General features: G+C 49.1%; 8 protein-coding genes, 3 long non-coding RNA genes and 2 other non-coding genes across 44 annotated transcripts; 6 read left to right on the forward strand and 7 right to left on the reverse strand.

Annotated features, from left to right (window-relative positions):
- Positions 1-1,542: 1,542 nt before the first annotated feature.
- Positions 1,543-1,616, forward strand: TRNAT-UGU (transfer RNA threonine (anticodon UGU)). Its single transcript has one exon. It is a non-coding gene; the product is annotated as a tRNA-Thr (tRNA).
- Positions 1,617-27,592: 25,976 nt separating this feature from the next.
- Positions 27,593-46,470, reverse strand: LOC127046577 (zinc finger protein 154-like). Of its 4 annotated transcripts, XM_050943766.1 has the most exons (6): positions 46,277-46,470; positions 40,305-40,393; positions 39,209-39,620; positions 32,238-32,351; positions 31,109-31,883; positions 27,593-30,940 (listed from the first exon to the last, which is right to left on the reverse strand). In XM_050943766.1, exons 2-6 carry the CDS (start codon positions 40,383-40,385, stop codon positions 30,682-30,684), a joined length of 1,641 nt encoding a protein of 546 aa, XP_050799723.1. In that variant the 5' UTR covers positions 40,386-40,393; positions 46,277-46,470; the 3' UTR covers positions 27,593-30,681. The 4 variants fall into 4 exon arrangements, with proteins under 4 accessions (XP_050799723.1, XP_050799732.1, XP_050799713.1 ...); XM_050943775.1 differs by having other exon boundaries at positions 27,593-31,883; positions 39,494-39,620; XM_050943756.1 differs by having other exon boundaries at positions 27,593-31,880.
- A 162-nt stretch (positions 46,471-46,632) lies between these two features.
- LOC127046812 (zinc finger protein 3-like) lies at positions 46,633-61,204 on the forward strand. 2 transcript variants are annotated; one of them, XM_050944362.1, is made up of 3 exons: positions 46,633-46,809; positions 49,129-49,244; positions 58,097-61,204. In XM_050944362.1, the coding sequence occupies exons 2-3, from the start codon at positions 49,211-49,213 to the stop codon at positions 59,074-59,076; spliced, it is 1,014 nt and encodes a 337-aa protein (XP_050800319.1). In that variant the 5' UTR covers positions 46,633-46,809; positions 49,129-49,210; the 3' UTR covers positions 59,077-61,204. The 2 variants fall into 2 exon arrangements, with proteins under 2 accessions (XP_050800319.1, XP_050800329.1); XM_050944372.1 differs by having other exon boundaries at positions 58,100-61,204.
- A 32,115-nt stretch (positions 61,205-93,319) lies between these two features.
- Positions 93,320-365,313, reverse strand: LOC127046628 (zinc finger protein 501-like). 11 transcript variants are annotated; one of them, XM_050943884.1, is made up of 7 exons: positions 365,071-365,313; positions 348,896-348,978; positions 346,246-346,266; positions 163,508-163,613; positions 157,831-157,947; positions 157,039-157,461; positions 93,320-97,067 (listed from the first exon to the last, which is right to left on the reverse strand). In XM_050943884.1, the coding sequence occupies exons 1-7, from the start codon at positions 365,183-365,185 to the stop codon at positions 96,382-96,384; spliced, it is 1,551 nt and encodes a 516-aa protein (XP_050799841.1). In that variant the 5' UTR covers positions 365,186-365,313; the 3' UTR covers positions 93,320-96,381. The 11 variants fall into 11 exon arrangements, 8 of the variants coding, with proteins under 8 accessions (XP_050799841.1, XP_050799851.1, XP_050799862.1 ...); XR_007773135.1 differs by lacking the exons at positions 157,831-157,947; positions 163,508-163,613 and adding an exon at positions 340,428-340,544 and having other exon boundaries at positions 93,320-95,703; positions 155,915-157,461; positions 346,140-346,266; XM_050943894.1 differs by lacking the exons at positions 346,246-346,266; positions 348,896-348,978 and adding an exon at positions 166,257-166,339 and having other exon boundaries at positions 163,508-163,634.
- On the reverse strand, positions 97,227-123,528 carry LOC127047020 (zinc finger protein 707-like). 5 transcript variants are annotated; one of them, XM_050944822.1, is made up of 6 exons: positions 123,506-123,528; positions 122,035-122,135; positions 111,631-111,713; positions 108,926-109,052; positions 97,859-97,975; positions 97,227-97,490 (listed from the first exon to the last, which is right to left on the reverse strand). In XM_050944822.1, exons 2-6 carry the CDS (start codon positions 122,096-122,098, stop codon positions 97,315-97,317), a joined length of 567 nt encoding a protein of 188 aa, XP_050800779.1. In that variant the 5' UTR covers positions 122,099-122,135; positions 123,506-123,528; the 3' UTR covers positions 97,227-97,314. The 5 variants fall into 5 exon arrangements, with proteins under 5 accessions (XP_050800779.1, XP_050800801.1, XP_050800770.1 ...); XM_050944844.1 differs by lacking the exon at positions 123,506-123,528 and adding an exon at positions 123,336-123,499 and having other exon boundaries at positions 122,063-122,135; XM_050944813.1 differs by lacking the exon at positions 123,506-123,528 and adding an exon at positions 123,336-123,499.
- On the forward strand, positions 187,469-388,610 carry LOC127046425 (zinc finger protein 420-like). 12 transcript variants are annotated; one of them, XM_050943504.1, is made up of 5 exons: positions 187,469-187,489; positions 193,198-193,286; positions 372,153-372,279; positions 385,459-385,572; positions 385,936-388,610. In XM_050943504.1, the coding sequence occupies exons 2-5, from the start codon at positions 193,206-193,208 to the stop codon at positions 387,903-387,905; spliced, it is 2,292 nt and encodes a 763-aa protein (XP_050799461.1). In that variant the 5' UTR covers positions 187,469-187,489; positions 193,198-193,205; the 3' UTR covers positions 387,906-388,610. The 12 variants fall into 12 exon arrangements, with proteins under 12 accessions (XP_050799461.1, XP_050799438.1, XP_050799465.1 ...); XM_050943481.1 differs by lacking the exon at positions 193,198-193,286 and adding an exon at positions 371,371-371,459; XM_050943508.1 differs by lacking the exons at positions 187,469-187,489; positions 193,198-193,286 and adding exons at positions 187,516-187,657; positions 371,367-371,459.
- On the forward strand, positions 284,605-284,677 carry TRNAK-UUU (transfer RNA lysine (anticodon UUU)). Its single transcript has one exon. It is a non-coding gene; the product is annotated as a tRNA-Lys (tRNA).
- On the reverse strand, positions 311,195-313,325 carry LOC127047286 (uncharacterized). Its single transcript, XR_007773370.1, has 3 exons — positions 313,245-313,325; positions 312,583-312,605; positions 311,195-311,247 (listed from the first exon to the last, which is right to left on the reverse strand). It is a non-coding gene; the product is annotated as an uncharacterized LOC127047286 (long non-coding RNA).
- Positions 388,611-446,152: 57,542 nt separating the features above from the next.
- Positions 446,153-454,877, forward strand: LOC127047050 (zinc finger protein 620-like). 3 transcript variants are annotated; one of them, XM_050944921.1, is made up of 4 exons: positions 446,153-446,460; positions 450,096-450,220; positions 454,165-454,278; positions 454,642-454,877. In XM_050944921.1, exons 1-4 carry the CDS (start codon positions 446,282-446,284, stop codon positions 454,731-454,733), a joined length of 510 nt encoding a protein of 169 aa, XP_050800878.1. In that variant the 5' UTR covers positions 446,153-446,281; the 3' UTR covers positions 454,734-454,877. The 3 variants fall into 3 exon arrangements, 2 of the variants coding, with proteins under 2 accessions (XP_050800878.1, XP_050800869.1); XM_050944912.1 differs by having other exon boundaries at positions 446,155-446,460; positions 454,639-454,877; XR_007773284.1 differs by lacking the exons at positions 454,165-454,278; positions 454,642-454,877 and adding an exon at positions 448,971-449,050 and having other exon boundaries at positions 446,168-446,460; positions 450,096-450,986.
- A 43,791-nt stretch (positions 454,878-498,668) lies between these two features.
- On the reverse strand, positions 498,669-501,333 carry LOC127046827 (uncharacterized). Its single transcript, XM_050944402.1, has 6 exons — positions 500,969-501,333; positions 500,582-500,750; positions 499,849-500,485; positions 499,571-499,686; positions 499,430-499,477; positions 498,669-498,971 (listed from the first exon to the last, which is right to left on the reverse strand). The coding sequence occupies exons 2-6, from the start codon at positions 500,630-500,632 to the stop codon at positions 498,870-498,872; spliced, it is 954 nt and encodes a 317-aa protein (XP_050800359.1). The 5' UTR covers positions 500,633-500,750; positions 500,969-501,333; the 3' UTR covers positions 498,669-498,869.
- Positions 501,334-501,538: 205 nt separating this feature from the next.
- On the reverse strand, positions 501,539-502,323 carry LOC127047280 (uncharacterized). Its single transcript, XR_007773368.1, has 3 exons — positions 502,260-502,323; positions 502,011-502,082; positions 501,539-501,623 (listed from the first exon to the last, which is right to left on the reverse strand). It is a non-coding gene; the product is annotated as an uncharacterized LOC127047280 (long non-coding RNA).
- A 41-nt stretch (positions 502,324-502,364) lies between these two features.
- LOC127047267 (uncharacterized) lies at positions 502,365-505,891 on the reverse strand. Its single transcript, XR_007773365.1, has 5 exons — positions 505,835-505,891; positions 505,040-505,100; positions 504,294-504,373; positions 503,522-503,647; positions 502,365-502,447 (listed from the first exon to the last, which is right to left on the reverse strand). It is a non-coding gene; the product is annotated as an uncharacterized LOC127047267 (long non-coding RNA).
- Positions 505,892-526,528: 20,637 nt separating this feature from the next.
- On the forward strand, positions 526,529-527,274 carry LOC127043060 (gastrula zinc finger protein XlCGF49.1-like). The gene is made up of 2 exons (XM_050936755.1): positions 526,529-526,716; positions 526,822-527,274. The coding sequence occupies exons 1-2, from the start codon at positions 526,534-526,536 to the stop codon at positions 527,272-527,274; spliced, it is 636 nt and encodes a 211-aa protein (XP_050792712.1). The 5' UTR covers positions 526,529-526,533.
- Positions 527,275-572,225: the final 44,951 nt, after the last annotated feature.

Genomic DNA, 572,225 nt, shown 5'->3' on the forward strand with positions numbered 1-572,225 from the left:
AACCTACCACTACCCCTAATCCTACCCCTACCCTTAACCCTAACCGAAAACTCTAAACCGTTTCCCTAACCCAAACCCTAAACCCTAACCCTAACCCTAGCCCTTAACCCTTAACCCTAACCCTAAACTTATCCCTAACCCTAACCCCTAACCTCAAACCCATAACCCTAACCCTAACCCTAACGCTAACCCTAACCCCTAAACCCTAACCCTAACCCTGACCCTAACCCTAACCCCTAACACTAACCTTAACCCTAACAACCCTAACCTTAACCCTAACCCTAACCCTAACCCCTAACCCTTAACCCTAACCCTAACCCTGACTCTGACCCTGACACTGAACCTAACCCTAACCCTAACCCTAACCCTAACCTTAAACCTACCCCTACCCCTTCCACTACCCCTAACCCTAACAGTAACCCTAACCCTACACCTAACCCTAACCCTAACCCTAACCCTGACCCTCACAATGACACTGACCCTAACCCTAAAACTAACTCTAACCCTAACCCTACCCCTACCCTACCCCTACCCTTTCACCTACCCCTAACCCTAACCCTAAACCTACCACTACCCCTAACCCTACCCATACCCCTACCCCTAACCATAACCCCTAACCCCCAACCCTAACCCTAACCGTAACCTAACCCTAACCCTAACCCTAACCCTAACCCTAAACCCTAAACCCTAAACCCTAACCCTAACCCTAACCCCTAACCCCTAATCGCTAACCCTAACCCTAACTATAACCCTAACCCTAAACCCTAAACCCTAACCCCTAACCCTATTCTAACCCTAACTCTAAACCCTAACCCTGACCCTGACCCTAAACCTAACCATAACCTTAAACCCTAATCCTAACCCTGAAACTAACCCTAAACCTACCCCTACCACAACCCCTACCCCTAACTCTAACAATACCCCTAACCCTAACCGTAACCCTAACAATAAACCTCACCCTCACTCTCAATCTAACCCTAACCATTATATTGCTCAGGTGTGTGAAAAAAACACAACACTCCCTCGGTCGGCAGCTTGTGGCTGGTGTACACACTGCAATGCCACGTCTGGCGACAAAACTGCCCTGTTTTGGTGACAAAATAAAACCACCTCGACGAGAGGCCTAGAGTTTTTGCAGCAAACTTAAAGCGACAAATTGTCACTGTAAATGCTGCTGGTCATTATATCACCATAACTGGCCTCCACCAGCATCCCATAAAGTCTGCCGTGAACTCACCTGCCCTGCATTTCTGCTACAGAGGCTGGGCCCCTCCTCTTTCATAGCTCCAGAAAGTTCTAACAGCTGAGTCGCTATCTACACTGGGATTAGGTTGATATAACTGCATTGCCAGCCTAAGTAATGTAATTACACCAACCTAATTTTGTAGCGTAGACCTGGCCAAAGAATCACACACACACCTTGGGAGCAAAACTTCACCGGCTCCTCTGCTTTACAGAAGTCAAACACGAGCAACGCTTGTCAGGGCCCAGTGGAACTTGTCAGAGAGTCTGGGGTGAGCACATATGCATTAAATAACAGCAGGCACCATGGCTTAGTTGGTTAAAGTACCTGTTTTGTAAACAGGAGATCCTGGGTTCAACTCCCAGTGGTGCTTGGGGGAGTGGTTTTTGGGGCACCTGGTATTGGCTACTGTCAGAAGACAAGGTTCAGAGCTAGGTGGACCTACTCTTTAAATTACACTCAAAGGCATTGATAATAGAGTGACTGAAAGTTTGGGTGCTGAGAGCTGATAGGTCAGTGGTCCAGTTCCCTCAATGTGGTTTTACCATTTCTACTTCCTAAACTCCCTCCCAACCGCTGTAAAATTACAATGCAGACATATGGGCTTGAGCCCAACCTCTGAGGCCCCATGAGAGGCGAGGGTTTCTGAACACAGGCTTCACTGTGAACACAAATATCTGCACCACAATTTTTAGCCCCTCAGCTTTACACCAGGATCCCAAGTCATATGACCCAGGTCAGCGCTGCTGCCATCTTTATCCCAGGAGAGATGGACTCCAAGGGTTTGTCTCCATTACAATGGAAGCCCAGGTGTGGCACACTGTGCTCAGAGTGGCACCTGGAAGCTCCATATTCACCACTCTCATATAATGATGACATGGTTTGTACAAAGTCTGCCTGGTGAGGTATCATTTCAAAAGTCTTGATCTGTTGAACATTAATATTTTGTTGGACTGTGTGTGCTCACATTGGTTGGGAAGTTATGAAGTTTTGCTCTGTGTGCATTACTGAGATATGTTATGAGGTTGAGAAATGTCCCCCACCAGCCTTTCAGGTGCGACAAGGGAGGAGCCAGACTCGCTGCTGTCCCATTGAAGGTATCCACATTCCCAAGGACTATCCCAGGAACCGTGTACAATGCAGGCTTCTCCAAGATAGCACAGAGACAATGGACGCTGCTTGACTCACATGGTAGCAAAGGAGCTTCCTAGAAAGTTAGATGAAACTATGAAAGAGGGGAAGAGACATCATGACCTGGCCTCTCTTCCCCACAACTCAACAGCTGGAAACACACCTGGAGGACAAAGACTGAACTGATTCAGAAATCAGAAGAGAATAATAATAATACTTTCAAACCAAAGTCCCCAAACAGACTAGTATCGGTTTTTCAGCAAAATTTTTCAGTTTGGAGAATTTTGTTTTCTCAGTCAGAGCTTGCCAAGGGAAGAAGGGAGATAATGTTTGAGTTGCCTCCTTCAGAACAGCTTGGCCTAGACACTAGCTCTGGTTCACTGTTCTGGCTTTGCTCGAGTTGAGGGTATTTTAATAATTTGGGCGGCTCCCAGCATGTTTGGGGGAGATGATGAGGATGTTACCTTTCGAAACAAAAACAAAGAAATACAGGACTAGAGATTTTATTTATTTATTTATTTAGAAATCTGGGATTTAGACATTTTATTTAAATTGGGGGGGTCTGAGTTTCTAAGAAGGTTTTTGTTTGCAAGAAGCAACATTGTTTGGTTTGCCATTGTAGCAAAGGGGGAGATGGTTGTCTATAAAGGAGGGGTGAAGACTAAATGCATCCAAAAAGAAGGGGATTTGAACCTATGCATGCAGATCACAATAGATTAGCACTCTACCACTTTGCTATTTCCTCTGAGCAGTCAAGAAAGAGACAGTAGGAGAAATCTAAGGCCAGCAGAGATAGGGACAATATGGACTTTTTAAATATTAAGCGGAAGCAGGGGCTGATTGAGCTCCCTCCTCACATCTAGTTAGGAGCTGGGGGAAAGACTTCAGGAACAGACTGTGTTTGCATAGACACACCTACTCTGCCTAGCTATGCAGCATGATGGGGCCACTTTCCTAAAAGGACTGGTGTTGGCTGGTTACAAATCACTTTAGGATTGAGTGGAATGAAATGTTATTATCCTTCCTGCATGAGTGAAGAGCAGCAGAACATACCTAGCCGGTCCTGATGGAGGGGTAGGTGGGTGAGGAATAGCCTTTATTGGGCTGCATAGAAGTGATTGAGAACATCATCCTAGAACAGTGGTCCCCACATATTTCACACTGTGCCCTCTTATGCATGGCTGTGGACCCTCGGAAGCCACAGTCAAGAACTGAGGCTGGGAGTGGGGCTGTTGCTTGCTGGGGAGAGGGGTGCAGACAGGGGTAAGGGAGTCCAGGCCAAGCTGGGAGCCAGAGGCCCAGGGTGGGGTTGGGGAAGAGCTGGGACAGAGTTGGGCTGAGTGGTGCTGTCATAAACAGATAGCTAAGGGTTAATGTCTCTTACACCTGGAAAGAAGTACCTGAAACACCTGACCAGAGGACCAATCAGGAAACCAGACTTTTTCAAATCTGGGTGGAGGGAAGTTGTGTCTGAGTTCTTTGTCTTGAATCTGTCCCTCTCGGCTATGGGAAGGATTTTTCTGTTTCCTGCTTTCTAATCTTCTGTTTCCAAGTTGTAAGTACAAATATAGTAAGGCAGTAAGGTTTCTATTGTTTTCTTTTGTATTTACCTGGGTATAGTAGCTGGAGTGCTTTGAATTGTATTCTTTTTGAATAAGGCTGTTTATTCATATTTCTTTTAAGTAATTGACCCTGTATTTGTCACCTTAATATAGAGAGACCATTTTTATGTACTTTTTCTTTCTTTTTATATAAAGCTTTCTTTTTAAGACCTGTTGGAGTTTTTCTTTAGTGGAGAACTCCAGGGAATTGAGTCTGTGCTCACCAGGGAATTGGTGGGAGGAAGAAGTTAGGGGGAAATCTGTGTGTGTTAGATTTACTAGCCTGACTTTGCATTCCCTCTGGGTGAGGGGGGAAGAGAGATTAGCTCTCGGTAATTCTGTTTTCCAGGACTGGGAATGGAGAGGGTGGAGTCCCTCTGTTTAGATTCACGGAGCTTGCTTCTGTGCATCTCTCCAGGAACCCAGGGAGGAAACACCTGGAGGGGGGAAGGGAAATGGTTTATTTCCCTTTGTTGTGAGACTCAAGGGATTTGGGTCTTGGGGTCCCCAGGGAAGGTTTTTGGGGGGACCAGAGTGCCCCAAAACACTCTAATTTTTTGGGTGGTGGCAGCTTTACCAGGTCCAAGCTGGTAACTAAGCTTGGAGATTTTCATGGTAACCCCCATATTTTGGATGCTAAGGTCCAAATCTGGGACTAGGTTATGATATGAGTGGCAGCGTTTGTGGGATAGATAGAATCCAGAAGCCAGTAGGAATATTATATTTTTCTTTTCTCTGCTAGGGACTTTTAAGCAGAGAGAAACGGTTTGGTTTTAAAGGGAACCAGAGAGAATTTTTTTCTCTGCTCTCTCTTACAGTTTCTGGCTTGCATATTAAGCAAGGAACCATTAAGCTGTGACAAAAGGGTCCTTTGTGACACAATAGCACTCCCCTTAGGATTCAAATACCAGCACTATACACATGCAAATAAAGTGGTTTTTCTGGTTTACTTTACATTTAAAAGAGTAGCTAGAGGAAGAAAGGGAAAAAGGCACTGTTGCTAGGCAGACCACAGGAGGCAACAGAGAACCTGCAGTTCAGACAACAAACACCAGAGGGCACCCCAACACAAGAAAACAGGAACCATGACTTCCAAGGAAAAAAGGGAGGCAGAAGAACGATTCAAAGAAGCTGAACACAGGCGACAACTGGAAATAAAACAAAAAGAGATGGAACTAAGAGAAAGAGAAAGAGAGGCAGCCTACCAAAGAGAACAAGCAGCCAGAGAGGCAGCCTACAAAAGAGAGTAAGAAGCCAAAGATGCAGACCACCAAAAACAGCTGGAAATAAAAGAGAAAGAGTGGGAACTCCAGAGGGAAGCCCACCAACAGGCCATGGAATTAGAAAAGGCTAAGCAAAACACAGCCAACCCTAACAACCCTGCGCCAATGATTGTTCCACAACACAGGAAATTTCCCACCTACAAGGCAGGTGATGACACCGAGGCCTTCTTGGAAAATTTTGAAAGATCCTGTCTTGGGTACCGCATCTCTGAAGACCAGTACATTGTAGAATTGAGGCCACAGCTCAGTGGACCTTTAGCAGAGGTGGCAGCTGAAATGCCTAAGGAGAACATGAACGACTATAAACTTTTTCAAACCAAGGCCAGATACAGAATGGGGATAACCCCGGATCATGCCCGTCAGTGTTTCAGAACCCAAAAGTGAAAACCAGATGTGTCATTTCCCAAACACGCCTACTACGTTGGGAAAAATTATGAGGCCTGGATATCAGGACACAATGCTAAATCCTTGGAAGAACTGCACCTCCTCATACAAATGAAGCAGTTCTTGGATGGTGTTCCTGAGGACATAAAACGGTACATACAAGATGGAAAACCCAAAAATCTCGCTGAGGCGGGGGAGATTGGAGCCAGATGGATGGAAGTGGCAGAAAGCAAGAAAGCTACCGTCAAGGGGAACGAATACTCCAGAGGGCACACCGACCATAAACCCTACAACCGAGGGCAGCCAAAAACCCCACCTACAACCCAAGTAAAGCCACAGACACAGTATTCTTCCACCTCACCAGTCTCCAGTAACTCACCTCGACCCAGTGACCCATCAGATGGAAGATGCTTTAAGTGTAATGAACTGGGACATATCAAGGCCAACTGTCCAAAGAATGCCATCCGAGTGCAATTCATTACACCACCATCACCCAAAAGATCCCCAGGCCCAGATGCCTCTCAAATACCCTTGGAGTGAAGGGAAAATTTGAGAGTGGGTGGAAAGAAGCTTAGTGCGTGGAGAGACACGGGGGCACAAGTGTCATCTATCCACCAATCCTTCGTAGACCCCAAATTCATCAACCCAAAGGCCCAAGTGACAATTTACCCCTTCATGTCACAAGCTGTAGACTTGCCTACAGCTGAACTGCCTGTCCAGTACAAAGGCTGGTCAGGAATGTGGACTTTTGCAGTCTATGACAATTATCCTATCCCCATGCTACTGGGGGAAGACTTGGCCAACCAGGTGAAGCGGGCCAAGCGAGTGGGAATGGTTACACGTAGCCAAACCAGGCAAGTTTCCAGACCCATTCCTGTTCCTGAGCCATCCACAGACGCCCCGTCTGTGTTACCAGAGACCCAGACAGAGGTAGTGGACCCGGATTCCATGCCAACCACTGAAACAGCCACAGCACCTCCAGTCCCAGGCCCGGAACTGGAACAGCAACCCGCACCAGCAATTGCAACCACATCTTCAAACTCAATGCCAGAGGGCGCCAGCGAGCCAAAACTGGCAGAAGCAACAGACAGCCATACCCAAAAGGCTCAGCCAGAGCCTGAAATACTCTCAGGTGCACCAGCGGAGAGCGGTTCACCAGCAACGGAAACAACCCCATCACCTACATCGCTTCCAGAGGGACCAAGCCCAAGTTCACAGTCTGAGGAAGAACTGGTGACCCCAGCCTCAAGGGAACAGTTCCAGACTGAACAGGAAGCAGATGACAGCCTTCAGAAAGCTTGGGCGGCGGCAAGGAGCACCCCACCGCCTCTCAGCTCTTCTAATCGATCCCGGTTTGTTATAGACCAAGGACTTTTATACAAGGAAATTCTCTCTGGTGGACACCGGGAAGAATGGCAGCCGCAAAAACAGTTGGTGGTTCTAACTAAGTACCGGGGGAAGCTCTTAAGCTTAGCCCATGATCATCCCAGTGGCCATGCTGGGGTGAACAGAACCAAGGACCGGTTGGGGAAGTCCTTCCACTGGGAGGGGATGGGCAAGGACATTGCCAAGTATGTCCAGTCTTGTGAGGTATGCCAAAGAGTGGGAAAGCCCCAAGGCCAGGTCAAGGCCCCTCTCCAGCCACTCCCCATAATTGAGGTCCCATTTCAGCGAGCAGCTGTGGATATTCTGGGTCCTTTCCCAAAAAAGACGCCCAGAGGAAAGCAGTACGTACTGACTTTCATGGACTTTGCTACCCGATGGCCGGAAGCTGTAGCTCTAGGCAACACCAGGGCTAACTCTGTGTGCCTGGCCCTAACAGACATTTTTGCCAGGGTAGGTTGGCCCTCCGACATCCTTACAGATTCAGAATCTAATTTCCTGGCAGGGACCATGCAAAAACTGTGGGAAATTCATGGGGTGAACCACTTGGTTGCCACCCCGCACCACCATCAAACCAATGGCCTGGTGGAAAGGTTTAATGGAACTTTGGGGGCCATGATATGTAAATTTGTCAACGAACACTCCAATAATTGGGACCTAGTGTTGCAGCAGTTGCTGTTTGCCTACAGGGCTGTACCACATCCCAGTTTAGGGTTTTCACCGTTTGAACTTGTGTATGGTCACGAGGTTAAGGGGCCATTACAGTTGGTGAAGCAGCAATGGGAAGGGTTTACCCCTTCTCCAGGGACTAACATTCTAGACTTTGTAAGCAACCTACAAAGCACCCTCTGACACTCCTTAGCCCTTGCTAAAGAGAACCTAAAGGATGCTCAGGAAGATCAAAAGGCCTGGTATGACAGACATGCCAGAGAACGTTCCTTCAAGGTAGGAGACCAGGTTATGGTCTTGAAGGCGCAACAGGCCCATAAGATGGAAGCATCATGGGAAGGGCCATTCACGGTCCAAGAGCGCCTGGGAACTGTGAACTACCTCATAGCATTTCCCAATTCCTCACTAAAGCCCAGAGTGTACCATGTTAATTCTCTCAAGTCTTTCTATTCCAGAGACTTACAGGTTTGTCAGTTTACAGTCCAGGGAGATGATGCTGAGTGGCCTGACGGTGTCTACTATGACGGGAAAAAAGACGGTGGCGTGGAAGAGGTGAACCTCTCAACCACCCTGGAACGTCTGCAGCGGCGACAAATCAAGGAGCTGTGCACTAGCTTCGCCCCATTGTTCTCAGCCACCCCAGGACGGACTGAACGGGCATACCACTCCATTGACACAGGAAATGCTCACCCCATTAGAACCCCACCCTACCGGGTGTCTCTTCATGCCCAAGCTGCTATAGAACGGGAGATCCAGAACATGCTACAGATGGGTATAATCCGCTCATCTACCAGTGCATGGGCATCTCCAGTGGTTCTGGTACCCAAACCAGATGGGGAAATACGCTTTTGCGTGGACTACCGTAAGCTAAATGCGATAACTCGTCCGGACAACTATCCAATGCCACGCACCGATGAGCTATTGGAGAAGTTGGGACGTGCCCAGTTCATCTCTACAATAGACTTAACCAAGGGGTACTGGCAAGTACCGCTAGATGAACCTTTTATGGCTCTACTATTTTGTTTTTCAATTTTCAGTGGATGGCTGAGCTGGAGGTCAGGTCAGGCCTGAGGGGAATGTTGGGGCAACTGCAAGGAACTCAACTGACTCTTCCAATATGGCCGTATTTTCTGTTTAACCCACTGGATGCAGCACTGGGTATGGAATGGCCAATGGTGGCAGAAGGGGGAGGAGATTGGGAAGCCCCACTTCCCCAGTATTCTTCTACTCCCACCTTACATCCTACAGGATTTTCAGTGGGTGGGTAGGTGGAAGGTGCTTGCAGGATGGCTTCAGCTGCAACAGTGGCCACCCTCACAGCAGCGGCAGCCACAGCAGTGAGGCCCCCCCTTCGGCTCAGTCTGAACAGAGGTCAATGTACCACTGGGTGAGACAGGCCAATTTTAGGGAGCTTCCTCTGAAGGTGAGCAACTGTCCCCAGAACTTACCAACAGGAGCTTTCAAGTATTTGCAAATGTGCACGGCAGGCACGTGCAGAGCAAAGGCTGCCCAGGGGCACTGTGTCAGGCTCTGGTACCGCTTGAGACAATGGACCATCTTCAGCCACCAGGTAACCCAGGATCTAAGGCAGGAATGGGGTGAGGAAGCAGGTCAAGCTGAGCAAGGCAGGCAAAAATTCATCTGGCCTTTGTGGGCGCTTGCAACAATGCCCTTTTTGTGTGCCAGGGCTGAGAAAAACATCCTGGACAAATCTAGTGTCAGTCCCAGGCTTTAGCATGCTCTTTGGTCCCTTTGTGTGCTGTGGTGGGCTGTTTTCTGGAAGCACAGCAATGCCTTTACCCACCATGAGTCCCTCATTTGGGGCTCCCAAGCAAGAAAAGACAGCATGGACTTGTGCACCGAGTTGGCCCACCTGACCTTTCTTTTTTCTGTTGCTCTTTCTCAGCAAGGGGAAGAAAAAGAAGCTCTCCTTCAAGCCAGAGTCAGAAGGGAGACATAAGGATGACTTCCTGAGTGCCGGCTCCAGTCCTTTGCTCTACCAGCTGATCTATTGAGGGGCTGCCACCACTTTCTCCAGGTTGGCCCATCAGTGTGTTCAGAATGGAGAGGGGCAACTAGTGGTGTTCCCTAAGGGTCAGTTCTATGACCAATCCTATTCAACTTATTCATAAATGATCTGGAGAAAGAGGTGAAAAGTGAGATGGCAAAGTTTGCAGATGATACGAAACTGCTCAAGATAGTTTAGACCAAAGCAGACTGTGAAGAACTTCAAAGAGCTCTCACAAAACTAAGTGATTGGGCAACAAAATGGCAAATGAAATTTAATGTGGATAAATCTCAAGTAATGCACATTGGAAAAAATAACCCCAACTATACATACAATATAATGGGGGCTAATTTAGCTACAACTAATCAGGAAAGAGATCTTGGAGTCATCATGGATAGTTCTCTGAAGATGACCACGCAGTGTGCAAAAGCAGTCAAAAAAGCACACTGGATGTTAGGTATCATTTAAAAAAGCACAGAGAACAAAATGGAGAATATCTTATCACCTTTATATAAATCCATGGTACACCCACATCTTGAATACTGCGTACAGATGTGGTCTCCTCATTTCAAAAAAGATATACTGGCACTAGAAAAGGTTCAGAGAAGGGCAACTAAAATGATTAGGGGTTTGGAACGAGTCCCATATGAGGAGAGATTAAAGAGACTAGAACTTTTCAGCTTGGAAAAGAGGAGACAAAGGTGGGATATGATAGAGGTCTATAAAATCACGAGTGGTGTGGAGAAAGTGAATAAGGAAAAGTTATTTACTTGTTCCCATAATACAAGAACTAGGGCCCATCAAATGAAATTAATGGGCAGCAGGTTTAACACACATAAAAGGAGGTTCTTCTTCACACAGTGCACAGTCAACATGTCGAACTCGTTGCCTGAGGAGGTTGTGAAGGCTAGGACTGTCACAGGGTTTAAAAGAGAACTAGATAAATTAATAGGTTTCAGAGTGGTAGCCATGTTAGTCTGTATCAGCAAAACGAACGAGGAGTACTTGTGGCACCTTAGAGATTTACACATTTATTTGAGAAACAACTCTGACATCATAATCAAAAAGGTTGACAAAGGAGGTGCTGTCGTCATCAAGGATAGGTCGGCCTATGAATGAGAGGCTGCTAGGCAGTTCTCTAACACCACATTCTACAAGCCATTACCCTCTGATCCCACTGAGAGTTGCCAAAAGAAACTACACCATCTGCTCAAAAAACTCCCTGAAAAAGCACAGAACAAATCTGCATAGACACACCCCTAGAACGCTGACCGGGGTATTCTATCTGCTACCCAAAATTCATAAACCTTGAAATCCTGAATGGCCCATCATCTCAGGCATTGGCACCCTGACAGCAGGATAGTCTGGCTATGTAGACTCCTTCATCAGCCCCTATGCTATCAGCACTCCTAGCGATCTTTGAGACACCACTGACCTCCTGAGGAAACTACAATCCATTGGTGATCTTCCAGAAAACACAATCATGGCCACTATGGACATAAAAGCCCTCTATATCAACATTCCACATAAAGATGGACTACAAGCCGTCAGGAACAGTATCCCTGATAATTTCATGGCAAACATGGTGGCTGAACTTTGTGACTTTGTCCTCACCCACAACTACTTCACATTTGGGGACAATATATACCTTCAAGTCAGCAGCACTGCTATGGGTAGCTGCATGGCCCCACAGTATGCCAACATTTTTATGGCTGACTTAGAACAATATTTCCTTAGCTCTCGTCCCCTAACGCCCCTACTCTACTTGTACTACATTGATGACATCTTCATCATCTGGACCTCTGGAAAAGAAAAGCCTTGAGGAATTCCACCACTATTTCAACAATTTCCATCCCACTGTCGGGGAAAAAACCACCACCTTAATGATTTGATCAGACAGCCTGAGGCTCTTTTATTTCATACAAGCATATATGCAGGGAGAGACAGCATAGACCCCACGCAAGAGGCTGGCTGCTCTACATGTTACAAATTTTACCAAGCTTATAAAGGTTAAAACCACAAAACGTAGCACGCTGGTTACACATGCTATTTGCCTTATTTGGAATATAATGTTAATAACAAGCAAGCTGACCAATTAATTCTCCATCTATGGCAAAACCCCAATTTTCCATCTATGGCTTTTCCTGTTATTGTCTTTACCAATCAAGTCTGTGGTTTGCCCGTTCTAGCATCTTTTCTGTAGTCCCGACAGTAAGCTCAGCTGTTATAACTTAACAGATCTTCTGGTTCCCCTTTATTCAATTCTAGTTCCTCTTTTTGGGGCCCTGACCACATCTTTCTGCCTCAGCATGCCCTTTATACAAAAAAAACAAGTTTAGCAGAAGTTAAAACTCTTGCTCCTAGCTAAAGGCTTTTAGGCCTACTTTTACTCTATTCTCAGCAAAAAGCCTGAGGACTTGGGTAAGGTGTGTGGGGGGGTTCCCTATCACCACCGTAGACCTCAACCTGGACCAGTCCACACAAGAGCTCCACTTCCTGGACGCTACAGTGCTAACAAGCGATGATCACATAAACTCCGCCCTATACCGGAAACCTACTGACTGCTACACTTACCTACATGCCTCCAGCTTTCACCCAGACCACACCACACAATCCATTGTCTACAGCCACGCTCTAAGATACAACCACATATGCTCCAACCCCTCAGACAGAGACAAACACTTACAAGGTCTCTATCAAGCGTTTTTACAACTACAATACCCACCTGCTGAAGTGAAGAGAGAGATTGACAGAGCCAGAAGTCACCTACTAGAGGACAGACCCGACAAAGAAAGTAACAGAACCCCACTAGCAATCACCTTCAGCCCCCAACTAAAACCTCTCCAGCGCATCATCAAGGATCTGCAACCTATCTTAAAAGATGATTCCTCACTCTCACAGATCTTGGGAGACAGGCCAGTACTCATTTACAGACAGCCCCCCAACCTGAAGCAAATACTTCCAAGCAACCACACAATGAAAACACTAACCTAGGAACCTATCCTTGCAACAAAGCCCATTGCCAACTCTGTCCACATATCTATTCAGAGGACACCATCATAGGACCTAATCACATCAGCCACACTATCAGAGGCTTATTCACCTGCACATCTATCAATGTGATATATGCCATCATGTGCTAGCAATGCCCCTCTGCCATGTACATTGGCCACACCGGACAGTCTCTATATAAAAGAATAAATGGACACAAATCAGACATCAAGAATTATAACATTCAAAAACAGTCAGAGAACACTTCAGTCTCCCTGGTCACTTGATTACAGACCTAAAAGTTGCAATATTACAACAAAAAACCTTCAACAACAGACTCCAACGAGAAACTGCTGAATTGGAATTAATTTGCAAACTGGACACCATTAAATTAGGCTTGAATAAAGACTGGGAGTGGGTGGATCATTACACAAAGTAAAACTATTTTCCCATGTTTATTAGCCCTCCTCCTGTTACTCACACCTTCTTGTCAACTGTTGGAAATGGACCATCCTGATTATCACTACAAAAGGTTTTTTTCTCCTGCTGCTAATAGCTCACCTCAACTGATCACTCTCATTATAGTATGTATGACGATACACATTTTTTCATGTTCTCTTTGTGTGTGTGTGTATATATATATATCTATATTTATCTATCTATCTATATATATATATATCTTCCTACTGTATTTTCCACTGCATGCATCCGATGAAGTGGTTTTAGCCCACAAAAGCTTATGCTCAAATAAATCTGTTAGTCTCTAAGGTGCCACAAGTACTCCTTGTTCTTTTTGCAGATAAATTAATGGAGGTTAAGTCCATGAATGGCTATTAGCCAGACTGGGTAAGGAATGGTGTCCCTATCCTCGGTTTGTCAGAGGGTGGAGATGGGTGGCAGGAGAGAGATAGCTTGATCATTACCTGTTAGGTTTACTCGCTCTGGGGCACTTGGCATTGGCCACTGTTGGCAGATAGGATGCGTGGTTGGATGGACCTTAGCTCTGACCCAGTATGACCATTCTTCTGTTCTTATGAAGGGAGCGGCAGAGCTCTGTGACAGAGTTTCTGTAGTGTAGTGGTTATCACATTTGCCTAACACAGAAAAGATCCCTGGTTTGAAACCAAGCAGAAATATGATGGCTTAATTATCCCAGCTCCTACTGGTCTCTCCCTGCTGTTGTAGGACCAGCAGTGATTTCTATGCTCAAAAGGTCTGTTATATTTCCCCCCCTCCCACTTTTGTCTCCTCTCCCTCTCTGAATGCTTGTGAAGTGGCTTTCCTCCTCCCCCCCTCCCGCTCCCTCCTGGAATGCTTGTGGGATGAATGGGCTGGTTGAAGAGCAGAAGAGCTCCCAGGTAGACAAGGTGTCTGGGACTCTAGACAGCACTCACACACCCAGAGCATGGACACTGCCCAAGGTGGAGTGTGACCAACCAGCTGCAGCCAAGCCATCTCTAGTTGCAGGCCATGAGGAGCAGGTCCTTAAAAGGGGAAGGGGCCATGTGCTCAGGAGAGCACTCACAAGCTTGAACCTCCAGTGAATGCCCTTCACCTGGACCACCTGGCCAATGATTCTCTGCATTGTATTTCATTGTGCCTCAGGAAGACTGACCTTCATCACACCGTCCATCACGGTGCTGTGGGACACTTACCTTGCAGAATACTGACATCTTCAGTGCTGTGCCTGTCCTGGGAACGTTAGTATGAGAGTGTGAGTGTGACATCCCCCCCACCTTCTTCTTTTGAGCTTAGCTGTCAGTATAATAAACGTGCTGCTTTCTGCCAAACTCTGGCGGGTCATTAGTCTTCCCTACGCTTACTAGCTGGCCCAATTTCAGGTAGCACCTGTGACAACCTTAACCCGTGCAGGACAGAGGGTGGTGAAATGATCTGTGAAAAAGCCTTGGCAGCAGCAGGGGAAAGCTAGAGGATCTTGGCCAGTCACCTTTTGAAGCCTTGTGGCTTGGCCTCCTCTGCCTTTGGAGGTTGGCCTACGGAGGCCGGCTCTTCCTGCTGGCTTCCTTTGCATGACTTGCCAAAGGAGGAAGTGAAGCAGAAATGGGGCAAAAGAGGAAAGTTGAGCTGAGGAAGGCAGGGCAGAAGCTAAGTGCCTCAGTGCGGCTAAGTGGGGTTAGTAGAGCACCATTCGTTCTGCAAAGCCTGGGGAAGTGCAGTTAGCTGCTGGGAGGTAGAATCCTGTGCCTGCCTCTTGGCTTCCCAGGGATGGCTACTTGCAGCCCAGGAGAAGAAGGATGGTTCTGGGTGAAAGGAAGACAAGCAAAGCTCTGGGAGGAAATTTGGGTGCGAGGTGAGGGCTCTGGGCTGGGGGAGGGGGTTAGGGTGCAAGAGGGGTGGTGCTTACCACAGGCACTGCAGCTCCCAAAGTGACCAGTACACACAACCCTGTGGCAGCAGGTCCTAGGTGGGCCGTGCCAATGGTTCTCCGTGTGCTGCTGCCTGCAGGCGCTGACCCCAGAGCTCCCATTGGCTGCAGTTCCTGGCCAATGGGAGCTGCGGAGTTGGTACTCGGGATAGGGGCAGTGCATGGAGACACTCTCTGCACCCCAGGGGATGCTGGGACATGCTGGCCACTTCTGAGAGTGGCACAGAAGGATGGAGGTAGAATGGGCAGGGAGCCACCTTAGTGCTGCTGGCACATGCCTGCACATCCATTGGGAGAGAGGATCAGAAGGCCTCCATGTGCTGCCTGGGGTAGGGGCAGAGCATGGAACTGCCTCCCCTCCCAGGTCTATTACAGGAGTGAGGGGTGGGGTCTTTTGGCCTGCAAGGTGCAGTGGGTCCAACAGGATGATCCCACTGGTCCCTTCTGACCTTACAGGCTCTGAGTCTAAAAGGGAGAGGGAAGTAAAGGAATTTTTTTTAAAAAATAAACCAAACATTGTAATACAAGGATGACTTCAGCTGCTCATTGTATAGTCCTGCCCCTTTCTTCCTCCACTGAGAGTTTAATGACTTGCAGGACATTGATTCTCTCATTCTGTTGCTAAACTGATAGAATGTGACTGAAATTAAACCAATTCCCAGGAGAGAAAACATCACATAATTGCATTAGCTGGGACTTCAACCCAGGTCAACTGCTTAGAAGGCAGCTATGCGCACCACTATACCACCAAGGCAACTGGCAAAAGCACCACTTATGCTTGCTCAATGAGTCTAGACCAGAATTGAGATGTTTTCCTGCCTGTTAAAATGTACTGGATTCTCATCACTGAAAAAGAACACCTATCTTCACCTGGGTTTGAACCATCAGCCTTTCAATTAGGCCACCAAAGTTGTTAATTACAGACACAGGTAACTACCTACTTCCCAAGCTTGTCTATTAAGCACCTCCAGGGCTACAACTGGCTAGTGCTGGGGTTATGAGTTCAGACCTCACCCAGAGCATCAGTTTTCATTAGCCATGGAGCTTCCCCCACTTAGTTTGTCTAATTCACATACAAAGTGCCATACGAAGGTGATGAGAATAAATTCTAAACTCTGCAATGTGGCGGTTGGCCCAGAGATTGGGATAAGGGGTTTGAAGAGAAAAAGCTCTATGAGTATAAAACCAGACAGTCTCCGGGGCAAGTACAGTACAACTCCTTGCCAGGGAGCCATTTGGGGGAGGGGGTTTCACTCCCTCTGTTCAATGTCTTGGGAGGTATTTGAAGGTGAAGATAATGCCATGGCTAACAGGTGACTGGCATGTCCTGGGTTAAAGAAAGGAAGGGACCTGGATTAATAGTCTGAAGTATTTGTGTTACCATCAGTGTCTGACCCCACTTTAGTGCGGAGCAGGTTTGTACTTTGCTGGGTGGAATGTACAGACTCCTGGAGAGCAGGGGCAGCTGTTTCCATGGAAGAGAGCCTGGCACTTAGGAGAATTCCTTGACTTGCTGTTTTGAAGCAATTCAATAAAATAATGGTGGAGCTACAAAGTCCAGTCCAAAATTTCAGCCCCCTGCTGCAAAAATGCTATTTTAGGGTCTAAACAAGAGGCTTCCAGCACTAGGACACCTGATGAGAGAGCTCAGTGGGGGGTGTAAGAACTGCTGAGTCTGAGGGTCCTGGGCTAAATCCACTTGCAGGTGGAAGTGTTTTGATTTATTTGATGGACAATGAGCGCCAGCTACCAGGTGAGAAGCCCTGAGAGCCGCTGCCACTCCAGCTGCTGCCCCACACAGGGGGGAACCCCAAGGGGCCAGCTGCTTCTCCAGCCACCCCAGGACAGCTGCTGGGGGCCACCGAGCTGAGGTCAAGCTGTTCCCAGAGCGAGCTGCATTGGCCACTGCTTGGGCAGTCCTCAGAGCCAGTTGATTGGGTGGCCCTGGAGTCAGCCACTATGGCCACTGCAGAAGTCATGGAGAGAGCTGCCCAGAGGATTCAGGGGGCCTGGGGTAAAGCAATTTCGAGGGCCCCTTCCATAAGAAAAAATTGCAATACTATAGAATAATATATTCTCATGGCCTGCAGGGCCCGGGGCCTGGGCAGATTGCCCCACTTGCCCCCTCCCCCTGGGCGGCCCTGGTCACGGAGGTCACAGGAAGTCACAGAATCGGTCTCTTCCAGCACCTCTGTGACAGACAAGGATCCCTTACAATGAGACAAAGCTCCCCCTGCTGTGACTGCAATTCCTGGAAGAGAAGAACAGAAAGTGAAGAGAGACAGAAAAAGAGAGACTCTCTGTCACCTCTCTCCCTGCTGTCTCCCCCCCTGTATTCTGTAACCCCACTTCACTGGGTTCCCTGTGCTGGTGCCATAGGGGTGACACTAGAGTTCTGGGGATTTGGGGGGAGGGGAAGGGGGATCTTCACAACACAACAATTCACACAAATTTGTCCTTGGGCTGAAATTTCTCCTATGGGGCCTCTCAGTCAGAGCTGTATCCCACCCCTTTCTGTGGGTAGGTGTGTAAACTGCACAGTAGGCAGAGAAGTCGCCCATAAAGGGTCAATTTGTTCTGGTAGCTGGTTCTGACCTGGATCCCATATCCTCTGACACAGCCCCTCCCTATGTAGCAGGAACAAACACAAACCTTATCTTTAAAACAAGCTGTTCCCTTCCTTCTCAGGGAAGATTTTTCCAGACTCTGGGAGGATAAGGAACAAATTCAGGCTGCCAGTGACCTGCAGGAGGGAGATGATTTTTAGGCAGTGACGGATGCCTTGTCCTAAAGGCCTTTGTCTGTCCCCTTCTAGTGACTGTTTGGCACAGGAATGCAGCCCCCACTCCTGGGTCTCTCCTGGGGAAATAATGTTTCTGTGCAAAACACCAAAGCTCTTAACAGAAAGGAAGAAAAGGAAATGGCTACATGATGGGACCAGGACATAAGGAATGAAACATAAGTTACTTCTCCCATGTGCATTGACTTTTAACCTTGTTGTTTGTGGTGTTGTTGCATCCATGTAGGTCCCAGGACATGAGAGACAAGGAGGAGGGGGTCACATAATATCTTTTAAAGGACCAAGGAAGGGAGTATTATTTACTCCTTCTCACAACACAAGAACTAGGAGGAGTCACCAAATGAAATGAATAGGCTGCAGGTTTGAAATGAAAAAAGGAAATATTTCTTCACATAAGGTAGTTAACCTGTGGAACTTTTTGCTAGAGGGTGTTGTGAAGGCCAAGACTAGAACAAGGTTCAAGACAGAACTAGAGAAGTGCATGGAGCATAGGTCCATCAATGGCTATTAGCCAGGATGGGGCAGGATGGTGTCCCTAGCTTCTGTTTGCCAGAGGCTGGCAACAGGTGACAGGGGAGGGATCACTTCATGGTTACCTGTTCTGTTCATTCCCTCTGGGGTGCCTGGCATTGGCCACTTTCAGAAGATGGGATAGTGGGCTAGATGAACTGGTCTGGCTCAGTGTGGCTATTCTTATTTTCTAACTGCTGTTTGTGGATGAGACGACTTTTCAGGCTACATAGAACTGAAGAAGTGTGCGAGGTTAGCTCCAAAGCTTGTCTCTTTCACCAACAGAGGCTGGTCCTCTGCAAGCTCTTACTCTCACCCGCCTTGTCTCTCTGATTCTGAAAAGTGCTTTCTCTCCACTCCCTTAGGAGAGAAGTTAAGTTTTCCCTTTGGGAAACTATCAGGCTGAAGCAACTATATTGATTGTGACACTAGAATCCAAGATTTAATATTATAAATGAGTCTAAACCTGAGGTTCTGATTTTCACACTGGTTTTTCTCAGTTCCCAGTTCTCTTCTAGAAAGGCCTCCAGGCTGCCTGCCCACCCTTGCAAAAGTGGCAAGGAGATAGCTCACAATGCTGCTCTTAGTCCCAGGTGGATTGTTCAATGGCAGGGAGAGTTGATTTGTTTGGTGCTGAGAAAGCTGCCAGGAAAGATCTCTGGGCACCAGATCTCCCTGCTTCTTCCAGCACACCCAGGCTCCTTTCCTGCCCCAGTCATTTCCGTAGGAAGGTCCTACATGCACTTAGCCAAAAGCCTTTCAAAGTCTTCTTCGTGCAGTTGTCAGTGTGTTAGTTTCATAATCTGAAAGTCCTGACTTCAAGCCTCAGAGAAAGGAGATGGTTTGCTCTCTGCTTCAACTTTTTCTGAAGGAAATCCCAAAGAGACTGAGACAAACCGATTTCTGGACAACTTCCCACCCATCCAACACACACAGAGAGACTTTTCTAAGACATTAACTCTTTGTTCTCTTTTATGACTCTTTAATGCAACTGGGAATACCAGTTCCTAGAAGCCCCTTTCCACAGAGAACACAACCACAGAACAATGAGAAAGGAGGGGGCTGCCAGGTTGTTGTGGGCGAGTAGTTAAGGGAATGCACTGAAAGTCCAGCAGTCACCCCCCTCTTCTCCACCTCCAAGCAGCTTTGAACCTTGAAGACGGTGATGCTGAGATTTCACTGCCTCAGCATCCTCAACTCCCACTGGAGGCCAGTGTAGAGTTCTTAGATCCCTGTTCATATTTCAGACCCCAGCCGGTATAGCATACCTGCCCAGCAACTCACCATCTGCTCCAGGTGAACCAGCAGGTGAGCTGCATCCACAAGCAGACAGCTTATACTGCTCCCCTCAAAGCAGCAGCCGCAGCTGTTGGCAGCTAATCCCCACCTGAGGCTTGGGGGAAGGAGCTAGGAATAGCTTATTTCTTCCATACATTGAGTCTCACTGTTGGAACACATCTCTCTCTAAAACTGATTTGAATTTAGAGCCCCCCCCCATTTCTGCTTTGTAAGAGCCTCATTCTTGTACACAAAACATGAGAACAGCCGTACTGGGCCAGACCAATGGTCCATCTAGCCCAGTGTCCTGTCTTGCAACAATGGTCAATGCCAGGTGCTTCAGAGGGAATGAACAGAACAGGTAATCATCAAGTGATCCATCCCATCGCCCATTCCCAGCATCTGTACAGGTGTGAACACAAAAAAACATTTTGTGACCACTTGCAGCTACTTAGAATCATAGATTAGGGTCAGAAGAGACCTCAGGAGGTCATCTAGTCCAACCCCCTGCTCAAAGCAGGACCAACCCCAACTAAATCATCCCAGCCAGGGCTTTGTCAAGCCGGGTCTTAAAAACCACTAAGGATGGAGATTCCACCACCTCCCTAGCTAAGCCATTCCAGCGCTTCACCACCCTCCTAATGAAATAGTTTTTCCTAATATATAACCTAGACATCCCCCACTGCAACTTGAGACCATTGCTCCTTGTTCTGTCATCTGCCACCACTGAGAACAGCCTAGCTCCATCGTTTTTGGAACCCCCTTTCAGATAGTTGAAGGCTGCTATCAAATCCCCCCTCACTCAGTCAGTCCCCAATCTGTAGCAGTGCATGGGATTCTTCTGTCCTAAGTGCAGGACTCTGCACTTCTCCTTGTTGAACCTTCTCAGATTTCTTTTGGCCCAATCCTCCAATTTGTCTAGGTCACTCTGGACCCAACCCCTATCCTCCAGTGCTTGGATTCTTTACATGCTTTCACAAAGCAAAGAACACATGTTCCATGATTTCATAGGGCAGAGTTTTATGCTATAGGGAGCTTTCCCTGTGTGGATCTGACAGGTGAATCAGCATAGATGAACACTGTGACCCTTCTCAGGGTGTTGAGGACTGTGAATCTCCTTGTTGCCACCTCCCACTCAAAAGAAGGACTTTTGCATCTGGCAGCTGAATGTTAGTGACCAAACTCACCCAGCCTGTCCAGCACTCAAGCACCCACCTCTGAGCTACAGCAGCCACCCTAACCCCCGCGTTCCTTCAAAGTGTGCTCCTCTGGGGTCCAGCCCGGATCACCTGATACTCAGAGAACTCCAAGATCCTCTCTTCCCGAAGTATCCCAGGCTACTAGTTTTACTGTAGACCACTGGTACTGTATCTCACACAGCACTTGAGTACAGTTAATCGAACAAGCAGAAATTTATTTAACAGCTAGAGAATTAAACAAACAAATGTGAGTGATGGAAACCAACTGTTACCAACTAAACGACATCAGAAAATGCAACCTATACATTTTAATAGTTACCTTTCCTATAAAAGTAGATTCTCACCTCACACTTCAGTCAATTTCACTGATTGCTAGTCCCTAAGAGCCAGGGCCCTGCCTTTCATGAAACACCACTGGTCATTAGGAATCTCCTTGGTGAATGGACCCAGAGTGTTTTTCTCCACCCTGTTATGAACTGAATCAGTCTTTTGTCTTTATTTACAGAAAGGACAATTGCCTCATTCTCATATTGTCCTTGTCACTTCCACAGGGTTTTGATGTCTATAGTTTGTCTTTGATGGTTTTCCATTGGCTTTTCTGGGTTGGTGCAAAGGTTGACAATGGAGCAATACATAGACTCATAGACTCATAGGTCAGAAGGGACCAATATGATCATCTAGTCTGACCTCCTGCACAAGGCAGGCCACAGAACCCCACCCATCCAATTTTATAACAACCCCTAACCCAGGACCGAGTTATTGAAATCCTCAAAATTGGTTTGAAGACCTCAAGCTGCAGAGAATCCACCAGCAAGCGACCCGTGCCCCACGCTGCAGGGGAAGGCGAAAAACCTCCAGGGCCCCTGCCAATCCGCCCTGGAGGAAAATTCCTTCCCGACCCCAAATATGGCGATCAGCTAAACCCTGAGCATGTGAGCAAGACTCACCAGCCAGCACCCAAGAAGGAATTCTCTGCAGTAACTCAGTTCCCATCCCATCCAACATCTCCCCGCAGACCATTGAGCAGACCTATCTGGTGGTAATCCAAGATCAATTGCCCAAATTAACGATCCTATCATAACATCCCCTCCATATACTTATCAAGCTTTGTCTTAAAGCCAGAAAAGTCTTTTGCCCCCACTACTTCCCTCGGAAGGCTGTTCCAGAACTTCACTTCCCTAATGGTTAGAAACCTTCGTCTAATTTCAAGTCTAAACTTCCTAATATCCAGTTTATACCCATTCGTCCTCGTGCCTACATTAGTACTAAACTTAAATAATTCCTGTCCCTCCCTAACGTTAACCCCCCTGATATATTTATATAGAGCAAGCATATCCCCCCGCAGCCTTCTTTTGGCCAGGCTAAACAAGCCAAGCTCTTTGAGTCTCCTTTCATAAGGCAGGTTTTCCATTCCTCGGATCATCCTTGTAGCCCGTCTCTGAACCTGTTCCAGTTTGAATTCATCCTTCTTGAACATGGGACACCAGAACTGCACACACTATTCCTGATGGGGTCTCACCAACGCTTTATATAACGGTACTAACACCTCCTTATCCTTGCAGGAAATACCCCGCCTGATGCATCCCAAAATTGCATTTGCTTTTTTAACAGCCGTATCACATTGGCGACTCATAGTCATCCTGCTATCAACCAGTACCCCAAGGTCCTTCTCCTCCTCCGTCGCTTCCAACTGATGAGCCCCCAACGTATATCCAAAATTCTTATTATTAATTCCTAAGTGCATGACCTTGCACTTTTCACTATTGTATTTCATCCTATTTCTATTACTCCAGTTTACAAGGTGGTTCAGATCTTCCTGAATAGTATCCCTGTCCTTCTCCGTGTTAGCAATACCCCCCAGCTTTGTGTCATCCGCAAACTTTATTAGCACATTCCCGCTCTTTGTGCCAAGGTCAGTAATAAAAAGGTTAAATAAGATCGGTCCCAAAACCGATCCTTGAGGGACTCCACTGGTGACCTCCATCCAGCCTGACAGTTCACCTTTCAATATGACCCGCTGGAGTCTCCCCTTTAACCAGTTCCTTATCCACCTTACAACTTTCATATTCATCCCCATCTTTTCCAATTTAACTAACAGTTCCCCATGCGGAACCATGTCGAACGCCTTACTGAAATCTAGGTAAATTATATCTACCGCATTTCCTTCATTTAAGTAATCCGTCACCTTCTCAAAGAAGGAGATCAGATTGGTTTGACACGATCTACCTTTAGTAAATCCGTGTTGCAATTCATCCCAATTACCATTGACCTCTATGTCCTTAACTACTTTCTCCCTTAAAATTTTTTCCAAGACCTTACATACTACAGACGTCAAGCTAACAGGCCTATAATTACCCGGATCACTTTTATTCCCTTTCTTAAAAATAGGAACTACATTAGCAATCCTCCAGTCATACGGCACAACCCCCGAGTTTATCGATTGCTTAAAAATTCTCGCTAACGGGCTCGCAATTTCACGCGCCAGTTCCTTTAATATCCTCGGATGGAGATTGTCCGGGTCCTCCAACTTCGTCCCATTGAGCTGTTCAAGTACGGCCTCTACCTCAGTTGCGGTAATATCCACTTCCATATCCTCATTCCTGTTTATCATCCCTCCATCATCGCTAGATTCATCACTAGTCTTATTAAAAACTGAGGCAAAGTACTTGTTTAGATGTTGGGCCATGCCTAGGTTATCCTTAACCTCCATTCCATCCTCAATGTATAGCAGCCCCACTTCTTCTTTCTTTGTTTTCTTCTTATTTATGTGGCTGTAGAACCTTTTACTATTGGTTTTGATTCCCTTTGCAAGGTCCAGTTCAATGCGGCTTTTAGCCTTCCTCACTTTATCTCTACATGTTCTGACCTCACCAAGGTAGCTTTCCTTACTGATCCTGCCTTTCTTCCACTCCCTGTAAGCTTTCTGCTTTTTTCTAATCCCCTCTCTGAGTTGCTTGCTCATCCAGCTTGGCCTACAACTCCTGCCCATGGTTTTTTTCCCCTTTCTTGGGATGCAGGCTTCCGACAGTCTCCGCAGCTGCGACTTAAAGTAATTCCAGGCCTCCTCCGCATTTAAATCCACTAATTCCTCCGTCCAGTCCACTTCCCTAACTAATTTCCTTAACTCTTTAAAATTAGCCCTCCAGAAGTTGAAAACCCTAATCCCGGATCTACATTTGTTTATCCTTCCATCTAGTTTGAACTGAATCAGCTCATGATCACTCGAACCAAGGTTGTCCCCTACCACCATTTCTTCTACGAGGTCCTCACTGCTCACCAACACCAAATCTAAAATGGCATCCCTTCTTGTAGGTACTTCAACTACTTGATGAAGAAATCCATCCGCTATCACATCCAGAAAAATCTGACCCCTATTATTCTTGCAAGCACTCGTCCTCCAGTCTATATCCGGGAAGTTGAAGTCCCCCATAATCACACATTTCCCCTTTGTGTTTACTTCATTAAAGACATTAAAGAGGTCTCTATCCAATCCCAATCAGATCCCGGCGGTCTATAGCACACCCCAAGCACTATCTCAGGGGAAGCTCTAGTTGCTTTTTTACCCAGTGTGATTTTTGCCCAGACAGACTCTGTCTTATCCATTCCATCGCTTCTTATTTCGCTACAGTTAATTTCATCATTGATGTACAAGGTTACTCCACCACCTTTGCCTTTCTTCCTGTCTTTTCTAAACAGCACATAGCCTTCAATACCCGTGCTCCAGTCATGAGCACTATTCCACCAGGTTTCGGTTATCCCTATAATATCCGGTTTCACTTCCTGCACCAGTAACTCCAGTTCCTCCATCTTGTTACCTAGGCTCCTCGCATGAGTGTACAGACCTTTCAATTTTCGGCGTTTGGTGTCAGTGACATTCTTTCCCCCATCGTGCAGAGACCTTCTACCACCAGCATCACCCGTTACTCTGGTTTCTACTCCACTATTCCTCCTTGGATCAAATCTTGGGACCGCAAGGGTATCCTCTCTCACTTTGTTTACTTCCCTCTCCAGGTCATATTCCGGCGTGGAGATCTCCCGAACATCTCCCAACCATCTCCCCAAACTTCCTAGTTTAAAGCTCTCTTGATGAGGTCGGCGAGCCTCCATCCTAGAATTCTATTTCCCTCCTTGCTTAGATGAAGTCCATCCTGAGCGAACAGTCGTCTATTCGTAAACGTGTCCCAGTGACCGTACATCCGAAAGCCCTCCTTATAACACCACTCCCTGAGCCATCTGTTGATCGCCATAATCTTGTCACTCCTTCGTCGCCCCGCTCTAGGAACCGGCAGAATCCCACTGAAGATCACCTGAGCCTCGATTTCTTTGAGCGTCTTCCCCAGTCTGGCATAGTCCTCCTTGATACAGTCCAGCGAGTAACTAGCCGTATCATTCGTTCCCACATGAAGGATAATCAAAGGATTCTTTCCCGCTCCCGCTAAGGTCGTATTCAGCCTCAAGTCCACATCCTGTATCTTAGCCCCTGGCAGAAAGCACACCCTTCTGTTCTCCCGATCAGGTCTAGTTACAGGCCTGTCTACTCTTCTCAGTAAAGAGTCTCCAATAACGTAGACTTGCCTTTTCCTGGCGACAGTGCGATTCTGCGGTCTATCCCCCACAGCAGCTGGCTGCAATTCCTCTTGATTTGTATTCGCCCTTACAATCCTCCTAGGGCTCGTACTTGGTGTCGCCTCCATTGACTCCTCCCCTCCTTCTGCAGGACTAGCTGCTCGCCTCTTCTTCCTCGCCCTTTCTCCTTCAGCAGCCTGCTGTGCTCCATCTTCATTTCCCAACTCAGCAAACCTGTTCCTGAGTTCTATTTCTCCATCGCTGGCCTGTCTTTTCCTCTGCCTGGTTCTCCTAGTCACATGCTTCCACCGTCCCCTTTCCTCACTCGGCAGCCCCTCCTCAGAGTCCTTTGGTCCTGCTTCTATCTGCTCGTCTGAGCTTGTCCCCTGTGCCTCATCATGTCCGTGTTCCATCATCTGCTCAAATCCCCTTCTGAACTCAGCCAGAGTTTCCACCTGCATCTCCAGTCCCCTTACCTTTTCCTCCAGCAGCTCTATCAGGCGGCACTTCATGCAGATGAAACTCCTTTCAGGTGCCCCCTCTAGGACCATGTAAATGCCGCAGCTACCGCATCCGGTCATCCTCAGTGTGTCTGCACCTGCTACCTCCACCGCCATCGTATCGTTCCATCTCTGTGCCTGGCAATCCACGCCTCACAATTGGCTAGCACAGAACAGGTGCCAATTCCCTCTCACTTGAATGGGCCGTCCCCACCAAGACCTTTGATTGGGGTGACTCACTTTCACAACACACCATATGAGCATAATCTTCCATGTACTTACTCTCCGTACACACCTCTTGCAGTAATTAGGAGCACCAATAATTTACAATCTTTCAGTAGAGATCTCACTGCTATGCTTCCTGGATAAATACCATAAAAGCAGTGTATTAGGTGTGGAGAGTTTGTCAAGTTTGAGACAGGAGTCGCTTGTGAATAATAGTGACCCTTTTGCCAATTGGCACCAATGAGTTTTTGTCACACAGGCACTGAGCTATATAGTCAAACCCTGCTATAACGGAAAGGCCAGCACAAAAAACAGAGAGAGGAACATGAGATACTAAAATGACAATAGTTGGAACTCTCCATTTCTCTCAGTCTTTGGATTGACGGGCACTAAGAGCTGTAGCTACAGGCCCTGGCTACACTGGCACTTTACAGCGCTGCAACTTTCGCGCTCAGGGGTGTGAAAAAACACCCCCCTGAGCACTGCAAGATACAGTGCTGTAAAGCCTCAGTGTAATCAGTGCTGCAGCTCTGGGAGCGCGGCTCCCAGCGCTGCAAGCTACACCCGTAAGGGATGTGGTTTACCTCTCCCAGCGCTGGCGCTCTGACTACACTCACACTCCTGCAGCGCTGCCATGGCAGCACTCCTGCAGCGCTGCCACGGCAGCACTTTGAAATTTCAAGTGTAGCCATACTCACAGTTGAGGAACCGGGTGATGGGACAGCTGGCTCAGCCCTCCGTACTAGTAACTTTCTCACATACAGGGAGATGGGTCAAATTCGGAATTGATGTCATGACTCGCTTCCCAGAGGGGATCAATCTGTCTAAGGCTGTGTCTACACTTCAAACACTGGAAATATTCTTCTGACAACATAACACTGTCTACACTGGGGCTCAGGTCACATTAACTACTTCTCTCAGTGGAGGGGACTATTCACACCCCTGAGAGATATGGCTCTGCCAACACAGCTTTTCAACATAGACCAGCCTTTAGACAGCTTACTGACCTGAAAGGCAATGGACTACAGCCTTTTGCTTTATATTGATGGTGGATAAGCGCAACTTTCCTACATGCTGGACACATCATATGACAGATGTCAAGTCTTTCCTTCGCAAATTAGAGAAGTGGGGAAGACAGTGACCCTTAACAGTCCAAGTGGGTAAAAAGTTATAAAATTTATCTCCTTGAGTAGCTTTCGTTTTAATAGAGATTGACTTTGAAACTAAGCAAAATAAGTTCTATTTGAAAACACAAACAATTAAAATCTATACTGGGCCAATATTCTCTTTCTCACACACATTCTCCCACCCCAACCGTTGGAGTGAGGTTTTCGACCAGAACTCCTTACACTTCAGGGGGTAAATTAAATCAAATTAACTTTTCAAGATTAGCCATCATTTCCTGTATGACTAGCAAAACAAAAAACAAGACAACTTTCAGTTTTCCAAAATAATTCAGATTATCACACAGTCTCTTACTCTTTAACCAACAACTTTACCTATAATTCCATTTTCATTGGTAACAATAATGTATTCAAAAATCACAAATTTCTGTCATACATGTTAGTTTTCTTTTAATCCCCATTACCAACAACTGAACCTTGGCTCAAGTTGTGGTTTGTCCCAGTGTAGATCCCAACACTTACGAGAGTTCATATATCTCTGGTTCTTCTGCCATGTGTGTTGGCGGAAGGGGTCTCCCATGTGGGAATGTTTGCATCATGAGGAAAAATACCTCTCGTTCCACTTTTTAGTCATTCAAAGTAGTAGGAGGGAGAAAAGTGATGTAATTGCATAAAACAAGAGAAAACTAAGGTCTGGTCTACACTAAAGACATTTATCAATATAACTATATATCTCAGTGGTGTGAAAAATCCACACCACTGAGAAATGTAGTTACACAGCCCTAAACCCCTGTGTAGATAGTGCTATGTCAGCAGGAGAGCTTCCCCTGCCAACACAGCCACTGCTACTTGCGGGGGCTGGAATAATGAAGTCTGATGGGACAAATTTATCTCATTGGCTTAGAGCATCAATAATAGCAGTGCTACAGCAGCGCAGCTACATTATGCAGCTGCGTCAACATCAGTTTTATTGTGTAACCATAGAGGCAGACACAAAACCATAGAATCAGGACTCAACCTGCGTGTATCCAGAAGTCTGAAATTGGAGCCTGACACATTTGTTGCCTCATTGGTTACCATCATTTCTACAGCCTGAAAGCCCTTGTTACGCAATCAGGCAGCCAGTTTTGGATCCATGGGGAAGGACTGTCCTATCAAGCACTCTCTCTTTGAGAACAATCATCCTTCACTATTTGGATCCAATGTAACCTGGCATCCTTTGGAACTGTCATCAGTGACACTGAACTAGGAAATGGAGTTGTAAAAACAATTTTCCTTGGGTCATTGGTCACCATAGCTTCCTTTACTGCAGTGGAAACCAAGAACTGGGTGTGGACTCCTTTCATCCCAGTTCTTTCCAAATCCTTGGCCTCGGTTAGGGTAAATTTACACTTCTCTGAAGTAGAATCCTTTACAAAACCACTCAAAATCTCAGCAGTGTTAGTGAGGAATGGCTTCCCAAAACATGCCCAGCTTTTCTTTAATTTGGTGGCACAGTTCCAGGCAATGGACTGGAAACAGGGCTGGATCATAATCTCCATTAGTTACCAGAGCTGAGTTTCTATTAAAAAATAGCTATTTTTCTGCAGCTATTAGATTTCCAAAACTGATTTCATAGACATTTTTAGCACCTACAAAGGATAAATTCAACAAAAACCCCACTTCTATTTCCTCAACATCTGCTTCTCCCATACCATAGGATTAGTTAGGAGAGATCTTCTGTAGGACCTGGGTTACAAAGGCTTTGGAACCAAATACATAGGCATTTTGCCTAGCTCAAAATCACTTACCATGGAATTCTCTCCCCAGATCACCTGAGACAACATTGACTTAAACAATTGAACTACACTGTGATCATACACATTTCCTACACTTAGCTGGGGTTCTGCTGTTGTTCACCATTTCTGAGTAAAGATTTTAAATCACTGCTGTTTCTTTGTTAGCCTGTCCAGTAAATTGGAGACTTCTCTCCTGTTGACAGAACTGCACTTCATAGAATATGAGGGTTGGAAGGGACCTCAGGGGACCATCTAGTCCAACTCTCTGCTCAAAGCAGGACCAATCCCCAGAAAGATTTTTGCTCCAATCCCTAAATGGCCCCCTCTAGGACTGAACTCACAACCCTGGGTTTAGCAGACCAATGCTCAAACCACTGAGCTATCCCTCCTTTCAAACTTTCTCCATGTCATCATGCAGGGATGGGGAAAAAGCAAAGCTGAAGTGAGAAATGATGACTTTAGCAAATAGCCATTTGTCTTAAATTCTTCAATAAATCTGAGCTACATCCTATCAAACTGAACTAATATCAAATTGGGTGACCAAACAGCCTTCAGGAAAAATAGAAACCCACATCACAGAGAGACACAATACATGACAATGAAAGTGTGAAGTGAAATTCCAGAGCAGGTTATATCTGATTATTCAGAATCAGGACAAGAGATTCTCCCATCACACTCTCCTCTGATCCATTCAAACATACTTCACTCAGCATTCTCTCAATACTCAGTTATGTTATTTACAACATGTTTAGTATCCTAGTATACCCATAATGGAGGACAAAACCAGGCACCTTGCCAGAAGTGGCTTTACCAATAGATGGAACCTGGGATTTAAACTCCAAATGATCACACTGTGTTTCAGATCCATCTGAATTCCCTTTCCAGGTCTTTGACACTTTCATCTCCAGTCATAGTGACTCTGGTATAAGATTAAAGAAGTCAAAGCATTATCTCCAAACACAGACAACTGAGAACGCTTCCTCACATGACACTCTGAGAAGTGAAGAGATAGAATGTGATGAAGATAACCTCTGCATGGCTCAGAGAAAAGGTAACAGTTCTGCAGTGATGGGGAAGGAGGGAATCTCCGAGTCTCCGCATCGCCTTCCAGTGCCACAGAGGCTGAAATGACACTTTTTCCTGCCCCTGCTCCTCTTCATTTAAATATAATTTGAAAAATTCTCAATATATCTGCTCTTCAGCACAACCCAGAGCAACGTGAGAACAACTGCCAATGATACAATCTGTATCATTGGTGACTAACAATAAATTTGCAATAGGAGGAATAGTACAAATGTGATGCTCCCCAGTTCCAGAAATGAAGGGTACGCTTAAATTACTCATGGGATACTGGAGTTGATAGAAAGGACAAATGAGTCCACCTCAAAACAGGGCAAACTGCAAAAGGCAAAAATGGGCCACTCATCTGGTCAAGCTGAGGGATAACAGTGCAGCAAACAGTTAAAAAAAACTTTAAAAGTTACTATGTGGGAATCAGGAAAATTATTAAAGAAAAAAAAGTATGGATAGCCCTAGAGGTTTTTATGATGTTCATCTCCCTTGCAGATTTTCTGATGTCTAACATGGGCTAAACGTCAAGAGAAGGTTTTCCCACACTGCATTCATAGAGCCTCTCCCGTGTGGATTCTCTGATGTTTAGAAAGGCCTGAGCGGCTAGTGAAGCTTTTCTCACACTCACTGCATTCATAAGGCCTCTCCCCTGTGTGGATTCTCTCATGCCTAATAAGGTGTGAACTCCGATTGAAGGTTTTCCCACACTCACTGCATTCATAGGGCCTCTCTCCTGTGTGGATTTTCTGATGGAGAAAAAGGCCTGATCTGTAAGTGAAAATTTTCCCACACTCACTGCATTCATAGGGCCTCTCCCCTGTGTGGATTCCCTGATGCCTAATAAGGTGCGAACTGCGATTGAAGGTGTTCCCACACTCATTGCATTGATAGGGCCTCTCCCCTGTGTGGATTTTCTGATGTCTAATAAGGTGCGAACTGCGATTGAAGGTGTTCCCACACTCACGGCATTCATAGGGCCTCTTCCCTGTGTGGATTCTCTGATGTTCAGAAAGGCCTGAGCTGCTAGTGAAGCTTTTCCCACACTCACTGCATTCATAGGGCCTCTCTCCTGTGTGGATTCTCTGATGTTTAGAAAGGTCTGAGATGTTAGTGGAGCATTTTCCACACTCACTACATTCATAGGGCCTCACCCCTGTGTGGATTCTCTCATGCCTAATAAGGTGCGAACTGCAATTGAAGGTTTTCCCACACTCACTGCATTCATACGGCCTCTCTCCTGTGTGGATTCTCTGATGTTTAGAAAGGCCTGAGCTGCTCGTGAAGCTTTTCCCACACACACTGCATTCATAGGGTCTCTCCCCAGTGTGGATTCTCTGATGTTCAGAAAGGGCTGAGCTGCGTTTGAAGGTTTTCCCACACTCACAGCATTCATAGGGCCTCTCCCCTGTGTGGATTCTCTGATGCTTTATAAGGCTGGAGTAATCACATAAGTTTTTTCCACACTCAGTGCATGTATTTTTTCTCTTTCCCATGAGGATTTCCTGCTGTGTTGTGGTTTCCTTGAGGTCCTTCTGAGTTTCCTGACAGGAAATAAATCTTCCCACTTTCTCCCCTGGCTGCTTTCCCTGCTCTCTTTCTGGTCTTCCCGGAATCTCACAGGATTTTCTCTGCTCATGACTCCTGGACACATTCCTTTCCAATCTTTGCAATAATGCTCTGTGCTTATCCACTTGCTCAACATTTTCCTGCTGAGAATTCTGCTCCTCTTTCTCACATGCCATTGCATCACCTGCTGTGACAGAAACAGAAACCTCAAATAGGGATAGAAAGGGGAAGGTCAAACCAAAACAAGTTCTGGATAAAGGTCAAATAAAAATCAGAAACTGAACATCCCCAAACTGTTCCCCCAAATAGGAGAGAGGAGGGGATCAATTTGGCCTTCACATCCCATCGAAATTCACATGGGAAAGGGAGGAAGCTACTGTCTGCTAGGGTCTATAGGAAGCCATGAGCTATATTTACCCTGAGGAGACGATCTGTGCTAGAGACAATAATGAACTGAGAGACCTTCCAAGGGCTTTGTAGGGTGTCCCAGATGCTTCCTTCAGGCACTCACAGATTCTGAGTTGGTTTAATGTTTCCTCACCTGTGCAGAGAACTCTCAGGATCTCTCTTTCCTCTGAACACTGGAGGTCTGGGACCAACAGCTCTTCCCATTGTTTCAGTTGGGAGATCACATCAGATTTGGAAACTGGAAACCCTGCTCAGATGAAAGAAAACAAAGGAGTTCAGTTGATTTCATAAGACTGTCATAAAAAACACATTCTATTAATTTAACTTCAGTGCTTAGTGTTACCTGGTGTGCCAGGGGCAGTCCACACTGAAAATGCCAAGGTCAGGGCAGGCTGAAAAAGGGAGAGCAGATGCTCTCAAAACTGGTGGTTAACACTGAAGTTAAACTCACTGACCAGTCACAAACTGTGCTTCTGATCCCACACACTGGTTATTGAGAACCTGAAAAAACAAATCACGCGGCCCTCTTTATTGCATTCCAGTTCTCTGACTCCAAATCAGCACCTAGGTCCAGTACAGTGAGGGGTTACTTAAAAACTCTGCTTACATACAAAATGTTTTTCTGACCCCAAAGGGTCAGCCACATTACAAAATCACTGTAGGTTTGGATCTTACCCAAAATACCACACTGCCAGACAATCCTTTAACATGGAAAGACAAGACACGACACAAAAAAAGTTGTTTAATGAGAAAGCAGCGAGATGCATTCAGAAATCTATACATCAGGTTCTTAGCAGTATTGGTGAGTTGCTGGCTTGAAAGTCCATCTGGAACACACCCACAGCTTGGATGTGTCATTCAGTCCTTTGTTCAAGGTTTCAGTTTGTAGAGAAGTTGCTCCAGAGGTAGGAAGAGGGATTGAAGACAAAATGGAGATGATGCAGCTGCCCTTTATATTCCTTTTGCCATGTGGCTTGTACTTCCTGTGTCCCAAACACAAGCTTCACAGCACATGGCATGGAAAAGCCTCGGAGTTCCCAGTACACAGACATACCCCTGCATGTCTTGCTGACTCAATAGGTTTATCCCCTTATCAGGGGTGGGCAAACTACGGCCCACAGGCCACATTCTGCCCGCAGGACCATACTGCCTGGTCCGTGAGCTCCTAGCCTAGCTCCTCTCCCGCAGCCACGCCATCTGCCACTTACTGCCCCGATTGCCCTCCTCAGAATCCCTAAGCAATCCAACCCCCTGCTCCTTATCCCCTGACTGCCCTCTCCGAAGACTCCCCACCCTAACTGCCCTTCCACACCCTCACCCCCGACAGACCCTAGGACTCCCATGCCTATCCAACCCCCTCATGCCCCATCCCCGACCGCTCCCCCAACCACTCCCCGCTCCCTGCCCCTTATCCAATCCCCTGGCCCCCTTCCCATAGCCGCGCAGCTCGCTGGAGCTAGACACGAGGTCCCTCAGGAGCACGCAGACCGGCCCCCTTACCATACCGCTCAGAGGGGTAAGAGTTTGCAGCCCCACCACTGCAGCGCTGCCCAGGAGCAGCGGGCCAGAGTGCTGGTGGCACAGCGTGATGAGGCTGCAGGAGGACAGCAGGGACAAGGAGGGGGGAGCTCCCCAGCTGGGAGCTCAGGGGCAAGGCAGGATGGGCGCACAGACTGGATGTAGCCTTGTCATAAATAGAAAGTTAAGGGTTAATAGAACAGGAGTACTTCATGTCTCTTTTGCCTGTAAAGGGTTAACAAGTTCACTGAGCCTGGCTCTCACCTGACTAGAGGACCAATCAGGGGACACGATACTTTCAAATCTTGAGGGAGGGAAGTTTTTGTGTGTGCTGTTAGTGTTTGGTTGTTGTTCTCTCTGGGTTCTGAGAGCGACCAGACGTGCAATCAGGTTTCTCTCCAATGTCTCTGATACAGGCTCTTATGAGCTCAAAATAGTGAGTACTAGGTAGATAAGGCGAGTTAGGCTTATGTTTGTTTTCTTTATTTGCAAATGTGTATTTGGCTGGGAGGAGTTCAAATTTGTATTTTGCTGAAAGGATTTTAATTTGTACTTGTATACTTAGGCTGGGAGGGTATTCCCAGTATCTATAGCTGAAAGACCCTGTAACATATTCCATCTTAAATTTACAAAGATAATTTTTACTGTTTTTTCTTTCTTTAATTAAAAGCTTTTCTTGTTCAAGAACCCGATTTTTTTTTTATTCTGGTGTGAGATCCCAGGGGATGGGGTCTGGATTCACCAGGGAATTGGTGGGGAGAAAGGAGGGAAGGGGGAGAGAAAGGTTAATTTTCTCTCTGTGTTAGGATTACTTTCTCTCTCAGGGAGAGTCTGGGAGGGGGAGAGAGAAGGAGGCGGGAAGGTGAATTTTCCTCTCTGTTTCAAGATTCAAGGAGTCTGAATCACAGTAATCTTCCAGGGTAACCCAGGGAGCGGAAGCCTGGGAGAGGCAACGGTGAGGGAAAGGGTTTACTTTCCTTGTGTTAAGATCCAGAGGGACTGGGTCTTGGGGGTCCCCAGGCAAGGTCTTGGGGGGACCAGAGTGTACCAGGCACTGGAATTCCTGGTTGGTGGCAGCGCTACAAGTACTAAGCTGGTAATTGAGCTTAGAGGAATTCATGCTGGTACCCCATGTTTCGGATGCTAAAGTTCAGAGTGGGGAATTATACCATGACAAGCCAGCAGACTGCAGTTTGTCCATCCCTGACTTACATGTTAGTTTGTGTTTTATCTTGCATTTCTTTTGTAAACAATTCTGACTTTTATGCCTCAATATCTGTAGTCACTTAAAATCTTTTTTTTGGTAGTTAACAATCTTGTTTTATCCAACTAGTGTGTTTGTATTAAAGTGTGTTGGAAACTCCATTTGAGATGTAGCAGGGTGAACCCCCCGCTCCTGCCCTGCAGGGTTAAAAACAGCCCTGGGAGGGGGCTGTGGCTGGAGAAAGCAGCTTTTAGGCTGGGCTGATTGGGGGAACTGGCTGTAGTTGGGGCCACACCCCAAACAGACTCATCTGGTCCTATAATGGCAGAGAAACCAGGGGCAGATAGAGTCTCTCTCTATTTGTAGAGGGAGATGGGCCTGGCTGCAGGAAGCTAGAGACAGTACCTGAGTGGAGCAGGGCTGGGGAAAGGCAGAGGAGCTGAGGAGCTCCAGCCTGGAAAGCCCCAGGCTGTGGCTTAGCAGAAGGCAATAGGTACAGGGGGTTGCAGAGGGCAGCCCAGGGGTAGGCAAAGGCAGCAGGTCCAAACCCTCCTTGCCAGTGATGAGTAGGCTGATACTGCAGTCTGTCCTAGAGCATGGGGCTAGATGATGATTGGCAGTAGCTATATACTGAGGCGAGGTGGGAATAATGGGTGGGGGTTCCCCAGGGAGGGGAGACCCTAAGACTGAGGGGTTACTGCCAGGGGGCAGCATCCCAGGTAAAAGGGGCACCAGGTCCCGAGAGGGACACAGGGGCCAGAGGATAGGCGAATCATCAGCCTGCAGAGGGTGCTCCGGAGCTGGAATGAGCTAATTCCCAGAAGTCACCAGCAAGAGGCACCCCAGGGGTGAGTCCACTCATCTACATGGGATAAGAAGGTTGGTGCATGTCATTTTCCACTGATGAAATGACAGACTTCATATGAGATTGCATTGTTCAGTAGTGTGCTGGACAGGGAAAGATGCACATTTCTGGGGGAAGTCTGGGACCAGAGAATTTTCTGGGGTTTTCCTGCGCCGCACTGTAATTCGTGAGTTGCTGACTAGCAGCACTCAATACTGTGTAGCTGGGAGTGAGTTACATGCTGGAGACTGTGTGTTAACTGCCCAGGAGTGGCTGCTTTCACAATAAAACAATGTAAAGCTGTTTGGGAAGCTGAGGGGACACAGCTGTTCTGCAGTCCATATTGCACTGTGGTTAATGTCACACACACTCAATTTCAAAGAGGCTCCTAAAACAGAGAAAGTAAATCCATGTCCCAGAAATCCAGACAGAGGGCAAGTCTCCCTGGCACTGATTCTTGCTGACAGAGGGGTCCAGAGACAAAGAGAGTCCTGGGGAAGCTGGGAACAGTAAGCATGGGCTGGTGGGGTTCAGTGGAGAAAGGAAACAGGAAGGGCAGGGATATCACTGAATGCAGGATCTCAGCAGTACTAGATGTCAGACAGCACATATTGCAGCCCATTGGAAAACATAATCCCAACTATACATATAAAATCAGGGCCGGCTCTAGGTTTTTTGCTGCCCCAAGCAAAAAAAAAATTTAGCTGCCCCCTGTCTCAGTCCTGGGCTCCCCCTCGCATACCCCTGCCACCCCAGCCCTGGGCTCCCCACACCTCCACCCGCACCCTCCTTCCGCTGCAGCCCTTGGTCACTGGTAACTCGCTCTCAGGGTGGGTCATTCAGCAGGAATTTTGGATGTGCACAAAACAACAGACAGGATTGGTTCCCATATGGTTACAGAGCTGCAGTAAAGTGGAACAATTTTCAGCTTGTGTGATTGGAGGATATCTGGATGCATATTATAAGATTATCCTCCATAAATGAGGAAAAGCTGAGGTGCCTTTATTATTCTTTTGTTCCACTCTTTGTTTCTATGGGGAATTTGCCAATGCAATATCACTGTCTTCCTTTTAAACAAACAAACAAACAAAAAAAGGCAATGGCTGTTGAAAATAGCAATTCCAGTCCTAATAACCACTGGGAAGCATTTCCTGCTCAATTTTATCCTACTTTTCTACAGCAAGTTACAGTGGATCAGTGTATTTGATTTGGGAGAAATGAAATAACAGCTGCCCAAACTGAGCTTGAGTACTCCTGAATTTTGAGGTGTTCAAATCTGGAAGGCAGGTGCTGGGTGTGTGTGTGTTGGGGGGGGGCTGTGGGTTCCACGGGGGAGCACAGCAGCATGTATGCAGCACGCTGGTCTGAGTGGCACAGTAAGAGGGCTGAGGGGTTGGAGAAAGGGTGGGGGGTTCTGGGAGAGAGTCAAGGGACAGGGAGCAGGGCGGGGTTGGATGGGGCGGAAGTTTGGGGGGACAGTCAGGGGCAGGGAGAAGGGGGGTTGGATGGGTCAGGGGGTTGGGGCGCAGTCAAGGGAAGGCAGTAGTTGGATAGGTATGGGAGTCCCAGGGGTTTGTCAGGGGACAGGTAGGGGGTGGGGTCCTAAGGGGGAAGTTGGGGGGGTCTCAGGATGGGGCAGTTAGGGACAAGGGAGGCTTAGAAAGAGGGTGAGGTCCCAAGGGGCAGGGGTCCTGGGAGAGGGTGATCAGGGGACAGGAGGGGTTGGAGTATCTGTGGGGCGCAGTCAGAAGGAGTGGACGGTGGCAGAGGGGGGCTTCCCTCCCCCTGGAGTGTCCTGTTTTTTGAATGTTAAAATATGGTCTCCCTACCATTCACAGCACTCACAGCATGCTGCCGCATGAGGTCCCACTCCTTCCTTTCCAGTTGGTAGTGGCCAAGGGAATGCTGGGAAATGTAGTAGTTTCCCTGCTCCAGGGCTGGCTCTATAGGCAGAGAGCTAACCAAGGAACTACAGCTCCCAGAGCCTCCCGTTGGTCCTCAGCTCTCAGACTGGATCCCTGCTGCCCCTGTAAATGGGCTGCCCCAAGCATGTGCTTGCTTTGCTGGTGCCTAGAGCCGCCCCTGTATAAAATGATGGGGTCTAAATTAGCTGTTTCCACTCAAGAGAGATCTTGGAGTCGTCGTGGATATTTCTCTGAAAATATCCAATCAATGTGCAGCGGCAGCCAAAAAAGCAAACAGAATGTTGGGAATCATTAAGAAAGTGATAGATAACAAAACAGAAAATATCATATTGCCTCTATATAAGCCATAGTACGCCTACATCTTGAATATGGATGTAGGAGCTGGATTTTATAATGTACTGTGAGAATTAATGTATGATTTGATTTCATCCTGTTAGCCAGCCTTTTTGAATAGCAGAAAAGAATGACAGACCAGAACAATCTTTCTGACTTATTATAGTCACCTTTTGTTTTAGGATAAATTTATGTCTACTATTGTTTCCTATATGTATTACAAATTAGGCACTCTAGTTATATATACACATTTCTTTGTTTTAAGGTTTAGTAAGTAAGGGTTTGGCTACACTGGCACTTTACAGCGCTGCAACTTTCGCGCTCAGGGGTGTGAAAAAACACCCCCCTGAGCGCTGCAAGATACAGCGCTGTAAAGCCTCAGTGTAATCAGTGCCGCAGCGCTGGGAGCACGGCTCCCAGCGCTGCAAGCTACACCCGTAAGGGATGTGGTTTATGTGCAGCGCTGGGAGAGCTCTCTCCCAGCGCTGGTGCTCCGACCACACTCACACTTCGCAGCGCTGCCGCGGCAGCGCTTTGAAATTTCAAGTGTAGCCATACCCTCAGAGACAGGATTCTCTATTGTCTATGTTAAGTAGATTAGAGAAAGATTGAAGGCAAGGTTTAATCTGCAATGCCTTTTTGCTCGATATAAAATACTACTGTTTGTATTCTCAATCTGTTTATGTGAATGAGGATGTATGCATCAGGAAAAGATAAGGTGTAAAGGCCATTGTTAGAGCCAGAGTCAAGGAAGAGGAAGTAAAGAGACTTAAAGGACATCAAAGAATCATCAACGTGCATCCATAACGAAGGGCAGATTGATGACCCTGAGGTAAAGGCTGGCACCCCTAGAACAACTGATTAAATCGGAACAAAGGACAGGATGACCCTCTCGGAGGTGTATTGGAATTACAATCACCAATTAAGAAATAACTGATCACAAACTGACAGCAAAATCCATAGACTTCAACAAAGGGAAAAAACCTAGAAGAACCAGGCTGCTCAGCCATGGGACTTTGGGTTTGTCTTGCCATGCTCCAGGAGTGTTGGATCGTGACCAACAGGAGCCAAGCTCCACATTCATGCTTAATCTAACTGGCCATCAGATTGACTGGAGCTACAACAGACTGGTAACTATGAACATCACTGGCAGCAGGGAGGGAGGGAGAGAGGGAGGAGGAGAGAGAGAGAGAGAGAGAGAGTTTGTGTGCATGTGAGAGACAGAGAGACTAAAAAGCATATGCTAACTGTTTTATTCTCAATAAATGCTGTGTATTTACCTTCCTCTATAAAGATCCTGTGCGCTTTGTAGGAGTATAACACTGCATGCAGATGTAATCGCCCCACCTCAAAGTAGTTTACTTGAGCAAACAGGTGATTTGACACTGTGCGATACTGCTCCTGTGCTGTTCCCAAAGTGTTCTGCAGCAGGGGAGGGTCTGTGGCATTGTGTGTGTCACTGGCATATTGGGGTGATGCACAGACAGGGTAGAGCAGAGATTGCATTGTGGGGCTGGCGTGAACCCATTTCCCCTTCCAAGAACCGAGGGGACAGGAACCCTTACCCAGCGAGGTCACATTCTCATAGTTCTCCTGCATGACATCTCTGTAGAGGGCTCTCTGAGCAGAGTCCAGCAGAGCCCACTCTGCCCTGGTGAAATACAAAGCCACCTCCTCGAAGGTCACCAGCCCCTGAAAGAGCAAGAGTCCAACACTCAGTACCTGATGCCCCTCTCACACTATTTGTGGGAGAGAGGAGCCAATCAAATGGAAGCTCTGGGTGGATCGCAGTCAGAGTCCCACCTCTGCCCCACTCAAGAGCATCCTGGAAACACCAGGTTAAGGGGATGAAGCAAGAGCCCCTTGTCTCTCCCAGCAGATCCATCACACACCTACTAGCCACAGACTGATACAGGAGATGGAGCTCTTAGCAGGGACCAGGGATAGCTCCCTGGTAGGAAGCCCAACACCTTCTTCTTTGTGAGGAGCTGGAGATGAAGGGAGGGGAATCTACCTTAAACCTCACTGGTGGGTGCCCCCTTCATATCTCACAGCAGCTGTTGGTTAGTCAGGTCAGGCTCCAGCATTGGGAGTCTGGTCAGTTTTCCTAGCCTCATGTAGGTGGGTTATTTTCTGTTTCACAAATTAGGGTATTTCCACCTCCTAATCTCATGGGTCTGTTCCTAGAATCTGGGCCACTTATTAAACAACTCCCAGCAGGTTTGTCACAAGCTATCCTCCTCCTTTCCCCACCCTGTGCATTTCCTGCCCCGCTCCAACCTCCAAACCAGACTGCACAAACTTTCCCATCTCTGGTATATTTACTGTCCCTTGCCCTCCTGCAGGAACCCACCAGCAACCCCCAATAATCCCTACCAGAACAGGCTCCTCTGCTGCCATTTCTCTTCCTTCTCCCATGGGAGGATGGGATGATCTGGAGCGAAACATGGACGTCATTCTGCAGCCTGTCTGGGTGAGAAGGGCAATTGTGGGGGTTTCACATCACGACAGACATCCTAGATTCTGTAAAAGCAGCAAAGAGTCCTGTGGCACCTTATAGACTAACAGACGTTTTGGAGCATGAGCTTTCGTGGGTGAATACCCACTTCGTCAGATGCATGTGACGAAGTGGGTATTCACCCACGAAAGCTCATGCTCCAAAACATCTGTTAGTCTATAAGGTGCCACAGGACTCTTTCCCGCTTTTACAGATCCAGACTAACACGGCTACCCCTCTGATACTTGACATCCTAGATTCTGCCATCCTGGGAAAATGCTTGATCTCTAAGCCCACAGAGAGATTTTTAACCTCCCTTCTCCCTCCCCTCACCCCGTAACAAAGTCTCGGAACACAAGGCTTGAAAAGAGCAGAACCAAAGGAGTCACTGTGCAGGATTCCCTCAGAAACTGATCCCACAGCAGCCACACCCCAGCAGGGGGAATATGGAGTCAGGAACTGGCTTTTCCTCTGATTTTTTTTGTTCACTGGAAAGTGATTCTGTCCAGGGATGCTGCAATACACATGTCTGGGTGGATTAGAGAGCTGGAAATCTCTCTCCCCACTCATTTCTCCCACTGCCCCTTTCAGTCTCTCCTTCCTCCCTGCCTCTCTATCTAGGAAAGTTCCATTCCTGGGGGCTTTGCTCTCCCATGGCTGGATTTTCTCCTGGCAATTGCTAATGGGAGGAGAAATGAGGAGGGGCTGTTTGTGCAGAATCACTTTCATGCCAGTCCCCAGACTTTCCTTGAGGTCTTTCAGTTACCTGGAGTCTCTGGCTCAGAATTTAGTATTAACAGGGCCCAGGGCTGCCCTCGGGGGCTAGTACCAGCTGGAGAAAGTCATCCCCTGGGCCAGGTAGAGAAGCAGCTTTAATTAAGGTCACATCCCAGCACACAGCCCTTGCTGGGGAAGCAGCAGCAGCTAAGCCTGGTCTCCCAGATTGCAATGGAGGCTGTAGAGTCTGACCCAGGAAGCTGAACCCCAATATTCTGAGGAGAGAGGGACAGAGCCTTTGAGCAGCTTCCCTCCTTTAGCTCTCTGGGGAGAGCAGCTAATGAGAGCCTCTCTTCACAGGGAGAACTGCTGATCTCATTTGCCCCACTGTCCATCTGCAGTCACTCCTTGTCTCTCTATGCAATGACTCTAGATTAACAATGGTCTCAATGAAACCATATTTCAGAAAGAATGAGTCCAGAATGCTGTGCAAGAGACCATTGTGTGACAGTGCTAACTCCCCTCCGACCTCCCTCACCCCCTAGATGTAGGACAAAGACTGGGGGAACAAGTTTTCCCAAGGGAACCAGAAGTTCCTGCAGTTTTCAAGAGAGGAGAAAAGCAAAATCTGTGATTTCACCTCATAGTGTTTGATAAGTGGATAGGAAGTTATCATAGTGACCAGGCATGTGGCTGGGGAATGCCGGGCAGTGCCTGGAGCCAGGATTCTGGCACAAGCTGATAAGATGGAAGGAACATCGTCAGTAACAGTCCCCAGAGCCTTCATCCAGGGGCCCTCAGTCATGGTCCCATCAGACATTCCCTGTGCCTAGCCCCCAGAGTCTCTGGCCAGGGACCCCAGATACCTCTCAGAGTCCCACCGGCCAGGGAACCTCCACCAGACCATCACTGTCAGGTTGGGAATCCCAAAGGGTTCCCCCCACCAAAAGTCCGCAGCAGCAAGGGACCATCACAATGGGATCCCCCCGACTGGGAACTCAGTCCCTCCCTGCTTGCCTGGGATTCTCCCACTGTCTGCTTAGGACCCCCACCTGCCCTCCACCAGGATCTGCCCTGCTGTTTGCCTGAGACTCCCTTCTCCCCCTAGAGGGTCCCACTGATTCTTTACAGCAGCACCCCTCACACTGCTTGCCTCACATCCCCTGACCTAACATCAGGGATCACCGGCCCCCCCAAAGCTCTGTGCACTGGGCATGGCAGTGATCCCAGGAAGCAGCAGAGGAAGCCCAGACAGAGCCCCTGGCACAGCACCAGGATCCCTCTAACCCCCTGTCCCGCCTCCTCAAGAGACGCCCACCCCCGCTGTTCTGCAGTCACCAGGCCCTCAGCGATACCCACCTCCAGGACCCTTGGCCTCAAGGCTGGGCACATCAGAACCACCCCCGAACCCTCAAATCTCCAGAACCCACCAACCTGACTAGAGTACCCCTGCCCAGCCACCCAGAGGCCTCCCTCTATCAAAATGCCCCTTCAGCTCCAGCTGCAATCTCCCCACAGACACTCCCCCTGACAGTGTTTGTCATGGGGTTTGGGATACTTCTGGACCCACACTGCACTCAAAGTCACCTCCTCATTCCGTGCCAGCTAGAGAAAAGAAAAAGGTCCAGCCAACTTTCCTGTTACCAGCTGGGGGCCACTGATCCCCCAAACAGGGGGAGGCCTCTGGTTTTGATGGGTATTAAATATGTGGCTGGTCTCTTTCATCAGCAAAGATTCTCAAAGGAGAGGGGAAAGATGATCACTGGACAATTTAATCCCCTGCGACCTCCAGGATGGACAACGACTCAGGGCAACAGGTTCCCTTGAAGTAAGGAGAATTTGCTGGGGATTTAGAAACATGGGGAACAGCCCCAGCTCTGAGAGGATTTTTAATTGACATTTTATGACACAGAAAGAGGGAAAACCTGAGATATGAGATCAATGTTCAGAAATGAAAGAGAGAGGGTGGAAATCTGAGGGATTTTGGATCCATTTTTGCAAATTATAGAGAGGAAAATGGAAAATCAGAGGGATTTTACATCAGTTATTGATATAAGGTAAAATCTGCATGTGTTTCACATGAATATTAAATAAATGAATACAGAGGAAATGGGTAACATTTGCAAACATTTTCTATCCATTTTCAATAATTTAAGAAAAGGTGTAAATCTGCGATTTTCTTAGTACTTTATAATTAGACAGACAGGGAAAAATCTCAGGACATATTCAGTTAGAAATAGACAATTAGAGAAAGAATGGGGCAAATGTTTAGGATATTTTATATCAGTCTTTGAGATTTGCAGAGAATACATGTTACAAACTGCACAACTGATAACATGAGAGAAATACACCGAGATCAGAGGGGATTTTATTTTGCTATTAACTAACCAGTGGAAAAGGGGGACTGTTTGACTGGATTTTATATGACTGTCCAATACATGAACAGAAAGCGATGGGTCCCCTCTCTGCCACCATTCACATGGGCAGCAGGGAGCCCTTTAAGGAGCTGATTTAAGAGGGCAAGAGAGGGGGAGCTAGAGTTGGAAGGTCCCTGGATGAGGGAAGGGGACAGCAGTGGGGGATGGGCAGGCGACTGGTAACTGGGGGCAACGCAGTTTGGGGCAGCAACTGGGATTGGGAAACCAGGGTCTGGGCAATCTCCATGGAGAACACGTGCCCCTCCTTTCCCCGCCAAGGCAGAGAACGGGCATCTCATCCCATCCCCACTCCAGGGGCGGCCATGTTTTGGGGAATGACTCAGGACAACAATTTCCCACCTTAACAAGGGCAAATAGCTGCAGATAAAATGGGTGGGAAAATCCCCCACGTTGGAGAAATTTTAAATTGACATTTGAGAATTATGGAGAGAACAGGGAGACATCAGGAGAGATGAGAGAGGTGATCATCTGAGGGGAAAGAAGCAGTAGCGGATTTATCATGGCACCACTGACCCCATGCCCACAAACCAGGGGGGGCCCTGGCCAGGCCCACTCTTCCCCGCTCCCTGTTCTCTCCTGCAGAGGACAGAAGCTTGGTGCTGCTGGCACTGAGGCTCCTGCTGCAGTAGGGCAGCCAAGCTCCACGTCCCTTATCTCCTCTCACAGCTTGCTGCATTCCTGCCCTACCCCCTCCCTGCCACTGATCAGTTGTTTGCCAGCAGGAGGGAGGGGGAAGAGCAGAGCCACAGCATGCTCCCTGCATGGGAGAGGAGGCAGAGTAGAGGCAGGGGCGGGGTCTTGGGGAAGGGCACAGGCCAAGGGATGTGCTGGCTGTGACTTCTTGCAGCCCCCATCGGTCTAGAGCAGCAAACCGCGGCAAGTGGGAGCCACAATCAGCCAACCTGCGGACACGGCAAGTAAACAAACTGGCCCACCAGGAGGCTTACCCCTAGCGGGCCAAAGGTTACTGATCCCTGGGACAGAGGAAGCGGGGACCCAGCCTGTGGATCCCCTTGGGAGCAGCTGGGGCTCCCCTGTTAAACAAGGCCATCAAACCCTCACCCTGACAAGCCCCACCTCCCCTGCGCATCTGTACCACCCTGCTGAGTTCCCACCAGACACCCTCCCCATCAAGCCCCAACCACCTACACCTAGACCCCCACCCAAATGAACCCCCTGCACCCAGACTCCCCCCCCCACCAAGCTCCAACGACTTTCACTTGGTCCCCCTTGCAGACTCCCATTGCCCCTGTACCTGGCACCTCCCTGTGCATCCAGATCCCACACTGAGCTGCCTGCACCCAGACTGCCCCCTACAGAACCCTCTTACCCCTATCTGGAAACCCCCACACTAAGTCCCTCTGCACTTAGAATCATAGAATATCAGGGTTGGAAAGGACCTCAAGAGGTTATCTAGTCCAACCCCCTGCTCAAAGCAGGACCAATACCCAGATTTTTACCCCAGTTCCCCAAATGGCCCCCTCAAGGATTGAACTCACAATCCTGGGTTTAGCAGGCGCATGCTCAAACCACTGAGCAACCCCTCCCACCAAGGGAGCAGCTGCCTCCCTGTTCACATCTGGCAGGGCCCCAGGGTGTTTCTGTGGCAGGCCTGGTCCTCCTGCTGTGTCAGGGTCAGATTCAGCCTCACCGCCAAATCCCTGTCCCAGGGGGCTGGGGGAGGCTACAGGGTATTTGCCCACCTCCATGCAGCCAGTTGCTTGTACTCCCCACTGCCATGGTGGAGCTTCCACATTTATTTATTGTAAAACAAAACAATTTTAAATTATGATGCACAGAATTTGATGTAGAATTCTCTCAGGAATATTCACTGTACAGCTGTGATGGTGGGACTGTGAAGGGGTTGCTGGACAGTAGAGGATCTGTGGGTGGGGGAGCTGGGCAGGGAGAATGGTGTGCAGGGTGCTGTGCAGTTGTGGTGGGAGATCAGCGAGAAGGGTATCATAACAGAGGGTCTCTAGGCAGGAGGTGCTGGGCAGAGGGACCCAGGAAGTGTCTGGGTTAGGGGGTGCTGTTATAAGCAGGGCACTGGGGCAGTGTGGAAGGGGCACGCTGGCAGCACAGGGGTGGGGGGGGGCAGTGTGCATCTAGCAGTTTTGGGTTTATAAACAGTGTCCTTGTGCTGGGCTGAGTAGGGCCAGTCATTGCCCTGTGCCTCATTGCCCCCAACCGGCCCCTCGCTCTGCAGACCGCTCCCCATCACATGCCCTGTTTCCCCAGTGGGGGCCCACAAATATGTTTGGCGCTGGGGCCACAAAAAGTTAATCTAGTCGGGGTTGGGGGGAATCCCCCCAGATTTTATAGCCCCGTGTGAGATGCTGAGCCAGAAAAGGGGCAAAACTATAGAGAATTTGTATCGGGGGTGAGAGGCAAGTGGCACAAACAGGGACAGGATCCAATTAACTCCCCTCCCCCTTTCCCTCACCCGTCACTTTCCCTCAGGGAATTTCTTGGCTGCCCAGAGACAGTTCAAACCCCCTCTCTCCATTCCCAGCTTCTCCCATCCCTGCTCGACCCCGCCCAGGCTCCTCCCCCATATCCCAGCGGGGCCGGGGCGGATCCTGCTGCAGCTCCCCTGGGGCCGAGGCGGCTCCGAGGCTTCTCCCAGATCCCCGGGGCAGAGAGTCACTTTCCCGCCCGGCCCCAGCGCCCCCTCCCCGGGGTCTCTCACTCACCGGGGGCTCCGGGCCGGGGCTGGGTGGGGTGGGCAGAGCCCGGGGCTGACCAGGGGGCGGGGCCCAGCTGGAGAAAGCCCCCCCACCGGGCACGGAGGGGTTAATGCCAGACCCCCTGCACAGACTCAGGAGCAGCAGCTGCTCAGCCCTGCTCGGCTCACACCGGGGTAGCAGCAGCTTTGTTCTCCCGCCCGCACCGGGGCTCGCAAGGAGCATGCGCAGTTTCCCCTGCTGAAACCCTCCCTTACCGGGCTAGAGAGGGCGGAAGCGGCCCCGGGGCATGCTGGGAGATGTAGTTTGGGTTGCGTTTCCCGGCTCTGGGCATGCGCAGATCGGGGGAGGGGGCGGAGTGTGATCAGCTGCTGGGTGAATGCCTCGCTACTGCTGCCCCATTGTGACTTGGGATCGCGGGCGGAGTAGGAGGGTCTGTGTTGGGGAGACTCATTAACCCGCCCCCGTGCCGTGGTCCTGCTGGAGCCGACCTTAGGTCGCCCCGGAGTGTGCCCGCCCCGCTGCTGAGCTGCAGCTTCCAGGTACCGGAACGAGCCCGGGGGATGGGGCTGGGCGGTGACTCTGCCCCAGTGTGCGTGGGGGGGACCCGGCATCTCGCAGCACCAGGATCTCCTCCCTGGGGGGCAGGGCCCGCGGATGACTCGGAGCTGCTGTCATTGCAGGAGCCCAGCATCCCCCGGGCCCGGCCAGGCTGTGCCCTGCGGCCCCACGGGGGGTCCCGGGGGAGGGGACTGTCCGCACTGGAGTCCTTGCGTGGGGCCTGGCGAGGGCTGCCCTGGGTGGGGCCGGGCTGGGAGGGGGGGAGACAAGGTAAAGGGGCTGATGGAAAATGTCTGTACAGCCTGGACATTGCCTGGGGAAGAGAAGAGGAGTGGGGAGAGAAAAGAGGGACTGAGATCCCCTCGGATTTACCGCTGCCCCCTCCCGTGGGGACCCCTCATCATCTCTCGTCCTGCCCCCTTTCTCTCTAGAGACCAACGAGCAACATCCAGGGTGACCCCCCTTCCCTCAAATCCCTGAGACGTTCCCTCCCCCGGTTGTGCCCCATTTTCTCTCCATTTCACCAGTATCCAGCTCTCATTGTGGCTGGTTGGGGCTCTGAGGAGTATCGGGGGTCCTTGGCCAGGGACTCTGGGGATTGGGTGGTAGGGAATATCTGACAGGACCCTGGCTGGGTTTGTGGGGGTGTCTGGGGCCCCTGGCTGGGGTCTGCTACTAACCATGAGCCTTCTCCCTGATCAGTTTGTGCCAGAATCCTGGCTCTAAGCACGCCTGGCAGCCCCCAGCAATGCCCACTCACCATGATAATTTTCAATCCACTTATCAAACACTGTGAGGTGAAATCACAGATTTTTCTCTTCTCCCCTCTTGAAAACTGCAGGAACGTCCAGTTCCATAGGGAATATTCGTGCCCCCCAGTCCTTGTCCTAGATCTGGGCGGTAAGGGAGGTGGGAAGGGGGTTAGCCTTGCTACACAGTGGTCTTTTCCGCAGCATTCTGGACTCATTCTTTCTGAAATCTGGTTTCATTGAGACCATTGTTAATCCAGACTCACTGTATGGAAAGTCAAGGAGTGACTCCAGATGGACAGTGGGGCGAATGAGATTCTCTCTGTGAGGAGAGGCTCTCATTAGCTGCTCTCCCCACAGAACTAAAAGAGGGAAGCTGCTCAAATGCTCTGTCCCTCTCTGCTCAGGATATTGGGATTGAGGTTCCTCTGTCAAAGGCTGCAGCCTCCACTGTGATCTGGGAGACCAGGCTTAGCAGCTGCTGCTCCCCCAGCAGGGTTCTGTGCTGGGAAGTGACCTTTTAAATAAAGCTGCTTCTCTGCCCCACCCACTTGATGACTTTCTCCAGCCCTGGGGCAGACGTGAGCCCTGTTTATACTAAATTCTGAGCCACAGACTCTAGGTAACTGGAAGAAGCCAAGGGAAAATGCTGGGTCTTTAAAATGACTCTACACAAATAGCTGTGCCTTCTTCCCCTCTCCTAGTCATTTCTCCTACCATTAGCAAGTGCAGGAGCAAATCCAGTCATGGGGAGCAACCAAGCCAGGAATAGGGACTTTCCTACCAGACGGGCAGGGAGAGGGGACAGGGAAGAGGAGATACTGAAAGGGGCCATGGGAGAGAAGAGTTTTGAAAGAGATTTCAAGATCTCTAATCTGCCCGGACAGATGTTACTGCACCCTGGGTAGAGTCACTTTCCTGTGGACAAGATGAGGCTCAGACAGAGGAAAACCCAGTCCCTGACCCCGTAGCCCTCCTGCTGGGGTGTTGCTCCTGTAGGGTCAGTGGCAAAGGGAATTGTTGAAAGTGACTCCTTTAGTTCTTCTTTTTTCTAGACTTTATTACAGGATGTGGGGAGGGAGAAGGGAGATTAAAAATGTGTCTGTGGCCTTAGCCTTTTAGGAGGGGCAGGTCTACATTGTAATAAAGCGATCAAGCATTTTTCCAGTATGGCAGAATCTAGGAAGTCTGTCTGCAGGGAAAGGGCCTGGGGGAATCATGATGTGAAATTAACTGAAGCCTGTTCTGAAACCTCCACCCCTGCCCTCCTCACCCAGAGAGGCTTAGGGAAGCTCTCCTACCAAGGAGCTCTCCCTGGACCCTGCTAGGGGCTCCATCTCCTGTATCAGTCTGTGGCTAGTAGGTGTGTGATGGATCTGCTGGGAGAGACGAGGGCACTTTCTTCGTCCCCTCACCCTAGTGTTTTCAGGATGCTCTGAACAGGGTGGGGGTGGGACTCTGACTGCAAGCTACCCAGGGCTTCCCTTTGATGGGCTCCTCTCACAAATAGTGGGGAAGCAGGTACTGAGTGTGGGACTCTTGCTCTTTCAGAGACCGGTGACCTTTGAGGAAGTGGCTGTGTAGAAGAGTGGGCTATGCTGGACCCTGCTTAGGAGCCCTCTACAGACAAATCATGCAGAAGAACTATGAGAGTGTGACCTCGCTGGGTAAGGATTTCTGTGCCTTCAGATGTTAGAAGGGTGTAACAATGCTGGTTCTCGCAGGACCCCACTGAATGTGCCAGTTCAGGACAAATTGCTTCAAGCAGGGCAACTACAGCCCAAGTCTGGGATTTTTCCACCTCTAAGGCAAACCAAGCCAGCCAAACAGGGAAGACTTTGGTTTTACGCCACTGGCTAGCCACAAGTCATGCAAGTTCCCTTAGACACTCCAGTTTCCTAGTATCACCACCAGTGCCACTTGTTATGGGGACAAATGGTTATGAAAACCAATACCTCAGTAAAAGAAAAAAAGTTCTCTTGATCCCAAAGGACCAAGCCTCAGATCTAGATCAATATACAGATCAGATCTTTCCTACAAATCACGCTGTTGCCAATCCTTTAAAATCTAAAATTGAAAGGTTTATTCATATAAAAAGAAAAGATATAGATGAGAGCTAGAATTGGTTAAATGGAATCAATTACATATAGTAATGGCAAGGTTCTTGATTCAGGCTTGTAGCAATGATAGAATGAACTGCAGGTTCAAATCAAGTCTCTGGAGAACATCCACAGCTGAGATGAGTCATTCAGTCCTTTGTACAGAGCTTCAGTTTGTAAAGAGAGGTCCCTCCAGAGGTAAGAAGCAGGACTGAAGACAAAGGTGGAGGTGAGGCAGCTGCATTTTATAGTCTCTTCCAGGTGTAAGGACATCTCTTTGTCCGTACTGTGGAAAATTACAGCAAAATGGAGCCTGGAGTCACATGAGCAAGTCCCTGCATACTTTGCTGAGTCTCAAAGTGTTTCTGCCTTCTCTCAATAGGTCAATGATATAGCTGACGTTCCTTAATGGGCCATCAAGCAGGCTAGGCAGATCTAACGCCAACTTGTCTGGGATTTCATCCAGAAGCATAGCATACGTTTGAGATACAGACAGTATAGAGCCAATATTCATAACTTTAAATACAAAAATGATACATGCATACAGATAGCATAATCATAACCAGCAAACCATAACCTGGTCTTAAACACCTCAGTTGTCCCCCTTTATATAAGATTTGGTGCCACTACAGGATCTTAGTTGCAACCATGATCTATATGGTCCCAATTCTTGTCAATAACGTCAAAAAGGATTAGGGTTAGGACCTTCCCTTAAACCCTGAGCCTTCTTCACCCAAACCAGAATGTGCTTGGGGTGTAACAAGCAGGCTGCTGGAGTCAGAGCTGCTGGTCCAGGGTTACTTATCACACAGACACTCAGAGCGTCCTTGACTGCTGGCTGGGGGTATCCAGACAATGGAGCTCCAGCAGCAGAACACTGAATCTCACCCAGGATTACAGAAAATGCAACTCCTCACTGTTCTGGATTTCACACCAGCATGTGAAAATGGCTTAGGCTGATAATGAAACTAATTAGTGTCGGTTGCTCTTGAATTATAGCTTCTAATTTCCCAGTGTTCTCCACAGCCAGGGATTGTCATACTCCCTCCCATTACACTGGACTCGCTATATTCCCTATTACATAAATTGAGCCCCACTGGATCAGATCAAAGGTCCATCTAGCCCAGTATCCTGTCTTCTGATAGTGGCCAAAGCCAGGTGTCCCATAGGGAATGAACAGAACAGGCAATCCACAAGTGATCTATCACCTATCATCCATTCCCAGGTTCTGGCAATCAGTAGCTAGGGACATCATCCCTGTCCATCCTGGCTAATAGCTATTCATGGACCTGTTCTCCATGAATTTATCTCGTTCTTTTTTTGAACTCTGTTATAGTCTTGGTCCTTCAACTTCCTCTGGCAAAGAGTTCAACAGGTTGACTGTACGTTGTGTGAAGAAATACTTCCTTTGCATTGTTTTAAGTCTGCAGTCTATTACTTTCATTGGGTGACTCCCAGTTCTTGTGTTACTTTCTCCACAGCAGTCTTGATTTTACAGATCTTCGCTTCTTCGCTTTACAGATCTTCAGCTTTTCCAAGCTGAAAAGGCCCAGTCTTTTTAATCTCTCCACATAGGGAATCTGTTCCATACCCCTAATCATTTTGGTTGCCCTATTCTGAACCTTTTCCAATTCCAATATATCTCTTTTTGAGATGGGGTGACATCTGCACTCAGTATTCAAGATGTGGGTGTACTATGGATTTGTATAAAGGCAATATGATATTTTCTATGTTATTTAGAGAGGGATAGATAATGATTCCCAACATTCTGTTTGCTTTGACTGCCACTGCACATTGAATGGATGTTTTCAAAGAACTCTCCACAATGACTCCAAGATTTGTCTCTTGAGTGGAAACTAATTTAGACCCCATCATTTTATTTGTATAGTTGGGATTATGTTTTCCAATGGGCTGCAATATGTGCTATCCTGAGATCTAGTACTGCTGAGATCCTGCCTTCAGTGATATCTCTGCCCTTCCTGTTCCCTTTTTCCGCTGAACCCCACCAGCCCATGCTTACGGTTCCCAGCTTCCCCAGGACTCTCTTATTGTCTCTGGACCTCTGTCAGCAAGAAGCAGTTTCAGGGACACTTGCCCTCTGTCTAGAGTCTTCACTTTCTGGGACATGAATTTACCTTCTCTGTGTTGTAAGAGGCTCTGTTATAATGAGTGTCTGTGACATTACCCAGAGTACAATCTGGACTGTTGAACAACTGCGTCCAATCAGTTTTCCAACCTAGGGATGCCTTTTCCACTGTTTTACTGTGAGAACAGCCCCTGTTGGCTAGTAAACACAGTCTCCAGCATGTAACTCTCTTCCAGCTACACAGTACTGAGTGCTGCTAGTCAACCATTCGTGAATTACACACAGGAGAACACAAATTGTCATTTGCATCTTGCACTATCCAGCACGCTACTGACCACCACAAGCACTTATTACATTTTTGATTTCATCACTGGAAAATGACGTGCACCAGCCTTGTTATTCCAAATGGAATTTCCCCCCAGACTTTAATCCAACACACTGATGTGACATTCCCCTCCGGTGTTATCTGGACTGGTGATCTGCTCTGCCTCCCCAGTCCTTGGCTTTGGGAGCCAGCCTTACTCTGGTCTACTGTGAAAACCCCCACTCCTGGGGTGTTCACACACAACCTCTGGCATGTCAGCTTTTCCCAGCTACTGGCAAGCGAATGACACTAGCCAATATCTCTGGTCCTAGACACAAGCGGAGGAACTTCCATCTTGCAGTGTCCAGTAATGCTCACCAGATGATGCAAGATTATATAAATTTGTCAGTTTAACAAAAATTCATATGTCCCCGGCTTGTTATCCCAATGGGAACCTCTGACTCACTTCCAACCAAACACTCAGCTTCAGGTAGAATAAACAGAGATTTATTAGCTATAAAGAGAGATTAGGTGATTATAAATCAAAGCATAACAAGTCAGATTTGGCCAAATGAAATACAGGCAAAATGCATTCTAAACTCATCTTAACACTTTGTGTCTTTACAAACTTCGATACGTCTCACCACAGGCTGGCTGGTTACTTTTCAGTCAGGTTCTCTCCTTTGATCAGTGCTTCAGTCACTTGGTGGTTGGTGATGTCTGTAGCTGTAGGGGGAAGAGAGAGAAACAACTCATGTGTCTCTCCCTTTTATCCTGTCCTTTCTTCCCTTGTGGCTTTGCTCCCCACACCCTGCTTTGCTTTGCTTTGACCGCCCCTACCCTGCTCTGCTTCAGAGTCAGGTGGGCATTTCTGAGTCTCTCCAAGCATGTTGAGCAGTTCTCCTAGTGTGGCCTCATTTAGGTGAGTCTTTGCACTATAGCTCCCCTGCTGGACAATGGCTGTTGCTGCATTGACACCCCGCCTGGGCGTTGGTTACTTTCCTTGCTGTTGCCTCTGGGGAGTTAATATCAGGCTGATTGGTTGGCAGGGAGTGAATTATTAACTATTGGCTTATAAGGAGGGCTGCATTTTGTTTTTAATTGCTGTAATTATCTGGGCACTAAAAGTTCCCAAAAGCAGGTAAAGACCTTCCATTGGAGTCTCATTTTTTTGTGCATTAAAATTGTAGGGGTGAAGCAGCACCTCGTGCTCAGGTTCCGGGATGTCCTTTTCTGCAAAGAATTCAAACATTTATGTAAACAGTTTAATTTGTGAAACACGCACCCATTTCCGATCCACCATGGCAGAAGGGCCTGTCCATTTTGATTCTAATGAGTGACCCCTTTTCCCCATTTAAAGGTTTCCTTTTTAAATATTCTGTAATAGTGTGGCAGCCAAGGCCTTGTTGTTAGCTGCCAAACATTCATTTGTTTTTTTTAAAAAAGGCTGTGATTCATCAGGGAAACACAGGGCTGGGGCTGTGAGAGCCTTCGGTTTTAGCAGGGTTAAAGCGGAGTCCTGCTCTCTTCCCCATTTCCATTTTGTCGTATTTTTATCAGTTTCCACAATGGGTGAGTTATTTTAGCATATTTATAGATGTGGTCTAAGAAAATTGACTGCTTCTAGCAGTATTCTTAAAGAGTGGGTGTCGGTAGGGGCCGGCATTTCTTCGAGTGCCCTTATCGTCCTCTGATCTACCTGTATTCCCATCTTGTCTTTTGGTTTGACTTCTTTGTGCTACAATTTATAGGCAGTTTTTCTTCTTTTATCAGTTAGGTAATTTACATTAACACCCTTTTTGGCTTGCTTTTGGATTTAAAGCCATTAGCAGCTTAGAGGCTCTGTCTTAAAAGGGACACAATCAACTTCCACCAGAGTTTTGATTACTTTTCACTTAGAAGCAGGAGTTCAAAAACACACAGTGATCTGAAAAAGTAAACAATCTCTTGTGGCTCCCTCTGGAGCCCTAATAGGATTTTAATTAAGTAGTGTGGTGTGTTTTTGCATTTTTTAACCCCTTCTATAATAGACACTGCAGATATTCTGGGGAAAATGCACATTCCTTCCATAGTTTAACTTGTATAACAGTAGCCATATTAATTTTTACCTAAGCTGTGACTGTTTCTTTTGTGCTCAGAGTTTTTATGAACTCTTATCGAAGCAACAGTTTGATTACACAGAGCCACTGTAAGGCTCAGTGTGGGGCAGTGTTTTTTTAATTTTTTTTTTTTTTACTACAGCTCCTATTTGCTATTTTGTTACCAAAAAACAAATCCAGATTTTTTGCCATTCTCCTGATGTTGACTGCCCTGCTGCAGCCATAACTTTGGTCTTTTGAAGATATTGAACTTATAAAGCATCAAGGTACCTTAAGGGTTAAATGCTAAATGTCAACTCAAACAACACTAGTTACGTGTGTCTGGCAAAAAGTGTGTCTCAGTTTTGCAACTTTGAATAAAAGATTGAAATGGATTGTAGTGGTATTATTTAAAAATAAAACCAATTCATCTTAAACCTATAAAACAAGAGTTTTACAAACTGGGAGTGTTGCTTTAGGTCCTAAACACTCGACATATTTACACAATATATTTGTGTACACACTTTTTTTAACGTTCCTTACACTGCTTTAATTTTTGCACAACTGTACATAGATTACATTTGTATACATTTGGGGGCAGTTAAGTTCCAATAGAAACCCCTTATGTTCTTTTAGCAAATTTGACTGAATTGTTCATAGTCAAATGATTTAAATCAGATTGTCTCTTTGGCTGGCTTATTTACAGACATTCCTTTGGAAAAGGGCCCATTTTCCTTGCAGAATGGCTGCAAAGAAACCAAGAGTTCTCTTTCTACAACACTTTTCATTTTTAACGTTTTTACAACTTTCAATTGCTTAATTCCCTCCAGCCTCTGCAGAGTTAGCTTCTCACTCTCTTTTTTTTAAATCGCTTGCTTATCTCCCCAAATGACACCTTCATCAACTCAGATTTCACCATTCCAAGTATTGTTCCAGGGATCTGAATTCCCAATGGATTCATTTTAAAAAAATATTTTATTTTTATAACTTTTCCATACCCATGCTGGGAATTACAAAACACAAAAGTCTATACAGTCTAAAAGAACTGTGCCTGATAGAGCAGGAGGGGGAAACACTAAGCCCTCTACCCTTTGGGCTCTATCCTGCTGTGACCGAGAGTATATTCACCTATGCAATTTTCCCCCGAAAGCTGGGTAGGAGCGAGGACTCTAACCTTCCTTCTTATGGCTCAGCACTTGTACGACTGGGGGTCAGGGGTGGCAGGTTTATAGAAATTTTGGTGGTGCTCAGAACCAGCCCCCCCCAACTCTGCCCCACCCACCTGCCTAAGGCTCTGGGAGGGAGTTTGGGTGGGGGGAGGAGGTCTAGGGTGCAGGCCCTGGGCTGGGGCAGGGGAATTAGAGTGCAGGACAGGTGAGAGACTGGGCCCTGGAAGGAAGTTTGAGTGGGGGATGGGGTCTGGAGTGCAGGCTGGTGAGTCTTGCACACATGCTCAGGGTTTAGCTGATTGCCATATTTGGGGTCGGGAAGGAATTTTCCTCCAGGGCGGATTGGCAGGGGCCCTGGAGGTTTTTCGCCTTCCCCTGCAGCGTGGGGCATGGGTCGCTTGCTGGTGGATTCTCTGCAGCTTGAGGTCTTCAAACCAATTTTGAGGATTTCAATAACTCAGTCCTGGGTTAGGGGTTGTTATAAAATTGGATGAGTAGGGTTCTGTGGCCTGCCTTGTGCAGGAGGTCAGACTAGATGATCATATTGGTCCCTTCTGACCTATGAGTCTGAGTTTGGGTGCTGCCTTGGGGATGGAGGTGCAGGCTCTGGGAGGGAGTTTGGGTGCAGGAGAGAGTGTATGGGGAAGGGGATTGGTTTGCAGGCTCTGGGTTGGAGTTTAGATGCTGGGTGCAGGCTCCCGCTTAGAGCAGGGGGTGGGTGTGCAGGAGGGGGTGAGGGGTGCAGGCTCTTGGACAGAGTTTGGGGGCTAGCTCTGGGCTAGGGTGGAGTGTAGGCTCTGGAAGGGAGTTTGGAGACATGAGGGAGTGCAGAGGGAGGGGGTACAGGCTCTGGAATGGAGTTTGGGTGTAGGCTGTGGGCTTGGGCAAGGGGTGGGAGTGCAGGAGGGGTCGGGTGCAGACTCTTGGAGGGAGTTTGGGGGCAGGACGGGATGTGTGGGAAGGGGGTGGAGGTGCAGGCTCTGGGAGGGAGTTTGGGGATGGGAGGGGGTGGAGGGAGGGGATGTAGGCTCTGGGAAGGAGTTTGTGGGCAGGGGGGCGGTGCTGGCTCCTGGGAGGGTGCAGCGCTTACCTGGGGCTCCTTGGCAGGGCAGGCTGGGAGTCTCCATGTGCTGCTACCCCCAAGCACTGCCCCTGTAGCTTCCCATTGGTTGCAGGGGCACTTGGGTCAGGACACAGACCCACCCTGCCCAGGGGCTGCAGGGAGGGGCCGCAGCCATATGGAGTGAGCAGAGAGGAAGCCGCTCAGCTCCACTGCACTATGAGTGGGGGCCCCGGGCTGTTTTAAATGGTCCAAGGGATGCACAGGAAGGACCTTGAGGCAGAAGGCAGGGCTGAGGGAGAGACCGGGTCCCATACATTGCTGGAGCCAGGCTCCAGGCCAGGAATATTCCTGGTGCCCAGGCCATGGACCCATAGGGCTTGCCACCCATGCCGAGGATGGATATACCTAGACAGTTTGTATATATCTTATCTGTATAGTTTTTCCCCACAGACGGGTCGGAGCTAGGACTCTAATCATCCCCCTATTGCCTGGATCTCCTGTGAATGAGGTTGTGCACACCTGAGTGATTGATCACTTTATATGTATGGTATAACCTTTTAGCAATATTTAGCAATATGTTCAACAATCACAGTCCATGTCTTCACCCTTTCGCAATTCTCCACCAAAAATGTTATGCTTCTAAGAAGCACATGGGATCTTTTTCACGGGAAACAGCAATATGCCGCATTTATTGAAGATACAACAATTAGTATATGCATTTAGTCGCACCACACACAAACACACGGTCCCGCCAGTCAATGTTACAGTTACCAGTCCAGAGTCCGGATCAATCTAGCGGCCAGCAAGGTTAATCATGGATAGGGAGGAGCTGGGTTCTGTTGGTCATGACACGATGCTCTGGGGAGGTCTTGGCAGGATGAACCCAAAGTTTCATGACAAGGCACCCTGTTTATATGCTGATTTTCCTTCACTGAGACCAATGAGTTTTGCACTGTCTTCTTGTAATCAATTGTTTGACGAGTGCTTGTTTTCTTAAACTCTCCTTCTTATCCTTTATCTTGTTCTTTCATCAAGTCCCTCAGGGAGTTATCCCAGGCTGGTTTCAATCACAGCTGTCTTGTCCCCATTGATAGGTACCTGTCTCATCTTTAGAGTCGTCAGTCTGCCCTCCTCTGACACTTCAATAGGGGCGTGTTGCAGCCTTCTGGTATCCTTGGATCTGTCTCCAGTTCCTCCCTCATACATCTGGTTCAGCGATGACCTTCACACTTACCTCTTAAAACACAGATTCCTCATTCACACACAAAACAGAATTAATTTACACAGAACATTTTGAACAGGAACATCAAATTGCAATGCAAAAGAAAACAACCATGGCATTCTTTTACTTATTTTAAAATGCTAAACCTACAACAAATTGATGACTCTCAAAGGTCTGCTACTGCCTTGAAATTAGTCCAGACACAGATTCTGGCTGATGTATCTCTACCCATTAGGCCATTCCTTTCTGTTATTCAAAAAGGGTGGCTGGCAGGATGTGATCAGATCATACACCAATACACTTAATGCATGCTACATAATTATTCATTATCCTTCATTCCAAATTATATAAAATACCAACATAAAATCCTACTACTACATTTGGGGGAAGAGTTTGTGGGAGTTTAGTTCCTGATTTTTATTTGACCTCCCTCCAGCATTTGTTTTGATTTAGCCTTCCCCTTTCCATCCCTGTTTGAGGTTTCTGTCTCTATCACAGCAGGTGATGCAATGGTATGTGAGAAAGAGGAGCAGAATTCTCAGCAGGAAAATGTTGAACAAGTGGATAAAGACAGAGCATTTTCGCAAAGACCGAAAAGGAATGTGTCAAAGAGTCTTGAACAGGGAAACTCCTGTGAGATTCAGCACAGACCAGAAACAGAGCAAGAAAACCAGCCAGGGGAGAAAGTGGGAAAATTAATTTCATGTCAGGGAACTCAGAAGGACCTGAAGAAAACAACAACACAGAAAGAAATCCTCAAGGGAAAGAGAAACAATACATGCACTGAGTGTGGGAAAAACTTACATCATGAGTCAGCTGTTACAAAGCATCGAAGAATACACACAGGTGAGAAACCCTGTGAATGCAGTGAGTGTGGAAAAATCTTCCATAACAGTTCACACCTTATTAGGCATCAGAGAATCCACACAGGGGAGAGGCCTTATAAATGCAGCGAGTGTAGGAAAAGCTTCACTACGAGCTCAGCCCTTTCTGAACATCAGAGAATCCACACAGGGGAGAGGCCCTATGAATGCGGTGAGTGTGGGAAAAGCTTCATTACCAGCTCAGCCCTCTCTGAACATCAGAGAATCCACACAGGGGAGAGGCCCTATAAATGCAATGAGTGTGGGAAAAGCTTCACTACCAACTCAGCCCTTTTTCAGCATCAGAGAATCCACACAGGCGAGAGGCCCTATGAATGCAATGTGTGTGTAAAAAGCTTCACTACCAGCTCAGCCCTTTCTGAACATCAGAAAATCCACACTGGTGTGAGACCCTATGAATGCAGTGAGTGTGGGAAAACTTTCAATCGCAGCTCGACCCTTATTAGGCATCATAGAATCCACACAGGGGAGAGGCCCTATGAATGCAGTGAGTGTGGGAAAGCCTTCAAACACAGTTCACATCTTATTAGGCACCAGAGAATCCACGCAGGAGCAAGGCCCTATGAGTTCAAATCGATCCCAACCACTGTGTGATTATTTGGAGCTTAAATTCCAGGTTCCATCTATTGGTAAAGCCACTTCTGGCAAGGTAGCTGTTTTTGCCCACATTATTTGAATGCTAGGATAGTAAAAATGTTGTAAATAACATAACTGACTATTGAGACAGTGCTGAGTGAACTATGTTTAAATGGATCAGAGGAGAATGTGATGGGAGAATCCCTGTCCCGATTCTGAATAATCAAATGTAGCCTGCTCTGGAATTTCACTTCACACTTCATTGTCATGTACTTTATCTCTCTTATGTCGGTTTCTATCTTTCCTGAAGGCTGTTTGGTCACCCAGTTAGATATTAGTTCAGTTTGATAGGATGTAGCTTACATTTATTGGAGAATTTAAGACTAATGACCATTTGCTAAAGTCATAATTTCTCACTTCAGCTTTGCTTTTTCCCCACCCCTCCATGATGACATGGAGAAAGTGCAAACACAGTTCTGTCAACAGGGGAGAACTCTCCAATTTACTGGACATGCTAACAAAGAAACAGCAGTGATTTTAAGTCTCCACTCGGAAATGGTAAACAGCAGAACCCCAGCTAACTGAAGGAGGTGCATATGAGCACAGTGTAATTCAGTTATTTAAGGCAATATTGTCTTAAATGATCTGGGGAGAGAATTCCATGGTAAGTGATTTTGAAGTAGGCAGAATGCCTGTGTATTTGGTTCCCAAATCATCTGTAACCCAGACCCCACAGAAGATCTCTTCTAGCTAATCCTATATTATGGGAGATGCTGCCCTTCATGACACAAGATGTAGAGGAAATAGAATTGGGGGTTTTGTTGAATTTATTCTTTGTGGATGCTAAAAGAGTGTATAAAATTTATTCAGTTTTGGAAATCTAATAGCTGCAGAAAAATAAGTATTTTTGAATAGAATCTCCAGCTCTGGTAACTAACAGAGATTCTGAGCCAGGCCTCTATCCAGTCCCTTTCTTAGAGCTGTTCCACAAAATCAAAGAAAAGCTGGGCATGTTTTGAGAATCCATTCCTCACCAACAGTGCTGAGATTTTAAGTGGTTTTGTAAAGGATTCTACTTCACAGAACTGTAAATTTACCCTAACCAAGGCCATCTATTTGGAAAGAACTTGAAAGAGTCCACACCCAGTTTTTGATTTCCACCCCAGTAAAGGAAGCTGTGGTGATGAATGACTCAAGGGAAATTGTTTATAGAACTCTACTTCCTAGTGCATTGTCACTGATTACAGTTCCAGAGGATACCAGGGTTAGACTGAGAACAATTATCCTTCACTGTTGGGATTCAAAGAGAGAGTGCTTCATAGGACAGTCCTTCCCTGTGGATCCCAAACTGGCTGCCTGATTGGGTAACAAGGACTTTCAGGCTGTAGAAATTATGGTAACTGATGAGGCAATGAATGTGTCAGACTCCGATTCCAGACTTCCAGATACACGCATGTTGAGTCCTGATTCTATGGTTTTATGTCTGATGCTGTGGCTACACAATAAAGCTGATGTTGGCACAAATATACCAATGGAGCTGCATTGCTGTAGCACTGCTATTACAGATGTTCTAAGCCAATGGGAGAGATCTCTCCTGTCTGACTTTATTATTCCAGCCCCCACAAGCGGCGGTGGCTGTGTTGGCACTAGCAGCTCTCCAGCTTATGAAGCGCTGTCTACACAGGGGCTTAGGGCTGTAAAACTACATTGCTCATCTTTGTGGATTTTTCACACCTCGAGCAATAATTATACCGATAAATGTCTTTAGTGTAGATCAACAGTTTGATCTTGTATTTTACACATTTACATTACTTCTCCTCTCCCTCCTCCTACTTTGAAAGATTAAAAAGTGTGATGAGAGATATTTTCCCTCATGCTGCAAACATTCCCACATAGGAGACCATTTCCACCAACACACATGTCAGAAGAGCCTGAGATATATGGACTCTCAGAAGTGGTTGGGACAAACCACAACTTGAGCCAAGGTTCATTTGTTGGCAATGAGAATAAAAGAAAACTAACCTTTATGACATGAATTTGATCTTTGAATATATGATTGTTACTAATGAAAATGAAATTATAGGTGAAGTTATTGGTTAAAGAGTAAGAAACTGTGTGATGATTGAATTATTTTGGAAAACTGAAAGTTGTCTTGTTTTTTGTTTTGTTAATCATACTGGAAATGATGGCTAATCTTGAAAAGTTAATTTGATTTAATTTACCCCCTGTAATGTATGGAGTTCTGGTCGAAAACCTCCCTTCAAAGGTTGGGGTGGGAGAATGTGTGTGAGAAAGAGTGTATAAGAGAATATTGGCCCAGTATAGATTTTAATTTTTTTGTGTTTTCAAATAGAACTTATTTTGCTTAATTGTTAAGTCAATTTTTATTACATGGAAATCTACTTGAGGAGATAAATTGTCTAAGTCTTTATCCACTTAGACTGTAAGGGTCCTCCCCACTTCTCTAATTTGCAAAGGAAAGGCCTGACATCTGTCATAGAATGTGTCCAGCAGGTAGGAAAGCTGCACTCATCAACCATCAATATAAAGAAAAAGGCTGAAATCCATTGCCTTTCAGGTCAATAAGCCATCTAAAGGCTGGTCTATGCTGAAAAGCTATGTTGACAGAGCCACATCTCTCAGGGCTGTGAAAAGTCCTCTCCCTTGAGAGAAGTAGTTGATGTGACCTGAGCCCCAGTGTAGACAGTGTTAGGTTTGCACCAATCCAGAAAAACCGATGGAAAACCATCAAAGGCAAACTATAGACATTGAAACCCTGTGGAAGTGAAAAGGACAATATGACAATGAGGAGATCATCCTTTCTGTGAATAAAGACAAAAGACTGATTCAGTTTAAAACAGGTAAGAGGAAAACACTCTGGGTCCATTCACCAAGGAGATCCCTACTGACCAGTGGTGCCTCAGAAAAGGCAGGGCCCTGGTTGCTAGGGACTGGCAATCATTTCAGTAGACTGACGTGTGAGGTGATAACTGTACTCAAGTACCGTGTGTGATACAGGAGCAGTGGTCTACAGTAAAACTGGTAACCTGGGATATACCATTGCTTCAGGAAGGGAGGATCTGGGATTTGTCTGAGTATCTAGTGATCGGTCTAGACCCCAGATGGGGACACATTGAAGGAACCAGGAGTTAGGGTGCATCTGTTGTCAACTGGCAGGACTCCGAGGAGGGTGTTTGAGTGCCTGACAGGATGGGTAAGTTTGGTCACTAACATCCAGCTGCCAAATGCAAAACTCCCTCTTCCAAGTGGCAACAAGAAAACTCACAGCCCTCAGCTCCCTGAGAAGGGTCACAATGTGCATCTATGTTGATCCACCTGTCAAATTCACACTGGGAAGGCATCCTGTAGTATGGCTCCCTGAATCACAATAGCCCTAACACTCTCCCCTATAAAAGAGTGCAGAGTTCTGCACTTAGGACGGAAGAATCCAGTGCACTGCTACAGGTTGCAGGCCAACTGACTAAGCAGAAATTCTTCAGAAAAGGACCTGGGGACTACATTGGATGAGAAGCTGGATATGAGTCAACAACATGCACTTGTTGCCAAGAAAACTAATGATGTATTGGGCTGCATTAGTAGGAGCGTTGCCAGCAGATCAAGGGAAGTGATTATTCCCCTCTATTTGGCACTGGTGAGGTCACAGGTGGAGTACTGCATTGAGTTTTGGGCCCTCCACTACAGAAAGGATGTGGACAAATTAGAGAGAGTCCAGTGGAGGGCAATGAAAATGATTAGGGGACTGGTGCACATGGCTTAGGAGGAGAGACTGAGGGAACTGGGATTATTTAGTCTGCAGAAGAGAAGAATGAGGAGGGGATTTGATAGCAGCCTTCAACTTCCTGAAGGGGGTTCCAAAGAGAGTGGGGCTCAGGTGTTCTCAGTGGTGACAGATGACAGAACAAGGAGCAATGGTCTCAAGTTGCAGTGGGGGAGAACTGAATTAATTCCACTCACCTGGGTTAGAAACATTTGTTTCTTTTGAATAGATAGTGGGAAATGGTCAGACCCAAGAGGCAAGGAAGAGGCTTCATGACTGATCCCCAGGAAGGGAGAGAGGAAAAGCCCAGAGCTGTCTTTAGTCCCAAGCTGTGGTCTCCTGGAAGGTGGAAAAGGCCCTTGATCATTGAGGATACCATGGGATCTTGCTGCTCTAGATTCTCCAGGGTCTTGGGTGCAGGGAGGGCATCACTGCACAATTGAAATGCAAGGGAGGACGTTGGAAGGGAAGGGAGGAACAGAAAATGGAGAGGAATGAAACAGGGAGAAAATGCCTCTTCTCTGTCCCATCCCACTTCCAACAAGAAATGTAATCAGTGAGGAAACTCCCCACCATGAAGGGCAGAGATCACAGAGACATTCACCACGCACTGAGCAGTGATAGATTTGTTGCTTCCTATCCCAGTTAGAGCAAAGAGCCGCCAGAGCTGGAGCTGTGGGCTGCTGTGCTTTCCTTCCCAGATGCTGGAATAATTTCCAGCACAGATACCTGGCTCGGGGCTGATGAGGTGGAAGATCTGCTTGCCACAGTAGCAGGTGGTTGATGTATGTGTCCCCTTGGGAGAAGAGGCTGAGCGGGGGCAGAGCATAGGGGGTAGAGCACAGGCAGGGCCATGATGAGAGTGAGTGATTTCCCCACTCCTCAGGAGGTTCTGTCCAAAGGCGGTGGCCCAGCACCCATCCAAGGGAGGTGCGTCACATCCAGTATTTCTTGCCTTGTTTGGGGATTCTCAGCCCCTAATACCCACCGCCCACGGTCAGAGGAGACTGGGGACCTGGGGTGTGAAATACCTGCATGAAACTGGCTGCCTGAGCCCAGCCCCTCTGCACTCAGGGGAGCGGTGGCGGGGGTGGGGGGTCAGTGAGTAAATCCTCAGAAATCACACCCCTGGGTTTATAATGTCAGGCTCCAGCAAGCAAGTCCCTCTGTGTGTGAAGGGAGGGGCTGTGAGGGGGAGGGTCCATGAGGGAGTCAGCGTGAGGGGGAGGGGCTGTGAAGATATGGGCACCTCCAGCAGCAGGAGCCTTCTGACATAGGAGTTGAGCTGCCCCCTCCCCACAGGTGCCCTAGAGACCAGCATGGAGCTGCCGTCCCTGCAAGGTCCCTGGGAGTCACAAAGGGGTGATGTGAGGTTATTGCCCCATTTGTCCTGGGGTGGGGGACTGGAGCCCCCGGAACAGCCCTGTGAGGACTCAGCCCTGTGGGGAATTCAGTGTCTGTGGAAAATCAGGTCTAGGAATGGGGATTCTCAGCTGCATTAAAGCAGCAGGAAGGAGAAGAGAGAGTTATTGCTTTAGAACAGTCTGGGTGCACTGGGTGTGAAGGAGGGTGCCCAGCTCTCAGTCTGCAGAACAGCCAACCCCAAACATTCAAAAACCCAGAGTCAGACTCACCAAAAACCATGAGATTAGCTTTAAAATCATGAGATTATGTAAAATTAATAGAGTTGGGGATCTTTTTGTTTGCCTTCTATATGATGAGCCTTTAGGGTGCACTGGGGTGACATTTTGAAGCTTTCTCCACAGCCACAAGGGCTAGAAAGGTTCTGTTTCTTTAAGAGCAAAGGCTCAAATCTTCACATCTCCACTTGACTCCAGGAGCTGGAGCTTTAAGGAAAACAATAACTCTCATAAATCATGAGAGTTGGCAGCACTGAGTTGGATTGAGTCTTTATTCTCCGGGATTCCCTGGAGCAGGGGTTCCCAACCTTTTTCTTTCTGTGGTCCCCGCCCAACATGGTATAAAAACTCCACAGCCAACCTGTGCCACAACAACTGTTTTTCTGCACATCCAGTAGATTAAAAGCCAGGGCTGTTGTTAGGGGGTAGCCAGCAGAGCAAGTGTGCAGGGCCCCACAACACAGGGGCCGCCATGAAGTTAAGTTGCTTTGGCTTCAGTCCCAGGCAGTAGGGCTCAGATTTCAGATTTCTGCCCTGAGCCTCAGTGAGTCTAACACCGGCCCTGCTTTCTGGTTTATTTTGGTGGTGCTCCTCCTGAAACCTGCTAGCTGCCCCCCAGGAGGCTCCAGACCCCTGGTTCAGAACCACAGCCATGGAGCGCTGTTTAGAAGAAGGGAGAAAAGCTGCTGCCTTTCCCAATGGCTGAACTCAGGCCCTTAGAGTGGGATATTCCTGCCCTGCAGTGACACCAGGAAAGCTCCCTGAGCAGCTGCCTGGCCTCAGGGAGAGTCTAAGCCTGCAGGGCCCCAGGGGCAATGAAGCAGCTGGGTCAGGCTGGGCACCTTCATTCCCAGAGAACTGCCCTGGTTCCCTACTCAGCAGCAAAGAAGTCAATTCCCCCCACCCCTGATGAATCAGCCTGGAGCTACATGCAGAGCTGGGGGTTTCCCCTTTCACTCCTGCTGGGGAGTACTGGGATCCCAGGGGGCATTTCTAGCAGAGCTTTCGGAACTAAACTGAGGGAACCAGCCTCTTAATACAGAACGCTCACGTTCAGACCACATCTTTATTTTCAGTTTTTTTATAATACAATATAATCCTTCAATCGTAGTGTCACCACTGATAACAAGGCATGTTCAGCCTGGTGGGATACCAAGGGTAAAACTAACCAGCTCTTCAAATCCAAGAGAGTGGAGATAAATCACCTCTCAGAGTCAATGTGGGGTAGTCAATAGGCAGATAGTGGCCACATTGCTTTTGAATGAACCCAGCATCTTTTTATTTACTTATTATTATCATCATCATTATTGTTATTTTTTGTTATTATTTACACTGGAGTCTGTACCTTGACTAGACCCTGACAAACAATTTTGGACCTTGACAAAAAATAATGGCTTACCCCTAAGAACGGGATTGTGTTACTTTCCTTATGTCCTCGCTCCATCCTGTAGCCATTTCCTTTCCCTCCTTTCGGTGAAGGGCTTTGGGATTTTATTTCCTTGGGAGAGACCCCGGAGCGGGGGCTGCCTGCATGTACCAAGCACCTACTAGATTAGAAAGTGACACACAAACACCCTTAAGATGAGGCAGCTGTCCCTGTCAAAAAAATCATCTCCCTTCTTCACTTGAGTGACAGCCTGAATCATTCCTTCTCTGAGCAGAGCCCAAGGATTGGCATCATCAGCAACAAAACCATGTGTACGTAGCAGGAACTAACCCAAAATGTGCTTTTAAAGGAGCGGTCTCCTTCCTTCTGGGGTAAACTTTGCTATTATGCTAATTGATTTTCATTTCCCTTCTCTGAGGGCAGAGATGGGTTTGGAGCCATCTGAGGCTGGGATATCAAGCCCATGTCCCCATCTGTCAGTGACTCTGGGGACCTTATTTCAGTTCCCAGCTGACAGGCTGCCTCCAGCTTCTCCAGCCAGCTCTGTAGTTTTTTGTTTGTTTATTTGTTTGTTTGCGGGGGGCATTTGGCAAGCATATATGGCACATAGAAGAGATACTTTTACAGATGCATTCCAAACAGTTGACCTGGGTTCAGTTCCCAGCCAATACAGGGATGTGATGTTTTCTTTCCTGGGAATTGGTTTAATTTCAGTCACATTGTATCAGTTTATCAATGGAATGAGAGAATCAATGTCCCACATCCCAGCAAGTCATTAAACCACAGTGGAGGAAGAAAGGGGCAGGACTATATAGTGAGCTGCTGGAGTCATCCTTGTATTACAATGTTTGGTTTATTTTTAAAAAATATTTCCTTTACTTCCCTCTCCCTTTTAGACTCAGAGGGCTGGTCTACACTGGGGCTGGGGGGGGGGATCGATCTAGGATACGCAACTGCAGCTACGTGAATAGCATAGCTGAAGTCAAAGTATCTTATATCGATTTACCTTAGGTCCTCATGGCACGGGATCGACGTCCGCTGCTCCCCCGTCGACTCCACTACCGCTGTTCATACTGGTGGAGTTCTGGAGTCTACGGGGAGCGCATTCGGGTATCGATATATCGCGTCTAGATGAGACATGATATATCGATCCAGAGAAATCAATTGCTACCCGCCAATATGGCTGGTAGACTGGATGTACCCTTAGTCTTTAAGGTCACTCAGGCTCACAACTGCCCAGAGTTTGAAAATTGTCCCTGTTCACATTTGACAGATGGGGAGGAGCCTGAGGTACAGAGAAGGGAAGTGACCTACACAAGGACCTACACAGCAAGGCGATGGCACAGCCGGAAAGAGAAGCCACCAGTCCTGACTCCTGTTCTAATGGACAACTCCCCCATCCCCGCCTTAGAGACAGGGATAGAGCCCAGGAATCAAGATGGTGGGGAAATTTCATTGAAACTGTCTCTGTCCGAAAATCCAATTCAGACTAAACCAGTTTGTTTCTCGAAATCATAACAAGTGGGATGAAAGTTCTCTGCAAAAATATTTTGTTGCACAACAAAAAATCTCCTGTTTGTCACAGGATGTTAAATTGTCTCATTGCACACAAAGAGGAGACACTTAGATCTCAAACATTAAATAAGATGCTTCAGTCTTAGCTAAGTAGTTGCTGCTCTTAAAAATTTCAAAAAAAATACAAATAAAATTGACTATTTCAGCTATTCTATTATGTCATAATCTGCTCTGAGAAAACGTGATAGAACACCTCATATTATGCACTGCTCCAAGTGGCACTCTCCAGTGGATCCCCCATCCTCCACCTACCATGAGGTAGGTAGGAGCAGATCATTATTATCCCTACCTGAAAGAGGGAGAAGCTAAGGCTGAGAAAGGAGAATTGACTTGTCTTAGGTCACACACCCAGTCAGTGACAGAGTTGGGAATAGGACCCAAAATCCCTGATTTTCAAACTAACCATTGTATCTTGAATTTCAGACATTGAATGACCTGAATAAAGTGCTCTCAGATGAGCTCCAGAGCAACAACAGTGCACAGTAATTATTCAGCAAATATGTTAGGAAAACTGGAATGTTAGAGAGAATCATGAACTGCTCAGAGACCATTAATGCACAAACACAGCAAAATTCATCAAACATATAAGTGGTTATGACTTATTTACTTGGTCTTAAAAAAGAACAACAAGTTCCTGAGTCTCCTCCCTGTCAATAACCCCCTGCTCAGCCAACCAGGGTAGAGACTGAGGATGGGAGGCTGAGGGTTCTCACCAGAGAGCCCAAAAGATGGCCAGGTCACTCGTGAGAATCACTGCCCGAGCACTATTTCAGCCCCACATTTTTGGGTGGACCTCCCACAGTGGGAGCTGCAGAGCACACTCCCGCAACACACACACACACACACACACACACATATCTTCTTGCTGGGAGGGGAACAGGAGAAAGGACAAAAGAAGCAAGAGAAGAAGAGAGAGGAGGGAGGGAGGGATGGAGGAAAAGGTGAAACAAAAAGGACAAACCCTAATGTCCCCAGTGATTCTAAGGGACAAAATCCCAGCTGCAGAATAAAATTCTGCCTCCTTAAGCTCCTGTTTTCCGTGCCTAGAATTCAACTGTCACCAGATGGATCAGACTGAACAGGTTTCAAACCTCGAGGAGGCTCTTACCTTCTAAACAGGGACAGCTGTTTTCCAGTAAAATCACTAAAAGGGAAGGAGAAAACTCGAAAGAGGTTCCTCCTGGCGCTCATGTACATGAACCCGAATATGCTCTCAGTCGTCAAAGAGAGACCTGGAGAAGGAGACTTGCTGAAGCAAAGCCACAGGGGTCTCTGAGGTTTCCCTGGCCCCTCGCCCCTCTCCTGCCTGGCTGATGTCAGCATCTCTCTCTGAGGTCACCACCTCTCCACCACCTTTGACCAATAGTCTCAGGTCATGTCAAAGGCCTTTGTAATGTCACTGCCACACCCCTCCCTTGCTGTGCTAATGTCCTGCCCCTGGCCAGGCACTTTGGAGGTTTGAGCTACTCTCTGTGGATCACTCCACTCAAGGAGCGTTCGTTCTAGGAAGCAAGCCGGCTAGACAGGAGAACATCAGACGCTGCTCCCAATGCTACACTCAGTTTTTCAGGAATTAGTCAACTTTATGGCCAGAAGAGACCATTAGAACATCTAATCTGACCCCCTGCATATCACAGGCCTCCTATATGACACAATAGCTACTTTTGGGACAAACACATTCCAGAAAGGCATCTAGTCTTCATGAAATGACATCAAGAGATGGCGAATCCACCACTTTCCTTGGTAGCTTGTTCCTGTTGTGAATTATCCTGTCCCTTAGTTGTAATATGAATTTGTCTCTTTTCACCTTCCAGCCATTTGAACTTGTTATACCTTTCTCTGCTAGATTAAAGAGCCCTTTAATACCCAATCTTTTCTCTCCATTAAGGCATTTCAATATTTCAATGAAGTCACCTTTCAATCATCTTTTGACAAGCTAAACAGGTTGAGCTCTTTCAATAACTCACTAGAAGGCATTTTTCTCCAGCCCTCAGAACATTTGGTGGCTCTTCACTGCCCCAGCTCCAATTTCACAACATCTTTTTCAAATTAGGATACCAAAACTTGAGGCAGTATTCCAATATCAGTCTCATAGATGCCGTGTCACCTCCTGTGACATTATTGACATAATCTGTAACTGTATAGATCACCGTTGCGACCATTGTTCTATATTTGCAGCCAATATTGTAGAAAGGTTGTCATGTAAGGGGTCTATGGAGATGTTATGTTTGGCTGATTATAATTATGCTATCATTTTTTTAGTTGATGTTATGAATATTGGCTTTATGCTGCCCATATTTCAAACATGTGCTCTGCTTCCGGGGAACACCCCAGACAAGTTGGTGTCAGTTCTGTCTAGCCTGCTTGATGGCCAATTAAGGACCATCAGCTATACAATCGACCCATTGAGAGAAGGTAAATACTCCTTGTGACTCAGCAAGGTATGAAGGGACCTGCCTATGGACAGAACTCTAAGGTTTTTCTATGCCATGTGCTTAGGGAGATGTATTTTCCATGCCCTGGTTCCTTGCTGACCCAGAGAGAACAAAGGAACACGAAAACAAAAACCTTCCCCCACAGATTTGAAAGTATTTTCTTCCCTTATTGGTCCTTTTGGTCATGTGCCAACTAGGTTATCTGAGCTTTTTAACCCTTTACAGGGTATTTTATGCTACCTGTAGCTATATGTTTATGACACCCTGCAAATAGCAATCTGCAGAATCTGATTCTGAGTAAGGGCGGGGTGAAAGGAAGTGGCTTCAGCAGATTTACTGAGTATACTCACTTCATGTGAGCATGCTCAGTGCACCATAAGTAGCAAATTCCTGCAGATAGCAATTTCTCACACTCCAACTGAGGCAGCATGAGGCAGAGGCTCCATCGCTGTCCAGACTCCACCCAAGAGCAGATCCCCAGGGGCTGTGAGACCCTCAGCTTCTGGGACTTTTGTGTGGAGTCTCTCTTCTGTCCACCCAGGGCTGCCCCTGTGGTCCCTCTGGCCCCTGGTGCCTGCAGCCCCTGGCCAGGGGTAGCAGAGCCTGGGACTGGGTCCAGCTGGAGAAATTCCCCACCTCGGATGGGCACAGAAAGTGCTTCAGTGAAAGTCTATCCCTGGAGCAGTCCCTTTGGGGCCACAACAGCAACCCGGAGCTGAGCCTGGGCTCCCAACTCAACCTGGAGACAGCAGCACCAGCAGTGTCTCGTACCTTACAGAGCCCAGCCTCCAGGAGTTGCCCCATGGCTCTTTTCCTTGTTTTTCCTGTCTTCCTTCCTACCAGACCCCCATTGCTCTGGCCCCTTCCTGGCTCCTTTAAGCCCATCCCAGGTTTCAGCTGCCACACTCACAGGGCCAGGGACTTTATGAGGTGGGACCTAGCCTCATCTCTGCTCCGGCTCCTGCCTCTGTGTGTCCCAGAGCCACTGCAGGGAGTGACCCGCACCCAGGCTCTCGCTCCTATTAGCACTCGCAGGGGCCAATCCAGCTACGGGAGAGTGAGCGCCCCTGGGAGCAGGGAAGTGACCAAGTCTCCCTGCCAGAGGGTGAGGGAGGGGGAAGAAAGGCAAAGAGGAGAGATTGAAAGGAGATAAGGAGAAATAAGTGGGGAAAACAGGACCCAGCTCTTTTCTACTGCATCACCCCTGAGTAGATTGCTCCTGAGCTCTGGGTAAATATCCTCCAGTGTCCAGAATCTCCCAGATCCCCCTGCCTCCCCAGGCACTGCACATAGAGGTCTCCTTCCTGCCAGACGTGATTACAAGCAGCTGTAGGTGTCACCCTTATGCCATGATTGGAGAAAGACAGCAAACCTTGGGAACATGCATCTGTATTTAACAGTCCAGTGTGATAATCCCTGCTCCAGGAGGGGTTTGTTCTCCACTCCTGCTGGATGGGCACAGAATGGGGCAGCAACAGGTTTGTGTCAGTTTTTGTTGCTGCACATTCCTTAACTTAGAACAGTATGAAATGAAGAAAATGGAGATCGAATTAAATATACAGAGAAAAGTTCCAGTCGCTGTTGCTTATTGAAACAAATGACTCAGTATCCCAGTTACATGTTTTATTAACATGAACAACTAAATCCAAGGACACGTCACTAAGGCTAAATGACTATAGACACCACTCAGCTAAGGGTTAAACAATACAGTGATAAAGTTCAGGCCAAATCAGTAAATCAATGAGTTAACAAGGATATTGTGTTGGAATCAAGTCATCTATTTAGTCCAACCGTCAGATTAATGCAGCAGAAAATCAACCCCTAGAAATTTTAAAAGAGCAACCCAAGAAGGCAGGTGCATATTTAGTGATGCAGAAAACCCAATCAGAGTTTTTTACCCAGGCAGTGCAACACAGATTTACCCAGCTGAATATTTCAATGCTGAAACCAAATTACTGCTAAGATTCAGCCCACAACCTTAAAGCTAATTACAGTTTTCTCCTTAGATTTCACTCTTGTGTAGCTAATATTTCTTCTCGCCCCAAAACATGTACAGACCTTATAGAGACATTAGCAAAAGAAGTTCAAAATCTCTCTCTGAACAATATATCTCTTACAGTTCAATTCCTTGCAATGCTTGAACAGGTGAGGACCATGCATTCTGTCATTTCATGGGGCAGAGTTTTAAGGCTATTAAAATTTGGGTAACTATTCTTCCTAACATCTTCCCTTTGTAGATTTCAGAGGTGTTCACACCCTCACCGAGCCACACAGTTACACCCCAATCTAATAGAAAGGCTGGGACGTCTCCAAGTTCATAAAAAGAAACAGACAAAAATTAGAAAAAGAAAAAAAGGTTTCTAAGATTACAAGGGGTTGGATCTCTGCACCTCTCGGGCTTTGGATTCACGTGGGGTAGGAACTGTAGCTGCAGTTTAGGAACCAGGTAATGGCATAGATGGTCCAGCCCTTTGGGCTAGCAAGCTTTTCAAGTATAGGGAGACTAGTGAAGGCTGCACAGTCTGTCGCCATTGTGCTTCATTCCCCAGAGGGGATCAGGCCAGGGATTCTGGTTCACACTGGTTCATCAATATTCACACTTGTGGCACGTGCAGCGGTATTCAGAGCAGTGCACTCAGTATCCCACTGAGCATCTCTTCTTCTTATGCTGCTAAGAGTTGTGGGAAGGCAGAGGGGGTCACGGGGCCTCCTGGGTCCTGTCCCAATGCCCCATGATGCTTTACTTCATATCCCAGCAATCCCGGTGCTTCCTTTCACATTTGGCACCATCTTTCAGTGATTTGTGTACTGCGCATTCTGCCTCTTTGAGCAGCAGGAATGGCTCCTGCACTGTTGACCAATATGCTGCTCGCTCTTATTAACACATCACAAGTGGCAGTGGAGTTATTCCTTAAACTATAAAGGCAAGCAGAGTTTAACACTGATCTCGCCATGCGTAGTAACTATCACACGAGATTGCTTATGGTATTCATGGAGGTGCTGACCACAGTGAAACACCACATTTGGGGCTCGGGAAACAACCACTGAGTGGTGGGATCAATCGTCATGCATATCTGGGATGACAAGCAGTGGCTGCAGAGCTTTCGGATGAGGAAGGACACATTCATGGGACTCTATGATGAGCTCGTCCCAACCCTGCAGCGCAAGGACACAAGACTAAGAGTTGCCTTGTTATTGGAGAAGTGCGTGGCAATTGCACTGTGGAAGCTGGCTACCCCAAACTGCTACCAATCGGTCACTAATCTGTTTGAGGTGGGAAAGTCAACCGTTGAACATGTGTTGACAAAAGTGTGCAGCGACATTAATTGCATCCTGCTCCAAAAGACTGTGACTCTGGGCAACGTGTGCGACATTGGGGATGCCTTTGCACAAATTGACTTCCCTAACTGCTAAGGGGTGATAGATGGCACATACATTCCAATTCTAGCACCAGACCACCTAGCCATCGAGTACATTAATCAGAAGGGGTACTTCTCTATGGTTCTCCAGGCACTTGTGGATCATCGTGAGCATTTCATGGACATTAATGCAGGCTGGCCCAGTAAGGTGCATCTTTCAGAACACTGGCCTGTTCAAGAAGCTGGAAGCAGAGACTTTCTTCCTGGCCCAGAAGATCACCATGGGGAAGTCAAAATGCCCACTGTGATCTTTAGAAATCCTGCCTACCCCTTAATGCCATGGCTTATAAAGCCATACACGGGGCACCTGGACAGCAGCAAGGAGCAGTTCAACAACAGGCTGAGCAAGTGCAGAATGATTCTTGAGTGTGCTTTTGGCCACTGGAGGAGAGATAAACAAACCAACAAAGGGCTCTTTATATAGGAAATCAGGTCCAACATAGCCCTAACCTCTGGAAATCAGGCCCTAGCCCGTGAGTCGTTGAGAACCTCGTGGACTTTTCTGTGTTTATTAGCAGGCCCAGGTCACTGTAGGTGGAGTGCACCAGATCAAGGCTCCTTTGCACCTGCCCTGAAGACCTGCCCTTGATGAGTCAGTCGTCGAGATACAGGAAGATGTGGACTCCTCAACATGTCAGGTGAGCTGCCACTGGTGTCACACATTTTGGGAACACTCTGCGAGCCGAGGACAGGCCAAAGGGCAGTGCTGTGCACTGGAAGTGGTGCCCGGATACCATGAATCACAGGAAACACCTGTGTTCCCGGAATATGTAGACATTAAATTAAGCATCCTTTAAGTTGAGAGTGGCATACAAGTCTCCTAGATCCAGGGAAGGGATGATGAAGGCCAGAGAGGCAATGCAAAACTTTAACTTCTCGAGCAGCTTGTTGAGGTGATGCAGGTCCAGGATGGGTCTGAGGCCCCCTTTGGCCTTCAGGGTTAGGAAGTAGCAGGAGTAGAATACTCTTCCTTCTATTTCCCAAGGAACTTCCTCCGCAGCCGCCAAGTCTGGGAGCTTTTCAGTCTCCTGAATGAGGAGTTCCTCATGAGAAGGGTCCCTGAGAAGGGACAGGGAAGTGGGAGGGAGGGGTGGCCAAAAATTGCAGAGTATAACCCTGAGCTATTATGTCCAGGACCCAGCGGTCCAAAGTAACCTGCGACCAGGCTGAACGGTAGGGAGAGAGGTGGTTGAGGCAAAGGAGAGAAGGCTCCAGGTGGCTGACTGGGGCGTCGCTTTTGGGCACACACTCAAAATGAGCACTTTTGACCCCCTAGATGTTCAGTGGGTTTAGCTCGCACAGGTGAGGAGGAGGAAGAAGGACATTGACAACTAAAACTAGTATTCCTTTGTAGTGCAGAGCCGTGACAGGGTTGCTAGAGTCTTGGTGGCTGGGGCAGCCAGAAGTGCTTTCTAGTAGACTGTGGCATGTGCATGCCCAAAGAGCGAAGGGTAGCTCTAGTCTCCTTCAACCTTTGCAACCTGGTGTCCATCTGCTCGGAGAAAAGACCAGCCCTGTCAAAGAGGAGGTCTTGAATTGAAGCCTGCATCTCCTGGGAGAAGCTCACCATTTGGAGCCAGGAACAGCATAACAACTGCTGATGCAACCACCCGAGCAGCCAAATCTGCTGCATCTCATGCCATCTACAGGGAACATCTGGCCGCCGCGGTACCCTCTTCCACCAGGGTGCCAAACTCTTGGGCTAGATTTTGTGGGAGGGATTCCTGGAACTTTTTGAGACCGTCCCAGAGGTTAAAGTTATATCTGCCCAACAGGACCTGATGGTTTGCCACCTGAAATTGTAAGCTGGTGGTAGAATACTTTTCTCCTAAATAGTTCGTGCCTTTTGTCCTCTTTATTCTTGGGAGTTGAGGAGGTGTGACCTTGTTTGTCCTTCTTGTTGATTGCAGACACAACCCTTGCCCACCCTTTTGCCTCCATCCCCAGTGGCGGTCAACACCCCAGGACTTCCCACAGCCCAGAGAAAGTGGTAGTGGGACCTTCGAGGGCTAGCCCACAGGATGACTTTAGGAAGCATCAAGAGCTACTTTGGCACATGGCTGAGAACTTGGGGCTGGAGGTACAGGAGATGGCGGAGTAGGAGGGAAAACCCTTTTCAATGTCCTCTTGACCTCTATGACCACCCTGGTCACCCTGCCTTTTTCCCCAGTGGGTTCTCAAGATAGCCAAGATCCTGTGACATCTTCAACACAGCTTCCTCCTGAGAAGGAACACTTCTCATGATGTTGTTTCATTCAGGCAGTCAGGCCTTGCATTACTTTGTTGCACTGTTTTCATTTTGCACTCATGCCTGTCTTACCTATAGGTAGAGGAACTTCATTAAAATATTCCCAAACTGAATCTTTTGTATAGCCTGCTGACATTACAGGTTTTCCCTTCTAGTAAGAGAATTGTATGGTAGATCTCAAATCAATGAAAGCGATAGTCAGAAAGACCACAAGACTTCTGAAATATGAATTATAGAATATCATGGTTGGAAAGGACCTCAGGAAATAGGTAGTCCAACTGCCTGCTCAAGCAGCACTAATCCCCAGACACATTTTTGCCCTAGATCCCTAAACAGCTCCATTAAAAGCTGAACTCACAACCCTGGGTTTAGCAGGCCAATGCTCAAACCACCAAGCTGTCTCTCCCCCTAGCATGCTATTTGAACAGTTTCACTTTTGTTTCTATTACCTGTCCCTCCCTTCTCACATTTATCTCCAGACCTCTTCTCCTTGTCCAGATCTATTCTGCCCCCAACAATCTTCTGTTCATTGAACGTTTTTAAACTTTGCACTTCTAGAGAGAGGTAAGGGATTGACTCTGTGTACACATATTTGCAGAGGAACAATAAGGTTGAGGTCTGTTATTTTTCACCTTTATATATTATTTATTTTAAAACATTTTTGCTGCTAACAAGCATGTTATCTCTGGAGACTCAAATCCACAGTTTGAAAATTGCAAAACTAACCATCTCTGATGGTATCTTCTAGACTGAGCACTGAGCCCCATTGGGTAGATAGAAAGATTAACCTCAATAATTGATACAGAAGCCCCTGGAACCCCATAAGATTGGGTCCCTAATCCATGAACTATTGGAACTCATTTACAAAACTTTTCTTAAACATGACATGAATATATTGTCTCATACTATAGAATTAGAATTTATAATCCCTATTCCATGAGGAGATTTCTTTGAGCTATAAGGAATCTATCTTTAGATAGTTTTTTTCCTCAAAAAGCATTTTATCAAAAAATTCCAGTTGTTTGATTTTTTTTTAAAAAAAGATTGATTTGTGTCCACTCTGCACAGTACTACATTTCAGGGAAGAACAATCCAATGCATAGCTACAAGCAGGGGACTAACTGGCTAGGGAGCAGTACTACTCAAAAGCAGCAGTCCCCAGCCTTTTTGTTGCCAGTAGCACATTCATGTTTTCAGAAGAGTATGGTGGGCACCAACAGTTTTTCAAGGCTTATTTTGTATTTGTACAGTAAATAATACAAAAAACATCATATTTAATATACATAATATATGAATCCATAAGATAAAAAGGGTAATATTACATGTAAAAAGTGTTAATTAAATTATTCGGCAATTACTCTTTCACCTTGCCATGTGCATTTGCTTTTTTTTATCTACGTGTAAGAAAAATTAAGGAGTTTTTACAAAATAAATATCATGAACAGTTTTCATCTTATTTATTTTTTAAAAGTTAAATATTGTTGAACTGCTGGTCCAAATATATTTATTATTCTTACTTTAACATAGAATGAAGCCTGTAGCCACAGAGTTCTCTGTCCCCAGCAGGCGCAGGGCCGCGGCTTCTCTCCCCTGCTGGGCACTAAATGGGTGCACATAAATGCCCCAGGGGGCGCCATGGTGTCCGCGGGCACTGCATTGGGAACCACTGCAGGCTGGATTCCAGACCACTAATACACCTTCTGTTTTACAATGCTGGCTGAGACTCACTGGTGATTGTGGAAGTTTAGGTTGTGTGTAAGGCTTTCCCAGATGTCCTATTCAGATGAACTCACAATAGGAAGGTCTTGGGATGGAACAGGGGTGCTGAAAGGTCCAATGAGAGCTTGTGGGAGGAAAGACTTAGACCTGCCAACTTTGTGACCCTGTGAATGTGAAGTGACCAAGTGATGAGTTAACAATGATGCTGTTGCATAGGATTTGACTGGAACTAGAAAAAAAAAAAGCCCTTAAAGTGGAACTCTTGGGTGAATAGAATGATCTGATTTATATTCAACCTTGGAAGTAAATAGATTGTTACATCAGTCAGAACAGCCTGGTTTGGTTTGGTTGGTAGGTTCATGGGCTGGTTGCTTTCCCTGGTAAATTGCAGAGGGTTCAGAGAAGAGCCACAGGAATGATTAAAGGCTTGAGCAGTGAGAGAAGTTTAAAAAAATCCTGCAGCCCAGGATAACCTCCCACTGATGGGAATGGGAATTGAGCCTTTGTAACTAGTTGCTGGTACCTGAGATCTCAGCTACGGATTAAACTGGTGGCAAACACAGATTCAGCCAAAGAAGTGAAGGATGCAAGTGAAAGAGCAAAGCTGGCCATCTGGGAAGCTGCTGCAGTCCCATAACCACAGCTGGAAGGGAGAAGAGGAAACACTCCCTAAAGTGCTGGGAGCAGCCCCGAGAAAAGGAAGTTTGTCAGTGAGATCAGTAGCAATAAATATGAAATGAAGGAGTGCTTTGTCCTCTGTGCCAACATGTTTGAATTGTGTTACTGTATTGTGAGATAAAGCTTTAAAATATCCTGGATCTAATTTCAGGATGGGTCTGTGATCATAATCAGTCTCTGAGGCAAGTGGCCTCTAGATAGTGACCTTTGGGAAAAGCTGGCTGAAGAGCCTTCCTACTAACCAGGAGATCCTGGCTTGACCTGCCAGTTCTTCCTTGCTGAACCTGGCTTTTCTGTCAGGCTCCTTTTTTTGTATCTCTTTTCACGAAAAGAAAAGATCTCACTGCACAATCCTTGTTCAAGACACAGAGAGCCTGCCTTGCAGCTGTCTTGGAAAATGGCAAATCTGGAGCTGATGGAAAGGTTACCCTGACTCAGAGTTGAGCTGAAGTTGCTGTGACTGAAACACAGAGCACCAATCAGTATCTGATCACAGTAGCTTGAGGGAGAAGAGCATGTTAGAAGCCCTCTGTCAACTCAGCTGTGTCTTTCCATCCATAGAGCCAGACAGCAAAAAGTCTGCAAGTCTTGAGGGAAATGGGGAACGTCTGTACTTTGGAATTTGCAGGTGTTGTCTTGCACCATCAAGTGGAACAGTTACAAATAGGTCTTTGAGGAAGACACCATGGCTTAGCTGGCTAAAGCACCTGCCTAATAAACAAAAGATCCTGGCTTCAACTCCCAGTGTTTCCTTGTTGTACAGCTTCTGTCCTCTCTGCTTATGTTTGTCTGTGTTTTCCTAGGAAACAGAAGAGACCTCCTTTAACAATCCAAGTAATTGCTTGTGAAGCAAAAGACCTCTTTCCAGCAGAGCATTGGAGAGAATCAAATCCTCAGTCTGGAGCTGATGAAAAGGCCATTGGCAAGAAGGTTGCTCCGGCTGCAATTTGCTGTGACAGGAGAGCCTGTATTGTGCGCCCATGCAATTTGCTGGGGATATCTATGCACAGAGACCCTTCAAGAGGGTTGCTTGCAGGAAATGGAGAATTACTGTCCTTGCACCTTTCATGTTGTTGTTGTTGATGAAACATGGAGCATTTACGGGAGAAGTCCCAGAAAGTGGCACTGTGGCAGAGCTTGCCAAGAGACCTGCTGGATAAAGAGCAGTTTCAGGATCCAGCATCCAGTGCTGCCTTGCTGAATGTGCATCCTCGTGTCACATTTTGGTCAATCTTTTTTGTTAATGGAGAAGCCCAACTCTGGCTATCCATACACATGCTTGCAAAAGAAACAGGTCTTATTGCTGACAAGTGTCAAAAGGAGGCATCGGCTAAACATGGAAACAAGGTCAAGGTCATTGTAACTCATCTTGCATCTGCAGCTGTTGAAGCTACAAGGCACTAAGCACAATATTACCCCAGCTGGTCATAGGAGAGTTTGTGTCTGATGGTATCTGTGGTATACAATCCCAAACTGTGGGACTGCTCTGTCCTCTTATCTCTCCAACCTGGGCTGTGTCTTACAATGCTGCACTAGTGACAAGCAGCAAAACCCCTCCTGGTGCTGTGATTACTCAGCCAAAAACATGCAGCAATGCACCCATCTAAGTGGCATGAATGCTCTATAAGCCACTCCTCAATTATACATAGAGAGACACCAACATATCTCCCCAGCCCTCAGCCTTGCACCTCAGAAATGTACCATCTTACACTGCCCAAAACCTCTTGAAAAGTGCAAACTCATTAATTAATTCCCCACTTCCTCAAAAAGAAAGTGAACATGCACCATCCTTTTTAATCTGAGCAGCTTTCCCAAGCACTTTGGACAATTTCACAAGTCAGTGTAAAACATTAAAATAAGTTTATTAACTACAGAAAGATAGATGCTTAGTGATTATAAGTGTTAGGCACAGAGGTCAAAGTTGGTTACATAACAAATGAAAATAGAATCTCAGTGTGACATTCTATACCTTTGGGGGAGCGTGCTGTAACCCCCATAGTCCTCATTCTTATATAATCGTGATCTTATATATAAAGCATGACTTATAAGATATCAGGGGAAAGGATATGATCTGCTGAAAGGCATTTCTCTACCCATATACATATATCATTAATGCATATGAAGTTATGATAATTGTACAGTATGGTTGTCACTATGCTGTAAGGTTGGGGAATCAGCCAGATATTAGCTCCCCAGTAGCAACAGCAAGGAAAGTAACCAACACCCGGACAGGGTGTCAAACAGCCCATCAACAGCCATTGTCCAGCAAGGGAGCTACAATGCAATGACTCACCTGCATGAGGCCACACGAGGGGAATTGCTCAGCCTTGCTTGGAGAGACGCAGTGATGCTCACCTGACTCTGAATGGGTTGGCGGGGGGGTAAAGCCAAGAGGGAAGAAAGGACATGATAAAAGGAGAGTCATTTGCCAAGCTTTATCTCTCTCTGCCACCTACATCTACAGACACCACCACACCAAGCAACTGAAACGCTGATCAAAGGGGAGAGCCTGTCTGAAAAGCAACCAGCCAGCCTGTGGTGAGAAGCATCTAAGTTTGTAAGGGCATTGAAAGGGTTAAGATCAGCTTAGAATGAGTTTTGCTTTCATTTCACAAAAACAACCAGGAGACTGGTGGCACCTTAAGGACTAACAGATTTATTTGGGTATAAGTGTTCGTGGGTAAAAAGCCCACTTCTTCAGATGCATGGAGTGAAAATTGCAGATAGACATAAATATATATTGGAACATGAAGCGAAGGGAGTTACCTTACAAAGGGAGAACCACTGATGAAGGCTAATTCAGTCAGGGTGGATGTGGTCCACTCCCAATAATTGATGGGGAGATGTCAATACCAAGAGAGGGAAAATTGCTTTTGTAGTGAGCCAGCCACTCCCAGTCCCTATTCAAGCTCAAATTAATGGTGTTAAGTTTGCAAATCAATTGTAACTCTGCAATTTCTCTTTGAAGTGTGTTTCTGAAGTTTTTTTGAATGGTTACTTTTAAATGCTATTGAATGTGAATGTATAAATGTGTTAGTGAATGTGTAAATGTGTTATTGACTGTGCAAGTCCCATATGGTCTACTGGTCAGCATTCCTGGTTTTTGCCTGGGTTCAATTCCCAATGTGGGAACAGTCCTGAGCTTCTGCTTGGAAGGGAGGCAGGAAATGAAAGGAATGGGAAGGGATCCTGCCAACAGAGGAGTTAGACAGTGTTGGGAGGGGATCCCAGAAGTGGGGGAAGTTGACAGTCTGGAGAGCACAGGTGTGGCGTAGGGGGTGGGAAGAGTGAATGTGTCCTTCTAAACGCACCAACTGCAGGCTTGGAAGAATTATGTATTTGTTGGTAAATGTCAATTTCTAGGTAAACACATAACCGAATGGCAAAATATTTCCATCAATAATAATCAAAATTGACAGATGGACAAAGTTAGAAACATGCTGCTTGAGAACTTATCCTATTCTAATCCTATAGAGTTCCCTTCTGCCTTAGGCACCACCATGTGGGCGTTTCATATCCCTCCTCATTTTCACACAGAGACACAATTTCCTTTGCATAGATCGAGGAACAGCAAAACCTCCCTGTGTCTCTTGTCTGAGCCAGAGCATTCAGTTCCATTGTAACCTTCTCTCCTGCAATGGCAATTGTCAATCAGAGGGGATGCATCCACCTTCCTCCTCTGGCAGTGACATATTCCCTCTCCTCTTCATACTACTGTTGTTATTCCATGAGTCATCAAGGCTAGAATAAAAAGCTGAGTTTACTCCAGGGTGAGGAAAGAAAAAGGCCACCAACTCACTCAAAAATCGCAGTGCCCAGAGAAAACCTGCCCCTGATATTGGAATCACTGATGTGCTGGAGTTATGATGGGAAAAGGGACTGTCTGAATTGTCCAGGCAGGGAATGAACAATCTACAGCAACGTCATTAACCAGAAACACACTCTAACCCTGCTCCAGCCTATAAGGAAATGGTCAGGAATTCTTGCTGTTCAGCCATGGCCACATGTACAGAGCTGCACAGCAGTGAGTGTGCTGGGGAAACTGGTCTGAGTAAACAATTAGAAATGACCATTCAGTGAGAATAGAACCATAGTGTAGAAAGGACACTGTGTTAAGTGGTTATGGCTGAAGGCTTAGGGATCTGGGCTATAACACCATAGGGGTCTTTCTGTGGAGGTTTGATTCTTGCCAGCTAGGCAAGGCTGGTGTGTGGTGTCTCCATGGCTGTGCTTTCAGTGTCTCATCACCCACGGTGCCCCAGGGAGCCAAGGCTAGACATATTCTCAGGCTAAGAGCAAGTCAACATTTTGAACATTGAGTCTATAGTGCTGCAGCTCAGTAATGGAGATGCTCTATGCCAGGGTTTCTCAAACTTCCTTTCACTGCAACCCCCTTCTGCCAGAAACACTTACTATATGGCCCAGGAAAGAGGGACCAAGCCCCTCCACACCAGGCGGGCAGGGGGAAGCCAAAACCCGAGCTCCACCCCAGTGGGGAAGGGCAAAACCAAAGCGTGAGGGATTCAGCCATGGGTGGTGGGGCTCAGACTTTTGGCTTCAGCCCAACAAGTCTAACGCCAGCCCGGTGACCCCATTAGAACAGGGTCATGACCCACTTTGGGGTCCTGATCCACAGTTTGAGAACGACTGCTCTGTGCTGATGGGAGAGAGCTTTCCAGTAGGTATAGTTAATCCACTGCCCCAGGAGATGGCAGCTATGTCATGGGAGAAGCTATATCAGTAGGTCTGCACGCTGTGGTATTTACCACATTTAAGAAGGTTAATCAAACCCCATTTTTAAAAACGATCTGTGGTCTGGGAATGGCAAAGGAGCTCGATGAAGCAGGGTCTGTCCTTCAAAGTCCTGGAGATCACAATTCCATGCTCCTGTTGTCATGAGAGTATAGCTCAGTGACTGAGTCTTTGACAACAACTCAAATTGTTCTTGGTTCAAACCCCAGTGCCCTCTTATGACCTTGTTTTCCTTTTTTAAAAAAAGAAACATTTTCATTTCCATTCTCCATTATGTTCAGGAGCTCCACTATACAAGGATGCTTGAAATGAATGTAACACTCAACATTTCGCTGTCCAAATGCATAAAAACCTAGTGAACCTGTCCATCAGCTGAAATCAGTTCCAATTCTCTAAGTATCTAGTTTATGTTTTCATCAATTAAACAAAAGTATCATAGGAATTGTACATTTGCAGATCCCTGTTCTCCATGGGCTATACTGTGCAGAAAAACTAGAATCACATCCAATCGTGATTCAGGAGTCTGATGAGCAAAGGCAACTTGGTGCAGGCTAAAGTCACTAGCACTTTGGCTTCTTCCCATTCAATCAGCAGCTGGGCCCCCAGGACAAGGCATGAGAAGAAGACAGTGGCTATGAGCAGGAAAATAGGCACCAAGAAGCTGGCTAAAGCTGTCAAGATCCCCAGGGAGGTCACCTTGCCCATGTCTAGAATGTGGTTGAGGAGATGAATGGAAGGAGGAGGCACATGTCAGAGCCCTAGAGGGGGCTCACGTCAGGGCCCTAGTAGGGCTCTGGGTGATCGCTACTTCCCACCACAGATGTAATGAGGTTGAATAGTGTCCACAAATGAGACACTAAACAACTAATTATTCCTCCAGAAAGGTTTTTAATGACTTGTGACTATAAAGGCAACATAGACAGAATGAGAAAAATAGAATTAAAGACCAGCACTGAGTGAGAATTAATACAAATGGCAAGTTATACTGGAGACAAGCTCAAGTACAAGTAATATTATGCATTAACTGCCTATTCCTATAAGTGCACATATAAAAGGTAAATATTGAAAATAGTCACAAGCACATGCAACTCTACTATTGCTGATTGCCCAGCAACTTTACATGTACTGTAACCACCCCCAACAAATACAATTCTCTATGTAATACTAGTACATTGATTAACTATATTTTACTAACCTTAACCTACCTATAACCTTATATAACAACTTATAAACTTTGATTTCCCTTTATGATAAACTTGATGGTAACTTATACTGAAGACAATCACAGCAACTTGTAAAGTTATTATGGTTTATAAATGACTAGCTTCACCAGTGAAGGAAATAAATCCATACCATGCAGAGGTCAAGCGTAGGAGTTTACTACACACAGCACTGGCGGAGTGTCACCTTGCTTATTAGGCTCAGAGACACTGCCAATCAATTGATTACAATAGAATATCTAGATTTTCCATGGGCGGGGGAAAAGTGACGGGGTAGGCAGTTCTACACCAAGGGATAGATTTTGAAGCAAGACAAGATAACGTATTAGTCAATGGGTTAACAGGTTACATAATGTCTCCGCCCATGGTCTCAAGTTAACATTTTATCAAAGTATTAATTAAATGCTATTAGTATAAAATATATAGGTTGAATTCTGATTTGGGGTCCATAGGAATGGAGCAACTCCTTTGATTGTCCAATAGATACATTCGTAGGGGTTAAAGCAAAGAAACAGTGAAAGTATATGGTAATAAAGATTGTTTTTTGTTTGTCTAAAGGCAAGGCATTGGTCCCTGGGAAGGGAGGCGGAAGGATGCCATATCTTATACTGACATGTGCCAACTTCTCATAAACTCAAGGTTGGATCTGTGGGAAGAACGTCTCCCTACACAGGACTGGCGCTAGTAGTTTTAGTGCCCTAGGCGCACAGCCATTTCGCCGCCCCGTGTGCTGGTCCTGTGGCTCCGGTGGACCTGCCGCAGTCATGCCTGCGGAGGGTCCTCTGGTCCGTGGCTCCAGTGGAGCTGCTGCCGTAGTGCCTGCGGGAGGTCCACCGGAGCCACAGGAGCAGCGGACAGTCTGCAGGTACGACTGCGGCAGGTCAAGCAGAGCCACCTGCCACCCCCCCGCCCCCCAGCAAAATGCTGCCCCCCAATAATCCTGGTGCCCTAGGCAATTGCCTAGGCTGCCTAAATGGAAGCACTGGCCCTGTCCCTACAGAAGAAACACAATAAAAACAGGGATTATTTGTTCAATCTGCAACTCTGAATAAGACAATTATTTAGTTCTTAGCTCCAACACCTGGCAATTTGCTGAGCAGGCCTATTTTAGTAAGCAAGGCTTTCTGTTTACCTCAGATTTCTCTTAACTGATCACTATTTGCTAGGCCTATGGTCCCTTGACCATACTCTGGACTTTGGGTCTGGCACAATCCATATACCAGATTGTTATATAAAATGCATATGAATTTTAACCCTTCACATACAGTAATGGCAAAGTTCTTGGTTCAGGCTTGTAGCAGTGATGGAATAAGCTGCAGGTTCAAATCAAGTCTCTGGAGTCCATCCACAGCTGGGATGGGTCATTCAGTCCTTTGTATAGAGCTTCAGTTTATAGCAAAGTCCCTCCAGAGGTATGAAGCAGGATTGAAGACAAGATGGAGGCGAGGCATCAGCCTTTTATAGTCTCTTGCCATGTGGTCTTTGCTTTCTTTGTCCCTGTAGATGGGCAGACTCATCTCTGCCGCACCTCCTGCTGGTTGCTTCCAGGAATTAGCTCAAATTCCAGCTTGGAGCACCCTCTGCAGGCCTGTGATCCACCTTTTTTCTTGCTACAGGCCCCATGTCCCACCCTGGACCCCAGTGCCACTTTTACATGGGGTTCTGCCCCCTGGCAGCAACCCCTTTTCCTTAGGGGTTTCTCCTCCCTGGGAACCCCCCACCCTCTATCCCCACTTTGCCTCAGTGTAGGATACTGCCAGTCATTGTCTAGCCCCACACCCTGGGGCAGACTGCAGTATCAGCCACTCATCATCAGCAAAGGGGTTTGGACCTGCTGCCTTGGCCTACCCCTGGGTTGCACCCTACAACCCCAGTACCTCCTGGCCTAATCCTAGGCCACAGCCTGGGGCTTTCCAGGCAGGAGATCCCCAGCTCCTCTGCTTCTCCCCAGCACTGCTTTACTCTAGGTACCTTGTTAGTTCTATGCAGCTAGGCCCTTCTCCCTCTACAGGCAGAGGAAGACTGTCTGCCCTTGGCTTCTCTGGCCTTCTTATTAGGCCCTGTCGCCCAGTTTGGGGCGTGGCCCCAGCTACTGCCACTTCCCCAATCAGCCCAGCCTAAAAGGCTGCTTTCTCCAGCCCCCAGCCCTTATCCAGGGCTGTTTTAACCCCTTCCGGGCCGGAGCAGAGACTCACTCTGCTACAGTCCCAAAGACACTTTATCCAGCATGTGGCATAGAAAAACCTTAGAGTTCTGTCCATAGGCAGGTCCCTGCATACCTTGCTCAGTCACAAGGCATATTTGCCTTCTCTCAGTGGGTCGATTGTATAGCTGATGGTCCTTAATGGGCCATCAAGCAGGCTAGGCAGAACTGACACCAACTTCTCTGGGGTGTTCCCCGGAAGCATAGCAAAGTTTGAATTACAGACAGCATAGAGCCAATATTCATAACATCAACTACAAAAATGATACACATCTAGAGATAGCATAATTATAATCAGCCAATCAGAACCTCTCCATAGACCCCTTACACGACAACCTTTCTACAATATTGGCTGCAAATATAGAACAGTGGTCGCAAAGGTGATCTATTTAGTTACAGACTGTGTCAATAGCATCAGAGGAGGTGACACAGCATCAGTGAGACTGATATTGGAATACTGCCTCCAGTTTTGGTGTCCTCATTTGAAAAAGATGTCTAGTTGGCAGCCGGTATCAAGCGGAGTGCCCCAAGTGTCAGTCCTGAGACCGGTTTTGTTCAATATCTTCCTTAATGATCTGGGGGATGGTGAGGACAGCACTCTCAGCAAGTTTGCAGATGACACTAAACTGGGAGGAGTGGTAGATAAGCTGGAGGGTAGGGATAGGATAGAGAGGGACATAGACAAATTAGAGGACTGGGCCAAAAGAAACTTGATGAGGTTCAACAAAGACAAGTGCAGAATTTGCCAAGAAGGCTAATGGCATTTTGGGCTGTATAAGTAGGGGCACTGCCAGCAGATCGAGGTACGTGATCATTCCCCTCTATTCAACATTGGTGAGGCCTCATCTGGAGTACTGTGTCCAGTTTTGGGCCCCACACTACAAGAAAGATGTGGAAAAACTTGAAAGAGTCCAACGGAAGGGAAGAAAAATGATTAGGGGGCTGGAGCCCATGACTTATGAGGAGAGGCTGAGGGAACTGGGATTGTTTAGTCTGCAGAAGAGAAGAATGAAGGGTGATTTGATAGCTGCTTTCAACTACCCGAAGGGGGGTTCCAAAGAGGATAGATCTAGACTGTTCTCAGTGGTACCTGATGACAGAACAAGGAGTAATGGTCTCAAGTTGCAGTGAGGAGGTTTAGGTTGGATATTAGGAAAAACTTTTTCACTCGGAGAGTGGTGAAGCACTGGAATGAGTTACCTACGGAGGTGGTGGAATCTCCTTCCTTAGAAGTTTTTAAGGTCAGGCTTGACAAAGCCCTGGCTGGGATGATTTAGTTGGGAATTGGTCCTGCTTTGATCAGGGGGATTGGATTAGATGACCTCCTGAGGTCCGTTCCAACCCTGATATTCTATGATTCTATGAAAATGGAGCTGAGGCAGCAAAGAGCCACCAAATGTTCTGAGAGCTGGAGAAAAATGCCTTCTAGTGAGCTATTGAAAGAGCTCAACCTGTTCAGCTTATCAAAAGAAGATTGAAAGGGGACTTCACTGAAGTGTTGAAGTACCTTAATGGAGAGAAAAGATTGGGCATTAAAGGGCTCTTGAATCTAGCAGAGAAAGGCATAACAAGACCCAATGTTTGGAAGGTGAAAAGAAACAAATTCATATACAAATAAGGCACAAATAGTCAACAGCGAGGATGATTCACAACAGGAACTAGCTACCAAGGGAAGTGGAGGATTCACCATCTCTTGATGTCATTTAATGAAGACTAGATGCTTTTCTGCAATGTGTTTGCCCCTGAAGTAGCAATTGTGTCATACAGGAGTTCTGTGATATGCAGGAGGTCAGATTAGATGCTCTAATGGATTCTTCTGGCCATAAAGTCGACTAATTTCTGAAAAAACTAGTGTAGCATTGGTAGCAGCATCTGATGTTTTCCTGTCTAGCCGGCTTGCTTCCTAGAATGAACGCTCCTTGAGTGGGGTGATCCACAGGGAGTAGCTGAAACCTCCATAGTGCCTGGCCAGGGGCAGGACATTAGCACAGCAAGGGAGGGGTGTGGCAGTGACATCACAAAGGCCTTTTGCAGGACCTGAGACTATTGGTCAAAGGTGATGGGAAGGTGGTGACCTCAGAGAGAGATGCTGACATCAGCCAGGCAGGAGAGGGGCGAGGGGCCAGGGAAACCTCAGAGACCCCTGTGGCTTTGCTTCAGCAAGTCTCCTTCTCCAGGTCTCTCTTTGAGGACTGAGAGAGTATTTGGGTTCACGTACGTGAGCGCCAGGAGGAACCTTTTTCAAGTTCCTTCCCTTTTCCTGATTTTACTAGAAAATAGCCATCCCTGTTTAGAAGGTAAGAACCTCCTCGAAGTTTGAAACCTGTTCAGTCTGATCCACCTGGTGACAGTTGAATTCTAGGCATGGAAAACAGGAGCTTAAGGAGGCAGAATTTTATTCTGCAGCTGGGATTTTCTCCCTTAGAATCACTGGGGACATTAGGGTTTGTCCTTTTTATTTCACCTTTTCCTCCATCCCTCCTTTTTCTTCTTCTCTTGTTTCTTTTGTCCTTTCTCCTGTTCCTCTCCCAACACCAGGAGAGGGGTGTGTGTGTGTTGTGGGGGAGTGCTCTGCAGCTCCCAGTGTGGAAAGTCCACCCAAAGATGTGGGGCAGAAATAGTGCTCGGGCAGTGATCCCCACCAGTGATCTGGGCAGTTCTTTGGGCTCTCTAGTGAGAACCCTCAGCCTCAGTCTCTACCCTGATTGGCTGAGCAGGGGGTTATTGACTGGGAGGAGACTCAGGTCCTTGTTGTTCTCTTTTAAGACCAAGTAAATAAGTCAGAACCAGTTGTATGTTTGATGAATTTTGCAGCTTCTCTGCATTAATTGTCTCTGAGCAGTTCATGATTCTCTCTAACATTGCAGTTCTCCTCAAATACTTGCTGAATAATTACTGCGCACTGTTGTTGGTCCACGTAAGGTGCCTCTTAACACCCTGTGTGCCCCCCGACCCATTTCCACCCAGGCTGGGGGGGGGATAAAAACTCTGCAGATAAACTTTTGAACTCTGAGGTGGCACTGACCAGGGACAGAAACTTTTGGGTTGTTGGACTTTGGAGTGATTGGACTTAAGACCCTAAGGGGAAAAGTACATTGCCAAAACTTACTTGGTGGATCTTTTGCTCATGGGGTATGTTATGAATCCTGTTTGCGGTGTTTCCCCAATATGATGCCACATTATTTCCCTCCTTTATTAAAAGGATTTTGCTACACTCAGACTCTGTGCTTGCGAGAGGGGAAGTATTGCCTCCTAGAGGCGCCCAGGGGGGTAGTATGTAATTGTCCCAGGTCACTGGGTGGGGTCTCGAGCCGGTTTTGTATTTGCATTATTGAAATGGAACCCTTGGATACTGAACCCGGCCCTTGTTGCTGCCAACTCAGAGGGGCAGAAGGGTTACATTTAGTTAAAAGGACTGACATTGAATGGCCACATGATGCAGCCAGAACATCAGGAATGCAAAGCAGCAGGCTCCTGGTTTGCACATTTATGGGGATAAGGGATTGAGCTCTACTCCCCTCTGTTCACAGACACTTTTATTTCATTCTCTACTGCCAAACCTAAGTTTAAATGTATTTCTGGGGCTGATGAAAGGGAGCTTTGGGATTGATTTCACTTGTCCACCAATGCAGCATTTCTTGGTATAAATAGCAGCACAGGCTGGATAGAGAATGGAGCCAGGCCCTGACTTCCCTGGTAGCAAAGCCTGGTTTCCCAGCTGCAATCGGACATGCTGCACATCTGCAGGGATAGTGTAAATAGCCCAGCATGGCCTCTTTGGGGCTGTTGTTCCTGGCACAGGGCTGCTGGTAGAAGGGCTCATTCCATGAATGGCTGCACGATGCATGAGGCCCACACACCCTATGGCAATGGAGAGGTGTTTCCACCCCCAGTTGTGATGCAGGGAGAACAGGAATTAGTTTCACAAGCCTATTTGCAGGCTGTATTCTGGGGCACCCGGCTCTGTGGGGGGGATCCTGGCAGCTTAGTTTCAGGGCTGGATCAGGCCCCTGATTTAAAGGGCGGCCAAATGGTTTCCAACATTTGGACTTCTCAGACAATCTCTGTCTCCTAAAACCGCATGTCTGTGGCCCCAGGGAAGGCTCCTGCACTGTCTCAGCTCCAGCAGCCAGGGTAGGACTGACCCATGGGGCGCCAGGTGAGTGGCAGAGGCTTCAGGAGCTGAGAGTTTGCCTGAGGCCGCAGGGACACAACGTGAGGGAGTATCCCTGGCATCTACATGAAAGGAGCAGAAGGGGATTTACTTGGGATGGGGAGTGAGTTGACAATGTCTCAGGGGTGTCTATAGATCAGGAGAGGGCAAACTGTGGGCCAGACCCATCAGGGCTTTCAATGTGGCCCAAGGGATTGCCAGTCCCAGGGCATGTGGTGACAGGGGGAGACGGGGACAGAGGGCTCCATGCGCTGCCCTTGCCTGCAGGAGCCACCCCTCAGAGCTCTCATTGGCTGGGAATCGGGAACTGCAGCCAATGGAAGCTTCGGGGTTGGTAGCCACAGGCAAGGGCAGCACATGGCAGAGCCACCTACCCCACCCCCAGAAGCAACTGCCAGACATCCAGGTCGGTTCTGGGAATGACACGGGGCCAGGGCAGGCAGGAAGCCCGCCTTATCCCTGCTACACACTGCTGCCACCTCGGAGCCACTTGAGGTATGTGGTGCTGGGCCAGAGCCCATATCCCAAACTCCTCCTGCACCCTCCACCCCAACCCCCTGCCCTGAGTCCCCTCCCACACTCTGCATCCCTGAGCCCCCAATCCTCTTATTGAGGTTCTGGCTGTACTTTTCCCCACATTTGTTTATTTATGCACACCCAATCTGAGGCCTCATGAAGTCACAGGGTCACCTCGTTAACCTCCTCCTGGCCACGGTGGCATTGGTAACGCCAGGGAAAGGAGGTTGGTGGGGGGAGGGGCCTGCAACCAGGAAGCTGTTTTTCGTCCGTTTATCCATTCACCTACCCAGGCAGAGTTCCTCTGGACGACGTCCGCTGGCTCTCTGCATGCCTTCAAGGAGCAACGGGCGCTGTCCGGGGTTCTCTGCTTGGTGTCCCCTTCTGGTTCCCTAGTTATGGGCCTTTTACCCCCACACCTGTTCCCGTTACTGTCTTTATTGTCCCCCGAACTTGGTTGGGTTCTGGGTTTAGTAGCTCCTTCCTAGGCTGGGGGAGGGGCTATTAGCAGTGAGCAGTGCTAGTGCCTGCCCACATCCCGGCGCTCAACAAGACCATTGTCCCTCTGCTCCCTGGCCCTGCTGTATCCCAGCAACATAGAAATTGAATAGCACAGGGACACACATCTGCACAGTAACAAAGCTAAATGATGCAGTGATACGAGGAATTAAGGGAGTCCCAGCAGCAGATAAGACAAATCTGTGACTTGCTCTGAGACTTTGTGCATCAGATACACGGATACGGGATTCTTTGGTTCTGTAAAGTATTTAACTGGATTAAGTCTCCTACCGCACCTCAGTAGGTGACATCAGACAGAGAGGAGCTGCAGTGACTAGGCTTTGGGGTGCCTGTGCCTTTAAGAACCCAGCCCTGGGAAGCCCATGCTGAGAGGTGCTGTCTGTGGGAGGGGAAATAAAAAAGCCCTTCTGCCCCCAGACCCTATTTTTGCAAACACTGGGGTCTCAGTCCACCGAGATAACAGTTACCCCCTCTGCCCCTGCCTGTGCAAGGGTTTTGCTCTCTGTCACCATCTGGCAGTGCCTTCCCCCTGGGCTTAACCCCAGCTCCTTCCCCCCCACAGCCCTGATTTTACCTCTTGACCCCTCTCTCTTAACCCTGCCTCCAGCTGCTTGACCCCCCGACCAGTCAATTTCCACCCCCTCCTCCAATTTGCCCCCTTTGCCCCTTTTTAACCCCTGTAAACAGGAGTCCACAGAATGATTCCAAGTAAGAGCAGGGTAGGGGGAAGTGGCTTCAGCAGATGTTACTGAGCCTGCTCAGTGCACCCTGAGTAGGAAATTCACACAGATAGCAGTTTCTGACACCACACCTGAGGCAGCATGAGGACAGTGGCTCCATCGCTGTCCAGGTCCTGCCTAGGAATGTTCCTTGCCCAGAAGCAGATCCCCAGGGACTACGAGACCAGCTGCTCCTGGAGCCTTTGGGCAGAGTCTCTGTCCTGCCTGCCCAGTGCTGGCCCTGGGGTCTCTCAGGCCCCTGAAGCCTGCAGCTCCAAGCCAGGGGCAGCAGAGCCTGGGACTGGGTCCAGCTGGAGAAAGTCTTCACCTCGGATGGGCACAGAAAGTGCTTCTGTGAAAGTCTGTCCCTGGCCCAGCCCCTCTGGGGCCGCAGCAGCAGCCCAGAGCTCAGCCCGGGCTCTCAGCTCAATCTGGATGCAGCAGCACCAGCATCAGCAGTGTCTTGTACCTTACAGAGCCCGGCCACCATAAGCTGCCCCATGGCTATTTTCCTGCCTTCTTTCCTACCAATCCCTGCTGCTCTGGCCCCTTCAAGCCCAACTCGGGCTCCAGCTCCTGCACTCACCGGGCCAGGGACTTTCTGAGGTGGGAACTAGCCCCATCTCTGCTCCTCTTGCTGCCTGTGTATGTCCCAGAACCACTGCAGGGACTGACCCACACCCAGGCTCTCGCTCCTATTAGCACTTGCAGGAGCCAATCCAGCTATGGGAGAGTGAGTGCACCTGGGAGCAGGGAAGTGACCAAGTCTTCCTGCCAGAGGATGGGGGGAGGGGAAAGAAAGGCAAAGAGGAGAGACTGAAAGAGGATAAGGATAAATAGGTGGGGAAAGCAGTACCCAGCTCTTTTCTACTGCATCACCCCTGAGTAGATTGCTCCTGAGCTCTGGGTAAATAGCCCCCAGTGTCCAGGGTCTCCCAGGTTCCCCTGCCTCCCCAGGGAATGCACATAGGGATCTCCTTCCTGCCAGACGTGATTACAAGCAGCTGTAGGTGTCACCCTTATGCCATGATTGGAGAAAGACAGCAAACCTTGGGAACATGCATCTGTATTTAACAGTCCAGTGTGACAATCCCTGCTCCAGGAGGGGTTTGTTCTCTACTCCTGCTGGATGAGCACAGAATGGGGCAGCAACAGGTTTGTGTCAGTTTTTGTTGCTGCACATTCCTTAACTTAGAACAGTATGAAATGAAGAAAATGGAGATTGAATTAAATATACAGAGAAAAGTTCCAGCCGCTGTTGCTTATCGAAAGAAATAACTCAGTATCCCATTTAAATGTTTATTAACATGAACAACTAAATCCAAGAGCACGTCACTAAGGCTAAATGACTATAGACACCACTCAGCTAAGGGTTAAACAATACAGTGATAAAGTTCAGGTCATATCAGTAAATCAATGAGTTAACAAGGATATTGTGATGGAATCAAGTCATCTATTTAGTCCAACCATCAGATTAATGCAGCAGAAAATCAACCCCTAGAAATTTTAAAAGAGCAACCCAAGAAGGCAGGTGCACATTTAGTGATGCAGAAAACCTGATCAGAGTTTTTTACCCAGGCAGTGCAACACAGATTTACCTAGCTGAATATTTCATTGCCGAAATCAAATTATTGCTTACATTTAGCCCACAATCTCAAAGCTAATTACAGTTTTCTCCTTAGATTTCATTATTGTGTAGCTAATACTTCTCCTCGCCCTCTTGCCCCAGAACACATACAGACCTTAGAGAGACATTAGTAAAAGAAGTTCAAACTGGTCTCGCTGAACAATACATATCTGACCGCTCAATTCCTTGCAATGCTTCCATAGGTGAGGAGCATGTGTTGAGTCATTTCATGGGGCAGAGTTTTAAGGCAAATAAGATTTGGGGAACTATTCTTCCTAACATCTTCCTGTTGTAGATTTCAGAGGTGTTCACACCCTCACCAAGCCGCACTGTTACACCCCAATCTAATAGAAAGGCTGGGAGGTCTCCAAGTTCATAAAAAGAAACAGATAAAAAATAGAAAAAGGAATAAAGTGTTTCTAAGATAATAAGGGGTTGGATCTCTGCACCTCTCGGGCTTTGGATTCACCTGGAGCAGGAACTGTAGCTGCAGCTTACGAACCAGGTAATGGCATAGATTTCCTTTCTCTCAGGTGGAGGGAGTGACCTATGTCTCATTCTCTCTGTCTGCCATCAGGTGTTCGGATGGTAAGTGAAAATGAGAAGGGGAAACCCCAGCAGCAAGATGCTGAGCAAGTAGAGCACCTGTGCTCTATTTTCACACTTTCTAATCTTTCAAAGAAGCAGGAGGAGGAGAAGTGATACAAATGCATTAGACTCAAGAGCAAAACTAAGCACAGGTCTACACTAGGAGGGGGGATCAATCTAAGATAGGCAACTTCATCTACGGAATAGCACAGCTGAAGTCGATGTATTTAGGTCGACTTATCTTGGCATCTTCACAGTGCTGAGTCGACTGCTGCTGCTCCCTTGTTGACTCCGCTTGCGCCTCTCGCGGTGCTGGAGTACCAGAGTCAATGGGAGAGAGCTCAGGGACTGATTTATAACATCTAGACTAGATATGATAAATTGACCCCTGATAGATCGATCACTACCCGCTGATCTGGTGGGTAGTGTAGACCTGCCCTAAGAGATCAAACCACAGACTCTGGACTCAGCATTCATGTATCCTGAAGTCTAAACTTGGAATCTGATACATTCCCCCATTGGCTACCATCATTTGCCCAGCATGGAAGTGCGTCTTGTCCAACAAGGCAGCCAGACTGGGACCCATAGGCATGGAATGGCTCTGAAGGAATCAGCTGTTTCTCTCTAACTTCACCTAACTTTGGAGCCAGATGGTAAAAGACAGTTGTTCCCAATTTAATCATGGCATCCTTTAGGAGTGTGATCAATGCCACTTAACTAGGGAGCAGCATTCTAAAAATAGTTTACCTGGGCCATAGGTCACCGTAGCTTCCATCTCTGGGGTGAAAATCAACCTCCATTACCTGCAATTTCTACCTGAGGTCTTGTCAAATCTTTGACCTTACTTGGAGTAATTTTACACTCCTCTGGAGTAAAATTCTTCACCAACCACACAACAGATCAGTAGCGATAGTGAGGTACAACTCCCCCAAATATGCCCTTTTATGTCTTTAATCTGGTGGCACAGATTTAAAATAGGAACTAAATTCAGGTATGCTTAGAATCCCTGTAAGACACCAAAAGGCAGGTGTCTATTAAGAATAGGTATCTTTCTGCAGCTATATCACATTCAACATGGATTTCATTTTCTACACATTTGCAGCATCTCCCAGGGGTGAGCTGAACAGAAACGTCACTTTCATTTTCCCCATTTCTACCTAGAAAGGGACTGTATTTCTCAAATAACAGGCAACATGCAGCTGATTAGGAAGGAGCTATCTTCAGGAGCGACCTCTTGCAGGGTCTGGGCCAGAATTGCTTTGGGAGCCAAATGCATGGGTATTTTACTTAGTTCCAAGTCATTTACTAGGGAATCCTGTTCCCAGCCCTTTAGAAAAAAAGACTGACCTAACCAATTGAACAACAGGGGGATTGGGATGGTGATGGGGAATAAGGGAATCCCTCTGACTTACCCTATCTTCTTCTGTTATTACAGAGGGTGAAATGATCTTTTTTCCTATCCCTGCCCTGTTCCTGCTCTTTCTTATTGTTCAATATATTTTAAGTGAGGAAAATGGTAGCAAAAATATCTGCTCTTCAGTACAACCTCAAGAAACATCAGAGCAACTGGGAATGAAACAATTTGTTCCCGAAGGGGGAACCTGATGACTAACAATTACTTTGAAATGAGGGAACAATATAACCGTGATACTCAGGGTTGTTAAGACTAGAGAAAGGGATGGAGTTTAGGTTAGGTCAAGGGGAAAGCTAATGCCAACCACTACACCTGGGCTGCATCTGCACTACAATTGTAATTGTCTTTTTACTCCAAGATCTTGAGCAGCCAACGTCATGCACAGTCCTAGTGGATGTATGGAACAGGTAGTTTTTGCCTCAATGTAGCTTGCTGGGATTAAACCTCTCTCCCCCCACCTGGAGCGGATGAACATTCCTGGCTGGAGGGACACACACTCCAACGACTCAAAAGGAAAGGAGTTGAGAGAAAAAAATCAGAGGATTGACCCCAAAGAAGGGAGAGCTGCAAAAGGCAGAAGCAGGCAACTCATCTGGGGGAGCTGAGACACCACGGTGAAGATGGTGCAAAAATCACTATGTGGGAATTAGCAAATGTGATTAAAAAAAACCAAAAAACAAAAAAAAACTTTGGCCAGCTCTTGTCAAAGAATTTATAACAGTTCACTCATGTGGATTTTGTGATGTCTAATAAGGTTTGAGCTCTGATTGAAGCTTTTCCCGCACTCAGAGCATATATAGAGTTTCTCTCCTGTGTGGATTCTCCTATGTGTGCTCAGGGCAGAGCTCTGACTGAAGCTTTTTCCGCACTCAGAGCATGTGTAGGGCGTCTCTCCTGTGTGGATTCTCTGGTGTCTGATAAGGTGTGAGCTCCAACTGACTCTTTTCCCACACTCACAGCATGTGTAGGGCTTCTCCCCTGTGTGGATTTTCTGATGTGTGATCAGGGCAGAGCTGTGATTGAAGCTTCTCCCACACTCAGAGCATCCATACAGTTTCTGATCTGTGTGGATTCTTCTATGTGTACTCAGGGCAGAGCTCTGATTGAAGCTTTTCCCGCACTCAGAGCATCCATACGGTTTCTCACCTGTGTGGATTCTCCTATGTGTACTCAGGGCAGAGCTCTGATTGAAGCTTTTTCCACACTCAGAGCATGTGTAGGGAGTCTCCCCTGTGTGGATTCTCTGGTGTCTGATAAGATGTGTGCTCCAACTGAAACTTTTCTGACACTCGGAGCACGTGTAGGGCATCTCTCCAGTGTGTATTCTACGATGTGTGATAAGCTGTGAGCTCCGACTGAAGCTTTTCCCACACTCAGTGCATCCATATGGTTTCTCACCTGTGTGGATTCTTCTGTGTGCGCTCAGGGCAGAGCTCTGATTGAAGCTTTTCCCACACTCAGTGCATGAGAAGGGCAGTTCCCCTGTGTGGATTCTCTGATGTCTGATAAGGTGGGAGCGCCGACTGACACTTTTCCCACACTCATGGCAGGTGTAGTGTCTCTCTTCCAAGTTGATTCTGTCGCGCGGAATAAGGTCTGAGTGGCTACTGTAGTTTTCCTCTGGCCTCTGCTGAGCCTCACAGGATTATGTGTTTTCTTGGAGTGCACAACTCCTGGAAACATTCCCTTTGAATCTTCCTGATAACATCCAATGTGGTTCTACTTGCACAGCATCTTCCTGCTGGGGTTTCTCCTCCTCGTTCTCACTCACCATCCCATCATCAGATGGGAGACAGAGAGAATCCAGACATGGGTCATTCTCTGCACCAGAAAGAAAGGAAATCTCAGATAAAGGAATGGAAAAAGGGATGAACAAACCAAAATATATGTGGGAGAGATCAAACTTATCAGGAGCTGATTTTCCCCAAATCCTTCCACAGAGAAGAGAGGAAGGGATCAGTTCTGGGTCCTCATTGCACCATAACTCTCAGGGGAAAGCGACATCGGGGAGGAACCTGCTGACAGTTGTCAGTTAGAATAGGAGGGAAGCCATGAGTGACATCTGCCATAATGATTCCACATCTGTAGGGAACAATCCTGAACTTGAAGAGCTCACGGGTCTTTGTAGGGCATATCAAATGTTTCCTGCATTCCGAAACAGTTGTTGAGTTGTTTAACCAATTCCTCACCTGTGAAGGCAGCTCTTGGGAGCACTTCTTTCTCAGAGCCCTGGGGGTCCAGGACCCATGCCTCTTCCTCTCGTTCCAGCTGTGAGATCACATCAGGTTTGGAAACTGGAAACCCTACTGCAGGCAAAGAAAACAAGGGAGGTCACTGAAATTTGTGGGATACATGTCACAAAGAATATTCCATGGTTTTAACCCCATCTCATTTTGAAGCCATAACATCTGTAGCCCTCAGGATTAATCTTTTCGTATAAGTACTGTATTGTGCTAGGTTTATTAATTCATATTAAAAGTAAGTTCGGCTGTAATGCAAGAAACCTACAGGCCAAAAACCTGCATTTTAAGCTAAAGCAAAGTTAACATATCTATATCTTGTGCCCTTTTACCCAGAAAAGCAAAGATGACCTTTTTAACTTCTTTTTCCTATACCCCAAAAAAGCGCCTACACTTAGTTCTAAGACCCTTTACCTAGACCAATAGACAATGAAGAATGGCATAGGGGATTTTTCGAAGTTGTACCCACAGACTTAACAAGTACACCACAAGTGCGCAGATACCTGTCATCCATATGCACATACACATTAGCTGAAGGGTTAAAATCCACGTGCATTTTATATAACAACCTGGTATATGGATTGTGCCAGCTCTTTCTCAGACCCAAAGTCCAGAGTTTGGTCAAGAGACCAGAGGCCTAGCAAACAGTGATTAGTTAAGAGAAAGCTAGGGTAGACAAATAATCCTGTTTTGCTAAAATAAGCCTGGTCAGCAAATTGCCAGGTGTTAGAGCTAACAACTAAATAATTGTGTCTTATTCAGAGTTGCAAATTGAACAAAGAATCCTTGTTCCTATTGTGTCAGTCTCTTCTGTAGGGAACATTCTTCCCACAAATCCAACCCTGAGTTTATGGAAAGTTGGCACATGTCAGTATAAGATATGGCATCCTTCCACCTCCCTTCCCAGGGACCAGTGCCTGCCTTAAGACATAAAGGGGACAATCTTTATTGTCATATACTTTCACTGTTTCTTTGCTTTAACCCCTAGGAATGTACCTGGTGGACAATCAAAGGAGTTGCTCCATTCCTATGGACCCCAAATCAGAATTCAACATATATATTTTATACTAATAACATTTTATCAAAGTATTAATTAAATGTTAACTTCCTAACTTAAAACCATGGGTGGAAACATTATGTAACCTTTTAACCATTGGCTAATATGCTATCTTGTTTTGCTGCAAAACCTATCCCGGGGTGTAAAACTGCCTACCCCGTCACTTTACTCCGCCCATGAAAAATCTATATATTTTATTGTAATCAATTGATTGACAGTGTCTCTGAGCCTAATAAGCCAGGTGACACTCTGCCAGCGCTGTGTGTAATAAACTCCTATTCTTGGCCTCTACATGGTGTGGATTTATGTCCTTCAGTTTGTGGGCTCATCTGGGATACAAGTTTGTGAGATGATTGAGGATCTGAGACTGAAATCCAAAAAGAGGTGAGTATGTTTACTTTATCACCTCATTAGGCCAGGGATAGAAGTCTCTCATCCCCTTTCAGACACATCTTGTTTCCTTTTTTAATTTGTGTGAAGGATCTTAGACATGTGTAGTCCAAGCAAAGGGGTTGAATAAGGGTACCACTTGGGAGGGAAGACTTATGCAAGAGGGTCATGTACTGTTTAAACAACTAAGAGGTGTGTTACGGAGGACTTGGATAACCCATCAGCAAGCGACTGGCCATGAGTTAAGCCCAGGATTGGCTGGGTATGCAAGCAGTAGGCAGTACAAACTGGTGGTCCATTTCCTCATTGCACGTAACATTGCAAGTCCTAGGGGAGTGCCCCCCCACCCACCCAGGCATGTGACATACATGCTTTCGAATAGCACAAAGTCTCCAACCAATAAGTCCGGCACAGGTGTGTAACTGAAGACACACGAGGTATTAAAAAGGTGGGGAGACGTCCTCATAAAATTCAAGGCTGTGGAGAGTTGAGACCATAGCATAAAAAGGGGGAAAAGTAACTCCTCACAATAGGCTGACAAGCATTTAGGGGGGAAGACGCAATTTCCCTTCAAGGTCAGCAGCCGGGGTGACAAAATATCCATGGCGTCAAAAAGGAGAGGCAATAATTAGTTCTCGAGAGTAATTGGAATATAAACATGCCAAAACTCGCCAGGCAGCAGCTAAAAAAGCAAACTACTCTGCAGCCAGACCAGAGACAGATCTGGTTACTTGGTGGAATCATCAGATAAGTGACAAAACAGACAAAGCAGTAACAGTTTTATTGGATATTCTTAACATAAAGGAGAAAGAAACTGCAACTTTAAGATCTCAAAACCAGGCTCTAAAATATGTAACTGTCTGGAAATTGGAAAAAATCCCAGAGAAAAAGAATCACCATGCCTGGGACACACCTCCAGACTGAGAGGAGGAGAGCACACTCCTGGCATTTGCCAGCCAACTGCTCCACCGATTAACTATCTGTGGGAAAATTCAGCAGCACAAAGCAAGGGGAAGGAATCATAATCTCCTTCATACATTTCTTCGCATGACAGGCCAAATTTAAGCACCCACAGAGATAAAGGAGCACCACAAGGACTAATTGCCCCAGGGGAGCAAGTACAGCGTATGGCTCCAATCAAAATACAGCTAAGGAGGTTCAGAAATATTAATGTGGAGGGTGAACCAGTAAGGGGACTTAGAGCAGAAACAACTGAAATCTACCGTCCCTTCACTCCCAGGAAAAACAGGCACTACTGTCTTATTTACCCGAACTCAAGTATGGTAACAAAAATACTGAAGTTTTGGAACAAGCTGGATGGCCTGATTGAAATACATGGCCTCCATAGGAAGATAGCAGCAACCACACCCTCCAAGGAAATGGCAGTGGTTCATGCAGTCAGAACCACTACGTGCTTCACCTGCAATAGGCCTGGACATCTGGCATGTGACTGTAAAAATAACAATAAAATCAAAACATGCAGTAATTGTAAAAGGAGCTCGGCGGAGTAATCAACCCCAGAGCTAGCTGCATTGAATGGGCTGAAGGGTCCAAACAGGAAAGATCATCTCAAAATATAGCCATAATTGCCAGTAGTAAGATGATAATACCGGGGGGGAGGGGGAGGGAGTCCAGTAGAAACTCTGTGCTCCCTTCACCCTGAAGTGTGGGCAACAGATAAACAAGAGTGTGGGCTAGTAAACATAAAGCCTATATCTGTAGAAGGACCAACTCACAAAGCCCACAGGCAGGAGCCAATTAAACCAGAAGCCATAGAGGCAGTTAAAGATATAGTCACTAATTTGGAATCTAGAGGGGTAATTAGAAAAACCACCTCCACAACTAATTCCCCAATTTGGCCCATCAGGAAGCCAGACGAGACCTGGAGGTTAACTATAAACTATACCCACCTTAACTGGGTGACTCCAAAGGCACATCCTATTGTGGCAAGCCCTGCCACTATTCTGAATTTGCTAACACCAGGGCACTCAGTATTTTCAGTCCTGGATGTAGCTAATGGATTTTGGAGTATTCCCCTTGCAAAAGAGAGTCAGGAAAAATTGCATTTACAGTAGGAGACCAGCAGTACACTTGGCCACGAGTACCTCAGGAGTTCCATAATTCTCCCTCCATCTTCCACAGGGCAATGGCAGAAGTAATAGCAGGAGTGCCTTTGGAAGGGGATACTGTGATACTGCAGTATGTAAATGATTTGCTAATTGCCAGTTCAAATGGAAAGGACCATTTAAAAACCCTAAACAGACTGTTCATGTATCTTCGTGAGGCAGGATTTAAATTAAGCCCAAAGAAAACTCAATTGCAACAGCAGCAAGTTTTATACCTAGGACATAATATATCACAGGGAGAAAAGGCACTCACAGTAGACAGAAAGCAGGCGATTTTAGAGTTAAAAAAATCACGGACAGTTAAGGAAGTCCGGAAGGGCCTGGGACTCCTTAATTTTTGTAGAACCTACATACTGGAGTACTCAGAAATGGTGGAACCAATTCAACCCTCACTAGAGGGGGAAAGCCTGCAAATGAGTTAGTAATATGAGGCACAGAACAAGAAGAGGCATTTATAAAAATAAAACAGGCTTTAGCCTCCGCCCCCAGCCTGGGCTTACCCGATATGGGAAAGCCGTTCCACCTTTACTACAGCCACAGTGGGACCCACTACTCAGCTATGCTAACCCAGCTTCAGGGAGACAGAGTGTCCGGTAGCATATACCTATCTACCACAAGACCCCCAGGGATTACCGGAGTGCGTAGCAGCTCTAGATTGTGCTATGTGGGCTGTGAAAGCTTGTGAATCATACACTCTCACAGGGAAATTAGTGCTCCATACACGCGCCATACGCTTACTGATCTCCTCAACACTGGGCAACTAAGATCTGTAACAGATGCCAGCAGAAGGCAGTGGGAATCAACATTGTGCTTGCAAAACCCTAACTTCTCCATAGTAAAAGACAAGGGAATAAATGTAGCCGAATGTCTGAACATAGAGAGAGATGTACACAAATGTCTTATAGATAGAGAAGAGGAAGTGTTGAAAAGAATTAAAGAAGAGCCATTAGGGAATCCAGATATAGTTGTGTATGTAGATGGATCAAGCAAGTATGAAAATGAAGTGCCACACACCGAATGGGCAGTGGTACTCAGTAATGGGACAGTGATAGCATCAGGTCAGATGGAAGGATCAAAGTCAGCCCAAGAAGCGGAGCTAACAGCCCTCACAGAAGCTTTGAGAGTGGGGGAAGGCAAGAAGCTCACTGTATACACAGACAGCAGATATGCATTTGGAGTAGTGCATGACTACATGAATGTGTGGTCACACAGGGGTTTTATTACAACAACTGGCAAGCCAATTAATGATATGAAAGCAGTTCAAAGACTAACACAAGCTGCCAAACTACCATCAGAACTAACAGTAGTAAAGATAAAAGCACACAATAAGATCTCAAGTGAGGAACAAAAAGGAAATTATTGGGCAGATAAACATGCCAAAGAAATTGCACAAGCAAGTCCTATTAAGGTTTGTGCAGCTAGAGTGTCAGAAAAGGAAGTGAAATTTAAAAAAATCTGTATGCAACCATAAGCCCAGAACAGACAAGTAAATTGGAAGAACAAGGCTGTGTGTATAAAAATCACCTTTGGTATGGGCCAGGGAGGAGGAGCAGGTAGCCCCGGAGTGCATATGGGCTTAACTGATCCATGCCATCCACTCCCCAGCTCATCAGGGGTGGAGACAAATGAGGGCTGCCCTGGAATACTGGTGTGGCCAGCTATAAAAAAAGATGCTTTACAATTTCTCAAAAGATGTGTGACATGTGCACAAGTGAATGTGGGAAAACGTGCCTCAAAATCACCAACCACAACCAGAGGGACCATGGCAAAATTTGCAAATTGATTTTACTGGACCCTTGCCACAAAGCAGAGAGTACACTTACATTTTGGTAATTATTGATACTTTTATCCATTGGGTAGAGGCATTCCCAACCAAGAACTATACTGCTACAACAGTAGCTCGAATCCTAGCAGAAGAAATAATACCCAGATGGGGTTTGCCACTGTCAATAGACTGACCAAGAAACTCACTTTACAGAGCAAGTAATGTAGGAGACATGTAAGGCACTAGAAATAAAGCAAAGATTCCATATACCACACCACCCTGAAAGCTTGGGAATGGTGAAAAGAATGAACAGAACAATAAAAACAAACACAGTACTGGATACAGGAGAAGGATGGGCTCGTATGCTTCCTGCTGTGTTGTATCAAATCAGGGGCAGCCCAAATAGGCTGACTCAACTGACACCCTTCGAACTAACAACAGGAAGAGCAATGAGAATGCCTAGCCCTGTGATCCTCCCTGCTTGGGGGTTGGGGCTTTTTGCAGACAGGCTCCAGAACTACATCAAGGCATTGGACAGAGAGTTGAAGGATTTATAAAACCAAGTAAAGAAAAACCAAACCCAGCTGGATCATAACAACAGTCTGGACAAACCTGTGTTTAAAGTTGGGGATATGGTAATGTGTCACATTTACCCAAAGGTTAAAGAAATTTTAAAGCCAAGATGGCAAGGCCCTACAAGGGTCCTTCTGACTACTAATAGATATGCAAAGATTGAGGGAAATTGAAAACATTTTGGCATCACCAAAATCAGTTAAAATCGTTTAAATCAGAATCTGTCAATACTCCACAGGTAAACAATAAGAGGTGAAAGAGAAAGGACTGAAGGGTGACCAGGACAACCAGAATGACCATGGGGAGGCTTCTGCTGTGGCTCCTGCCGTCCCTGTGGTGCATAATGAAGAACGCAAGTAGTGTGCCATGTGTGAGGGGGACTACAAAATCTTGGGCTATCCCTCATTTAAACATAGTTACATGGCATATTGCCACGATGGCCTGGGAGGAAAAACACAGACCTCGATACTGGAATTTGTGTCGGATTTTGTGAAAAAAAACCCCTCAAATACTCATGAAAAATTATATGCCGATTATACTGACATGGTACCAGTTGAGGTTGGGCCTGCTGAATCAGGATGGGGCTTACCACCTAAAGCATGGATGGAGGTAACCCCAAAGGCATGGCATACATTTATTAAACGATGGCCCAAGTTAAAATGTTCATGGCTGGTAACAATTAACCGGGTTATCAAAGACAGAGTGGAACCACCCGACTATGTGTCATGCCCTAAACAAATCCCTGTTCCAAAACCAGGATTAATAATGATAGGACCAGTCCTACTGGTCCTCACTTGGGTGGTATTCCACACTTACAAGGTTGAGGTGTGTATTCCTTTAGAGAAAGTAAACAAACAGTGTGCAAAGGTCAGGCCTCAAATGAGTAAAAACATTACTAGCCTAACAAACCAAATTGGTGAGTGCTTAACTAGACAGAAGAGGGGATTACTAGATACCCTTGCAGAAAGGTTTGGTGCAGGAAATTCTGTGTGCATGCCCATATAATGTTCTAACAAATCTGTCTAGGTTCGAAGTGGCCATTACTGAGAAACTGGTGCACACGGAGCTGGTCCAGATGACCGGTACCTACTGGTGTGTGACTGCCCAGAATCACTCCATTGAGCTAAATGGAAAGCACCGCCCCTTGAGACATCCATCTGTGTGCATAACGGTCCCTCAAAAGTCAGCCCTAACTGCTGATGGGACGCGGCTCCACCATACTCCGCCAATGATGGGTAACCTAACATGGGATTTGGAATGGCACTACGGCAGTAAGTATTTAGAAGAGGGTCTACAGGCCCTGCAGGCGAAGATTGAGGAGTTGGTGACCGAGGCCCAGAGGCATACTGGGGAAGGCTGTCTGAGGTACACTCAGATGGGGAAACCGTGGACCAGGCCGATGTGAAGTTCTCGAAGGCAATGAACCAGGCAGTGGAGGTTAAAGCGATAATTATGGGCAATGCCATCTCAGGTAACAAAGTCCCCTGGGGATGGATCTAAATGCTATTTTGTCAAATTATGTGGGGAGTGTCTATCCTTACATTCTTAATGGTACTGGTGCTTTATCGGCAACTCAGCAGTAGGCTGGGTATATTAAAATTGGTATATTTGACCTGGTGGGTTAGGAAACTCTAGGGTCAAGAGGAGGGACTGAAGGGTTAAAATCCATGTGCATTTTATATAACAACCTGGTATATGGATTGTGCCAGCTCTTTCTCAAGCTGAAAGTCCAGAGTCTGGTCAAGAGACCAGAGGCCTAGCAAATAGTGATTAGTTAAGAGAAAGCTGGGGTAGACAAATAATCTTGTTTTGCTAAAATAGGCCTGGTCAGCAAATTGCCAGGTGTTGGAGCTAACAACTAAATAATTGTGTCTTATTCAGAGTTGCAAATTGAACAAAGAATCCTTGTTCCTATTGTGTCAGTCTCTTCTGTAGGGAACATTCTTCCCACAAATCCAACCCTGAGTTTATGGAAAGTTGGCACATGTCAGTATAAGATATGGTATCCTTCCACCTCCCTTCCCAGGGACCAGTGCCTGCCTTAAGACATAAAGGGGACAATCTTTATTGTCATATACTTTCACTGTTTCTTTGCTTTAACCCCTAGGAATGTACCTGGTGGACAATCAAAGGAGTTGCTCCATTCCTATGGACCCCAAATCAGAATTCAACATATATATTTTATACTAATAACATTTTATCAAAGTATTAATTAAATGTTAACTTGCTAACTTAAAATCATGAGTGGAGACATTATATAACCTTTTAACCATTGGCTAATGTGCTATCTTGTTTTGCTGCAAAACCTATCCCGGGGTGTAAAACTGCCTACCCCGTCACTTTCCTCCGCCCATGAAAAATCTATATATTTTATTGTAATCAATTGATTGACAGTGTCTCTGAGCTTAATAAGCCAGGTGACACTTCGCCAGCGCTGTGTGTAATAAACTCCTATGCTTGGCCTCTACATGGTGTGGATTTGTGTCCTTCATTAGCCTATGGGGTAAGTGTACCCTAACATTTCTATGGGGGAAGAGTGAAATTTGGGCATAAGAGGAAGGATTTCCAGCATTTATTTCTATAGAAAGAGGTAACCTACCTCACTATGGTACCCCACCCCCACCTCGATCTCCTCCTTCTTCACTACATTTCACCATCTTCAACTACGTATTCATGCTATTCATCTATGACAGCTATTAACCAGGCCGCACTCACTTTCTTTTCAAACTTTAAGTTCAAAAGGGACTCGGTTAAGCTTGGTCTCTCTAAACTTTATTTTAGTTTGTGTATTAGATAATTGAGTTGAATTAAAAAGTAAATTCTAAAGTAGCTTTGACAGCTCTTCGCATTAGTTTCCTCTGCAAGAGGTGTGAAACTGGAACCGCCAGAAGGGAGGTCAACACCAGTTTATCAAAACAGGGTGTGAATATTAACCAAAGTTTGCAGCACATAATATTGTATTATCATATGTATCTCTTGGATAACAGTAATACAACTGTAACTCTGTAATTCTAACTGGTTTACAATTTACTTACTGTTTCATTGATTTAAATAAAAAATCTTTATGACTATATCTGTCTCAGTGTGAGCTTCCTGTCATACCCTTGAAGGTGCCTTTATAAATTCTGTGGAACCTGATTCAAAACACGAACTTTTATCTTCTGCTCAAACAAATTGGTGAGCCTACACCCACATTAATTAATATAAATGATTAAGTAGTAGTATTATTAAAATTAATTACAAAACAAATTAAATTAAGTTGGTAAATCAAATCAAGATTACTAACACACCCCAAATAAGGCTATGCATCCCAAGGCCATCTTCCTTGGCTCAAAGTGGCAGGAAAATTATTATTATAATAAATCATATTCATTACCTTAGTGTCTAAGAGCCAACTAACAGTAAGTCCCCATTTTGCCAGGCAAAGCACAAAGAATAGTAGATGGCCTATGCCATGAAGAATTTGCAATCTAAATAGACAAGACAGACACAGAATGGGGGAAGGAGTAGAATCCACTGTTAGAATAGAGATATTCAGGCCTGCCTGTAAAGTCTATACTTAAAGAACTTAGGTTTATTTTTATTACTTTATCTTTATACCCCTGTAACTAGCTAAACATCAAAATCTCGGTCCGCCTGTGTATGGGCCTTCTCTCACTAGGATCGTCTGAGGCCTTGTTCTCAGGTTAAGGCCTTTGGCTAAGTAGCAGGGGCAGTCATAAGCTGAGAAGCAAAGGGTCACATCTTCACATCCCAAACCAGTCACACTGACGTAAGGTGCTACTGGGCTGTTAGAAAGACAATCCTGTCTAAACAGTGCCCATCACCACCAGATAAAGAAAAAGATATTAAGATGGTTAAAGAAAACTTAGTTTGATAGCAGCCTGTCTGGCAAGAAATCACTTATCAGTGGTTGTGGTTCTGAAACCCTCATTTCTGTATTGTTTTATCTTTATGGCCACCACTTCTACCTTGTTAATCAGTCTGGTTCTCTAACTGTTTCTGTCTGCTGCATAATTAATTTTTCTAGGTGTAAGTTAATTAGGGTAGTGGAATATGCTTGCTTGGAAATAGACCCAATAAACATCGCATTCTCTGCGCTTCAGACTTCTGGTCTTTTGCTCTTGTTGTCTGCGTGACAAGAACCAGGGAAGCGGGAGGGTGAAGGGAAAGCCCTCTAACAAAACTGGCATGGCCTGATAAGCAAGAGGTAAGCCTTAGAGGAAGGCTTTAATACACTTTGGAACTGATCAAGGATTCCCATGAGGACTGATGATAAATACACATTTAGATTCTTTTGTTGTTTTATAGCTTTTCCCCAGAAGGCTTAGCCTCTGGTACACTGTCATGGATCCATAGGATTGGTGCAATGCCCTGGCTTTTAAACAGTCCTTGGGAGGTGCCCCTTGAGTGTGCCACTCTTCCACAAGGAAAGGCCATGTAGCTTCAACACCTGAGACTGAGCGACTTCCTTAGTGCCCTTCCTCCACACTCCTCTCCACTTCTTCCCATTACTCTCAGCCAGCACCACCTCCTGGCACCCTGGGAGCTTCTTGTGTTCCCTCTTCATCTCTCACTACCTCCTCCCTCCCTGCTGCTTCTTAGCTCTAACCCTGCACACACCCTCCCCATATCTGGGCACCCCCGAATTATCTACTCTCCCCCTTCTCCTCCCCTCCCATATCTCCGGTCTCCCTTCATCGGTGGGGTCCTGAATGGAAACATTATACGCTCTCCTATAAAAAGAGGAGCTCATCTAACTGTCATACAAGCCATGCATGAGTCATACGTTTATTTACTCAATTTAGAATGCTACAGGTAGCATATTTTCCTCTTAAAAGGAGGAAAAGGAATGAAAGCTACAGTTATTAATGTAGTTATTGATGTAGCCAATATGGATACATTAAATGCAATTTTAAAATGACTGATGGCACCAAAAAGTCACATGTCCAAAAATGATACTAGTGGGTGGGAGATAAGGCAAAAAAAGGGGGGCAAGGAAACTTGTCAAAACATGTATGCTGAATAAATATACAAAGTTATTACTACTCAGGTTCTTTAGAGACCCCACAGCTTCTAATAACCCAGGGGACAGAACTCCTTACCCAGCAAGACCACCATCTCATAGTTCTCCTGCATGACATCTCTGTAGAGGGCTCTCTGAGTGGGATCCAGCAGAGCCCACTCTTCCCTGGTGAAATACACAGCCACCTCCTCGAAGGTCACCGGCCCCTGAAAGAGAAAGGGTCCAACACTCAGTACCTGCTGCCCCACTCACAACCCTACTATTCACGGAACAGCAGTGGCAGGTAAATGGAAGCTCTGGGAGGCACATGTTAACAGATCCCCATCCCACCTTGCTTAGAACAGCCAGGAGGCATCAGAGGGCAGAAAGAGAGAATCATTGTGTCTCCCAGCTGATAGATGGAGGTAGGGTCTTCACATTTATCACATACCTACTTGCCAGGACTTGATATAGGAGATGGGGCTGTCACTGGACCCTGATGGTGGCTCCCTGGTAGGAATCCCAACACTCTCCAAATAAAATATATGGAAGAAAGGGGAAGTCAACAGTAAAGAATATAAGTTAGAAAGTCAGAATTGTAGAAAATTGGTAAGGGAAGCTATCAGAAATCAATGAACAATAATGAAAATAAGAAGGAAGTTTTTAAAAAATATATTAAGTACAAAATTAATCCTAACAACGGTAGTGGTAAATTACTAGATGGAAATGGCAGAATTATCAAAATAATGCAAAAGAGGTAAAAGTGTTCAATAAATATTTCTCTCCTGGATTTGGAGAAAAACAGATGATGTAACTCATATCATATGATGTTGATGACGAGAGTCTTTCCATGCCAACAATAACTCACTAGGATGTTAAACAGCAGCTGTTACAGTTAGACATGTTTAAAGAAGCAGGTCCAGATAACTTGTATCCAAGAGTTTTGAAAGACCTGGTGGAGGAGTGTGGAGGACTGTTAATATTGATTTTAATTAGGACTTGGAACAATGGGGAAATTCCAGAAGACTGGAATAAAGCTAATGCTGTGCCAATATTTAAAAGGTGTAAAAGAGATAATCCAGCTAATACAAGAGTGTCAGTCTGACATTGATACTGGGCAAGATAATGGATCAGTGAATATGGATTTAATTAATAAAGAATTAAGGGAGAGTAATATTATTAGTACCAATTAACACAGGTTCAGAGATAACAGAGCCAATCAAACTAACTGGATATCCTTATTGGATGAGATAAAAAGTTTGGTTGAAACTAAAAGTATTGATGTAATATACCAATACTTCTGTAAGGCATATGACTTGGTTCAGCACAATATTTTGACTAGAAAACTAGAAAGATACAAAATAAACACAGCATACATTAAATAGATTGAAAACCATGCTTGAGTATATTTCTTCCTAGGGAGTTCCCACAAGGATTGATTCTTGGCCCTGTGCTATTTAACATTCTTATCAATGACCTGGAAGAGAATATAAAATCATCACTGATAAAGTTTGCAGTTGCCACAAAGATTGGGGTTGGTGGTAACTAATGAAGTGTCAGTAGGTTCAGGTTCCAGCACTGGATGTCTGAGAAGTTTTCCCAGCCCTGGCTGGACAGTTATTTCCTGTTCCACAAAGAGGGGAAGTTACATTCCCAGCTCCTGTGCCCTGAAAGTAGGCCCTGACACTACACCCCACATTCAGCATGGTGGTATGATTATCAAATGATTAGGACAAAATTAAGATGCATTTTGTGCAAGACGAGTCATGTTCAGTGTCATTGGAAAAGTTATGATTGGCTGAATATGACTGTCCTATTTGTGTGCATGTATCATGTTCGTATCTGAAGTTATGGATATTGACTATGTATCTGTATTTCAAGTGCTTACTCTGGGTAACACTCACAACGAGCCTTTCAGGTACAACAAAGAAGCCAGACAGTGTTCATGGCTCATCAACAAAGATAATGGACCGTAGAAGAGCTTAGCCTTCCTGTGAATGTTTCAGGCAGCCTATCAGTCATGGATACTATGAGGCAGCAGGGCATGCTAGGACATGTGACCAGACCACATGACACTAAACTCCATTTTGGTACCTGTATTTTTCAACAAACTAGACTGGGAACTGAGTTTGGAACAAAGGGTTCCTACCATACGAAAAGCTACATCAGGGGTCTGTGTGACCATCTCTTGCCCTCACTCCGCACACAAGAAAACTCATGGAAACACCTCAGGAACAAAGACTGAACTGGGGGAAGTGCTGGTCCCAGGGTAAAGGGATTTCTAGCTTGTGTATGGAAACTTGGTGGACTGCTTCTATCATCAGTCAGGGTGAGAAATTGCTAATTAAACTTCTATCCAGATAGTACATTAGGTTTAGTTTGAGGTTTTGGTTATTTGTTAAGTAATCTGCTTTGATCTGTTTGCTACCACTTATCTCTGGGAAATTGGCTTTTGTCTTCTATCTGTCCTTGAGTGGCTTAGGTAAAGCACTCAGGGAGCTTAGCTGGATACATGGTGCCAGCTGCCGTCGTGTTGGCTGATAACAGGACCTGGAGAGGCTGGCTGAATCTCCAGCAAAGCAGTGTGAGAAGGGCCAGCCCAGCTTGAGGGTTAGAGGGCACAGCAGTTCCCAGAAGCCCCCCAGACTGCACCCCAGAGTGACAACCCATCACACCCTAGAGTACACAAGTCTCAGCAGGTTTGTCACATCTTTTCCCCCCCATTCCGCACCCTAGATAGTTCCTGCCTCCTACCACCTCTAGCAGCTCCCACCATCCTATGCATTTACTTCTCCTCTCCCTTACCTGAGCCAGCTCCATTGCAACCATTTCCTTCCCCCTGGGAGGATGGGATGATTTGGAGTGAAAAGTGGACAATATTCTGTAGCCTGCCAGGGCGAGAAGGGCAATGTGAGAGAATTCAGACAGGGTTTCTGTCCCTTCCACATGTCGATTCCCCCCAGCATATTTCCCTGATAATGGACATTCTAGGTTCTGCCACACTGTGAAGCACAGTGACCTTATTCCAGCACAGGCCTAGCCCCCTCCCACCAGGGTGTAACCCTCTGAGACATGGTGAAACCCTCCCAGTAGCAGAGTCTCTCTGTTACACTTATAAAGTTTGTTGACGATGCCAAACTGGGATGGGTTGCAAGTACTTTGGAGGACAGAATTAAAATTAAAAATCATCTGGATAAATAGTCTGAAGTACATAGGATGAAATTCAATAAGGACAAATCCAAAGTACTCCACTTAGGAATGAACAATCAGTTGCACACATACAAGAAAGGAAATGACGACCCAGGAAACAGTACTGGAGAAACAGATCTGGGAGTCACGGTGGACCACAAGCTAAATATGAGTCAACAGTGTTACACTGTTGCAAAAAAAGCAAGTATAATTCTGAGATGTATTAGCAGCAGTATTGTAAGCAAGACACGAGAAGTAATTCTTCCGCTCTACTCCACACTGATTAAGTCTCAACTGGAGTAATGTATCCAGTTCTGGACTCCACATTTCAGGAAAGATGTGGAAAAATTGGAGAAAGTCCAGAGAAGAGCAATAAAAATGATTAAAGGTCTAGAAAACATGACCTGTGAGGGAAGATTGAAAAAAGTGGGTTTTTTAGTCTGGAAAAGATATGATCAGCTTTCAAGTACATAAAAGTTTGTTTCAAGGAGGAGGGAGAAACATTGTTCTTCTTAACCTCTGCAGACAGGACAAAAAGCAATGGGCTTAAATTGCAGAAAGGAAGGTTTAGGTTGGACATTAGGAAAAACTCTCTAACTGTCAGAGTGGTTAAGCACTGGAATAAATTGACTAGGGAGGGTATGGAATTTCCATCATTGGGGACTTTTAAGAGCAGGCTTGACAAACACCTCTCAGGGATGGTCTAGATCGGGGTGGCCAACATGTGGAACTTTAGAATTGAGTATGTGGCTCCTTGTATACGTACCAACTCTGAGGTTGGAGCTACAGGCACCAACTTTCCAATGTGCTGGGTGTGTTCACTACTCAGCTACAGGCCCTGTCCCCACTCCACCCTTTCCCACCCCTTTTCCTGAGCCTGCAGTTCCCTCCTTCCTTCCCCCAGCCCTCTGTCTTGCATAGCATGAACAGCTGATCAGGAGGTGAGAGGAGGGAGGGGGAGGTGCTGATTACTCTGGCTTCCCATGGGTGGGAGCGGATGGGGGGCTGCTGACGTATTACTGTGATTTTTTTCGCAATGTACATTGGTAAATTCTGGCTCCTTCTCAGGCTCAGTTTGGCCACTCCTGGTCTAGATAATACTTCGTCCTGCCTTGAGGGCAGGGGACTGGACTAGCTACCTCTCAAGGTCCCTTCCAGTTCTGTGATTCTATGAACCAAAGGCCAGAGACAAGCAGACTCAAAGGAGTCACTCGGGGGATTCTCCCTGTCATTATCCCCAAGGCAGCTCTCTCAGGTTAACTAAGTTATTTGATGTGCCAGCCTTTATACAGTCTCTCCTGGGAGTGCCCCTTTCATCGGCTGGGCCCAGTTTTAGCTTTTTGGGAAGCGTGACCCAGGGGGCTCTGAGACTGGGCCTTCTTGCCTCAGCACATCTTGTTTCTTTCTGTAGTTCCCCAGTGAGTCCAAATGAGTAGATACTCCTCATAGAGACTGTGAACATAAGAATGTGTTTAGTGTTTAGACTTTATTGAATGCTTGTGAGTTGCTGCCTGGGTTAACATCTGACTAGTTGCATTGTGAGCCTCTGTGGCTCTGTAAATCATGAGACAGGAGAGAGACTTTACCTATGCGAAGGGCTGATTGGCAACAGAATGCATTACACTCTGCCTGGCAGAAAAGGTCCATCAACATCAGATAGACTATTATGGGACGTTAAAGAAGACATAAGACTGTTGTTGTGCTCTTGACCTCCCATTAGCTGAGTTTGCAGCTCAGAGCACATGGCAGGAAGGGGATGAACAACCCCATACCGAAGGAACTGATTATCTGTATGCTGCTTGGACTCTGGGGGGCAAAGTTTCTAGGCATAAGGAAGAGATCCCCAGCTGCTTAGCCAGGGTTAGTCCTAAAGAATATGTAGAGCTTGCTTATTATAGAAGCTTCTATTACCTTTGAAGTTTAAGACTGCAACTCATCTGCATCTATAGGATTACCTGCTTTAACTTTATAAATAACTCTCGTTTCCTTTTAAATAAATCTTAATACAGGTTATGACAGGACTGGCTACAAGTGTTGTCTTTGTTGGAAGATCTAAGATTCAATTGACCTAAGGAAGTGACTGGTCCTTTGGGACTGGCAGTAACTTGAACATTGCTGTGATTCGTGGGGTAAGGCAGTGGTTCTCAACCAGGGGTCTGGGGCCCACTGGGGGGCCATGAGCAGGTTTCAGGGGGGCTGCCAAGCAAGACCAGCAGACTCGCTGAGGCCCAGGGCAGAAAGCTGAAGTCCCAGCGCATGGGACTGCAGTCCAGGGCCTTTAGCCCCATCACCCGGGGCTAAAGTCAAAGCCTCAGCAATGTAACTTTGTGGGGGCCACAGGTAGTTGCCCTGCTTGCTGCCCCCTAATGTCGGCCCTGGCTTTTATATGCAGAAAACAAGTGACTGTGGCCCACATGGGCAGTGGAGTTTTTATAGCATGTTGGGGCTGTAAGGGACCATTTGTCACAAAGGTGAGCTCATCTGCATGGTGAGATATATGGATCACCCACAGGGCTGTCTGTGATTCCATGTTAATGTTGTTACAGAGCCTGAAGCTTTTACACTGGATACTTGGTTGGTGAAATCTCCATACAGACCTCACACACAATTTGGGGTTTGTTCCCTGCTTCTTACCAGTCTGCCTGAGGCTGGTGCTCGTGCTCTCGAGTCACTGGAGACAGCATTACAGAGACTTACGGGCACAAGGCCACGAGCAGCAATTTACAGCAATGCAGAGCAGGCTTTACAGTAACACAGTGTGGGCCAAATGGTTCATGGACTCAATCAAGCTCCAGTTCTCCTCCAGTGCACATCAGCATCCTGGCAACCTTCAAGGAGGGTCAAGGCTGCCACTCCTTCAGTGATGATGGATCTCCGGCAAAGCATCAGCCGTTCCCCATGACCCATCTTGTCTCCGGGTGGAGGTGAGTGATAGGGGGTGCACAATGGCTCCTAGGGGGGTAGGGAGAGGGATAACAAAAGACACCTTCTGGGGGTCACCCTTTGGGAAGTGAAGGTGACAGGCATTGTGGTGGCAGTAAAAGGGGAGGGGAGGGAGTGGGAACAGCACCCTCAAGGGCAATGCTGCCAGTGGGTCACTCCATCACATCAGCCATAGGGTTGATAGGGGGCCATTCCCTGGGTCTGGGAGCCTGTGGAGGGCTATATAAACCCCACACTGGAACAGAAGGGGTTAAACTGCTGCTTTAGTCTGGACTGGCTCAGCCCCTGCACACCTGCAAACTATGCCAGGACTGGAGCAGGAGTTAACAGGAAAGGCCTACACTACTCAGAGGGGAGCCACCCTGGGAAGGGAACAGTCTGTGGAGCATCTCCAGCCCCAACATGAGGGCTAGCAGCATTCGGGGCTCTGGCCTTCACTGAGGAAGGGTGGGGATCCCTGGAGCTTAAAGGGGGAACAGGTTGAAACTTGTGCTGGAGACCCAGTAAACTCTGAAGGGGATTGAGACACTTCCAGGGCCCCCAGACGTAAGAGAGGCCCATATCCTGAAGGGACCTGTCCACATTTCCCTCCCCTCCCCCCTCCACAGTTTCTTTTTTTTCCCATTCCTTTATTTACCCTTGTTTGCCGAGTCAGCTCTTTTGCTGTTTTGCCTGGTGCCCCGAGAGGAAGAAAGTGCCACAGGCCTCACGCAGAGGGTGGAGCCCTGACACACTAGAAGGACAGGCCCCTGTAGCACCCCGGGGCAGGGGCAATGGGATTCACAGACGTGCACCCCAGAAGACCTGGTGCCAAACCACTGGGCCTCAGTTTGACAGGCTGGATGGCCTCTCCCTAGGGGCTGCCAGCAGCCTAGCAAATGAAGTAGCTATAGGGTGGCCTGGGGAGCAGGAAATGGGGCAGCATCCCAGACAGCACACCGACAAGGGAAATGGGGCACTGCAGTGAACTCAGCACCCATCCTGAAGGCCATTGGCAGAAAGTCGTCCTCTCCCTGGCCTATGGGGATCAGCCAGTGACACAGAGATCCCTTGGCAAAGGGTCACTTGGTCTTTGCCAGCAGTTCTCACCTGAGACCTGACAAACCCACCACACCAAACATCTCTTGGAGGATGATCCTGTGAGGTGTCTACAGAAAGTTCATAACTGGTCAAGACGCATAATGACTGAAAGATTAATGTGCTAAGAGAGGGGTGGAGATTATGGACAAGAATAAACACACATCATTTTTAATGTATTTTCATCTTCTAATTCCCATAACCCACTAATTTCCCTGGCTGCCCCTGGCAGTCTGGGGAGGGAGAACTAGTAAACTCTTGTGGCCAGTGTAGAACTGAAGGCACAAGGATCTTTCAGTGATTGTCTCAAAGTCACCCAGAGTGAAATTCACTTCACTGGATAAATCCCTAGTTTCTGGGCTCTGCAGAGGAGTGGAGAGGTGAATTCCATTCGTGGACATGGAGCCACTCCCCATCCTCACCCTGATCTCAAACACTATCCCAACCTTCCCCTGCCATAATGGACCCACTTGATGCCGCCAGAGCCATCTGCCATGGGACTTACATGGAAATATTAAGGTTGAGTGCCTTAGCTGTGAATTTCTCATCCCCCAGTGTATTGTGATTGCTGTTAAGTGGGTTTGGCACAAATAATTTTGTCTATTTCTTCTTTTTAATTTCAATTGATGATATCAATAGTTATTTTAAATCTCTTTTTTAATGTTTAGAATTTCAATGTTCAGAGCTGTGGGAAGTTATGGGGATCGTCAGACAACAATTATTTAATTACAGCCAATATTGAGATTTGAGAAGCCAAATCTTTATAACTGTTCAAACACAATTGTCAATGTCACATGCAAACTATACAGTGTAAATATTCTTAAATCAAACTCGACTTTCTCCAGAAGCATTTCTGTATTATACCTATATAAATATTTTTTCCATCTGTGTGTGTACAAGTGAATACTTGAGGCACCTTAGAGACTAAAAAATTTATTTGAGCATAAGCTTTTGTGGACTACAGCCCACTTCATCAGATGCATAGAATGGAACATATAGTAAGAAGATATATTCACATACAGAACAAGAAAAGGTGGAATTTGTCATACCAACTCTAAGAGGCTAATTAATTAAGATGAGCTCTTATCAGCAGGGAAAAAAACTTTTGTAGTGATAATCAAGATGGCCCATTTCAGACAGTTGACAAGAGATGTGAGGATAATTACTGCAATTTGTTAATAAAAACCCAGTCCTTTCAAGCCTACTTTTAAGTAATGAAGTACTTTAATTGTTTCGCATTCTAGACTGTAATGCTTGCTGAGGATAATTACACCGTCCCTGTGATGTATTTTACTCTATCGTAACCCTATTGTGATGTAGCTCCTGTCTAGGAGCTCTGGGGAGGCCAGTGGCATATGATCAGAAGGTGACACTCTGACACATGAGCAGAGACACATGGGGGAGGGTGGAGAATGAGGTAATATGGAGGCTACCAGGGTTAAACATGAGAGTGCAAAGCAAACCCCCTCTCAGCCTCCCTTCTCTCCCACCTCCCAGAGTGAGCAACTCTGATAAATCATTCCCTGAAATTTAAATAGCCCCAGTATGTGGGACAGTGATTAATGCAGGTGCCTTGGGTGCTGCAGCACCAACCCCCTGCCTGGATGAGGGGGATGAAGAACTGTAGTAGAAACGAGTTAGGCTGGGAGAGGACACAGCTGACGTGGGATTGGGAGTGGAATTGACCAAGAGGCCAGAACTCATGCGGGGGGGGGGGGGGGGGAGTTGGGAGAAAAAGTCAACAGGACTGGGTAGAGGCACTCCTGTGTATTTTCCCATTGACTATCCTGCCATGTATTTCATTTAGAAACTTTTCATTCATATCTAAACACCTTGGAGCTAAGTTGAGTTGATGCATTTCCACTTACAATGGTACAGTTTTAATTAGGTGCTTAATCAGATGCTCATGAAACACAAAGCAGTCAAGAATTGGTGTGCTTTCATGAATTAACTTGACTGTGCTGTGCATCGCTTTTAAAAAAAGATGGTGTGAGAGAGTGTTAAAATTTTAGGCATTAAGAAATGGTAAGTAGGTGTCAGTTTATTTCTCATGCGTTTATCTTAATTTTAATCTCAGTTTTGAATCAGTATTAATATCATGTTGTTTTAAAAGCAGTAGGGTCCATTTGTATAATTGTTTGCAAGATTCCACTGGATATTGTGAACCAGCCGTCTTCTCCTTTTATTTTAAGGTTCCTAAATACAACCCAGCGCACCACTCCTGAAAGACTGCAAGCTCTGGAAGGTGACATGTTCCTTAGAGAGCAAACACCTGAGGAGCCTTTTTGCTCTGGCTCTTAGACTTTGCTTTATCTGCTCCACTAGAAAATGCTATAGGGAACCAGGGAATTACAGCAGACCTTCACGAGGTATCGTTCTACCAGCTATGGGCCAACATTCAAATGGTTCTGTTTGTTTATCTTTCATTCAGCTTTGCAATTCTTAGATCCCATTTAAAAGCTGGAAGTGAAATAACCAAAGCAAGTTAAGATGAGAGTGACATCGGGCATAGGCGGGGGAAAACAATAAATGGAAAGAATTGACTATGCAAAAAGAAACATCGCAAACTATCAGAGCCCCAGACCCTCGTCCAAGTGAATCCACCCCAGCCAGGCATATCAAGCTGGGCCCCAGAAAAATCACCCAGCCTGTCTGGCAGCGAATGCTGCGTGTTCCAGGCAGAGCTATGGTGTGTGCGTCTGCTCTGCTGACTTGCTGCTTTGGTACGGAAGGCACCACAGCCACAGGGAGCAGAGACATGGACTCCTACGAAACACAATCCCAGATACACCTTCAAAGCCGCATCCTCCTGCCTCCTCACTGTCTGCCATCCCCTCCCCCACCTCCACATGGCCATTCTCAGCCCACTGCTAACAGTTCCTTCCAGCCTTCAGCACTATAAAGAATGAAAACATGGTGTTACAAAAGGTAGCTTGTGCCAGAGAAACCTGATCTGGATGTCAGTAAGGTTTTTGATACAGTTCCACATGGGAAATTATTCGTTAAACTGGAGAAGATGAGGATTAATATGAGAACCGAAAGGTCAATAAAGAATTGGTTAAAAGGGAGTCTACAAGAGGGTCATATTGAACGTGAGTTGTCAGGCTGGAGGGAGGTTACTGGTGGAGTTCCTCAGATCAGTCTTGAGACCAATCTTACTCAAAACCTTCATTAGTGATCTTGGCACATGAAGTGGGAGTGTGACACAAAGCTGGGAGGGATTGCCATTATGAAGGAGGACAAGAAAATCATACAAGAAAAACTGCATGTCCTTGAAAGCTGGAGTAATAGAAATGTGATGAAAATTAATAGTGCACAAATTCTAGTTGTTAGTCCCCAAGTGCATAATTTTGCAATAAGCTGGGGATTTATCAATTGGAAGTGACAGAGGAGGAGAAAGACCTATATGTATTGGTTGATTACAAGATAATTACGAGCTGCCAATGTGATGCAGCCGTGAAATAGGTTAATGCAGTCCTAGGATACATCAGGCGAGGTATTTCCAGCAGACACATGAAAGGGTTAGTACCGTTATACAAGGCACTGATGAGACCTCATCTGAAATACACCTCTACCATCTGGCTTTAAACTCTGTGAGTCTATAAACTGTGCCTTGTGTAGCACAGACACTGATGGAGATCAGGGCCCCATCATGCTGCGCACGGCAGAGACCCTGACTGAGATCAGCACCGCCATTGCGATGGGCACTGCACAGACAGAGGGACAGTCCTTCCCCAAAGAGATCACAATCTAAATAGATAATGGGTAGGAGGAAAACAGAGCGAGGCTGTGACTTCCCCGAGGCCACCAAGTAGGTCAGTGACGGAGCCAGGAGCAGACCCCAGTAATGCCAGAGCCCCGTCATGTGCAGCTTGGAAAGGTCCCCAGACCCCATTGTATTAGGTTGGTGGTTTGTCCATGGATGCACAGGCTGTCTTGGCAAGGCAGCTCAGCTGCAGTCCCGGCACACAGCTGGGGTGTGTGTCCTGGGTCAGGAGAAGTCAGTGTCCAGTACTGTGGGGCTGTGCTCCTGGCTCAGACCTCCAGCACTCACTGCTGCCCCTCCCTTACCAGCTGCACTGTTCAGCCAGCCCCAGGCCTCTGTGAGGTTACTGTCCCGTCTCCCCTCCTCCTTTCCCCCCCTCCTGCAAGCCCTCAAACAGGGACATGGTGCACCAGTGCCAATCAGAGTGCACTAGTGTAAATTCTGTCTATACTAAGGGTTTGCACCACTGCCTAAAACACCAGTGTGGCAGAAACCTTCAGTGCCTGAAACCACAGTACGGTGGCACTAGAACTGGGATCTATTTCTAGGTCTGTCATGGACAGCCTGGATAACCTTGGACATGTCCATGTTTCTCATCCCAACTTTAGTCTATTTACCCAGCTGCCCACCAATGGGGTCTCCTCTCTCTCCAGAGCTGCACACCACTAAAATCTGTGTGGGTGTCACCAGAGCTAAGGTAGTTCAGCTCTAGAATAGTCTTACAAGGGGGGCTGTGGAGTCTCTTTCCCTGGAAGTTTTTAAGAGCAGGTAGCATAAACCTCTGTCGGAGATAATCTACATATACTTGGTCCTGCCTCGGCAGACAGAGCTGGACTGGATGACATCTAGAGATCCTCTACATTTCTATGATGCTATGCAATGTATATGTATAACACTCAACATACAGAATACAACCCACCACAACATAACGTCAGGCAATTCAGAAAAAACAACAACAAAAACCACAGCATAAAACAACAATACAAAGGAAAAGAAAACAACACAATGTTAAGTAACACACCCTAGGCCAAAATTACACAATGAAAAAGAACTCAACTCAAACCAACACAACACAGGCACCAAACACACTGAAGCAAAACAATGCACCATAAAACTATGCAACACAACATGGTGCAATCACAGTTCCAAATGGCACCATGTAAAACAGGTCAGCATAGAACAGGACACAGCACAAAAGAGAATTATTTCAATGTAGGCCTGGAAGGGATCTTGAGAGGTCGTCTACTCCAGCCCCCTGTGCTCAGACAGAACCAAGTATCTCCAGACATTCCCAGATTGGTGTATCTATGGACCTGGTCTTAAAAACCTCCAATGAAGGAAATTCCACAGCCTCCCTTGGAAGCCAATGCAAGGCAAACACAGACCAAAACAACGCTGTACACACACACACGCTGGGCTTGGGGTTAAGGGGAGAGGCAAGAAGTCAAACAATCTGGATTCAGTTCCCAGTTTTGGCCCAAATTCTCCATGCAAACTTGAGCAAATTACTTCAGCTCCCTGAGTCTTCAGTTTCCCCATCTGTAAAATGGGGAGTCGCCTCCCACCATTTGCCTATTTAACCTTTGAGCTTTCTGTGGCAAGGCCTCTCTGTCGCTGTGGGTATGTCTACGCTGCAGTCAGACACCGGTTGCTGGCTCATGCCTGCTGACTTGGGCTCACACGGCTCAGGCTGCAGAGCTGTTTAATTGTGGTGTTGATGTTCCAGCTGAGGCTGCAGCCCAAGGTCTGGCACCCTCCCACCTCGCAGGGTCCTGCAGCCTGGCTCCAGCCTGAGCCCAGACATCTACACTGCAATTAAACAGCCCCTTTGCCTGAGCCAACTGGCATGGGCCAGCTGGGTTTTAATGACAGAGTAGAGATAACCCTGGTGTCTGTTCAACATCTGTCACAATGGGGGCCCTGACCAACAGGGGGCCTGATCTCAGTTAGGTCTCTGCAACTCCCGGCATTACAGGATCCCTGATTTTGTTTAGGGCCTTTGCAGCAACTGGCAAAATGTGGAGGCAGGATCTCTGTTAGGGTCTGTGCAGTGCCCAGTACAGTGGTGCAACGTGATCTGGGTCGGGGTCATCGCAATGCCAGACCCAACGGGGACACAGATCTCAGTCGAGATCTCTGAAGGGCCCAGCACAATGGACACAGCACTTTGGGTCGCAGTCGTGCGCTGCTTGGCACAAAAGCAGCTGTGATCTCGGTCCAGGTCTCAGTTTTACCTGGCACAACAGTGGGGTCTGATCTCACCTGGGGTCTCTTCAGTGCCTGGCAGAACAGGGCCATGCTCAGTACGATAAGAGCCCTGATCTCAGTCAGACACCTGGAGAGAAAAGAGGGAAGATTTTCGAGAATTTGATATCAGTATTTCAGAACTGAGGAGAAAATGGGGCATAAAGTAAATACTTGCCAATATAAGGGATAAGTATTAACATGTGGGGAGATTTTATGTCACCATTCAACCACTCAAGAGAAAAGAGGGGAAATTTGAGGGGCTTTCACAGTGATATTGAAGCAACATCAGAATGGGATGAATTTTTCTTACTTCACATTCACATGGCTGGCAGGGAGCCCTGGGTGATGTGGCTTTCACAAGGGAAAGGAGTGGGGCTGGAGTCAGAAGATCGCTGGCTCTGGGGAGGGGATGGCTGTGGGGTCTGGGAATGTGATCAGCAGTTGGGGGGGAAGGGCTCTGGGTTGGTTAGGGTGGAGGAGGGGAAGTAGCTGGGACAGGGAAACCTGGGGCTGGGCTATCTCCATGGGGGACACTTGCTCCTCCCTTCTCTTCCTGGGCATTTCCATGCCCTGTTGCTAACAGAGAGTGCCCCCCACCCCCAGCCCAGCCCAGGCGTATCCTTGTCTCAGGGCTCCCCCAGCCTCTACCCATTAACCCTTTACTCAGTTCAGAAATAACTAAGGGGAAGATTTCCTACCTAAACAAGGACAAATCACCGGAAGTAAAAATGGGGAGAAACACCCCAAAGCTGAGATTTGAACTGGACATTGGCAAAGTGGAAAGAAAATGGGGCACAATCAGGGGAGGAGAACAGGGAACTTCTCAGGGATTTGAGAGAAGGGAGAGGGGGTCACCCTGGATGTTGCTTGTTGCTCTCTAGAGAGAAAGGGGGCAGGACAGGAGAGGATGGGGGGGTCCCTACGGGAAAGGGCACTGGTAAATCTCAGTGGATCTCAGCCCCGCTCCCTTTTCTCTCCCCGCTCCTCGGGGGTCACTGGCTCTTCTCTTCCCCCAGCCACGTCCTGGCTGCACAGACACTTTCCATATGCCCCGGCCCCATGCAAAGACCCCAGTGCGGATGGTCCCCTCCCCCGAGACCCCCCACGGGGCCCCAGTGCAGAGCCTGGCCGGGCCTGGGGGGTGCTGGGCTCCTGCGGGGACAGCAGCTCCGAACCCCCCGCGGTCGCGGCCCCAGGGAGCAGATCCCGGTGCTGTGAGATGCCGGGTCCCCCCGGACAATGGGGCAGAGTCACCGCCCGGCCCCGGCCCCCGGGCTCGCTCCGGTACCTGGAGGCTGCAGCTCTGCAGCGAGGCGGTCAGAGCCCAGGGTGGCTCCACCGGGAGCAGGTTCCGGGCCAGGTACGGGGTAGGGGGGGTTAATGGAGGTCTCGGCACAGACCCTCCTGCTCCACCCGAGATCCCAGGTCCCAATGGAACATCAGCAGCGCAGTGCTCACCCAGCAGCTGATCACACTCCGCCCCTCCCCCGATCTGCGCATGCCCAGAGCCGGGAACGCAACCCGAACTACATCTCCCAGCATGCCCAGGGGCCGCTTCCGCCCTATCTAGAATGGTAAGGGAGGGTTTCAGTAGGGGAAACTGTGCATGCTCCGTGCGAGCCCCGCTGGGGGCGGGAGAACAAAGCTGCTGCCACCTCCGTGTGAGCCGGGCTGGGCTGAGCAGCTGCTGCTCCTGGGTCTGTGCGAGGGGTCTGGCATTAACCCCTCCGTGCCTGGCCGGGGGGAGCGCTGCCCTCCCAGCCCCGGCCCGCAGCCCCTGGTGAGTGAGAGACCCCGGGGGGGCGCTGGGGCCGGACGTGAAAATGATTCTCTGCCCCGGGGACCTGGGAGAAGCCTCGGGGCTGCCTCGGCCCCAGGGGAACTGCAGCAGGATCCGCCTCGGCCCTGCTGGGATGGGGGGGCGGAGTCTGGGGCCCGGAGGGGCGGGGCGGTGTATTAAATCACTCCCCATAGCAATGTGTTACTCCAGGGACACTGCGCATGCTCAGTAACAGCTGCTGAAGCCGCTGCCCTTCCCCTGCCCGTATCAGCCGTAACATTCCGCTAGGCGCTAGTGACAGGGGCTAGGAAGGGGCAGTGGGAGGAGCAGGGAGGTGCCAGGGTCTGAGCAGGAAATTGATGGTCGGGGGGTGGGGATCAGGCGGCTGGAGGCTGGATTAGGAGCGGGCTAAATGGCAAAATCCGGGATGGGGGGAGGAGCAGGAGTTGAGCTTCTGGGGAGGAGGGGGTGAGTCGGGGTTGCTCAGAGGGGAAGGTCATTGGGGCGGGAAATTTGAACTATTTTGTGCAGCCAGGAAATTCCCCTAGGGGAGGTAAGTTCTTTGTTTGTGCCACTTTCCCCCCGACATACAACATCTCTCAAGTTTTTCCCCTTTTCTCCCATTATCATACGTGGCTATAAAATCCAGGGAGTTTCCCCCCAAATGATCAGCTCTCTAGTCTCCCCCAATTTTGCCCTGGTCTCGCCATACTTCTCAAGTGTCAATTTAAAATCTCTCTGATGTGGCAGTTTTCCCCACCCATTTTATGTGCAGCGATTTGTCCTTATTTAGGTGGGGAATTTTTTGCCCTGAGTCATTCCTCAAAACATGGCTGCCTTGGAGTGAGGATGGGATGAGATGCCCGTTCTCTGCCAGGGCAGGGACAGGAAGAGCATGTGTCCCTCATGAGGACTGCCCAGACCCTAGTTGCCTAATCCCCCTTCCTGTCCCTAAAGTATCAACACAGTTTTTCCCAGCCCTCAGTTTCCAGTCATCTGCCCATCAGCCGCTGCTCCCCCCTTCCTTTGTCCAAAGAGCCTTCCAACTCCAGTTCCCCCTCCCTTACCTTCTTAAATCAGCTCCTCAAAGGGCTCCCAGCTGCCCATGTGAATGGTGGCAGTGAGGAAAACCATCACTGTGTGTTTATGTATTGGACAGTCTCATAAAATCCAGTCAAACAGTCCCCCTTTTCCCTTTAGTTATTTAATAGCAACATAAAATCCCCCTCAGATCTTGGTTTTTTTCTCTCATGTTATCAATTCCTTAGTTTGTGACATGTTTTCTCTGCAAATCTCAAAGACTGATATAAAATACCCTAAACATTTGCTCAGGATTTCCCTCTTTCTACATCATTATCAAATATCAATTAAAAATCTTTTCATGTTTGGGGCTGTTCCCCATGTTTCTAAATCCTAGCAACTTCTTCCTTCAAGGGAACCTGTTGCCCTGAGTTCTTCTCCATCCTCGATGTTGCAGGGTGTTAAATTGCCAGTGATCATCTTTCCCCTCTCCTTTGAGAATCATTTCTTGCCTGCTTTACCTCTGTTAAAATGTTTGCTGATGAAAGAGACCAGCCACCTATTTAATACCCATCAAAGCCAGAGGCCTCCCTCTGTTTCAGGGGGATCAGTGGTTCCCAGCTGGTAGTGGGAGAGTTGGCTGGACCCTTTTCTGCAGCTGGCACAGGATAAGAAGTTCACTCTGAGTGCAGTGTGGGTCCAGAAATATCCCAAACCACATGACAAATAGTCTCTGTGAGGGGCTGTTTCCCACATTGCTAAGATGTGGGCACCTTGGGGTGGATCCATGGTGACCATTATTTGCTTGTGGCAGAGCATGGACATTTCTTACCTTTCTGCTGAAGGGGTTCTAGGCAGGCCATGGGGGAATCCCAGGCAGGCAGTGAGTTCCCAATTGGGGTCCCCTTGGGGGGAGAAGGGGTTCCTGGCTGTTGGGGGCTCTTGCTAGGGGAACCCTTCGGGGTTCTCAGCCTGGTAGTGAAGATCTGGTGGGGGTTGTCTGGCCACTGAGGGGTATCTGGGGTGTCTGGCCAGTGATTATGGGGGATGGATCCCAGTGAATATCTAGTGAGACCCTGGCTGGGGGGTCTGGGGATGCTTGGGGACCCCTGGATGGAGGCTCTGGGGATTTCTATTAACCATGTTCTTTCTATCTCATCAGCTTATGCCAGAATCCTGGCTCCAGCACTGCCCAGCATTCCCTAGCCACATGATAACTTTCTATCCACTGTGACAAAGTTCCTCCTCTACCTTGGTGGGTCCTGCACTTATTGGCAGATTTACTCACCTCAGTGATCTTCCCCACAGTCTGGGTCAACTCCTCCTGTGTCTGAACAGGAGTTGGGAGGAAACCCAGGCCCACCCTCTACTCTGCCCTGTGGATTACAGCTGTCTATAGTACCTCCTGTAATAGCTGCATGACAGCTACAACTCCCTGGGCTACTTCCCCATGGCCTCCTCCAAACATCTTCTTTATCCTCACCACAGGACCTTCCTCCTGGTGTCTGATAACACTTGTACTCCTTAGTCCTCCAGCAGAACACCTTCTCACTCTCAATGCCTCACACACACTTGCACTTCTCTGACTCTCCATGCCTGACTGAAGTGAGCTCCTTTTTAAACCCAGGTGCCCTTATTAGCCTGCCTTGATTGACTGCAGATGATCTAATCAGCCTGTCTGCCTTAATTGGTTCTAGCAGGTTCCTGATTACTCTAGTGCAGCCCCTGCTCTGGTCCCTCAGGGAGCAGACACCTACTTCTCCTGGGGCCAGTACTGTCTCTTCCTTCGACCGCTCTGCTGTAGAGGAAGGAGGGAGAGGGCTGCTGCTGTTGTTCCTGCTGGGCACTGGGCCCTCGCTGCTGCTGCTGTTCCTGCTGGGCACTGGGCCCTCGGCCCTCGCTGCTGCTGCTGTTTCTGCTGCTATTCCTGCTCCTGCTGCTCCCCTGGCTGACACCACCACCCACCCCTCTCTCTGCTGTCTGTTTGCTGGCTGGCTAGAGGTTCCCCCCCACCGCAGTTACTGCTGTTACTCCACCTGCAGCACCGGGGGTGGGGGCTGTTGGCCTGCTTCCCAGAGAGGAGGGGAGTGAGGGACCCCAGCTCTTGTTGCTGAGACCACCACCATCTGAGTGGATTCCCTCCTGCCTGGACACCAGACCACCACCACCTGGAGCAACTGGGGCTGCTGTGGCTGTTGCTGGGGAGCTGTTGGTGCCCGGAGGAAGAGAGAAAGGAGAAGAGGACCGCCTGCTGCTGGAGACTGTGTGAAGACCACTGTGGAGGGGGCTTTTCTGGATTGAGTCTTTTTCGAACTGTGCTCTTGTGGTGGGGATTTGGACTGTGTCTGCTGGGGCACCAGGGATGTGGCGTGGAGCCTGCCCCCGGTCCATCTGTGTCCCCCTTCGCCCCCACCACCATCGTTGCCCCCTCCACCACCCCTGCTGGCTGTTTTCCTTCTGCTTTGGACTCCTGCCTCTGGGTCTGAGCTGCTCGCCTGGCTCACCACGCCCACTTCCACCATTTGGGCCTGCAGCAGCAGCAGCCACCCATTGACTTTTTGGCACAAGTGCCTGTGGGGGCACCACCTCCCCCCTCCTCCTGGACTGACCCCCCTCACCTTTGCCACATTTGTCCACCCCACCTCTTTCCCTCTGCCGCCTGATAGTTCTGCCACAGCCCTGCAGCTGTCCCCGTGGTCCTTCTACCCCAATCCCAGCTCGCACTTTCCCCCATCCTGTGCTCCCCTAGCCCTAATCGGTCCCCCGTTATGCGCCCACGCCCCCTCCCAGGCGCTTGTGCCCTTCCCCATTTGGTTTCCTCTTGTTCACGGCACTCCCCGCTCTGCCGTTGCCCCCCCCCGCTCCCCTAGTGCAACTGGAGGAGCCGGAACCCCCCTCTGCATTGGTGCCCTGAAACCCTCCCACCCTTAGGTCCTTGGTTGCTCCCCACGCCCCTTTAGCCTTCCCCTTCTGGCGGTCTCCTCCCCTGCCTGCAGCCTAGCGGGGAGGGGTGGCCGCCTCCTCTCCTTCCTCTCCCCTCGCTGTTTGTCCCCCTCCCCACTCTCGTTATGGCGGGGGACGCGGTGGGGGAGACCCCTCGCGATGCTCCCACTGCCCCTCCTCCACCTGCCCCCGTGTCCACTGCCCTAGCCACTACCTCGTCCGCTGCTGCCGATCCACCTACCACCGCCCCTGCTGGGCACCGGCGGCGGCGAGTACTGGGGAGACGTCCATTGCTGCCACGTCTCTCGCCCCTTCTGATTTGGGGGGAGCCCCACCAGCCGGTGGGAAGGGTCGGGGTGGGAAGAAGGGTAAGGGCCTCGCTAGGAAGGCCAGGCCCTCCATGGCGGAGACTGCCCCTGCTGCCACAGCCCCGCTACTGGCTGCGGCATCCCTCCACGCTGTTCCGTCCACCAGCTCTGCAGGTGTCCCTCCCCCGGCCCCGAGGGCGTATGCCCAGGTGGCGGCGGCCCCCCCGCCTGCCGCTGCTCCTCCAACCGCCACTTCCGCCAACATCTACAGCGGCCGGGGCTCCTTTCCCACTTTGACTAGGAAGCACGGCGTCCGTTGCCTCCTGGTGCCCGCCTAGCCCCACGTGGAGACGTACGTGCGGGCGTTGGCCTGGGAGGTGGGGCCCACGGCCATCGTGGCGGCCTCCAAAATGTATGGGAAGGTGGTCTTCTTCCTGGCATCGGAGGCTGCTGCCCAGGAGGTGGTAGAGACGGGCCTGGCGGTGGGGGGCGTGTTCGTCCCCCTGGAGCCGTTGGAAGACCTGGGGGTCCGCTTGATCTTGACCTCCGTCCCTCCCTTCCTGCCCAATGCCGCCCTGCTGCCCACCCTTTCTGCCCTGGGATGCCCCATCTCTGTCATCAGCCCTCTCCCCTTGGGCTGCAAGGACCCCGCCCTCCGTCATGTTCTCTCGTTCCGCCGGCAAGTGCAGCTTCAACTGCCGCCGGCGGCGCGTGGTGGAGAGGCGCTCGAGGGGTCCTTTCTGATCCCTTACCAGGGAGCCCACTACCGGGTGCATTACTCAACGGGGGATGCCCAGTGCTACCTCTGCCGGGCGATGGGGCACGTCCGGAGGGACTGTCCCTTGGCCCAGCACGGAGGAGCGTCCGGGACCCCCGAGCCCCGGCAAGGCTCCGGCCCTGTCATCACCGGTCCCCCTAGCTGCCCGGCACCCGAAGCTGCCCCTCCTCCTCCTTCTCGGTCCACCTCTGTGGAGGAGGGTGTGGCGGGGCTACCACCGGACGTGGGAGAGGGCTCGTCCCACGGGGAATCCTCCCCGGTTTCTGCTGTCCCACCACTGCCTCCCCGAGTCCCTGAGCCATTGCCCTTGCCCCTCGAGCCGACCCCTGTTAGCCAGCCCCCGGATGATGGAATGGAGGGCTGGTCCTTCGTGCAGGGGAAGCGGGGCAAGCGGAAGGCTCAAGTTTCTTTACATCCTTCGGATTCGGAGGCCCCCCGGAAGAGCAGGGAGGGGGGCGCCGATGTCGAGTCTTCCGCCTTGTCCCCTGATGACTCCCAGTTTGTGGTGCCGGCTGGGGATGCCGTGGCAGCACCGGAAGGTGACACCGCCCCTCCTCCGGGGTCCCTTCCCGTGAATGCCCCCGAGGGAGCCTCTCTCGCCCCCTTCCCACTTGGCGCCTCTGAGAGCGCCTCGGTGGGTATCGCCTTGGGTGCTGGCGAGGAGGGCCCTGGGGTGGTGGACTGTGATCTCCCTCCCATCTACGCAGAAATCAAGGCCCTGGGTTTGACCCCGGTCACGCAGGGGGAGGACGACCCTCTGCCGGTGGGCCTCGATCTGGGCGACCTCACTACATCCCCCCGTCCCTGGGTTCCCTTCCCCTACCCGCTGTTTCTGCTCCCACCTCTGAGAGTCCCCTGGAATCTTCCCTCGACTCGGCTGCGGGTGGCACTCTGTTGGCAGCTGCCGAGCCCCTTGGGGCGACGGCCAGTGCCCCGCTGCCGAGACCCGCTTCCCAGGGGGTGTCCCTCTTGGGTGTGGAGGACCCGCCCTCCTTCCTCAGCGGGGACCCCATTGACCACCATCTCTCTCTGGATGCCGAGGCTGCCACACGTGCCACAGTGGCTGAGCCCGGCATCGTTAGGGGTCCCCTGCCCACTTCCCAGATCCTTGAGCCTGACCAGGAGGAGCCACCTTCTGGCGTCTCACCTATGGAGGGTCCGGATCCTGCCTCTACCTCCTTCCCGGATTCTCGCCCTACTCCTGTTGGCTCTGTCCTTGTCCCCCCCACTTCTGTGATGCCAGTGCCACCCCTGGCAATACCTCCCAGGGAGCGGGTTCACTAGTTCTTTCCTGTCCCGACCCCCCTGGGGCTGCTGTTCTCCTTCCACCGCCCCTTCTTGAATCTGGGAGCGGGGCGGGTCGTGTGGCATCAGTCCATCTGCTGCCACGTTGGGGATCTGCCCCCTGCCTACCCGCCTTGGTGGGCCATGGGGCTGTGACGGGGGCCCCACTGGAGGCCAGTCATCGATCAGTGACCCCACCCCCCCATGCGCTGAGGGAGGAGCTGCGGGAGTTCCTTGAGGACGTCCGTGGCTCCCGGAACAAAGTCCATCTTGCGCTCCAGCGGTGGGGGGATTTCCATCAGGTCCTCCGGGCCGCGAGGGCCCTCATGGGGGAGGGTAAGAGGACCGGGAAGCAGGCCGCCACGGCCTACCGGCGGGTCCGTGTCTTCCATGACTCCTTACTCACCTTTGGGGTTGGTCACGGATTGCTCCGCGGCCTGCCGGAGGCCGTGGGCGTGTCTGCCAGCGAGGATCCCCCCCAGCCCTCCTCATGGCGCCGATCATCCTTGCCACTTTAAACACCCGAGGCTGTAGGATGGGTCTCCGCAGGAGCCAGGTGCTTTCCTTCCTCTGGGAGGGGGGGTACTCTGTGGTTTTCCTGCAGGAGACCCATACGGATCAGGCCGCTGAAGCTAGCTGGCGGCTGGAGTGGGGGGACGGGGCCTACTTTAGCCACTTCTCTGTCTGCGCGGCTGGAGTGGCGACCCTGTTCTCCCCCGACCTACGGCCCGAGGTGCTAGGGGTCGCCGAGGCTGTGCCGGGTCGCCTGCTGCACCTCCGGGTCCGCATGGAGGGGCTTGTGGTTAATCTCATCAACGTTTACGCCCCGACATCGGCCCCGGAGAGGCTATGTTTTTATCAGCAGGCATCCGCCTTCCTCGGCTCCCTGGACCCTCGTGAGTGCCTGGTCCTGGGAGGGGATTTTAATACCACCCTCGAGGAACGGGACCGCTCGGGGACCGAGCAGTGCCCGGCAGCTGCGGACGTCCTCCGGGAGATTGTCGACCGCCACTCCCCTGGTGGATGTCTGGCGTGACCACCACCCAGACGACGTCTCGACGTTCACCTTCGTCTGGGTGGAGGCCCATCGGTCGTGCCACTCCCGACTGGACCGTATTTACCTGTCACGTTTCCACCTTTCACGGGCCCACTCCTCCAGCGTTCGGCCGGCCCCCTTTTCGGATCACCGCCTTGCCACCGTGACGGCCTCTCTCTGCGCGGAGAGGCCGGGGCCGGCCTATTGGCACTTTAATAATAGTTTGCTGGAGGATGCGGGCTTCGTGGCATCCTTCCGGGAGTTCTGGCTGGCCTGGTGAGGGCAGAGGCGCGCCTTTTCCTCGGCGCGGCAGTGGTGGGATCTGGGGAAGGTGCACGCCCGGCTCTTCTGCCGTGACTACACTCGGGGTGCCAGCCGACGGAGGGATGCGGCGATAGGGCAGTTGGAGCGGGAGGTCTTGGAGCTGGAGAGGCGTCTGGCCGTCAACCCCGAGGATCCATCCTTCTGCGGAGCGTGCCGGGAGAAGCGGGAGGAGCTCCGGGCCCTTGAAGACCATCGGGCCCGGGGTGCTTTTGTTCGATCCCGCATCCACCTCCTTCGGGAGATGGATCGCGGCTCCTGCTTCTTCTACACCCTGGAGAAAAGGAGGGGGGCCAAGAAGCACGTCACTTGCCTCCTGGCGGAGGACGGCATCCCCCTCACGGATCCGGCGGAGATGTGCCAGAGGGCCAGGGCCTTCTACGCCACTCTTTTCTCCCCGGATCCGACCGATCCTAACGCTTGCAGAGTGCTCTGGGACGGGCTCCCAACGGTCAGCACGGGTGACCGGGACCGGCTAGAGCTGCCTCTCACTCTGGCCGAGTTCTCAGAGGCCCTCCGTCACATGCCCACCAATAAATCTCCGGGCTTGGACGGGCTGACCGTGGAGTTCTACCGCGTGTTCTGGGACATCCTCGGCCCAGACCTGGTCACCGTCTGGGCTGAGGCTTTGCATAGCGGGGTCCTCCCTCTCTCGTGCAGGCAAGCCGTGCTGGCCTTATTGCCGAAGAGGGGGGACCTCCGCGACTTACGGAATTGGCGTCCCGTCTCGCTCCTCAGCACGGACTACAAAATTGTTGCGAAGGCCATCTCGATGCGGCTAGGGTCCGTGCTGGCGGACGTGGTCCATCCAGACCAGACCTACACCGTCCCGGGCCGCACCATCTTTGATAACTTGTATCTGGTCCGGGACCTTCTGGAATTGGAGTGTAGGGACGGTCTGTCGTTCACCCTCTTGTTCCTGGATCAGCAGAAGGTGTTCGACCGGATGGATCACGGGTATCTCCTGGGTACTCTGCGAGCATTCAGCTTCGGAACCCTGTTTGTGGGTTTTCTCCAGGTGCTGTACGCTTCTGCGGAGTGTCTGATCAGGCTCAACTGGACCCTGACCGAGCCGGTCAGCTTCGAGCGGGGAGTGCGGCAGGGGTGCCCCCTCTCGGGCCAGCTGTATGCTCTGGTGATCCAGCCCTTCCTCTGTCTCCTCTGCAAGAGGTTGACGGGGTTGGTGCTTCAGGAGCTGGGGCTGCGGCTGGTCCTGCCCGCGTACGCTGACGACGTGCTTCTCGTGGTCCAGGACCCGGGCGACTTGGCGCGGGTGGAGGCTTGCCAGGCTGTGTACTCAGCTGCCTCCTCCGCCCGGGTCAACTGGGTCAAAAGCTCTGGCCTGGTGGTCGGGGATGGGTGGCAGGAGAGCTCCCTCCCACCCACGCTTCAGGCCATCCGGTGGAGTGTGGGTCCGCTGCTGTATCTCGGCGTTTACCTTTCTGCCACGCATCCATCTCCGCCGGAGAACTGGCAGAATTTGCAGGGCAGGGTGACGGAGCGGCTCTGGAAATGGACAGGACTACTCCTATGCCTCTCCCTTTGGGGGAGGGCACTGGTGCTTAATCAACTGGTCCTGTCCATGCTCTGGTACCGGCTCAACACCTTTGTCCCGGCCCCGTTTTTCCTGGTCAACCTCCGGACGGCGATTCTGGAGTTCTTTTGGCCAGGGACACACTGGGTCTCTGCAGGGGTCCTCCACCTGCCCTTGGAGGGTGGGGAGGGGACAAGGCCTGAAGTGCTTACGCACTCAGGTCCATGTCTTCCGCCTCCAGGCCCTACAGAGGCTCCTGTTTGGTGCGGGTAGTCCGGCGTGGAGCGTATTGGCGCACACCTTCCTCCGCCGCTTCCGAGGGCTCCGATATGACAGGCAGCTCTTTTACTTCCATCTGAGAGGTCTTCCCCGAGACCTCTCCGGGCTGCTGGTGTTCTACCAAGACCTCCTCCGGACCTGGAAGCTTTTTTCAATGACCAGGTTCGTGGCGGCCACGGTGGGGGTTGACCTCCTCGCGGAGCCCCTGCTACACAATCCCCAGCTTCGTGTTGTCAATAACCTAGTCCCAGATTTGGACCTTAGCGTCCAAAATATGGGGGTTAGCCTTAAAACCTCCAAGCTTAGTTATCAGCTTGGACCTGGTACTGCTGCCACCACCGAAAAAATTAGAGTGTTTTGGGGCACTCTGGTCCCCCAAAAAACCTTCCCTGGGGATCCCAAGACCCAAATCCCTTGAGTCTCACAACAAAGGGAAATAATCCTTTTCCCTTTTCCCCCCTCCAGGTGCTCCTGGAGAGATACACAGAAGCAACCTCCGTGAATCTAAGCAGAGGGAGTCCACCCTCTCTAATTTCAGTCCTGGAAACAAAAGCACTTCCCTCTTCACCCAGAGGGAATGCAAAGTCAGGCTAGGAAATCTAACACACACAGATCTCCCCCTGACTTCTTCCTCCCACCAATTCCCTGGTGAGCTACAGACTCAATTCCCTGGAGTTCCTCACTAACGAAAAACTCCAACAGGTCTTAAAAGAAAGCTTTATATAAAAAAGAAAGAAAAATACATACAAATGGTCTCTCTGTATTAAGGTGACAAATACAGGGTCAATTGCTTAAAAGAAATATGAATAAACAGCCTTATTCAAAAAGAATAAATTTCAAAGCACTCCAGCAACTATAGACATGTAAATACAAAATAACATATAAATCCCTATCTGATCTTTGGTACTTACAACTGGGAAACAGAAGATTAGAAAGCAGGAAACAGAAATCACTTCTCATCCGAGAGAGCATACAGGCAGAAGACAAGAACAAAGGACTCACACGCAAACTTCCCTCCACCCAGAGTTGAAAAAATCCTATTTCCTGATTGGTCCTCTGGTCAGGTGCTTCAGGTTACTTTTTTTTTTCAGGTGAAAGAGACATTAGCCCTTAGCTATCTGTTTATGACACGCCCCCCCAAATTGCAGGCAGTGGGGAAGCTCACTGGCGGCAATTTCCTTCTAGAACTTTAAAATAAAGAGATTACTACAACACATGCATCTTTACATATACCACTAAGTATATAACTAACAGACTTCTACATTTTAAGAACACTTTTTAACTACTAGATTCTGGGAAACTCTCACTGGAGAGTGCATCAGCTACTTTGTTAGAAGCTCCTGAGATGTGCTGAATTTCAAAATCAAAATCTTGGAGAGCTAAACTCCAACGAAGAAGTTTCTTGTTGTTCCCCTTGGCAGTATGAAGCCACTTTAGTGCAGCATGGTCAGTTTGTAGCTGGAACCACCGTCCCCAAACATATGGGCGTAGCTTTTCCAGGGTGTACACAATGGCATAGCATTCCTTTTCACTGACTGACCAGTGAGTTTCCCTCTCAGACAGTTTCTTGCTGAGAAACACGACAGGATGGAAGTTGTGATCCGTTGCTTCCTGCATGAGAACTGCTCCTATACCACGCTCAGATGCATCCGTGCTTACTAGGAATGGCTTGTCAAAGTCCGGGGCCCTGAGCACAGGGTCAGACATGAGCGTTACCTTAAGTTGGGTAAAGGCCTTTTGACACTCATCAGTCCACTTAACTGCATTTGGCTGGGTCTTTTTGGTCAGGTCGGTCAGTGGGGCAGCGATTTGGCTGTAGTGTGGTACAAATCGCCTGTAGTACCCGGCCAAGCCTAAGAAGGATTGGACCTGTTTCTTTGACTTTGGGACAGGCCACTTTTGGATAGCATCCACCTTGGCCTGTAGGGGGTTTATGGTTCCTCGACCTACCTGGTGCCCCAGGTAAGTCACTTTGTTTTGGCCTATTTGACACTTTTTGGCCTTAACAGTTAGTCTGGCCTGCCTGATGCGCTCAAAGACCTTTTCCAGGTGTAGTAGGTGTTCGGGCCAGGAGTCTGAAAAAATGGCCACATCATCGAGGTAGGCAACTGCAAATTCTCCCAGTCCTGCTAGTAGACCATCTACCAGCCTCTGGAAGGTGGCGGGTGCATTTCGAAGGCCGAAAGGAAGGACATTGAATTCATACACCCTCGCATGGGTAACGAATGCTGACCTTTCCTTGGCAGGTTCATCTAGTGGTACTTGCCAGTACCCCTTGGTTAAGTCTATTGTAGAGATGAATTGAGCACGTCCCAACTTCTCCAATAGCTCATCGGTGCGTGGCATTGGATAGTTGTCTGGACGAGTTACCGCATTTAGCTTACGGTAGTCCACGCAAAAGCGTATTTCCCCATCTGGTTTGGGTACCAGAACCACTGGAGATGCCCATGCACTGGTAGATGAGCGGATTATACCCATCTGTAGCATGTTCTGGATCTCCCGTTCTATAGCAGCTTGGGCATGAGGAGACACCTGGTAGGGTGGGGTTCTAATGGGGTGAGCATTACCTATGTCAATGGAGTGGTATGCCTGTTCAGTCCGTCCTGGTGTGGCTGAGAACAATGGGGCGAAGCTAGTGCACAGCTCCTTGATTTGTTGCCGCTGCAGACGTTCCAGGGTGGTTGAGAGGTTCACCTCTTCCACGCCACCGTCTTTTTTTCCGTCATAGTAGACACTGTCAGGCCGCTCAGCATCATCTCCCTGGATTGTAAACTGACAAACCTGTAAGTCTCTGGAATAGAAAGGCTTGAGAGAATTAACATGGTACACTCTAGGCTTTAGTGAGGAATTGGGAAATGCTATGAGGTAGTTCACAGTTCCCAGGCACTCTTGGACCGTGAATGGCCCTTCCCATGATGCTTCCATCTTATGGGCCTGTTGCGCCTTCAAGATCATAACCTGGTCTCCTACGTTGAAGGAACGTTCTCTGGCATATCTGTCATACCAGGCCTTGTGCTCTTCCTGAGCATCCTTCAGGTTCTCTTTAGCAAGGGCTAAGGAGTGTCGGAGGGTGCTCCCTCCCTGCCCCAGTCACTGCTGTAAGAGGGTCCTATATGCACTGCACCAAAAGCTTTTCCAAGCCTTCTTAGTGCAGCTGGCAGCACATCAGCAATCTGAAGGTCCTGAGTTCAAGCCTCAGAGAAGGCAATCAATTTTGCTCCCTGCTTCAGATTTTCTAAAGGAAATCATAGAAAAGAAACTATAAGAGAGTGGTTTCTAGACACCCTCCCACCCATCTAACGCACAGACACACGCACACAGACTTTTCTAAGGCATTAACTTTTCCTTCTCTGTGGAGTTTGTATTCTCCATAGAGCAAAATAAAACAAAAACATGCAAGTTGAAGCCTAATAAACTATGAAACTCAATACAGATAAAATCTCATCCTCACAGATCTTCCAATAATCTTCTTTCACAGACTAGACTTATTTCTAGACTGTGCCCAATCTTTTCACCTGGTATAGTCTTTGTTCCAGCTCAGGTGGTAGCTAGGGGATTTCTCATAATTCAGCCACCTTTGTTCTGTTCCACCCCCTTATACAGCTTTGGTACAAGGCAGGAATCTTTTGTCTCTCTTTTGGGGAAAAGCCCCAGATTTAAGATGGATTCCTGTACCAGAGGACACGGTCACATGTCCTGTGAGACCCCAAGCCTTCATTCTTCCTGGCCTTACTCACAGATGGTGCAGGACAGAGCCATCTATAGTCAATTGTCCTGGTTAATGGGAGCCATCAAGAGTCCAAACCACTATTAATGGCCCACACTTTACATCATTACAACAGGACCTCAGAGTTATAGTTCATATTTCTAGTTTCAGATACAAGAATGATAGGTTCATACAAATAGGATGAAGATACACAGTAGATAATAAGCTTTGTAATGATATCTTACAGGACACCTTTTGCATGAAGCATATTCCAGTTACTTTATATTCACACTCATTAGCATATTTTCATAAAATCCTATGGAGTGCAACGTCACAACAGGGAAAGGGTTTTACTGCGGCACCTGGGAGCAGTTGAGTTTCATATTCAGGCTGTAGTATGAGTTCCTCCAGGTTTCTTGTAAGCACACAGGGATCTTAGCGGGTGTTCTCGATACAGGAATGGCCCAGATAAGATACAGTGATGGGAATTGCATTTCCCTTTTTTATTTTTGTTTTTCCAGTGACATTTCTGTTTTTGATTTCATTTTGCTTCATATAACTGTGTTTACTCCTGGATTTGATATTTAACTAAAACACAAATAAGGCCTCAGGGCACCAGATGGAGGAGCAGGCTGTGGCTAGGACTGCTAAGGCCTGGTCTACACCACGAGTTTATTTCACATTTAGCAGCGTTAAACTGAATTAACACTGCACCCATCCACACAGTAAAGTTCTTTATTTCAATATAAAGGAGGGAGGGGAGTAGCGCTGAAATCGGTATTGCTATTTCGGATTAGGGTTAGTGTGACTGCAATTTGACGGTATTGGCCTCCGGGCACTATCCCACAGTGCACCATTGTGACCGCTCTGGACAGCAATCTGAACTCGGCTTCACTGGCCAGGTAGACAGGAAAGCCCCACAAACATTTGAATTTCATTTCCTGTTTGCCCAGCGTGAAGCGCCAATCAGCATAAGTGACCATGCAGTCCCAGAATCAAAAAAGAGCTCCAGCATGGACCATAAGGGAGATACTGAATCTGATCTCTGTATGGGGAGAAGAATCTGTTCTATCAGAACTCTGTTCCAATAGACAAAATGTCAAAGCAATGAAAAAATCTCCAAGGCTATGATAGACAGAGGCCACAACAGGGACTCAACACAGTGCTGCATGAAACTAAGGAGCTGAGACAAGAGTACCAGAAAGCCAAAGAATCAAATGGACACTCACGGAGGGAGGGGCGACTAACGACTCAGTTCCCCACTCTCTGAAAACCATTTGACTTCGTGGCTGAGCTCCCAAAGCCTGAAGGATTAAAAACGTTGTTGTGGGTGGTTCAGGGTATATCTCATCAGCCACCCCTTCCCTCCCCCATGAAAGCAAAGGGAAAAAAATCATTTCTCGTCTTTTTTCAATGTCACCATATGTCTACTGGATGCTGCTGGCAGACGTGGTGCTGCTGCGCTACACAGCAGCATCACCTTCCCTTCCTTTCCCTTGTGGACGCAGACAGTGCAGTATGACTGGTATCCGCCATCATCGTCCTGTGGGTGCTCCTGGCTGGCCTCGGTGAGGTCAGCTGGGGGCACCTGGGCAAAAATGGGACTAACTTCTGGTCATTCTCTTCTTGAAGCTTTGTCTCCTGGAGATTCACTCCTGCCTGGAATATCATGGCAGCTGGAGGCTGCCCTCCCCTCCCCTCTTTGATCTTTGCTTGCAGAGGCAATAAAGTCAGTGTTGTTTCTTATTCATGCATTCTTTATTGCTCCGTCACACAAATGGGGGGATAACTGCCACGGTAACCCAGGAGGGGTAGGGGAGGAGGAGAGAAGCAATGGGTGGTGTTGTTGCAGGGGCATCCTCTAGAATGGCATGCAGCTCATCATTTCTGCAGGATGGCTGAGGCTCTAACTTGGACCTACGATGACCAGATGTCCTGATTTTATAGGGACAGTCCCGATTTTTGGGTCTTTTTCTTATATAGGCTCCTATTACCCGCCACCCCTGTCCTGATTTTTCACATTTGCTGTCTGGTCACCTCTCTGGTGTTGGCTGTTTGCCTCTCTGGTTCTTTAGTAGGCTTGCCTGATATTCTAGGCAGGACTGAATCTCTATTAGACAAAATTTAAAGAAGAGAATGACCTGGGGAGTCATTCCCATTTTTGCCCATGAGCCCCCGACTGGCCTCACTGAGGCCGGCCAGGATCACCCATGACAGCAGCAGACAGTACAATATGACTGGTAACCATCATTATCAACTTGCAAAGCAGCAGATGGTACAGTAGGGCTGGTAACTGTCTTTGCTAACTTGCAAAGGCCAGGGGATGCTGCTCTGTAGCGCTCCAGTACCACATCTGTTAGCAACATCCAGTAGACGTAACGTGACAGTGAAAAAAGGTTGAACAGGCTCCATGGTTGCCGTGCTCTGGCATCTGCCCGGGCAATCTAGGGAAAAAGGCACAAAATGATTGTCTGCCATTGCTTTCACGGAGGGAGGATTGATTGATGACATTTACCCATAACCACCCGTGACAAATTTTTGGCCCCATCAGGCACTGGGATCTCAACTCAGAATTCCAATGGGCGGGGGAGACTGCGGGAACTATGGGATAGCTATGGGATAGCTACCCACAGTGCAATGCTCTGGAAATCAATCCTAGCCTCGGTACATGGACGCACACTGCCAAATTAATGTGCTTAGTGTGGCCATGTACACTCAACTTTATACAATCTGTTTCCAAAAATTGGTTTCTGCGAAATGGGAATAATCCGTAGTGTAGACATACCCTTAGACAAGACCCAGCACCTGTTGAAGCTAAAGAACCACAACTTCCCCTGCAGTTAACAGGATGTGAACCTGTGCAGGAAGACCCCAATGGATTTCTAGCCCATCACCTTAACCACTTGCTTGATAGAAGTCTTTCACTACACTCTAGTTCTATTCTCACTGAGTGATCATTTCCAATTGTTTCCTCAGACCACCTTCCACAGCACACTCACTGCTTTGTCATTGTGTAAGTGTGTCCATGGCTGAACTGCAAGAATTCCTGCTCATTTCTCTTCTGGCTGGAGCATGAGAAGAGTGTGTTTGTGCTTAATGATGTTGCTGTGATTGTTGTCCATTTCCTGCCTTGATCAATCAGACAGAATCAACCTTTCCTGTCATATCCCCAGTACATCAGTGATTGTGATAGCAGAGGGCAGGTTTTCTCTGGGGAACTGAGCATTGCTAGGGGATTGGTGGCTCCTTTCTTTCCTCACCCTGGAGTAAACTCAGCTTTTTATTCCATCCTTGATGTTTCACGGAATAACAACAGATGACCGAAGAAAGAGGTAGACAGGGTGGGTCTCAGGGGAGGGGGAAGAGAGGTGGGAGTGCTGGGCAAGTGGGTCTCTGGGGAGGGGCAGAGAGGTGCGAGAAGTGGGCAGGGTGGGCTCAGGAGAGAGGGCAGAGAAGTGTGAGCGATGGGCAGGGTGGGTTTCAGGGGAGGGGCAGAGAGGTGTGAGCGATGGGTCTCAGAGGAGGGGCAGAGAGGTGTGGGCAGTTGGCAGGGTGGGTCTCAGGGGAGGGGGTCAGAGAGATGGGGCGGTGGGCAGGGTGGGTTCAGGAGAGGGGGCAGAGAGGTGGGGGTGGTGGGCAGACCTTGGGGTAGAGGATGTTACCAAAATATCAGGTCTGCCTAGCTGAGAGCCAATAACAGCCTGACAGGGATAAGGAAAATGCTTTATTCTGCAGAAAAAAGGAGAGCCTTGTACCTTGGTACAAAAAACTCTACTCAATACAAAAATCAAGAATCTTTTATACACACTCACACAGAGGTTTCGGTCATGCTAGCATTTGATTGGTGGTTAACAAACCCTGCACTTCTGCAGTCTGCTCAGCAAAAACCAGCTAAGAACTAGCTTCAACTGCCTCAAAACTGATAAGGGGAGACAGTTCAAAAGTTCAGGGTACTGTGTCCGTGAGGCTTCTGCTTCTCCTTACTGGCCGCTAGTAAGCTGTTAAGGGGGGCTACCAGTGACTTTCACAAGGGTAGAGAGGCACAAGCAGCAGGTGAGGAGGCCTCAGGGAAGGAAAGGAGTGAGCAAAAGGTGGACTAGCAGGCCTCAGCCAAACCGGCAGAGCGGGGGTGGGAAGTGGCCAAATGGGAGTGAGGGTGGAGTACAGGTAGGGCCTGAGATGAAGGAGAACAAGTGAAGAGGGTGGAGTTGTGGGGCAGTGCCACGGTCTAGGTACTGATGGCCCCCCACACTTCTAGGGAGCTTCCAGAGCTCATGCCCAGCCTCCCCAAATGCAAGAGTTATGGGCCACCTATTCTCTGGGTCTTCACTAACCAAGCATCTCCCCAAGTGATGTTGATGGGAAAAGCCCTCCTGTTGACACAGCACTATCTGCACCGGGGTTAGTTTAATATAACTGCATTGCTCAGGGGCAGTAAATGTTTTAGACACCTAAGTGTTGTAGTTACACTGACCTAATTTCATAGCATAGACCTGTGCAAAGAATCACACTCACACCTTGGGAGTAAAACTTCAACTGCTCCTCTGCTTTACAGAATCCAAACATGAGCAAAGCTTGTCAGGCCCCTGTGGGAGTTGGCAGTCAGGCAGGTGTGGGCAGACACAATCTCTTAGGCTGAGGCAGGCACCATGGCTTAGCTGGCTAAAGCACCTGCCTAGTAAATAGGGGATCCTGGATTCAATTCCCCATAGTGCTTTGCTGAATGGCTTTTGGGGCACCTGGTGTTGGCTACTATCAGAAGACAAGATTCAGAGCTAGATGGACCTTTGGTCTAGCCCAGTGTGGTTTTTCCTATGGTTTAAATTACACTCACAGGTACTGATAACAGAGTTACTGAAAGTTTGGGTGTTAAGAGCTGATAGGTCAGTGGTCCAGTCCCCTCACAGACAACCCCTTCCCTCTGGGACAGGTGCGGATCTGAGCTCTCACACCAAATCCCTCATTGTGGCTGCCAGAATATGTGGGCAGCTCATTTAGTTTAGACCCAGGGTTGAGTCCTGCTTTGTGCACCGTGTGTGAGAATGAAAATCCTAAACCGCACTTTGAAATAATGAAAGCAGCAGGACGTGTTTCTGTCCCTGCCCCAAAGCAGACAGACTAATGGAGAAATGCCATTGAGTCCAGGGTAATACTCCACTGCGGTTTTACCATTTCCACTCGCTAAACTCCCTCCCAACCTTCTGGGCTCCTAGAGCAGGGTACTGAGCCTGAGCCAAGACATGTTCACTGCAACTTTACTCTAGACCAAGCTGCATGATCCTGATTAATATGACATGGGTCAGCTGTGAGTGTTTCATTGCACTGGAGACGTAGCCTAACATTATGTCTACACTGTGATTAAAACACCCAGGGCACCTATCTCAAAGCCTGGCCAGCTGACTCAGGCTTATGGGGCTTGGGCTGCAAGACTATAAAATTACAGTGCAGACATATGGGCTTGAGCCCAACCTCTGAGACCCCCACAAGGGGTGAGGGTTTCTGAACCCAGGCTTCAGTGTAAACCCAAATAGCTGCACCACAGTTTTTAGCCCCACAACTTTAGCTCCATGAGCCCAAGTCAGATGACTCAGGAAACGATGCTGCAATCTTTATCGCAGGAAAGATGGACTCTAGGGGCACGTCTCCATGGCAGTGTAAGACCAGGTGTGGCACACTGTGCTCAAAGCAGCACCATGGAAGCCTCATATTCACCACTCTCATATAATGATGATATAGTTTGTACAAAGTCTGCCTGGTGAGGATGGACACTGCTTGATTCACATCCTAACAAAGGAGCTTTCTAGGAAATTGGAAGAAACTATGAAAGAGGGTTAGAGACATCATGATTTGGCCTCTCTCCCCCACAACTCAACACCTGGAAACACATCTGGAGGACTAAGACTGAATTGAAATAATTCAGAAATCAGAAGATAATACTACATTCAAATCAAAGTCCCCAAACAGACTAGTAGGGTGTTTCAGCAGAAAATTTTCAATTTGGGAGATTTTGTTTTCCCAGTTAGACCTTGCCAAGAGACACAGAAAGAAAATGTTTTGAGTTGCCTCCTTCAGAACAGCTTGGCATAGACACTCTAGCTGTGGGTCACTGTTGTGGCCTTGCTGAGGTGGGGGCATTTTAATAATTTGGGGGGTCCCAGGGTGTTTGGGGAGAGATTATGAGGATGTTCCCTTTTGAGATAAAAACTAAGAAATACAGAACTGGAAAATTCTTTCAGAAAATTAGTTTAGCCATATTTCATTTAGAGCAGGGGGTCTGAGTTCCTGAGGTTTCTGTTTGCAGGAAGTAACATGGTTTGGTCTGTTATTGTACCAAGAAGGGAGAGGATTGTTTGTCAAGGAGGAGAGAAGGCTAAATGCATCCAAGGAGGATGGGATTTGAATGCACACATGCAAAGCACAATGGAATAGCAGTCCATCACCTTAACCACTGAGCCACCTCATCTGAACTGTTGGAAAAGAGACAGGAGGAGAAATCTAAGACCAACAGAGAGAGGGACAATATGGAGTTTTTAAATACTAAGTGTAAGGAGGGGCTGAATGAGCTCCCCCATCACATTTAGTGAGGAGCTGAGGAAAGATTTCAGGAACAGACCATGTTTGCCTAGACACCTCTACTCTGCCTAGCTATGCAGCATGATGGGGCTGCTTCTCCAAAACCAGTTTGGGATGGTGGTGGGTTACAAATCACTTTAGGATTGAGTGGATTGAAATGTTATTATCCTTCCTGTATGAGTGAAGGGCAGCAGAACATACCTAGTCCGTCCTGATGGAGGGGTAGGTGGGTGAGGAATAGTTTTTATTGGACTGCATAGAAGTGATTGAGGACGTCATCCTAAACCAGTGGTCCCCAAACATTTCACACTGTGCCCTCTAATCCATGGCTGTGGACCCTCGGAAGCCAGGGTCGAGAACCGGGGCTGGGAGTGGGGCTGTTGCTGGCTGGGGAGAGGGGTGCGGACAGAGGTAAGGGGATCAAGGCCAGGCTGGTAGCCAGGGGCCCAGGCTGAGAGTGGGGTTGGGGAAGAGCTGGGACAGAGTGGGGCTGAGTGCTGCTCCCTCCCTTCTCTCCATGGGGGCTGGCTCAGGCCCTGAGGTGCCCCCCTGAATGTTCCACTGTGTCCCCCTAAGAGTCATGCCCCAAATTTTGAGGACCACTGAACCCACTCGCTAAGCAGAGGCTAGGGACACCAAAGCCCAGGAAAAGGGAGAACAAGTGTGGTGGCCTCAGCACCGAAACCCTCCTCCCACTTGTCTGTGGCTCCGCCCCCCGCTACACCTTCCACCCACGGCCCCATCCACTACATCACCTCTGTTCCACCTCTTCCCCCACTAGCCCCACCCTATCACTCCTTTACCTCTGCCCCGCTGCGGCTCCAAGACCAGAGAAGCTCTGTGCCCCTGCTGCAGACCCTGGGCCATAGCAGAGAGTGGTAGCTCCTCCAGCCCTGGGGCCACCCTGGGGGAGACTTTTCCAAGGGGGCTTATTTGGCCAGGGCCCCTAGTTACGGGCCTCACTGTCCCCTTGGCAACACAAGGTTTGGGGAGGCTGAGCCCCCCCCACCCAGCCTCCATTATGTGCTGTCCAGGCTACCATTGCTCAGTGTGTGGCCAGTCTCTCTGTGTGTCTGCTGTTCGTGCTGGGGAACCTGGCCTGCCTTAGGATTGGGGTCCCCCGGCAGCCATCCAGGGTTCCAGGGGGTCAAAGGGCACCGTGTGGCAGTGCAAAGGTGCTCACTGCTCTCCCCTGCCCCAGGGCTCCTCCATGACCCCAGAGAGGGTTGGGCAGAGCGAGAAGCAACAATATGTGCTCCATGCATCCTGGTCACTTTCCCCACCTGGATTGTGCTGTGAGGGGAGCATCAGAAGCTACTGCTCTCTGTTCTCCCCTTATGCAGCCCAGCTGAGGAAAGTGACCTGGATGCAGGGAGCTCGGATGATGTCACTTCTTCCCCCCCCCCCCCGTAGCCCCTAGGGGTGCCCAGAGGAGCAGCGTTCCAGGGAGGAACGGGCAGCAATGCCAGCTGCTCCATGCACACAGATCAGCGTCCCCATGTGGGTGCAGGAGAGGTGCAGGGGTCAGGGATGAAGAGGATGCAGGAGAGGGGAAGTGGCTGGTGGCACAGGAGGGGGGTGTCAGAATTAAGGGCAGAGGGAACACAGTGTAGGGGTTAGGGCACAGAAGGGGGCAGGAGTTAGGGGTGACGGAGGTGCAAGGGTTGGGAGTGCAGGAGCTAGTGGTAAAGGGGGAGGGGGATTGTCCAGGGGCAATGGGGAAGTGACAAAGTACAAGTTTTGTCCATGGCACCATTTCCCCTAGCGCTGGTCCTTGATAACATTTCTTGCTGGGAGGGGAGAGAGACGAAGCGTTTTCTCTCTGATTCTTTCTTCTCCATTTTCTGCTCCTTCCTTCAATACCAGAAACCTCCCTTGTATTTCAGACTGTGCAGTGATGCCCTCCTCACCCCAGGACTCTGGAGCCTTTGGAGCAAAAACATACCAGGAGCTGAGGGTGAATTCAGGGGTGAGTAGCTGGCAGGAAGGAGTCCTAGCGGCTCTTCTGGGAACGCAGGTGAGGAATGACTCCTCCTTCTCTAGATTCTCCCCGAGGGGCTCTGGGGAGCAGGGTGGGTTGTGTGATAAATTCCATCCAACATCCCCCTTTGATCCAAGTTGAGGGACATCTCAGCTCTGCATGATCCTCTTGGCAGGGCCAAACAAGGGATGTTTTCCACTGCCCAGGAGACTCAGCCAGGGACTGATGTGCTGGAGATATGTTGAGAAAAGGGATTGTCTGAATTGCCAAGGCAGGGAATGGACAATTTACAGCAACATCATTAACCAGAAACACACATCATTAACCAGAAACACATGCTCCAGCCTGTAGGGAAAGGGGTAGGAATTCTTGCTGTTTGGCCATGGCCACATGTACAGAGCTGCACAGCAGTGAGTGTGCTGGGGAAGCTGGTCTGAGCAAAAAACTGGAAACGACCCTTCAATGAGAACAGAATCAGAGTGTAGAAAAGCCCCTGTGTTAAGTGCCTATGGCTGAGGCCGTAGGGAGCCAGGCTATGCCACCACAGGCGTCTTTCTGTGGAGGTTTGATTCTTGCCAGCTAGGGAAGGCTGGTGTGTGGTGTCTTTATGGCTGTACTTTCAGTGATGTAGGTTTCTCTATCCCATTGTTCCATGGCCATCCTACTAGATTGCCAGCTGCTTTTCAACTGCAATGTGGAGACTGTTTGTGTGTGGAGAGAGACAGTGTGTGTGTTTGGGGAGTGAGTGTGGTGGGGAAGAGTGAGTGTGTTGAGGTAGGTAGAAGCAGATCATTATTATCCCTACCTAAAGGAGGGAAAAGCTAAGGCTGAGAAAGGAGAATTCACTTGTCTTAGTTCACACACCCAGTCAGTGACAGAGGTGGGAATAGGACTCAAGAGCCATGATTTTCAAACTAACCATTGGATCTTGAATTTCATACATTGAATGACCTGAATAAAGTACTCTCAGATCAGCTCCAGACCAACAAGAGTGAACAGTAATTATTCGGCAAGTATTTGAGGAGAACTGGAATGTTAGAGAGAATCATGAACTGCTCAGAGACCATTAATGCAGAGAAGCAGCAAAATTCATCAACCATATAACTGGTTATGACTTATTTACTTGGTCTTAAAAGAGAACAACAAGGACCTGAGTCTCCTCCCTGTCAATAACCCCCTGCTCAGCCAATCAGGGTAGAGACTGAGGATAGGAGGCTGAGAGTTCTCACCAGAGAGCCCAAAGGATGGCCCAGGTCACCGGTGGGATCACTGCCTGAGCACTATTGCAGCCCCGCATTTTTGGACGGACCTCCCACAATGGGAGCTGCAGAGCACTCCCCTGCAATACACACAGACACAAACACCCCTCCTGTTGTTGGGAGAGGAACAGGAGAAAGGACAAAAGAAGCAAGAGAAGAAGAGAAAGGAAGGATGGATGGATGGAGGAAAAGGTGAAACAAAAAGGACAAACCCTAATGTCCCCAGTGATTCTAAGGGACAAAAAGCCAGGTGCGCAATAAAATTCTGCCTCCTTAAGCTCATGTTTTCCATGCCTAGAATTCAACTCACACCAGATGGATCAGACTGAACTGGTTTCAATCCTCGAGGAGGCTCTTACCTTCTAAACAGGGATGGCTGTTTTCTAGTAAAATCACTAAAAGGAAAGGAGAAAACTCGAAAGAGGTTCCTCCTGGCGCTCACGTACGTGAACCCGAATACTCACTCAGTCCTCAAAGAGAGACCTGGAGAAGGAGACTTGCTGAAGCAAAGCCACAGGGGTCTCTGAGGTTTCACTTGCCCCTCGCCCCTGTCCTGCTTGGCTGATGTCAGCATCTCTCTGTGAGGTCAGCACCTCCCCACCACTTTTGACCAATAGTCTCAGGTCCTGCAAAAGGCCTTTGTGATGTCACTGCCACACCCCTCCCTTGCTGTGCCAATGTCCTGCCCCTGGCCTGACACTTTGGAAGTTTGAGCTACTCCCTTTGGATCACCTCACTCAGGAGCGTTCATTCTAGGAAGCAAGCCGGCTAGATAGGAAAACATCAGACGCTGCTCCCAAAGCTACACTCAGTTTTTCAGAAATTAGTTGACTTTATCGCCAGAAGAGACCATAAGAGCATCTAATCTGAGCCCCTGCATATCACAGGCCTCTTCTATGACACAGGAGCTACTTTGGGAGAAAACACATTCCAGAAAGACATCTATTCTTCATTAAATGACATGAAGAGATGGAGAATCTACCAGTTTCCTTGGTAGCTTGTTCTGGTGGTGAATAATCCTTGCTGTTGAATATTTGTGCCTTAGTTGTAATATCAATTTGTCTCTTTACAGCTTCCAGCCATTGGGTCTTGTTATGCCTTTCTCTGCTAAATTAAAGAGTCCTTTAATACCCAGTATTTTCTCTCCATTAAGGCACTTCAACACTTCAATGAAATCAACTTTCAATCTTCTTTTGATAAGTTAAACAGGTTGAGCTCTTTTCAATAGCTCACTAGAAGGCATTTTTCTCCAGCCCTCAGAACATCTGGTGGCTCTTTGCTGCTCCAGCTCCAATTTCACAACATCTTTTTCAAATGAGGACTCCAAAACTGGAGGCTATTCCAATATCAGTCTCACTGATGCCGTGTCACCTCCTGTGACGTTATTGACATAATCTGTAACTGTATAGATCACCGTTGCGACCACTGTTCTATATTTGCAGCCAATATTGTAGAAAGGTTGTCGTGTAAGGGGTCTATGGAGAGGTTATGATTGGCTGATTATAATTATACTCTCTCTAGATGTGTATCATTTTTGTAGTTGATATTATGAATATTGGTTCTATGCTGTCTGTATTTCAAACCTGTGCTATGCTTCCGTGGAACACCCCAGACAAGTTGGTGTCAGTTCTGCCTAGCCTGCTTGATGACCCATTAAGGACCATCAGCTATAAAATTGACCCATTGAGAGAAGGCAGATACGCCTTGTGACTCAGCAAGCTATGCAGGGACCTGCCTATGGACAGAACTCTAAGGTTTTTCTATGCCACGTACTGGACAGAGTTTCCTTGGGACAAAGAAAGCGAAGACCACATGGCAAGAGACTAGAAAAGGCTGATGCCTCATCTCCATCCCTGCTTCATACCTCTGGAGGGACTTTGCTACAAACTGAAGCTTTATACAAAGGACTGAATGACCCATCCCAGCTGTGGATGGACTCCAGAGACTTGATTTGAACCTGCAGTTTATTCCATCACTGCTACAAGCCTGAACCAAGAACTTTGCCATTACTGGATGTGAAGGGTTAAAATCCATGTGCATTTTATATAACAACCTGGTCTATGGATTGTGCCAGCTCTTTTCCAGACCCAAAGTCCAGAGTATGGTCTAGCCCAGTATGATTGTTTTTACGGTTTAAATTACACTCACAGGCACTGATAATAGAGTTGCTGAAAGTTTGGGAGTTAGGAGGTGGTAGGTCAGTGTTCCAAGCCCCTCACAGATGACCCTCTCCCTCTGGGACAGGGACAGGTCTTCAAGCAGCAGGAATGGATCCAGCACTGTTGACCAATAACACATCATGAGTGGCAGTGGAGTTATTCCTTAAACTACAAAGGTAAGAGGAGTTTGACATTGATCTCATCATGTGTAGTAGCTATAACACGAGATTGCTTGTGGCATTCACAGAGGTGCTGACCATAGTGGAACGCTGCTTTTGGGCTCAGGAAACAAACACTGAGTGGTGGGATCAATCGTCATGCACATTTGAGATGACGAGCAGTGGCTGCAGAGCTTTTGGATGAGGAAAGCCACATTCATTGGACTGTGTGATGAGTTCGCCCCAGCCCTGCAGCAGAAGGACACGAGAATGAGAGGTGCCCTGTTGTTGGAGAAGTACATGGCAATTGCACGGTGGAAGCTGGCTACTCCAGGCTTCTACCAATCAGTTGCTAACCAGTTTGGAGTGGGAAAGTCAACAGTGGGATGCATGTTGACAAAAGTGTGCAGGGCATTAATTGCATCCTGGTGTGAAAGACCCTGATTCTGGGCAACGTCGTTGCCCTTGTGGATGGGTTTGCACAAATGGGCTTCCCTAACTGCGTTGGGTGATAGATCGCACATATATTCTAATTCTGGCACCAGACTACCTAGCCAGCAAGTACATTAATCACAGAGGGTATTTTTCAATGGTTCTCCAGGCACTTGTGGATCAACATGAGCATTTTACAGACATTAATGCAGGCTGGTCCAAAAAGGGGCATGACGCATGCACCTTTCAGAACACTGGTCTGTTCAGGAAGCTGCAAGCAGGGACTTTCTTCCCAGAGCAGAAGATCACCATAGGGGAAGTCGAAATGCCCATTGTGATCCTGGGAGACCCTGCCTACCCCTTAATGCTGTGACTTATGAAGCCATACATGGGGCACCTTGACAGCAGCAAAGAGAGGTTCAACACCAGGCTGAGCAAGTGCAAAATGACAGTTGAGTGTGCTTTTAGCCATTTAAAGGACGGCTAGTGCTGCCTAGATGGAAGGCTGGACCTGGCCGATGACAATATTCCTATGCTTATAGCTACGTGCTGCACACTCCATAACATTTGTGAAGGGAAGGGTGAAAGCTTCACTCAGGGCTGGACCACTAAGGATCAGCACCTGGATGCTGAATTTGAACAGCCACAGACCAGGGCTATTAGAGGGGTGCACGGCAGGGCTATAAGGATCAGGGTTGCCTTAAGGCAGCAATCTGAAGCTGAAAGCTACAATATTTGTTGCTATGCATGGGAGTGTAGTGCTTGTAATGCTGGGAGGTGATTGTGAGTGGTGCAGACAATGCACTATGAAAGCTTAAGAAAATTGCCTGCTGCTCAATTAATGGAATCAAGATTGCTTTCAAACAAAAACTATTCTTTTATGCGAAAGCAACCGCCAGAGGAGAGAGAAACAAACAAAAAAGAAAAACACATCAACACTGTGGGGGATGGTGAAAGGGAGGGTCCCATGAGGAGGTAAGGTCCTGGGATGGTTGAAGATTTATGTATGTCCAGGTATCATATTCAACCTTATCCTTTGGAGTACAGTGCAGCAGGTACTGTACTTCAGCAGGAATAAACTGCAGAGGGACGGGTGTGGAGTGCAGTGCGTACTGGGAGACCACAGGGCAGGACACTGTGATGGGGCAGGAGTGGAATGCAGTGGGTATAGACTGGAGCCAGGAGGTTGATAAGAGCGTGTTTGGCGGTGTCAGAGGGGGCGTATGAGAGAGTTTTGCGACGGCAGCTGCAGGGGAGGATGGGCACGGAGCCACATGGTTTGCAGTGCTAGTAGCACCTGAACCGTGTCTGCTTGGCGCTCCATAATGTTTAAGAGCCGCTACATGGCTTCGTTCTGGTGCACTGCATTCTCCTTTCAGTCCCACTTCTCGCTGTCCCACCACTCCTTCAGTTCTTGTCTTTTGGCCATGGAGTGCCTAATGACATCATGCAGAAAGTTCTCTTTAGTTCTTCATGGCCACTTTCTAATTCTGAACAGCCGTTCAGCTGCCAATAACAAAAAGAGGGAGGCTGGGCTCTCGAGGTCGTATCTGTGAGGCCAAAATGCAACATGTTACAGAAGCAGTGTTTGCAGCACACAGACCACTGATACAGTGATTTAAACACAGCCACTGTTCACATACCTGTCACTAACTGGCTGTCCCCAGCCAAGCACACAAGACCCACAAGACCCCCAAAATGGTAAAAGCAGGGGCAGGAGAAATTACTGTCCAGGACCATACTGTACAGTAGGCATGTGGCTCTTGGGGAGAGACAGGGAGGGGGCATATCATCATTTGTGTGCCTATATTTTCCACAGGCTGTTTTCATTATGAAAGATGTCTTGCTGCTGAGGGTGAGCAGGGAATCAAGGGAGGGTCTTCTCCAAAACTGCTGTGTTTGCCCTGGCTCTTATGTGGCTCACCTGTGTGCAGCAATGGTCTCTGCCCCCTGGCCCCCTCGGTGACACGGGAAAATTACCCTTAATGGGACAAGAAACAAAGCAATTCTGCCAAAGATCCTGCAGCAGCGGATTGCCCAGTATCTCCATGAGAGTTTCATGGAGATCTCTGGGGCAGATTCCCATGAAGTGAGGGAGTCAATCAATACCCTGTTCCACTGCTCAGACTAGGCATGTGGTGGTACGCACATCATACAGACACAAGCCTGCTTTCTGCAACCCTCCTGCCCCCAACAACTCGCTTCATTGATTCCCCAGATCAAAGCCACTTACCATGGGCCTCCTCTCCTGTTTGCGCTATGCCAAGCTTCGACACCTGTGACTGGCTAACCTCCTCTGGAGCAGATAAAAACGCCGGGCTGCGTGCATCTCTGACCTCTGAGTCCTCCTCCACCTTCACGTCATAGTCCAAGATTTACTCTTCCTGGCTCGGTCCACTCTTAACCGGCACGTGAGCCACTGAAGTACTCACAGTGACCTTACCAGTGGAGGTGGGGTCACCATGGACTACCACGTCCAGCTCTTTGTAGAAATGGGAGCTTGTGACTGCAGCACCAAAGTGGCGTTTTGCCTCCCGCACCTTGTGGTAGGCATTCCGCAGCTCCTTCACTTTGACCCTACACTGCAGTGTCCTGGCCATGGCCCCTTTCTCTCATGCAAAGTGAAATCTGTCTGTAGGTATCATAATTCCTATGGCTGGGGCACAGCTGAGATTGGACAGGCTCCTCTCCCCAAATGCTGTTGAGGTTCAGCAGCTGAGCATTGCTCCAAGCAGGGTATCACTCAGTGCATGGAGCAGGCGTGGTCACCTCGAAAGGTGCACTTAGACCACTGCATGCATCACCGAGCAAACAGGAAGGGAATTTTCAAAATTCACAAGTAATTTAAGGGGTGGGTTTCACGGCTGGTCACCTGAGGGCAGTGCAGTAGAGTTCAAACTAATAACCAGAGAAATGAGAACAGGGATTGTGGGACATCTCCCGGAGGCCAATCACAGCGCTGTAATCCACCAGGGTGTCTACACTGGCACCGTGGAGCTGTAGCCCCGGTGCAGAAAGATGTACAACTCTCGTCGGGGTGGGTTTTTTTGTTTTTTGTTTTTTTTAAAGACCTACAACTCTGCAGTTTCTGCGCACTAGGTGGCTTGGCAGTGCGCACACCTCGGGAGTTACACGACAGAAAGCTGCTTTCCTGAGCAGAAACTTGCCAGTGTAGACAAGGCCGTAGATGGCTTAACTAAGAACCCAAGACTGTCATACTGGGTCAGACCAATGGTCCATCTTGCCCAGTGTGCTGCCTGAGAGTGACCAGCACTAGATGCGTCAAAGGGAATGAACAGAACAAGCTTGTTGACCTGCACGGTGAGGGTCTTTCACCCTTACCTTTAACTTCATTGTCGTCGATTCCTACTTATCCTATCTCTGGGCAAATCAGGTGTGAACCACTCCTTTGATATAGATGTGTCCCAATCCAGCTGAATTGAGGCAGACGTTGGGCCAATGTCAGTTTGGAAAAGGCCTGCTTAACTCAGCAGGTTTCTCAAAGTATCTGTTGCTGTGAACCGCATGTAGTCTGGACGTGTGAACCCCAAAGATGTCAAACATGAAAGAAACACAAGGCCAGTTCTGAGGAGCTTTCCTCACAGATCATGGGAGACAGACCAGTCCTCGCTTACAGATAGCCCCCAACCTGAACCAAATACTCACCAGCAACCACACACCACACAACAAAAACACTAACCCAGGAACCTATCCTTGCAACAATGCCCAATGCCAATTCTTTCCACAGATCTATTCAAGTGACGCCATCATAGGACCTAATTACATCAGCCACTCTGTCAGGGGCTCGTTCACCTGCACATCTACCACTGTGAAGTATGCCATCATGTGCCAACAATGCCCCTCTGCCATGTACATTGGCCAAACTGGACAGTCTCTATGCAAAAGAATAAATGGACACAAATCTGACATCAGGAATCATAACATTCAAAACCAGTAAGAGAACACTTCAGCCTCTCTTATCGCTCAGTAACAGACTTAAAGGTGGCAATTTTGCAACAGGAAAGCTTCAGAAACAGACTCCAATGAGAAACTACTAAACTTGAATTAATATGCAAACTAGATACCATTAATTTAGGTTTGAACAGAGACTGGGAATGGCTGAGTCTTTATACAGACTGAATCTATTTCCCCATGTTAAGTATCCTCACACCTCTTGTCAACTGTCTGCAATGGCCCATCTTGATTATCACCACAGAAGTGTTTTTTTCTCCTGATGACTATAGCTCATCTTAATTAGCCTCTTAGAGTTGATATCGCTACTTTCACCTTTTCATGTTCTGTATGTATATATATCTCCTTGCTATATATTCCATTCTATGCATCTGAAGAAGTGGGCTGTAGCCCATGAAAGCTTATGCTCAAATAAAAATTTATTAGTCTCTAAGGTGCCACAAGTACTCCTGTTCTTAGAGCCAGGCCTGACGGTTAAACAGCTGTGTTCAAAAGGAAAAGGGGCCTCAGCGCCTATAAAAATAACTGGTTGCAAAAACAAAACAAGAATTAAATTAAAAAAACCAAACCAAACCAAAAAACCAACCCAGAAAAGCTCCCATCACACATCCATCACCATTTTAGATTTTGACATCTCCTGCCTGATGTGACATCTTTGCTTTGCAAACGAGACCTGGGGAACTCTGTGGCTGTTACCCTCTAACTGGGTAAAAGGTTACATCTCTTGTCAAGTAATTTTCCTCTTAACAGAAGATTTATTTGAAAATTGACCAAAATAAATTCCATTTGAAATAGAAATAATTACAGTCTATCCTGGGTCTCTATTCTTGTACATGCTATTTCTCTCACGTATTCCCCCATTCTAACTCTTTTCGAGTGAGGTTTTAATTTCAGGATTAGCCACCATTTCCTACATAGTAGGAGGGTGCAGGGAGAGAACTAGAAGAAAGCAAGAATTATATCAGAACATTGGAAGTTATCACATAATCAGTCTCTTATGTTACACTAATTCATGTTTAATTTCATTGTCACTGGTAACAACTTATTCAAAGATTACAGAATAGAAACCTATAGAGCAGTTCTCTTAATTCCCATTTCCACTCAGTCAGCTTTGTGTAAAATCATATTCTACAATAACCTAGGAGCCTTCCATTTCTGGGAGTTCATTTCTCCCTGGGACTTCTCCTGTAAGCGTGGATGGAAGGGGTCTCACACTACATGGGAAGGTTGCATTATGAGAAAAACCCACCTGTGCTCTATTTTCACTCTTTCTAATCTTTTAGAGTAGCAGGAGATGGAGAAGTGATACAAATGCATAAGACTTAATAGCAAAATTAAGAGACCAAACCACAGACTCTGGACTCCGCATTAATGTATCCCGCAGTCTGAACTTGGAATCTGATACATTCCCTCATTGGCTACCATCATTTGCGCAGCATGGAAGTGCTTCTTCTCCAACAAGACAGCCAGATTGGGACCCATAGGCATGGAATGGCTCTGAAGGAATCAGCTGTTTCTCTCTGTGCTTCATCTAACTCTGGAGCCAAATGGTAAAAGACAGTTGTTCGCAATTTAATCATGGCATCCTCTAGGAGTGTGATCAATGCCACTTAACTAGGGAGCAGGGTTCAAAAAATAGTTTACCTGGGCCACAGGTCACCATAGCTTTCATCTCTGAGGTGAAAATCAACCACTAAGTACCTGCAATTTCTACCTGAGTCCTTATCAAATCTTTGACCTTAAGTATAAAATTACTCCAAGTCTCTGGCGTAGAATTCTTCACCAACCACACAACATAGCAGTAGCGACAGTGAGGTATAATTCCCACTACTATGCCCTTTGATTTTTTAATCTGGTACCAAAGATTTAAATTAGGGGCTAAATTCAAGTGCGGTTTAGCATCCCTGTAAGACAACAAATGTCAAGTCTCTGTTAAAAATAGGTATCTTTCTACAACTATATCACACTCAACACAGATTCCATTTTCTACACGTTTGCAGCATCTCCCAAGGTGAGCTGACCAGAAACGTCACTTACATTTTCCCCATCTCTACCTAGATAGGGATTGCATTTCCCAAATAATAGGCAACATGCAGTTGATTAGGAAGGAGCTACTTTCAGGAGCAACGTCCTGCAGGGCCTGGGCCACAACTGCTTTGGGAGCCCAATGCATAGGTATTTTGCTGAGTTACAAGTCATTTACTAGGGAATCCTCTTCCCAGCCCTTTAGAAAAATTATTGACCTAACCAATTAAACAACAGGGGGATTGGGATGGTGATGGGGAATAAGGGAATCCCTTTGACTTACCCTAACTACGTCTGTTGTTACAGCAGGTGAAATGACATTTTTCCCTATCCCTGCCCTGTTCCTGCTCTTTGTTATAGTTCAATACATTTTAAGTGAGGAAAAATAGTAGCAAAAAATATCTGCTCCCCAGCACAACCTGAAGCAACATCAGAGCAACTGGGAATGAAACAATTTGTTCCCCAAGGGAGAACTCGATGACTAACAATTGCTTTGAAATGGGGGAACAGTATAACCGTAATGCTCAGGGTTTATTTAGACTAGGAAGTGACGGAGTTTAGGTTAGGTCAGGTCAAGGGGAAAGCTAATGCCAACCACTGCACCTGGGCTGCATCTGCACTACAACTCTAATTGTCTTTTTACACCAAGATCACTAACTTGAGCAACTAACACCATGAATAGTCCTAGTGGATGGAAGGCACAGGTAGTTTTTGCCTCAGTGTAGCTTGTTGGGACCAAATCTCTCTCCCACCTGGAGCTGATGAACATTCCTGGCAGGAGGGACACACACTCCTATGACTCAAAAGGACAGGAGTTGATAGAAAAGATCATAGGACTGACCCCAAAGAAGGGTGAGCTGCAAAAGGCAGAAGCAGGCAACTGATCTGGTGGAGCTGAGGCGCCACGGTGAAGATGGTGCAAAAATCACTATGTGGGAATTAGCAAACGTGATTAAAAAAACAAAAAAAAAAAACAAAAAATCTTTGGCCAGCTCTAGTCAGGTGATTTATAAGAGTTCACTCTCAGGTGGATTTTGTGATGTCTAATAAGGCTTGGGCTCTGCTTGAAGCTTTTCCCACACTCAGAGCATGTGTAGAGTTTCTCTCCTGTGTGGATTCTCCAGTGTGCGCTCAAGGCAGAGCTCTGACTGAAGCTTTTCCCACATTCAGAGCATGTGTAGGGCGTCTCTCCTGTGTGGATTCTATGATGTGTGATAAGGTGTGAGCTCTGACTGAAGCTTTTCCCACACTCAGAGCATGTGTAGGGCATCTCCCCAGTATGGATTCTCTGATGTCTGATAAGGTCTGAGCTCTGACTGAAGCTTTTCCCACACTCAGAGCATCCATATGGTTTCTCACAGGTGTGGATTCTCCTATGTGCGATAAGGTTTGAGCTCTGATTGAAGCTTTTCCCACACTCAGCGCATCGATATGGTTTCTCACCTGTGTGGATTCTCCTGTGTGCACTCAGGGCAGAGCTCTGACTGAACCTTTTCCCACACTCAGAGCATGTGTAGGGTGTCTCCCCTGTATGGATTCTCTGATGTCTGAGAAGGTGTGAGCTCCGACTGAAGCTTTTCCCACACTCATGGCAGGCATAGCGTCTCTCTTCCAAGTTGATTCTGTCACATGTAAGAAGGTCTGAGTGGCTACTGTAGTTTTCCTCTGGCCTCTGCTGAGTCTCACAAGCTTTTGTGTTTTCTGAGAGTTCACAACTCCTGGAAACATTCCCTTTGGAGCTTCCTGATAATGTTTCACGTGGTACTACTTGCACAGCATCTTCCTGCTGGGGTTTCTCCTCCTCATTCTCACTCACCATCCCATCACCGGATGGGAGACAGAAAGAATCCAGACATAGGTCACTCTCTGCACCAGAAAGAAAGGAAATCTCAGACAGAGGAATGGAAAAAGGGATGGACAAACCAGAATAAATGTGGGAGAGATGAAATCTATCAGGAGCTTATTTTCCCCAAACCCCTTCCTCTCTTCTTTGTGGAAGGATCCGTTCTGGGTCCTCATTGCACCATAACACTCAGGGGAAACTGAGACTGGGGAGGGACCTGCTGACAGTTGTCAGTCAGAATAGGAGGGAAGTCATGAGTGACATCTGCCATAATGATTCCACATCTGCAGGGAAGAATCCTGAACTTGAAGAGCTCATAGGGTCTTTGTAGGGCATACCAAATGTTTCCTGCATTCCCAAACAGTTGTTGAGTTGTTTAACAAATTCCTCACCTGTGAAGACAGCTCTTGGGAGCACTTCTTTTTCTGAGCCCTGGAGGTCCAGGACCCATGGTTCTTCCCCTCGTTCCAGTTGCAAGATCACATCAGGTTTGGAAATTGGAAACCCTACTGCAGGCAAAGAAAAAAAGGGAGGTCAGTGGAATTTGTGGGATACATGTCAAAGAATATTCCATGGTTTTAACCCCATCTCATTTTTAAGCAGTAACATCTGTAGCCCTCAGGATTAATCTGCTTGCCTGCACAAATATATCTTTTCATAGAAGTACTGTATTGTGATAGGTTTATTAATTCATATTAAAAATAAATTTGGCTGTAATGCAAGAAACCCACAGGCCAAAAACCTGCATTTTAAGCTAAAGCAAAGTTAGCATATCTATATCCTGTGCCCTTTTACCCAGAAAAGTAAAGATGACCTTTTTAACTTGTTTTTCCTATACCCAAATAAAGTGCCTATGCTTAGGTCTAAGACCCTTTACCTAGACCAATAGACAGTGAAGAATGGCATAGAGGATTTTTTGAACTTGTACCCACAGACTTAACAAGTACACCACAAGTGTGCAGATACCTGTCATCCATACACACATACATATTAGCCTATGGGGTAAGTGTACCCTAACATTTCTAGGGGGGAAGAGTGAAATTTGGGCATAAGAGGAAGGATTTCCGGCATTTATTTCTATAACCTGCCTCACTATGGTACCCCCACCCCCACTTCGACCTCCTTCTTCTTCACTACACTTAATCTTCAACTACATATTATGCTATCCATCTACAACAGCTATTAACTAGTAACAGGCCACACTTACTTTCTTTTCAAACTTAAATTGAAAAGAGACTCGGCTAAGCTTGGTCTCTCTAAACTTTATCTTAGTTTGTGTATTAGATTATTTAGTTGAATTAAAAAGTAAATTCTAAAGTAGCTTTGACAGCTCTTTGCATTAGTTTCCTCTGCAAGAGCTGTGAAACCAGAACCGCCAGAGGCGAGGCTAACACCAATTTATCAAAACAGGGTGTGAATATTAACCAAAGTTTGCAGCACATAATATTGTATGATCATATGTATCTCTTGAACAACAGTAATACAATTGTAACTTTGTAACTAACTGTTTTACAATTTACTTACTATTTCATTGATTTTAATAAAAAGTCTTTATGACTATATCTGTCTCAGTGTGAGCTTGCTGTCATACCCCCGAAAGTCCCTTTATAAATTCTGTGGAACATGATTTGAAACATGAACTTTTATCTTCTGATCAAACAAACTGATGAGCCTAAACCCATATTAATTAATATAAATGATTAAGTATTATTATTAATTAAAATTAATTATAAAACAAAATAAATCAAGTTGATAAATCAAATCAACATTACTAACACATCCCAAATAAGGCTACGCATCCCAAGGCCATCTTCCTTGGCTCAAAGTGGCAGGACAGTTATTACAATAAATCATATTCATTACCTTAGTGTCTAAGGGCCAACTAACAGTGAGTTCCCATTGTGCTAGGCAAAGTGCAAACAGAGAATTTACAGTCTAAATAGACAAGACAGACAAAGAATGGGGGAAGGGGTAGAACCCACTGTTAGAATAGAGATATTCAGACCTGCCTGTAAAGCCTATACTTCAAGAACTTAGGTGTATTTTTATCACTTTGTCTTTATACCCTTGTAACTAGCAAAATCTCGGTCCGCCTGTGTATGGGCCTTCTCTCACTAGGCTCGTCTGAGCCCTTGTTCTTAGGCTAAGGCCTTTGGCTAAGCAGCAGGGGCAGCCATAAGCTGGGAAGTGAGGGGTCACATCCTCACATCCCAAACCAGTCACACTGAAATAAGGTGCTATTGGGCTGTTAGGAAGTCGAGCCTGTCCTGATAGTGCCCATCACCACCAGATAACGAAACAGATCTTAAGATGGTTAAAGAAAACTTAGTCTGATAGCACCCTGTCTGGCAAGAAATCACTTATCAGTGGTTGTGGTTCTGAAACCCTCATTTCTGTATTGTTTTATCTTTATCTTCCACCACGATTTCAACAGCTTCCACCCCACCATCAACCTCGGCCTGGACCAATCTACACGGGAGGTCCACTTCCTGGACACCACGGTGCAAATAAGTGATGGTCACATTAACACCACCCTATACCGAAAACCTACCGACCGCTATGCCTACCTTCATGCCTCCAGCTTCCATCTCGGGCACATCACACGATCCATTGTCTACAGCCAAGCACTGAAGTACAATCGCATCTGCTCTAACCCCTCAGACAGAGACCAACACCTCCAAAATCTCCACCAAGCATTCTCAAAACTACAATACCCGCACGAGGAAATAAGGAAACAGATCAACAGAGCCAGACGTGTACCCAGAAGCCTCCTACTGCAAGACAAACCCAAGAAAGAAACCAACAGGATTCTACTGGCCATCACATACAGTCCCCAGCTAAAACCCCTCCAACGCATCATCAGGGATCTACAACCCTTCCTGGACAACGATCCCACACTTTCACAGGCCTTGGGTGGCAGGCCAGTCCTCGCCCACAGGCAACCTGACAACCTGAAACATATTCTCACCAGTAACTGCACACCAGACCATAGTAACTCTAGCTCAGGAACCAATCCATGCAACAAACCTCGATGCCAGCTCTGCCCACATATGTACACCAGCGACACCATCACAGGACCTAACCAGATCAGCCATACCATCACCGGTTCATTCACCAGCACGTCCACCAATGTAATATATGCCATCGTATGCCTGCAATGCCCCTCTGCTATGTACATCGGCCAAACTGGACAGTCGCTACGGAAAAGGACAAACGGACACAAATCAGATATTAGGAATGGCAATATACAAAAACCTGTAGGAGAAACTTCAAATCCCTGGCCACGCTATTGCAGACCTTAAGGTGGCCATCCTGCAGCAAAAAAGCTTCAGGTCCAGACTTCAAACAGAAACTGCTGAGCTTCAGATCATCTGCAAATTTGACACCATCAGCTCAGGATTAAACAAAGACTGTGAATGGCTTGCCAACTACAAAACCAGTTTCTCCTCCCTTGGTTTTCACAGCTCAACTGCTAGAACAGGGCCTCATCCTCCCTGATTGAACTAACCTCATTATCTCTAGCTTGCCTGCATATATATACTTGCCCCTGGAAATTTCCACTACATGCATCTGACGAAGTGGGTATTCACCCACGAAAGCTCATGCTCCAAAATGTCTGTTAGTCTATAAGGTGCCACAGGATTCTTTGCCACTTTTACATTGTTAATCAATCTGGTTCTCTAATTGTTTCTGTCTGCTGTATAATTAATTTTTCTAGGTGTAAGTTAATTAGGGTAGTGGAATATGCTTGCTTGGAAATAACCTCAATAAACATTGCATTATCTGTGCTTCGGACTTCTGGTCTTTTGCTGCTTGCTGTCTGCGTGACAAAAACCAGGGAAGTGAAAGGGTGAAGGGAAAACCCTCTAAGGTTTTAATACATTATGGAACGGATCAGGGATTCCTATGAGGATTGATGAGGGGATGATGGTAAATACACATTTAGACTCTTTTCTTGTTTTATAGCTTTTCCCCAGAAGGCTCAACCTCTGGCACACTGTCATGGATGCATAGCATCTGTGCAATGGCCTGGCTTATAAACAGTCCTTGGGAGGTGCCACTTGAGTGCATTAGACCCTCAAAGGGTCCCACTCTTCCACAAGGATAGGCCATGTAGCTTCAACATCTGAGACTGAGCCACTTCCTCGGTGTCCTTCCTTCACGCTCCTCTCCACTTCTTCCCGTTACTCTCAGCTAGCACCACCTCCTGGCACCTTGAGAGCTTCTTGTATTCCCTCCTCATCTTGTTGGGATAGATATGTATTACATTATATACTAACGTTAGATGTGTAGAAAGTGTGAATAGAAAGTAGTTAAATGATTGGATGTGTGTCTGCCTTTTTAGCCTTGCTGTAAATTGTTATAGCAATTTCTGTAACTAACCCAAGGACAGAAACACTAATTATCTGAGGCCTAGAAAAACAAGACAAAGTCTGTACCAGGGAATGATAAGGACTTTGGGAAACAGTGTTGTTTTACCACTAACCCTTTCATCCCTTGGAATTTTGATTGTGCCTATGTAAACCTTGTAGTCATGTTCTTTAGCAATGTAAAGGGGGAGAGAAAACAGAATAACATGTAATTCAAACGTGTTACACTGGAATGCAAGAACACTGAAATGTGAGCATGCTGGGTGAGTGGAAGTGAGTGCCTGTGACAGGTAAATGATCGATCAGGAAATAGTACCAGCCAAACTCAAGAAAGATTCACACCTATCTGCTGGCTGAAGATAACGCAGGAAAACGGATGACCCCTGGAGGGCAAGGCGGAATCTGCCCAGGGTGCATCAAAAAGAAATAAAAGATAACATATGCATAACACTTGCCCATCATGAATGTACCATCCGCCGGTCAAGCTGATTGATGGCTCTCTCAATCATGACAGAGCAATTCCCATAGACTTACATTGAACCAAAGACCTGTAAGAATGGAACCAGGGGACTGTGATCTTTGAGTTTGGTTCTGCAACCACCCTCCAGGAATATCGGATGCACATCTGACAACGGCTCGGCTCCGCTCCAACCTCATGTCCAGGGCACCTGGCCAGTGACTTAGCACTAGCAACTGAAGGCTGGTAACTACAACTGATCATTGCAGAACCTGTGTGAATGTTTGTGTGAGTGAATGCTTTTAACAGCTGTCAGTACTATCCTCCAGTATTTGCAATAAACGTGGCGATTTGCCTTCTCTCTCTTATAAGATCCTTCTGGTAGCATTTTATTAGTGTAACAATCTCTCACTACCTCATCTCTCCCTGCTGCTTCTAAGCTCTAATCCTGCACATACCCTCCCCATATCTAGGCACCCCAGAATTATCTACTCCCCCGTCCCATATCTCTGTTCTCCCTTCACCGGTGGGGTCCTGAATGGAAACATTATACCAGGGGTTGGCAATTTTTCAGAAGTGGTGTGCCGAGTCTTCATTCATTCTTTAATTTAAGGTTTCAAGTGCCAGTAATACATTTAAATGTTTTTAGAAGGTCTCTTTCCATAAGTCTGTAATACATGACTAAACCATTGTTGTATGGAAAGTTAATAAGATTTTTAAATGTTGAAGAAGCTTAATTTAAAATTAAATAAAATGCAGAGCCCTCCGGACCGGTGGCCAGGACCCAGGCAGCTTGAGTGCCACTGAAAATCAGCTCGCATGCTGCCTTCGGCACCTGTGCCATAGGTTGCCTACCCCTGCACTATACGCTCTCCTATCAAAAGGGAAGCTCATCTAATTGTCACACAATCCATGCATGAGTCATACATCTGTTTACTTAATTTAGAATTCTACAGGCGGCGTATTTTTCCCTTAAAATTAGGAAACGGCATGAAAGCTACAGTTATTAATGTAGTTATTAATGTAGCCAATAAGGATACATTAAATGCAATTTTAAAATGACTGACGGCACCAAAATTTCACATGTCCAAAATTATATTAGTGCGTGAGATATAAGGCAAAAACAGGGGGGCAAGGAAACTTGTCAAAACTTGGATGACAAATAAAGGTATAAAGTTATTACTACTCAGGTTCTTTAGAGACTCCACAGCTTGTAATAATGCAGGAGACAGGACTCCTTACCCAGCAAGACCACCGTCTCGTAGTTCTCCTGCATGACATCCCTATAGAGGGCTCTTTGAGTGGGGTCCAGCAGAGCCGCCTCTTCCCTGGTGAAATACACAGCCACCTCCTCAAAGGTCACCGACCCCTGAAATAGCAAGAGTCCAACACTCACTATCTGCTGCCCCACTCACAACCCCACTATTCATGGAACAGCAGCACCAGGTAAATGAAAGCTCCGGGAGGCACATGTTAACAGAGTCCCACCCCCACCTTGCTTAAAGCAGCCAGGAGGCATCAGAGGGTAGAAAGAGAAAATCTTTGTCTCTCTTAGCTGACAGACAGAGGCAGGGTCTTCACATTTATCGCATACCTACTAGCCAAGACTTGATATAGGAGATGGGGCTGTCTCTGGACCCTGATAGTGGCTCCCTGGTAGGAATCCCAACACTCTCCAAATAAAATAAGTGGAAGAAAGAGGAAGTCAATATTAAAGAATATAAAAGTTAGAAAGTCAGAATTGTAGAAAATTGGTAAGGGAAGCTACTAGAAATCAATGACCAATTAATGAAAAGAAGAAGAAAGTTTTTAAAAAGTATATTAAGTACAAAATTAATCCCTAACAATGGTAGTGGTAAATTACTAGATGGAAATGGCAGAATTATCAAAATAATGAAGATGTAAAAGTGTTCAATAAATATTTCTCTCCTGGATTTGGAGAAAAAGAGATATTGTAATCATATAAGATGTTGACGACAACCGTCTTTCCATCCCAACAATAACTCACGAGGATGTTAAACAGCAGCTATTACAGTTAGACATGTTTAAAGACACAGGTCCAGATAACTTGTATCCAAGAGCTTTGAAAGGCCTGCTGGAGGAGTGTGGAGAACTGTTAATGTTGATTTTAATTAAGACTTGGAACAATGGGGAAATTCCAGAAGACTGGAATAAAGCTAATGCTGTGCCAATATTTAAAAAGTATAAAAGAGATGACCCAGCTAATTACAAGAATGTTAGTCCGATACTGGGCAAGATAATGGAGCAGTGAATATGGATTTAATTAATAAAGAATTAAAGAAGGGTAATATAATTAGTACCAATTAACAAAGGTTCAGAGACAACAGATCCAATCAAACTAACTGGATATCCTTATTGGATGAGATAAAAAGTTTGGTTGCAACTAATAGTATTGATGTCATATGCCTTACAGAAGTTTAGGTATATTACTTGGCTCAACACAACATTTTGACTAGAAAACTAGAAAGATACAAAATAAACATAGCATACATTAAATAGATTAAAAACTATGATTGTAAATGGGGAACAATGCTTGAGTAGATTTCTTTCTAGGGGGTTCCCACAAGGATTGGTTCTTGGTCCTATGCGATTTAACATTCTTATCAATGACCTGGAAGAGAATATAAAATCATCACTGATAAAGTTTGCAGTTGCCACAAAGATTGGGGGTGGTGGTAACTAATGAAGTGTCAGTAGGTTCAGGTTTCAGCACTGGGAGTCTGGGAAGTATTCCCAGTCCTGGCTAGAGGGTTATTTCCTGTTCCACAAAGAGGGGAAGTTCCATTCCCAACACCTGGTGCCTTGAAATTAGGCCTTATCTCACACTACACCCCATATTCAGCATAGTGGTATGATTATAATATGATTTGGTTATAATTATGATGCATTTTGTGCAAGATGCGTCATGTTCAGTGTCATTGGAAAAGTTATGATTTGCTGAATATGATTGTCCTATTTGTGTGCATGTATCATGTTTGCATCTGAAGTAAAGGATATTGACTATGCATCTGTCTTTCAAATGTGCTTACTCTGGGTAACACCCACAATGAGCCTTTCAGGTACAACAAAGAAGCCAGACAGTGATGATGGCTCATCAACAAAGACAATGGACCGTGGAAGACCTTAGCCCTCTTGTGAATTTTTCAGCTAGCCTATGAGTCATGGCTACTATGAATCAGCAGCGCCTGCTAGGGCATGTGACCAGACCACGTGACACTAAACTCCATTTTGGTACTTGTATTTTTCCACAACCTGGACTGGGAACTGAGTTTGGAACAAAGGGTTCCTGCCATATGGAAAAGCTACATAAGTGGGGTGTGACATCATCTCTTGGCCTCATTCTGCACACAAGAAAATGCCTGGAAAAATCTCAGGAACAAAGATTGAACTGGGGGGAAGTGTTGGTTCCAGGGTAAAGAGATTTCGAGCTTATGTATGGAAACTTGGTAGACTGCTTCTATCATCAGTCACGGTGAGAAATTCCTAATTCAAATTCTATCCAGATAGTGTGTTAGGCCTAGTTTGAGTTTTCGGTTATTTGTTAAGTAATCTGCTTTGATCTGTTTGCTATCACTTATTGCTGGGAAATTGGTTGTTGTCATCTATCTGTCCTTCAGTGGCTTAGGTAAAGCACTCAGGTAGTTTAGTTGGATGCATAGTGCCAGCTGCCGTCGTGTTGGTAAGAAAGGGACTGGAGAGGCTGGCTGAATCTCCAGCAGCGCCGTGTGAGAGGGGCCAGCCCAGCTTCAGGGTTAGAGGGCACAGTGGTTCCCAGAACCCCCCAGACTGACAACCCATCACATCTGAGAGTATACAAGTCTCAGCAGGTTTGTCACATCCTTTCCCCCCCATTCTGCACCATAGATAGTTCCTGCCTCCCACTACCTCTAGCAGCTCCCACCCTCCTATACATTTACTCCTCCTCTCCCTCCAAGCAGAACCCACCACCAGCTCCCTGATAATCCCTTACCTGAGCCAGCTCCACTGCAGCCATTTTATTCCCCCTAGGAGGAGGGGATGATTTGGAGAGAAACATGGACGATATTCTGTAGCCTGCCAGGGCGAGAAGGGCAATGTGAGAGAATTCAGACAGGGATTCTGTCTTTTCCACATGTCGATTGCCCCCAGCATTTTTCCCTGGTAATGGACATTCTAGGTTCTGCCACACTGTGAAGCACAGAGTGACCTTATTCCAGTACAGGCCTAGCCCCCTCCCACCAAGGTGTAACCCTCTGAGACATGGTGAAACCCTCTCAGTAGTAGAGTCTCTCTGTTACACTTACCAAGTTTGTGAACAATACCAAGCTGGGATGGGTTGCAAGTGCTCTGGAGGATAGAATTAAAATTCAAAATCATCTGGACAAAATGGTTTGAAGTAAATAGGATGAAATTCAATAAGGAGAAACCCAAAGTACTCCACTTAGGAATGAACAATCAGTTGCACACATACAAGACAGGAAATGATGGCCTAGGAAGCAGTACTGCAGAAACAGATCTGGGAGTCATGGTGGATCACAAGCTAAATATGAGTCAAGAGTGTTATACTATTGCAAAAAAAGCAAGTATAATTCTGAGATGTATTAGCAGCAGTATTGTAAGCAAGACATGAGAAGTAATTATTCCGCTGTAATCCGCACTAATTAGGCCTCAACTGGACTAGTGAGTCCAGTTCTGGGCCCCACATTTCAGGAAAGATGTGGAAAAATTGGAGAAAGTCCAGAGAAGAGCAACAAAAATGATTAAAGGTCTAGAAAACAAGACCTATGAGGGAAGATTGAAAACATTGTGTTTGTTTAGTCTGGAGAAGGTATGACCAGCTTTCACGTACATAAAAGTTTGTTTCAAGGAGGAGGGAGAAACATCGTTCTTCTTAACCTCTGCGGACAGGACAAGAAGCAATGGGCTTAAATTGCAGCAAGGAAGGTTTAGGTTGGACATTAGGAAAAACTCCCTAACTGTCAGAGTGGTTAAGCACTGGAATAAATTGCCTAGGGAGGTTGTGGAATCTCCATCATTGGGGATTTTTAAGAGCAGGCTGGACAAACACCTCTCAGGGATGGTCTAGATCAGGGGTGGCCAACATGTGGCTCTTTAGAATTTAATATGTGGCTCCTTGTATAGGTACCATCTCCGGGGCTGGAGCTACAGGCACCAACTTTCCAATGTGCTGGTTGTGCTCACTACTCAGCTACAGGTCCTGCCCCCACTCCACCCCTTCCCTCCCCCTTCCCTGAGCCAGCAGTGCCCTCGCTCCATCCTCCCACCCCCAGTGTCTTGCATAGCATGAACAGCTGATTGGGAGGTGCGGGGGGGGGGGGTGGTGCTGATTAGTGTGGCTTCTCATGGGTGGGAAGTGCTGGGACCAGGGGGTGGCAGCTGATGGGGGGCTGCTGTCGTATTACTGTGATTCTTCCACAATGTACATTGGTAAATTCAGGCTCCTCAGCTCAGTTTGGCCACTCCTGGTCTAGATAATACTTCGTCCTGCCTTGAGGGCAGGGGACTGGACTAGCTACCTCTTGAGGTCCCTTCCAGTTCTGTGATTCTACGAACCAAAGGCCAGAGACGAGCAGAATCAAAGGAGTCACTCTGGGGATTCTCCCTGTCATTGTTCCCAAGGCAGCTCTCTCAGGTTAACTAAGTTATTTGATGCGCCAGCCTTTATACAGTCTCTCCCGGGAGTGCCCCTTTCATCGGCTGGGCCTAGTTTTAGCTTTTGGGAAGCATGACCTCAGGGGCTCTGAGACTGGGCCTTCTTGCCTCAGCACATCTTTACTTTCTGTGGTTCCCCAGTGAGTCCAAATGAGTAGATATTCCTCATATAGACTGTGAACATAAGAATGTGTTTAGATTTTATTGAATGCTTATGAGTTGCTGCCTGGGTTAACATCTGACTAGTTGCATTGTGAGCCTCAGTGACTCTGTAAATCACCAGACAGGAGAGACTTGACCTATGTGATGTGCTGATTGGCAACAGAATGCATTACACCCTACCTGACAGAAAAGGTCCATCAACACCAGATAGACTATTATGGGACGTTAAAGAAGACAAGACTGTTGTTGTGCCCTCGACTTCCCATTAGCTGAGTTTCGCGCTCAGGGTACATGGCAGGAAGGGGATGAAAGACCCCATACCAAAGGAACTGATTATCTGTATGCTGCTTGGACTCTGGGGGGCAAAGTTTCTAGGCATAAGGAAGAGATCCCCAGCTGCTTAGCTGGAGTTAGTCCTAATGAATATGTACAGCTTGCTTATTATAGAAGCTTCTATTACCTTTGAAATCTAAGACTGCAAATCGTCTGCATCTATAGGATTACCTGCTTTAACTTTGTAAATAACTCTCGTTTCCTTTCAAATAAATCTTAATACAGGTTATGACAGGACTGGCTACAAGTGTTGTCTTTGCTGGGAGATCTAAGATTCAATTGACTAAGGAAGTGACTAGTCCTTTGGGTCTGGCAGTAATCTGAACATTGCTGTGATTTGTGGGGTAAGGCAGTGGTTCTCAACCAGGGGTCTGGGGCCCTCTGGGGGACTGTGAGCAGTTTTCAGGGGCCTGCCAAGCAAGGCCGGCATTAGACTCACTAAGGCCCAGGGCAGAAATTCCCAGTGCATGGAGCTGAAGTCCAGGGCCCAGAGCCCCACCACCAGGGCTGAAGCCAAAGACTAATCAACATAGCTTTGTGGGGGCCACAGGCAGTTGCCCTGCTTGCTACCTCCTAACACCAGCCCTGGCTTTTATATGCAGAAAACCAGTTATTGTGGCTCACATGGGCAGTGGAGTTTTTATAGCATGTTGGGGGTGTAAGGGACCATCTGTCACAAAGGTGAGCTCACCTGCCTGGTGAGATATATGGGATCACCCAAAGGGACTGTCTGTGATTCCATGTTAATGCTGTTACAGTGCCTGAAGTATTTACACTGGATTCTTGGTTGGTGGAATCTCCATACAAACCTCACACCCAATTTGGGGTTTGTGCCCTGCTTCTTACCAATCTGCCTGAGGCTGGTGCTCATGCTCTCAAGTCACTGAAGACAATATTACAGAGAGAGGGGCTGTGACTTCCCCAAGGTCACTAAACAGGTCCGTGACAGAGCCAGAAACAGACCCTGTTAACTCCAGAGCCCTGTCACCCGCAGCCTGGAAAGGTCCCCAGAGCACACTGTATTAGGCTGCAGGAAGAGGTGTTCAAGGACTGCAAATGAGCTGCCCTGCCAAGACAGCCTGTGCATCCGTGGACAAACCACCTCGCTAGGGGTGTGTCCCCAGGGTCAGGAGAAGTCAGTGTCCAGTCCTGTGGGGTTGTGCTCCTCGCTCATAACTCCAGCACTCACTGCTGCCACTCCCTTGCCAATTGCACTGTACAGCGAGCCTCAAGCCTCTGTGAGGTCACTTTCCCCACCACCTTAAACCTTCAAACTGGGACATGGTGCACCAGTACCAATCACAGTGCACTAGTGTAAATTCTGTCTACATTAAAGGTTTGCACAAGTGCCTAAAACATCAGTGTGGCAGAGACCTTCAGAAACAGCAGTATGGTGGCACTAGAACCTATTTCTAGCTCGGTCACAGACAGCCTGGGTGACCTTGGACACATCAATGTTTCTCCTCCCAACTTTAGTCTCTTTACCCAGCTGCCCACTCACTGGGGTCTCCTCTCTCTCCAGAGCTGCTCAGCACAAAAATCTGTGTGGGTGTCACCAGAGCTAAGGTAGTTCAGTTCTGGAATAGTCTTATATAGGTGGCTGTGGAGTCTCTTTCCCTGGAAGTTTTTAAGGACAGGTAGGACAAAGCTCTGTCAGAGATAATCTACATATACTTGGTCCTGCCTCCGCAGAGAGAGCTGGACTTGATGACATCTTGAGGTCTTATCTAGCCCTACTTTTCTAGGATGCTATGCAAAATATACATATAAAAACACAACATACAGAACAAAACCCACCACAACATAATGTAAGGCAATTCAGGGGGAAAAAAACAAACCACAGCCTACACTCCACAGCATAAAATGACATTACAAAAGGAAAAGAAAGCAACACGATGCAAACTATGACATCCTAAGACAAAAGTATACAATGCAAAAGAGTTCAACTCAAACCAACGCAGCACAGACACCAAACAAGCTGAGGCAAAACAATGCACCATAAAACTATGCAACACAGAATGATGCATCATAGTTCCAAAAGGCACCAAGCACAACAGCTCAGTATAGATCAGGACACAGCACAAAAGAGAATTATTTCAATGTAGGCCTGGAAGGGATCTTGAGAGGTCGTCTACTCAAGCCTCCTATGCTGAGGCAGAATCAAGTATCCCTAGACATTCCCAGACTGGCGTATCTCTAACCTGGTCTTAAAGACCTTCAATGAAGGAAATTCCACAGCCTCCCTTGGAAGCCAATGCAAGGCAAACACAGACCAAAAGAACACTGTACATACACAAGCTGGGCTTGGGGTTAAGGGAAGAGGAAAGAATTCAAACAATCTGGATTCAGTTCCCAGTTTTGCCCCAAATTCTCTATGCAAACTTGTCAGACACCGGCAGCTGGCCCGTGCCCACTGACTTGGGCTCACACGGCTCAGGCTGTGGGGCTGTTTAATTGTGGTGTCTATGTTCCGGCTGGGGCTGCAGCCTAAGCTCTGGCACCCTCCCACCTCGCAGGGTTCTTGTCAAGGTTCCTTCCCCATTCTGAACTTTAGGGTACAGATGTGGGGACCTGCATGGACACTTCGAAGCTTAATTACCAGCTTAGATTTGGTATCGCTGCCACCACCCCCAAGCACTACTTGTCTTCCCTGGGTAGCCCTCAGAGACTTTGCCAATTTCCTGGTGAACACAGATCCAAACCCCTTGGATCTTAAAACAAGGAGAAATTAACCATCCCCCCTCCTTTCTCCAACCAACTCCTGGTGGATCCAGATCCAACCCCCTTGGATCTAAAAACAAGGAAAAAAATCAATCAGGTATTAAGAAAAAGGCTTTTAATTAAAGAAAAGAAAGGTAAAAGAAAACCCTCTGGGAGAGATTAGCATACCAGCTACCCTCACAGACAACAGATTCAAAACACAGAGGATGTTCCCCGGGCAAAAATCTTAATACACACAAGAATATTCAAATTTGATAATTCCCTTAATTCCAAGACAAGTTACAAAGAAAATAAACATAAACCTATTTAGCTCTTTCTAAAACTTACTACTCTGATAAGAGGCTGGTTCCTTGATCTTTTTCACTTTGGCTAAAACTGAAACTCTAAACAAAGGAAAACTTCCTTCCTTCCTTCTGAAACATCTTGTTCCCCCATTGGTTTCTCTGGTCAGGTGTCAGCTAGGCTAGGTGAACTTCTTAACTCTTTACAGGTAAAAGAGGCATTAACCCTTAATTATCTGTTTATGACACGCCCCCCAAGTCTCAGACAGTGTTGAACCACACACTGGTGGTGATTTCTTCCTAGAACTTTAGAATAAACAGATTAATAAAACACATGCACCTTTACATATACTACTAATTATGTAAAACTACAAGATTTTTCACATTTTAAGGACAATTTTACCCTGTTAACTCTGGGAAACTTTCACGGGAGAGTGCATCCGCTACTTTGTTAGAAGCTCCTGAAATGTGTTGAATTTTAAAATCAAAATCTTGGAGAGTTAAACTCCATCGAAGAAGTTTTTTGTTCTTTCCCTTAGCAGTATGAAGCCACTTTAGCGCAACATGGTCGGTTTGTAGCTGGAAACGCCATCCCCAAACGTATGGGTGTAACTTTTCCAGGGCATACACAATGACGTAGCATTGTTTTTCACTGATTGACCAGTGGCTTTCCCTCTCAGACAGTTTCTTGCTGAGAAACACGACAGGATGGAATTCTTGATCCAGTCCTTCCTGCATTAAAACTGCTCCTACACCATGCTCAGATGCATCCGTGGTTACTAGGAATGGTCTGTCAAAGTTTGAGGCCCTTAGCACAGGGTCAGACATGAGTGTTGCCTTAAGCTCGTTAAAGGCATTCTGACACTCATCAGTCCACTGAACTGCATTTGGCTGTGTTTTTCTGCTCAGGTCTGTCAGTGGGGCAGCGATTTGGCTGTAGTGTGGTACAAATCGCCCATAATATTTGGCCAAACCTAAGAAGGATTGGACCTCTTTCTTTGACTTTGGGACAGGCCATTTTGGGACAGCATCCACCTTGGCCTGTAGGGGATTTACTGTTCCTTGACCCACCTGGTGCCCCATGTAAGTCACTCTGTTTTGGCCTATTTGACACTTTTTAGCCTTAACAGTTAGTCCTGCCTATCTGATGTGCTCAAAGACTTTTTTCAGGTGCTCCAGATGTTCTGCCCACGAATCGGAAAAAATGGCCACATCATCAAGGTAGGCAACTGCAGATTCTCCCAATCCTGCTAGGAGACCATCTGCAAGTCTTTGGAAGGTGGCGGGTGCATTTTGCAGCCCGAAAGGAAACACATTAACTTCATACACCCTTGCATGGGTGATGAAGGCTGACCTTTCCTTGGCAGGTTCATCTAGGGGTACTTCCCAGTACGCCTTGGTTAAGTCTAATGTAGAGATGAACTGGGCACGTCCCAATTTTTCCAATAACTCATCGGTGCGTGGCATTGAATAGTTGTTGGGACAAGTTACAGCATTTAGCTTACGGTAGTCCACGCAAAAGCGTATTTCCCCATCTGGTTTGGGAACTAGAACCACTGGAGATGCCCATGCACTGTTAGAGGGGCGGATTATACCCATCTGTAGCATGTTTTGGATCTCTCATTCTATAGCAGCTTGAGCATGAGGAGACACTCGGTAGGATTGGGTTCTTATTGGGTGAGCATTACTTGTATCAATGGAGTGGTATGCTCGTTCTGTCCGTCCTGGGGTGGCTGAGAACATTGGGGCGAAGCTAGTGCACAGCTCCTTGATCTGTTGCTGCTGCAGATGTCCCAGGGTTGTGGAGAGGTTCACCTCTTCCACGCCACCATCACTTTTTCCTTCTTAGTAGACACCTTCAGGCCACTCAGCGTCATCTCCTCCCTGGGCTGTAAACTGACAAACCTTTAATTCTCTGGAATAAAAGGGCTTTAGAGAATTAACATGGTACACTTTAGGCTTTAGGGTTGAGGTAGGGAATGCTATGAGATAGTTAACAGCTCCCAGGCGCTCTTGGATTGTGAATGGCCCTTTCCATGACGCTTCCATCTTATGGGTCTGTAGCTCCTTTAAGACCATAACCAGGTCCCCTACTTTGAAGAGGATGCTCTCTGGTATGTTTATCATACCAGGCTTTTTGCTCTTTCTGAGCATTCTTTAGGTTTTCTTTAGCAAGGGGCTCAAGAGTGTCGGAGGGTTCTTTGTAGGTTACTTATAAAGTCTAGAATGTTAATTCCTGGAGAAGGCAATAACCCCTCCCATTGCTGCTTCACCAACTGTAATGGCCCCTTAACCTAATGGCCATACACAAGTTCAAATGGTGAAAACCCTAAACTGGGATGTGGTACAGCCCTGTAGGCAAAAAGCAACTGCTGCAACACTAGATCTCAATCATTGGAGTATTCATTTACAAATTTACCTATCATGGCCCCCAAAGTTCCATTAAACCTCTCCACCAGGCCATTGGTTTGATGGTGGTAAGGAGTGGCAACCAAGTGATTCACCCCATGAGCTTCCCACAGGTTTTTCATGGTCCCTGCCAGGAAATTAGTTCCCAAATTGGTAAGGATGTCGGAGGGCCAACCTACCCTGGCAAAAATGTCTGCTAAGGCCTGTCACACAGTTTTAGCCCTGGTGTTGCTTAGAGCTACTGCTTCCGGCCATCGGGTAGCAAAATCCATGGAAGTCAGTATGTACTGCTTTCCTCTGGGTGTCTTCTTTGGGAAAGGACCCAGAATATCCACAGCTACTTGCTGAAATGGGATCTCAATTATGGGGAGTGGCTGGAGAGGCGTTTTGACCTGGTCTTGGGGCTTTCCCACTCGTTGGCACACCTCACAAGAACGGACATAATTAGCAACGTCCTTGCCCATTCCCTCGCAGTGGAAGGACTTCCCCAACCTGTCTTTGGCTCTGTTCACCCCAGAATGGCCACTGGGATGATCATGGGCTAAGCTTAAGAGCTTGACGCGGTACTTAGTTGGAACTACCAACTGTCTTTGAGGACGCCAGTCTTCCTGGCGTCCACCAGAAATAGTCTTCTTGTATAAAAGTCCTTGTTCTACAACAAATCGGGATTGGTTAGAAGAGCTGAGAGGCTGTGGGGTGCTCCATGCCGCCATCCAAGCTTTCCGAAGGCTGTCCTCTGCTTCCTGCTCAGCCTGGAACTGTTCCCTTGATGCTGGAGACATCAGCTCCTCCTTAGACTGTGGACTTGGGCTTGGACCCTGTGGAAGCGATGTGGGTGATGGGGCTGTTTTAGCTGATTGTGAACCGCTCTCCGCTGGTGCACTATGTGATATTTCAGGCTCTGGCTGAGCCTCTGGAGTAGGGTTGTCTGCTGCTTCTGCCAGTTCAGGCCCTCTGGTGCCCTCTGGCGTTGGAGTTGTAGATGGGTTTGCAAGCGCTGGAGTCAGTGCTGGCAACGGTTCTGGTGCTGGTTGTTTTGCCAGTTCCGGTTTTGGGACTGGATTCACTACAGCTGAAGTATTTATGGGTAGAAGATCCGGTTCCACCACCTCTGTCTGGGTCTTTGGTAACACAGATGGGGCCCTGGTGGACGGCTCAGGAACAGGGATGGGTGTGGAAGCTTGCTTGGCCTGGCTGTGTGTGAGCATTCCTACCCTCTTGGCCAGCTTCACATGGTTGGCCAAGTCTTCCCCCAATAGCATGGGGATGGAATAATTGTCATAGACTGCAAAAGTCCACATTCCTGACCAGCCCTTGTACTGGATAGGCAACTCAGCTGTAGGCAAATTTAAAGATTTTGACAAGAATGGGTGAATTGTCACTTGGGCCTCTGGGTTGATGAATTGGGGATCCACTAAGGATTGGTGGATAGCTGACACTTGCGCCCCAGTGTCTCTCCACGCAATAATCTTCTTTCCGCCCACTCTCAAGGTTTCCCTTCACTCTGAGGGTATTTGAGAGGCAGCTGGGCCTGGGGATCTTTGGTGTGATTGTGGTGTAATGAACTGTAATCGGTTGGGGTTCTTGGGGCAGTGGGGCTTTATATGTCACAGTTCATTACATTTAAAACATTGCCCAGCTGACTGGTCACTGGGACGAGGTGGGTTGCTGGAGACTAGTGAGGTGGGACAATAAGGTGTCTGGGGCTTTCCTTGGGTTGTATGTGGGGCCTTGGATTGCCACCAGTGATAGGGTTTAGTTTCGGTTTGCCCTCTCTGATATTCGCTCCAACTGCTAGTAGTTTTTTTCTTTTCTGCCACTTCCACTCATTTGGCTCCAATCTCACCCGCCTCAGTTACAGTTTTGGGCGTCCCATCTAGGACGTACCTTCCTATTTCCTCAGAAACACCCTCTAGGAACTGCTCCATTTGCACTAGGAAGGACAGAGCTTCCACAGATTCAGCACTTGCGCTTGATATCCAGGCATCCCAATTCTTTCCAATGTGGTAGGCATGTCAGGGAAATGACGCATCTGGTTGCCACCTTAGGGCTCGGAATCGCCAACGGGCATGCTCAGGTGTTAGCCCCATTCTGATTCTGGTCTTGGTTTGAAAAAGTTTATAATCGTTCATGCGTTCCTTAGGCATTTCAGCCGCCACCTCTGCTAAGGGTCCACTAAGCTGTGACCTCAGCTCCATCATGTACTGGTCTGTAGAGATGCTGTACCCAAGGGAGGCTCTTTCAAAATTTTCTAAGAAGGCCTCAGTATTATCACCTGCCTTGTAGGTGGGGAATTTTCTGGGATGGGAAACAGTACCCGGAGAAGGGTTGTTAGGGTTGGCTGGTATATCCTGCTTAGCCCTTGCTAATTCCAGCTCATGCTTTCTCTCTCTTTCCCTCTCCTCCATCTCTTTTTCTCTCGCCTCCATCTCTTTGCGTTTCTCCTCCATAGCTCTTTTGTGGGCAGCCTCAGCCCTGGCTATCTGTCTGTCATGTTCCTTTTGGCTCTCCTCAGCCTGGAGTTTGGCTAATTCTAGCTGCCGTTGTATTTTTTTTTTCTTTGCCTGACATTTTCCCCCTGGTCTACCTTAGCTATCTGAGGGGAGCGGGGGTGGGAGGGGAACAGCTTGGAATTTTTGGTTACTGTAATGTGACACTTTAGAAAAAAAACAAGTAAAACAGGTTTTGTTACTTGTCTTGGCAATATGTTAATGACCCTCCAGTGATCACAGCTGGAGCTTCTCTTCTAACAAAAAGCCCTCTGTTAGAATCTTTTATCTGTTTGCTTTCAGGGTGTCTCTCCTTCACTGCTTCCCCAGCATGTCAAAGGAACAAAAAAAAAATCTGGCTTTTGGTTCCTAAAAAATCTCTCACCGCTGTTCACCATGTCAAGGTTCCTTCCCCACTCTGAGCTTTAGGGTACAGATGTAGGGACCTGTATGGACATTTCTAAGCTTAATTACTAGCTTAGATTTTACCAATTTCCTGGTGAACACAGATCCAAACCCCTTGGATCTTAAAACAAGGAGAAATTAACCATCCCCCCTCCTTTCTCCTACCAACTCCTGGTGGATCCAGATCCAACCCCCTTGAATCTAAGAAGAAGGAAAAAAATCAATCAGGTATTAAGAAAAAGGCTTTTAATTAAAGAAAAGAAAGGTAAAAGAAAACCCTCTGGGAGAGATTAGCATACCAGCTACTCTCCTAGACAACAGATTCAAAACACAGAGAATGTTCCCAGGGCAAAAATCTTAATACACACAAGAATATCCAAATTTGATAATTCCCTTAATGGTACCAAGACAAGTTACAAAGGAAACAAACATAAACCTATTTATCCCTTTCTAAAACTTACTACTCTGATAAGAGGCTGGTTCCTTGATCTTTTTCACTTCGGCTGAAACTGAAACTCTAAACAAAGGAAAACTTTCCTCCTTCCTTTTGAAACATCTTGTTCCCCCATTGGTTTCTCTGGTCAGGTGTCAGCTAGGCTAGGTGAACTTCTTGACCCTTTACAGGTAAAAGAGGCATTAACCCTTAACTATATGTTAATGACAGTTCTATAGCCTGGCTCTAGCCCAAGCCCAGACATCTACAGTGCAATTAAAGAGCACCTTCGCCTGAGCCCTGTGAGCCTGAATCAGTTGGCAAGGGCCAGCTGGGAGTTTTTAGTGGCAGGGTAGAGATACCCTTGGTGTCTGTGCAGCACCAGTCACAATGGGAACCCTGATCTCGGTGTCTGTGTAGAGCCCTGCACAACAGGGGCCTGATCTCAGTTGGTGACTCTGCAACTCCCAGCATTACAGGATCCCGGATATTGTTTGGAGTCCCTGCAGTATCTGGCAAAATGTGGGGGCAGGATCTGTCAGAGTCAGTGCAGTGCCCAGTACAGTTGTGGAGCGTGATCTGGGTCAGAGTCAGTGCAGGGCCAGGTCGAACGGGGACACAGATCTCAGTCGAGGTTTCTCAAGTACCCTGAAAAATGGAGACAGCTATCTGGGCCGCAGATGTGCGCTGCCTGGCACAAGGGGGGCCATGATCTTGGTCCAGGTCTCAGTTTTACCTGGCACAATAGGGGACATGACGTCTGTGGGCTCTCTGCAGTTCCCAGCACAACAGAGGTGCAGATCTCAGTTGGGGGCTCCACAGCAACAGTGGGGTCTGACCTCTGTTGGGGTCTCTGCAGCAGCTGGAAGAACAGGGCCCAGATCTCACCTGGGGTCTCTGCAATTCCAGGAACAACAAGGTCCCCGATTTTGTTTGCTGTCTCTGCAGCACCTGGCACAATGGGAGCCTGATTTCACTTGGTGTTCATGCAGGGCCTGGCACAACAGGGGCCTGGAGCTCAGTCAGGGTCACTGTAGCACCTGGAACAACAAGGTCCCTGCTCTCTGCAGGGGTCTGTGCAGCACCTGGCACAACCGGTGCCCCAAAATTGGTCAGGGTTTGTGCAGTGCCTGGCACACTGGGGAACCTGATCTCAGGCAAGATGTGAGCCACGCTCAGTATAAGAGCCCTGGTCTGAGACAGACACCTGGAGAGAAAAGCGGGAAGATTATCAAGAATTTGATATCGGTATTTCAGAACTGAGGAGAAAATGGGGCACAAACTAAATCTTTGCTAAAGTAAGAGAGAAGCACCAACATCTGGGGAGATTTTATGTCATCGTTCAACAGTTCAAGAGAAAAGAGGGGAAATTTGAGGGGACTATACAGCAATATTCAATCAACAACAGAATGGGACGGATTCTTCTTTTCACACATTCACATGGCCAGCAGGGAGCCCTGGGTGATGTGGCTTTCAGAGGGGAAAGGAGTGGGGCTGGAGTCAGAATGTCACTGGCTGTGGGGAGGAACTGACAGTGAGGTCAGAGAATGTGACTAGCAGGTGATGGGGAAGATGCTGGGTTTGGCAGGGTGAGGGAGGTGAAGTAGCTGGACTGGGAAATGGTTCCCCTGAGTGATTTCTGAACTGGGCAGAGGGTTAATGGGCAGAGGCTCGGGGAGCCCTGAGACAGGGGCACCTCTGGGCTGTGCTGGGGGGGCCACTCTCTGCTGGCAACAGGGCGTGGGAAGGGCCACCTCCACGGGGGATGGTTGCTCCTCCCTTCCCTTCCTGGCCCTTCCCATGCCCTGTTGCCAGCAGAGAGTGACCCCTCCAGCCCAGCCCAGAGGTGCCCCTGTCTCAGGGCTCCCCGAGCCTCTGCCCATTAACCCTCTGCCCAGTTCAGAAATCACTCAGGGGAACCATTTCCCACTAACCAAGGACAAACCACTGCAGGTAAAAATGTGGGGAAACACCCCAAACCCGAGATTTGAACTGGACACTGACAAAGTGGAGAGAAAATGGGTCACAATCAGGGGAGGAGAACAGGGAATTTCTCAGGGATTTCAGGGAAGGGGGGCATTACCCTGGGTGTTGCTCGTTGCTCTCTAGAGAGAAAGGGGGGCAGGACAGGAGAGGATGGGGGGTCCCCACGGGAGGGGGTAGAGGTAAATCCGAGGGGATCTCAGCCCCCCCTTTCTCTCCCTGCTCCTCAGGGGTCACCTGCTCTTCTCCTCCTCCGGCCATGCCCGGGCTGCACAGACATTTTCCACCTGCCCCTTTCCCAGGTCTCCCCCCCGGCCCGGTCTCACTCCCCCTCCCGGGCAGCCCCCGCCTGGCCCCAGTTGGGGACCCCAATGGGGCCGGGTTCCAGGGCAGAGCCTGGCCGGGCCCAGGGGCTCCTGCGGGGACAGCAGCTCCGAGTCCCCCGTGGGCGCTGCCCCCCAGGGAGCAGATCCCAGCGCTGCGAGATGCTGGGTCCCCCCTGGACACTGGGGCAGAGTCACCACCCAGTCCCTACCCTGGCCCCGCCCCCAGGACTCGCTCCGGTACCTGTAGGCTGCAGCTCCGCAGGGGGGAGGGCAGATCCCGGGGCAGCCCCAGGGCGGCTCCAGACGCAAAAAGCTCCCGCTCCCGATTCCCTACTTGGGCTGCACTGAGCTCACCCGAACTGTGCATGCCCAGTGACCTTCGCTGTTGCCACTGCCCTCTCTCTGCCCTCACTTCTACTTACGATTTGCTGCCTCCTCTTTGGAGGGGTTTAAAAGCACCAAGGGGGCAAATTGCAGTGGGGGGGGGCTGCCAGGGTCTGAGCGGGGGGCAGAAATTTACTGGCCGGGAGGATCAAAATGCTGAAGGCAGCGGCAGGAGACAGGCTGAAGGGGAAAAATCGGGAGTGGGAGCCGGGGTTAAGCCTGGGGGCGGCAGGGGAGGAGACGCTGCCAGACCCTGTGCGGGGACAAAACCCTCGTTTAGGGAGGGGGAGGGGGGAACAGTGACCCCTTGGGATGAGCCACCTGCTCTGTTCGCTAATCTGGGGGTGTGGGGGCGGGGGCAGAGGCTGTTTTCGTCTTGCTCACAGGACGCTGCATGTCAGCCCCATAGCACTGGGCGGATTCCTGGGGCTGAGTCTTATAGACTCATAGACTTTAAGGTCAGAAGGGACCACAATGATCATCTAGTCTGACCTCCTGCACGATGCAGGCCACAGAACCCTACCCATCCACTTCTATAACAAACCCCTAACCTATTTCCGAGTTATTGAAGTCCTCAAATTGTGGTTTGAAGACCTCAAGCTGCAGAGAATCCACCAACAAGTGACCCATGCCCCACACTGCAGGGAAAGGCGAAAAAGCTCCAGGGCCTCTGCCAATCTGCCCTGGAGGAAAATTCCTTCCCAACCCCAAATATGGCGATCAGCTAAACCCTGAGCATGTGGGCAAGACTCACCAGCCAGGACTCAGAAAAGAATTCTCTGCAATAACTCAGATCCCATCCCATCCAACATCCCATCACCGCCCACATGGCATACTTATCTGCTGATAATCAAAGATCAATTGCCAAAATTAAGCTATCCCATCATACCATCCCTTCCATAAACTTATCAAGCTTAGTCTTAAAGCCAGATATGTCTTTTGCCCCCACTACTCCCCTTGGAAGGCTGTTCCAGAACTTCACTCCTCTAATGGTTAGAAACCTTCATCTAATTTCAAGTCTAAACTTCCTAGTGTCCAGTTTATATCCATTTGTTCTTGTGTCTACATTGGTACTAAGCTTAAATAATTCCTCTCCCTCCCTAATATTAATCCCTCTGATATATTTATAAAGAGTAAGCATATCCCCCCTCAGCCTTCTTTTGGCTAGACTAAACAAGCCCACTTAGAGTCTCCTTTCATATGACAGGTTTTCCATTCCTCGCGTCATCCTAGCAGCCTGTCTCTGAACCTGTTCTAGTTTGAATTCATCCTTCTTAAACATGCAAGACCAGAACTGCACACAGTATTCCAGGTGAGGTCTCACCAGTGCCTTATATAATGGTACTAACACCTCCTTATCTTTGCTGGGAATACCTCGCCTGATGCATCCTAAAACCTCATTAGCTTTTTTAAAGGACATATCACATTGGCGGTTCATAGTCATCCTGTGATCAACCAACACTCCAAGGTCCTTCTCCTCCTCTGTTGCTTCCAACTGATATGTCCTCAATGTATATCTAAAATTCTTGTTATTAATCCCTAAATGCATGACCTTGCACTTTTCACTATTAAATTTCATCCTATTACTATTACTCCAGTTTACAAGGTCATCTAGATCTTCCTGTATGATATCCCGGTCCTTCTCCGTGTTAGGAATACCCCCCAGCTTCGTGTCATCCGCAAACTTTATTGGCACATTCCCGCTTTTTGTGCCAAGGTCAGTAATAAAAAGGCTAAATAAGATTGGTCCCAAAACCGATTCTTTAGGAACTCCACTAGCAACCTCCTTCCAGCCTGACAGTTCACCCTTCAGCACTGCCCGTTGTAGTCTCCCCGTTAACCAGTTCCTTATCCACCTTTCAATTTTCATCTGATCCCCATCTTTTCCAATTTAACTAATAATTCCCCATGTGGAACCGTGTCAAATGCCTTACTACAATTGAGGTAAATTAGGTCTATTGCATTTCCTTTGTCTAAATAATCTGTCACCTTCTCAAAGAAGGAGATCAGGTTGGTATGGCACGATCTACCTTTAGTAAAACCATGTTGTAATTTGTCCCAAATACCATTGACCTCAATGTCTTTAACTACTTTCTCCTTTAAAAGTTTTTCCAAGACTTTACATACTACAGATGTCAAACTAACAGGCCTACAGTTACTCCGATCACCTTTTTTCCCTTTCATAAAGATAGGAACTACGTTAGCAATTCTCCAGTCGTATGGTACAGCTCCTGAGTTTACTGATTCATTAAAAATTCTCGCTAACCGGCTTGCAATTTCATGCACCAGTTCCTTTAATATTTTTGGATGAAGATTGTCCGGGCCCTCTGATTTTGTCCTATTAAGCTGTTCAAGTTTGGCTTCTACCTCAGATGTGGTAATATCCACCTCCATATCCTCATTCCCATTTGTCATCCTTCCATTATCCCTAAGCTCCTCATTAGTCTTATTAAAGACTGAGGTAAAGTACTTATTTAGATATTGGGCCATGCCTAGGTTATTCTTAACCTCCTTTCCATCCTCAGTGTTTAGCGGTCTCACTTCTTCTTTCTTTGTTTTCTTCTTATTTATATGGCTATAGAACCTTTTACTATTGGTTTTAATTCCCTTTGCAAGGTCCAACTCTACTTGGCTTTTAGCCTCTCACTAAGGTAGCTTTCCTTGCTAATCCCACCCTTCTTCCACTCCTTGTAGGCTTTCTGCTTTTTCTTAATCACCTCTCTGAGATGCTTGCTCATCCAGCTTGGTCTACAACTCCTGCCTATGGTTTTTTTCCTCTTTCTTGGGATGCAGGCTTCCGATAGTTTCTGCAGCTGCGACTTAAAAGTAATTCCAGGCCTCTTCCGCATTTAGATCCAGAAGTTCTTCAGTCCAATCCACTAACCTAACTAATTTCCTTAATTATTTAAAGTTAGCCCTTGAGAAGTCAAAAACCCTAGTCCCAGATCTATTTTTGTTTATCCTTCCATCTAGTTTGAACTGAATTAGCTCATGATCACTCGAACCAAGGTTGTCCCCTACAACCATTTCTTTTATGAGGTCCTCACTACTCACCAAAATCAAACCTAAAATGGCATCCCCTCTTGTCGGTTCTTCAACTACTTGGTGAAGAAATCCATCTGCTATCACATCCAGAAAAATCTGAGCCCTATTATTCTTGCTAGCACTTGTCCCCCAGTCTATATCTGGGAAGTTAAAGTCTCCCATGATCACACATTTCCCATTAGTGTTTACTTCCTTAAAAACATTCAAGAGGTCTCTATCCATATCCAAATCAGATCCCGACGGTCTGTAGCACACCCCAAGAACTATCTCAGGGGAGGCTCTGGTAGCTTTCTTTCCCAGTGTGATTTTTGCCCAGACAGACTGTCTTGTCCATTCCATCACTTCTTATTTCTTTACAGTTAACCTCATTGATGTACAATGCTACTCCACCACCTTTGCCTTTATTTCTGTCTTTCCTAAACAGCACATAGCCTTCAATACCTGTACTCCAGTCATGACTACTATTCCACCATGTTTCTGTTATCCCTATAATATCTGGTTTCACTTCCTGCACCAGTAGCTCTAGTTCCTCCATTTTGTTCCCTAGGCTCCTCGCATTAGTATACAGACATCTTAATTTTTGCCGTTTGGCTTCCCTGACATTCTTTACCCTGTTAGTCACAGACATTCTACCACCAGCATCACCTGTTAGTCTGGTATCTACACTATCCTTCCTCCTTGTGTCAAATCTTCTGTCCACAGCTGTATTCCCTCTTACTTTGTTTACTTCCTTCTCAAGGTTACATTCCAGCATGGAGATCTCCTGGACATCTCCCCCAAATTCCTCGTTTAAAGCTCTCTTAATCGGTTCGGCGAGCCTCCATCCTAGAAGTCTATTTCCCTCCTTACTCTCATCCCGAGAGAACAGTCTTCTATCCGTAAATGCTTCCCAATGGCCTCATTATAGCACCACTGCCTGAGCCATCTGTTGATCGCCATAATCTTGCTACACCTTTGTTGCCCTTCTCTAGGAACCGGCAGAATCTCACTGAAGATCACCTGAGCCTCGATTTCCTTATGCCAGACTGGGGAAGAGGCTTAGTCTCCCTTGATACATTCCAGAGAGTATCTAGCCATATCATTCATTCCCACATGAAGGACAATCAACTGATTCTTTCCCACTCTCGCTAGGATCCTTTTTAGCCTCAGGTCCACATCCTGTATCTTAGCACCCAGCAGACAGCACACCCTTCTGTTCTCCCGATCAGATCTAGTTACAGGCCTCTCTATTCTTCTTAGTAAGGAGTCTCCAATCACGTAGACCTGCCTTTTCCTGGTGACAATGTGATTCTCCGGTCTATCCCCTGCACCCACTGGCTGCAAGTCCTCTCAAGTCCTATTCACCCTTGCAATCCTCCTGGGACTTATATTTGGTGTTGCCTCCATTGACTCCTCCCCTCCTCTTGTAGGACTATCAGCTCTTCTCTTTTTCCTTGCCCTCCCTCCTTCAGCGACCACCTGCTGTGTCCCTTCTTCATTTTCCAACTCCACAATCCTGTTCCTGAGTTCTATTTTTCCTTCACTGGCCCATCTTTTCCTCTACCTGGTTCTCTTAGTCACATGCTTCCACTGTCCACTTTCCTCACCCAGCAGTCTGTCCTCTGAATTCTTTGGTCCTGCTTCCATCTGCACGTCTGAGCTTGTCCCTTCAGCCCCTCATGTCTGTGCTGCATCATCTGCTAAAACCCCCTTCTAAACTCAGCCAGAGTTTCCACTTGCATCTTAAAGGCACCGGCAGCCTAATTCCTAGACTGTCAAAGCTTAGATACCGCAGCTCCTCTCTATCCTATACAAGTGTTGCGGGGCTGTTACTGCTCCAGCCAGGACACTGAATGTGGTGAAATATTGTCCAGACGCCCCCATCCTCCCTCAAACTCTGCCTCTCACATTTTGACTATGTAAAAGTGTTTTCTATCAGTTTCTATGTCTATATGAAATCACTGCAGCTCCTTTCTCTTATACAGCATGCTGAGTTGCTAACTCCCTCCCAGAGCCCCCATGTCCAAACCCCCTCCTGTATCCCAATCCCCTGCTCCAGGTCAGAGTCTGTACCCCTCGCTCAAACTCCCCATAGCCTGCAACCCTCCTGCATCCCATCTCTATCTCAGAGCCTGCACCCCAAAAAGGGCCAGATTAACCTTTTGTGGGCCCGGTGCTAAACATATTTGTGGGCCCCCATCGGGGAAATGAGGCAGGGAGGGCAGAGTCCTCAGAGCAAGGGGCTACTCAGGGCCAATGGGAGATGGGTCATGGCATGGCAGGGACAGCCTCACTCCACACAGCCCAGTACAAAAGCACTGTTTACAAACCGGGAGCTGCCAGACCCAGGTTGTCCAGCCCGGCCCTGCGCTGCCATCATGCTTCTTCCCCTTGGGGGTGGGCCCATGCTGCATCATGCTACCCCCCTGCTGAGCACCCCTCTGACTCCCTACGCCCAGTGTCACACCACCCAGAGACCCCCATAAACCTCCATGTCCAGTGCCCTCCCAGACCACTTCCCCACGCATTCAGAACTCCCCCACAGACCCTCTCACTGCCCAGTGCCCCCTGAGCTGAACACCCTCCACAGCCCTCCCACAACTGCACAGTGCCCTGCACCTCCCTGCCCAGAGCCCCCCCACAGATCCCCTCACTGCCCAGTGACCTCCACCGCCCCACCACAACTGCACAGTGCCCCGCCTAGACCCTCCAACACTTCCCAGTGCACCGACACACACAGATCTCCCCCACTGCACAGCCCCCCAACACACACAGATCTCCCCACCTCCCACTGCCCAACACCCCCCCAGACCCACTAGAGACCTACTGACCCCCACACCCTAACCCCCAGCCACAATAGCCAGCCTTGATGAGAGGTGCCTGAGTCTGCCAGGCTGAGCTGGCAGCGCAGCTAGAGCTGGTCCTGGGGCAGGATAACTCCAGCCCCTTTGGAGTGGTGCACTCAGCCAGGCTGGAGCAGCAGCAGAGCGTACCAAGGCCAGGCTCCCTCAGAACCCAGCTAAGCCTCCCCCACACCCCATTGTCCCTTGTGACTGGCTGAGACTGGCCCAGCCTCTTCACCAATCCCAGATGGCTCTTCCCCCAGGGAGCCAGGTGGAGCCCCACAGGTCCTAGGCAGTGGAGACAGCTCAGAGCTAGAGCAGTGCTAGGGAGCGGGGCAGATCCCTGAGACGTGACTCTCGAGATCCCAGCCAGCCCACCCACACCCATTGGCCGTGTGGCCAGCAGCCCTGCCGAGCCTGCATGGTGGCCCCCAGCTACTGGGTGATGAGCCCTCTACGGCAGCAGCATAGCCAGCTTCTAACATCAGGGGAGCAAACACATAAAAAGAGGCACCACCCAACTTATCAAATTACTAATTACATACTTTTAAATTCATTATACATATTTATTTTGTACTTAAAAACACAAGAACGATCCAACCACAGAAGTGTTTGCACATCCGTCATTTTGCAGGAGAACTTTAGATTATACTTAGATATACTTTCAATTCTAGAAAGTAAATGACAGAATACAGTAGTTTATAATTGTCACAGGTTTAAAAAAAATACTGGCCATTTTTTTCCAGTTACTAATTTCATTTTAAAAAATCAATGAAATGCACTTTATTTACAATAGATGGTAACACTAAAGTCACCAAAAAGGCATAACAAATACAAGTTTTATGCAAATTAGTGAGTAAAGATCTCTCAGCTCTTTGGGGTTGGACAAAACAGTAATTTCCCTTGAAGTAGCTTTATTCATATTTTTTTTTTAAAAAAATAAGACATCTCTATGACACAGGTTGCAGTCTAACATTTTCAAAACACTGAGTACTGAAAGTTAGACTATTTAACCAATTTAAGACACACACACACACCCTTCTCTCTCTCTCCCTGCTTTCCTATCACCAGTTCTGTTACTACAGGAATGAAAAGTGACATCCTCTAAAAAGGACAGTTACCTGGTCCAACTGGCGTTCTTCAAAATGTGTTGCTCCTGTCTACTCCACAATAGGTGTGCGTGCTCGCCACATGCACCAGTGCTTGAAGTTTTTCCATTAGTAGGACTTGTCATGGGGGACCACCGCTGCGACCCCTGGAATGATGCCTTTACAGTGCACTATAAGGGGAGCTGCACACTCCCCCCACCCTCGGTTCCCTCTTGCCAGACAACTCCCTGCCACGGACACTGAGGTAGAGTCACCACCCAGCTCCCACCCCCGGGGCTCGCTCTGGTACCTGGAGCCTGCAGCTCCGCAGCAGGGCGGGCAGTACCCAGGGCAGCTTCAGCAAGACCAGGGCCCGGGCTGGGCACGGAGGCGGGGGTTTAATGAGTCTCCCCAGCACAAACCTTCCTGCTCCGCCTGCGCTCGCAGGTCACAATGTGGCAGCAGCACAGCAGCTGATCACACACCTCACCTCCCCCGATCTGCGCATGCCCAGAGCAGGGAAATGCAAACCGAACTACATCTCCCAGCCTGCCCCGGGGCCGCTTCCGCCCTCTCTTGCCAAGAAAGAGAGGGTTTCAGTAGGGAAAACTGCGCATGCTCCCTGCGAGCCCCGATGCGGGCGGGAGAACAAAGCTGCTGCTGCCTCCGTGTGAGCCGAGCCGAGCCGGGTTGAGCAGCTACTGCTTTCGGGTCGGTGCGGGGGGGAGACCCAGCATTAACCCCTCCGTGCCCGGTAGTGGGGGGACTTTCTCCACCTGGGCCCCGCCCCTTGGTCAGCCCCAGGCTCTGCCCACCCAGCCCTGGCCCGGAGCCCCCGGTGAGTGAGAGACCCGGGGGGCGTTGGGGCCGGGCGGGAAAGTGACTCTCTGCCCCGGGGACCTGGGAGAAACCTCGGAGCCGCCTCGGCCCCAGGGGAGCTGCAGCAGGATCTGCCCTGGCCCCGCTGGGATGGGAGGGGGGGGCGGAGCCTGAGGCCCGGCGTGGAGGGTCTTGGGGGGAGAAGGAGTGTCGAGCAGGGAGAGGAGAAACCGCAGTTCTGGGGGCGGGGGGCTGGAGGTCAGTGGGAGGCGAGTGGAGGTGGGGGTTGAACTGTCTCTGTGCAGCCAGGAAATCCCCGAGGGAAGGGGCAGGAAGGGGAGCGGGATCCCTAACCCTAACCTTTTCCCTGTTTGTGCCACTTGCCTCTCACCCCCGATACAAATTCTCTCTAGTTCTGCCCTTTTTCTCACTCAGCATCTCACACGGGGCTATAAAATCTGGGGGGATTCCCCCCAACCCCGACTAGATTAACTTTTTGTGGCCCCAGCGCCAAACATATTTGTGGGCCCCCACGAGGGAAACAGGGCAAGTGATGGGGGGCGGTCTGCAGTGCTAGGGGCCGGTTGGGGGCAATGAGGCACAGGGCAATGACTGGCCCTACTCAGCCTAGCACAAGGACACTGTTTATAAACCCAAAACTGCTAGATGCACACTGCCCCCCCACCCCTCTGCTGCCAGTGTGCCCCTTCCACACTGCCCCAGTGCCCTGCCCTTATCCCAGCACCCCCTCACCCAGAGACTTCCCCCATAGGTCCCTCTGCCCAGCACCTCCTGCCTACAGACACCTCTGGCCGACCTCCCACCACAACTGCACAGCACCCTGCACACCATACTCCCTGCCCAGCTCCCCCACCCACAGATCCCCTACTGTTCAGCACCCCCTTCACAGTCCCACCATCACAGCTGTACAGTGAATATTCCTGAGAGAATCCTGCATCAAATTCTGTGCATCATAATTTAAAATTCTGTTTTGTTTTACAATAAATAAATGTGGAAGCTCCACCATGGCAGTGGGGAGCACAAGCCACTGGCTGCATGGAGGTGGGAGAATACCCAGCAGCCTGCCCTGGAACAGGTACTTGGTGGTGAGGCTGAACCTGACCCCGACACAGAACAAGGACCAGGGCTGCAACAGAAACACCCTGGGGCCCTGCCCCTTTTGCACCAGGCACACCAGATGTGAGCAGGGAGGTTCAGCCTAGCAGCAGAATCCAAGTGCAGAGGGACTTAGTGTGGGGTTTCCAGATAGGGGTAAGAGGGTTCTGTGAGGGGCAGTCTGGATGCAGGCAGCTCAGTGAGGGGTCTGAATGCACAGAGAGGTACCAGGTGCAGGGGCAATGGGAGTCTGCAGGGGGGACCAAGTGAAAGTGGTTGGAGCTCAGTGGCTGGGGGAGGAATCTGGGTGCAGGGGTTCATTTGGGTGGGGGTCTAGGTGTAGATGGTTGGGGCTCGGTGGGGAGGGTGTCGTGTCTGGTGGGAACTCAGGGGTGGTACAGATGCAGGGAAGGTGGGGCTTGTCAGGGTGAGGGTTTGATGGGCTTGTTTAACAGGGGAGCCCCAGCTGCTGCCAAGGGGATCCACATGCTGGGCCCCCGCTTCCCCTGTCCCAGGAATCAATAACCTTCGGCCCGCTAGGGGTAAGCCCCCTGGTGGGCCAGTTTGTTTACTTGCTATGTCCACAGGTCAGCTGATTGTGGCTCCCACTGGCTGCGGTTTGCTGCTCCAGGCCAATTGGGGCTGCGAGAAGCCACAGCCAGCACATCCCTTGCCCCGTGCACTTTCCCAAGACCCCGCCCCTGCCTGTATTCTGCCTCCTCTCCCACACACGGAGCATGCTGTGGCTCTGCTCTTCCCCCTCCCTCCTGCCAGCAAATAGCTGACGGGTGGCAGGGAGGGGAGAGCGGGAATGCAGCAAGCTGTGAGAAGAGACAGGACGGAGAGCTTGGCTGCCCTACTGCAGCAGGAGCCTCAGTGCCAACAGCACCAAGCTTCTGTGCCCCTCAGGAGAGAGCGGGGAAGGGTGGGCCTGGCCATGGCCCCCCCTCGAGTGTGGGCATGGGGTCAGTGGTGCCATGATAAATCCGCTACTGCTCCTTTCCCCTCAGATGATCACCTCTCTTGTCTCTCCTGATGTCCCCCTGTTCTCTCCATAATTCTCAAACGTCAATTTAAAACTCCTCGGATGTGGGGGATTTTCCCATCCATTTTATCTGGAGCGATTTGTCCTTGTTAAGGTGGGAAATTTTTGCCCTGAGTCATTCCCCAAAACATAGCTGCCCTGGAGTGGGGATGAGATGAGATGCCTGTTCTCTACCGGGGCAGGGCAGGGAAGGGAGGACCACGTGTCCCCTATAGGGACTGCCTAGACCCTCGTTTCCCAGTCCCAATTGCTGTCCCCTAACTACCAACACAGTTGCCCCCAACCATCAGCTGCCAGTCACTAGGCCGTACCCCACTGCTGCCCCCTTCCTTCATCCAGGGACCTTCCAGCTCCCCATCCCTTGCCCTTTTAAATCAGCTCCTCAAAGGGCTCCCTGCTGCCCATGTGAATGGTGGCAGAAGGGGGACCTTTCACTTTCTGTTCATGTATTGGACAGTCATATAAAATCCAGTCAAACAGTCCCCCTGTTCCACTAGTTAGTTAATAGCAACATAAAATCCCCGTCAGATCTCAGTGTATTTTTCTCATGTTATCAGTTGTGTAGTTTGTGACACGTATTCTCTGGAAATCTCAAAGATTCATATAAGATCTCCTAAACGTTTGCCCCACCTTTTCTCTAGTTATCTATTTCTAGCTGAATATGCCCTGAGATTTTTTCCTCTCTAATTATAAAATCCTAAGAAAATCTCAGATTTACACCTTTTCTCAGCTTCTTGAACATGGATATAAAATGTTTCAAATGTTGCCCATTTCCTCTTTATTCATTTATCTAATATTCATGTGAAACACATTCAGATTTTACCTCCTATCAACAACTGATACAAAATCCCTCTGATTTTCCACTCTTCTCTCTATAATTTGCAAAAATTCATCCAAAATCTCTCAGATTTCCACCCTTTCTCTTTCATTTCTGAACATTGATCTCATATCTCAGGTTTTCCCTCTTTCTTTGTCATTATAAAATATCAGTTAAAAATCTGCTCAGAGTTGGGGCTGTTCTCCATGTTTCTAAATCCCAGCAAATTCTCCTTACTTCGAGGGAACCTGTTGCCCTGAGTCGTCGTCCATCCTGGAGGTTGCAGGGGATTAAATTGTCCAGTGATCATCTTTCCCCTCTCCTTTGAGAATGTTTGCTGATGAAAGAGACCAGCCACATATTTAATACCCATCGAAACCAGAGGCCTCCCCTGTTTTGGGGATCAGTGGTTCCCAGCTGGTAACAGGAGAGTTGGCTGGACAGTTTTTTTTCTCCAGCTGGCACGGGATGAGGAGGTCACTATGAATGCAGTATAGGTCCAAAGTATCCCAAACCCCATAACAAACACTGTTACAGGGAGTGTCTGGGTGGGGAGATTGCAGCTGAAGCTGAAGGGGCATTGTGGTAGGGGGAGGCCTCTGGGTGGCTGGACAGGGGGTACCCTAGTCAGGTTGGTGGATTCTGGAGGTTTTGGGGGGAGGTTGGTTCTGATGTGCCCAGTCCTGAAGCTGTGGGTCCTGGAGGTGGATATTGCTGGGGGCCTGTTGGCCGCAGGTCAGCGGTGTAGGTGTCTCTTGGGGAGGTGGGACAGGGGGTTAGAGAGTGCCTGGTGCTGTGCCAAGGGCTCTGTCTGGGCTTCCCCAGCTGGTTCCTGGGATCGCTGCCATGCCCAGTGCACAGAGCTTGGGGGGGGATCCCCAATGTTAGGTCAGGGGATGTGAGGCAAGCAGTGTGAGGAGTGCCACTGTAAAGAATCAGTGGGACCCTGTGAGGGCAGGAGGGAGTCCCAGGCAAACAGCAGAGCAGATCCTGGTGGAGGGCAGGTGGGGGTCCTAGGCAGGCAGTGAGGGACTGACTTCCCAGTCGGGGGGGTCCCATTGGAGTGGACCCTTGTTGCTGGGGACTCTTTGTGGGGGGAACCCTTTGGGATTCCCAACCTGGCAGTGATGGTCTGGTGGGGGTTTCCTGGCCGGTGGGGCTCTTAGAGGTATCTGGGGTCTGGTCTGGGAGTGTCTGGGTTCCCCTGGATGGAGGCTCTGGGGGCTGCTTACTAACCATGCTCCTTCTCTCTGGTTGTGTAAGAATCCTGGCTCCAAGCAGTGCCTGGCATTCCCCGGCCGCATGCCCGGTCACTGTGAATTTTCTATCCACTTATCAAACACTGTGAGGTGAAATCACAGATTTTGCTTTCCTCCCCTCTTGAAAACTGCCGGAACTTCCGGTTCTACTGGGAAAATTCATTCCCCCAGTCTTTGTCCTAGATCTGGGGGGTGAGGGAGGTGGGAAGGGGGTCAGCACTGCCACACAGTGGTCTCTTCCACAGTGTTCTGGACTTTCGTTCTGAACTCTGGTTTCATTGAGACCATTCTTAATCCAGAGTCCCTGCATAGAGAGACAAGGAGTGACTCCAGATGGACAGTGGGGCAAATGAGATCAGCAATTCTCCCTGTGAGAAGGGGCTGTCATTAGCTGCTCTCCCCAGAGAGCTAAAAGGAGGGAAGCTGCTCAAACGCTCTATCCCTCTGTGCTCAGGATATTGGGGTTCAGCTTCCTGGGTCAGATGCTGCAGCCTCTGTTGTGATCTGGGAGACCAGGCTTATCTGCTGCTGCTGCTCCCGCAGTGTGGGCTCTGTACTGGGATGTGACCTTAATTAAAGCTTTTTCTCTGCCTTGCCCAGGTGATGACTTCCTCCAGCTGGTACTAGCCCCATAGGGCAGCCCTGGGCCCTGTAAATACTAAATTCTGAGCCACAGACTCCAGATAACTGAAAGACCTCAGGGAAAGTGCTGGGGACTGGAAGAAAGTGACTCTGCACAAACAGCCCCTCCTCATTTCTCCTCCCATTAGCAATTGCCAGGAGAAAATCCAGCCATGGGAGAGCAAAGCACCCAGGAATGGGACTTTCCCAGCCAGAGGGGCAGGGAGAGAGGACAGAGGAAGGAGAGACTGAAAGGGGCAGTGGGAGAAATGAATTGGGGGGGAGAGATTTCCAGCTCTCTAGTCCATCCAGACACATATATTGCTGCATCCCTGGACAGAACCACTTTCCAGTGAACAAAACAAGGGTCAGACAGAGGAAAAGCCAGTTCCTGACTCCATATTCCTCCTACTGAGATGTGGCTGTCCCGGAGTCAGTGTCCGAGGGAATCTTCCACAGTGATTCCTTTGGTTCTGCTCTTTTCTAGCCTTGTGTTCAGAGACTTTGTTACAGGATGTGGCAGGGAGAAGGGAGGTTAAAAATGTCTCTGTGGGCTTAGCCTGGCAGTAGGGACCAAGTCTACACTGTAATAAAGAGATCAAGCATTTTCCAGGATGGCAGACTCTAGAATGTCTGTCGTGATGTGAAATTAACTAAGACCTGTTCTGAAACCCGCACAACTGCCCTTCTCACCCAGACAGGCTGCAGAATGACGTCCATGTTTCGCTCCAGATCATCGCATCCTACCATGGGAGAGGGAAAAGAAATGGCTGCAGAGGAGTCAGTCCAGGTAGGGATTATCAGGAGGTTGCTGGTGGGTTCCTGCTGGAGGAGAGGGACAGCAAATACACCGGAGATGGGAAGGGTTCTACAGTCTGGTTTGGAGGTGGACAGCTTGTGACAAACCTGCTGGGCATTGTTTAGTAAGCGGCCCGGATTCTAGGAATAGACCCATGAGATTAGGTGGTGGAAATACCCTAATTTGTGAAACAGAAAATAACCCACCTATATGGGGGCTAGGAAAGCTGACCAAACTCCCAGTGCTGGAGCCTGACCTGACTAACCAGTGGCTGCTGTGAGATATGAAAGGGGCACCCACCAGTGAGGTTTAGGGGAGCTGCCCCTCCTTTCACATCCAGCTCCTGACATGGAGGAGAATATTGGGCTTCCTACCAGAGAGCTCTCCCTGGTCCCTGCTAGGGGCTCCATCTCCTGTATCAGTCTGTGGCTAGTAGGTGTGTGATGGATCTGCTGGGAGAGACAAGGGGCTCTTGCTTCATCCCCTTAACCTGGTGTTTCCAGGATGCTCTGAGTGGGGTGGGGGTGGGGCTCTATTGACTGTGATCCACCCAGAGCTTGCATTTGATTGGCTCCTCTTCCACACGAACAGTGGGGCTCTGAGTGGGGCAGCAGGTACTGAGTTGGATTCTTGCTCTTTCAGGGGACAGTGACCTTCAAGGAGGTGGCTGTGTATTTCACCAGGGAAGAGTGGGCTCTGCTGGACTCTGCTCAGAGAGCCCTGTACAGAGACGTCATGCAGGAGAACTACGAGAATGTGACCTTGCTGGGTAAGGGTTCCTGTCCCCTCATCTCTTCTTTTCCCCTTCCAAGAACCAAGGTTCACGCCAGCTCCCCTATACCGCCTCTACTCTGCCCTGGTTCTGCATCACCCCAATATGCCAGTGACACACACACTTCCACCGAACCTGGGACCCGGAGGGAGGAGCGGGGCGGTGTATTAAATCGCTCCCCATAGCAATGCTCTACTCCAGGGACACTGCGCATGCTCAGTAACAGCTGCTGACGCCGCTGCCCTTCCCCTGCCCGTATCAGCCGTAACGTTCCGCTGGGCGCTAGTGACAGGGGCTGGGAAGGGGCAGTGGGAGGAGCAAGGAGATGCCAGAGTCTGAGCAGGACATTGATGGTCCGGGGGGGAGATCAGGTGGCTGGAGGCTGGATTAGGAGGGGGCTAAATGGCAAAATTTGGGATGGAGGGAGGAGCAGGAGTTGAGCTCGTAGGGAGGTGGGGGTGAGTCGGGGTTGCACAGAGGGGAAGGTCATTGGGGCGGGAAATTTGAACTATTTTGTGCAGCCAGGAAATTCCCCTGGGGGAAGTTCACTGAATCCTTCCTTGTTTGTGCCACTTACCCCGCCACCCCCACATTCAAAGTCTCTCAAGTTTTTCCTCTTTTCTGTCATTATCATACATGGCTATAAAATCCGGGCAGTTTCCCCCCAAATGATCAGCTCTCTAATTTCCCCCAATTTTGCCCTGGTCTCTCCATCCTTCTCTAGTATCAATTTAAAATCTCTCTGATGTGGCAGTTTTCCCCACCCATTTTGTGTGCAGCGATTTGTCCTTATTTAGGTGGGAAATTGTTGCCCTGAGTCATTCCTCAAAACATGGCTGACTCTGGAGTGAGGATGGGATGAGAAGCCTGTTCTCTGCCAGGGCAGGGACAGGAAGAGCATGTGTCCCTGATGGGGACTGCACAGACCCTGGTTTCCCAATCCCGCTTCCTGTCCCTAAACTATCAACGCAGTTGTTACCAGCCCTCAGTTTCCAGTCATCTGCCCATCACCCGCTGCTCCCCCCTTCCTTTGTCCAAAGAGCCTTCCAACTCCAGCTCCCCCTCCCCTGGCCTTCTTAAATCAGCTCCTCAAAGTGCTCCCAGCTGCCCATGTGAATGGTGGCAGTGAGGGGAACCATCACTTTGTGTTTATGCATTGGACAGTCTCATAAAATCCAGTCAAACAGTCCCCCTTTTCCCTTTAATTATTTAATAGCAACATAAAATCCCCCTCAGATCTTGATGTTTTTCCTCTCATGTTATCAATTCTTTACTTTGTGACATGTTTTCTCTGCGAATCTCAGACTGATATAAAATACCCTAAACATTTGCCCCACTTCTCTTTAGTTGTCTATTTCTAAGTGAATATGCCCTCAGATTTTTTTCCCTGTCTCTTTAATGGAAAAATACAAAGAATCTGAGATTTATACCTTTCCTCAGATTCTTGAGCATGGATATAACATGTTTGCAAATGTTGTCCATTTCTGCTCTATTCATTTATCAAATATTGATGTGAAATACACTCAGATTGTACCTCTTACCGACAACTGATATAAAATCCCTCCGATTTTATACTTTCCTCTCTATAATTGGCAAAAATAGATCCAAAATTGCTTAGATTTCCACCCTCTTTCATTTCTGAACATTGATCTCAAAGCTCAGGATTTCCCTCTTTCTATATCATTATCAAATATCAATTAAAAATCCTTTCATGTTTGGGGCTGTTCCCCATGTTTCTAAATCCCAGCAACTTCTTCCTTCAAGGGAACCAGTTGCCCTGAGTTCTTCTCCATCCTGGATGTTGCAGGGTGTTAAATTGCCCAGTGATCATCTTTCCCCTCTCCTTTGAGAATCATTTGTTCCCTCCTTTACCTCTGTTAAAATATTTGCTGATGAAAGAGACCAGCCACCTATTTAATACCCATCAAAGCCAGAGGCCTCACTCTGTTTGAGGTGGGATCAGTGGTTCCCAGCTGGTAGTGGGAGAGTTGGCTGGACCCTTTTCTTTTCTGCAGCTGGCACAGGATAAGAAGTTCATTCTGAGTGCAGTGTGGGTCCAGAAGTATCCCAAACCGCATGACAAATGGTCTCTGTGAGGGGCTGTTTCTCACATTGCTAAGATGTGGGCACCTTGGGGTGGATCCATGGTGACCATTATTTGCTTGTGACAGGGCATGGACATTTCTTACCTTTCTGCTGAAGGGGTTCTAGGCAGGCAATGGGGGAATCCCAGGCAGGCAATGAGTTCCCAATTGGGGTCCCCTTGGGGGGAGGAGGGGTCCCTGGCTGTTGGGGGCTCTTGCTAGGGGAACCCTTTGGGGTTCCCAGCCTGGCAGTGAAGATCTGGTGGGGGTTGTCTGGCCAGTGAGGCTCTAAGGGGTATCTGGGGTGTCTGGCCAGAGATTCTGGGGGTTGGATCCCAGGGAATATCTAGTGGGACCCTGGCTGGGGGTCTGGGTTCTGGGGATGTTTGGGGACCCCTGGATGGAGGCTCTGGGGGCTGCTATTAACCATGTTCCTTCTATCTGATCAGCTTGTGCCAGAATCCTGGCTCCAGCACTGCCGAGCATTCCCCAGCCACATGATAACTTTCTATCCACTGTGGCAAAGTTCCTCCTGTGCCTTGGTGGGTCCTGCATTTATTGGCAGATTTACTCACCTCAGTGATCTTCCCCAGTCTGAGTCAACTCCTCTTGTGTCTGAACAGGAGTTGGGAGGAAACCCAGGCCCACCCTCTACTCTGGGTTCCAGCCCAGGGCCCTGTGGATTGCAGCTGTCTATAGTACCTCCTGTAACAGCTGCATGACAGCTACAGCTCCCTGGGCTACTTCCCCATGGCCTCCTCCAAACACCTTCTTTATCCTCACCACAGGACCTTCCTCCTGGTGTCTGATAATGCTTGTACTCCTTAGTCCTCCAGCAGCACACCCTCTCAGCTCCTTATGCCTTTTGCTCCCAGCTCCTCACACACACTTGCTCTCCTCTGACTCCCCCTGCCTGACTGAAGTGAGCTCCTTTTTAAACCCAGGTGCCCTGATTAGCCTGCCTTGATTGGCTGCAGATGATCTAATCAGCCTGTCTGCCTTAACTGGTTCTAGCAGGTTCCTGATTACTCTAGTGCAGCCCCTGCTTTGGTCACTCAGGGAACAGAAACCTGCTTCTCCTGTGGCCAGTAGATTTCCCTTCTATTCCTCTGCTGTAGAGGGAAGGAGGGCGAGGGCTGCTGCTGCTGCTGTTCCTGCTGAGCACTGGATCCTCAAGGCAGCAGCTGCTGCTCTCTTGGCTGGGCCAGACACCACTGCTTCCGTCCCCGCCTCTCCCCTTCTCTGCTACTCTCTAGTTGGCTGGCTGGTGATCCCCTCACCCCCGCCCCCCTCAACTGCTGCTCTTGCTCCACCTAGAGTGGGGGGGGGCGAGGGCTGAGGAAGGCTGCTGGCTTGCTTCCCAGAAAAGAAGGGGATTGAGGGGCCCTAGCTCTTGTTGCTGAGGATACCATCTGAGCGGGGTCCCTCCTGCCTGGACACCAGACCACCACCACCCGGAGCTGCTGGGGCTACTGTGGCTGTTGCTGGGGAGCTGTTGGAGCCCTGAGGAGGAGAAGAGGACCACCTGCTGCTAGAAGACCACGTGAGGACCGCTGTGGAGGGGGCTTTACTGGATTGAGTCTTTTTTGAACTGTGCTCTTGTGGTGGGGGTTTGGACTGTGTCTGTTGGGACACCAGGGGTATGGCGTGGAGCCTGCCCCTGGTCAATCCGTGTTCCCCTTCGCCCCCACCACCGTTGTTGCCCCCTCCACCACACCCACTGGCTGTTTTCCTTCTGCATCGGACTCCTGCCTCTGGGACTGAGCTGCTCACCTGGCTCACCACGCCCACTTCCACCATTTGAGCCTGCAGCAACAGCAGCCAAGCATTGACTTTTTTGCATGAGTGCCCGTGGGCGCACCCCCTCGGCTGACCCTTTTCCTATGCCATATTTGTCTGCCCCACCTGTTTCCTTCTGCGGCCCTCATTGTGCTGCCCCAGCCCTGCAGCTATCCCTGTGGTCCCTCCGCCCCATTCCTAGCTTGCCCTTTTCGCACCCCCCACCCTATGATCCCCCAGTCCTGATTGGTCCCTCCCCTCGTGCGCCCACGCCCCCTCCGATGCGCTTGTGCCCTTCTCCCGTTTGAGTTTGCCCTTGTTCACTGCACCCCCCATACCGTTATCCCTCTGATCCCCTAGTGCATCTAGAGGAGCTGGAATTCCCCTCTGAGTCGGTGACGTGCCACCCTCCCACCCCTAGGTCCTTAGTTGCTCCCCACGCCCCTTTAGCCTTCCCTTTCCAGCACCCTCCTCCCCTGCCTGCAGCCTAGCAGGGAGGGGTGGTCACCTCCTCTCCTTCCCCTCCCCTGGTTGTTTGTCCCCCTCCCCGCTCTCGTTATGGTGGGGGAGACCCCTCACGATGCTCCCACCGCCCCTCCTCCTCCTGCCCTCATGTCCATTTCCCAAGCCTCTACCTCGACCGCCACTGCCGATCCACCTACCACCGCCCCGCTGGGGCACCGGCGGCAGCGAGTACCAGGGAGACCTCCACTGCTGCCACATCCCTCACCCCTTCCAATTCAGGGGGAGCCCCCCCAGCCGATGGGAAAGGTCGGGGTGGAAGAAGGGTAAGGGCCCCACTAGAAAGGCCAGGCCCTCCATGGCAGAGACTGCCCCTGCTGCCGCAGCTCCGCTACCGGCAGTGACATCCCCGCTGCTCCTTCCACCAGCTCCACGGGTGTCCCTCCCCTGGCCCCCAGGGCTTACACCCAGCTGGCAGTGGCCCCCACCACCTGCCACTGCTCCTCCAACCGCTGCTTCCGCTACCATCTACAGCGGCTGGGGCCCCTTCCTCACCTTGACCAGGAAGCATGGCGTCCGTTGTCTCCTGGTGCCCGCCTCGCCCTATGTGGACACCTACGTGCAGGCGTTGACGAGGGTGGTGGGGCCCATGGCCATAGTGGCAGCCTCCAAAATATACGGGAGGGTGGTCGTCTTCCTGGCATCAGAGGCTGCTGCCTAGGAGGCAGTAGAGATGGGCCTGGCAGTGGGGGTCGTGTTCGTCCCCCTGGAGCCGTTGGAAGACCTGGGGGTCTGTTTGATCCTGACCTCCGTCCCTCCTTTCCTGCCCAACGTTGCCCTGCTGGCTGCCCTTTCTTCCCTGGGGCGCCCTATGTCTGTCATTAGCCCTCTCCCGTTGGGCTGCAAGGACCCCACCCTCTGTCACATCCTCTCGTTCTGCCAGCAAGTGCAGCTTGAACTGCCACCGGTGGCGCATGGCAGAGAGGCGCTCGAGGGGTCCTTTCTGGTCCCCTACCAGGGAGTCCACTACCGGGTGCATTATTCGACAGCGGGGGGGGGGGGGGGCTGGTGCTACCTCTGCCAGGCGATGGAGCATATCTGGAGGGACTGCCCCTTGGCCCGGCATGGAGGAGCGTCCGAGACCCCGGCAAGACACGTGCCCTGTCACCGCCGATTCCCCTGGCTGTCCGGCACCCGAAGCTTCCCCTCCTCTTTCTCAGTCCACCACTGTGGAGGAGGGTGCAGTGGAGATACCGCCGGGCGTGGGAGTGGGCTTGCCCCAGGGGGAATCCTCCCTCATTCCCGCTGCCCCACCATTGCCTCCCCAAGTCCCTGAGCCATTGCCCTTGCCCCCTGACCCAACCCCTGTTAGCCAGCCCCCGGATGATGCCATGGAGGGCTGGTCCTTAGTGCAGGGGAAGCGGAAGGCTCAGGCCCCGTTACATCCTTTAGATTCTGAGACCCCCCGGAAGAGCAGGAAGGGGGGCACTAACGATGAGCCTTCTGCCTTGCCCTCTGATGGATCCCATTATGTGGTGCCAGCTGGGGACACCGTGGCAGCACCGGAAGGTGACACCGCCCCTCCTCCAGAGTCCCTTCCCATGGAAGCCCCCAGGGGAGCCTCTCTCACCTCCTTACCATCCGAAGCCCCTGCGAGCACTGAGGTGGGCGTTGCCTCGGGTGCTGACAGAGAGGGCCATGGGGTGGTGGATGGTGATCTCCCTTCCATCTACGAGGAGATTGAGGCCCTGGGTCTGACCCCGGTCACGCAAGGGGAGGACGACCCTCTGCCGGCGTGCCTTGATCTGGACAATCTCAACCCGGTCCCCTTGTCCCCGTGTTCCCTTCCCCTAACCGCTGCTTCTGCTCCCGCCTCTGAGGATCCTCTGGAATCTTCCATCAGCCCGGCTGCTGGTGGCACCCTACTGACGGCTGCCGAGCCCATTGGGGTGACGGCCGGTGCCCCGCTGCTGGGACCTGGTTCCCAGGGGGTGTCCCTCTTGGGTGTGGAGCACCCGACCTCCTTCCTGGGCAGGGACCCTGTTGATGACCATCTATCTCCAGATGCCGGGGCTATTGCCCAAACTGTAGTGGCTGAGCCTGGCATCGTTAGGGGTTCCCTTCCCACTCCCCAGATCCCTGAGCCTAACCAGGAGGGGCCGCCTTCCAGCGGCCCGACTGTTGAAGCTCAGGATTCTACTTCTGCCCCCCTCCCCGATTCTCTTACTGATCCCCGCCCTTCTCCTGTCCCTTGCCCTATTCCTGATACCAGTCTCATTCTTGTCCCTTCCACCTCCCGTGCTGCCATTGCCGCTCTTGGAGTTACCCCCCAGGGAGCGGCTTTAGACGTTTTTTCCTGTCCCAACCCATCAGGGGCTGCTGTTTTCCTTCCGCCACCTCCTGTTGAACAGGGGAGCGGGGCAGGTTGCATGGCGTCAGCCCATTGGATGCCACATCGGGGGTCTTCCCCCTGCCTGCCCGCCTCTGTGGGCCACGGGGCTGTGACGGGGGACCCCCGGGGGATGGTCATAGATCAGTGACCCCCCCCATGCGCTGAGGGAGGAGCTGCGGGAGTTCCTTGAGGACGTCCGTGGCTCCCGTAACAAAGTCCAACTTGCGCTTCAGCGGTGGGGGGATTTCCATCGGATCCTCCGGGCCATGAGGGCCCTCATGGAAGAGGGTAAGAGGACCAGGAAGCAGGCTGCTGCAGCCTACCAACGGGTCCGCCTCTTCTGCGACACTTTACTCACCTACGGGGTAGGTCATGGATAGCTGCGCGTCCCGATGGAGGCCATGGGCGTGTCTGCCGGCTAGGATCCCCCCAGCCCTCCTTATGGCACCAATCATCTTTGCCACATTAAACACTTGGGGCTGTAGGATGGGTCTCCGCAGGAGCCAGGTGCTCTCCTTCCTTCAGGAGCAGGGGTACTCTGTGGTTTTCCTGCAGGAAACCCATACGGATCCGGCCGCTGAAGCTAGCTGGCGGCTGGAGTGGGGGGACGGGGTCTACTTTAGCCACATCTCGGTCCGCACAGCTGGAGTGGCGACCCTGTTCTCCGATCTGCAGCCTGAGGTGCTGGGGGTCGCCGAGGCTGTGCCATGCCTCCTGCTGCACCTCCAGGTCCGTCTGGAGGGGCTTGTAGTTAATCCTGTCAACATTTATGCCCCAACATCAGGCCTGGAGAGGTTGCATTTTTATCAGCAGGTGTCCGCCTGCCTCCGCTCCCTGGATCCTCATGAATGCGTGGTCCCTGGAGGGGACTTTAACACCACCCTCGAGGAACGAGACCACTCAGGGACTGAGCAGTGCCCAGCTGCCGCGGACGTCCTCCAGGAGATCTTTGATCGCCACTCCCTGATGGACGTCTGGCGCGACCGCCACCCGGACGATGTCTCAACGTTCACTGTCATCCAGGTGGAGGCCCATCGGTCACGCCACTCCTGGCTGGACCGCATTTACCTGTCACGTTTCCACCTTTCATGGGCACACTCCTCCAGCATTCGGCCGGGCCCCTTTTCAGAATACCACCTTGCCACCGTAACAGTCTCTCTCTGCACGGGGAGGCCGGAGCCAGCCTACTGGCACTTTAATAGTTTGCTGGAGGATGCAAGCTTCATGGCATCCTTCCGGGAATTCTGGCTGGTCTGGGGAGGGCAGAGACGCACCTTTCTCTCAGCGCGGCGTTGGTGGGATCTGGGGAAGGTGCGCGCCCGGCTCTTCTGCCATGACTACACCCAGGGCACCAGCAAACGGAGAAATGCGCAATAGGGCAGTTGGAATGAGGTCTTGGAGCTGGAGAGGCATCTGGCCGCCAGCCTCGAGGATCCATCCCTCTGCGGAGCATGCTTGGAGAAGCGGGAGGAGCTCCGGCCCTCGAAGACCATCGGGCCCAGGGTGCCTTTGTTCGATCCCGCATCCGCCTCCTTCGAGAGATGGATCGTGGCTCCTGCTTCTTCTATGCCCTGGAGAAAAGGAGGGGGGCCAAGAAGGATGTCACTTGCCTCATGGCGGAGGACGGCATCCCCCTCAGGATCCGGTGGAGGTGTGAGAGAGGGCCAGGGCCTTCTATGCGACTCTTTTTTCCCCGGATCTGACCAATCCTAACACTTGTAGAGTGCTCTGGGACTGTCTCCTGATGGTCAGCATGGGCGACCGGGACCGGCTAGAGCTGCCTCTCACTCTGGCTGAGTTCTCGGATGCCTTCTGTCACATACCCACCAATAAATCTCCGGCCATTGGTGGGCTGACCGTAGAGTTCTACTGCATGTTCTGGGACGTCCTCGGCCCAGACCTGGTCACCGTCTGGGCTGAGTCTTTGCAGGGTGGGGTCCTCCCTCTGCCGTGCAGGCGAGCTGTGCTTGCCTTATTGCCGAAGACGGGAGACCTCCGGCAACTTATGGAATTGGTGTCCCGTCTCGGTCCTCAGCAACAAAATCATTGCGAAGGCCATCTTGGTGTGGCTAGAGTCCATGCTGGCGGACGTGATCCACCCAGACCAGACCTACACCATCCTGGGCTGCATGATTTTGATATCCTGTATCTAGTCCGGGACCTTCTGGAATTAGGGTGTAGGGATGGTCTATTGTTTGCCCTCTTGTCTCTGTATCAGGAGAAGGCATTCGACAGGGTGGAGCACGGATATCTCCTGAGCACTCTGTGAGCATTTGGCTTCGGAGTCTGGTTTGTGGGTTTTCTCCAGGTGCTGTACGCTTCTGCGGAGTGTCTGGTCAGGCTCAACTGGACCCTGACCGAGCTGGTCAGCTTCGGGCGAGGAGTGCAGCAGGAGTGTCTCCTCTCAGGTCAGCTGTATGCTCTGGCGATTGAACCCTTCCTCTGTCTCCTCCGTCGGAGGCTGACGGGGTTGGTGCTTCGAGAGCTGGAGCTGCAGCTGGTCCTGTCAGTGTATGCAGACGATGTGCTTCTCATGATCCAGGACCCAGGAGATCTGGTGCGGGTGGAGGCTTGCCAGGCCATCTACTTGGTGGCCTCCTCTGCCCGAGTCAACTGGGTCAAGGGCTCTGGCCTGGTGGTCGGGGACGGGTGGCAGGTGAGCTCCCTCCCACCTGCACTTTAGGCAATCCGGTGGAGCGCGGGTTCACTGCTCTATCTCAGCGTTTACCTTTCTGCCATGCATCCGTCTCCTCTGGAGAACTGGCACGGTTTAGAGGGCAGGTGACGAAGCAGCTCCGGAAATGTACAGGACTACTCTAGTGTCTCTCCCTTCAAGGGAGGGTGCTGGTGCTCAATCAACTGGTCCTGTCCATGCTCTGGTACTGGCTCAACACCCTGGTCCCAGCCCTGGGTTTCCTGGCCAACCTCCAGATGATTATTCTGGAGTTCTTTTGGCCAGGGATGCACTGAGTCTCTGCAGGGGTCCTCTACCTGCCCGTGGAGGAGGGAGGATAGGACCTGAAATCCCTACACACTCAGGTCCATGTCTTCTACCTCCAGGCCCTGCAGAGACTCCTGTACGGGCAGGTAGTCCTGCGTGGAGTGTGTTGGCACACGCCTTCCTCCGCCACTTTTGAGGGCTCCGATGTGACCGGCAGCTCTTTTACCTCCATCCGAGAGGTCTTCCGTGTGACCTCTCTGGGCTGCCGATCTTCTATCAAGACCTCCTCCAGACCTGGAAGCTCTTTTCAATGACCAGGTCCGTGGCGGCCACCGTGGCGGCCGATCTCCTTGTGGAGTCCTTGCTACACAATACCCAGCTTCATGTGCAAGTGGCAGAGTCCCCTACGGTGCGCCAGAGGCTGGTCTTGCCGGGAGTCGCCAGGGTCGGAGACCTCCTGGACTACGACCGGAGAGACTGGCTGGATCCCCTGACGTTCGCTCAGCGTGTGGGGCTCTCCAGACCTCGTGCTCCCTGGCGCATACTTCAGGAGGTGAAGGCCACTTTACTGCCTGCTGCTTGGGCTTACCTCGACCGGGTCCTGCAAGTGGGCACGCCCTGTCCACCCTCCATCCCAGGCCCCATGGACATTTTTATTGGGTCCCTGCCCCATGGACCCAATCGGACCCCTCACACTTTCACTGTGAGCTGGCTGCACGATCTGCAGCCGGTTCTGTTCCAGGCCGCGCCTCAGAAACACCTGTACACGCTCATGCTCCACACTCTCCACTACCTCATCCTCGCATCCTGCCCTGATACCAATTGGCGGGACCTCCTGTCACCTCTCAAGGGTGAGAGGCCATGGTGGGCCAGCTTATACTCTGCCCTCGTCCCGAGGCCCGCCGGGGATGTCAGTTGGCGGCTCCTTCATGGGGCTGTGAGCACGGGCGTGTACTTGGCGCGGTTTACCCCGTCCCCAACACCTGCCCTTTTTGTGGCATGAAAGACCCTGGCGCACATTTATTTAGAGTGCGCCAGGTTGCAGCCCTGGTTCCGGCTCCTCTTGTATCTATTATTGCATTTTTGGTTGCACTTTTCCCCTCACCTGTTTATCTAAACACTCCCCATCCGTGGCCCCACAGAGACGCAGGATTTCCTTGTCAACCTCCTCTTGGCCCTGGCCAAACTATCTGCCTACAAAACCAGGGAGAGGAGGTTGGCCGACGGGATTTCCTGCGACTGTGGGGCCTATTTCTGCTCCTCCATCCGTTCACGCATCCGGGCAGAGTTCCTCTGGGCTGCGTCCACTGGCTCCCTTGACCCTTTTGAGGATCAGTGGTCATTGTCTGGGGTTCTCTGCTTGGTGTCCCCGTCAAGTTCCCTTTGTTTAGCCCTATGACCTCACTCCCGATCCTGTTTTTTTCATTAGTTGTCCCCTGTACTTATTTGGTGTCACGGACCTGTGGATCCTCCCCTTAGGCTGGGGGGAGATCCTTTAGAAGTGGGCGGGCGAACCCGCCCACCTCCTGGACACCAATAGGACCAGACTCCTGTACCCCACTGGTTTGGATCTGTCACATCACTTATCGAATACTGTGAGGTGAAATCACAGCTTTTTCTTTTCTCTCCTCTTGAAAAACCACAGAAACTTCTGGTTTCATAGGGAAAATTCCTGCCTCAGTTCCTTGTCCTAGATCTAGGCAGTAAGGGAGGTGGAAAGGCGTTTAGCACTGCCACACTATAGCACTATCTTCCACGGCATTCTGGACTCATTCTTTCTGAAATCTGGATTCACTGAAAGCAATGTTAATAAAGAGTCACTGTATGGAAAGACAAGGAGTGACTCCAGATGCACAGTGAGGGAAATGAGATTCTCCCTGTGCGGAGAGGCTCTCATTTGCTTCTCTCCTCAGAGAGCAAAAGGAGGGAAGACTGCTCAAATGCTCTGTCCCTCTTTGCTCAGGATATTAGGGTTCAGCTTCCTGGGTCAGATGCTGCAGCCTCCATTGTGATCTGGGAGACCAGGATTAGCAGCTGCTGCTCCCCCAGCAGGGGCTCTGTGCTAGGAAGTGACCTTAATTAAAGTTTCTTCTCTGCCTGGCCCAGGTGACAACTTTCTTCAGCGCAGACCTGGGCTCTGTTAATACAAATTCTAAACCTCAGACTCCATGTAACAGACGGACCTCAGAGAAAGTGCTGGGGACTGGCAAGAAAGTGACTCTGCACAAACAGCTCTCCCCCCATTTCTCCTCCTCTTAGTAGTTGGCTGTATTTTCTCCTGGCATGGGAGAGCAAAGAACCAGGAATGGACTTTCCCAGCCAGAGGGGCAGGGAGAGAGGACAGGGGAAGGAGAGACTGAAAGGGGCAGTGGGAGAAATGAGTGGGGGGAGAGATTTCCAGCTCTCTAGTCCACCCACACATGTATCCCTGGGCAGAACCACTTTCCAGTGAACAAAACAAGGGTCAGACAGAGGAAAAGCCAGATCCTGACTCTGTATTCCTGTTGTGGAAAAGACCACCACCTATTCAATTTTGGTCAGACAGGCCGAGGCACCTTTATTGATAAAACAAGAGTACAAGTATGCATACAGGGAGAGACAGAAATTCCATGCAAGGAAAAACTGCTCTGCCCCTTACGATATTCACCAAGCTTATAAAGGCTAAAACCGCAAAATGTCATATTGATTACACAAGTTATTTGCTTATTTTTGGTAGTTAATATTGCAGATCAGCAGGTTATTTACTGTAAATTCAGCTTGGGGTATTTCCAGTTAGGGGCTTTTGCAATTACATTGTCTTATGACTTTTGATTGCGAATACATATTGCACAAGCTATTAGCATATTGCATAGGTCACACATTTTGGCAATAATTAAGCTGGTCACTTGACAATGCCACTTGGCAATTTTCTATAAGCAAGCAGTTTTATTATTCTATATTTTGCTTAAAGCCAGACTGGCAGGAAAAGACCCCTGGTCCCTCCCTGCTTAGTTCCTCTTTTGTCAGTGTTTCATACCCATATTTCTTAATACTTGGTTTCCTCTCCACCCAGTGGGCTAGACATTACTGATAAACAAGTTAGGCCTGGATATATGGGCCTATAAACCAATAAAGCTAAAAGTATTTATAATTTTTACAATATTGTATATTAAAATCACAGAAGCTTATATCAATGTCGGGGATCTGCAGCCAGGACTGATTTGCCTTATTTCAATCAGGGTCCTGCTGCAGTATCCATGGCAGTGACAGCAAATTCTTAGGCACTGGTTAAACAAGATTTTATGAAGACAAAAGTTTACAAATATTTAATCATATTTGAACTGTAGATGCTCATATTACTGTTGGGGACCTATCACTAGGGTACTTGATCGTACATGGTCTTCGATCAGAACCCTAGGGCAGGAGCCACACCAGTGACAGCAAGATTCTAAAGGCAGTGGCTTAAACAAGGGCAGAAAGCTACAAATATTTAATTATATATCAGGACCACAGATGTCGGTATTACTGTTGGTAACCCTCCGCAAGAGTACTGTTCGTGCATTATTCTCCGACCAGAACCCTTGGGCGGGGTCCCCACCAGCAACAGTAAACTTTTAGAGGCAGTGGCCGAAGATGGCCTGAGTTGGCCGGCACTAAAGCTACATATAAAAGGGTGGGGGGTTATGTTTCCTTTCATTCCCCCTGCTGGGATGTGGCTTCCCTGGGGTCAGTGTCCGAGGGAATCCTCCACAGTGACGCCTTTGGTTCTGCTCTTTTCTAGCCTTGTGTTCAGAGACTTTGTTATGGGATGTGGCAGGGAGAAGGGAGGTTAAAAATGTGTCTGTGGGATTAGCCTGGCAGGAAGGGGCAGGTCTACACTGTAATAAAGAAATCAAGCATTTTCTCAGGATAGCAGACTCTAGGGTGTCTGTCTGCAGAGAGCCTGGGGGAATCATGATGTGAAATTAACTAAGGCCTGTTCTGAAACCTCCACAACTGCCCTTCTCACCCTGCCAGGCTGCAGAATGAGGTCCATATTTCAGTCAACTTCATCCCATCCTCCCATGGGACAGAGGAGAGAAGTGGCTGCAGAGGAGTCAGTCCAGGTAGGGATTATTGCATGGTTGCTGGTGGGTTCCTGCAGGAGGGAGAGGGACAGCAAATACACCGGAGATGGGAAGGTTTGCGCAGTCTGGTTTGGAAGTTGGAGTGGGGCAGGAAATGCACAGGTTGGGAAAGGGAGAAGGACAGATTGTGGCAAACCTGCTTGGAGTTGTTTAATAAATGGCCTAGGCTCTAGGAGGATGGAAAGGAGTAAGCGGTAGGTGGGGGCATTTAGAGCAGGGGGTCAGTAAGAAGGAGGCATTCAGGAGGGTCTAGGTCAGTGGTTAGAGTTAGAGTTAGGGCGTCGCCGCCGAAATGTTGCAGAAATTCAGGGGTGATGCTTCTCAATGACTCACTTGTCGGTGGCAAGCATCATCATCGAGAGGCGTATCCCTCAAAATGCCTCTGAAATTTGGTGGCATTTCAGCAGGTGCTGTACTGGGGGTCAGGACGCGGGCGCATTTAGCTGCCCCCACAAGTGCCATGGCTGAGGACCCCTGGTCTAGGGAGATGGGGCAGGAAGAAGTACAGTGGGGGCCGGGCTGGGATATGGCACACACTGGCAAAAACAAAAGTCAGCTCCTGTGCAAACTGAAGCCTTGAACAAAGGACTGAATGACCCATCCAAGCTGTGGCTCTGTTCCAAACAGACTTTCAAGCCGGCAACTCACCAAAACTGCTAAGAACTTAATATATAAATTTCTGAATGTATCTGACTGCTTTCCCAATTAACAACTTCCTTTGTGTTTCTTGTTTTCTTTCTGTTTCTTATCTAAGCTTTTAGTTTAGGTGCCTGGCATCCTGGTATTTTCAGTAAGATCCAAACCCTTACAGGCTTGGTAACATGGCTGACCCTTTGAGGTCAAAAGAATATTTTGTTTATGTGAGTAGAGTTTTTAAATAACCTCTCACTGTACCGGACCTAGGTGCTGACTGGGAGTCAGAGAAGTGGAATGCAATAAAGGGGGCTGTGTGATTTTATTTTCAGCTTCTCAATAACCCATGTTGGGGATCAGAAGCACAGTTTGTTACTGGTCGGCGAGTTTAACTTCAATGTAAACCACCAGTATTGAGAGCATCTGCTCTCCCTTTTTTAACCTGCCCTGTCCTTGGCATTTTCAGTGAGGACTGTCTCAGGCACACGAGGTCACGCTAAGCACTGAAGATAAATTAATAGAATTTTTTTTATGACCATGTCTTAAGAAATCCACTGAACTCCTTTGTTTTATTTCATCTGAGCAGGGTTTCCAGTTTCTCAACCTGATGTGATCTCCCAGCTGGAACAAGGGGAAGAGTCATGGATCCCAGACCTCCAGGGTTCATAGGAACGAAAGATCCTGAGAGCTCCCTGCACAGGTGAGGAAACATTAAACCAACTCCAAGTCTGTAAGTGCCTGAAGGAAACATCTGGGATGCCCTACAAAGCCCTGGGAGGTCTCTCAGTTCATTATTGTCCCTAGCAGGAGTCAATCCTCAGGGTAAATATAGCTAATGGCTTCCTGTAGATCCTCGCAGACACCGGGCATTAGCTTCCTCCCTTCCCCCTGTGAATTTGGATGGCATGCAGAAGCTGAATTGATCCCCTCCTCTCCTATTTGGGGGAAGAGTTTGAGGGAGTTCAGTTCTTGATTTTTATTTGACCTCCCTCCAGCACTTGGTTTGGTTTGGTCTTTCCTTTTCCATCCCTGTCTGAGGTTTCTGTCTCTCTCACAGCAGGTGATGCAATGCTATGTGAGAAAGAGGAGGAGAATTCTCAGCAGGAAAAAGTTGAGCAAGTGGATAAACACAGAGAATTATTGCAAAGATCGAAAAGGAACGTGTCCAGGAGTCATGAGCGGGGAAAATCATGCGAGACTCAGCACAGACCAGAAAGAGAGCAGGGAAACCAGCCAGGAGAGAAAATGGGTAAATTTATTTCCTGTCAGGGAACCCAGAAGAGCATCAAGGAAACCACAACACAGCAGGAAATCCTTATGGGAAAGAGGGAAAATACATGCAGTGAGTGTGGGAAAAACTTCACTTGAAGATCAGCCCTTTCTGAACATCAGAAAATCCACACCGATGTGAGACTCTATGAATGCAATGAGTATGAGAAAACCTTGAATCGCAGCTCCCACCTTATTAAGCGTCAGAGAATCCACAGAGGGGAGAGGCCCTACGAATGTAGTGAATGCGGGAAAACCTTCACTCGAAGATCAGATCTTTTTTACCATCAGTCAGTCCACACAGTGGAGAGGCCCTATGATTGCAGTGAGTGTGGGAAAACCTTCGGTCACAGCTCGCACCTTATTAGGCATCAGAAAATCCACACAGGTGAGAGAACCTATGAAAGCAGTCAGTGTGGGAAAACCTCCTCTTAGGGCCTAAAGAAATTGTTTGTACAACTTTCCTTCCTAGTTCAGTGTGTCTCATTACCGTTCCAGTGGATGCCAGGGTTAGATTGAGAACAATCATCCTTCACTGTTTGGTTTCAAAGTGAGAGTACTTCATAGGACATTTCTTCCCCGTGGATCCCAAACTGGCTGCCTGATTGGGTAACAAGGACTTTCAGGCTGTAGAAATGATGGTAACCAATGAGGCAACAAATGTGTCAAGCTCTAATTTCAGACTTCTGGATACTCACGTGTTGAGTCCTGATTCTGAGGTTTTGTGTCTGATGCTGTGGCTACACAATAAAGCTGATGTTGGTGCAGCTGTAGCACTGCGATTACAGGTGCTCTCCGCCAATGGGAAAAATCTCTCCCCAAGAACTTTATTAGTCCAGCCCCCATAAGTGGCGGTGGCTATGTTGGCAGGCAAAGCTCTCCTGCTGATGTAGTGTTTTTTCACAGGAGAGTAGGGCTGTGTAGCTACATTGCTCACCAGTGTGTATTTTTCACACCCTTGAGCAATATCGTTATACCGATAAATGTCTTTAGTGTAGACCAGACCTTAGTTTTCTCTTGTTTTATATATTTACATCACTTCTCCTCTACCTCCTCCTACTTTGAAAGATGTTGTTGCGTGCCTGGATGCTCTGCAAGGACGAGGCCCACACACACAGGTGAATTAATTGGCTTTAATGAAGGTTAAGTGACACACCCGCAACGGGAACTCCATGCGTTGCTGCCACTGGCTTGGGGAGTCCAACGTCCGAACAGCTCGGTCAGGTGCGAAGTTCAATGCGCAAGCTCTAGCCCTTAGCAATTATAGCATCATGCTAATAGCATGCAAACTAGCCTTTACATATGCAGTAAGGGACTTTCCATCAGCAATGGCCACCTCCCCTGGCCTCGGGCCAGGGACTTTCTGCAGACTTTCTGCAGTTCCCCAAAACACCGGGGCTTCCCACACAGGGCAGTTTTAACCGGTTAGAAGCAGCAGCTGCTAGCAACTTCTGTCCGCTAATAACCTCTCCTTGAGAAAGCGTAGGCCCTAGCTTAAACCATAACAATGTCTTCCGGGGTCCCCTACATTCCTCCCCTCGCTTTCTCAAGTGCCCGTAGGCGTTCCAGGGGGTGAGTGGTGTCCGCAGGGACAGGGGGGGCTGCGGGCCGATAATCCCAACTCTCAGAGGCACTCGAAGGTGCCAGGGACCAGGTGGAGTCGGCATGAATTAAGCTACAACGCCGGCTGCCACTCAAGCGGCTGCACATACAGCACAAGCGTCACAAACCACATCCTGCATACAAACTCAAAATCCCGATAAGGCCGATGCACAAGCCCTGAACAAGATGTGCTGCCCAACCACGAAGGGATGTGAGCCAGGACCATAGCCAAGAATCCCCGTCTTGCTGGCCAATGCCTTCTGCTAAATGACGCAATTCCCGCAACTCCACCGCTATATCAGCTCCAGCATCTGTAACATTAAAGTAACACATACCAGCAAAATCCTTGCATGAATGCCCATGTCGCAATAACAAATAATTAATAGCTAAGCCATTTTGCAACATACCCTGATGTACTTCACCTAATTCTTGTGCAAGCAAAGCCACAACCGTGGAAGTCCAATTAAGAGACTTAGCCACAGTGCAGGCAAGGTGGGCAACTGCATGATAATTATACGCTACCATGCCTGGGATGCCCACTAGGGAAAACAATAAAGCTGCCGCTCTCCCCTCCGAGTAGAGAGTTACTTCAGCTTTACAATTAGAATCTAAAGGAATAGTGCTCCGTTGGCGGTGAGCATAATTTGCCTGCGGATGTTGAACCATCAGGGGGGTTACTCGGCCAATGGTGCATGGTCCCCCGTCACTATTGGCAGGAATATACGTATATGCAACCCACCCACACAACAAAAACCACCCGGCAGGCAATTTGCAATGCCCCGTAGCAAAGGAAATCTCAATCTTATTCTGACACCTTAACTCCACATTTGTAAGATCTACTTTAGCGCGTGTAGCATTCCGAAAATACACACAGGTGTCCGCTGGGGTAACATTAGCCAGGCGAAAAGGATACATACTAGCATCACGTACGGCCTTTGCCGTACATAACATATACAACTCTTTATATGTCATGGGCCTTGGGAAACTTGTATACTGCTTGGTTCGTAGTGCATTCGAAGTAGCACTAACACCAATAAAGCAAGTTTCCATCACTGCCCCCATAGCATGCACCTTGGGGAGACAAAAAGATGTTGCATTAATGGCCATCTGCGCCAATATCACCCATGCGTTGGCGGGGGGGCTTGCCGCTAGAACTGCCATGCTTCTCACAAGGAGTGCCACGAAAGTTGCGAGAGTGACGCCATGCGAGGGCCATCGTCCCCTTCCGGTAGTACGACAGCCCAGCCCTCTCCCGTTGCCAGGACTACAGCTGCTCGCGGCTCTTGCTGTGGCAAGGTCCACCATACACTTTCCAGGACGTGCCATTCTGAATCACTGGAATCGCAGCTCACAAGGTCTGTGGGGGGTAAGGGGATAAGGTTACAGAGGGCCTCCCCTCACTCCCATTGCAGCGTCCCTGCACCCTCATTAGTACAGGAAAGCAACGCAAGAGAGCGCTCTGCGCTCAACCAGTACAGGGGGTAGAACCTAAGGCCCTCGCGTACTGGCGAAACACAAAACAAACAAGGGGGTTCACATCCCAGCTGTGCCTGGGCGGCCCAAGGGGCTATCGTTTGTTGCATTTGCAAGGTGGTGGAACAGACGGCGTAAAGGGTCACCGCCCCTTGCACTGCATCAAGAACCCCAGGGGTGTGTTTCAGGTCTACCTGCAGCTGTACCGGAACGTGGGGCAGTGTGGTGAGGCGTTGTAAGGGTGTCTGGCCTCCCCCCAAGTGCCAGTTATTTAAGAGCCAAATGGCCTGTTCCAATACCCCCGCCCAGCCTCGCAGGGTGTTGGTGGGTGTGAGACGACGGATCTGGTCTTTCAACAATCCATTAAGACGCTCTATAAGGCCACTTGCTGTTGGTGTATAGGGGAGGTGAAAGTGCCACTCTATCGCTACATCGGCAGCCCAGGTCCTGACTGCTTGGGCTGTAAAATGGGTCCCCTGGTCGCTCTGCACGGTCCGGGGGGTCCCATACCGAGAGCACAGCTGCTGCAAGGCTGTCAGCGTGGTCGTTGCTGCTGCGGTGGCACTTGGATGCACAAACAGCACCCCAGTATATGTATCTACTGCTGTAAAGACATACTGCCAGCGCCACTCAGGCGGCAGGGGGCCTATGTAGTCCACCTGCCAATCCTGACAGGGGCCCATAGCACGATGGATGCGACCAGCCGGCTCTGGCAAGGCAATAGGCGCCAGCCGGGAGCAAATCGGGCAGCCTGCCCGAGCCGTACGGCAGGCCAATAGGGGTAGGGCCGTGCCTTGCCATAGGGCCGCATACTGTGTAGCCCGAGCTCCCCGGTGGCCCCCCTCCTCGTGGTACCGCTTGGCCAGTTGGACGACTTCCCCTCGGGCCAAGTCGTCCGCAGCCACATTCCACCGAGCCTCATCGGTTTGGGCTTTGGTGTGGGCGTCGACATGCCGCACGGCGAAGGGGGTCTGTTGGGCATAGTCGAGAAGTTGCTGCCACAGGCCAGCCCCCCACAGGGGTCGGCCCGTCAATTCCCACCCTTTGGCCTCCCAAGTGGTCACCCAGGCTCGAAGGCATTTGTACACAACCCAACTGTCTGTGTAAAGGTATGCCCGGGGCGGGGACTCTGCAATTGCAAGCGTAGCTGCCTGGAGCTCCGCCCACTGGCTGGAGCCAGCAGTGCCCCAGGCCATCGCCACCACATCTGCATAGGGGGCGTATGCTACCGCCCTCCATTGCCGAGTACCGTAAGCAGTGTATGCCGCTGATCCGTCCATGAACCAGGCATATTCTCAGTCTTCTGCAGGCAATTGATCCACGGGGGGGGGCCTCTCCCACCGAGGAGGTGGGCACAGGCTCGTCCACCGGTGGCAGCTCGTCCATAAGAGAGGGCACATGCTCAAAGGTAACCACCCCCAGTAACACAGCATGGGGGGTGGAAATGGAGGGTCGGCCGAGCAACATGCGCTGCTGCAAATAGTGCTTCCACTTAAAGCGGGTAGCATTCTGAGTGACCCCGGTCTGAGTCTGGGCAGGGTCCTTCCTCACCCAACGCCCTAGGGGAATGGGCGTGCGGACCACCACGGGCGTAGGACCCATAATGCGCTCGGTGTCCTGCAATGCTCATACCACCGCCAGGATTTGTTTCTCTAAGGGCCTATAGCCGGGCTCCGCCACCTTCAGCGCCCGGGACCAAAAGCCAATGGGTTCTTTCTGTTGGCTCCCGACTGCCTGCCAGAGTCCCCAGGAGGCCACGTCTGCCACCGTAGTAACCTCCAACTCAAAGGGTACCCCCGGCTGTGGGGCGTGAAGCCAGGCATGCATAAGCAGGGCATCTTTGCATAGCTCAAAGGCGGTCTGATGACTGCGTGCCCACTGCCAGGGTGCTGCCTTGCGCACTAGTGCATGTAGAGGCTGCATCAAAAAGGCCAAGTGGGGAATGAAGGCATGCCAAAACCCCAGTAAGCCAAGAAACGCCTGTAGCTCCTTTTTGGTCTGCGGCGTGGGATAGCTCTGTATTATTTGTCGTACCTTCTGGGGGATCTGGCGCTCTGGCCCCACCCACAGGATGCCCAAGAAGACCACAGTCTGGGCCGGGCCTTGTATCTTTTTTGGATTCACTGCCCAGCCCCTTGACTCCAGGCCCTCCACGGCAGCATGCAGGGCATCAGCCACTGCATCGCGGGAGGGGCCAGAGATCATGACGTCATCGATATAGTGATAGTGGCGAGTCTGGGGTGGCCACTGAACTTGGGCCAAATCAGCACTGACTAGCTGGTGGCATATGGTTGGAGAATGCTTCCAACCCTGCGGCAGCACACAGAAGGTGTACTGCCGCGCTTGCCAAGAGAATGCAAACTGCTCCTGGCAGCTCGGGGCTATGGCTATGGAAAAGAAGGCATTAGCCAAATCCAATACAGCATGCCATGGCTGGGCCGCGGCCGCGACATGCTCGACCAAAGTAACCATGTCGGGCACTACGACGGTCAGCGGGTGGGTCACCTTGTTCAATTCCCGGTAGTCTACTGTCATGCGCCACGTCCCGTCGGGCTTCCGCACCAGCCAGATGGGGCTGTTATAAGGACTTAAGGTGGGCCGGATTATCTGGGCTTCCAAGAATGCGTCAATCATTTGGGTTATTTCCTCTTCTCCCCCCGGCAGGCGATACTACTTTTTGGAGACTATGGCTGTAGGGAGGGGCAGCACTACCGGCTCCCAAAGCGGGGCGCCCCGCAAGATCATCAGTGTCCGCACCTCCCGTACCCGCACGGCACTTACATACCGGGGGTGACCGAATGCAAACAGGCCATACTGTGTATCCACTGAGCGACCCCGTTGGACGTCGATGCCCAGGATATAGTCCCCGATGGCCGCTACTAGGACCATGGCTTGGAACGGGGGGGCCTTCCCCAGGGTCAAGGTGACCGCGACCTCATATGCCGGGGTCTCGGCACCTCCCAGACCCCTCACCATCGCGGCCTTGCCCTGGGTCTGTGCGGAATGCAAGATCGTGACTTCGGCACCGGTATCCAGGAGGGCCAACACGTGTTGCACTCCTCCCCTTGGCCAGTGGATCCCTAAGGGTACATAGGGGCGTTGGTCCCCTGCCTCCCTCCCGAAGGTGGCTTGTGCCACGCACGGAATGGAGGACCCGCCACGCCCTCAGTAGGAGCGGAGCAGCTGCCATTCCGCAGGCAGGGCTGATGGCTCTGCGGGCTTGCTCTGCTCCACACTCTTCTCTCCTTCAGGACCTATGCTTCGCTTGGCGGCAGGCAATTGCATCCAGCGTTTATACAAGTCAACTGTCGGCTGCCCGTCGATGTCTTCTCGGGGAACTCCTGCCTGTAAAAGATCTGACCACAAGACTCTTCGCGGCACTCGTATTTCTCCCTTCTCCAGCCCCTTCCCAGCTTGTCCTTTGCTCTGCTGGCCCTTTGCGGCTCGGATGGCCTTAGGCCGAGCCCCGGCCAAGGCGGTCCCCAACTGCATGAGGCTGGCTGCTAATTCTCCAACCCGCCCATCTGCCGCCATGACTACCGGAAGGAGCGAGGGCTTCAGCTCGTCTGGAGCTGTACGAATAAAGGCGACCTTTGTCGACTTTGACACTAGCATGTCGTCGGGCCCCTCGGTGCCCCCTGTCAATACAGCCCAAGCCATCCCTAGCTGCCGCAGCGCCTGGATCCTCTCAGAGATCGTCTTCCAGGGGCTCACCAGCGCCTCCAACTCACCTACTGAGGGGTAGGCTGCCCCTACGGCCTCAGCCAGCCACCTATATAGGGATGGTGACTCCGGTTGCCCCTCTGCAGGGGGACCGAGGGTGGACATCTCCGCTCGTACCTGTGCATCTTGTGCCATGACCCCCAGCTGCTGCAGTTCATAATACAAGAGCAGCACCATGTTTCCAGCGTTGTCCCAGACTCGCACCAGCCTGCTCAAGACACCTTCCCCGGGCTTCTGGCGAAATGACTTCACGATCTCCTGCAACTCACTCGTCTTGTAGGTACACACGACCTCCGGCTGCATCTCATTACCTATGGCTTTCAGCTCCCGGACAGGACGGGTGTGAGCCACGGGGGGTTCCCGCTCACCCTCCTCCTCTTCCGAGGAGGAGGAGGACAGCTCCACTGTCCCGTCCCAGGCTTCAGGGTCCCAGAAGGGAGCGGCCGTCACAGCACTAACCTGGGCCGTGGTCACCGGCCGCCACCCCTGCTTGTCGCCGCTGGTTGGCTACCCAGGCCACTAACACTTCACACTGTCTCGTCAGCTCCTGGGCATGCTCCGCCTGGGAGGTGACGACAGCCTGTGCCACGGTGCGAGCCTCTGCCTGAGCCGTGCACTCCTGCTTTTTCCCCTCCAGGGCCCGCTGCAAGCGGAGCACCTCCTCATCCTGGGCTGGGAGGGCGGTTAGGAGGTGCTATCCTAGCTCCCCTATAGCTCACTGCTCCGCCCTGGGGTGCCGGTCCACCCGCAGTCACTGCAGCATCTCTGCCAGCTGTGCGGGTGTCATAAACAGATAGCTAAGGGTTAATGTCTCTTTCACCTGGAGCACCTAATCAGAGGACCAATCAGGAAACCGGATTTTTTCAACTTTGGGTGGAGGGAATTGTGTGTCTGAGGTCTTTGTTTTCTGGCTGTCTGCCTTCTCTGAGCTTTGGAGAAGTAGTTCTACTTTCTAGTCTTCTGTTTCTAAGTGTAAGGACTAAGAGATCAGATAGTAAGTTCTATGGTTTCTTTTCTTTGGTATTTGCATGAATATAAGTGCTGGAGTGCTTTGATTTGTATTCTTTTTGAATAAGGCTGTTTATTCAATATTCTTTTAAGCAATTGCCCTGTGTTGTATCATCTATACAGAGAGAACATTTGTACTTATTTTTCTTTCTTTTTATATAAAGCTTTCTTTTAAGACCTGTTGGAGTTTTTCTTTACTTCAGGGAAATTGAGTCTGTACTCACCAGGGAATTGGTGGGAGGAAGGAATCGGGGAGATTTGTGTGTTGGATTGCTAGCCTGACTTTGCATTCCCTCTGGGGGAATAGGAAAGTACTTTTTGTTTCCAGGATTGGGAACAGAGAGGGAGATTCACTCTGTTTGGATTCACAGAGCTTGTGTCTGTGTATCTCTCCAGGAGCACCTGGAGGGGGGAAGGGAAAAAGGATTATTTCCCTTTGTTGTGAGACTCAAGGGATTTGGGTCTTGGGGTCCCCAGGGAAGGTTTTTCAGAGGGACCAGAGTGCCCCAAAACACTCTAATTTTTTGGGTGGTGGCAGCAGGTACCAGGTCCAAGCTGGTAACTAAGCTTGGAGGTTTTCATGCTAACCCCCATATTTTGGACGCTAAGGTCCAAATCTGGGACTAAGGTTATTACATGGTGTGCAGCTGGTGGGACTAGAATCCAGAAGCCAGTAGGAATATTATATTTTTCTTTTCTCTGCTAAGGGCTTTTTAGCAGAGAGAAACAGTTTGGTTTTTAAAGGGAACCAGAGAGAAATTTTTTTTTCTGCTCTCTCTGGCAGTTTGTGGCTTGCATGTTAAGCAGAAGTCGTTAAGGACTATTAACAGTCTTTTGTCACACAATAGCACTCCCATTGAGAGTCATACCAGCACTATATGAATGCAAATAAAGTGGTTTTTCAGGTTTACTTGACATTGAAGATTAGCTAAAGGCACTGTTGCAGGCAGACTTCAGGAGGCAACAGAGAACCTGCAGTTCAGAGGATAAACACCGGAGGGCACCCCAACACAAGAAAACAGGAACCATGACTTCTAAGGCAAAAATTAAGGCCGAAGAGCAATTCAAAGAAGCTGAACACAGGCGACAAATGGAGATGAAAGAAAGAGAAGAACAAATCAAAGAGGCAGCACACAAAAGAAAAATAGAAGAAGAAGAGTTGGCCCATAGAAGGAAGCAAGCAGAAGAAGAGGCAGCCCACAGAAGACAGATAGAACTCCAGAGGGAAGCCCACCAACAGGCCATGGAATTAGAAAAGGCTAAGCAACAGACTCCAGCCAACCCTAACAACCCGGCGCCAAATATTGCTCCACAGCACAGGAAATTTCCCACCTACAAGGCAGGTGATGACACCGAGGCCTTCTTGGAAAATTTTGAAAGAGCCTGTCTTGGGTACAGCATTCCCGAAGACCAGTACATGGTAGAATTGAGGTCACAGCTCAGTGGACCTTTAGCAGAGGTGGCAGCTGAAATGCCTAAGCACCAAATGAACGACTATAAACTTTTTCTAACCAAGGCCAGATACAGGATGGGGATAACCCCAGATCATGCCCGTCGGCGTTTCAGAAACCAAAAGTGGAAACCAGAGGAGTCATTTCCCAAACACGCCTACTACATTGCAAAAAACTATGAGGCCTGGCTAACAGGAAACAACATTCAAACCTTGGAAGAACTGAACCTCCTCATACAAATGGAGCAGTTCTTGGATGGTGTTCCTGAAGACATCACGCGGTACATACAAGATGGAAACCCCAAGAATATCGCTGAGGCGGGGGAGATTGGAGCCAAATGGATGGAACTGGCAGAAAGCAAGAAAGCTACTGTCAAGGGGAACGATTACCTCAGGGGGCACACAGACCATAAACCCTACAACCGAGGACAGCCAAAGACCCCACATACCACCCAAGTAAAGCCACAGATACCCTACCCTTCAACCTCACCAGTCTCCAGTAACTCACCTCGGCCCAGTGACCCATCAGATGGAAGATGCTTTAAGTGTAATGAACTGGGACATATCAAGGCCAACTGTCCCAAGAACACCATGCGAGTGCAATTCATTACACCACCATCACACCAAAGATCCCCAGGCCCGGATGCCTCTCAAATACCCTTGGAGCGAAGGGAAAATTTGAGAGTGGGCGGAAAGAAGGTTACTGCGTGGAGAGACACGGGGGCACAAGTGTCAGCTATCCACCAATCCTTCGTTGACCCCAAATTCATCAACCCAAAGGCCAAAGTTACAATTTACCCCTTCATGTCACAAGCTGTAGACTTGCCTACAGCTCAACTGCCTGTCCAGTACAAAGGCTGGTCAGGAATGTGGACTTTTGCAGTCTATGACAATTATCCTATCCCCATGCTACTGGGGGAAGACTTGGCCAACCAGGTGAGGCGGGCCAAGAGAGTGGGAATGGTTACACGTAGCCAAACCAGGCAAGCTTCCAGACCCATTCCTGTTCCTGAACCGTCCACAGAGGCCCCGTCTGTGTTACCAGAGACCCAGACAGAGGTAGTGGACCCGGATTCCATGCCTACCACTGAAACAGCCACAGCATCTCCAGTCCCAGGCCCGGAACTGGAACAGCAACCAGCACCAGCAAGTGCAACTACATCTTCAAACTCAACGCCAGAGGGCGCCAGCGAGCCAAAACTGGCAGAAGCACAAGACAGCCATACCCAAAAGGCTCAGCCAGAGCCTGAAATACCCTCAGGTGCACCAGCGGAGAGTGGTACACCAGCAACGGAAACAACCCCATCACCTACATTGCTTCCAGAGGGACCAAGCCCAAGTCCACAGTCTGAGGAAGAACTGGTGACCCCAGCCTCAAGGGAGCAGTTCCAGACTGAACAGGAAGCGGATGACAGCCTTCAGAAAGCGTGGGCGGCGGCACGGAGCACCCCACCGCCTCTCAGCTCTTCTAATCGATCCCGGTTTGTTATAGACCAAGGACTTTTATACAAGGAAATTCTTTCTGGTGGACACCGGGAAGAATGGCAGCCGCAAAAACAGTTGGTGGTTCCAACTAAGTACCGGGAGAAGCTCTTAAGCTTAGCCCATGATCATCCCAGTGGCCATGCTGGGGTGAACAGAACCAAGGACCGGTTGGGGAAGTCCTTCCACTGGGAGGGGATGGGCAAGGACGTTGCCAAGTATGTCCGGTCTTGTGAGGTATGCCAAAGAGTGGGAAAGCCTCAAGACCAGGTCAAGGCCCCTCTCCAGCCACTCCCCATAATTGAGGTCCCATTTCAGCGAGTAGCTGTGGATATTCTGGGCCCTTTCCCAAAAAAGACGCCCAGAGGAAAGCAGTACGTACTGACTTTAGTGGACTTTGCTACCCGATGGCCAGAAGCAGTCGCTCTAGGCAACACCAGGGCTAACACTGTGTGCCTGGCCCTAACAGACATCTTTGCCAGGGTAGGTTGGCCCTCCGACATCCTTACAGATTCAGGGTCTAATTTCCTGGCAGGGACCATGGAAAAACTGTGGGAAACTCATGGGGTGAATCACTTGGTTGCCACCCCGTACCACCATCAAACCAATGGCCTGGTTGAAAGGTTCAATGGAACTTTGGGGGCCATGATACGAAAATTCATCAACGAATTCTCCAATAATTGGGACCTAGTGTTGCAGCAGTTGCTGTTTGCCTACAGGGCTGTACCACATCCCAGTTTAGGGTGTTCACCATTTGAACTTGTGTATGGTCACGAGGTTAAGGGGCCATTACAGTTGGTGAAGCAGCAATGGGAGGGGTTTACGCCTTCTCCAGGAACTAACATGCTGGACTTTGTAAGCAACCTACAAAACACCCTCCGACACTCTTTAGCCCTTGCTAAAGAGAACCTAAAGGATGCTCAAGAAGAGCAAAAGGCCTGGTATGACAGACATGCCAGAGATCGGTCCTTCAAGGTAGGAGACCAGGTTATGGTCTTGAAGGCGCAACAGGCCCATAAGATGGAAGCATCATGGGAAGGGCCCTTCACGGTCCAAGAGCGCCTGGGAGCTGTAAACTACCTCATAGCATTTCCCAATTCCTCACTAAAGCCTAAAGTGTACCATGTTAATTCTCTCAAGCCTTTCTATTCCAGAGACTTACAGGTTTGTCAGTTTACAGTCCAGGGAGAGGATGCTGAGTGGCCTGACGGTGTCTACTACGACGGGAAAAAAGACGGTGGCGTGGAAGAGGTGAACCTCTCAACCACCCTGGAACGTCTGCAGCGGCAACAAATCAAGGAGCTGTGCACTAGCTTCGCCCCATTGTTCTCAGCCACCCCAGGACGGACTGAACGGGCATACCACTCCATTGATACAGGTAATGCTCACCCAATCAGAACCCCACCCTACCGAGTGTCTCCTCATGCCCAAGCTGCTATAGAACGGGAGATCCAGAACATGCTACAGATGGGTATAATCCGCTCATCTACCAGTGCATGGGCATCTCCAGTGGTTCTGGTACCCAAACCAGATGGGGAAATACGCTTTTGCGTGGACTACCGTAAGCTAAATGCTGTAACTCGTCCGGACAACTATCCAATGCCACGTACCGATGAGCTATTGGAAAAGTTGGGACGTGCCCAGTTCATCTCTACAATAGACTTAACCAAGGGGTACTGGCAAGTACCACTAGATGAACCTGCCAAGGAGAGGTCAGCATTCGTCACCCATGCGGGGGTGTATGAATTCAATGTCCTTCCTTTCGGCCTTCGAAATGCACCCGCCACCTTCCAGAGGCTGGTAGATGGTCTACTAGCTGGACTGGGAGAATTTGCAGTTGCCTACCTCGATGATGTGGCCATTTTTTCAGACTCCTGGCCCGAACACCTACTACACCTGGAAAAGGTCTTTGAGCGCATCAGGCAGGCAGGACTAACTGTTAAGGCCAAAAAGTGTCAAATAGGCCAAAACAGAGTGACTTACCTGGGGCACCAGGTGGGTCGAGGAACCATTAACCCCCTACAGGCCAAGGTGGATGCTATCCAAAAGTGGCCTGTCCCACGGTCCAAGAAGCAGGTCCAATCCTTCTTAGGCTTGGCCGGATACTACAGGCGATTTGTACCACACTACAGCCAAATCGCTGCCCCACTGACCGACCTGACCAAAAAGACCCAGCCAAATGCAGTTAAGTGGACTGATGAGTGTCAAAAGGCCTTTACCCAGCTTAAGGCGATGCTCATGTCTGACCCTGTGCTCAGGGCCCCGGACTTTGACAAGCCATTCCTAGTAACCACGGATGCATCTGAGCGTGGTATAGGAGCAGTGCTCATGCAGGAAGCAACAGATCACAACTTCCATCCTGTCGTGTTTCTCAGCAAGAAACTGTCTGAGAGGGAAAGTCACTGGTCAGTCAGTGAAAAGGAATGCTATGCCATTGTGTACGCCCTGGAAAAGCTACGCCCATATGTTTGGGGACGGCGGTTCCAACTACAAACTGACCATGCTGCACTAAAGTGGCTTCATACTGCCAAGGGGAACAACAAGAAACTTCTTCGTTGGAGTTTAGCTCTCCAAGATTTTGATTTTGAAATTCAACACATCACAGGAGCTTCTAACAAAGTAGCTGATGCACTCTCCCGTGAGAGTTTCCCAGAATTCAGTAGTTAAAAAGTGTTCTTAAAATGTAGAAGTCTGTTAGTTATATACTTAGGAGTATATGTAAAGGTCTATGTGTTGTATTAATCTGTTTATTTTCAAGTTCTAGAAGGAAATCGCCGCCAGTGAGCTTCCCCACTGTCTGCAATTTGGGGGGCGTGTCATAAACAGATAGCTAAGGGTTAATGTCTCTTTCACCTGGAGCACCTGACCAGAGGACCAATCAGGAAACCGGATTTTTTCAACTTTGGGTGGAGGGAATTGTGTGTCTGAGGTCTTTGTTTTCTGGCTGCCTGCCTTCTCTGAGCTTTGGAGAAGTAGTTCTACTTTCTAGTCTTCTGTTTCTAAGTGTAAGGACTAAGAGATCAGATAGTAAGTTCTATGGTTTCTTTTCTTTGGTATTTGCATGAATATAAGTGCTGGAGTGCTTTGATTTGTATTCTTTTTGAATAAGGCTGTTTATTCAATATTCTTTTAAGCAATTGCCCTGTGTTGTATCATCTATACAGAGAGAACATTTGTACTTATTTTTCTTTCTTTTTATATAAAGCTTTCTTTTAAGACCTGTTGGAGTTTTTCTTTACTTCAGGGAAATTGAGTCTGTACTCACCAGGGAATTGGTGGGAGGAAGGAATCGGGGAGATTTGTGTGTTGGATTGCTAGCCTGACTTTGCATTCCCTCTGGGGGAATAGGAAAGTACTTTTTGTTTCCAGGATTGGGAACAGAGAGGGAGATTCACTCTGTTTGGATTCACAGAGCTTGTGTCTGTGTATCTCTCCAGGAGCACCTGGAGGGGGGAAGGGAAAAAGGATTATTTCCCTTTGTTGTGAGACTCAAGGGATTTGGGTCTTGGGGTCCCCAGGGAAGGTTTTTCAGAGGGACCAGAGTGCCCCAAAACACTCTAATTTTTTGGGTGGTGGCAGCAGGTACCAGGTCCAAGCTGGTAACTAAGCTTGGAGGTTTTCATGCTAACCCCCATATTTTGGACGCTAAGGTCCAAATCTGGGACTAAGGTTATTACAGCGGGCATGACACCGACCGCCTGCTGAAACTCTGGCCATTCAGCAGGGGCAGTCCACCCTGCCATGATTCACGCAACTGGCCCCCAGCGCTCCGTCTGGGGCCACCTGGGTATGCACTGTAGGGACAGCGACGGCCTCCCTACATCCCCTACCTTCGGCCAAACGGCATCATCCCTCAGAGCACCCTGCTCGCTGCGCCAAATGTTGCGTGCCTGGATGCTCTGCAAGGATGAGGCCCACACACACAGGTGAATTAATTGGCTTTAATGAAGGTTAAGTGACACACCAGCAACGGGAACTCCACGCATTGCTGCCACTGGCTTGGGGAGTCCAACGTCCGAGCAGCTCGGTCAGGTGCAAAGTTCAATGCGCAAGCTCTAGCCCTTAGCAATTATAGCATCATGCTAATAGCATGCAAACTAGCCTTTACATATGCAATAAGGGACATTCCATCAGCAATGGCCGCCTCCCCTGGCCTCGGACCAGGGACTTCCTGCAGACTTTCTGCAGTTCCCCAAAACACCGGGGCTTCCCACACAGGGCAGTTTTAACCGGTTAGAAGCAGCAGCTGCTAGCAACTTCTGTCCGCTAATAACCTCTCCTTGAGAAAGCGTAGGCCCTAGCTTATACTGTAACAATGTCTTCCGGGGTCCCCTACAGATGTAAAAGTGTGAAAAGACAGGTATTTTTCCTCATGATGCAAACATTCCCATATAGGAGACCCCTTCCACCAACACACATGGCAAAAGAGCCAGAAAGAGATGAACTCACAGAAGTGGTTGGGAACCAAGTTGGGACAAACCACAACTTGAGCTAAGGATCAGTTGTTGGCAATGGGGATTACAATAAAACTAACATATACAAGAAGAATTTGTGATATTTGAATGTGTTGTTACCAGTGAAAATGAAATTATAGGTGAAGTTATTGGTTAAAGAGTAAGACTTATTGTTTGATTAACTGAATTAATTTGGAAAACAGAAAGTTGTCCTGTTTTTTGTTTCATTAGTCATACAGGATATGATGGCTAATCTGAAAAAATTAGTTTGATTTAATTTACCCTATGTAGTGTAAGGATTTCTGGTGGAAAACCTCCCTCCAAAAGCTGGGATGGGAGAATGTGCATGAAAAGAGTGTATAAGAGAATATTGGCCCAGTATAGATTTAAATTTTTTGTATTTCAAATGGAACTTATTTTGCTTAGCTTCAAAGTTAATTTCTATTAAAAGGAAAACTACTCGAGGAGACAAGTTATATAACTTTTTACCCGCTGAGCCTGTAAGGGTCACTGACTTCTCCACTTCTCTAATTTGCAAAGGAGCAGCCTGACATCTTTCATAGGATGTGTCCAACAGGTAGGAAAGCTGCAATCGTCAACCCATCAATATCCAGGAAAAGACTGATTACTCAGTTTTCTTTCATGTCAAAAAGCCACCTAGAGGCTGATCCACACTGAAAAGCTATGTTGACATAGCCACATCTCTCCGAGGTGTGAAAAATTTACTCCACAGAGAAGTAGTTAATGTGAGCCCCAGTGTAGACAGGGTTGGGTTGGGTTGTCGGAAGAATACTTCCAGTGTTTGAGGTGCAGACATAGCCTTAGGGCTGGTCTACAGTATGCGGTTATTTTGGAATTAGCCGAGTTAATCTGAAATAAAACTGATTCCATGCACATGCCCAAATCAGTCTTTTTTATTTAAAGGGCTCTTTAATCCGGTTTCTGTACAAGTGGAGTAGCGCTAAAATTGAGATCACGGTTCCAGGTTAGAGGTACTGTGGACGCAATTTGACTTTATTGGCCTCTGGGAGGTATCCCAGAATGCTTCCTTGTGACCGCTCTGGACAGCACTCCAATGCACTTGCCAGGTAGGCAGTAAAAGCCCTGGGAACTTTTGAATTTCATTTCCTGTTTGGCCACTGTGGTGAGCTCATCAGCACAGGTGACCATCAGGACAGTCTACCATCACAGATGACCATGCAGAGTCCATCATCATGAGAGACCACGCAGTCCTGGATTTGCAGATGAGCTCCAGCATGGTCTGAACAGGAGGTACTGGATCTCATCGCATGTTGGAGAGATGAATCTGTTATGGGAGAACTATGTTCCAAAAAAAGAAACACAAATTCACCTCTACCCTGATATAATGCTGTCCTCAGGAGCCAAAAAATCTTATAGGTGAAACCATCTTATACTGAACTTGCTTTGATCCACCGGAGTGCGCAGCCCTGCCTCCAGAGCACTGCTTTACTGCGTTATAGCTGAATTCATGTTATTTTGGGTCGCATTATATCGGGGTAGTGGTGTATGTACGCTAAAGTTTCCAGGGCCGTGATGGAAAGAGGCTATTCCAGGGACACAGAGCAGTGTCATGTAAAAATCAAGGAGCTCAAGCAAGTGTACCAAAAAGCCAGGGAGGCGAATGGGCTGTCTGGGTCACAGCCCCATACATGCCGCTTCTACCATGAACTGCATGCAATTATGGGGATTGATGCCACCACTACCCCACCACTGTCCATGGATACGTGCAAGTTCGGAGTAGCACGGAGCAGGGAGAATGACTTTTTGGAGGAGCAGGAGGAGGACAGTGCACAAGTGACAAACGGGGAATCCGTTTTCCTCCACCAAGGTTCCCTCCCCACTCTGAACTTTAGGGTACAGATGTGGGGACCTGAATGAAAAACCACCTAAGTTTATTTACCAGCTTAGGTTAACAGTAAGCTGCCATCACCAAGTGTATTCCAAATCTTAGGGGAGAGCCACTTGGAATTCTGCCTTTCCCCAAATATCTCCCCAGTCCCTAACCCCTCCTTTCCTGGGCAGACTTGAGACTAATTTCCTCCCCAAGTCCCTACACTCCTTTTCCTGGGTAGGCTTGAGAGTATACCCTCACCAATTAATCCTGGAAAACTTGGTGGCTGAACTTCGTGACTTTGTCCTCACCCATAACTATTTCACATTTGGGGACAGTGTATACCTTCAAGCAGCACTGCTAGGGGTACTCACATGGCTCCACAGTATGCCAACATTGTTATGGCTGACTTAGAACAACGCTTCCTCAGCTCTTGTCCTGTAATGCCCCATCTCTACTTGCACTGCATTGATGACATCTTCATCATCTGGACCCATGGAAAAGAAGCCCTTGAGGAATTCCACCATGATTTCAACAATTTCCATCCCACCATCAATCTCAGCCTGGGCCAATCCACACAAGAGCATTTAACATAACGCCAGTGGCACCATAGGGCCGGGCCCAGGCTCAGAAGGGGCCCCGTAACACTCGTTTCCTCCCCTCTGCAGAAATGGAGCCTCAGAGCAGCCCGGATCCAGCATGGGAGCTGAGACCTCACAAAGCCCTGGGAGCTTTAGTTCCTTAGCCAGGTCCCTGCCTAGAGAGTCAGCCCTGGAGCAGAGAAAGAACTACATTTTCCAGCATTCCCTTGGTTGCTATCAACAGGAAAGGGAGGGGGGAAGCTGAGAGACTCCATGCGCTGCAGCTTGCTGTGGATGGGGAACTGGCTGCTAGAAGGGGGTGGCACTGTGAATGGGGAACAAATGTGCCCAAGGAGTAGAAAGCTTTGCCCCAGATAGCACCCTCAGAAGACTTCCCCAGACTGGCTTAGGGATGCTGGTGTGACCTCGCCTGGCAGCCCCCAAAGAGAGAACTGGGTGGACTAAATGAACAGTGCCCACCCCATCTGAAGCCTAGCAAGGAAGATATGTGGCTCCCACCAGAAGTTAAAATAAATAAGGGAGAGGAGGCTCTACTAGAGGACCTGGGAAGCTTCAGATACACTACAGGAGGATTTCCACTTCTGAGTCATGAAAATAGAAATTTACTTTTTCCTTTGCAGATTTATCTAATATTCAGAAAAGGAATCTAGCACCTGCCTTCCAGATTTGAACACCCTCAAAATTCAGGAGTGCTCAAGCTCAATTTGGGCAGCTGTTACTTCATTTCTCTCAAATCAAATATGCTTATCCACTGTAATTTGCTGTAGCAAAAGTAGGATAAAATTGAGCAACAAATGCTAGGGTCTTCCCAGTGTTAACTAGGACTGGAATTGCTATTTTCAATAGCCACTACCATTTTTTTTTAAAGTTTTGTTTATTTTAAAGGAAGACAGTGATATTGCACTGGCAAATTCTCCATAGAAACAAAGAATGGAACAAAAGAATAGCAAAGGCACCTCAACTTTTCCTCATTTATGTAGGACAGTCTTATAATATGGATCCAGATATCTTCCAATCACACAAGCTGAAAATTGTTTCACTGTACTGCAGTTGTGTAACCAGGCAGGAACCAGTCCTGTGTGTGTTCTGTGCACATCCAAAACTCCTGCTGAGTTCAGAAATGCCCTGCTTTTGTGACCTTCCCAGCTGATATGTTCAGCCCCTGTAAGTGAAGCAGGTTCACATTTAATATTTGGGTGGGAAGCGTCTCAGAAAAAGTTAGGTGCTGCAGGAGGTGTTGCTTATTCACTAGGTAATGTGAGACCTTCCTGTTACACTAGTAAACCAGTGCTGCATAGAATGCACTTTGCTCCTAGAGTCTAGAATGGGGCCTTTGCTTCTATACACAGCCCATTAAAGACAATGAAAAGACTTCCATGGACTTCAACAGGTTTTGGATAGAACTCATTATACACAGGGTCCTGATCTCACAGAGGGGGTGGGGGCGGGGGGCATGTGAGCTTGTTGCAGAGCTGCTGCTCAGAGGTGGGAACCTTCTGGCACCCCAGCCTCCAATATCATTCAGGCTGCACTTTCTGTACGACTCTATGCTGGCTGAGGGGTGCGTGAGAATTGGTAGCCTCTGCTGCAGGTGATGGGAATCTCAGGTATTTAAAGCCATGGCTTAGAGGAGGGACGTGCCTAACTCTAGAGCTGCCTAGGGCCAGCACTGAGGATTTAGAGTCCCTAGTGCTGCTGTTACAAGGTGTCAAGGTATGATTCCCCACTCTGAACCTTAGCGTCCAAAAGATGGGGTACCTGCATGAACCCCTCTAAGCTTAATTACTAGCTTAGAAATGATAGAGCTGTCACCACCCAAAAATATAGTGTTTTGGGACACTTTCTGGCCCCCAAAACCTTCCCTGGGGACCCCAAGACCCAAAGCCCCTTGGGTCTCACAACAAAGGGAAATAACCCATTCCCCCCCCTTTCTTCCTCCCAGATTCTACCCTCCCTGGGTAACACTGGGAGATCCCTGTGATTCAACCCCTTGAATCTTAAAACAGAGAGGAAATTCACCTTCCCCCCACTTCTCTCCCCCTCCCAGACTCTCCCTGAGAGAGAGACAGTGAGCCTAACACAGAGAGAAATCAGGCTTTTCCTCCTGCCTTCTCTCCTTTTCCCCACCAATTCTCTGGTGAGTGCAGACCCTCTCCCCTTGGGTTTTACACCAGAATTAAAAAAAATCAATCAGGTTCTTAAAAAGAAAAGCTTTTAATAAAAGAAAGAAAAAAGTAAAAATTGTCTCTGTAAAATCAAGATGGAAAATGTTACAGGGTCTTTCAGCTTATAGACACTGGAGAGAATCCTCCCCCCAGCACAATTACAAGTTGCAGCAAACAGAGATACAATCCTTCCAGCAAAATACACATTTGCAAATAAAGAAAACAATCAAAAGACTAAACTGCCTTTCTAACTGGTACTTACTAAATTGAACAGAAGAGGCTGTTTCAGAAAATTGGAGAGTCTGTATACATGTCTGGTCCCCCTCAGAACCCAGAGAGAACAAAGAAAAAACCCAGAAAGCACAGACAAAGGCTTCCCTCCACCAAGATTTGAAAGTATCTTGTCTCCTGATTGGTCCTCTGGTCAGGTGTTCCAGGTTTACTGAGCTAGTTAACCCTTTACAGGTAAAAGAGACATTAACCCTTAACCATCTGTTTATGACACAAGTTTCAAGCATGCTCAGCCTTGGAATTGCCACCCCTCCTGTGGCTAGCAGCTGCAGCTGTCTAAGGCTGGTCTCTGGCAGTTGGCCCCACGGCTATAGCCAGAGAAACTGCAGGTGGCTCTGTGACTACTGGAGGCCATTAAGCTAGAGCAGCTAAAGACGCTGGAGTTAACCTCAAGGAACAGAGATCATCAGTAGGAAAGGAATGTCAAGGGGAGCAGGGAAAGAGGAAACAGGTCTGGCTTGAAGGGGAAGCTTCCAGCTGGTTGGAGAGCATGTCCAAAGTAGAAAGGAAACAAGTATGGGGAGAGGGTGGTGACCAGGTAGCAGACTAGCATGTAGATGGGAGCAGAGGGACAAAGGCTGGTGTCTTCAGATTCCCAAGGGCTAAGTCCTCACTTTGGGGAAAAGGTGTTTGCAGGTGCCTTGATCAAACGGTAGGATGGGTGCTGAGGGAGGGATTTGTCAGAACTGATCAAGTATCTGCTGGCTTTAAAACTTTGAGCTGAGACTAGGATCACATGCAGTGACTGGTGACATAGGGGGGTACTGGAGACATGACTAGAGAAGGTCTGAATGAGGAAGGAGATAAATCTGTGGGGAGTTTCCTGGGTCACTATGAAAGTTCTTCTCACTGTGGACACTGTCAGAGAAAAACTCAGTTCTCGCTTTTTGTTTGGGTGCAGCAAAATCAAATACTTTATTATTTCTGCAGCAATTGCAATAGAGGGAGGGAGTGCCTTAGGACACTGGGTCACCCCAGTCCCGGACAGGTCTCTCAACACGTAAACAATTACAGCAAGCATTTATACCTTTGTTACAGACAATAACAAGCAATAATACAGACAATAATGAGCAACAGCTTCATTTTGTTTATACATGGGCTATCCTGCTATCTTATTTTCCTCAATTCTGGGTGCCAGTCTATGTATTTGATTATCAGTGCAAGGTCGTGATAACTTCTCACAGAGTTCTTTCCTACTCGCCTCACACTATCCTCGCTTCTACAAATCTCACGTCATCAGGGTTACAGCTGGCCTAACTCTTGCTAACAGACTGACATGCATTAAGATCCCCTACAAATCCTTGTCAATTCTTTCCCTTCTCCCACAACATTGATAAACCCTCATGGGTGTACAGCTCAATAAGAAAACCCGGGGGCTGAGGGAGCTGTGTATGGCAATGCATATAGTCACGGAGAGGTGTGTGAACAAAATGAAAAATGTCTCTGAGGTTCAGTAACCGGTATACTAGGGCAACAATGGCACTGCACCACCAGGCCCACACTTGAAGCCCACAGTGACTACATAGGGGCCCACAAATATGTTTGGTGCCAGGGCCCACAAAAGGCTAATATGACCCTGACTGCCCGAGCACTATTTCAGCCCCACATTTTTGGGTGGACCTCCCACAGTCTAAGCTGCAGAGCACTCCCCCATACCACCCACACACACACCCTCTCTCCTGCTGTTGAGAGGGGAACAGCAGAAAGGACAAAAGAAGCAAGAGACAAAGAGAAAGGACGGAGAGAGGGAGGGATGGAGGAAAAAGTGAAATAAAAAGGACAAACCCTAATGTCCCCTGTGATTCTAAGGGACAAAATTCCAGGTGAGCAATAAAATTCTGCCTCCTTAAGCTTGTGTTTTCCATGCCTAGAATTCAACTTTCACCAGATGGATCAGACTGAACAGGTTTCAAACCTCGAGGAGGCTCTTATCTTCTAAACAGGGATGGCCATTTTCTAGTAAAATCACTAAAAGGGAAGGAGAAAACTTGAAAGAGGTTCCTCCTGGTGCTCATGTACATGAACCCGAATACTCTCTCAGTCATCAAAGAGAGACCTGGAGAAGGAGACTTGCTGAAGCAAAGCCACAGAGGTCTCTGAGGTTTCCCTGGCCCCTTGCTCCTGTCCTGCTTGGCTGATGTCAGCATCTCTCTGTGAGGTCACCACCTCCCCATCACCTTTTACCAATAGTCTGAGGTCCTGCAAAGGCCTTTGTGATGTCACTGCCACACCCCTCCCTTGCTGTGCTAATGTCCTGCCCCTGCCCAGGCACTTTGGAGGTTTGAACTACTCCCTGTGGATCATCCCACTCAAGGAGCGTTCATTCTAGGAAGCAAGCCAGCTAGACAGGAAAACATCAGACGCTGCTCCCAATGCTACACTCAGTTTTTCAAAAATTAGTCCACTTTATGGGCAGAAGAGACCATTAGTACATCTAATCTGACCTCCTGCATATCACAGGCTTCCTGTATGACACAAGAGCTACTTTTGGGGCCAAAACATTCCAGAAAGGCATCTAGTCTTCATTAAATGACATCAGGAGATGGTGAATCCACCACTTTCCTTGGTAGCTTGTTCCTGTGCTGAATCATCCTTGCTGTTGAATATTTATGCCTTATTTCTAATATGAATTTGTCTCTTTTCACCTTCCAGTTATTGGGTCTTGTTATGTCTTTCCCTGCTAGATTAAAGAGCCCTTTAATACCCAATCTTTTCTCCCCATTAAGGCACTTCAACACATCAGTGAAATCACCTTTCTGTTGTGTATTTGGTTATCATGGTTTTAGTTCCCATGGCAACTGAGTTAGATTATTAGGGGATAGCCCAGCCAGCTTCGGCTGGGCAGAGGAGCTCCGTGGTAGCTTAGTGCTTGCTGCTTTCTGGCCTCTAGTGATTTCTTCCTAAACTGGCTGTCCCCAAGGATATAACAAGTGGCGAAGAGGATGGGATATCCGTGCTGCCCCAGCAACAGAAGGAAGTAGAAGTCAAGGTAAAGAACAAATAAACAAACAAACAAAAACTGCTTGTTGGCACTGACTGTGAAAGTGAAACTAAAATCATGGCTACTCTGACCGGGCCACTGGAAACTTTTGATGAAAATATAATGCAGTGGCATGTGTATACTGAGTGTTCTGAGCTTTTTGTTATTGCAAATGACAGAAGAGAAGAAGGTGCCATATTCTTAAGTGTTGTAGGGGCTAAGACCTACTCCCTGCTACGCAGCTTACTAAACCCTGTTAAGCCTGAGACTAAATCTTACTGCGACATTGTGGAAATCCTGGGGTCCCATTTTTCCCCAAAACTACTGGTAATTGCGGAGAGATATAGGTTGCACAAATGAGACCAAAAATAAGATGAAACAGTTTTATAATTTGTAGCAATTTAAAAAAAACTAGCAGAACACTGAAGTTAAGGAGATATTAAATGATGCCCTGCGTGAAAGGTTAGTGTGTGGCCTCTACAGTGAAGCTATACGGAAGCACTTACTGACAGAGGCTCAGCTTACCTTACAGAAGGCTGTTGATATTGCAGTCTCCATGGAACTGGCTACAGAGGAGGCTCAATACATCGGTGCATCCACTAGGGCGTATAAAGCATCACAAGAACCTACCCACAAAACTGTGAGCAGTCAGGAATGTTACTGCTGTGGTAAGCCGGGTCACCAGGCACCAGAATGCTGGTGTAAGAACCTGGTGTGTCGACACTGTAGCAAAAAGGGACACATTGAGTGTGCCTGTAAACAAAAGAAAAAGAGTCCTGTGGTCTGGCTGACAAAAAGGGGAACCCTGCATACCCTAGAGCAGACCCAGCATGATCAAGGTGACACCTCATCGCAAGAGAAAGTGCCACTGCATGTCTTGTCTTTGGCAGTGGGCTCACATGAATACTGGGAAACCCCGTTGTTGGATGGCAAACCTATACGCATGGAACTGGACACCGGTGCAGCCGTCTCGCTGGTCTCCGAGACTGTGTATAAAGAAAAACTGCAGCATCTTCCGCTTAAGGCAACAAAAACTGTTCTGAAGACATATACAGGAGAAGCTGTGCTCATGTTGGGCACTATTGATGTTAAGGTGGAGCTCAATGGACAGGCTGCTAAATTGCCACTGTTTGTGGTGAGAGGTAATTACCCAGCCTTAATGGGTAGGTCTTGGCTTGGGAAGATTCAGCTGAACTGGGTAGAAGTGCACAGAATGACTAAAGAAGAAACCAGTCTAATCCCTCTATTAAGGAAACATGCTGCTATTTTTGGAGAGGATCTGGGAAGTATGAAGGGAATCACTGTGACGTTGAACATTTAACCTGACAGTCTACCAAAATATCTGAAAGCCCAAACAGTGCCATACGCCATCAAGCCAAAAGTTGAAGCAGACCTGGAATGCCTGGTCACCAGTGGGGTCCTAATACCAGTTACCCATAGCCCATGAGCCACTCCTATCATTCCAATAGTGAAGAAAGATGGCTCCCTCCGGATTTGTCATGATTTTAAAGTCACTGTCAACCCAGTGTTGTGTGCAGAGCAATACTTGCTTCTCCGCATCCATGACCTCTTAGCAGGCCTGGCTGGGTGACAAAAATTCAGTAAGATTGATCTGAGTCAAGCATATTTACAGATGCACGTCGATAGAAAGTCCCAAGAGCTGTTGACTATTGTGACTCATAAGGGGCTTTATCGATACTGTCGCCTACCCTTCGGAATAACATCTGCTCCTGCCCTGTTCCAGAGGGCTATGGACCAGATCTTGTGTGGCTTGTCAGAAGTTCAGTGCTATCTGGATGGCATCCTGGTCACTGGAAGGAATGAAGAGGATCACTTAAAGAATTTAGAGGCTACTCTACAACGACTGGAAGAGTATGGCCTATGAGTTTGCAAAGACAAGTGTGAATTCTTCCAGCCCTCTGTTGAATATTTGGGATACATCATTGATGCTGCGGGTCTTCATAAGACTCCTGCAGAAGTTGAGGCTATTATGTAGGCTCCCCCATCTTGAAATGTTAGCCAGCTGCATTCGTTTCTAGGACTACTGAACTATTATGGAAAGTTCATCTCACAGTTAGCCACAGTGCTAAAACCACTTCACGAGCTCCTTGGGCAGAACAAGGCCTGGAAGTGGACTGAAGCCTGTGATGTTGCATTTAACAAAGCAAAGGATGCATTGCTAAATTCTGAAGTTCTAACACACTTTGATCCATCCTTACACCTGCAATTGGCCTGCAATGCCTCTCCTTATGGAGTGGGAGCAGTCTTGTCACACATTATGCCTTACGGAGAAGAGAGAGGCCTATTGCTTTTGCTTCACGCATTCTAAGCAAAGCTGAAACTAACTATGCCCAAACTGAATATGAGGCATTGGGAATTGTTTTTCGAATTTGGAAGTTTCATCAGTACCTTTTTGGGTGGAAATCTACTCTTCTTACAGACCATTGACCTCTGACATCAATTTTTGGATCCTACACAGGCGTTCCCCCATTAGCTGCTATTTGTATGCAACGTTGGGCATTGTTACTTTCAGCATACATATATGAAATCAAATATCGGAAATCCACTCTGCACGGCAATGCAGATGGCCTCTCAAGGTTGCCTTTGCCGGTCAAACATCAAGATAGTGCTCAAAAGGAAATCTTCTACTTTGAACAGGTAGAGAATACACCCATCACTGCTACTCAGATGAAGAAGGCAATTCGCGTTGACCTAGTATTGTCCCAAGTTTTGGACCTAGTGATACATGGAAAATCTCGACAATTCTCTCCGGTCTTACCTTACCTTGTTACCTACATGTCCAGGAGGACGGAGTTATTGGTCCAATCTGGTTGTTTGTTGTGGGGGAGACATATCATTATTCCACCACTACTGGGATCACAGATGTTAGAGCAGCTACATTCCGGTCACTGTGGAATAGTGCACATGAAGGAAATTGCACAAAGCTATTTTTGGTGACCTGGATTGGACAGTGCTATTGAAGAGAGGCAAAAGCTTGTATGTCATGTCAGGGTGTAAGGAATGCATCCTAGTGGGCACCCCTATACCCATGGGACTAGTCTGAAAACCCGTGGCAACGTATTCACGTTGACTTCGCTGGCCCCCTTGAAGGAAGCATGTTCTTGGTGGTAGTAGATGCCCATTCTAAATGGCCAGAAGTCTCTATAATGCAGTCCACTACTGCAGAAAGTACTATCCAGAAACTACGGGAACTCTTTAGTTGTTTCAGTCTGCCAGAACAGCTTGTTGCCAACAACTGACCGTAGTTCATCTCTCAGGAATTTCAAAAATTTATGAAAACAAATGGGATACACCACATCACGTCAGCACCATATCATCCATCCACCAATGGATTAGTGAAAGATTTGTGCAGACAATGAAGCACGCTTTGAAATCAGCAAGGGGATAACACTCCATTCAAAAGCGTCTGGATACCTTCTTACTTTCCTACAGAACACACCTCATGCTACGACCAAGGCATCCCCGGCCTTTCTAATGATGGGACGACAGCTGCACACTTGCTTTGATTTGCTGAAGCCTTCTGAACCCTGACAAATTGTGCAATGTCAGCAGCAATATCATGTCATCAGACGGGCACCCAGAGCTAAAGACCAAACCTTTAGCTCGGGACAGCCAGTTTTGTCTTGGAATTATACTTCCAGAGCTAAATGGGTCCCTGCCACGATCATCACTCAAACAGGACCTGTTTCCTACACAGTCCGGACTGCAGAGAATCTTACCTGGTGGCAACATATAGATCAGCTGTTGCCAGGTCACGCTAGTCCTTAGGACACATCTTCAGTTGAGTGGTCTGACTTCACCTCTTCTGGTGAGACACCGAATCAAGAATCACCTGTTCCTGACTGTTCTCCTCCATTACTGCTGGCGGCTGAGATACCCCTTTGCCCAGCATGAGCTGATACCACCTGCTCACTCGTTTGTGCTGCGAACCTTGAGCTCATTGTCAGGCCTGAGCCCATGGTACTTTTGGGTGCAACAACCTCAGAAGTTCACTGTAATCCACCTAGAGACAGAAGGCCTGCTCAATGTCTGGATCTTTAGCTACAGCGATCCCACTGTTATGGGGCAAAATAATCCCCAGAGTTTAGCCGGAAATGGAAGCAATCTACCCTCCTTCGCTAGTCTAGTGTGTATTTTATTTAGGGGGTGTTCTTATTAAGAGGAGAGGAATATGTTGTGTATTTGGTTGTCATAGGTTTTGTTCCTATGGCAACTGAGTTAGATTATTAGGGGATAGCCCAGCCAGCTTCGGCTGGTCAGGTGAGCTCCGTGTCTGTAAATAAATGATAGCTTTGTTAGCTGTTTGCTCTCAAGTGATTTCATCCTAAACTAGCTGCCTCCAAGGATATAACACAAGGTATGACTGGGAGTTGAATCTAGGATCTCTTGTTTACAAAACAGGTGCTTTAAGCCACTAAGCCATGGTGCTGGCTCCAAGAAGTACCTGCCTGTGGCTAAGGTGTCATGTCTGCCCACACCTGACCCCCTGCCATCTCCCACCAGGACCTGACAAGCTTTGCTTGTGTTTGGATTCTGCAAAGCAGAAAAGCAGGTGAGGTTTTCTTCGCAAGTTGTGTGTATGTGAATCTTTGGCCAGGTTTGCACTACAAAGTTATTTCAGTAGAATTATATTGCTCAGGTGTGTGAAAAACACATAGCACTCCCTTGGTGGGCAGCTTGTGGCTGGTGTACACATTGCAATGCCACGTCTGGTGACAAAACTGCCCTGTTTTGGTGACAAAATAAAAGCATCTTGACGAGAGGCCTAGAGCTTTCTGCAGCAAACTTAAAGTGACAAATTGTCAGTGTAGATGCTCCTGTTGATTATATCACAATAACTGTCCTCCACCAGTATCCCACAATATCCACTGTGAACTCATCTGCCCTGCATTCCTGCTACAGATGCTGGGCCCCTCCCCTTTCATTGCTCTGGGAAGTTCTGACAGCTGAGCCTGCTGCTCTGCTCCTGCAGCCAGGAGCAAATCTCTGCAGTAGAATGCTGCTGTCTCCCGCACTGCGAACATAGAGCAGGGTGGCAGGAACTTCCTTACATTGGGGGGGGGGCACGGAGTCAGAACTGTGATGCCCCCATGATACCCCTTCTCTCGAGGAGGCTCTTACCTTCTAAACAGGGAAGGCTGTTTTCTAGTAAAATCACTAAAAGGAAAGGAGAAAACTCGAAAGATGTTCCTCCTGGCGCTCATGTACTTGAACCCGAATACTCTCTCAGTCCTCAAAGACAGACCTGGAGAAGGAGACTTGCTGAAGCAAAGCCACAGGGGTCTCTGAGGTTTCCCTGGACCCTCGCGTCTGTCCTGCCTGGCTGATGTCAGCATCTCTCTGTGAGGTCACCACCTTCCCACCACCTTTGACCAATAGTCTCAGGTCCTGCAAAAGGCCTTTGTGATGTCACTGCCACACCCCTCCCTTGCTGTGCTAATGTCCTGCCCCTGCCAAGGCCTTTGGAGGTTTGAGCTACTCCCTGTGGATCACCCCACTCAAGGAGCTTTTGTTCTAGGAAGCAAGCCGTCTTGACACGAAAACATCAGACGCTGCTTCCAATGCTACACTCAGTTCTTCAGAAATTAGTCAACTTTATGACCAGAAGAGACCATTACAGCATGAAATCTGACCCCCTGCATATCACAGGCCTCCTGTATGACACAATAGCTACTTTTGGGGCAAAAACATTCCAGAAAGGCAACTAGTCTTCATTAAATGACATCAGGAGATGGAGAATCCACCACTTTCCTTGGTAGCTTGTTCCTGTGCTGAATCATCCTTGTTGTTGAATATTTGTGCCTTAGTTGTAATATGAATTTGTCTCGTTTCACCTTCCAGCCATTGGGTCTTGTTATGCCTTTCTTTGCTTGATTAAAAATATCCACTGTTTTCTCTCTATTAAGGCATTTCAACACTTCAATGAAGTCAGCTTTCAATCTTCTTTTGATAAACTAAACAGGTTGAGCTCACTAGAAGGCATTTTTCTCCAGCCCTCAGAAAATTTGGTGGCTCTTTGCTACCCCAGCTCCATTTTCACACCGTCTTTTTGAAATGAGGACACCAAAACTGGAGGCAATATTCCAATATCAGTCTCACTGATGCTGTGTCACCTCCTGTGACATTATTAACATAATCTGCAACTGTATAGATCACCGTTGTGACCACTGTTCTATATTTGCAGCCAATATTGTAGAAAGGTTGTCGCATAAGGGGTCTATGGAGAGGTTCTGATTGGCTGATTATAATGATGCTATCTCTAGATGTGTAACTTTTTTGTAGTTGACATTATGAATATTGGCTCTATGCTGTCTGTAATTCAAACTTTGCTATGCTTTCAGGGAACACCCCAGCCAGAAAAGTTCTGCCTAGCCTGCTTGATGGCCCATTAAGGACCATCAGCTATACAATCGACACATTGAGAGAAGGCAGATACGCCTTATGACTCAGTAAGGTATGTAGGGACCTGCCTATGGACAGAACTCTAAGGTTTTTCTCTGCCACGTGCTGGATAGAGTGTCCTTGGGACAAAGAAAGCAAAGATCACATGGCAAGAGACTATAAAAGGCTGATGCCTCGTCTCCAGTCCTGCTTCATACCTCTGGAAGGACTTTGCTAGAAACTGAAGCTCTGTACAAATGACTGAGTGACCCATCCCAGCTGTGGATGGACTCCAGAGACTTGATTTGAACCTGCAGCTTATTCCATCATTGCTACAAGCCTGAACCAAGAACTTTGCCATTACTGTATGTGAAGGGTTAAAATCTATGTGCATTTTATATAACAAACTGGTCTGTGGATTGTGCCAGCTCTTTTCCAGACCCAAAGTAGAGTATGGTCAAGGGACCAGAGGCCCAGCAAATAGTGAAATCTGGGGTAAACAGAAAACCTTGCTTGCTAAAATAGGCCTGGTCAGCAAATTGCCAGCTGTTGGAGCTAAGAACTAAATAATTGTGTCTTATTCAGAGTTGCAGATTGAACAAAGAATCTCTATTTCTATTGTGTTTGTTTCTTCTGTAGGGAGACGTTCTTCCGACAGATTCAACCTTGAGTTTATGAGGAGTTGGCACATTTCAGTATAAGATACGGCATCCTTCCACCTCCCTTCCAGCGGGCCAGTGCCTTGCCTTTAGACACACAGAAAACAATCTTTATTGCCATATTCTTTCACTGTTTCTTTGCTTTAACCGCTAGAAATGTACCTGTTGGACAATCAAAAGAGTTGCTCCATTCCTACGGACCCCAAATCAGAATTCAAAATAAATATTTTATACTAATAACAATTTATCAAAGTATTAATTAAATGTTAACTTGCTAACTTGAGACCATGGGTGGAGACATTATGTAACCTGTTAACCCATTGACTAATGTGTTATCTTGTCTTGCTTCAAAATCTATCCCTTGGTGTAGAACTGCCTACCCAGTCACTTTCCTCCGCCCATGGAAAATCTATATATTCTCTTGTAATCGATTGATTGGCAGTGTCTCTGAGCCTAATAAGCAAGGTGACACTCCACCAGCACTGTGTGTAATAAACTCCTATGCTTGACCTCTACAAGGGGTGGGTCCTTCACAGACCCCTGCTGAATAAAGAGGAGATTTAGCATCCAGCACACAATGGTGCTTGGCTGAATGTGTCTCCTCTACCAACTGCTTGGTCAATTTTTGAGGCAATGGAGAAGACTACCTTTGCCGAGATGTACATCTCTTGCAAAAGAAACAGGTCTTTTTTGTGACAAGTTTTGAAAGGAGCCACTAGACAAATTTGGAGACAAGAAAAATATCCTCATAACTGAACTTGCATCTGTGGACCTTGAAGCCACAACACAGGGTGCTAAGCACTATATGACCACGACTGGTGTCAGAAGAGTCTCTACCAAAGCCTTTTCCCACCAGCAGGGCCCTCTCTGTGCACAGAACTCCTGGTAGCGTGGTGGCTGCCGGCAGTGCAGAACTCTATCTTAGCATCTCTTTGTCTCTTTTGTGGCAAACATCTGCAGTGACTGTTAAAAGACCTCTAGAAAGTGGTCTTTGGGAAGAGCTGGCTGAAGAGCCTTCCTACTAACCAAAAGATCCTGCCTTGGCCTCCCTTGTTGAACCTAGTATCTCTGTTGGCTCCTTTTTTTTAAATCTCTTTTTATAAAAAGAAAACACCCGTCAGTGCAATCCTTCTAAGTGCTTGTTCAAGACAGAGAGAGCCTTCCTTGCGGCTAAGTCTTGGTGCCATGGGGCATGTCTCACCACTGCGGTGCCCCTGTTGGCCATCCTGGGAATTAGCTCTCACTCTCCAGTGCTCCTTCATCTAGTTGTGTCTGGCCGTCATCTGTTCTATCATTAGGACCCATGTTGCTCTCTGGACTTCAGTGTCCTCTTATGGACACAGCCCTCTGGGTGCGCCCCACTCAGTTCTCTCTGCCCTTCCTGGGAGGGCAGCTGTCCTCTCCCCAGCCACTTGCCTCAGTGGCCAGCTGCAGTCCACGGAGTAGCCACCTGTGTCAGTGGCAACTAGGGCAAAAGGGGTGCACCTCCAACTCTGCCATCTGTTTCCCTGGACCACTTTCCCACAGACCTAGCACCTTCCTCCACCTTTATATCAAGGCCTCAGTCTGACAGTAGTCAGCCCAGGAGGTCACTCATGCTCCCCTTACCCACACAGCACTACTCTGATCATGGTGCCCTCCCTTCTCCTTCCTTCAGAGGAGCCAATCCTCCCTCTTCAAACTCCAAGGAGTGACTGACTGCTGCTGTGCTGAGCAGCCCTTTATATAGGGGTTGCTCCAGCAAGCCTTCTCCCGATTGGCTCTCCCAGTAAGCCCTTTCCTGATAGGCTGTGTTCTGCACAGCCTCTGCAAGTCTGCCATAACCTTTCTCCTGCTTGGTTGAGGGCAGACACCTCCCCACACTTGGAAAGTGGCAAACGAGAAGTCTGGAGCTGAAGGAAAGGTTACCATGACTCAGAACTGAGCTGAGGTTGCTGCGACTGAAACACAGATCACTAACCACTATATGATCACAGTGGCTGGTGGGAGAAACACATGTCAACTCATCTGTGGCTTTCTGTGCACAAAAGCCAGACACCTCAAGGTCTGCAAGTCTTGAGGGAAATGGGGAACATCTGTACTTTGGAATTTGCAGGTGTTGTCAAGGACCATCAAATAGAACAGTAGCAAACCCTTATTTGAGGCAGGCACCATGGCTTAGCTGGCTAAAGCACCAACCTCATAAATAGGAAATCCTGGGTTCAATTCTCTTTGGTGTATTGTTGTGTGGCTTTTGTCTCCTCTGCTCACATTCTCCTGTGTCTTCCTAGGAAACAGAAGAGAACTCCCTTAGTAATCTAAATAATACATTGTTAAGGGAAAGGCTTCTATGCAGAGGAGCATTGGAAAAAAAATCAAACCATGAGCCTTGAATTGATGAAAAAGCTGCTGTGACTGGCATTGGCAAGGTGGTTGCTTCAACTGCAATTGCTGCAACACGAGAGCCTGTGCCGCACGTCCTGGTGATTCACTGGGGATGTCTACGCAAAGAGTTCCTGATAGCGCAATCTCTGCAGGTCTTACAGGAAATGGAGAGTTACTCTTCTGTCACCTTCCTTTTGATTGTCATTGATGAAAAATGGAGCAGTTAGGAGAAAAGTCTCATACAGCAGCACGGTGGCTAAGCTGGCTGACTCACCTAACAGGTAAAGTGGAGGTTAGAGATGTAGCTCTCAGTGGTGCCTTGCGAAACGTGTCTGCTCTTCCCACCTTTTGGTCAATCTTTTGAGGAAACAGAGAAGACTGCCTTTACCTTGAAATGCAAACGCTTGCAAAAGAAACCTGTCATTTTTTTTGACAAGTGTCAGAAGGAGGCACCTAAGAAACATGGAGACAAGGAAAGGGTCGCCGTAACTCAACTTGCATCCATGGCTCTTGAGACCACAACACAGAGCACTAAGCACTGCATGACCACAGCTGGTGACAGAAGAGTCTTTTCCAAAGGCATTTTCCACTGGCAGGGTCCTCTCTGTGTGTAGAATTCCTCATAGCTTGATGTCTTCCAGCACTGGAAATCACTATTTTGGCATCTCTCTCTCTTTGTCTCAGTGACCATTCGCTGTGGTTGTTTAAAGTCTGTGATGGGATCTACGGAGTACAACCTGAACAGTGGGACCCCTGAACCCTGTGTCCCACTGCCTGGGCTCCCTCTCACACTGAGATGTTTTTGGTAATTTGCAAATCTGTGGCAGATATTGCAGTTACACGGACATCCACAGGAAGGGACACATCCAGCTGAGTTACATGAGTTCCAGCCACTCATAACACTAATGATAGAGAGCCTCCTACCAATCCCCCCAGCTCTGCAGCCTTACACCCCTGGATCATACCATCTTGTCCTAATCAGAAGCCTGACTGGTGTGAGTTTATTAACCAGTCCACTCCTCCCTCATTGTGAACAGTACATGCACCAGCTTTCTAACTGAGCTGAGATTGCCCAAGGACTTCAAGCAAAATACGATATTTTAAGTAAAGTATAAAATAGATTTATTAACTACAGAAAGATGAATTTTTAAGGATTATACATGGTAGGCATAAAAGATCAAAGTAGTTATCAAGGAAATTAAAGATAAATGCACAATCTAAACTTTACACCTTATTACACTAGGCAGTAGTTAGGTCAAGCAATTTTCTCATCCCGCTGGATGTTACCCTCCTTAATACATAGAATTCCCTCTAAAACCTGGATTACTGTCCTCAGATGATCTTCAGTTCCTCAGGATTCCTACTGTTTCCAGCACAGGTAGGGGAGGAGAAAGGCAAAAACATGATGCTACACTCTTATTTTATATCCTTAGTTTAAGTGTCTAGAAGACAACATGAAGATTGGAAGATCATTGAATCCAACCCCTTGCTCAAAGCAAGACCACTTCCCAGGCAGGTTTTGCCCCAGATCCCTAAACAGCCCCCTTGAGGGTTGAACTCACAACCCTGTGTTTAACAAGCCAATGCTCAAACCACTGAACTGTCCCTCCTCCTGTCTGGGTGGGCTCTGCTGAGTCACTAGGTTGAGGAATCCTCCTGGTGTGGTCAGATTCATAGTGTCATGGAGTCTAGGACTGGAAGTGACATCTGGAGGTCATCGAGTGCAGTCCCCCACCCTCATAGCCGGACCAAACACTGTCTAGACCATCCCTGACAGACATTTAATAAAGACAAGTGCAAAGTGCTCCACTTAGGAAGAGGAACAATCACTTTCACACATACGGAGTGGGAAGAGACTGCCTAGGAAGGAAGACGGTAGAAAGGGATCTAGGGGTTATAGTGGACCACAAGCTAAATACGAGTCAACAGTGTGATGTTGCTACAACAAAAGCAAACGTGATTCTGGGATGCATTAACAGGTGTGCAACAGAGTCATAGACTTGAGCAGTCCCCATAGTGTTGTCTTTGGGCATCTGTCATTGAATTGGAAATCCCTGAATTACAATTCCTCTGCTGATTCATGGCTGATGAACACCCTCCTTGGCAGGGGTCACTAGCAAAATTATGGCATATTTCAGTAACAACCATACAGCAAAATGCATAACGTCACACACCCTCATGCTATATATATTTGGACAGAATGGCGGATTTCAGCAGATCATGACTTTTCGTAGGATAACTTACATGGAATGCTTTGTATGAAATACCGCAGCCATATATGAGTGATGAATATGTGGGCTACAGGGGGCTATTTTGAGGTACATCATGTCACAAAAGCCTCTAGAGACTGGCTGGCTGAAGAGCCTTCCTAATAACTGAGTGACCCTGGCTTGGCCTGCCAGTTTGTCCTTGCAAACGAAAGTAGTCTGTTGGGCTCCCTTTTTTGTGTATCTTTTGCATAAACAGAAAAGAAGTTCTTGGCCAATCCTTGAAAGTGCTTGTTCAAGACACAGAAAGCCTCTGCACTGGGGCAGGGGTAGGGGTGCAGGAGGATGTCGGGGGGAGGTGGTGTTTACCTCAGGCAGCGCGGCTCCCACAGTGACCGGCACACACTCCCGTCCGGCAGTGGCTCCTAGGTGGTGGGATCGGGGGTGGGCAGATGAGGAGTTTGCACTCAGGGCCACAAGGATATGACAGCCACTTCAAGGAGCAGTGAGGCATGGAGGGATGGGGGCAGAGTGGGCAGGGAGCTGCCTTAGGGCTGCTGGCATGTCTCCGTACATCGCTTGAGGAGGCATCAGGTCTCCGTGGGCTGCCTGAGGCAGTGGCAGTGCCAGAGGGTGCTAGGGCCACCCTTTTGTCTCCTCTCTCCGGGCTCCTGGCCCATCTTGCTGGGCGACAGGGATTTTAGGGTGCAGCAGTGCAGGGAGCAGGAAGGGTGAACAACAGCAGTTGCCTCCCCCACATGCAGGAAAATGGCTTGACCTTCTGGCCCCACGGACTAAGTCACCAGGCCTCCAACTTCCTCCATTTGACCCAACGGGTTGATCTTGTGGCCAGAATCATTTGCGGTCGGTATTTCACCCCAACAGTGTCCCATGGGGGTTCAGGGCCATCTCTAGCACTGGCCACACAGGAAGGCTTAATGCTCAAGCTGCAGCAACATGCGGGGCAGGCTTAAGGCTGGGCTCCCCATGGCAGGAAAGAAGAAGAAGACTCGGCCCCTGGAGGGGCAGGCTAGGGCTTTCTGGATCCCACTTGCTCTCAGCCAGCCCCCCTCCCCCACTCCCAAGTCATCAATGGCACCCCCAGGTCGGCCAGAATAGAGCAGCGGTTTTCACTGCACCAAGTCCACTTATGGCTTACAGGAAACTCCAGACCCACCATCTCAGCCAGAAAGGAGCCCACTCAGCCTCGCCATTACTTCTTTTCCTTCTCCCCAGAACCCTGCTTCTTCTGGCCTGCAAGTAGCCATCCCTGGAATGCCAACAGGCAGACTCAGGAGGTCTATCTCCCAGAAGCCAACTGCATCTCCATGGGTTCAGCCCTCAGAAGGGCAGGTTGGGGCTTCGTGGATCCCAGTTGCTCACAGCCAGCCCAACCCCTGCCTCTAAAGCCATCAATCATGCCCCCAGGTTGGCCACAAAGGGGCAGCCATTCTCCACTTGGACTCAGCTTTGCTTGTTTTCCTTTCACCCAGAACCATCCTTCTCCTGGGCTGCAAGTAGCCATCCTTGGGAAGCCAAGAGGCAGGCACAGGATTCTACCTGCAAGAGCCAACCACACCTCCCCAGGCTTTGGCAAAATGAATAGTGACACTCTACTAACCCTACTTAGCTGCACAGCTTCTTCCCTGCCTTCCTCAGGCAAACTTTCCTCTTTTGCCCCATTCCTGCCTCACTTCCTCCTTTGGCAAGTCACACAAAGGAGGCCAGCAGGAAGAGCCTGCCTCCATAGGCCAACTTCCAAGGGCAGAGGAGACCAAGCCACAAGCCTCCAAAAGGTGACATGCCTACCTGTCAGGGCTGTCCCTCTCCCCCTGCCTCAGGACTGGTTGCTTCCAGTAGCTGTCTGAACTTCGAGACAGTGTGGCAACACACTCACTCTTCTCCAACACACACACTCTCCCAACACACACACTGTCTCTCCCCACACACACTCTCTTTCTACCCCACCACCCACATTGCAGTTGAAAAGCAGCTGGCAATCTAGTAGGATGCCCATGGAACAATGGGATAGAGAAATCTGCATCATGTGATGCTGTACCAGCCCATGAGGCATTGCAAACCCTTCCCAAAGCACCATGCAGCCAGTTGCACAGTGGGATAGCTACTCACAGTGCACTGCTCTCTGTGGCGATCCAAGAGTTGCTAGCGTGGATGTGCTCTGGTGACACAGGGACATAGGGTGGACATGCAACAGCTGTTCAATTAAAACACTTTAACTAAAGCCACATTGCCCTATAGTAGAGACATAGCTTAAGAGTGAGACAAGATGAAACTCTATAAAAGCTAGAGAACTGCAGCTTCCTCCATATTAGATAGGATTCAAACCTGCACAGGGAGACCCCAATAGATTTTTAATGCATCACCTTAACCACTTAGCCACATCTGCTTGCCTAACATAGAGCTCTCATTATACTCTAGTTCTGTTGTCACTGAGTGATCTATTCCAGTTTTTTCCTCAGATCAGCTTCCACAGCACACACACTGCTGTGCCATTGTGTAAGTATGTCCATGGCTGAACTACAAGAATTCCTGCTCATTTCCCTTCTTACTGGAGCATGAGGTGAGTGCATTTGTAGTTAATGACGTTGCTGTAGCTTGTTGCCTATTTCCTGCCTTGATCATTCAGACAGTCCCTTTCCCGTCATATCCCCAGTACATCAGTGATTGCAATAGCAGGAGCAGATTTTCTCTGGGGCGCTGAGCTTTGCCAGGGGGTTCGTGGCTCCTTTCTTTCTTCCTTCACCCTGGAGTAAACTCAGCTTTTTATTCCATCCCTGATGTTTCACAGAATAACAACAGATGACCGAATAAAGAGGTGGACAGGGAGGGTGTCAGGGAGGGGCAGAGAGGTCGAGAGGTGGGCAGGGTAGGGGAGGTTGCAGAGAGGTATGGGTGGTGAGCAGAGCGGTTCTCAGGGGAGAGGTCAGAAAAGTGAGAGGGGTGGGCAGGGCAGATCTCAGGGGAGGGGGCAGAGAAGTGCAAGTGGTGGACAGGGCTGGTCTTAGGGGAGGGGCAGAGAGGTGTGAGCGGTGGGCAGGGAGGGCCTCAGGGGAGAGGGCAGAGAGGTGAGGGCAGCAGGCAGACCTTGGGGTAGGGGGTGGAGAGGCGCAAATAGCCCTTGAGGAAGGAGAAGAGCGAGTGAAAGGTGGACCAGCAGGCTTCAGCCAAAGAGAAAGAGCAGGGATGGCAAGTGGCCAAATGGGAGTGAGGGTGGAGCACAGGTGGGGTCTCAGAGGGAGGAGAACGAGTGAAGGGGGTGGAGTGGGGGGACAGCACCATGGTCTGGGCAAGGCCACCCAGAGGATTCAGGGGGCCTGAGGCAAAACAATTTCGGGGGACCCTTCCATAAAAAAAAGTTGCAACACTATAGAATACTATATTCTTATGGGGGGCCCTGCAGGACCTGGGGCAAATTACCCCACTTGCCCCCCACCTCTGGGCAGCCCTGCCCTCAGCCTCTCCTCGTAAGTCCCCTGCCCCCTAATCATTTTTGTTGCCCTCCCCTAGATTCTCTCCAATTTGTTTCTGTGATGTGAGGGGGGCAGTGAAAACTGGACACAATGCTCCAGATATGGCCTCACCAGTGCTGAATAGAGGGGAATAATCACTTCCCTCGATCTGCTTGCAATGCTCCTACTAATCCAGCCCAATATTACCAGTTACCCATATTAAATGCAGACACAGCAATATTTGATAAACTGGTTACTGTCCATTAAGAAAGTTATTTCCCACCTATTCATAAATAATGAAGATGCTCTAAGCAGAGGGGAGAGACCTGTCCTGTCCGTGTAGTTAACCCATCTCCCTAAGAGGTGGTAGCTACGTCAGTGGGGGAAGCTATGCTGGTGCATGTGCAAGCTGCGGTGTCTACATGTGTATATAAAGTTTAATCAAGCCATTTTTAAAAGCACTGTGGTCTGGGAATAGAAAAGGAGCTCGCTGAGGCAGGGCCTGTTCTTCAAAATCCTTAAGATCATTGACTTGCCTATGCAAATAGTATGGGGATATAGCTCCATGGTAGAGTGTTTGACTGCAAATTAAGTGGTTCTTGGTTCAAATGCAAGTAACCTCTTCCTTCAACAAAAACAATTCCATTTCCAGTATGTTCAGAAGCTCCATTGAATAGGGGCCCCTGAAATAAATAGACTCCCTCAATGTTTTTCTGTGCAAATGCATAAAACCTAGCAAACATGTCCCCCAGCTGAAATCAGTTCCAGTGTCTAGGTTTGTTTTCATCAATTAAACAAAGGCACATGAAAACACATTTGCAAGTCCTTAGTCTCCATGGGCTACAATGTACAGAAGAACAAGAACCACATCCACTTGGGAGTAATGGACTAGTCTGTATTACATTTGGTAAGTAAGTTGCCATTGGGACTCAAAACTCTACTGGAGGTTGACAGGAGCCTGTTACAAATATCAAATAACCAAGATTTACCAAACTCCCTGTTACACATTCAATCCTCCGTTTGTGCGCACGGTATCAGTTAGGGCTCTAATAAATGGCAACCTTCCTTTAACACAGATCATTGTTCCTTGTAACTTCCATATACATTCGAATGGCAGCTGTTGAGGTCATATGCTTCTAGTTCATGAGAAGCAGCAGAGTCTCTGTACGTTTACCAGCTGTAGAGCTGGGTGTGTCTGCATCTAAGTAACTGTAGAGTCAGTGTAGTACCAGACAGTTAATTGCACAGTCTCACTTTCTGGTCTCATTGATCATTTGGGTAGAAACAGCAATGGTTTGGTGGTTTTGGTTTTGGTTTTTTTCCCCCTTGGTTTTCTCCTACAGAATGTGTGATCTTGAGCATGTTAGTTTAAGTTCTCTGTGGATCAGGAAAATTCCATCTCCTTGAAATAGCTGGGGAAGTGACCTGTTTGTATAACCTGAAAGAAAGAAGCGTTTGTAAAGCAGCTTTGCCTTTAAGTATGCTGAGATAAAAATAGTAAATTCCACAGTCAGACCTTAGGCCAGGCTCAGTTAATTACAGGAGAAACAAACTTTTGGGAAGTAGATGTAATTTGTCCCCAAACCTTTCTTTGTTCTCCTATGTTATCATGGATTCTCTTCTAGAGGGCAGAGTTAAGTTCATCTAGGCATTACCATCACTCTGTATTCCCTGTTTTTCCAGAGTTTGAGTTTTACTGAACTCGATGTTCTGGAAGGTAAGAGATATTCACAGTCAGAGTTAACTCTATATTAACAAAGGCTGTTGTTACTGACAAATAATGAGACTAATCCCTCACTGCGGTAATTCCACTGACTTCAGTGTACTCTTTCCCCATTTCTAGTTCCAAAAAAATAAGCATATTAAAACAACCTTGAGAACTAAAATGTTGTGAGAAAGTGGAAATTTTAGTAGCTCAAATAATTCAGTTTCTTCTGCGTCTTGTGTGTGTGTAAATGGCACATGTTAATTTATAAGCACATCTTTCTTAACTTCTTTAAATATTCTGTAGTACATTAACTAGATCAAGTGGGTTATTCGATGCGGTGAGGTTTTCATGCATTGCCCAAAACATATTTTTCATATTATGTAAATGAACACAACTCATTGAACACAAAATTGTGTATTTCATGCGGTGAACTGTGTTGGTAGCTCAAATTAATAGGTTTATTTTCTCTTTCTCTCTCTGTGAGGCACAACAAAATAATTTAGTGATGCTGAAAATGTTCCCATCTCCCTCAGAACTGCCTTGAAATCACCTTCCCTTTGTAGATTAATCTGCCCCTGTGTCTCTACAAGGAAAATAGTTTCTATGAAAAAAAACCATCATTTTTTATTTAAAGGGACTGAGACAGAATAGCCACATGATGGTGGCACAACAGCCGGAATGCAAAGCAACAGGTTCCCGGTTTGCACATTCATGGTGACAAGGGATTAAATTCGACTCCCCTCTTTTCACTGACACATTTTTTTTTATTCTCTGAGGTCAAACGTAAGTTTAAATGTTGTACTTAGTCCTCTGCCTTGTAGCTTCAACAGCTGTGGATGCAAGATGAGTTACTGCAGCCTAGACCTTGTGTCCGTGTTTAGGTGGTTTTCACCTAAACGTTCAAGCAGCTCACAGTAATGTGCCGAGCTCCCCAAGTCCCACTGACAGCTGAGCTCTTCCTGCCCACTGAGCCCAGCCCAGACAGTGGGTGGGGGGGTGAGTTTGTACCCAAATAACTGACAGAGCCAAGCAAGGAGCAAATAAATGTTTGCTTCAGTCACTAGGTCTCTGTTTCTATTACTTGCTCGCTCTCTCCCCTTCTCTGATAAGGAGCAACGGTAAGAGAAGAAGAGGTTAAAACATGTGCTAGGTGGTGGCTACGTTTGGATGATGAATGTAAAACCATCACAGCGCCCTCTAGTGTGACACTGACACTACCAAATTCTGAGCTTTTGTTGACACTTTATTAATTACTGTTTCCCTTAAGTACTTTGCTATGATTATTTCAATGGCTCCGACACCGATACCTGCTGCCCCTTCTGGATGGTTAATTGCACTATTTGGAACCTGCACCTAAAATTACACCCTTCCTGGGAACAAGATTCAAAACTGCCCAAGGAAATCCCATTGGGTTTCAAGGGCAGCCCAGGCAGGGAGGTGAGGAGACAGCACAGGGGTCTCAGAGCTTCTTCATTGTTACAGAGAGAAGTGTCAGGGGGGTTACTAGTCATGACTGCTGGGGTCTATTCCTGGCTGTGGGAGGAAAGGGGTGTCTAGTGGATTAGAGGTGCGGGCCCAGGAGCCAAAGAGGAAACATCTCCCTTTTCAGCTTCAATGCACATTGAACAAGAACATGGCTTCTTATCTCTTAGATTTCAAAGGAGCAGCCGTGTTAGTCTGTATCTGCAAAAAGAACAGGAGTACATGTGGCACCTTAGAGATTAACAAATTTCTTAGGTTCTCTTGACATCATGTGGCCATTCCATTTAACTTCTTAAGTTAAAAGGTTTGGATACTTTGCACAGAAATGTTAGGCTATGTGCTGTTTAGGAAATACAGAAATAAAGGCAAAGGTGGTGGATTAGCACTATATATCAATGATGAGGTTAACTGTAAAGAAATAAGAAGTGATGGCATGGATAAGACAGAGTCTGTCTGGGCAAAAATCACAGTGGGAAAGAAAGCTACTAGAGCCTCCCCTGAGATAGTGCTTGGGGTGTGCTACAGACCGCCGGGATCTGATTTGGATATGGATAGAGACCTCTTTAATGTTTTTAATGAAGTAAACACTAATGGGAATTGTGCAATCATGGGAGACTTTAACTTCCCAGATATAGACTGGAGTACAAGTGCTAGTAATAATAATAGGGCTCAGATTTTTCTGGATGTGATAGCTGATGGATTTCTTCACCAAGTAGTTGAAGAACCAACAAGAGGAGATGCCATTTTAGATTTGATTTTGGTGAGTAGTGAGGACCTCATAGAAGCAGGGGCGGCTCTAGACATTTTGCCGCCCCAAGCACGGAGGGTCCGCTGGTCCTGTGGCTTCGGCAGACCTCCTGCAGGCATGCCTGCGGGAGTTCCACCAAAGCCATGGGACCAGCAGACCATCCCCAGGCAAGCCACCGAAGGCACCCTGCCTGCTGTACTAGCAGCGACCGGCAGAGCGCCCCCTGCAGCTTGCCACCCCAGGCACATGCTTGGAGCGCTGGTGCCTGGAGCCACCCCTGCATAGAAGAAATGGTTGTAGGGGACAACCTTGGCTCAAGTGATCATGAGCTAATTCAGTTCAAACTAGATGGAAAGATAAACAAAAATAGATCTGGGACTAGGGTTTTTTATTTCAAAAGGGCTAACTTTAAACAATTAAGGAAATTAGTTAGGGAAGTGGATTGGACTGAAGAACTTGTGGATCTAAAGGTGGAGGAGGCCTGGAATTACTTCAAGTCAAAGTTGCAGAAACTATCAGAAGCCTGCATCCCAAGAAAGGGGGGAAAAATCATAGGCAGCAGTTGTAGACAAAGCTGGATGAGCAAGCATCTCAGAGAGGTGATTAAGAAAAAGGAGAAAACCTACAAGGAGTGGAAGATGGGAGGGATTAGCAAGGAAAGATACCTTATTGAGGTAAGAAAATGTAGGGATGAAGTGAGAAAGGCTAAAAGCCATGTAGAGTTGGACCCTGCAAATGGAATTAAAACCAATAGTAAAAGGTTCTATAGCCATATAAATAAGAAGAAAACAAAGAAAGAAGAAGTGGGACCGCTAAACACTGAGGATGGATTGCAGGTTAAGGATAACCTAGGCATGGCCCAATATCTAAATAAATCTTTTGCCTCAGTCTTTAATAAGGCTAATGAGGAGCTTAGGGATAATGGTAGGATGACAAATGGGAATGAGGATATGGAGGTAGACATAACCACATCTGAGGTAGAAGCCAAACTCGAACAGCTTAATGGGACAAAATCGGAGGGCCCAGATAATCTTCATCCAAGAATATTAAAGGAACTGGCACATGAAATTGCAAGCCCATTAGCAAGAATTTTTAATGAATCAGTAAACTCAGGGGTTGTACCATAGGACTGGAGAATTGATAACATAGTTCCTATTTTTAAGAAAGTGAAAAAAAGTGATCCGAGTAACTATAGGCCTGTTAGTTTGACATCTGTAGTATGTAAGGTCTTGGAAAAAATTTTGAAGGAGAAAGTAGTTAACGACATTGAGATCAATGGTAATTGGGACAAAATACAACAAGGTTTTTACAAAAGGTAGATCGTGCCAAACCAACCTGATCTCTTTCTTTGAGAAGGTAACAGATTTTTTAGACAAAGAAAAAGCAGTGGATCTAATTTACCTCGATTTCAGTAAGTCATTTGACACGGTTCCACATGGGGAATTATTAGTTAAATTGGAAAAGATGGGGATCAATATGAAAATTGAAAGGTGGATAAGTAACTGGTTAAAGGGGAGACTAAAATGGGTCATACTGAAGGGTGAACTGTCACGCTGGAAGGAGGTTACTAGTGGAGTTCCTCAGGGATCAGTTTGGGGAGCAATCTTATTTAACCTGTTTATTACTGACCTTGGCAAAAAAAGCGGGAATGTGCTAATAAAGTTTGTGGATGACTCAAAGCTGGAAGGTATTGCTAACACAGAGAAGGACCGGGATATCATACAGGAAGATCTGGATGACCTTGTAAACTGGAGTAATAGTAATAGGGTGAAATTTAATAGTGAAAAGTGCAAGGTCATGCATTTAGGGATTAACAACAAGAATTTTAGTTATAAATTGAGGACACATTAGTTGGAAGTAACAGAAGAGGAGAAGGACCTCAGAATATTGTTTGATCACAGGATGACTATGAGTCGCCAATGTGATATGGCCTTTAAAAAAGTTAATACAGTTTTAGGATGCATCAGGCGAGGTATTTCCAGCAAAGATAAGGAGGTGTTAGTACCGTTATATAAGGCGCTGGTGAGACCCCACCTGGAATACTGTGTGCAGTTCTGGTCTCCCATGTTTAAGAAGGATGAATTCAAACTGGAACAGGTTCAGAGACGGGCTACTAGGATGATCCGAGGAATGGAAAACCTGTCTTATGAGAGGAGACTCAAAGAGCTTGGCTTGTTTAGCCAGACCAAAAGAGGGTTGAGGGGGGATATGATTGCTCTTTATAAATATATCAGAGGGATTAATACTAGGGAGGGAGAGGAATTATTTAAACTTAGTACCAATGTGGACACAAGAACAAATGGATATAAACTGGACACTAGGAAGTTTAGACTTAAAATTAGATGAAGATTTCTAACCATTAGAAGAGTGAAGTTCTGGAACAGTCTTCCAAGGGGAGTAGTGGGGGCAAAAGGCATATCTGGCTTCAAGACTAAGCCTGATAAGTTTATGGAGGGGATGGGATGATGAGATAGCCTAATTTTGGCAATTAATTTGGCAACTGATCTTTGATTATTAGCAGGTAAGTATACTGAGTGGTCTGTGTTGGGATGTTAGATGGGTTGGGATCTGAGTTACTGCAGAGAATTCTTTCCTGGATGCTGGCGGGTGAATCTTGCCCACATGCTCAGGGTTTAACTGATCTCCATATTTGGGGTCGGGAAGGAATTTTCCTCCAGGGCAGATTGGCAGAGGCCCTGGAGGTTTTTCGCCTTCCTCTACAGCATGGGGCACGGATAACTTTCTGGAGGATTCTCTGCAGCTTGAGGTCTTCAAACCACAATTTGAGGACTTCAATAACTCAGACATAGGTTAGGAATTTGTTATAGAAGTGGATGGGTGAGATTCTGTGGCCTGCATTGTGCAGGAGGTCAGACTAGATGATCATTGTGGTCCCATCTGACCTTAAAATCTATGAGTCTATTTCCTGGGGAGAGACAGGGAAGTGGAAGCTGTATTGATTTAATCTTCTGAACAATAGATAAGGATTAAAATATTCCCCAGACAGCTCAGCCCCAACCGTCCTCCCTCACTGCTGCCAGTGCAGCTCACTTCTTCCCACAGCCCCAAGAACTGCTAGATGCAAGTCTGGTCTTGATGTGAAGTGAATTTAGAGGTGACTCTGCCTGCCTGGACTTTTCAGGAGATAAATTCAGACACATATTATGTCTGGTGAAGGAGATACAGATGTGTTGTTTGATTGTTTGATTGTTTTTCTCATTTTAAGTGTACTTGATTGTTTTGATGGCAAAAATATTTGTATGAGACCATGAAAAAAGTAAGAAACCGTGAAAATACCAATGGGAGAAATGGGGTTTCTGAGAGCCAGGGTAGACATGGAGATTTTTATGAAAGGGGGAGAGGCCAAAGTAGGACCTGTAGCTGGAGCAAAGGGGGAGGTTTTTTGTACAGTTTCATTTTAACCAGACTCACATCCTGTAGGCCCTACTTCCCCGGTCCCACAACATGTGACCTGGAGCCTCCCCACTGCCAAAGCCAGCTGTGACTCCTGAGACAGCCCCACTGGTCTGACCCTCCTCCCCGCTGGAAAAACTGCAGAGCCCCCAGCACCCGCTCTCCAAGCTGGATCCCCTGGCAGCCAGAGCTCTCCGCAGAACTGCCGTGGTTGCTCTCCTGGGTGTCTGGTCAAGGACAGCTACCGGCTAGTCCTGAAAATGTAGCTGAGAAATGACTCACCCTTCTCTAGGTTCTTACCTGTGGGCTCTGAGAAGCAGGATGGGGTCTGTATGATAAAGTCCATGTAACATTCCCCTCTCATCCCAGCCCTGGTATGTCACCAATAGCTGCTCTTCTTGGGTAGCAGTCAAGGATGTTTCCCACTGTTCCCACTGGGAGACCCCAGCCTGGGACTAAAGTCAGCTTCAGGCTTCTCCTCTCTCCCTTCTTGGAATCAAGTTCATGTTTTAATCATGAATTAAAGCAGCCCGAACCCCCAGAGTCTGGATCAATGTCACAAGTTCCCAGTGTCTCCATGGAAGACAATTTGTTAAATCCCAGATGAGTGGAGCTAAACCAGTTCTCAGCCTGAGTCCTTAGGTCTTAATCCTTAGGCTATTGTCTCACCATGGGGCTATTTCCCGCCTCTCTTTCATACAGAAGCACAATTTTCTTTGCACAGACACAGGAACAGCAAGATCTTTCTCTGTCCCTTGTGCAAAGCAGGGGGCCAAATTCCATTGAAAAAATGGACAAGCAGGGGGCCCTGGGCACATCCAGCCCTGGCCGTGAGATGTTCCTGTTGTGTATTTGGTTGTCATGGCTTTTGTTCCCATGGCAACTGAGTTAGATTATTAGGGGATAGCCTACCCTGATTCGGCCGGTTAGGTGAGCTCTGTGCATGTAAATAAATCGTAGTTTTGTTAGCTGTCTGATGTCTGACCTCAAGTTATTTCTTCCTAAACCGGCTGCTCCCAAGGATATAACAAGTGGCAACGATGGATGGGATTCCGGTGCTGCTACAGTAACAGAAGAAAGTAGAAGTCAAGGTAAAAAAACAAACAAACAAAAAAACTGCTTGTTTGCACTGATTGTGAAAGTGAAACTAAAAATCATGGCTACTCTGACCAGGCCACTGGAACCTTTAGATGAGAATATAGAGCAGTGGCTTGTGTATACTGTGCATTTTGAGCTTTTTGTTATTGCCAATGACATTACAGAAGCGAAGAAGGTGCCAATATTCTTAAGTGTTCTAGGGGCTAAAACCTACTCCCTGCTACGCAGCTTACTACACCCTGTTAAACCTGAGACTAAATCTTACAGTGACATTGTGGAAATCCTGGGGTCCCATTTTTCCCCCAAACCACTGGTAATTGCTGAAAGATATAGGTTCCACAAAAGAGACCAAAAATAAGATGAAACAGTTGTACAATTTGTAGCAATTTTTAAAAAGCTAGCAGAACACTGTGAATTTAAAGAGATGTTAAATGATGCCCTGCATGACAGGTTAGTGTGTGGCCTCTACAGTGAAGCTATATGGAAGTGCCTACTGACAGAGGCTCAGCTTACATTACAGAAGGCTGTTGATATTGCTGTCTCCATGGAACTGGCTACAAGGGAGGCACAATACATCGGTGCATCCCCTAGGCTGCAAAAAGTGTCACAAGAACCTATCCACAAAACTGTGCAAAGTCAAGAATGTTACTGTTGTGGTAAGCCGGGTCACCTGACATCAGAATTCTGGTGTAAGGACCTGGTATGTTGACACTGTGGCAAAAAGGGACACATTGAGTGTGCCTGTAAACAAAAGAAAAAGAGGCCTGTGGTCTGGCCGACAAAAAGAGAAACCCTGCATACCCTAGAGGAGACACAGGATGATCAAGGTGACACCTCATCGCAAGAGAAAGTGCCACTGCATGTCTTGTCTTTGGCAGTGGGCTCACATGAATACTGGGTAACCCCGTTGTTGGATGGCAAACCTATACGCATGGAACTGGACACCGGTGCAGCCGTCTCGCTGGTCTCCGAGACTGTGTATAAAGAAAACCTCCAGCATCTTCCACTTAAGGCAACAAAAACTGTTCTGAAGACGTATACGGGAGAAGCTGTGCCCATGTTGGGCACTATTGATGTTAAGGTGGAGCTCAATGGACAGACTGCTAAATTGCCACTGTTTGTGGTGAGAGGTAACTACCCAGTCTTAATGGGTAGGTCTTGGCTTGGGAAGATTCAGCTGAACTGGGCAGAAGTGCACCGGATGACTAAAGAAGAAACCAGTCTAACCCCTATACTAAGGAAACATGCTGCTGTTTTTGGAGATGATTTGGGAAGTATGAAGAGAATCACTGTGACATTGAACATTAAACCTGACAGTCTACCAAAATATCTGAAAGTCCAAACTGTGCCATATGCCATCAGGCCAAAAATTGAAGCAGACCTGGAGCACCTGGTCACCAGTAGAGTCCTAATACCAGTTACCCATAGCTCATGGGCCACTCCTATCGTCCCAAAAGCGAAGAAAAATGGCACTCTCCAGATTTGCGGTTATTTAAAAGTCATTGTCAAGCCAGTGTTGTGTGCAGAGCAATACCCGCTTCCCCGCATCGATGACCTCTTTGCAAGCCTGGCTGGAGGACAAAAGTTCAGTAAGATTGATCTGAGTCAAGCATATTTACAGATGCACGTCGATGGAAAGTCCCAAGAGCTGTTGACTATTGTGACTCATAAGGGGCTTTATCGATACTGTCACCTACCCTTCGGAATAACATCTGCGCCCGCCCTGTTCTAGATGGTTATGGACCAGATCTTGTGTGGCTTGTCAGAGGTTAAGAGCTATCTGGATGATATCCTGGTCACTGGAAGGAATGAAGAGGATCACTTAAAGAATTTAGAGGTATCCTACAAAGACTGGAAGAGTATGGCCTACAAGTTCGCAAAGACAAGTGAGAATTCTTCAAGCCCTCTGTTGAATATTTGGGACACATCATTGATTCTGCAGGTCTTCATAAGGCCCCTGCAAAAGTTAAAGCTATTGTGGAGGCTCCCCCACCTCAAAATGTTAGCCAGCTGTGCTCGTTTCTAGGACTACTGAACTATTATGGAAAATTCATCTCACAGTTAGCCACACTGCTAAAACCACTTCACGAGCTCCTTGGGCAGAACAAGGCCTGGAAGTGGACTGAAGCCTGTGATGTTGCATTTAACAAAGCAAAGGATGCATTGCTAAATTCTGAAGTTCTAACACACTTTGATCCATCCTTACCCCTACAATTGGCCTGTAATGCCTCCCCTTATGGAGTGGGAGCAGTCGTGTCACATATTATGCCTTCGGGAGAAGAGAGACCTATTGCTTTTGCTTCACGCACTCTAAGCAAAGCAGAAACTAACTACGTCCAATCAAACGTGAGGCATTAGGAATTGTTTTTGGAATTTGGAAGTTTCATCAGTGCCTGTTTGGGCAAAAGTTTACTCTTTTCACAGACCGTGGACCTCTGACATCAATTTTTGGACCCTACACAGGCGTTCCCCCATTAGCTGCTAGTCGTATGCAACATTGGGCATTGTTACTTTCAGCACACACATATGAAATCAAATATCGGAAATCCACTCTGCACGGCAATGCAGATGGCCTCTCAAGGTTGCCTTTGCCGGTGAAACATCAAGATAGTGCCCAAAAAGAAATCTACTACTTTGAACAGGTAGAGAATACACCCATCACTGCTACTCAGATAAAGAAGGCAACTCGCATTGACGCAGTATTGTCCCAAGTTATGGACCTAGTGATGCATGGAAAAACTCTAAAAACCTCTCCTGTCTCACCCGGCCTTGTTACCTACATTTCCAGGAGGACAGAGTTATCGGTCCAATCTGGTTGTTTGTTGTGGGGGAGACGTGTCATTATTCCACCACCACTGAGATCACAGATTTTAGAACAGCTACATTCTGGTCACTGTGGAATAGTGCGCATGAAGGAAATTGCACAAAATTTTTTTGGTGGCCTGGATTGGACGGTGCTATTGAAGAGAGGCAAAAGCTTGTATGTCATGTAAGGGTGTGAGGAATGCACTCCAGTGGGCGCCCCTACACCCATGGGACTGGCCTGAAAACCCGTGGCAACATATTCACATTGACTTCGCTGGCCCCCTTGAAGGAAGCATGTTCTTGGTGGCAGTAGATGCCCATTCTAAATGGCCAGAAGTCTCTATAATGCAGTCCAGTACTGCAGAGAGTACTATCCAAGAGCTACGGGGATTCTTTAGTCGTTTCAGTCTGCCAGAACAACTTGTGAGCGACAACGGACCGCAGTTCGTCTCTCAAGAGTTTCAAAATTTTATGAAGGCAAATGGGATACACCACATCACGTCAGCATCATATCATCGATCCACCAATGGACTAGTGAAAGATTTGTGCAGACAATGAAGCACGCTTTGAAATCAGCAAGGGGGCAACACTCCATTCAAAAGCGTCTGGATACCTTAGTAGTAATATGCTCGATAGTATTCATCACCATACAAGTTTTGACAGGTTTCCACGCCCCTTTTAGGGCTTATGTCCCACCTTCCCGCCCCCCATTTCGGTTAGCACTAGAGTGTGGCGCCAAGGCCATTTTGAAAAAATGTGTGTGTGCGTGTATGTGTTTGACTAGGGGAAGTATTGTGTATGTTTGTGCTTGGTGACATGAATAAAAAGTGTATTAAATATTAGAGTGGATTAAGAAAAAAGTTAAATAATATTGAAAGATAGGTTTATAAAGGGAATTTTCTAAGGCAAAACCTGTTTGGTAAGCACTGGATAAAAAGGCATCGAAACTAGTCAATATCAATGTAGGTTAAGAAAAAAAACATTAAAAACTAGGTTTAAAAGGAATATTAACTGAAGCAAAACCTGTTTAGTAAGCACATAATCAAAAACTATAAAGAAATACTTAAAAAAGCATTGAAAAAACATTAAAAACTAGGTTTAAAAAAAATTGACAAAGGCAAAGCCTGTTTGGGAGGCCCAGGGTAAAAAAGTAAATAAAAAGGCATTAAAACTATTTAATATCAGCGTAGATTAAGAAAAAAATAAAAAGCTCAGGGTAAAATTAAAAAAAAAGAGAGAAAGAAAATTTTTACCTTTGCAGTCTTTTTGTAAAACGAGGCAACTTTTCTGGTTTAGACCCTAGTAAATAAAACATCTTAAAACTGTTTAATACCAATGTAGATTAAGAAATTTGCTAAAAAATACAATAAAACTATTCAATACCAATGTAGGTTAAAAAAAACATTAAAAACTAGGTTTAAAAGAAAATGTACTAAGACAGTGTAATAAAAGTGAATAAAAAAGCATTGAAACTATTCAATATCAGTGTAAATTAAGAAAAAAGAGAGGTTAAAAAAAAGAACAGGACAAGAAAAAAGACAAAGATAGAGAGCACATGGTGGAATCAGAATGAGAAAGAGAGAAACAGGCAGAGTCTGTTTAGTAAGCACAGGGTAAAAAAGCATTCAGAATCAGTGTAAGCTACAAGACAAGAAAAGTGAAGAGAGAGTCTTCTTTGCAAAGAGCAAAGGGTAGGATTAAAGAGAAAGAGAGAGAATTTTTACCTTTGCTGTCTTTCTGTAGAATGAGCCAACTTTCCTGGTTTAGACCTTCTCAGGCTTGTTATCTCCTCCTGTGTATCGGACCAATCAGAGGCGGTTTTACAACAGCGTCATAGAAATTATTTTTCTGAACCAATCCTAGAGTTCCAAGATTTTGAACAAGAGCCTTTTAAAAACGGGCTATTGTTTACCCATGAGCATGTGTTTTTGTGTATAAAAACACGTAGTTTTGCAAGTGGGTTTTTTAAAACAGGGAGCCTAAACACAATGACATGTCCATGTACAATACACCTACAGAAGCCAAGAAGCCAGAATTGCCCCTGGGTGCACCAGTCCGAGTTCAGAAGAGAAGGCCCCTTTACAGTTTTTTTGCCAATGAGAAAGGGTTGTTGCCGAGCCCTACGTTTCATCCCGAAATAGAACCAAAAAAAGAGGAAGCCTATATGAAGACACAGCGGCTTGTAAAAGAAAAAAAAGGATCAAGTGCCAAAAAAAATTGTTGTCAGATTTGGAAATAACTGAATGGAAGGCAGCGGTAAACCCTGCTTTTTATAACAAATTAATGAAAAATTACAAAAATTTTTATAGAAATAAATGGTTAAATATTTTTGTTTTTATAGGTGGGAATGGAAGAAGAGCCTATATATGAGGACATGGCTACCGAGGAACCGTCACAAAATAATGATGTTGAAAACCAGCTGATAGACCCTGAGTCATGGAAAGATGGCGATATTGTTATGGTAAAAGCAAGTGAAAGCTTTACCAGTAGTGAAAAAAAAATCGTATTTAAACTCTTAAAAATGACTTTTGTGGGGGTTTTTTTGGACAGATAACCAAGCCAGGACCGTACAAGATTATAGCTTTGGTGTGTGACAAATGGCCAACAGTTGCAAAAACAGAAGCACACGAGGAGGTAAAGGTAGCTTAACTTATTTGAAAAAAAGAAATATATTTGTGTATGACACTAATTAAACGTAACTATATGGTTCGTTTAATAATAGGTTGCTGAAACTATGATTGACGGAGCCCTTGCCGGTGGTGGTTCAAAAACAAAGGACACAAACAGGGTGTGCAGCGAGCGGGTGTCAATGGTAAAACCCAAAGAACATGGTGAGGTAAAAGTTACTTAGATGTTTTTAAAAGAAATATAAATATAAGCATATATAAGAATGGTAAAGTAAAACTATATGTTTTGTGTTTAATAACAGGAAGGGGCTACGGTGCCCGACAGTGCATCAGCTGAGGATGATAATGATGATTCAGAATCATACGAGGGTATGATTGAGGTAGCACAAATAAACTGTAGGTCTTTTTTATTTTTAAATCTTTGCAACAAAGAATTTAAAATATGTTTTTACTATGTTTTTAACAGACATCTTCAGAGGATGAAAAGAGGTGGCCTTTAAGCAGAATAACCGTAATACGTACCTGTTTTTTTTGTGTGAAGCAAGATGTTAAAAAAAAGTCTGTAAAAAGTAAGGAAAGTGACCAGAAAAGCTGTGAAGAAAAAGATGCCATTATGGCTGATATTATTAGAGCTGTTGTAGTAAAAGCCATTTACCACTGAAAAAACAACTTTTGGAAAACTGTGCAGCCTGCACTTTAAATGAGACCAACCCTTTTAGTCACCCTTGTATTTTTTGGGGCTGCTCAGAAGTATTTTATCAGATTAGACATATTTCTTCTAAACTAAATGTGGCCCAGCTTTTCAATATAATTATAGCTGAAGGCTACAAACTGAAAAAGCTTAACATAACCACTGAAACTATAATCGAGGTTGTTAAAATGATTAGGGAGGTTGCAGAAACACCTGACCCGGTGGCCCTGCTGGTAGACATGTCAAACGAGGTGGCAGCTGATATTGGTAGATCGGTGTGTAGCAGGGTTCGTAAAATGGATTATAAAATTTTTTACGTATCAGTTTCTGACCCTAAAGGCTTAAAAAATATATATTAATTAAGATATGTTGTAAAATTTTTAAAAAATTGTATAACCATTTTTATATTATTTTGCTTGTGCGTTAAAGAAATGTGTATGATTGTACCGTATATTATTTTGCTGTAGCTTTAAAATTAAAATGTGTATAGATGTTGTTGTATTAAATAAAAACAAAAGCAAAAACAAACTTTTGTGTATACGTGTATTTTAAAGCAAGACGGGGTAAACATGGCAAAGTTGCTAAAGAAAATTTATTATTCTCCAGGAGAAGTTGGAAGTTTTGGGGGTATAACACCCTTATTTCAGGCCGCTAAAAAATGCAGTAAAACTTTAAGCAGAAAGAAGGTTGCCGCTTGGCTTGCGGATCAAGATGCTTACACTTTACATAAACCAGCAAGGCTTAAATTTAAAAGAAATAAAACAGTTGTGGATGCGCAATGGCAGGCGGATTTGGTTGATATGGCCGCCTATTCTAGCCACAATGACTGTTGTAAATATATTTTAACAGTGATAGATATTTTGTCTAAATACACCTGGGTGGTAACCCTGAAAAATAAAACAGAAAAAGAGGTGGCAAAGGCATTTAAAGCTATTTTTACAAAGGGCCACATGCCTCAAAAATTACAAACAGACTGAGGAAAAGAGTTTTTAAACAAAGCTTTAAAGAATTTGTTTAAGCAACATGCGGTACACCATTTTGTTACCAATAATGAAGTTAAAGCCAGGATCATGGAGAGGTTTAACAGAACTTTAAAATAAAAAATGTGGAGGTATTTTACCGCCCGTAACACCTTTTGCTACATCGATGTGCTGCAGGCCTTCATAGATGGTTACAACAGAAGTTATCACAGAACTATTAGAGGGTGCCCAGTTGACTTGACACAAGCTAATGTGTGGAAAACCATCTACAGGGGTAGTTTTAAAATAAAGACGCTACGTGTAATTTTTAAGAAAGGGAATCACTTGAGAGTATCTAAAATAAAGGGCACTTTTGAAAAGGGCTATCAGCAAACCTTTACTGATTAAATATTTATCGTGTCAGGGGTTTTATTAAGAGGACAAAGACCTGTGTGTGCATTACAAGATTACAAAGGGGAGGAAGTCGCGGGGTCTTTACACCCGGAAGAATTACAAAAAGTAAACCCTAACCAGAACCGCGTTTACAGGGTAGAAAAAAATTTAGCAAAAAAAGGTTGGGGAAGAAACAAATTTTTTTTGTAAAATGGAAATGCTGGCCTAAAAAATTTAACAGTTGGGTTAAAGCGTCTCAAGTGCATGACCTTTAATAAAGGGAAAAAAAATGACTGAACAAAGTTTTTACATTATCTTACCAAGCAACGCCTCAGCGGAAGCTTTTCCTCAAAATACTAGTTCCAATTTTACAATACAACTAGCCAAGCCTTTAAATTTAATAGGTCAGTGGGATGTCGCTTTATCGGAAATTCATTATTGTCACGCGTGGAACACACTTCTTTCAGATACAACATTTACTTTAGCATCGGAAAAAAAATTCGAACCTACAACATAGATGCCGGCTATTATTCAAGCATTCACCATTTAATAGAAATTATCAACAAGAATATAGACAAAGATACCAAAAAACCAAATGCCAGCATCATTTACAGCTCGGTAACTAGAAGGGTTCAGTTAAAACCAAACGACGGAAAGTACTTTTTTTCCACAAGGGGTAAATTGACAACAATATTGGGAATGCTTTCAAATCATCCGTGTAGGATAGCACCGTACCCCAAAGACATTACGGGTGGTTTTAACTCTTTAGACGTGTACACGAACATAGTGGAACATCAATTAGTGGGGGACTACCATGTGCCGCTGTTGCGCTGCGCTCCCATTCGCTGTAGCAACAACGAATTTGTTACCATAACGTATGACAAACCACATTACGTCCCCTTGAGTAAGCAGCATATCGGAACCATTACTATTGAAATAAAGACGGATCAGAATAAACACGTTTCATTTAGTTTTGGGAAGGTAATTGTTAAACTATATCTGCGCCCCAAAAAGCTGAAGAATGGTGACTATGAAAAACTACAGGGACCCCCTTTTGTATAGAAACTACTACAAGGCTCAGGCTGGTTATGGCTTACCAGGATATCAAGGATTACCTGTTATGTATGGGGCAGGTTTAGGAGGGAAATTTTGCAGTCTTTTTAGAAAAGCCGTGCCACTTTTAAAAAGAGGTTCTGACATTATTAAACCCCACATGAAAACAGCCGCAAAAAATATAACCAAAGACAAAGTAAACCACGTGTCTAGCACTGCTATAAACAAAATAGGAGCATACATGCCACAGGAAGGTTCCAGTTTAGTGGTAATAAGAAGAAAAAGAGCAACGTTGAGCCATCCATTTAAAGGACCTCCTAGGCCCTTTAAAATAAAAGCTGTCAGAAGACGTCTTAGCCATAAACCTAAAAGGCGCCCTAAGAAGAGGAAGCATCACGTTACCCATGGTAAAAGGGATATATTTTAAAATGGCTTTTATTCATTGTGGCTCTGACGAATGCACCAAATTGGAACTGGATTTATTTCAAATAGCCCCTACACAAACCAGTATCGAGAATAGCTTTTATGTAGAGGTGCCTCCTTTGGCCTCTTTAACGGTGAATGCACCTCTTGAATTTTTTATTTCGGGACATAGGGATCATTACTTAGACCTTAACAACACACTGCTGTACGTGTGCTGCAAGGTGATAAAAGAAGATGGGTCAGACATTGATGACGATGCCAGGGTGGCCCTAACAAACTACCCCATTGCCACTCTTTTTAACCAGCTGGATGTTTCTTAGGCGACAGTCTTATTAGCCAGAGCAACAATTGTTACCTTTACAGAGCTTTAATAGAGCTAATTTTAAACTACAGCCATGACACCCTCGCTACGCAGTTTTCAACAGGGGGGTTTTATAAAGACACAGCGGAGGGCCACGAAAACACTCTTTTGGTCAGAGAGGCCAATGAGGGGTTTATACGCAGGGCCGGACTAACGGCCAGCAGTAGGAAGCTGGATTTGTTGGGACCTTTACATAGCGATTTGTTTTTTCAAGAAAAACTACTGCTGAACGGCGTGGATTTAAAAAATAAACTAACACGCAGCAAAGATGTTTTTTGCCTTATGAGAGAAAATGCCAACCAGAATTATAAAGTTCACATTATTTCAGCATCCCTGTTTGTAAAACGGGTGAAAGTAACCCTGGGGGTTCGTCTAGGGCACGCTGAAGCTTTAATGACCGCCAACTCTAAGTACCCCATAGACCGGGAGAGCATAAAGGTGTTTAGCATACCAGCCGGCAGTCGTGTCAGTAACCAGGAAAACCTTTTTTTGGGACAGCTACGAAAACAGCTAGTAATTGGATTTATAGATAACGATGCCTTCAGCGGCAGCTACATTAAAAACCCTTTTAACTTTAAACATTATAACATTAATTTTGTGGCCTTGTACGTGGATGGCGAACAGGTGCCAGCAAAACCTCTACAACCCGATTTTTAAAATGGAAACTGTGTGAGGGAGTACATGCAGCTCATGCAGGCTACTGGAAAATATGTAAAAGACCGCTCTCTCTTAATTAACCGTGATGAATTTTCCCAGGGCTATACACTGTACGCCTTCGATTTGACCCCAGATCAGGAGTGCTCCGATCATTATTCTTTAATTAAAACTGGAAACCTGAGAGCGGAAATTTGGTTTGCAACGGCTTTGCCCTCTACGGTTAACATGACAGTGTGTGGGGTTTTTGATAACGTGCTTGAAGTAAATCATAGAAAAAACGTCCTGTTTGACTATATGTAATCATGAACACCGTGCAGCTAAGAGATATTTTATCAAAGGACCCTTCTTTTTTAGATGTTTTTCCTAGAGACTTGCTCCAAAAGGTTTTGTGTCTGGAAGACCTTTGGGGCTTATTGTTAACACTCACCCCCACAAGTTACCCGGCGAACATTGGCTGGCCCTTTATTTACCAAATTGGGGCTTGGCTAGTTTTTTGACTCCTACGGATTTTCCCGACAGCAACTTTTTTCCTAAGTCTATTATGACTTTTTTAAACTGTAACTCTAATAATGTTGTGTTTCATCAGAGACAACTACAGGACCCCCTAGCTGTAACCTGCGGTTATCATTGTTTTTTTTTAAAACAATGTAGTAAGGGTTTATCTTTTGATTGCATTTTTAAATTGTACACCCATGATTTATCAGAAAATGATCGCTTGGTGGTGCGATATGTAAAAGGGAAAAGACCAGGCATGCCCAGGCATGTTTCAAACATGTTTCAACATGTTCAAACGTGTTTGTCTTGTCGTGTGTTTAAAGAGACGCACCAATAAAACACATTTTGAATTATGTTTACGTCTTTTATTTTACACCATTAACCATTTGATTTTTCATTTTTTAACAGGGACGTTTTTAAAAGGGGTGATGCTACTTGTGGCATTGACAGGCTGTAGCCCTATTTTTAGACGTTCTAAAAATTGTTTATTGGTAACATGCCCTACGACGGACGTAGGCACGTTTAGCTCCACCATGGCTTTCATAAAAACATTCCACCCTTTAGGAGTCCTTTTGTTAGCGAAAGAATAAGAGCCGGTTACCCCCTTGACTAAATCAAGCATGTGAGACCCCTCTATCGCTTTTCCCCGGTACACAAAACGGCCATTATCAGCCCAAGAAGAATCATTTTTATGCTGTTTAAGTTTATTTAACAATATTTCAGCTTTTTTTTATAGTGAGGATTTACCCGCTCCAACACCTCCTGAATAACAAAGTCCGATAAACCCCCCTGAACTTTAGGAGGTTGAAGTTCCTCTTGCTTTTGCTCTTGCTCTTGCTCAGGGGGAAAAAAGAGGTTTATTTTAGTCTTTTCCATTTCACCATGCTTGGCCAATACCAGGTATTTTTGCAGGACCCCCTCGTAGAGTTTAGCCTTCTTGTAGTCGGATAAACTGGTTCTTTGATGAATGTCTTTCATTTCTGAATTCAATTGGCGAATGGTTGTGGTTCTAATATTTTCTTCACCACTAGAAGCACGCTTTATTTGTTCTAACTGGTGGCTAGAAACGAGGTACATCTTTTCAGAGTGTTCAATTATCTGTTAATTAAAAGGCTTGACAGTAGGGGGAGTGCAAAGCTTAAAAAAGGGCCAATAAAGCCACTGGTTTGTTTTGCAATAAGCTTTTTTTTTTTTAAGGGATAGCTTTTTATCGCTTAGCTTTTAAATAATTTTTTGGAGTTTTTTTAGGGTGCTTATTTGTTCTGGGTTTTAGAGGAAAGTTTCCTTTTAAAGTGTTAAGCACTATTTCTGAGATGGCCGCTACTAGGTCATCAGAAGCTGAGCAGAGTATAGCCTTTCTTTGTGGCGGCTTGGCTTTGATAAGAAATTTTAAAAGAGCCAGGTTTTTCTGCAAGCGGTTAGACATGTTTGTCCGGGGGAATGATTTTTTTTAAAATGAAAGATTAATAAAAATAACTATTTTTATGGGGTTTTTTAAAGGTGTATGCACAGGGCTAGTCTGGGGGAAAAAGACCTGTTCTTAACCTGAGGTTTTCGGGCATTGAAGCGTTTAAATCCACCAGCAGATACCCATAGGGGCTTTTGGTAGCGTCCTCAAAAGCCTCCAAAAAAAATTGTGTTTTACCAGGGTACATTTGCCGGTCCAAAGTGGTGATTTGCAGTTAATCGCGGGTTTTTTTTAAAAGAACCATATATTTAGTATTTAAATTAATTGTACGGCTTTTTTTCCCTGACAAAACTTATTTTACACAACGTACATAATACTTAGATTTTTGTTGTGTACATATTTTGTAAAGGCTTTTTCAATTTCACCACTTTCAGAAGCAGACTCCATTAGATCATCTATAATAACTGTATTTACTTTATTACTAGGAAATAAATGTTCATCATTAAAAGTATTAGGTAAACCTTCCAAAAATGTAATACATGAAAATTTTTGCAGCAACTCTTTATACAATGGTTGCCAACAGCTATAACACCACACATTATTTTCAGGCTTACATGATAACAGTTTATTACCATTTTCTAACAATTGCTTTATAAAATATGCATCTGAAGAAGTGGGTATTCACCCACGAAAGCTCATGCTCCAAAACGTCTGTTAGTCTATAAGGTGCCACAGGATTCTTTGCTGCTTTTACAGATCCAGACTAACACAGTTAACCCTCTGATACTTTGTAAAATATGATTTTCCAGAATTTGAGGGACCACAAAGCAAACAGGAAAAGGGGTGAACAAACTGAACGTGGTTTTTCATAATAATTAATACCCATACGGCAAGGTTTTAAAAGCCTCCTCGAGGGCTCTTTTGTCGTAAATGACTTTTTGGGGTTTTTTTTAGAGTTCTTGTTTCTATTAACGAGTGTTTTTTTACCCTTACGATCCCTGGCTGCTGTATCACGATTTCTTTTGGGTCCTCTTCCGTGTGGTAATCCCAGACGAGTTCTTTTAAGCTTTCAAAATTAATTTTTTCACTATTTCCTGAGTTAAGCATGATTCTTTTTAATTTCATATAGATTTTACTGCTGGACAGTTTGTACCCGTATGTTTTAGGTCCCACGGACACAAACTCCACAATGTGTTCATATGGGGGTATTTCGCTAGTTAAATCTCCTAAATAATCCCCTAGGAGTGGATTCCACTCCCCTTCTTTACTTACAAAAATTACAGAATCCGTATCATGATAAAGGCACCGCTTCTGTTAACGATCTAACAAGCGGTAAAGCTCTAGCCTGGCATAAGCGGTGGTAAAGCACGCTATAAACACATTAGTGTTGCTGGAATGGGGGCGGTGTTCTTTTGCGTACTTCCAAGACACAATGGCTGTGTCATCATCGATAAATTCGCACGCTGACACATCGTAATAAGGTACAAAAATGTACTTAAAAAGCTCATTGGGGTCCGTTACTATGTTAGTGTTAGTCAAATTTGTTTGCTGACCAAATTTTTCCCACAAGGAATTTAAAAACAGCTTTGAGATTTGTCTTTTTGCAGGGTTTACCTTAATCTTGTTTAGACTCAGACACACACCTTCTTTTTCATGGTACTCTTAAATGTACTGTTCTTTTTTAAACTTTTCCCTACACCAGTGAGGAAACCCCGAGGCCTCTTGTTTCTGTCTTAGGTGTGTTTTAATGCAGTCTGAAAATAGGGCATCTGAAGAGCGGTTAAAATGCCAGACTTCATAAATTTCAGCAATTTTGTACCCTTTGTTTAAAGCCTCCACCAACTCTATTGTGCACCAAGTCCCTGTTAAAGCCCTCTCCTCCTGGCTGTGCCTGCAGCGGTCCTTTTGTTTTGTTTCTGTACAAAGTGAGCACAGGGGGAACATTAGTTTACCACCAACCCTGTATGGTAATACGGGAAAATACAAACCTCTTGGAGGGTACACTTAAACCTTGGCAATGCCAAAGTACTGACAGATATCCCCAAAACCCTTATACACAATAACGGGGTGTCCCACAGGGTATTGTTTAGTCTTGTTAACAAAAGGGTAGAGGCTGGTAAAATCGTAGTAATGAACCTGCTCCCCGGGCTGCGGTTTGTAATAAAGGCAAATGGCGTTTGTTCTACCACAATAAAGGGCGTCTCTAGGAACCAAAGGCTGTGGCAGCTTTTTTTCTTGTAAAAAATTTTCCACCAAGTTATCATTTGCTAGCATAGCCTGCCACTCGTGTTCCCACATGGTCCTTACCTCAAACCCCTGGCTTTTTAAAAATTCAGCCTTAATTACGGTTCGGTTGTACAGCTGCCCGTAGGTTGCCTTAAGCAAGGGGTTGTAATCATTTTAGCAATAGCAGACGGGGCAACCATGAAAAAAACAGCTGTTAAATTCAAAGGCCGTAGGTTTGCCTGCTATAATGGGGTAACCGTCCAAAAAATAGGACCCCGCTTTAATCTCCCCACCCTGCAAAGCGTGTTGGATGTAAATATTTTCAGTGTGGGCTACGTACATTAACCATTGAATGGCCAGTGTGGAATATCTCTTCTGCTGTTTGTGGTAATTGTCTAATGGCAAAAGGGCTATAGTTCGCGGTTTTAAAAAATTAAACCGGTACATGGCCATGCAAATCGAGGCTAATGTAAGGTGCTGAAAAGGTTCTATACACTTAGTGACCACCTCCTCATTATTCTTCCCACGGTTTGCTTTTCTGTCATTTTTATAACTTCATTTCTGAACCGGACACAAGCCTCTCGCAAAATTTCAACATCTTTTTGACAATAATAGCGTGGTTCTTTCTGGAGATCAAATTTGTTTTGGTGATTGTGCTGGTACCAGTTTAAAAATTCCTTTCTTTCTTCAGGCATCATGTAGTCTACTCCAAAGTACTCTATACCGGGCATAGGTCCCACATAGTTTAACGATGTTAAAAAAGTGCGGAAAGTATCCCTTCGCTTCCTCAAACCCCATACCTTTGGGTAACTTGCTAAGTTTCATGGGAAGAAAATTTAAAGAATCTATAAATCTGATGTTTAAGTTCACCACCGTCAGGCAAATAAGTTTTCCACCTTGTGTTACGGTGCTAACAGCCATATTTTCTTTAATTAACTGCCTAGAATAAAATAAATATGGTAACCTTTAGCGTTATGAGCAATAAAAGTGTATCCCTTAAAGCGCTTGTCTACAAAGGTTTGAACGAACTCACTAATGCATTCTTCCCCCTTAAATTCCCAGCTAGTTTTTTTATCTAAATGCAAAGCATAAACATAATTTGGCACATGTACCCCCGTTTCTTGCATACATTCAAAATCATAAAACACATAATCCTCCTCCTCTTCTGGAGACCAAATATTATGCATTTAACACTAGTGACCCTCTATGTTGTCGGTTTTTTTATAACACTGGGGACATTTTTTGCTTATACACCTGTGATTTTTAACCTCGTAGAAGCCGCACTTATCGCAAAAACTTCTGTTTTTACAATCAACTTTACCACTGTTTGCCAAAGCGCTGTGCCTTTCTAAACAGGCATCAGACCTGCAAAATAGCTTACAGCTGGGCATCTATTTTTTTCAGCGACCACTTCAAGGCATTTGGCGCTATTACACGTACAGCAGTGGTTTTTACAGGCGTGCTGGTGTTTGTGGCTATAGGGGGCATAACAGTAGTTGCACAAATACGGTGCGCCTATAAAGGCTTTAATATTTAAAATGCTGTAATAATGTTTGTTATGTAACAAAACAAAAACAGTTTGGAAATGCTGCACACCACCCGTTGTAAAAAAGCACCAATGTCCATTTTCATAATACATAATGGTAATAGCCACCCCCAAGAGCTCTTCAAAAGAGCTCACATCTGTAAAGCTAATCATTTTTTGGTCCGAAAGCCCCAACTCCTGATGAAGGTGTCTGGCTCCCTCTAACAGTTGGGCATCTGTAAGTTTTTTATCTGATAAAAGACGCAGCACGCTACTAGCAAAACACAGGTTGTTACCCTGGTTATTTAAATCAATTAATTTTTTTTTTCAATAATTTTACTGTACGTGATAGTTTTTAGGGGTCTTACAGACCCGACTCCACCAACCCTTTTTCTAATAATTGTAACAACTAGGCGTAAAGTTCCGGGCCCCACAATCTCTGCATTACTTTGCAACACATTAATGATGTTATTTAAAAAATCTACGGCATTTAAATTTTCCCAAGAAAAAAGCGGGTGATTTAGCCCTGGAGCATCTAAGCGTAGCTGTACAAAATCTTCAGGACCCACCTGATTATTAATATCATCTAGCAAATTTTGAATAGCGATGTCGAAGGCCGCCATGGCTTCTGTAAACTCCGTTACTCTGTCCAAATTAGCAAAATGAAATTCTTGAAAATATTCATAAGCATTAAACTCTCTTTGGGGTCTTCTCCAGTGTCTTACACATTCCAAATACACCTGAGGTGGTGCATTAGGAGTGGAGGAATCTGGACATTCAGAAGAAGAAGGAGTCGGAGGGTCTATTTCCCTTTCTTGGTTGGGGGTTGTTGTCTTTTTAAAATAGCTTTGCCTTTTTTAATTTTTTTGGCCAAAAGCCTTTTCAATATTTTAGATTTTTTCCATTTTTTTCCCAACCCCTTTTTACATTTTTAGGTTTCATGTTTAGTCACACCCTTCCTTTTCCCTTCAACACGCTTTCCACCTTTTCAATTAGTGCATGGATATCTGCTATTTTTTGGTCTAAAACCACCCTTTCTTCTGGAAAATTTTGCTTTTGAAACACCTCAAGAATTAGCTTTGAAAACTTTTTATCTATTAAACGCATTAAAGATGTACAAACACTAAACAGCTCATTACAAACAACAACTGATGTGGCAAGCCCTACAGGGAGATTGTTATTTGTAGCAAGGGTTTTGTGGGACCCAGAAGCCAGGGGGTTAACTTCTTCACTCTGCTCAAACCCACCCCTAAACATGGTTGCTTCTACAGGGTTGTTTGTCTTTACCTTTTTTAAAGATAATTCATTTTGGGTTGGAAAGGTGTAGGGCTGTTGAAAACTAGGGGCTTTAACCCCTTTGCCTCAGTCCCTGGAAGTTGTAGAGGTAGCTTTTTTAGCTTTGGGCAGTTAAAAATTGGGGGGCCTGAGCCCCTTCCCCCCCGCCACTGTTTTAGAGGTAGACTTTTTGGCCTTTTTAAAGACTGGCTGGTTCTGTGTAATAAGGGATTTGGACTTGCAGGGCTGTTCAAAATCGGTGGGTTTAATACCCTTACTTCCAACTGCCGCTGCCTCAGAGGGAATTTTTTTGCCCTTCTTTAAAGGTTGCTGTCTTTGTGTAATAAGGGATTTGGACATGCAGGGCTGTTCAAAATCTGTGTGTTTAATACCCTTGCTTTCAACTGCAGCTGCCTCAGAGGGAAATTTCTTTGCCCCTTTAAGCGAGCTTCCCTTCAACATTTCTTCTTGAGGAATAACGCTTGATAAGTCTGCCAATACACATAAACAAAATGTTTTTTAGCACATAAGCCTGTATGTTCTTTTTTTTTTTACTAACAACAACAAACATATTTCCCAAATATATCTATTTTAAAAACCTTTACATAACCCCGCTAAAAACGTTTTTGCAGTGAGGGGTAAAAACAGCGTTTAAATACAATGTACAAAGTAAAGTGCTATTTTAGCTTACACCACCCGGGGGCAATACAGCTGCAACAATTTTAACAACTTTTAGCAAAACTTTTTTGTGCAGTAAAACCTTTAAGGGTAAACAGCTGCTTCTTTTTTACTAACAATAACAAACATAAACCCCTAAAAATGTACACTATTTTCAACAACAATTTTTTAAACACATATTTAGAAACAGTTCACATCTTCTTCTGTAATTTCAGGAAAACCTATCGGGTGGTTTTGACTTCCGTCTTGTTCTAAATTAAAAAAAGAAAAAAAAATTAAACCCTTTTTTTAAAAAATAAATTATACTTGTGTAGCATATTAATTAGCTTATCAAAATTTAAAGCTTCTAGGGTGGAATCTGGAATGTCAAGAAAAAAGGCCACGTCCTATTTAAAAGAAAAAATATTGCCTTTTAACTAAGCACAATGCAGGTATAATACCGTGGTGGCACACACAAACCATAGTAACTTTTCTTACCATGTTGTTGCTTCCCATAACGGTAGAAGTCTTGTATTAGCAGTATTTCTTTAACAGCATTGTTCAGTTTTTTGTCCCCTATTTATAGGTTTAAACCTGTTTTAAAAAAAGGTTTTGCCCCCCAACCCAAATTAATATTTAAAAAGGTGTTTTTTAAAAAAAAACAGGATGTGTAAAGGGCATTTTTCTAGGAAAAAAGGTGGGTATGGGTTAGGGGGTTGGGGGTGCCTATATACTTTAGCTTTTTTAACTTTAATGGTTAAAAATGTTATTTTTTATAGTAAATGTGTTTAAACAGTTAATAAAAAGCCTTTGTAAAATGGTAATATACCCATTTACACCTTTGTAACCAAAAAGTTTTAAAAAACTGCAACCTGTGTTTTTTAATTTGTTTTATGGCCTTGGTTTTTTAAAACAAAACTTTTTTTAAAAAATAAACCCCGTTAAACTTATTACTAAAAACTTTTACAAAACTTATTTTACATTGTTAGTAAGTTAAAAAAATTAGGCATTACTTTTAAAACACATTTTGAAGTGGTGTTTAACTTTTGTTACAGGGTTCTGGCTGTTTAGATAAGAGCAAAGGGGGGGGTGTCTTACTCGGTTTTTTTGTTTTTAAAAAAGGCGGGAAGGTTTCTGGCTACACGCTTTAGCTTTTTAAACTTTAATGGTTAAAAAGTTTAGTTTTGATAGTAAGTAAGTTACTATGCTTTTTAATACCTGTTTTTGGCATTCTTTTGTTTTAAAAGGAAACCTTGTTATGTTCTATTCTTTTTATTTTTAATTTACTAACTCACAGAGGCTGTTTTTGCTAACAACGGCTTTTGCTACAAAAGCCTGCTGTTTTTACTTAAAAATGGCCCATGTTAGCCTAAAATTTAAAAAAACACAACCTTTTTTATTACAATACATTAGTTTTATAGCCCTAAACTGTTTTTGCAAACTTACATGTTATTAAAACAAACTTTTTTCTAATTTACTGGTTTACAAAATAAGGGGTTTATAAATTGTTTGTTACTAAAAACCTAGGCTGCTTCTACCTGCTCTTTTTAACTAAAACATTTGTTTGTCAAGGGGGATAAATAAAAAATGTGTTTTTATTTAGGCATGTCTTTTCAAGTGTTTATTCCCTTAAAAGCCTTTCACCTCTCTTTGTTAAAGAGTGGGAAAAGAAGCAATCTTCTTCTTCTCTCTGATCCACTGGATTACAAAACAAGAAAACTATAAACCATCTGTTACTAAAAACCTGGGGTGCTTCTGCATAATTTTTATTACAACACATACAAAAGGGTTGTGTCTTATCCCTTTGCAAAACTTAATGTAACTTTAATATGTGTTTGTTAAAAAGTTTGGGTCAGAAGCAGCCGTCTTATCTCTAATTCACTAATTTACAAAGGCTGCTTTGCTAACAGGCGCTTTGCTTCTTTGTCTTTCTAATCAATTCACAGGTTTACAAAATAAGGGGTTTATAAACCGTTTGTTACTATTAACCAGGCGTGCTTCTGCCTGCTCTTTTTTACTAAAACACAAGTGTCAAGAGGAGTAAATAAAAAATGTGTCTTCATTTAGGCATATCTTTTTAAGTGTTTATTCCTTTAAAAGCCTTTCACCTCTCTATGTTAAAAAGTGGGGAAAGAAACAAGCTCTTTCTTCTCTCTAATTCACTGGCTTACAAAACAAGAAAACTATAAACCATCTGTTACTAAAAACCAGGGGTGCTTCTGCATAATTGTTTATTACAACACATACAAAAGGGGTATGTTTTATTCCTTAAAGGGGTGTGTTTTATTCCTTTGCAAAACTTAATGTAACTTTAACATGTGTTAAAAAGTTTGGGTCAGAAGCAGCCTTCTTATCTTTAATCCACTAACTAACAAAGGCTGCTTTGCTAACAGGCACTTTGCTTCTTTGTCTTTCTAATCAATCCACAGGTTTACAAAATAAGGGGTTTATAAACCGTTTGTTACTATTAACCTGGGGTGCTTCTGCCTGCTCTTTTTTATTACAACACATACAAAAGGGGTGTGTTTTATTCCTTTGCAAAACTTAAGGTAACTTTAATGCGTTAAAATGGTGTATTATTAAAGCTTATGGTTTTAACTTTTATAAAAACCCCTTTGTAAAAGGGCTACGTGGCGGGAAAATGCTGGGGGTCAGTTTCTTTAGGTAAGAAAAAAACAGTTAAAAGGGAGGGGGAAAAAAGGGGTGGAAAAAAGAAGGGAGGAGTTGGCTCTTGTTTAAAATCTTGGAACTCTAGGATTGGTTTAGAAAAATATTTCTATGACGCTGTTGTAAAACCACCTCTGATTGGTCCGATACACAGGCGGAGATATCAAGCCTGAGAAGGTCTAAGTTGGCTCATTCTACAGAAAGACAGCAAAGGTAAAAATTCTCTCTCTTTCTCTTTAATCCTACCCTGTGCTCTCTATTTTTGCTCTTTGCAAAGAAGACTCTCTCTTCGCTTTTCTTGTCTTGTAACCTACACGGATTCTGAATGCTTTTTTACCCTGTGCTTACTAAACAGACTCTGCCTGCTTCTCTCTTTCTCATTCTGATTCCACCATGTGCTCTCTATCTTTGCTCTTTTTTCTTGTCCTGTTCTTTTTTTAACTTCTCTTTTTTCTTAATTTACACTGATATTGAATAGTTTCAATGCTTTTTTATTCACTTTTATTACACTGTCTTAGTACATTTTCTTTTAAAACCTAGTTTTTAATGTTTTTTTAACCTACATTGGTATTGAATAGTTTTATTGTATTTTTTAGCAAATTTCTTAACCTACATTGGTATTAAACAGTTTTAATATGTTTTATTTACTAGGGTCTAAACCAGAAAAGTTGCCTCGTTTTACAAAAAGACTGCAAAGGTAAAAATTTTCTTTCTTTTTTTTTTATTTTACCTTGAGCTTTTTATTTTTTTCTTAATCTATGCCGATATTACTCATAGACTCATAGACTCATAGGTCAGAAGGGACCAATATGATCATCTAGTCTGACCTCCTGCACAAGGCAGGCCACAGAACCCCACCCATCCAATTTTATAACAACTCCTAACCCAGGACTGAGTTATTGAAATCCTCAAAATTGGTTTGAAGACCTCAAGCTGCAGAGAATCCACCAGCAAGCGACCGGTGCCCCACGCTGCAGGGGAAGGCAAAAAACCTCCAGGGCCCCTGCCAATCCGCCCTGGAGGAAAATTCCTTCCCGACCCCAAATATGGCAATCAGCTAAACCCTGAGCATGTGGGCAAGACTCACCAGCCAGCGCCCAAGAAGGAATTCTCTGCAGTAACTCAGTTCCCATCCCATCCAACATCTCCCCGCAGACCATTGAGCAGACCTGTCTGGTGGTAATCCAAGATCAATTGCCCAAATTAACGATCCTATCATAACATCCCCTCCATATACTTATCAAGCTTTGTCTTAAAGCCAGAAAAGTCTTTTGCCCCTACTATTTCCCTCGGAAGGCTGTTCCAGAACTTCACTCCCCAATGGTTAGAAACCTTCGTCTAATTTCAAGTCTAAACTTCCTAATATCCAGTTTATACCCATTCGTCCTCGTGCCTACATTAGTACTAAACTTAAATAATTCCTCTCCCTCCCTAACGTTAACCCCCCTGATATATTTATATAGAGCAAGCATATCCCCCCGCAGCCTTCTTTTGGCCAGGCTAAACAAGCCAAGCTCTTTGAGTCTCCTTTCATAAGGCAGGTTTTCCATTCCTTGGATCATCCTAGTAGCCCGTCTCTGAACCTGTTCTAGTTTGAATTCATCCTTCTGGAACATGGGACACCAGAACTGCACACAGTATTCCAGATGGGGTCTCACCAACGCCTTATATAATGGTACTAACACCTCCTTATCCTTGCTGGAAATACCTCGCCTGATGCATCCCAAAATCGCATTTGCTTTTTTAACAGCCGTATCACATTGGCGACTCATAGTCATCCTGCTATCAACCAATACCCCAAGGTCCTTCTCCTCCTCTGTTGCTTCCAACTGATGCGTCCCCAACGTATATCTAAAATTCTTATTATTAATTCCTAAGTGCATGACCTTGCACTTTTCACTATTGTATTTCATCCTATTTCTATTACTCCAGTTTACAAGGTGGTTCAGATCTTCCTGAATAGTATCCCTGTCCTTCTCCGTGTTAGCAATACCTCCCAGCTTTGTGTCATCCACAAACTTTATTAGCACATTCCCGCTCTTTGTGCCAAGGTCAGTAATAAAAAGGTTAAATAAGATCGGTCCCAAAACCGATCCTTGAGGGACTCCACTAGTGACCTCCTTCCAGCCTGACAGTTCACCTTTCTATACGACCCACTGGAGTCTCCCCTTTAACCAGTTCCTTATCCACCTTACAACTTTCATATTCATCCCCATCTTTTCCAATTTAACTAACAGTTCCCCATGCAGAACTGTGTCAAATGCCTTACTGAAATCTAGGTAAATTATATCTACCGCATTTCCTTTATCTAAGTAATCCGTCACCTTCTCAAAGAAGGAGATCAGATTGGTTTGACACGATCTACCTTTAGTAAATCCGTGTTGCAATTCGTCCCAATTACCATTGACCTCTATGTCCTTAACTAATTTCTCCCTTAAAATTTTTTCCAAGACCTTACATACTACAGACGTCAAGCTAACAGGCCTATAATTACCCGGATCACTTTTATTCCCTTTCTTAAAAATAGGAACTACATTAGCAATCCTCCAGCCATACGGCAAAACCCCCGAGTTTATCGATTGCTTAAATATTCTCGCTAACGGGCTCGCAATTTCACACGCCAGTTCCTTTAATATCCTCGGATGGAGATTGTCCGGGCCCTCCGACTTTGTCCCATTGAGCTGTTCAAGTACGGCCTCTACCTCAGTTGCGGTAATATCCACTTCCATATCCACATTCCCGTTTATCATCCCTCCATCATCGCTAGACTCCTCACTAGTCTTATTAAAAACTGAGGCAAAGTACTTGTTTAGATGTTGGGCAATGCCTAGGTTATCCTTAACCTCCATTCCATCCTCAGTGTATAGTGGCCCCACTTCTTCTTTCTTTGTTTTCTTCTTATTTATGTGGCTGTAGAACCTTTTACTATTGGTTTTGATTCCCTTTGCAAGGTCCAGTTCAATGTGGCTTTTAGCTTTCCTCACTTTATCCCTACATGTTCTGACCTCACCAAGGTAGCTTCCCTTACTGATCCTGCCTTTCTTCCACTCCCTGTAAGCTTTCTGCTTTTATCTAATCCCCTCTCTGAGTTGCTTGCTCATCCAGTTTGGCCTACAACTCCTGCCCATGGTTTTTTTCCCCTTTCTTGGGATGTTTTTTTATTTACTTTTATTACACTGCCTTAGTACATTTTCTTTCAAACCTAGTTTTTAATGTTTTTTAAATGCCTTTTTAGTACCCCTTTATAGTTTTTGGCCATGTGCTTACTAAACAGGTTTTGTTTCAGTCAATTCCCCTTTTAAACCTATTTGTATTTTTTTTAATATTATTTAATAATATTAAAAAGCTTTTTTCTTAACCTACATTGGTATTAAATAGTTTTAATGCTTTTTATTTACTTTTTTACCCTGGGCCTCCCAAACAGGCTTTGCCTTTGTCAATTTTTTTAAACCTAGTTTTTAATGTTTTTAAATGCTTTTTTAAGTATTTCTTTATAGTTTTTGGTTATGTGCTTACTAAACAGGTTTTGCTTCAGTTAATTTTCCTTTTAAACCTAGTTTTTAATGTTTTTTTCTTAACCTACATTGATATTGACTAGTTTCAATGCCTTTTTATCCTGTGCTTACCAAACAGGTTTTGTCTTAGAAAATTCCCTTTATAAACCTATCTTTCAATATTATTTAACTTTTTTCTTAATCCACCCTAATATTTAATACACTTTTTATTCATGTCACCAAGCACAAACATACACAACACTTCCCCTAGTCAAACATATACACGCGCACTCACATTTTTTCAAAATGGCCCTTGGCACCACACTCTCACGCCAACGGAAAAGGGGGGCGGGAAGGCGGGACATAAGCCCTAAAAGAGGCGTGGAAACCTCTCAAAATTTGCATGGTGATGAATACTATCGAACCTATTACTACTTTCCTAGAGAAACACACCTCATCCTACGACCCAGGCATCCCCAGCCTTTCTAATGATGGGACGACAGCTGCGCACTTGCTTTGATCTGCTGAAACCTCCTGAACCCTGAAAAATTGTGCAACATCAGCAGCAATATCAAGACATCAGACGAGCACCCAGAGCAAAAGACCAAACCTTTAGTCTGAGACAGCCAGTTTTGGCTCGGAATTATATTTCCAGAGCTAAATGGGTCCTTGACACGATCATCACTCAAACAGGACCTGTTTTCTACACAGTCCGGACTGCAGAGAATCTTACCTGGCAGTGACATGTAGATCAGCTGTTGCCAGGTCATGCCAGTCCTCAGGACACATCTGCAGTTGAGTGGTTTGACTTCACCTCTTCTGATGAGACACCGAATCACGAATCACCTGTTTCTGACTGTTCTCCTCCATTACTGCCTGTGACTGAGATACCTCTTTGCCCAGCATGAGCTGATACCACCTCCTCACCTGTTCATGCTGCAGACCCTGAGCCCATGGTACTTTTGGGTGCAACACCACCAAGAGTTCACCGTAATCCACCTAGAGACAGAAGGCCTCCTCATCGGCTGGATCTTTAGCTAGGGCGAACCCACGGTTATGGGGCAAAATAATCCCCAGGATTTAGCCAGGAATGGAGGCAGTCTACCCTCCTTCTCTAGTCTAGTGTGTGTTTTATTTAGGAGATGTTCTTATTTGGGGGGGAGGATTATGTTGTGTATTTGGTTGTCACGGTTTTTGTTCCCATGGCAACTGAGTTAGATTATTAGGGGATAGCCTACCCTGCTTCGGCCGGATAGGTGAGCTCTGTGTGTGTAAATAAATGGTAGTTTTGTTAGCTGTCTTCTGTCTGACCTCAAGTGATTTCTTCCTAAACCGGCTGTCCCCAAGGATATAACAGTTCCCCCCCTCTTTCTTTATGCTCCTGTTGTTATTTCATGGCATTTCTGGGATGGAGGAAAAGCTGAGTTCACTCCAGGTGGAGGGGAAAAAGAACCCTGAAAATCTCAGGACTCAGCCTCTGCTACCAGGATCACTCGGGTGCTGGGAATCTGCATGGGAAAGGGATTGCGTGAATTGCCAAGGTGGGGAATGAATAACAATCTGCAACTAGATCCACCTCATTAATCACTGGCACAGGCTAATCCTGCTGCTGATAGAAGGGAAACTTTGCTATTCAGCCATGGAAACAGTGACCCAATTGCTCTACAGTGAATGTGCTGGGGAAAGCTGGACTTTACAGGCAGGTGGAAATAGCAGATCCTAGAAACACTTAGAGCTCCCCACTTCTGCCACCAGGGTGAGGTGTTGAGCATCTAACAGTATCCCCCACCACCATGACCTTCCAGCAGGGGGTGACAGCACCTCCCATCCAATGCAGGGGAGGGGGCTAAGCGTATCTCTGCACCCTGAGTCCAGGGCACACACACTCTCTGTCTCCCACATTGAATCTGGCCCTGCTGCAAAGTGACCCCTAAGAACCAGCAACCTCCAAGACAGCGGGTTTGGCCTCAGAGCAGGGAATGTGTCCCCCATGCTGCTTTTAGGCCACTGGATTCTCTGGAAATAGGAGGGCTCTGAGTGTAACCCATGAAACATGCAGCCCAACTGGAGATGTAGCTCAGTGGTAGAGCGCATGCTTTGTATGTATGAGGCCCTGGGTACCAGCGTCTCCAGGGTTTTTTTTTTTTCACCCTGCTGCTTTGCTCATGCCCAGCTGGGATGTGGCCCAGCAGTTTCCCTGCAGGAGTTTTAATCCTACTGAGTGAGGGGCAAGTGCCAATTGCATGGAAGGTCTGTGAGGGTTTCTGCTTCTAAGTCACCATGGTGCTTTGTACAATGGTAGATGGGAAAGGCAAATCCTCCAGCACTGGAGGAAAAAGTCCCATCTGCACACACTGAGAGGCAAGGAAACAGAGGGACACTCAGTGCTCAGAGAGGAGAGAGGTCAGTGATTTACACCCAACAGGGGACACTGTCTTTTGGAGTATTAGGGGGGTAGCTGTGTTAGTTTGGATCTGTAAAAAGTGACAAAGAGTCCTGTGGCACCTTATAGACTAACAGACGTACAGGAGCATAAGCTTTTGTGGGTGAATCCTCACTTCGTCAGATGAATGGACTGGGAATTCTGTGACTGGCTAGCCAACTACAAAAACAGTGTCTCCTCCCTTGGTGTTCACACCTCAGCTGCTAGAAGAGGGCCTCATCCTCCCTGATTGAACTAACTTTCTTATCTCTAGACTGATTTTTGCCTGCATACTTATACTTGCCCCTGCAAATTTCCACTACATTCATCTGACGAAGTGGGCATTCACCCATGAAAATTTGTGCTCCTATATGTCTGTTAGTCTATAAGGTGCCATAGGACTGATAATTGCCTGCTTCCCATCATTCTCTAAAAGCACCTGCAGTGGTGCAATTGGTTAGTGCAAAAGGGAATACTACTTGTGCTATGAGTTCAAGCCTTGATTTCTATTACCTATGTAGCTTCCCCAACTTGCTTTGCCCAATGCACAGAGAAAGTAATTTGTGAAAGTGGGTCCATAGTTTGGAAACATTTATTCTGTACTGCCATTAGCTGCAGTGTGTTATTTGCTAGTAGGGAGAACTGATTTCTTTGCTACTGAGAAATCTGCCAGGACAGGTCTGTGGGCACCAGATCTCCCTGCTTCTTCCAGCACACCCCTGGCTCCTTCCCTGCCCCAGTCACTGCTGTAGGAGGGTCCTATATGCACTGAGCCTAAAGCTTTGCCAAGCCCTCTTAGCGCAGTTGGCAGCATGTTAGTCTCATAATCTGAATATTTCTGAGTTCAAGCCTCCAAAAAAACAATGACTTTTGCTCCCTGCTTCAGATTTTCTAAAGGAAATCAGAGAAAAGAAACTAGAGAAGAGTGGTTTCTAGACACCCTCCCACCCATCTAACACACACAAACAGAGGGATTTTTCTAAGGCATTAACTTCTCCTTCTCTGTGGAATTTGTATTTGCCATAGAGCAAAATAAAACAAAAACATGCAAGTCTAAGCCTAAAACAGTATGAAACTTGATACAGATAAAATCTCACTCTCAGAGATGTTCCAATATGCTTCTTTCACAGACTAGACTTATTTTTAGTCTGGGTCCAATCTTTTCACCTGGTATAGTCCTTGTTCCAGATCAGGTGGTAGCTAAGGAATTTCTCTTGACTTCAGCCACCTTTCTTCTGGTCCATCCCCTTATACAACTTTGGTACAAGGCAGGAATCTTTTGTCTCTCTCCTGTGGAAAAGCCTCAGGTTTAAGATGGATTCCTGTACCAGGTGACATGATCACATGTCCTGTGACACCCTCGAAGCCTTCATTCTTCCTGGCCTGACTCACAGATGTTGCAGGACAAAGCCATCTGCAGTCACTAGTACTGGTTAATGGGAGCCATCAAGAGTCCAAACCATTATTAATGGCCCACACCTTGCATAATTACAATAGGACCTCAGAGTTATATTTCATATTTCTAGCTTCAGATACAAAAACAATAGCTTCATACAAATAGGATGAACACACACAGTAGATTATAAGCTTTGTAATGATACCTTACAAGAGACCTTTTGCATGAAGCATAGTCCAGTCACTTTATATTCACACTCATTAGCATATTTTCATAAAATCCTATGGAGTGCAACATCACAGCAGGGAAAGGGTTTTACTGCGGCACCTGGGAGCAGTTGAGTTTCATGTTCAAGTTGTGGTATGAGTTCCTCCAGGTTTCTCATAAGCATATAGGGCCCTTAGCGGGTGCTCTTGATACAAGAATGGCCCAGCTATGATAAAGTGATGGGAATTGCATTTCTCTTTTTAATTTTTGAATTTCAAATGACATTTCTGTTTGTGATTTTGTTTTGCTTTGTATAACTGTGTTTTCTCCTGGATTTGCTATTTAACTAAAAAAAGAATAATGCCTCAGGGTGGAGGATCAGGCTGAGGCTAGGACTGCTAAAAGAGTGAGAGTAGCAGGTTTTCTGTATTGTTTCCCACCCTCACTTTCTTGACTAGTTTCTCTTCTGCACAAAATGTGCCACATTTACATTTGAGCCTGACTAGCTCAGTTGGTAGAGTATCAGACTTTTAATCTGAGGGTTCAGGGTTCAAGTCCCTGGTCAAGTAGAGAGAAGACCTTTACCTCCAAAACTACAGGGATGTGATATAACAGGATTTTTTTTTTCCAGGACTTGGCCTCCCCTAGGAAGGGCCATGTATTGTCTGGGACTGCCGGGGCAACTTCCTCACATGCTCACTGGCGTCTCAGTCTGGATTAAAAAAGGCCTCTGGGAGCTGCAGAAAACTGTTGCATGCCAACTTGGTGAGCAAATGCAGGGCTGCCCCCGCAGGGTCATCCACATGAGAACTCAGCAAAGGTCCAGGTGTTCCTGCTGGTCCCATGCTGTAAGGGCCGGCACTCAGGGCTTAGAATCCTGCAATCTGAGTTGAAGTCTCAGTGGGATCTGAGGACAATTCCTGTGCCACTTAACCCTGCTGAGTCTTCCAAGGGTCTATCCTGCTCTCTCAAATGACATGGGAGCCTGTCTTTTACTCACTAGCTGTTGTGACTTGAGCACAAAAGGAAACATTTGATCCAGAAGCTTGGCCATACCTGGAGTCCTGTAGGTAGGGATGCGAGCTCCATTTCCTCTGAGTCCTGAAGCTGGGCTGCAGTCTGGCCTAGGAGGCAGCCCTGTTGGTTGACCTACTGGCCCAAAGTCACTTGGGCGGTGTTGGTGTTCCCCAGAGATACTGAAGGGCCTAAGGGAGGGAGGCTCAATACTCCTTGCTATCAGTCAGGGTGGAAGAGGAAGGCTGCAAGAGTGGGCAGGTTGATGAGCTGGGCCTTCTAGCATTCTGTTGGGAACGAGGTGGGGAACACGAAATGGGAGAAACGATTGCTGGCCTGTGAGGAATAGCTCATCCACTGGTGTAAATGGACCTTGTCATTAGCCTACAAAGTTGTGATGCTGAAGACCTATCTTTAGACTGTGGGGAATTTCCTCAGCCATGTATTCCCCCCCTGCTCCACGAGTGCTGCTGAGACCGAACAGGATGTCCTTCCACTTCTTGTGGGGCAATAGGATGTCCCTACCTAGTCAGAAGAAGTGTGGCTTTTCTGTGGTATTAGAAGGGGGGGTTGGGCCTGGTGGGCTTTGAAATCTTTTACGGCTCTACTTTTTTGTTTTTCAGTTTTCAGTGCGTGGCTGAGCTGGAGATCAGGTCAGGCCCAAGGGGAATGTTGGGGCAACTGCAAAGAACCCAACCGACTCTTCAGATATGGACCTTTTTTTTTGACCCCACTAGGTGCAGCACCAGGAATGGGATGGCTGATGGTGGTGGAAGGGGGAGGAGATTGGGAAGCCCTCCCCCAGTGTTCTTCTATTCCCACCTTACATCCTACAGGATTTTCAGTGGGTGAGTAGGTGGAAGGCACTTGCAGGATGGCTTCATCCGCAACAGTGGACACCCTCACAGCAGCAAAGGCCACAATAGTAAGGACCTCCTTTGGCTCAGTCTGAACAGAGGTCATTGTACGCTGGGTGAGACAGGCTAATTTTAGGGAGCTTTCTCTGAAGGGGAGCAACTATTCCCAGAACTTACCAACAGGAACTTTCAAGTAGTTGCAAATGTGCACAGCCGGCATGTGCAGAGCAAAGGCTGCCCAGGGACACTGTGTCAGGCTCTGGCACTGCTTGATACAATGGACCATCTTCAGCCACCAGGTAACCCAGGATCTAAGGCAGGAATGGGGTGAGGAAGCAAGTCAAGCTGAGCAAGGCAGGCAAAAATTCATCTTGCCTTTGTGGGCTCCTGCATTGATGCTCTTTTTGTGTGCCAGGGCTGACAAAAACATCCCAGAGAAGGAGCAGGCCAAAAAGCACTCCTCAGGTGCTGACTTAGCTCAGTTGGGAGAGTGCTAAACTGACAACCTAGAGGGCCCTGGTTCACATCCATGCTTTGGCATCCTCTTTGTGTTCAGTAGTGATCTTTATTCTGGAAGCACAGCACTGCCTTTACTCACCAGGAGTCCCTCATTTCAGGCTCCCAAGCGAGAAAAGACAGCATGGACTGGTGCATCAAGTTGGCCTACCTGACTTTTCTTTTTTCTCTTGCTCTTTCTCAGCAAGGGGAAGAAAAAGAAACTCTCCTTCAAGTTGGAGTCAGAAGGGTGACATAAGGATGACTTCCTGCGTGCCAGATCCAGTTCTTTGCTCCACCAGCTGACCTATCGAAGGGCTGCCACCACTTTCTCCAGGTTCACCCATCAGTGTGTTCAGAATGGAGAGGGGCAACTAGTGGTGTTCCCCAAGGGTCAGTTCTATGACCAATCCTCTTCAACTTATTCATAAATGATCTGGAGAAAGGGGTGAAAAGTGAGATGGCAAAGTTTGCAGATGATACGAAACTGCTCAAGATAGTTTAGACCAAAGCAGACTGTGAAGAACTTCAAAAAGATCTCACAAAACTAAGTGATTGGGCAACAAAATGGCAAATGAAATTTAATGTGGAAAAATGTAAAGTAATGCACATTGGAAAAAATAACCCCAACTATACATACAATATGATTGGGGCTAATTTAGCTACAACTAATCAGGAAAAAGATCTTGAAGTCATCATGGATAGTTCTCTGAAGACATCCACGCAGTGTGCAGCGGAAATCAAAAAAGCAAACAGGATGTTAAGACTCATTAAAAAAAAGATAGAGAATAAGATGGAGAATATTATATTTCCCTTATATAAATCCATGGTACACGCATATCTTGAATACTGTGTACAGATGTGTTCTCCTCATTTAAAAAAAGATATACTGGCATTAGAAAAGGTTCAGAGAAGGGCAACTAAAATGATTAGGATTTGGAACGGGTCCCTTATGAGGAGAGATTAAAGAGACTAGGACTTTTCATCTTGGAAAAGAGGAGACTCAGGGGGGATATGATAAAGTTTTATAAAATAATGAGTGGTGTGGAGAAAGTGAATAAGGAAAAGTTATTTACTTGTTCCCATAATATCAGAACTAAGGGCCATGAAATGAAATTAATGAGCAGCAGATTTAAAACAAATAAAAGGAAGTTCTTCACACAGCGCACAGTCAACATGTTGAACTCCTTTCCTGAGGATGCTGTGAAGGCTAGGACTGTAACAGGGTTTAAAAGAGAACTAGATAAATTAATAGGTTTCAGAGTCATAGCTGTGTTAGTCAGTATCACCAAAACCAACGAGGAGTACTTGTGGCACCTTAGAGACTAACGAATTTATCTGAGAAACAACTCTGACATCATACTCCAAAAGGCTGACAGAGGCGGTGCTGTCATCATCATGAATAGGTCAGACTATGGACAAGAGGCTGCTAGGCGGCTCTCTAACACCACATTCTACATGCCATTACCCTCTGATCCCACTGAGGGTTACCAAAAGAAACTACCCCATCTGCTCAAGAAACTCCCTGAAAAAGCACAGAACTAATCTGCACAGACACATCCCTAGGACCCCAACCAGGGTTATTCTATCATCTACCCAAGATCCATAAGCCTGGAAATCCTGGATGCCACATCATCTCAGGCATTAGCACTCTGACAACAGCTGACACCACTGACTTCCTGAGGCAACTACAATCCATTGGCGATCTTCCCAAAAACAACATCCTGGCTACTATGGAGGTAGAAACCCTCTACACCAACATTCCACACAAAGATGGACTATAAGCCGTCCGGAACAGTATTCTCGATAATGTCACAGCAAATCTAGAGGCTGAACTTTGTCCTCACCCATAACTATTTCACATTTGGGGACAATGTATACCTTCAAGTCAGCAGCACTGCTATGGGTACCCACATGGCCCCACAGTATGCCAACATTTTTATGGCTGACTTAGAACAATGCTTCCTCGGCTCTCGTCTCCTAACACCCCTACTCAACTTGTGCTACATTGATGACATTTTCATCATCTGGACCCATGGAAAAGAAATCCTTTAGGAATTCCACCATGATTTCAACAATTTCCATCCCACCATCAACCTCAGCCTGGACCAGTCCACACAAGAGATCCACTTCCTGGACACTACAATGCTAATAAGGGATGGTCACAGAAACACCATCCTATACTGGAAACCTACTGACCTCTATACTTACCTACATGCCTCCAGCTTTCACTCAGACCACATCACAGGATCCATTGTCTACAGCCAAGCTCTAAGATACAACCACATATGCTCCAACCCCTCAGACAGAGACAAACACCTACAAATCTCTATCAAGTATTCTTACAACTACAATACCCACCTGCTGAAGCGAAGAAACAGATTGACAGAACCAGAAGAGTACCCAGAAGTCACTTACTAGAGGACAGGCCCAACAAAGAAAGTAACAGAGCGCCACTAGCCGTCACCTTCAGCTCCCAACTAAAACCTCTCCAGCACATCATCAAGGATCTGCAACCTATGCTGAAAGACGATCCCTCACTCTCACAGATCTTGGGAGACAGGCCGGTCCTCGCTTACAGACATCTCCTCAACTTGAAGCAAATTCTTACCAGCAACCACAGAACAAAAACATTAACCCAGGAACCTATCCTTGCAACAAAGCTCGTTGCCAACTTTGTGCACATATCTATTCAGGGAGCACCATCATAGCACTTAATTACATCAGCCACACTGTCAGATGCTCATTCTCCTGCACGTCTATCAATGTGATACATGCCATCATGTGCCAACAATGCCCCTTTGCCATGTACATTGCTCAGATCAGACAGTCTCTATGTAAAAGAGTAAATGGACACAAATCAGATGTCAAGAATTACAACTTTCAAAAACCAGTCGGAGAACACTTCAATCTCCCTGGTCACTCAATTACAGACCTAAAAGTTGCAATATTACAACAAAAAACCTTCAACAACAGACTCCAACTAGAGACTGCTGAATTGGAATTAATTTGCAAACTGGACACCATTAAATTAGACTCGAATAAAGACTGGGAATGGATGGGTCATTACACAAAGTAAAACTATTTCTCCATGTTTATTTGTCCCCCTACAGTTACTCACACCTTCTTGTCAACTGTTGGAAATGGGCCATCCTGATTATCACTACAAAAGGTTTTTTCTCCTGCTGATAATAGCTCACCTTAACTGCTCACTCTTGTTATAGTGTATATGGCCACACCCATTTTGTCCATGTTCTCTGTGTGTGTGTGTATATATATATATATATATATATATATATATATATATATCTTCCTACTGTATTTTCCACTGCATGCATCCGATGAAGTGGGTTTTACCTCAGGAAAGCTTATGCTCAAATAAATTTGTTAGTCTCTAAGGGGCCACAAGTACTCCTCATTCTTTTTGCAGATAAATGAATGGAGGCTAAGTCAATGAATGGCTATTAGCCAGGATGGGTAAGGAATGGTATCCCTAGCCTCTGTTTGTCAGAGGGAGGAGATGGATGGCAGGAGAGAGATCACTTGATCATTATCTATTAGGTTCACTCCCTATGGGGCACCTGACATTGGCCACTGTTGGCAGATAGGATGCAGGGTTGGATGGACCTTTGGTCTGACCCAGTATGGCCATTCTTATAAAAGGAGGGACAGAGTTTCTGTAGTGTAGTGATTATCACAATTGCCTAACATACAAAAGGTCCCTGGTTTGAAACCAGGCTGAAATATGATGCTTTAATTTTCCCAGCTCCTACTGGCCTGTCCTTGCTGTTGCAGGAGCAGCAGTGATTTCTATGCTCAATAGGTCTGTTATACTTTCCCCTCTCCCACCTTTGTCTCCTCTCCCTCTCTGAATGCCTGTGAAGTGGCTTTCCCTTTCCCCCTCTCGCTCCCTCCTGGAATGCTTGTGGGATGAATGGGCTGGTTGAAGAGCAGAAGAGCTCCTAGGTAGACAAGGTGTCTGGGATTCTAATTAGGCGGGACTCTAATTAGGCAGCACTCACATCCCAGAGCATGGACACTGCCCAAGGTGGAGTGTGACCCACCAGATGCAGCCAAGTCATCCCTAGCCACAGGCCAGGAGGTGCAGGTCCTTAAAAGGGGAGGGGTCTTGTGCTCAGGAGAGCACTCACAAGCTTGTACCTCCAGTGAATGCTCTTTGCCCGGACTGCCTGGCCAGTGGTTCTCTGCGTTGTATTTCATTGTGCCTCGGGAAGACTTACCTTCATCACACCGTACATCGCGGCTCTGTGGGACATTTACCTTGCAGAATCCTGACATCTCCAGTGCTGTGCCAGTCCTGGGAGTGTGAGTGTGACCCCCCTCCTTTTTTTGAGCTTAGCTGTCAGTACAATAAATGTGCTGCTTTCTGCCAGACTCTAGTGGGTCATTAGTCCTCCCTACACTTACTAACTGGCCCAATTTCTGGTAACACCTGCGATAACCCCAACCCCTGCAGGACAGAGGGTGGTGAAATGGGCTGAGAAAAAGCCTTGGGAACAGTAGGGGAAAGCTAGAGGATCTGGGCCAGTCACTTTTTGAAGCCTTGTGGCTTGGCCTTCCCTGTCCTTGGAAGTTGGCCTACAGAGGCCAGCTCTTCCTGCTGGCCTCCTTTGCGTGATTTGCCAAAGGAGGAAGTGAGGCAGGAATGGGGCAAAAGAGGAAAGTTGAGCTGAGGAAGGCAGGGCAGAAGCTAAGCACATCATTGCAGCTAAGTGGGGTTAGCAGTAGCCACCATTCGTTCTGCCAAAGCCTAGGGAGGTGTGGTTGGCTGCTGGGAGGCAGAATCTTGTGCCTGCCTCTTGGCTTCCCAGGGATGGCTACTTGCAGCCCAGCAGAGGAAGGATGGTTCTGGGTGAAAGGAAGACAAGCAAAGCTCTGGGAGGAAATTTGGGTGCAGGATGTGGGCTCTGCACTGGGGGAGGGGGTTGGGGTGCAGAAGGGGTGGTGCTTACCATGGGCACTGCAGCTCCCATAGTGACCGGTACACACAACCCTGTGGCAGCAGCTCCTACGTGAGTGGGGCCAGAGGGTCTCCAAGCACCGCTGCCTGCAGGCGCTGCCCCCAGATCTCCCATTGGCTGCAGTTTCTGGAAAATGGAAGCTGCAGAGTTGGTACTCAGGGCAGAGGCAGCACATGGAGACACTCCCCCCGCGCCAGGGGATGCTGGGACATGCCAGCCATTTCTGGAAGCAGCATGGAGGGACAGAGGCAGAGTGGGCAGGGAGCCACCTTAGTGCTGCTGGCACATCTTTGCACATCCATTGGGGAAGGGAGCAGAGGGCTTCCATGCGCTGCCTGGGGTAGGGGCAGTGCACAGAGCTGCCTCCCCTCCCAGGTCTATTACAGGAGTGGGTGAGTGTGGTCTTTTGACCTGCAAGGTGCAGCACGTCAAAAGGTTGCTAGTTTGTCTTTGATGGTTTTCCATCAGCTTTTCTGGGTTGGTGCAAAGGTTGACAATGGAGCAATACATCAAATAACTAGCTAGCAAGGGAAAGGTGCCAATTCCCTCCCACTTGAATGGGCCATCCCCACCCAGACCTTTGATTGGGGTGACTCACTTTCACAACAATCAATATGGGCATAATTTTCCATGTACTTACAGTACTCCTTAAATATGACTCATAAATACACCTCACAGGGATTAGGAGTATCAATAATTTACAAGCTTTCAGTAGAGATCTCACTGCTATGCTTCCTGGATAAATATCATAAAAGTAGTGTATTAGGTGTGGCGAGTTTGTCAGGTCTGAGACAGGAGTTGCCTGTGAATATGAGCCGCCAATGTGATATGGCAGTTAAAAAAGCTAATGCGGTTTTAGGATGCATCAGGCAAGGTATTTCCAGCAAAGATAAGGAGGTGTTAGTACCGTTATATAAGGCACTGGTGAGACCCCACCTGGAATACTGTGTGCAGTTCTGGTCTCCCATGTTTAAGAAGGATGAATTCAAACTGGAACAGGCTCAGAGATGGGCTACTAGGATGATCCGAGGAATGGAAAACCTGTCATATGAAAGGAGACTCAAAGAGCTTGGCTTGTTTAGTCTAGCCAAAAGAAGGCTGAGGGGGGATATGCTTGCTCTTTATAAATATATCAGAGGGATTAATATTAGGGAGAGAGAGGAATTATTTAAGATTAGTACCAATGTAGATACAAGAATGAATGGGTACAAACTGGACACTAGGAAGTTTAGACTTGAAATTAGACGAAGGTTTCTAACCATTAGAGGAGTGAAATTCTGGAACAGCCTTCCAAGGGGAGTAGTGGGGGCAAAAGACATATCTGGCTTTAAGATTAAGCTTGATAAGTTTATGGAAGAGATGGTATGATGGGAGAGCCTAATTTTGGCAATTGATCTTTGATTATTGCCAGATAAGTATGCCCAGTGGTTGGTGATGGGATGCTGGATGGGATGGGATCTGAGTTACTGCAGAGAATTCTTTTCTGAGTGCTGGCTGGTGAGTCTTGCCCACATGCTCAGGGTTTAGCTGATCGCCATATTTGGGGTTGGGAAGGAATTTTCCTCCAGGGCAGATTGGCAGAGGCCCTGGAGGTTTTTCGCCTTCCCCTGCAGCGTGGGGCATGGGTCACTTGCTGGTGGATTCTCTGCAGCTTGAGGTCTTCAAACCACAATTTGAAGACTTAAGTAACTCAGGCATAAGTTAGGGGTTTGTTATAGAAGTGGATGGGTAGGGTTCTGTGGCCTGCTTTGTGCAGGGGGTCGGACTAGATGATCACATTGGTCCCTTCTGACCCTAGAATCTATGAATCTATGAATCTATAACAGTGACCTCTTTGCCAGTTGGCACCAATAAGCTTTTCTCACACATGCACTGAGCTATAGTCACACCCTGATAGAATAGAAAGGCCAGCACAAAAAACAGAGAGAGGAATAGGTAAGATACTAAAATAACAATGGCTGGAACTCTCCTTTTCTCTCAGTCTTTGGATTGATGGGCACTAAGAGCTGTAGCTACAGTTAAGGAACCAGGTGATCGGACAGCTGGCTCAGTCCTCCATACTAGTAACTTTCTCACATACAGGGAAATGGGTCAAATTTGGAATTGATGTCATGACTCGCTTCCCCTAGGGGATCAATCTGTTTAAGGCTATATCTACACTTCAAACACTGGAAATATTCTTCTGAAAACCTAACACTGTCTATAATGGGTCACATTAACTACTTCTCTCAGTGGAGAGGACTTTTCACACCCTGAGAGATGTGGCTCTGCCAACATGCCTTTTCAGCATAGACCAACCTTTAGATGGCTTATTGACCTGAAAGTAACCTAGCATCCAAATATGGAGGACAAAAAAACCACCTTGCCAACAGATGGAACCTGGGACTTAAACTCCCAATGATCACACTGTATTTGGGATCCATTTGAATTCCCCTTCCACGTCTTTGACAGTTTCATCTCCAGTCATAGCAACTCTGATATAGGGTTAAAGAACTCAAAGCATCATCTCCAAGCACAGACAATGGAGAATTCTTCATCACACGACACTTTGAGAAGTGGATGGATAGAATGTGATGAAGATAAACTCTGTATGGGTCAGACAAAAGGTAACAGTTCTGTAGTGATGGGGAAGGAGGGAATCTCTGAGTCACCTCGTACTCTTCCAGTGTCACAGAGGCTGAAATAACACTTTTTTTCCTGCCTCTGCTCCTCTTCATTTTCATATAATTTGAAAAGTTCCCATTATATCTTTAGCACAACCAAGAGCAATGTGAGAACAACTAGAAATGATACAATCTTAATCATTGGCGACTCACAATAACTTTGCAATAGAAGGAATGGTATAAATGTGATGCTCCCTGGTTCCTGATAGGAAGGGCACATTAGAATTACTCATGAGACAATGGAGTTGATAGAAAGGACAAATGGGTCCACCTCAAAAGAGGGCGAACTGCAAAAAGGCAAAAATGGGCCACTCATCTGGACAAGCTTAGGGATAACAGTGCTGCAAACAGTTCAAATAGCTTCAAAAGTTACTATGTGGGAATCAGGAAAATTATTAAAGAAAAAGAAAATATTGATAGCCCTAGAGGTTTTTATGGTGTTGATCTCCCTTGCAGATTCTTTGATGGATAACATGGGCTGAGTGACAAGAGAAGGTATTCCCACACTCACTGCATTCATACGGTCTCTCCCTTGTGCGGATCCTCTGATGGGTAAAAGGTCTGAGCTGCGATTGAAGGTTTTCCCACAGTCACTGAACTGATAGGACCTCTTCCCTGTGTGGATTTTGTGGTGTTCAGAAAGGGCTGAGCCGCTAGTGAAGTTTTTCCCACACTCACTGCATTCATAGGGCCTCTCCCCTGTGTGGATTCTCTGATGGTCAAAAAAGGGATGAGCTCTTAGTGAAGCATTTCCCACACTCACAGCATTCAAAGGGCCTCTCTCCTGTGTGGATTCTCTGATGCTTTATAAGGACTGAGTAGTCACATACATTTTTCCCACCTTAAGTGCATGTATTTTTTCTCTTTCCCATGAGGATTTCCTGCTGTGTTGTGGTTTCCTTGAGGTCCATCTGAGTTCCCTCATAGGAAATACATTTACCCACTTTCTCCCCTGGATGGTTTCACTGCTCTCTTTCTGGTCTGTGCTGAATCTCACAGGAGTTTCCCTGCTCATGACTCCTAGGCACATTCCTTTTTGGTCGTTGCGATAATGCTCTGTGTTTATCCACTTGCTCAACATTTTCCTGCTGAGAATTCTGCTCCTCTTTCTCACATACCATTGCGTCACCTGATGTGACAGAGACAGAAACCTCAGATAGGGATGGAAAGGGGAAGGCCAAACCAAAACAAGTGCTGGAGAGAGAGAGAGGTCAAATGAAAATCAGGAACTGAACTCCCCCAAACTCTTCCCCCAAATGTAGCAGTGGTATTTTATGTTGGTATTTTATATAATTTAGAATGAAGGATAAAGAATAATTATGTAGCATACATTAAGTGTATTGGTGTATGATCTGAGCACATCCTGCCAGCCACCCTTTTTGAATAACAGAAAGGAATGACCTAATGGGCCAATGAGTAGAGATACATCAGCCAGAATCTGTGTCTGGACTGATTTCAAGGCAGTAACAGACCTTTGAGGGTCACCAATTTGTTGTAGGTTTAGCAGTTTAAAATAAGTAAAAGAATGCCATGGTTGTTTTCTTTTGCATTGCAATTTGATGTTCCTGTTCAAAATGGTGTGTGTAAATTAATTCAGTTTTGTGTGTGAATAAGGAATGCACGTGTTAAGAGCTAAGTGTGAAGGCCATCGCTGAACCAGATGTACAAGGGAGGAACTGAAGAAAGACACAAGGGCGCCAGGAGGCTGCAACATGTCTCTATTGAAATGTCTGAGGAGGGCAGATTGATGATTCTAAAGATGAGACAGGCACCTCAGTGGGGGACAAGACAGCTCTGATCTAAACCAACATGGGATAACTCCCTGGGAACTAGATGAAAGAACAAAATAAAGGATGAGAAGGACAATTTAAGAAAACAAGCACTCATCAAACAAGAATTGATTACAGCATGACAGTGCAAAACTCATTGGTTCCAATGAAGGGAAATCACTATATGAACAGGGTGCCTTGCCATGAAACTTTGGGTCCATCCTGCCAAGACTTCCCCAGAGCATCATGTCATGACCAACGGAACCCGGCTTCTCCTACCCATGATCAACCTAGCTGGCCACTAGGTTGATCTGAACTCTGGACTGGTAAGTGTAACATCCACTGGCGGGACAGTGTGTGTGTGTGATTGAATGCATATGTAAATTGTTGTATCTTCAATAAATGTGATGCATTGCCTTTTCCCCTGAAAAAGATCTTGTGTGCTTCTTATAAGCATAACAGGTTAACACCCACAAGGTAGCTAACTAGCACATCTTGGAGTGACTGTTCAAATTAAGTGGTTCATCAAGACACACTTTGTTGACAATGGACCACGGGAGAAGCCCATCTACACTGAGTGGACTGTCGTGTAAATGTGCTGTCTGGAATCTAGGTAATGGCTTCCTGCAATGACTGAGAGAAATTGGGCATGAACATGTGACTTGCCCACATGACTCCAAACTCCATTGTATTGCTGTAATTTTCCACAGTAAGAACAATGGGATGCCCTCCACATGGCAAAAGCTATAAAAGGCCCTGGAAACACCTTCATTTTGTCTTCAATCCTGCTTCTTACCTCCGGATGAACTCTGCTACAGACTGAAGCTCTGTACAAGGGACTGAATGACCCATCCCAGCTGTGGACGTACTCCAGAGACGACTTAAGCCAACAGTTTATTCCATCACTGCTACAAGCCTGAACCAAGAATTTTGCCATTACTGGATGTAATTGATTCCCTTAGCCAATTTTAACTCTCCCCTTTCTTTCTTTTTATGAATAAACCTTTAGATATTAGATATTAAAGGATTGGCTCCAGTGTGAGTTTTGGGTAAGATCTAAGTTGTATATTCACCTGGGAATGGCTGGCCCTTTGGGATCAGAAGAACCTATTATTTAATGACAATGGTTGTAAAGAACCACTCAGCTCTGAATACAATGTTTTTGGTGGTGTTATAAGAACCGGAATGCCTGAGAAAACTGCCTTTATGTTTTCTTGTTAGCCAGTGTGGTGAAATAGGAGTTCACTTTTGTTGTTGCTTTGGTCTATCTTACAAAAGAATAACCACTAGTTTTGGGTCGTGTTTGCTGCATTTCTCAGCAGTTCATCCTGAATTTGGCATCCTCAGTTGTGACCCACTAAGGCACGGTGACAGGGTGCCAAGGAGGGGGCTGGGTCATGGATTTACAGGGAATTAGATGACCCAAACTTCATACAGTCTCCCTTGGGACTGCCCTCTTTAGGGTATGTCTAGAGGGCATCAGGGAGTCGGCCACCTTTCAGGTTGGTCTCATGCTAGTGCATTAAAAATGGCTGTGGCGACATTGCTTTGATGGAGCTCAGACTATCCAGCCACCAGCACCCCCTGGCTTTAGAACCCAAGCTACAGCCCAACCAACAGTGCCTACACCGTTATTTGTAGTGAGTCAGCATGGACTCTGGCTGGGAGGTAGCTGCCAGACGCAGTGCAGACATACCCTTAATGGGCAACATGCTCATTTTAGCTTTTTCCAAGGAAGAACTCCTTAGAATCACAGAGTTAAAAGGGACCATAAAGGTCATCTAGTCTAACCCCTTGCCAAGGTGCAGGATTTATTGTGACTAAACCAGCCTCCTTTTGAAAACCTCCAGTGACTAACCTTCCACCACCACCATAGGCATCTGTTCCATTCTCCTACTGTTCTTCCAGTTAGGAAGTTTTTCCTGAGATTTAATCTAAATCTGCTGTGCTGTAGTTTAAACCAACTGACTCTTGCCCTGCCCTCAGTGACAAGAGTGAAGAACTGTTCCCCATCCTTTGTCTGGCAGCCTGAAGCAGGGAAGACCAGCAGGGACCACAACCCGCCCGTTGGGCTACAGAGCCAGGAAAGCCATCTCCACCCCTCTGGAAGCTGAGGGGCGGGACAGAAAGCAGAAGGACAAAAGGAGGGGGCCCTGTAGCTCAGTTGGCCTGAAGCTGCTGAGGGAGACAGACGATTATCATCCGCTGTTGGAGCGGGAGACCGAGGACCTTCTGGGGAGGCCACCAGAGGACTGGCCAAAGCTCCCAGGGTCACCAGCCAGTCGAGGTGCCAACGAGCTGATGGGGCTGCCACAGGTCACCAACCCAGGGAAATGGAGGCCAGAGGTACCAAACCCTGGGGATTGTAGGAAGCAGCCCAGGGAAACTAGACCATCATCTGGCTGAGTGTTAAGCTGACACTAAGTAAGGGTGTTGTGAGCAGATCCCCTATGATCCATTGGTGGATTACACTGCCACTGTTAGGGCCTGGGGCTGGGATCCGGTGGAGTCAGGTGGGCCAGGGTTCCCTTACCTCCTGCCACCCCACCTTCGGCCAGGAGGCCTGTGTTGGTCGACCGTCCGCCGAGCTAGGATGCTAGACTGGTGCCTGCCCCTGCCTGAGCCCCAGACTGTTTGGTGCTCACTATGGGAAACGCCCCTAATTGTTTGCTGCCCCACCCTGCCTGAGGCCCTGGCCTTGGAGACTTTGCAGCTCTGTCCTGAGACAGACCAGGAGGGACGGCCACGCACGCTCACATAGCCTTTTGCGTATTTGAAGATTGCTGTTATATCCCCCCCATTAACTATTTTTTCCAGACTAAACACACCCAGTTCCATCAGCCTTTACTCACTGGTTTGCATTCCACCCCTTTGAGCATCTTTTTCACTTGCCTCTGTATTCTTTCCAGTTTCTCTACATCCTGTCTAGTCACTGATGACCCAAACTAGATCCAGGACTCCCCTTGAGGCCTAACCAGTGCTGAGTAGAGCAGTGCTATCACCACCTGTGATTTGCATGCTATGCTTCTGTTAATGCATTTTCTTCTTTTTGCATTACCATCACACTGTTGACTTCCTGTTGAGGTTGTGATCCACCACAACTCCCAGATCCTTCTCAGCAGTGCTGCTGTCATGCCAGTTATCCCCCAGTCAGTATTTGTGCATTGGGTTTTTCTTCCCGAAGTGTAGCATCTTACACTTGTCTTTGTTGAATTTCATTGTTGTTTATAGCCCAGTTTGCCAATTTATCACGATCCCTTTGAAGTTTTGCTCTATCCTCCAAAGTGTTGACAATCCCCCCAGCTTAGTGTCATCTGCAAATTTGATTGGTATGATCTCTATTCTTACATCCAGGTTGTTAATGAAGATGTTAAATAGCAGCAGACGCAAAATAGATCCCTGTGAAACCCCATTTGAAAATCCCTCCAATCTAACATCATTCCAATAATAGTTACTCTTTGCTTGCAGTTGTGTAACCAATTATATATCCACTTAATGGGAGTTCTGTTGAGCCCGCATTTCTCCAGCTTACTCATGGGACTGTGTCAAAAGCCTTTGTAAGGTCCAGGCCTATTTTATCCACCAAACCAGTTACCCTATCAAAGAAAGATATCGAGCTGGTTTGTCATGCTATGTTCTTAGTAAATCCATGCTCGCTGCTACCGATTACCCCTTCATCCTCCGGGTATTTGCAAATTGAATGTTTTATACATCGCTCTAGTAGCTTTCCTGCTATCGAGGTCAGGCTGACTAGTGTATAGTTCCCCAGCTCCTCCTTTTTCCCCTTTGTAAAGATGGGCACTATGTTAACCCTTCTCTAGCCTCTTGGGACCTCTCCTGTCATCTAAGTTAGCAAATATTGCCAGAGACTCTGAGATTTCATCTGCTAATTCTGGGGTGACAGCAAGAAAGGCGGTGGGGGGCTGGCTTGGGGGATTAAGAGCTTTGTTATCAGCATTTGAACTGTTGAGCCTGAGCTGATGGCTAGCCATCCAAGGGGAGTTATCAGAAGGAGGCTGAGATTTCAGTTTGGACAGAAGGAGACAGGTCTAGAGTAGAGCGGTGATCTATGATTCATCAGCATATGGACAGTAGCTGAACTGAGATTTCCCAGAGATAAAGTGCAGAGGAAGTGACCAAGGACTGAGCCCTGTAGAACCCCCACAGAAAAATGGAGTGGGTGTGAGGAGGATCTTCCTAAGGACACACTGAAGAAGTGGTTACAGAGGTAGGAGGAGAGCCAGGAAGCAGACAAGATGTCAAAAAGATGACCATGGTCAGTGGTATTAAAGGCAGCTGATCGATCAAGAAGAATAAGGGGGGAGCACTGGTTCTGAGCTTTGCTTAGGGAGAGGTCACTAGAGACTTTGGCAAGGATATTGTCAGTGAAGAGCCCCAAATTTCTGCCTCCCTGAAAACTTCCCTTCCGACTTCTCCCCATCCCCTTCCCACTATCCTCAGTCTTTTCCACTTCCAAGTATCCCAGATCTCCTATCCAATCCTCCTCCTCCAACAGCACCACTGCTGGGACCTCCACCCCCTTTTCTCCATTCCCAGGCTCCCATTCCCCCAACCCACCAAGCTACCTGTTCTGCAGAGATTCTGTCTCTGATTCCTCACTTCCTCTTCCTTCCATGGTACCCATCCCTCCCTGATTCCCTCTAGTCTAATCTTCCACATACCTATTCCTTTCCTCCCACTACACTCAGCCTGCTCTACCTTGTGGCACCCCACAAGCACTAGCTCTCCCATCATCTTCTCCCACCACACTCCTTCCTGCTCTCCTTCCCTCCTACCCCTCCAAGAACTCCTGAATAGGCACCTCACACTGCTTTCACAGTCATTCGTTGGTTGGGTTAAGAGGACATGCTGTGGCCACTGTCTCTGACCTACACCCATTCAACTGAGTCAGAGCCGTACCACTGTTAACTTTCAGACTACATATATTGTGTGTTTTGCTGCATTCTGAAGGAGTTCTTCTTAGATGTTCCCCTCGATTCCAAAATTTCAGGGCTGAGAGCAATATTTTAAAGTGTTTTAAAATTCACTTGCAGACTCTGGCCTCTTCTGAGCTGCAAAGTTTTGTCAGTATAGCTCTGTTTGTTAGAGGTGAGAAAAACCACATCCTTAATTGACATAATTATGCTGGCAAAATCTCTCATGCAGACAGAGTACCGAAAAAGTCTGTTAAAAAAATGGGGAAATCAAATGTCCATAACCTACATAAATACTGAGTACCAGCAGCCATCAAACAGAACTGTAAACAGGGGAGTTTCAGAGGGAGTTTACAGGGGGAGTTTGTAGGGGAGACTAAGAGACCTAGGCAGAGGAACTGACAGGCTAGTGAAGGGAGTGGGTGGTGGTCTGCCAGTGTTCTGGTGCCTGTTGGAGGTTTGTTTTGTTTTGTGTTTTCTGGACTCACAGGTTTTGAGGCAGCAGTGAAAGACACAATGAGGATGACTGGATGTGGAAGCTGCGGCATGTACATGATACAGGAGGGGGCATCTGAAAAGAGTTTTGTCTGCATGAAGTGCCACCTGATAGAGCTGATGGAAGAAAAGATCCGAGGACTGGAGATGTAGGTGGAAACTCTGGTAGAGTTTAGAAGGGGGTTCGAGCAGATGATGGAGCAAAGACATGAGGAAGCTGAAGGGATAAGCTCAGACTTGCAGATGGCAGCAGGATGAAAGAATTCTGAGGAGAGACTGCTGGGTGAGGAAAGTGGACGGTGGAAGCATGTGACTAAGAGAACCAGGCAGAAGAAAAGATGGGCCAGCGAAGGAGAAACAGAGCTCAGGAACAGGATTGCAGAGTTGGAAAATGAAGAAGGGGAACAGGAGGTGGTCGCTGAAGGTGAGAGACCAAGGAAAAAGAGAAGAGCTGCTAGTCCTAAAGGAAGAGGTGAAAAGTCAATGGAGACAACACCAAATATGAGCCCAAGGAGGATACGGGATGGGTTGCGGAGCATTGCAAGGGACAATACAAATCAAGAGGACTTGCAGCCAGTGGGAGCAGGGGATAGACCAGAGAATCACACTGTCACCAGGAAAAGGCAGGTCTATGTAATTGGGGACTCCCTACTGAGAAGAATAGACAGGCCTGTAACTGTTCCGGAGCTGATCCGGAGAACAGAAGGGTGTGCAGTCTGACAGGTGCTAAGATACGGGATGTGGACTTGAGGCTGAAAAGGATCCTAACGGGAGCGGGAAACAATCCGTTGATTGTCCTTCATGGTACGGCTAGATTCTCACTGGAACGTATCAAGGGAGACTATGCCAGACTGGGGAAGACACTTAACCTGAGCCTCGATTTCCTTATCTTCAGTGGAATTCTGCCAGTTCCTAGAGAAGAGCAACAAAGGTGTGACAAGATTATGATGATCAAGAGATGGCTCAGGCAGTGGTTCTATAAGGAGGGCTTTGGGATGTACGGCCACTGGGAAGCATTCATGGACAGAAGACTGTTCTCTTGGGATGGACTTCACCTGAGTAAGGAGGGAAATAGACTTCTAGGATGGAGGCTGGCACAACTGATTAAGAGAGCTTTAAACTAGGAATTTGGGGGAGATGGTTGGGAGTTGTCCAGGTAAACTCCACACCGGAATTTAACATTGAGAGGGAAGAAAACAAAGTAAGAGAGGAAACAGCCGTGGGCAGAAGAATGGACATAAGGAGGAAAGGTAGTGTAGATACCAGTCTAATAGGTGATGCTGGTGGTAGAATGTCTGTGCCTAACCAGGAAAAGAATGTCAGTGAAGCCAAACGGCAAAAATTAAGATGTCTGTACACTAATGCGAGGAGCCCAGGTAACAAAATGGAGGAACTAGAGCTACTGGAGCACCAAGTGAAACCGGATATTATAGGGATAACAGAAACATGGTGGAATAGTAGTCATGACTGGAGTACAGATATTGAAGGCTATGTGCTGCTTAGGAAAGACAGAAATAAAGGCAAAGGTGGTGGAGTAGCATTTGTGTATCAATGATGAGGTTAACTGTAAAGAAATAAGAAGTGATGGAATGGATAAGACAGAGTCTGTCTGGGCAAAAATCACACTGAGAAAGAAAGCTACTAGCGCTTCCCCTGAGATAGTGCTTGGGGTGTGCTACAGACCATCGGGATCTGATTTGGATATGGATAGAGACTTCTTTAATGTTTTTAATGAAGTAAACACTAATGGGAATTGTGCAATCATGGGAGACTTTAACTTCCCAGATATAGACTGGAGGACAAGTGCTAGTAACAATAATAGGGCTCAGATTTTTCTGGATGTGATAGTTGATGAATTTCTTCTCCAAGCAGTTGAAGAATCAACAAGAGGGGATGCCATTTTAGATTTGGTTTTGGTGAGTAGTGAGGACCTCATAGAAGAAATGGTTGTAGAGAACAACCTTGGTTCGAGTGATCATGAGCTAATTCAGTTCAAACTAGATGGAAGGATAAAAAAAAATAGATTTGGGACTAAGGTGTTTGATTTCAAAAGGGCTAACTTTAAACAATTAAGGAAATTAGTTAGGGAAGTGGATTGGACTGAAGAACTTGTGGATCTAAAGGTGGAGGAGACCTGGAATTACTTCAAGTCAAGTTGCAGAATAGGCAGGAGTTGTAGATCAAGCTGGATGAGCAAGCATCTCACAGAAGTGATTAAGAAAAAGCAGAAAGACTACAAGGAGTGGAAGATGGGCGGGATTAGCAAGGGAAGATACCTTATTGAGGTAAGAACATGTAGGGATGAAGTGAGAAAGGCTAAAAGCCATATAGAGTCGGATCCTGCAAAGGGAATTAAAACCAAAAGTAAAAGGTTCTATAGCCATATAAATAAGAAGAAAACAAAGAAAGAAGAAGTGGGACCGCTAATCACTGAGGATGGATTGGAGGTTAAGGATAACCTAGGCATGGCCCAGTATCTAAATAAATCCTTTGCCTCAGTCTTTAATAAGGCTAATGAGGAGCTTAGGGATAATGGTAGGATGACAAATGGGAATGAGGATATGGAGGTAGATATTACCACATCCAAGATAGAAGCCAAATTCGAACAGCTTAATGGGACAAAATCGGAGGGCCCAGATAATCTTCATCCAAGAATATTAAAGGAACTGGCACATGAAATTGCAAGCCCATTAGCAAGATTTTTTAATGAATCAGTAAACTCGGGGGTTGTACCGTACGACTGGAGAATTGCTAACATAGTTCCTATTTTTAAGAAAGGGAAAAAAGTGATTCGAGTAACTATAGGCCTGTTGGTTTGACATTTGTAGTATGTAAGGTCTTTGAAAAAATTTTGAAGGAGAAAGTAATCAAGGAAATTGAGGTCAATGGTAATTGGGACAAAATACAACATGGTTTTACAAAAGGTAGATCGTGCTAAACCAACCTGATCTCCTTCTTTGAGAAGGCAACAGATTATTTAGACAAAGGAAAAGCAGTGGATCTAATTTACCTCGATTTGAGTAAGGAATTTGACATGGTTCCACATGGGAATTATTAGTTAAATTGGAAAAGATGAGGATCAATATGAAAATTGAAAGGTGGATAAGGAACTGGTTAAAGGAGAGACTACAACGAGACTGAAAGGTGAACTGTCAGGCTGGAAGAAGGTTACTAGTGGAGTTCCTCAGGGATCAGTTTTGGGACCAATCTTATTTAACCTTTTTATTACTGACCTTGGCACAAAAAGCGGGAATGTGCTAATAAAGTTTGCAGATGACACAAAGCTGGGAGGTATTGCTAACACAGAGAAGGATCGGGATATCATACAGGACCACCTGGATGACCTTGTAAACTGGAGTAATAGTAATAGGATGAAATTTAATAGTGAAAAGTGCAAGGTCATGCATTTAGGGATTAATAACAAGAATTTTAGTTATAAATTGGGGATACATAAGTTGGAAGTAATAGAGGACGAGAAGGACCTCGGAGTATTGGTTGATCACAGGATGACTATGAGCCGCCAATGTGATACAGCTGGTAAAAAAGTTAATGCAGTTTTAGGATGCATCAAGTGAGGTATTTCCAGCAAAGATAAGGAGGTGTTAGTCCCGTTACATAAGGCACTGATGAGACCCCATCTGGAATACTGTGTGCAGTTCTGGTCTCTCATGTTTAAGAAGGATGAATTCAAACTGGAACAGGTTCAGAGACGGGCTACTAGGATGATCCGAGGAATGGAAACCCTGTCTTATGAAAGGAGACTCAAAGAGCTTGGCTTGTTTAGCCTAACCAAACGAAGGTTGAGGGGGGATATGATTGCTCTTTATAAATATATCAGAGGGATTAATATTAAAGAGGGAGAGGAATTATTTAAGCTTAGTACCAATGTGGACACAAGAACAAATGGATATAAACTGGACACTAGGAGGTTTAGACTTGAAATTAGACAAAGGTTTCTAACCATTAGAGGAGTGAAGTTCTGGAACAGCCTTCCAAGGGGAGTAGTGGGGGCAAAAGACATATCTGGCTTTAAGACTAAGCTTGATGAGTTTATGGAAAGGATGGTATGATGGGATAGCCCAATTTTTGGCAATTAATTTGGCAATTGATCTTTGATTATCAGCAGGTAAGTATGCCCAGTGGTCTGTGATGGGATGTTAGAGAGGATGGGATCTGAGTTACTGCAGAGAATTCTTTCCTGGGTGCTGGCTGGTGAGTCTTGCCCACATGCTCAGGGTTTAACTGATCACCATATTTGGGGTCAGGAAGAAATTTTCCTCCAGGGCAGACTGGCAGAGGCCCTGGAGGTTTTTCGCCTTCCTCTGCAGCGTTGGGCATGGGTCACTTGCTGGAGGATTCTCTGCAGCTTCAGGTCTTCAAACCACAATTTGAGGACTTCAATAACTCAGACATATGTTAGGGGTTTGTTATAGAAGTGGATGGGTAAGATTCTGTGGCCTACATTGTGCAGGAGGTCAGGCTAGATGATCATAATGGTCCCTTCTGACCTTCAAGTCTATGAGTCTATGGCCAGTTCTGCTGCATGCCTTTCCACTAGGTGGGTGGTGGCTAAACTTAAACCTCTGAGAACCAGAAAAGGAAGAGTTAATATACACACAACCCCTAAAATGCAACCTTAACTCTGCCTCTGGCCCTGCAGCAGGCACTAGCCGCTGAGAGCGGCTCATTAAGGCTGGTACAAAGATTAACAAACTAACAAAGGAAGTGGAGGTTTCTCCATTTCTTGAAGTCTTCAAGTCGGAGTGGATGCCTTTCTGGGGGAGGATTTAGTCCAACACAAGGTATTCAGCTCAGTACAGCAGTAACTGGATGAAATTCTATGACTAGTGTTATACAGGACATCAGACTAGATGACCTAATAGCCCTTTCTGGCCATAAAATCTATGATCCTACAATAGCTATGAAGGACTAGGAATGTGCCATTGTTTGTGTTGTGTTCAGAGATGGGAATACCAGCATTTATTCGCATGCCTCTAGCCGTGTGCACTGGGTCAGCTGTAACTGTAACTGGATGGTGGAGAGAGTAGTTGGACCAGATTGGCAGAGCTGTGACTGTGATATGAAGGGAGGTGCATGTGAACCCTGAGGGACCTAGTCTGCCCCATTTCAATGCTCTCAATGGGCTGTTGCTGAGACAGGGCAGCGTAGAGGTGGCATTGTGAGGGTGGCATGAACTTAACTCTTCATTTCCCCTTCTAAGAACCGAGGGGACAGGAATCCTTACCCAGCGAGGTCACATTCTCATAGTTCTTCTGCATGACATCTCTGCAGAGGGCTCTTTGAGGGGGATCCAGCAGAGTCCATTCTTCCCTGGTGAAATACACAACCACCTCCTCGAAGGTCACTGGCCCCTGAAAGAGGAAGTGTCCAACACTCGGTACCTGAGCCCCACTATTCATGGAGAGAGAGGAGCCAATCAAATGGAAGCTCTGGCTGGGTCACAGTCAGCAGATTCTCACCCTCAGAACAGCCAGGAGACAAAACAGGGGGGGAGATAGATGTCCCCTCATGCCCCACAGCAGACAGAGGGGGAAGGGTCTTTTCATTCATCACACACCTACAAGCAAGAGGCTGATGCGGGGGATGGGGTCCCCAGCAGGCTCCAGGGTCGGCTCCCCAGTAGGAATCCCAACAGGCTTCCCATTGCCAGGAGCTGGAAGGAAGAGGAGGGGTTATCTACTCTAGGCCCCACTGGTGGGTAACCACCCTCCTTCGAATCTCATAGCAACCTCTGGCCAGTAGTTTCATGATCATGCACTGGGAATCGGATACAGTTTCCCAGCGCTGTCCAGGGTTCCCCCACCAGCCCCATTCCACAAATAGGGTAATTTCCTCCCCCAAACCCCATGGAATTAAGGACTTGGGTTAAACGATTCCCAGCAAGTTTGTCACATGCCTTGTCCCCGTCCCTTTCTCCACCCTGGTTATTTCCTGCCCCCATCCCACCTCCACACTGAGCTCCCCCAAAGATCACAGGCCCTCAGTATTTCCTGCCCCTCTCCCCCCAGCAGGAACCCACTAGCAACCCCGCAATAATCCCTACCTGGACTGACTCCACTAGAGCCAGTTCCCTTCCCTGCCCCGTGGGAGGCTGGGACAATCTGGAGCCAAAGGTGGGTGTTACTCTGCCGCCTGTCAGGGTGAGAAGGGTGACTGGGAAGATTTCAGAAGTTAGTTCCTGTCACATCATGGTCTTCCCTGGCCCTTTCCCTGCACAAGATGTTTCTGACTTGCATGCTGGGAAAATATTCCATGATTTTATCACAGCCCAGACCCAGCCTTTCCCACCAGCACTAAACCACTGTTCTAGTTTTAAAAACCTGAGGGCAACTCCCCCAACAGTGGGGACCAGGCGGAGGCAGGTACAGGACAAAGAGTGCCCAGTGCTGGTGCAGTAAATTAAATAAAGTTTGCTGGTGATATTAAGATGGAAGCCATTGTCATTGGAGAGAAATAGTGGAACATTAAGTGGGGCTCACTTCTATTTTATGTATTACATTCCTCAGCCTCATGCTTCAGGGCCACAACCTGCAGGGGTCAGGAAGGGATTTTTCATCCAATGTATTTTGAGAGGGTTTTTTAATCTCCTTCCTCTGAAGCTTCAGAAATGGTCGGAGAAGACGACAGGCTATTGGGCGGGGTGAACTAGGGCTCTGAGGTGAGATCAATCTCTCTCTCTCTCAGGGCTTGGCTGGCTGGTTCTTGCGCCCATGCTGAGGGTCTAACTGACACTATAGGTGGGATGGGTAAGGAATATCCCCCCCCGCGAGTCAGGCTGTGAGTGACCTGGTGGGTTTTCATCTTCCTCTGCGGCGTGGGCCGCGGGGCACTCACTAGGATTCCCTGGGAATATCTCATTTAACCATTTCCCTGCCACTGCAGGGGCCTGGAGCACTGGTGCACCTCAGTACCTGCTATTCTCTGCCTGGAGCATGTAAGAGTCTAGTCTCCTGGAGGCTGAAAGACTTTGGTCTCACTCCAACTGTTCAGTTTAGTGGGTGGGTGCTAGGGGGTGTTGGCAGCCAGTGCTAGGCAGGAGGTCAGACAAGATGATACAGTGGTGCTTTCTGGTCTTAGACTTTATGACTCTATGACTGGATGTGGGCATGTTTGGGAACTTGTGAACTCCCTTCCCGCCCACTTATTTCTCCTTCATTTTCTGACTTATGTCCCTCTCACCCTCCCTCTGCCTGAGAGACTTAGTGACCAACGATCCCTGGGTTCCTTTGCTCTCCTGCGATTGCTGACAGCACTCAGTGCCAGTTTGGATTCAAACTTTTCTGCCTCATTCCCATCTCTACTAATCACCACAAGGGTTTCAGTCTCACTGGCTGGGATACAGGCAATGAAAGGGTTACTGTGCACAACTGAAAACTGCCTAATTTCACAGCTGAGGTATGCAAGCAAGTACCACTTATTGGAAGTCAATTTTTTTCTGAACCCCGAACATTTACTAAAAAAGTAAGAATACAACATATATCCGTGCTGAGTCTACATATAACTTGCATATTTCAAGAGGCTGACAGAGAAGGCTTGACCACAATGAACAGAGGAGTGCAGGAGTGGAGGAGTGAGATTTTCTTTGTTTTAAATCATAATGAAACACTCAACATCTCACAGACTCCTGCCTTTCCTGAGCCCCCGGGGGGTCGCAAACCACCAGCTGAGAAACACCAGCCTAGATCATTCTTTTGTATTGGCATTGACTACGCATGGGAAGCGAGTGCTACATTGTGCCCGGACAAAGCCTGAATGAGCCTAGTGCAATGGCATGTATGGACCAACCCTGGGAACTGTTAATTCCAATTACACCCACGTTTTGAACTCTCTTCCTCATTTCACTGTAAAAAGACGACAAAAGTTCATAAGATCTTACAATACCCTATAGCAACAAGTTGATGAAAAGTAGGTTAAATTCTTTTCAGCCATGAAGGCCACAGGTGCAAGGAGACCAACGACAGAAAATTAAATTAATCCAAACAAAAGGGGGCTAATGATGTCATTCAGGGCCAGTACTAAGCTCTATGCTTGGTGAACAAGAAAACATGGGAACAAAGTCACCTAGGGCCAAATTTGGCCTTAGGGACATGGATTTAATTAGCAAACAAAATAATAAAAAATAAACGATGCCACCCACTTTTATTCCTTTTAGGACTTTTAAAAAGAGATGGCGGGGGGGGGGAGAAAATCATCTCCCACCTCACCCCAGACATGGCAACACTGTTACTAAACTGCTACATTTCCTTTCTGAGAGGCTTTGTTTTCATTATATTTTAACTTGTGTTCCCTCCTCTTTCTCCTCATGATGCACGTTTATTAATTTGCACTTCATTTTGACCATAGTTCTATCCTGTTTCTCAGAAAGGCTCTAAGGGCTTGTCACTTAAAATATGTTCCAAAGAGACCCATTGCTTCCATGATTAGTGACTTTCTTAAAGTCTCTCAGTGCTTGTAAGTTAAACTATTTTTCTGAAAAGACCCCTCTTTTTAAGAGCAGGATTAGTAATGAAACTTATCCTTGTTCCCACAAGCCACTGCCTCTGTGCCTTTACTCTCTGGTGCAACATCTTCAAATAATTCTGCTGAGGATGTTCCCTAGAAATTAATTATTGTTGGAATGGCTAGGAATGTATTGGAGGAAAAAAAAAGATTCTATCTTAAATGAATAAAATCATTCCAAGAAATATAAATTAATTTAAGGCATAATGTAAGCATAAAAAAAAAGTTTAGAGCAAAAAGTTAATTAAAAGAATCAAACAAACGTTGCATTCTTAAAGAAGTGCAGGTTATACTGAATTGCTGTTTTAACAAAATTAGATGCTAATAGCGGTTCTATTTATTTAAAGTGTAAAAAATCAGCTACAATCTGTTCACAAGAGGTAAATAGTGCACTAAAATACTTATAAGTTAAAATGTGAATACATCACCAATTTAAAGTCACAACAAAAAAACTCTATATTTCTTTTTAAATGCCAAAAAACTAACTATACTAACAAACTTTCAAATAAATATGTTTTTAAAAAAGCTCAGGCTTTGTATTTTTTTTTAAAAAGTATCAAGCTGCCACTCAAACACAGGAAAAGTTGTCAAAGATCTTAGTGCTCTTTAAAAAAATGCTTTAAAATCAGACTACTTAATTAAAAACACTATTAATATTACTGCAATTAAAACTGCAAAATAAAATTCTTAAAATTAATGTAGTCAGTAAAAATGCAATAATTAAAGAAAGTAAAGGCAAAAAAATGAGTACTAAAAAACTGCAAAACACTTGAAATGCTTACATGATATTGATGAACTAAAATATTTGAGAGACAAGTCAGTTGAAAATATAGTGGTGCAAGAACAAAGTAACATCCCTTCCCATTGTTACACAGCTTCCAGGTGCTGGAGGCTGCAATCCCCTGTCGTTAACATGGTTATTGGTCTGAAATCTCCCCATGGCCAGTCAGAGACAGACATGTACCTGTGTCGCTCCCCAGCTCCTGTCGTAGCATCTCTAGGGGAAGGAGAAGATGGGAGAGGTGAGAATTCAGGCCCTCGCATTCATGGAGAAATCCCCATTGCTTATTAATGGACCTGCTGTTAACTACGAGATGGTGACAGACATCAGAGGCCGATAACGCAGCCGCTGCAGACAGCGCCAGCCCCACAGGGCTGCTCCATGGGGAAAGGCAACTCACTGAGCCGGGCTGTGAGATGAAGCTGAGGATCAGTGACATCACTAGAGTCCCCGACTCCTCCCCACGGCCAGGGTCGCTCTAACCAGAGGGGATGCCATCCCCAGACTCCAATTCACCTTTGAATCCGAGCAGCACCTCCTGCAGCATGGCACTTTTCAGAGAGAAAGAGCCGAGTCTCTTCTCCAGCTCCGCAAATGACGACTCTGGCTTCCGAAACATTCCGTCCTCCCTGCTGGGGAAAGGAGGGGTGAGAAATAGGCCTGAGCCCCAGACCGTGAGCCCAGCAACCCCCAAACTCCAGGAAACCTGGATCTGAGCTTTGTAGCCTGAGATGGCCGTTGTCATGGTGAGTCACCTCAACCATCTGCTCCCCAGTGAGATGGGAAGTGGGGGGACACTAGAGCAAGGAACGGAGACATTGTTCAGGAGCTTTCTCAGGGATGCTCTGGTTCTGCGGGGTGCAGAGCCACCCCCTACGCCGGTTTACTTCAGTAACAAGGGGCACCAGCACTGGGATTATGTGGAAAAGGAGGAGACACAGACCAAAGAGTGGGCAGGTCCTACATGCTGACAGTGGCCACAGACAGAGCCCAGGGCTCCAGCAGGGAATGAACATGGGCCCTTAAACACCAAAACCTTCGAGCCCTTCAGCTGAAGCTGTAACCCTGGAGTGTCCAGCTCATTTGGCAGAGAGGGCCACATTGCCCTGTCCATTATGGCCAGTGGCTCAAGGCATCAGATTAAGACTCTGTGCCCTGCTCCATTCACAACAGAACATCCACTGCTCTTTATGGGACACCCACATACAAGGAACAAGGGGAGAATCTGCCCTTCATATCGGAAATAAAATTTTAGTTCTTAGTATTTTGCCAAGTCTTTGTCTATCACACTCAGTGTCACTCAGGAGGAAAACAGCCCCATCCTGGACACCCCTGTAGGGCCCTGCTAGTTCTTCCCTGTGTTTCCTTTCCTTTCCCACCCTCCTTTCTCCATTTCTCTCTTGCTTCCTTGTCCTTGTGTCTCTCCTCTGTTCTTCCCTCCCTACAGCAACCCCCTATTCCCACCCCACAAAGGCTTCACTCCTGCCCCCTCCCCATTCCACCTGCTCAAGTGATCAGTCAGGGAACGTTGAATGTTCACATCAAAGTGTTGTCATTTCAGTTGACACCCTGATAACATTAACATGGGACAGAAGAGTTCATGCTCTCTGAGCTATGGTTTCAGGCTGCTGGCAGCCCCAGCAAGGCAACACTGTCTCTGTTTCCATTGAGGAGGTGCTGAGGGCCAGCAACTCACTTTAAGAAATGTGAAAGTTGAGATTCTGCGCCCTCTGAATACGTGACGTGGCCACATCAGTCCAGGAGACAGGCCAGGTCTGTCCCATTGGCCCTGTGTCTCGCAGCCCTGCTGTGACCTCATTAGCGATCAGACAGTAACCGGCACTTCTCCTACCTGAGTCAGACACTAGGGGAGACAGAATCACACGCTCCAAGTGCAGGGGGCAGCTTCCTATTCAGCGCAGTTATCAAACCTAAAGGCCCATGAAATGGAGCCCAGGACTTACCTGCCCCCAGTGCTCCCAGCACCCTAAAGAGGGAGAGAAAGAGGAGGCCAGCAGGGGAGGTGTCCTTGGATGGGGAGGCCTCCTGCTCTACAGGGATCACCACTGAAGCCTCAGGCAGTAGGGTAATTTCAGGTTTACATTTCCACAGCAGCTGCCCCCCCTACCAGGGACTTTCCCCTACGCAGCCCCAGCAATCCCTGCGGGCAGGTCGCCACTGCGGAAATCTTCTCCCCAGGCACTTTACAGGCAGAAGATGTTTCTCTGCATTGAGAATCAAATTCCCCAGAGTGCTGAGAGACCCAGAAGGCCCCTGGCCCCACTAAACCCATTAACTTGCAATGAGAGGGGCCTTGGGCCTGGCTCGGGACTTCAGCATGGTGGGGGAGGGGATTTCCTCCCCCCAAGTGCAAATGCAGAGAGACACGTCCAGGAGAGAAGGTCTTGGGGCTGCAGCATCCAGGACTCCCAGGACCCATCCGTGGTGCCGCTGCCAGACTCACTGTGTGACCTTGGCTAGGACTCTGCCCCTCCCTCTGCCTCACTTTCCCCATTTGTCCCAGAGGGATAATACCCCTGACCCCACTCTGTAAAGTGCTTTGGGGTCCAGGACTCAGAAGCACCCACAGAAACGCTGTGTATGATCATTGCAATGACAGCCTGACCTGCAGGGGTTGGCTCAGTGGCTGCTGCCCCTTCTCTCCTCCCCTCTCGCTGGGCAAGAAAATCTCCCAGGACAGGCTGCAGATGCCCTTATTCCTTCTCTGGACTATGCTTCTCTCTAGCTCTTCCAGCTGGGACAGCAGCCGCTGCTCCTGCTCCTCCAGAAACCCTCGCAGCTCCTGCCACTTCCAGACAATCTTCTGTCTCTCAGCTTCTGTCTGTTTCTGCAACAGGGAGAGGGCGGCTTAGTAACAGGGAACATAGAACATAAGAACGGCCAGATTGGGTCAGACCAAAGGTCCATCTAGCCCAGTATCCCGTCTTCTGCCAGTGGCCAATGCCAGGGTGCCCAGAGGGAATGGACAGAACAGGGAATCATCAAGTGATTCATCCCCTGTTGCCCATTCTCAGCTTCTGGCAAACAAAGGCTAGGGACACTATCCCTGCCCATCCTGGCTAATATAGCCACTAATGGATCCATCCTCCATGAACTTCTCTAGTTCATTTTTGAACCCTATTAACGTCTTGGCCCTCACAACATCCTCTGGCAAGGGACTGCACAGGTTGACTGTGTGTTGTGTGAAAAAATACTTCCTTTTGTTTGTTTTAAACCTGCTGCCTATTTATTTTACTGCGTAACCCCTAGTTCTTGTGTTATGAGGAGGAAATAACACTTCCTTATTTACTTTCACCACGCAAGTCATGACTGTATAGACCTCTACCATATCCCCCCTTAGTCGTCTCTTTTCTGAGCTGACCAGTCTCAGGCTTTGTCTACACCAGTGGTCCCCAACACGGTGCCTGCAGGCGCCATGGCGTCTGCCAGGGCATTTATGTGCACCCACCTAGTGACCAGAAGGGGAGAGAAGCTGCGGCCCTGCGCCTGCCAGGGACAGAGAACTCGGGGGCTGCAGGCGCCGGTGTACTCGGTCCCCGGCACAGCCCTGCCGCTGGAGATCCATAGCATTGTCCCCTAGAGCCGAGCCCGGGCCGCGGTGATGAGAGGGGCTCCCAGAGTGTGTGAGGAGCCGAGGAGGGAGGTAAGTGGGGGCCGGGAGGCAGGGAGGCAGGAGGGGCCCTGCTGCCGCCACCGCTGCTGCTCTGAGTCTCTCCAGGGTGGTGCATTTCCCCACCTGAGTGGGCTGTGCAGGGTGCCGCTGGGCTGGGCAGGGGGCGTGGATCCCGGCTTGTACGCTGATGGGACCAGTGGCTGGGCAGCCTGAGCTGCCTCCTCCTGCCCCTGGACCCAGCCCGCTGCACACCTCCCCTGCCTCAGCCCCAAGCTGCCTGCCCTGGGCAGGGAGAGGCAGAGTCCGGCTCTGAGGGGCACAGCAGGGGATACTGCCCTGCCGGGGGACCCCTGTGCCTTGGGCACCTGGGGGTCAGTGACCATCCTCTCGTTCTGCCTGCAGGGGGCTGGGGAAGCAGCTGTCAGTGCCTGCCCTTCTCAGCCCTTGCACCCCCCCGGATCCCACTCGCAGCATCTTCACTTGTACCTTCTCCCATCGCTCCTTCACCACATCCCTTCCCCTTGTACTCTCTCTTCACCCGCACCTTTCCCCTTGTACCCTCCCCCAGCCCTCTCCTCCCACAGCTCCCCCTGCACCTCTTCTCCTCCTCTGCAAGTACATCACACCCAGCTTCTCTGCCAGTGTAGGGCCCCCAAGCACCCCCACACCCGCTCCGCTGCCTGAACCCTCTTTACTAGATCCCCATCCCTTGCAGGGTACAAGGTTTAAGGGTTAGTCCCTATGCCTTCCACGTGCATTTGGAGCACTAAAGATGGAGTTGCAGGGCACGGTGCCAGATTTATACTAAAGTGAAATAAAAATAGGAGAAATGGTTTGATCCCCACTGCAAGTGTAAACGGGGATTGCTGTGGTGGACGAGGAGGTCACGGTTGGGCAGGGGGAAGCCCAGGGCTGGGTGGCAGGGGGTGTGGGTGGAGGGGGAAGAGAGAGCCCAGGGCTAAGGCGGCAGGGGGTGTGGGTGAGGGAGGGCACTGGTGGGCGGGGAGCCCAGGGCTGGGGTGGGAGCAGCCAAAATTTTTTTTACTTGGGGCAGCAAAACACCTAGAGCAGGCCCTGCCTCGGCAGGTGCGGGGCCCGTCTAGTGCCCAGCAGGGGAGAGAGGCCGGGGCCCCGCGCCTGCTGGGGACAGAGTTCTCCGGGGATGTGGGAAGCCGGTGCTCTCTGTCCTCGCGGCTTCTCTCTGGATTCATATATTATGTAATATTAAATATGATGGTTTTCATATTATTTAATGTACAAATACAAAATAAGATTTGAAAAATTGTTGGTGCCTGCCACACTCTTCTGAAAACATGAATGTGCTACTGGCCACACAAAGGCTGGGGATCACTGGTCTACACTGGCACTTCTCTCCTGCCGACAAAGAGTAGCTACACTGCGCGCCTGTCAGCAGCACGGCTGGAGCATCACAGCCGTGTCGCCAAAAGCTGCGGCATGTAGCCATAGCCTCAGTCTTATTCATCTCGCCTCATATGGAAGCTGTTCCACACCCTTCATCATTTTGTTGGCCTTCTCTGGGCCTTTTCCAATTACAATGTATCTTTTTTGAGATGAGGCAACCAGATCTGCAGGCACTATTTAAGATGTGGAGGCACCATGGATTAATATAGAGGCAATAGGATATTTTCCGTTTTATTGTCTCTCTCTTTCCTAATGATTCCCAACATTCTGTGTTTTTTTGATGGTTGCTGCACATTGAGTGAATGTTTCCAGAGAACTATCCACAGTGACTCCAAGATCTCTTTTTTGAGTGGAAACAGCTAATTTAGACCCCATCATTTTATGTGTATTTGATATTATCTTTTCCAATGTGCGTTACTTTGCATTTATCAATATTGAAATTCAGCTGCTCAGTAACTGGGGAAAATCATAAATGCGCCTTGGGGCAGGTGGCAGAGTTATTTACCAGAACACAAGATCTCTTGCGATGAGTGATGGGAAGTTCATTTATCCCAGGAAGGGAGGTGGGATCAGGGCCGGGTGAGCTGTACATCACCAGCAGGAGGGACACTTCTCCCCAAAACCTCATCAACTTGCACTGAGCCAAATCCTACATCTCTAGCAGCCCACATTTCATCCCCTTCCTCCCCATCACCCCCAGGAGCTAGAAAGGGACCCTGGTCACTGTGATATCCAGGCAGCCTGTGGGCAGGGGCTCTGGGCTAACACATACTGACTCTCTCCTGCCCAGAAGCCTCCTGCATCCTAAGGGCATCATGCTACCCACATGTCTGACCCTGCAGGCTCCCTGGGCTCCAGTGGGGATGGGTCCCTGGCTGAGGCTGGCAGGGTGGGCCCTGCATTCACCAGGTCATTCTTATACCAGGCAAACCTAAGTGGCGGGGGGCTCTGGGTACCCACCAGCAGCTCCTCGCTTTGCCGCTCTTCCTCTGTTTTGGCTGCTTCTCTCTCTTTTCCCAGAGTGGCCAGATGCTTTTGTGTTGCCTCCTGGAAGAAGCAGGGGAGGGAAGGTTAGAAACTGCTGCAAACCTCTGAGCTACCAGATTTCAGGGCCCGTCTTGCCCTGCAGATGCCCGTGCAGGGTCCCTGGGACTCAGACTGAGATGAGATGGTGAAAAAGGGAGCAGCTCTTCCAGAGGAAACGCAGGGCCCCAGGCTGCAGTGACAGGGGTACAGCTCAACCCCCAGCTCCCCGGGGCCTCACCCACATCCCAACCAGCCAACTTCAGATGGTTCCCCACTTTCCCCAGCTCCAGCCCCCAAAGCTCCCACAGGGCCAGATCTGAACATAGAGCCCCCCAAACATCCCCCAACCCCCAGCCCTGACCCCCCCACCACACCTCAAACTCACAGCTCCCCCACAGTCCCCAGCCGCCCCCCCACCAGCCCGGCTCTGACACTCCAGATCCTCCCCCCCTGGCTCCAACCTCCCCTCGCTCCTGGGCCCAGCCTGGGCTCCGAGCTCTGCAGCCGAGCCGCGCTCCGGGCCCCTCCTGCAGCTCCCAGCCCAGCCGCTCCCCGGCTCCATTGCCCTGGCCCCACAGCAGGGGCTGCCCTGCCCGGGACACTCGCCCCCCTGCAGCCCTGGGCAGCCCCGCTCCTGCCGCGGGGAGCTCGGGGACCCCCCCGGGCAGGGGGCGAACTAGGCAGCCGCGCCCGGCCCCGGGCCCAGGCCCAGCCCCTTCCGGCAGAAGCGAGTCTGCCCCACGCGTGTCCCAGCCTGCCCCACGCTGCCCCACGGACTGCAGGGCTGGAGCAGCCTCCGCGCTGCTCTGCCAGCACAGGCCATGGCCCCACAGCCGACACAAACGGGCGGGGGCCGGGCCGAGGGGCAGCTCCTCCCCGGGCCTGGCCCTGCCCCCCGGTCTCTCGCAGGGGGGTTGGGACACGTGGTGTAGCAGCTCCCCCCAGTCCCTGCAGTGCCCGGCTCAGCAGATGGTGTCAGCTGGATTACAATCGCTGCAGACAGCCCCGGTGGGCGCTGCAGCCCGCGGGGTGCAGGGCAGAGGAAGGGACTGGAGCAGCTGGGGGCAGGAGGAAGGAGTCAGGAGTAGCTGGGGGTTGCAGGCACAGGAAGGGGTTGGAGAAACTCGGGGCGCCGGGAGGAAGGAGGTAGGAGCTGGGAGAACAAAGAACCAGGAGTATCAGCCCCCAGTGAGCTGGGAGCTGAGCAGCTGCTGCTTCCCCAGCGGGGTCTGTGCGGGGGGGAGCCAGGCATTAACCCCTCCGTGCCCGACCGGGGGATGGGGGGGCTTCTCCGGCTAGAAACTGCTTCTGACCCTGCTGAGGGCAATTCCTGAGCTGAGACTCCAGGTGACTGAGCCCTTGTGCTAACTCTGCACAGCGCCCCCCGCCCTCATCTCTGCCCCCCCGGGTGTCCGGGAGCCCAGAGCTGCTGCATCACTAAGGCCAGAAGGATCCTTCCACCAGCGAGTCTGACCCGCTCCCACCGGCTCTCTGCTGTGCCCAGTAACGTGTGTGGGCAAAGCAGATCTCCCCAACTGGTGCCTGCTTCCCTGCACAGGTGGAGCGGGGTAGTCACAGAGAGAGCCCTCAAGAATCGGATGGTGACCATGTCTCCCAACTAGTGGTAGGAAAGAGGAGGAAGAGATGGAAGAGGGTGTCAGGACAAATTAGAGGGGGCAGGGGCAGATTTTAAGATCTCTGAACACACACACACACACACCCCGACACACTCACTGCAGCATTCCTGCACAGGGTCACTTTCCTGTGAACAAGCTGAGGAGCAGAGAGAGAAAAAAACAGCCCCTGACTCTCCCTGTTCCCCGTGCTGCAGGAGTGTGCTGCCCTGAGGGCAGTGTCAGGGGGAATCCCCCCAAAAGGGCTTCTTTGGTTCTGGTCTTTTCCTGGGTTTGGTTCACACTCTGTTGCTGGGAGGGTTTGAAAATGTTTTGGTGGGTTTAGTCCTAGTTAGGGGAGGCTGGAGGACAGGGACAAGGTCTGTGTTGTATTATGGGGACTGAGCATGTTCCCAGCATGGCTGAATCTACAATCTCTGTCAGCAGGGAAAGAGCCTGAGGGAATTGTGATGTGAAATGAACTAAAGCCTGTTCTGAAACCTCCACAACTGCCCTTCTCACCCTGCCAAGCTGCAGAATGAAGTCTATTTCTCACTCCAGCTCATCCCAACCTTTCCTAGGACAAGGAAGAGAAAAGGCTGCAGTTGGACCAGATCAGGAAGGGATTCCTGGGGGGTTGCTGGTTGGTTCCTGCTGGAGGGGGAGGGGCAGTAAATACTGAAGAGGTGGCAACTTCTGAGGAGTTAGGTCTGGAGCAGGCAGAAGAAGTGGGTGAAGAAAGGGAGGGGGACAGAGTGTGACAAACCTACTGGGACTTGTTTAACGTGGACCTAGATCCTCAGAACAAATGCTTGGGTGTTGGGGGAGAAAGTCCCTAATTTGTGAAACAGGAAACAGACAAAACAACCCCCTGGGCGGGGCTGGGAAAACTGACCAGACTTCCAGTCCTGAATCCTCAGCCTGCTAGCCAGAGCCTGGTGTGACATGGAAAGGGGGCACCCACCAGGGATGTCATAACATTTTTTCCCAGATCTGGACCTTAGCGTCCAAAATATGGGTGTTAGCATAAAAACCTCCAAGCTTAGTTATCAGCTTGGACCTGATAACGCTGCCACCAGCCAGGGATTTATACAGTGCCTAGCTCACTGTGGTCTCCCCAAAACCTTCCCTGGGGGACCCCAAGACTCAGATTCCTTGAGTCTCATAACAAAGGGGAATAAACCATTTCCCTTCCCCCTCCTCCCCTCCAGTTGTTCCCTCTGTGGGTTCCTGGAGAGATATACAGAAGCAAGCTCCGTGAATCTAAACAGATGGACTCCACCCTCCCTGTTTCCAGTCCTGGAAACACAAGTACCGAGAGAGCTAATCTCTCTTCCCCCCTCACCCAGAGGGTATGCAAAGTCAGGTTTAGTAAATCTAACACAAAGAGATTTTCCCCCTGACTTCTTCCTCCCACCAATTCCCTGGTGCTGCTGCAGACTCAATTCCCTGGAGTCCCCACTAAAGAAAACTCCAACAGGTCTTAAAAAGAAAGCTTTATAAAAAGAAAGAAAAATACATTAAAAATAGTTTCTGTATAAGATGAAAATATACAGGGTCAATTGCTTAAGAAAAAAAAAGTGAATAAACAGCCTTATCCAAAAAGAATACAATTCAAAACGCCCCAGCAACTACACACATGTAAATACAAAAAAAACCCAACAATATAACCCTATTGTCTTACTATCTTTGTACTTACAACTTGGAAACAGAAGATTAGAAAGCTGGACATAGAGAAATCACTCTCAGAGCCGAGAGGGCACAGACACAAGACAAAGCACAAAGAACTCACACCCAAAACTTCCCTCCACCCAGATTTGAAAAAGTCTTGTTTCCTGATTGGTCCTCTGGTCAGATGTTTCAGGTTACTCCTTTCCAGGTGAAAGAGACATTAACCCTTAGCTATCTGTTTATGACAAGGGAGGTGTAGGGAAGATGTCCCAACCCCTCACATCCAGCTGCTGGCAGTGGGGAGGGTGTTGAGATTCCTACCATGGGGCTGTTTCAGCCTCTGGCTAGCAGATATGTGATGGATCTGCTGGCGGAGACAAGGGGCTCTCTCTTTGTTCTCTCACCGTGATGCCCCCTGGCTGCTCTCAACAGTATGGGGATAGGACCCTGCCGACTGTTTCTCTCTCAGAGCTTCCATTTGATTGGCTCCCCCCCCCCATGAATAGTGGGGTTGTGAGTGGGGCAGCAGGTCCTGAGAGTTGGAATCCTGCTCTTTCAGGGGCCAGTGACCTTTGTGGAGTTGGCTGTGTATTTCACCAGGGAAGAGGGGGCTCTGCTGGACCCCACTCAGAGAGCCCTCTAGAGAGACGTCATGCAGGAGAACTATGAGACTGTGACCTCGCTGGGTAAGGGTTCCTGTCCCCTCGGTTCTTGGAAGGGGAAATGAAAAGTTAAGGTTCACGCCAACCCCACAATACCACCTCTGCTCTGCCCTGTTTCATCATCACCCCAACATGCCAGTGACGCATGTACTAGCCCTCTCCCCTCCCCTGTTACAGAGCACTCTGGGGACAGAGCAGTACAGCAGAAAGTCTCACAACTTCACCTTGCTAAGATAATGTTCGGGTTCATCTCCATCCAAAGGGAATGTGTCCAGGTGCCATGAGCTGGGAAAAGCTGGTGAAAGTTACCACAGATGAGAGAGAGAGCAGGGAAACCACTCGGAGGAGAGAGTGGATGAACCCATTAATTGTCAGGGAACTCACAGGGACCTCAAGGAAACTACATCCCATGAGAAAATCCTCAGGGAAAAGAGAGAGAATATATGCAGTGAGCGTGGGAAAAACTTCCATTACCACTCAGCCCTTTTTCGACATGAGATAATCCACACGAAAGAGAGACCCTATGAATGCTGTGAACGTGGGAAAAGCTTTAATCATACCTCAGCCCTAATTAGACATCAGCAAATACACAGAGGAGACAGACCCTATAAATGCTGTGAGTGCGGGAAAAGCTTCACTCAGAGCTCAGACCTTTCTGCCCATCACAGAATCCATACCGGGGAGAGACCCTATCAATGCAGGGAGTGCTGGAAAAGCTTCAATCATCGTTCAGCCCTTATATCTCATTAGAGAATTCACACCGGAGAGTGACCTTACGAATGCCGTGAGTGTGGGATAAGTTTCTCTCAGAGATCAGCCCTTCTCTCTCATCACAGAATCCACACAGGAGAGTGACCCTACACATGCTCTGAGTGTAGGAAAAGTTTCACCCGAAGTTCAAACCTTACTACGCATCAGAGAATCCACACAAGAGAGAGACCCTATGAATGCAGTGAGTGCGGGAAAAGTTTCACTGACATCTCCTCCCTTATCTCTCATCAAAGAGTTCACACCGGAGAGAAACCCTATGAATGTTGTGAGTGTGGGAAAAGCTTCTCTCAGAGCTCAGGCCTTCTCTATCATCAGAGAATCTGTAAAGGAGATAAACTCCATAAAAACCTTCTCTAGAGCTGTCAGAAGATTTTTTTTCTAAATTCTTTTCACAGTTTAAGGCTGTTTGCATCTTTTGCACACTGTAGTCCCTCAGCTCCCACACGAGTTGCCCACTTTTGAAGCCTGCCCGTATTTGGGGTGGATCCTGTGGTCCTTTCTATCAACTTCATTGTCCTGCGAGTCACGGGAGTGTGTGTCCTTTCTACCAGGAATGTCCATCACCCCAAGTGGGTGGGAAGATGGGGGTGTCTTCAACCAGCTACATAGAGGTAAAATCTACCTGGGCCTCATCACTGTGATTTCCATGGAGTTAACTAGCTTGAGTTTGCTTTCCTGATGTAAAAATGCAGCTATTCTTGCATTAAAGACATGGGCCATGGATAGTGGGTGGGCTTATCTAGCACATTTCCTCCTGATCTGACCTAGCCACCATCACATTTCCTTGTCTAAATAAACCTGGAGATTGACATTTATATTCCTCTTCCCAGTGCAAAGTTATTATTCAAGTCGTCAAGTTCCTCTTTGAGGACAGATTGTCTCATTTCCAGTTGTTCTCATTTTATCCTGGATTGTGCAGAACAGCAGCTATATTTTAAATAAGGGAAAAAAGTCAACAAAATATTTAAATATAACAAAGACTGAGAGTAGCGTTAGGGAAATGTCATTTCAGGTTCTCTGACACTGGAAGAAGGTGGGCTGACTGAGAGATTACCTACTTCCCCATCACCCCAGAACTGTTACCTTGTATCTGAGCCATGCAGAGTTCACCCCTTCATATTCCTTCACTTCCCAAAGTCTCCAGTGAAGTCGTGTTCTTGGCTGTCCATGCTTGGGAATGGTGCTTGAACGTCTTTGATCCTAAATCAGAGTCAGTCTGGCAGGAGATGAAAATGTCACAGACTTGGAAGGGGATTTCAAATGGATCCCAAGCACTGTTCAAATCCCCTTTTCCCTCTATTGGCAAAGCCACTTCTGGGAAGGTTGGCTGTTTTTTCCACCCATTATGAAAGTGCTAAAACTTACGAGACAGTGCTGGGTGAAGCAGGTTTCAGTGGATCATGGGAGAATTCCTCATCCTGATTCTGAGACATCAGATGTAACCTAGTCTGGAATTTGTCTTCTACCTCTCTGTGATATGGGTTTTCTATCTTTCATGAAGGCTCCTTGGTCATATAACTGCATCTTAGTTTTGTTTGACACAATGTAGCTCAGATTTATTGGGAAATTTCAGACAAATTACCATCATTTTTTTTATTTTAGGTTTGTTTTTTCCCCTATCCCTGCATGATGACATGGAGAAAATTCAAATACAGTTCAGTCAACAGGAGAGAATACTCCAAGCTGCTGGACATATTATCAGAGGAACAGTCGTGTGTTTAAATCTCCACTCTGAAAAGGTGAACAGTGGCAGACCCCAAATGGTGCAACTGACGGAAGTAAGTGCACATGGTCACAGGGTAGTTCAATTGTTTAAATCAGTATTGTCTCAGATGATCCAGGGATAGAATTCCACAGCAAGTGACTTGGAACTAGGCAAAATGCCCAAGTATTTGGTTCCCAAAGCATTTGTGACCCAGTCCCTACAGGAGGTTACTCCTGAAGAGATCTTCTAGCTAATCCCAAAATTTGGGAAATGCTGTCTTTGAGGTATATCAACCTTGAACTGGCACTGCTAGGGTTAACTGCCCCGTGTGGGCTGAAGAGGCCTCACCCTTCAAAGGCATGCTCCTACTGAAGATGGAGTATAAGAGGAAACAGCTCAGCTCAGCCTGGGCAGACTGAGGAGGAGAGCAAACCTATGTTGTGGGCTCCTGCCAGGAAGCCACAGGACTCCCAGGCTGCAGTGTCCAGCCATGCTGAGGCCCTGGCAGAAACCCAGTCGACTGCCAAAGATCGCCAAGAAGAGATGCTGGATGCCAGGAGATTACCGATGCTGGAAGTAAGGGTGGGAAGTGACCCAGGGAACGGGACTGTTGCAGTGAGCGATCAAGCCTGGACACAGGAGTATTAGTTCCTCAAGGCCCTGGGTCAGGATGTGGTGGAGTAAGGTGGTCCCAAGTCCCTCCACCCCACACTACATCCATGACTGGATAGAGTCACCACCTGAAGACAAGCTGTCCCAACCCAGGGGACAGATTTCTTCCCCTCCAAACCCCTGTCTTCTTCCTTATGCGGCCACACAGCCTGCAACAGCTGGTCCAAGTCCTGCTCCTTTCCCCACCGACCTCTGCCTATGGCTCTGGGAGGGAGATTGGGTGCATGAGGTGCAGGCTCTGGGCGGGAGCAGAGGGTTGGGGTTTGGCACCTTATCTTGGCAGCTCCTGAAAGTGACCCATACCCCCCCTCTGGCACAACTCCTACATGGAGGAGGCTGAGGGTGGTGGGTCTCCTGGCACCACTGCCCACAGGTACTGCTCCTGCAGCTCCCATTGCGGGAGTTCCAATGGCAGAGTTGGCGCTTGGGGTGGGGGCAGCATGCAAGAGACACACCCCACAGGGGCAGCAGGGACATGCCAGATGCTTCTGGCAGTGATGCACCCTGCGGAACAAGAGTGGGCAGGAATCTGCTTTAGCCTGACTGTGCTCCTGGTAGTGGTGGCAGGAGCCCCCAGGCCCTTTCAAATCGCCCAGGGCCAGCTGCTCAGGCTTTCTGATGGGGAAGCAAAGAGAAGCCACAAGAGTGGTCATGAGCAGTTCTGGGGAGTCTTTTTGGGGCTCCTGGAGTAGGCAGAGAGATACAGCCTCACCACTGAGTCTGTTTCCATGGAGGAGAGAGGGGGCTGCAGGGTGATATCCCACCTCCGTGCATCCAGGACCCTGTGCTCCCCACTGCCATGTTGGAGCCTCCACATTTATTTATTGACAAATAAAATTTGCAGAATTTTGAAATACTGTGCACAGAATTTTTTTGGTGCAGAATCTCCTCAGGAGTGAGACTGACTTAGGGAACCTCCTTGGATTGTCACTGCTTAATTAACCACTCTGCCACCACACCAATGCACAGAGAGAATGCCAAGTCCTACTGCTATGCGGGGGTTGGGGCTGGGGTCAGGTCATACACATTCAGACTGTACGCTCCCACAGCTACAAACCGCTGCTGATTTCCCATTTAGGACATTAGCCCTTACTGACAAGGTTTGTCCGGGTTCTTTTTTTATCTCATGCTGCTAGTTAGAAGGATCAGTATTGATTTTTTTTTTCAAAAATACACAACCACCTAAACCTGCTTTTAGCAATCGGAATAATTTAGTGTCCCTTATTTTTGCCTGTCCCAGTACAAAAGAAGAGGCTTTTGTGGTTTTCCTTACTCAGAGGATGAAAACAAACATGTCGGTCCCAGGGGCAACTCTAGGCACTAGCAAAACAAGCAGGTGTTTGGGGCAGCCCGCTTGCAGGGGCAGCAGCTGGCAGGGATCTAGCCTGGAAGCTGAGAACCAACAGGGGGCCTTGGGAGCTGTAGTTCCTTGGTTAGCTCCCTGCCTATAGAGCCAGCCCTGGAGCAGGGAAAGAACTACATTTTCCAGCATTCCCTTGGCTGCTATTAACAGGAAAGGGAGGGGGAGGAAGTATAGTATCTGAGACGTCATGCTGCAGCATGCTGTGAATGGAGGGCTCACTGCTAGAGCGGGATGGCACTGTGAGTGGGGAACAAGTGTGCCCAAGGAGTAGAAGGCTTTGGCCCAGATATCCCCTTCAGAAGACATCCCCTGACTGGATTAGGGATACTGGTGTGACCTCACCTTGCAGCCCCCAAAGAAGGAACTGGGTGGACTAAGTGGACAGTGCCCCTCCCTATCTGAAGTCTAGCAAGGAAGGTACATGGATCCCACTAGAATTTAAAATGAGAAGTAAGGAAGGAGATGCTCTACTGGACCTGGGCAGCTTTAGATACAGTACCAGGCACGTAGGAGGATTTTCATTTCTGAGCCATGGAAGCAGAAATTGACTATTTCCTTTTCAGATTTAGCTAATATTCAGAAAGGGAATCTAGCACCTGCCTTCCAGATTGGAACATCTCAAAATTCAGGAGTGCTCAAGCTCCATTTGGGCAGCTGTTACTTCACTTCTCCCAAATCAAATATACTGATTGTCACGGAGTCCCTGGGCGATGCTCTGGAACTGCTCTCCACAAAGCCAGGCAGGAATTTGGGGAACCACCTCTCCCTTGAAGCAGACTGTTTCAGGGCAAGAAGCTCACACGGCTTCACCTCCTGGGTCTCTCCTTGGAGCATTCAGCATCCTCTGCCCCTCCATGTGCTTCCCACAGTGAGTCTGCCCAGCGAGGTCCCGGGGAAGCCACAGGGTCCTGCACCCCCACTTTGCAGTCAGACGTGACTCTCAGCCAGCCAGTAAAACAAGGTTTATTTAGACGACAGGAACACAATACAAAACAGGTCTTGCCAGTAGAGACAACAGGACCTTCTTTAGTTAGGTCCATCTGGGGCTCCCAGGGAGGCCACAGCCCCGTTGGGAGACCTAAGCCTCCTCAAGGCTCCCCTCCATTTTCCAGCCAGCTTCCAGAACTACCAAACCCCCTGCAGTCCCTCCTCTCTGGGCTTTGTCTCTTTCCCTGGCCAGGAGGTCACCTGATCTCTCTCTCTCCAACACCTTTAGCATCCCCCTGAAAGGAAGGAAGGGCCTGGCCATTAGTTGCCATGGAGACTTCGTCACATCTCTTCCCCCTTCCAGACCGAACTGAGTGAGGTCACTTTAGCCAGTGACCTGGGGAAGTTTGAACCCCCGACGTTCCTATGGATGCCCTGTTCATGGGGGGAGAATTATACCAGGCACTTCCAGTTTCACACCTGCCTTTAGGCAGGGGTGCTCGATGGCACTCGTAGTTTGCATGTGGGAAGGCTTATGCAGCCCGTGCCCTTTCCCCACCCCAATATCCCTGGGCTTCAAACTGAGATGGGGTCCTTTCCCAGCGATCCAGTCTGGAGGGCTGTGATTCGAGCTCTCTTGGTTCAGAGCCCCCCTTTTGACCTTGGCCACCTCTGGAAAGGCTTCTCTATGATGGGCAAGGGTCCTACAGCCGTTTTCCCCTTGTCCTGGGCCTTCTTCACCCTCTGGCAGAGGTCACAGGATGGGCAGTACTGCCAGACATTAGTAAAGACCCCAGGCCAGTAAAAGTTCCGTAGCAGCCTCTGCTGGGTACGCCAGGTTTCCTGGTGCCCTGAGAGGGGGATGTGATGGGCCTGGCACAGCAGCTGGTGGCGATACTTCTGGGGTACCACCAGCTGCCTCCTGATCCCCCCGACTCCATTTTCCCTAGGGGAGTCCATTCTCAGTACAGGTACTCCTTTTCCCACAGGAACCTTTTCCGGCAATCTCTCCCCATGGTCTGTACCACACTGAGGTCAGCCAGGTCCCTTATCTTCTACAAGGAGGGATCTTTCTGCAACTCGGCCTGGAACTCAGCAGCTGGAGCAGGGATGGACACCTGCTCTCGCTCACCAGCTGGGTCTGAAGCTGCAGCCTCCTTGAGCTGTGTCCCTGGGCATTCCCTCCCCACCAGGGTAGGGTTCTGCTCCTCGGGCAAGGTACCCTTCCCGAGGTCAGGGTGCAGTGTCCCGTGCAGGCTTGGGCTACGGGTCATGAGCAGGGCACCCTGGGGGTTGCTTGGCCAGTTCTCCATGTCCCCCCCATTAACACCTTAGTGGGTAAATGGGGTGCACCTCCACTTTCTTGGGGCCCTCCTTGTCCCCCCATTCCAAGTGTACTGTTGCGACAGGCACCTTGAATGGGGTCCTGTCCACCCCCGTCAGGGTCCAATAGGTGTTGGGCATCACCTGATCAGGAGCTGCCACCTCTGGCCGGGCCAGTGTTACCTCAGCGCCCATCTCCCAGTATCCATAGACTTTCCTCTCATCCACCTCCAGGGGTATAAGGCACTCGCTCCGCAGGGACAGCCCTGCGCCCACCCTGTAAACAGAAAACCTGATGTCCGGAGCATCCAGCTCTGCAGAGGAGTTGGCTTGGGGCCCTCCTCCCTCCTGAACAGTTGATAAGCTGCCAGCCCCCTTGCCTGGGAAGCCTGCCACTTGTCCAGCTGCGACACTAACCAGTTAACCCTCCGTGGGTCCAGTCTGCTTGGTCTGTACCTGAGCCTGGGGCACAGGGTCCGTATGTGGCCTTTTTGGCCACAGTGATAGCAGCCCATGTCCCATTGGTCCACCTGAGCTGGTCAGTTGGCCCTGATGCCGGATGTCCCCCTTGGGAGGGGGTTCTCCATGTTTTCCTTATGGGAGGTCCCAGGATCACTGTCTTTCTGCATCGTGGCAAGCCTGTTCCTTTGGGACTCCTCCCTGCCAACCAGTGACCCAGGGTTAGGGCAGAAGGAGGGTTCAGGTGGGGGGGGAGCCCAGGGCTGGGGCAGCAGGGGGTGCAGGTGGAGGGGGGCAGAGCCCAGGGCTGGAGTAGCAGGGTGTGTGTGGGTGACGGAGCACTGTTGGTGGGAAAGGGGAGAGCCCAGAGCTGGGGCAGCACAGGATGTGTGTGTGGGAGTGCCCAGGTCTGGGACGGCAGGGGAGTGCAGGCAGGGCCGGTGCTACCATTGAGGCGAACTAGGCGGTTGCCTAGGGCGCCAAGATTTGAGGGCACCAAAAAGCGGTGCCCCCAATTTTTTTTTTAACAGCAGTTCCTCCCTGAGCACATGGTTGCTGCTCCACTTCTCCTGCCTCCCAGGCTTGCAGCGCCAATAAGATGTTTGGAGCCGCAAGCCTGGGAGAGGAGGAGAATTAGAGCAGGGGGCGGCGTGCTCGGGGAGGAGGTGAAGCAGAGATGAGCTGGGTTGGGGAGGTGCCGCATGGCTCCCCAGGAGGGAGGGAGCTGCCGCGGTGGGGGGTGCCTCAGGGCACAGGGGAGTGGGAAGCTGCCACAAGGCTGGGGGGTGGAGTGCAAGGTGGAAGTTTTGCCTAGGGTGCGAAAGTTCCTTGGACCAGCCCTGGGTGCAGCTGGAGGGAACAGAGCCCAGGGCTGGGGTGGCAGAGGGTGTGTGAGTGGGAGAGCACTGGTGGAGACGGGGGAGCCCAGAGCTGGGGCAGCATGGGGTGTGTGTGGGGGAGCCCAGGGGGTTGGAGGGGGAGAGCCCAGAGCTGGGATGGCAGGGGGCTGTGGAAGGCCTAGAGCTGGGGCGGCAGGAGGTGCAAGTGGTGGGGTTGAGAGCCCAGGGCTGGGGCAGCATGAGGTGAGGGGGGGGGAGAGCCTAGAGCAGGGGTGGCAGGGGGGTGGAGGTGTGGGGAGGAGAGCCCAGGGCTCAGGCAGCAAGGGTGTGTGCAGGTGGAGCCCAGTGCTGGTGTGAGGGTAGCCAAAATTGTTTTTTGCTTAGGGCGGCAAAACACCTAGAGCTGGCCCTGCCTCCACGCACCATGAAGTAGGTAGGAGCGGATCATTATTATCCCTATTTGAAAGAGGGAGAAGCTAAGGCTGAGAAAGGAGAATTTACTTGTCTTAGGTCACACAGCCAGTCAGTGGCAGAGTTGGGAATAGGATCCAAGAGCCCTGATTTTCAAACTAACCATCGGATCTTGATTTTCATACATTGAATGACCTGAATAAAGTGCTCTCAGATGAGCTCCAGCCCAACAACAGTGAACAATAATTATTCAGCAAGTATTTGAGGAGAACTGCAATGTTAGAGAGAATCATGAACTGCTCAGAGACCATTAATACAGAGAAGCAGCAAAATTAATCAAACATATAACTGGTTATGACTTATTTACTTGGTCTTAAAAGAGAACAACAAGGACCTGAGTCTCCTTCCTGTCAATAACCCCCTGTTCTGCCAATCAGGGTAGATACTGAGGATGGGAGGCTGAGGGTTCTCACCAGAGAGCCCAAAGAATGGCCCAGGTCACCGGTGGGGATCACAGCCCGAGCACTATTGCAGCCCCACATTTTTGGATGGACCTCCCACAGTGGGAGGTGCAGAGCACTCCCCTACAATACACACACACACACCTCCTGTTGTTGCGAGGGGAACAGGAGAAAGGACAAAAGAAGCAAGAAAAGAAGAGAAAAGAGGGATGGATGGATGGATGGAGGAAAAGGTGAAACAAAAAGGACAAACCCTAATGTCCCCAGTGATTCTAAGGGACAAAATCCCAGGTGCGCAATAAAATTCTACCTCCTTAAGCTCGTGTTTTCCATGCCTAGAATTCAACTCACCCCAGATGGATCAGACTGAACTGGTTTCAAACATCGAGGGAGGCTCTTACCTTCTAAACAGGGACGTCTGTTTTCTAGTAAAATCACTAAAAGGGAAGGAGAAAACTCGAAAGAGGTTCCTCCTGGCGCTCACGTACTTGAACCCGAATACTCTCTCAGTTGTCAAAGAGAGATCTGGAGAAGGAGACTTGCTAAAGCAAAGCCACAGGGGTCTCTGAGGTTTCCCTGGCCCCTCGCCCCCCTCCTGCCTGGCTGATGTGAGCATCTCTCTGTGAGGTCACCACCTTCCCATCACCTTTCACCAATAGTCTCAGGTCCTGCAAAAGGCCTTTGTGATGTCACTGCCACACCCCTCCCTTGCTGTGCCAATGTCCTGCCCCGGCCTGACACTTTGGAAGTTTGAGCTACTCCCTGTGGATCACCTCACTCAGGAGCGTTCGTTCTAGGAAGCAAGCCGGCTAGAGAGGAAAACATCAGACGCTGCTCCCAATGCTACACTCAGTTTTTCAGAAATTAGTTGACTTTATGGCCAGAAGAGACCGTAAGAGCATCTAATCTGACCACCTGCATATCACAGGCCTCCTCTATGAAACAAGAGCTGCTTTGGGAGAAAACACATTCCAGAAAGGCATCTAGTCTTCATTAAATGACACGAAGAGATGGAGAATCTACCAGTTTCCTTGGTAGCTTGTTCCGGTGGTGAATAATCCTTGCTGTTGAATATTTGTGCCTTAGTTGTAATAGGAATTTGTCTCTTTGCAGCTTCCAGCCATTGGGTCTTGCTATGCCTTTCTCTGCTAGATTAAAGAGCTCTTTAAAACCCAGTATTTTCTCTCCATTAAGGCACTTCAACACTTCAATGAAGTCACCTTTCAATCTTCTTTTGATAAGCTAAACAGGTTGAGCTCTTTCAATAGCTCACTAGAAGGCATTTTTTTCCAGCCCTCAGAACATTTGGTGGCTCTTTGTTTCCCCATCTCCAATTTCGCAACATCTTTTTCAAATGAGGACTCCAAAACTGGAGGCTATTCCAATATCAGTCTCACTGATGCCGTGTCATCTCCTGTGACATTATTGACATAATCTGTAACTGTATAGATCACCGTTGCGACCACTGTTCTATATTTGCAGCCAATATTGTAGAAAGGTTGTTGTGTAAGGGGTCTATGGAGAGGTTCTGATTGTCTAATTATAATTATACTCTCTCTAGATGTGTATCATTTTTGTAGTTGATATTATGAATATTGGTTCTATGCTGTCCATATTTCAAACCTGTGCTATGCTTCCATGGAACACCGCAGCCAGACAAGTTGGTATCAGTTCTGCCTAGCCTGCTTGATGGCCCATTAACGACCATCAGCTATACAATCGACCTATTGAGAGAAGGCAGATACGCCTTGTGACTCAGCAAGCTATGCAGGGACCTGCCTATGGACAGAACTCTAAGTTTTTTCTATGCCACGTGCTGGATAGAGTGTCCTTGGGACAAAGAAAGCAAAGACCACATGGCAAGAGACTATAAAAGGCTGATGCCTCATCTCCATCCCTGCTTCATACCTCTGGAGGGACTTTGCTACAAACTGAAGTTCTATACAAAGGACTGAATGACCCATCCCAGCTGTGGATGGACTCCAGAGACTTGATTTGAACCTGCAGTTTATTCCACCACTGCTATAAGGCTGAACCAAGAACTTTGCCATTACTGGATGTGAAGGGTTAAAATCCATGTGCATTTTATATAACAACCTGGTCTATGGATTGTGCCAGCTCTTTTCCAGACCCAAAGTCCAGAGTATGGTCTAGCCCAGTATGATTGTTTTTACGGTTTAAATTACACTCACAGGCACTGATAACAGAGTTGCTGAAAGTTTGGGAGTTAGGAACTGGTAGGTCAGTGTTCCAGGCCCCTCGCAGATGTCCCCCTCCCTCTGGGACAGGGACAGGTCTTCAGGCAGCAGGAATGGATCCAGCACTGTTGACCAATAACACATCATGAATGGCAGTGGAGTTATTCCTTAAACTACAAAGGTAAGAGGAGTTTGACATTGATCTCATCATGTGTAGTAGCTATAACACGAGATTGCTTGTGGCATTCACGGAGGTGCTGACCATAGCGGAACGCCGCTTTGGGGCTCAGGAAACTACTGAGTGGTGGGATCAATCGTCATGCACATTTGAGATGACGAGCAGTGGCTGCAGAGCTTTTGGATGAGGAAAGCCACATTCATGAGACTGTGTGATGAGCTCGCCCCAGCCCTGCAGCAGAAGGACACGAGAATGAGAGCAGCCCTGTTGTTGGAGAAGCACATGGCAATTGCACGGTGGAGGCTGGCTACTCCAGACTGCTACCAATCAGTCGCTAACCAGTTTGGAGTGGGAAAGTCAACAGTGGGATGCATGTTGACAAAAGTGTGCAGGGCATTAATTGCATCCTGCTCTGAAAGACCTTGATTCTGGGCAACGTCGTTGCCCTTGTGGACGGGTTTGCACAAATGGGCTTCCCTAACTGCGTCGGATGATAGATCGCACATATATTCTAATTCTGGCACCAGACTACCTAGCCAGCAAGTACATTAATCACAGAGGGTATTTTTCAATGGTTCTCCAGGCACTTGTGGATCAACATGAGCATTTTACAGACATTAATGCAGGCTGGTCCAAAAAGGGGCATGACGCATGCCCCTTTCAGAACACTGGCCTGTTCAGGAAGCTGCAAGCAGGGACTTTCTTCCCAGAGCAGAAGATCACCATAGGGGAAGTCGAAATGCCCATTGTGATCCTGGGAGACCCTGCCTACCCCTTAATGCTGTGACTTATGAAGCCATACATGGGGCACCTTGACAGTAGCAAAGAGAAGTTCAACACCAGGCTGAGCAAGTGCAAAATGACAGTTGAGTGTGCTTTTAGCCATTTAAAGGCCGGCTAGCGCTGCCTAGATGGAAGGCTGGACGTGGCCGATGACAATATTCCTATGCTTATAGCCACGTGCTGCACACTCCATAATATTTGTGAAGAGAAGGGTGAAAGCTTCACTCAGGGCTGGACCACTGAGCATCAGCACCTGGATGCTGAATTTGAACAGCCACAGACCAGGGCTATTAGAGGGGTGCACAGCAGGGCTATAAGGATCAGGGTTGCCTTAAGGCAGCAATCTGAAGCTGAAAGCTACAATATTTGTTGCTATGCATGGGAGTGTAGTGCTTGTAATGCTGGGAGGTGATTGTGAGTGGTGCAGACAATGCACTATGAAGGCTTAAGAAAATTGCTTGCTGCTCGGCAGGGTTATATTTGTTTTCAATTAATGGAATCAAGATTGCTTTCAAACCAAAACTATTTTATGCAAAAGCAACCACCAGAGGAGAGAGAAACAAACAAAAAAGAAAAACACATCAGCACTGTGGGGGGATGGTGAAAGGGAGCGTCCCATGAGGAGGTGAGGTCCGGGATGGTTGAAGATTTGTGTATGTCCAGGTATCATATTCAACCTTATCCTCTGGAGTACAGTGCAGCAGGTACTGTACTTCAGCAGGAATAAACTGCAGAGGGACGGGTGTGGAGTGCAGTGTGTACTGGGAGACCACCGGGCAGGACTGTGATGGGGCAGGAGTGGAATGCAGTGGGTATAGACTGGAGCCAGGAGGTTGATAAGAGTGTGTTTGGCGGTGTCAGAGGGGGCATATGAGAGAGTTTTGCGACCGCAGCTGCAGGGGAGGATGGGAACGGAGCCACTTGGTTTGAGGGGTTGGAAGCAACTGGAACGTGTCTGCTTGGCGCTCCATAATGTTTAAGAGCCGCTACATGGCTTCGTTCTGGCGCACCGCGTTCTCCTTTCAGTCCCACTTTTCGCTGTCCCACCACTCCTTCAGTTCTTGTCTTTTGGCCATGCAGTGCCTAATGACATCATGCAGAAAGTTCTCTTTAGTTCTTCATGGCCACTTTCTAATTCTGAACAGCCGTTCAGCCGCCAATAACAAAAAGAGGGAGGCTGGGCTCTCGAGGTCGTATCTGTGAGGCCAAAATGCAACATGTTACAGAAGCAGTGTTTGCAGCACACAGACCACTGATACAGTGATTTAAACACAGCCACTGTTCACATACCTGTCACTAACTGGCTGTCCCCAGCCAAGCACACAAGAGCCACAAGACCCCCAAAATGGTAAAAGCAGGGGCAGGAGAAATTACTGTCCAGGACCATACTGTACAGTAGGCATGTGGCTCTTGGGGAGAGACAGGGAGGGGGCATATCATCATTTGTGTGCCTATATTTTCCACAGGCTGTTTTCATTATGAAAGATATCTTGCTGCTGAGGGTGAGCAGGGAATCAAGGGAGGGTCTTCTCCAAAACTGCGGTGTTTGCCCTGGCTCTTATGTGGCTCACCTGTGTGCAGCAATGGTCTCTGCCCCCTGGCCCCCTCGGTGACACCAGAGTGGCATTGGAAAATTACCCTTAATGGGGCAAGAAACAAAGCAATTCTGCCAAAGATCCTGCAGCAGCAGATTGCCCAGTATCTCCATGAGAGTTTCATGGAGATCTCTGGGGCAGATTCCCATGAAGTGAGGGAGTCAATCAATACCCTGTTCCACTGCTCAGACTAGGCATGTGGTGGTACGCACATCATACAGACACAAGCCTGCTTTCTGCAAACCTCCTGCCCCCAACAACTCGCTTCATTGATTCCCCAGATCAAAGCCACTTACCATGGGCCTCCTCTCCTGTTTGTGCTTTGCAAAGCTTTGACACCTGTGACTGGCTAATCTCCTCTGGAGCAGATAAAAACGCCGGGCTGCGTGCATCTCTGACCTCTAAGTCGTCCTCCACCTTCACGTCACAGTCCAAGATTTACTCTTCCTGGCTCGGTCCACTCTTAACTGGCACGTGAGCCACTGAAGTACTCACAGCGGCCTTACCAGTGGAGGTGGGGTCACCATGGACTACCATGTCCAGCTCTTTGTAGAAATGGGAGCTTGTGAGTGCAGCACCAGAGTGGCGTTTTGCCTCCCGCACCTTGTGGTAGGCATTCCACAGCTCCTTCACTTTGGCCCTACACTGCAGTGTCCTGGCCATGGCCCCTTTCTCTCATGCAAAGTGAAATTTGTCTATAGGTATCATAATTCCTATGGCTGGAGCACAGCTGAGACTGGACAGGCTCCTCTCCCCAAATGCTGATGAGGTTCAGCAGCTGAGCATTGCTCCAAGCGGGGTATCACCCGGTCCATGGAGCAGGCGTGGTCACATCGAAAGATGCACTTAGACCACTGCATGCATCACCAAGCAAACAGGAAGGGAATTTTCAAAATTCCCAAGTAATTTAAGGGGTGGGGTTCTCGGTTGGTCACCTGAGGGCAGTGCAGTAGAGTTCAAACTAATAACCAGAGAAATGAGAACAGGGATTGTGGGACATCTCCCGGAGGCCAATCACAGCGCTGTAATCCACCAGGGTGTCTACACTGGCACCGTGGAGCTGTAGCCCCGGTGCAGAAAGATGTACAACTCTCATCGGGGTGTTGGGTTTTTTTGTTTTTTGTTTTTTTTAAAAGACCTACAACTGTGCAGTTTCTGCGCACTAAGTGGCTTGGCAGTGTGCACACCTCGGGAGTTACACGACAGAAAGCTGCTTTCCTGAGCAGAAACTTGCCAGTGTAGACAAGGCCGTAGATGGCTTAACTAAGAACCCAAGACTGTCATACTGGGTCAGACCAATGGTCCATCTTGCCCAGTGTGCTGCCTGAGAGTGACCAGAGCTAGATGCGTCAAAGGGAATGAACAGAACAGGCCTGTTGACCTGCACGGCAAGGGTCTTTCACTCTTACCTTTAACTTCATTGTTGTCGATTCCTACTTATCCAATTTCTGGGCAAATCAGGTGTGAACCACTCCTTTGATATAGATGTGTCCCAATCCAGGTGAATTGAGGCAGACTTTGGGCCAATGTCAGTTTGGAAAAGGCCTGCTTGACCCAGCAGGTTTCTCAAAGTATCTGTTGCTGTGAACCGCATGTAGTCTGGACGTGTGAACCCCAAAGATGTCAAACATGAAAGAAACACAAGGCCAGTTCTGAGGAGGCTTCCTCAGATCATGGGAGACAGACCAGTCCTCGCTTACAGATAGCCCCCAACCTGAACCAAATACTCACCAGCAACCACACACCACACAACAAAAACACTAACCCAGGAACCTATCCTTGCAACAATGCCCAATGCCAATTCTTTCCACAGATCTATTCAAGTGACACCATCATAGGACCTAATTACATCAGCCATGCCATCAGGGGCTCGTTCACCTGCACATCTATCACTGTGATATATGCCATCATGTGCCAACAATGCCCCTCTGCCATGTATATTGGCCAAACTGGACAGTCTCTATGCAAAAGATTAAATGGACACAAATCTGACATCAGGAATCATAACATTAAAAAACCAGTAAGAGAACACTTCAGCCTCTCTTATCGCTCAGTAACAGACTTAAAGGTGGCAATTTTGCAACAGAAAAGCTTCAAAAACAGACTCCAATGAGAAACTGCTAAACTTGAATCAATATGCAAACTAGATACCATTAATTTAGGTTTGAACAGAGACTTGGAATGGCTGAGTCATTATACAGACTGAATCTATTTCCCCATGTTAAGTATCCTCACACCTCTTGTCAACTGTCTGCAATGGCCCATCTTGATTATCACCACAGAAGTGTTTTTTTCTCCTGATGACTATAGCTCATCTTAATTAGCCTCTTAGAGTTGATATCGCTACTTCCACCTTTTCATGTTCTGTATGCATATATCTCTCCTTGCTATATATTCCATTCTATGCATCTGAAGAAGTGGGCTGTAGCCCATGAACGTTTATGCTCAAATAAAAATTTATTAGTCTCTAAGGTGCCACAAGTACTCCTGTTCTTAGAGCCAGGCCTGAGGGTTAAACAGCTTTGCTCAAAAGGAAAAGGGGCCTCAGCGCCTATAAAAATAACTGGTTGCAAAAACAAAACAAGAATTAAATTAAAAAAACCAAACCAAACCAAAAAACCAACCCAGAAAAGCTCCCATCACACATCCATCACCATTTTAGATTTTGACATCTCCTGCCTGATGTGACATCTTTGCTTTGCAAACGAGACCTGGGGAACTCTGTGGCTGTTACCCTCTAACTGGGTAAAAGGTTACATCTCTTGTCAAGTAATTTTCCTCTTAACAGAAGATTTGAAAATTGATCAAAATAAATTCCATTTGAAATAGAAATAATTACAGTCTATCTTGGGTCTCTATTCTTATACATGCTATTTCTCTCACGTATTCCCCCACTCTAACTCTTTTTGAGTGAGGTTTTAATTTCAGGATTATCCACCTTTTCCTACATAGTAGGAGGGGGCAGGGAGAGAACTAGAAGAAAACCAGAATTATATCAGAACATTGGAAGTTATCACATAATCAGTCTCTTATGTTACACTAATTCATGTTTAATTACATTGTCGCTGGTAACAACTTATTCAAAGATTACAAAATAGAAACCTATAGAGCAGTTTTCTCTTAATTCCCATTTCCACTCAGTCAGCTTTGTGTAAAATCACATTCTACAATAACCTAGGAGCCTTCCATTTCTGGGAGTTTATTTCTCCCTGGGACTTCTCCTGTAAGCATGGATGGAAGGGGTCTCACACTACATGGGAAGGTTGCATTATGGGAAAAACCCACCTGTGCTCTATTTTCACTCTTTCTAATCTTTTAGAGTAGCAGGAGATGGAGAAGTGATATAAATGCATAAGACTTAATAGCAAAATTAAGAGACCAAACTACAGATTCTGGACTCCGCATTCATCTATCCCGCAGTCTGAACTTGGAATCTGATACATTCCCTCATTGGCTACCATCATTTGCCCAGCATGGAAGTGCTGCTTCTCCAACAAGACAGCCAGATTGGGACCCATAGGCATGGAATGGCTCTGAAGGAATCAGCTGTTTCTCTCTGTGCTTCATCTAACTTTGGAGACAAATGGTAAAAGACTGTTGTTCCCAATTTAATCATGGCATCCTTTAGGAGTGTGATCAATGCCACTTAACTAGGGAGCAGGGTTGAAAAATAGTTGACCTGGGCCACAGGTCACCATAGCTTCCATCTCTGAGGTGAAAATCAGCCACTAAGTACCTGCAATTTCTACCTGAGTCCTTATCAAATCTTTGACCTTAAGTATAAAATTACTCCAAGTCCTTGGCGTAGAATTCTTCACCAACCACACAACATAGCAGTAGCGACAGTGAGGTATAACTCCCCCAAATATGCCCTTTGATTTTTTAATCTGGTACCACAGATTTAAATTAGGGACTAAATTCAAGTGTGGTTTAGTATCCCTGTAAGACAACAAATGTCAGGTCTCTATTAAAAATAGGTATCTTTTTGCAACTATATCACATTCAACACAGATTCCATTTTCTACACGTTTGCAGCATCTCAGGGTGAACTGAACAGAAACGTCACTTCCATTTTCCCCATCTCTTCCTAGATAGGGATTGCATTTCCCAAATAGGCAACATGCAGTTGATTAGGAAGGAGCTACTTTCAGGAGTGATATCCTGCAGGGCCTGGGAAACAACTACTTTGGGAGCCCAATGCATGGGTATTTTGCTGAGTTACAAGTCATTTACTAGGGAATCCTCTTCCTAGCCCTTTAGAAAAAATATTGACCTAACCAATTAAACAACCGGGGGATTGGGATGGTGATGGGGAATAAGGGAATCCGTCTAATTTACCCTAACTATGTCTGTTGTTAGAGTGGGTGAAATGACATTTTTCCCTATCCCTGCTCTTTGTTATAGTTCAATACATTTTAACTGAGGAAAATAGTAGCAAAAATATCGGCTCCCCTGCACAACCTGAAGCAACATCAGAGCAACTGGGAATGAAACAATTTGTTCCCCAAGGGAGAACTCGATGACTAACAATTGCTTTGAAATGGGGGAACAGTATAACCGTAATGCTCAGGGTTTATTTAGACTAGGAAGCGATGGAGTTTATGTTAGGTCAGGTCAAGGGGAAAGCTAATGCCAACCACTGCACCTGGGCTGCATCTGCACTACAATTCTAACTGTCTTTTTACACCAAGATCACTAACTTGAGCAACTAACACCATGAACAGTCCTAGTGGATGGAAGGCACAGGTAGTTTTTGCCTCAGTGTAGCTTGTTGGGACCAAAATCTCTCTCCCACTTGGAGCTGATGAACATTCCTGGCGGGAGGGACACACATGCCTATGACTCAAAAGGACAGGAGTTGATAGAAAAGATCATAGGACTGACCCCAAAGAAGGGTGAGCTGCAAAAGGCAGAAGCAGGCAACTGATCTGGTGGAGCTGAGGCGCCACGGTGAAGATGGTGCAAAAATCACTATGTGGGAATTAGCAAATGTGATTCAAAAAAAAAAAATCTTTGGCCAGCCCTAGTCAAGTGATTTATAACAGTTCACTCTCAGGTGGATTTTGTGATGTCTAATAAGGCTTGGGCTCTGCTTGAAGCTTTTCCCACACTCAGAGCATGTGTAGGGCATCTCCCCAGTATGGATTCTCTGATGTCTGATAAGGTCTGAGCTCTTACTGAAGCTTTTCCCACACTCAGAGCATCCATACGGTTTCTCACAGGAGTGGATTCTCCTATGTGCAATAAGGTTTGAGCTCTGATTGAAGCTTTTCCCACACTCAACGCATCCATATGGTTTCTCACCTGTGTGGATTCTCCTGTGTGTGCTCAGGGCAGAGCTCTGACTGAACCTTTTCCCACACTCAGAGCATGTGTAGGGCAGCTCCCCTGTGTGGATTCTCTGATGTCTGAGAAGGTGTGAGCTCCGATTGAAGCTTTTCCCACACTCATGGCAGGCGTAGCGTCTCTCTTCCAAGTTGATTCTGTCACGTGTAAGAAGGTCTGAGTGGCTACTGTAGTTTTCCTCTGGCCTCTGCTGAGTCTCACAGGCTTTTGTGTTTTCTGAGAATGCACAACTCCTGGAAACACTTCCTTTGGATCTTCCTGATAATGTTCCACGTGGTTCTACTTGCACAGCATCTTCCTGCTGGGGTTTCTCCTCCTCGTTCTCACTCACCATCCCATCACTGGATGGGAGACAGAGAGAATCCAGACATAGGTCACTCTCTGCACCAGAAAGAAAGGAAATCTCAGACAGAGGAATGGAAAAAGGGATGAACAAACCAAAATATATGTGGGAGAGATGAAATCTATCAGGAACTTATTTTCCCCAAACCCCTTCCTCTCTTCTCTGTGGAAGGATCAGTTCTGGGTCCTCATTGCACCATAACACTCAGTGGAAAGTGAGATTGGGGAGGGACCTGCTGACAGTTGTCAGTCAGAATAGGAGGGAAGTCATGAGTGACATCTGCCATAATGATTCCACATCTGCAGGGAAGAATCCTGAACTTGAAGAGCTCAAAGGGTCTTTATAGGGCATACCAAATGTTTCCTGCATTCCTAAACAGTTGTTGAGTTGTTTAACCAATTCCTCACCTGTGAAGGCAGCTCTTGGGAGCACTTCTTTTTCTGAGCCCTGGAGGTCCAGGACCCATGGCTCTTCCCCTCGTTCCAGCTGCAAGATCACATCAGGTTTGGAAATTGGAAACCCTACTGCAGGCAAAGAGAAGAAGGGAGGTCAGTGGAATTTGTGGGATACATGTCAAAGAATATTCCATGGTTTTAACCCCATCTCATTTTTAAGCAGTAACATCTGTAGCCCTCAGGATTAATCTGCTTGCCTGCACAAACATATCTTTTCTTATAAGTACTGTATTGTGATAGGTTTATTAATTCATATTAAAAATAAATTTGGCTGTAATGCAAGAAACCCACAGGCCAAAAACCTGCATTTTAAGCTAAAGCAAAGTTAGCATATCTATATCCTGTGCCCTTTTACCCAGAAAAGTAAAGATGACCTTTTTAACTTGTTTTTCCTATACCCAAATAAAGTGAATACGCTTAGGTATAAGACCCTTTACCTAGACCAATGGACAGTGAAGAATGGCATAGAGGATTTTTTGAACTTGTACCCACAGACTTAACAAGTACACCACAAGTGCGCAGATACCTGTCATCCATACGCACATACATATTAGCCTAAGGGGTAAGCGTACCCTAACATTGCTATGGGGGAAGAGTGAAATTTGGGCATAAGAGGAAGGATTTCAGGAATTTATTTCTATAACCTACCTCGCTACGGTACCCCACCCCCACCTCGACCTCCTCCTTCTTCACTACCCTTCACCATCTTCAACTACATATTCATGCTATCCATCTACAACAGCTATTAACTAGTAACAGGCAGCACTTACTTTCTTTTCAAACTTAAATTGAAAAGAGACTCGGCTAAGCTTGGTCTCTCTAAACTTTATTTTAGTTTGTGTATTAGATTATTTAGTTGAATTAAAAAGTAAATTCTAAAGTAGCTTTGACAGCTCTTTGCATTAGTTTCCTCTGCAAGAGCTGTGAAACCAGAACCGCCAGAGGCGAGGCCAACACCAGTTTATCAAAACAGGGTATGAATATTAACCAAAGTTTGCAGCACATAATATTGTATGATCATATGTATCTCTTGAATAACAGTAATACCATTGTAACTTTGTAACTAACTGTTTTACAATTTACTTACTATTTCATTGATTTTAATAAAAAGTCTTTATGACTATCTCTCTCTCAGTGTGAGCTTGCTGTCATACCCCCGAAAGTCCCTTTATAAATTCTGTGGAACCTGATTTGAAACATGAACTTTTATCTTCTGATCAAACTGGTGAGCCTAAACCCATATTAATTAATATAAATGATTAAGTATTATTATTATTTAAAATTAATTATAAAACAAAATAAATCAAGTTGATGAATCAAATCAACATTACTAACACATCCCAAATTAGGCTACGCATCCCAAGGCCATTTCCTTGGCTCAAAGTGGCAGGACAGTTATTATTATAATAAATCATATTCATTACCATAGTGTCTAAGGGCCAAATAACAGTGAGTTCCCATTGTGCTAGGCAAAGTGCAAACAGAGAATTTACAGTCTAAATAGACAAGACAGACAAAGAATGGGGGAAGGGGTAGAACCCACTGTTAGAATAGAGATATTCAGGCCTGCCTGTAAAGCCTATACTTCAAGAACTTAGGTGTATTTTTATCACTTTGTCTTTATACCCTTTTAACTAGCAAAATTTCGGTCCGCCTGTGTATGGGCCTTCTCTCACTAGGATCGTCTGAGCCCTTGTTCTTAGGCTAAGGCCTTTGGCTAAGCAGCAGGGGCAGCCATAAGCTGGGAAGTGAGGGGTCACATCCTCACATCCCAAACCAGTCACACTGAAATAAGGTGCTATTGGGCTGTTAGGAAGTCGAGCCTGTCCTGATAGTGCCCATCACCACCAGATAACGAAATAGATCTTAAGATGGTTAAAGAAAACTTAGTCTGATAGCACCCTGTCTGGCAAGAAATCACTTATCAGTGGTTGTGGTTCTGAAACCCTCATTTCTGTATTGTTTTATCTTTATCTTCCACCACGATTTCAACAGCTTCCACCCCACCATCAACCTCGGCCTGGACCAATCTACACGGGAGGTCCACTTCCTGGACACCACGGTGCAAATAAGTGATGGTCACATTAACACCACCCTATACCGAAAACCTACCGACCGCTATGCCTACCTTCATGCCTCCAGCTTCCATCTCGGGCACATCACACGATCCATTGTCTACAGCCAAGCACTGAGGTACAATCGCATTTGCTCTAACCCCTCAGACAGAGACCAACACCTACAAAATCTCCACCAAGCATTCTCAAAACTACAATACCCGCACGAGGAAATAAGGAAACAGATCAACAGAGCCAGACGTGTACCCAGAAGACTCCTACTGCAAGACAAACCCAAGAAAGAAACCAACAGGACTCCACTGGCCATCACATACAGTCCCCAGCTAAAACCCCTCCAACGCATCATCAGGGATCTACAACCCATCCTGGACAACGATCCCACACTTTCACAGGCCTTGGGTGGCAGGCCAGTCCTTGCTCACAGGCAGCCTGACAACCTGAAATATATTCTCACCAGTAACTGCACACTGCAACATAGTAACTCTAGCTCAGGAACCAATCCATGCAACAAACCTTGATGCTAGCTCTGCCCACATATCTACACCAGCGACACCATCACAAGACCTAACCAGATCAGCCATACCATCACCAGTTCATTCACCAGCACGTCCACCAATGTAATATATGCCATCGTATGCCTGCAATGCCCCTCTGCTATGTACATCGGCCAAACTGGACAGTCGCTACGGAAAAGGATAAACGGACACAAATCAGATATTAGGAATGGCAATATACAAAAACCTGTAGGAGAACACTTCAACTCGCTGGCCACACTATAGCAGATCTTAAGGTGGCCATCCTGCAGCAAAAAAACTTCAGGTCCAGACTTCAAACAGAAACTGCTGAGCTTCAGATCATCTGCAAATTTGACACCATCAGCTCAGGATTAAACAAAGACTGTGAATGGCTTGTCAACTACAAAACCAGTTTCTCCTCCCTTGGTTTTCACAGCTCAACTGCTAGAACAAGGCCTCATCCTCCCTGATTGAACTAACCTCATTATCTCTAGCTTGCCTGCATATATATACTTGCCCCTGGAAATTTCCACTACATGCATCTAACGAAGTGGGTATTCACCCACGAAAGCTCATGCTCCAAAATGTCTGTTAGTCTATAAGGTGCCACAGGATTCTTTGCCACTTTTACATTGTTAATCAATCTGGTTCTCTAATTGTTTCTGTCTGCTGTATAATTAATTTTTCTAGGTGTAAGTTAATTAGGGTAGTGGAATATGCTTGCTTGGAAATAACCTTAATAAACATTGCATTATCTGTGCTTTGGACTTCTGGTCTTTTGCTGCTTGCTCTCTGCGTGACAAAAACCAGGGAAGTGAAAGGGTGAAGGGAAAACCCTCTAACAAATGGACATGACCTGATAACCAAGAGGTAAGCCTTAGATGAAGGTTTTAATACATTATGGAACGGATCAGGGATTCCCATAAGGATTGATGAGGGGATGATGGTAAATACACATTTAGACTCTTTTCTTGTTTTATAGCTTTTCCCCAGAAGGCTCAACCTCTGGCACACTGTCATGGATGCATAGCATCTGTGCAATGCCCTGGCTTTTAAACAGTCCTTGGGAGGTGCCACTTGAGTGCATTAGATCCCCAAGGGGTCCCACTCTTCCACAAGGATAGGCCATGTAGCTTCAACATCTGAGACTGAGCCACTTCCTCGGTGTCCTTCCTTCACGCTCCTCTCCACTTCTTCCCATTACTCTCAGCTAGCACCACCTCCAGGCACTTTGAGAGCTTCTTGTGTTCCCTCTACATCTTGTTGGGATAGATATGTATTACATTATATACTAACGTTAGATGTGTAGAAAGTGTGAATAGAAAGTAGTTAAATGATTGGATGTGTGTCTGCTTTTTAGCCTTGCTGTAAATTATTATAGCAATTTCTGTAACTAACCCAAGGACAGAAACACTAATTATGTGAGGCCTAGAAAAACAAGACAAAGTCTGTACCAGGGAATGATAAGGACTTTGGGAAACAGTGTTGTTTTACCACTAACCCTTTCATCCCTTGGAATTTTGATTGTGCCTGTGTAAACCTTGTAGTCATGTTCTTTAGCAATGTAAAGGGGGAGAGACAACAGAATAACATGTAAATCAAACGTGTTACACTGGAATGCAAGAACACTGAAATGTGAGCATGCTGGGTGAGTGGAAGTGAGTGTCTGTGACAGGTAAATGATCGATCAGGAAATAGTACCAGCCAAACTCAAGAAAGATTCACACCTATCTGCTGGCTGAAGATAACGCAGGAAAACGGATGACCCCCGGAGGGCAAGGCGGAATCTGCCCAGGGTGCATCAAAAAGAAATAAAAGATAGCATATGCATAACACTTGTCCGTCATGAATGTACCATCCGCCGGTCAAGCTGATTGATGGCTCTCTCAATCATGACAGAGCAATTCCCATAGACTTACATTGAACCAAAGACCTATAAGAATGGAACCAGGGGACTGTGATCTTTGAGTCTGGTTCTGCAACTACCCTCCAGGAATATCGGATGTGCATCTGACAACGGCTCAGCTCTAACCTCGTGTCCAGGGCACCTAGCCAGTGACTTAGGACTAGCAACTGAAGGCTGGTAACTATAACTGATCATTGCAGAACCTGTGTGAATGGTTGTGTGAGTGAATGCTTTTAACAGCTGTCAGTACTATCCTTCTGTATTTGCAATAAATGTGGCGATGTGCCTTATCCCTCTTACACTAATAAAATGTTACTAGCAGGATCTTGTAACAATCTCTCACTACCTCATCTCTCCCTGCTGCTTCTAAGCTCTAACCCTGCCCACACCCCCCCCCCATATCTGGGCACCCCAGAATTATCTACTCCCCCCCCATCCCACATCTCTGTTCTCCCTTCACCGGTGGGGTCCTGAATGGAAACATTATACCAGGGGTTGGCAATCTTTAAGAAGTGGTGTGCCGAGTCTTCATTCATTCTCTAATTTAAGGTTTCATGTGCCTGTAATACATTTAAATGTTCTTAGATGGTCTCTTTCTATAAGTCTATAATATATAACTAAACTATTGTTGTATGTAAAGTTAATAAGATTTTTTAAATGTTTAAGAAGCTTAATTTAAAATTAAATAAAATGCAGAGCCCTCTAGACCGGTGGCCAGGACCCAGGCAGCGTGAGTGCCACTGAAAATCAGCTCGTGTACTGCCTTCAGCACCCATGCCATAGGTTGCCTATCCCTGCATTATACACTCTCCTATCAAAAGAGAAGCTCATCTAATTGTCACACAATCCATGCATGAGTCATACACCTGTTTACTTAATTTAGAATGCTACAAGCGGCATATCTTACCCTTAAAATTAGGAAACGGCATGAAAGCTACAGTTATTAATGTAGCCAATAAGGATACATTAAATGCAATTTTAAAATGACTGACAGCACCAAAATTTCACATGTCCAAAAATTATATTAGTGCATGAGATATAAGGCAAAAAAAGGGGGGCCAGAAAACTTGTCAAAACTTGGATGACAAATAAAGGTATAAAGTTATCACTACTCAGGTTATTTAGAGACTCCACAGCTTGTAATAACCCAAGGGACAGGACTCCTTACCCAGCAAGACCACCGTCTCATATTTCTCCTGCATGACATCCCTATAGAGGGCCCTTTGAATGGGGTCCAGCAGAGCCGCCTCTTCCCTGGTGAAATACACAGCCACCTCCTCGAAGGTCACCGGCCCCTGAAATAGCAAGAGTCCAACACTCACTACCTGCTGCCCTACTCACAACCCCACTATTCATGGAACAGCAGCACTAGGTAAATGGAAGCTCCGGGAGGCACATGTTAACACAGTCTCACCCCAGCTTGCTTAAAACAGCCAGGAGGCATCAGAGGGCAGAAAGAGAAAATCTTTGTCTCTCCTAGCTGACAGACAGAGGCAGGGTCTTCACATTTATCGCATACCTACTAGCCAGGCTAGATATAGGAGATGGGGCTGTCTCTGGAACCTGATGGTGGCTCCCTGGTAGGAATCCCAACACTCTCCAAATAAAATAAATGGAAGAAAGAGAAAGTCAATATTAAATAATATAAGTTAGAAGGTCAGAATTGTAGAAAATTGGTAAGGGAAGCTACTAGAAAGCAATGATCAATTAATGAAAAGAAGAAGGAAGTTTTTAAAAAGTATATTAAGTACAAAATTAATCCCTAACAATGGTAGTGGTAAATTACTAGATGCAAATGGCAGAATTATCAAAATAATGAAGATGTAAAAGTGTTCAATAAATATTTCTCTCCTGGATTTGGAGAAAAATAGATGATGTAATCATATAAGATGTTGACAACGACAGTCTTTTCATCCCAACAATAACTCACGAGGATGTTAAACAGCAGCTATTGCAGTTAGATATGTTTAAAGACACAGGTCCAGATAACTTGTATCCAAGAGCTTTGAAAGACCTGGTGGAGGAGTGTGGAGGACTGTTAATGTTGATTTTAATTAAGACTTGGAACAATGGGGAAATTCCAGAAGACTGGAATAAAGCTAATGCTGTGCCAATATTTAAAAAGTATAAAAGAGATGACCCAGCTAATTACAAGAATGTTAGTCCGATACTGGGCAAGATAATGGAGCAGTGAATATGGATTTAATTAATAAAGAATTAAAGAAGGGTAATATAATTAATACCAATTAACAAAGGTTCAGAGACAACAGATCCAATCAAACTAACTGGATATCCTAATTGGATGAGATAAAAAGTTTGGTTGCAACTAATAGTATTGATATCATATGCCTTACAGAAGTTTAGGTATATTACTTGGCTCAATACAACATTTTGACTAGAAAACTAGAAAGATACAAAATAAACACAGCATACATTAAATAGATTAAAAACTATGATTGTAAATGGGGAACAATGCTTGAGTAGATTTCTTTCTAGGGGGTTCCCACAAGGATTGGTTCTTGGCCCTGTGCTATTTAACATTCTTATCAACAACCTGGAAGAGAATATAAAATCATCACTGATAAAGTTTGCAGTTGCCACAAAGATTGGGGGTGGTGGTAACTAATGAAGTGTCAGTAGGTTCAGGTTTCAGCACTGGGAGTCTGGGAAGTATTCCCAGTCCTGGCTAGAGGATTATTTCCTGTTCCACAAAGAAGGGAAGTTCCATTCCCAACACCTGTGTCTTGAAATTAGGCCTCTCACACTACACCCCATATTCAGCATAGTGGTATGATTATAATATGATTAGGTCATAATTATGATGCATTTTATGCAAGACGCATCATGTTCAGTGTCATTGGAAAAGTTATGATTTGTTGAATATGATTGGCCTATTTGTGTGCATGTATCATGTTTGTATCTGAAGTTAAGGATATTGACTATGCATTTGTCTTTCAAATGTGCTTACTCTGGGTAACACCCACAAAGAGCCTTTCAGGTACAACAAAGAAGCCAGACAGTGATGATGGCTCATCAACAAAGACAATGGACCACGGAATAGCTTAGCCTTCCTGTGAATGTTTCAGCCAGCGTATGAGTCATGGCTACTATGACTTAGCAGTGCCTGCTAGAGCATGTGACCAGACCATGTGACACTAAACTCCATTTTGGTACCTGTATTTTTCCACAACCTGGACTGGGAACTGAGTTTGGAACAAAGGGTTCCTGCCATATGGAAAAGCTACATAAGGTAGGGTGTGACATCCTCTCTTGGCCTCATTCTGCACACAAGAAAACTCCTGGAAACATCTCAGGAACAAAGACTGAACTGGGGGGAAAGTGTTGGTTCCAGGGTAAAGAGAATTCTAGCTTATGTTTGGAAACTTGGTAGACTGCTTCTATCATCAGTCACGGTGAGAAATTGCTAATTCAAATTCTATCCAGATAGTATGTTAGGCTTAGTTTGAGTTTTCGGTTATTTGTTAAGTAATCTGCTTTGATCTTTTTGCTATCACTTATTGCTGGGAAATTGGTTGTTGTCGTCTATCTGTCCTTGAGCGGCTTAGGTAAAGCACTCAGGTAGTTAAGTTGGATGCATGGCGTCAGCTGCTGTCGTGTTGGTAAGAAAAGGGACTAGAGAGGCTGGCTGAATCTCCAGCAGCGCCGTGTGAGAGGGGCCAGCCCAGCTTCAGGGTTAGAGGGCACAGTGGTTCCCAGAACCCCCCAGACTGCACCCCGGGGTGGCAACCCACCATATCCGAGAGTATACAAGTCTCAGCAGGTTTGTCACATCCTTCCCCCCCCATTCTGCACCATAGATAGTTCCTGCCTCCCACTACCTCTAGCAGCTCCCACCCTCCTATACATTTACTGATCCTCTCCCTCCAAGCAGAACCCACCACCAGCTCCCTGATAATCCCTTACCTGAGCCAACTCCATTGCAGCCATTTTCTTCCTCCTAGGAGGAGGGGATGATTTGGAGCAAAACATGGACGATATTCTGTAGCCTGCCAGGGCGAGAAGGACAATGTGAGAGAATTCAGACAGGGTTTCTGTCCTTTCCACATGTCGATTGCCCCCAGCATTTTTCCCTGGTAATGGACATTCTAGGTTCTGCCACACTGTGAAGCACAGAGTGACCATATTCCAGTACAGGCCTAGCCCCCTCCCACCAAGGTGTAACCCTCTGAGACATGGTGAAACCCTCCCAGTAGCAGAGTCTCTCTGTTACACTTATCAAGTTTGTGAACAATACCAAGCTGGGATGGGTTGCAAGTGCTCTGGAGGATAGAATTAAAATTCAAAATCATCTGGACAAAATGGTTCGAAGTAAATAGGATGAAATTCAATAAGGACAAATCCAAAGTACTCCACTTAGGAATGAACAATCAGTTGCACACATACAAGACAGGAAATGACGGCCTAGGAAGCAGTACTGCAGAAACAGATCTGGGAGTCATGGTGGATCACAAGCTAAATATGAGTCAATAGTGTTACACTATTGCAAAAAAAGCAAGTATAATTCTGAGATGTATTAGCAGCAGTATTGTAAGCAAGACACGAGAAATAATTATTCCGCTGTACTCCGCACTAATTAGGCCTCATCTGGACTAGTGTGTCCAGTTCTGGACCCCACATTTCAGGAAAGATGTGGAAAAATTGGAGAAAGTCCAGAGAAGAGCAATAAAAATGATTAAAGGTCTAGAAACATGACCTATGAGGGAAGATTGAAAACATTGTGTTTGTTTAGTCTGGAGAAGATATGACCAGCTTTCACGTACATAAAAGTTTGTTTCAAGGAGGAGGGAGAAACATCGTTCTTCTTAACCTTTGCGGACAGGACAAGAAACAATGGGCTTAAATTGCAGCAAGGAAGGTTTAGGTTGGACATTAGGAAAAACTCCCTAAATGTCAGGGTGGTTAAGCACTGGAATAAATTGCCTAGGGAGATTGTGGAAACTCCATCATTGGGGATTTTTAAGAGCAGGCTGGACAAACATCTCTCAGGGATGGTCTAGATCAGGGGTGGCCAACATGTGGCTCTTTAGAATTTAATATGCGGCTCATTGTATAGGTACCACCTCCAGGGCTGGAGCTAGAAGCACCAACTTTCCAATGTGCTGGTTGCGCTCACTACTTAGCTACAGGCCCTGGCCCCACTCCGCCCCTTCCCACCCCCTTCCCTGAGCCAGCAGTGCCCTCGCTCCATCCTCCCACCCCCAGTGTCTTGCATAGCATGAACAGCTGATTGGGAGGTGCGGGGCGGGGGCTGCTGATTAGTGTGGCTTCTCATGGGTGGGAAGTGCTGGGACCAGGGGGTGGGAGCTGATGGGTGGCTGCTGATGTATTACTGTGGTTCTCTTGCAATGTACATTGGTAAATTCAGGCTCCTCAGCTCAGTTTGGTCACTCCTGGTCTAGATAATACTTCGTCCTGCCTTGACGGCAGGGGACTGGACTAGCTACCTCTTGAGGTCCCTTCCAGTTCTGTGATTCTATGAACCAAAGGCCAGAGACGAGCAGAATCAAAGGAGTCACTCTGGGGACTCTCCCTGTCATTGTCCCCAAGGCTGCTCTCTCAGGTTAACTAAATTATTTGATGCGCCAGCCTTTATACAGTCTCTCCCGGGAGTGCCCCTTTCATCGGCTGGGCCTAGTTTTAGCTTTTGGGAAGCATGACCCCAGGGGCTCTGAGACTGGGCCTTCTTGCCTCAGTACATCTTGTTTCTTTCTGTGTCTCCCCAGAGAATCAAAATGAGTAGATATTCCTCATAGAGACTGTGAACATAAGAACGTGTTTAGACTTTATTGAATGCTTATGAGTTGCTGCCTGGGTTAACATCTGACTAGTTGCATTGTGAGCCTCTGTGACTCTGTAAATCACCAGACAGGAGGGAGACTTTACCTATGTGACGTGCTGATTGGCAACAGAATGCATTACACCCTACTTGACAGGAAAGGTCCATCAACACCAGATAGACTATTATGGGACGTTAAAGAAGACACAAGACTGTTGTTGTGCCCTTGACTTCCCATTAGCTGAGTTTCACGCTCAGAGCACATGGCAGGAAGGGGATTAAAGACCCCATACCAAAGGAACTGATTATCTGTATGCTGCTTGGACTCTGGGGGGCAAAGTTTCTAGGTATAAGGAAGAGATCCCCAGCTGCTTAGCCGGGGTTAGTCCTAAAGAATATGTAGAGCCTGCTTATTATAGAATCTTCTATTACCTTTGAAATCTAAGACTGCAACTCGTCTGCATCTATAGGATTACCTGCTTTAACTTTGTAAATAACTCTCGTTTCCTTTCAAATAAATCTTAATACAGGTTATGACAGGACTGGCTACAAGTATTGTCTTTGCTGGGAAATCTAAGATTCAATTGACCTAAGGAAGAGACTGGTCCTTTGGGTCTGGCAGTAATCTAAATTGCTGTGATTTGTGAGGTAAGGCGGTGGTTCTCAACCAGGGGTCTGGGGCCCTCTGGGGGGCTGTGAGCAGCTTTCAGGGGCCTGCCAAGCAAGGCCGGCATTAGACTCACTGAGGCCCAGGGCAGAAAGTCCCAGCGCATGGAGCTGAAGTCCAGGGCCCATAGCCCCACCACCAGGGCTGAAGCCAAAGCCTAATTAATGTAGCTTTGTAGGGGCCACAGGCAGTTGCCCTGCTTGCTGCCTCCTAACACCAGCCCTGGCTTTTATATGCAGAAAACCAGTTATTGTGGCCCACATGGGCAGTGGAGTTTTTATAGCATGTTGGGGGTGTAAGGGACCATCTATCACAAAGGTGAGCTCACCTGCCTGGTGAGATATATGGGATCACCCAAAGGGACTGTCTGTGACTCCATGTTAACGCTGTTACAGTGCCTGAAGCGTTTACACTGGATTCTTGGTTGGTGGAATCTCCATACAGACCTCACACCCAATTTGGAGTTTGTGCCCTGCTCTTACAAATCTGCCTGAGGCTGGTGCTCATGCTCTCAAGTCACTGAAGACAATGTTACAGAGAGAGGGGCTGTGACTTCCTCAAGGTCACTAAACAGGTCCGTGACAGAGCCAGAAACAGACCCTGTTAACTCCAGGGCCCCGTCACCCACAGCCTGGAAAGATCCCCAGAGCACAATGTATTAGGCTGCAGGAAGAGGTGTTCAGGGACTGCAAATGAGCTGCCCTGCCAAGACAGCCTGTGCATCCGTGGACAAACCACCTCGCTGGGGGTGTGTCCCCAGGGTCAAGAGAAGTCAGTGTCCAGTCCTGTGGGGCTGTGCTCCTGGCTCATACCTCCAGCACTCACTGCTGCCCCTCCCTTGCAAACTGCACTGTTCAGCCAGCCTCAAGCCTCTGTGAGGTCACTTCCCCCACCACCTTAAACTTTCAAACTGGGACATGGTGCACCAGTACCAATCACAGTGCACTAGTGTAAATTCTGTCTACATTAAGGGTTTGCACAAGTACCTAAAACATCAGTGTGGCAGAGACCTTCAGAAACAACAGTATGGTAGCATTAGAACCTATGTCTAGCTCGGTCACAGACAGCCTGGGTGACCTTGGACACGTCAATGTTTCTCCTCCCAACTTTAGTCTCTTTACCCAGCTGCCCACTCACTGGGGTCTCCTCTCTCTCCAGAGCTGCTCACCACGAAAATCTGTGTGGGTGTTATCAGAGCTAAGGTAGTTCAGCTCTGGAATAGTCTTATAAAGGTGGCTGTGGAGTCTCTTTTAAGAACAAGTAGGACAAAGCTCTGTTAGAGAATAACTACATATACTTGGTCCTGCCTCCGCAGAGAGAGCTGGACTTGATGACATCTTGAGGTCTTATCTAGCCCTACTTTTCTAGGATGCTATGCAAAATATACATATAAAAACACAACGTACAGAATAAAACCCACTACAACATAATGTCAGGCAATTCAGGGGGGAAAAAACCACAGCCTATACTCCACAGCATAAAATGACAATACAAAAGGAAAAGAAAGCAACACGATGCAAACTATGACATCCTAGGACAAAAGTACACAATGCAAAAGAGTTCAGCTCAAACCAACGCAGCACAGACACCAAACAAGCTGAGGCAAAACAACGCACCATAAAACTATGCAACACAGCATGGTGCATCATAGTTCCAAAAGGCACCATGCAAAACAGCTCAGCATAGATCAGGACACAGCACAAAAGAGAATTATTTCTATGTAGGCCTGGAAGGGATCTTGAGAGGTCATCTACTCAAGCCTCCTATGCTGAGGCAGAACCAAGTATCCCTAGACATTCCCAGACTGGTGTATCTCTGACCTGGTCTTAAAAGACCTTCAATGAAGGAAATTCCACAGCTTCCCTTGGAAGCCAATGCAAGGCAAACACAGACCAAAAGAACACTGTACACACACAAGCTGGGCTTGGGGTTATGGGGAGAGGCAAGAATTCAAACAATCTGGATTCAGTTCCCAGTTTTGCCCCAAATTCTCTATGCAAATTTGTCAGACACCGGCGGCTGGCCCGTGCCCACTGACTTGGGCTCACACGGCTCAGGCTGTGGGGCTGTTTAATTGTGGTGTCTATGTTCTGGCTGGGGCTGTAGCCCAAGGTCTGGCACCCTCCCACCTCGCAGGGTCCTTGTCAAGGTTCCTTCCCCACTCTGAACTTTAGGGTGCAGATGTGGGGACCTGCATAGACACTTCTAAGCTTAATTACTAGCTTAGATTTGGTATCGCTGCCACCACACCCAAGCATTACTTTTCTTCCCTATGTAGCCCTCAGAGACTTCGCCAATTTCCTGGTGAACACAGATCCAAACCCCTTGGATCTTAAAACAAGGAGAAATTAACCATCCCCCCTCCTTTCTCCTACCAACTCCTGGTGGATCCAGATCCAACCCCCTTGAATCTAAAAACAAGGAAAAAAATCAATCAGGTATTAAGAAAAAGGCTTTTAAATTAAAGAAAAGAAAGGTAAAAGAAAACCCTCTGGGAGAGATTAGCATACAGGCTACTCTCACAGACAACAGATTCAAAAGACAGAGGATGTTCCCCTGGGCAAAAATCTTAACACACACAAAAATACCCCAATTTGATCATTCCCTTAATGGTACCAAGACAAGTTACAAAGAAAATAAACATAAACCTATTTATCTCTTTCTAAAACTTACTACTCTGATAAGAGGCTGGTTCCTTGATCTTTTTCACTTCGGCTAAAACTGAAACTCTCAAAAAAGGAAAACTTCCCTCTTTCCTTTTGAAACATCTTGTTCCCCCATCGGTTTCTTTGGTCAGGTGTCAGCTAGGCTGGGTGAACTTCTTAACCCTTTACAGGTAAAAGAAGCATTAACCCTTAACTATCTGTTTATGACACGCCCCTCAAATCTCAGACAGTGTTGAACCACACTGGTGGTGATTTCTTCCTAGAACTTTAGAATAAACAGATTAATAAAACACATGCACCTTTACATATACTACTAATTATGTAAAACTACAAGATTTCTCACATTTTAAGGACAATTTTAACCAGTTAACTCTGGGAAACTTTCACAGGAAAGTGCATCCGCTACTTTGTTAGAAGCTCCTAAAATGTGTTGAATTTTAAAATCAAAATCTTGGAGAGCTAAACTCCATCGAAGAAGTTTTTTGTTGTTTCCCTTGGCAGTATGAAGCCACTTTAGCGCAACATGGTCGGTTTGTAGCTGGAAACACCATCCCCAAACGTACGGGTGTAGCTTTTCCAGGGCATACACAATGGCGTAGCATTGTTTTTCACTGATTGACCAGTGGCTTTCCCTCTCAGACAGTTTCTTCCTGAGGAACACGACAGGATGGAATTCTTGATCCGGTCCTTCCTGCATTAAAACTGCTCCTACACCATGCTCAGATGCATCCGTGGTTACTAGGAATGGTCTGTCAAAGTTTGAGGCCCTTAGCACAGGGTCAGACATGAGTGTGGCCTTAAGCTCGTTAAAGGCCTTCTGACACTCATCAGTCCACTGAACTGCATTTGACTGTGTCTTTCTGGTCAGGTCTGTCAGTGGGGCAGCGATTTGGCGGTAGTGTGGTACAAATCGCCTGTAATATTTGGCCAAGCCTAAGAAGGATTGGACCTGTTTCTTTGACTTTGGGACAGGCCACTTTTGGATAGCATCTACCTTGGCCTGTAGGGGATTTATTGTTCCTTGACCCACCTGGTGCCCCAGGTAAGTCACTCTGTTTTGGCCTATTTGACACTTTTTAGCCTTAACAGTTAGTCCTGCCTATCTGATGCGCTCAAAGACTTTTTTCAGGTGCTCCAGATGTTCTGCCCATGAATTGGAAAAAATGGCCACATCATCAAGGTAGGCAACTGCAGATTCTCCCAATCCTGCTAGGAGACTATCTACAAGTCTTTGGAAGGTGGCGGGTGCATTCTGCAGCCCAAAAGGAAGCAGATTAACTTCATACACTCCTGCATGGGTGATGAAGGCTGACCTTTCCTTGGCAGGTTCATCTAGCGGTACTTGCCAGTACGCCTTGGTTAAGTCTAATGTAGAGATGAACTGGGCACGTCCCAATTTTTCCCAATAACTCATCGGTGCGTGGCATTGGATAGTTGTCGGGACGAGTTACAGCATTTAGCTTACGGTAGTCCACGCAAAAGCGTATTTCCCCATCTGGTTTGGGAACTAGAACCACTGGAGATGCCCATGCACTGTTAGAGGGGCAGATTATACCCATCTGTAGCATATTTTGGATCTCCCGTTCTATAGCAGCTTGGGCATGAGGAGACACTCGGTAGGGCTGGGTTCTTATTGGGTGAGCGTTACCTGTGTCAATGGAGTGGTATGCCTGTTCTGTCCGTCCTGGGGTGGCTGAGAACAATGGGGCGAAGCTAGTGCACAGCTCCTTGATCTGTTGCTGCTGCAGATGTCTCAGGGTTGTGGAGAGGTTCACCTCTTCCACGCCACCGTCACTTCTTCCTTCGTAGTAGACACCTTCAGGCCACTCAGCGTCATCTCCTCCCTGGGCTGTAAACTAATAAACCTTTAATTCTCTGGAATAAAAGGGCTTTAGAGAATTAACATGGTACGCTTTAGGGTTGAGGTAGGGAATGCTATGAGATAGTTAACAGCTCCCAGGTGCTCTTGGATCGTGAATGGCCATTACCATGACGCTTCCATCTTATGGGTCTGTAGCGCCTTTAAGACCATAACGTGGTCTCCTACTTTGAAGGGGATGCTCTCTGGTATGTTTATCATAACAGGCTTTTTGCTCTTTCTGAGCATCCTTTAGGTTTTCTTTAGCAAGGGCTAAAGAGTATCGGAGGGTTCTTTGCAGGTTACTTACAAAGTCTAGAATGTTAATTCCCGGAGAAGGCAATAACCCCTCCCATTGCTGCTTCACTAGCTGTAATGGCCCCTTAACCTCATGGCCATACACAAGTTCAAATGGTGAAAACCCTAAACTGGGATGTGGTACAGCCCTGTAGGCAAAAAGCAACTGGTGCAACACTAGGTCTCAATCATTGGAGTGTTCATTTACAAATTTACCTATCATGGCCCCTAAAGTTCCATTAAACTTCTCCACCAGGCCATTGGTTTGATGGTGGTAAGGGGTGGCAACCAAGTGATTCACCCCATGAGCTTCCCACAGATTTTTCATGGTCCCTGCCAGGAAATTAGTTTCCAAATCGGTAAGGATGTCGGAGGGCTAACCTACCCTGGCAAAAGTGTCTGCTAAGGCCTGGCACACAGTTTTAGCCCTGGTGTTGCTTAGAGTTACTGCTTCTGGCCATCGGGTAGCAAAATCCATGGAAGTCAGTATGTACTGCTTTCCTCTGGGTGTCTTCTTTGGGAAAGGACCCAGAATATCCACAGCTACTCGCTGAAATGGGACCTCAATTATGGGGAGTAGCTGGAGAGGGGCTTTGACCTGGTCTTGGGGCTTTCCCACTCGTTGGCACACCTCACAAGTCCGGACATAATTAGCAACGTCCTTGCCCATCCTCTCCCAGTGGAAGGACTTACCCAACCTGTCTTTGGTTCTGTTCACCCCAGAATGGCCACGGGGATGATCATGAGCTAAGCTTAAGAGCTTTATTCAGTACTTAGTTGGAACTACCAACTGTCTTTGAGGACGCCAGTCTTCCTGGTGTCCACCAGAAATAGTCTTCTTGTATAAATGTCCTTGTTCTACAACAAATCGGGATCGGTTAGAAGAGCTGAGAGGCTGTGGGGTGCTCCGTGCTGCCACCCAAGCTTTCTGAAGTCTGTCATCTGCTTCCTGCTCAGTCTGGAACTGTTCCCTTGATGCTGGAGACATCAGCTCCTCCTTAGACTGTGGACTTGGGCTTGGACCCTGTGGAAGCGATGTAGGTGATGGGGTTGTTTTAGTTGATTGTGAACCGCTCTCCGCTGGTGCACTATGTGATATTTCAGGCTCTGACTGAGCCTCTGGGGTAGGGTTGTCTGCTGCGTCTGCCAGTTCAGGCTCGCTGGTGCCCTCTGGCGTTGGAGTTGTAGATGGGTTTGCAAGTGCTGGAGTCAGTGCTGGCAACAGTTCTGGTGCTGGTTGATTTACCAGTTCCGGTTTTGGGACTGGATTCACTGAGGCTGAAGCATTTATGAGTAGAAGATCCAGTTCCACCACCTCTGTCTGGGTCTCTGGTAACACAGAAGGGGCCCTGGTGGACGTCTCAGGAACAGGGATGGGTGTGGAAGCTTGCTTGGCCTGGCTGCGTGTGAGCATTCCTATCCTCTTGGCCAGCTTCACATGGTTGGCCAAGTCTTCCCCTAGTAGCATGGGGATGGGATAATTGTCAGACTGCAAAGGTCCACATTCCTGATCAGCCCTTGTACTGGACAGGCAACTCAGCTGTAGGCAAGTTTAAAGATTTTGACATGAATGGGTGAATTGTCATTTGGGCCTCTGGGCTGATGAATTGGGGATCCACTAAGAATTGGTGGATGGCTGACACTTGTGCCCTAGTGTCTCTCCACGCGATAATCTTCTTCAGCCCACTCTCAAGGTTTCCCTTCACTCTGAGGGTATTTGAGAGGCAGCTGGGCCTGGGGATCTTTGGTGTGATTGTGGTGTAATGAACTGTAATCGGTTGGGGTTCTTGGGGCAGTGGGCCTTTATATGTCGCAGTTCATTACATTTAAAACATCTCCCAGCTGACTGGTCACTGGAACGAGGTGGGTTGCTGGAGACTGGTGAGGTGGGACAATAAGGTGTCTGGGGCTTTCCTTGGGTTGTAGGTGGGACCTTGGATTGCCACCGGTGATAGGGTTTAGTTTCAGTTTGCTCTCTCTGATATTCACTCCAACTGCTAGAATTTTTTTTCTTTTCTGCCACTTCCACCCATTTGACTCCAATATCCCCTGCCTCAGTTACAGTTTTGGGGCTTCCCATCTAGGATGTACCTTTCTATTTCCTCCAGAACACCCTCTAAGAACTGCTTCATTTGCATTAGGAAGCACAGAGCTTCCACAGATTCAGCACTTGCTCTTGATATCCAGGCATCCCAATTCTTTCCAATGTGGTAGGCGTGTTGGGGAAATGACACATCTGGTTTCCACCTTAGGGCTCGGAACAGCCGACGCGCATGCTCAGGTGTTAGCCTCATTCTGATTCTGGCCTTGGTTTGAAAAAGTTTATAATCGTTCATGCGTTCCTTAGGCATTTCAGCCGCCACCTCTGCTAAGGGTCCACTAAGCTGTGACCTCAGCTCCATGATGTACTGGTCTGTAGAGATGCTGTACCCAAGGGAGGCCCTTTCAAAATTTTCTAAGAAGGCCTCAGTATCATCACCTGCCTTGTAGGTGGGGAATTTTCTGGAATGGGAAACAGTACCTGGAGAAGAGTTGTTAGGGTTGGCTGGTACATCCTGCTTAGCCCTTGCTAATTCCAGCTCATGCTTTCTCTCTCTTTCCCTCTCCTCCATCTCTTTTTCTCTCACCTCCATCTCTTTGTGTTTCTCCTCCACAGCTCTTTTGTGTGCAGCCTCAGCCCTGGCCATCTGTCTGTCACGTTCCTTTTGGCTCTCCTCAGCTTGGAGTTTGGCTAACTCTAGCTGCCGTTGTATGGCTTTTTTTTCTTTGCCTGACATTTTCCCCCTGGTCTACCTTAGCTATCTGAGGGGGGCAGGGGGGCAGCTTGGAATTTTTGGCTACTGTAATGTGACACTTTAGAAAAAAAAAAAGTAGAACAGGTTTTGTTACTTGTCTTGGCAATATGTTAATGACCCTCCAGTGATCACAGCTGGAGCTTCTCTTCTAACAAAAAGCCCTCTGTTAGAAACTCTAATCTGTTTGCTTTCAGGGTCTCTCTCCTTCACTCCTTCCCCAGCATCTCAAAAGGAACAAAAAAAAAATCTGGCTTTTGGTTCCTAAAAAATCCCTCACCGCTGCTCACCATGTCAACGTTCCTTCCCCACTCTGAGCTTTAGGGTACAGATGTAGGGACCTGCATGGACACTTCTAAGCTTAATTACTAGCTTAGATTTGGTATCACTGCCACCACCCCCCAAGCACTACTTTTCTTCCCTGGGTAACTTTGAGAGACTTCACCAATTTCCTGGTGAACACAGATCCAAACCCCTTGGATCTTAAAACAAGGAGAAATTAACCATCCCCGCTCCTTTCTCCTACCAACTCCTGGTGGATCCAGATCCAACCCCCTTGAATCTAAAAACAAGGAAAAAAAATCAATCAAGTATTAAGAAAAAGGCTTTTAATTAAAGAAAAGAAAGGTAAAAGAAAACCCTCTGGGAGAGATTAGCATACAGGCTACTCTCACAGACAACAGATTCAAAACACAGAGGATGTTCCCGGGCAAAAATCTTAATACACACAAGAATATCCAAATTTGATAATTCCCTTAATGGTATCAAGACAAGTTACAAAGAAAACAAACATAAACCTATTTATCCCTTTCTAAAACTTACTACTCTGATAAGAGGCTGGTTCCTTGATCTTTTTCACTTCAGCTGAAACTGAGACTCTAAACAAACGAAAACTTCCCTCCTTCCTTTTGAAACATCTTGTTCCCCCATTGGTTCCTCTGGTCAGGTGTCAGCTAGGCGAACTTCTTGACCCTTTACAGGTAAGAGAGGCATTAACCCTTAACTATCTGTTTATGACACTTCTATAGCCTGGCTCTAGCCCAAGCTCAGACATCTACAGTGCAATTAAACAGCACCTTCGCCTGAGCCCTGTGAGCCTGAGTCAGTTGGCAAGGGCCAGCTGGGAGTTTTTAGTGGCAGGGTAGAGATACCCTTGGTGTCTGTGCAGCACCAGTCACAATGGGAACCCTGATCTCGGTGTCTGTGTAGAGCCCTGCACAACAGGGGCCTGATCTCAGTTGGTGACTCTGCAACTCCCAGCATTATAGGATCCCGGATTTTGTTTGGAGTCCCTGCAGTATCTGGTAAAATGTGGGGGCAGGATCTGTAAGGGTCAGTGCAGTGCCCAGTACAGTGGTGGGACATGATCTGGGTCGGGGTCAGTGCAGGGCCAGGTCGAACGGGGACACAGATCTCAGTCGAGGTTTCTCAAGTACCCTGGAAAATGGAGGCAGCTATCTGGGCCGCAGTTGTGCGCTGCCCGGCACAAGGGGGGCCATGATCTCGGTCCAGGTCTCAGTTTTACCTGGCACAATAGGGGACATGACGTCTGTGGGCTCTCTGCAGTTCCCAGCACAACAGAGGTGCAGATCTCAGTTGGGGGCTCCACAGCAACAGTGGGGTCTGACCTCTGTTGGGGTCTCTGCAGCAGCTGGAAGAACAGGGCCCAGATCTCACCTGGGGTCTCTGCAATTCCAGGAACAACAAGGTCCCTGATTTTGTTTGCTGTCTCTGCAGCACCTGGCACAATGGGAGCCTGATTTCACTTGGTGTTCATGCAGGGCCTGGCACCACAGGGGCCCAGAGCTCAGTCAGGGTCACTGTAGTACCTGGCACAACAAGATCCCTGCTCTCTGCAGGGGTCTGTGCAGTACCTGGCACAAGCAGTGCCCCAAACTCAGTCAGGGTTTGTGCAGTGCCTGGCACACTGGGGGACCTGATCTCAAGCAAGGCCTGAGCCACACTCAGCATAAGAGCTCTGATCTCAGACAGACACCTGGAGAGAAAAGCTGGAAGTTTATCAAGAATTTGATATCGGTATTTCAGAACTGAGGAGAAAATGGGGCACAAACTAAATCTTTGCTAAAGTAAGAGAGAAGCACCAACATCTGGGGAGATTTTATGTCATCGTTCAACAGTTCAAGAGAAAAGAGGGGAAATTTGAGGGGATTATACAGCAATATTCAATCAGAATGGGACAGATTCTTCTTGTCACACATTCACATGGCCAGCCGGGAGCCCTGGGAGATGTGGTTTTCAGAGGGGAAAGGAGTGGGGCTGGAGTCAGAATGTCACTGGCTAGGGGGAGGGACTGACAGTGAGGTCTGAGAATGTGATTAGCAGGTGATGGGGAGGCTGCTGGGTTGGGCAGGGTGAGAGAGGTGAAGTAGCTGGACTGGGAAACCTGGGGCTGGGCCATCTCCACGGGGGACGGTTGCTCCTCCCTCCCCTTCCTGGCCCTTCCCACACCCTGTTGCCAGCAGAGAGTGGCCCCCCCAGCCCAGCCCAGAGGTGCCCCTGTCTCAGGGCTCCCCGAGCCTCTGCCCATTAACCCTCTGCCCAGTTCAGAAATCACTCAGGGGAACCATTTCCCACCTAACCAAGGACAAATCTCTGCAGGTAAAAATGTGGGGAAACACCCCAAACCCGAGATTTGAATTGGACACTGACGAAGTGGAGAGAAAATGGGGCACAATCAGGGGAGGAGAACAGGGAACTTCTCAGGGATTTCAGGGAAGGGAGGGGTTACCATGGGCGTTGCTTGTTGCTTTCTAGAGAAAGAGGAGCAGGACAGGAGAGGATGGGGGGGTCCCCATGGGAGGGAGCAGAGGTAAATCCGAGGGGATCTCAGCCCCCCCCTTTCTCTCCCCGCTCCTCGAGGGGTCACCTGCTCTTCTCCTCCCCCAGCCATGCCCAGGCTGCACAGACATTTTCCACCTGCCCCTTTCCCAGGTCTCCCCACCAGCCCTGTCCCAACCCCCCTCCCGGGCAGCCCCCACCTGGCTCCATGTGGGGACCCCAATGGGGCCGGGCCCCAGGGCAGAGCCTGGCCGGGCCCGGGGGACCCTTCCGGGGCAGCAGCTCCAAGCCCCCCACGAGTGCTGCCCCCCAGGGAGCAGATTCTGGCACTGCGAGATGCCGGGTCCCCCCCGGACACTGGGGCAGAGTCACCACCTGCGCCCTGCCCCGGCCCCGCCCCCGGGACTCGCTCCGGTACTTGGAGGCTGCAGCTCCACAGCAGGGCAGGAAGATCCCGGGGCAGCCCCAGGGCGGCTCCAGACGCAAAAAGCTCCCACTCCCGATTCCCTACTTTGGCTGCACTGAGCTCACCCGAACTGCGCATGCCCAGTGACCTTCGCTGTCGCCGCTGCCCTCTCTCTGCCCTCACTTCTACTTACGATTTGCTGCCTCCTCTTTAGAGGGGTTTAAAAGCACCAAGGGGGCAAATCGCAGCGGAGGGGCTGCCAGGGTCTGAGCGGGGGGCAGAAATTTACTGGCTGGGGGGATCAAGCTGCTGTAGTTAGTGGCAGGAGAGGGGCTGAAGGGGAATAATCGGGAGTGGGAGCCGGGGTTAAGCCTGGGGGGGGGCAGGAGGAGACGCTGCCAGACCCTGTGCGGGGGACAAAACCCTCGTTTAGGGAGGGGGAAGGGGGAACAGTGACTCCTTGGGATGAGCCACCGGCTGTGTTCGCTAATCTGGGGGCATGGGGGGGGCTGTTTTCGTCCTCCTCACAGGACGCTGCAATGTCAGCCCCGTAGGAAGGGGCGGGGTTCCTGGGGCTGGGTCTTAAAGGCACCGGCAGCCCAATTCCTAGATTGTCAAAGCTTAGACACCGTAGCTCCTCTCTCTCCTATAGAAGTGTTGCGGGGCTGTTACTGCTCCAGCCAGGACACTGAATGTGGTGAAATATTGTCCAGACGCCCCCATCCTCCCTCAAACTCTGCCTCTCACATTTTGACTATGTAAAAGTGTTTTCTATCAGTTTCTATGTCTATATGAAATCACTGCAGCTTCTTTCTCTTATACAGCATGCTGAGTTGCTAACTCCCTCCCAGAGCCCACATGTCCGAACTCCCTCCTGTACCCCAATCCCCTGCCCCAGGTCAGAGCCTGTACCCCTAACTCAAACTCCCCATAGCCTGCAACCCTCCTGCATCCCTTCTCTATCCCAGAGCCTGCACCCCAAAAAGGGCCAGATTAACCTTTTGTGGGCCTGGTGCTAAACATATTTGTGGGCCCCCATCGGGGAAAATGAGGAAATGAGGCAGGGAGGGCAGAGTCCTCAGAGCAAGGGGCTACCCGGGGCCAATGGGAGATGGGTCATGGTATGGCAGGGACAGCCCCACTCCACCCAGCCCAGTACAAGGGCACTGTTTACAAACCAGGAGCTGCCAGACCCAGGCTGTCCAGCCCAGCCCTGCGCTGCCACCATGCTTCTTCCCCTTGGGGGTGGGCCCATGCTGCATCATGGTACCCCCCTGCCGAGCACCCCTCTGATTCCCTACGCCCAGTGCCACACCACCCAGAGACCCCCATAAACCTCCATGTCCAGTGCCCTCCCAGACCACTTTCTCACCCACTCAAAACTCTCCCATAGATCCTCTCACTGCCCAGTGCCCCTCGAGCTGAACACCCTCCACAGCCCTCCCACAACTGCACAGTGCCCTGCACCTCCCTGCCCAGAGCCCCCCCACAGATCCCCTCACTGCCCAGTGACCTCCACCGCCCCACCACAACTGCAGTGCCCCGCCCAGACCCCTCAACACTTCCCAGTGCCCCGACACACACAGATCTCCCCTACTGCACAGCCCCCCAACACACACAGATCTCTCCACCCCCCCACTGCCCAACATCCCCCCAGACCCACTAGAGACCTACTCTCCCACACCCTAACCCCCAGCCACAATAGCCAGCCTTGATGGGAGGTGACTGAGTCTGCCAGGTTGAGCTGGCAGCGCAGCTAGAGCTGGTCCTGGGGCAGGATAATTCCAGCCCCTTTGGAGTGGTGCACTCAGCCAGGCTGGAGCAGGAGCAGAGTGTACCCGGGCCAGGCTCCCTCAGAACCCAGCTAAGCCTCCCCCACACCCCACTGTCCCTTGTGACTGGCTGAGACTGGCCCAGCCTCTTCACCAATCCCAGATGGCTCTTCCCCCAGGGAGCCAGGTGGGGCCCCACAGGTCCTAGGCAGTGGAGACAGCTCAGAGCTGGAGCAGTGCTAGGGAGCGGGGCAGATCCCTGAGACGTGACTCTGGAGATCCCAGCCAGCCCACCCACAACCATTGGCCATGTGGCCAGCAGCCCTGCCGAGCCTGCATGGTGGCCCCCAGCTACTGGGTGATGAGCCCTCTACAGCAGCAGCATAGCCAGCTTCTAACATCAGGGGAGCAAACACATAAAAAGAGGCACCACCCAACCTATCAAATTACTAATTACATACTTTTAAACTCATTATACATATTTATTTTGTACTTAAAAACACAAGAACGATCCAGCCACAGAAGGGTTTGCACATCCGTCATTTTGCAGGAGAATTTTAGATTATACATACATATACTTTCGATTCTAGAAAGTAAATGACAGAATACAGTAGTTTATAATTGTCACAGGTTTAAAAAAAATACTAGCCATTTTTTCCAGTTACTAATTTCATTTTAAAAATCAATCAATCAATGAAATGCACTTTATTTATAATAGAGACTGTAACACTAAAGTCACCAAAAAGGCTTAACAAATACAAGTTTTATGCAAATTGGTGAGTAAAGATCTCATAGCTCCTTGGGGTTGGACAAAACAGTAATTTCCCTTAAAGTAGCTTTATTCATGGTTTTTTTAAAAAAACTTAAGACATCTCTATGACACAGGTTGTAGTCTAACATTTTTGAAACACCGAGTACTGAAAGTTAGACTATTTAACCAATTTAAGACACATACACACACTCCTCTCTCTGTCTTCCTGCTTTCCTATCACCAGTTCTGTTACTACAGGAATGAAAAGTGACATCCTCTAAAAAGGACAGTTACCTGGTCCGTAACTGGTGTTCTTCGAAATGTGTTGCTCCTGTCTACTCCATTGTAGGTGAGCGTCCTTGCCACATGCACCAGTGCTGGAAGTTTTTCCATTAGCAAGACTCGTCATAGAGGACCACCACTGCAATCCCTGGAGTGATGCCTTTACAGTGCACCATAAGGGGAGCTGCACACTCCTCCCACCCTCGGTTCCCTCTTGCCAGACAACTCCCTGCCACGGACACTGGCGCAGAGTCACCACCCCCGGGGCTCGCTCTGGTACCTGGAGGCTGCAGCAGGGCGGCAGAGCCTGGGGCGGCTCCACTGGGAGCAAGGCCCAGACTGGGCACTGGGGGTGTGTGTGGGGGGGTTAATGAGTCTCCCCGGCACAAACTCGCCTACTACGCCCACGCTCCCAGGTCACAATGGGGCAGCAGCAGCAGGGCGCCGCTCACACAGCAGGTGATCACACTCCGCCCCCTCCCCCGATCTGCGCATGCCCAGATTCGGGAAATGCAACCCGAACTACATCTCCCAGCCTGCCCCAGGGCCGCTTCCGCCCTCTCTAGCCAGGTAAGGGAGGGTTTCAGTAGGGAAAACTGCGCATGCTCCATACGAGCCCCTGTGCGGGAGGGAGAACAAAGCTGCTGCTGCCTCCCTGTGAACCGAGCCGAGCTGAGGAGCAGCTGTTGCTGCTCTCGGGCCGAGGGGGGGCGACCCAGCATTAACTCCTCCGTGCCCGGCCGGGGGGGGCTTTCTCCAGCTGGGCCCCACCCCTGGTCATCCCCGGGCTCTGCCCGCCCAGCCCCGGCCCGGAGCCCCTGGTGAGTGAGAGACCCCGGGGAGGAGGCGCTGGGGCCGGGCGGGAAAGTGACTCTCTGCCTTGGGGACCTGAGAGAAACTTCGGAGCCGCCTCGGCCCCAGGGGAGCTGCAGCAGGATCCGCCCCGGCCCCGCTGGGATATGGGGGAGGAGCCGGGGGGGGGGTCGAGCAGGGATGGGAGAAGCTGGGAATGGGGAGAGGGGGTTTGAACTGTCTCTGGGTAGCCAAGAAATTCTCTGGGGGAAAGTGACGGGTGAGGGAAAGGGGGAGGGGAGTTAATTGGATCCTGTCCCTGTTTGTGCCACTTGCCTCTCACCCCCGATACAAATTCTCTCTAGTTCTGCCCTTTTTCTCGCTCAGCATCTCACATGGGCTATAAAGTCTGAGGGGATTCTTCCCCCCCCCCCCGGCCAGATTAACTTTTTGTGGCCCCCAGCACCAAACATATTTGTGGGCCCCCACTGGGGAAACAGTGCATGTGATGGGGGGCGGTCTGCAGAGCGAGGGGCCGGTTGGGGGCAATGAGGCACAGGGCAATGATTGGCCCTACTCAGCCAAGAACAAGGACACTGTTTATAAACCCAAAACTGCTAGATGCACACTGCCCCCCCCACACCCCTTTGCTGCCAACATGCCCTTTCCACACTGCCCCAGTGCCCTGCCCTTATCCCAGCACCCTCTCACCCAGAGACTTCCCCCATAGGTCCCTCTGCCCAGCACCTCCTGCCTACAGACACCTCTCGCTGACCTCCCACCACAACTGCACAGCACCCTGCACACCATACTCCCTGCCCAGCTCCCCCACCCACAGATCCCCTACTGTCCAGCACCCCCTTCACAGTCTCACCATCACAGCTGTACAGTGAATATTCCTGAGAGAATCCTGCATCAAATTCTGTGCATCATAATTTAAAATTCTGTTTTGTTTTACAATAAATAAATGTGGAAGCTCCACCATGGCAGTGGGGAGCACAAGCCACTGGATGCATGGAGGTGGGAGAATACCCAGCAGCCTGCCCTGGAACAGGTACTTGACGGTGAGGCTGAACCTGACCCTGACACAGAACAAGGGCCAGGCCTGCCACAGAAACACCCTGGGGCCCTGCCCCTTTTGCACCAGGCACACCAGATGTGAGCAGGGAGGTTCAGCCTGGCAGCAGAATCCAAGTGCAGAGGGACTTAGTGTGGGGGTTTCCAGATAGGGGTAAGAGGGTTCTGTGAGGGGCAGTCTGGATGCAGGCAGCTCAGTGAGGGATCTGAATGCACAGGGAGGTGCCAGGTGCAGGGGCAATGGGAGTCTGCAGGGGGGACCAAGTGAAAGTGGTTGGAGCTCAGTGGCTGGGGGAGGAATCTGGGTGCAGGGGTTCATTTGGGTGGGGGTCTAAGTGTAGATGGTTGGGGCTCGGTGGGGAGGCTGTCATGTCTGGTGGGAACTCAGGGGGGTGTTACAGATGCAGGGAAGGTGGGGCTTGTCAGGTTGAGGTTTTGATGGGCTTGTTTAACAGGGGAGCCCCAGCTGCTGCCAAGGGGATCCACATGCTGGACCCCCGCTTCCCCTGTCCCAGGGATCAGTAACCTTCGGCCTGCTAGGGGTAAGCCCCCTGGTGGGCCAGTTTGTTTATTGCCATGTCCACAGGTCGGCTGATTGTGGCTTCCACTGGCTGCAGTTTGCTGCTCCAGGCCAATGGGGGCTGCGAGAAGCCACAGCCAGCACATCCTTTGCCCCGTGCACTTCCCCAAGGCCCCGCCCCTGCCTCTACTCTGCCTCCTCTCCCACACACAGAGCATGCTGTGGCTCTGCTCTTCCCCCTCCCTCCTGCCAGCAAATAGCTGATGGGTGGCAGGGAGAGGAGGGTGGGAACACAGCAAGCTGTGAGAAGAGACAGGACGGAGAGCTTGGCTGCCCTACTGCAGCAGGAGCCTCAGTGCCAGCAGCACCAAGCTTCTGTGCCCCTCAGGAGAGAGCGGGGAAGGGTAGGCCTGGCCAGGGCCCCCCCTAGAGTGCGGGCATGGGGTCAGTGGTGCCATGATAAATCTGCTACTGCTCCTTTCCCCTCAGATGATCACCTCTCTTGTCTCTCCTGATGTCCCCCTGTTCTCTCCATAATTCTCAAACGTCAATTTAAAACTCCTCAGATGTGGGCGATTTTCCCACCCATTTTATCTGGAGCGATTTGTCCTTGTTAAGGTGGGAAATTTTTGCCCTGAGTCATTCCCCAAAACACGGCTGCCCTGGAGTGGGGATGGGATGAGATGCCTGTTCTCTACCGGGGAGGGTCAGGGAAGGGAGGACCACGTGTCCCCCATAGGGACTGCCTGGACCCTGGTTTCCCAGTCCCAATTGCTGTCCCCTAACTACCAACACAGTTGCCCCCAACCATCAGCTGCCAGTCACTAGGCCGTCCCCCACTGCTGCCCCCTTCCCTCATCCAGGGACCTTCCAGCTCCCTGTCCCTTGCCCTTTTAAATCAGCTCCTCAAAGGGCTCCCTGCTGCCCATGTGAATGGTGACAGAGGGGGGACCTTTCACTTTCTGTTCATGTATTGGACAGTCATATAAAATCCAGTCAAACAGTTCCCCTTTTCCACTAGTTAGTTAATAGCAACATAAAATCCCCCTCAGATCTCAGTGTATTTCTCTCATGTTATCAGTTGTGTAGTTTGTGACACGTATTCTCTGCAAATCTCAAAGATTCATATAAGATCTCCTAAACATTTGCCCCACTTTTTCTCTAGTTATCTATTTCTAGCTGAATATGCCCTGAGATTTTTCCGTGTCTAATTATAAAATCCTAAAAAAATCTCAGATTTACACCTTTTCTCAGCTTCTTGAACATGGATATAAAATGTTTCAAATGTTGCCCATTTCCTCTTTATTCATTTATCTAATATTCATGTGAAACACACTCAGATTTTACCTCCTATCAACAACTGATACAAAATCCCTCTGATTTTCCACTCTTCTCTCTATAATTTGCAAAAATTCATCCAAAATCTCTCAGATTTCCACTCTTTCTCTTTCATTTCTGAACCTTGATCTCATCTCTCAGGTTTTCCCTCTTTCTTTGTCATTATAAAATATCAATTAAAAATCTTCTCAGAGTTGAGGCTGTTCCCCATGTTTCTAAATCCCAGCAAATTCTCCTTACTTCGAGAGAACCTGTTGCCCTGAGTTGTCGTCCATCCTGGAGGTTGCAGGGGATTAAATTGTCCAGTGATCATCTTTCCCCTCTCCTTTGAGAATGTTTGCTGATGAAAGAGACCAGCCACATATTTAATACCCATCAAAACCAGAGGCCTCCCCTGTTTTGGGGATCAGTGGTTCTCAGCTGGTAACAGGAGAGTTGGCTGGACCGTTTTCTTTTCTCCAGCTGGCACGGGATGAGGAGGTCACTTTGAATGCAGTGTACGTCCAAAGTATCCCAAACCCCATAACAAATATTGTTACGGGGAGTGCCTGGGTGAGGAGATTGCAGCTGGAGCTGAAGGGGCATTGTGGTAAGGGGAGGCCTCTGGGTCGCTGGACAGGGGGTACCCTAGTCAGGTTGGTGGATTCTGAAGGTTTCAGGGGGAGGTTGGTTCTGATGTGCCCATCCCTGAAGCTATGGGTCCTGGAGGTGGGTATTGCTGGGGGCCTGTTGGCCGCAGATCAGCGGTGCAGGTGTCTCTTGGGGAGATGGGACAGGGGTTTAGAGAGTGCCTGGTGCTATGCCAAGGGATCTGTCTGGGTTTCCCCAGCTGGCTCCTGGGATCGCTGCCATGCCCAGTGCACAGAGCTTGGGGGGGGATCCCCAATGTTAGGTCAGGGGATGTGAGGCAAGCAGTGTGAGGAGTGCCACTGTAAAGAATCAGTGGGACCCTGTGGGGGCAGGAGGGAGTCCCAGGCAAACAGCAGAGCAGATCCTGGTGGAGGGCAGGTGGGGGTCCTAGGCAGACAGTGAGGGACTGACTTCCCAGTGTGTGGGGGGGTCCCATTGGAGTGGACCCTTGCTGCTGGGGACTCTTTGTGGGGGGAACTCTTTGGGATTCCCAACCTGGCAGTGATGGTCTGGTGGGGGTTTCCTGGCTGGTGGGGCTCTTAGAGGTATCTGGGGTCTGGGCTGGGGGTGTCTGGGTTCCCCTGGATGGAGGCTCTGGGGGCTGCTACTAACCATGCTCCTTCTCTCTGGTTGTGTAAGAATCCTGGCTCCAAGCAGTGCCCGGCATTCCCCGGCCGCATGCCCGGTCACTGTGAATTTTCTATCCACTTATCAAACACTGTGAGGTGAAATCACAGATTTTGCTTTCCTCTCCTCTTAAAAACTGCAGGAACTTCCAGTTCCACTGGGAAAATTCATTCCCCCAGTCTTTGTCCTAGATCTGGGGGGTGAGGGAGGTGGGAAGGGGGTCAGCACTGCCACACAGAGGTCTCTTCCACAGTGTTCTGGAATTTCGTTCTGAACCCTGGTTTCATTGAGAGCATTCTTAATCCAGAGTCACTGCATAGAGAGACAAGGAGTGACTCCAGATGGACAGTGGGGCAAATGAGATCAGCAATTCTCCGTGTGAGAAGGGGCTGTCATTAGCTGCTCTCCCCAGAGAGCTAAAAGGAGGGAAGCTGCTCAAACGCTCTGTCCCTCTGTGCTCAGGATATTGGGGTTCAGCTTCCTGGGTCAGATGCTGCAGCCTCTGTTGTGATCTGGGAGACCAGGCTTATCTGCTGCTGCTGCTCCCCCAGTGTGGGCTCTGTAGTGGGATGTGACCTTAATTAAAGCTTCTTCTCTGCCTGGCCCAGGTGATGACTTCCTCCAGCTGGTACTAGCCCCATAGGGCAGCCCTGGGCCCTGTAAATACTAAATTCTGAGCCACAGACTCCAGATAACTGAAAGACCTCAGGGAAAGTGCTGGAGACTGGAAGAAAGTGACTCTGCACAAACAGCCCCTCCTCATTTCTCCTCCCATTAGCAATTGCCAGGAGAAAATCCAGCCATGGGAGAGCAAAGCACCCAGGAATGGGACTTTCCCAGCCAGAGGGGCAGGGAGAGAGGACAGAGGAAGGAGAGACTGAAAGGGGCAGTGGGAGAAATGAATGGGGGGAGATATTTCCAGCTCTCTAGTCCACCCAGACACATGTATTGCTGCATCCCTGGACAGAACCACTTTCCAGTGAACAAAACAAGGGTCAGACAGAGGAAAAGCCAGTTCCTGACTTCATATTCCCCCTATTGAGATGTGGCTGCCCTGGAGTCAGTGTCCGAGGGAATCCTCCACAGTGATTCCTTTGGTTCTGCTCTTTTCTAGCCTTGTGTTCAGAGACTTTGTTACGGGATATGGCAGGGAGAAGGGAGGTTAAAAATGTCTCTGTGGGCGTAGCCTGGCAGTAGGGACCAAGTCTACACTGTAATAAAGAGATCAAGCATTTTCCGGGATGGCAGACTCTAGGATGTCTGTCGTGATGTGAAATTAACTAAGACCTGTTCTGAAACCCCCACAACTGCCCTTCTCACCCAGACAGGCTGCAGAATGACGTCCATGTTTCGCTCCAGATCATCGCATCCTACCATGGGAGAGGGAAAAGAAATGGCTGCAGAGGAGTCAGTCCAGGTAGGGATTATCAGGAGGTTGCTGGTGGGTTCCTGCTGGAGGAGAGGGACAGCAAATACACTGGAGATGGGAAGGGTTCTACAGTCTGGTTTGGAGGTTGAACCGGGGCAGGAAATGCACAGCGTGGGGAAAGAAGGAGGACAGCTTGTGACAAACCTGCTGGGAGTTGTTTAGTAAGCGGCCCAGATTCTAGGAACAGACCCATGAGATTAGGTGGTGGAAATACCCTAGTTTGTGAAACAGAAAATAACCCACCTATATGGGGGCTAGGAAAACTGACCAAACTCCCAGTGCTGGAGCCTGACCTGACTAACCAGTGGCTGCTGTGAGATATGAAAGAGGCACCCACCAGTGAGGTTTAGGGGAGCTGCCCCTCCTTTCACATCCAGCTCCTGACATGGAGGAGGATATTGGGCTTCCTACCAGGGAGCTCTCCCTGGTCCCTGCTAGGGGCTCCATCTCCTGTATCAGTCTGTGGCTAGTAGGTGTGTGATGGATCTGCTGGGAGAGACAAGGGGCTCTTGCTTCATCCCCTTAACCTGGTGTTTCCAGGATGCTCTGAGTGGGGTGGGGGTGGGACTCTATTGACTGTGATCCACCCAGAGATTGCATGTAATTGGCTCCTCTTCCACACAAACAGTGGGGCTCTGAGTGGGGCAGCAGGTACTGAGTGTTGGATTCTTGCTCTTTCAGGGGCCAGTGACCTTTGAGGAGGTGGCTGTGTATTTCACCAGAGAAGAGTGGGCTCTGCTGGACTCTGCTCAGAGAGCCCTGTACAGAGACGTCATGCAGGAGAACTACGAGAATGTGACCTTGCTGGGTAAGGGTTTCTGTCCCCTCATCTCTTCTTTTCCCCTTCCAAGAACTAAGGTTTACGCCAGCCCCCCAATGCCACCTCTGCTCTGCCCTGGTTCTGCATCACCCCAATATGCCAGTGACACACACACTTCCACAGAACCTCTGTACCTATTGGGTTCCGGGAAGTGGTCAGGCACAAGCCCGTCCATCGCTAAAGGATTCCACCCCATCCCCCACCCCCAGCCTAAGGGGAGGATCTACAGGACCTCAAAACCCAACTGATTTTGGGGGACAAATAATAAAAACAGGGACAGGAGTGTAGTCAGAGGGTCAAAAGAAGGGAGCCTGATAGGAACACCAAACAGAGAACCCCGGACAGCGCCCATTGCTCCTCGAAGGCATCAGGGGAGCCAGTGGACACCGCCCAGAGGAACTCTGCCCGGATATGTGAATGGACAGAGGATCGGAAACAAGCCCCACAGTCACAGGAGTCTCCATTGGCCTGCCTCCTCTCCCTGGTTTTGTAGATGACCATTTTAGCCAGGGCTAGGAGAAGGTTGACTAGGAGGTCCTGTCACTTTGTGGGGCCACGGATAGGGAGTGCATAGAGAAGGAGGTGAGGGGAAAAGTGCAGCCAAAAATGCAACAGTATATTCGTGAGGAGCCGGTATAGGGGCTGCAGCCTGGCACACTAAGTAAACATGCGCCAGCATCTCCCTCATGCCGCTGAAGGGCAGGTGTCTGGGACGGGTGAACCACGCCAAATACATGCCCGTGCTCACGGTCTCACGAAGGAGCCGCCAAGTGATATCCCCAGCAGTCCTCGGGACCAGGGTGGAGTATAGGCTAGCCCACTGGGGCTCCTCACCCTCCAGAGGTGGCAGGAGGTCCCGCCACTTTGTGTCGGGGCAGGACACAAGGATGAGGAAGTGAAGGATGTGGATCATGAGCGTGTATAGATGTTTCCTTGGCGCGGTTTAGAAGCGGACCGGCTGCAGGTCGTGCAGCTGGCTTATGGAGAAGAGGGATGGGGGCCGGTCGGGTCCACAGGGCAGAGGCCCGAAGAAAAGATCCAGAGGGCCCGGGGTGGAGGATGGGCAGGGCGTGCCCTCATGCAGGACCCAGTTGAGGTAGGCCCGAGCAGCAGGTGGCAAAACATTCCTCACCTCCTGTAGTACGCATTGGGGAGTACAAGGCCTGGAGAGCCGCATACGCCGAGCAAGCATCAAGAGATCCAGCCAGTCTCACCAGTCGTAATCCAGGAGGTCTCCGACTCTGGTAACTTCTGCCAGGACCAACCTCTGGCGCACTGCGGGGGACTCCGTCACCTGCACACAGAGCTGGGGATTGTGTAGCAGGGGCTCCGTGAGGAGATCTTCCCCTTCGGTGGCCACCACGGACCTGGTCGCTGAGAACAGTTTCCAGATCCGGAGGAGATCCTGGTAGAAGACCGGCAGCCCGGAGACGTCTTACGGAAGACCTCTCGGATTGAGATAAAGGAGCTGCCGGTAGTATCGGAGCCCTCGGAAATGGCTCAGGAAGGCATGTGCCAGTACTTTCCATGCCGGACTACCTGCACCATAAAGAAGCCTCTGCAGGATCTGGAGGCGGAAGACATGGACCTGAGTGCATAGGCACTTCAGGCCCTGCCCTCCCTCCTCCAGGGGCAGGTGGAGGACCCCTGCAGAGACCCAGTGCATTGCTGGCCAAAAGAACTCCAGAACCACCTTCCGGAGGCCGGCCAGGAAGCCCGGGGCCGGGACCAGGGTGTTGAGCCAGTACCAGAGCATGGACAGGACTAGCTGATTGAGCACCAGTGCCCTCCCTCGAAGGGAAAGGCACCGGAGTAGTCCTGTCCATTTCCGGAGCCGCTCGTCACCCTGCCCTGTAAACCATGCCAGTTCTCTGTCGGAGACGGATGCATGGCAGAGCAGCGGGCTTACGCTCCGCCTGAAGCGCGGGTGGGAGGGACCTCGCCTGCCACCTGTCCCCAACCACCAGGCCAGAGGTCTTGACCCCGTTGACCCAGGTGGAGGAGGCCACCGAGTAGATGGCCTGGCAAGCTTCCACCTGCGCCAAATCGCCCAGGTCCTGGACTACGAGGAGCACGTCGTCGGCATACACCGACAGGACCAGCCTCAGCTCTGGCTCCCGAAGCACCAATCCCACCAACCTCTTGCGAAGGAGACAGAGGAAGGGCTTGATCGCCAGAGCGTAGAGCTGGCCCGAGAGGGGGCACCCCTGCCGCACTCCCTGCCCGAAGCTGACCGGCTCAGTCAGGGTCCAGTTAAGCCTGACCAGACACTCTGCGGAGGCGTACAGCATCTGGAGAAAACCCACAAACTGGGATCCAAAGCTGAACACTCGCAGAGAGCCCAGGAGATACCCGCGGTCCGCTCTGTCGAATGCCTTCCCCTGATCCGGGGACAAGAGGGCGAACGACAGACCATCCCTACACCCAAGCTCCAGGAGATCCCAGACCAGATACAGGTTATCAAAGATACTACGACCCAGGACGGTGTAGGTCTGATCTGGGTGGATCACAGACCCCAGCCACAGCGAGATGGCCTTGGCTACGATTTTGTAGTCCGTTCTGAGGAGCGAGACGGGACGCCAATTCCGTAAGTCGCAGAGGTCCCCCTTCTTCGGCCATAAGGCAAGCATGGCTCGCCTGCACGAGAGACGGTGGACCCCGCTCTGCAAGGGCTCGGCCCAGATGGTGACCAGGTCCAGGCCAAGGACATCCCAGAACACGCGGTAGAACTCCACTATCAGCCCGTCCATGCCCGGAGATTTATTGGTGGGCATGCGGCGGAGGGCTTCCGAGATCTCGGCCAGAGTGAGAGGAAGCTCTAGACGGTCCCAGTCACCCGCGCTGACTGTCAGGAGTCTATCCCAGAGCACTCTGCAAGCATCAGGATCAGTCAGATCCGGGGAGAAACGGTGTGCGTAGAAGTTCCTGGCCCTCTCGCACATCTCCACTGGATCCGTGAGGGGAGTGCCATCCTCTGCCAGAAGGCAGGGGACGTGCTTCTTGGCCCCCCTCTTTCTCCAGGGTGTAGAAGAAGCAGGAGCCATGATAGATCTCCCGAAGGAGGCGGATGCGGGATCGAACAAACGCACCCCAGGCCCGATGGTCTTCAATGACCTGGAGCTCCTCCCAGCATGCTCCGCAAAGGGATGGATCCTCAGGGCTGGCGGCCAGACACCTCTCTAGCCCTAAGACCTGCCTTTCCAACTGCTCTATCGCCGCATCCCTCCATCGGCTGGCGCCCCGGGTGTAGTCACGGCAGAAGAGTTGGACACACATCTTTCCCACATACCAGCACCACCGCACTGAGGGAAAGGCACGCCGCTGCCCTTGCTAGGCCAGCCAGAACTCCCGGAAGGATGCCACGAAGCCCACATCCTCCAGCAAGCTGTTGTTAAAATGCCAATAGGCCGGCCCCGGCCTCTCTGCACAGAGAGAGGCCCTCACAGTGACAAGATGGTGATCCGAAAAAGGGGCCGGCTGGACATTGGAGGAGTGCACCCATGAAAGATGGAAGCGTGACCAATAGATGCGGTGCAACCGGGAGTGACACGACCGATGGACTTCCACCCAGACATTGGTAAACGTGGAGACATCATCCAGGTGGTGGTCACGCCAGACATCCACTAGGGAGTGGTGGTTGAGAATCTCCCGGAGGACGTCTGCAGTGGCCGGGCTCTGCTCGGTCCCCAAGCTGTCCCGCTCCTCAAGGGTGGTGGTAAAATCCGCCCCACAGAACCAGGCATTCATGAGGATCCAAGGAGCCGAGGAAGGCAGACGCCTGCTGATAAAAATGTAGCCGTTCCGGGCCCGATGTCGGGGCATAGACGTTCACGAGGTTGACAACGAGCCCCTCCATGCGGACCTGGAGGTGCAGCAAAGCCTCGGGGACCCCCAGCACCTCGGGCCATAGGTCGGGGGAGAACAGGGTAACCACTCCAGTCGTACGAGCTGTGAGATGGCTAAAGGAGACCCTGTCCCCCCACTCCAGCCGCCAGCTGTCTTCGGCGGCCGGATCCGTATGGGTCTCCTGCAGGAAAACCACAGAGTACCCCCCCTCCCGAAGGAAGGAGAGCACCTGGCTCCTGCGGAGACCCACCCTACAGCCCCGGGTGTTCAATGTTGCAAATGTGATGAGTGCCATGAGAGGGCTGGGGGGGGATTCTCATCGGCAGGGATGCTCACGGCCCCCATTGGGCCTCGTAGCATACCGTGACCCACCCCGAAGGTGAGCAGGAAGTCATGGAAGCTGTGGACCCTCTGGTAAGCCGTGGCACCCTGCTTCCTCGTCCTTTTGCCCTCCCCCATGAGGGCCCTCGTGGCCCGGAGGGATCTGATGAAAATCCCCCCCATTGCTGGAAAGCAAGTGGTACCTTATTGCGGGAGCCGCTGACGTCTTCTAAAAACTCCTGCAGCTCTTCTCGCAGCGTATGGGGGGGTGGGGTCACTGGCCTCCCGATAATCCACCGGTGGGGCCGCTGGCACAGCTCCGTGGCCCACCGAGATGGGGCGGACCCCCCACGTGGCGCCCGATGGGCTGGCGCCACATGGTCCACCTCAGACCCCGGCTCAGTAGGGGGTGGCGGAGGGAAGAGTGCAGCCCCTAGTGGGTCAGGACAGGGAAACACAAAGGCCGCTCCCTGGGGGTCATCCTCTGGGAAAGGGAAGGAGACGGCCCCAGGGGCTGCAATAACATCGTGAGGGGGGGGAGATAGGGCTGGGGTCAGGAGTAAGAGCAGAGCTGGGGTCAGGAGCAGGGTCAGGGAGAGGGACAGAGGCCGGATCCTGGGCCGCAGGAGCTGGACTGCCAGGAGGTGGCTCCTCGCGGCCAGGCTCGGGGCTCTGAGGGGTGAGGAGGGGGTCCCCCAGTGACGCCAGGCCCAGGCTCAATGGCAGGTATGACAGCTGCGGCATCAGGAGATGTAGAACCTTCAGTGGGGCCCCCACCCGGGAGGGAACTTGGTTGCCCTGCACCAACAAGGGATACCCCTGGTAACTCAGATCCCGGTCACGAGGCACCAGCTGTCGCCTCAACAGGTCGAAGAGTCCAGGGGACCCTCGGAGTGGGAGCGGAAACAGCAGTTGGGATGATGGAACACGGGGAAGGGGAAGCTGGAGTGAGGTCGGCCAGGTTGAGGCCTGCTGGCAGAGGGTCACCCTCCCCCTGGGTGACCGGGGTCAGACACAGTGCCTCAATCTCCTCGAAGATGGAAGGGAGCTCACCTCCCACCACCTTTGGGTCCTCCTCACTAGTGCTCGAGGTAACGCTCACCTCAGATATTGCAGGGGGCGCAGGTGGCAAGGGAACAGGAAGGGCCTCATCGGGGGCCTCCACAGGAAGGGACTGCGGAGGAGGGATGGTGGTACCCTCTGGTGCTGCCATGTCTTCCCCAGCTGGCACTGGCAGATGGACCAAACTTGTGGGCAAGGTGGAAGGCTCTGTGTCTGTGGCCACCTTTCTGGTCTTTCAGGAGGCTTCCGCATCAGGTGGTAGGAGCGGAGCTCGAGACTTCTGATTGCCCTGCTTACCCTGTACTCGAGTCCAGCCCTCCATGGTGTCACCTGTGGGCTGGTTGACAGTGGTTGGGTCAGGGATGACAGTTCAGGGACTTGGGGAAGCAATGGTGGGACAGCATGAGGGAGGGAAGATTCCCCCTGGGGAGAGCCCTCTCCAATGCCCGGCAGTACCCCTGCTGCACCCTCCTCCACAGGCCCCGCCAGAGTGCAGGTAGTGGAGGCGGGGCTCTCCCACTCATCTGGGCATGCCGGGGGAGGTACCCCTGCAGCCTGAGCGGGAGCAGTGATGGACCGAGAAGGAGGAGGGGTGGCTCTGGGTACTGGGCAGCCAGGGGCGCTAGCGATGACGGGGCCAGCACCCTGCCGGGGCTCGGGGGTCCCGGGAACTCCTCCGTGCTGGGCCAAGGGGCAGTCCCTCTGAACATGCCCCATCGCCTGGCAGAGGTAGCACCAGGCCTCCCCTGTAGAGTAGTGCACCCAATAATGGACTGCCTGATAGGGGACTAGGAAAGACCCCTCAAGCACCTCTCCACCACGCGCTGCCGGTGACAGTTGAAGCTGCACCTGCCAGCGGAACGAGAGGACGTGACAGAGGGCAGGGTCTTCGCAGCCCAACAGGAGAGGGCTCACAACAGAAAGGGGCCTCCCCAGGGTAGAGAGGGCTGGTAACGGGGCGGCATTGGGAAGGAAGGGAGGGACGGAGGTCAAGACCACATGGACACCCAGGTCTTCCAGCGGCTTCAGGGGGATAAACACACCTCCCATCACCAGGCCCTTCTCCACTGCCTCCAGAGCAAGGAAGAAGACAACCTTGCCATACATCTTGGAGGCCGCCATGATGGTCATGGGCTCCATCACCCTCGCCAACACCTGCACGTAGGTCTCCACGTGGGGCGAGGTGGGCTCCAGGAGGCAACGGACGCTGTGCTTCCTGGTCAAGGTGGGGAAGGGGGCCCCAGCCACTGTAGATGGTAGCGGAGGCAGTGGTCGGGGGAGATGACGCAGCGGCAGATGGGGGGCCAGGGGAGGGGCACCCACAGAGCTGGTGGAGGGAACAGTGGGGAGGGGCGCCACAGCCGGTGGCGGGGCCACGACAGTGGTGGCAGTCTCTGCCACGGAGGGCTTAGTCTTCCTAGCAAGACCCTTTCCTTTCTTCTTGCCCTGGCCCTTTCTGCTGGCTGGGGGGCTCCCCCAGAATTGGAGGGGGCGAGGGACGTGGCAGCAGCAGAGGGCACTCCGTTGCCTGCCACTGCTGGCACTTCAGCGGGAGTGGTGGCAGGTGGTCCGGCAGTGGCGGTTGAGGTGGAGACTAGAGGGGTAGTTGAAGGAGCAGGCGGGGCAGGGAGGGGCAGGGTTTGCCCCAGGGATCCCACCCACTGCATCTCCCGCCATGGTGAGTAGGGAGGGAGGGGAAACACCAGAGAAAGAGAGGGGAAGCAGGTCAACCACTCCTCCCTGCTAGGCTGCAGGCAGGGGAGGAGGGTGCCAAAATGGGGAGAGGGGGCAGATGAGGACACTATCAAGAGCGGGAGATCAGTCACCGACCCGGGATTGAAATCCGGCTCCTCTAGCCACACTAGGGGAGGAGAGGGGAAGGGAACAACAGCAATGGAGGTGCAGTGAAATAGGGGGAAACTTAAATAGAGGAGAGGCACAAGTGCACCAAAGGGGGCATGGGCACATGAGGGGAAGGGCCAATCAGGGGGAGGAGGCCGCAGGGGGAGGGGAGCAACCAGGCTGGGAGTGGGGCAGAGGAACCACAGGGCTAGCTTCAGGGCTGGGGCGGGACAAACAAAGCTGCAAAGGGAGACTGGCAGGGCAGGCAAACAAACTGAAGCTGCGGGGGGCAAAAGGCTGCAAGGGGCAAATGGGGCAGGCAACAAGGGGCAAAGCTAGGGGGTCTGTCGCAGAGGGGAAGGGGTCAGTCCAGGGGAGAATGTGTGTGTGTGCACAAGTGCTCATGGGTGCAAAGTCGATGTTTGGCTGGCTTCTGCTGCTGCAGGCCCAAATGGTGGCAATAAGGTATGGCAGGCCAGGCAAGCAGCTGAGTCCCAGAGACAGAAACTGAGGCTGATGGTAAGTGACCTGTGGGGGTAGTGGAGGATGCAGCAGTGGTGCTGAGGGGAACACAGATGGACCAGAGGGCAGGCTCCACACCACACCCTCTGTATCCCCACAAACACGATCTAAACTCCCACCACCAGAGCACAGTTTGAAAATCACTCAGTCCTTAATGGCCCCCTCCACGGTGATCTCCAGAGTCCTGTGCGCTCCCCCAGGAGCCGGTGATCCTCTTAGTCCTCTTCCTCCTGCAGGCTCCAGCAGCTCCCTAGGACAAACACAGCTCCAGCAGCAGCAGCAGCCCCAGCAACCCTGGTGGCCAGGAAGGAAGGACCCCTCAGGTGGTAGCAGTGGTGGTGAGGTCCTGGCTTCTCCCTCCAGCGGTGGTGGGGCAGGGGGAGCTGGCCAGCAAGGCCCCCTCACCCCTTGCTCAGCAGCAGTAGCAGCAGCTGTCCAGGGAAGGAGCACTCCAGCCAGCAGCAGCTCAGAAAGGCAGAAGACGCTCCAGCCAGCAGGGCAGCTAGAGAAGAGGGAGAACTCTAGCCCGCAGGGAGACTGAGCGCGCCCTGAACCGTGGTGGTCCCCTGCTCCTGCTTTTCAGGGCTTAAACCAGCCCAGGAAAGGGCTGTGGTTGGGGCAAGAAGGGCTTAAAAGCTGCAGCTCTAAAAGCTGGGTTTGCTGGGGAAGCGACTGCAACTGGGCCACACCCTAATCAGGGCACAGCTGGCCTGTATAAAAAGGCAGTGAGCCAGGAGCAAACAGTATCCCTCTACCTGTAGATGGAGAAGGGTTTTGGTGCTTAGTAGCTAGAGACAAGGGTACCTAGAGTGGAGCAGGGCTGGGGAAAGGCAGAGGAACTGGGGAGCTCCAGGTAGGAAAGCCCCAGACTGCGGCCTTGATAAAGGCCAGGACAGGTACTGGGGCTACAGAGGGGTAGCCAAGGGTAGGCTAAGGCATCAGGTCCAAACCGCTCTTCGCCAGTGATGAATGGCGTGTACACTGCAGTCTGCCCCAGGGAGCGGGGGTTAGATGATGACTGGCAGTAGCCATATTCTGAGGCAAAGTGGGGGTAGTGGGTTGGGGGTTCCCCATGGAGGGAAGACCCAGATTCGTGGGGTACTGCCAATGGGCAACACCTCAGTTCAAAGGGCACTGGGGTCTAGGAAGGGACACGGGGCTCCTAGAGGACAGGCAGATCACTGTTCTGCAAAGGGTGCTCTTGTCTGGAAGTGAGCTAGTTCCCAAGGACAACCAGCAGGAGGTACCGCAGGGGTGAGTCTACTCATCTACACCCTCCTCTGCTGGAGAACACTTTGGGAACAGAGCACAGGAGCAGTGTTGCACAGTGTCAAATATCTTGTGTTTGCTCAAGTAAACTTCTTTGAGATGGGCTGACCACATCTGCACACAGTGTTCAAGATGTGGGCGTACCATGGATTTATATACAGGCAATATGATATTTTCTGTCTTATTATCTATCACTTTCTTAATGATTCCCAACATTCTGTTCACTTTTTTACTGCCGCTGCACATTGAGTGGATGTTTGCAGAGGACTATCCACAGTGACTCCAAGATCCGTCTCGAGTGGAAACAGATAATTTAGACCCCATCATTTTGTATGTATAGTTGGGATTATGTTTTCCAATGGGCTGCAATATGTGCTATCTGACATCTAGTGCTGCTGAGATCCTGAATTCAGCAATATCCCTGCCCTTCCTGTTCCCTTTCTCCACTGAACCCCACCAGCCCATGCTTCCTGTTTCCAGCTTCCCCAGGACTCTCTCATTGTCTCTGTCTCTCTCTGTCAGCAAGAAGCAGTGCCAGGGAGACTTGTCCTCTGTCTGGAGTCTTTGATTTCTGGGACATGGATTTACTTTCTCTGTGTTTTAGGAGACTCTTTGAAATTGAGTGTCTGTGACATTAACCACAGTGCAATCTGGACTGTTGAACAGCTGTGTCCCCTCAGTTCCCCAAGCTGGGGTGCCTTTTACACTGCTTTACTGTGAGAGCAGCCACTCCTGGGCAGGTAACACACAGTCTCCAGCATGTAGCTTGCTCCTAGCTGCACAGTATTGAGTGCTGCTAGTCAGCAACTCACGAGTTACAGTGCAGCACAGGCGAACCTCAGAAAATTCTCTGGTCCCAGACTTCTCCTAGAAATGTGCATCTTTCCCAGTCCAGCACACTACTGAACAATGCAAGCTTACATGAAGGCTGTCATTTCATCAGTGGAAAATGACATGCACCAGCCTTGTTATCCCAAATGGAGTTTCCAACATACTTGAATCCAAGCACAGTGGTTGGATAAAACAATAAAACAAGATTGTTAACTACCAAGTTAAGTGACTATGAGTAATGCGGCATAAAATCAGAATTGTTTACAAAAGAAATGCAAGATAAAATGCAAACGAACTTGCAAGTCAGGGGTGGGCAAACTACAGCCTGCAGGCCCCATCCGGCCTGTGGGCCCATCCTGGCTGGCCCCTGAGTTCCCAGCCGGGGAGGCTCCTCCCTTCCAACCCCCCCTGTAGCCTCATCACGCTGCGCCACCAGCGCTCTGGCCTACCGCTCCTGGGCAGTGCTGCAGTGGTGGGGCTGCAAGCGCCTACCACTCTGAGTGGCATGGTAAGGGGGCCAGTCTGCGCACTCCTAAGGACTTCGTGTCTAGCTCTGGTGGGCCATGCGGTTGTGGTAAGGATGCCAGGGCCGTGGGGTTGGATAAGGGGCAGGGAGTCCTGGGGGGACAGTCAGGGGACAGGGAACAGGGGGCTTTGGATAGACATGGGAATCCTGGGTTCTGTCAGGGGTCGGGGTTGTGGATATGGGTTGGGGCAGTTGGGACAGGGAGCAGGAGGGTTGGGTGGGGTCCTGGGGGGCAGTTAGGGTGGGGGGATCTTGGGAGGGGTTGGTCAGGGAACAAGGAGTGGGGGGCTTAGATAGGGGTTGGGGTCCCAGGGAGATCGTGGGAGGGTGGTTGGGGCAGGGGGGTCTCTGGAGGGGGTGATCAGGGGACAAGGAGTGGTGGGGTTGGATGAGTCGGCAGTTCTGAGGGGGGCAGTCAGGGTTCAGGAAGTGGGTGGAGGTCAGATAGGGGGTGGGGTCAGGCTCTTTAGGGAGGCACAGCTTTCCCTACCCGGCCCTCCAAATGATTTTACAAACCCCAATGTGGCCTTCTGGCCAAAAAGTTTGCCCACGCCTGATCTAAATTAACAAGCTGAAATGGATTGAAAGCAAATGTTTCTCTCACCATGTGCTGAGACAGGCTGGCTTTCCTTTCAGCCAGGACTCCCCCTAATGTGCCCCTGCTGCCCAAGTTCAGTTCTTCAGGATTTGCCATGGGCAGAGGGAAAGGGGAGAGAGAAAGAGAGTTTCAAGGGTTTTCCTCACCTCTTTTTATAATTCAGTCCTTTGTACTAGAAACTTCAGTTCCCAACTGAGTCATGGTGACAGGCTGTGTGTTGGAGATATGAGCCTCAAGTGTAATGGAATGTAAACGTCGTCTTAACACCTTCCCCCCGCCACAGAATGGCTATTTGACCAGCTGTTTGCCTTGCTGTCTTTGAGGAACTGGTCTGTGGGTGTTCCCCAAAATTGTAACTTTTTCAGTAATATACAGTAAAATCTCATAACTTTACATACAGTGTTCTACACATTTTAACAGTAGGATAATATTCAGTAGATTGTGTTTTCAAAATGCCAATGCCAAAATAGTTCCATAATTTTCTAGAAGAATAAACATAGGGGTACAGACTAACAGTGTCTGTCTGTGTGTGTTTCCAGCAGATATGTGGGTATTTCAATATGTCATAAGCAGAGTGTTCGGCATCTTCAAGGACCTGGGGAGCTGGTCCTGGGAATTCACTGGTTTACCAAGTGTGACAATGTATGGAATTGTGAGATGTTTTATAGATATATTTTTTATTATTAATACCAATTTGGTAACACTGAAGTGACTCATGCTAGATATGCCATGTTAAGGTGTCAGTGAAAATGTTATGCTTTTCCAAGTATGATAATTCTGTTTCTATGTTTGCATCACCTTTGTATTGTGAGTTATAGATGTGTAGAATATGTCTGTGTTTCCAGACTTGTGCAGTGTTTCTGGGTGAGACATAGTGGCGTCAGCACTGCCTAGGCTGTTTGATGGCCCATCAGCTGTACAAAGAGACCATGGAAAGGATCAAGGGCAGGGGTGGGCAAACTTTTTAGCCTGAGGGCCACATTGGGGTCCCCAAACAGCCTGACCCTGCCCCCTATCTGCCCCCCTCAGAATCCCTGAACCATCCAACCCCCCTGCTCCTTGTCCCCTGACTGCCTCCTCCAGAGACCCGCCCCACCCTAACTGCCCTCACAGGACCCCACCCCCTACCCAACCCCCCTGCTCTCTGTCCCCTGATTGCTGTGACCTATATCCACCCCCTTGCCCAATGACAGACCCCTGGGACTCCCACACCTATGCAAACCCCATCCCTCCACAACCTCTGCCCTGTCCATCCGCCCCATTACCTCTCTGCCCCACGGGATTCCCTTCCCCATATCCAACCCCTCTGCCCCCTTACCATACCACTCAAAGCAGCGTCTGACAACATGGACCCAGACACACTGCCCTGCCCCCCAGAGTGCTGCCCGCTTGGTGGTGTAGCTGTGGGGGAGGGGAGGTGCTAGCCTCCCCCGCGGGAGCTCAGGGACCGGGCAGGATGGTCCTGCAGGCCGGATGTGGCCCGTAGTTTTCCCACCCCTTATCAAGGGAGTAAACCTATTGATTCAGCAAGCCATGCAGGGGTATACCTGTGTACTGAGAACTCCAAGGCTTTTCCATACCATGTGCTGTGAAGCTTGTGTTTGGGACACAGGAAGTAGAAGCCACATGGCAAAAGGAATATAAAAGGCAGCTACATCATCTCCATTTTGTCTTCAATCCCTCTTCCCACCTCTGGAGCAACTTCTCTACAAACTGAAGCCTTGAACAAAGGACTGAATGACCTATCCAAACTGTGGATGTGTTCCAGATGGACTTTCAAGCCAGCAACTCACCAATACTGCTAAGAACCTGATGTATAGATTTCTGAATGCATCTGACTGCTTTCCCATTTAACAACTTTTTTCATGTTGTGTCTTGTCTTTCCATCCTAAAGGATTGTCTGGTAGTGTGGTATTTTGGGTAAGATTCAAACCTATAGTGATCTTTTAATGTGGCTGACCCTATGGGGTCAGAAAAACATTTTGTATGTAAGCAGAGTTTTTAAATAACCTCTCACTGTACTGGACTTAGGTGCTGATTGGGAGTCAGAGAAGTGGAATGCAATAAAGGGGGTTGTGTGATTTCTTTTTTCAGCTTCTCGATAACCAGTGTGAGGGATCAGAAGCACAGTTTGTGACTGGTCGGTGAGTTTAACTTCAGTGTTCACCACCAGTTTTGGGAGCATCTGCTCTCCCTTTTTCAGCCTGCCCTGACCTTGGCATTTTCAGTGAGGATTGCCCCAGGCACAGCAGGTCACACTAAGCACTGAAGTTAAATTAATAGAATGTTTTTTATGACAGTCTTATGAAATCAATCAACTGAACTTCTTTATTTTCTTTCATCTGAGCAGCATTTCCAGTTTCCAAACTTGATGTGATCTCCCAGTTGGAACAGTGGGAAGAGACATGGGTCCCAGACCTCCAGCGTTCAGAGGAAAGAGAGATCCTGAGAGTTCTCTACACAGGTGAGGAAACATTAAACCAACTCAGAATCTGTAAGTGCCTGAAGGAAACATCTGGGACACCCTACAAAGCCCTTGGAAGGTCTCTCAGTTCATTATTGTCCCTAGCAGGGGTCATATCCTCAGGGTAAATATAACTCATGGCTTCCTTTAGACTCTAGCAGACAGCAGGCAATAGCTTCCTCACTTTTCCATGTGAATTTGGATGGGATGTGAATTCTGAATTGATCCCCTCCTCTCTCCTATTTGGGGGAAGAGTTTGAGGGTGTTCAGTTTCTGATTTTTATTTGACCTCTCTCCAGCACTTCTTTTGGTTTTGGTCTTTCCCCTTTCCATCCCTCTTTGAGGTTTCTGTCTCTATCACAGCAGGTGATGCAATGGTGTGTGAGAAAGAGGAGCAGAATTCTCAGCAGGAGAATGTTGAGCAAGTGGATAAACACAGAGCATTATTGCAAAGATTGGAAAGGAATGTGTTCAGGAGTCATGAGCAGAGAAAATCCTGTGAGATTCTGAGAAGACCAGAAAGCGAGCAGGGAAAGCAGCCAGGAGAGAAAGTAGGTAAATGTATTTCCTGTCAGGAAACTCAGAAGAACCTTAAGGAAACTACAACACAACAGGAAATCCAGAGCGGAAGGAGAAAAAGTACATGCACTGAGTGTGGAAAAAACGTATGTGATTACTCCAGCCTTATAACGCATCAGAAAATCCACACAGAGGAGAGGCCCTATGAATGCTGTGAGTGTGGGAAAACCTTCAATCACAGATCGCACCTTATTAGGCATCATAAAATCCATACAAGGGAGAGGCCCTATGAATGCAGTGAGCATGAGAAAAGCTTCACTAGCAGTTCAGGCCTTTCTAAACATCAGAGAATCCACACAGGGAAGAGGCCCTATGAATGCAGTGAATGTGGGAAAATTTTCACTTACAAATCAGGCCTTTTTCTCCATCAGAGAGTCCACACAGGAGAGAGGCCGTATGAATGTAGTGAGTGTGGGAAAACCTTCAATCGCAGTTCGCACCTCATTAGGCATGAGAGAATCCACACAGGGGAGAGGCCCTATGAATGCAGTGAATGTGGAAAATGCTCCACTAGCAGCTCAGACCTTTCTAAACATCAGAGAATCCACACAGGGGAGAGGCCCTATGTATGCAGTGAGTGTGGGAAAAGCTTCACTAGCAGCTCAGGCCTTTCTAAACATCAGAGAATCCACACAAGGGAGAGACCCTATGAATGCAGTGAGTGTGGGAAAGGCTTCACTACTAGCTCAGGCCTTTCTAAACATCAGCGAATACACAAAGGGGAGAGGCCCTATGAATGCAGTGAGTGTGGGAAAAGTTTCACTAGCAGCTCAGGCCTTTATCAGCATCAGAGAATCCACACAGGGGAGAGGCCCTATGAATGCAGTGAGTGTGGGGAAAAATTCAATCGCAGCTCAGTCCTTATTAGGCATCAGAGAATCCACACAGGGGAGAGGCCTTATGAATGCAGTGAGTGTGGGAAAACCTTCAGTCGCAGTTCACACCTTATTAAGCATCATAGAATCCACACAGGGGAGAGGCCCTATGAATGCAGTGAGCATGGGAAAAGCTTCACTAGCAGTTCAGGCCTTTCTAAACATCAGAGACTCCACCCACAGAAGAGGCCCTATGAATGCAGTGAGTGTGGGAAAACCTTCAATCGCAGCTCAAACTTTCTTACCCATCAGAGAATCCACACAGGGAAGAGGCCCTATGAATGCTGTGAGTGTAGAAAATGCTTCACTAGCGGCTCAGGCCTTTATCAGCATCAGAGAATCCACACAGGGGAGAGGCCCTATGAATGCTGTGAGTGTGGGAAAAGCTTCACTACCAGCTCAGGCCTTTCTAAACATCAGAGAATCCACACAGGAGAGAGGCCCTATGAATGCTGTGAGTGTAGAAAATGCTTCACTAACAGCTCAGCCCTTTCTGAACATCAGAGAATCCACACAGGGGAGAGGCCCTATGAATGCAGTGAGTGTGGGGAAAAATTCAATCGCAGCTCAGTGCTTATTAGGCATCAGAGAATCCACACAGGGGAGAGGCCTTATGAATGCAGTGAGTGTGGGAAAACCTTCAGTCGCAGTTCACACCTTATTAGGCATCATAGAATCCACACAGGGGAGAGGCCCTATGAATGCAGTGAGCATGGGAAAAGCTTCACTAGCAGTTCAGGCCTTTCTAAACATCAGAGACTCCACCCACAGAAGAGGCCCTATGAATGCAATGAGTGTGGGAAAACCTTCTGTTGGCACTTAGCCCATGTGAGCCATCAGAGAATCTGCAAGAGAGATGAACACCATAAAAAACTCTAGGACTATCAATTTTTTTTCTTTAATACTTTTCCTGATTCCCACATAGTAACTTTTGAAGCTGTTTGAACTGTTTGCTGCACCGATGAGTGGTCCATTTTCGCCTTTTGCAGTTTGCCCTGTTTTGAGGTGGGCCCCTTTGTCCTTTCTATCAATTCCATTATGCCATGAGTAATTTGAGTGTGCCCTTTCTATCAGGAACCAGGGAGCATCACATTTATACCATTCCTCCTATTTCAAAATTATTGTTAGTCACCAGTGATACAGATTGTATCATTGCCAGTTCTCATATTGCTCTGGGTTGTGCTGAAGAGGAGCTATAATGGGAATTTTTCAAATTATATTTAAATGAAGAGGAGCAGGGGCAGGAAAAAAAGTGTAATTTCAGCCTCTGTGACACTGGAAGGAGATGGGAAGACTCAGAGATTCTCTCCTTCCCCATCACTGCAGAACTGTTACCTTTTGTCTGAGCAATGCAGAGGTTATCTTCATCACATTCCATCCATCCACTTCTTAGAGAGTCACGTGAAGAAGAGTTCTCAGCTGTCTGTGCTTGGAGATGATGCTTTCACTTTTTTAATCCTATACCACAATCACTCTGACTGAAGAGGAAAGTGTCAAAGATCAGGAAGGGGAATTCAAATTGATCCAAAACACAGTATGATTATTTGGCATTAAAATCCCAGGTTCCATCTATTGGTAAAGCCACTTGGGGCAAATTGGCTGTCCCCCCGCCACCATTATGGTGATGCTAGGATACTAAACGTTGTAAATAACATAACTAATTATTGAGACAGTGCTGAATGAAGTATGTTTGAATGAATCAGAGAAGAATGTGATGGGAGAATCTCTTCTCCTGATTCTGAATAATCAGATGTAACCTGCTCTGGAATTTCACTTCACACTTTCATTGTCATGTTTTCTATCGCTCTGTGATGTGGGTTTCTATCTTTCCTGAAGTCTGTTTGGTCACCCAATTGGATATTAGTTCAGTTTGATAGAATGTAGCTCAGATTTATTGGAGAATTTAAGACAAATGACAATTTGCTAAAGTCATCATTTCTCACTTCAGCTTTTCTTTTTCCTCATCCCTGCATAATGACATGGAGAAAGTTCAAGTGCAGTTCTGTCAGCATTCTGCAATTTACTGGACAGGCTAACAAAGAAACAGCAGTGATTTAAAATCTCCACTCGGAAATGGTGAACGACAGCAGAACCCCAACTAACTGAAGGAAGTGCATATGATCACAGTGTAGTTCAATTGTTTAAGTCAATATTGTCTCTGATGATCTGGGGAGAGAATTACATGGTAAGTGATTTTGAGCTAGGCAAAATACCCATGTATTTGGTTCCAAAGCGTTTGTAACCTAGGCCCTACAGAAGATCTCTCCTAGCCAATCCTATGGTATTGGAGATGCAGATGTTGAGGAAATAGAAGTGGGGTTTTTGTTGAATTTATCCTTTACAGGTGCTAAAAATGTATATCAAATCAGTTTTGGAAATCTAATAGCTGCAGAAAAATAGCTATTTTTCAATAGAAACTCCTGCTCTGGTAACTAATGGAGATTGTGATCCAGCCCTGTATCCAGTCCCTTGCCTGGAACCAAATTAAAGAAAAGCTGGGCCGGGCATGTTTTGGGAAGCCATTCCTCACTCACACTGCTGAGATTTTGAGTGGTTTTGTAAAGGATTCCACTTCAGAGAAGTGTAAATTTACCCTAACCAAGGCCAAGGATTTGGAAAGAACTGGGGTGGAAAGAGTCCACACCCAGTTCTTGGTTTCCACCCCAGTAAAGGAAGCTATGGTGATCAATGATCCAAGGAAAATTGTTTGTACAACTCCATTTCCTAGTTCAATGTCGCTGATTACAGTTCCAAAGGATGCCAGGGTTAGACTGAGAACAATCATCCTTCACCATTTGGATCCAAAAAGAGAGTGCTTCATGGGACAGTCCTTCCCCGTGGATCCCAAACTGACTGCCTGATTGTGTAACAAGGACTTACAGGCTGTAGAAATGATGGGAACCAATGAAGCAACAAATGTGTCAGGCTCCAATTTCAGACTTCTGGATGCATGCAAGTTGAGTCCTAATTCTAATGTTTTGTATCTGATGGTGTGGTTACACAATAAAGCTGATGTTGGCACAGCTGCATAATGTAGCTGCGCTGCTGTAGCACTGCTATTACAGATGCTCTAAGCCAATAGGAGCGATTTCTCCTGTCAGACTTTATTAGTCCAGCCCCTGTAAGTGGCAGTGGCTGTGTTGGCAGGGGAAGCTCTCCTGCTGACATAGCACTATCTACACAGGGGGCTAGGGCTGTGTAACTACATTTCTCAGCAGTTTGGATTTTTCACAGCCCTGAGATATATAGCTATATTGATAAATGTCCTTAGTGTAGACCAGATCTTAGTTTTCTCTTGTGTTTTATGCAATTACATCACTTCTCTCCCTCCTCCTACTTTGAATGACTAAAAAGTGTGATGAGGTATTTTCCCTCATGATGCAAACATTCCCACACAGGAGACCCCTTCCACCAACACACACGGCAGAAGATCCTGAGATATATGAACTCTCAGAAATCTTGGGACCTACATTGGGACAAATCACAACTTGAGCCAAGATTCATTTGTTGGTAATGGGGATTAAAGGAAAACTAACATATATGACAAGAATTTGTGATTTTTGAATATATTATTGTTACCAATGAAAATGAAATTATAGGTGAAGTTATTGGTTAAAGAGTAAGAGACTGTGATAATCTGAATTATTTTGGAAAACTGAAAGTTGTCTTGTTTTTTGTTTTGTTAATCACACAGGAAATGATGGCTAATCTTGAAAAGTTAATTTGATTTAATTTACCACCTGTAGTGTAAAAAGTTCTGGTCAAAAACCTCACTCCAAAGGTTGGGGTGGAGGAATGTGTGTGAGAAAGAGTGTATAAGAGAATATTGTCCCAGTATAGATTTTAAATTTTGTGTTTTCAAATACAACTTATTTTGCTTAGTTTCAAAGTCAATTTCTATTAAAAGGAAAACTACTCGAGGAGATAAGTTGTGTAAGTTTTCACCCACTTAGACTGTAAGGGTCACTGTCTTCCCCACTTCTCTAATTTCCAAAGGAAAGGTCTGACATCTGTCATAGGATGTGTCCAGCAGGGAGGAAAGCTGCACTTATCAACCATCAGTATGAAGAAAAAGGCTGAAATCCATTGCCTTTCAGGTCAATAAGCCAGCTAAAGGCTGGTCTATGTTGAAAAGCTGTGTTGGCAGAGCCACATCTCTCAAGGGGTGTGAAAAGCCTCTCCACTGAGAGAAGTAGTTAATGTGACCTGAGCCCCCATGTAAACAGTGTTATGTTGTCAGAAGAATATTTCCAGTGTTTGAAGTGTAGACATAGCCTTAGTCAGATTAATCCCCTCTGGGAAGCGAGTCATGACATCAATTCCAATTATGACCCATCTCCCTGTATGTGAGAAAGTTACTAGTATGGAGGGCTGAGCCAGCTGTCCAATCCCCTGGTTCCTCAACTGTAGCTACAGCTCTTACAGTTGGTCTACACTGCACGTTTATACTGAGGGTACGTCTATGCTACAGGGTAATTTCGAATTAACTTAAACCGGTTTTAGAAAACAGATATTATAAAGTTGATTGCATGCGTCCACACTAGGCACATTAATTCGGCGGTGTGCCTCCATGGTCCGAGGCTTGCATCGATTTCCAGAGCGTTGCACTGTGGGTAGCTTTTCCGTAGCTATCCCATAGTTCCCGCAGTCTCCCCTGCCCCTTGGAATTCTGGGTTGAGATCACAGTGCCTGATGGGGCAAAAATCATTGTAGCGGGTGATTCTGGGTACAGCCTAACCCCTCCCTTCCTGAAAGCAGCAGACAACCATTTTGCGCCTTTTTTCCTGGGTGAACTGAAAGCAAACGCTATAGCACAGCAAGCATGGACCCTGCTCAGATCAATAGCGCAATCGTGGACATTGTAAACACCTCACGCATACTCGTGCAGTCTGGTGAACCATGAACTGCAAAGGCAGGCGAGGAGGAGGCAGCTACGGCAGTGCGGCGACGAGAGTGATGAGGACATGGACACTGAATTCTCCCTAACCACGGGCCCCCATGCTTTGGAGCTCCTGCTGGTAATGGGGGAGGTTCTACCCATTGAGCGCCGATTTTGAGCCCAGGAAACAAGCACAGACTGGTGGGACCGCATAGTTGTGCAGGTGTGGGACGATTCGCAGTGGCTGCAAAACTTTCACATGCATAAGAGCACTTTCTTTGAACTTTGTGACTTGCTTTCCTCTGCCCTGAAACGCCATAATACCAAGATGAGAGCAGCCCTCACAGTGGAGAAGCGAGTGGCAATAGCCCTCCGGAAGCTTGCAATGCCAGACAGCTACCGATCAGTCGGGAATCAATTTGGAGTGGGCAAATCTACTGTGGGGGCTGCTGTGTTGCAAGTAGCCAAAGCAATCATTAAGCTGCTGCTACGAAAGGTTGTGACTCTGGGAAACGTGCAGGTCATAGTGGATGGCTTTGCTGCAATGGGATTCCCTAACTGTGAGGGGGCGATAGATGGAACCCATATCCCTATCTTGGCACCAGAGCACCAGGGCACCCAGTACATAAACCGCAAGGGGTACTTTTCACTGGTGCTGCAAACACTGGTGGATCACAAGGGACGTTTCACCAACATCCACATGGGATGGCCAGGAAGGGTTCATGATGCTCGCGTCTTCAGAAGCACTGTTCTGTTTAAATGGCTGCAGCAAGGGACTTACTTCCCGGACCAGAAAATAACAGTTGGGGATGTTGAAATGCCTGTCGTTATCCTGGGTGACCCAGCCTACCCCTTGATGCCATGGCTCATGAAGCCATACACAGGCAGCCTGGACAGTGGTCAGGAGCTGTTCAACTACAGGCTGAGCAAGTGCAGGATGGTGGTAGAATGTGCATTTGGCCATTTAAAAGCCCGCTGGCGAACGTTACTCACTTGCTCAGACCTCAGCCAAACCAATGTCCCCTTTGTTAGTGCTGTTTGCTGTGTGCTCCACGATCTCTGTGAAAGTAAGGGGGAGACCTTTATGGCGGGGTGGGAGGCTGAGGCAAATCACCTGGCCGCTGATTACGCGCATCCAGACACTGGGGCGATTAGAAGAGCTCACCAGGAAGCGGTGCGCATCAGAGAAGCCTTGAAAACGAGTTTCATCACGGGCCAGGGTACGGTGTGAGTGCGGTGTTTGTTTCCCCTTCATGAATTTCCCCCCCTTTATTGACTTCTCCTGTAAGCAACCCACCCTCCCCCTTTGATTACAGCTTGCTTATGGAAATAAAGTTACTATCGTTTAAAAAGCATGTATTCTTTATTAAAAGTCATTCCCTGTAAGCAACCCACCCTCCTCCTTCATTTAAAAAGCATTTAATTATAAAAAGAGGAAGAGAAATAACAAGGTGTCCCGGGAGTGGTTTGGGAGGAGGATAGGAGGGAAGGAAAAGGCCATTAAGCACATTTCAATGTAATGACAGCCTTTTGGTTGGACTGTCCATGGGGGTGGAGTGGGCTGGTGCACAAAGCCTTCCCCCACGCGTTCTTACACGTCTGGGTGAGGAAGACATGGAACATGGTGAGTACTGAGGGTGGTTAAACATGGGCTGCAGCGGCACTCTATGAGCCTGCTGCTCCTCCTGAAGATCCACCAGACGTCGGAGGATGTCAGTTTGATCACGCAGTAGCTCCAGCGTTGCATCGCGCCGCCGCTGATCTTCCTGCCTACACCTCTCATCTCGAGCGTCTCTCCTATCCTCATGTTCATCCCTCCTGTCCTCACGTTTGTCCCTCCTGTCCTCACGTTCACTGGCCTCTTTCCTGTACTTTGCTACCACGTCCTTCCACTCCCTCAGATGAGCTCTTTCATTGCGGGTTACTTCCATGATTTCTGAGAACATTTCATCTCGTGTCCTCTTCTTCCCTCCCTGCATTTAGCCAAGCAGGGGAAGGAGGGGTGGGGTGATTGGCGCTGAGCTTTTTCGCATTTGGCTAGCTGGGATCTTCCCTGCTACCAGCCACACGGTGAGGGGGAGGGTGGCTAGCAGCGATCTTCCATGATACCAGCCATGCAGTGGGGGGAGAGGTAAAGCGATCATCCCAGAGAATTGGAAGGGGGCGGTTCTGGTGCTGCATGTTAACAGGAAAGAAGCAGCACTCAACGGACTTTGCTTGTTCTTTGGGAAAGGAGGGTGCTGGATATATGAAGGCAGCAGAAGCCGAAAGACAATGGCTTACCATGGCCGCATGCAAGCTGAATTCTGATGCCCAGACCTTCGTCTGTGATCTCTAACACCAAAGCCGCAGGCACTCAATATTAAGATGCAAAATGCGACCTTGTAGTGAGATCACATGTGCTATGTAAGGTGAATAGTGTTGTTCACCGTGAAAGAGTATAACCATTGTTCTTTAAAGTGTATCTTTTTAAATACTTCTTTCCCTTTTTTCCCTCCCTCCTGCAGCTGCAAATTTTTCAAGTCTCCCTCCTCCGTCCTGAAGGCTATCTCAGATAAGGCAGTGGGAAAAAAAGACACGAGACGAAAAGTTCTCGGAAATCATGGAAGTGACCCGCAATGAAAGAGCTCATCTGAATGAGTGGAAGGACGTGGTACCAAAGAACAGGAAAGATGCCAGTGACCGTGAGGACAAGAGGGACCAAGGTGAGGACAGGATGGATGAACATGAGGAGAGGAGAGATGCTCGAGATGAGAGGTGGTGGCAGGAAGATCTGAGATGTCGGGATGAAACTCTGGGGCTGCTGTGTTATCAAACTGACATGCTCCGGCATCTGGTGGAGCTTCAGGAATGGCAGCAGGATCACAGAGTGCCACTGCAGCCCCTGTATAACCATCCTCCCCCCTCACCATGTTCCTTAGCCTCCTCACCCACCAGACGACTCAAAACATGTGGGGGGAGGATCCGTGTACCCGCCCATTCCACTCCAGTGGACAACCCAACCAAAAGGCTGTCATTATTTTGAAATTTTTTTTAGTGGCCTTTCCCTTCCCTCCTATCCTCCTCTCAAACCCCACCCAGGCTACCTTCTCAGGTCTCTTCCTCTTTTTATAATTAATTAATAAAGAATACATGATTTTTAAACAATAGTGATTTTATTTCCTTAGGAAGCAAGCGGCAATCGAAGGGGGAGGGTGGGTGGCTTACAGGGAATGAGTCAATCGGGAGGGAGGGTCATCACAGAGAAACAAACACAACAGTGGCACCATACCCTGGCCTATGATGAAACTGGTTTTCAAAGCTTCTCTGATGCACACCGCTTCCTGGTGTGCTCTTCTAATCGCCCTGGTGTCTGGCTGCGCGTAACCAGCAGCCAGGTGATTTGCCTCAGCCTCCCACCCCGCCATAAAGGTCTCCTCCTTACTCTCACAGAGATTGTGGAGCACACAGCAAGCAGCAATAACAAAGGGGACATTGGTTTGGCTGAGGTCTGAGCGAGTCAGTAATGTGCGCCAGCGTGCCTTTAAATGGCCAAATGCACATTCTACCGCCATTCTGCACTTGCTCAGCCTGTAGTTGAACAACTCCTGACTACTGTCCAGGCTGCCTGTGTGTGGCTTCATGAGCCATGGCATCAAGGGGTAGGCTGAGTCCCCCAGGATAACGACAGGCATTTCAACATCCCCAACTGTTATTTTCTGGTCTGGGAAGTAAGTCCCTTGCTGCAGCTGTTTAAATAGAGTAGTGTTCCTGAAGATGTGAGAGTCATGAACCTTTCCCGGCCATCCCACGTGGATGTTGGTGAAACGTCCCTTGTGATCCACCAATGCTTGCAGCACCATGGAAGAGTACCCCTTGCGGTTTATATACTGGGTGCCCTGGTGCTCCAGTGCCAATATAGGTATATGGGTTCCATCTATCGCCCCACCAGTTAGGGAATTCTATTGCAGCAAAGCCACCCACTATGACCTGCATGTTTCCCAGAGTCACTACCTTTCGTAGCAGCACCTTAATGATTGCTTTGGCTACTTGCATCACAGCAGCCCCCACAGTAGATTTGCCCACTCCAAATTGATTCCCGACTGACCGGTAGCTGTCTGGCATTGCAAGCTTCCAGAGCTCTATCGCCAATCACTTCTCAACTGTGAGGGCTGCTCTCATCTTGATATTATGGCATTTCAGGGCAAGGGAATGTAGGTCACAAAGTTCCATGAAAGAGCCCTTACACATGCGAAAGTTTTGCAGCCACTGGGAATCGTCCCTATGTGGTCCCACCAGTCTGTGCTTGTTTCACGGTCCCAAAATCGGAGTTCCATGGCTAGAACGTGCCCCATTACCAGCAGGATCTCCAAAGCACAGGGGCCCGCGGTTTGAGAGAATTCTGTGTCCATGTCCTCATCACTCTCGTCACCGCGCTGCCATAGCCGCCTCCTCCTCGCCTGATTTTGCAGGTCCTGGTTCAGCATAGACTGCACGAGAATGCGCGAGGTGTTTACAACTTCCATGACTGCTGTCTTGAGCTGAGCAGGGTACATGCTTGCCATGCTATGGCGTCTGCGCAGTTCATCCAGGAAAAAAGGCATGAAACGGTTGTCTGCTACTTGCACGGAGGGAGGGTGAGGCTGTACCCAGAACCACCCTCAACAATGTTTTTTGTCCCATCAAAATACAGCATCTGTAGGGTAAGTGACTGTCTGCAATGTGTGTGTTTGTTTGCGTTTGGGGGTTACTTGTTGTGTGCCGAGCTTGTGTTTGCCAGTCTGTCTGTTTGTTTTGGTTGTTTGAAGGACCGCGTGCTGTAGCTGGCAGTTGGAGGCTGAGGTACGAAGGAAGGTTTGAAAGCTAGAAGCCTCTGGTAATTGGCTGAGCCTTAACCAGTGGGCGGGGCATTCACTCAGACCAGGGCTTTATAAAGCTGTGCAGAAGCGACCAGGGAGCGTTGCAAACAGGGGCTGCTAACAGGGAGTTTCGCAAGGGAGTTGGGAAGGAGAGTAGGAAGGGATCGGGGTCCCTTGTCAGTCCTATCCGTGACCCGTTAGTCCCTTGAAAACCTATAAGCCAAACTACATCCAAAACCTTGCTCTTTAAAGCAGAGCAGAGCGGACAGGGAGCTGCAGACAGGGGAGTTTGAGACGGAGTTTGACAGAGGGAGGCTTATGATGGTTAGGAAGACCCGCAACAACTGTGGCAGCACTGCTTTCTGTCTCCTTCAGCTGCGCCTGTAGCCAGACAGAGCACCAAAGCATGGATGCTTCTACCCATATACTGGTGTGGTTTCGCAAAGACTGTAACTTGCAATTTCCACTTACTGATATCCAGGTGGGTGAGGGGGGGGACATCCAATGTGAAAGGTGCCTACTGGTGGAATCTCTCAGGCAGCAGGTGGGAGAGCTACAGGAGAAGGTGGCGTGGTTGAGGAGCATCCGTGTCCACGAGCAATTCCTGGACAGTGTTCATGAGGAGACAGCTGAGGTAGCTGTCCCAGTTCACAGAACTGCTGACACACCACTGCTGGAGGAGGAGATGGCTCAGGGTGGGCACTGGCAGCTGGTTACTTCTGGCAGCGGGCAGTACTCTACCCCTGCTGCGAACCCTCCTGCTGTGGTAATAGGTAACCATTATGCTCTTCTTGATACAGGAGAGAAGGAATCACCCCCTACAGTAAAGAAGGAGAAGCCTTGTACCCTTAAGGCTGGGAGGTCTGCTTCCACCACTGAAAATAGGAAACATAGGGTAGTGGTGGTCGGAGACTCTCTGCTGGGGGGGACGGAGGCGTCCATCTGTCGCCCTGACATTTTGTCTCGGGAGTATGCTGCCTGCTGGGGGCCCATATCCAAAATGTTACAGAGGCATTGTCAAGGATTATCCGGCCTTCTGACTACTACCCCATGCTACTCATCCATGTGGGCACAAATGATACTGCGAGGTGTGACACTGAGCAGATCAAGAGTGACTACAGGGCTCTGGGAGTACAGGTGAAGGAGTTTGGAGCACAGGTGGTATTCTCTTCTATTCTTCCTGTCAAAGGTGGGGGCCCGGGCAGAGACAGATGCATCATGGAGGTGAATGCCTGGCTGCGAAGATGGTGTCGCCAGGAGGGCTTTGGCTTCCTCGACCACGGGATGCTATTCGAGGAAGGACTGCTAGGTAGAGATGGCATTCACCTTTCGAGGAGGGGAAAGACTCTATTTGCACACAGACTGGCTAACCTAGTGAGGAGGGCTTTAAACTAGGTTCGACAGGGACAGGTGAGCAAAGCCCACAGGTAAGTGGGGAACATGAAGACCTGGGAGATGAGTTGGAAACAAGAGGGAGCATGGGCTATAATGGCAGAGAGAAAGGAGGGTCAGGGCAAAACTGGGAGGCAAGATCAAACCAGTATCTTAGGTGCCTATATACAAATGCGAGAAGTATGGGTAATAAGCAGGAAGAACTGGAAGTGCTAATAAATAAGTACAACTATGACATTGTTGGCATCACTGAAACTTGGTGGGATAATACACATGATTGGAATGTTGGTGTGGATGGGTATAGTTTGCTCAGGAACGATAGACGGGGAAAAGGGAGGAGGTGTTGCCTTATATATTAAAAATGTACACACTTGGACTGAGGTGGTGATGGACATAGGAGACAGAAGTGTTGAGAGTCTCTGGGTTAGGATAAAAAGGGTAAAAAACAAGGGTGATGTCATGCTAGGAGTCTACTACAGGCCACCTAATCAGGTGGAAGAGGTGGATGAGGCTTTTTTCAAACAACTAACAAAATCATCCAAAGCCCAAGATTTGGTGGTGATAGGGGACTTCAACTATCCAGATATATGTTGGGAAAATAACACCGCGGGGCACAGACTATTCAATAAGTTCCTGGACTGCATTGCAGACAACTTTTTATTTCAGAAGGTTGAGAAAGCTACTAGGGGGGAAGCTATTCTAGACTTGATTTTAACAAATAGGGAGGAACTTGTTGAGAATTTGAAAGTAGAAGTAAGCTTGGGTGAAAGTGACCATGAAATCATAGAGTTTGCAATTCTAAGGAAGGGTAGAAGGGAGTACAGCAAAATAGAGACAATGGATTTCAGGAAGGCGGATTTTGGTAAGCTCATAGAGCTGATAGGTAAGGTCCCATGGGAATCAAGACTGAGGGGAAAAACAACTGAGGAGAGTTGGTAGTTTTTCAAAGGGATGCTATTAAGGGCCAAAAAGCAACCTATTCTGATGGGTAGGAAAGATAGAAAATGTGGCAAAAGACCACCTTGGCTTAACCACGAGATCTTGCATGACCTACAAAATAAAAAGGAGTCATATAAAAAATGGAAACTAGGTCAGATTACAAAGGATGAATATAGGCAAACAACACAGGAATGCAGGGGCAAGATTAGAAAGGCAAAGGCACAAAATGACCTCAAGCTAGCTATGGGAATAAAGGGAAACAAGAAGACTTTTTATCAATACATTAGAAGCAAGAGGAAGACCAAGGACAGGGTAGGCCCACTGCTCAGTGAGGAGGGAGAAACAGTAACAGGAAACTTGGAAATGGCAGAGATGCTTAATGACTTCTTTGTTTCGGTCTTCACTGAGAAGTCTGAAGGAATGTCTAACATAGTGAATGTTTATGGGAAGGGGGTAGGTTTAGAAGATAAAATAAAAAAAGAGCATGTTAAAAATCACTTAGAAAAGTTAGATGCTTGCAAGTCACCAGGGCCTGATAAAATGCATCCTAGAATACTCAAGGAGTTAATAGAGGAGGTATCTGAGCCTCTAGCTATTATCTTTGGAAAGTCATGGGAGATGGGAGAGATTCCAGAAGACTGGAAAAGGGCAAATATAGTGCCCATCTATAAAAAGGGAAATAAAAACAACCCAGGAAACTACAGACCAGTTAGTTTAACTTCTGAGCCAGGGAAGATAATGGAGCAAGTAATTAAAGAAATCATCTGCAAACACTTGGGAGGTGGTAAGGTGATAGGGAATAGCCAGCATGGATTTGTAAAGAACAAATCACGTCAAACCAATCTGATAGCTTTCTTTGATAGGATAACGAGTCTAGTGGATAAGGGAGAAGTGATGGATGTGGTATACCTAGACTTTAGTAAGGCATTTGATACGGTCTCGCATGATATCCTTATCGATAAACTAGGCAAATACAATTTAGATGGGGCTACTATAAGGTGGATGCATAACTGGCTGGATAACTGTACTCAGAGAGTAGTTATTAATGGCTTCCAATCCTCCTGGAAAGGTATAACAAGTGGGGTTCCGCAGGGGTCTGTTTTGGGACCAGCTCTGTTCAATATCTTCATCAAAGACTTAGATATTGGCATATAAAGTACGCTTATTAAGTTTGCAGACGATACCAAACTGGGAGAGATTGCAACTCTTTTGGAGGACAGGGTCAAAATTCAAAATGATCTGGACAAATTGGAGAAATGGTCTGAGGTAAACCGGATGAAGTTCAACAAAGACAAATGCAAAGTGCTCCACTTAGGAAGGAACAGTCAGTTTCACACATACAGAATGGGAAGAGACTGTCTAGGAAGGAGTATGGCAGAAAGAGATCTAGGGGTCATAGTGGACCACAAGCTAAATATGAGTCAACAGTGTGATACTGTTGCAAAAAAAGCAAACGTGATTCTGGGATGCATTAACAGGTGTGTTGTAAACAAGACACGAGAAGTCATTCTTCCGCTCTACTCTGCACTGGTTAGGCCTCAACTGGAGTATTGTGTCCAGTTCTGGGCACCGCATTTCAAGAAAGATGTGGAGCAATTGGAGAGAGTCCAGAGCAGAGCAACAAGAATGATTAAAGGTCTTGAGAACATGGCCTATGAAGGAAGGTTGAAAGAATTGGCTTTGTTTAGTTTGGAAAAGAGAAGACTGAGAGGGGACATGATAACAGTTTTCCGGTCTCTAAAAGGGTGTCATCAGGAGGAGGGAGAAAACTTGTTCACCTTAGCCTCTAATGATAGAACAAGAAGCAATGGACTTAAACTGCAGCAAGGGAGATTTAGGCTGGACATTAGGAAAAAGTTCCTAACTGTCAGGGTAGTTAAACACCGGAATAAATTGCCTAGGGAGGTTGTGGAATCTTCATCTCTGGAGATATTTAAGAGTAGGTTAGATAAATGTCTATCAGGGATGGTCTAGACAGTATTTGGTCCTGCCATGAGGGCAGAGGACTGGAGTCAATGACCTCTCGAGGTCCCTTCCAGTCCTAGAGTCTATGAATCTATGAATCAGGCATTGGAATCTCAACCCAGAATTCCAATGGGGGGGAAGACTGTGGGAAGTATGGGATAGCTATGGGATAGCTACCCACAGTGCAACGCTCCAGAAATCGACACTAGCCTCGGTACATGGACACACGGCCGAATTAATGTGCTTAGTGTGTCTGTGTGCGCTCAACTTTATACAATCTGTTTAAAAAAACCGGTTTATGTAAAATCGGAATAATCCCGTAGTATAGATATATCCTTAGTGCCTATCAGTCCAAAGACAGAGAAATGGAGAGTTCTTCTTTGAGTGCTTGCTCATATCGATTCCAATTAGGTGTGCGCACGCCGCGTGCACATTCGTCGGAAGATTTTTATCCTAGCAACACTCGGTGGGTCGGCTGGGTCGCCCTCTGGAGAGGCGCTGTTATGGCACCAGATATATACCCCTGCTGACCCAACGGCCCTTCAGTTCCTTCTTACTGCCCGTGTCGGTCTTTGGAACAGTGGAGCGCGGCTTAGCTGATCTCCACCTCCCTAGCTACTCGTAGTTTTCTCGTTGTTATTGTGTACATAGTTCAAATTTCTATACTTGCAGTTAGTTTATTTTCTTTAACATAGTTAGTGTATATAGTTAAGAGGGGTTCGAGGATTAGCCCCTTCCCCTCACCAGATGCTGGGGCCCATGCCTGGTTCACCAGCTCTCAGACTCCTGCCTTAAGTGCCTCGGGGAATCCCACCTCACAGATAAGTGCTGCATTTGCAAGGCCTTCAAGCCGCGGACCAAAAAGCAGTGGGACTTTCATCTCAAACAGCTCTTGTTGGAGGCAGCTCTTACTCCTCCACCCTAGGCACCGAGCGCCGGACAGTCCGCACCCGGAAGAAGCACATCTTCAGCACCGGAGTGCACCAATACCACTATGGCACCAACCGTCGCCTGCTCAGATGTCTGCTCAGCACAGCTCCCTCTCCCCGTGGGTCAAGAAACATAAGATTCCTGCGGCTTCCATGTCCATGCCGCAGTCGGAGCACCCGCCTAAGTCAGACCGCCCGGCACCAACAACTGCCATGGCACCAACAACTTCAGCACCGTCCATTCTTGTCCCACAAGAGCCGTCGAGTCCAGTACCTGACAGCTCCCCGGCATGTGCCATGGTTGAGCTTACTATTTCCTCCACGCCGGAGACATTCTCTACGGCAAGGGAACTAATTGCACTGATGGAGTCTGCGCTGCCTCAACCCCCGGCACCACCGGTGTGGGTTATACAGTCCATAGGCAAGCCCGCCCTACTGAGACCATCCTCCGTTGGCACCGCTGAGAGGCACCGATCACGATCGCGGTCCCGCCGGCGTTCTTGGTCCCATCGCCAATCCCGGTCCCGATGCCGCTCGCAGTCCCGGTACCATTCTCCATCTCGGTACCGGTCGCACCCGCAGCACCTTTCAGGACCCCATTCGCCAGCCCAGTACTCTCAGTACCGATCAAGGTCCCGGCACTGCTCACAGCACTGCACCTCTCGCAGCCACTCCCGGCATCGAGCTTCGAGGTCCTGGTCAACCTCCCAGCACCGTTCTGGTCGCAGGTCCCGATCTCGTTCCCGGTATCGGTATGGCGCCCGGTACCCCTCTGCGGTGCAGTGTACAGACAGACTACTGAGGGATGGAGACCATTCTCAGGGGTTTTCAGTTCCTCCTTGGCCGTCTCGCCATGCATCTATGTCATCCCATGCGGACAGTGCTTCCTATGCACAGGACTGTGACTTAGATGTACCCAGCCGTGTCTTCCAAGAGACCCAGGCTCAAGACCAAGGACCTCATCAGTGGTCCTTCTGGATGCCTTGGGCATATCACGAAGCCCAATGTGGACCTCCAGTGCCATCACGCTCTGTACCGTCGGAGCACCGGGTTCCAGAGGCTACTGTTAGCCGCGCCCCTCCTGCGGGTACAGAGGACGCTCCCATTCAGGCACCAGACCCTCAGGTCCCACCGGAGCTGGACGTCACCCAAGTCCATGAGACAACGGAGGACCTGATTGTCCCTGGCCTTTCCTCTTCCTCTTCTCCAGATGAAGCGGTGGTGGAGACATCCTCCTCGAGCCCTCCTCCAGTTGACCTAAGGTCACATCAAGACCTCCTGAGATAGGTCGCCCTGAATATGAATCTCCTGGTGGAGGAGGTTCCAGAGATAGAGGACCCGGTGGTAGATATTTTGTCGGCTAACGCTCCCACAAGGGTGGCCTTACCATTTATTCGGACGATCCAAGCGAAGGCTGATACCATCTGGCAGTCTCCAGCATCTATTCCGCCCATGGCTAGGGGAGTTGAGAGGAAGTACATGGTGCCCTCTAAGGGGTACGAGTACCTGTACGTACACCTTCCTCCCTGCTCCCTCGTCGTCCAATCGGTTAACGAAAGAGAGCGCCATGGCCAGCAAGCCCCTGCCCCAAAAGCAAAGGAGGCTAGGCACATGGATTTATTGGGACGTAAAATCTACTCTGCGGGGGGTCTCCAACTCAGGGTGGCAAACCAGCAAGCCCTGCTTAGCCGCTATAACTATAACACCTGGGCGGCGGTTGAGAAATTCACAGAGCTAGTCCCCCAAAACTCGTGTCAAGAGTTTGCGTCCCTTTTGGAGAAAGGAAAGAAGGTGGCGAGAACTTCTCTCCAGGCTTCATTAGACGCAGCTGACTCTGCAGCCAGAACTCTGGCTTCAGGAATTGCCATGAGGCAAATATCATGGCTTCAGGTGTCAGGCCTTCCACCTGAATTGCAGCATATGATACAGGACTTGCCCTTCGAAGGTCAGGGCCTATTTTCAGAAAAGACTGACCCTAGGCTGCAGAGTCTGAAGGACAATAGGGTGATCATGCACTCGCTCAGGATGCACATACCGCAGACTCAGCGCAGACCCTTCCGGCCCCAGACTTAGCGCCCTTACCCCCCACCTAGACAGCGGCAGGACTTCGGCAGGAGGTGTGGCCAAGGCAATCGTAGATGGCAGTCCAGACCCCAAGGGGGTCAGAATCATGGCCCCGCCAAACCACCCGCAGGACCTAAACCAAACTTTTGAAGGCGCGCCCAAGGGCGACGTACCCGTTGTTCAACAGGATCCTTTCCCTCCCTTTTGCAACCGCCTCTCCTCTTTCCTCCCTGTGTGGACCCGACTAACTTCAGATCATTGGGTCTTACACAAGGTAGAATTTGGATACCACCTTCAGCTTATTTCACCCCCCACCCCCCATCCTCATCCCTCTTCAGGGACCCCTCTCACGAGCAAATCTTCTTGCAGGAGGTACGGTCCCTCCTTGCCATGGGAGCTATAGAGCAGGTACCGGAGGACTTATGGGGCAAGGAGTTCTACTCCCACTATTTCCTAATCCCCAAGGCAAAGGGAGATCTCAGACCAATTCTAGACCTGTGGGGACTCAACAAGTTCTTGATAAAGTTGAAGTTCTGCATGGTATCCCTGGGGACCATCATCCCATCCCTGGATCCTGGAGACTAGTATGCCGCCCTCGATATGAAGGATATATCACATTGCTATTTATCCTCCACACAGACAGTACCTCAGCTTTGTGGTCAGCCGTCAACATTTCCAATTTACAGTCCTTCCGTTTGGCCTCTCCACAGCCCCAAGAGTGTTCACAAAGTGTATGGCCGTAGTCGCCGCCTCCCTCCGTCATCGACGCATACACGTCTTCTCATATCTCGACGATTGGCTCATTCGCGGGGCCTCCGAGACCCAAGTAACGCGGCACATGGGCATCGTCAAGGACCTATTCATCCAACTAGGCCTGATGATCAACCTAGAGAAATCTACTCTGGTTCCCACACAAAGAATAGAATTCATTGGGGCCATTCTGGACTCCAATCTCGCCAGGGCCTGCTTACCACAGCCACAGTTTCATGCAATGGTATCTATTATACATGACCTACAAAATTTCCCAACCACTTCGGCTAGAGCTTGTCTCGGCCTCCTGGGTCACATGGCTGCCTGCACGTTCGTGACCAAGCACGCCAGGCTACGCCTACGTTCCCTTCAAACTTGGCTCTCCTCAGTATACCACCCGGGGAGACACAATATAGACAGGATCCTCACGGTTTCCCCGAGACTCCTAGGCTCCCTTGACTGGCGGTTGACACCCTCCCTGGTGTGTGCAGGAATGCCGTTCCATCTGCGCCAGCCTTCTATGGCCCTGACTATGGATGCGTCATCTCTCAGCTGGGGTGCTCACCTCGGACATCTTCGCACTCAAGGCCTTTGGTCATCTCAGGAGCTGGCCTTGCACATCAGTGTCCGAGAGTTGAGAGCAATCCGCCTTGCATGCCAGGCATTTCAACAGCATCTGCAAGGCCGTTGTGTCTCAGTGTTCACAGACAACACAACGGCCATGTATTACATAAACAAACAGGGAGGGTCACAGTCCTCCCTCCTTTGTCAGGAAGCCATTCAACTCTGGGACTTTTGTATAGCCCACTCGATAGACCTGGTAGCGTCCTTTCTCCCAGGAGTTCGGAACACTCTGGCGGATCGACTCAGCAGATCCTTCTGCTCTCACAAGTGGTCAATCCATCCGGACATTATTCATTCTGTTTTCCGGAAGTGGGGATTTCCCCACATAGACCTCTTCGCTTCCCGCGAGAACAGGAAATACCAGATGTTCTGCTCTTTCCAAGGTCTCTCCCTGGGCTCGATCTCGGACACTTTCCTGATAACGTGGACAAGCCAACTGCTTTACGCCTTTCCACCGTTCCTGCTGATTCACAGGGTCCTGCTAAAGCTCCACAGGGATGGAGCTTGCTTGATCATGATCGCCCCAGCATGGCCCAGGCAGCACGGGTACACCATGTTGCTCGACCTATCAATAGCCAGCCCAATTACCCTGCCTCTTCACCCAGACCTCATAACTCAGGACCATGGCAGACTTCACCACCCAGACCTGCAGTCCCTTCACCTCATGGCATGGCTGCTGCGTGGTTGAGCCAGTCAGAGTTACGCTGCTCTGCCTCAGTACAACAAATACTCCTGGATAGCAGGAAACCTTCCACTCAGTCTACGTATCTGGCCAAGTGGAAGCGTTTCTCCTGCTGGTGCAAAATGCAAAATGTTACTCCCACTGAGATCTCGATCCCCACCATCCTGGACTACCTCTGGGCTCTCAAACAGCAGGGCCTAGCGGTATCATCATTGAGGGTGCACTTGGCGGCCATTTCTACCTTCCACCCAGGGGAGAGTGGCCGCTCCGTGTTTTCACACCCTATGGTTTCCAGGTTCCTCAAGGGCTTGGAGCGCCTATACCCCCAAGTATGCTGCCCTACCTGGGACCTCAGCCTGGTCTTAAACAGACTTATGTCTCCCCCATTCGAGCCATTAGCAACTTGCTCGCTGCTATACCTGTCCTGGAAGACAGTTTTTCTTGTAGCCATTACATCAGCCAGACAAGTCTTTGAGCTTCGGGCGCTCATGGTGGACCCACCGTATACTGTGTTTCACAAGGACAAGGTGCAGTTGCGACCACACCCAGCGTTCCTCCCTAAAGTGGTATCGGCCTTCCATATCAATCAGGACATCTTCCTTCCGGCCTTCTTCCCGAAGCTGCACTCATCACGATGGGAGCAAGAATTGCATTCCCTAGATGTCTGAAGGGCGCTCGCATTTTATATTGAATGGACAAAGCCCTTTTGTAAATCACCCCAACTCTTTGTCGCAGTGGCAGACCGAATGAAAGGCCTACCTGTCTCCTCCCAGAGGATCTCCTCTTGGGTGACGATGTGCATCCGCACTTGTTATGACTTGGCTCATGTTCCCTCGAGCCATCTCACCGCACATTCTACCAGGGCTCAGGCTTCATCTGCTGTCTTCTTGGCTCATGTACCAATCCAGGAAATATGTCGTGCAGCTACCTGGTCCTCGGTCCACACCTTTGCCTCACATTATGCTCTGGTTCAACAGTCAAGAGATGATGCAGCCCTTGGCTCAGCAGTTTTGCATTCTGCAACATCTCACTCCAACCCCACCGGCTAGGTAAGGCTTGGGAATCACCTATTTGGAATCGATATGAGCAAGCACTCAAAGAAGAAAAGATGGTTACTCACCTTTGTAACTGTTATTCTTCAAGATGTGTTGCTCATAACCATTCCAAACCCGCCCTCCTTCCCCTCTGTCAGAGTAGCCAGCAAGAAGGAACTGAAGGGCCATTGGGTCGGCAGGGGTATATATCTGGCGCCATAACGGCACGACTCCAGGGGGAGACCCAGCCGACCCACTGAGTGTTGCTAGGGTAAAAATCTTCTGACGAACATGCATGCGGCGTGTGCGCATCTAATTGGAATGGATATGAGCAACACATCTCGAAGAACAACAGTTACAAAGATGAGTAACCGTCTTTTCCAACCATTGTCATTTTAGTATCTTATTGTTCCTCTCTCTATTTTTTGTGCTGGCCTTTCTATTATATCAGGGTGTGACTGAGATTCTCTGGGTTAGGGGTTCCCAACTTCTTTCTTTCTGTGGCGCCTGCCGAACGTGGTATAAAAACTCCACAGCCCACCCATGCCACAACAACGGTTTTTCTGAATATCCAGTAGATTAAAAGCCAGGGCTGTCGTTAGGGGATAGCCAGCAGAGCAATTGTGCAGGGCCCCACAACACAGGGGCTCCCATGAAGTTAAGTAGCTTTGGCTTCAGTCCCAGGCAGGAAGGCTCAGATTTCTGCCCTGAGCCCCAGTGGGCCTAATCCAGGCCCTGCTTTCTGGTATATTTCTACCACCCCGAAACCAACTCACTGCCCTTCAGGAGGCTCCGGACCCCTGGCTGAGAACCACAACCCTGGATCTCTGTCTAGAAGGAGGGAGCAAAGCTGCTGCCTTTCTCGATGGCTGAACTCAGACCCTCAGAGTGGGATATTCCTGGCCTGCCAGCAACACCAGGAAAGCTCCCTGAGCAGCTGCCTGGCCTCAGGGGCAGTCTAAGCCTGCAGGGCCCCAGGGGCAATGAAGCAGCTGGGTCAAGCTGGGAACCTTCATTCCCAGAGAACTGCCCTGGCTCCCTGCTTAGCAGCAAAGAAGTGAATTCCCCGCATCCTGATGAATCAGTCTGGAGCTACGTGCAGAGCTGGGGGTTTCTTCTTTCACTCCTGCTCAACTAGGGGAACCAGCCTTTCATTACAGAACGCTCACATTCAGCCCACGTCTTTTTTTACAGTTTTTTATAATACGATATAATCCTTCAATTCTAGTGTCACCATCGATAATGTGGCTTGTTCAGCCTGGTGGGATACCAAGGGTAAAACTAACCAGCTCTTCAAATCCAAGAGAGTGGAGATAAATCACCTCTCAGAGTCAATGCAGGATAATCAATAGGCAGATGGTGGCCAAATCACTTTTAAATGACCCCATAATCTTTTTATTTACTTATTATTCTTAGCACTGGTGCACCTAATGCATTTCCCTTATGCATTAACTTTCTTGAGGGCAGCCAAACTAACAGTTCCCCAGCACCGCATACAACTAACCTTATTGGAGATGGCAAAACTAAATCCCCAGTACCACTTCAAACTAACCTTATTGGGGGCGGCGAAACAGTTCCCCAGCACCGCTCTGCAGCTGATCAAGCTACCAGGAAAGTGGTGGATTCTTCATCTCCTGGTGTCATTTCATGAAGACTAGATGCCTTTCTGGAATGTGTTTCCCCCAAAAGTAGCTATTGTGTCATACAGGGGCCTGTGATATGCAGGGGGTCAGATTAGATGCTTAAATGGTCTCTTCTGGCCATAAAGTCGACTAATTTCTGAAAAACTGAGTGTAGCACTGGGAGCAGCATCTGATGTTTTACTGTCTAGCTGGTTTGCTTCCTAGAACAAACGCTCCTTGAGTGGGGTGATCCAAAGGGAGTAGCTCAAACCTCCAAAGTGCCTGGCCAGGGGCAGGACGTTAGCACAGCAAGGGAGGGGTGTGGCAGTGACATCACAAAGGCCTTTGGCACCACCTGAGACTATTGGTCAAAGGTGGTGGGGAGGTGGTGACCTCACAGAGAGATGCTGACATCAGCCAGGCAGGAGAGGGGTGAGGGGCCATGGAAACCTCAGAGACCCCTATGGCTTTGCTTCAGCAAGTCTTGTTCTCCAGGTCTCTCTTTGAGGACTGAGAGAGTATTCGAGTTCACGTACATGAGCACCAGGAGGAACCTCTTTTGAGTTTTCGCCTTCCCTTTTAGTGATTTTACTAGAAAACAGCCGTCCCTATTTAGAAGGTAAGAGCCTCCTCGAGGTTTGAAACCTGTTCAGTCTGATCCATCTGGTGACAGTTGAATTCTAGGCATGGAAAACAGGAGCTTAAGGAGGCAGAATTTTATTCTACACCTGGGATTTTGTTCCTTAGAATCACTGGGGACATTAGGGTTTGTCCTTTTTGTTTCACCTTTTCCTCCATTCATCCCTCTGTCCTTTCTCCTGTTCCCTTCCCAACACCGGGAGAGAGGGGGTGTGTGTGTGTTGTGGGGGAGTGCTCAGCAGCTCCCACTGTGGGAGGTCCACCCAAAAACGTGGGGCTGAAATAGTGCTCGGGCAGTGATCCTCACCAGTGAGCTAAGCCATCCTTTGGGCTCTCTGGTGAGAACCCTCAGCCTCCTGTCCTCAGTCTCTACCCTGGTTGGCTGAGCAGGGGCTTATTGACAGGGAGGAAACTCAGGCCCTTATTGTTCTCTTTTAAGACCAAGGAAATAAGTCATAACCAATTATATGTCTGATGAATTTTGCTGTTTCTCTGCATGAATTGTCTCTGAGCAGTTCAGGATTCTCTCCAAGGCCTGGTCTACACTACGAGTTTAAACCGATTTTAGCAGCGTTAAACCGATTTAACGCTGCACCCATCCACACTACTAGGCCCTTTATATCGATATAAAGAGCTCTTTAAACCAGTTTCTGTACTCCTCCCCCACGAGAAGAGTAGTGCTGAAATTGGTATTACCATATCAGATTAGGGTTAGTGTGGCCGCAAATCGACGGTATTAGCCTCCGGGCGGTATCCCACAGTGCACCATTGTGACAGCTCTAGACAGAAGTCAGAACTCAGATGCAGTGGCCAGGTAGACAGGAAAAGCCCCGCGAACTTTTGAATTTCTTTTCCTGTTTGCCCAGAGTGGAGCTCTGATCAGCATGGGTGGCGATGCAGTCCCAAATACAAAAAGATCTTCAGCATGGACCATACAGGAAATACTGGATCTGACTGCTGTATGGGAGACAAATCTGTTCTATCAGAGCTCCGTTACAGAAGTCAAAATGCCAAAGCATTTGAAAAAAATCTCCAGGCTATGATACAGAGTCCACAGCACAGTGCTGCGTGACAAGCATAATGGAAAACCAAAGAATTAAATGGATGCTCATGGAGGGAGGGATGGGGTACTGAGGACTCCAGCTATCCCACAGTCCCCAGCAGTCTCCGAAAAGTATTTGCATTTTTGGCTGAGCTCCCAATGCCTGTAGAGTCAAACACCTTGTCCGGGGTGGTTCAGGTTATAGCTCGTTAATTTAGCCCCCTCCACCCCCCGTGAAAGAAAAGGGGAAAAAATCGTTTCTTGACTTTTTTCAATGTCACCCTATGTCTACTGCATGCTGCTGATAGACGCGATGCTGCGGCAGTGAACAGCAGTAGCCTCTCCCCTCCCCTCCCCGGTGGCAGATGGTACAATATGATTGCTATCCATCATCATCATCATCATCATCATCATCATCATCAGCCTGTGAGTGCTCCTGGCTGGCCTCAGGTGAGGTTGGCCGGGGGTGCCTGGGTAAAAATAGGTATGACTCCCAGTCATTCCCAGTAGATGATACAGAACGGCTGGTAACCGTCTTCATCATAGCAACTGGGGGCTGAGCTCCATCAGCCCCCTCCCTTTCATGTGTAAAGAAAAGATTCTGTACTGCCTGGACTATCATAGCGGGATGCTGGGCTCCTCTCCCCCACACCATTTAATGTCCTGCCTGGACTATCACAGCAGATGGAGGCTGCCTTCTCTTCATTTTATCTCACTAACAACTCAGTGTTTCTTATTCCTGCATTCTTTATTACTTCATCACACAAATGGGGGGACACTGCAACTGTAGCCCAGGAGGGTTGGGGGAGCAGGGAAGCAACGGGTGGGGTTGTTGCAGGGGCACCCCATAGAATGGCATGTAGCTCATCATTTCTGCGGGATCTGACACAGAGTGGCTGTGCTCTCTGGTTCTCTAGTACACTTGCACCATATTCTAAGCAGGACTGACTCTATTTTTAGATACCATAAAGAAGGAATTGACTCGGAGAGTCATTCCCATTTTTGTCTTTGCCCCCCCGACCGACCTCAGCCAGGGACACCCATGACAGCAGCAGATGGTACAGAACGACTGATAACCATCATGTCATTGCCAATTTACAATGGCATGGCAGACGGTACAAAACAACTGATAACCATCTCTGCTGTCTTGCAAAGGCAAATGAATGCTGCTGTGTAGCACTGCAGTACCGCTTCTGTTAGCAACATCCAGTAGACATGCGGTGACAGTAAAAAAAAAAGGCTGAACGGGCTCCATGGTTGCCATGCTATGGCATCTGCCCGGGCAATCCTGAGGAAAAGGGAGCCAAATGATTGTCTGCCATTGCTTTCACGGAGGAAGGAATGAGTGACAACATTTACCCAGAATCACCCGTGACACTGTTTTTGCACCATCATGCATTGAGGTCTCAACCTAGAATTCCAATGGGCGGGGGATACTGCGGGAACTATGGGATAGCTACAGGATAGCTACCCACAGTGCAACGCTCCAGAAGTCGACGCTAGCCTCAGACCATGGACGCACACCACCGAATTAATGTGCTTAGCATGGCCGCATGCACTCGACTTTATACAATCTGTTTTACAACGGTTTATTTAAAATCGGAATAATCCCGTAGTGTAGACGTACCCTGACATTGCAGTTCTCCTCAAATACCTGCTGAATAATTACTGTGCACTTTTGTTCATCTGGACCTCATATGAGAGCACTTTATTCAGGTCATTCAATGTCTGAAATTCAAGATCCAATAGTTATTTTGAAAATCAGGGCTCTTGGGTCCTATTCCCAACTCTGCCACTGACTGGCTGTGTGACCTAAGACAAGTCAATTCTCCTGTCTCAGCCTTAGCTTCTCCCTCTTTCAAGTAGGGATAGTAATGATCTGCTCCTACCTACCTCATGGTGGGTGGAGGATTGGGATCCATTGGAGAGTGTCACTAGGCATAGGTGGCAGGTTTGTATTATTTTTGGTGGTGCCCAAAATGGTGGTGCCCCCCCACCCCCGCTCCCGCCCTGTAAGTCGATATAAAATGAAGCTACAATGTGTCGGCACCACAAGATTACAAGGGTCAATTAAAAGTGGAAAGTCAGAAGCAGCACTTGCCTGCTTCAATATACAGTATTATATTTTGTTGCACCTGTTGTGACAAAGTGGGAATGTTCTTAATGTTTTCTCTGAATACTGTGTGGGTGCCTCAGTTTCCCCTGCAAGGTGCCAACTGAAGGTGTTGGGGTCAAAGAGATGAGGTGGCCTCCTTGTCCAGAAGAGAGACAAAGACTAGAGGAGGGAGTGTCAGTTTGGAGCTGGCTGGGGAAATGGGGAGAGACCCAGAACTTGGGTCTAGGCTCCCCATCCTCCAAGATGGACCTGACTGAGGGGTCCTGTTTTCTGTTCCTACAAGCTGTTTTAGACTGTGATCCTGTTGTCTAATAAACCTTCTGTTTTACCGGCTGGCTGAGAGTCACGTCTGACAGCAGAGTTGGGGTGCAGGGACCTCTGGTTGCCCCAGGACCTGCCTGGGCAGACTCGCTGCAGAAAGTGCACAGTGTGGAAGGGCATGCTGAATGCTCTGAGGTCAGACCCAGGAAGGTGTAAGCTTCTTGCCCTGGAGACAGTATGCTCAGAGAGAGGAGGCTCCCCCAGAGCCCTGACTGGCTTTGTATGGAGTAGTTCCAAAGCATCTCAGCATCCCCTTCCACACCATGCGCTTCCTGGAAGTCTGCACAGGCACTGACACTCTGTCCTCCGGCCTTTGTCTCTTTTTCAGGCATTAGGAGGCCACCTGATCTCTTTGTTCTCCAACACCTTCTGTTGGCACCTTGCAGGAGTGTGGCCCAGGCTATCAGTTGCCCGGAGACAGAGTTTCGACCATTCTCTGTGCAGATGGCATCACACTGTCACTCTAGGGCTCTACAACAACCACACATCCTTATCCCACCATCTAGATCCTTGAGAAATGCATAGGGGAAACTGAGGCACCCACACTGTATTCAGAGAAAACATTAAGAACATTCCCACTTTGTAACACCTGTATACTTAAAAGGGTGTAAAATAGTCAAGTATTGTCCTAAACACAATGACCCTCCAAACTGACCACCAAATTAAGTTGCACGTTTTTCCCCTCAAGTGAGGGCTCTGGGTTGGGACTGGGGATGAAGGTTTCACAGTGCAGGAGGATATTCAGGGTTGGGGTGCTGGGGGCGCAGGCTTTGGGGTGGGGCACGGCTGGGGATAAGGAACTTGGGATGCAGACAGGCTGCCCCAGGGCTAGGGCCAGAGAGGACTCCCCCCACCCTTACTGGCAGCAGCAAGCTCCAGGGGAGGGACCCCTCCTCTCCTTCCTCCCCTGCTGTAGCCTGCTGCCCCTCACCCTTGTCTCACTGGGGATGGGGCTGCCCCTTGCCTAGCATTGGGCAGGAGTGGGGGCTGCAGGGGGAGGGGGTGGATCACAGGGTCAAACCTCACCGAAGCCCCAGCAGCTGCTCAGGTGAGTGAAGTCCACCGCAGATGTCCATCTCCTGGCCGGAAGTCCCCTTGGGTTATGGGGGGCGGGAGAGAGAGCTCCCAAGTACGTGCATGCCACCTCCCCCATCCTTTCTCCCTCTTCCCCTCCCCTGGTGCTCCAAGAGCCTGCCGGCCACTGATCTCTATAGCCTTAGGCAGAAGCAGCACAAACAAGGGAGAGAGGCACTGGCTGTTTTCTTTCAGACAGGGAAGCTCCGAGGTGGGGGCGGGGGGACAGAGCTGGCTGAAGGCAGGGCCAGGGGAGAAACCCAGCTCCAAATATTGGTGGAGCACAGCCCTCAGCCTTAAATATTCCTGCTGCTCGAGCACCTTGAGCCCATATAACCTGCCGCCCCTATCACTAGGAGTAGTGCATAATATGAGGTGACCTATCACGTTTACTCAGAGCAGATTATGACATAATAGAATAGCTGAAGTAGTCTATTTTATTTATGTTTGTTTATTTTGAAATTGTTAAGAGCAGCAACTGCTTAGCTCAAACTGAAGTATCTTATCTAAATTTCAAGGTCTAAATGTCTCCTCTTTGTGTGCGATGAGACAATTTAACACACTGTGACAAACAGGAGATGCTTTTGTTTTGTAATAAAATATTTTTGCAAAGAACTTTCATCCCACCTGTTATGATTTCGAGAAACAAAGTCTGATGGTTTAGTCTGAATGGGATTTTCTGACTGAAATGATTTCAGTGAAATTTCCCCACCATCTCGATTCCTGGGCTCTATCCCTGCCTTTGAGTTTTTTTTGTTTTTTTTTTGGTCAGTTAGAACAGGAGTCAGGACTAGTGGCTTCTCTTTCTGGCTCTACCACCGCCTTGCTGTGTAGGCCCTTGGGTAGGTCATTTCCCTTCTCTGTACCTCAGGCTCCTCCCCATCTGTCCAATGCAAAAAGGGACAGTACTCGAACTCTGGGCAGTCGTGAGCCTGTGTGAGATAAGGGGTGTTAAAGCCCTCTGTGAAGGAGAAAGGGGAGTTTCATGGTGTTTAGCACCAAGGAATTCTAAAGTTTGCTAGAATGTCTAGTCTGAGGAAACAAGAAATGGTCAGGGCCAAACTTTTTAACCACTGCCTTTTATAAATCTCATTCAGGGATGTGAGTCCCTGTCTTTTAGGTACCTGGTGTTCTTTGCCAGCAGGAGAGAAGAGGATCCTGCCTCCATTTTTGTGGCCTTAACAAACCTGGTGCTGTGCCCCAGTTCTCGTCTGAGATCCCTGAAAAAGAATATCTTCCCATCCATGGACAAGACAGGACCTATCTTTCAAAGGGGAACAAATTGAACTCTGGGACTTACAGACTAGTTAGCCTCATTTCCGTAGCTGGAGAGATACTGGAATACATTATTAAACACTCAGTTTGTCAGCAGCACCTACGGGATAATTTGTTTCTTAGGACGAGTGAGCATGGATTTGTCAAGAACAAATCATTCCAAACCAGTCCTCTTTCCTTCTTTGGCAGGGTTCCAGGCCTAGTGGAGGTGGGTAAACAGTAGATGGGATCTGTCTTGGGGTTACTAAGGCTTTTGACACAGTCTCGCAGGACATTCTCACAAGCAAATGAGGGAAATGCGGTCCAGATGTAATCAGTGTAATGTGGGTGCAGAGCTGGTTGAAAGCCTGGACTCCAAGAGCCCTTCTCCATGTCTGGCTGTCCAATGGAGAGAGTGTACCTAGTGGGTCCAGCAGGGATCAGTCCGGTGTCCGGTACTATTCAATAGTTTCATGAATGATTTGGAAAATGGAGTGGAGAGCATGCTTCTAAAATTTGCCAATGACACCAAGCACTTTGGAGCACAGGATTGGAATTCAAAACACCCTTAACAAATTGGAGACTTGGTCTTCTTGAGCCAAACCCCATGGCTGGACACCTCTCTCTAGACTGGGCTGAAGTGAAACCCCAGAGCCAAACACTCCTCCTCCTGGGCAGTGTGCTCCGACCTTGAATGGTCAGATGCTGCTTAGCACTGTCAGAGCACTTTCCAATAGTGGGAAAGTATTAAATCCCTATTTGCCTGCTGGGGACAGAGTCCTAGAAGGGGGAGCAACTTGCCCAAAGTCCCCCAAGAAAAGGAAAACAATCAGCAGTGGAACCAATAGGAAACCTAGCAATGGAACTCAGGAGTCCTGACTCCCAATCCCCTGGTCCGGTCACTCCAGCGGAGCACACTCCTTCTCAAAGGCAGGGGGAGCAGCCATGAGGGCCTGCTTGTAATTGCCAGCTGTGGGAGGGAGTGTGCAGCAGTGGTTAGTGAAGGGGTCTGGAAAGAATGACTGCTGGGTCCCATCCATACTTCTGACACTTGGTGTGACCCTGAGCCAGTAGCTTCCCCTCTCCAGGCCTGTTTCTCATCAGTAGGGTTGGGGTCGCAGTCCCGACAGCCCAGGGGGGTTGGGAGGCACCAGGAAGGTGTGTAAAGCACTGGGATGTCAGGATCCTGGGGGCCATGTCACCCCCGCACTAGGGCGGTGTTCAGGGCCGGCTTTAGGAAGTGCGGGACCCAATTTGAACATTTTTGGCAGGGCCCCAGCAGGGATGTCTAAAAAAAAAATGTAAAAAAAAGCCTTTCATTTCTTAGCAACCAGTTCCCTATAAAAAGTTCTGATTTAAGGGATGTGCCACAGTATGTTTTTTTTGTACCAATAGGATTACCATACATCCAAATTTTTAAAATTTAAAAATTCCTGCCAGACGGCGATTTAAGAACCAAAAAGCCTGACATGCCTGGGGAAATATGGCTGTATGTTAACCTTACCTGCACTGAGGAGTGAGGGTCTGGCTGGAGACACGGCAGGGTCTGACTGGAGGTAGGGTCTGGCTGCAGGCAGGGCAAGGGGCGCAGAGCTGGCTGGAGATGGGTGTGGTGGCAGGCTGGCTGGCTTCAGGCAGGGCCTTGGGGTGCGGCAGGGGTTGGCAGGGCTGGAAACAGAGGAGTGTGGGACTGGCTGGCTTCAGGCAGGGGAGTGCAGCAGGGGTTGGCTGGAAATAAGGCAGGGGGTGCAGGGCTGGTGCGGGCAGGGGGTGAATCTGGCTGACTATGGGCAGGGGGTGTGGGGCTGCCTGGAGACAAGGGCTGGCTGTAGGCAGGGCAGGTGGTGCGGGGCTGGTGTGGGCAGGGAGTGCGTCTGGCTGACTGTGGGCAGGGGGTGTGGGGCTGGTTGGAGACAAGAGCTGGCTGTAGGCAGGGCAGGCAGTGTGGGGCTGATGAGGGCAGGGAGTGCAGCAGGGCCTGGCTGTGGGCAGAGGGTGCAGGGCTGGCTGGAGATGGGCTGACTATGGGCAAGGCAGGGGGTGTGGGTACAGGGGGCACAGCCCACCCTGTATGGTGAGTGCCTGCTCCTCCTCCCTCAGCCACTGGGGTAGCAGCAGCAGCCCAGGGCTCAGGGGTTATTTAAAGGGCCAGGGCAGTAGAAGCAATGAGAGCCCTGGACTTTTTAAATAGCCCTCAGAGCCCCGCAGCCCTATCCCAGGGCTCGAGCAGTGGGGCTCTGGTGGCAATTTACAGGGACTGGAGCTCCAGCCCCTGCTAGGAGCCACAGTCCCTTTAAATTGCCCCCTGGGGAAGCCAGGCCACCTCAGTGCAGCACACCTTTCTTACTGGTACACCATACTGGGACTTGGGTGCGGGGGCCTCTTAGGCACAGGGCCTGATTCAGGGGAATTGAGCAAATTGGCTTAAAACTGGCCCTGTGTTGGGGTGGGGTGGGGCATGACTTGGTTCCATTCTCGGCACCACCAAAAATTATCCAAACCAGCCACCCCTGTCCAGCTCAACCTTCTGCTGATGCACCTCAGCCCACACCCATGGAGGGTTTGAAGCTTCCATTACTTCAATTCCAAGACACTGAGGGATTTCAGCTCCCCTTTTCCCAGAGGGACCCTTCACCCCACTCCCAGCCAGGTTCTTGTCCATGGGATTGCTGTAGGGGGGCTGGGTCCCTCTCTGTCTTTTCTCTCTCTAGGACAGGCCAGGGTGCAATAACTGGGGCATCTGAGCACCCAGGACCTTCTGTGGGGCTGCCATTCCCCTTCCCCTTCTATGGTCTCATGTGTCATTGACTCCAGCCTTTTTTCTATCCATCATCAGCACCATCCCAAGCAAACTGTACTAACCTCAAAAAGACGGTATCCCCTGGTGGGTGTAAATCACTGACTTCTCTCCCCTCTGAGCACTGACTGGCCCTCTGTTTCCTTGCCTCTCAGCCTGTGCAGATGAGATCTTTCCCTACAGTGCTGGAGGATTCACCCTTCTCATCTACCATGGTCCCAAGCAGCAGGGAATCTTGCATGTACCAAGGTGTAGACGGGTTCCGCTGGGGCTCGACCCTTCCTGAGGGGGAGGGAAGCCACACCGGCCTCGATGTCTTCCCTGCAATTACAGTCTGCTCTGGCCTTTCGGCAGGGCAGAGCAGTGGCAAAGTCAGCGGGAGCCCAGCCCTTGGTTCAGGCAGGGCATCAAACACAGTTTAAACAGCCCTGGCACTTTGGAGCAGGGCAGAGCAGTGGCAAAGTCAGCGGGGGCCCAGCCCTTGGTTCAGGCGAGGCACCAAACACAGTTTAAACAGATACAGGCCTCTCCGACTGGGAAGAGGGGGAATCTGCCACCCGGTTACGGGTGGCAGGGGGAATGCAGGCCCACCCACTCCTCTGCGTTCCAGCCCGGGGCCCTGGTAGCGGTTGTCACCTCTACCGGTGGTCAGTGGGGCCTGACCGCAACACACTGACATGGGCAACGGTAGCTCTGCAGCCTGACTGGAGTCAGCTGCCCCCGGGCTACTTCCTAATTCCCCCTCTATTCCTACCTGGTCCGGGGCCTCTGTTCCAGAGATGTCCAGGACCATCGGTTCCTCCCAATAAGGGCTGGGCGGCAGGTCCGGTAGGGTTTCGGGGAATTTGGGCCACGCCTGGTCTGGGGGCTCCTCGGGGTCGTACTAGGGGCAAGGCAGTTCTGGCGGCCCCTCATCGCAGTAAGGGCGAGGCAGCTCTGGCAGCTCCTCATCGTAGTAGGGGCGAGGCAGCTCTGGCAGCTCCTGGTCTCGACCTCTGGCTTGGGTAGCCTCCCAGTCACGAGCGGCGGTGGGCACGTCTGCTCCTGCCGGTGGCCGAGCCACAACTGAAGGCTGAGGCCCGGCTTTTATTCTTCCGAGTCGCCACCTGACCCTTTGAGGGGTGGGACTTCCGCCCAGCGGACCCACCCCCGTGGATGACTGACGGGGCTCGACCCTCCCTGAGGGGGAAGTGAGCCACACCGCCTCGCTACACAAGGTGACTTAGGAGCAGAAATCCCCCCAGGCCTTCCATGCAATTGGCACTTGCCCCTCATTGAGCAGGATTGAAACTCATACAAGGAGACGCTGGGCCACACCCCTCTGGGTATGAGCAAATCAGCAGGGTGAAAAAATGAGCCTAGAGCTTGAACCCAGAGCCTCATACATGCAAAGCATGTGCTCTACTACTGAGCTACATCTCCAGATAGACTGTGTTTGATATGAGTTACACTCAGAGGCCTCCTGTTTCCAGAGCATCCAGTGGCCTAAAAGCAGCATGGGGGACACATGCCCTGCTCTGAGGGCCAAACCTTCTGTCCTGGAGGTTGCTGGTTCTTAGGGGTCACTTTGCAGCAGGGCCAGATTTGATGTGTGAGGCAGAGAGAGTGGATGCCCTGGACTCAGGGTGCAGAGATACACTCAGCCCTCTCCCCTGCATTGGGTAGGGGGTGCTGCCACCTCCACTGGAAGGTAATGGGAGCAGGGCACTGTGAGCAGCTCAACACCTCATCCTGGTGGCAGAAGTGGTGTGGGGAGCTCCAGGTGTTTTCAGGCTATTTCCACCTACCTGTGAAGTCCAACTTTCCCCAGCACATTCACTGCGGTGCAATTGAGTCACTGTTTCCATGGCTGAACAGCAAAGAGTCTCTCCCAGTGGCCCTTCTATCAGCAGCAGGATTAGCCTGTGTCCATGGTTAACGAGGTGGAACTAGTTGTAGATTGTTATTCATTCCCCATCTTGGCAATTCACACAGCCCCTTTCCCATGCAGATTCCTAGCACCTCAGTGACTCCAGTAGCAGGGGTTGGGTTTTCCCTGAAGGCCTGTGATTTTCAGGGTTCTTTTCCCCTCCAACTGGAGTGAACTCAGCTTTTTCCCCATCCCAGACATTCCATGAAATAACAACAGCAGCATAAAGAAAGAGGAGAGGGAACATCTCACTGCCAGGGCTGGATGTGCCCAGGTCCCCCAACTCGTCCATTGTTTCCACTGCAGAAGAGGAAGGTTCTATGGAATTTGGCTCCCTGCCTTGCACAAGGGACAGAGAAAGATCTGGCTGTTCCTGTATCTGTGCAAAGAAAATTGTGCTTCTGTGTGAAGAAGAGGTGGGAAGTAGCCCCATTGTGTGAGGTTTCTAAGAGCAAGTTAGAGAAACACATGGCAGGATCTCCTCCCTGCCCTACCTTTCTATATGATTCTGTTGTGTGGGTTTGTGCTGTGTCGTTGTTCCACGCTGAGCCGTTTTGCACAGTGTCACTTTGCACTCTGACGCATTGTTTCATGTTGTATGTTTTTTGCACTGCCTTGTGTGGTGTTGGTTTGAGCTGAGCTCTTTTGCAGTGTGTCATTTTGCCCCATGGGGCGTTCATTTGCAAGGTGCTGAATTGTAGGGCTCTGCACTCGTACGTATTGTCACTTTGTGCTGTGGAATGTCAGTTCATGCTGAATTGTTAGATGTTAGATTGGGGTGTTTACACGTTTGTTGTTGTTTATATTATATTTTGATGGCATAGAATTACAGAGCTGTACGGCTGCAGGGGCCCTGGAGAGGTCATGAAATCCAACCCTCTCTGCTGAGCCAGGGCCAAGCAGAGACGATGCGTCAGGGCCATGTGGGATCAAGTGCCTCCAACAGTTGGCCCAGGCAGGGAGCAGAAGGAACCAGAGCCAGAGCAGGTTGTCTATAGCACCAAGTATATGCAGACTGTCCTTGACAGAGGTTTGTTCAACCTGTTCTTAAAAACCTCTGAGGACAGAGACTCCACAAATGCCCTTAGGAGCCTATTCTGGAGCTTAACTACCCTTAGAGTTAGAAAGCTGTTCCCAATATCTAACATGAATCTCCTTGGCTGCAGATTAAGCCCATTACTTCTTGTCTTATCGTCAGTGCACATGGAGAACAATTGATCATCATCCTACTTATAATGACCAAAGTTTTCTCTCTGCAGTCATCTGTTAAATGGTTATTATCCCCACTTCTTGCCTGAGGTAGAATGGAAGAGGAGAAAATCCTCTCTAACAGAGGATGCAAAGGTCAGTTTGTTCTCTCTTTATGTTTTACTGAAGTTCAGCAAGAGGAAAAAACATGACCTGCCGAAGAGCATTGAGAGTTTATTTCATTTCGGTCTGTGACTATTAGCAGAAGAGTGACACCTAAGGGCTGTCGCTACCACTCACTATAAGGTTTGAATTTATGATGGTGGGTTTAAGAGCATCATGCTCTACCATCTGAGCTATCTAGATGTAAAGTCAGTCAACTTCACAGTTGCAGTTGAAAAGGAGTCCAGAGGGTATTTATTTCCAAGCTGAGGTTCCCTTTCTAACATTTGTCTTCTTTCCTGGTTTGTTATGTCTCCAGTGAGCAAACCAGAGCTGTTACAAGGCTGGTTAGATGCTGCTTTCTAGCCCAGAGAGCTGGGGTTGATTTAGCATGCGGTCGCCATCAGCTGGTCAGAGAAACCAGGGAGAGAGGGTGGAATTTAGGATTCTCCCATCAGGGGGAGGTGCTATTGGACTCATCTAGTGGGGGAGAGTCTGAAAAAGCATCTCAGCTCCCAGAGAGGGGGCTGACAAGCCTGTTCCCCACACGCCACACATGCATTTTCACAGGGAATCAGGTCCCCCTGGGGAAAAAACTCTCAAAAGAAGCCTGGCCACAGGAGTGGCAGAGAAGGGAATCACTGTTGGCTTTAGGAGATGGGTGGGGGAAACCTGCAGATCCTTAGATCTCTCCATCTTCTGATGAAACCATTTGTGGGGAAGGTCTGGGAAATCTGAGGAGGACCAGGAGAGGAGAAAAGGGCTTGCAGCTGTTGTGCAATTCCCATGCTCCCAGGAGAAGGGTCTGGGGGGCTCAGCACTGTGGTTGCTTGTTTAGGACACACAATTCACAAGATGGCAAAGCTCAGAGCCCCGTTACATTTAGTCAGAATGTGACCAGCTGACACCGAGGGGGAGCAACACTCCTTCCTTGGTCTCTATGCCAGAGCTCCTATCAGCTCAATGTCCTTCCCGCAAGAGTCAGTTGCTGAAAGGGTTGTTATGGGGTAAATTAAGGTAGAGGAGGATTGTTCCTCATGGGTATTCTTTGTGTGGATCCATGATCCTGCTGCAGGAAGCATCATTTGAGTTTGTTTCAGTGGCTTGGGTTGGGCTCAGGTTGTGACCCTGAGCACAGGGGCTCCTGCACTCTCTGCTCTTAGCCCCTCAGGAAGTGGACAAAGGAAGAGCTTCAGAAATTGGATAGAAAGTAGCCCAGCAAGAAGTAGCAAAAGTGAGAAGAAAAGCACCATTATCACCTTCCTGGTGGTCTAGTGGTTAGAATTTGGCTCTTTCACAGTCCTGCTCTGGGGTCAATTCCCAGTCAGGGAAAAGTGACTTTAAACCAAAAAAGCTTCAGTTATTCTTCACTTGCAGTGTAAACAAATCCATAGTTTTTTCCTGATTCCCCCATCTTCCCAGTGTCTCCATGGCAGGGCCGGCACCAGCGCAGCAAGCAGGTGCCTGGGGCAGCCAATGGAAAGGGGAGGCTTTGGTGGCAATTCGGCCCTCTCAGAGGGAAGGAATTGGTACCAAAAGCAAGAACTTGCTGCTGATAGCACCTTTTTTTTTTTCCTGTTTGGGGCGGCAAAAACACTGGATCTGGCCCTGCTCCATGGAAGACAATTTCTTAAATCCCAGATGAGTGGAGTTCTATCAGTTCTCAGCCTGAGTCCTTAGGTCTTAATCCTGAGGATATTGTCCCATCATGGGGCCATTCCCACCTCTCTTTCATACAGACGCACAATTTTCTTTGCACAAATACAGGAACAGCAAGATCTTTCTCTGTCCCTTGTGCAAAGCAGGGGGACAAACTTCATGGAAACAATGGATGAATTGGGGGCCCTGGGCACATCCAGCCCTGGCCGTAAGATGTTCCCTCCCCTCTTTCTTAATGCCCCTGTTGTTATTTTATGGATTGTCTGGGATGGGGAAAAAACTGAGTTCACTCCAGGTGGAGAGTAAAAAGGACCCTGAAAATCTCAGGCCCCAACCCCTGCTACTGGAGTCACTGAGGTGCTGGGAATCTGCATGGGAAAGGGACTGTGTGAATTGTCAAGATGGGGAATGAATAACAATCTACAACTAGATCCACCTCATTACCCACCAACACAGGCTAATCCTGCTGCAGATAGAAGAGCAACTGGGAGGGATTCTTTGCTGTGCAGCCATGGAAACAGTGACCCAATTGCATGGCAGTGAATGTGCTGGGGAAAGCTGGACTTTACAGGCAGGAGGAAATACTTAGAGCTCCCCACACCACTTCTGCCACCAGGGTGAGGTGTTGAGCTACTCACAGCATCCCTCTCCATGACCTTGTAGCACCCGCCACCCAATGCAGGGGAGAGGGCTGAGTGTATCTCTGCACCCTGAGACCAGGACACAAACTCTCTCTGCTCCAGACATCGAATCTGGCTGCTGCAAAGTGACCCCTATGAACAAGTAACCTCCAGGAGAGCAGGATTGGCCCTCACAGAGGGGAATGGGCTTCTTGTGAAGCTTATAGGTCACTGGATGCTCTGAGAACAGGTGGGCTCTGAGTGTAACCCATAACAAACACAGCCCATCTGGGGATGTAGCTCAGTGGTAGAGCACATGCTTTGCATGTATGAGGCCCTGCGTTCAATCTCTAGGCTCATTTTTTCACTCTGCTGATTTGCTCATGCCCAGAAGGGATGTGGTCCACCAGTCTCTATGCAGGAGTTTCAGTCCTGCTCAGTGAGGGGTGAGGTGCAAGTGCCAATTGCATGGAAGGTCTGGGGGGGTTTCTGCTCCTAAGTCACCTCCGTACATTTAAGATTCCCACCTGCTGTGCTGCTTGGGACAAGGGTAGATGAGAAGGGTGAATCCTCCAGCACTGGAGGGAAAGGTCCCACCTGCTCAGACTGAGAGGCAAGGAAACAGAGGGGCAGTCAGTGCTCAGAAAGGACAGAGGTGATTCACACCCACCAGGGGACACTGTCTTTTTGAGTATCAGAGTGGTAACTGTGTTAGTCTGGATCTGTAAAAAGCAACAAAGAGTCCTGTGGCACCTTATAGACTAACAGACGTAGAGGAGCATAAGCTTTTGAAAGTGAATCCCCACTTCGTCAGATGAATGGAGTGGGAATTCTGTGACTGCCTAGCCAACTACAAAAGCAGTGTCTCCTCCCTTGGTGTTCACACTTCAACTGCTAGAAGAGGGCCTCATCCTACCTGATTGAACTAACCTCCTTATCTCTAGACTGATTCTTGCCTGCATACTTATACTTGCCCCTGCAAATTTCCACTACATTCATCTGATGAAGTGGGTATTCACCCATGAAAGCTTGTGATCCTATATGTCTGTTAGTCTATAAGGTGCAACAGGACTGATAACTGCCTTTTCCCAACTGTTCTCTAGAAAGCAATCCTTCTCCAGGTCTCTCTTTGAGGACTCAGAGAGTATTCGGGTTCACGTACGTGAATGCCAGGAGGCACCTCTTTCAAGTTTTCTCCTTCCCTTTTCCTGACTTTACTAGAAAACAGCCGCCCCTGTTTAGAAGGTAAGAGCCTTCTTGACGTTCAAAACCTGTTCAGTCTGATCCATCTGTTGACAGTTGAATTCTAGGCATGGAAAACACGAGCTTAAGGAGGCAGAATTTTATTCCACACCTGGGATTTTGTCCCTTAGAATCACTGGGGACATTAGGGTTTGTCCTTTTTGTTTCATCTTTTCCTCCATCCATCCATGCTTCCTTTCTCTTCGTCTCTTGCTTCTTTTGTCCTTTGACCTGTTCCTATCCCAACCCCAGAAGAGGGGTGTGTGTGTTGTGGGGGAGTGCTCTGCAGCTCTCACTGTGGGAGGTCCACCCAAAAATGTGGGACTGAAATAGTGCTCGGGCAGTGATCCCCACCAGTGACCTGGGCCATCCTTTGGGCTCTCTGGTGTGAAACCTCAGCCTCCCATCCTCAGTCTCTACCCTGATTGGCTGAGCAGGGGGTTATTGACATGGAGGAGACTCAGGTCTTCGTTGTTTTCTTTTAAGACCAAGTAAATAAGTCAGAACCAGTTATATGTTTGATGAATTTTGCAGCTTCTCTACATTAATTGTCTCTGAGCAGTTCATGATTGTCTCTAACATTGCAGTTTTCCTAAAATACTTGCTGAATAATTACTGTGCACGGTTGCTGATCTGGAGCTCATATGAGAGCACTTTATTCAGGTCATTCAATGTCTGAAATTCAAGATCCGAAGGTTAATTTGAAAATCAGGGCTCTTGGGTCCTATTCTCAACTCTGCCATCGACTGGCTGTGTGACCTAAGACAAGTCAATTCTCCTTTCTCAGCCTTAGCTTCTCTCTCTTTCAAGTAGGGATAATAATGATCTGCTCCTACCTACCTCAGTCTTCCCCAACACACACACTTTCTCTCCCCACACACAAACAGTATCCACACTACAGTTGAAAAGCAGCTGGCAATCTAGTAGGATGCCCAGGGAACAATGAGATAGAGAAACCTGCATCACTGAAATTACAGCCATAAAGACACCACAGACCAGCCTTCCCTAGCTGGCAAAAATCAAACCTCCATAGAAAGACCCCATGACTTCTAGCCTAGCTCCCTAAGCACTCAGCCATGACCACTTAACAGAGGGGCCTTTCTACATTATGGTTCTGTTCTCACAGAAGGGTCATTTCCAATTGTTTGCTCAGACCAACTTCCCCAGCACACTCACTGCTGTGCAAAAGGAGAGGAAAGAAACAGAGGGAATACATCTTGTCTCTCTCCCCTCCCTCTCCCTGCAAGAAATGTTATCAATGGAGAAACTCCCCACCAGGACCGGCCTTAAGGAAAATGACGCCCTGGGCAAAACTTGTATTTTGGCAAATCCCCATTGCCCCTGGCCTCTGTGGGCTCCCCACTCCCCCGTTTGTCCCCAGCTCTTGCACTCCAAACCCTTGCACCTCCTTCACCCCTAACTCCTGCCCCCTCCTGTGCCCTAACCCCTACACAATGTCCCCTTCCTTTAGAATCATAGAATATCAGGGTTGGAAGGGACCTCAGGAGGTCTTCTAGTCCAACCCCCTCCTCAAAGCAGGACCAATTCCAAACTAAATCATCCCAGCCAAGGCTTTGTCAAGCCTGACCTTAAAAACCTCTAAGGACAGAGATTGTACCACCTCCCTAGGTAACCCATTCCAGTGCTTCACCACTCTCTGAGTGAAAGCGTTTTTCCTAATATCCAACCTAAATCTCCCCCACTGCAACTTGAGACCATTACTCCTCGTTCTGTCATGAGGTACCACTGAGAACAGTCTAGATCCATCCTCTGTGGAACCCCCTTTCAGGTACTTGAAAGCAGTTATCAAATCCCCCCTCATTCTTCTCTTCTGCAGACTAAACAATCCCAGTTCCCTCAGCCTCTCCTCATAAGTCATGTGCTCCAGCCCCCTAATCATTTTTGTTACCCTCCGCTGGACTCTTTCCAATTTTTCCACATCCTCTTGTAGTGTAGGGCCAAAAACTGTACACTGTACTCCAGATGAGGCCTCACCAATGTCGAATAGAGGGGAATGATGACATCCCTTGATCTGCTGGCAATGCCCCTACTTATACAGCCCAAAATGCTGTTAGCCTTCTTGGCAACAAGGGCACACTGTTGACTCATATCCAGCTTCTCGTCCACTATAACCTCTAGGTCTTTTTCTGCAGAACTGCTTCCTAGCCATTCGGTCCCTAGTCTGTAACAGTGAATGGGATTCTTCTGTTCTAAGTGCAGGATTCTGCACTTGTCCTTGTTGAACCTCATCAGGTTTCCTTTGGCCCAGTCCTCTAATTTGTCTAGGTCCCTCTGTATCCTATCCCTACCCTCCAGCATATCTACCACTCCTCCCAGTTTAGTGTCATCTGCAAACTTGCTGAGAGTGCACTCCACACCATCCTCCAGATCATTAATGAAGATATTGAACAAAACCGGCCCCAAGACCGACCCTTGGGGCACTCCACTTGAAACCGGCTGCCAACTAGACATGGAGCCATTGATCACTACCCGTTGAGCCCGACGGTATAGCCAGCTTGCTATCCATTTTATAGTCCAATCATCCAGCCCATACTTTAACTTGCTGGTAAGAATACTGTGGGAGACCGTATCAAAAGCTTTGCTAAAATCAAGGAATATCACATCCACTGCTTTCCCCTCATTCATACACCCAGTTATCTCCTCATAGAAGGCAATTAGCTTAGTCAGGCATGACTTGCCCTTGGTGAATCCTTGCTGACTGTTCCTGATTACTTTCCTCTCCTCTAAGTGCTTCAGAATTGATTCCTTGAGGACCTGCTCCATGATTTTTCCAGAGACTGAGGTGAGGCTGACTGGCCTGTTGTTTCCCGGATCCTCCTTCTCTCCTTTTTTAAAGATGGGTGCTACAGTAGCCTTTTTCCAGTTATCCGAGACCTCCCCCATTCGCCATGAATTTTCAAAGATAATGGCCAATGGCTCTGCAATCACATCCGCCAACTCCTTTAGCACCCTTGGATGCAGAGCATCCAGCCCCAGGGACTTGTGCTCGTCCAGTTTTTCTAAATAATCCCAAACCACTTCTTTCTCCACAGAGGGCTGGTCACCTCCTCCCCATGCTGTGCTGCCCAGTGCAGCAGTCTGGGAGCTGACCTTGTTTGTGAAGACAGAGACAAAAAAATCATTGAGTACATTAGCTTTTTCCACATCCTCTGTCACTAGGTTGCCTCCCTCTTTCAGGAAGGGGCCCACACTTTCCTTGACTTTCTTCTTGTTGCTAACATACCTGAAGAGACCCTTCTTGTTACTCTTAACATCTCTTGCTAGCTGCAATTCCAAGTGTGATTTGGCCTTCCTGATTTCACTCCTGCATGCCTGAGCAATATTTTTTATACTCCTCCCTGGTCATTTGTCCAATCTTCCACTCTTGTAAGCTTCTTTTTTGTGTTTAAGATCAGCAAGGATTTCACTGTTAAGCCAAGTTGGTCGCTTGCCATATTTACTATTCTTCCTACGCATCAGGATGTTTTTTTCCTGCAACTTCAATAAAGATTCTTTAAAATACAGCCAGCTCTCCTGGACTCCTTTGCCTCTCATGTTATTTTCCCTGGGGATCCTGCCCATCAGCTCCCTGAGGGAGTCAAAGTCTGACTTTCTGAAGTCCAGGGTTCATATTCTGCTGCTCTCCTTTTTTCCCTGTGTCAGGATCCTGAACTTGACCATCTCATGGTCACTGCCTCCCAGGTTCCCATCCACTTTTGCTTCTCCTACTAACTCTTCTCTGTTTGTGAGCAGCAGGTCAAGAAGAGCTCTGCCCCTAGTTGGTTCCTCCAGCACTTGGACCAGGAAATTGTCCCCTACACTTTTCAAAAACTTACTGGATTGTCTGTGCTCCCACACTCCCCTCCTGTGCCACCAGCCATTGCCCCTCTCCTGCACCCCCTTCACCCTTAACCCCTGCGCCCCCTCCTGCGCCCACTTGGGGATGCTGACCTGTGTGCATGGAGCAGCTGGCATTGCTGCCCATTCCTCCCTGGAATGCTGCTCCTCTGGGCACCCCTAGGGGCTGCGAGGGTGGGGGGTGGAAAAGCGACATCATCTGAGCTCTCTGCATCCAGGTCACTTTCCTCAGCCAGGTTGCATAAGGGGAGGGCAGAGAGCAGCAGCTTCTGATACTCCCCTCACAGCACAGCACAGGGATAGCAGTGAGCACCCTTGCACTGTCACACGGTGCTCTTTGACCTCCTGGAGCCCTGAGCGGCTGCCGGAGGGCCCCACCCCTAAGGCCGATCAGGCTCCCCAGCACGAACAGCAGAGACACAGAGAGACTGGCCACACACGGAGCAGTGGTAGCCTGGGCGGCACGTAATGGAGGCTCAGGGGGCCCTGGCCAATAACAGAGTCCAGAGAATTTTACCCAGTGACTCCTACACCCACCCCAAGATCTTCTGGTTGAGCGAGGAGGGTTCATTCAGAAAGTCATCGTGTTTGGCTGTAAAGGTGGGAAATGATGGGGAAATTGGCCCCTCTTTCAAGTTTAAATCTTGTAACTTCTACATCTAGACCGGGGTGGCCCACCTGAGCCTGAGAAGGAAACAGAATTTCCCAATGTAACTGCCAAATGTGCACCTTTGTATGCAACTCCTGAGTCAATTGTGAACCTTCCCATCATTATCATTATCCTTTTGAAATAATGATGGTGATGGACACTTGGCTCTATATCCCAGTGTGCCTGGACGTGTACAGGTTGCATTAGCCAATCCAACCATTCAACACTTGCAGATGAGCACCTCTGTAATGTGTCTGATTCTTGTACAGTTGTGAAAGGCTGGTAGATGCTGATACTTTCCCCTCTTTTTAACCAGCACTAATACCAGACCAGACCAGGGCTGGGAAGAGAGAAAGCAGCAGCTTTCCCCTATTAGGTCCTGCTTATTCTTGACTAGTTTCTCCTCTGCACCAACTTGCTCTGCTTCTTTGTGAGCCTGGCTAGCTCAGTTGGCAGAGTATCAGACTTTTAATCTGAGGATCCAGGATTCAAGTCCCTGGGCAGGTGATAAACTACTCACAAAGATCTTCAAAGTCTGTCTTTCTGGAGTCCTCTTTGGTGTTACTTTTTCTCTTCAGGTTTTTCCCTTTGCTGAGAAAGGCCTTTGTGCATTTGGGATTGAAGGGGCAACTCCCTGACATCCCCTATGTCCTTGCAGGCTGGAGGAATAAAGGCCTCTGGGCATATAGCATGTTCCTCTCCTGCACACACACACAAACACACAGAATATCCCTAAGGAATGAGAATCACCTGGTGCCTTCCCCTGTCCTGCTGGATCCCCAAATAACAATGCTCTTCAGTCAAAACCCATGTCCCCTCTATTCCCAGTGCCCCTTAGTCCCAACCCACAGCCCCTCCTATGCTCACTGCTCCTCACTCCCAACCACAGCCTATTCCTCTTCACCCTTCTCCTCAGTCCCAACCCACAGCCCCCTTCTATTCCCAGTGCCCCTCAATCCCAATCCACAGCTCCCTCCCTCCCTCCAGCAGCAGGTGCTTCAGACCCCTTCCGGAAGATTTTCTTGCAAGGTTTCATGTATGAGTCTCATGTGGATTTTTCAGTATGTTGGAAATATGTTGGGTTGCTTGCCGAAATAATCACTTTTGGCTGATGTTGGATTCCCAGTCTCCTTGTTATTGGGGCAGGAGAAATAAAGGTTTGTTATCCTTGTGTGAATTGAGGGCAGCAGAACTGTGCTTGGCAGCCCCCTATTGAGGGACTCACCCTCAATTCAACAGCACTTGCTAGGCAGGGACATGGGTTCCAAAGGCAAGTGGGCTGGGACCTGTGCTCTAATACTAAAATTTAGGGGTTAGATCAACTTTAGGACAGGGTGGCTGTGGAGGAATGAGTGAGTCCCTAGACAACACAGTGAGTACAGTGCCTTCTTATTTTCCCCCTTATCCACCCAGGATGGCAGGTGAACTCTACAGAGTCACCTCTGGGCTTGCACTGACTAAGGACAACAGCTGTGAGTGGGGTGCAGAGAGGGGATGGCTCATGTTAAAGGACTTTTGGTTGCTGGACTTAAGAACCGTAGGGAGAAGGACACTACCCAGCTTATTTCGGGGGGTGGGTCTTTTCCTTGTGGTTTAGGTTTATGTGTTGGTGCTGCTGAAATGACTTCTATGAACCCTGGGCTTACATTGCAATGTAGATATACTCTGAGAGGGCATCTATATGGTTATAAAATCTCTGCAGCCCGGCTGGCCTGGATCATCTTACTTGGGCTCCTGGGGCTCAGGTTGTGAGGCTAAAAACTGCAGTGTAGACATTTGGGCTCAGACTGGAGTCCAGGCTTGGAGACCCTCATCCCTCGTGGGGTCTTGGAGGTTGGGCACATGCCCAAGTTTCTACACTGTAATTTAACAACCCTGCAGCACAAGCCCCACAAGCCTGAATCAACTGACCAAGGGTTTGAGAATAGTGACTTGGGTGTGTTTATGACAGGGTAGACATAATGCTAGGCTATGTCCACACTGCAGTGAAACACCCAGGGCTGCCCCATGCCAGCTCAGGCTCCCAGGGCTTGGGCCGTAGTGTTGTAAATTTGCAGTGTAGATATCTTGGCTCAGGCTCAATACTGGGCTTTGGACCCCAACAAGGTTGGGAGGCAGTTTAGCAAGCAAAAAAGGTAAAATGGCAGTGGAGTATTACCATGGACTCAATGGTATTTCTCCATTGGTCTGTCTGCTTTGGGGCAGGGACAATAACACGTCCTGTTGCATTCATTATTTCAAAGGGTGGTTTAGGATTTTCATTCTCTCACACAATGCACAAAGAAGGACTCAACCCTGGGTTCTAACTAAATGAGCTGCCCACATATTCTGGCCGCCACAATGAGGCATTTGCTGTGAGAGCTCAGACCTGCCCCTTCCTCAGAGGGAGGGGGTCATCCACAAGGGGACTGGACCACTCACCTACCAGCTCTTAACTCCCAAACTTTTAGTAACTCTGTTATCACTGCCAGTGAGTGTAATTTAAACCATAAGAACAGCCATGCTGGGCTAGACCAAAGGTCCATTTAGCTCTGTATTTTGTCCTCTGACAATAGCTAATACCAGGTGGCCCGAAAGCCAGTCAACAAGGCACCACTAGGAGCTGAACCCAGGATCACTTGTTTACAAGGCAAGTGTTTTAGCCAGCTTAGCCATTCTGCCTACTAGACACTGTCTGCCTACACCTGACTTCCTGCCTTCCCCACTGGGGCCTCACAAGCTTTGCATGTGTTTGGATTCTGCAAAGCAGAGGAGCAGGTGAGGTTTTCCTTGCAAGCTATGTGTGTGTGTGTGAATCTTTGACCAGGTCTGCACTACAAAGTTATTTCAGCATCATTATATTGCTCAGGTGTGTGAAAAACACACTACACTCCCTCGGTCATCAGCTTTTGGCTGGTGCACACACTGCAATGCCACGTCTGGTGACAAAACTGCCCTGTTTTGATGACAAAATAAAACCACCTCAATCAGAGGCCTAGAGCTTTTTGCAGCAAACTTAAAGTGACAAATTGTCAGTGTAAATGCTGCTGTTCATTATATCATAAGTGGCCTCCTCCAGTATCCTACAATGCCCTCTGTGAACTCACCTGCCCTGCATTCCTGCTACAGAGGCTAAGCCCCTCCCCTTTCATTGCTCTAGGAAGTTCTGACAGCTGAGCTGCTATCTACACCGACATTAGGTTGATATAACTGCATTGCTTGGGAGGGTGTAAATTTTTTACATCTCTAAGAAATGTAGTTACACCGACCTAATTTTTTAGCGTAGACCTGTCCAAATAATCACTCACACACCTTGGGAGTAAACCTTCCCCTGCTCCTCTGCTTTACAGAATCCAAACATGAGCAAAGCTTGTCAGGGCTCAGTGGGGATTGGGAGAGAGTCAGGTGTGGGCAGACACGATGCTTTAACTAACAGCAGGTGCTATAGCTTAGCTAGTTAAAGCACCTGCTCTGTAAACAGGAGTGCCTGGGTTCAACTCCTAGTGGTGCTTTGTTGAGTGGCTTTTGTGGCACCTGGTGATGGCTACTCTCAGAAAACAAGATTCAGAGCTAGATGGACCTTTGGTCTAGCCCAATGTGATTTTTCTTAAGGTTTAAATTACACTCACAGGAACTGATAATAGAGTTACTGAAAGCTTGGGTGTTAAGAGCTGGTAGGTCAGGTCCAGTCCCCTCAATGTGGTTTTACCATTTGCACTTGCTAAACTCTCTTCCAGCTTTCTGGGCTCCTAGAGCAGGGTACTGAGCCTGAGCCAAGACACGTACACTGCAACTTTACAGCCCAAGCTGCATGACCCTGATTAATATGACACGGGCCAGACGTGAGTGTTTCATTGCACTGGAGACGTAGCCTAAAGTTATGTCTACACTGTGATTAAAACATCCAGGGCGCCTGTCTCAAAACCTGGCCAGCTGACTCAGGCTTATGGGGCTTGGTCTGCAAGACTATAAAGCTTCAGTGCAAACATATAGACTTGAGCCCAACCTCTGAGACCCCACGAGGAGTGAGGGTTTCTGAACCCAGGTTTCAGTGTGAACACAAATATCTGCACCACAGGTTTTAGCCCCGCAGCTTAAGCTCCATGGGCCCAAGTCAGATGACCCAGGCCAGCCATGATGCCGTCTTTATCCCAGGAGAGATGGACTCTAAGAGTATGTCTCCATTGCAATGTCAGCCCAGGTGTGGCACGCCGTGCTCAAGGCAGCATCTGGAAGCACCATATTCACCACTCTCATATAATGTTGACATGGTTTGTACAAAGACTGCCTGGGGAGGTATCATTTCAAAAGTCTTGGTCTGTTGAACTTTAATATTGTGTTGGATTGTGTGTGTAGCATTGTTTGGAAAGTTTTGCTCTGTGTATGTTACTGAGATATGTTATGAGGTTGGGAAATGCCCACCACCAGCCTTTCAGGTGTGACAGTGGAGAAGCCAGACTCGCTGCTGGCCCATTAAAGGTATCCACACTACCAAGGACTATCCCAGGAATCGTGTACAATGCAGACTTCTCCAAGATAGCACAGCGACAATGGACACTGCTTGACTCACATCCAAGCAAAGGTACTTCCTAGCAAGTTGGAAAAAACTATGAAAGGGGGAGTAGAAACATTATGAATTGGCCTCTCTCCCCCACAACTCAACACCTGTAAACACATCTGGAGGACAAACACTGAACTGAAATAATTCAGATATCAGAAGAGAATAATAATAATACGTTCAAATCAAAGTCCCCAAACAGACTAGTATTGGCTTTTCAGTAGAAAATTTTCAGCTTGGGGAATTTTGTTTTCTCAGTCAGAATTTGCCAAGGGAAGCAGAGAGAAAATGTTTGAGTTACCTCCTTCAGAACAGCTTGAGCTAGACACTAGTTCTGTTTCACTGTTGTGGCCTTGCTCAGGTTGCGGGTATTTTAATTATTTGGGGAGGTCCCAGGGCGTTTGGGGGAGATTATGAGGATGTTACTGTTAGGTGTAAGAAGTATAAACTGTTCAATATGTTCAATTAGTTGTTTAATAAGATGTTAATGAAGTAAATCACTGGCTTTAAAATAAGATCCAATATGGAGTATATGAACTATTGACCCCTAGACTCCATCTCTGAGAGTGGACTTGTTTACCATCAAGACACAGGCTCAAACCAGTCAAAACCGTTTTTTCCTGCCAAAACCAGCCCTCAGCGTTCCATCTCCTCAGAACTTTTCCTGCCACAAAAGTGATAGCACGTACACGGTCGGGTCTTCACAGTGCTCCCGAGTTGGAGAGTGAAGGACTCCATCGGTCCCGCTGTGAGACTGAGGAAAAGGAGGCCTGTCACCACCATTCCTGCCATCCTGCATTCCTGGTTTCCATCATCCCAGAGGGCCTTCCTGCCAGCGATGAAATCCAACAGTCATCTGGACTCCCCAGTGCTCCAGATTCTATGTGTGGGGCAGAAAGAGTGGGTGCCCTGGACTCAGGGTGCAGAGATACACTCAGCCCCCTCCCCTGCATTGAGTGGGATGTGCTGCCACCCCCTGCTGGAAGGTCATGGTGGTGGTGGAGCTCTGTGAACAGCTCAATCCCTGACCCTGGTTGCAGAAGTGATAAGAAGGAAGCTCCAACTGTTTCTAGGATCTTCTATTTCCACCTGCCTGTAAAGTCCAGCTTTCCCCAGCACACTCACTGCGGTGCAATTGGGTCACTGTTTCCTTGGCTGCCCAGCCAAGAATCACTCCCAGTTTCCCTTCTATCAGCAGCAGGATTAGCTGTGTCAGTGATTAATGAGGTGGATCTAGTTGTAGATTGTTATTCATTCCCCACCTTGACAATTCACACAGTCCCTTTTCTACTCAGTGTGACCCCAGTAGCAGGGGTTGGGTTTGCCCTGAGGTCCTGAGATTTTCAGGGTTCTTTTCCCCTCCATCTGGAATGAACACAGCTTTTCTCCCATCCTAGACAATCCATGAAAGAACAACAGGGGCATAAAGAAAGAGGGGAGGGAACATCTCACTGCCAGGCCTGGATGTGCCAGAGCTCCCTGCTTGTCCATTGTTTCCATGGAACTTGGCCCCCTGCTTTGCACAAGGGACAAAGATCTTGCTGTTCCTGTGTCTGTGCAAAGAAAATTGTGCTTCTGTGTGAAAAAGAGGTGGGAAATAGCTCCATGGTGGGAGGTTTTTAAGAGCAGGTTAGAGAAACACATGGCAGAATCTCCTCCCTGCCCTACCTTTCTATATGATTTTGTTGTGTGGGTTTGTGCTATGTTATTGTTCCACGCTGAGCTATTTTGCACAGTGTCACTTTGCACTCTGATGCATTGTTTTGTGTTGTATGGTTTTTGCTCTGCCTTGTGTTGCATTGGTTTGAGCTGAGCTCTTTTGCAATGTGTCATTTTGCCCTCTGGTGCGTTCATTTGCAAGGTGCTGAATTAAAGGGCTTTGCGCTCCTACATGTTGTCACTTTTGCTGTGGAATGTAAGTTCACGCTGAATTGTTAGATGTTAGATTGGGGAGTGTAGTGGGGCAGACTGCCCCACTCCCTGTGAGAGTGGGCTGTGGCAGGCCAGGGCGCCTGCGCAGACGGGGAGCCAATCAGGGCCCAATTTGGAGACAGCCAATCAGGGCCAGGCTCAGATATATATAAAGGCTGCCCAGAGCAGGAGCAGTCAGTCTGTCCCAGGCCTTTGACAGGGGAAGGTCAGTCTCCAAGGGGGAGACTAGCACTGTGGACAGGACAGGACAGTGCAGTGCTGGGCAGGCTCAGGGAGCCTAGAAGGCTCTAGCCCACAGCCGCCAGGCTGCAGGTCCTGAAGGGAAGGGCCTAGCGGGTGCAAGGGGCCGTAGGGGAAGCGGCCCAGGGAGCAGACAGAGGAGAGGAAAGAAAGAGAACAGTGAGGCTGATGCCAGAGGGTCCCTGGGCCGGGACCCAGAGTAGATGGCGGGCCTGGGGTCCCCTTCTTGCCGGATACCCAGCCATGGGCCGTAGGGAGTGGCCGTTACAGCCTACGCCAGATCCTTGACAAAAGAGATTAGACTTTGGGGTGTGAGGTTGCACATGGTGGCTGGAGTGGAGGACTGCTGATCACCGACCCCTGGAAGGGGGCCCAGATGGACTAAGGAACACTGCCGGAAGGCAGTGGCCTCGAAGAGGACGCCACCGAGCAAGGCGGGTCCAGCGACAGCAGTGGAGAGCAGAGGGCAAAACAACGGACGGGACACCACCAGGAGGGGGCACTTCACTGGAATCAAGCTAATTCCCAAAATCACCAGCAGGAGGCGCCGTGGGTGGTGAGTCCCAACCCGTTTACAGGGAGTTTTCACGTTTGTTGTTGTTTATATTATATTGTAATGGCATAGAATTATAGAGCTGTAAGGCTGCAAGGGACCTGGAGAGGTCATGAAATCCAACCCTCTCTGCTGAGGCAGGGCCAAGCAGAGATGATGTGTCAGGGGCATGTGGGATCAAGTGCCTCCAGCAGTTGGCCCAGGCAGGGAGCAGAAGGAGGGAACCAGAGCCAGAGCAGGTTGTCTATGGCACCAAGAATATGCAAACTGTCCTTGACAGAGGTTTGTTCAACCTGTTCTTTAAAAACTCTGAGGACAGAGACTCCACAAATGCCCTTGGGAGCCTATTCCAGAGCTTAACTACCCTTAGAGTTAGAAAGCTGTTCCCAATATCTAACGTGAATCTCCTTGGCTGCAGATTAAGCCCATTACTTCTTGTCCTACTGTCGGTGGACATGGAGAACCATTGATCATTGTCCTACTTATAATGACTAAAATTATCTCTCTGCAGTCATCTGTTAAATGGTTATTATCCCCTCTTCTTGCCTGGGGTAGAATGGAAGAGGAGAAAATCCTCTCTAACAGAGGATGCAAAGGTCAGTTTGTTCTCTCTTCATGTTTTACTGAAGCTCAGCGAGAGGAAGAAACATGACCTGCCGAAGAGCATCGAGAGTTTATTTCATTTTGATCTGTGACTATTAGCAGAAGAGTGACACCTAAGGGCTGTCACTACCACCCCAGCATGGGGCTTGAATTTATGATGGTGGGATTAAGAGCATCATGCTCTATCAACTGAGCGAGCTAGATTTAAAGTCAGTCAACTGCCTAGTCGCAGTTGAAAAGGAGCCCGGAGGGTGTTTATTTGTGAGCTGAGGTTCCCTGTCTGACATTTGGCTTCTTTCCTGATTTGTTATGTCTCCAGTTAGCAAACTGGAGCTGTTATAAGGCTGGTTAGATGTTGCTTTCTAGCCCAGAGAGCTGAGGTTGATTTAGCATGCTGTCGCCATCAGGCAGTCAGAGTAACCAGGATAGGAGGGTGGAATTTAGGATTCTCCCTCCAAGGGGAGGTGCTGTTGGACTCATCTAGTGGGGGACAGTCTGAAAAAGCTTCTCAGCTCCAAGAAATGGGGTAGAGAAGATGGTTCCCTACATTCCACACACACATTTTCACAGGGAATCAGGTCCCCTGGGGAAAACCTCAAAAGAAGCCCAGGCCCGGGAAGTTTCAGAGAAGGGAATCTCTGTTTGCTTTAAGAGTTGGGTGAGGGAAACCGGTAGGTCCCTAGATCCCTCCAGCTTCTGATGAAACCATTTGTGAGGAAGGTTTGGGAACCTGAGGAGTACCAGGAGAGGGGAAAAGGGCTTGCAGCTGTTTTGCAATCCCCATGCTCCCAAGGAGAAGGGTCTGGGAGGCTCAGCCTTTTGGCTGCTTGTTGAGGACACAGAACTCACAAGATGGCAAAGCCCAGAGCCCTGTTACACGGAGTCAGAATGTGATCAGCTCACAGCGAGGGGGAGCAACACCCTCCCTTGGTCTCTGTACCAGAGCTCCTATCAGCTCAGTGTCCTTCCCGCAAGAGTCAGCTGCTGAGAGGGTTGCAATGGGGTAAATGAAGACAGAGGAGAATTGTTCCTCATGAGTTTTCTTTGTGTGGCTCTGTGATCCTGCTGGAGGAAGCTGAAGCATCATTTGGGGCTCTTAGCCCCTCAGGAAGTGGACAATGGAGCAATTTCAGAAATTGGATAGAAAGTAGCCTAAGAAAGTGTAGCATAAATAAGAAGAAAACAAACATTATCATCTCCCTAGTGGTTAGGATTTGGTACTTTCACTACTACAACGTGGGTTCAATTCCCAGTCAGGAAAAGTGACTTTAAACCAAAAATACTTCATTTGCAGTGTAAACAAATATATGGTTTTTTCATAATTCCTCCGTCTTCCCCATGTCTCCATGGCAGGGCCGGCTCCAGGCACCAGCACAGCAAGCAGGTGCTTGGGGCGGCCAATAGAAAGAGGAGGCTTCTGTGGCAATTTGGCCCTCTCAGAGGGAAGGACTTGCCACCAAAAGTGGCAGTGGTAGAGCTGCCGCTGATTGTGGTTTTTATATTTATTTTTTTTCCTCTTGGGGTGGCAAAAACGATGGATCTGGCCCTGCTCCATGGAAGATAATTTCTTAAATCCCAGATGAGTGGAGTTCTATCAGTTCTCAGCCTGAGTCCTTAGGTCTTAATCCTGAGGATATTGTCACACCATGGTGCCATTTCCTTCCTCTCTTTCATATAGATGCACAATTTTCTTTGCACAGACACAGGAACAGCAAGATCTTTCTCTGTCCCTTGTGCAAAGCAGGGGGACAAATTCCATGGAAACAATGGACAAGTTGGGGGTCCTGGGCACATCCAGCCCTGGCTCTGAGATGTTCCCTCCCCTCTTTCTTTATGCTCCTGTTGTTGTTTCATGGAATGTCTGGGATGGGGGGGAAAGCTGAGTTCACTCCAAGTGGAGGGGGAAAAGAACCCTGAAAATCTCAGGACCTAACCCCTGTTACCAGGATCACTGAGGTGCTGGGAATCTGCTTGGGAAAGGGACTGTGTGAATTGTCAAGGTAGGGAATGAATAACAATCTACAACAAGGTCCACCTCATTAACAACCGACACAGGCTAATCCTGCTGCCGATAGAAGGGAAACTGGGAGCGATTCTTTGCTGTGCAGCCATGGAAATAGTGACCCAATTGCACTGCAGTGAATGTGCTGGGGAAAGCTGGATGTTACAGGCAAGTGGAAACACCTGGAGCTCCCCACACCAATCCTGCCACCAGGGTGAGGTGTTGAGCTACTCACAGCATCCCCCACCATGACCTTGCAGCAGAGGATTGCAGCACCTGCCACCCAATGCAGGGGTGAGGGCCAATTGTATCTCTGCATCCTGAGACCAGGGCATCCACTCTCTCTGCCCCCCACATAGTATCTGGCCCTGCTGAAAAGTGACCTCTATGAACAAGTAACCTCCAGGAGAGCTGGATTGGCCCTCAGAGAGGGGAATGGGCTTCTTGTGAAACTTATAGGTCACTGGATGCTCTGGAAACAGAAGGGCTCTGAGTGTAACTAAAAGTAAATCTAGCCCATCTGGGGATGTAGCTCATCAGTAGAGCACATGCTTTGTATGTATGATACCCTGGGTTACATCCCCAGCATCTCCATGGTCATTTTTTCACCCTGCTGATTTGCTTATGCCCAGAGAGGATGTGGCTCACCAGTCTCCCTGCAGGAGTTTCAATCCTGCTCAGTGAGGGGCAAGTGCCAATTGCATGGAAGATCTGGGGAGGTTTCTGCTCCTAAGTCACCTTAGTACATTTAAGATTCCCACCCGCTGTGCTGCTTGGGACAATAGTAGATGCGATGGGTGAATCCTCCAGCACTGGAGGGAAAGGTTCCATCTGCTCAGACTGAGAGGCAAGGAAACAGAGGGGCAATCAGTGCTCAGAGAGGAGAGAGGTCAGTGATTTACACCCAACAGGGGACACTGTCTTTTTGAGTATCAGAGGGGCAGCTGTGTTAGTCAGGATCTGTAAAAAGTGACAGAGTCCTGTGGCACCTTATAGTCCAAGGGTCGGCAACCTTTCAGAAGAGGTGTGCCGAGTCTTCATTTATTCACTCTAAGGTTTTGTGTGCCAGTAATACACATATTTTTAGAAGGTCTCTTTCTAGAAGTCTATAATATATACAACAATAGTTTAGTTATATACAGTAAATAAGGTTTTTAAAATGTTTAAGAAGCTTCATTCAAAATTAAAAGGCAGATCCCTCCCCTGCCCCCAGACCGGTGGCAAGGATCCAGGCACTGTGAATGCTACTGAAAATCAGCTCATGCGCTGCCATCAGCACACGTGCCATAGGTTGCCTACTCCTGTTATAGACTAACAGGTGTATTGGACATAAGCTTTTGTGGGTGAATCCCCACTTTGTTGGATGAATGGAGTGGGAATTCTGTGAATGGCTAGCCAACTATAAAAGTAGTTTCTCCTCCCTTGGTGTTCACACCTCAACTGCTAGAAGAGGGCCTCATCCTCCCTGATTGAACTAACCTTGTTATCTCTAGACTGATTCTTGCCTGCATATTTATACCTGCCCCTGCAAATTTTCAGTACATTCATCAGGTGAAGGTGTGAAACACAGAGACTGATAACTGTCTACTTCCTATGCTTGTCTAAGAAACACCTACAGTGGTGCAAATGGTTAATATAAAGAGGACTAGTGCTGTGATTATGAATTCAAGCCTTCTCTAGAGCAGTAGTTTCCCCCCATTTCTATGCCTACTTCGCATGGAAAGTACCATACTCGGAAAAGGAGAGTAAGCTCTAAAATGTGGAGGTGGGTGCATAGCTTGGAAATATCCCTCCTGTGCTGCCATTAGTTCCAGTAGATTGTTCACTAGCAGTATGAATTGATTTATTTGTGGCTGAGAAACCTGCCAGGACAAGCTTCTGGTCACCAGATCTCCCTGCTTCTTCCAGCAGACCCCTGGCTCTTTCCCTGCCCCAGTCACTGCTGTAGGAAGGTCTTATATGCACTAAGCCTAAAACTTTTCTAAGTTGCCTCAGTGCAGTTGGTAGCATGTGAGTCTCATAATCTGACTACCATGAGTTCAAGCCTCAGAAAAAACAATGTATTTTTGCTCCCTGCTTCAGATTGTCTAAAGGAAATCAGAGAAAAGAAACCATAGTAGAGTGATTTCTAGACACCCTCCCTCCCATCTAACACACACAGACTTTTCTAAGGCATTAACTTTTCCTTCTCTGTGGAGTTTGTATTCTCCATAGAGCAAAATAAAACAAAAACATACATGCTTAAGCCTAGGGAGGGATAGCTCAGTGGTTTGAGCATTGGCCTGCTAAACCCAGCATTGTAAGTTCAGTCCTTAAGGGGACCATTTGAGAATTGGTCCTGCTTTGAGCAGCGGGTTGGACTAGATGACCTCTTGAGATCACTAATAATCTATGAATCTCAATACAGATAAAATCACACCCTCAAAGATCTAAAAAGCTTCTTTTGCAGACTAGACTTATTTCTTGTCTGGGCCCAATCTTTTCACCTGGTATAGTCCTTGTTCCAACTCGAGTGGTAGCTAGGGGATTTCTAAAGACTGCAGCCACCATTCTTCTGTTCCACTCCCTTATACAGTTTTGGTACAAAGCAGGAATCTTTTGTCTCCCTCCTGGGGAAAAGCCCCAGGTTTAAGATGGATTCCTGTACCAGGTGACATGGTCACATGTCCTGTGAGACCCCAAACCTTCATTCTTCCTTGGCCTGTCTCACGGATGGTGCAGGACAGAGTCATCTATAGTCAATTGTCCTGGTTAATGGAAGCCATCAAGTGTCCAAGCCACTATTAATGGCCCACATCTTGCATAATTACAACAGGACCTCAATTATATTTCTTATTTCTAGCTTCAGATACAAGACTAATTGGTTCATTCGAATAGGATGAACACACACTGTAGATTATAAGTTTTGTAATGATATCTTACAAGAGACCTTTTGCATGAAGCATGTTCCAGTTACATTATATTGATACTCATTAGCATATTTTCATAAAATCATATGGAGTGCAACATCACAGCAGGGACAGGGTTTTACTGCAGCACCTGGGAGCAGTTGAGTTTCATGTTCAGGCTGTGGTATGAGTTCCTCCAGGTTTCCTGTAAGCACACAGGGCCCTTAGTGGGTGCTCTCAATACAGGAATGGCCCAGCTATAATAAAGTGAAGGGGATTGCATTTTCCTATTTGGTTTTTGTATTTCCAATGTGCTAGCTGAGGGGTGCATGGGAATTGGTGGCCTCTGCTGCAGGTGATGGGAATCTCAGGTATTTAAAGCCATGGCCTACAAAAGGGAAGTGCCTGACTCCAGAGTCTGCAGCTGCCTAGGGCCAGCGCTGAGGATTAAGAGTCCCTAGTGGTGCTATTGCAAGATTCAAGTATGCTCAGCCTTGGAATTGCGACCCTTCCTGCGGCTAGTAGCTGCAGCTGTCTAGGGCTGGCCTCTGGCAATTGGCCCCATGGCTATGGCCAGAGAAGCTACAAGTGGCTCTGTGACTACTGGGGCCATTAAGCTAGAGCAGCTAAAGACACTGGAGTTAACCTCAAGGAACAGAGGTCACCAGGAAGAAAGGAATGTCAAGGGGAGCAGGGAAAGATGAACCAGGTTAGGCTTGCAGAGGGAGCTTCCAGCTGGTTGGAGTATGTCCAAAGTAGAAAGGAAACAAGCTTGAGGAGAGGTGGTGGTGATCAGGTAACAGATTAGCAAGTAGATGGGAGCAGAGGGAAAAAGGCTGGTGTCGTCAGATTCCCAAGGGCTAAGACCTCACTTTGGGGAAATGGTGTTTGCAGGTGGCTTGATCATATGGCAGGATGGGTGCTGAGGGAGGGATCTGTCAGAATTGATCAAGTATCTGCTGGCTTTAGAACTCTGAGCTGAAACTAGGACCACATGCAGTGACTGGTGACGGAGGTACTGGAGACATGACTAGAGAAGGTCTGAATGAGGAAGGAGATAAATCTGTGGGGAGTTTCCTTGGTCACTATGAAAGTTCTTCTCACTGTGGACACTGGTAAACCCACATGGGTGTACAGATCAATAAGAAAAAGTGGGGGCTGAGGGAGCTGTGTATGGCAATGCATATAGTCATGGAGAGGTGTGTGATCAAAATGAAAAATGTCTGAGGTTCAGTAGCAGGTATACTATGGCACCAACAGCACTGCCCCACCAGGCCCACACTCAAAGCCTGCAGTGACTACATAGGGGCCCACAAATATGTTTGGTGCCAGGGCCCACAAAAGGTGAATCTGACCCTGACTGCCCGAGCACTATTTCAGCCTCACATTTTTGGGTGGACCTCTCATAGTGGGAGCTGCAGAGCGTGCGCGCGCACACACACACACACACACACACACACCCCTCTCCTGGTGTTGGGAGGGGAACAAGAGAGGACAAAAGAACCAAGACACGAAGAGAAAAGAGGGAGGAGTGGATGGAGGAAAAGGGGAAACAAAAAGGACAAACCCTAATGTCTCCAAGTGATTCTAAGGAACAAAATCTCAGGTGTGCAATAAAATTCTGTCTCCTTAAGCTCATGTTTTCCATTCCTAGAATTCAACTCACCCCAGATGGATCAGACTGAACAGGTTTCAAACCTCGAGGAGGCTCTTAACTTCTAAACAGGGATGGCTGTTTTCTAGTAAAATCACTAAAAGGGAAGGAGAACTTGAAAGAGGTTCCTCCTGGCACTCACGCATGTGAACCTGAATACTCTCTTAGTCCTCAGAGAGACCTGGAGAAGGAGACTTGCTGAAGCAAAGCCACAGGGGTCTCTGAGGTTTCCCTGGCCCCTTGCCCCTGTCCTGCCTGGCTGATGTCAGCATCTCTCTGTGAGGTCACCACCTCCCCACCACCTTTGACCAATAGTCTGAGGTCCTGCAAAAGGCCTTTGTGATGTCACGGTCACACCCCTCTCTTGCTGGGCTAATGTCCTGCCCCTGCCCAGGCACTTTGGAGGTTTGAGCTACTCCCTGTGCATCAGCCCACCCAAGGAGCTTTTCTGTAGAGTATCCTCAGATGTCTGAGCACAGGAGTGCCATGGCAACAAACTGACACACATGACACCACAATGAGATCATTAATATACTAACCTATAGGACAAGGACACTCCAGCATTAGTAGGGGAGAAACCCCTATTGAACATGCATTACACCTAGCAATGTCAACAGAATATCGGCTAACACAACTCAAGAAAGGGATCTGCACGTTGCTGTAGACAGATCAATGAAAAGCTCCATTCAATGCACAGCTGCCACCAAAAAAGTGAACATGTTCAGATTCACAAGGAATGGGATGGAGAATAACACCAATCATTTGTATCTAAATCAAGGGGGCAGCCTCGAATATCCTGGGACTGCCATGGCTACTACAGCACTGCACACAGGATATTTTAGATCTGTCTTTGAGAATTTGGGAAGAAATAGGTCTAAAAAGGAATATTTGATAATGAGAGAAAAGCACCTGGTTCTGAAGAGATTTTATATTGTATAAGTGACAGTAGTTGGACAGTTTGATGGGAGTGTATATGGAAGTTCCATAAACAGACAGTAATTCCCCCCCCCACACACCCTTCCCACAGGCAGCAGGGAGCCCTTTTGGGAGTTGGTTTAAGAGGGCACATGAGGGGAGTGGGGAGCAGGAAAACTCCCTGGCAGTGTGGAGGAGGCAGCAGCAGGGGTGGGCAGGCGACTGGCAACTGGGAGGGCTGCGTTGGGCAGTTGGGGGCAGCAGTAGCAGGACTGTGTAACCTTGGGCTGGACAGTCTCCAGTGGGGACTTACTCCACCTGTCCCTTCCTTGCAGAGACTGGCCCCGCATCCCGCCCCAGAGGCAGCTGCGTCTTGGGGCTCTGCAAGCTGCTCCCAGTGTCTCGGTCTCTGGTGCGAGGGGGACACTCCCCAGCTGGGCTCAGGCCCAGGCGCAGGCAGGGACCAGCACACGCGGTGGGCTCTAGGCACAGGTGGAGACTAGCTCTGGGCACAGGCAGGGACGGGCACATGCTTGGGCTCTGGGAGTGGGCAGGAACCGGGGCACGGGGGGCTCTGGGTGCAGGCACGGGCAGGGACTGGCAAATGCGGGGGGCTCCGGGCACAGGCAGGGTCTGGCACTGGGGTCTCCGGGCACAGGCAGGAGCCGGAGCACAGGGGGAGGAGGCAGGGGTGGCTCTAGACATTTAGCCACCCCAAGCACAGTGGCATGCCATGGGAGGTGCTCTACCGGTTGTCAGGAGGGCAGCAGGTGGCTCCGGTGGACCTCCCGCAGGTGTGCCTGCGGAGGGTCCGCTGGTCCCCCGGTTCGCAGACCGCAGGACCAGCTGACCCTCCGCAGGCATGCCTGCGGGTGTCCACCGGAGCCACCTCCCGGCAACCAGCAGAGTGTCCCCCGCGGCATGCCGCCCCAAGCACGTGCTTGGCGTGCTGGGGCCTAGAGCAGGGCTCGGCGAAGCGGACATGGGCAGCGACCAGCACACGAAGGGGTGCTGGAGGCTCCAGGTGGGAGCAGGGACCGGCACTGGGGGCTCCAGGCAGGGGCGTGCGGCCATCATCCCCAAGGGGTTCAGTGTCTCGGTCTCTGGCACGAGGGGGACGCGCCCCAGCTGGGCTCAGGCCCCAGGCACGGGGACACGCGGGTGTCTCTGGATCGGATACGCGGGCGCGTACGTGACCCGCTGCCCGACTCCGGTCCCCACCTCCCCCACTGCTGGCAGCTGGGCCAGAGAACCCAGGGCTGAGGAGCCCCCTGCCACGCGTGAAGCCCCAGCCCTGACCCCGGCTCCCCCCGCAGCACCCCGCCCGGCTGAGGGGCGGGGCTGCCACGGACCAGGCCCTGCCCCCAAGGCACGAGAGTTCGCTCTAGGAGCGGGAAGGTGCCGGGGGCACCGGGCAAGACCACTGCTCCTAGGGCGGAGGCGGGGCTGGTGTGAGAGGCACCGGCTGCTGGCGGGGTCTCTGCGAGGGGCAGGGATTAGAGTTGGGGGGGGCCCTTACCTGGGCTGCGGAGGGCGGAAGGGCCCCTGGGCAGGCTGGGAGCTGTAGTTCCTGAGTCTCCCGGGATCGGAAGTGACGTTGGGCGAGGGGGGAAGATGAGGTTGTGTGGGGACGTTGGAGCCTCTCCCGGGGCCTAAAGGGTTTTCTGGCTTCCGGCTCTGGGCATGCGCAGAAGCAGAGCTCACACCGGTGGGAATTCCCAGAGCACATGGCAGGAGGGTCTGAGCCAGGGAGACATTAACACCCCAGCCCCCCGTGCCCAGACCGGGCCCTTCTCCCACTGGAGCTGCCCCTGGGGTCGCCCTGGGCTCTGCCCACCCTGCTGCGGAGCTGCAGCTTCCAGGTACTGGAGCGAGCCCGGGGGGGCAGGGCTGCGCGGTGACTCTGCCCCAGGGTCTGTGGGGGGGACCTGGCATCTCGCAGTGCCAGGATCTGCTCCCTGGGGGGAAGCGCCTGTGGGGGGCTCAGAGCTGCTGTCCCGCAGGAGCCTAGCGCCCTCTGGGCCCAGCCAGGCTCTGCCCTGGGGCCCCGCAGGAGGTCCCGGGGGGAGGGGCCCGGCCCCACTGGGGTCCCAGAGTGGGGCCGGGCAGGGGCTGCCAGGGAGTGGGGAGACCTGGGAAAGAGGCGGATGGAAAATATCTATGTAGCCCGGACATGGCCAGGGGAAGGGAAGAGCAAAGGACCCCCGAGGAGTGGGGAGAGAAAGGGGGGGGCTGAGATCCCTTCGATTTACCACTGTCCCCTCCCATGGGGACCCCGCTATCCTCTCCTGTCCTGCCCCCTTTCTCTCTAGAGAGCAACAAGCAACATCCAGGGTGACCCCCCCTCCCCTCAAATCCCTGAGAAGATCCCTGTTCTCCTCCTCCAATTGTGCCCCATTTTCTCTCCACTTTGCCAATGTCCAGTTCAAATCTCCAGTTTCTGGTGTGTCCCCCACCTCCGATTTTTACCCGCAGTGAATTGTCCTTGGTTAGGTGGGAAATGGTTCCCCTGAGTGATTTCTGAACTGGGCAGAGGGTTAATGGGCAGAGGCTGGGGGAGCCCTGACACACAGATCCCTCTGGGCTTGGCTGGGGAGGGCAATTTCTGCTGGCAACAGGGCATGGGAATGCCCAGGAAGGGAAGGGAGGAGCAAGCCCCCTCTCCCCCCCATGGAGACAGCCCAGCTCCAGGCTGCTACCAGTAGCACATTCCTAGACCAGGGGGAGAACTTTTTCCAGCTGGGACCAGCCCCTGGACTGGAGCCCCCCGGTGAGTGAGAGACCCCGGAGGTGGGGCAGGGAGCGCTGGGGCCAGGCAGGAAAGTGACACTCTCCCCTCAGATCTTGGTGTTTTTGTCTCATGTTATCAAATACGTGATATTTGATATATTCATATAAAAATACCCTAAACATTTGCCCCACTTCTCTCTAGTTGTCTATTTCTAATTGAATATGCCCTGAGATTTTCCCCTGTCTCTAATTATAAAATACTGAGAAAATCTCAGATTTACACCTTTTCTTAGATTCTTGAATATGGATATGAAATGTTGCCCATTTCCTCTTTATTCATTTATCAAATATTAATGTGAAACACTCAGATGTTACCTCATATCTACAACCGATATAAAATCCCTCTCATTTTCCACTTTCCTTTCTATAATTTGCAAAATGGATCCAAAATCTCTGATTTCCACCCTTTCACTTTCATTGCTGAACACTGGTCTCAAATCTCAGGTTTTCCCTCTTTCTATGTCACTATCAAACGTCAATTAAAAATCCTCTCATGTTTTGGGCTGTTCCCCATGTTTCTAAATCCCAACAACTTCTTTTCTGGAGGGAGCCTGTTGCCCTAAGTTGTTCTCCGTCCTGGATGTTGTAGGGGGTTAAATTACTCAGTGATCATCTGTCCCCTCTCCTTTGAGAATCATTTGTTCCCTTCTTTATCTCTGTTAAAATGTTTGGTGAGGAAAGAGACCAGCCACATCTTTAATACACATCAAAGCTAGATCTCTCCCCCTGTTTGGGGGTCAGTGGTTCCCAGCTGGTAACGGGAGAGTTGGCTGGATGCTTTTCTTTTCTCCAGCTGGCACAGGATAAGGAGGTCACTCTGAGTGCAGCGTGGGTCCAGAAGTATCCCAAACCCCATGACAAATGGTCTCTGTGAGGGGTTGATTCCCCATGCTAAGATGTAGCCACCTTCGGGGTGGATCCATGGTGGCTATTATTTGCTAGTGACAGGGCATGGAAATGTCTTACCTATTTTGCCCCTCCAGGCCTTCCATTTGCCTGTTAAAGAAACATCCCCCAGGGCTCCCTCTGCCTGTGTGACTGGCCAGCAGGGGGTGATGGTAACTTTCTATGCACTTATCAGACACTGTGAGGTGAAATCACAGATTTTGCTTTTCTCCCCTCTTGAAAACTGCAGGAACTTCCAGTTCTGTAGGAACATTCGTGCCTCGAGTCCTTGTCCTAGATCTGGGGAGTGAGGGAGGTGGGAAGGGGGTCAGCACTGCCACACAATTGTCTCTTCCACAGCATTCTGCACTCATTCTTTCTGAAATCTGGTTTCATTGAGACCATTGTTAATCCAGAGTCACTGTATGGAAAGACAAGGAGTGACTCCAGATGGACAGTGGAGCAAATGAGATTAGCAATTCTCCCTGTGAGGAGGGGCTCCCAGAGAGCTAAGGGAGGGAAGCTGCTCAAATGCTCTGTCCCTCTGTGCTCAGGATATTGGGGTTCAGCTTCCTGGGTTAGATACTGCAGCCTCCATTGTGATCTGGGAGATCAGGTTTAGCAGCTGCTGCTCCCTTCGCGGGGGTTTTGTGCTGGGAAGTGACCTTAATTAAAGCTTCTTCTCTGCCCTGCCCAGGTGAACAAGAAAAGGAGCAGTCAGAGGAAAAGCCAGTTCCTGACTCCATATTCCCCCTGCTGGAATGTGGCTGCTGTGGGGTCAGTGTCTGAGGGAATCCCCCACAGTGACTCCTTTGGTTCTGCACTTTTCTAGCAGTGTTCAGAGACTTTGTTACAGGGTAGGGTGAGGGAGAAGGGAGGTTAACAATCTCTTTGTGGGCTTAGCCTGGCAGGAGCAGCCAGGTCTACACTATAATAAAGAGATCAAGCTTTTTCTCAGGATGGCAGAATGTAGGATGTCTGTAGGGAAAGGGCCCGGGGGGACTTATTATATGAAATTAACTAAAGCCTGTTCTGAAACCCCCACAATTACCCTTCTCACCCTCCAATGCTGCAGAATGATGCCCATCTTTCACTCCATTTCATCCACTCCTCCCATGGCAAAGGGAAGAGAAATGGGTGCAGTGGAGCCAGCTCAGGTAGGGATTATTGGTGGTGGTGGGTGATTGGTGGGTTCCTGCTGGATGAGAGGGACAGCAGATACACCAGAGATGGGAAGATTTGCACAGTCTGGTCTGAAGGTTGAACTGGGGCAGGAAATTCACAGGGTGGGGAAAGGAGAAGGACAGGGTGTGGCAAATCTGCTGGAAGTTGTTTAATAAGTGGCCTAGATTCTAGGAACAGACCCAAGATGTTTGGAAATACCCTAATTTGTAAAACAGAAAAAACCCACCTACATGAGACTATGGGAACTAACCAGACTCCCAGTGCTGGAGCCTGATCCGACTAACCAGCAGCTGCTGTGAGATATGAAAGGGGTACCCAGCAGCGAAGTTTAGGGAAGCTGCCCCTCCCTTCACATCCAGCTCCTCACAAGGAGGAGGGTGCTGCGCTTTCAACCAGGGAGTGCTCCCTGGACCCTGCTAAGGGCTCCATCTCCTGTATCTGTCTGTGGCTAGTAGGTGTGTGATGGATCTGCTGGGAGAGACAAGGGGCTCTTGCTTCATCCCCTTAACCTGGTGTTTCCAGGATGCTCTGAGCAGGCTGGGGTGGGACTCTGTTGACTGCAATCCACCACAGCTTCCATTTGATTAGGAGTGTGAGTGGGGCAGCAGATACTGAGTGAACTCTTGCTCTTTCACAGACCAGTGACCTTCGAGGAGGTGGCTGTGTATTTCACCAGGGCAGAGTGGGCTCTGCTGGACCCCACTCAGAGAGCCCTCTACAGGAATGTCATGCAGGAGAACTATGAGAATGTGACCTCACTAGGTAAGGGTTCCTGTCCCCTCTGTTCTTGGAAGGGGAAATGAAGAGTGAAGGTTCATGCCACCCCCACAATGCCACCTCTACTCTGTCCTGTTGCAGCATCACCCCAATATGTCAGTGGCACACACACTAACAGATATCCTCCCATATTGCAGAACACTTTGGGAACAAAGCACAGGAGCATTATCACACAGTATCAAATATCTCCTCTTTACTCAAGTAAAACTGGGGGTTAGGTCCAGCATAATGAACAGAAGCTTCCTACCCCGGGCCTTCTCTCAAACCCTGAGCCTTCTCTACCCAAACCAGAATGTGCTTGAGGCGTAGCAAGCAGGTTGCAGGAGTCAGAGTTGCTGGTCAGGGTTACTTATCACACAGACTCTTGGTGCATTGTTGAATGCTGGCTGGGAGTATCCAGACAAGGGCACCCCAGCAGCAGAACACTGAATCTCACCCAGGATTACAGATTACACAACTCCTTACTGCTCTGGATTGCTCCCCAGCGTGTGAAAATGGCCTAGGTTGGTAGTGAAACTTCCTGAGACATGGAGAGTCTTGCTCCCATATCACCAGGTGTAATAACAATAACAGGAAAGGCCGAATATGGAAAACTGATTGTTCAGCTTGCTTTTGACCTGCATTATATTTTGCAATATATTCTGAATAAAGTAATTAACATGCAACATATGTGTTTGTGGTTTTAAGCTTTAAAAGGCTTGTGTGATTTTTAGCTCAGGGGGACAGTATTCCAATAGCTGTCGTCCCTTGCGCTCTTGTAATCAATAAAAGAGCCTCAGGCTGAGCTGATTCAAAATCAATCGTGTGATTGTTTTCCCCAACAGCTTCAAGTGGTCCCTGTGATGGAATGTAAATGTCTTCACACCTTCCCCGGCCAGAGAATGGCTGTTTGACCAGCTATTTGCCTTGCTGTCTCTGAGGAACTTGTCTGTGGGTGTTCCCAGAATTGTAACTTTTTCTTTAATATCATACTGTAAAATCTCATAAGTTTACATAGTGTTACTACACATTTTAACAGGAGGATAGTATTCAGTAGATTATGCATTTTCAAATGATACCTCACAAGTCATACTGTGTACAAAATTGATCATAATTTTCTAGAAGAGTGAACACGGGTATAGATTGACAGTGTCTGTGTGTGTGTTCCCAGCAGATATGTGGGTATTTCACTCCTTCATAAGCATAGTGTTCGGCATCTTCAAGGACCTGGGGAACTGGTCCTGGGAATTCACTGGTTTACCAAGTGTGACACTGTATGGAACTGTGAGACACTTTGGAATTAATACTATAATGTGATAAAATTGCAATGAATCATGCTAGATATGCCATGTAAGGTGTCAGTGAAAATGTTATGATTTGCCAAATATTATAATTTTGTTTCTATGTTTGTATTGTGAGTTATAGATATGTAGGGTATATCTGTATTTCCAGACTTGTGCAGTGTTTCTGGGTGACACCCCCAGACATATTGGCATCAACACTTCCTAGCCTGTTTGATGGCCCATTGGGGGTCATCAGCTGTACAATGAGCCCATGGAAAGGACCAAGGGGATACACCTATTGAATCAGCAACACATGCCGGGGATATGCCTGTGTAATGAGAACTCTAAGGCTTTTCCATGCCATGTAGTGTGAATCTTGTGTTTTGGGACACAGGAAGTACAAGCCTAATTTACCTCAATTTGAGTAAGGCATTTTACACAGTTTCACATGGGGAATTATTAGTTAAATTGGAAAAGATGGGGATCAATATGAAAATTGAAAGGTGGATAAGGAACTGATTAAAGAGGAGACTACAACGGGTCGTACTGAAAGGTGAACTGTCAGGCTGGAAGGAGGTTACTAGTGGAGTTCCTCAGGGATCAGTTTTGGGACCAATCTTATTTAACCTTTTTATTACTGACCTTGGCACAAAAAGCGGGAATGTGCTAATAAAAGTTTGCAGATGACACAAAGCTGGAAGGTATTGCTAACACAGAGAAGGACCAGGATATCATACAGGAAGATCTGGATGACTTTGTAAAGTGGAGTAAGAGTAATAGGATGAAATGTAATAGTGGAAAAGTGCAAGGTCATGCATTTAGGGATTAACAACAAGAATTTTAGTTATAAATTGGGGATACATCAGTTGGAAGTAACAGAGGAGGAGAAGGACCTTGGAGTGTTGGTTGCTCACAGGATGACTATGAACCGCCAATGTGATATGGCCATTAAAAAAGCTAATGTGGTTTTAGGATGCATCAGGTGAGGTATTTCCAGCAAAGATAAGGAGGTGTTAGTACCGTTATATAAGGCACTGGTGAGACCTCATCTGGAATACTGCATGCAGTTATGGTCTCCCATGTTTTAAGAAGGATGAATTCAAACTGGAACAAGTTCAGAGACGGGCTACTAGGATGATCCGAGGAATGGAAAACCTGTCTTATGAGAGGAGACTCAAAGAGCTTGGCTTATTTAGCCTAACCAAAAGAAGGTTGAGGGGGGATATGATTGCTCTTTATAAATATATTAGAGGGATTAATATTGGGGAAGGAGAAGAATTATTTAAGCTTAGTATCAGTGTGGACACAAGAACAAATGGATATAAACTGGACACTAGGAAGTTTAGACTTGAAATTAGATGAAGGTTTCTAACCATTAGAGCAGTGAAGTTCTGGAACAGCCTTCCAAGGGGAGTAGTAGGGGCGGAAGCCTTATCTGGCTTCAAGACTAAGCTTGATAAGTTTATGGAGAGGATGGTATGATGGGATAGCCTAATTTTGGCAATTGATCTTTGATTATCAAAAGGTAAGTATGGCCAGTGGTCTGTGACGGGATGTTAGATGGGTTGGGATTTCAATTACTGCAGAGAATTCTTTCCTGGGTTCTGGCTGGTGAGTCTTGCCCACATGCTCAGGGTTTAACTGATCTCCATATTCGGGACTGGGAAAGAATTTTCCTCCAAGGCAGATTGGCAGAGGCCTTGGAGGTTTCTCGCCTTCCTCTACAGCATGGGACACGGGTCAATTGCTGGAGGATTTTCTGTAGCTTGAGGTCTTCAAACCACAATTTGAGGACTTCAGTAACTCATATATAGGTTAGGGGTTTGTTATCGAAGTGGATGGGTGAGATTCTGTGGCCTGCATTGTGCAGGAGGTCAGACTAGATGCTCATAATTGTCCCTTCTGACCTTAAAGTCTATGAGCCTAAGCCACATGGCAAAAGGAATGTAAAGGACAACTGCATCATCTTCATTTTGTCTTCAGTCCCCCTTCCTACCTCTGGAGCAACTTCTCTACAAACTGAACCATGGAAAAAAAGACTGAATGACCCATCCAAACTCTGGATGTGTTCCAGACAGATTATCAAGCCAGCAACTCACCAATACTGCTAAGAACCTGATATATCCATTTTGGAATGTACCTGACTGCTTTCCCATTTAACTTCTGTCTGTCTTCCTTTCATTTAAACCTTTAGTTTAGATGCTAAAGGACTGGCTGGAAGGATGGAATTTTGGGTAATATCCAAACCTATAGTGACATGGTGATGTGGCTGAGCCTTTGGGGTCAGAAGAATACTTTGTTTATGTGAGCAGAGTTTTAAAATAACCTCTCACTGTACTGGACCCAGCTGCTGATTAGGAGTCAGAGAACTGGGATGCAATAAAGCGGGCTGTGTAATTTCTTTTTTCAGCTTCTCGATTACCCACGTGGGTGATCAGAAGTACAGTTTGTGACTGGTTGGTGAGTTAACTTCAGTGTTAACCAGAAGTTTTGGGAGCATTTGCTCTCCCTTTTTCAGCCTGCCCTGATCTTGGCATTTTCAGTGAGAACTGTCCTTGGCCCACCAGGTCACACTAAGCACTGAAGTTAAATTAATAGAATGTTGGTTTTTTATGACCAAGTCTGATGAAATCAACTGATCTCCTTTGTTTTCTTTCATCTGAGCAGGGTTTCTAGTTTTCCAACTTGATGAGATCTCCCAGGTGGAACAAGGGGAAGAACCATGGGTCCCAGACCCCCAGGGTTCAGAGGAAAGATTGATCCTGAGAACTCCCTACACAGGTGAGGAAACATTCAACCAACTCAGAATCTAAGTGCCTGAAGGAAACATCTGGGATGCCCAACAAAGCCCTTGGGAGGTCTCTAAGTTCATTATTGTCCCTAGCAGGGGTCAAATCCTCAGGGTGAATATAGTTCATGGCTTTCTGTAGATCCTAGCGGACACCAGGGAGTAGCTTCTTCCCTTCTCCCTGCGAAGTTGGATGGGATGTGAAGGCTGAATTGATCCCCCTCCTCTCTCCTATTTTGGGGAAGAGTTTGTGGGAGTTCAGTGCCTGATTTTTATTTGACCTATCTTCAGCACTTATTTTGGCTTGGTCTTCCCCTTTCCATCCCTGTTTGAGGTTTCTGTCTGTATCAAAGCAGGTGATGCAATGGCATGTGAGAAAGAGGAGCAGAATTCTCAGCAGGAAAATGTTGAGCAAGTGAGTAAAAACAGAGCATTATCACAAAGATAGAAAAGGAATGTATCCTGGAGTCATGAGCAGGGAAAATCCTGGGAGATTCAGCACAGACCAGAAAGAGAGCAAGGAAACCAGCCAGGGGAGAAAGTGGATACATTTATTTCCTGTTGGGGAACTCAGAAGGTCATCCTGGAAACCACAACACAGCAAGATATCCTCAGGCGAAAGAGAAAAAATAGACTCATAGACTCATAGACTCATAGGTCAGAAGGGACCAATCTGATCATCTAGTCTGACCTCCTGCACAAAGCAGGCCACAGAACCCCACCCATCCAATTTTATAACAACCCCTATCCCAGGACCGAGTTATTGAAATCCTCAAAAATGGTTTGAAGACCTCAAGCTGCAGGGAAACCACCAGCAAGCGACCCGTGCCCCACGCTGCAGGGGAAGGCGAAAAACCTCCAGGGCACCTGCCAATCCGCCCTGGAGGAAAATTCCTTCCCGACCCCAAATATGGCGATCAGCTAAACCCTGAGCATGTGGGCAAGAGTCACCAGCCAGCACCCAAGAAGGAATTCTCCGCAGCAACTCAGTACCCATCGCAACCAACATCTCCCCGCAGACCATTGAGCAGACCTGTGTGGTGGTAATTCAAGATCAATTGCCCAAATTAACGATCCTATCATAACATCCCCTCCATATACTTATCAAGCTTTGTCTTAAAGCCAGGAAAGTCTTTTGCCCCCACTACTTCCCTCGGAAGGCTATTCCAGAACTTCACTCCCCTAATGGTCAGAAACCTTCGTCTAATTTCAAGTCTAAACTTCCTAATATCCAGTTTATACCCATTCGTCCTCGTGCCTACATTAGTACTAAACTTAAATAATTCCTCTCCCTCCCTAACGTTAACCCCCTTGATATATTTATATAGGGCGAGCATATCCCCCCTCAGCCTTCTTTTGGCCAGGCTAAACAAGCCAAGCTCTTTGAGTCTCCTTTCATAAGGCAGTTTTTCCATTCCTCGGATCATCCTCGTAGCCCGTCTCTGAACCTGTTCCAGTTTGAATTCATCCTTCTTGAACATGGGACACCAGAACTGCACACAGTATTCCAGATGGGGTCTCACCAACGCCGTATACAACGGTACTAACACATCCTTATCCTTGCAGGAAATACCCCGCCTGATGCATCCCAAAATCGCATTTGCTTTTTTAACAGCCGTATCACATTGGCGACTCATAGTCATCCTGCTATCAACCAGTACCCCAAGGTCCTTCTCTTCCTCCGTCGCTTCCAACTGATGCGCCCCCAACGTATATCCAAAATTCTTATTATTAATTCCTAAATGCATGACCTTGCACTTTTCACTATTGTATTTCATCCTATTTCTATTACTCCAGTTTACAAGGTGGTTCAGATCTTCCTGAATAGTATCCCTGTCCTTCTCCGTGTTAGCAATACCCCCCAGCTTCGTGTCATCCGCAAACTTTATTAGCACATTCCTGCTCTTTGTGCCAAGGTCAGTAATAAAAAGGTTAAATAAGATCGGTCCCAAAACCGATCCTTGAGGGACTCCACTAGTAACCTCCTTCCAGTCCAAATACATGCAGTGAGTGTGGGAAAACCTTCTATCACAGCTCAAACCTTATTACCCATCAGAGAATCCACACAGGGGAGAGGCCTTATGAATGCCATGAGTGTGGGAAAACCTCTTGGCACTCAGCCCATGTTAGACATCAGAGAATCTACAAAGGAGATCAACATTGTAAAAATCTCTAGGGCTATCAATACTTTACTTTTCCTGATTCCCACACAGTAACTTTTGAAGCTCTTTGAACTGTTTTGTAGCACCGTTATCCCTCAGCTTGTCCATATGAGTGGCCCATTTTTGCCTTTTGCAGTTCACTGTCTTTTGAGATGGACCTATTTGTCCTTTCTATTGTCCCACAAGTAATTTGAGTGTGCCCTTCCTATCAGGAATCAGGGAGCATCACATTTATAACATTCCTCCTATTGCAAAATTATTGTTCATCACCAATGATACAGATTGTATCATTGCCATTTGTTCTCACGTTGCTCTGGGTTGCGCTGAAGAGCTGATATATTGGAAACTTTTCAAATTTTATATGTAAATGAAGAGAAGCTGGGGAAAAAAGTGTCATTTCAGCCTCTGTGACACCAGAAGGATACATGGTGACACAGATTCCTTCCTTCCCCATCACCACAGAACTTTTACCTTTTGTCTGAGCCATGCAGAGTTTATCTTCATCACATTCTATCCATCCACTTCTCAAAATGTCATGTGATGAAGCATTCTCCATTGTCTGCGCTTGCAGATGATGTTTTGACTTCTTTAATCTTATATCAGAGTCGCTATGACTGGAGATGAAAGTGTCAAAGTCCTGGGAGAGGAATTCAAATGGATCCCAAATACAGTATTATTGGAGTTTAAATCCCAGGTTCCATCTATTGTAAAGCCACTTGTGGCAAGGTGGCTGTTTTCCCCTCGTTATGGGAATGCTAGGATACTAAAAATGTTGTAAATAACATAATTGACTATTGAGACAGGGATGAATGAAGCAGGTTTGAATGGATCAGAGGAGAATGTGATGGGAGAATCTCTTGTCCTGATTCTGAATAATCAGATGTAACCTGCTCTGGAATTTCACTTGACACTTTCTTTGTAAGGTATTCTCTCTATGTGATGTGGGTTTCTATCTTTCCTGAAGGCTGTTTAGTCACCTGATAAGATATTAGTTCAGTTTGATAGGATATAGCTCAGATTTATTGGAGAATTTAAGACAATGACCCTTTGCTAAAGTCCTCATTTATTATTTCAGCTTTGCTTTTTCTCCATGATGACATGGAGAAAGTTCAAGTGCAGCTCTGTCAACAGGAGCAAACTCTCCAATTTACTGCATATGCTAACAAAGAAACAGCAGTGATTTAAAATCTCCACTCAGAAATGGTGAATAACAGCAGAACACTGCATATGATCACAGTGTATTTTAAGTTTGTCATAAACAGATAGCTAAGGGTTAATGTCTCTTCCACCTGAAGCACCTGACCAGAGGACCAATCAGAAAACCGGATTTTTTCAACTTTGGGTGGAGGGAAGTTTGTGTCTGAGTCTTTGTTTTCTGTCTGCCTGCTTTCTCTGAGCTTTGGAGAAGTAGTTTCTACTTTCTAGTCTTCTGTTTCTAAGTGTAAGGACAAAGAGATCAGATAGTAAGTTATATGGTTTCTTTTCTTTGGTATTTGCATGAATATAAGTGCTGGAGTGCTTTGATTTGTATTCTTTTTGAATAAGGCTGTTTATTCAATATTCTTTTAAGCAATTGACCCTGTGTTGTGTCACCTTAATACAGAGAGACCATTTGTATGTATTTTTCTTTCTTTTTATATAAAGCTTTCTTTTAAGACCTGTTGGAGTTTTTCTTTACTTCAGGGAAATTGAGTCTGTACTCACCAGGGAATTGGTGGGAGGAAGAAATCGGGGAGATCTGTGTGTTGGATTTGCTAGCCTGATTTTGCATTCCCTCTGGGGGAATAGGAAAGTACTTTTTGGTTTCCAGGATTGGGAACAGAGAGGGGGAGTCACTCTGTTTGGATTCACAGAGCTTGTGTCTGTGTATCTCTCCAGGAGCATCTGGAGGGGGAAAGGGAAAAAGGATTATTTCCCTTTGTTGTGAGACTCAAGGGATTTGGGTCTTGGGGTCCCCAGGGAAGGTTTTTCAGGGGGACCAGAGTGCCCCAAAACACTCTAATTTTTTGGGTGGTGGCAGCAAGTACCAGGTCCAAGCTGGTAGCTAAGCTTGGAGGTTTTCATGCTAACCCCCATATTTTGGACGCAAAGGTCCAAATCTGGGACTAAGGTTATGACAAAGTTGTTTAAGGCAATATTGTCTCAGATGATCTGGGAAGAGAATTCCATGGTAAGTGATTCTGAACTAGGCAAAATGCCCATGTGTTTGGTTCCCAAAGCATTTGTAACCCAGGCCCTACAGAAGATCTCTCCTAGCTAATCCTATGGTATAGGAAATGCAGCCCTTCATGACACACATGTTGAGGAAATAGAAGTGGAGTTTTTGTCAAATTTATTTTTTCTAGGTGCGTAAAGATGTGTATAAAATGAAACTAGTGTTGAAAATATAATATCTTTGGGAAAATAGCCATTTTTTAATAGAATCTCCAGCTCTGGTAACTAACGAAGATTCTGATCCAGGCCTGTACCCAGTCCCTTGCCTGGATCTGTGCCACCTGAGCCATTCCTCATTAACACTGCTGAGATTTTAAGTGGCTTTGTAAAGGATTCTACTTCAGAGAAGTGTAAATTTACCCTATCCAAGACCAAGGATTTGGAAAGCACTGAGGTTGAAGGAGTCCACACCCAGTTCTTGATTTCCACCCCAGTAAAGGAAGCTATGGTGACCAGTGACCCAAGGAAAATTGTTTGTACAACTCCACTTCCTAGTTCAGTGTCACTCATTACAGTTCCAAAGGATGCCAGGTTACATTGAGAACAATCATCCTTCACTGTTTGGATCCAAAGTGAGAGTGCTTCATAGGACAGTCTTTCCCTGTGGATCCCAAGCTGGCTGTCTGGTTGGGTAACAAGGCTTTTCAGGCTGTGGAAATGATGGTAACCAATGAGGCAACAAATTTGTCAGCCTCCAATTTCAGACTTCTGGATACTCGCATGTTGAGTCCTAATTCTATGGTTTTGTGTCTGATGCTATGGCTGCACCATAAAGCTGATGTTGGTGCAGCTGCACCAATGTAGCTGCGCTGCTGTAGCACTGCTATTATAGAGGCTCTAAGGCAATGGGAGAGATTTCTCCCATTGGACTTGATTAATCCAGCCCCTTCAAGCGGCAGTGGCTCTGTTGGCAGGAAAAACTCTGCCACTCACGTAGCACTATCTACACAGAGGCTTAGGGCTGCGTAACTATATTGCTCACCAGTGTGGATTTTTCACACCCCTAAGCAATATAGTTATCCCAATAAATATCTTTAGTGTAGACCAGACCTTAGTTTTCTCTTGTGTTTTATGCATTTACATTACTTCTCTACCTCCTCCTACTTTGAAAAATTAAAATGTGACGAGAGGTATTTTTCTCCATGATGGAAATATTCCCACATAGGAGACCCTTTCCACCAACACACATGGCAGAAGATCCTGAGATATATGAACTCATAGAAGTGGTTGGGACCTACATTGGGACAAACCACAACTTGAGCCAAGGTTCAGTTGTTGGCAAAAGGGATTAAAAGAAAACTAACATATACAACAAGAATTTATGATCTTTGAATATGTTGTTGGTACCAATGAAATTATAGGTGAAGTTATTGGTTAAAAAGTAAGACTGTGTGATAATCTGAATTATTTTGGAAAACTGAAAGTTGTCTTGTTTGTTGTTTTGTTAGCCATCATTTCCAGTATGATTAATCTTAAATGTTAATTTGATTTAATTTACCCCCTGTAGTGTAAGGAGTTCTGGTAGAAAACCTCACTTCAATGGTTGGGGTGAGAGAATGTGTGTGAGAAAGAGTGTATAAGAGAATATTGTCCCAGTATAGATTTTAATATTTTGTGTTTTCAAATAGAACTTATTTTGCTTAGTTTCAAAGTCAATTTCTATTAAAAGGAAAGCTACTCGAGGAGATAAATTGTCTAAGTTTTTACCCACTTAGACTGTAAGGGTCACTGTCTTCCCCACTTCTCTAAATTGCAAAGGAAAGGTATGACATCTCATAGGATGTATGCAGCAGGTAGGAAAGCTGCAATTGTCAACCATCAATAAAAAGCAAAAGACTGAAATCTATTGCCTTTCAAGTCAATAAACCACTTACAGGTTGGTCTATGCTGAAAAGCTATATTGGCAGAGCCACATCTCTCAGGGTTGTGAAAAGTCCTCTCCACTGAGAGAAGTAGTGAATGTGACCTGAGCCCCGGTGTAGACAGTGTTATGTTGTCAGAAGAATATTTCAAGTGTTCGAAGTGTAGACATAGCCCTAGACAGATTGATCCCCTCTGGGAAGTGAGTCATAACATCAATTCCAATTTTGACCTATCTCCCTGTATGTGAGAGAGCTGCTAGTATGCAGGACTGAGCCAGCTGTCCGATTGGCTGAGTTCCTCAACTGTAGCTACAGCTCTTATTGCCCATCAATCCAAAGATTGAGAGAAATGGAGAGTTCCAACCATTGTAATTTTAGTATCATATTGTTCCAAACCCCTTATCCCAATCTCTGGGCCAACCACTGCATTTCAGAGTTTAGAATTTACTCTCATCACCCTCATATGGCACTTTCCATGTGAATTAGACGAAGTGTGGGAAGCTACATGGCGAATGAAAACTAATGCTCTGGGTGAGACCTGAATTCACACCCACAGCTGTATTTTCCCCCTGCATGAGCCACTGTAGGTCCTTCAGAGACAAACTTGGGATGTAGATGGTTCTGTGGTTCACTGCTTTTGGGTGCTATGTGAAAGGCTGATGGTTCAAACCCAGCAGAAAATGATGGGTTTTTGTTTTGTTTTAAGCAATGAGAATCCAGTACATTTTAATAGGCAGAAAATCTCCTCTATTCTGGTCTAGCCCCATTTGACTCCTTCTGCCCATCATTTTCCTTCCTCCTCAGTGTCTTTCTTTCCCCATTGGGGACATGCAGAGATGAACCCGTCAGTCTGTGTCACAGAGAGTCTGTATCTCCTAAGGAATGTGGGTGAAGGATTCCAGCTGAATTAACTCCACTCACCTGGGTTAGAAACATTTGTTTCTTTCAAGCAGATAGTGGGAAATCGGACACTAATTCAGACCCAGGAGGCAAGGCAGAGACTTCATGACCCTGATCTCCAGGAAGGGAGAGAGGATCCCCAGAAAGGAAGCTCTCTTCCTTTAGACTCAAGCTGGGGTCTCCTGGAAGTTGGAAAAGACCTTTTGGTCACTGAGGATCTCATGGGATCGTGCTGCTCCAGAGGCTCCAGAGTCCTGGGTGCACGGAGGGGGTCACTACACCGTCTGAAATGGAAGGGAGGCCCCTAGAAGGGAAAGGAGGAACAGAAAATGAAGAGAAATGAAACAGAGCAAATACCTCTTCTCTCTCCCTTCTCCAACCCAGCAAGAAATGTTATCAATGGGGAAGCTCCCCACCATGAATGGCAGAGAACACAGAGACATTTGCCTCAAACTGAGCAGTAGGGTGACCAGACAGCAAGTGTGAAAAAATCAGACACTTTCACTAGCTGCATTGGTAGTATAGTGGTGAGCCTAGCTACTTTCCAACCAGTTGACCTGGGTTCACTTCCCAGCCAATGCTGTAATATAGTGTTTCCTCTGCTGGGAATTGGTTTAATTTCAGCCAGTTTATTAATGGAATGAGAGAATCAGTGTACCAAATCCCAGCAGGTCATTAAACACAAGGGAGGAAGAAAGGGGCAAGGCCATAAAATGAGCAGTTGGAGTCATCCTGGTATTACAATGTTTTTGGTTTATATTTTAAAATAAATTCCTTTACTTCCCTTTCCCTTTTAGACTCAGAACCTTTAAGCTCAGAGGGGACCAGTGTGATCATCGAGTCCAACCTGCTGCACCTTGCAGGCCAAAAGACCGCACTCACCCATTCCTGGAATACACCCGGGAGGGGAAGCAGCTCTGTGCACTGCCCATACCCCAGGCTGTGCATGGAGGCCCTCTGCTCCCCTCTCCCAATGGGTGTGCAAAGATGTGCCAGCAGCACTAAGGTGGCTCCCTGCCCACTCTGCCGCCATCCCTCTGTGCTGCCCCCAGAAGTGGCTGGCATGTTCCAGCATCTCCTGGGATGGGAGGAGTGTCTCCATGTGCTGTCCCTGCCCCAAGTACCAACTCCACAGCTCCCATTGGCCAGGAACTGCAGCCAATAGGAGCTCTGCGGGCAGCACCTGCGGGCAGCAGCACATAGAGACCCGCTGGCCCAGCCCACCTAGAAGCTGCTGCCGGAGGGTTGTGTGTACCAGTCACTTTGGGAACTGCACTGCCTGGGGTAACCGCCACCCCTCCTGCACTCTAACCCCCTCCCCCAGCGCAGAGCCAACACCCCGCGCCCAAATTTCCTTCCATAGCTTTGCTTGTCATCTTTTCACCCAGAACCATCTTCCTTCTCCTGGGCTGCAAGTAGCCATCCCTGGGAAGCCACGAGGCAGGCACAGGATTCTGCCTCCCAGCAGCCAACTGCACCTCCCCAGGCTTTGCAGAATGAATGGTGGCGCTCTGCTAACCCCACTTAGCCAAAATGATGCACTTAGCTTCTGCCCTGTCTTCCTCGGTTCGACTTTCCTCTTTTGCCCCATTCCTGCCTCACTTCCTCCTTTGGCAAGTCACACAAAGGAGGCCAGCAGGACGAGCCGGCCTCCGCAGGCCAACCTCCAAGGGCAGAGGAGATCAAGCCACAAGGCTTCAAAAGGTAACTGGTACAGATCCTCCAGTTTTCCCCTGCTGAGGCCAAGGCTTTTTCTCAGCTCATTCCACCACCCTCTGTCCTGCAGGGGTTGGGGTTATCACAGGTGTTACCTGAAACTGGGCCAGCTAGTAAGCTTAGGGAGGACTAATGATCCACTAGAGTTTGGCAGAAAGCAGCACGTTTATTATATTAACAGCTAAGCTCAAAAGAAGCGTGTGTGTGTAGAGGGGGTGTCACACTCCCATACTCATGCTCCCAGGACTGGCACAGCACTGGAGATGTCAGGATTCTGCAAGGTAAGTGTCTCACAGCACCGTGCTAGATGGTGTGATGAAGGTAAGTCTTCCTGAGGCACAATGAAATGCAACAACAGTGAACTATTGGCCAGGTGGTCCAGGTGAAGGGAATTCACTGGAGGTACAAGCTTCTGAGTGCTCTCTTGAGCACAGGGCCCCTTCCACTTTTAAGGACCTGCACCTCATGGCCTGCGACTAGAGATGACTTAGCTGCATCTGGTTGGTCACACTCCACCTTGGGCAGTGTCCATGCTCTGGGTGTGTGAGTGCTGCCTAATTAGAATCCCAGACACCTTGTCTACCTGGGAGCTCTTGTGCTCTTCAACCAGCCCATTCATCCCACAAGCATTCCAGGAGGGAGCGGGAGGGAGAAAGCCACTTCACAGACATTCAGAGAGGGAGAGGAGACAAAAGTGTGTGTGGGGGGAGTATAACAGACCTTTTGAGCATAGAAATCACTGCTGCTCCTACAACAGCAGAGACAGGCCAGTAGGAGCACATAATTAAGCCATCCTGTTTCAGCCTGGTTTCAAACCAGGGACCTTTTGGGTGTTAGGCAAATATGGTTACCAGTACATTACAGAAACTCTGTCACAGGGCTCTGCCACTCCCTTCATAAGAACGGCCATACTGGGTCAGACCAAAGGTCCATCCAACCCTGCACCCTATCTGCCAACAGTGGCCAATGCCAGGTGCCCCACAGGGAGTGAACCTAACAGGTAATGATCAAGTGATCTCTCTCCTGCCATCTATCTCCACCCTCTGACAAACAGAGGCTAGGGACACCATTCCTTACCCAGCCTGGCTAATAGCCATTCATGGACTTAGCCTCCATTCATTTATCTGCAAAAAGAATGAGGAGTACTTGTGGCACCTTAGAGACTAACAGATTTATTTGAGTATAAGCTTTCATAGGCTAAAACCCACTTCATCAGATGCATGCAGTGGAAAATACAGTAGGAAACACACACACACACACAGAACATGAAAAAATGGGTGTTGCCATACACACTATAACGAGAGTGAGCAGTTAAGGTGAGCTATTATCAGCAGGAGGAAAAAACCTTTTGTAGTGATAATCAGGATGGCCCATTTCCAACAGTTGACAAGAAGATGTGAGTAACAGTAGGGGAACAAATAAACATGGGGAAATAGTTTTACTTTATGTAATAACCCATCCACTCTCAGTCTTTATTTGAGCCTAATGTAATGGTGTCCAGTTTGCAAATTAATTCTAATTCAGCAGTCTGTTTTTGAAGGATTTTTGTTGTAGTATTGTGACTTTTAGGTCTGGTAATTGAGTGACCAGGGAGATTGAAGTGTTCTCCGACTGGTTTTTGAACATTATAATTCTTGATGCCTGATTTGTGTCCATTTATTATTTTATGTAGAGACTGTCTGGTTTGGCCAATGTACATGGCAGAGGGGCATTGCTGGCACACAATCACATTGGTAGATGTGCAGGTGAACGAGCCTCTGATAGTGTGGCTGATGTGATAGGTCCTATGATGGTATCCCCTGAATAGATATGTGGACAGAGTTGGTAACAGGCTTCGTTGCCAAGATAAGTTCCTGGGTTAGTAATGTATTTCCTTCAGGTTGGGGGGCTTTTTGTAAGTGAGGACTGGCCTGTCTCCCCAGGTCTGTGAGAGTGAGGGACTGTCCTTCAGGCTAGGTTGTAGATCCTTGATGATGTGCTGGGGCTGAAGGTGACAGCTAGTGGCATTCTTTTACTTTCTTTGTTGGGCCTGTCCTGTAGTAGGTGACTTCTGGGTACATCAATCTATTCCATCACTTCAGCATGTGGGTATTGTAGTTTTAAGAAGGGTTGATAGAGATCTTGTAGGTGTTTGTCTATGTCTGAGGACTTGGAACAAATGCAGTTGTATCTTAGAGCTTAGCTGTAAACAATGGATGATGTGGTGTGGTCTGGGTGAAACTTTGGACAAGAAAAACCAGCTAGAGCTTGGGACTGAATCAGGGACCTCTAGATCTTCAGTCTAAAGCTGTCCCAACTGAGCTACTTCAGCGTCCTTTATTGGCACTCAAAAAGGACATCATTGCGAGCACTCACGAAGGCAAGATGAATTTTTGCCTGCCTTGCTCACCTTGACTTGCTTCCTAACCCCATTCCTGCCTTAGATCCTGGGTTACCTGGTGGCTGAAGATGGTCCATTGTGTCAAGCGGTGTCAGAGCCTGACATAGTGCCCCTGGGCAGCCTTTGCTCTGCACATGCCGGCCATGCACATTTGCAAATACTTTAAAGCTCCTGTCAGTAAGTTCTGTGGACAGTTGCTCACCTTCAGAGGAAGCTCCCTAAAATTGGCCTGTCCCACCCAGCAGTACATTGACCTCTGTTCAGTCTGAGCCGAAGGAGGGGCTTCGCTGCTGTGGCTGCCGCTGCTGTGAGGGTGGCCACTGTTGCAGATGAAGCCATTCTGCAAGCACCTTCCACCTAGCAACCCACTGAAAATCCTGTAGGATGTAAGGTGGGAGTAGAACAACACTGAGGGGGCTTCCTAATCTCCTCCCCCTTCCTCCACCATCAGCCATCCCATACCCAGTGCTGCACCCCGTGGGGTCAAAAAAATACAGCCATATCCGAAGAGTCAGTTGGGTTCTTTGTGGTTGCCCCACCATTCCCCTCAGGCCTGATCTGCCCTCCAGCTCAGCCACCCACTGAAAATTGAAAAACAAAAAAGTAGAGCCGTAAAAGGCTTCAAAGCCCACCAGGTCCAACCCCCCCCCCCTTCTAATACCGCAGAAAAGCCACATTTCTCCTGACTAGGTAGGGACATCCTATTGCCCCACAAGAAGTGGAAGGCCATTGTGTTCGGTCTCAGCAGCACTCGTGGAGCAGGGGGAAATACATGGCTGAGGAAATTCCCCACAACCAAAAGATAGGTCTTGAGCATCACAACTTTGTAGGTAATTACAAGGTCCACTTATGGCACTGGCTGAGCCATTCCTCACAGGCCAGCAACCGCTTCTCCTAGTTCAGCCCTCCTCTTCCGCCCTGACTGATAGGAAGGAGTATTAAGCCTCCCTCGCTTAGGCCCTTCAGCATCCCTGGGGAACACCACCACCACCACTCAGGTGACTTTGGGCCAGTAGGTCAACCAATAGGGCTGCCTCCTAGACCATGCTGCAGCCCAGCTTCAGGACTCAGAGGAAATGGAGCTCGCATCCCTACCTACAGAACTCCAGGCATGGCCAGGCTTCTGGATCAAACATCCCCTCTTGTGCTCATGTCACAACAGCTAGTGGGTAAAAGACAGGATTTCATGGCATTTGAGAGAGCAAAAAAAGCCTTGGAAGACTCAGCAAGGTTAGGTGGCACAAGAACTGTTCTCAGATCCCACCAAGACTTCAACTCAGATTGCAGGATTCAAAGTCCTGAGAGGCCAGTGGGCATGTGAGGAAGTTGCCCCTTCAGTCCCAGGCAGTAAAGAGCCCTTCCTAGGAAAAGTGAAGTCCTGAAAACAATGAGAGTCCTCAAGAGATGCCTTCTGAAGTTCTTGGAGGATATCACAGAGGGAACTGTTCTTCTGTCTGATCAGGGACTTGAACCCTCAGATTAAAAGTCTGATACTCTACCAACTGAGTTAGCAAGGCTCACATTTAAAAGAGGCAAATTTCATGCAGAAAAGAAACTAATCAAGAAAAATGAGAGCAGGAAACAATACTGAAAACCTGCTACACTCATTCTCTTAGCAGTCCTACCCCAGCCTGATCCTCCATCTGGCGCCCAGAGAGCTTATTCTTTTTTTAGTTAAATATCAAATCCCTGAGAAAACACAGTTATACGAAGCAAAACGAAATCACAAACAGAAATGTCATTAGAAATACAAAAATAAAATAGCAAAATGCAATCCCCATCGCTTTATCGTATCTGGGCCATTCCTGTATCGAGAGCACCTGCTAAGGTCCATGTGTGCTTATGAGAAACCTGGAGGAACTCATACCACAGCCTGAACATGAAACTCACCTGCTTCCAGGTGCTGCAGTGAAACCCTTTCCCTGCTGTGATGTTGCACTCCATAGGATTTTATGAAAACATGCAAATGAGTGTGAATATAAAGTAACTGGAATATGCTTCATGCAAAAGGTCTCTTGTAAGGTGTCATTACAAAGCTTATAATCTACTAAGTGTGTTCATCCTATTTTTATGAACTGATCATTCTTGTATCTGAAACTAGAAATATGAACTATAACTCTGAGGTCCTATTGTAATGATGCAAAGTGTGGGCCATTAATAGTGGTTTAGACTCTTGATGACTCCCATTAACCAGGACTATTGACTGTCCTGCACCATCTGTGAGTCAGGTCAGGAAGAATGAAGGCTTGGGGGGTCTGACATGTCACCTGGTACAGGAATCCATCTTAAACCTGGGGCTTTTCCCCAGGAGAGAGACAAAACAATCCTGCCTTGTACCAAAGCTATATAAGGGGGTGGAACAGAAGAAAAGTGGCTGCATTCATGAGAAATCTTCTAGTTACCACCTGAGATGGAACAAGGACTATACTGGGCGAAAAGATTGGGCCCAGACTAGAAATAAGTCTAGTCTGCAAACAAAGCTTATTGGAAGACTGCTGAGGGTAAGATTTATATGTATTGAGTTTCATACTGTATTAGGCTTATACTTGTATGTTTTTGTTTTATTTTGCTCTATGGAGAATACAAACTCCATAGAGAAGGAAAAGTTAATGCCTTAGAAAAATCTGTGTGTGTGTGTTAGAATGTCTAGGAACCACTCTCCTATAGTTTCTTTTCTCTGATTTCCTTTAGAAAATCTGAAGCAGGGAGCAGAGAACCATTGCCTTTTCTGAGGTTTGAGCTCAGGACCTTCTGAGTATGAGATTGACACACTGCCAACTGGCTAAGATGACCCAAGAAAATGTTTAGGCTCAGTGCATATAGAACCCTCCTACAGCAGTGACTGGGGCAGGGAAGGAGCTGGGAGATCTGGTGCCCACAGACCTGTCCTGGCAGCTTTCTCAGCAGCAAAGAAATCAATTTTCCCTTCCAGTGAACAATCTACTGGAACTAATGACAGCACAGGGGTGATGTTTTCAAGCTATGCACCCGCCTCTACATTTTAGAACTTATTGTCCTTTTTCTAGTATAGCACTTTTTTTATATGAAGTAGGCAAAGCAAACTACACAGGTAAGAGAAACAACTTGGGGAAACTACATAGGTAAGAGAAACCAGGGCTTGAGAGAAAGTTTGAACTTATAACCCCAGACAGATGGCTCTTCTGCACTAACCAGTTGCTCCACTGAAGATTTTTTTTAAATGCCTTTGGGAAGCAGGCAGTCATCAGTCTCTGTGGTTATCACCTTTGCCTGGTAATTGAAAGGCAGCTGGTTTAAACCTAACTCAAGATGTGGCTTTTCAGCGATGAGACTCCAGTACGTTTTAACAGGAAGAAAATCTCCTCTATTCTGGTTTAGACCCATTTGACTCCTTCTGCCCATCTTCTCCCCTTCCCCCAGTCTCTTTCCTTCCCCATTGGGACCATGCAGGGAGAAGCCCCAGTCAGTCTCTGTCACAGAGTCTGTATCCCATAAAGGGAGGAAGGGGTTGCTTTAAAACACTGATAATGGGGAGGGTCGTGGTGTGCGTGGTTAGGGGGAGAAAGGATGGAGACCTAACAGTGGAGCCCAGAGAGGTTCCCCCAGATTGGGGAGATCCCCTGCTGCCCCCCATCAGCCAGCTGTGAGAAGAACAACTGTGGGGGCGGAGGGAGTCTCTACACGCTGCCCCCACCCCAACTGCCAACTCTGCCAATGGGAGCTGCAGGGGTGGAGTCTGCAGGCAGTGGTGCACAGAGATGCCCCCCAGCCCTCCTGCTTAGGGGCTGCTGCCAGAGGGCAGTGCGGGTTGCTTTCGGGAGATATCCGAGATAAATGCTGCACCCCTCACCCTCTCCTGCACCCCCAACCCCCTGCCCCAACCCAGACTCCACATCTGCAACCAAACTCCCTCCAAGAGCCTGCCCCCTGCATCTCCTCCTTGCCCCAACCCCCTGCCCCAACCCAGGCTCTACACCCGCACCCAAACTCCCTCCAAGAGCCTACCCCCCACACTGTCTCCTTCAGCACAACCCCCTGACTGAGCCCAGACCCTGCACTCAAACTCTCTCCCAGAGCCTAACCCCTTTCCCTCCCACAACCAAACTCCTTCCCAGAGCCTTTGGTAGGTGTGTGTGGCAGGTGGAGCAGGACTTGGTCCCATTCTGGGCACCACCAAAAATTATACACCCCTGTTCAGCCCAACCTTTTGCTGATGCACTTCAGCCCACACCCATGCAGGGTTTGAAGCTTTAATTGCTTAAATTCCAGGACACTGAGGGATTTCAGCTCCCTTTTGCCCAGAGGGAATCTTTACCCAGGGCCAGTGCAACCATTTAGGTGACCTAGGCAGTCACCTAGGGTGCTAGGATTTGGGGGGCACCATTTTCTTCAGCAGCAACAGCGGCGGCCGGATCTTCAGCCACTCTGGTCACTGCCGGCATTTAGGTGGAGGGAGCTGGGGCAGGGGAGCATGGGGAGGGCTGCCTGCAGCAAGTAACGGGGAGGGAAGCACGCAGGGGAACTCCTCGCCCCAGCTCACTCTTGCCCCGCCCCCTCCTCAAGCATGCTGTGGCTGCTTCACGTCTCCTGCCTTCCAGGCTTGTGGTGTCAATCAGCTTAGGTGCTGCAAGCCTGGGAGGCGGGAGACGTGAAGCAGCCACAGCGTGCTCATCCACGGAGCAGGGGTAAGCTGGGGTGGGGCAGGTGCCTCAGGGCGGAGAGTGGGGAGCTGCCACGGGGGGGCGCCTCAGGGCAGTGGCAGAGGGGGTGGGAGGGTGGAAAGTGGAAGTTTCGCCTAGGGTGCGAAACATCCTTGCACTGGCCCTGCCTTCACCCCACTCCTAACCAGGTTCTTCTCCGTGGGATCACTGTAGGAAGACTGGGTCCTGCTGTGTCTTTTCTCTCTCTATGACAGGCCAGGGTGAAATAACTGGGGCATCTGAGCACCCAGGACCTTCTATGGGGCTGACATTCCCCTTCCCCTTCTGTGGTCTCATCTATCAACTCCAGCCTTTTTTCTGTCCATCATCAGCACCATCCAAAGCAAACTGCATCACCTCAAAAAGATAGAGTCCTGTGGCACCTTACAGACTAACAGATGTATTGGAACATAAGCTTTTGTGGGTGAATACCCACTTCGTCAGATGAATGTCTTGGAAAATTTGCAGGGGCAGGTATAAATATGCAGGCAAGAATCAGTCTAGAGATAAGAAAGTTAGTTCAGTCAGGGAGGATGAGGCCCTCTTCTAGCAGTTGAGGTGTGAACACTAAGGGAGGAGACACTGCTTTTGTAGTTGGCTAGCCATTCACAGAATTCCCACTACATTCATCTGATGAAGTGGGGATTCACCCCCAAAAGCTTATGCTTCTCTACGTCTGTTAGTCTATAAGGTGCCACAGGACTCTTTGTTGCTTTTTACAGATCGTGATTAACACAGCTACCCCTCTGAGACTCAAAAAGACAGTGTCCCCTGGTGGGTGTAAATCACTGACCTCTCTCCTCCCTGAGCACCGACTGCCCCTTTGTTTCCTTGCCTCTCAGTCTGAGCAGATGGGACCTTTCCCTCCAGTGCTGGAGGAATCGCCCTTCTCATCTACCATTGTCCCAAGTAGCACAGTGGGTGGGAATCTTAAATGTACGGAGGTGACTTAGGAGCAGAACCCCCCCCCCCAAACTTTCCATGCAATTGGCACTTGTCCCTCACTGAGCAGGACAAATTCCTGCAGGGAGACTGGTGAGCCACATGCCCTCTGGGCATGAGCAAAGCAGCAGGGTGAAAAAATGAAGCAGGAGATACTTGGAATTGAACCCAGGGGCGCAGACATGCAAAGCATGTACTCTACCACGGAGCTACATCAACAGATGGGCTACATTTGCTATGGGTTACACTGAGATAGGGCCGGCTTTAGGCAGTGCGGGGCCCAATTCAAACATTTTAGGCAGGGATGACTAAAAAAAGTCGTGTAAAAAAAAGCCTTTCATTTCTTCCATATATTATTTACTTTCTATAACTATATATAATAATACAATTATATATTATATGCTGTTGATTGGTTATTAATGACCACTGTTTCAAATGTGTGGGTCCCCACCCCTCCCTGTGGGTGTGCACAAGTGTGGGTCCTAGCTGCTCCCTATCCCCTCATTGAATCAGGTGTGCAGGGTTACTGCCCTGGGAACTGCAGGGCAGCAGTGGACATGGGGCTCGTTGGAGGAAGGGCAGGGGCTGACTGGAGGTAGGGTCTGGCTGCAGGCAGGGCAAGGGGTGCGGGGCTGGCTGGAGACAGGGATGTGTGGGGTGGGCTGGCTTCAGAGGGATGCAGCAGGAGTTGGGAGGCCTGGAGACAAAGGAGTGCGGGACTGGCTGGCCTCAGATAGGGGGGTGCAGCAGGGGTTGGCTGAAGACAGGGCAGGGGGTGCGGGGCTGGGTGTGGCCAGGGCAGGGTGTGCAGGGCTGGTGCGGGCAGGGGTGTGGGGGGGGGCTGGCTGGCTTTGGGCAGGGCCACAGAGGTGTGCAGTAGGGGTTGGCTGGAGATAGGGCAGGGGGGTTGGCAGGGGCTGGCTATAGGCATGGGGTGCAGAGCTGGCTGCAGACAGGGGGGCATGGCTGGTGCGGGCAGGGCAGGGGGTGCAGCAGAGGCAGCTGGAGCCCCAGCCCTTTAAATAGCCGCCCAAGCCTCCCGCTACCCCAGGGCTCTGGGGGCTGTTTAAAGGGCCCGGGGCTCCCCTGCTTCTATGTCACCCCAGACATTTTAAATAGCCGCGGGAGCCCTTGGGAATGCATGGGGGCGGTGGGGCTCCAGCGGCTATTTGAAGGACGGGGTGGCAGAGGCAGCTGGAGCCCCAGCTCTTTAAATATCCCCTGGAGCCCCCCGCTATCCCAGGGCTCTGAGGGCTATTTAAAGGGCCCAGAGCTCCAGCCGGGGCCGCGGGGCAGCTTGCTGCGCTCCGGCCGGCGCTTTGGTCAGGGGAGCAAGGCCCATGGAAGACCCCGGAGCAGACCTCAGCCAGGGTAAGTAAAAAAAAATTAAAAAGGCACTGGGCCCCAATTCCCGGGAATCAGCCTAAAGCCGGCCCTGCACTCAGATCCCTCTTGTTCCCACCACATCCAGTGACCTATAAGCTTCACAAGAAGCCCATTCCCCTCTCTGAGGGCCAATCCTGCTCTCCTGGAGGTTACTTGTTCATAGGGGTCACTTTGCAGGAGGGCCAGATTCGATGTGTGGGGGAAAGAGAGTTTGTGCTCTGGTTTCAGGGTGGAGAGATACACTCAGCCCACTCCCCTGCATTGGGTGAGGGGTACTGCAATCACCTACTGCAAGGCCATGGAGGGGGACGCTGTGAGCAGCTCACCACCTCACCCTGGTGTTAGAAGTGCTGTGGTGAGCTCTAGGTTCCACCTGCCTGTATGTCCAGCTTTTCCCAGCACATTCACTGTGGTGCAATTGGGGCACTATTTCCATGGCTGCACAACAAATAATCGCTCCCAGTTTCCCTTCCATCTGCAGCAGGATTAGCCTGTGTCGGTGGTTAATGAGGTGGATCTAGTTGTAGATTGTTATTCATTCCCCATCTTGACAATTCACACAGCCCCTTTCCCATGCAGATTTCCAGGACCTCAGTTATCCTGGTAGCAGGAGTTAGGTCCTGAGATTCAGGGTTCTTCTTCCCTCCACCTGTAGTGAACTCAGCTTTTTCCCTGTCCGAGATAATCTATGAAATAACAACAGCAGCATAAAGAAAGAGGGAAGGGAACATCTCACGGCCAGGGCTGGATGTGCCCAGGGACCTCTGCTTGTCCATTGTTTCCATGGAATTTTTCCCCCTGCTTTGCACAAGGGACAGAGAAAGATCTTGCTGTTCCTGTGTCTATGCAAAGAAAATTGTGCTTCTGTATGAAAGAGAGGCAGGAAATGGCCCCACAGTGGGACAATATCCTCAGGATTAAGACCTAAGGACTCAAGGCTGAGAACTGATAGAACTCCACTCCTCTGGGATTTAACAAATTTTCTTCAATAGAGCAGGGCTAGCTCCAGGATTCTTGCCACCTGAAGCAGAAATAAAAAAGCCGCAATCAATGGCAGCTCTACTGCTGCCACTTTTGGAGGCAAGTCTTTCTCTGAGAAGGACTGAATTCCCGCAGAAGCCTCCCCTTTCTATTGGCTGCCCCAGGTACATGCTTGCTGTGCTGGTGCCTGGAGCCAGTCCTGCCATGGAGACACTGGGAAGATGGGGGAATCAGGAAAAAACCATGGATTTGTTTACACTGCAAGTGAAGAATAACTGAAAGTTTTTTGGTTTAAAGTCACTTCTCCCTGACTGAGAATCAAACCCAGGTTATGGCAGTGAAAGTGCTAAATCCTAACTACTAGACCACCAGGGAGATGATAATGCTCTTTTTCTTCTCACTTATGCTGCACTTTCTTAGGCTACTTTCTATCTAATTTTTGAAATTGCTCCATTGTCCATTCCCTGAGGGGCTAAGAGCAGAGAGTGCAGGAACCCCTGTGCTCAGGGTCACAACCTGAGCCCAACCCAAGCCACTGAAACAAACTCAAATGATGCTTCAGCTTCCTCCAGCAAAGCAACACAAAGAAAACTCATGAGGAACAATCCTCCTCTGCCTTCATTTACCTCATCACAACCCTCTCAGCAGCCGACTCTGGCAGGAAGGAAACTGAGCTCATAGGAGCTCTGGAATAGAGACCAAGAGAGGGGTGCTGCTTCCCCTCACTGTGAGCTGATCACATTCTGACTTCGTGTAATGGGGTTCTGAGCTTTGCCGACTTGAGTTCTGTGCCCTAAACAACCAACCAAAGTGCTGAGCCCCCCAGACCCTTCTGCTGGGAGCACGGGGATTGTACAACAGCTGCAAGCCCCTTTTACCCCTCTCCTGGTCCTCCTCAGATTCCCCAGACCTTACCCACAAATGGTTTAATCAGAAGCTGGAGGGATCTAAGGACCTGCCGGTTTCCCTCACGCACCTCTTAAGGCAAACAGTGATTCCGTTCTCTGACATTCCTGGGCCTGGGCTTCTTTTGGAGTTTTTCCCCACGGGGACCTGATTCCCTGTGAAAATCTGTGTGTGGGGAACCAGCTTGTCTGCTCCCTTTCTGGGAGCTGAGAAGCTTTTTCAGACTCTCCCCCAACAGCACACCTCCCCTTGGTGGGAGAATCCTAAATTCCACCCTCCCACCCTTGTTACTCTGACCAGCTGATGGCAACAGCATGCTAAATCAACCCCAGCTCTCTGGTCAAGAAAGCAGCATCTGACCAGCCTTGGAATAGCTCTGGTTTGCTAGCTGGAGACATAAAAAACCAGGAAAGAAGGCAAATGCCAGAAAGGGACCCTCAGCTTACAAATAAACACCTTTAGGGCTCCTTCTGCCTTGAGCCTGGATAGTTGGCGGACTTCATATCCACCTAACCCAGTGAATAGAGCATGATGTTCTTAATCCCATCATCGTGAGTTTGAGCCCCATGTTGGGTGGTAGCGACCAACCTTGGTATCACTCTTCTGCTTACAGTTAGAACCCAAAATGAAAGAAACTCTGTCCTCTTTATGATCTTAGGCAACTCACGTTTCTTCTGAGCTCTGTAGCAATTTAAACAGAGGGCTATATGTAGATCTGCCACTGAGCCATGTTGCCTTTGACCTTGAGCATGATGGCAACCAGCAGCATACAGGTGGAAGGTTATGAAATCTGGTTCTCCTCAGACCCTTCAGCAGCTAGACTTCAGGAACAGAAGAGGCTACTGACCCTTCTGTCCAGGTGCTTAATTCTGAAGACTAGTCTATAGAGCTGGGTGAATGTTTTCTGGATGAATATTTTATTTACTGAAATATTTTGGTGGGCCAAAAATGATTATTTTTTTTTAGTTTTGTTTCAACAAGAAAACTGAAAAAAAAAATCCTCTTGGAGCAACCTGAACTATTATTATTATTATTATGTAGGTTAGGCTAGCTAGCAAGCAAGGAAATAAACGATTTGCCCAGCTCTACTTGTATGAAAGGTCCACAATGAGAACATACCTATGCTCTGTTCTGAGGCTGTTTGGTTTTCACTTGGTCTCCAAAACCCATCTGAGCATGATGAAGTATCAGTTTAGGAGACAACAAGTGAAGATATGCGTTGAAAAGCTTCTTTCCATGACTGGAAATCAAATCTGGGTCATGGTGGTGAAAGTGCTGAAACCTAACTAATAGACTAGACCAACAGTGAGGTAACAGTGGGTGTTTTTTATCACCTGTACTACACTTTCTCTGTCTTCTCTGTCTAATTTTAGAACCAGGTCCATTCTCCATTGCCCTGAGGGGACAAGAACAGAGAGTGAAGGATCCCCTGTGCTCAGGATCACAAACTGAGCCCAACCAAAGGCTTTGACACAAACTGAAATGATGCCTCAGCTTCCTACACAAGGATCACAAGATTAACACAAACAAACCCCAAGAAGAACAATCCTCTTCTGCTTTCATTCAGGCCCACTGCAACCCTCTCAACTTCTTCTTCCTCCTACTAAAGGCTCTTCCATGAAAACACCTGGAGCCAACAATAACTCTTTCCTAGAAGCCCAGGGAGGGGTTTTGATACCATCTCACACGAGTTGACAGGAGTTAGATTCCATGTAACGGGGCCCTTAGCTTTGCTTGCTCCCCAGCCTTGCTCACTTGGGCCTCTTAGGCAGGAAATGTCTCTTCCTGTCTCTGAGCTTTAGTAGAACAGGAAGCGAGGACAAATTGACATTTCCATCATCCTCAGAGTGAGAGAATTTTCTCCTCTTCTATTCTAGCCTAGCTAAGAGAGGGGAAAATAATCCTTCAGGAGCTGACTGTCCCCCTTCAGCCATCTTCAGTTTCTCTACTTCTTCCTACATTGGCTCCAGCTCTGCACTGGGCATATAAGTACTTCTGTGTCAGATCCCTCCTAGTCCTCTTATTGTCATGGAGATTGTTTCAGGCTGTGGACAGAGTCAGATCTCTGCCTGTCGACTGGATCACACTGTCTTCATTTCTTGTATATTTCGCTAACTCCTCGTTACTGCATTTGTTATGATTTATAAAAACCAACCTGAGAGTAAAACAAGATAGCAATAAAAATCAATATACTGTGCTAAAAATACCAATGGAACAGTAAGGAAATGTGTAGGTCAGAGCTTGCGTTAACATTGTTTGAAGACAAACAAGATGATGAGTGTTCAAAAATATTAAGAGAAAAATGTTATTTTAAAAGGGGAATGTGATGTTGTATGTTAAAAGGAGTGTTACAGAGTTCCAATTATTATGTTCTGATTCCTCACACCCCAACCCTGCCTAGCTAGGAAAGTAGCGGAAATGTGATCATCAGTCAATAGATTTCTCTGACATGAAAAGGATACACAAGGCTGTTTGTAGTTAGCTCAACATAAATAAAAACGAGGGGGAAACTGCTGGCTGGGAGCTAAATATGCAGGACAAAAAGTTGGGATTCTTCTATGCTCAGATTTGTTATGTAGCTGGCAGTCTCCCAAATGATGGTCTGTTCCTTCCCTCAAAATGCCAGCAAAGCCTCTCCTTTTGAATTTAAAGTTCCATGAAAGGAAAAAAAACAACAAGGAAGAAAGCATAGAAGCTATGGATGTATTTGAGAAAGGACTTGGAGTGATAAAAGACCAAACTTTGCGAACAGGGGCTCGCAAGGGAGTTCTCCAGGTGAAGGAAGAGCAAATACAGCATCTGTGGGGTAAGTGACTGTCTGTAGTGTGTGTTTGTGTTTGGGGGTTACTTGCTGTGTGCTGAGCTTGTGTTTGTCAGTCTGTTTGTTTGTTCAAAGGATCATGTGCTGTGGCTGGTAGTTGGAGACTGAGAGCTTCAAAGAAACTTTTGAAAGCTAGAAGACTCTGGTAATTGGCTGAACCTTAATCAGTGGGAGGAGCATTCACACAGGCCAGGGCTTTATAAAGCCATGCACAAGCAACCAGGAAGCTTAGCGAATAGGGCTGATAACAGGGAGTTTTGCAAGGGAGTTGGGAAGGGAGCGGGGGTCCCTTGCCGGTTCTAACTGTGACCCTTTATTCCCCTTAAAACCTATAAACCAAACTACATTTAAAACTTCTTGTTTTAAACAACACTTTCATTAACTAGGAGACAATGCAGGCAGAAGCCCAGCTGCAGAGTGGGGGCTATCCAGTTTATTGCACTGAGTGCAGCATGTATGATTACCTGCCCTGTGGGCAGGTGGTGTATGTGTGTAGTCGATGCAAGGAGCTCCTGGCCCCCATGTATGGACTTTGGAGGCCAGGGTGGCAGAACTGGAGGAGCTAAGACAGGCAGAGAGGTATGTTGATGAGGCTTTCTGAGACACTGTAGAATTGTCCCAACCCTGGTCAGACAGCCCCTGCGCTGTTGAGGAGGATGAAAGGCCCAGGGAAGCAGAGCAGTCAATGGGAGCAGAGGGAAACCTTCCCATAGTTGGGACTAGGGTGACCAGATCACCTAGGTCAAATATCAGGATGTGGGGGGGCGGGGGAAGAGGGGGGAAAAAATGGTGGCAAAGCAAAAAAAAAAATCCCTCACCCTCAATTACTCCTCCGTCCACAAGCACTGAAGGGAGGCTCGGGAGACTCAGGGGAGCGTGGGGCCGGGGTGAGTGTGAGTCTGGGCTGGCCTTGAGCAGGCAGGACTTGGGCGTGGTAGCTGGAGAGAGAGTAGGGGGGCGGCCTGCGGGGCCAGGCAGTGGCTGTTCTCCCCACCTGGGTAGCGGGACTTGGGAGCAGCCGCTGCTGCAGCTCCCACTGCTGCAGGGGAAGGACGCGGCCAAGCATGTGGCACTCGGTGGCTGCAGCTTTGGCGCCCGGGCCCGAACCCTCCAAGCTCGGGCCTGCTGCGGGGACCCAGCGCGCACACTGTGCCCAGCCCCTGGCCAGTCACATCTGGACTGGCTGCCCAGCTGGTGCAATCCCGCAGGCGGCCTCGGAGTAGGGGCAGCAGGCCCCAGCCCCCCTATCTTGCTCGGGTCCCGCAGAGGAATGAACGGGGCTGAACCGCCAATGCCTCTGCCGTGAGATTGCACCAGCTAGGCAGCCAGGCCAGACGCAACTGGCCAGGGGCTCGGCGCAGCGTGCGTGCTGCTGGGTCCCCTCAGCAGGCCCGGGCTTGGGGGGTTCGGACCCGGGTGCCAGAGCCGCAGCCGCCAAGTACCGCGTGCTTGGCCACTTCCTCCCCCAGCGGCAGTGGGAGCTGCAGCAGCAGCTGCTCCCGAGTCCTGCTGCCCAGGTTGGGAGAACAGCCACCGCCTGGCCCTGCAGGCCGCCCCCCTACTCTCCCTCCAGGTACTGCCCTGCCAGAGTCCTGCCTGCTCGGGGCCAGGCCAGACTCACACTCACCCCAGTCCTGCGCTCCTCCGCGTCTCCTGGGCATGATGGGCTTGGCAAGAGGCGGTGATTCGGGGAGGGAGCCAATGGGGGAGGGAGGGGGTGGAGTCAGGGCGGGGGAGCCTTTGCTTGTTTGTCCAGTGTCCTGACCTAACATCAGTATGGACGCAGGACAAACAAGCAAATATCCGGACAGTCCTGATAAAATTGGGACGTCTGGTCACTCTAGTTGGGACCCTCCTTTCAGATGGTGCTGGGGTTGCTCTCGCACTGAGGTTACCTCTCCAAGGGAGGGAAATCCAGTGTCTAGGAAAAGGCAGGTGTTAGTAATGGGAGATTCGATCATTAGAAAAGTAGTTAGCTGGGTTTGTGATGACCAGGAGAACTGTATGGTGACTTGCCTGCCTGGTGCGAAGGTTGCAGATCTCTCGAGGCATCTAGACAGGCTTATGTGTAGTGCTCAGGAGGAGCCAGTGGTCATGGTACATGTAGGTACCAATGACATAGGGAAGTCTAGGAGAGATATCCAGGAAGCTTTCTAACTCTAAGGGTAGTTAATCTCTGGAATAGGCTCCCAAGAGCATCTGGGGAGTCTCTGTCCTTCGAGGTTTTTAAGAACAGGTTGAACAAACCTCTGTCAAGGACAGTCTGCATATACTTGGTGCCATAGACAACCTGCTCTGGCTCTGGTTCCTTCTGCTCCCTGCCTGGACAGGCTGCTGTGGGCACTTGACCCCACATGCCCCTGACGCATCATCTCTGCTCGGCCCTGCCTCAGCAGAGAGGGCTGGATTTCATGACCTCTCCAGGGCCCTTGCAGCCGTACAGCTCTGTAATTCTATGCCAGGGGTCGGCAACCTACAGCACACATGCCAAACACAGCATGCGAGCCGATATTGAGCAGCATGCAGCTGCCTGCTGCCATCCCGGCCCCCAGTCTAACTCAGCCTCCCCCCGACCACTCTCCCCTGCGGGGCAGGAGGCAGAAGCTTGGTTCTGCAACAGCCAAGCGTCCTCCTCCCCTGCTTCGTCCCGCAGCGTGGTGCTTCCGTGCCCCACACCCACTCCTTCCCTGAGCCAATCAGTTGATGGCCCTTGCGAGTGGGAGGGCGAAGCGCGGCAGCCTGCAGGCAGTTCCATGCAGGACGCAGAGAGAGGCAGGGACAGGGCCTGGGGGAAGGGGGTGGAACAGGGCACCTTCCTTCCAGCCCCCTGCCATGAGCCGCTCAGGGCAGGGGACTGAGAGCACCCCCACGAGCCGAGCACCCCAGTCCTTTGCCCTGACCCCTCCCACACACTCAGCCTTCTGCCCTGCAGCCCCCATACCCCCTAGCCCTCTGTCCTGACCCTTGAACTCCTCCGCACACACCCAGCCCTCTGCCCTGCACCCCCAGCCCTCTGCCCTGAACCTCCCCCATCCCAACACACACCAAGCCTTCTGTCCTACATCCCCACAATTCTATCCCTCTGCCCTGAACCCCCACACACCCCCAGCCCTCTGCCCCCACCCCAGCCATCTGCCATGAACCCCAACCCCCCCCTTTAGGTCTGGGGTGCCAGCCGCAGGCTCTGCTCAGCCCGCTGCCAGCCTAGGTGAACAGAACCCCAGGCTGGCAGCGAGCTGAGCAGGCTGTTGGCGTAAGATCAGCGTTTTAATTTAATTTTAAATTACTCTTCTTAAACATTTTGAAAACCTTGTTTACTTTACATACAATAATTTAGTTATATAATATAGACTTACAGAAAGAGACCTTCTAAAATGTTAAAATGTATTACTGGCATGCAAAACCTTAAATTAGAATGAATAAATGAAGACAAGGAGCACCACTTCTGAAAGGTGGCCGACTCCTGTTCTATGCCATCGCAATATAATACAAACAACAACAAAAGTGAAAACACCCCAATCTAACATCTAACAATTCAGCGTGAACTGACATTCCACAGCACAAAGTGACAACACATATGAGTGCAAAGCTTTACGGTTCAGCACCATGCAAATGAACACATTGTAGGGCAAAATGACGCACTGCAAAAGAGCTCAGCTCAAACCAACGCAACACGAGGCAGTACAAAAACCACACAACACGAAACAATGCATCAAAGTGCAGAGTGACACTGTGCAAAATAGCTCAGTGTGGGACAACAACACAGCACAAACCCACACAACAGAATCATATAGAAAGGTAGGGCAGAGAGGGACCCCGAGAGTCAGGGCTAAGTCTCCCTAGGCCACCCCTGACAGGTGTTTGTATAACCCCTTCTTCAAATCCTCCAATGAAGGATATTCTGCAACTTCCCACTGGGCCCTCTGCCATGCAACTGACAACACTTAACTTCTGGTTAAGGGCCAGGCTGTGACTCAGAAAATTAGGATTCAGATCCCACTTTGGCCCCATCATTTTCTGTGCAAACATGGACAAATTACATCACATCTTCAGGCCTCGGTTTCCCTAACTGTAAAATGGGAACTGCCCTCCCACATTTTGTCTATTTTGCCTGTGAGCTGTTGGCAGCAAGAACACTCTCTCTCACTATGAGCTGTACAACACCTGGCAGAATCAGGGCCCCCATCCTCGGTCAGGATCTCTGCAGTGCCTGGCACAACTGCAGCACCCACTCTTGGACAGGGTATCTGCAGTGCCCAACACAACAGGGCCCCAATCTAGGAGCCCAATGAGGATCAAAAATCTCCCTTTTCATTTATTTTTAAAAGTCCATTTTTAGGCTTCAAATTCAGGCAGGAAACACGGCCCAAGAATCTCAGAAAAAACAAGAAAGTAATAACATTACCCTCAAAGGTCGCATTTTTAAACATCTCATGATTTTTAAGCTGCCCTCTGGATTTTTGAGTCCTGACTCCTAGTTACTGAGTGTTGGGAGCTGCATAAATCAGGTGTATTGTAGTTAATAACCACCTGCCTGGTTCCTGCTATGGGAGATGTTATTCACCTGTAGCCGACTGCCCAGGCCAGAAGCTGATGGCACAGGCAGAAGGCTGAGAGAGGCTCCTAGGAATGAGACTCTGCTTTGCCCTGCTAAGTAGAGCTGCTTATAGTCTCTGCAACAGGGCTTCAGTCACTTGCTCCAACCCTCACTCTTCTCTTCTGCAGGCTAAATAAGCCCAGTTCCCTCAGCTACTCCTCATAAATCGTGTGCCCCAGCCCCCTGATCATTTCTGTTGCCCTCCACTGGACACTCTCCAATTTGTCAACATCCTTTCTGTAATCCCCAGGTCCTTTTCTGCAGAACTGTTGCTTAGCCAGTCAATCCACAGCCTGTGGCAGTGCATGGGATTCTTCCCTTCTCAGTGCAGGACTCTGCACTTCTCCTTGTTGAACCTCATCAGATTTCTTTTGGCCCAAGCCTCTAATTTTTCTAAGTGGCTGTGGACCCTATCCCTACCCTCCAGCGCTTGGATTCTTTATATGCTTTCAGAGGGAAGAACATATGTTTCGTGATTTCATAAAGCAGAGTTTTAGGGCTATTTTGATTTTGTTATCGATGCCAGAGGGAGCTTTCACTGTGTGGATTTCAGAGATAAATGCACATTGTGACCCCTCTCAGTATGCTGAGGGCTGTGAATCTCTTTGTTGCCATCTGCCACTAGAGAGAGGGACTTCTCCATTTGGCAGCTGGATGTCAGCGATGAAACTCACCCAGCCTGTCAGGCACTCAAGCACCCTCCTCTGAGCCACAGCAGCCCTAACAGTTGACAATAGAGGCACCCTAATCCCTGAGTTCCTTCAATAGGCCCCACTCTGGGATCCAGCTCTGATCACCAGATACTCAGAGAAATTCCAAAGCCTCTCTTCCCAAAGCAATGGTACATTCCCAGTTACCAGTTTTACTGTAGACCTCTGCTACTGTATCACACACAACACTTAAGTACAGTTATTGAACAGACAGAAGTTTACTTAACAAGGGAGAGAGATTTAAACAGAAACAAATGTAAGTGATAAAACCCAAGCATTACCAACAGGTTCCTTGCTTGTTATCTTGCAGCCAGGCCCTTTTCCCTCTACAGCGAGAGGAAGGCTGCCTGGGCTCCTGGATCACTGCCTCTTATAGGAGCCAGCTGGGCCTGATTGGAGCATGGCCACAGCTGAGCCTACTTTCCCCAGTCAGTCCAGGCTTCTTGCCCCAGCCCCAGACCTCTCTTAGGCTGCTTTAAGCCCCGAAGAGCAGGAGCAGGTGATGACCTCACTACAGACTGGAACATTCCGCCTCCAGGTACTGCAGAGGTTCCTTTATGGAGCGGGTAGTCCGCTGTGGAGAGCCCTGGCGCACGCCCTCCTGCGCCGCTTCCGAGGGCTCCGAAACGACAGGCAGCTCCTTTATCTCGAACCGAGCGGTCTTCCGCGAGATCTCTCTGGGCTGCCGGTTTTCTACCAGGACTTCCTCCGGACCTGGAAGCTATTCTCTGCAACCAGGTCCGTGGCGGCCACAGAGGGCGCCGACCTCCTCACGGAGCCCCTGCTACACAATCCCCAGCTCCATGTGCAGGTGGCGGAGTCCCCCACGGTGCGCCAGAGGCCAGTCCTGGCGGGAGCCACCAGGGTCGGAGACCTCCTGGACTACGACCGGGGAGGATGGCTGGATCCCCTGACGCTCGCTCACCGCATGGGGCTCTCCAGACCTTGCACTCCCCGGCGCGTACTCCAGGAGGTGGAGGCCGCTTTGCCACCCGCTGCTCAGGCCTACCTCGACCGGGTCGTTCGGGAGGGCACGCCCCGCCCACCCCCCACCTCAAGCCCTCAGGACCTTTTCATCGGGCCTCTGCCCCATAGGCCCGACTGGCCCCCCCGCCCCTTCGCCACAAGCTGGCTGCACGACCTGCAGCCGGTCTGTTTCCAAACCGCGCCAAGGAAACAGCTCTACACACTTGTGCTCCACACCCTTCACTTCCTCACCCTCGTGTCCCACCCCGATACGAAGTGGCGGGACCTCCTGCCACCTCTGGAGGGTGAGGAGCCCCGGTGGGCCAGCCTCTACTCCACCCTGGTCCCACGGCCCACTGGGGATATCAGTTGGTGGCTCCTTCATGGGGCCGTGAGCACGGGCATGTACTTGGCGCGGTTTACCCCTGTCCCAGACACCTGCCCCTTCTGCGGCGTGAGGGAGACCCTGGCGCACGTTTACTTAGAGTGCGCCAGGTTGCAGCCCCTACACCGGCTCCTCATTGGCATCCTCTTACGTTTCTGGTTGCACTTTTCCCCTCACCTCCTTCTGTACGCACTCCCTATCCGTGGCCCCACGAAGTCCCGGGACCTCCTGGTCAACCTCCTCCTCGCCCTGGCAAAAAAGGCCATCCACGCAACCACGGAGGGGAGGTTGGCCGATGGAGACTCCGGTGACTGTGGGGCTTGCTTCCGCTCCATGATCCGATCACGCATCCGGGCGGAGTTCCTCTGGGCGGCATCCACTGGCTCCCTTGACGCCTTCGAGGAGCAGTGGGCGCTGTTCGGTGTTCTCTGCTCGGTGTCCCCGTCAGGTTCCCTCCTTCTGACCCTTTGACCTCGCTCCTGTCCCTGTTCTTTTATTAGTTGTCCTCCAAACTCAGTGGGTTCTGTGGCCCTGTGGTTCCTCCCCTTAGGCTGCGGGGGGATCCTTTAGCAGTGGGCGGGCTTTGCCCGCCCACTTCCCAGACACCCAATAGATACAGACTGGAACATTCCACCTCCAGGCACTGCAGAGGCTCCTTTATGGTGAAGGTAGTCCGGTGTGGAGAGCCCTGGCGCACGCCCTCCTGCGCCGCTTCCGAGGGCTCCGAAACGACCGGCAGCTCCTTTATCTCGAACCGAGCGGTCTTCCGCGATATCTCTCTGGCCTGCCGGTCTTCTACCAGGACCTCCTCCGGACCTGGAAGCTATTCTCTGCAACCAGGTCCGTGGCGGCCACAGAGGGTGCCGACCTCCTCACGGAGCCCCTGCTACACAATCCCCAGCTCCATGTGCAGGTGGCGGAGTCCCCCATGGTGTGCCAGAGGCCAGTCCTGGCGGGAGCCACCAGGGTCGGAGACCTCCTGGACTACGACCGGGGAGGCTGGCTGGATCCCCTGACGCTCGCTCACCGCATGGGGCTCTCCAGACCTTGCACTCCCCGGCGCGTACTCCAGGAGGTGGAGGCCGCTTTGCCACCCGCTGCTCAGGCCTACCTCGACCGGGTCGTTCGGGAGGGCACGCCCCGCCCACCCCCCACCCCAAGCCCTCAGGACCTTTTCATCGGGCCTCTGCCCCATAGGCCCGACTGGCCCCCCCGCCCCTTCACCACAAGCTGGCTGCACGACCTGCAGCCGGTCCGTTTCCAAACCGCGCCAAGGAAACAGCTCTACACACTTGTGCTCCACACCCTTCACTTCCTCACCCTCGTGTCCCGCCCCGATACGAAGTGGCGGGACCTCCTGCTACCTCTGGAGGGTGAGAAGCCCTGGTGGGCCAGCCTCTACTCCACCCTGGTCCCACGGCCCACTGGGGATATCAGTTGGTGGCTCCTTCATGGGGCCGTGAGCACGGGCATGTACTTGACGCAGTTTACCCCTGTCCCAGACACCTGCCCCTTCTGCGGCGTGAGGGAGACCCTGGCGCATGTTTACTTAGAGTGCGCCAGGTTGCAGCCCCTACACCGGCTCCTCATTGGCATCCTCTTACGTTTCTGGTTGCACTTTTCCCCTCACCTCCTTCTGTACGCACTCCCTATCCGTGGCTCCACGAAGTCCCGGGACCTCCTGGTCAACCTCCTCCTCGCCCTGGCAAAAAAGGCCATCCACGCAACCACGGAGGGGAGGTTGGCCGATGGAGACTCCGGTGACTGTGGGGCTTGCTTCCGCTCCATGATCAGATCACGCATCCGGGCGGAGTTCCTCTGGGCGGCGTCCACTGGCTCCCTTGACGCCTTCGAGGAGCAGTGGGCGCTGTCCGGTGTTCTCTGCTCGGTGTCCCCGTCATGTTCCCTCCTTCTGACCCTTTGACCTCATTCCTGTCCCTGTTCTTTTATTAGTTGTCCCCCAAACTCAGTGGGTTCTGTGGCCCTGTGGTTCCTCCCCTTAGGCTGGGGGAGGATCCTTTCGCAGTGGGCGGGCTTCACCCGCCCACTTCCCAGACACCCAATAGATACAGACTGGAACACACCTCTTGTAGTGAGTAGGAGTATCAATCATTTACAAGCTTTCAATAGAGATCTCATTGCTGTGCTTTCTGGATAAATATCATAAAACCAGCGTATTAAGTGCGGTGAGTTTGTTAGGTCTGAGACAAGAGTTGATTGTGAAGAACAGTGACTCCTTTGCCAATTGGCACCAATGAGTTTTTGTCACACATGGACTGAGCCACACTGAGTTATACAGCTACACCCTGATATAACGGACAGGCCAGCACAAAAAACAGAGAGAGGAACAATAAGATACTAAAATGACAATGGTTGGAACTCTCCATTTCTCTCAGTCTTTGGATTGATGGGCACTAAGAGCTGTAGCTACAGTTGAGGAACCAGGTGATCGGATAGCTGGCTCAGCCCTCCATAATAGCAGCTTTCTCACATACAGGGAGATGGGTCAAAATTGGAATTAATGTCATGACTCACTTCCCAGAGGGGATTAATCTGTCTAAGGCTATGTCTACACTTCAAACACTGGAAATATTCTTCTGACAACATAACACTGTCTACACTGGGGCTCAGGTCACATTACAACTCCTCTCAGTGGAGAGGACTTTTCACACCCCTGAGAGATGTGGCTCTGCCAACACAGCTTTTCAGCATAGACCAGCCTTTAGGTGACTTATTGACCTGAAAGGAAATGGACTTCAGCCTTTTCCTTCAGATTGATGGTTGACAACTGCAACTTTCCTACGTGCTGGACACATCCTGTGACCAAGTCATGCCTTTCCTTTGCAAATTAGAGAAGTTGGGAAGTCAGTGACCCCTACAGTCTAAGTGAGTAAAAACTGATATAAATTGTCTCTTTGAATAGTTTTCCTTTTAACAGAGATTTACTTTGAAGCTAAGCAAAAAAAGTTCTATTTGAAACACAAAAAGTTAAAATCTATACAGGACCAAAATTCTCACACACTCTTTCTCACATACATTCTTTCACCCCAACCACTGGAATGAGGTTTCCTACCAGAACTCCTTACACTAAAGGGGGTAAATTAAATCAAATTAACTTTTCAAGATTAGCCATAATTTCCTGTATGACTAACAAAACAAAAAACAAGGCAACTTTTAGTTTTCCAAAATAATTCAGATTATCACACAATTAGTCTCTACTTCTTTAACCAATAACTTCAATTATAATTTCATTTTCACTGGTAACACTAACATATTCAAAAAATATCTGGGTTGGAAGGAGATCATCTAGTCCAACCCCCTGCTCAAAGCAGGACCAATCCCCAAACAGATTTTTGCCCCAGATCCCTAAATGCCCTCCTCAAGGATTAAACTCATCACCCTGGGTTTAGTAGGCCAATGCTCAAACCACTGAGCTATCCCTCCCCCAAGATCACAAATTCTTGTCATATATGTTAGCTTTCTTTTAATGTCCGCTGCCAATAACTGAACCCTAACTCAAGTTGTGGTGTGCCCCAATGTAGGTCCCAACTACTTCTGTACCTTGATATATCTCAGGATCTTCTGCCATGTGTGTTGGTGGAAGGGGTCTCCTGTGTGGGAATGTTTGCATCTTGAGAAAAAATACCTCTGGTCACACTTTTTAGTCTTTCAAAGTATGAGGAGGTAGGGGAGAAGTGATGTAAATGCATAAAACACAAGAGAAAACTGTCTGTTCTACACTAAAGACTTATCAGCATAACTATATTGCTCTGGGGTGTGAAAAATCCACACCACTGAACTACGTAGTTACACAGCCCCTAACGCTCTGTGTAGATAGCAATACATCAGCAGGAGAGCTTCTCCTTCCAACATAGCCACTGCCACTTTCGGGGGCTGGACTAATGAAGTCTGAAGGGAGAGATCTCTCTCATTGACTTAGAGTGCCTGTAATAGCAGTGTTACATCAGCACAGCTACATTGGTGCAGCTGCGACAACATAAGCTTTATTGTGTAGCCACAGCATCAGACACAAAACCATAGAATCAGAACTCAGCATGCGTGTATCTGGAAATCTGAAATTGGAGCCTGACATTCATTGCCCCATTGGTTATCATCATTTCTACAGTCTGAAAGTCCTTGTTACCCAATCAGGCCGCCAGTTTGGGATCCACGGGGAAGGAATGTCCTATGAAGCACTCTCTCTTTGGATCCAAATGGTGAAGGATGATTGTTCTCAATGTAACCTGGCACCCTTTGGAACTATAATCAGTGACACTGAACTAGGAAATGGAGTTGTACAAACAATTTTCCTTGGGTCATTGGTCACCATAGCTTCCTTTACTGCGGTGGAAACCAAAAACTGGGTGTATACTCTTTCCATCCCAGTTCTTTCCAAATCCTTGGCCTTGGTTAGGGTAAATTTACAATTCTATGAAATAGAAACCTTTAAAAAACCACTCCAAATCTCAGCAGTGTTAGTGAGGAATGCCTTACCAAAAATTGCCCAGCTTTCTTTATTTTGGTGGCACAGTTCCAGGCAAAGGACTGGATACAGGGCTGGATCACAATCTCCATTAGTTACCAGAGCTGGAGTTTCTATTAAAAAATAGCTATTTTTCTGCAGCTATTAGATTTCCAAAACTGATTTAATATACATTTTTAGCACCTACGAAGAATAAATTCAACAAAAACTCTACTTCTAGTCCTCAACATCTGCATCACGAAGGGCAGTATCTCCCATACCATAGGATTAGCTAGAAGAGATCTTCTGTAGGGCCTGGATTACAAAGGCTTTGGAACCAAATACATGGGCATTTTGCCTAGTTCAAAATTACTTACCATGGAATTCTCTCCCCAGATCATCCGAGACAATATTGACTTAAACCAGGCCTGCACAACTTGCAAAGTGGCGAGGGCCACATTACTCCAAAGAAAACAGCTGAGGGCCGAAACCCCCTGGCCCCACAGAAACACCCCCCGCCCAAGCTTCTCTCAGCCCTGTGAAAACACCCCGCTCCAGCACCACCCAGCCCTGCAGAAACAAACCCTCTGTCCCCAGTGCCGCCCCACCAAAACAGCTGTGGGCCAAAAAGGAAGGTTGGGGGTGGGGAGGTGATACTTGATTTTAAATCAACCAGGGGCTCCCAGCTGAAGAGGTGGCTGGGAGCCCTCAGGAGCAAATTTAAAGGCCCGGGGCTCCGGTGGCTGGGGGAACCCAGAGCTTTGTGGGGCTGGGGCAGGGATTTAAAGGGCCCAGAGCTCCTGCTGCTGAGGGGAGCCCGAGCCCTTCAAATCACAGCCCCAGCCCATCCGCTGGAGCCGCAGCCGGGATTCAAAGGGCTCTGGGCTGCCCGCCATGGTGGGCAGCCCAGAGCCCTTTGACTCCTGGCCACGGCTGGGATTTAAAGGGCTCTGGGCTCCCCGCCGCTGCGGTGATACAAACATAGAAACAAAATCATCATACTTGGAAAAGCATAACATTTTCACTGACACCTTACATGGCATATCTAGCAGAGTCATTTCAATGTTATCAAATTGGTATTAATAATAAAAAATAATAATATAAAATGTCTCACAACTCCATACAGTGTCACACTTGGTAAAGCAGTGAATTCCCAGGACCAGCTCCCCAGGTCCTTGAAGATGCTTAACACTCTGCTTATGATGTATTGAAATACCCACATATCTGCTGGGAACACACACAGACAGACACTGTCAGACTGTACCTCTGTGTTTACTCTTCTAGAAAATTATGATCAATTTTGTATACAGTATGGCATTTTGAAAACACAATCTACTGAATATTATCCTCCTGTTAAAATGTGTAGCAACACTGTCTGTAAAGTTATGAGATTTTACTGTATGATATTACTTAAAAAATTACTATTCTGGGGAACACCCACAGATCAGTTCCTCAGAGACAGCAAGGCAAACAGCTGGTCAAACAGCCATTCTGCAGCAGGGGGAAGTTGTGAAGAAGACATTTACATTCCATCACAGGGACACTTGAAGCTCATATCTCCAACACACAGCCTGTCATCATGACTCAGTTGAGAACTGAAGTTGTTTCTAGTACAAAGAACTGAATTATAAAAAGAGATGAGGAAAACCCTTGAGACTCTCTCTCTCCCCTTTCGCTCTGCTCATGACAACTTCAGAAGAACTGAACTTGGGCAGCAGGGTCGGGTTAGGGGGAGTCCTGGCTGAAAGGAAAACCAGCCTGTTCCAGCACATAGTGAGAGAAACGTTTGCTTTCAATCCATTTCAGCTTGTTAATTTAGATCAAACATGGGCAAACTTTTTGGCCAGAGGGCCACACCTGGGTTGCAAAACTGTATGGGGGCTGGGTAGGGAAGGCTGTGCCTCCCCAAACAGCCTGACCTCACTCCCATCCAACCCCCACCCACTTCCCACCCCCGACTGCCCTCCTCTGAACCACTGACCCATCCAACCCCCGCCACTCCTTGTCCCCTAACCACCCCTTCCAGAGACTCCCCCTGCCCCAACCACCCCCTCAGGACCCCCGTGAGACCCTACCTCCTATCTAAGCCTCCTGCTCCTTGTCCCCTGACTGTCTCCTGCCAAGACCCCACCCTAACTGTCCCCTCCCCAGGATGCCACCCAACCCCTCCTGCTCCCTATCCCGACTGCCCCGACCCATATCCACACTCCCACCTCGACAGACCCCAGGATTTCCACGCCTATCCAATGCCCCCTGTTCCCTAACTGCCCCCCGGGACTCCCTGCTCCTTATCCAACCCCCTGGCCCTAGCCCCCTTACCACAACCGCATGGCCCGCCGGAGCTAGACATGAGGTCCCTCAGGAGTGCGCAGACTGGCCCCCTTACCATGCTGCTCAGAGCGGTAGGAGTCTGCAGCCTCACTGCTGCAGCGCTGCCCAGGAGCAGTGGGCCAGAGCAGTGGTGGCACGGCGTGATGAGGCTGCAGGGGGACAGCGGGGGCGAGGGGACAGCGGGGGAAGGGAGTGGGGGAGCCTCCCAGGCTGGGAGCTTAGGGGCCGGCCAAGATGGGTCCGCGGGCCGAATGTGGCCTGCAGGCCGCAGTTTGCCCATCCCTGAGTTACATGTTAGTTTGTGTTTTATCTTGCATTTCTTTTGTAAACAATTCTGACTTTTATGCCTCATTACCCATAATCACTTAACTTGGTAGTTAATTTTGTTTTATTGTTTTATCCAACCAGTGTGGTTGGATTAAAGTGTGCTGGAAACTCCATTTAGGATAACAAGGCTGGTGCATGGCATTTTCCACTGATGAAATGACAAGACTTCATATGAGCTTGCATTGTTCAGTAGTGTGCTGGACAGAGAAAGATGCACATTTCTGGGGGAAGTCTGGGACCAGAGAATTTTCTGGGGTTCTCCTGTGCTGCACACATGTCCCAGAAATCAAAGACTCCAGACAGAGGGCAAGTCTCCCTGGCACTGCTTCTTGCTGACAGAGAGGTCCAGAGACAATGAGAGAGTCCTGGGGAAACTGGGAACAGTAACCATGGGTTGGTGGGGTTCAGTGAAGAAAGGGAACAGGAAGGGCAGGGATATCACTGAATGCAGGATCTCAGCAGTGCTAGATGTCAGGATAACACATATTGCAGCCCATTGGAAAACATAATCCCAACTATATATACAAAATGATGGGATCTAAATTAGCTGTTTCCACTCAAGAGAGATCTTGGAGTCACTGTGAATAGTTCTATGAAAACATCCACTCAGTGTGCAGCGGCAGTCAAAAAGTGAACAGAATGCTGGGAATCATTAAGAAAGGGATAGATGATAAGACAGAAAATATCATATTGCCTGTATATAAATCCATGGTATGCCCACATCTCAAATACCGTGTGCAGATGTGGTCACCCCATCTCAAAGGAGTTTACTTGAGCAAACACTAGATATTTGACACTGTGCAATACTGCTCCTGTGCTCTGTTCCCAAAGTGTTCTGCAGCAGGGGAGGGTCTGTGGCAGTGTGTATGGGTCACTGGCATATTGGGGTGATGCAGAAACAGGGCAGAGTGGAGGTGGCATTGTGGGATTGGCGTGAACCTTCTCTCTTCATTTCCCCTTCCAAGAACTGAGGAGACAGGAACCTTTACCCAGACAGATTACATTCTCGTAGTCCTCCTGCATGACGTCTCTGTAGAGGACTCGCTGAGTAGGGTCCAGCAGAGCCCACTCTCCCCTGGTGAAATACACAGCCACGTCCTCAAAAGTCACTGGCCCCTGAAAGAGCAAGAGTCCAACACTCAGTAGCTGCTGCCCCACTCAGAGCCCCACTGTTCATGGGGGAGAGGAGCCAATCAAATGCAAGCTCCGGGTGGATAACAGTCAACAGAGTCCCACCCCACCCCACTCAGAGCATCCTGGAAACATCAGGTTAAGGGGACCAGGAGAGAGCCCCTTGTCTCTCCCAGCAGATCCATCACACGCCTACTAGCCACAGACCGATACAGGAGATCGAGCCCCTAGCAGGGACCAGGGAGCTCTCCTTGGTCAGAAGCCCAACACCCTCCTCCTTGTGAAGAGCTGGATGTGAAGGAGGGGCAGCACCCCTAAACCTCAGTGCTGGGTGCACCTTTCATATCTCACAGCAACCGCTGGTCATTCAGATCAGGCTCCAGCACTGGGAGTCTGGTCAGTTTTCCTAGCCGCATGTAGGAGGGTTATTTTCTGTTTCACAAATTAGGGTATTTCCACCTCCTAATCTCATGGGTCTGTTCCTAGAAACTGGGCCACTTATTAAACAACTCCCAGCAAATTTGTCACAGGCTGTCCTCCTTCTTTCCCCACCCTGTGCATTTCCTGCCCTGCTCCAACTTCCAAACCAGACTGTGCAAAACTTCCCACCTCTAGTGTATTTACTGTCTCTCTCCTCCAGCAGGAACCCACCAGCAACTTCCCGATAATCCGTACCTGGACTGACTCCTCTGCATTTCTCCATTTCTCTTCCCTCTCCCATGGGAGGGTGGGACGATCTGGAGCAAAACATGGACGTCATTCTGCAGCCTGTCTGGGTGAGAAAGACAGTTGTGGGGGTTTCAGAACAGGCTTTAGTTAATTTCACATCACGGCAGACATTCTAGATTCTGCCATCCTGGGAAAATTCTTGATCTCTTCATTACAGTGTGGACCTGGCCCCTGCTGCCAGGCTAAACCCACAGAAATTTTTAACCTCCCTTCTCCCTACCCTCACCTCGTAACAAAGTCTCTGAACACAAGGCTAGAAAAGAGCAGAACCAAAGGAGTCACTGTGGAGGATTCCCTGGGACACTGACCCCATGGCAGCCACACCCCAGCAGGGGGAATATGGAGTCAGGAACTGGCTTTTCCTCTGTTTGATCCTTTTCTTATTCACTGGAAAGTGATTCTGCCCAGAGATGCTGCAATACATGACTCTGGGTGGATTAGAGAGCTCGAAATCTCGCCCTTCACTCATTTCTCCCACTGCCCCTTTCAGTCTCTCCTTCCCCTGTCCTCTCTCCCTGCCTCTCTGGCTGGGAAAGTCCCATTCCTGGGGGCTTTGCTCTCCCATGTGTGACAGTCAGCAGTGACCCCCTAACAGCTAGTAGCCTTATAATAGCTGGCAACCATTAGAAGAAATTGGACACCTCACAGACACAGTAGCCTGAACTTTTTAACTGTCTTTCCTTATTAGTCTTGAGGCAGCTAAAGCTGGTCCGAAGCTGGTTTTTGCTGAGCAGATTGCAGAAGTGCAGGGTTTGTAACCACCAATCAAACGCTAACATGACCGAAGCCTGTGTGTGAGTGTGTACAAGATTTTTGGTTTTTGTATGGAGTAGAGTTTTTTGTACCAAGGTACAGAACTCTCCTTTCTTCTGCAGAATAAAGCAACCTTTCCTTATCCCTGTCTGGCTGTCACTGGCTCTCAGCTAGGCAGACCCGACATTTCGGTAACACACGGTGGATTTTCTCCTGCCAATTGCTAATGGGAGGAGAAATGACGAGGGGCTGTTTGTGCAGAGTCACTTTCATGCCAGTCCCCAGCACTTTCCCTGAGGTCTTTCAGTTACCTGGAGTCTGTGGCTGAGAATTTCTATTAGCAGAGCCCAAGTCTGCTAGTACCAGCTGCAGAAAGTCATCCCCTGGGCCGGGCAGAGAAGCTTTAATTAAGGTCACACCTCAGCAGAGAACTCCAGCTGGGGGAACAGCAGCTGCTAAGCCTGGTCTCCCAGATCACAATGGAAACTGCAGCATCTGACCCAGGAAGCTGAATCCCAATATCCTGAGCACAGAGGGACAGAGCGTTTGAGCAGTTTCCCTCCTTTAGCCCTCTGAGGAGAGCAGCTAATGAGTGCCCCTCCTCACAGGGAGAATTGCTGATCTCATTGGCTCCACTGTCCATCTGGAGTCACTCCTTATCTTTCCATGCAGTGACTCTGGATTAACAATGTTCTCAATGAAACCAGATTTCAGAAAGAATGAGTACAGAATGCTGTGCTAAACCGCTTCCCACCTCCCTCACCCCCCAGATCTAGCACAAAGGCTTGAGGGCATGAATATTCCCAATGGAACCGGAAGTTCCTGCAGTTTTCAAGAGGGGAGAAAAGAAAAATTTATGATTTCACCTCACAGTGTTTGATAAGTGGATAGAAAGTTATCATGGTGACTGGGCATATGGCTTGGGACTGCCTGGAGCCAGGATTCTGGCACAAACTGATCAGGGAGCAAGAGCATGGTCAGTAGCGGCTCCAAGACACCCAGAGCCCAGACCCCACAGCCAGTGGCCCCAGACACCTGCACAACCCCAGCCAGGGTCCTGCCAGATATTCCCTGGCACCCAGTCCCCAGATTCCCTGGCCGGGGACCCCAGATACTCCTCAGAGCCCCCACCAGCCACAATGAGAGCTGGACAGTGGTGAAGTGGAGAGAAAATGGTGCACAATTGGGGGAGGAGAACAGGGAACTTCTCAGGGATTTGAGGGAAGGGGAGTTTACCCTGGATGTTGCTCGTTGCTCTCTAGAAAGAAAGGGGACAGGACGGGAGAGGATGAGGGGTCCCCACGGGAGGGGGCAGCAATAAATCCAAGGGGATCTCAGCCCGCCATCTCTCCCCACTCCTTGGGGGTCACCTGCTCTTCTCCTCCCCCAGCCATGTCCGGGCTGCACAGAGATTTTCCATCCGCCCCTTTCCCAGGTCTCCCTCCACCCAGCCCGGTCTCACTCCCCACTCCGGGAGCCTCTGCCCGACCCCACGGAGGGCCGGTCCCCTCCCTCCGGGACCTCCTATGGGGCCCCAGGCAGAGCCTGGCCGGGCCCGGGGGGGCGCTGGGCTCCTGCGGAGACAGCAGCTCCGAGACCCCCGCGGGCACTGCCCCCCAGGGAGCAGATTCCGGCGCTGTGAGATGCCGGTGTAACATCACTTTGAGCAACCCTCCCGTTTTCCAACTAGCTTCAGTTTCTGCCACATCAGGAAACCATCTGTGATCCTGCTCAAGAATTGCTGCTGCCTGGTCCATGAGGTTGCAAATCGGGAGGGATGGAGTTTGTGGTCGAAAACACTCACGAACTGCTTCCTCCACTGGTCCATGGGGTTGCAAATCGGGAGGGATGGAGTTTGTGGTCGAAAACACTCAGGATCTGCTTCTTCCTGGCTAATGTGACAAATTGACCTATTGGGTGATTGAGGCACGCTCTTTCACTTTTTTGTGTGTGAATACGTGTAAAGGGAAGTAAGGTTTGGGGGTACAGGGCACACCCCTGACCCCAAGGTGATAACCAGAGTGGCCCCTCTCATTGTTTCCACTGGCTTCCTCCTTGCTTAGTTCCAATGACATGGCTGCCTATGCACCTGTCACTGGTCCGGGGATGGTTGCAAATCAGGAGGGATGGAGTCTGTGGTCGAAAACATTCAGGATCTACTTCTTCCTGGCTAATGTGCCAAATTGACCTATTGGGTGATCGAGGCACGCTCTTTCGCTTTTTTGTGTATGAATACGTGAAAAGGGAGGTTAGGTTTGGGGGTATGGAGCACACCTATGATGACACCACTTTCATTTTTTAAAATTACTTTTATAATTTTATAGTTTGCATTATATATATGGACAGAAATACAGAGAATAATTTATTTAACATCAAAAACATTTATTATAATCTGATGTATACATAGAAATATATTTCTTTGGGTTGCATTATGTTTTGAACAAGAGGCAGTTAAACAATGGGTTTTCTTTATTGCCTTTTTTCTTTTTGGTAATGAAGTGAATTATGCACATGTCTTGCAGTTGTACTCTTTCTTCTCATATGTCAGGTTTTCTTGATTGGTTCCTTCTGTAATGCATGGTATATGTGCCCACCTCTTGCAAGAATCACACTGGACCTTTGATAAGTAACAATTAAGAAATGAAATCACAGAAGTTATGTTATACATACTTTGCACTCACTCATCCTATTCCTTCCACATGTGAATATTACCTAATATATAACTATTGGCACGAAGAAAATGTTTAATGTTGTGGAATTTTTACAAGGAACATGATCCTTACACAGTTTATGGCATATATTTCTCATGTAATTCTATGTTTCTTACCATCGTGCAATCCTCACTTTCTTTTTCACAGTCGATAAGGTTGCAGTATATGCAGTAGTCCTCCACTCTTTCTTAAAAATAAATATAGCATTACGAAATGATGAATACTTTATGACCAACACTGAAAATGCTAATCTTGATTTATTAATTGTCAATATTGTAATCCAGTCAATGGTTTGAACACATATCTTTTCCTTTTTTTGGAATATTTTTTTCAAATTTTAACTTTACTGCACCTGTATCTAAAAATTCAAATTTCATTTAACTGGTCTATCAATAGTAATCATTCACCCCATTCAAATTTTTGTGTACTTAAAGATATTATTGATTCATAGTCACAATTTCAGAACCAAACCTGTGAGATATCCCACTTTAGGGGTATTAAGATAACTGTCTGTTATGTGACAAAATTCCACTCTTCATGTTATCCTCACATGTGCCTAATGAGTCCACAATACATGGTAGAAAGTAATTACCTGACTCCTTCATTAGAAGAATTGCTATATGACTTCTAAACGCAGTATTAGCCTTCTGTGTTGTTTCCACCGTACTGATGTCTTTGTCCTGCAAATATGTTTCTGCAAACTAACAACACTGATATTTAGAATAAACCTCATACTTACCATAGGTGAAAGTGGGCTGGTCCAGTGTATCGGTAAGAATTGGCCACTGGTTCCAGACCATACATGGCTGACGTTACACTTCCAATGTGGCAGTGCTTTATGCTTTAACAGCACTGCTCCCTTTATCCCATCCCCCCCGCATCTGCGGCCCTGCCATAGGGTCTGGCAATGCTGTTAAATGCTCCTGGCAGGGCTGCCTACTGTGGAGGACCAAAAGGGGCTCTGGGTTACAGTGATTTACAAGGGCCTGGTGCTTCTGGCCACTGCAACAGCAGCTGTCAGGAAGGGCTGGATGGTAGAATCTGGTCCCCCAGCACCGCACCTGCCACTGGAGAAACCATCCCTTCTTGTGGCCACAAGCCCACCCCCATTACACCTTGGCAAGGACACCAGTGCAGTGCCCACTGGTAATCTCTGGCATTTACTTTCAACATGGATAATTAAACATACATAACCAATAATAATGCCAATTTGGTATTCAATACCTTTAAGATGAGTGGTCCACAGTTGTGGCCATCACTTTGTCTGGGATGCGCACAATTTTACTGTTCCAATCAGATGAGGATTTACTAGTTAATCTTTTGATGAAGTTTCTGAAATTTTTAGAGAGTACATTAGCAGACTGCATAAATGAGCTTTGCTTTCCTTTTTTTCCCACTCTGGTTTCTGGACATAGATAAAAATCCATTCTCTCGCTTTTTACTTAGTCATTGAAATGACTTATTGCTCACATATAGACACACTTGTTTTCATATTATTGTCTCACATTTACACAGTGTGTCACCTGAGTTGCTGTGCCCCATGTTGATAATAACACATTCTCAATCATGCAACATGCTACTTTTTCGTGTGTGTCCACATTCTGTGAAGTCGTTCCCCAGAGTCACATCACACAAGTTCACTCAAAGTCCATTATTAAGCACATTCAGTACAAGTATATGCTGTTTCAATGTTTATTTGTAGCTAATAGGAAGACATTATTCTCATTATTGTAACATTCCCTTTAAAAAAAATTCAATGGAACAGTTAGTGTCCACTGTGAAAGTAAGTATCTAATAAATCACCTCCAATTCCTCAGGCATGTTCTTTCATATCTGATCTCATCACACAAGGGGTCAATTATTAACAATTCCTTTTTTTTCATCAAGGCTATCTATAAGTTTAAATATATTCATAAAATGTATTGGTAATGTGATTATTTCAAAAAATTTATATATATGCAAAAAATATATCAACAATCAATATGCAATTAACATATTATCGTTTGTAATGTAACAGTAACACACAACATATAAGCATATTGTGAAATCAATCAACTCTTTACAGGATGTATTCTTCCATATTACATGAACAATGTAAATTGACAATATCAATGTATTTTTAACAATCACATTCCATTTTCCTTAGCGTGCACTGAACTCCCAGAAAACCCGCAGCATGGCAAATTATATCACCACTACCATAGTTGTGTTACAAATCTCTTATTTATTGCCACATTTATTGCCCACAATCCAGAAGCACAATACAAAACATCTTACCGCAAGAATCCAATGACCTGGTGTGTGGTAAGGAAGCAATAATATATCATTTTGAAGTAATTCATTCTGTATTTATTTAAAAGAAATTAGAAATGTAATTATAGTTTCCAATGAGGCAAACCATGAAATATACATTATACTGTATTTCCCAGATTCATTACATGTATTACTATTAGACTACTCCCCCACATCAAACATATCATTGTTTTTGCTGTTTCACACTGTGTTTAACTCAGTGACTGAAATTGGTTTTTTTTCATTTTATGTATGAAAGTGTGTTAACATTTACCTTCACTTTAATTTGTGTAGCTCTGCCTGAGAGAATGACAGTGGAAACTACTGATGAGATGGCTTGTACCTGTTGACAGTCAACAAAGCTATTAATGCATTAATAATTGTGGCACGTCAAGAACATAATGAATTTAATATAGACAGACATGAAACGGATCCTTAGTGTTACAAATCAGATACGTATCTGTAAGAGACTCCTATAAAAACAAAATGATTTGTAATCAATGTGCTCTGTCTTACTTCCTTTAAAAAGTGACTAAGCTGTTCGCATACTTGTGTTCAATTAATGGACCCACTGAACTGTACAGCAGAACTAATGTGGCCCTCTATCGTATATCCGATATGCACCTCCAAATACATTTTAGTAAATGTTTGGCAGCAGTATATACACAGAAATGTTGAAATTTCAGGTGTCTGTTGATATTTCAAGGGCATTTGGACTTAAATATGTTGTGCCACATATTCCCGTGATTGTTTACTTAGTGCATCAGTATATTGTGTCATGTATCACAGTAACTAGCCTACCTTTCCATCTGCTTTCTCAACTACACAGATCAAAAATGCATCAATAACCTGCACCACATGATGGAAGAAAAGCACAATTACAATGGTATTTGAGTAATCAATCACATCAACAAATACATGTTTAGTGGTACTTAAATGTACCTCATCACTTATCCAGCTTCTCGGTTTCAGGCAATGAAATGAAGAGCCATACAATTTTATGTTTCTCACTTTCGCCTCCAGTCTCTCTGTGTGTTTGCTGGTCATTGCCAATTTTACTAGGAAAAAAATATTAACATGTATTACATGCATGGTAATACAGTTTCCTTTTTCTCTGCTTTAATACTGTCAATGCCATCACTTTGTACATGAAAAACTTTAATATAGTTCAAGTTATAAAGTATGTTAATCTGTTTAAGAAAAGAGTGGTAACCAATTACCTTTCAGAAGCCATTGCTTGTCTTCCACTTCCTCTGTAAGCATGTCATCAAAACTGTCATCAGCATCACTTGTATCATTGTTTGACACATCTTGCCCTATATATTCCTCTTTTTCTATTGCTGTGACCTCTATGTTTTCCACTTTGCTGTCATGAGATACAGTGCCATCCACTTCTCTAATCTCTTCCGTGGGTGTTTCTGGTTCAGTGTCACCAACTCCAATTTCAGTACCAGTTTTTCCCTCTGATGTGCTTTCAGCAGCTAATGTTGTTGGCTCTTTTACTGGTTTTAAGTGTGCAATACTGTACATGGTTCCTAACTGTTTCCCTGAGATGGTATGTAATTTCACTCTCTTACCTTCAACACTCATAATTTTGTATGGTCCCTGATATTTAGATTCCAATACTCCTCCTTTTCTTGTTCGCTGTCTAGCATTCAGTAATAGTACAGAGTCCCCAACTTCAAATGTTATTTCCCCATATTTAGAAGTCTTTCTTTTAGCATAATGTCTTTGTTGTTTTTCTTGTGCTTTAGCAATGTTACTTAGTGGCAGAGCAATGTCAGCATCATGTCTCGATTTCATATTCATGCTGTACTCTTTGCAGAAATCTTCCCCGAACATATTCAGATCTGGGATCTTTGTAAACAAATGGAGAAGTGGTTGTATTTGTAAAATGAAGGCACACAGAATGCCATGTGTACATGAAAGGTGCTGGGAATAACATACACTTACCGTGTAATTCTCTAAGACATCTTCTGGAAACACTATGTCATCACCAAACATTAGTCAGAAAGGTGAAATTTTTGTTGTTGCATGTATTTTAGTTCATAAAGAAAACAAAATGGGTTCAAGTAATTTATCCCAATTACTCCCATTGTCATCAACCATCTTCCGCAGTGCTCTGTAACAAAGGCACATTGATTTGATTGTTTAAGAAAAGAAAGTCACATGTACGGTCTTGTTTGAAACAGATCATACACAATCAAAAAGGTGTAATACGTAATGAAAAAGATTTCCATGTAACACATTACTTTTGAAGATTTTTTTGTGAGTGGCATCTTCTAGTATAGCACATTCTACTTGCCATTACTACTGTACGATACCCACCCATTCACTTACCTTTTTATGGATTTATTAGCGTTTTCAGCCAAGCCATTGGTTTGTGGGTGGTACGGACTGGTGAAGCTACGTTCTATTCCCAATTTATTACAAACATACAAGTTAAGCTGAAAGAAAAAAAGTTACACCATAAACGTACATATAGACTTGTGTAGAGGAATGTTCCTTTGCATATCTGCCACTACTTTTATGTGTAATTAGCAACAGGAATAGCATGTCTTCTCATATTTGTTTTGGAAACAAGTAGTTGTTCATTTCTTTGTTAGATATGAAGAAAAATAATTTTATAGCAACACTGATGGTGACCAACAGCAGTTTATATATATAAAAAGAAAAGATGGTGGTTGTTTGAGATCTATGGGTGACCTGACAGTGAGTTTGAGTACATAGTACAACTAACCGGAAAAAAAGAAATCATTACCGTATTATTGAATTCTGCACCACGATCTGTCAGTATCCGCTGTGGGCATCCACGTCGAAGAATCATACTGAACATGATCTCTACCACCTCAGATGACGACTTATTTCTAAGTGTAAAGGATTCCACCCATCTTGAAAGATAATCTACGGCTGTAAGTATATACTGGTATCCATTCTTTGTCACTGGAAACGGTCCTATTAAATCCATTCCCACCAATTCCCAGATCCGAGTGACCTATATACAAGGGTACCAGTTACAGTCATACTTCACATGTTTATTACTAAATGTTCTCAATGAACCCATATGTCAGAAGCAGAGTACACAATGTAATATGGTTACAACAGCCATAGAATCCAAATGAAAGCCCACTTTTAAATGCAGAAGAAAAAGAAAGAAAGAATAAACAAACAAAAAAAAGTACAGGAATGAGTGATTGAAAACAATACCAGAGTAAAGCAGAAGAAATATCCCCAGCCAGTGCGAAGGCGTATTAGAGGTAATTGCTGCACTATGCTGTGCCACTTACATGCATTGGACTTGTTTCAAAATCAAATCCTCATTGTATTGCAGAAATAACCATGGATAATGATAAACAATAACGTGTCTGATTCAAAAATTCACCTCTATGCTTTTCAAGGTGGTATCCAGATTTGATTGCTTTCCCTCTTTCTGGCAAGTCAGACACTGTGCAATCTGTTTTTGATGGAACAACATGATGACATGAACATTTCATTATGGAAATAGTATCACAAGGGAACAGAGTTCACATTTGCACACCAAATATACTTTTATATTTCTTTCATTCATTTTGTACTTCTATTTCAATTGTAAATACCATTCATCAGGGTTTTGTTTCATTACTTTACATACCTAATTGGCAATGTCTTTTGTCATCCCTGGCCAATAGTATTTTGATGTCAGCGCATTCCTGGTTTTGAATATTCCTAGTTGTCCACCCTCCGGACTGTCATGATTCCTTTTAAAGAGTTGCAGGGCTTCTTTCATGGTATGCACAACGACAACCTTTCTTCCTTTTGCTGAATGGAACAATCTCCCCTCTGTTGATCATAGAAGATGGAGCACGGAGGATGATTAAAGTTTATCTGGGCCCTGGGACAGAGCAATTGTTGGGCCCCTACCCACCCTGTCCACTGGCTACACCACCTATGGCCTTATCCCTTTCGTCCTCTTCCCCAGGATCGCAGCCATGTTCCACCTGGGCTCCCCACCATTTTGCTGGCCCCACAACTCCTTGGCTCATTTCCCACCCACCCTGCTGTCCCACACAGCACCAGGATTGAAGAAACCCTATCCCTGTGTCATGGCTGTACCAGGGAGTGAGAGCTCCTCCAGTCCCAGGGCCGTGGTGGAGTTTTGGATCTTGTGGTTCTTTAGGGGACTAGGAGCAGGGTGCTGTGGAGTCTCCTGCCCCACCAGACATCTATATACAGTCTGGTTCATAATGCCTTGAGTACAAGGGGGAAATTTCAGTGTATAGCAGGGCTGCCCAGAGGGAGGGGCCAGTGGGGCAATTTGCCCTAGGCCCCACACGGGCCCCCACAAGAGTTTTTCAGGGCCCCTGAAGCAGGGTCCTTCACCTGCTCCTTGTGCCCTGGAAAACTCTTGAGGGGCCCAGGCCTCCAGATCTTCTTCCACTCTTGGTCTTCGCCAGTGGGGGGGTCCTTCCTCCAGGGCAGAGGGACACCCCACAGCTGAATTACTGCTGAAGCAGGGCTCCCCTGCCACCAGAGACCACAGGCCTCAGAATCCTCTGGGCGGCCCTGGTGTATAGTTAGAAGTTTTTGCTCATATAGTGATTGTTGGTGGTGCTTGCAGCAGACCGGATAACATAATTAAGGAATGAAACAAAATCATTAGGTTTTTTTTTTTTTTTTTTATAAAATTTAGACTCATTTCTCACGCAACTGCACAGCACACTCCTTTTGTTGCACCACTGGCATAGACAGATTTTCTGGAAAATTTTTATAAAAATAGAGATCCAAATTCCAGTCCCATTGAAGGTAAGGTTAACACTCCAAATAATCCCAGTGTTGGGACATCATGACCATCATTTACAGGCTGAAGTTTCCTGTGTTATGTGTCAGTACTATTTTAAAACAAATAATCCTTACCTTCCAATGAAAAGTTGACAGCATATCGACGCAGGTTCAGTCTGCCTGCTTTATTCATTCCTTCAGGATATGTGCTACTCCTTATGTATGCCAAAACATTTGCAATTTTTTCTTCAAAAGATTTCCCTGAGAATTGTTTACAAGAGAAAACAGTTACTTAAGTGCAAACATGGCATATCAATGCATATAAGACTCAAAGTTGAGTTAGAAGGTAAGCGATGTACATTGCAAACCCATAAGCAGGGTAAACCTAAAGAAACAATACATCATTCATAGGCCAGTGACATGACAGACATAAATAAATTGCAGGTATGTGCATAATTCTGAAATATTTGTGGCTTGCAAATTTTGGCTGTATTCGCTCAATGAAGAGTGAATGTTATCAGAGATAAGGAGATCACTACAAGATTGTAACAATGTATAGACATAGTGACTCAGGACAGTAAATGTAACAGCAAAAAAAAGTCAATAAAAAAACAAGCAGAGTTGCTTGAAGATAATGGGTTTTTAAAAAATATGTAATATTTAATAATATATGGGGATATACTTATGTCACAGAACTAGGTCATTGAGTCCAGTCCCCTGCCTTCACTATCAGGACCAAGTACTGTCCCTGACAGTTTTTTTTGGCCTTGCTTTTTTTTTTTTTGGCCATGATCCTTAAATGGTCCCCTTAAGGATTAGGCTCACAACCCTGGCTTTAGCAGGCCAATGCTCAAACCACTGAGCTAGCCCTCCCCTCCATGGGAACATATGGAAAAATTCTACTTACTTGCCATTATGTGTATTGAGGTAATTTTTTGCTTGGTGCAATTTTTTGGGAGAAAATAGTTGTCTGGAAATCTGAAGAATCTGAAATAAAGAAACCCCTATAACATACACATATCAGTATCACCTCATTCTCAGCAATGTCTTTAATCAATCGTTTTAATGTAATTAAACTAATCAATCCTAACATAATGTTACTTGATTATCTAAGAAATTAGATCCCATCATCTAAATTGTTTTACACACAGCAAAATTACTTATATATCAGCCTAAGAAAATCAAAAAAACAGACACCACACAGATAAACAATATAGAAATTGGGAGCAATAAAGAAATCACGATGATTACAGGCATGCAAACCATTTAAGAAATGATTATACAGTTATTGTAAAGTTTCTTTATTATTCAGACAGTTAGCAGGAATACCTTTAGTATTTCTGTACTTTTACCAGATTTGCCCATTACTTGGGGTATGCTCATTTATTGGGGTTACTTGTCTGGGTTTTCCCCCTGATAATTCTACTCTTCTGGAGGGGGGTGGTTGTGTATCTCGATCAATGTACTGGTTGTGTGCCCAATGGAATGAGTCAAACAGCACTTTCAAGCTGACACCTTTATTTGTCCCCGATGTAGCATGTCCCTATCCCCATCTTTACATCACAAGGAGAGCCTAAACAAAGTAAGTTACATTTTTACAGTTTAATACCTGAGTTAGAAAAGGAAACAGAGAGAGAAAATGAGGAAACTCACCCACTCCAGGAAGCTTGAACTCCTGAGTCTTCACTGATGATCTTAGCTCACAGTCTTGAATCTGTCAGGAATAGATGTGGTTACCTAAGGAAGTGGTGGAATCTCCATCCTTAGAGGGTTTTTAAGATTAGGCTTGACAAAGCCCTGGCTGGGATGATGTAGTTGGGGATTGGTCCTGCTGTGAGCAGGGGGTTGGACTAGATACCTCCTGAGGTCCCTTCCAACCCTGATATTCTATGATTCTATTCTCTGATTCTAACTCAGGCAGAATTTGGGTCTATGCATGCATAAGAATTCTTACTTAAGAGTGAGCAAATGGTTTTGTAGAGAAAATATGCAATAGGTTGAATTGGTTGAAGGGAGAACAGCAGATTTGTTTATGGGTAAATTGATGCAGGAATTTCTTTAAGCTAGATAATAGGAGCTGATCACTTCTTACTATGGGTGATGTTCCTTCAGGGAGCTGACAATGAAATTTGTCTGCTTCAGTATTTTGGATATCAATCAGATATCAATCAGAGTTTCACCACTAGAATTTGTCTAAATGCTAAGGTGGGTGTGAATGAGGGTAGGGGAGTTGCCTCAAGCTTGTTACCAGGGTTGTAGGTATGCAGGTATGTCTCACACCTCCATTGACTGCTCCATGCAAGTTTTTTCTCTGATCACTTTTGGTTTGGGGGAACAGACAGGATACTGTGCCTTAGTTACCAAAGAAGACAGGTATTATCTGCGACTGCTGAGTTCTTAACAGGATATTGATCATAAAATATTTAACCATATGTTGTGACTACTTACATTAAAGAAATCCATTCCATCTTAGTTTAGGAGAGGGAGCAGTGACTGACCAATAATCATATGGTGTTGCAGATTCTCATAGACTCATAGACTCATAGGTCAGAAGGGACCAATCTGATCATCTAGTCTGACCTCCTGCACAAGGCAGGCCACAGAACCCCACCCATCCAATCCCATACAACCCCTATCCCAGGACCGAGTTATTGAAATCCTCAAAAATGGTTTGAAGACCTCAAGCTGCAGAGACACCACCAGCAAGCGACCCGTGCCCCACGCTGCAGGGGAAGGCGAAAAACCTCCAGGGCACCTGCCAATCCGCCCTGGAGGAAAATTCCTTCCCGACCCCAAATATGGCGATCAACTAAACCCTGAGCATGTGGGCAAGAGTCACCAGCCAGCACCCAAGAAGGAGTTCTCCGCAGCAACTCAGTACCCATCGCATGCAACATCTCCCCGCAGACCATTGAGCAGACCTGTCTGGTGGTAATTCAAGATCAATTGCCCAAATTAACGATCCTATCATAACATCCCCTCCATATACTTATCAAGCTTTGTCTTAAAGCCAGGAAAGTCTTTTGCCCCTACTACTTCCCTCGGAAGGCTATTCCAGAACTTCACTCCCTTAATGGTCAGAAACCTTCGTCTAATTTCAAGTCTAAACTTCCTAATATCCAGTTTATACCCATTCGTCCTCGTGGCTACATTAGTACTAAACTTAAATAATTCCTCTCCTTCCCTAACGTTAACCCCCTTGATATATTTATATAGGGCGAGCATATCCCCCCTCAGCCTTCTTTTGGCCAGGCTAAACAAGCCAAGCTCTTTAAGTCTCCTTTCATAAGGCAGTTTTTCCATTCCTCGGATCATCCTCGTAGCCCGTCTCTGAACCAGTTCCAGTTTGAATTCATCCTTCTTGAACATGGGACACCAGAACTGCACACAGTATTCCAGATGGGGTCTCACCAACGCCGTATACAACGGTACTAACACCTCCTTATCCTTGCAGGAAATACCCTGCCTGATGCATCCCAAAATCGCATTTGCTTTTTTAACAGCCATATCACATTGGCGACTCATAGTCATCCTGCTATCAACCAATACCCCAAGGTCCTTCTCTTCCTCCGTCGCTTCCAACTGATGCGCCCCCAACGTATATCCAAAATTCTTATTATTAATTCCTAAATGCATGACCTTGCACTTTTCGCTATTGTATTTCATCCTATTTCTATTACTCCAGTTTACAAGGTGGTTCAGATCTTCCTGAATAGTATCCCTGTCCTTCACCGTGTTAGCAATACCCCCTAGCTTCGTGTCATCCGCGAACTTTATTAGCACATTCCCGCTCTTTGTGCCAAGGTCAGTAATAAAAAGGTTAAATAAGATCGGTCCCAAAACCGATCCTTGAGGGACTCCACTGGTGACCTCCTTCCAGTCCGACAGTTCACCTTTCAATACGACCCTCTGGAGTCTCCCCTTTAACCAGTTCCTTATCCACCTTACAACTTTCATATTCACTCCCAGCTTTTCCAATTTAACTAACAGCTCCCCGTGCGGAACCGTGTCGAACGCCTTACTGAAATCTAGGTAAATTATATCTACCGCATTTCCTTTATCTAAGTAATCCGTCACCTTCTCAAAGAAGGAGATCAGATTGGTTTGGCACGATCTACCTTTAGTAAATCCGTGTTGCAATTTGTCCCAATTACCATTGACCTCTATGTCCTTAACTACTTTCTCCCTTAAAATTTTTTCCAAGACCTTACATACTACAGACGTCAAGCTAACAGGCCTATAATTACCCGGATCACTCTTTTTCCCTTTCTTAAAAATAGGAACTACATTAGCAATCCTCCAGTCATACGGCACAACACCCGAGATTATCGATTGCTTAAAAATTCTCGCTAACGGGCTCGCAATTTCACGCGCCAGTTCCTTTAATATCCTCGGGTGGAGATTGTCCGGGCCCTCCGACTTCGACCCATCGAGCTGTTCAAGTACGGCCTCTACCTCAGTTGCAGTAATATCCACCTCCATATCCACATTCCCGTTTATCATCCCTCCATCATCGCAAGGTTCCTCACTAGTCTTATTAAAAACCGAGGCAAAGTACTTGTTTAGATGTTGGGCCATGCCTAGGTTATCTTTAACCTCCATTCCATCCTCAGTGTATAGCGGCCCCACTTCTTCTTTCTTTGTTTTCTTCTTATTTATGTGGCTGTAGAACCTTTTACTATTGGTTTTGATTCCCTTTGCAAGTTCCAGTTCAATGCGGCTTTTAGCCTTCCTCACTTTATCCCTACATGTTCTGACCTCAGCAAGGTAGCTTTCTTTACTGATCCTGCCTTCCTTCCACTCCCTGTAAGCTTTCTGCTTTTGTCTAATCCCCTCTCTGAGTTGCTTGCTCATCCAGTTTGGCCTGCAACTCCTGCCCATGGTTCTTTTCCCCTTTCTCGGGATGCAGGCTTCCGACAGTCTCCGCAGCTGTGACTTAAAGTAATTCCAGGCCTCCTCCACATTTAAATCCATTAATTCCTCCGTCCAATCCACTTCCCTAACTAATTTCCTTAACTCTTTAAAATTAGCCCTCGAGAAGTCAAAAACCCTAATCACAGATCTACATTTGTTTATCCTTCCATCTAGTTTGAACTGAATCAGCTCATGATCACTCGAACCAAGGTTGTCCCCTACCACCATTTCTTCTACGAGGTCCTCACTGCTCACCAACACCAAGTCTAAAATGGCATCCCCTCTCGTAGGTGCTTCAACTACTTGATGAAGAAATCCATCCGCTATCACATCCAGAAAAATCTGACCCCTATTATTTGTGCAAGTACTCGTCCTCCAGTCTATATCCGGGAAGTTGAAGTCCCCCATAATCACACTTTTCCCCTTTGTGTTTACTTCATTAAAGACATTAAAGAGGTCTCTATCCATATCCCAATCCGATCCCGGCGGTCTGTAGCACACCCCAAGCACTATCTCAGGGGAAGCTCTAGTTGCTTTTTTACCCAGCGTGATTTTTGCCCAGACAGACTCCGTCTTATCCATTCCATCGCATCTTATTTCACTACATTTAATTTCATCATTGATGTACAAGGCTACTCCCCCACCTTTGCCTTTCTTCCTGTCTTTTCTGAACAGCACATAGCCTTCAATACCCGTGCTCCAGTCATGAGTACTATTCCACCAGGTTTCGGTAATCCCTATAATATCCGGCTTCACTTCCTGCACGAGTAACTCCAGTTCCTCCATCTTGTTACCTAGGCTCCTCGCATTAGTGTACAAACCTTTTAATTTTCGGCGTTTGGCGTCAGTGACATTCTTTCCCCCGTCGTGCACAAACTGTCTGCCACCAGCATCACCCGTTACTCTGGTTTCTACTCCACTATTCCTCCTTGGATCAAATCTTGGGGCCGCAAGGGTATCCCTGCTCACTTTGTTTACTTCCCTCTCCAGGTTATGTTCTGGCGTGGAGATCTCCCGAACATTTCCCAACCATCTCCCCCAACTTTCTAGTTTAAAGCCCTCTTGATGAGGTCGGCGAGCCTCCATCCTAGAATCCTATTTCCCTCCTTGCTGAGATGAAGTCCATCCTGAGCAAACAGTTGTCTATCCGTAAATGCGTCCCAGTGACCGTACATCCCAAAGCCCTCCTTATAACACCACTCCCTGAGCCATCTGTTGATCGCCATAATCTTGTCCCTCCTTCGTCGCCCCGCTCTAGGAACCGGCAGAATCCCACTGAAGATCACCTGAGCCTCGATGTCTTTAAGCCTCTTCCCCAGTCTGAAATAGTCCTCCTTGATACAGTCCAGTGAGTAACTAGCTGTATCGTTCGTTCCCACATGAAGGATAATCAACGGATTTTTTCCCGCTCCCGCTAAGATCATATTCAGGCTCAAGTCCACATCCTGTATCTTAGCCCCCGGCAGACAGCACACTCTTCTGTTCTCCCGATCCGGTCTAGTTACAGGCCTGTCTACTCTTCTCAGTAGAGAGTCTCCAATCACGTAGACTTGCCTTTTCCTGGTGACAATGCGATTCTCCGGTCTATCCCCCACAGCAGCTGGCCGTGATTCCTCCTGATTTGTATTTGACCTCACAATCCTCCTAGGGCTCGTACTTGATGTTGCCTCCACTGACTGCTCCCCTCCATCTACAGGACTAGCTGCTTGCCTCTTCTTCCTTGCCGTTACTCCTTCAGCAGCCCGCTGTGTTCCATCTTCATTTCCCAACTCAGCAAACCTATTCCTGAGTTCTATTTGTCCATCGCTGGCCCGTCTTATCCTCTGTCTGGTTCTCCTAGTGACATGCTTCCACCGTCCACTTTCCTCACCCAGCAGTCCCTCCTCAGAGTCCTTAGGTCCTGCTTTTGTCTGCTTACCTGAGCTTGTCCCCTGTGCCTCATCATGTCTGCGTTCCATCATCTGCTCAAATCCCCTTCTAAACTCAGCCAGAGTTTCCACTTGCATCTCCAGTCCCCTTACCTTTTCCTCCAGCAGCTCTATCAGACGACACTTCATGCAGATGAAACTCCCCGTAGTACAATTATTTTTTCTTCTCCACTGTCAGTGCAGCTTTTATTTTGGTGAGTTTTGCACAAAGATGCAGAAATGTGGACCATCCAAAAGTTCTGCAGCCACTGGTCATCAGCCCAAGCCTTCATTGTTGCAGAAGATTTTTGCACTTGGGAAGGTTCTAAGATGACACCATATAATAAACTTACTGAATATTTGTGAATCAGTTTCTACACACAAGCAATGACGTGTGAAAATAGGACTGTAAGAGCTGAGTTCACAGGCAAGATAAATGCAGCAAAAGGCAATTCTAAAATTTGTGAACTGTTGTGAGACTTCACATAGACAAATAGTTATGAGAGAGTCTTTTACATACTGAAAATGTGTGATGCAGAGTTTGATGGAATGTAGGGAAATTATTTCACTGCATCATGTCTCCTGTAGAAAGAAAGTAGCACTGGGGCAGCAGATTTTAATATTTTTTGGTAGGATCCAGAAAAGGTCCAAGGGAGTTTTGCTATGGGAGGGGGCTTGAGGTCAGTACTGAGTTTACAATGGTGCCAATGATGCCATGGCAACAGGCCCATCCTGCATCGCGTTGCAGACACAGTGCTCAGAATTAAGTGAAGTTCTCAGGGCTATTGTACTCTATACTAGTTTTCAATTGCCTGATAAATGTTTCAGCCATGCCACCTTTTCACTCAGCTATATCCTGATTAGTGGTGACTGGGAATAGGGGGCAGGGGCTGGGAGTGTAGCAGATGCCAATTTGAGGTGAATATTCTCTTGTCCAGACTATACTGGGTTTATGGTGCTTTGTGCCGTGGACAGGAGCAAAGTGGCTGGTGAATAACCAAGAATCTGGTTAATAATTGTTCTCTAAATTCAGCTTTCTTCTTTCTCTCTCTGTGAATTATCACTAATTCAAAATAGTACTGTGCAAATTGACTGGATAATGGTAATAGCATAATCTCTTCTTATAACATTGTAAACCCTACTACCAAATTTTTATATTAAATACTTACTATACACAATACAATAAATCCAACAGAAACAAAACATAAGAAAAGCTTTTTTTCTGCCTCTTATTTAAACTTTACCAGTTATCTCTTGCTTCAGAATGCCTCATGCGTCACCCATACTGTTTGCAATAGGATTCAACATGTGGCTTGGAAGCTGACTCTTTACTGATTCCTGAAGAGCTGGGAGCTCAATATTCATCCCAGATAGATACTATATGCAGAAGCACAACTCTGTATATATCTGGGGGGAGGGGAATTATTTATCTTTGTGCACATGTAATGGTGTTTGGTGTTTGTAAGACAAGGTATAATAATGAACTGTGTAAAAGAGAGGTTGGGAGGCTCCAGGAAGGTGTGTAAAGTGCTGGGATGTCAGGATCCCGGAGGCGCTCTCACCTCCACACTAGGCCGGTGTTCAGTGCTGGCTTTAGGAAGTGTAGGGCCCAATTTGAACATTTTTGGCGGGGCTCCGGCAGGGATGACTAACAAAAGAAAAGTGTAAAAAAAAGCCATTCATTTCTTAGCAACCGGTTCCCTATAACAAGTTCTGATTTAAGGGATGTGCCACAGTATGTATTTTTTGTACCAGTAGGGTTACCATACGTCCGTATTTTCCTGGATGGCGATTTAAGACCCAAAAAGCCTGACATATCTGGGAAAATACAGATTTATGTTAACCCTACCTAAAGTTCTTTCTTAAACAGATGGGTCTGAACTAGAAATGAGCTCTGTTTCACATGTGTGGGTCCCCGCCACTCCCTGGGGGTGTGCTAGGGTGACCAGATGTCCAGATTTTATAGGGACAGTCCCAATTTTTGGATCTTTTTCTTATATAGGATCCTATTACCCTCCACCCCATCCCGATTTCTCATACTTGCTGTCTGGTTACCCTAGGGTGTACACAGGTGTGGGTCCCAGCTGCTCCCTGCCCCCCTCATTGAAGCAGGTGTGCAGGGTTACTATCCTGGGAACTGCAGGGCAGCAGTGGACATGGGGCTGGCTGGAGGCAGGGCAGGGTCTGACTGGAGGAAGGGTCTGGCTGCAGGCAGGGCAAGGGGTGTGGGGATGGCTGCAGATAGGTATGTGTGGGGTGGGCTGGCTGGCTTCAGGCAGGGCCACAGGGGGCTGAGGCATGGGTTGGCAGGGCTGGAGACAGAGGAGTGCAGGACTGGCTGGCTTCAGGCAAGGGTGTGTGGCAGGGATTGGCTGGAGACAGGGCAGGGGGTGGTTGGCTGGAGATAGGGCAGGGGATGCAGGGCTGGCTCCAGCCCCTGCTGGGAGCCCCAAGCCCTTTAAATTGCCCCCTGGGGAAGCCGGGCCACCCCAGTACAGCGCACTCGCTCTTGCCGGTACACCGAACCAGGGCAGGGCCTGATAGAGGGGAATTGGTTGAATTGGCCTAAAGCCAGCCATGCCAGTATATCCAGGACATTACTCGCACACTTTTCCCCCATTGATACCTAGTAGTTGCACTGTCATCTCCCATAGCTATTTACGTTGTAGCATTTTTGTTAAAACTAAATTGGGAAGAAAGATGACTGATTCAGAACCTGTTTAATGGTTAAGTTATTGCTAAAGGGTGTGATGGGGTGTAAACTTGGAGAGAGGAAGGTTTCTGTGATGTCACAAACTGTACCACAGTCATACAGTATCTCAAATGCCAAGCTGTATTTCAGTGATCTGAGGTCTGAAGAACAGCGTGGAACTAGCTATTTTATGCGATGTCTACATTTCATCCTGTAGTAACATAACTGGTGATAGGGAAAGCAAGGAGAGAGAGAGGTGTGTGTGTGTGTGTGTGTGTGGGTGTGGGTGGGTGTGGGTGGGTGGCAAGGCTGGTGGCCACGGTGCCAATGGGTGTGAGTGGGATCTCGGGAGTCATGTCTCAGGGATCTGCCCTGCTCCCCAGCAATGTTCCAGCTCTGAGCTGTCTCCACTGCCTGGGACCTGTGGGGCCTCACCTGCCTCCCCGGGCGAAGAGCCACCTGGGACTGGTGCAGAGGCTGGGCCAGTCTCGGCCAGTCACAGGGGACAGTAGGGGGTGGGGAGAGGCTGAACTGGGTCTTGAGGGAGCTTGGCCTGGGTAGGCTGTGCTCCAGCCCGGCTGATTGCACCACTCCCAAGAGGCCGGAGTTTTCCTGCCCCAGGACCAGCTCTGGCTGCGCTGCCAGCTCAGCCTGGCAGACACAGTCACCTCCCATCAGGGCTGGCTATTGTGGCTGGGGGTTAGGGTGTGGCCAATGATGAGCTGCCAAAATCTTAAGAACCAGTTCACTATAAAAAGTTCTGATTTAAGGGTGGGGAGCTGGGGCTGGGGGAGATGTACCGGTGGGGCCGGGGGCCCCTCCAGGGCCCGGGCCAGTTGCCTCACTTGCCCCCTACCCTCTCCTCTGGCCAGCCCTGGAGCTTGCAGCAGGACACACACACCCCCGCCACCTTGCCAGGCCTCTCAAAAAGCGGCAGCAGGACGACACTCTCAAGGTCAGCTGAGCTGCCAAGCTGATGTCGGTGGCTGAACACGCTGCAGTGGGGGGAAACGGGGCAAGGGCTAGGGGAGCCTCAGCCTCCCCAGCTGGGAATCCTGGGGGCAACAGGATGGTCCAGCCAGGGCCAGCGTTTCCATTTAGGTGGCCTAGGCAATCGTCTAGGGTGACAGGATTATTGGGGGGCGGCATTTTGCCGGGGGTGGGGTGGCAGGCGGCTCCGGTGGACCTGCAGCAGACATTCCTGCAGACGGTCCGCTGCTCCCAAGGCTCCGGTGGACCTCCCGCAGACACACCTGCGGCAGCTCCAGCGGAGCCGTGGATCAGTGTGCAAGGTGGCGAAATGGCCGTGCGCCTAGGGCGCTAAAAACACTAGCGCCAGTCCTGGGTGCAGCCTGCGGACTGGAGTTCTTTGCCCACCTCCTGGCCCTTTAACAACCGGTTCTCCACAGAGGCCTAATTTTAGCAACCTGTTCTTGGAGCTGTGGGAACCGGCTTCAGCTCACCACTGGATGTGGGAGGGTAGGTCTCTAGTGGGTCTGGGGGGATGCTGGGCAGTGGGGGCGTGGGGAGATCTGTGTGTGTTGGGGCACTGGGAAGTGTGGGGTGTCTGGGCGGGGCACTGTGCAGTTGTGGTTGTGGGGCAGTGAGGGGATCTGTGGGGGGGCTCTGGGTGGGGAAGTGCAGGGCACTGTGCAGTTGTGGAAGGGCTGTGGGGGGTCTTCAGCTAGGGGGTGACTGCGCAGTGAGAGGATCTATTGGGGGGTTCTGAGTGGGTGGGGAAGTGGTCTGGGAAGGCACTGGGCATGGGGGTTTGTGGGGGTCTCTGGGTGGTGTGGCACTGGGCATAGGTAGTCAGAGGGGTGCTGGGCAGGAGTGTGTGGAGGGGTCTCTGGGAGGTGTGGCACTTGGCGTAGGGAGCCAGAGGGGTGCTGGGTAGGGGGGTAGCATGGTGCAGCATGGGCCCATACCAAAGGGGAAGAAGCAGGATGGCAGCACAGGGCTGGGCTGGACAGTGCCCGTCTGGGGTGCAGACATGTGTGCTCTGGGAGGGAGTTAGCAACTCAGCATGTTGTACAAGAGAAAGAAGCTGCAGTGATTTCATATAGACATAGAAACTGACGGAAGACACTTTTACAAAGTCAAAATGTGAGAGGCAGAGTTTGAGGGAAGGAGGGGGCGTCTGTACAATATTTCACTGCATTCAGCCTCCTGCAACACTTGTGTGAGTCAGAGAGGAGCTGCGGTGGCTAAGCTTTGACAATATAGGAATTGGGAGGTCTGTGCCTTTAGACCAGCCCCAGGAACCCGCCCCCTGCTCCAGGGCTGACATGCAGCTTCCTGGGAGCAGAATGAAAAGAGCCTCTGCTCCCCCTCACAACCCCCGACACCCCCAGATTTGCGAGCACAGCAGATGGCTCATCCCCAGGGGTCGTTGTTCCCCCCTCTCCCCCTCTCTAAAAGGGGGGTTTGTCCCCGCACAGGGTCTGGCAGCGTCTCCCTCCCCGGGCTTAACCCTGGCTACCACCCCCCACTCCCGATTTTCCCTCTTCAGCCCCTCTCCTGCCGCTACCTAAAGCAGTTTGACCCCCCGGCCAGCAAATTTTTGCCCCCTGCTCAGACCCTGGCAGCCCCCCCGCTGCGATTTGCCCCCCCCCAAAGAGGAGGCAGCAAATTGTAAGTAGAAGTGAGGGCAGAGAGAGGGCAGGTGCGACAGCAAAGGTTACTGGGCATGCTCAATTCATTTGCACATGCTCAGTGCAGCTAAAGTGGGGAATCTGGAGCAGGATCTGTTTCTGTCTTTACAGTGTGGCAGAGTCACCGCCCGGCCCCGCCCCCCCGGCTCGCTCCGGTACCTGGAGGCTGCAGCTCCGCAGCGGGGACGGAGCCCGGTGCGGCCCCAGGACTCCCCCGTTCTGCACATGCCGATGAGCCAAGCAGAACCGCAGAACTCCCCTCACATTCTCAGCCCAGCTCGCCCTCTCCCCCCCCCGGCAACATCACTTCCGGTCCAGAAAGAGTCAGGCACTACATCTCCCAGCCTGCACCGGGGACCCTTCCGCCTTCTGCAGTTCAAGTGAGGGCGGGCCCAGGGGTGAGCCTGATCCCCCATCTCTCCTGCCCTTTCCAGGCAGAGACCCCCCAGCCCCGCGCTCCTCCCCCAGCCGGCGCCTCTCACACCCGCCCACCCCTGAGAACAGCGGCCTCTCCCGGAGCCTTCGTCACCTTCTCGGGCGAACTCTCGTGTCTCGGGGTTGGGGCCTGGTCCCTGGCGGCCCCGCCCCTCAGCTGGGCGTTGTGCTCTGGGGTCTGTGCTCGGGGCGGGACGGGGGGAGCCTCAGTGGGGGCCAGTGTTGGACAGCGGGTCACGTGCGCCCCTGCTTGTCCGATCCAGAGACACCCGCGTGTCCCCGCTCCCGGGGCCTGAGCCCGGCTGGGGTGCGCCCCCCTCGCGCCACAGACCGAGACACTGAACCCCCCACCCCGGGGGTGAGCGCTGCATGCCCCTGCCCAGCCCGTGTGCCTGTCACTGGCTGGGGGGTTCAGTGTGTACTGACCCCACTGGTGCTTTTTCTGTGGCCTGTTGTAAAACTAGGGCCACACCTGAAAGAGTTGATGGACCCCCTGGAAGACTCCTGGGCACCCCCAGGTGTCCCTGTCTCCCTGGTTGAGAATCACTGATGGCAGGAACCCAGGCCCACCCGCCGTCCCGGCTTCCAACCCCACACCCTGGGCAGCTGCTTTGACTTTGCTCACCTCACATCAGCCTCAAGTTACTGGGTCACCACCTCCTACCATGGCCCCTTGGGCAGGAGCCAGAGACAGGGAGTCTCCTCTCAGGTATAAAAGCAGCAAGGGCTCCATGAAGGGTCGGTGCAGATGGAGCAATAACTGGCACTTTCTCTAGTCTCCTTTTCAGATTTTGCCCCTTTTTCTCTCTGATTCTCCAACGTTAATTTAACAGTCTCAGGTTTGGGATATTTTCCCACCCGTTTGACCTGCAGGATATTATCTTTCTTTCTTTGGGAAATTGTCCTGAATCATCCCCCAAATGAGAAGGAGCTTAATGGGTGCAGCTTGCAGAACCCTGAGGCGCAGTTGTCTCTGGGGTGGGATGCGGGGCCAGTCTCTGCCAGTAGTAAGGCAAGGAAGGGGACTGCAGGAAAAAATCCCCCACTGGAGACTGTCCAGGGTTACACAGTCCTGGCTACTGCTACCCCCAACTGCCCAATGCAGCCCCCCCCCAAACTGCCAGTCACACTGCCCACCTCTGCTGCTGCCTCCTCCCCACCACCAGGGAGTTTTCCTGCTCCATACTCCCCTCACGTACCCTCTTAAACCACCTCCCAAAAGGGATCCCTGCTGCCCTTATGAAGGATGTGGGTGTAGGGGGGAATTATTACTGTCTGTTTATTGAACTTCCATATACAATCCCAGCAAACTGTCCAACTACTGTCATTTATTCAATATAAAATCTCTTCAGAACCGGATGCTTTCCTCTCATTATCAAATATTCCTTTTTAGACTTATTTCTTCCCCAGTTCTCAAAGATAGATCTAAAATACCCCGTGTGCAGTGCTGTAGTAGCCATGGCGGTCCCAGGATATTTGAGGCTGCCCCCTTGATTTATATACAAATGTTTGGTGTTATTCTCCATCCCATTCCTTGTGAATCTGAACACGTTCACTTTTTTGCTGGTAGCCGTGCTTTGAATGGAGCTTTTCATTGATCTGTCTACAGCAACGTGCAGATGCCTTTCTTGAGTTGTGTAGCCGATATGTTCTGCTGACGTTGCCAGGTGTAAATGCATGTTCAGTAGGGGTTTCTCCTCTACTAATGCTGGAGTGTCCTCCTATAGGTTAGTATAGTAATGATCTCATTGTGGCGTCATGTGTGTCAGTTCGTTGCCATGGCACTCCTGTGCTCAGACATCTGAGGATGCTCTAACGAAAACCCGGTGTTAGCTCATGTTCCTCTGGTTGGCTGGTGTCTTTACGGTTGAAATTCCCCCTTAGACACTCTGTTTCCCGTTCTCCAAACCTTAGGGGTGACTGTTAGGCCATTTATCTGTGCCAGAGTTCATAGGCCTCAGCCTTATGCTAACTGCTCAAGCCAATATTGTACAGGATACAGGCCTGTAAGTTCCTTGCGTACCACTGCATAAAATGCTGAAGCTGGATCTATGGGCTACATTTGATAATTAATTTATGCCCCTGCTGTGTATAAGTAGCTGCAGTTTTTCTCTCCAATGTGCATTGCTTTGCATTTAGAAAGACAAGGTGGGTGAAGTAATAGCTTTTATTGGACCCACTTCAGGTGATGAGAGAAACAAATCTCTGAGCTACACACAGATCTCTTCTTCAGGAGAACAGCCTAAACATTTGCCCTCCTTTCTCTCTAGTTATCTATTTCGAATTTAATATTCCATGAGATTTTTTTTTCCATGTCTCACTGGTAATAAAATTTTAACATAAAATATCCCCCGATTTTGACCTTTCTCAAATTTTTAAATAAACTTAGAAAAGTTTTGCAGATGTTTCCTATTTTCTCTCAATGTGTCAAATAACCATATGAAATTCACTTTCATTTTACCTCTTTACCTACTATTGACTATCGATATAAAATCCCTCACATTTTTCCACTTTCCTTTCTAATTTGTGAAAATTGATGATAATTCTCTCTAGATTTCCCTCCTTTCCTCTTTAATGATTTAACATGGATATCAGCTGTCAGCTTGTCATGTAATTTTCAAATATCTGTTAAAAAAAATCTTGTGTTTGGAGACAATCCCATGTTTAGTTGCAGCAAGTTCTGTTTTGGAGAGAATTTGTTGCCTTGGTCATTCTCCATCCTGCTGGTTGCAGGGAGTTTAATGGTCAACTTTCCCCTCTCGTTTGAGACTCATTTCTTTCCCCCTTTACCTTCATTAAAATGTTTGCTGATGAAAGTGACTTGTCCCATATTTAATACACATCCAAGCCAGAGGCCTTCCCCTGTCTGGAGGAATGGTGTCTCCCAGCAGCTCACAGGACAGTTGCCTGGACCCTTTTCCTTTCCTCAGGGGGCACAGGACAAGGGCTCAGTCTGTGCCTGGCTCCTTGCTGCCCAGGCTGTCCCCAGAGTGGCTGAGAATCTCCCTGATACTGTATTAGCCCTTCACTTTCTCCTCACCACATTCACCAGAAGTATCCCAAACCCCCATGATGAATGGTCTCCATGAGGGGTTGCTTCGCCCAGTGCTGAGATATAGTCGTGTCTGGAGTGGGTCCCTATTGGCCTTTATCTGCCAGTCACCGGGCATGGAAATTTCTTAAATTTGTCTCCTCCGTGCCATCCATTCTCCTGTTAAAGAAGTGTCACCTAGGGCTCCCCCCACCTGTGTGAATGGCTGACAGGGGCTGCTGATAACTTTCTATCCATTTATCAATTACTGATACAAAATCACAATAGGCTTTGCTTCTCTCCCCGTTTTCAGAACTGCCGGAACTTCAGGTTTTGGAGGGAAAACTGTTGCTGTGAATCCTTCTTGGAAGAAGGGGCAGAGGGGGTGAGGAAGGAGGAAAGGACTCTGGCCTCCTCCCTCCTGAGCCATGTTTCTGGTCTCACTGAGACCAGTGTTACTCAAGAGACACTTCAAAGAAGAACATGATGTGACTCCAGATTAACATGAGGGCAAATAAAATCAGGATATTACCTGTAGGGAGGGGGTTTCAGTTGTTACTAAATGGGGAGGAAGCCCTCAGACTCTGTATGACTGTGTCTTTCTCTTCTGAGGATATTGGGGTTGAGCTTCCTGGGTGAGACGCTGCTGCCTGCATTGTGATCTGGGAGCCCAGACTGAGCAGCTCCTGCTCCCCCAGTGGGGTCTAGGCTTGGGAGTGACTTGGAGTGAAGCTTCCTCTGTGCCCAGGCAAGGTGAGGACTTTCTCCAGCTGTAATTAGCTCAACGGGGCAGCCCTAGGCTCTGCCCACACCAACATCTGAGCCAGATACTCCAGGTGATTGATAGAGACCTCAGGGAGCATGCTGGGGATTGGCATGAAAGTGACTCTGCACAAATAGCCAGAGGGGGAGGGACAGAAGATGGGAAACACAAGGAGAAAAGAGAGAGAGAGATTGATAGGGGCAGTGGGAGAAATAATTGGGGAGAGAGATTCCCAGATCGCTTACCTGCCCCCACACACTTACTGCAGCATACCTGGGCAGATTCACTTTCCAGTGAACTAGGTGAGGTGCAGGGAGAGGAAAAGTCAATTCCTGACTCTCCCTGTGCCCTGGGCTGTGGGAGTGTGCTGCCCTGGGAACCACATCAGGGGAAATCCCCCAAAGTCACTTCTTTTGTTCTGCTCTTGTCTCGTATTTGGTTCCCAGACTTTGTCACTGGGAGGGTTTCAAAATGTCTTTGTTGTTTAGTGCTAGTGGAGTGGGTTGGGTCTGTGGAGTAATGACCAAACATTTCCTCAGAATAGAATAGTAAAACTGTAGGGCTGGAATGAACCATGAGAGGTCATCTAGTCCAGCCCCCAACACTGAGGTGTTTGTCCAACCTGTCCTTAAAAATCTCCAGTGATGATTCCACAACATCCCTTGGTAACCTATTCCAGTACTGAACTAGCCTTCATCACAACTGAGTTACATGGCTGGCTCAGATTCAATCTGTGATCCACTGTAACCCCCAGATCCTTTTTAGTACTGCCCCCTAGCCAGTTAGTCCCCCGCTTGTAGTTGTGCATTGGATTTTCCTTCCCTAAAATGTAGTAATTTGCAGGGTGGATAAAAATTAATCTTTTTTAAAAAATCAAACAATTGGAATGTTTATAGCTCAAAGAGATCTCATCATGGAATAGGGATCATAAATTCTAATTCTATAGTATAAGACAATATATTCATGTCATGTTTAAGAAAAGTTTTGTAAATGAGTTCTGTCGGGGACTCTAACCCAGATGGCAAAGTTCATTGTCTGACCACGAGAGAGACAGGCAACACCAGCAAGGTCCGATCAGAAGCTCTTTGTTGACAAGTGCACGCATCAATAGAGAGCAGCTCATCTCCAGGGAGAACCAGCCCGCTCTTTACATCTTAGTATAAGCTTATATAGACAGTTCCGTCGCGTCATAAATTATTCACATGAGCAACCCACCCCCTTCTTCTAACAACTAGAAACTAGACATCTTTAGTATACATGCATGCCTAAAGTTAGAAATGTAGAGGATTTAAAAACAAACAAAGAACAAAACCAGGGAGTGAAAGCAAGGAGGCTGGGAAGCTAGGATTCTTATCAGTTCTTCGAACTAGCTGCTCCTAACACAGGACATCTGGTACTATGTCAGGAATGCAGCCTCTCCCTTATCTCACTTTTTCCCAGAGCCTTGTGAGACATGCTGCTTTTTCAGCATTTTCCACTCAGAGATTACCCAAAAACCTCTGTTAGCCTGACTTTGGTCAGGTTGTCGTACCTGGTTTTGTCTGCTATATTTTCATTCAGGCCTAACAGTTCCAGTAGTTCATGGATTAGGGACCAAATCTTATGGGGTTCCAGGGGTTTCTGTATCGATTATTGAGGTTAATCTTTCTATCTACCCAATGGGGCTCAGCGCTCAGTCTAGAAGATACCATCAGAGGTGGTTAGTTTTGCAATTCTCAAACTGTGGATTTGTGTCTCCAGAGATGAGATGGTGTTAACAGCAAAAATGTTTTATAATAAATAATATAGAGAGGTAAGAAATAACAGACCTCAACCTTATTGTCCCTCTGCAAATATTTGTACACAGAGTCAATCCCTTACCTCTTTCTAATAGTGCAAAGTTTCAAAAAGTTCAATGAATAGGAGATTGTTGGAGGTGGAATAGATCTGGGCAAGGAGAAGTCTGGAGATAAATGTGAGAAGGGAGGGACAGGTAGTAGAAACAAAATGAAACTGTTTGAGCAGCATATTCCAGAAATCTTGAGGTCTTTCTGACTGTAGCCTTCATTGATTTGAGATCTACCGTACCATTCTCTCACTAGAAGGGAAAACCTATAATGGCAGCAGGCTGTAAAAGAGACACAGTTTGGGAGTATTTTAATGAAGTTCCTCTACCTATGGGTAAGACAGGCATGGGTGCAAAATGCAAACAGTGCAACAAAGAAATGCAAGGCCTGATTGTCTGAATGAAACAACATCATGAGAAGTGTTCCTTCTCAGGAGGAAGCTGAGTTGAAGATGCCATAGGATCTTGGCTATTTTGAGAACCCCTTTGTGCACAGGCAGGGTGACCAGGGTGGACATAGAGGTCAAGAGGACATTGAAAAGGATGTCCCCTCCTACTCCGCCATCTCCTGCACCTCCAGCCCCAAGTTCTCAGCCACATGCCGAAGTAACACTTGGTGCTTCCTAAAGTCATCCCATGGGCTAGCCCTCTAAGGTCCCATGACTGCTTTGTCTGGGCTGTGGGAGGTCCTGGGGTGTCGACTGCCACTTGGGATGGAGGCAAAAGGGTGGGCACAGGTTGTGTCTGCAACCAACAAGAAGGACAAACAAGGTCACACCTCCTTGACTCCCAAGAACATAGAGGACAAAATGCTAGACCTATTTGGGAGAAAAGTTTATTCTACCACCAGTTTACAATTTCGGATGGAAAACTATCAGGCCCTGTTGGGCAGATATAACTTTAACCTCTGGGACGGTCTCAAAAAGTTCCAGAAATCCTTCCCAGAAAGTCTAGCCAAGAGTTTGGCACCCTGGTGGAAGAGGGTACCGTGGCGGCCAGATGCTCCCTGTAAATGGCATGGGATGTGGCAGACTTGGTGCCTCGGGTGGTCGCATCAGCAGTTGTTATGCAGTTCCTAGCTCCAAATGGTGAGCTTCACCCAGGAGATGCAGGCTTCAATTCAAGACCTCCCCTTCGACAGGGTTGAGTTTTTCTCTGAGCAGATGGACGCCAGGCTGCACGGGTTGAAGGACACTAGAGCTACCCTTCGCTCGTTGGGCATATACATGCCACAGTCTGCTAGAAAGCACTTCCGGCTGCCCCAGCCCCCAAGACTCTAGCAACTGTGTCAGGGCTGTGCAATATGAAGGAACACTAATTTTAGTTGTCGATGCCCTTCTTCCTCCTGCTCACCTGTGCAACCTGAACTAGCCAAACATCCAGGGGGTCAAAAGTGCTCATTTTGAGGGTGTACCTGAAAGCATCAGCCACCTGGATCCTTCCCGCCTTTTCCTCAACTGCCTCTCTCGCTACCGTTCGACCAGGTCACAGGTTACATTGGACCTCTGGGTCCTGGACATAATAGCTTGGGGTTATACCCTGCAATTTTTGGCTGCCCCTCCCTCCCACTTCCCTGTCCATTTTCAGGGACCCTTCTCATGAGGAACTCCTCATTCAGGAAGTTGAAAAGCTCCTGGACTTGGCAACTGTGGAGGAAGTTACTTGGGAAATACAAGGAAGAGGATTCTACTCCTGCTACTTCCTAATCCTGAAGGCCAAAGGGGGCCTAAGACCCATCCCGGACCTGCATCACCTCAACAAGCCTCTCAAGAAGTTGAAGTTTCACATGGTCTCTCTGGCCTTCATCATCCCATCCCTGGATCTGGGAGACTGGTATGCCACTCTCGACTTAAAGGATGCTTACCTTGATGTCTACATATTCCTGGGACACAGGCATTTTCTGTGTTTTGTGGCATCCGGGAACCACTTCCCATTCACAGTACTGCCCTTTGGCCTGTCCTCGGCTCCCAGAGTGTTCACAAAATGTGTGACGCCAGTGGCAGCTCTCCTGACATGTTGAGGATTCCAGATCTTCCCGTATCTTGACGACTGGCTCATCAATGGCAGGTTTCCAGGGCAGGTGCAAAGGAGCCTTGATCTGGTGCACTCCACCTGCCAGTGACCTGGGCCTGCTAATAAACACAGAAAAGTCCACATCGATGCCAGTCCAATGCATAGAATTTATTGGAGCAGTTCTCAACGACTCACGGGCTAGGACCTGCTTTCCAGAGGTGCATTTTTGGGCCATGTTGGAACTGATTTCCCACATAAAGAGCCACCTACCTACTCACCACAGCCTGCATATGCCTGCGAATTCATCTGCGGCCTCTGCAAGCTGGCTGGCCTCGGTCTGTATCCCCAGCAGACATGCCCTGAACCGAGTCGTCATGGTGCCAAGTGACATCCTCTTGTCCCTGGACTGGTGGCTGGATCCCAAGTCGGTGCTGCAAGGAGTTCCCCTCATGACCCCATCCCCATCGCTCACCCGGGTCTTGGACATGCAGGTCCTGACAGACAATACTACCGCAATGTATTACATCAACAGATAGGGCGGTGCCAGGTCTTCAGCCCTTTGCTGGGAGGCACTCAGCCTCCAGGACTTCTGTGTGCAGCATGCCATTGATCTGGTAGCCGCCCACCTGCCTGGAACCAAGAACATCCTGGAAGATCACTTCAGCTGGACCTTCTCGTCTTACCATGAATGGTCACTCCATCCGGAGGTAGAAAACCTAATTCCCCATAGGTTGGGGATGCCACAGGTGGACCTGTTTGCATCTAGGCAGAACAGAAAGTGCCACGTGTTCTGTTCTCTGCAGGGAAGGGACAAAAGCTCCCTCTGAGATGCCTTCTTTATTCAGTGGTCAGGAGCACTGATATATGCCTTTGTGCTGATGCCTTTAATCCATGAGGTCCTGCTAAAGATGAAGCAAATGTCATTCTCACAGCCCCTGCATGGCCTTGCCAATGCTGGCTTGGCATGCTGCTGAGTCTTCCAGTGGCCATCCCATTGCAACTGCCTCTTTGGCCGGATCTGCTGTCCCAGAACTACAGCAGTCTGCTGCATCTATTCCTGGCAACACTGCACCTGACAGCTTGACTTCTGCGTGGCTAAGTATGGATGAATGGTGGTGCTCTGATGGTGTCCAGCAGGTCCTGCTGGACAGCAGGAAACCCTCCACCATGGCTACCTATATGGCAAAGTGGAAGTGGTTCACATGTTGGGCCTCTGATTGACACATTTGCACTGAAGAGGCCCTGCTGCAGCACATCCTGGACCTTTGCTGCAACTTAAGCTCCAGGGTCTGTCGCTATCTTTCTTCAGGGTACACCCGGCAGCCATTTCATCATTTCACCCTCCGTTTCAAGGCAGGACCTGATGCTGCAGAGCCTTACCTATGCCTTAGTTCTCCGTTCTCCCCCTTAACAAACATGATTCCAATTTCCCTTCCCCTTTGTTTGATCCCAGTTTATATAGTAATATTCTCAGCTATACCTTAACCCATCATTTTACTGAGATTTAACTAACCAAACCTAACATATTGTAACAGAATTCTCTAACCAATTATATCCCACTACCCTAATTAACTTGCACCTAGCAAAATTAATTATACAGCAGAGAGAAACAATTAGAGAACCAGACAGATTAACAATAGAAAAGGGGGGGGGAATATAAAGATAAATCAATACAGAAAAGAGGGTTTCACAACCACAACCATTGATAAGTGATTACTTGCAAGACAGGCTGCTGTCAAACTAAGTTTTCTTTAGCCATCTTAAGATCTGTTTCTTTATCTGGTGGTGATGAGCACTATCAGGACAGGATCTTCGTCCTAACAGCTCAATAGCACCTTATTTCAGTGTGACTGGTTTGGGATGGGGCGATGTGACCATACGCTTCCCAGCTTATGCCTTCTCTTGCTGTTTAGCCAAAGACCTTAGCCTAAGAACAAGGCCCCAGACTATCCCAGTGAGAGAAGGCCCATACACAGGTGGACTGAGATTTTGATTCTCAGTTTTTATATCCCTGTAACTAGCTAAGTGATAAAAATACACTTAAGTTCTTAAAATATAGGCTTTACAGGCAGGCCTGAATATCTCTATTCTAACATTGGGTTCTCCCCCTTCCCCCATTCTGTGTCTTCTTGTCTGTTTAGATTGTAAATTCTTCAGGACATGGGCCAGCTACTATTCTGGGTTTGGATTTAGCACAATGGGGACCCACTGTTAGTTGGTCCTTAGGCACTAAAGTAATGAATACGATTCATAATAATAACTATCCTGCCACTCTGTGCCAAGGAACCTGGTCTTGGGATGTTACTGCTTAAAAATGAGCTGGGGGTTAAAACCATGGAATATTCTTTGAGACAAGTATCCCACAAATTCCACTGACCTATCTTGTTTTCTTTACCTTGAGTAGGGTTTCCAGTTTCCAAACCTGATGTGATCTCGCAGCTGCAAAGAGTGGAAGAGCTCTGAGAAAAAAGTACCCCTGAGAACTGCCTGCACAGGTAGGGAATTGGTTAAATCAACTCAAAAACTGTCTATGAATACAGGAAACATTTGAGATGCCCTACAAAGTCCTAATGAGCTCTCCAAGTTCAGAACTGTTCCCTGCAGATGTAGAATCACTAGGCAGATGTCACTCATGGCTTCCCTCCTATCCTGTCTGACAACTGGCAGCAGGTCCCTCCCCATGTCGGTTTTCCCTGAGAGTTCTGGTGAGATGCGGACCCAGAACTGATCCCTTCCTCTCTCTCCTCTGGGGAAGTTTTTGGAGAAAATCAGCTCCTGATAGGTTTGATCTCTCCTGCACATATTTTGGTTTGTTCATCCCTTTTTCCATTCTTCTGTCTGAAATCTTCTTTCTCTCCAGTGCAGGCAGTGACTTTATGTCTGTATTCTCTCTGTCTCCCATCAGGTGTTGGGATGGTGAGTGAGAATGAGGAGGAGAAACCCCAGCAGGAAGATGCTGACCAGATAGAACCACATGAGACATTATCAGGAAGATCCAAAGGGAATGTTTCCTTGAGTTGTGCACTCCCAGAAAAAGCAAAAGCCTGTGAGACTCAGCAGAGGCCAGAGGAAAATTTGAGGGGCCACTCAGACCTTATAACACATGACACAATAAACTTGGAAGAGACACGCTACACATGCCATGAGTGTGGGAAAAGCTTCAATGGGAGCTCTCACCTTCTCAGACATCAGGGAATCCACAGAAGAGAGAGACCCTACACATGTTCTGAGTGCGGGAATAGCTTCAATCAGAACTATACTCTTATCAGACATTGGAGAATGCACACTGGAAAGAAACCCTACACGTGCTCTGAGTGTGGGAAAAGCTTCAATCAGAGCTCAAACCTTATCAGACATAGAAAAATCCACACAGGTGAGAAACTTTATGGATGCTTGGAGTGTGGGAAATGCTTCAGTCATACTTCAGCCCTCATCTCACATCAGAAAATCCACTCAGGAGAGACACCCTACATATGCTCTGAGTGTGGGAAAAGCTTCAATAATAGCTCTGACCTGATCACACATCGTAGAATCCGCACAGGAGAAAAACCCTACGCGTGCTCTGAGTGTGGCAAAAGCTTCAGTCTGAGCTCAATCCTTACTAGACATCAGAAAATCCACGTGAGAGAGAACTGTAACAAATGCCTTGACTAGGGCTGGCCAAAGATTTTTCTTTAAAAAAAATCACATTTGCTGATTCCCACAGAGTGATCTTTGTACCATCTTCATCGTGGTCACTCAGCTCCCCCAGATGAGTTGCCTGCTTCTGCCTTTTGCAGGTCACCCTCCTTTGGGGTCAGTGTGATCTTTTCTATCGACTCCTGTCCTTTTGAGTTGTAGGAGTGTGTGTCCCTCCAGCCAGGAATGTTCATCAGCTCCACGTGGGAGAGAGGTTTGATTCCCAACAAGTTACACTGAGGCAAAAAGTACCTGTGCCTTCCATCCATTAGGACTGTACATGGTGTTGGCTGCTCAAGTTAATGATCTTGGTGTAAAAAGACAATTATAGTTGTAGAGCAGATGCAGCCCACGAGCAGTGGTTGACATTAGCTTTCCCCTTGACCTGACCTAAACTCCATCACTTTTCCTAGTCTAAAAAAATCCCTGAGCATCACAATTATACTGTTCCCCCATTTCAAAGCAATTGTTAGTCATCAGTAACAATGAAATTAAACATGAAGTTAATTAGTGTAACTTTCAGTGTTACAATATGATTCAGGTTTTCTTCTAGTTCTCTCCCTGCCCCCTCCTATTCTATTGGAAATGGTGGCAAATCCTGAAATTAAAACCTCACTGCAAAAGAATTAGTGTGGGGGAATATGTGAGAGAAATGGCATTCATGAGAATAGAGACCCAGTATGGCTTATAATTATTTCTATTTAAAATAGAAGATTTATTTTAAAATTTATCAAAATAAATTCCATTAAGAGGAAAATTCCTTGAGACAAGACGTGTAACCTTTAACCCATCCCCTACAGTGCTGATGTGTATTTGTTTGTTGGTTTATCTCTTCTCCGGTGGTTGCTTTTTAATAAAATAATTGTTTTGGTTTGAAAGCAATCTTCATTCCATTAATTGAAATCAAACAGAGCCCTGCAAAGCAATGGGCAATTTTCTTAAGCCTTCATAGTGCATTGTCTGCACCAATCACAATCCCCTCCTAGCATTACAAGCACTGCACTCCCATGCATAGCAACAAATATTAGTGGCTTTCAGCTTCAAATTGCTGCCTCAAAGTATCCCCAATCCTTACAGACCTGCTCTCCACCCCTCTAATAGCCCTGGTCTCTGGCTGTTCAAATTCAGCCTCCAGGTGCTGAGCCTCAGTGGTCCAGCCCTGAGTGACCCTTTCACCCTTCCCTTCACAAATAAATGGCCAAAAGCACACTCAAGAGTCATTTTGCACTTGCTCAGCCTGTTGTTGAACTGCTCCTTGCTGCTGTCAAGGTGCCCCATGTATAGCTTCATAAGCCACAGCATTAAGGGGTAGGCGGGGTCTCTAAGGATTTGGCATTTTGACTTCCCTTACGGTGATCTTCTGCTCCGGGAAGAAAGTCTCTGTTTCCAGGTTCCTGAACAGGCCAGTGTTCTGAAAGATGCACCTCAGTGGGCCAGCCTGCATTAATATCCGTGAAATGCCCATGGTGATCCACAAGTGCCTGGAGAACCACAGAGATATACCCCTTCTGATTAATGTATGCCGTGACTAGGTGGTGTGGTGCCAGAATTGGAATATGCATGCCATCTATTGCCCCTTCACAGTTAGGGAAGCCCATGTGTGCAAAGCCATCCACAATGTTGCACACGTTGCCCAGGGTCACAGTCTTTCAGAGCAGGATGCAATTAACGTCCCTGCACACTTTTGTCAACACATGTCCAACAGCCGACTTTCCCAACTCAAACTGATAGCGACCGATTGGTAGCAGTCTGGGGTAGCCAGCTTCCACCATGCAATTGCCACGCACTTCTCCAATAACATGGCAGTTCTCAGACTCGTGTCCTCACGCTGCAGGGTTGGGGTGAGCTCATCACAGAATCCCGTGTATGTGGCTTTCCTCATCCAAAAGTTCTGTAGCCACAGCTTGCCATCCCAGATGTGCATGACGATTGATCCCAACACTCAGTGATTTTTCTGTAGTCAGCACCTCTGGGAATTCCATAAGCAATCTCATGTCATAGCTGCTACACGTGGTGAGATCAATGTCGAATTCCTCTTGCCTTTGTAGTTTAAGGAATAACTTCACTGCGACTCGTGATGTGTTAATAAGAGCAAACAGCATATTGGTCAACAGTGGGGGATCCATTCCTGCTGCCCAAAGAGGCTGAATGCGCAGTACACAAACCATCGAAAGCTGGCACCATATGTGAATGCAAGCACCAAGATTGCTGGGACGTGAAGTAATGTATCATGGGGGTATTGAGATAGGACCAGGAATGCCCAGTGACCCCTTCCACCTTCCCACAACTCTTAGCGGCATAAGAAGAAGAGATGCTCAGTGGGATACTGAGCGCACCACTCTGAATACCGCTGCAAATGTGAACATGCTATTGTGCAGGCAGCTGACAGTGTGAACACACAATAGCGGTTTCCCTTCAGTGCTCTCTGAGCAGCACTGTAACTCCTGGCACTGTAACTCTGCCAGTATAGACATAGCCTCAGAGAGACTGACTGCCAGGATCCCAGGACTGATCCCTTCTGGGGAATGAAGCACAACGGCGACAGGCTGTGCAACCTGCACTAGTCTCCCTGTACCTGCAAAATGTGCTAGCCCAACGTGCTGGAGCATCTATGCCATTACCTGGTTCCTAAACTGCAGCTACAGTTCCTACCCCACGTGAATCCAAAGAGCAAGAGGTGCAGAGACCCAACCCCTTATAATATTAGAAATGTTTTGCTCCTTTTTCTATTTTTGTCCCTGTTTCTTTTTATGAACTTGGAGACCTCCCAGCCTTTCTATTAGATTGGGGTGTAACAGTGCGGATCAGTGGGGGTGAATGTGTGAACACCTCTGAAATCTACACAGGGAAGATGCTAGGAAGATTAGTTCCCCAAATCTGAATAGCCTTAAAACTCTGCCCTATGAAATGACTGAATGCATGCGCCTCACCCCTCCTGCACTGCCAGCCCCTGTCCCTGCCCAGAATCTGCACCCAGCACCCAAACTCCCTCCCAGAGCCTGCACCCCCTCTCATTCCCAAACACCCTGTCAGAGCCTGCACCTCCAGCACAGAGCTTGCACCCAAACTCTATCCCAAAGCCTATACCTCTCACCCCCTCCTACAAAACCACCCCCTGTCCCAGCCCAGAGTCTGCTCCCAGCACCCAAACTCCCTCTCCAAGCCTACACCCCACACCCCCTCCTACAACCCCATTGGTTTCCCCAGCCTAGAGCTGCATCCAAACACTTTCCCAGAGCCTGCACCCCCAGCCCAGAGTTTGCACCCAAACTCTGTCCCAGAGCCTGCAACCCCATCCCTCCCACACACCCCTTCCTGCCACCAAATTCCCTCCCAGAGCCTGCATCCACACTCCCTCCTAGAGCCTGCACCCCATCCCCCTGCACCCCTACCCCCAGCCCAACCCAGAGCCTGCACCCAGCACCCAAACTCCATCTCAGAGCCTGCACCCCAAGCCCAGAGCCTGCACCCAAACTTCATCCCAGAGTCTGCAACCCCACCCCTCTCACACACCCCCTCCTGCCACCAAATTCCCTCCAGGAACCTGCATCCACACTCCCTCCTAGAGCCTGCACTCCACCCCCTTGTACCCCCACCCCCATCCCAGCCCAGAGCCTGCACCCCAGATCCCCTCCCCCACTCAAACTCCCTCCCAGAGCCCACCTTCTCAGCCCTTCTGCATCCAAACTCCCTCCCAGTGCCTGCACCCTTCCTGCACCCCAATCTCCTGCCTCAGCCCAGGGTGTGCACCTCAGACCTCCTCCCGCCACCCAACGTCTCTCCCAGAGGCTTAGGCAGGTGGAGGTGAAGTTTGTGGGGGCTGGCTCTCTGCATTCTGGGCACCACCAAAATTTCTACAAACCTGCCGCCCCTGCTGTCCACTGGACTCCTTGGTTCTCTCCAACTGCTCCGTCTCTAGAGACTTCTTTCTATCCCATCTCTCCTTCTCTTCTCTGTGCTCTCTCTTTCCCTGCTCCCGTTTGTTTCTTATGGGACCTGGCCCCATAGCTCTATGCTGTGCAATATCATATTTAACTTTCCAGATCAGCTGGGGCCTCAAGAATATTTCCAGGTTGTTGTTCCCTACATAGATTGCAGTGATCTCTGATGTGTCCTCATGAGGAACCAGTTCACAAAGAAGAACCAGAAGCTGGTCCCAGTGCATCCCCCATCTGCTGTGAAGAGAGAAAACTGCCTTAGGCCAAGGCCCAGCTGCAAACCCCAGGTTGAATTACAGGCTGTCTTGGAAGCCCACTGCACAATGCTGTGCCCACAAATTCAAACCCCAGCCACAGGTGTTCTTCCATATAATCTGAGTAAGAGACATGGGGAAGGAAGCAAACAGGGTTAAAACCTGTGATGCGTATGGCCCACCACATGCATTGGCCTCCCCTCAGGCAGGGGACATATAGGCCCCTCTGCCAGTTGGTGTTGGCAGCAGCAAGGGCTGGGTTCAATGTCTAGAGGAGGAGAGCAGCACAGACGCAGGAGAAGAGAGAGTCCCAAGGGAGTCAGCAGCTGGAGGGAAGCAATGAGTGCAGAGTGCAAACCGACCAGCTGAGGGTCTCACAGGACTCCTGAAAAAACAATAGCTGCAGGTCCCAGGTTGTAATGGTTCAGCCCTCAGGACTCTGACTTCTGCCATCTCAGTTCAAATCCCAGGAAGACCTCCTGGTGCTGTGTTGGTTTGCTGTAAAACCTTGGAGCTCAATGTTCTTGATTTCTTTGTTCCTAGGTGCACCAGGGTGAGTTTTCTCCTTTCTGCTGGGTGACTGATGCCCATTAGAGCTGGGGCTTGGGTCTGGCTGGTTCATCAGACTATCTGCTATAGGTTGGGGCCTTAGAATTTAAGTCTGGTGAGAGATTCTTGTGGGTTGATCTGATGGTTGTGTTTCTTGCCGCTTCACCTGATGCCCACAATTTGGTCCTCGTATCTGCAGCTGCCATGTGCTTCCTCCTGCCCACACGGCACATAAGGGAGGTAATACCAGGGTCAGGCTTAATAGTCAGGGAAAGGCAGGAGAGAGAGGGAGTCCCAGCAGTGCGGTTCCAGTGTGGCCTGGTGTTGGGAGGGGAACAGGAGAAAGGACAAAAGAAGAGATGAAGAGAAAGGAGGGAGGGAAGGAGGAAAAGGTGAAACAAAAAGGACAAACCTCAATGTCTCCAGTGATTCTAAGGGACAAAATCCCAGGTGCGCAATAAAATTTGGCCTCCTTAAGCTCCTGTTTTCCATACCTTGAATTCAACTGTCACTAGATGGATCAGACTGAACAGGTTTCAAACTTCAAGGAGGCTCTTACCTTCTAAACAGGGATGGCTGTTTTCTAGTGAAATCACTAAAAGGGAAGGAGAAAACTCAAAAGAGGTTCCTCCTGGCGCTCACATATGGGAACCTGAATACTCTCTCAGTCCTCAAATAGAGACCTGGGGGAGACTTGCTGAAGCAAAGCCACAGGGGTCTCTGAGGTTTCCCTGGCCTCTCACCCCTGTCCTGCCTGGCTGATGTCAGCATCTCTCTATGAGGTCACCACCTTCCCACCACCTTTGACCAATAGTCTGAGGTCCTGCAAAAGGCCTTTTTGATGTCACTGCCACACCTCTCCCTTGCTCTGCTAATGTCCTGCCCCTGGCCAGGCACTTTGGAGGATTGAGCTACTCCTTGTGGATCACCCCAGTCAAGGAGCATTGGTTCTAGAAAGCAAGCAAGACAGTAAAACATCAGACACTATTCCCAATGCTACACTCAGAGTATGTCTACACTACAGGATTATTCCGATTTTACATAAATTGGTTTTGTAAAACAGATTGTATAAAGTCGAGTGCACGTGGCCACACTAAGCACATTAATTCGGCAGTGTGCGTCCGTGTACCGAGGCTAGTTTCGATTTCCAGAGCGTTGCACCGTGGGTAGCTATCCTGTAGCTATCCCATAGTTCCCGCTGTCTCCCCCACCCATTGGAATTCTGGGTTGAGATCCCAGTGCAAAAACAGTGTCATGGGTGATTCTGGGTAAATGTCGTCACTCAATCCTTCCTCTGTGAAAGCAACGACAGACAATCATTTCATGCCCTTTTTCCCTGGATTGCCCTGGCAGATGCCATAGCATGGCAACCATGGAGCCCGTTTTGCCCTTTGTCACTGTCACCTTATGTGTACTGGATACTGCTGACAGACGCGGTACTGCAGTTCTACACAGCAGCATTCATTTGCCTTTGCAAGGTAGCAGAGATGGTTACCATCCCTAATGCACTGTCTGCCATGCCATTGTAAATTGGCGATGAGATGACGATTATCAGTCGTCCTGTACTGTCTGCTGCTGTCATGGGTACTCCTGGCTGGCCTCGCTGAGGTCGGCCGGAGGCACATGGACAAAAATGGGAATGACTCCCCGAGTCATTCCCTTCTTTATGTTTTGTCTAAAAATAGAGTCAATCCTGCCTGGAATATGGAGCAAGTGTACTAGACAACCAGAGAGCACAGCTTCTCCGGTCAGAGCCCCAGAGATCCCGCAGAAATGATGAGCTGCATGCCATTCTAGGGGGTGCCCCGGAAACAACCCCACCCATTGCTTCCCTCCTCCCCCAACCCTCCTGGGCTACCGTGGCAGTGTCCTCCCATTTGTGTGATGAAGTAATAAAGAATGCAAGAATAAGAAACACTGACTTTTTAGTGAGATAAAATGAGGGAGAGGAAGCCTCCAGCTGCTATGATAGTCCAGGCAGAACATTAAAGGGTGGCGAGGGAGAGGAGCCCAGCCTCCCACTGCTATGATAGTCCAGGCAGGAAATTAAGCAGTGCGGGGAAGAGAAGCCCAGCCTCCCGCTGCTATGATAGTCCAGGAAGTACAGAATCTTTTCTTTAGACATGAAAGGGGGAGACTGATACAGCTCAGCATCCAGTTGCTATGATGAAGACGGTTACTAGCCGTTCTGTACCATCTGCCAGGGACAACCAGGAATCATTCCCATTTTTACCCAGGTGCCCTCAGCCGACCTCACTTAGGCCAGCCAGGAGCACTCACGGGCTGATAATGATGATGGATAGCAGTCATATTGTACCATCTGCCATCGGGAAGGAGATGCTGGTGTTCAGCGCTGCAGCACTCTGTCTACCAGCAGCATGCAGTAGACACAGGGTGACATTGAAAAAAGGAGAGAAACGTTTTTTTCCCTTTTCTTTTGGGGTGGGGGGAAGGGTGTAAATTGATGACATATACCCTGAAACACCCAGGAAAATGTTTTGATCCTTCAGGCATTGGGAGCTCAGCCAAGAATGCAAATACTTTTCGGAGACTGCGGGGACTGTGGGATAGCTGGAGTTCTCAGTACCCCCTCCCTTCCTCCATGAGCGTCCATTTGATTCTTTGGCTTTTCATTATGCTTGTCAAGCAGCACTGTGATGTGGCTTCTGTCTATCATAGCCTGGAGATTTTTTCAAATGCTTTGTCATTTTGTCTTCTGTAAAAGAGCTCTGATAGAACTGATTTGTCTCCCTATACAGCGGTCAGATCCAGTATCTCCCGTATGGTCCATGCTGAAGATCTTTTTGGATTTGGGACTGCATCGCCACCCGTACTGATCAAAGCTCAATGCTGGGCAAACAGGAAATGAAATTCAAAAGTTCGTGGGGATTTTCCTGTCTACCTGGCCAGTGCATCCGAGCTCAGATTGCTTTCCAGAGCGGTCACAATGGTGCACTATGAGATACTGCCCGGAATCCAATACCATCGATTTGCGGCCACACTAACCCTAATCCGACATGGCAATACTGATTTCAGCGCTACTCCTCTCTATGGGGAGGAGTACAGAAACCGGTTTAAAGCACTCTTTATATCGATATAAAGGGCCTCATCGTGTGGACAGGTGCAGGGTTAAATTGGTTTAATGCTGCTAAATTCAGTTTAAACGCGTAGTGTAGACCAGGCCTCAGTTTTTCAGAAATTAGTCAGCTTTATGGCCAGAGGAGATCATTAGAGCATCTAATCTGACCCCCGCATATCACAGGCCTCCTGTATGACACAATAGTTACTTTGGGGGCAAACACATTCCAGAAAGACATCTAGTCTTCATTAAATGACATCAAGAGATGGAGACTCCACCACTTTCCTTGGTATCTTGTTCCTGTGGTGAATCATCCTCGCTGCTGAATGTTTGTGCCTTAGTTGTAATATGAATTTGTCGCTTTTCACCTTTCAGCCATTGGGTCTTGTTATGACTTTCTCTGCTTGATTAGAGAGCCCTTTAATTCCCAATCTTTTCTCTCCATTAAGGCACTTCAACACTTCAATGAAGTCACCTTTCAATCTTCTTTTGATAAGCTAAACAGGTTGAGCTCTTTCAATAGCTCACTAGAAGGCATTTTTCTCCAGACCCCAGAACATTTGGTGGCTCTTTGCTGCCCCAGCTCCAATTCCACAACATCTTTTTCAAATGAGGATACCAAAACTGGAGGCAGTTTTCCAGTATCAGTCTCACTGATGCCATGTCACCTCCTGTGACATTATTGACATAATCTGTAACTGTATAGATCACCGTTGTGACCACTGTTCTATATTTACAGCCAATGTTGTAGAAAGGTTGTCGTGGAAGGGGTCTATAGAGAGATTCTGATTGGCTGATTATAATTATACTCTCTCTAGATGTGTATCATTTTTGTAGTTGATGTTATGAATATTGGCTCTATGCTGTCCATATTTCAAACTTGCGCTCTTCTTCTGGGGAACACCCCAGCCAGACAAGTTGGTGTCAGTTCTGCCTAGCCTGTTTGATGGCCCATTAAGGACCATCAGCTATACAATCAACCCATTGAGAGAAGGCAGATACGCCTTGTGACTCAGCAAGGTATGCAGGGACCTGCCTATGGACAGAACTCTAAGGTTTTTCTATGCCACGTGCTGGAAGGAGTGTCCTTTGGGACAAAGAAAGCAAAGACCACATGGCAAGAGCCTATAAAAGGCTGATGCCTCATCTCCATCCTGTCCTCAGTCCTGTTTCATACCTCTGGAGGGACTTTGCTACATACTGAAGCTCTATACAAGGGACTGAATGACCCATCCCAGCTGTGGATGTACTCCAGAGACTTCCTGAGCCAAGAACTTTGTCATTACTGTATGTGAAGGGTTAAAATCCACGTGCATTTTATATAACAACCTGGTCTATGGATTGTGCCAGCTCTTTTCCAGACCCAAAGTCTGGAGTATGGTTAAGGGACCAGATGCCTAGCAAATAGTGATCAGCTAAAAGAAAGCTGGGGTAAACAGAAAGCCTTGCTTGCTAAGACAGGCCTGGTCAGCAAATTGCCAGGTGTTGGAGCTAAGAACTAAATAATTGTGTCTTATTCAGAGTTGCAGATTGAACAAAGAATCCCTTTTTCTATTGTGTTTGTTTCTTCTGTAGGGAGACGTTCTTCCTACAGATCCAACCTTGAGTTTATGAAAAGTTGGCATGTCAGTATAAGATATGGCATCCTTCCACCTCCCTTCCAAGGGACCAATGCCTTGCCTTTAGACACACAGAAAACAATCTTTATTACCATATACTTTAACTGTTTCTTTGCTTTAACCCCTAGGAATGTACTTGTTGGACAATCAAAAGAGTTGCTCGATTTCTATGAACCCCAAATTAGAATTTGACACGTATATTTTATACTAATAACATTTTATCAAAGTATTAATTAAATATTAACTTGCTAACTTGAGACCATGGGCAGAGACATTATGTAACCTGTTAGCCATTGGCTAATGTGTCATCTTGTCTTGCTGCAAAACCTATTCCGGGGTGAGTGACTGCCTATCCTGTCACTTCCCCCCCCCATGGAAAATCTATATATTCTATTGTAATTAATTAACAGTGTCTCTGAGCCTAATAAGAAAGGTGACACTCCACCAGCGCTGTGTGTAATAAACTGCTATGTTTAACCTCTACTCGGTGTGTATTTATGTCCTTCACAGACACCTGCTGAATAAAGAGACAAGTCAGCATCCAGCACCCGGTGATGCTTGGCTGAATGTGTCTCCTCTCCCCACAGCTTGGTGATCTTTTGAGTAAATGGAGAAGACTGCCTTTGCCTATCTGTACATTGCTTGCAAAAGAAACAGGTCTTTTTGGTGATAAGTGTTGAAAGGAGGCTGTATCTATTGGGTTTCCAGGAAGTGAGCTGGCAAAGCCCGCCCACTGCTAAAGGATCCTTCCCCAGCCTAAGGGGAGGACCCACAGGACCACAGAACCCACTGATTACGGGGGACAACTAATAAAAGAACAGGGACAGGAGTGCGGTCAAAGGGTCATAAGAAGGGAACCTGACGGGGACACCGAGCAGAGAACCCCGGACAGCACCCACTGCTCCTCAAAGGCGCCAAGGGAGCCAGCGGACGCCGTCCAAAGGAACTCCGCCTAGATTCGTGAACGGACCATGGAGCGGAAACAAGCCTCACAGTCACCGGAGTCTCCAGCAGCCAACCTCCTCTCCCTGGTTGTGTAGATGGTCTTTTTAGCCATGGCAAGGAGGAGGTTGACCAGGAGGTCCAAGGACTTTGTGGGGCCATGGATAGAGAGTGCGTAGAGAAGGAGGTGAGGGGAAAAATGCAGCCAGAAACGTAATAGGACGTTAATTAGGAGCCGGTGTAGGGGCTGCAACCTGGCACACTCTAAGTAAATGTGCGCCAGGGTCGCCCTCACGCAGCAGAAAGGGCAGGTGTCCGGGACAGGGGTAAACCACGCCAAGTACATGCCCATGCTTACGGCCCCCTGAAGGAGCCGCCAACTGATATCCCCGGCGGGCCTCGGGACCAGGGTAGAGTATAGGCTGGCCCACCGGGGTTCCTCACCCTCCAGAGGTGGCAGGAGGTCCCGCCACTTTGTATCGAGGCGGGACACGAGAGTGAGGAAGTGAAGGGTGTGGAGCATGAGTGTGTAGAGTTGTTTCCTTGGCGCGGTTTGAAAACACACCGGCTGCAGATCGTGCAGCCAGCTTGCGGAGAAGGGGCGGGGGGGGGGCTGGTCGGCTCTACGGGGCAGGGGCCTGATGAAAAGGTCCGGAGGGCTTGGCATGGGGGGTGGGCGGGGTGTGCCCTCCCACAGGACCCGGTCGAGGTAGGCCCGAGCAGTGGCGCGCACCTTCCCCACATCCCACCAGCGCTGTGCCGAGGGAAAGGCATGCCGCTGCCCTCGCCAGGCCAGCCAGAACTCCTGGAAGGACACCACGAAGCCCGCATCCTCCAGCAAGCTGCTGTTGAAGTGCCAATAGGCCGGCTCCGGCCTCTCTGCACTGAGAGAGGCCGTCACGGTGACGAGGTGGTGATCGGAAAAAGGGGCCAGCCGGACACTGGAGGACTGGGCCCGTGAAAGGTGGAAGCGTGACATGTAGATGCGGTCCAACCAGGTGTGGCAAGATGAGTGGGCCCCCACCCGGACATAGGTGAATGTGGAGACATCGTCCGGGTGGTGGTCATGCCAGACGTCCACCAGGGAGTGATGGTTGACGATCTCCCGGAAGACATCCACGGCGGCCGGGCTCTGCTCGGTCCCCGAGTGGTCCCGCTCCTCTAGGACGATGTTGAAGTCCCCGCCCAGGACCAGGCACTCACGAGGATCCAAGGAGCCGAGGAAGGCAGATGCCTGCTGATAGAATGGCAGCCGCTCCGAGGCCGATGTCGGGGCATAGACGTTCACGAGGTTCACCACGAGCCCCTCCATGTGGACCTGGAGGTGCAGCAGGCAGCCTGGCACACCCTCGGCGACGCCCAGCACCTCCGGCCGTAGGTCGGGGGAGAACAGGGTAGCTACTCCAGCCCGACTGGTTGTGAGATGGCTGAAGTAGACCCCGTCCCCTGACTCCAGCCGCCAGCTGGCTTCAGCGGCCGGATCCGTGTGGGTCTCCTGCAGGAAAACCACAGAGTACCCCCCTCCCGAAGGAAGGAGAGCACCTGGCTCCTGCGGAAACCCACCCTACAGCTCCGGGTGTTTAATGAGGCAAAGGTGACGAATGCCATGAGGAGGGCTGGGGGGGGATCCTCGCCAGCAGGGGCGCTCACGGCCCCTGTTAGGCCGTGCAGCAAACCGTGACCCACCCCAAAGGCGAGCAAGGGGTCACGGAAGCTGCAGACATGGTGGTAAGTCATGTCACCCTGCTTCCAGGTCCTCTTGCCCTCCCCTATGAGGGCCCTCGTGGCCCAGAGGATCTGGTGGAAATCCCCCCACTGCTGAAATCCCCCCCAACCTTGTTGCGGGAGCCCCTGACATCTTCCAGGAACTCCCGCAGCTCCTCTCGCAGCGTATGGGGGGGTGGCGTCGCTGGCCTCTGGCGATCCACCAGTGGGGCCTCTGGAACAGCTCCGTGGCCTACTGAGATGGGCAGGCAAGGGGCGGACCCGTGACGTGGCTCCCGGTGGGCTGGTGCCAAACGCTCCGCCTCAGACCCCGGCTCGATGGGGGGCGGCGGAGGGAAGAGTGCAGCCCCAAGGGGGTCGGGACTGTGAAACGTAAAGGCCGCTCCCTGGGGGTCACCCTCCAGGAAATGGAAGTAGACAGCCCCAGGGGCAGCAATAACAGCGTGGGAGGTGGAGGGGACAGGGACGGGGTCGTCCCCACTCGCACCCGAAGTGACGCTCACTGTGGGTGTTGTAGGGGGCACAGGTGGCACGAGGATAGGAGGGGACTCATCAGGGGCCTCCGCCGGGAGGGACTGCGGAGGAGGGATGGTGGTACTCTCCAGTGCTGCCACGTCTTCCCCAGCTGGAACTGGCATATGGACCGATCCCATGGGCATGGCAGAAGGCTCGGTGTCTGCGGCCCCCTTCCTGGTCTTGCGGGGGACTTCTGCATCAGATGGCACAAGCAGAGCCCGAGCCTTCCACTTGCCCCGCCTACCCTGTACTAGGGTCCAGCCCTCCATAGCGTCACCTGCGGGATGGTTGACAGGGGTTGGGTCGGAGGGCAGGGATATTGGTTCGTGGACTCGGATGGGCACTGGTAGGACAACCGGAGGAAGGGAAGATACCCCCTGGGGAGAGCCCTCTTCCATGCCCGGCAGTATCCCTGCTGCACCCTCCTCCACAGGCCCCGCCAGAGCGCAGGCAGCGGCGGTGGGGCTCTCCCGCTCATCTGGGCACTCCGAGGGAGGTACCCCCGCAGCCTGAGCAGGAGCAGTGATGGATTGCAGAGGAGGAGGTGCGGCCCTGGGCACCGGGCGGCCAGGCGCGCCGGCGATGACGGGGTCGGCACCCTGCAGGGGCTCAGGGGTCCCGGGTGCTCCTCCGAGCTGGGCCAAGGGGCAGTCCCTCCGGACATGCCCCGTCGCCCGGCAGAAGTAACACCGGGCCTCCCCCATAGAATAGTGCACCCGGTAATGGGCCCCCTGATAGGGGACCAGGAAGGACCCCTAGAGCGGTTCTCCGCCATGCACCGCCGGCGGCAGTTGAAGCTGCACCTGCCGGCGGAATGAGAGGACGTGACGGAGGGCGGGGTCCTTGCAGCCCAAGGGCAGAGGGCTCACTATAGAGATGGGCTTCCCCAGAGTCGAGAGGGCGGGTAGCAGGGCGGCATTAGGAAGGAAGGGAGGGATGGATGTCAGAACAACACGGATATCCAGGTCCTCCAGCGGCTCCAGGGGGACAAATATGCCCCACACCGCCAGGCCCTTCTCCACCGCCTCCTGGGCGGCAGCCTCCTAGGCAAGGAAGAAGACCACCTTGCCATACATTTTGGAGGCCGCCACAATGGCCGTGAGCCCCACCACCCTTGCCAACGCCCACATGTAGGTCTCTACGTGGGGCGAGGCAGGCACCAGGAGGCAACGGACGCCGTGCTTCCTGGTCAAGGTGGGGAAGGGGCCCTGACCGCCGTAGGTGGTAGCAGAGGCAGCCGTTGGGGGAGACGACATAGCGGTGGGTGGGGAGGCTTCCGCCACCTGGGCGTGTGCCCTGGGGGCCGGGGGAGGGGCACCCGCAGAGCTGGTGGAGGGAACAGCGGGGAGGGGTGCCGCGGCTGATGGCGGAGCAGCGGCAGTGGTGGCAGCCACTGCCATGGAGGGCTTAGTCTTCCGAGTGGGGCCCCTCCCCTTCTTCTTTCCCTGGCCCTTTCTGCTGTCTGGGGGGGATCCCCCAGAATCGGAGGGGGCGAGGGACGTGGCAGCAGTGGAGGTCACCCCGGCGCCTGGCGCCACCGGCGCTTTAGCGGGAGCAGTGGCAAGCGGTTTGGGAGCAGCGGTTGAGGCAGAGACTGGGGGGTTTAGGGGGAGAGCAAGCGGGGGAGGGGGGACAGGGGTTGTCCCAGGAGTCCCACCTGCTGCATCTCCCCCCATGGTGAGTAGGGAGGGAGGGGAAATACCTGGGGAGGGGAGGGAAAGCAGGTCAACCACTCCTCCCTGCTAGGCTGTAGGCAGGGGAGGAGGGTGCCAAAATGGGGGAGGGGGCAGAGAAGGGGACTATCAAGGACTTGGGGGGTGGGGGTCAGGCACCGACACAAGATTGAAATCCGGCTCCTCTAGCTGCACTAGGGGAGGGGAGGGATACAACAGCAATTGGAGGGTGCAGTGCAAGAGGGGCAAACTCAGATGAGGGGAAGCACAAGTGCACTAAAGGGGCATGGGCACACGAGAGGAGGGGCCCATCAGGACAAAGGGGCCGTAGGGAAGGGGAGCAACCAGGCTGGGAGTGGGGCAGAGGGACCAAGGGGTTAGCTGCAGGGCTGGGGCAGGACAAACAAAGCTGCAAAGGGAGATGGGCAGGGCAGGCAAACAAACTGAAGCGGGGGGGCAAAGTGCTAGAAGGGGCAATGGGGCAGGCAACAAGGGGCAAAGCTAGGGGGCCTGTTGCAGAGGGAAAGGGGTCAGTCCAGGGGAGGGGAGGTGCGTGCACCCACTAGCACTTGTGCAAAGTCAATTTGGGTGGCTGGCTGCTGCTGGAGGCCCAAACGGTGACAATAGGAATGTGGCAAGCCAGGCAAGCAGCTGAGTCCCAGAGGTGGGGACCGAGGCAGATGGTAAGCAGTCTGTGGGGGTGGTGGAGGGGGCAGCGGTGGTGGTGGTGGGGGTTGGGGGGGGACACAGATGGACCAGGGGGCAGGCTCCATGCCACACCCCCTGTGCCCCCACAAACACAGTCTACACCCCCACCACTAGAGCACAGTCAAAGAGTTACTCAGTTTCTGAGGGCATCCTCCACCGTGGTCTCCAGAGTCTTCCTGTGTGCTCCCCCAGCAGCCTGTAGTCTTCTCAGTCCTCACTTTCCTCCAGGCTCCAGCAGATCCCCAGGCAAACAAAGCTCCAGCATCAGCAGCAGCTCCTTCTCGAGCAACCCTGGTGGCCAGGCAGGAAGGACCCCACATAGGTGGTAGCAGCAGTGGTGGTGGTGGTGGGATCCTGGCTTCTCCCTCCGGAGGTGGAGGAGTGGGGGCTGGCCAGCAAGACCCCCCCACCCACCCCCCAGCAGCAGTGGCAGCAAGCAGCAGCAGCAGCAGTCCAGCAAAGGAGCACTCCAGCCAGCAGCAGCAGCAGCAGCCCAGGAAGGGAGAAGGAGCTCCAGCCAGCAGGGCAGCCAGAGAAGGGGGAACGCTCCAGCCAGCAGGGCAGCCCAAGCAGACAGAGCGCTCCCTGTACTTATTGGGTGTCTGGGAAGTGGGCGGGCGAAGCCTGCCCACTGCTAAAGGATCCTCCCCCAGCCTAAGGGGAGGAACCACAGGGCCACAGAACCCACTGAGTTCGGGGGACAACTAATAAAAGAACAGGGACAGGAGTGAGGTCAAAGGGTCAGACGGAGGGAACCTGACGGGGACACCGAGCAGAGAACCCCGGACAGCACCCACTGCTCCTCGAAGGCATCAAGGGAGCCAGTGGACGCCGCCCAGAGGAACTCCGCCCGGATGCGTGATCGGACCATGGAGCGGAAGCAAGCCCCACAGTCACCAGAGTCTCCATTGACCAACCTCCCCTCCATGGTTGCGTGGATGGCCTTTTTTGCCAGGGCGAGGAGGAGGTTGACCAGGAGATCCCGGGACTTCATGCGGCCGTGGATAGGGAGTGCGTACAGAAGGAGGTGAGGGGAAAAGTGCAACCAAAAACGTAAGAGGATGGCTGTGAGGAGCCGGTGTAGGGGCTGCAACCTCGTGCACTCTAAGTAAACGTGCGCCAGGGTCTCCCTCACACCGCAGAAGGGGCAGGTGTCTGGGACAGGGGTAAACCGCGCCAAGTACATGCCCGTGCTCACGGCCCCATGGAGGAGCCGCCAACTGATATCCCCAGTGGGCTTTGGGACCAGGGTGGAGTAGAGGCTGGCCCACCGGGGCTCCTCACACTCCAGAGGTGGCAGGAGGTCCCGCCACTTCGTATCAGAGCGGGACACGAGGGTGAGGAAGTGAAGGGTGTGGAGCACGAGCGTGTAGAGCTGTTTCCTTGGCGGGGTTTGAAAACGGACCGGATGCAGGTCATGCAGCCGGCTTGCGGAGAAGGGGGGGCGGTCGGGCCTATGGGGCAGAGGCCCAATGAAAAGGTCCGGAGGGCTTGGGGTGGGGGGTGGGCGGGGCGTGCCCTCCCGCAGAACCCGGTCGAGGAAGGCCCGAGCAGCGGGCGGCAAAGCTGCCTCCACCTCCTGGAGTACGCGCCGGGGAGTGCAAGGTCTGGAGAGCCCCATGCAGTGAGGGAGCGTCAGGGGATCCAGCCAGCCTCCCCGGTTGTAGTCCAGGAGGTCTCCGACCCTGGTGGCTCCCGCCAGGACCAACCTCTGGCGCACCATGGGGGACTCCACCACCTGCACACGAAGCTGGGGATTGTGTAGCAGGGGCTCCGCGAGGAGGTCGGCCCCCTCGGTGGTTGCCAAGGACCTGGTCGCAGAGAACAGCTTCCAGGTCCGGAGGAGGTCCTGGTAGAAGACAGGCAGCCTGGAGAGGTCTCGCGGAAGACCCCTCGGTTCGAGATAAAGGAGCTGCAGGTCGTATTGGAGCCCTCGGAAGCGGCGCAGGAAGGCGTGTGACAGGGCCCTCCACGCTGGACTACCCGCACCATAAAGGAGCCTCTGCAGTGCCTGGAGGCGGAAGACGTGGACCTGAGTGCGCAGGCACTTCAGGCCCTGCCCTCCCTCCTCCAGGGGCAGGTGGAGTACCCCTGCAGGGACCCAGTGCAGTCCTGGCCAAAAGAACTCCAGAACCACCTTCCGGAGGTCGGCCAGGAGACCCGGGGCTGGGACCAGGGTGTTGAGCCAGTACCAGAGCATGAACAGGACCAGTTGGTTGAGCACCAGTGCCCTCCCTCGAAGGGAAAGGCACTGGAGGAGTCCTGTTCATTTCCGGAGCCGCTCCTCCACCCTGCCCTGCAAACAGTGCCAGTTCTCCGGCGGAGACGGATGCGTGGCGGAAAGGTAAATGCCGAGATAGAGCAGCGGACCTGCGCTCCACCGGATGGCCTGAAGCGCGGGTGGGAGGGAGCCTGCCTGCCACCCGTCCCCGACCACCAGGCCAGAGCTCTTGACCCAGTTGATCCGGGCGGAGGAGGCCGCCGAGTACACAGCCTGGCAAGCCTCCACCCGCGCCAAGTCGCCCGGGTCCTGGACCACAAGGAGCACATCGTCGGCGTACGCCAACAGGACTAGCTGCAGCTCCGGCTCCAGAAGCACCAACCCCGTCAACCTCCTGCGGAGGAGACAGAGGAAGGGCTCGATGGCCAGAGCGTACAGCTGGCCCGAGAGGGGGCACCCCTGTTGCACTCCCCGCCCAAAGCTGACCGGCTCTGTCAGGGTCCAGTTGAGCCTGACCAGACACTCTGCGGAAACGTACAGCACCTGGAGAAAACCCACAAACTGGGACCCGAAGCCCAACGCTCGCAGAGTGCCCAGGAGATACCCGTGGTCCACCCTGCCGAACGCCTTCTCCTGATCCAGGGACAGGAGGGCGAAGGACAGACCATCCCTGAACCCAAGCTCCAAGAGATCCCGGACCAGATAGAGGTTATCAAAGATGCTACGGTCTGGGACGGTGTAGGTCTGGTCTGGGTGGATCACGTCCTCGAGCACGGACCCCAGACGGAGCAAGATGGCCTTGGCGATGATTTTGTAGTCCGTGCTGAGGAGCGAGATGGGATGCCAATTCCGTAAATCGCGGAGGTCCCCCTTCTTCGGCAAGAAGGCGAGCACAGCTCGCCTGCACGAAAGAGGGAGGACCCCACCCTGCAAGGACTCGGCCCAGATGCTGGCCAGGTCTGGGCTGAGGACATCCCAGAACACGTGGTAGAACTCCACGGTCAGCCAGTCCATGCCCGGAGACTTGTTGGTGGGCATGCGACGGAGGGCGTCCGAGAACTCGGCCAGAGAGAGAGGCATCTCTAGCTGGTCCCGGTCACCCACGCTGAGCGTTGGGAGCCCGTCCCAAAGCACTCTGCGAACGGCAGGATCAGTCGGATCCGGGGAGAAAAAGTGCGCGTAGAAGGTCCGGGCCCTCTTGCACATCTCCGCCGGATCCATGAGGGGGGTGCTGTCCTCCGCCAGAAGGCAGGTGATGTGCTTCTGGGCCCCCCTCCGTTTCTCCAGGGCGTAGAAGAAGCGGGAGCCGCGATCCATCTCCCGAAGAAGGCGGATGCGGGAGCGAACAAAGGCGCCCCGAGCCCGATGGTCCTTGAGGACCTGGAGCTCCTCCCGCTTCTCCTGGCACGCTCCGCAAAGGGATGGATCCTCGGGGCTGGCGGCCAAACGCCTCTCCAGCTCTAAGACCTCCCGTTCCAACTGCCTTATCGCCGCATCCCTCCGTCGGCTGACTCCCCGGGTGTAGTCACGGCAGAAGAGCCTGGCGTGCACCTTCCCCACATCCCACCAGCGCTGTGCCGAGGGAAAGGCAAGCCGCTGCCCTCACCACGCCAGCCAGAACTCCCGGAAGGACGCCACAAAGCCCGCATCCTCCAGCAAGCTGTTGTTGAAGTGCCAATAGGCCAGCCCCGGCCTCTCCGCACTGAGAGAGGCCATGACGGTGACGAGGTGGTGGTCGGAAAAAGGGGCCGGCCGGACGCTGGAAAGGTGGAAGCGTGACATGTAGATGTGGTCCAACCGGGAGTGGCACGACCGATGGGCTCCCACCCGGACATAGGTGAATGTGGAGACATCGTCCGGGTAGTGGTCGCGCAAGACGTCCACCAGGGAGTGATGGTTGACGATCTCCCAGAGGACGTCCGCGGCGGCCTTGCTCTGCTCGGTCCCCGAGCGGTCCCGATCCTCCAGGATGATGTTAAAATCCCCGACCAGGACCGGGCACTCACGAGGATCCAGGGAGCCGAGGAAGGCGGACGCCTGCTGATAGAATGGCAACCGCTCCGGGGCCGATGTCGGGGCATAGACGTTCACGAGGTTCACCACGAGCCCCTCCAATCGGACCCGGAGGTGCAGCAGGCGGCCTGGCACAGCCTCGGCAACCCACAGAACAGGGTAGCCACTCCAGCACTACGGGTGGTGAGATGGCTGAATTAGACCCCGTCCCCCCACTCCAGCTGCCAGCTGGCTTCGGCGGCCGGATCTGTGTGGGTCTCCTACAGGAAAATCACAGAGTACCCCCCCTCCTGAAGGAAGGAGAGCACCTGGCTCCTGCGGAAACCCACCCTACCGCTCCGGGTGTTCAACGTGGCAAAGATGATGGGTGCCATGAGGAGGGCTGGGGGGGATCCTCGCCGGCAGGGACGCCCACGGCTCCCAGTGGGCCGCGCAGCAAACCGTGACCCACCCCAATGGTGAGCAAGGAGTCACGGAAGCTGCGGACCCGGTAGTAAGTCGCGGCACCCTGCTTCCCGGTCCTCTTGCCTTCCCCCATTAGGGCCCTCGCTGCTCGGAGGATCTGATGGAAATGCCCCCAGCGCTGGAGATCAAGCACCACCTTGTTGCTGGAGCCCCTGACGTCTTCCAGGAACTCTCGCAGCTCCTCTCCCAGCACGTGGGGGGGTGGGGTCACTGGCCCCTGGTGACCCACCAGTGGGGCCTCTGGGACAGTCCCGTGGCCCAAGGGGACGGGGAGGCAAGAGGCGGACCCCCGACGTGGCGTCCGATGGGCTGGCGCCACACGGTCCGCCTCAGAGCCCGGCCCAACGGGGGGCGGCGGAGGGAAGAGTGCAGCCCCTAGGGGGTCGGGACTGTGAAACGTAAAGGCCGCAGCCTGGGGGTCACCCTCTGGGAACGGGAAGGGGACAACCCCAGGGGCGGCAACAACAGCAGGGGCAGTGGAGGGGACAGGGACGGGGTCAAGGACAAGGGCGGGGCTGAGGTCAGGGATAGGGACAGAGATGGGATCCTGGACCGCAGGAGCTGAACCTTTAGGAGTGTGCTCCTCACGGCCCGGCGTGGAGGTCAGTGGGGCAGGGAGGGGGTCCCCAGTGATGCCGGGCTCAGGCTCAATGGTAGGCGCGCTAGCCACAGCATCGGGAGATGTAGCACCATCGGTGGGGCCCCCGCCCGGGAAGGAATTCGGGTGCCCCGCACCACCGAGGGATACCCCTGTGAGCCTGTCTCCCAGCCGCGGGGCACAGGCCGTCGCCTCAACGGGCTCAGCGGCCGTCAGCGGGGTGCCAACCATGGCCACGCAGGGCAGGGAGTCCAGGGGGCCCTCGGAGGAGGGAGCGGATGCAGCGGCCAGGAAAAGGGAACATGGGGAAAGGGGAGCCGGGGTGAGGATGGCTAGGTCGAGGCCCCCTGGCGGAGGGTCATCATCCCCCTGGGTAACCGGGGTCAGACCCAGGGCCTCGATATCCTCAAATATGGAGGGGTGCTCACCTCCCACCACCCCGGGGTCCTCCCCATCAGAGCCCGAGGCAGTGATCACCCCGAGCGTTGCAGGGGGCGCAGGTGGCAAGGGAGCAGGGGGGACCATGTCCGAGGCTGCCACAGATGGGGGTTGTAGAAGAGAAACGGTGGTACCCTCTAGTGCCGCCACGGCTTCCCTGGCCGGAACTGGCGGACGGGCTGACCCCGAGGGCACGGCGGAAGGTTCGGCATCCGCGGCCCCCTTTCTGGTCTTACAGGGGGCTCCCGCATCAGGTGGTAAGAGCGGAGCTCGAGCCTTCCGCTTGCCTCGCCTACCCTGGACTTGGGTCCAGCCCTCCATGGCATCGCTCAAGGGCTGGGTGTCAGGGGTCGGGTCAGAGGGCAGGGTTGGTGGGTCGTGGACCTGGAGGGGCACTGGTGGGACAGCTGGAGGAAGGGAAGATACCCCTTGGGGAGGGCCCTCTCCCACGCCCGGCGGTACCCCAGCTGCACCCTCCTCCACAGGCCCCGCCAGACTGCAGGCAGTGGAGGCAGGGCCCACCTGCTCGTCTGGGCATGCCGAGAGAGGTACCCCTGCAGCCCGAGCGGGAGCAGTGATGGATGGAGGAGGAGGAGGAGAGGCCCTGGGCACCGGGTGGCCAGGGGTGCCGGCGATAACGGGGCCGGCACCCTGCCAGGGCTCAGGGATCCCGGGCACTCCTCCGAGCCGAGCCAAGGGGCAGTCCCTCCGGACGTGCTCCGTCACCCGGCAGAGGTAGCACCGGGCCTCCCCCGTGGAATAGTGTACCCGGTAATGGGCCCCTTGATAGGGGACCAGGAAGGACCCCTAGAGTGCCTCTCTGCCACGGGCCGCCGGCTGCAGTTGAAGCTGCACCTGCTGGCGGAATGAGAGGACGTGATGGAGGGTGGGGTCCTTGCAGCCCAAGGGGAGAGGGCTCACTACAGAAATGGGCTTCCCTAGAGTCGAGAGGACGGGCAACAGGGTGGCATTGGGGAGGAAGGGGGGGACAGAGGTCAGGGTGAGAGGGACCCCCAGGTCCTCCAGCAGCTCCAGGGGGACAAACAAGCCCCCCACCGCCAGGCCCTTCTCCACCGCCTCCTGGGCGGCGGCCTCCGAGGCAAGGAAAAAGACGACCTTGCCATACATTTTGGAGGCCGCCATGATGGCCGTGGGCCCCACCACCCTCGCCAACGCCCGCACGTAGGTCTCCACGTGGGGCGAGGCGGGCAGCAGGAGGCAACGGACACCGTGCTTCCTGGTCAAGGTAGGGAAGGGGCCCCGGACGCTATAGATGGTAGCTGAGGCAGCGGCCTGGGGAGATGTCGTAGCGGCAGGCGGGGGGGCCGCCACCACCTGGGCGTATGCCCTGGGGTCTGGGGGAGGGGCACCCGCAGAGCTGGTGGAGGGAACAGCGGGGAGGGGCGCTGCGGCCAGTGGTGGGGCCGCGGCAGAGGTGACAGGCTCCGCCATGGAGGGCCTAGGTTTCCTAGCGGGGCCCTTTCCCTTCCTCTAGCCCTGGCCCTTCCCGCCAGCCGGAGAGGGTCCCCCAGAAGCAGAGGGGGCGAGGGACGTGGCGGCAGCAGAGGTCACCCCTCCACTCGCCGCTGCCGGCACCGCAGCGAGAGCGGTGGCAGGTGGTCCGGCAGCAGCAGCAGCGGTGGAGACTAGGGGGGGTCGTTGAGGGAGCAGGGTGGGTGGGGGGGACAGGGGTCGTCCCAGGGGTCCCATCCGCTGCGTCCCCCGCCATGACAAGCAGGGAGGGAGGGGAAACACCGGAGAAAGGGAGGGGAGGGGAAGCAGGGCAACCACTCCTCCCTGCTAGGCTGCAGGCAGGGGAGGAGGGTGCCAAAATGCGGGGAGCAGATAAGGGGCCAAGCAAGGACTCAGGGGCGGGGATCAGTCACCGGACACGGGAGGGAAAACCGGCTCCTCTAGCCGCACTAGGGGAGGGAAGGGATACAAAAGCAATTGGGGGGTGCAGTGCCAGAGGGGAAAAACTCAAATGGGGGGGCACAAGCGCACGAGAGGGGTACAGGCGCACGAGGGGGGGGGCCGAACAGGGTGAAGGGGCAGTAGGGAAGGGGCAAAACAAGGCTGGGAGTGGGGGCAGAGGGACCAAGGGGCTGGTCGCGGGGCTGAGGCAGGACAAACAAGGCTGCAAAGGGGTATGGGCGGGGCAGGCAAACAAACTGAAGCTGGGGGGGGTGGGCAAAAGGCTACAAGGGGCAATGGGGGCAGGCAACACGGGGAAAGGCTAGGGGGGCCTGACACGGAGGGGAAGGGGTCAGTTTGGGGAGAGGTTGGGGGGGTGCGTGCACCCATGAGCACTTGTGCAGGGGCTAAAGGTGTGGCTGGTTGCTGCTGGAGGCCCAAACAGTGGAAAAAGGGCGTGCCTGGCCAGGCAAGCAGCTGAGTCCCAGAGGTGGGGACCGAGGCAGATGGTAAGCAGTCCGTGGGGGTGGTGGAGGGGGCAACAGTGGTGGTGGGGTTGGGGGGGGCACAGATGGACCAGGGGGCAGGCTCCACGCCACACCCCTGTACCCCACAAACACAGTCTACACCCTCACCACTAGAGCACAGTCAAAGAGTTACTCAGTTTCTGAGGGCCCCTTCCACAGTGGTCTTCAGGGTCTTCCTGTGTGCTCCCCCCAGCAGCCGGTGGTCCTCTCAGGCCTCACATGCCTCCAGGGTCCAGCAGCTCCCCAGGCAAACACAGCACCAGCAGCAGCAGCTCCTCCTCCAGCAACCCAGGTGGCCATACAGGAAGGACCCCACACAGGCGGTAGCAGCAGTGGTGGTGGTGGTGGGGTCCTGGCTTCTCCCTCCGGAGGTGGAGGAGTGGGGGCTGGCCAGCAAGGCCCCACCCCCACCCCTTGCTCAGCAGCAGCAGCAGTCCAGGAGGGGAGTACTCCAGTCAGCAGCAGCAACAGCAGCAGCCCAGGAAGGGAGAAGGAGCTCCAGCCAGCAGGGCAGCCCGAGAAGGGTGGGAACGCTCCAGCCATCTATTGGGTGTCTGGGAAGTGGGCGGGCGAAGCCCGCCCACTGCTAAAGGATCCCCCTCAGCCTAAAGGGAGGACCCACAGGACCACAGAACCCACTGATTTCGGGGGACAACTAATAAAAGAACAGGACAGGAGTGAGGTCAAAGGGTCATAAGAAGGGAGCCTGAGGGGGACACCGAGCAGAGAACCCCGGACAGCGCCCACTGCTCCTCGAAGGCGTCAAGGGAGCCAGTGGACGCCGCCCATAGGAACTCCGCCCGGATGCGTGAACGGACCATGGATCGGAAACAAGCCCCACAGTCGCCGGGGTCTCCGTCGGCCAACCGCCTCTCTCCTGGTCGCGTGGATGGCCTTTTTGCCAGGGCAAGGAGGAAGTTGACCAGGAGGTCCCGGGACTTCGTGGGGCCGCGGATAGGGAGTGCGTAGTAGAAGAAGGTGAGGGGAAAAGTGCAGCCAGAAACGTAAAAGGATGTGAATGAGGAGCCGGTGTAGGGGCTGCAACCGGGCGCACTCTAAGTAAAACGTGCGCCAGGGTCTCCCTCACGCCGCAGAAGGGGCAGGTGTCCGGGACAGGGGTAAACCGCGCCAAGTACACGCCCGTGCTCACGGCCCCATGAAGGAGCCGCCAACTGATATCCCCAGTGGGTCTTGGGACCAAGGTGGAGTAGAGGCTGACCCACCGGGGCTCCTCACCCTCCAGAGGTGGCAGGAGGTCCCTCCACTTCGTATCGGGCGGGACACGAGGGTGAGGAAGTGAAGGGTGTGGAGCCCGAGCGCGTAGAGCTGCTTCCTAGGCGCGGTTTGGAAACGGACCGGCTGCAGGTCGTGCAGCCGGCTCGCGGAGAAGGGGTGGGCGGTGGCCGGTTGGGCCTACGGGGCAGGGGCCCGATGAAAAGGTCCGGAGGGCCTGGGGTAGGGGGTGGGCGGGGCGTGCCCTCCCGCAGGACCCGGTCGAGGTAGGCCCGAGCAGCGGGCGGCAAAGCGGCCTCCACCTCCTGGAGTACGCGCCAGGGAGTACAAGGTGTGGAGAGCCCCATGCGTTGAGCGAGCGTCAGGGGATCCAGCCAGCCTCCCCGGTCATAGTCCAGGAGATCTCCGACCCTGGTAGCTTCCGCCAGGACCAACCTCCGGCGCACCGCGGGGGACTCCGCCACCTGCACACGAAGCTGGGGATTGTGTAGCAGGGGCTCCGCGAGGAGGTCGGCCCCCGCGGTGGCCGCCACGGACCTGGTCGCAGAGAACAACTTCCAGGTCCGGAGGAGGTCCTGGTAGAAGACCGGCAGCCCGGAGAGGTCTCGCGGAAGACCCCTCGGTTCGAGATAAAGGAGCTGCCGGTCGTATCGGAGCCCTCGGGAAGCGGCGGAGGAAGGCGTGCGCCAATACGCTCCATGCCGGACTACCCGCCACCAAACAGGAGCCTCTGCAGGGCCTGGAGGCGGAAGACATGGACCTGAGTGCGTAAGCACGTCAGGCCCTGCCCCCCCTCCTCCAGGGGCAGGTGGAGGACCCCTGCAGAGACCCAGTGCGTCCCAGGCCAAAAGAACTCCAGAATCGCCGTCCGGAGGTTGGCCAGGAAACCCGGGGCCGGGACCAGGGTGTTGAGTCGGTACCAGAGCATGGACAGGACCAGTTGATTGAGCACCAGTGCCCTCCCCCGAAGGGAGAGGCACCGGAGTAGTCCTGTCCATCTCCGGAGCGCTCCGTCACCCTGCCCTGCAAATCCTGCCAGTTCTCCGGCGGGGACGGATGCGTGGCGGAAAGGTAAACGCCGAGATAGAGCAGCGGACCCGCGCTCCACCTGATGGCCTGAAGAGCGGGTGGGAGGGAGCCTGCCTGCCACCCGTCCCCGACCACCAGGCCAGAGCTCTTGACCCAGTTGACCCGGGCGGAGGAGGCCGCCGAGTACACCGCCTGGCAAGCCTCCACCCGCGCACAAGTCGCCTGGGTCCTGGACCACGAGAAGCACATCGTCGGCGTACGCCGACAGGAACCAGCCGCAGCTCCGGCTCCCGAAGCACCACCCCGTCAACCTCTTGCGGAGGAGACAGAGGAAGGGCTCGATGGCCAGAGCGTACAGCTGGCCGAGAGGGGGCACCCCTGCCGCACTCCCCGCCCGAAGCTGACCGGCTCGGTCAGGGTCCAGTTGAGCCTGACCAGGACACTCCGCGGAAGCGTACAGCACCGGAGAAAACCCACAAACTGGGACCCGAAGCCCAAACGCTCGCAGAGTGCCCTAGGGAGGTACCCGTGTCCACCCTGTCGAACGCCTTCTCCTGATCCAGGGACAGGAGGCGAACGACAGACCATCCCTGCACCCAAGCTCCAAGAGATCCGGACCAGATAGAGGTTATCGAAGATGCTACGGCCCGGGACGGGTGTAGGTTGGTCTGGGTGGATCACGTCCTCCAGCACGGACCCCAGACGCAGCGAGATGGCCTTGGCGATGATTTTGTAGTCCGTGCTGAGGAGCGAGACGGGACGCCAATTCCGTAAATCGCGGAGGTCCCCCTTCTTCGGCAATAAGGCGAGCACAGCTCGCCTGCACGAGAGAGGGAGGACCCCACCCTGCAAGGACTCGGCCCAGACGCCGGCCAGGTCTGGGCCGAGGACGTCCCAGAACACGCGGTAGAACTCCACGGTCAGCCCGTCCATTGCCGGAGACTTGTTGGTGGGCATGCGACGGAGGGCGTCCGAGAACTCGGCCAGAGAGAGAGGCAGCTCTAGCCGGTCCCGGGCGCCCGCGCTGAGCGTCGGGAGCCCGTCCCAAAGCACTCTGCGAGCGGCAGGATCGGTCGGATCCGGAGAGAAAAGGCGCGCGTAGAAGGTCCGGGCCCTCTCGCACATCTCCGCCGGATCCGTGAGGGGGGTGCCGTCCTCCGCCAGAAGGCAGGTGACGTGCTTCCGGGCCCCCCTCCGTTTCTCCAGGGCGTAGAAGAAGCGGGAGCCGCGATCCATCTCCCGCAGGAGGCGGATGCGGGAGCGAACAAAGGCGCCCCGAGCCCGATGGTCCTCAAGGACCCGGAGCTCCTCCCGCTTCTCCTGGCACGCTCCGCAAAGGGATGGATCCTCGGGGCTGGCGGCCCGACGCCTCTCTAGCTCTAAGACCTCCCGTTCCAACTGCCCTATCGCCGCATCCCTCCCGTCGGCTGACGCCCGGGTGTAGTCGCGGCAGAAGAGCCGGGCGCGCACCTTCCCCACGTCCCACCAGCGCCGTGCAGAGGGAAAGGCGCGCCGCTGCCCTCGCCAGGCCAGCCAGAACTCCCGGAAGGACGCCACGAAGCCCGCATCCTCCAGCAAGCTGTTGTTAAGTGCCAATAGGCCGGCCCCGGTCTCTCCGCACTGAGAGAGGCCTCACGGTGACGAGGTGGTGGTCGGAAAAAGGGGGCCGGCCCGGACGCTGGAGGACTGGGCCCGTGAAAGGGAAAATCGCGACAAGTAGATGCGGTCCAACCGGGAGTGGCACGACCGACGGGCTCCCACCCGGACATAGGTGAACGTGGAGACATCGTCCGGGTGGTGGTCGCGCCAGACGTCCACCAGGGAGTGATGGTTGACGATCTCCCGGAGGACGTCCGCGGCGGCCTGGCTCTGCTCGGTCCCCGAGCGGTCCCGCTCCTCCAGGATGAGGTTGAAGTCCCCGCCCAGGACCAGGCACTCACGAGGATCCAGGGAGCCGAGGAAGGCGGACGCCTGCCGATAGAACGGCAACCGCTCCGGGGCCGATGTCGGGGCATAGACGTTCACGAGGTTCACCACGAGCCCCTCCAAGCGGACCCGGAGGTGCCAGCAGGCGGCCCGGCACAGCCTCGGCGACCCCAGCACCTCCGGTCGTAGGTCGGGGGAGAACAGGGTAGCCACTCCAGCACTACGGGTGGTAAGGTGGCTGAAGTAGACCCCGTCCCCCCACTCCAGCCGCCAGCTGGCTTCGGCGGCCGGATCCGTGTGGGTCTCCTGCAGGAAAATCACAGAGTACCGCCCCTCCCGAAGGAAGGAGAGCACCTGGCTCCTGCGGAAACCCACCCTACAGCTCCGGGTGTTCAATGTGGCAAAGATGAGGGGCGCCATGAGGAGGGCTGGGGGGGATCCTCGCCGGCAGGGACGCCCACGGCCCCCAGCGGGCCACGCAGCAAACCGTGACCCACTCCGTAGGTGAGCAAGGAGTCACGGAAGCCGCGGACCCGCTGGTAAGTCGCGGCACCCTGCTTCCCGGTCCTCTTGCCCTCCCCCATGAGGGCCCTCGCGGCTCGGAGGATCTGATGGAAATCCCCCCAGCGCTGGAGAGCAAGCGCCACCTTGTTGCGGGAGCCCCTGACGTCCTCCAGGAACTCCCGCAGCTCCTCTCGCAGCGCGTGGGGGGGTGGGGCCCCTGGCCCCTGGTGACTCACCGGTGGGGCCTCTGGGACAACCCCGTGGCCCAGGGGGACGGGAAGGCAAGGGGCGGACCCCCGACGTGGCGCCTGATGGGCCGGCGCCACACGGTCCGCCACAGAGCCGGTTCGACAGGGGGCGGCGGAGGGAAGAGTGCAGCCCCTAGGGGGTCGGGACAGTGAAATGTAAAGGCCGCCCTCTGGGGGTCACCCTCCGGAAAAGGGAAGGGGACAGCCCCAGGGGCGGCAACAACAGCAGGGGCAGGGGAGGGGACAGGGACGGGGTCAAGGGCAGGGGCGGGGCCGAGGTCAGGGAAAGGGACAGAGAAGGGAGCCGGGACCGCGGGAGCTGAACCGTCAGGAGTGTGCTCCTCGCGGCCAGGCGCGGAGGTCAGAGGGGCAGGGAGGGGGTCCCCAACGATGCCGGGCTCAGGCTCGGCGGTAGGCGCGCTAGCCACGGCATCGGGAGATGTAACACTGTCGGTGGGGGCCCCCACCCGGGAAGGAAGTCGGGTGCCCCGCACCACCGGGGGAGACCCCCGTGAGCCCGTCTCCTGGCCGTGGGGTACCGGCCGGCGCCTCAGCAGGCCCGGCGGCCGTCAGCGGGGCGCCAACCACGGCCAGGCAGGGCAGGGAGTCTAGGGGATCCCCGGAGGCGGGAGCGGATGCAGCGGCCAGGAGGAGGGAACACGGGGAGAGGGGAGCTGGGGTGAGGACGGCGAGGTCGAGGCCCGCTGGCGGAGGGTCATCCTCCCCCTGAGTAACCGGGGTCAGACCCAGGGCCTCGATATCCTCAAAAATGGAGGGGTGCTCACCTCCCACCACCCCGAGGTCCTCCCCGCTGGAGCCGGAGGCAATAAGCGCCCCGACCGTTGCAGGGGGCACAGGCGGCAATGGAAGCAGGAGGGACCAAAGCCGAGGCCGCCACAGAGGGGGCCTGCAAGGGAGGGACGGTGGAACCCTCTGGTGCCGCCACGGCTTCCCTGGCTGGAACTGGCGGACGGGCCGACCCCGAGGGCACAGCGGAAGGCTCGGCATCCGTGGCCCCCTTTCTGGTCTTACAGGGGGCTCCCGCATCAGGTGGGAAGAGCGGAGCTCGAGCCTTCCGCTTGCCCCGCCTACCCTGGACCAAGGTCCAGCCCTCCATGGCGTCGCTGACGGGCTGGGTGTCAGGGGTCGGGTCGGAGGGCAGGGTTGGTGGGTCGCGGACCTGGAGGGGCACCGGGGGGACAGCAGGAGGAATGGAGGATACCCTCGGGGAGGGCTCTCTCCCACGCCCGGCAATACCCCTGCCACACCCCCCTCCACAGGCCCCGCCAGAGCGCAGGCAGCGGAGGCAGGGCCCCACCCGCTCATCTGGGCATGCCGAGGGAGAGACCCCTGCAGCCCGAGCGGGAGCAGCGACGGATGGAGAAGGAGGAGGGGCAGGCCCTGGGCACCGGGCGGTCAGGGGTGCCGGCGATGACGGGGCCGGCGCCCTGCCGGGGCCCGGGGGGCCCAGGGCGCTCCTCCGAGCCGAGCCAAGGGGCAGTCCCTCCGGACGTGCCCCGTCGCCCGGCAGAGGTAGCACCTGGCCTCCCCCGTGGAGTAGTGCACCCGGTAATGGGCCCCCTGATAGGGGACCAGGAAGGACCCCTCGGAGTGCCTCTCCGCCACGTGCCGCCGGCGGCAGTTGAAGCTGCACCTGCCGGCGGAACGAGAGGACGTGACGGAGGGCGGGGTCCTTGCAGCCCAAGGGGAGAGGGCTCACCACTGAAATGGGCTTCCCGAGAGTCGAGAGGACAGGCAATAGGGCGGCATTGGGGAGGAAGGGGGGGACAGAGGTCAGGGTAACACGGACCCCCAGGTCCTCCAGCGGCTCCAGGGGGACGAACACACCCCCCCACCGCCAGGCCTTCTCCACCGCCTCCTGGGCGGCAGCCTCCGAGGCAAGGAAGAAGACGACCTTGCCATACATTCTGGAGGCCGCCACGATGGCCGTGGGCCCCACCACCCTCGCCAACGCCCGCACGTAGGTCTCCACGTGGGCGAGGCGGGCACCAGGAGGCAACAGACGCCGTGCTTCCTGGTCAAGGTGGGGAAGGGGCCTCGGCCGCTATAGATGGTAGCGGAGGCGGCGGCCTGGGGAGATGACGAAGCGGGCAGGCGGGGGGGCCGTCGCCACCTGGGCGTATGCCCCTGGGGGTCTGGGGAGGGACACCCGCAGAGCTGGTGGAGGGGAACAGCAGGGAGGGGCGCCGCGGCCGGTGGTGGGGCCGCGGCAGAGGTGACAGGCTCCGCCATGGAGGGCCTAGGTTTCCTAGCAGGGCCCTTTCCCTTCCTCTAGCCCCTGGCCCTTCCCGCCAGCCGGAGAGGGGTCCCCCAGAAGCAGAGGGGGCGAGGGACGTGGCGGCAGCAGAGTCACCCCTCCACTCGCCGCTGCCGGGCACCGCAGCGAGAGCGGTGGCAGGTGGTCCGGCAGCAGCAGCAGCGGGTGGAGACTAGGGGGGTCGTTGAGGGAGCAGGGTGGGTGGGGGGAACAGGGGTCGTCCCAGGGGTCCCATCCGCTGCGTCCCCCCGCCATGCAAGCAGGGAGGGAGGGGAAACACCGGAGAAAGGGAGGGGAGGGGAAGCAGGGCAACCACTCCTCCCTGCTAGGCTGCAGGCAGGGGAGGAGGGTGCCAAAATGCGGGGAGCAGATAAGGGGCCAAGCAAGGACTCAGGGGCGGGGATCAGTCACCGGACACGGGAGGGAAAAACCGGCTCCTCTAGCCGCACTAGGGGAGGGAAGGGATACAAAAGCAATTGGGGGGTGCAGTGCCAGAGGGGGAAAACTCAAATGGGGGGCACAAGCGCACAGAGAGGGGTACAGGCGCACGAGAGGGGGGGCTGAACAGGGTGAAGGGGCAGTAGGGAAGGGGCAAAACAAGGCTGGGAGTGGGGCAGAGGGACCAAGGGCTGGTCCGCGGGGCTGAGGCAGGACAAACAAGGCTGCAAAGGGGTATGGGCGGGGCAGGCAAACAAACTGAAGCTGGGAGGGGTGGGCAAAAGGCTACAAGGGGCAATGGGGCAGGCAACACGGGGAAAGGCTAGGGGGGCCTGACACGGAGGGGAAGGGGTCAGTTTGGGGAGAGGGTTGGGGGGGTGCGTGCACCCACGAGCACTTGTGCAGGGGCTAAAGGTGTGGCTGGTTGCTGCTGGAGGCCAAACAGTGGAAAAAGGGCATGCCTGGCCAGGCAAGCAGCTGAGTCCCAAGAGGTGGGGACCGAGGCAGATGGTAAGCAGTCCGTGGGGGTGGTGGAGGGGGCAACAGTCGGTGGTGGGGTTGGGGGGGGCACAGATGGACCAGGGGGCAGGCTCCACGCCACACCCCTGTACCCCCACAAACACAGTCTACACCCTCACCACTAGAGCACAGTCAAAGGAGTTACTCAGTTTCTGAGGGCCCTTCCACAGTGGTCTTCAGGTCTTCCTGTGTGCTCCCCCAGCAGCCGGTGGTCCTCTCAGGCCTCACATGCCTCCAGGGTCAGCAGCTCCCCAGGCAAAACACAGCACCAGCAGCAGCAGCTCCTCCTCCAGCAACCCAGGTGGCCATCCAGGAAGGAGACCCCACCACAGGCGGTAGCAGCAGTGGTGGTGGGTGGTGGGGTCCCTGGCTTCTCCCTCCGGAGGTGGAGGAGTGGGGGCTGGCCCAGCAAGGCCCACAGGGCCCCCCCACCCCTTGCTCAGCAAGCAGCAGCAGTCCAGGAGGGGAGCTACTCCAGTCAGCAGCAGCAACAGCAGCAGCCCAGGAAGGGAGAAGGAGCTTCCAGCCAGCAGGGCAGCCCGAGAAGGGTGGAACGCTCCAGCCATCTATTGGGTGTCTGGGAAGTGGGCGGGCGAAGCCCGCCCACTGCTAAAGGATCCCCCTCAGCCTAAAGGGAGGACCCACAGGACCACAGAACCCACTGATTTCGGGGGACAACTAATAAAAGAACAGGGACAGGAGTGAGATCAAAGGGTCAGAAGAAGGGAGCCTGAGGGGGACACCGAGCAGAGAACCCCGGACCAGCGCCCACTGCTCCTCGAAGGCGGCAAGGGAGCCAGTGGACGCCGCCCAGAGGAACTCCGCCCGGATGCGTGAACGGACCATGGATCGGAAACAAGCCCACAGTCGCCGGGGTCTCCATCGGCCAACCGCCTCTCCCTGGTCGCGTGGATGGCCTTTTTTGCCAGGGCAAGGAGGAAGTTGACCAGGAGGTCCCGGGACTTCGTGGGGCCACGGATAGGGAGTGCGTAGAGAAGAAGGTGAGGGGAAAAGTGCAGCCAGAAACGTAAAAGGATGTGAATGAGGAGCCGGTGTAGGGGCTGCAACCGGGCGCACTCTAAGTAAACGTGCGCCAGGGTCTCCCTCACGCCGCAGAAGGGGCAGGTGTCCGGGACAGGGGTAAACCGCGCCAAGTACACGCCCGTGCTCACGGCCCCATGAAGGAGCCGCCAACTGATATCCCCAGTGGGCCTTGGGACCAAGGTGGAGTAGAGGCTGACCCACCGGGGCTCCTCACCCTCCAGAGGTGGCAGGAGGTCCCTCCACTTCGTATCGGGGCGGGACACGAGGGTGAGGAAGTGAAGGGTGTGGAGCACTGAGCGCGTAGAGCTGCTTCCTAGGCGCGGTCTGGGAAACGGACCGGCTGCAGGTCGTGCAGCCGGCTCGCGGAGAAGGGGTGGGCGGGCGGTTGGGCCTACGGGGCAGGGGCCCGATGAAAAAGGTCCGGAGGGCCTGGGGTAGGGGGTGGGCGGGGCGTGCCCTCCCGCAGGACCCGGTCGAGGTAGGCCCGAGCAGCGGGCGGCAAAGCGGCCTCCACCTCCTGGAGTACGCGCCGGGGAGTACAAGGTCTGGAGAGCCCCAATGCGGTGATGCGACGCGTCAGGGGATCCAGCCAGCCTCCCCGGTCATAGTCCAGAGATCTCCGACCCTGGTAGCTTCCGCCCAGGACCAACCTCCGGCGCACCGCGGGGGACTCCGCCACCTGCACACGAAGCTGGGATTGTGTAGCAGGGGCTCCGCGAGGAGGTCGGCCCCGCGGTGGCCGCCACGGACCTGGTCGCAGAGAACAACTTCCAGGTCCGGAGGAGGTCCCGGTAGAAGACCGGCAGCCCGGAGAGGTCTCGCGGAAGACCCCTCGGTTCGAGATAAAGGAGCTGCCGGTCGTATCGGAGCCCTCGGAAGCGGCGGAGGAAGGCGTGCGCCAATACGCTCCACTGCCGGACTAGCCCGCACCAAACAGGAGCCTCTGCAGGGCCTGGAGGCGGAAGACATGGACCTGAGTGCGTAAGCACGTCAGGCCCTGCCCCCCCCTCCTCCAAGGGGCAGGTGGAGGACCCCTGCAGAGACCCAGTGCGTCCCAGGCCAAAAGAAGCTCCAGAATCGCCGTCCGGAGGTTGGCCAGGAAACCCGGGGCCGGGACCAGGGTGTTGAGTCCGGTACCAGAGCATGGACAGGACCAGTTGATTGAGCACCAGTGCCCTCCCCCGAAGGGAGAGGCACCGGAGTAGTCCTGTCCAATTTCCGGAGCCGCTCCGTCACCCTGCCCTGCAAATCCTGCCAGTTCTCCGGCGGAGACGGATGCGTGGCGGAAAGGTAAACGCCGAGATAGAGCAGCGGACCCGCGCTCCACCTGATGGCCTGAAGGCGCGGGTGGGAGGGAGCCTGCCTGCACCCGTCCCCGACCACCAGGCCAGAGCTCTTGACCAGTTGACCCAGGGCGGAGGAGGCCGCGCGAGTTACCACCGCCTGGCAAGCCTCACCCCGCACCAAGTCGCCTGGTCCTGGACCACGAGAAGGCACATCGTCGGCGTACGCCTGACAGGACCAGCCGCAGCTCCGGCTCCGGAAGCACCAACCCCGTCAAAACCTCTTGCGGAGGAGACAGAGGAAGGGCTCGATGGCCAGAGCGTACAGCTGGCCCGAGAAGGGGGCACCCCTGCCGCACTCCCCGCCCGAAGCTGACCGGCTCGGTCAGGGTCCAGTTGAGCCTGACCAGACACTCCGCGGAAGCGTACAGCACCCGGAGAAAACCCACCAAACTGGGACCGAAGCCCAACGCTCGCAGAGTGCCCAGGATAGGTAACCCGTGGTCCACCCTGTCGAACGCCTTCTCCTGATCCAGGACAGGAGGTGCGAACGACAGACCATCCCTGCACCCAAGCTCAGGAGATCCCGGACCAGATAGAGGTTAGCGAAGATGCTACGGCCCGGGACGGTGTAGGTCTGGTCCGGGTGGACTCACGTCCTCCAGCACGGACCCCAGCCGCAGCGAGATGGCCCTTGGCAATGATTTTGTAGTCCGTGCTGAGGAGCGAGACGGGACGCCAATTCCGTAAATCGCGGAGGTCCCCCTTCTTCGGTAATAAGGCGAGCACAGCTCGCCTGCACGAGAGAGGGAGGACCCCGCCCTGCAAGGACTCGGCCCAGACGCCGGCCAGGTCCGGGCCGAGGACGTCCCAGAACACGCGGGGTAGAACTCCACGGTCAGCCCGTCCATGCCCGGATACTTGTTGGTGGGCATGCTGACGGAGGGCGTCCGAGAACTCGGCCAGAGAGAGAGGCAGCTCTAGCCGGTCCCGGGCGCCCGCGCTGAAGCGTCGGGAGCCCGTCCCAAAGCACTCTGCGAGCGGCAGGATCGGTCGGATCCGGAGAGAAAAGGCGCGCGTAGAAGGTCCGGGCCCTCTCGCACATCTCCGCCGGATCCGTGAGGGGGGTGCCAGTCCTCCGCCAGAAGGCAGGTGACGTGCTTCCGGGCCCCCCTCCGTTTCCCCAGGGCGTAGAAGAAGCGGGAGCCCGCGATCCATCTCCCGCAGGAGGCGGATGCGGGAGCGAACAAAGGCGCCCCGAGCCCGTATGGTCCTCAAGGACCCGGAGCTCCTCCCGCTTCTCCTGGCACGCTCCGCAAAGGGATGGATCCTCGGGGCTGGCGGCCAGACGACCTCTCTAGCTCTAAGACCTCCCGTTCCAACTGCCCTATCGCCGCATCCCTCCGTCGGCTGACGCCCCGGGTGTAGTCGCGGCAGAAGAGCCGGGCCGCGCACCTTCCCCACGTCCCACCAGCGCCGTGCAGAGGGAAAGGCGCGCCGCTGCCCTCGCCAGGCCAGCCAGAACTCCCGGAAGGACGCCACGAAGCCCGCATCCTCCAGCAAGCTGTTGTTAAAGTGCCAATAGGCCGGCCCCGGCTCTCCGCACTGAGAGAGGCCTTCACGGTGACGAGGTGGTGGTCGAAAAAGGGGCCGGCCGGACGCTGGAGGACTGGGCCGTGAAAAGGAAAATCGCGACAAGTAGATGCGGTCCAACCGGGAGTGGCACGACCGAGGGCTCCCACCCGGACATAGGTGAACGTGGAGACATCGTCCGGGTGGTGGTCGCGCCAGACGTCCACCAGGGAGAGTGATGGTTGACGATCTCCCGGAGGACGTCCGCGGCGGCCTGGCTCTGCTCGGTCCCCGAGCGGTCCCGCTCCTCCAGGAGGATGTTGAAGTCCCCGCCCAGGACCAGGCACTCACGAGGATCCAGGGAGCCGAGGAAGGCGGACGCCTGCCGATAGAACGGCAACCGCTCCGGGGCCGATGTCGGGGCATAGACGTTCACGAGGTTCACCACGAGCCCCTCCAAGCGGACCCGGAGGTGCAGCAGGCGGCCCGGCACAGCCTCGGCAACCCCCAGCACCTCCGGCCGTAGGTCGGGGGAGAACAGGGTAGCCACTCCAGCACTACGGGTGGTAAGGTGGCTGAAGTAGACCCCGTCCCCCCCACTCCAGCCGCCAGCTGGCTTCGGCGGCCGGATCCGTGTGGGTCTCCTGCAGGAAAATCACAGAGTACCGCCCCTCCCGAAGGAAGGAGAGCACCTGGCTCCTGCGGAAACCCACCCTACAGCTCCGGGTGTTCAATGTGGCAAAGATGATGGGCGCCATGAGGAGGGCTGGGGGGGGATCCTCGCCGGCAGGGACGCCCACGGCCCCCAGCGGGCCACGCAGCAAACCGTGACCCACCCCGTAGGTGAGCAAGGAGTCACGGAAGCCGCGGACCCGCTGGTAAGTCGCGGCACCCTGCTTCCCGGTCCTCTTGCCCTCCCCCATGAGGGCCCTCGCGGCTCGGAGGATCTGATGGAAATCCCCCCAGCGCTGGAGAGCAAGCGCCACCTTGTTGCGGGAGCCCCTGACGTCTTCCAGGAAACTCCCGCAGCTCCTCTCGCAGCGCGTGGGGGGGTGGGGCCCCTGGGCCCCTGGTGACTCACCGGTGGGGCCTCTGGGACAACCCCGTGGCCCACGGGGACGGGAAGGCAAGGGGCGGACCCCCGACGTGGCGCCTGATGGGCCGGCGCCACACGGTCCGCCACAGAGCCCGGCTCGACAGGGGGCGGCGGAGGGAAGAGTGCAGCCCCTAAGGGGTCGGGACGTGAAAATGTAAAGGCCGCCCTCTGGGGGTCACCCTCCGGAAAGAGGGAAGGGGACAGCCCCAGGGGCGGCAGCAACAACAGCAGGGGCAGGGGAGGGGACAGGGGACGGGGTCAAGGGCAGGGGCGGGGCCGAGGTCAGGGAAAGGGACAGAGAAGGGAGCCGGACGCGGGAGCTGAACCGTCAGGAGTGTGCTCCTCGCGGCCAGGCGCGGAGGTCAGAGGGGCGGGAGGGGGTCCCCAACGATGCCGGGCTCAGGCTCGGACGGTAGGCGCGCGCTAGCCACGTGCATCGGGAGATGTAACACTGTCGTGGGCCCCCACCCGGGAAGGGAGTAGTCAGGGTGCCCCGCACCACCGGGGGAGACCCCCGTGAGCCCGTCTCCTGGCCGTGGGGCTACCGGCCGGCGCCTCACACACCAGGCCCGGCGGCCTGTCAGCGGGGCGCCAACCACGGCCAGGCAGGGCAGGGAGTCTAGGGGACCCCCGGAGGCGGGAGCGGATGCAGCGGCCAGGAGGAGGGAACACGGGGAGAGGGGAGCTGGGGTGAGGACGGCGAGGTCGAGGCCCGCTGGCGGAGGGTCATCCTCCCCCTGGGTAACCGGGGTCAGACCCAGGGCCTCGATATCCTCAAAAATGGAGGGGTGCTCACCTCCCACCACCCCGAGGTCCTCCCCGCTGGAGCCGGAGGCAATAAGCGCCCCGACCGTTGCAGGGGGCACAGGCGGCAATGGAGCAGGAGGGACCAAAGCCGAGGCCGCCACAGAGGGGGCCTGCAAGGGAGGGACGGTGGAACCCTCTGGTGCCGCCACGGCTTCCCTGGCTGGAACTGGCGGACGGGCCGACCCCGAGGGCACAGCGGAAGGCTCGGCATCCGTGGCCCCCTTTCTGGTCTTACAGGGGGCTCCCGCATCAGGTGGTAAGAGCGGAGCTCGAGCCTTCCGCTTGCCCCGCCTACCCTGGACCAAGGTCCAGCCCTCCATGGCGTCGCTGACGGGCTGGGTGTCAGGGGTCGGGTCGGAGGGCAGGGTTGGTGGGTCGCGGACCTGGAGGGGCACCGGTGGGACAGCAGGAGGAAGGGAGGATACCCCTTGGGGAGGGCCCTCTCCCACGCCCGGCAATACCCCTGCCACACCCTCCTCCACAGGCCCCGCCAGAGTGCAGGCAGCGGAGGCAGGGCCCACCCGCTCATCTGGGCATGCCGAGGGAGAAACCCCTGCAGCCCGAGCGGGAGCAGCGATGGATGGAGGAGGAGGAGGGGCGGCCCTGGGCACCGGGCGGTCAGGGGTGCCGGCGATGACGGGGCCGGCGCCCTGCCGGGGCCCGGGGGGCCCGGGCGCTCCTCCGAGCCGAGCCAAGGGGCAGTCCCTCCGGACGTGCCCCGTCGCCCGGCAGAGGTAGCACCTGGCCTCCCCCGTGGAGTAGTGCACCCGGTAATGGGCCCCCTGATAGGGGACCAGGAAGGACCCCTCGAGTGCCTCCCCGCCACGTGCCGCCGGCGGCAGTTGAAGCTGCACCTGCCGGCGGAACGAGAGGACGTGACGGAGGGCGGGGTCCTTGCAGCCCAAGGGGAGAGGGCTCACCACTGAAATGGGCTTCCCGAGAGTCGAGAGGACAGGCAATAGGGCGGCATTGGGGAGGAAGGGGGGGACAGAGGTCAGGGTAACACGGACCCCCAGGTCCTCCAGCGGCTCCAGGGGGACGAACACACCCCCCACCGCCAGGCCCTTCTCCACCGCCTCCTGGGCGGCAGCCTCCGAGGCAAGGAAGAAGACGACCTTGCCATACATTCTGGAGGCCGCCACGATGGCCGTGGGCCCCACCACCCTCGCCAACGCCCGCACGTAGGTCTCCACGTGGGGCGAGGCGGGCACCAGGAGGCAACGGACGCCGTGCTTCCTGGTCAAGGTGGGGAAGGGGCCTCGGCCGCTATAGATGGTAGCGGAGGCGGCGGCCTGGGGAGATGACGAAGCGGCAGGCGGGGGGGCCGTCGCCACCTGGGCGTATGCCCTGGGGGCCGGGGGAGGGACACCCGCAGAGCTGGTGGAGGGAACAGCAGGGAGGGGCGCCGCGGCCGGTGGTGGGGCCGCGGCAGAGGTGACAGGCTCCGCCATGGAGGGCTTAGGTTTCCTAGCGGGGCCCTTTCCCTTCTTCTTGCCCTGGCCCTTCCCGCCAGCCGGAGGGGTCCCCCAGAAGCAGAGGGGGCGAGGGACGTGGCGGCAGCAGAGGACACCCCTGCACTCGCCGCTGCCGGCGCCGCAGCGAGAGTGGTGGCAGGCGGTCCGGCAGCAGCGGCAGCGGTGGAGACTAGGGGGTCGTTGAGGGAGCAGGGTGGGCAGAGGTCGTCCCAGGGGTCCCATCCGCTGCGTCCCCCGCCATGACGAGTAGGGAGGGAGGGGAAACACCAGAGAAAGGGAGGGGAGGGGAAGCAGGGCAACCACTCCTCCCTGCTAGGCTGTAGGCAGGGGAGGAGGGTGCCATAATGGGGGGGGGCAGAAAAGGGGCCAAGCAAGGACTCAGGGGCGGGGATCAGTCACCGGACACGGGAGGGAAAACCGGCTCCTCTAGCTGCACTAGGGGAGGGAAGGGATACAAAAGCAATTGGGGGGTGCAGTGCCAGAGGGGAAAACTCAAATGGGGGGGCACAAGCGCACGAGAGGGGTACAGGCGCACGAGGGGGGGCGAACAGGGAAAGGGGCAGTAGGGAAGGGCTCAACAAGGCTGGGAGTGGGGCAGAGGGACCAAGGGACCGGTTGCAGGGCTGAGGCAGGACAAACAAGGCTACAAAGGGGGACGGGCGGGGCAGGCAAACAAACTGAAGCTGGGGGGGGTGGGCAAAAGGCTACAAGGGGCAATGGGCAGGCAACAGGGGAAAGGCTAGGGGGCCTGACACGGAGGGGAAGGGGTCAGGTTGGGGAGGGGTTGGGGGGGTGCGTGCACCCACGAGCACTTGTGCAGGGGCTAAAGGTGTGGCTGGCTGCTGCTGGAGGCCCAAACGTGGCAAAAGGGCGTGGCTGGCCAGGCAAGCAGCTGAGTCCCAGAGGTGGGGACCGAGGCAGATGGTAAGCAGTCCGTGGGGGGGTGGAGGGGGCAACGGTGGTGGGGGGGTTGGGGGGGGCACAGATGGACCAGGGGGCAGGCTCCACGCCACACCCCCTGTGCCCCCACAAACACAGTCTACACCCCCCCCACTAGAGCACAGTCAAAGAGTTACTCAGTTCTGAGGGCCCCCTCCACAGCGGTCTTCAAGGTCTTCCTGTGCACTCCCCCAGCAGCCGGTGGGCCTCTCAGGCCTCACACGCCTCCAGGCTCCAGCAGCTCCCCAGGCAATCACAGCTCCAGCAGCAGCAGCTCCTCCTCCAGCAACCCTGGTGGCCAGGCAGGAAGGACCCCACGCAGGTGGTAGCAGCGGTGGTGGTGGTGGTGGTGGGGTCCTGGCTTCTCCCTCCGGAGGTGGAGGATTGGGGGCTGGCCAGCAAGGCCCCCCCACCCCTCGCTCAGCAGCAGCAGCAGTCCAGGAGGGGTGCACTCCAGTCAGCAGCAGCAGCAATCAGCAGCAGCCCAGGAAGGAGAAGGAGCTCCAGCCAGCAGGGCAGCCCGGAAGGGTGGGAACGCTCCAGCCAGCAGGCAGCCCAAGCAGAAACAGAGCACTCCCTGTAGCAGGGAGGGACCCTGCTCCTGCCCTGAAGGCGTTAAAACAGCCCGGGAGGGGACTGTGGCTGGAGGAAGCAGTTTTAGTCTGGGCTGACTGGGGGGAAGTGGCTGCAGCTGGGGCCACTACAAAGGCAGAGAAGCCAGGGGCAGACAGGAGTCTCTCTCTAGCTATAGAGGGAAAGGGCCTGGCTGCAGGGAGCTGGACACAGGTACCTGAGTGAAGCAGGCTGGCGAAAGGCAGAGGAGCTGGGGAGCTCCAGCCTGGAAAGCCCAGGCTGCGGCTAGCAGAAGGCAATATGGTACTGGGGGTTGCAAAGGGCAGCCCAGGAGTAGGCCAAGGCAGCAGGTCCAAACCTCTTTGCCAGCGATGAGTAGGCTGATACTGCAGTCTGCCCCAGGGCGTGGGGCTAGATAATGACTGGCAGTAGACATATACTGAGGTAAGGTGGGGATAGTGGGTGGATGTTCCCCAGGGAGGGGAGACCTAAGACTGAAAGGGTTACTGCCAGGGGGCAGCACCTCAGGTAAAAGGGCACCAGGTCCAGGGAGGGACACGGGCCAAAGGACAGTGGATCACAGCCTGCAGAGGGCACTCCGGAGCTGAATCAAGCTAATTCCCAAAGTCACCAGCAGGGGCGCCGCAGGGGTGAGTCCACTCATCCACAGAGGCACTAGGACAACTGTGGAAACAAGATAAACAGCCCCAAAATGAACTGCATTCTGTGGATGCTGAAGCCGCAAAAGCAGGGTGCTAAACACTAGATGACAACGGCTGATGTCAGAAAAATCTCTACCAAAGCCTTTTCCCACCAGCAGGGGCATCTCTGTGCACAGAACTCCTGGTAGCTTGATGTCTGCAGGCAATGGAGAACTCTATTTTGGCATCTCTTTGTCTCTTTTTGGTGAACATCTGCAGTGGCTGTTTAAAGGCCTCAGGATAGTGGTCTTTGGGAAGAGCTGGCTTGAAGAGCCTTCCTACTAACCAGAAGATCTGGCTTGCCTCCCTGTTCTTCCTTGCCAAACCATGTATCTGTTGGCTCCTTTTTGTGTATCTCTTTTCATAAAAAGAAAAAGACCTGTCAGCAGAATCCTTCTAAGGCTTGTTCAAGACAAAGAGAGCCTTCCTTGCAGCTAAGTCTTGGTGCCATGAGGAATGCATCACCACTGCATCACCTCCTGCTGGCCATTCTGGGAATTAGCTCCGGTTCATCGGTGCACCTTCATCTAGTGGCGTCTGGCCAGATCTTTCTATCATTGGGACCCATGTTGCTCTCAGGACTTCAGTGTCCTCTTATGGACACAGCCCTCTGGCTGTGTCACTCTCAGTCTCTCCCCCCTTCCGGGGGGGAGTGGCGTGGCAGCAGTTCTTTACCCAGACACTTGCCTCAGTGGCAGGCTGCAGTCCAGGGTGTAGCCACCTGTGTCAGGTGGCAACTAGGGCAAAAGGGGACGAACCTCCAACTCTGCCATCTGTTCCCTGGACACTTCCCACAGACCTAGCACCTTCCTCTACCTTTGCATCAGGGCCTGAGTCTGGCAGTAGTCAGCCAGAAGGTCACTCATGCTCCCCTCACCCACCCAGCATACTCTGAGCAGAATGATAGACTCTTGCTGTGCCGAGCAGCCCTTTATATAGGGCTGCTCCAGCAAGCCTCCCCTGATTGGTCTCCAATAAGCCCTCCTGACAGGCTGGGTTTGCACAACCACTTCAAGACGGCCATAACCTTTCTCCTGCTTGTTTGGGGCAGCCACCCCACCATACTTGGAAAGTGGCAAATGAGAAATCTAGAGCTGAAGGAAAGGTTACCATGACTCAGAACTGAGCTGAGGTTGCCTGCGACTGAAAACACAGATCACTAACCACTGTATGATCACAGTGGCTGGTGGGAGAAGCACATGTTAGAAGCCCTCTGTCAGCTGAGCTGTGGCTTTCTGTGCACAGAGAGCCTGACACCTTCAAGGTGTGCAAGTCTTGAGGGAAATGAAAAAAGTCTGTACTTTGGAATTTACAGATATTGTCTAAGACCATCAAATGGAACAGTTGCAAACACTTCTTGAGGCAGGCACCATGGCTTAGTGGCTAAAACACCTGCCTATAAACAAGAGATCCTGGGTTCAACTCCTCGTGGTCCCTTATCCTTGGCATTTGTCTCCTCTGCTCACATTTTCCTGTGTCTTTCTAAGAAAACAGAAGATAACTCCCTTGGTAATCTAATTAATAATTGTTAAGGGAAAAGGCTTTTTGCAGAGGAGCATTGGGGGAAAAAATCATAAACCGAGCCTGGAGTTGATGAAAAAGCTGCTGTGACTGGCATTGGCAAGGTGGGTGCTTTGACTGCAATTGCTGCAACATGAAAGCCTGTGTCACATGTCCTTGTGATTCATTGGGGATGTCTATGCACAGAGATCCTGATAGTGCAATCTCTGCAGGTCTTACAGGAAATGGAGAGTACTCTTCTATCACCTTCCTTTTGATTGTCATTGATGAAAAATGGAGCAGTTAGGAGAAAAGTCCTATACAGTGGCACAGTGGCTAAGCTGGCCGACTCACCTGCCAGGTAAAGTGGAAGGTTAGAGATGTATCTCCCAGTAGTACCTTGCCAAATGTGTCTGCTCTTCCCACCTTTTGGTCACTCTTTGAGGAAACAGAGAAGACTGCCTTTGCTTTGCAATGCAAACACTTCCAGAAGAAACCGTTCATTTTTTTGACAAGTGTCGGAAGGAGATATCTAAGAAACATGAGACAAGGAAAAGGTCATCATGATTCAACTTGCATCCATGCTCTTGAGGCCACTACGCAGAGCACTGAGCTCTGTACGATCACAGCTGGTGACAGAAGTGTTTTTTCCAAAGGCATTTTCCACTAGCAGGGTCCCCTCTGTGCATAGAATTCGTTATGGTTTGATGTCTGCAAGGCACCGAAGAGCACTATTTGGCATCTCTCTTTCTCTCTCTCTCTGCCTCAGTGACAATCTGCTGTGGTTGTTTAAACTCTGTGATGGGATCTACGGAGTACAATGACAGTGCGACCCCTGAGCCCTGTGTCCCACTGCCTGGGTCCCTCTCACACTGTGATGCTTTTTGGCAAGCTGCAAATCTGTGGCAGATATTGCACTTACACTGACATCCACAGGTAGGGACAAATCCAACTGAGTTACATGAATGCTTCTCCCAGCCACTCATAAAACTACGATATAGAGCCTCCCACCAATTCCTCCCAGCTCTGCAGCCTTGCACCCCGGACTATACTATCTTGTCCTAGTCAGAAGCCTGATCAGTGTGAGTTTATTGACCAATCCACCCTTCCCTCTTTGTGAACAGTACATGCATCACCTTCTAACTGAGCTGAAGATTGCCCAAGGACTTCAAGTGAAATACGATAATTTTAAGTAAAGTATAAAAAGATTTATTAACTACAGAAAGATGGATTTTTAAGGATTATACATGGTAGGCATAAAAGATCAAGTAAGTTACCAAGGAAATTAAGATAAATGCACAATCTAAACTTACACCTTATTACACTAGGCAGTATTAAGTCAAGGAATTTTCTCATCCCACTGGACACAACTTTCCTTAATACAAAAAGAATTCCCCCTAAAACCTGGATTACTGTCCTCAGATGACCTTCATTTTCTCAAGATTCCTGCTGATTCCAGCACAGGTAGGGATGAGAAAGGCAAAAGCATGATGCACAGTCTCCTATTTATATTTCTTAGTTCAAGTGTCTAGAAGACACTTGCCAAGACATGTTCCAGGTGAACTTGGTGACTCACTAGGTTGGGTAATCTTCCTAGTATGCAGCAAAGAATCCTGTGGCACCTTATAGACTAACAGACTTTTTGTAGCATGAGCTTTCTGTGGGTGAATACCCACTTCTTAGATGCATGGGTTGGAAATATCCAGGGGCAGTATATATATATGCTAGCAAGCAAGCTAGAGATAACGAGGTCAGGTCAATCAGGAGGATGAGGCCCTGTTCTAGTAGTTGAGGTGTGAAAACCAAGAGAGGAGAAAATGGTTCTGTAGTTGGCAAGCCATCACAGTCTTTGTTCAGTCCTTGAGCTGATGGGTGTCCAAATTTGCAGATGAACTAAGCTCAGCAGTTTCTCTTTGAAGTCTGGTCCTGAAGTGTTTTTTGCTGCAGGATGGGCCACTCAAGGTCTGCTATAGTGTGGCCAGGGAGGTTGAAGTGCTTTCCTACAGGTTTTTGTATATTGCCACTTCCTAATGTCTGATTTGTGTCATTTATCCTTTCCGTAGAGACTGTTCCAGTTTGGCCGATGGTACATAGCAGAGGGCATCTGATGGCATATATTACATTGGTGCATGTGGCAGGTGAATGAAACCAGTTGATGGTGTGGCTGATCTGGTTAGGTCCTGTGATGGTATTGCTGGTAGTAGAATATGTGGGCAGAGTTGGCACGAGGTTGTTGCATGGATTGAGTTCCTGAGCTAGAGCTGTATTATGGGTGCGGTGTGCAGTTACTGATGGAATATGTTTCAGGTGGGCAGGTTGTCTGTGGGCAAGGGATGGCCTTGCACACAAGGCCTGTGAAAGTGTGGGACTCATTGTCCAGATGGGTTGATAGATCCTTAATGATGCGTTGGAAGGGTTTAGCTGGGGGCTGTATGTGATGGGACAGTGAGTCCTGTTGGTTTCTTTTCTTGGGTTTGTATGGCAGTAGGAGGGCTTCTGGTTACACGTCTGGCTATGTTGATCGTTTCCTTATTCCTCGTGCGGGCTATTGTAGTTTGAGGAATGCTGGTGGAGATTTTGTAG

The sequence above is a fragment of the Gopherus flavomarginatus genome, chromosome 1, assembly GCF_025201925.1.
Source record: "Gopherus flavomarginatus isolate rGopFla2 chromosome 1, rGopFla2.mat.asm, whole genome shotgun sequence".
NCBI lineage: Eukaryota > Metazoa > Chordata > Testudines > Testudinidae > Gopherus > Gopherus flavomarginatus.

What these genes read in the sequence shown, in the direction of transcription:
- LOC127046812 (XM_050944362.1), top strand. Translation starts at nt 49,211, where the DNA reads ATGCAGAAGAACTATGAGAGTGTGACCTCGCTGG. An exon ending in TGAGAGTGTGACCTCGCTGG is followed by an intron (nt 49,245 to 58,096) that starts GTAAGGATTTCT and finishes TCTCTATCACAG; the next exon opens with CAGGTGATGCAATGGTATGT.
- LOC127046628 (XM_050943894.1), bottom strand. Translation starts at nt 365,185, where the DNA reads ATGACGAGTCTTGCTAATGGAAAAACTTCCAGCACTGGTGCATGTGGC. An exon ending in GAACACCAGTTACGGACCAG is followed by an intron (nt 166,340 to 365,070) that starts GTAACTGTCCTT and finishes TCGCCCTGGCAG; the next exon opens with GCTACAGAATATCGTCCATG. An exon ending in CCCAAGAGCTGTCTTCACAG is followed by an intron (nt 157,462 to 157,830) that starts GTGAGGAATTTG and finishes TTTCTGGTGCAG; the next exon opens with AGAGTGACCTATGTCTGGAT.
- LOC127046577 (XM_050943750.1), bottom strand. Translation starts at nt 40,385, where the DNA reads ATGACGTCCATGTTTCGCTCCAGATCATCCCATCCTCCCATGGGAGAA. An exon ending in CAGCAGAGGAGCCTGTTCTG is followed by an intron (nt 39,621 to 40,304) that starts GTAGGGATTATT and finishes TTGCTCTTTCAG; the next exon opens with GGGCTGGTGACCTTCGAGGA. An exon ending in CAGGATCTTTATAGAGGAAG is followed by an intron (nt 32,352 to 39,208) that starts GTAAATACACAG and finishes TCATCTGAGCAG; the next exon opens with GGTTTCCAGTTTCCAAATCT.
- LOC127046425 (XM_050943504.1), top strand. Translation starts at nt 193,206, where the DNA reads ATGACGTCCATGTTTCGCTCCAGATCATCGCATCCTACCATGGGAGAG. An exon ending in CTGCAGAGGAGTCAGTCCAG is followed by an intron (nt 193,287 to 372,152) that starts GTAGGGATTATC and finishes TTGCTCTTTCAG; the next exon opens with GGGCCAGTGACCTTTGAGGA. An exon ending in CGAGAATGTGACCTTGCTGG is followed by an intron (nt 372,280 to 385,458) that starts GTAAGGGTTTCT and finishes TCATCTGAGCAG; the next exon opens with CATTTCCAGTTTCCAAACTT.
- LOC127046827 (XM_050944402.1), bottom strand. Translation starts at nt 500,632, where the DNA reads ATGTTTGGTGATGACATAGTGTTTCCAGAAGATGTCTTAGAGAATTAC. An exon ending in ATGTCTTAGAGAATTACACG is followed by an intron (nt 500,486 to 500,581) that starts GTAAGTGTATGT and finishes TTGTTTACAAAG; the next exon opens with ATCCCAGATCTGAATATGTT. An exon ending in GAAGCTGGATAAGTGATGAG is followed by an intron (nt 499,478 to 499,570) that starts GTACATTTAAGT and finishes CATGTGGTGCAG; the next exon opens with GTTATTGATGCATTTTTGAT.
- LOC127047050 (XM_050944912.1), top strand. Translation starts at nt 446,282, where the DNA reads ATGCGCAGAAGCAGAGCTCACACCGGTGGGAATTCCCAGAGCACATGG. An exon ending in TGCGGAGCTGCAGCTTCCAG is followed by an intron (nt 446,461 to 450,095) that starts GTACTGGAGCGA and finishes GCTCTTTCACAG; the next exon opens with ACCAGTGACCTTCGAGGAGG. An exon ending in CCTGAGAACTCCCTACACAG is followed by an intron (nt 454,279 to 454,638) that starts GTGAGGAAACAT and finishes TCTGTATCAAAG; the next exon opens with CAGGTGATGCAATGGCATGT.
- LOC127043060 (XM_050936755.1), top strand. Translation starts at nt 526,534, where the DNA reads ATGGTGAGTGAGAATGAGGAGGAGAAACCCCAGCAGGAAGATGCTGAC. An exon ending in TGAGGGGCCACTCAGACCTT is followed by an intron (nt 526,717 to 526,821) that starts ATAACACATGAC and finishes CAGGGAATCCAC; the next exon opens with AGAAGAGAGAGACCCTACAC.
- LOC127047020 (XM_050944822.1), bottom strand. Translation starts at nt 122,098, where the DNA reads ATGGCCCTGTTCTGCCAGGCACTGAAGAGACCCCAGGTGAGATCAGAC. An exon ending in TGAGATGGTGGTCTTGCTGG is followed by an intron (nt 97,976 to 108,925) that starts GTAAGGAGTTCT and finishes CTTTGCCTGCAG; the next exon opens with TAGGGTTTCCAGTTTCCAAA. An exon ending in CCCAAGAGCTGCCTTCACAG is followed by an intron (nt 97,491 to 97,858) that starts GTGAGGAATTGG and finishes TTTCTGGTGCAG; the next exon opens with AGAATGACCCATGTCTGGAT.